At 38.3% G+C, this 576,716-nt stretch overlaps 3 protein-coding genes and 6 pseudogenes across 7 annotated transcripts; 4 read left to right on the plus strand and 5 right to left on the minus strand.

Moving 5' to 3' along the window:
- Positions 1 to 530: 530 nt before the first annotated feature.
- Positions 531 to 44,807, plus strand: Snapc3 (small nuclear RNA activating complex polypeptide 3). The gene is made up of 9 exons (XM_090330017.1): positions 531 to 841; positions 1,523 to 1,600; positions 12,815 to 12,899; positions 23,029 to 23,133; positions 25,143 to 25,292; positions 30,597 to 30,679; positions 33,902 to 34,066; positions 41,553 to 41,660; positions 44,577 to 44,807. The coding sequence occupies exons 1-9, from the start codon at positions 543 to 545 to the stop codon at positions 44,722 to 44,724; spliced, it is 1,221 nt and encodes a 406-aa protein (XP_090186143.1). The 5' UTR covers positions 531 to 542; the 3' UTR covers positions 44,725 to 44,807.
- Positions 29,042 to 29,347, plus strand: LOC150065424 (ribosomal biogenesis factor pseudogene; annotated as a pseudogene).
- A 135-nt stretch (positions 44,808 to 44,942) lies between the features above and the next one.
- Positions 44,943 to 96,072, minus strand: Psip1 (PC4 and SRSF1 interacting protein 1). 5 transcript variants are annotated; one of them, XM_090330018.1, is made up of 17 exons: positions 95,856 to 95,870; positions 95,273 to 95,473; positions 90,731 to 90,807; positions 82,549 to 82,687; positions 76,952 to 77,056; positions 74,682 to 74,744; positions 68,906 to 69,002; positions 67,277 to 67,352; positions 60,599 to 60,827; positions 59,371 to 59,489; positions 56,325 to 56,380; positions 55,802 to 55,872; positions 55,495 to 55,596; positions 55,177 to 55,390; positions 53,133 to 53,244; positions 51,693 to 51,784; positions 44,943 to 45,598 (listed from the first exon to the last, which is right to left on the minus strand). In XM_090330018.1, the coding sequence occupies exons 2-16, from the start codon at positions 95,342 to 95,344 to the stop codon at positions 51,724 to 51,726; spliced, it is 1,593 nt and encodes a 530-aa protein (XP_090186144.1). In that variant the 5' UTR covers positions 95,345 to 95,473; positions 95,856 to 95,870; the 3' UTR covers positions 44,943 to 45,598; positions 51,693 to 51,723. The 5 variants fall into 5 exon arrangements, with proteins under 5 accessions (XP_090186144.1, XP_090186146.1, XP_090186145.1 ...); XM_090330020.1 differs by lacking the exons at positions 44,943 to 45,598; positions 95,856 to 95,870 and adding an exon at positions 95,990 to 96,072 and having other exon boundaries at positions 51,022 to 51,784; XM_090330019.1 differs by lacking the exons at positions 44,943 to 45,598; positions 74,682 to 74,744 and having other exon boundaries at positions 51,022 to 51,784; positions 95,856 to 95,873.
- A 27,054-nt stretch (positions 96,073 to 123,126) lies between these two features.
- On the plus strand, positions 123,127 to 427,685 carry Ccdc171 (coiled-coil domain containing 171). The gene is made up of 26 exons (XM_090330023.1): positions 123,127 to 123,465; positions 132,810 to 132,965; positions 139,246 to 139,381; positions 145,745 to 145,919; positions 148,073 to 148,263; positions 151,399 to 151,530; positions 169,946 to 170,092; positions 183,865 to 183,957; positions 187,187 to 187,347; positions 194,332 to 194,470; positions 209,425 to 209,527; positions 224,780 to 224,886; positions 226,757 to 226,846; positions 227,911 to 228,111; positions 231,659 to 231,826; positions 234,668 to 234,856; positions 245,104 to 245,608; positions 246,340 to 246,456; positions 266,447 to 266,673; positions 268,191 to 268,373; positions 269,615 to 269,800; positions 308,532 to 308,677; positions 310,876 to 310,930; positions 342,510 to 342,641; positions 379,869 to 380,021; positions 426,070 to 427,685. Exons 2-26 carry the CDS (start codon positions 132,922 to 132,924, stop codon positions 426,292 to 426,294), a joined length of 4,005 nt encoding a protein of 1,334 aa, XP_090186149.1. The 5' UTR covers positions 123,127 to 123,465; positions 132,810 to 132,921; the 3' UTR covers positions 426,295 to 427,685.
- LOC150065427 (cytochrome c, somatic pseudogene) lies at positions 215,613 to 223,148 on the minus strand (annotated as a pseudogene).
- On the minus strand, positions 315,369 to 316,182 carry LOC150065428 (small ribosomal subunit protein uS5-like; annotated as a pseudogene).
- On the minus strand, positions 324,635 to 325,956 carry LOC150065429 (large ribosomal subunit protein mL45 pseudogene; annotated as a pseudogene).
- Positions 336,825 to 339,736, minus strand: LOC150065430 (heterogeneous nuclear ribonucleoprotein A1-like; annotated as a pseudogene).
- Positions 427,686 to 481,773: 54,088 nt separating the features above from the next.
- Positions 481,774 to 487,998, plus strand: LOC150065431 (elongation factor 1-beta-like; annotated as a pseudogene).
- Positions 487,999 to 576,716: the final 88,718 nt, after the last annotated feature.

Raw genomic sequence — 576,716 nt, forward strand, 5'->3', positions numbered from 1 at the left:
GTGGCCGCTCGGTACCCGCTCGCGTGCGTGTGTACAGCCATGCACACGGCCCGGACGAGTGCACACGGGGTTCGTCTGCGGACCCGAAGGCGGGTCCCGGCTCCCCGGGGTTTCGGCAGCTCGACGACCACGGCAGGGCAGCAGGCAGCCCGTGAATCCCGGAGTCAAGGAAAAGTTCCACACTCCCTGGGCCAGGGCAGAGGGAGGCAGGCAGCGGAATCGCAGGGCGTGGCAAAGCCATTCCCATCCGGCAATGCCGTCGCTGGAGGGTCACAGAGTCCCAGACCCGTGACTGCGGGCGGGAGCCACCTCGGCTTCCCCGCCCCAACACAGCCAGCCGAGAACAATGCGCCCAACCCTACCCCGGCAGCGGCTGAGCCTCGCCCAGGCGGCGCGCAGGGCCTGCCGGGAAATGTAGTTTCTCAGGCCTTGCCTGCGTCGCGCCACTGCTCGCTGCCTCGGTGTCACACGCTACTACAAATCCCGTCACGCCCTGCGAGACCCTGCTCAGGGGCCTTTTGCGGAAAAGGAGTGTGGCTGGCATGGCTGAAAATGCTGGGGCCGGTCTTGCGTGGAGCGGGGTGGGCGGTAAGCAGGATCAGATATCTAGTGCTGGTAGTTCCAACTTTCCGGAGTACGAGCTGCCGGAGCTGAACACTCGCGCTTTCCACGTGGGAGCCTTTGGGGAGCTGTGGCGCGGCCGGCTGCACGGGGCCGGGGACTTGTCGCTGAGGGAGCCGCCAGTCCCCGGAGTCGCAGACTCCGACTTGGAAGATGCCGCGGTGGCCCGGGATTTGGGCTGCAGCCTGGAGGCTGCGGCCGAGCTGAGGGCGGTGTGCGGGTGAGTACCCGGCCCTGGGCCCGGGGCGCAGCAGCTGGAGCCCGGCACGGCGCCCGCTCTGGTCCCTGCTTGCGGGGACTCGAGCTGGTGAGGGGCCCGGGGCGTACACTCGGGGTCTGTGGAACCCCATCCCCCGCGCCCCGTCCCTTGCGGAAACCTTGGAAGAGGCTCTGGCATCCGAATGTACAGTCGCTGCGAGTTTAAGGAATGAGACCGCTACAAGAAAGACTAGGGGAGTTGTTGTTGTTGTTTCTATTTTCGTTAATGTTTAAAGGTCATCAAAGTAGGGTTTATCAAGCCTTGACGTGACACAGTGGAAGCACCTTAGTAATGATGAGGCGGAATTCGTCTTAGCCTGAGAAGTATTTAAAATCGGGGTCTCCGCACGTTCTCTTGTCTATGCTGTTACTGACAGTTTTCCCCCGAATTGCCTTGTGTGGGGTGAAAACAATAAACGTAACAATCTCTTTCTCCATTTAACGATATTTGCCACCTTCAATCGCCCATGTATCTTTTCCGTCATGAAATACAGAAACCATTGCCTCAAATCCTGCCCTTCTCTTAAGCTGCCTGCTGGATTTCCTCTGACTTCTTAATTATGTCAGTGGCGTATTTAGGACAAGCTCTGGGATTGACTGGATGCACTTCTGACAAAGTTTTACTTTTGCTCTTTTGTTTTAGCCTTGATAAACTGAGATGCCTTGAAGAAGGTGAGGATCCTGAAGTCATTCCAGATGATACTGACCTGGTGACTCTGGGGTATGGATGACTTTGCTTTTGTTCAGTTCTTTATTTTTAGTGCTCAGGATTGAAACCAGGGTCCCTGGCTTTTTGTTGATCATGCCATCCACATTGCCAGACCCAGTACAATTTATTTAAACCTTATGTGCATGTGTACGCAGTCCTATGGCTTGAATTCAGGACTTGGGTGCTATCCTTGAACATTTTTGTCCAAGGTTTGGTTGTGTGTGTGTGTGTGTGTGTGTGTGTGTGTGTGATAAATTGAGATAAGAGTGTCATAGACTTTCCTAACTAGATTGGCTTTGAACTGGAATCCTCAGGTCTCAGCCTCCTGAGTAGCTAGGATTACAACAGGCATGAACCACCAGTTCCTAGTTTATTTACAGATTTTAAAAACATTGTATTTTGAAAAATTGGATTTATAGTATCCAGCTTTTGTATGTGCAAAGGTAAAGTTAATATAGATCTGAAATTCAAGTTAGATATACTAATATTATTTCTCAAAGTATCTGTGGTAAAGGACCAGCTTTTAATATTTATTTATTTTGGGGCCAGTATTAGGGCTTGAACTCAGGGCCTTGTGCTTTTTTTTTTTTTTTTTTTGCCAGTCCTGGGCTTAAGCTCAGGGCCTGAGCACTGTCCTTGGATTTTTCTCAAGGCTAGAACTCTACCACTTGAGCTTCAGCACCATTTCTGGCTTTTTCTAAGTATGTGGTACCAAGGAATTGAACCCGGGTCTTCGTGCATGCTAGGCAAGCACTCTACCACTAGGCCAAACTCCCAGCCCAGGCCTTGTGCTCTTGTTAGGCTTTCTTGTTCAAGGCTGACACTCTGCCACTTGAGCCATGCCTCCAGTTCTGGCTTTTTGGTGGTTAATTGGAAATAAGTCTTGAAGGTTTATCTTTCTGAGTAGCTAGGCTGGCTTAGAGGTATGAGCCAATAATGCCTAGCTATTTTTAATTTTTAATCTTTGGCAGATCCATACTGTTGTAAAATACTATAAAAATGAAATAGAAAAATGGAGTTTAAAAAGACAAACATGTTGACATTTTTTTTTTTTTTTGTCAGTCATGGGGCTTGAATTTGGAGCCTGGGCACTGTCCCTAAGCTGTTTTTGCTCAAGACTATCACTCTGCCACTTTGAGCCACAGTGCCACTTCTGGTTTTCTGGTAGTTAATTGGAGATAGGTCTCACGGACTTTGCTATCTGGGCTGGCTTTCAACCACGATCCTCAGATCTCAGTCTCATGAGTAGTTAGAATTATAGGCATGATTAGCTACATTTCGAAATTTTGATTACTATGAAATCCAAGTCCAAAATTACTGGTCACTCATAATGAAAATTTCTGAATGCACACTCATTTTCTTTTCTTTTTTTTGGTGGGTCATGGGGCTTGAACTTTGCCAGAGCACTGTCCCTGGGCCTGGGTGCTGTCTCTGAGCTCTTCAACTCCAGGATACCTCCCTTCCTTCTAACCAAGCCCCACTTCCTGTTTTCTAGAGGTTAATTGGAGATAAGAATCTCAGGTTCTTTTGTGCCCAGGCTGGCTTTGAACCTTGGCATGAGCTATCGTGCTGCGCCTGGCTGCTCACTCATTTTTTTACGTACATTGGATAACATAGTTCACAGATGAGCTCTAATCTGCATATATTCATGAGATTATAACTTTCATTTTATGGTTCCTTGATTTATTCTACCTTTTCTACTATTCCCCCTGAAATATTCATATTTTCATATTCCTTCTCTCTCTCTCTCTCTCTCTCTCCTCACACACACATACATATGTATATCTATATATCTATCTATATATTCATATATATGTACATATAATGAAAAATGTAACATAGTGGGCAACATAGCACAGAATGTAACATATGACATGGAATATTGTGATGTATTATGGAAAGGGAATCAAAATATTCTTTAGCTGGATTGTTTTGATGTAGCCTGTACTATCATATTTAAAGCATGATTAACAAAAAACCTTAATGATCCTATAAAGTTTTAGATTTTTTCCAAAAGCCTAAATCTGTCTTTGTTTCTATTCCCCAAACTTTTCTTCTTTTTCCAAAAGCCTAAATTTGTCTCTGTTTCTATTCCCCAAACTTTTCTTCTCCTTCCCAATTACTTAACATAAAAATAACAACAACATATGATCCTTTTAATTGTGACATAAAATCAATTTCTGGCACTTTTTGTTTTCTTGCCTAATGAAGAAGCTATTTGAGTTACTTTTGCCTATATGGGTAAAAAAGCTAATTGCTAAAGATTCTTTGATATATGTCATTTTCCTTAATATGTGATAGACTAAATAGCTTATCTTCTATCTTATCTTCTGTATCTTTTTATATACTTTAAATATAATTTGTGTGTGTTTGTGGGTGTGTGTTCATGTTTTGGTACTGCGCCTCAAAGTTTGGTACTGGGCTTTTCACTGTACCACTTGAACTACACTTCCACTTCCAGCTTTTTGCTGGTTAATTGGAGATAAATGTTTCATAGACTTTCCTGCACAGTCCTCAGATCTCAGCCTCCAGTAGCTAGGATTATAGGTGTGAACCACTGGCACCTAACTAAAGAAAAGGTTTTTTATTTCTGAAAACTGGAGAGATTTGTCTCTACTGTAATTGTACTAACAAAATTTGTTTCATAAAAGGTTCCACACTTATTTTTAATTTATAACAATTTCAGCCAGGTTATTCTCCTCACTCCTCTCATTTCTGTGGCCAACAAACCTTGTTTACTGGTGAAAAGGGGAAGCTTTAGAGCCCTGCAAGAAAAAGAACCACAAATAGAAGGATTTAGCTGGGCTTGATGGCTCATGTCTGTAATCTTACATGGGAGGCAGAGAGCAGGAAGATGTGGTGCTATGCCAGCAAGGGTAAAAAAGCTCATACAACCCTATTTCAACAGAAAACACCAAATGTTGTTGGGCATGCTTGTTAGACTTTCCCAGGAAAAAAGTAAAACCCTATGTCCAAAAGATAAGAACAAACAAACAGGGCTGGAAGCGTAGCCTAGTGGTAAAATGCTTGCCTTGCATGTACAAAGCCCTGGATTCGATTCTTAGGTACCACATACACAGAAAAAGCCACAAGTGTTGCTGGGGCTCTCAAGTGGTAGAGCAGTAGCCTTGAGCAAAAAGTGCCCAAGGACAGTGCCCAAGCCCTGAGTTCAAGTCTTAGGACTGGCAAAAACAAACAAACAAAAAAAACCCACCAGAGCAATAATGATTTGAAGCATGGTCAAGTAATAGAGAATGTACCACCCCGAGCTCCCCTTCTCCAGAAAATACTGAGGTTAAAGAAGAAAACCAAACAATTGCATACATTCAAAACAAACATTTTTGGGTATAAAAATACCTCAGATTAGACATTTTAAAACTAAATGAAAATGAAAAAGAGAAATGAAAAAAATTGATAGAATGCAGGAAAAATATGAAAGGAGGGGCTGAGAGTATGGCCTAGGGTAGAGTGCTTGCCTAGTAGGCATGAAGCCCTGGGTTCGATTCCTTAGTACTACATATACAGAAAAACCCAGAAGTGTTGCTATGGCTCAAGTGGTAGAGTGCAGGCCTTGAGAAAGTACAAGGATAGTGCCCAGGCCCTGAGTTCAAGTCCAGGACTGGCAAAAAAAAAAAAAAAAGGAGAAAAGGCAAAATTGTATCACAATAAAGAAATTGTGAGATGTTCAAGGGAGAATAGACTCAAATGGAAATTTAGTGAGGCAGTTAGCAAAAGCATATAAAACAATAAAGAAATTTAAGATGTCATTTTAAAAAAAGTAAAAATCAGTCAGAAAGTATTGGGACTAGAAGAAGGCAAACTTATCACAGTCCTTGAAGACGAAAGATGAAACAGTAGCAAAGATTAATATTTTTAAAATTTCTTCGTGTATTAAAAAAAAAGTATAATATGCCCAGTGCCAGTAGTAGTTCATGGTTGTTGTCCTAGTTACTAATCCTAGCTTCTTAGATGTTGAGGTCTGAGGATCATGGTTCAAAGCCAGCCTGGGCAGGAAAATCCATGAAACTCTTTATGTCCACTAAACTACCAAAAAGCTAGAAGTGAAGATGTGGCTTAAGTGGTAGAATGCTAGCCTGAATAAAACAGAAAGCTCAGGGACAATGCCAGGACTAGTACAAAAAAAAAAGCTTGCAGAAGTAGAAAGAACCTAAAGTTACACATTGAAAGTCTCTTCCATTTGACAATTAGAATTATTAAGAGATATAACTTAACTTAATAAGACTATCATATTTTAAAGATAATGATGAAATGATTTAAAGCTTCTACCAAAAAAGAACAATTAACCTTGCAGATTTACAAAAAGCATCAAATGTTGCAAACTGATTTACAAAGCAAGGCTATACTGTAACATTATTGTTTTGGAAAGTCTTTGAAAGCAGGAACTAAGCCTTTAATGTCTAACATAATGTCCTTCAAATATTGAAGCTATAGAAAATGTGTTTCAGAGACTGGGATGTAACTCAGTGGCAAAGCACTTACTAGCAAGTGAAACATCCTGGGTTCGAGTCCCAGTACCAAAAAAGAGAAAGAAAGAAAAATGTATTTCAGCTTATAACACTATAATAATTAAATTCCTGTCCATACCAGCTATTACTAGTGGATAAGCTTCATCCAATGGATTGATGACTTGGGATGATGTACAAAAGTTTTGTAATTATCATAAAGTATAATACTGTAACTAAAAATATATGGTCAAAAGGTGAGTTTTAAGTAATACAGAGGGGGGAAAAAATCCCTGGTGAACCAGATAATAAAAAGTTAAGTAAGAACATGGTTAACTAAAGGCATTTAAAATAAGTATAAAAAGCTGGGCACCAGTAGCTCATGCCGGGCACTGGTGGCTCATGCCTGAATTCCTAGCTACTCAAGGGACTGAAAACTGAGGATTGCCATTTAAGCCAGCTCGGGCAGAAAAGCCTGTGAGCCTCTTAACCTCCAATAACCAGCAAAAATCCAAAAGTGGAGCAGTAGCTCTGGTGGTAAAACATAATATCAGCACACATACACACACACACACACACACACACACACACACACACACACACACACACACACACACACACACACACACACACACACACACACACACACACACCTAGCATGCATGAAAACTGAGGATTGCCATTTAAGCCAGCTCGGGCAGAAAAGCCTGTGAGCCTCTTAACCTCCAATAACCAGCAAAAATCCAAAAGTGGAGCAGTAGCTCTGGTGGTAAAACATAATATCAGCACACATACACACACACACACACACACACACACACACACACACACACACACACACACACACACACACACACCTAGCATGCATGAACCCCTGGGTTTGATTCCCTGGAATCACATACATAGAAAAAGCTAGAAGTGGTACTGTGGCTCAAGTCGCAGAGTGCTAGCCTTGAGCAAAAAGTGTCCAAGGACAGTACCCAGGCCCCAGGACTGGCAAAAAAAAAAAAAGTTTTAGAAAAGAAGATTAAAATGCCAGAAAAATAGGGAAACATATATAGTTGTAATTAACATGCTCATACCCACACAAATAAATAAGAATGATGGATGTAGTTTCATGGCAGAATGCTTGTGTGGCAGGTCTTGGATTTGACCCTCAGCACCAAAAAAAGGTAAAACAAGACCACCAAAAATATAAGACAGAGAAAAAAGTGATCTAGCATACTCAAAATAATGAAGATTAAAAGTACATGAGTTGGGCTGGGAGTTGGCCTAGTGGTTAAAGTGCTTGCCTAGCATGCATGAAGACCCAGGTTCGATTCCTTGGTACCACACATAGAGAAAAAGCCGGAAGTGGTGCTGAGGCTCAAGTGGTAGAGTTCTAGCCTTGAGAAAGTCCAAGGACAGTGCTCAGGCCCTGAGCTCAAGCCCAGGACTGGCAAAAAAAAAAAAAAAAAAATACATGAGTTGCCTTTACCTTGAAGAGTAATATAGACTTAGACATGAACATTCTTTCAACCTGGCTCACCTGAAAAGCAGATGTTCTTTAGTGTTGCTGATGAGAGCATGAATTGATATAAAATATAGGGGAAATTTGGTAACAAAATAGCATAAAATTATATGCACTTAAACCTTTGATTCAGAAATCCCAATTGTAGCAATCTACTGAAAAAATATATCTACTGTTAAGAAAATTAGGGAGTGTGGCCTAAGAGTGCTTCCCTACCATGCACAAACACCTGGGTTCGATTCCTTGGTACCACATACATAGAAAAAAGCCGAAAATGGTGCTGAGGCTCAAGTGGTAGAGCTCTAGCCTTGAGAAAGTCCCAAGGACAGTGCTCAGGTCCTGAGCTCAAGCCTAGAACTGGCAAAAAAAAAAAAAGGCTGAAAGTGGTGCTGTGGCTCAAATGATTAGAGTACTAGCCTTGAGAAAGGTCAAGGACAGTGCTCAGGCCCTAAGTTCAAGCCCCAGGACTAGCAAAAAAAGGAAAGAAAGAAAGAAAGAAAGAAAGAAAGAAAGAAAGAAAGAAAGAAAGAAAGAAAGAAAGAAAGAAAGAAAGAGAGAGAGAAGAAGAGAGAGAGGAAGAGAGAAAGAGAGAAAGGGAGGGGGAAGGAAGGAAGAAAGGAAGAAAATACATATGTAGCTTGGTGTGGTGGCTCACGCCTGTAATCCTAGCTATTCAGGAGGCTGGGATCTGAGAATGGTGGTTCAAAGCCAACCTGGGCACTAAAGACTGTGAGACTCTTTATTTCCAATTTATCACTAGAAAACGGGAAGTGGCACTGTGGCTCAGGTGTAGGGTGGTAGCCTTGAGCTGAAGAGCTCAGAGATAGTCCCCAGGCCCAGAGTTCAAGCCCCATGACCCAAGGGGGGAAAAAAAAAAAAATATATACACACACACACACACACACACACACACACACACACGTATATATTGAATTACCTGAGCCACAGCTTCACATCCAGCTTTTTGGTGGTTAACTGGAGATAAGAGTCTCATAGATTTTCCTGCCCTGGCTGGCTTTGAAACATAAGCTTCAGATCATGAATATCTAGGATTACAGATGTGAGCTACCAGTGCCCAGCTGATCACAGTATTGTTACAATGGGGTGGGGGTGGGGGATAGGAGGGATATTTAGAACATTTTTTTTTTAATGCTTATAAATTCTTTATTGCCAGAAGAGAACCTCTGTTTCAGGTAGTTATAAGACAATTCATACGCTCTGGTCTTTTCTTCTCTTTCTGTCTTTTTTTTTCTATTACTGTCAGAATTCAAAACTACATTAACCTTGGACCACTGAGAAGAAATTGTATAATTAGAAAACTGTATTTTTCAAATTCTCTCTTACTGGGGCTTGATTAATCCTTACTGTCTCATGTAGGCAGTGCTTTAGAAGTTTGACAAATGAACAGGATATATTCTGTCCTTCACTACGTGTAAGAGATTTTCAACATTTTATAGGTTTGACTTCCATCACATTTAATGTAATATTAGTACAATACTTATTTTAGACAGTATTACAGTTAGCCAAATAGGTTTAGGGGAAAAAAATTACCTGAGTAGTGTTAAACATATTCTATGTGTTACACAAAAATAACTTAGCAGTCATGGCATCACTCTGCCCTCTGGCCTCAAGTGATCCTTCTTACAGGAAATAGAGGGGCTTCAGAGAAGTTGGGCACAGAACATTTTAAGTTTCTCTTGCAGTTAGAGAAATTCAAGCATGTTTAAAATTATTCATCTTCAGTGATACAAGATTCTTTTTGTGGATGTACCAGTGCTGTGGCTTGAACTCAGAGCCTTAGCTTTTTTGGGCCAAGGCTGGTACTCTACACTTGAGCCACAGCTCCACTTCCAGGTTCTGGGGTAGTTAGTTGAAGATAGAGTATCATGGACTTTCCTGCCTTGTACGGCTTTGAATCAGGATCCTCAGATCACAGCCTCCCAAGTAGCTAGGATTACAGGCGGAGTCACCGGTGTCCAGCAATAGTTCCGGATTCTGGGAATTTGGATCTTTGCTTCTTTGTGCTGACAAAAAGGCCACAGCCATGAAATATTCAGGCTACTCCAAGTACTCATCCGGTTTTTTTGCAGGAAACCTCACTCATGTTGAGTCCGGTGCTAGGCTGACTCTAGCCACCCGCTGGCACCTGGTCCTGGGCCTGCAGGCCGGTGCTGGTTCCCGCCGCTGTCGCCCGCTCCTCGTGGGCCCGGGAAGGAAGTTCAGAACTTTTTTTTTTTTATTCTTTGGAAGTTTTCTTTTTTTCTAATCCCTTATTGTTCTAGTCTTCTGTTGAAATTAATAATTCTTATAATTCTCATGCTTTTAGTTCTGACAACTCAGGCTGAGATCTGAGGATCATGGTTCAAAGCCAGCCTGAGCATTCCATGCACATGAGACTGCAATAAACTGCCAAAAAATTAAAAAAAAATTCCAGAAGTGGAGTTGTAGCTCAGGTAAGAGTGCTATCCTTGAGCATAAAAACTTAGGGACATTGCCCAATCCCTGAGTATAAACCTCAGGACCAGCACACACACACACACACACACACAAAAGAAAGAAAAGAAAAAGAAAGAAATAGGCTTTCTCTTTTCAAATCAGATTATTTAATATTTTCCTCTTGGTTGAACTCGGACTGGTACAGCAGGAGATAAATACACAGGCACCTGGGATTACTTTCATTGTTGGTTTTGTTTTTGAACAAAAGGCTAGTGAAAGGATAAACCAGAACTATAGAGATTGGTTTTCTTTGCAGGTAGGTGGGAAAGGGCTGGAAAGAAAGTGAGGTAATGGGAACAGATTAGCAGGGACAAAGGAAATGTACCAATTGACTCCTTAGAGTCATAGTAGTATTTCATGTAGCCTTCACATACCCAAAAATAATAGAATGAAGTCAACTGCTTTAGGTTCCCCAACCTAAAGTAGAATACAGACCCTAACTAATGAGGCCAACAGATGAATAACACAAACTAAGAGGTAGAAAAGAGCTGCATAATGTTGTAAAGCAGAAAACAAAAGAACTACTCTAATGTTTTTCATGGGGGCACAAGGTAAACAATTCTGTAACTGCTTTATATACTTAAGAATTGAGACATAGATTTCTGTATCCTGAGACATAGGTTTCTCATTTGTGGAGAAAAGTTATAAGCAAGATAAAATGAAAGGCAACAGTGAATTTTGTGATTTAGTTTATGATTATAAGTATCTGTGTAAATTGATGGTATTATATAATTAATATAAGCCAGAAATGATGTTTGTACATGTGTGTTTTTTGTATGTCTCAACTGAGAGACTTAGAATCATTAACTCTACTACCTACAACATCTAATACAGAGATACTAGTATCTTAATACCTATTTCCATTAAAGGAACAAGGTTCTTACAAGTAGTCAATTCTAGGATTAAGGCAAGACATACAGGATGAGTCTTCAACATCTTTGGTTTCCAAAAAGGGAAAGCTATGTGTATTACAAAGAGACAAAGAAACTAACAGGAGAGAGACTGAGAAAAAATAACCAATACTGCTGGGAATGTGGCCTAACATGCACGAAGCCCTGGGTTCGATTCCTCAGTGCCACATACACAGAAAAAGCCAGAAGTGGTGCTGTGGCTCAAGTGACAGAGCACTAGCCTTGAGCAAAAAGTGTCCAAGACAGCGCCCAGGCCCTGAGTTCAAACCCCAGGACTGGCAAAAAATAAAAAATAAAAATTTAAAAAAAAAACAAACCAATGCTATATGAGATCCTGCTTAGGAATCTACACCTCTGGGGGTAGGTACGAATAGAAGGAGGAAGATATCAATTCAAAATTATGTAACATTTGGAAAAAATTTATAATAATATATTAATATTTCTGTTCATAATGATCATCTATGATACTTAAAGTTGGACAAGAGATAGGAGGGATCTCTTGTTTTATTCCTTCTTTTCTTTTCTCCTGATTCTGGGGCTTGGAGGATAAACTCTGGGCCTGGGCACTGTCCCTGACCTTCTTTTGTTTGGTATGGGCATTGTATCACTTGAGCCACAGCACCACTTCTGACTTTTTTTTTTTTTGCCTGTCCCCCTTGAACTCAGGTCCTGGGCACTCCTTGGGCTTTCTCAAGCACCACTCCCAGCTTTTATCTGTATATGTGGTACTGAAGAATTGAACCTGGGTCTTCATGCATGCTAGAGAAGCACTCTACCAGTAGGCCAAACTCCTGGCCCCAACCACTTCTGACCTTTTTGAGTAGTTTATTGGGGATAAGAGTATTACGAGTTTCCTACCCTGGATAGCTTTGAACTGTGATCCTCAGATCTAAGCCTTCTGAATAGCTAGGATTGCAGGCATGAGCCACCAGCACCAGGCTTTTGTACCTTTCTTTAAGTCCAGCATTAGTCAAAGGAAAAGGATAAATATTGGGGCTGTAGAATGTAGCTGATAGAGCTCCTGCTTGACACATGTGAGTCTTTAGGTTTTTCCCAGCATGGGGGTGAGAGGAGGGAGTTTAATATTGAAGATCATTTTGAAATCACAGTAAAGATTGTTGAAGAGGGGGCTGGGAATGTAACCTAGTGGTAGAGTGCTCGCCTAGCCTGCATGAAGCCCTGGGTTCGATTCCTCAGTACCACATACAGAGAAAAAGCCAGAAGTGGTGCTTTGGCTCAAGTGGCAGAGCGTTAGCCTTGAGCAAAACGTTTCCATAGACAGGGCCCATACCCTGAGTTCAAGTCCCAGGACTGGCAAAAAAAAAAAAAAAAAAGATTTTTGAAGCGTGACAGTGACTCACGCCTGTAATCCTAACTATTCAGAAGGCTGAGATGTGAGAATTAGAGTTTGAAGACAACCTAGGCAAAAAAGTCCCTGTGAGACTTATCTCCAATCAACCACTCAAAAACTGGAAGTAGGGGCCAGGATTTAGTCTAGTGGTGGAGTACTTGCCTAGCATGAACAAAGACCCAAGTTTGATTCCTCAGTACCACATACATAGAAAAAGTTGGAAGTGGTGCAATGACTCAAGTGGTAGAGCTCTTGTCTTGAGAAAGCACAAGAACTGTTTTAAAAAAACAAAACAAAAAAAACCTATAAATGGAGCTGTGGCTCAAGGTGGAAGAGTACTAGTCTTGAGCCTAAAAGAGCTCAGAAATAGTACCTATTCCTTGAGTTCAAGCGCTATTACCAACAAAAAAGAAAGGAAGGAAGGATGAGAAAGAGAGAAGGAAGGAAAAAGGAAGAGTTGAATTTCAGTTTTGTATGTGTGTGTATCTATAACAGGGTTAGAAAGAGATTCTTGGAACATCGAGAAGAAACCATCACAATAGATCGAGTCTGCAGACAAGAAACATTTGCTTATGAGATGGTAAGGTATCATTTTTTCACCCTTTATTCCCCATGAAGCAGTAAACTTACAGTTAGTGACTGGAAACTAGTTAGGGAAAATTACCCAGAGCTCAAGTGACTATATTTGCGGCTCTTTCAGCTCTCTGCCTTTATCTCCTCTTAGCTTGGTTTTGTTCTTGATATTAAGCTACGTTTATGCCTTTTTACCATCTTAGCCCTAGTCTAGTTTTTTTGTTCTGTTTCCAAGACTACTTTAAACTTAGTGTGTCTGTGTGTCTGTGTGTCTGTGTGTCTGTATGTCTTGTCTGTCTATTGGGGGTTGAATGTCTTGTTTTCCCTTGGCTGGTGTTTTACCACTTGAAATATACCCCCAGTACCAGGTTTTTGTGTCTGCTTAGGCAGACCTTGGAGATCTCAATCAAGTCTTCTGAAATCTCAGATCTTGGCTAGGATTATAGGCATGGACAATTAGCATATATCTTAATCATCTCTTGTAAAAGCTCTAAGAAAAAGTTACAAGGGTGAGTATTAAAGACTTAATAGCTAATTAAGAAACAATGGTTCAGAATCAGCTATGTACCCAATAGGTGGGATACTAGGCCCTCAATAGTCTCTCCCACTTGTTTTTAAATTGTGGTAGAATTTGCATAACATAAAACATACCACTCTTATCAATATTTGTTAAGTATTCAGTAAAGTGATATAAACACAGTGCTATGTAGCCATTACCACTATTGAGATTAGAATTCTATATCTTTTCAATTTATGTGGATTTTCCTATTCTAGTAGAATAGAAGTGCAGTCATACAATATTTGTGCTTTTCTTTATAGTTTATTTTTCTTAGTATTAAAGGCTTTAAAGGTCAGTTTCTTCTGTAAATGTTTTAAAGGTTTATTTCTTTTTGCAGCTGAATATTCAAATACATGGATATAACTAACATTTTGCTTATTTACTCATCTTCTGTTTGTATTTGAGTTTTTTCTACTTTTTGATATTGTGACTGTTGCTGGTATGAATATTGATATATGAAGTTCTTTGTCTAAGTTCTTCTACTGTGTACCTAGGAATTGAATTACTAGGTCATATGATAATTCTGTCTTCCGTAAAAGATGCCCCATTTTACATTCTCTTTAGCAATGTATGAGGTTCCAATTTCTCTCTGTCCTTTTTAACACTTATTTTGTTTGTTAAAATAGCTATCCTAGCTGGGCACAGTGGCTCATGCCTGTAATCCTAGCTACTTAGGAGGCTGAGATCTGAGGATCGAGGTTCAAAGCCAGCCCAGGGAACTACAATGTCCAAGAGACTCTTTATCTCCAGTTAGTCACCAGAAAACTGGAAGTGAAGTGGTGTTGTGGCTCAAAGTGTAGGGTGCTAGCCTTGAGCTGAAGAGCTCAGGGACAACACCCAGTTCCATAACTGACCAAAAAAAAAGCTATCCTAGAAGATATAAAGTCTTTGCATATCCATAATGCTGTACTTTGGGTTTGTTTGTTTGTTTTGTTGTTGTTGGGGTTTTTTGTTTTGTTTTTTTGCCTGTCCTGGAGCTTGAACTCAGGGCTGAGGCACTGTCCTTGGACTTTCTAAAGGCTAGAACCACAGCGCCACTTCCAGCTTTTGCTTTTTTCTGTGTATGTGGTAGCAAGGAATGGAACATGGGTCTTCATGCATGCTAGGTAAGCACTCTACCTCTAGGCCAAACTCCCAGCCCCAAGTTTTAAAATCTTATGTACCTTATTTATAATTTGAAAATATTTTTCCATTCTATGGACTATCTTTTCACCTTTTGTTTTTGTGGTTTCTCTTGATTTTGTTCTCATAAGGTTATTTATGTATAAGGATAACTTTCTTTTCCTCTTGTCACCTTTCCTCCCATCATATTTCTTTGACAAGAATTTCCAATATGTATATCAAAAGTCTCACTGATAGTTGTGGATTATTTGTCAATCTTTTGTGGCTGATGTTAGCTTATTGATGTTCATAGATGGCATTTTTGTTGATGTTGATGAAGTTTCCTTCTAGTCTTAGTTTAGTTGTTTTTTGGGGGGGGGGTTTGTTTGTTGGTTTGTTTGTTTTTTGCCAGTTTTGGGGCTTATCCTCAAGGCCTGAACACTGTCCTTGGGCTTTCCTCAAGGCTAGTGTTCTACCACTTGATACTAGAGCACCACTTCTGGCTTTTTCTTTGTATGTGGGAATGAGGAATCGAACCTGGGTCTTCATGCATGCTAGGTAAGCACTCTGCCACTAGGCCAAATTCCTGGTCCCTAGTTATTTGTTTTTCCTGGAAGTGTCAGATATTGTAAAAGACCTTTATTTTGTCAGTGTGATAATGAGGTATTTCCCTCCATTATTTTGTTAAGGTGTTGGATTAATTGATTTGATATGCTAATGTCATTCTACTTGTGCATTCTGAGGATGAACTCCCACTGGATTTGCTTTATAATATTTTTAATACACTACTGAATTTGGGCTTGCTGAGTACTATTTTGAAGATTGTTGCATTCATATCCACAAGGAGTATTGGCCTGTAGTATTCTTTGTTCTGCTATTTTTGACTGGGCTGTCAGGATAATGCAGGCCTTATAAAATAAGGTAGGAAGTAGTCACTCCTTTTCAGATTTTATTTTTTTAATTTTATTTTATTGTTGGTGATGTACAGAAGGGTTACAGTTACATATATAAGGTAGTGAGTACATTTCTTGTCGAACATTGTTACTCCCTCCACATTTTTCTCCAACTTTCCCTCCCCCTTAAGTTGTAAAATTTCGATTTTTTTTGCAAAAGCTAGAGAGGCATTGCTATCCATCTGTAATAATTTGCTAGTAAAGTCAGCTGGTCAAGGGTATTTATGTATTTATATTTTTTGAGAGGTATTTTGCTACTCATTCAATGACCTTACTAATGGGTCTTTTAGATTTTGTTTCTTCCTAATTTCTACAAATTCATCTGTTCTGAAATTGACTGCATTTCTTGAGTTATAATAATTCATACTTTGCTCTCCTGATCCTTTTTGTTTGTGTAAAGGCAGTAGTAGTTTCTGCTTTTCTTTTTATTTTATTTTATTTTTTATTGTTGGGTTAATGTATAGAGGGGTTACAGTTACATTAGCCAGATAGTAGGTGCATTACTTCTCATACATTGATACTTCTCATATTTTTGTCCCCATTTTCCTCACCCCACCCCCTTCCAATCATCTTGTTTCCTCCCCTTCTAGTTTCTGCTTTTCTGATTTTAGTAACATAACTTTCTTTTTTCAAAATTTTTAAAAAACCAAGTGTTTGTTTTTGACTTGTCTATATTTTTCTATTTTCTGTTTCATTCATCTCTACCCTAAATTTCCTTCTTTTACTGCTAGCTTTTGGTTTGTTGTTTTTTTCTTTAGCTCTTTAAAATATGATTTATTGACACAAATGTTAACTGATCTCAGTTTTCTGGTTATAGTGTTAATATTTTTACCTGTAGATATTTACAAATTCAAATTTCCTTTTGTTGTACGTGTATGTTGTTTTGGTTCTCTCAAATTATTTTCTAGTTTCCCTTTTGAGCATTTCCTGTGACATATAGGGTGTTTTATGAGTATTTCTTTGATTTGTTTTGCTTTGTGGTGTTGTTGTTGTTGTTTGAGATGGTCTCACTACACAGCCCAAGCTGACACCAAGTTCAGAATCCTCCTGCCCCAGCCTCCTAACTGCTGGGATTACAGGCATACCATTCATTGTGTCTGCCTACCAGTGTATTTTCAGAAATTTCTATTTGCTTGTGAAATTTTCAGTTTTCCCTTTGTGACTGATTTCCAATGTTACTCAGTTGTGATCAGAAAAGCTACTTTTGTAATTTTAGTTTGTTTTGTTTTACTGTTTTCTAACATTGGTGGTCGGTGCTAAGGAATGGTTCAGGTGTACTTGAGAGAAGACTTTTGTTGTTTTGTTATGTTTTGTTGTCATCAGGTTTGTGTGTGTGTGTGTGTGTGTGTGTGTGTGAGAGAGAGTGTGTGTGTGCCAGTACTAGAGTACTTGAATTAAAGTCCTGCCCTTTAGCAAGCTCAAAGCTAGGGCTATACCAATTGAGCCACAGTTCCACTTCTAGCTTTTTGGTGGTTAACAAGATAAAAAGTCTCTCAGATTTTGTATGCCAAGGCTGGCTCTGAACTGAAATCCTCAGATCTCAGCCTCCTGAGTAGTTAGGACTTCAGGCATGAGCCACTAGCAACCGACTTGCTAATAGGATTTGAAATTATGGTGTCACTATTGATCAGCTAGCAATCTGCCACTCGAGCCATGCCTCTAGCTTGATGTTTTGCTAGTTATTCTGGAGATGGACTTCTCTCAGACTTTTCTCTCTGTGCTGGCTTTGAACCATGATCCCTGGATCTCAGCTTCTTAAGTAGCTATGTGCTGCTGGCACCCAGCTGAGAAGACTATTAGCAGTAGAGAGTTCTAATTGCTCTATAGTATTGCCCAACTCTTCTGCAGTATTACTAATCTTTCTGGTTCTTCACATTATTTGTTGTAAGTGGGTTAAGTTTCCAACCATTATTATAGAATTGTCATTCTTTTTTTGGTGGTACCGGGGTTTGAACTCAGGGTTTCACACTTGCTAGGAAAGTACTCTACCACTGACCCTTCCTTCACGTTTTTTAAAAGAATTCTGTCAGTTTTGCTTCGTATATTTTAGGGTTCTGTTGTTAGCTCCAAATGTTTGCTTTGTGTATCTTCTTTCTTTTTAATCGGTCGTGGGCCCTAAACTCTGGGCCTGGGTGTTGTCCCTGAGCTCTTCAGCTCCAGGCTAACACTCTACTACTTGAGCCACAGTGCCACTTCCAGATCTCTGGTGGTTAACTAGAGATAAGAGTCTCACGGACTTGCATGCCCTGGCTGGCGTTAAACCAGTGATCCTCAAATCTCAACCTCCTGAGTACCTAGGATTACAGGTGTGAGCAGCCACCAGCACCCAGCTGGTACATTTTATTAATATATATTTCTTTGTCTCTCGTGACCTCTTTGACTTAAAGTCTATTGTGTCAGACAATAATATAAACACCAAAGTTTCTTTGTTCGCTTTTTTTCTTTGTTGCCAGTCCTGGAGCTTGAACTCAGGGCCTGGGCACTGACCTTGGCCTTTCTCATAGCTAGTGCTCTACCACTTGAGCACCACTTCCAGCTTTTTCTGTGTATGTGGTACCAAGGAATTGAACCCAGGGCTTTGTGCATGCTAGGCAGGCACTCTACCACAGTCCGGCCACATTCACAGCCCTGGAATATTCTTTTACTAAAATGAGTCTGGTACACAGTATACAGGAATCAACTTTTGTAATTCAGTCTACCTATCTGCTTTTTTTTTTTTTTTTTTTTTTTTTTGCCAGTCCTGGGGCTTGAACTCAGGGCCTGGGCACTGTCCTTGGATACTTTTTGCTCAAGGCCAGCACTCTACCCACCTGAGCCACAGAGCCACTTCCAGCTTTTTCTGTGTATATAGTTCCAGGGAATCAAACCCAGTGTTTTGTGCATGCTAGGCCACACTCCTGGCTCCATCTGCATTTTTTTTTTTTTTGAGGAGTCTTTAATCTGTTCACATTCAAAACTAATTAGTGGGCCAGGCCCTTATCTGTAATCTCAGCTAGGGAGAGGGTACCGATCATGAGATATCATGGTTCAAGGCCAATCCAATCAGAAGGTTGTCAAGACATCATCTTAACACAGAAGCTGAATGTGGTTCCTGGTTGTAATCTCAGCTATGCAGGAAGCTGAGTCCTGTCTGAACGTTTGAGACTTTATCTGTAAAATTAAAGCAAAAAGGGCTAGAGGCATTCACATGGTAGAGCCTAAAGACCTTGAGTTTAAACCTTAGTACTGCCAAAATTAATTGATTGATTAATTAATTTATTGCTTATATGAAAATATTCACTTCTGCTCTCTATTCATTTGTATCTTTTAGGTGTTTGTTTTTCCTCTGTTCCTGAGTTATTTTCTTATTTTAGGTATTGTTTTTTGTTGTTGTTGTTTTGTTTTTCTTTTTCTTTGTGACAGCACTGGGCTTAAACTCAGGGCCTGGGCACCATCCCTTAGCTTTTTCTTGATGTGCCATTTTGATTCCTTCTTTCATTTGGTTTCTATATACTATGATATTTCTTAGTGGGTTATGAATTACAATTAAATGTTAAACATATTATAAATGTTATGTATTTGTTTTATGGTGCTGAAATCTGAGGATCAAGATTCGAAGTCAGCTTTGGCAGGAAAATCAGTGAGACTCTTATCTCTAATAAATTCACAAAAACGAAAGCCAAATGTGGAGCTGTGGTTCAAGTGGTAGACTACTAGCATTGAGCACAAAATCTCATGGATAGCACTCAGGTCATGAGTTCAAGTCTTAGGACCAGCAAAAATAAGGACAAACAAATAAAAAACTTAATTTAAGAAATCTAGATGCTTATTAGTTTTAATTAGAAACTTTGGCTACTATTTACTTGTACTGTTCAAATTTGAGTATTTTAATTCTGCTTTACTTGTATCTAGTATGAGAACGAAATATTCCATGTTATTAAATTACTAAGATTTAATTGAATTATGAATGTTCTTTATCATTTCTCAGGAGCAATACCTCATTTTTTATATAACTCACTTTTTTTCTTTATTTTTTTTAACAGTCATCTCATTTAACACTGAGTAGTCAATTTAAAGTATCAGCAACATGATTCATGATCTAATTAACTTCAGTTCTTGTCAGATCTCTCTAGGATAGGTATTCCTATGATAGTTACACTTCTTAATATTAATTGTAAAGGTTAAGATGTTAATTTAAAGACATGATGAAAATCCCAGAGCAAACACATGGCAGCACTACTATAATGGTGCTGTTGCGGGCGCTCTGAACACCTACTACTACTCAGCGCAGCCTTCAGCAGGACCATTATTCAGAGTTTATCGAGCAGCAACAAAGTCATTGGTGTCGGCCAGCAAGTGTTGGTTGTTTTTGTTTTTGCAGCCTGAGCACTGTCCTTGGATTTTTTTCCTCAAGGCTGGAACCCTACCCTACCATTTGAGCCACGTGGTACCGAGGAATCGAACCCCGGTCTTCATGCTTGCTAGGCAAGCACTCTACCACTAGGTCAAACTCCCGGTGCAAGAAAGTCGCTTTTACTGTGTTAATCAACTCACATCCTGTAGCTTTCAGCATTTCACCTGTTTGTTAGAGCTCATTTAATTTTTTCCAATACCCCTCCTGGTACAGCTGTCCATTTGAATGGTCCAACTCTTATCTGTCCTGAAGTGTGAATAGTCCTGGTCATTAATGCAGCTCAACCATGGGAACCATTTGCCCCTGGAGTTTTCATGTTCCTAATCTTTCTGATTGGATATGATATGGCTAATCTTTCTCTCTCAAGCTCCTTCTGATGCAGAAACCCTTATTCACCCACCCAACCTGATTCCACTCACTGAACCTCAAAACTTAATGCTTTAGGTCTGGGAGCATGGCCTAATGTTAGAGTGCTTGTCTACCATGGACAAAGACCTGGGTTCCATTGCTCAGTACCATATCCACAGAAAAAGCCTGAAATAGTACTGTGGCTCAAATGGTAGAGTGCTAGCCTTGAGAAAGTTCACGGACAGTGCCCAGGCCCTGAGTTCAAGCCCCTGGACTGGCAAAAAAAAAGCTTAATGCTTTACTCATTTGCTTTGCAGTTGTACGGGGTTGAACCCAAGGCCTTCCATGTGTACGACAGCCATTATACCACTGAGCTACACTGCCAGTCCTTCCTTTCTTTTAGTACAAGATGAAATAAGGAGAAATGGAAAAGAGGGAGAAATACTTCCTATCCCCATGCAAGAAATAGGGGTGGAAACTCCAGTCCAGGCTTATATATTTACATAGCTACCTTTACCATTGTTCATTTCTTTTTATGGCTTCAAGTTACTTCTGTTTCATCTTTTCAGCTCAACCATTATTGAGCCTGAACAACCCTCTAGAACTTTTTATAAATCAAGCCTACTTATAGTGAACCCCCTGAGTTTTTGTTTATCTAAAGAGTATTATTTCTCCTTCATTCCCAAAGGAGAGCTTTGCCAGCTCCAATTCTTGGTTAACAGTGCTTTCATTCATGCTTTTAGCTTGTCATCTCGTTTCTTGTTTCCATGTTTTCTGATGAAAATCAGCAGTTAAGCTAATTAAGAAACTCATTTCCCATAGTTATTTGTCTGGTTTTCTTTAGTTCATTGATCACATTTGGGACAGTTGATTTATCCTCATTTTTTTTTTTTTTTTTTTTTTTTTTTTGCCAGTCTTGGGCTTGAGCTCAGGGCCTGAGCACTGTCCTTGGACTTTCTCAAGGAGGCTAGAGCTCTACCACTTGAGCCTCAGCACCACTTCTGGCTTCTTTTTCTATGTATGTGGTACCATGGAATCGAACCTGGGTCTTCGTGCATGCTAGGCAAGCACTTTAACCACTAGGCCAAACTCCCGGCCCCCTCATTTTTTGTTTTTGTGTACTGGGCTTATTTTTATATGAGTCTAGCACTTGCTCATAGGAATAATGTCAACCTGTTTGACAACTAGTCTCATTGTCTCAGCTTCCTCAGGATTAGTTCCTGTCAAATTCTTCTCTTTCTATGAATGAGCCATTATCTACTTCATATGTATTGTGTTTCTGAGAGCTGGACATTCTTGAGTACATTTTTTTATTGTGGTGGGCAGGAGTTGCTTGTTATTTCTCCAGGCTATTTTTAGAGCATACATGTTATTTGCATGTGGTCACTGACATTTCTATTTCATTGCCTGTTGTGTTTTCATCAGTTTAATAAAAGATTCCCTTACATGAATAACTTCAAAAATCTAAACCTTTTAGATTTTCTGCCACATGCCACTGCTGCCAACAGGGTCAAAACTAAGGCAAGCATCTGGACAGACCCTTGGATGAACCACAACACACAGTCCCCACAAATTGCAAGACGAGGGCTCCACTCCCTGCCCTGGACCAGCTAACAGTTGCAGGAATTTGGGCTGCTGTTTTTGACTGTAGTGTGGCTAAGGAATTGGGAGATGTAGTTGGTTTTCATATTACTGCTTGCTTGTATACCTTTCTCTTTCCCTTCCTTATATCCCCTGCCCTCCTTTCAGTAGCATACATTAGTTGTACAAGGGGAGATTTCATTGTGACATTTCTATACATATATGTAATCGTATCATTCCAATCAACATCATTCCTTCTATTACTCTCTGTGCAGCTTTTTCCCTAACTGTTCTAACCTAGCAGTTCTTATTTTATAACAATTAAAGACATGTAAAAGAATATGACATATTAAAGATGTGCTAATGGTGTGTATTTGGATTCCAACACTCTGATCCAACTTGGGGTAAATTGCTGAACCTCTGTGCTTTATCAGTTAAACAGACTGTTAGATAATATGTTAAAAATATTAATAACTGGAATTACCAGTGTTAGACCAGTATTAGTTGGTATATTAATTAGTGTCAAGCTTTCTCAAGGCTAGCGCTCTACCACTTGAGCCGCAGCACCACTTCGGCTTTTTCTGTGTTTGTGGTACTGAGGAATCAAACCCAGGGCCTCCTCTGTTCGAGGCAAGCACTCTACCACAAGGCCGCACTCAGCCCCCAGATCTTTTTTTTTTTTTTTTTTTGCCAATCCTGGGGCTTGAACTCAGGGCCTGAGCACTGTCCTTGGACTTTCTCAAGGCTACACTCTACCACTTAAGCCACAGCACCACTTACAGCTTTTTTTTTTCTGTGTATGTGGTACCAAGGAATCAAACCCAGGTCTCTGTGCATGCTAGACAAGCACAAAGCATGCTAGGCAACCCCCCCCAAATATTCTTTTTTTTTTATTGTAATAGAGGGTTACATTATATTCACCAGATAGAAGGTACATTCTTTACAAGCATTGCTACCCCTTCTCATGTTTTTGTCCGCATTTTCCTCCCCTACCCCCCTCAAATATTCTTTATGTATACATTCCCTTCAACAGTTTTGTAAAATTAGTTGCATTATTTAGAGAGGTATTAATGATTTTCCTGAAGTATAATTAGGCATCAAACCCAGAGCTGACTTGGGCTATCACTAACAGTCCTTATTTCACTTCTCTCTTATCTGATTTAACAGTATCTAATTTCAGAGTTTTGTGTTCTTTCTTCAGGAGTCACATGCAATAGGCAAAAAGCCTGAAAATCCAGCAGATCTGATTGAAGAAGGAGAGCTTATCCTGTCTGTGAATATCTTGTATCCTATTATATTTCAGAAGGTCAGTAGTCATACCGTTTGGGTTTATGGATAATATGAATAACTGTCCTTACCCTTCCTTGTTGGGGATTGAATCCAGGGTTTCATGCCTATATCCAAATACCTTATTATTTTTGGTATAGGACTTAATCATTTGAAGAGTTTTTTGAACCTCAGGCTTCAAACTAAAAAGTGTATGCTGGTACCGAGGAATTGAACCCAGGTCTTCATGTATGTTAGGCAAGTACTCTACCACTAGGCCAAACTCCCGGCCAGGAGCTGAGCTTTTGAAGGTAAACATCACTCTTAGGTGGTAGTCACCGTACGACATCACCGGTAGTCGACTGCCCATAGTCAGTAACCACAAGGATGAAACCACACACAGGTGGTTGTAACCACTTGCAGGTGGTCAAGCTGGTTAAGCAAAACAAAACAAACAATTTGGCAGCTAAGCCTGCCAGGTTATTACAGAGTATATATAAATACACAGTGATTCGAATGCTGTGAATTCTTGAAGATTTTTGCAAAGCGCTTGGCTGGTAGAGGAATAAGCTTTGCTCACCAATTCAGAATACTTGGGAAATTATTGAATTAATGAAAGATAAAGATCCATAGAAGTAACAAAGAATTTCTTAGGAGCCTTGAAGTATTTCTTTCTCCCTCCCCCAAGTGCTGGCATCTAATCCAGCCTTGCACATGCATAACAATGTATATATTCTTTCCCAAAATAGATGTGTCCTAAACTCTGATGATGTCTTATTGGAGTAGTTCTATACATAGATTATACTTACAAAAAGTATTGATGAAGCATCTGGGATTGTTTAATATCTCAACAAAGCACAAATAACTATGAATCCTTTGGGGTTTTTTTTGTTGGTGGTGGTATTCGTGGAGCTTGAACTTTGGGCCTGGGCACTGTCCCTGAGCTCTTCAGCTCAAGGCTAGTGCTCTACCACTTGAGCCACAATGCCACTTCCAGTTTTCTGGTGGTTAATCGGAGATAAGAGTGTCATGGATTTTCTTGCCCTGGTTGGCTTTGAGCCTCGATTTTCAGATCTCAGCCTCCTGGGTAGCTAGGATTACAAGAATAAGCCACTGGTGCTCTTTAGTTTTATAACATTTAGTTTTATAACCTGAAGATAGACTATAGATTGCCAGCTTGCACTGGTGTAAATTCTAGGAAAATTTGCTAGGTGAAGTTATATTCTAAAGGCTCATGATCCTAACATTATTTAGTAATTTGTTGATTATAAACATCAGATTAAACAAGGAAAGTTCTGCTGCCAGATAACTATGGGATTTAATTTAATCTGTAGAGATAGTTGAGTGATGATACAGATTAATGCTGTCAAAAGGTGCTATGGAAGAAAGGAAAGGAAATGTCATAGACCACAACTTTTTTAGGGTTTTCTACAGGAACATCAAGGAAGAACAGGGTAAACTATTTACACCTGGTGAATATTCCACAGGGCTTTGGAGCAACATGTTTAATTTCTGTTATCTAGCCCTGGTTCACTTAGGTTGATTGGGTACATAGGGCAATATTAGCTTTGTGAGTGAAAGTTAAAGAATATGGTTTCAGGTTATGGATTTTTGGAATGCAAATGAGTTATAAATACCTTTTTTTCCCATTTCCCCTGTGCTAGGGATTATACCCGCGGCCTTATGCATGGTGGGCAGCAAAGCCTTGACCACTAAACTACACCCTCAGCTTTACAACATTCTCAATTTGGTCTTGTAAATAATACATGTGAAATAGAGAAATCAGAATCTAAAAAGAACAACAAAGTAAGTTAATAACTAAATAAATACAGCATAGCAATTTATGAAGATTGTTTTCTTTCATTTTGCAGTGCTGGGGATCAAATCCCAAGGCCTTATATGTGCTAGATAACCGTTCTACCACTGGGCTTACAACCCCAGCCCAAAGGAGACTGAAGGCCAGTAACTTTGTTTAGATCCGGTCTTGACAGGATTTATAATTTAGCTGCTTTGTCTATAAATATACCCTTACTTACTATTGATTTTTAGCATAAAGAACATAAGCCATTCCAGACGATGCTGGTATTGGGCAGTCAGAAGCTCACAGAACTGAGAGACTCAATTTGCTGTGTCAGTGACCTCCAGATTGGCGGAGAATTCAGCAGCACTCCTGACCAAGCTCCTGAACACATTAGCAAAGTAAGGTGATGCTTCACTCCCCATAAAGGAGTAATAATAAGCTATGGGAATAGTTTCTACTCTAGCAAGTTCATCAGTGTTCCAATTTCCCGTGATTCCATCAAATTTCAGCTTATCTCTTTCCTTCACTTCATTTATTTCTCAGCAGTTCTATGGACACATCTGGACAGTTGATCTCTTCCATTGCCATATAACCTGTCCTCACTGTAGCTCTTTGCCCTGTCTTCCCTTTTCTTTCCCTACTCTCTTCCTTTCCTCCTCTTTTCTTCCCTTCAACCCCCTGTGTGTCTGTGTATGCACGGTTGCACACGCATGCATGTATGTTCAAGGTATACCCTTTGTGTTCAAGGTATATCCTTAGCCTTGCTGTACCATTTAATTTTACTGTTCCTTTATTCTATCCTGTTTCAAAATCTGTCTCCAGCAAGTAGTAGTCTGCATTTGTCTCAGTAGTACTGCTTCCTCACCTTTTCTTGTGCCTAGAAGATCCTGTCAGTACAAAGAGAAGAACCAAACAAGGATATAGTATATAAAATGTAAAATCAGTATTTGCAAGCATCACTTTATGTGGCATTCTCCAGGCAACAGAAAAACCTTTGGCATTCCTTTGAAAGGAACAAAGTGGTAGGTGGACTGGCTTTCACAAGTGATTGCTTACCTAAACAAACCGAAGGACTGAATACTTCCAAATTTCAGCAAAGGGCAAGATTTAACTGGCTAGGTTACCTAGTACAATGTTGGCAGAGGACCCCAGATTTATTGGTCCATTTTAGGAGAGAGCAATTTCTATTAAAGATATTTAAAAAGATACTTTTAAGATGAAGATAGAACTTGGACAAGAAATAACACTATTGCCTTTCTTACCAGTTCCTTTATAATTCTACATAAATATTACCTGTACTTTTTCTTTTTAGTCTCACATATAATAGTGATTTCCAAGTTAACATTTCATACTACTTGTCCCCTTTGCTTTAGCTACAGTGAATTTGTGTATCTTCATGTGGTCCATACCTTTGTGCCTGAGTAGGAAAAGGTAGGAAACCTTTTCCTCTGTGCATCTTAGAAGTTCTTACTGACATTTTAAAACCCACCTTAAGATCGTAGTTTTTCTTTTCTTTTCTTTTCTTTTTGCCAGTCCTGAGCCTTGTACTCAGGGCCTAGGCACTGTCCTTGGACTTTCTCAAGGCCAGAGCTTTACCACTTGAATCACAGCACCATTTCTGGCTTTTTTCTGTGTATGTGATACCAAGGAATTGAAACTGGGTCTTAGTGCTTGCTAGGTGAGCACTCTACCACTAGGCTGTGCTCCCAGCCAAGATCACCGTTTTTCTTAACTGTTCTCTTTTTGTTTCTGGATCCTTTACATGTGTTCATTTATAATACAATGGTATTATAGAACAATTGCATTGTCTCGGTGCTATTTGATGCTTGTTGGTTGTGTTCTAGACTTTTTTTTTGTCAGTTGTGGGGCTTGAACCCAGGGCCCTGGGCACTGTTTTTGAGCTCTTTTGCTCAAGGCTAGCTCCCTACCACTTTGAGCCACAGAGCCACTTCCAGTTCTAGTGATTAATTGGGGAGAAGAGTCTCACAGACTTTCCTGCCCAAGCTGGCTTTGATCAGAACTCCTTAGATCTCAGCCTCGTGAATAGCTAGGATTTTAGGCATGAGCCTCAGCACCTATAATGTTAGACTTTTTGGTGACTGATGTGGAGACTAACATAATGGCTCATACTGCATGTGAATACACATTTTTGTGTGCTGGTCCTGGGGTTTGAACTTAATGCTTAGTGGAGATGAAAGCCTCTGAGACATTCCTGCTTAGGCTGGCTTCTAATTGTGATCCTCAGATTTCAATCTCTTGAGTAGCTAGGATTACAGGCATGTGCCACTGAGTCCCAGCTTAAATTTTTGGGGTTTTTTTTGGTCTGTCATGGGACTTGAACTCTAGGCCTGGGCTCTGTCCCTGAGCTCTTCAGCTAAAGGCTACCATCCTACCCCTTGAACCAAGCACCACTTCCAGTTTCCTGGTGATTAATTAGAGATGAGTCTCATGTACTTTAATGCCTGGGCTGGCTTTGAACTTTGCTCCTCAGATCTCAACCTCCTGGGTAGCTAGGATTACAGGTGTGAGCCACTGTGTCCCGATCCATCTATTGGGGTCTTTTTTGTTTTTTGTTTTTTTGTTTTTTTGCCAGTCCTGGGCTTGAGCTCAGGGCCTGAGCACTGTCCTTGGACTTTCTCAAGGCTAGAGCTCTACCTCCTGAGCCTCAGCACCACATCCAGCTTTTTTCTATGTATGTGGTACTGAGGAATCGAACCCAGGTCTTCGTGCATGCTAGGCAAGCACTCTACCATTAGGCCAAACTCCCGGCCCCATCTATTGTTGTTTAAGGTAAAAAAGCAAGTTTATTTTGAAGTGAAAGGAAAGTAGTGAGACTCTCCATTTGGAGAGGAACTACAAAGAAGAATCCCTTGAGTAAAATATTTAATTAATTTCATGTGTAACAGGACTTAGAGAGTTGATCCACAGTATTCATACCTATTTTTTTTTTTTTTTTACACCAGTCTAGGCTTGAACTCAGGGCCTGAGGACTGTCTTTGGGCTTTCTCAAGGCTAGTATTCTACTACTTGAGCCACAGTACCACTTCTGGCTTTTCTTTCTTTCATTCGTTCTTTTTTATTTTCTGGCTTTTTCTATGTATGTGGTACCAAGGAATCGAACCTGGTTCTTCATGCATGCTAAGAAGGCACTGTACTACTAGGCCAAACTCCCAGGCTTGAAATATATTTTTAATGATTCCTCGGATTTTTAATGTCTGATCAACCATTTCTACGTGAATGAGATTAGTCAGTTTTTTCTTTCTTTTTTTTTTTGTAACATGGATGGATGACCCTTTTATTTTTTAATTTATTATTATTATTATTATTTTGCCAGTTCTGGGGCTTGAACTCAGGACCTGGGCACTGTACTTATTAATCAGTGTTTCTCAAGGCTAGCACTCTTCAGCCACAGCACAACGTCTGGCTTTTTCTGTATATGTGACACTGAGGAATTAAACCCCAGTCTTCGTGCATGATAGGCACCTTCCAAGTGCTAATTATGTTTTAAAAGCTTTTGTTACCTAAGCCTGTTCAGATGAAGTTCTAAAGAAGCATTTTGTAATAAATAAAATATTTTGCTTTCAAAATAAGACAATAATTATTCTTTCAGAACCTTTGTTTAGGTCCTATCTTATTGTTTTGGGAGTTTAGAAGTATTTTAAATGATAAATTACACCCAGGCATGGCATTAAGTATGACTTTTATTATCTCTTTAATGACCTATAAGGTTTATGTAGTGAAAATTAAGTCACACCTCTGTTGAAAAGTCTAGTTGAGGGGCCGGGAGTTTGGCCTAGTGGTTAAAGTGCTTGCCTAGCATGCATGAAGACCCGGGTTCGATTCCTCGGTACCACATAAATAGAAAAAAGCCGGAAGTGGTGCTGAGGCTCAAGTGGTAGAGCTCTATCCTTGAGAAAGTCCAAGGACAGTGCTCAGGCCCTGAGCTCAAGCCCAGGACTGGCAAAAAAAAAAAAGAAGAAGAAGAAGAAGAAGAAGAAGAAGAAGAAGAAGAAGAAGAAGAAGAAGAAGAAGAAGAAGAAGAAGAAGCAGAAAAGTCTAGTTGAACTCCGTGTGAGCCAATGAAGTTGCCACATCTAGGGTACTGCACTTGGGTACTGCATGCGAGGACCGAAGGTCCGGAGCAATAATGGCCAAGAACAAATTAAGAGAGCAGAAAGAAGTCCAGGAATATGTTTCACATAGCCAGCCAGAAGAACTTCAAGGCTTAAAGCAAAGCAAAACCAGTTACTATGAACCTTACAAAGATAAACATTGTGAATGAAGAAAAAGTTTAAGAGTGAATAAAGCTTTTGTCAACATTCAGAAAGAACTTGCACACTTCTCAAAAGGCCTTTCTCTAGAACCTCTGAAAAAAGAGCTGATTCCTCAGCAGCATCCTGAGAATAAGCTAGTTAATGTTGATGAAGCTACACAACTAATGGTGCAGTTGTAATAATCCCCCCAAAAGATCAATAAAATGTTTTATGCAACTTAAAAAAAAAAAAGTCTAGTTGAGTGAAAGAATCTGAGTGTTGGGGCTGGTAGTGTGGCCTAATGATAGAGTGCTTTATTCCTTGTTACCACATCCATAGAAAAAGTATTTGCTTTATTTAGCCACATTTCATTCAAAATGGATTGATTTCATGTTTAAAATATAATTAGTTTGATTCCTCAGTACCACATACATAGAAAAAGTCAGAAGTCGTGCTGAGGCTCAAGTGGAAGAGTGTTAGCCTTGAAAAGGCCCAAGGACAGTGCCCAGGCCCTGACTGAGTTCAAGCCCCAGGACTGGCCAAAAAAAAGGAGACTTGAGTGTTCAAACCACTTGTGATTACTATTATGATACACAAGGCAAGACTGCTTCAATAAAAATAGAAATTCACCTACCCATGATTAATATTAAGGAAAATTTAGAGACTTATGAAAATACAAAAATAAGTTTAAAAAAGAACTCAGTGATCTTTGTTATTACTGGGAAATAACAAAGATGTAACTATTTAGGTTTTAGTTGTTTTTTTGTTTTTTTTTTTTTTTTTTTTTTTTGCCAGTCCTGGGCTTGAGCTCAGGGCCTGAGCACTGTCCTTGGACTTTCTCAAGGCTAGAGCTCTACCTCTTGAGCCTCGGCACCACTTCCGGCTTTTTTTTCTATGTATGTGGTACCGAGGAATCAAACCCGGGTCTTCATGCATGCTAGGCAAGCACTTTAACCACTAGGCCAAACTCCCGGCCCTTTGTTTGTTTTTAAATTGTAGTATCCAAAATAACTGTGCTGTTTTATTTGTGTATACTGAAGTTATTTAATTGCTAATTTAAGTTATTTAATTGCTAATTTGGTTACTTGGATATATACATTTAAAATTTATTTGCATATACTGAAGTTATTTAATTGCTAATTGGAGTTATTTAATTTCTAATTTGGTTACTTGCATATATACATTTAAATCATACTTAATGATTAAAACAATAATAGGATAAAAATGAAAAGAGCTACAGAAATTATCTTTTATACCTTTGTCTGAGACAGTGTAGTTGGTGAGTTCTATTAAATTTCAAATAAATTTATGACTTGACCATATTCTATGAAGATCAATAAAGTAATTGTAACAGAGTTATTTTAGATATATACATTTTGAAAGAATACTTGAACATTCTGATAATTTTTAGAAGTAGGCTTTCTTTCAAAATTATCTGTTTTCTTGTAGGACCTGTACAAATCAGCCTTCTTTTATTTTGAAGGGACATTTTACAATGATAAAAGATATCCGGAATGCAGAGATTTGAGCAGGTACACTTTCCAAAAACTTCCCTTTGTAGTTCTCAAATTAGTGATGGCTCCATAAATCCTATTATTGAACTTTTTTTTTTTTTGGCTAGTCCTGAGGATTTAACTCAGGGTCTGAGCACTGTCCTTGGTCTTGCTCAAGGCTAGAGCTCTACTGCTTGAGCTGCAGCACCATTTCCAGCTTTTTCAATATGTGTGGTGCCGAGGAATCGAACCTGGGTGTTTGTGGATACCAGGCAAGCACTTTACCATTAGGCCAAATTCCCAGCCTCTGTTATTGAACTTTGCTGAGAAGTTAACTTAAAAATTTTGTATTAAACTTGAAAATTGTATTGAATGATGGCATATAGAATATTGCATCTAAAAATATTAGATGCCACTGAGGCATCTTATTAATCTTAGGTACTATTTGGTAGTACCAAAATACTATTTGATAGTACTTTTCCTTTTTGTCCTATATATGCTGCTGCTTGCCCTGGGTGACTAGAAATCTATTTATTTGTATCCATGTAAAGAAACATAATATGTATACAGTATACAAATAATTATCAACCTTGTTTATGTCTTTTTTGTGTATGCTAGTCCTGGGGCTTCTACTCAGGATCTGGGTATTACCTCTGAGCTTTTGTGCTCAAAGTGCTCAGCCTCTTGAACCACAGTTCCACTTCTGGCTTTTTGGTGATTAATTAAGAGTCTCATGGACTTTCCTGTTTGGGCTGACTTTGATCCATGCTCAATCAGATCTGTCTTCTAAATAATTAGTATTATAGGTGTGAGCTACCAGTGCTTAGCTGTTAATATCTTTTTGTGCCAATACCCGGGCTTGAACTAGGAGCCTGTGATCTTTGTTTTTTGAGGGGTTTTGGTTTTGTTTTGTTTTTTTTGCCAGAGCCTTGGGCACTGTCCTTGGACACTTTTTGCTCAAGGCTACTGCTCTGCCACCTGAACCATAGCACCACTTCTGGCTTTTTCTATGTATGTGGTACTAAGGAATTGAACCCTTGTCTTCGTGCATGCTGGGCAAGCATTTTACCAGTAGGCCACATGCCCAGCCCTAGATTTTTTTTTTTTTTTTGCTAGTCCTGGGGCTTGAACTAAAAGGACCTGAGCATTGTCCGTGGACTTTGCTCAAGGCTAGCACTGTACCATTTGAGCCACAACACCACTTCTGGCTTTTCTATGTATGTGGTACTGAGGAATTGAAGCTGGGTCTTTGTGCATGCTAGGCAAGCACTCTACCACTAGGCCAAACTCCTGACCTAAATTTTATTTATTTTTTTCCAATTATAGCTTGAACTTAGGGCCAGCCTGAGCTCTGTCCTTGGGCTTTCTCAAGGATAGAGCTATACCATTTGACTCACTGAACCACTTCCATCTTTTTTTTTTCCCCTATGTATGTGCTACCAAGGAATAGAAACTGGGTCTTCGTGATTGCTAGGCAAGCACTCTACCACTAGGCCAAACTCCTGGCTTGCTTATTAGTTTTTTTCACTCAAGGCTGGTGTTCTACTATTCAGTTCACATTTTCCAGATTTTTGCTGGTTGACTGGAGATAAGTCTCCTGTATTTGTCTGGGTTTGATTCTAACCTCAATCCTCAGATTCCAGTCTCCTGAGTAGCCAGGATGACAGGCTTGAGCCATTGGCACCCAGACTAGTGTCATTTTAATGAGGCCATTTTTATTATTAATGCCTATCAGAGTATATAGTTTTTGATTGCTTATATACACCTAGCTCTCCTTTGACCACTTTTTTTTTTTTTAATCTGTGCTGAAGTTGAACTCAGGGCCTCATGGTATTATGCAGGTTCTCAGCATCCAGGTCTTTTTAGCTTTCTTAGATAAATTCTCTCACTTTTTCCTGAAGCATCTTTAGATGTGATCCTCTCATTAGTCAGGACTTCATAGGCCATTTGGTCTGGATAATTGATTGTTCTAGCTCATATTGCAGTTCCCTTGGTTTCTGCCCCTTGAGTAGTTGGGATTACAGACATAAGCCACTGCATCCAAACTCATTATACTGTTACCATTGTCTCAGCTCTTTAAATTTTTTTTTTATTTTGGTGGTAGTGAGACTTGAAGTCTGGGCCTGGGCACTGTCTCTGAGCTCTTCAGCTCAAGGCTAGTGATAGAGCACTTGAGCCACAACACCATTAGCTCTTTTTTTTTTTTAATTGTAATTAATAGAAGGGTTACATTATATTCACCAGATAGAAGGTGCATTACTTCACAAACACTGCTACCCTTTCTCTTGTTTTTGTCCCCATTTCCCTCCCCCCACCCCAAATGCTTCCGGTTTTTTTTGCCAGTCCTGGGCTTGAGCTCAGGGCCTGAGCACTGTCCTTGGGATTTCTCTCCACCACTTGAGCCTCAGCACCACTTCCAGCTTCTTTCTTTGTATGGGGTACCGGATCTTTATGCATGCTAGGCAAGTACTCTACCACTAGGCCAAACTCCCAGCCCTACCTTTTTTAATTTTTAATTAAAGTTTTAGTTTTTAAATAATTAAGGGCCCCAAGAACCTATATACCTTTTGTAGGTTATAATTATTAGTACTTAGTATATTAAACATTAAAACTAGGAAATATAAAAATATATTAATCTTAGTAAGCAACTTGTAAAAAATATACTCCAAAATAATTGAGAAGAGTACTGTTAGTCTCACAACCTCTAAAAAACTTATGGAGTTGGGTGAGGTGGCTCACACCTGTAATCCTAGCTACTCAGGAGGCTAAGATCTGAGGATCACGGTTCAAAGCCAGCAACCCAGCGTGGCACTAAAGACCCTGAGACTCTTAACTCCATTACTCACTAGAAAATGGGAAGTGGGGCTGAGGCTCCAGGGGCAGGGCGGTAACCTTGAACTGAAGAACTCAGCCCAGAGTTCAAGCCCCATGACTGACAAACAAAAAACAAACCACAATATATATATATATATATATATATATATATATATATATATATATATATGTGAATAAGAATTGAAAAGAGCAGACCATATAATTTGGAAGATAATTTTGACCTCATGAACCCCACTTTGACAATTATTCTGATGGATGAAAAAATTCAGTGTCTTTAATCCCAAAATGTGTCAACTACTATTGTCTGTCAAAATGGCAGCTCTCCAGTTTATTGGGTTAGCTAGATAATGTGAAATACTGTGAACCCAAACTCTTTTCTGTCATTTTTGGGGCAATGCTATATCCTTACCTTTTTTTCTATCTCAGAACTATCATTGAATGGTCAGAATCCCATGATCGAGGATATGGAAAGTTTCAGACTGCTAGGATGGAAGATTTTACCTTCAACGACCTGAAAATTAAACTGGGCTTTCCTTACTTATACTGTCACCAAGGAGACTGTGAACATGTTATTGTCATTACAGACATAAGGTACGTGGCAGCATTTGGAACATTTTGTTACTGTTGTCATCTATTTAATATTATAAAAGTACAGATAGTTTTTAAAAATAAAATAGATCACCACTGTCTCTTGGCTTCGTAGCAGCAAAAAAAGAAAAGAAAAGAAATCTCCTGTGGAAAAATCAAATCTTTGTATTTGTATCTTTTTTCCCTAGTCCTGGGGCTCAAATTCAGGGCTTAAGCACTGTCCTTTGATACTCGTTGCTCAAGGCTAGCACTCTGCCCTTGAGTCACAGCACCACTTCTTCTTTTTTCTGTGTCTGGGGTGCCACATACACAGGTACACTTCTGGCCCTCTATGTATCTTCTGTTGTTAATTTTTTAAAAATAGTTTGGCCTAGTGGTAGAGTGCTTGCCTAGCATGCACTAAGATCCAGATTCAATTCCTCAGTAGCACATACATAGAAAAAAAGCCAGATGTGGTGCCGTGGCTCAAGTGGCAGAACTTTAACCTTGAGAAAGCACAAGGACAGTGCCAAGGCCCTGAGTTCAAGACCCAGGTCTGACAAAAAATAAATACATAAATAAAAATAAAAATCTCTAAGAAATAATTTATGAGAGCTAGGAGTTTGGCCTAGTGATAGAGTGCTTGCCTAGCATGCACATAGATCTGGGTTCAATTCCTAGGTACCACATACATAGAAAAAAGCCAGAAGTGGTGCTATACCTCAAGTGGTAGAGCTCTATCCTTGAGAAACCCTGGGGGACAGTGCTCAAGCCCTGAGTTCAAGCCCAAAGACTGACCCCCAAAAAAAGAAAAAAGATAAATACTTTACCATTAGTAAATTACCATTAGGTTAAATGTCTAAATATTTTTAACATGTATCTACTTGTATATTAAACAGTTATTACTTAGGTTAGTAGCACTCATCTATTTTGTGTCCTGTTATGCCCTTTGCCATTTGCTTCTATATTGTAAGGATATTTCTAAGAGGTTGTGGTGGTGGGGTTTTTTCCTTTCTTGTCTGTGTGTGTGTGTGTGTGTGTGTGTGTGTGTGTGTGTGTGTGTGTGTGTGTGTGTGTGTGTGTGTGTGTGTAGCTGGGGAAAAGTGCTAGACAATGCTTTACTACTAAGCTTTTACCAAAATGTAAGAGATCAAAGGAAACTAGAAAAAAGAGAAGTTCAGTTTTACTATTTGACAAAGAGTTTTAAGTGTCTTGGTAGATTTTTAATTGGGAAGAAATTAAAATAGTTTAAAATGAGATTTAGGGATTAGTTTAATACTTAATATAACTGATACCTTTCTCATGAATAAGGCTATTTACTTCCTAAATTAGGAAATGTCAGTTAAGACAATCAGTATAAAGGAATAAGCCTACTACTATTGCTTAATTCTAAGAGACCATTTTAAATCTTTACTAGAGCAGTGATATACCCATGTTTTGCTTTGTTTTGTTTTGACTTTTTTTTATTGTCAGGGTTATGTACAGAGGGGTTACAGTGACATACTTAAGGTGATGAGTACATTTCCTATCTCATTTTTCTCCCACTTTCCCTCTCCTCCACCCAACCCCAGAGCTGTAAAGTTCATTTCTAGCATATTGTCTTGTGAGTGTTGCTATTGCATTGATTCGCCCTTTGTCCTTTGTCTCACCATTTTGTTGTTCCCTTTTTCTTCCTTAATTCAGATAAATGTATATACAAGACACACGATACCAAAATCAAATAGTGATGGCAGGCAATAAACCAAGGGGGGGGGGAATGGCTTCACACAACACATTAAACACAATGACTAAGAAAAACCTCTTGTTTCCATATCTTCACTTAGCATCATCTTTTCTAGGACTATACCTAGACATATACTAGGGAATGAGGAAAACTATGTTATCTATGCTTCTTTGGGTCTGGCTTGCTTCACTTAATAGGACTTTTTCCAAGTCTTCCTTTCCATTTCTTTATGAATGTGATGATGTCATTCTTTCTGATAGAAGCATAGAACTCCATTGTGTTAACAAATGAAGGACCTCTATGATGAAAACTTTAAAAACCCGAAAAGGGAAATTAAGGCAGACTGAAGAAAGTGGAAAAAACTCTTTATGTTCCTGGATTGGGAGGATTAATGTTGAGAAAATGGCAATACTGCCAGAGCTGTCTACAAATTCAATGCGATACCCATCAATATCCCAACATCATTCTTTAATTATGGAATTCATGTAGAATAAGAGACTCCAATAGTAAAACAACCCTTAGCAGAAATAACAGTGCTGGCAGAATGTCAAAATCAAACCTCAAACTCTATTAACAAAGCCATCATAATAAAAACAGCTGATACTGGCACAAGCCTAGGCCTGAGGACTAAAACTGAAGACCCAGAAATGAACCCATAGACCTGTGGCCACCTAATCTTCAATAAGGGAACCAAAAAAATAGGATGGAAGAAAGATAATCTCTTCAACAAATAGTGCTGGCAGAATGGGTTAAACAGCTGCAGGAAACTAAAGTTTATATCACTATGCACCAGAGTCAATTCCAAATGGATCATTGATCTCAAGGTAAAAACAGATACCCTGCAAATATTACAGGGATAAAAGAAACACTAGGGCTCCTTGGCACAGGTCAAAGCTTTTCTTTTTGTTTTTGTTTTTAAGAGCTCAGTTGGTGGTTCATGCATGTAAACTGAAGCTGCTATTGCAATACCACCTCATCCCAGTTAGAATAGCCATTATCAAGAAATCTAATAACAGCAGATGCTGGCAGGGATGCGGCCAAAAGGGAATACTACTACACTGCTGTTTGTGGGAGTGCAAACTTGTCCAACCACTCTGGAAGGCAGTATGGAGTTTCCTCAAAAGACCAAATATAGAACTCCTGTGATCCCAAATTCCCACTCCGGGGCATTTACCAAAATGACAACCGATAAGCCCATACTAAAGCTACCAGCACAATCATGTTTATTGCAGCATTATTTACCAAAGCTAAGATATGGAACCAACCCAGATGCCCCTTAATATGCCCATATTTATTAAACCAGTGCTAGGAATTGGTGATTTTGGAAAAGTCCCTTCTTTCCACTTCTTTAGGTTCTCAGGACTCATGTAAAATTTAGCAGTCTTAGGAAGCTTCCACAGAATGAACCATAGTAAAGATGTGTAATGCATTTCAAATAATAGATCTGATGGGAAAGTGAAATCCTCATTAGATAGCCATGTAAGCAGACCTAGAGTAAAATGTGCTGGGAGCCTGGATCCCTTTATCCAGGTGCACTGAGAACTGTTGAAAGGTTATTTTAAGTCATAAAAGAAGCATAACTTGGAGAAAAATAGGCCAAAAGAGCTGTTGTCTGTGCTTGTGTATGTGTGTATGCTCATGTATGTGTCGGTATTGGGGCTTGAACTTAAGATGTCTTACTTAGCTGCTTTTTTTTTTTTTTTTTGCCTGTCCTGGGCTTGAGCTCAGGGCCTGAGCACTGTTCTTGGACTTTCTCAAGGCTAGAGCTCTACCACTGGAGCTTCAGCACCACTTCCAGCTTTTTTCTGTGTATGTGGTACGGAGGAATCGAACCTACGGGTCTTCGTGCATGCTAGGCAAGCACTCTACCACTAGGCCAAAGTCCCGGCCCCATTACTTAGCTTTTTTGTTCAAGTCTTGGGGACTTCTACCAGAGCTGGCTTTCGACTTAGATCATCAGTTTTCAGCCTCCTGAGTAGCTACGATTGTACTGGCACCCAGCCTTCCATTGATGCTTTAACTTATGGTGTCTGCTGTTGAGTCAAAAAAAGTCTAATGAAGAGGTAGGCTTAAGTAGAAGTAGCATTGTCATATTTTAAACATTAACCAAAATCAAAACTATAGTAATTCTGAGTTGGTGATTTAGTTCAGTGGAAGAGCACTTGCCTGGCAAGTGCAACCCTGAGTTCAGTTTTTTGTTTTTTTTTTTTGTTTTTTTTTTATAATTTAATTTTATTTTATTTTTATTTATTGCCAGTTCTGGGCTTGAGCTCAGGGCCTGAGCACTGTCCTTGGACTTTCTCAAGGCTAGAGCTCTACCACTTGAGCCTCAGCACCATTTCCGGCTTTTTTCTGTGTATGTGGTACCTAGGTATCGAACCCGGGTCTTCGTGCATGCTAGGCAAGCACTCTACCACTAGGCCAAACTCCCGGCCCCTGAGTTCAGTCTTAAGCTCTAAAAAAATAAAAAAAATATAAAAATTTATAGTAGTTCTAGCTATATAAGAAAGTTGAGCAGCTAAATTTTAAAAATAAAGTTAAATATAAAAGCATTTATCTGTAAGGGGCTGGGAGTTTGGCCTAGTGGTAGAATGTTTGCCTAGTATGCATGAAGACCCAGGTTTGATTCCTTAGTACTACATACACAGAAAAAGCCAGAAGTGGTGCTGTGGCTCAAGTGGAAGAATGCTAGCCGTGAGCAAAAAGTGTCAAAGGACAGTGCCCAGGCCCTAAGTTCAAGCCCCAGGACTGGCCAAAAAAAAAGCATTTGTCTTTAAGGAACAGGAGGAGGAATAGTGAGGCAAGAGTCAGAGCTTAAACTTCATGTTATGAGGTTGTTTTTTTTTTTTACAGAATTTGTATCTTTGGTAATGTTATTAAAATTTATATGAGCTATTCTCTTTGCTTTTCTCAGGGAATATGCCTACCTCAGCAAACATAAGAGAACGGAGCTAGCATTGTAGCTCAGAAGTAGATTGCTTATTCAGTGTCCATGAAGCCCTAGGGTAGATCCTTAGTGTGGCCGAAAAATAAGCCTGTGTCTTGTAGTGTAGGCATAATGCTATAAACAGTATCATTCTAAGGGTAAAATAGACTTTGATGAGAAATATTTATGGGTGACTTAAACAAGTCATTTTCATTTTTTAGGTAGACTTAATTATGGCATTCTATATTAAAGCATAAAAAGTTTAATCATTTTTTGAGGGGAGAGTCATGGGGCTTGAACTCTGGGCCTGGGCCTTATCCTTGAGCTCTTCAGCTCAAGGTTACCACGCAACTGCAACTGCAACCGCAACCGCAACCACAACCGTTGAGCCACAGCCCCACTTCCTGTTCTCTAGAGATTAATTAGAGATAAGAGTCTCATGTCTTTGTAGTGCCAGGGCAGGCTTTGAACCTTGATCCTCAGATCTCAGACTCCTGAGTAGCTAAGACTACAGGCGTGAGCACCCATGCCTGGCTAGTTTAATCATTTTTATGGCTAAGTGTCATAGTAAGACCGGGGCTTGATCTGTGGACTAAACTGGCCACTTAAAACTCCTTTGTCCTTCTATTGCAGCATCCTGTGATTGCTACATTTTCCTCCAAAAGAAATTAAAACTGTTGGCTGGGAGTTTGGCCTAGTGGTAGAGTATTTGCCTAGTATGCACAAAGACCAGAGTTCAATTCTTCTGTACCACATACATAGAAAAAAGCCATGAGTGGTGCTATGGCCCAAGCTCCAGGACTGGCACAAAAACAAAAAAAGAAAGAGACCTTTATGCCAATATTGAGTCCCTTCATTTTTCAGGTGACTAATATAAATTGGCATATCATGGTTTATGAGATTTGTCTGAAGCAGTGCAGCTTGCTGGTGGCAAAGTCAAAACTGATTTCCACTTTGTACATAGTTTAATTTTCTTATTGTCATTGTGTGAAGCACAGAGGGATTGCTTTTTTTTTTGCCAGTGCTGGTCCTTGAACTCAGGACCTGAGCACTGTCCTTGGGCTTTCTCAAGGCTAAAGCTCTACCACAGCACCATTTCCAGCTTTTTTCTATGTACGTGGTGCTGAGGAATCGAACCCAGGTCTTAGTGCAAGTACCCTACCACTAGGTCAAACTCTGGCCCCCAGAGGGATTGCTTTTTATGAAGTTTCTTAATTTCAGCTGGTGCGGTGGCACGCCTGTAATCCTAGCTACTCTGGGAGGCTGAGATCTGAGGATCAAGGTTCAAAGCTAGCTTGGGCACAAAAGAACCTGAGACTCTTATCTCCAATTAACCTCTAGAAAACAGGAAGTGGGGCTTGGCTCAAGGGTAGGGCAGTAGCCTTGAGCTGAAGAGCTCAGGGACAACACCCAGGCCAAGTTCAAACCCCATGACCCACAAGGAAAAAAAAAAAAAAAAAATTTAAAAAGTTTCAGCTGGGTAGGTGGCTCATGCCTGTAATCCTGGTTGCTCAGGGGGCTGAGATCTGATGATTGGGGTTTCAAGCCAGCTTGGGCATAAAAGTCCCTGTGGATGCTTATCTCCAGTTAACTAGTCAAAAAACTGTAAGTGGAACTGTGGCTCAAAGTGGTAGAGCACAAGCCTTGGGCAAAAGAGCTTCGACAGTGCCCAGGCTCAGCCACACAACCAAAAGAAAAAGAAGAAAAAATTAAAATCCTAACATTTCAGAATTATTACACCTAAAACTAAAATCCTACCAAAAGCCAAATTTGGATTTTTTAATGACTTGGATTCCCTTTTTTTGGGGGGGGGGGGCGTGCGTGGGGCTTGAATTCTGGGCCTGGACACTGTCCCTAAACTCTTCAGCTCAAGGCTAGCGCCCTACCCCTTGAGCCAGTACCATTTCCAGTTTCCTGTCCTGGCTGTTAATTGGAGATAAGAGTCTCATGGACTTTAGTGCCCAGGCTGGCTTTGAGTAGCTAGGATTACAGGTATGAGCCACTGCTCCCTGCTTGACTTAGATTTTTAATAACAGTAACAGTAAAAAACAAAACAAAACAAACACCAACCAACCATTTAAGCTAGGGAAACATCACTGAGTAGTCTGGCTCAAACTATGCTCTATAAGTAAAAGTGCTGAGTGTTACAGGAAGGATTCTCTGATGGAATACACTCAAGAACTGCTGTATACAAGTAGCTCCCTTTTAGAGGGTAACATATTTTAGCATGAGGGATCTGCAAATTCACAGATGAAAGGATATCTGGTATAATCTAAAATATTCTTGGAAGCTGGGCTTATCCTAGCTACTCAAGAGGCTGAGGTCTGAGGATCGTGGTTCAAAGCCAGCCTGGGCACTGAAGTCTGTAATACTCTTATCTCCAATTAACCTCCAGAAAACCAGAAGTGGTGCTGTGGCTCAAGAGTTGGAAGGTAGCCTTGAGCTGAAGAGCCCAATGTTCAAGCCCCATAACTGACAAAAAAAATATTGAGAGAAAGTAGTTTGTATAACACAGCTCAGTCAAACTTGGCATTAACAAGTCAATTTATCTAAATCCTTTGTAACTAAAACTTGAAAATGAAATCTTATGTTCCTATTATTATTATTAGTGGGTCCTGGGGCTCAAACTCTGGGCCTGGGAGCTCTCCCTGAGCTGTTCAGCTCAAAGCTCCCACCCTATGCCTGGGCTTTGTAGTACCCAGCCGGCTTTGAACAGCGACCCTCCTATCTCAGCCTCCTGAGTAGCTAGGACTGGTGGCTCATGCCACCAGTCAGGCTGTGCTCCTGTTATTGAAGTATACATAATATTTTATATATGTTTATACTAAAATATTTTCCATCTATTATCTCACAAATGAAAGGCTTGTACATCATGATGACTGCTTGGATAGGAAACTTTATCCCCTTCTTACGAAAAAGCATTGGCTGTGGACCAGAAAATGTTTTGTGTGTAAAATGTACACAGCCAGGTGAGTGATACCTATTTTTTTGTCTATATTGACTTTGTGCTTTCCTAGCATGCATGAAGACCCAGGTTCAATTCCTACGTACCATATACATAGAAAAAAGGTGGAAGTGTTGCTGAGGCTCGAGTGGTAGAGCGCTAGCCTTGAGAAAGTTCAAGGACAGTGCTCAGGCCCTGAGCTCAAGCCCAAGACTGGCCAAAAAAAGAAAATGATAAAAAGAGCTTTGTTTAATAGGGAAAGCACTAGTCAGCACTAGGCAGAATTAGCATTTTGTTTGAGCTAAGAACTGAACACAGGGTCTCCCATGAGCTCATCCATCTGTGTCCTATCACCAAGCTCAGCTTTACCCCACTAGCAATTTTTGTTGTTTTTCTCCTCCAGTCATAAGGCTGGGACAAACTCAGTACCTGGGCACTGTCCCTAAGCTTTCTTGCATAAGGCTAGTACTCTACCACTTGAGCCGTAGGGCTACTGATTTTCTGGTGGTTAACTGGCAATAAGTCTCAGGGACTTTGTTGCCTGGGCTGGCTTTGAACCTCCATCCTCAGTCTCAGCCTCTTGTGTAGCTAGCATTGCAGGTGAGCCCTGGCTCCTTGCTCCCAGGAGCATGTTTTAGTGAGCAGATATATACACCTTCAAGCACCTCTTGCCTAGTTTCCAGGACCAGCTCTACCATGTAGCTTCTCCTTCATGAAAATATATAGCCTATCATATCCATTGAGGTCAAAATAGTTACAAAAGTTTTTGGCATGGTGTGGTGATACACAGTTCTAACCTAAGTACTTTGAAGCTGAGGCAGGAGAATTAAGCCTTCAAGGATAGCCTTAGGCCACATAAGACTCTTAACTCAGAATTTTTTTTAAAAAAGGATTATGTGTGTGTTTCTATGGTAGAATATTTGCCTAACATGCTCATAATTCAATTGGGTTCAAATTCAATTCTGCCCAAAATTCTGTATGTTTAGATTATTACTGTAAATGTGTGAAAAAAAATTTAAAGCTAGAGCAAAATAATTTAATGTCTTCATTTGGCCTTGGATTAAGGAGAAATAGAAAGCAGCAGTCACAATCCTAGCTAATTGGCAGGCAGTTATCTGGGGTATCAGTTTATGGCCAGCTAAGACGTAAAAGTTTGAGATTCTGCTTGGCAGTAGTGGCTCACACCTGTAATCCTAGCTATTCAGGAAGCTGAGATCTGAGGATCACGGTTCAAAGCCAGCCTGGTCACAGAGTCCTTGAGACTCTTATCTCCAATTAACCACTATAAAACTGGAAATAGCACTGTGGCTAAACTTGTAGAAGGCTAGCCTTAAGCTGAAGAGGTTAGGGACAGTGCCCAGATCTAGAGTTCAAGCCCCAAAACCGACCAAAAAAGAAGAAAAAGGTTTGAGATTCTATCCCTATCAGTGGCTGGGAGAAATAGCTTGTATTTGTTATCCCATCAGTAAGGGAAACAAGTAGGATGATTGCAGTTCAGGTTAGCTTCAGCATAAAGTGAGACCCTCTGTTGAAAACACAAAAAGAGCAGTTGATTGAAGTGGCAGAGCACTGCTTAGCATCCTTGAGATCTTGAGTTCAAATCTCAGTTCTCCCCCCCCCTCAAAAAAAGACAACAACAATGGGCTGGGAGTTTGGCCTAGTGGTAGATTGCTTGCCTAGCATGCACCAAGTCCTGGGTTTGAGTCCCAGTACCACATACATAGAAAAAAGCCTGAAGTGGTGCTGTGGCACAAGCAGTACAGCTCTAGTCTTGAGAAATCTCAAGGACAGTACTCAGGCCGAATTCAAGCTCTAGGACTGGCAAAAAAAACAACAACAACAAAAAAAATAAAACCATAAATCAGTTGAGATTAAAGTGAAAGGTTAGGCTGGGAATATGGCTTAGTGGTAGAGTGTTGCATAATTTGCTTGAAGCCCTGGGTTCACTTCCTCAGTATCACATTAAGACTCAGGTAATAGCTAGCCTTGAGCAAAAGAACCTCAGGACAGTGCCCAGATACCAAGTTCAAGCTGCATGACTGAAAAATCATGAAAGAACATTAAAAAACAAACAGAATACTAAACTGATTGTATATGCCCTATTTCAATTTCTTGGGCCTACACAATCTCAGTTGAATGTTGCCAATATTCCCATTTGTGAACAATTGCAGTATTTTATTATCATTTTTAAGATACATGGTTCCAAGTTAGCAAGCACTGTATTTTACCAGCTTTGAACAATTTAGTACTTGCATTGGTAGCATATATAATAAATTTGGAATAAGGTTATCACAGTCCCTGAACAAGAAACATGCAAATTTATGAATTGTTCCTTTTTTTCTTACTACAATGAGTATGTAGAATAATTAGATACATTTCAAATTAACTAGAATTTGAAAGCTCTCAGAGCTCAGATATGATAAATGGTTAAGGAGACATGAACACTTTATGTGGATCAGTTATCCACTGCAAATGAGTATTAAGATTATTATTCTACTGTCTAAATATTTACAAACATGCATCAATTAAAAATAAAAGAATACTAGGTAGGCATGGTGATATACACATTCTCAGCACTTGGGAAACTCCAGCAAAGTGATCTTGATTTCAGGGCTAACCTTGGCTACCTAGCAACACTTTGTCCCCCAAAGCAAAACAAGCATATGATGAAGAAAGGTATGTAAAGTTAAACATCTAGAAAACATGGTTTTCAAATTGCCTATCAAGAAAAAGAGACTGTGTCAGCAGGGCAAGTATGCCACAGCACAAGTGTGATCTTCTCCTTCCATCTTTAGTTTCCTGTACATATCCTTAAAAAAAAAAATCTTTGACAAAGTGTCTCTTTATTAATAATGAGAATGTTATATTTACATATTACATCATGCTGTAGCATAAACAAATTATAATAATGATGTACCTCTTTTTTAAAAAAAAACTACAGGTGGGTGACGAACAATGACAGTTTTGCGCCAGAGGACCCGTGTTTCTTTTGTGATGTTTGCTTCCGAATGCTCCACTATGATTCAGAAGGCAACAAACTGGGGGAATTCCTTGCTTATCCTTATGTTGATCCTGGAACTTTTAATTAATACAGGGAAAAAAAAACCCCACAAATGTTTGAAATATCACATTTACTATTTATTCCAAATATATTTTTATGTTGTGCTTTTTACTTCAGTTGTTTGTTATGGAGTTATAGAAGTACTTTATACTTTCAAATTATGTATATGGTCAGATACACAACTTCTCATTCTTTTCTCTCAATCCCATTCTTTATTTTTTCTGTATCTTCTTTTTCCCCCCTTGGTTGTTGTGGTTTTGGGGGTTTTTTGCTTTGTTTTTTTTTTCCCCCTGAGAACAGAATACATCAGGTAACAGAAGTATTTTGAAAGAAAAAAATTTTTTTTTGTGTGGGACATGGGGCTTGAACTCCGGGCCTGGGTACTGTCCTTGAGCTCTTCAGCTCAAGGGTACCGCCCTACCTCTAGAGCCACAGTCCCACTTCCCCTTTTCTAGTGATTAATTGGAAATAAGAATCTCATAGTCTTTAGTGCCTAGGCTGGCTTTGAACCACGATCCTTAGATCTCAGCCTCTTGAGTAGCTAGGATTACAGGCAAGAGCCACATTGCCTGGCTTGAAAATTCTTTGAACATTTTTTTTTTTAATTGGTGGTCCTGGGGCTTGAACTCCAGACCTGGGCGCTGTCCCCCAATTTCTTTTACTCAAGGCAAGAGCTCTATCACTTGAGCCACAGTGCCACTTCTGGCTTTTTTAGATAGTTTACTGGAGATAGAGTCTCACGGACTTTCCTGCCTGGACTGGCTTCGAACCACGATCCTCAGATCTCAGCCTCCTGAGTAGCTAGGATTACAGGCATGAGCCCCAGACACCCAGCTTCTTTGAAGAACTTGAGAGCTACACCTTCTACCATGAAGTTTCCAAGGTAAAGATCCTTCAAATATCTGTAGGGAAAATCAGGGAGAAGTTACAAATGAGCAAACTTCATAAATACAAAATTAAGAATGACTACAATCTAATAAGTTCTTGTTATAGGTTATTAAATAGAAATATACTTTTATTTTTTGGGGGTGGGCGGAGGCTGCTAGTCCTGAGGCTTGATTACAGGGTCTAGATGCTATCCCTGAGCTGGATTTCTGTTTTTTTTCCAATTCTGGAGCTTGAACTCAGGGCCTAGGCACTATCTTAGGCACTCTACCACTTGAGACACATGACACTTCTGGCCTTTTCTGTTTGTGGTTGCAAAGATTCAAACCCAGGGCTTCATACATGCTGGGCAGGCACTCTACCACTAGGCCATGCTCCCAGCCCTCCCTGAGCTCTTTTGCTGGAGGCTTATACTCTACCCCTTCGGCCACAGTTCCACTTCCAGCCTTTTTTTTTTAATGTTAACAATAGTCTCACATTTCTTGCCCAGCCTTCTGAGTAGCTAGGATTACAGACATGGGCCACTGGTACCTGGCTACAAATCATTCATAATGAGGCTATGTGCATGGACTATAAATGTAAAAAGATTTTTATGTACTTGGTTATGTGCATGAATGTAAAAAGATTGACATACTTATCATTTCACAGTAGTTTTAAAATGAGGCATTTCTTGGGAACAACTATGAACTGCAAGTGTTATAGTTTACTATTAAAGTGAAAACAGTAACTGATTTTATACTGTCATGAAAGCATGCGGGGTGGGGGAGGTTTTGTGAATTGCTACTTGTTGGTTCATTCATTCTTGAGCAATAATATTGCTAAGTAACTGTCTTGTAAGCAAAAAGAAAAATGTGGGCAGGGAGTTTGGTCTAGTGATAGAGTGCTTGCCTAGCATGCACAATGGCCTGGGTTCAATCCCTTGGTACCACATACATAGAGTAAGCTGAAGGGTGGTAGAGCTTTTAGCCTTGAGAAAGCACAAGGACAGTGCTCAGGCCCTGAGCTCAAGCCGTAGGACTGGCAAAAAAAAAAAAAGGAAAAAAAGAAAAGAAAAACGTTCTAACCCAGCTACTTCATTCTTTTGGGCCTCTTTACATTTATGATAGTTACTCCTTTTTTCTATTAAAAAGGGAACTTTTAAGGTTGGGCGTTTGGCCTAGTGGTAGAGTGCTTGCCTAGCATGCACGAAGATCTGGGTTTGATTCCTTTCATACCACATGACATAGAAAAGCTGGAAGTGGTGCTGTGGCTCAAATGTTAGTCTTGATGAAAGTCCAAGGACAATGCTTTCGCCCTGAGTTCAAGTACCAGGACTGGCAAAAAAAAAAATTTTTTTTTTAATGGGAACTTTTAAATAAACTCCCTGATCAAAATCTTGTGGAAACCGTTTTGGTTATAAAAATTTAGTACATGGGCCAGGAGTTTGTACTACGGGTAGAGTGCTTGCCTAGCATGCACGAAGACCCAGGTTCAATTCCTCGGTACTACATACATAGAAAAAAGCTGGGAGTGGTACTGAGGCTCAAGTGGAAAGCTCTAGCCTTGAGAAAGTCCAAGGACAGTGCTTAGGCCTTGAGCTCAGGCTAGGACTGCCCCCTCCCCCCCAAAAAAATAGTACAACATTAGATAGATTTTAAATGTTCAAGTTTCACTTTTTCTCTTCTAGGTTATATTTATATCCAGCTGAATGCCCTATTTTCTCTGAATGGCAAAAAAAAAAAAATTAAAACAAAATCACGAGTTGTGCGAGATGGCTCACGCCTGTAATCCTAGTTACTCAGGTGGCTGAGATCTGAGGATCAAGATTCAAACCCAGCCCGAGCACAAAAGGACCTAAGACTCCAGTTAACTTCTAGAAAACAGAAAGTGGCGCTTGGCTTGAGGGTAGGATGGTAGCCTTGAGCTGAAGAGCTTAGGGACAGTGCCCAGGCCCAGCGTTCAAGCCCCATGACCCACAAAAAAAACAAAACAACAACAACAAAAAAACCAAACAGGAACTTTTAAGCCAATATTGACAGTAAAGGTGTTTTCATTGACTCAGGTAACAACATCCAGCTAAGTTGGTTGACAAGGAGATGACAAGTTCCTGTTTCTGGTATGTATAGGGGTGTTCACATCCAGTTACTGAATTACTGAATTAACACAGAGGACTAGACACCTCTCCATGGCTGCCTTATATTGTGCCTAAATTTTTATATTCTTGTATCCAATAGTGCTAATACTGATCAAACTAAAAATTCTATTGAAAAATCATAGCCTAAGATGAATGCTCTACCCGAGTCTAGAGGTAAAAACTACTTTTGATTCATTATTAATATTGTATTTCTTATAGATCTTGAAATAATTAGAAGGGTTGATTTACTTTTGATTCATTTTCACTTCTTACAGATTAAATAATCCACTTAGTAAAGACAGAGATCAGATAAAACATTACTAGAATTATTTGTGATTTGAGAATTTGTTCTGATATTTCTTTGGGTTAACATTGTCACCAGTCTCAGAAACCTTTCTATTTCTTGACAAAACTGAAACAAATTACCCACAGTTTGCCCAGTATGTTACTACTAATCGTTTATGGCAGTTGGTATCTTCACCAACCTCAAGTCAAAACAATTTCCTAACTTTGTACATTCTGGAACTATAAAATCCCTAAAGACTATTGAAATACCAACTTCAGTAAACACTTAATGTCTTTTACATGTATTAATTTATTAGAAGTAAAAGCCAATATGAAAAGGTTATGAATTTATCAATGAATACCCTCCATAGTTAGAAGCTAGTTCTTTATGTAACTAATAGCTCACATACAAAAGACAGAGAAAAAAAAAGTAGTAATTCCCTTAAACATCACTTTCAACTTTCAGAATCTTTTAATTAGACTCTATTTTACTGAGGAAAAACCAATCACTTCTAACCTAATTGTTAGAGAATTACACAACACAAAGATAAGCACATTTCCTTCTAGTTGTAGATTCATTTCTTAAGGGCTTAGATAGGTGGGTTTGCTATTTCTGATATATAATGAAGTGCTAGCAGAGCTATAGAAGCCTTTGTTCAGGTACAAGATTTCATGGCAGATCATCTTGCCCTAATATCTTAAACAGGTAAGTTAGTATAAGTAGGAGCATTTTTAGTGTGTGCCAACTACATCACTGAGTTGGCAAAAACAGGGAACATAACAATTATGTGGCTTAAGATACTGGAGCAAGCTTCCAGTCGGGTTCTATGATTCCAGAGGTGCATGTATAATGCCCCCAAACTGCTGTGAAAATGTTCCACAATTCTTTCTGTTCAAAATGTTTTCTAAAATGTTTTTTTTTTTTTTTAATGCACAAAACAAGCTGGGCGTTGGTGACTCATGCCTGTAATCCTACTCAGGAGGCTAAAATCCGAAGATGTAATTGAAATCTCAATGAATTTCTCTCTCTCTTCCACCCCCTTCCCTCTTTTTGTTGGTGTTGGTCCTGGGGCTTAATCTCAGGGACTGAGTGCTGTCCTAGAGCTTTTGTGCTCAAGGCTAGAATTCTTCCACTTGAGAGCCACAGCTCTACTTATGCTTATGGCTTTTTTTTTTTTCCTTTTTTTTTGAATGGTGTGGGAGTTCTTAAGATAAGAGTCGCCAGGAGTTGAGCCTAGTGGTAGAGTGCTTGCCTAGCATGCACGAAGCCCTGGGTTTGATTCCTTAGTACCACACCCACAGAAAAAGCTGGAAGTAGTGCTGTGGCTCAAGTGGCAGACAGAGCTCTACCCTTGAGAAAACCCAAGGACAGTGTTCAGGCTCTGAGGTCAAGCCCCAGGACTGGCCAAAAAAAAAAACCCAACAAACGATGACGGTCTCAAGGACTTTCTTCTGTCCCAGCTAGCTTCAACCTGTGATCTTTTTATCTCAGCCTCCTGAGTAGCTAGGATTACAGGTACGTACCATGTATTCCTGGCTATCCCACTGACTCTTTAACCAAGTATAACAACAAAACTTGGGGGTGGGAGAGGCAGGGGCCAGTCATGGGGCTTGAACTCGGTCTGGGCACTCTACCCAAGCTTTTCTGCTCAAAGCTAGTGCACTACCACAATGGAGGTGAGAATCTCAGGGTCTTTCTTGCCCAGACTGGCTTTGAACCTCAATCCTCATATCTCAGCCTCTTGAGTAGCTAAGATTACAGGAGTGAACCACCTTTGCGCAGCCACACATAACTAAGTAGAACCAATGTTCTTAACGTTCTTAGTGATTATAAAAATGTAAAGCTGAGAATTTATAGTGACTGTGAATCAGACTACGAGCACAATTTCAAATTTTAAAAATTGCAACTATTTCTAGGTGCTAGGGGACTATGTCTGTAATCCTAACTACACAAGATCTGAAGGCCAAGGTTCAAAGCCAGCCTGGACAGCAGTCTATGAGACTCTGACCTCCAGAAAAGTCAGAAAGCTAGCCTTAGAAAAAAACTGCTTACACGCAATGACCAGTACATGAGTTCAAGCCCCATAATCTGCACGGGGGGGGGGGGGGGGGAATGCAAATGTGCTTAAGAAAAAATACATCCCTGGTTAGAGCAAGCACACATAAATGATCACAATGCTACTAATCCTCTCGGAACATTGTTTGCTTTTGGGTAAGCCGTCATTCACTTGGATTATAGAAGAAGGGACAATGTGAACAAAAATGAAAAATATCTCCTTTATAATCCTTAGCATACTGTATCTCTAAACAGCAGTTCATTAAGAACTTGTTTCCTCAGCAAACGAAAATGCAAGAATAATTTACTGCTTGATAGAAAAATTCTTTAATCAAAACAAGTTTACAGATCAACACTATGGCTTAACTAGAATAAAATTGTGTATGTATAATAGAGTTCGTGCAAAACACTAGTTTTGTTGTTACGATCTCTCAAAAGCAAACTCCAATTTTATCAATTCAAAGTTTGGGTGTCAATAAAAACAATTATCCTCAGTCAAAAGCATAATAAATGTCACAAACATTTCTCATATAGTTTCAAAATAAGAACTTAATACCCAAAGTATTTTAGATATGCCGTTTTTTAATCGTAAATTTTGCATTAACATTGGTTCACTGTGCTTGAGTTCATATTCCTAAATATGATGTACTACCCTTAGAGTAACTGTTTCTACCTTTTGTAAGCCTCACGTGTATAAAAATTAAATACCAATTCCCTTCTAATATAGCCATGTTTCCAATAAGTTACTTAACATAGCACTTTACCACTTAACCATCAGGGATTGACTTTCTTTCCAATTAAAAATGACTTTGTGACTTCCTTAATGAGTGTTATTTTTTTTAATTAGTAACTTAAAAAGGTATTTTCAAAAAGGAACTTTCTTCATTTTCAATCGTTGCTTCTATGGCTTGTCTGGTTGAACTCTAAAGCCAGTTTCACCCATATATATATATATATATGGAGATATATATATATACATATATATATATAGAGAGACACACACACACACACACACACACACACACACACACACACACAGTTTGTTCACTGTAGGAAATTTATGTGATGTCACTGAATTCCTAGCCACAGAACTAAAATACCTTCTGAAGTTGACTTCAGTAGTCATACAAAAGAGTATATAGACCATACATTGCTACAAAAGCAAGCAAATGTTGACTAAAATTAACTTCTGATAAAGGAGAGACTGAATACTTGTATAGAAGTAACATTTTATCCAACCATAAAAATGCTCAACTTCTACAAAACTCACACAGTGAAAAGACAGTCTGATAAATCCAAGTTTGTAAAAACTGCACAAAACCCATCATATCTGGGAAAAGAGGAACGATTTATACAAGTAGCAGTTTAAAAATGTTCTACTATCTATTACACATTAACATAAACACACTAATTGAAAATATGCTACAACCATGTCTGGAAAAGCAGTTTAACATTTTCTAAAGTGGATTTCCCCCCCACATTTACTGTATAATGGAATTGTTAATACTGCACAAATACAATCAGCAATGTTTAATTACTTTTAAACCAAGATAAGGGATCTTCTCCCTCAAAACTTAAGTATTAAACATCAAAACTATGCTTACAAAATTTAAAACTTTGAGCAGTCTAAATATTTCAAATGAAAACTATTACAAACTTCTCAAATGTCCTTTATACTCCAGGTCAACCTAGTTATCTAGTGTCGAATCCTTCATTGATAGTTCAGTCTCTCTTTCTTCTCCAGATGGCCTAAAGGAGGGGAAAAGGTGTGAATACTTACAAAAACAAAACTATTACATATGTGTATTCTATCTTTAAAATCAGAAAAGTACCCCTCATTCAAAATTTTGTTTTACTGTGTTTTATCTTCTGAAAATAATACACAGATCAAGAAAAATAACAGAAAAGAATCATGCTTTTTAATAGATCATCTATGCTACCAACATTAAACAATAAAAATGGAGAATAGCCAGGTGTGGGTGCCTTACACCTGTAATTCTAGGTATTGAAGAAGCTGAGATCTGAGGATCATGGTTCAAAGCCAGACTAGGCACTAAAGACTGGGCTCTTATCTCCAGCTAACCACCAGAAAACAGGAAATGGTGCTGTGGCTAAGCTGAAGAGCTCAGGATAGCGCCTAGGCCCAGAGTTCAAGCCCCAGACCAACAAAAAAAACAAAGATTTCCCTTGATTTCAGAATTATAGAAGATACTCTATTTCAAGTACTTGAACAAACTAAGGTTACATTTTCATAGCTAGTTATTTACATATTATAGTATAAAAGTCAATCTTTAATATATTTCCTCATAATTCAGTGAACTCTGAAAGTCAAGTTTCCATTTTAAAAAAAATTAAGAGTAAATTTTCTTTTTTTGGGGGGGGGGGTGGAGGGTTTGACCAATTTTGGGGCTTTAACTCGGCCTGGGCACTGTCCCTGAGCTTTTTGTTGTTGTTGTTCAAGGCTAGCACACTTACCTTCATTTCTGGGGTTTGGTTTTTTGTGTGCGTGATTGGATATGCTGGATCCTGACTAGCTAGGACTGTAAGTGTGAGCTACCAGCAGCATCCAGCTAAAGTAATTTTTAAATATTTTTTGTGGGCTGTGGGAGCTTGAAGTCAAGAGTCTGAGCACTGTCACTGAGCTTTTTCACTCAACACTAGTGCTCTACCACTTTTAGCCACAATGTCACTTCTGGTTTTCTGATGATTAGTTGGACTTTCCAGCCCAGGCTGGCTTTGAACCTCAATGCTCAGATCTGACTCATGAGTAGCTAGGACTATTGGCATGAGCCATTGGTGGCAGCTTAAAGCAACTGTTCTTAAATTGAATTGCTACCTAGCACTATTTCCTTGAATATAGTGGCAAATTAAATGGTTGGTATTCTTGCCTTTACTGAATTTATTGATTTATATTTTAAATATAACAGCTATGGGGGAGTATATTCTATGGTTAGACCACTAGTCTAACTGTTGTTAAGATCCTGGATTTGATCACCAGCTCTATAAATGTAGCCCTCTACAAATAACCTTGGAGCGGTATTATGACTAAATAGGTAAATGAGAAACTGACAAAAGATCCACTCAGGTATGTTCTCACTTTTTTTTACTGCTGGCCTCTTGGTTGTCCTTGTTTTCTTCATTGCTATCTCCATTGTGTTGCAGTTGATTACTGTCTTGAACATCAGATCCTCCATTTACAGTCTTTGAACCTTTAGAAGAAACCAATGGAAAAGACATTACTTTTCAAATGTACTCTAGAAAGTGTTATAGTAAAGCCATTTGAGTTTCTAATACTAAATATTTGGTAACACTTTTTAACATGTGAAACTGCTTAAGGCAGTCCTATTTTTTCCCAGTTAATTTTTATTACTATTATTATTATCATTATTATTATAGAGCTGTACAAAGGGGTTTCAATTCCATGTCAGGTAATGAATATCATGCTTCGGGGACAATGTCGCCCCTCCCATCCTTTTTTCTCCATGGTCTCCCTCCCACTCCTGTCCATCAGTTGCACAATTCATATTTTACATAATGCAAAGCATAGGAAAGCATTTGTGCACCCTGCCTCCCTTCAGTCTTGTGCCCCTCTTGATGCCATTTCAACACAGGAATACTGTTTTGCCACCAGGCACTGGTGGCTTGTGCCTGTAATCTTAGCCACTCAGAAGGCTAAGATCTGAGGATCTTGGTTGGAAGCCAACCCAGCAGCAAAGTTGGTAATATTCTCCAATTAATCACACAAAAAGCTGGATGCTGTGGCCTAGTGGCAGAGTGCTTGCCTACTAGCAAGCATGAAGCCCTGGTGTCAATTCCTTAGTGTACCACATACACAGAAAAAGCTAGAAATGGCACTATGGCTCAAGTGGTAGAGTGCTAGCCTTCAGAAAGCCCAAGGACACTGCCCAGGCCCTGAGTTCAAGCCACAGGACTGGTAAAGAATCTTATTAACATGGAATTAGTAGTGCTGATATGATACTATGGTTCCAGTTTTAGACTCCATTATAATTATGTACAGGTTAAATATACATATTCAAAATGCTTAGCCAGAAGTGTTTAGGATGGCTAAATATAGGATGGTGAAATAATAGGATTTGGAGAGATAATTTAAACTTTCATGTGTGTGTGTGTGTGTGTGTGTGTGTGTGTTCATCTATCTGTGTGTGCTGGGCTTGAACTCACTCAAAGCCTGGATGCTGTCCCTGAACTTTTGTCTTCAAGAAAGTGATGGCGAATCAGTTTTATATACTGAACCATCAGAAAGCAAAGATGTATTCAGTCATCTCACCACCCATGTGGGTAACCTACCTATATTTATCCATACAGAAGTATTAGCTTAAAAAAATTACAAAATCCATTGGTATTGTGAAAAACTAAGGTATTGCGGATGACAAAGCAGCACAGTAACATCACATCAGTGACAAATAACAGTAACAGCCCTGATGCTACATTTTGGTTACTCTCCTTTTTGTTGGTTAGAAGGTTCAGAAACAGTTTAGGGAGCAAATATGTGGTTCTCTAGGGATGATGAAGCATTCTGTTGGATGGGTTTTTAAAGATTTCCTCCAGAGAAGCTAACAGTGATTTTGTTGAGGTTTCTTGTACAACTAACAAGATTTCTTGTACCATAATGAATGTATGTTGTTCATCATTAAGCTACCACATTTTCACTGTCTACAGGCACTTTCTCTTCAGTATTACCATCTCCACTTTCACTATTACCTTCATTTAGAACTATTTGACTATTTCAAGGTCATGAATGCATGATAGAGCATCATTACATGAATATTAAGTTCCTTCAAAATCCACTTCTTTCAGCTTACTGGCACATGCGGAAGGTATATTCTTTTCTTTTTTTTTCCCCCTGTCCTGGGACTTGGAACTCTTGGCCTGGGCACTGTGCTTGGACACTTTTTGCTCAAGGCTAGCCCTCTGTCCATTGAGCCACAGCACCACTCTCAGCTTTTTCTGTGTATATGGTGCCAAGTAATCAAACCCAGGGCTTTGTACATACTAGGCAAGCATTCTACTACTAGGACACACTCTTAGCCCTGATATATTCTTTGGACATGTTATCAAAACCATTTTTAAAAGCACTCTTCACAGTGTAAAACCTAGCTTCAAAAGTTATTAACACATACCTGTTTGTTCCTTTTCAACCTTTTTGTTTGGCCCTTTCTTTCCTTGGTCTTTGGTTTTATTTGCTTCCTCGTGCTGTCTTTGTTCAGCAAGAGATTTATTCAGCACTTGTGTGATGACAGAATCTCCTTCACCAACCAAAAACATGTTCTTAAACTTGTTATACAACATTGTAGACTTTTCCATAATAACTTGGCTAACTTTGAATCGTCGTATCTGAGAAAATAATAAATATTCATGATTGTTTTTCCTAATCAGTTTATCTGTACTTTTGAAGGGATAAGAAAAAGTTCAGAAATTTATGAGCTGACATCACTTACTTTTTTCAGTGTTGTAATCATCTCTGTATGTTTCTGAGCTTGTTGCATTGTGACCTGAAGTGAAGCAAGTTCATCCAAGGCTTCAATGCATCTGTTCACATCCTTTAGGCAAAATAGAAATGTCATAACTGTTGATTACCCCAGTCTATATGTAATCTATTTTTGAAGTTTGATAAATTCTCAAGTCAGTACAGATGACCAGTCATTATCTCTTTTATATTAAAGTTGCATATTTGTAAAATCATGTAAGAAGGTAATAGAAAACTATAAAGCGGCACTGTAGTTCTAAGTAAGGTTAAGCACTTACAAGATTATCGATTTTGAGTGAATTTTTAATTTCAGCATGTATCCTTTGAAGTCGGGAATCCATTGATGTTTCTATAAATTTAAGTATGTGAAAATAAGTAAATAGTTTTTCCCAAACCAGTATTTGTTTAGTCTCAGCAAAACTTAATGCAAAGAAAAATTTCTAGTAATCTTTACTAAACATCTTCTCTTTTGAATACAATGGAACTTGATAAGTTAAAAGCTCAAAATTTCCTTGTAGCTCCAATAATGAACCCCTCAGTCCAAAATATATTTTGCTTTACCTTATATATAAGTTGAAGGAATTTGTATCGGCAATTACAAAATTCTAGCTTTAAGCAAACATTGAAATATAAAATCTTTAAATCAAGTTCCCCTGATTATAAAAGTTCAATTTATGTAAGCCATTAGGATTTGAAATATTGTGTATTTGTATAGAACACAAAATGAGACTTAAGTTCAAAACCCAATAAAAGTTGTGAATGTCTATATTCTTATGTATCTTAGAAAGTGAAATAACTAACCTCGTTTCTTCTCCACTTTCTTAACTTCTGGCTTCTTTCCTTCATCTTTATTCTGCCTATCAAATGTTAACACAAATATTTCAAAACAATGGAACCCTGTATTTGTTATTACCAATTTCCATAAAAATTACTAAATGCCTATTTATCCTTGTATCAATGTAAAAAAAAAAAATCTGTGAACTAGTATCCTAGACCTCAGCAAAATTACTAGTTTTCCGAATTATGTGTTAGCATAAAAATAAGTAAAATCTGAACATTTAAATTATTCTCTTAAGTTTTAATAGCACTAGGGTTTGAACTCGGCTTTGTGTTTACTAGGCAGGTGGTCTACCACTTAAGCCATGCCTCTGGCTCTTTTTCCTGTGTTGATTGTTTTGGAAATAAGGTCTCAATCCATACTCCCACCCCAGCCCTCAGCTGGCATGAACCACACTTTCTGTAGTGGGGATGACAGCTACATGTGACCACACCCAGCTTTTTTTACTTTTTTTTTTTTTGGCTAGGAGTGGCCTAGAACCTTGACCCTCCCAGTCTCGGCTTCTCAGGTATCTGGGATGACAGGTATGAAATACTACGTGTAGCTACTCAAATGAGCTTTCACATGTTGCCTATGCAGGCACACATTAAACTGAGATCCTCCCTATATCTGCCTCCTAATTTGCAAAGTTTACATGTGTGAGCCACTTGTGTCCAGAGAATAGTTTTTCAGTGACAATGCAAAATGATTTTGAAGTTATCAGAGTGGTATTTTCTTGCCAACATTATGTGTAATTAAAAGTTTAGTTTCAGGATCACTAGATAGCTCTGTTAAGAAAATACCTACAAACAAAATTATTTTAAAAAGGTCAAAACTGACCAACTCAGTTACTTTCTGTACACTTAAAGGACAGTAGTATGAGGGGTTTTGAACTTAGCTTCAATATTAGCTATATTACATTAAGATCATAGTGTAATTTTTTTAAATAACAGCAAGGACAGGTCAACCAATTAAATGACAATCACTACCATTTACATACCATTTCACAAATGAAAAGGTACTATTTTACTGTAAATCACAAAAATCACCATTTAAAATACCATAGCTTGGAGTTCAGGCCATATTATGAACCAATTAAAATAGACAAGAACAAAAAAAATACCTAAAAATCAGGTTTTTTTTTAAAAAAAAACTTTATTTTAAAATTTTGGTTACAGTTTCATATTGTATTAACACGTCTACTGGTTAACCTCTCAGGATTTAAAAAAAAAAAAAAACAAGATTCTAAAGAAGTAAACAACAAAGAAATGTCAAGGAAAGGGCACAACTGCCCCATTCTTAGGGATGAATAGCTATTCCAGTTTAATGCCTAGCTCCAAAACCAAATGAATTTTTATATTTTCTAAATGAAATATAATATACAACCACCAACTTTATCTACACTTACAACTTCCAAACACAAAGCTTCATCTTAAGCTTGGTTTAAAAAAAAAAAAAAAAGGAATGATGGCCAACCTTAATATGTAGTGTGTACCTTACAGGAAATTTTGTTAACAATCATAACACAGTAATAATGCCATTAATAGTGAAGTCCTCAATTTAGAATCTGGAACATTCTTCCATCAAGGGGGGGGAGGGGGAAATTCAGTCCAATGAGTCTGTCTCAAGATCTTCATCTCTGGTTTGCTCCACTTGTATTCTCTTTTCAGTTACTGGATTAATGCTTTGAGCCCAAAATGAGATATATTTTTTATTACTGTAGATTACATGTTGTTTGGCTGGGAATACAATACAATAAACTTTATTTTGCATAATGCATTTCACACAAGATGCATCTGAAATGCTTTACAGAGCAAAACTGTCCAAGTACAAAGTTTTGTAATAACAGGAGAAGGAAAGAAAACACAAATATTAGAATTCGAGAAAGTCACATTGGAGGACATTTAAAAGAAACTGAAATACATAAAAGAAAACTGAGATACTGAAGGAAGATTGGGCTAGATTTGCTAAGCAACAACTAATTTTGGGAGCACAATTAATTTAAAAGCAATAAACAATCCAACAACTTTTCAGTGGAAAGATAGAAACGGACAGGTAACAAAAAACTAATAACATATAAAGTAGTCCAAATCTAACATTATTGGGAGTAACATTTCTGAGCTTTAATTTTCAATTACTCCCTCAAATAGCTAAAAATTCTTATATATATCCTCCAACCAACTAGGGAGCAGTCAATGTACTTGGCTTTTGGCATAAGGATGCATTATATAAAGAAAAACAAAATGATTATTGGAGCTTCAGTAGTCTTCATTATCTCAGCGAGACCTAGCATTTATTTTTTAAATTACCTCCACTAAATAAGAACAAAAAAGTAAAGTTTGATCAGAGTGGAAGACACTTCACAGGGGAAGTATTTTAGAGAAAGAACTCAGAAATGACAGTATAAAGTAGGAAAACGTAATAAAAAGACATGAAGTCTAATCATTTTCATTGCTATCACTTTTCTATTAAATTATATAATAAAGGGGAAAGAAATTCTCCATAGTAAGTATATACTGTTCTCTAAGTATCAAAAGGGTGGAAAATTAAGAGCTTGATTTATATTGCACACATCAAACGCAAACCTTACAAAATACTTTCTGATTTAGTTTTACTGACTTTCTGGGCTTCCAGCTGTGCTTCTGTGTTTTGCTGGTCTTTAGGGGTAGGCTTGCTAGTGGTATGACCAAAAAAGAGTATTTCCTGTCTCCTTTCTCCACCACCATTATCATCTCCCCACTCTTGCTATATGCAATATATTATACAAACAGCAAAGGATAATCACATTTTCTGCAAAACACCAAGTTAAAAAACTATACTTCAAATTAAAAAAAAAAAGTTCACTGCCTCAGTGAATTTCATCCTCAGAAAACAATGAAGCCTGAACTATATCATATGTGTAAGCTTTTTCTAACATGGGAAAGTTTACTTTAAAAGGCTTCAAAAACCTCTGCAAAATGAAAGTCCACTATTTAATAAAATCATGCTAACCTTTAGAACACAAATTTTAGAAAATAAAAAAATACTTACTGCTCTGTTTCCATTTGTTCCTCTTGCTTGCGTTTTCGATCTGCTGCTTCTTTCTCATGTTGGCCTTTCAGCAGATTCCTCCTGTGAGCAGTCTGAAAATTTCTTCCACCCTTTCTCTTCTGTTTTATTTGAGAATTGGGATTTCGTTAAGTACTCAATCAGTGACTCACAGCGCTATTTAAAACTCTGAGAGGGGGGTGATTTTTAGGGAGGAATACTTTCATGACTATAGAAATAAGTCAACTTCTTGCTTGATCATATATGTGATGCCTTTAAAGTACAGCAGACTATCTGACCGCAGTGATTTTAATGAGTAAGCATACTACTCAGCTAAAATTTTTGATTTCTAAAATATTAAGAAATGAGACAAAAATGAGAAAGGGAATGATGCAGTAAGGGGCTGAATGGTCCAGGTGACTCAACTGAGCATTGTACACATAGACATAGACATATTTAATTGAAACCCCCTTGCACAACTATGTGTATGTATACACACATATACATACATATACACAAATATATGTGTATATGTGATTTGGACCTATACATTGTGAAGGTTATGCACAAAATTGGAGTTTTTTTATATTAAAAAGACCTATAGCTTTTGTTTTTGTTGGTCATGTAACTCAAAGCCTGGGTACTGTCCTTGAGCTTTTTCAAAGTTAGTGCTCAACCACTTTGAGCCATAACTCCACTTCTGGTTTTCTGGTGGTGAATTGAGTCTCATAGACTTTCTTGCCCAGGGTAGCTTTGAACCTCCATCCTTGGATCTCAGCCTCCTGAGGAGCTAGGATTACATGCATGAGCCACCAGCACCTAGATGACACTGCTTTAGTAACATTTCTGAATAGCATAACAGAAATTAAGGCTTGAGGTATAGCTAGCAAATGCAGGGTCATGAGTTCAAACCCTTTACAAAGTACAATAATCTACATAAATACATCTTTTAACCTGTTGTCTTGGTCATAAACAAGTTGACTTGGCTCTGATATCTTCAGTTAAGTAGGTTATTGGAGGAAAGATTTCCGAATCATTACTGTGGAGGGCTAAGTTACATTCAGAATCAAATATAAAGGAAAAGTTAAAAAGTATTAATATTTATTGGAAGTATATTCAGAAATTTTAAAAACCTAGTTAACTTTTACAAAATATTAAAGGGTAAAGATTAAAAACTGCATCAGAAACCAAAATTTAAAACAAAATTTTATATGGCATATAAATATTCTACCTTTTCACCTTCTTGATCATCTCCTTCTTCTTCAGAATCAGATGTTGAAGTAACGCCTGTTTTAGCTAAATTTTTCCTTTTTGATTCAACTTCTTTCTTTCCTTCCTTTTTGTCTGGTTCTTTTCTTGGTTTATCTTCTTCCTTCTGTCCTTCTTCATCCTTTTTAAGCTGCTTCTTAGGAGGTTTTTCCTCTTGCCCCTTTTTCTTACTTTTGTCTTCCTCAGTGACCCTATTTTTTAAATAAGTTCAACAAGGGAAAATGAGGTTTTTTTAGTGAGCTTTTATGTGCCATAACTTGTAATTCATCTACATTCTAATCTTCAAGTCTTTCAGATTAAAATGAATTATAGCAATACTGCTATATGTAAAAGCAAATCAAACACATTCATGGTAAAATGGTATCTTACCATATCACAAAAGAATTCTGTAACAAAATATCCTCCAGTGGCCCTACGTTAACAGAAACAGAATTCTCCATTTTCCAAGCTTCTTTTAATGTGATTCCTTTTTTCGGAAAAATATTAATTATTAGCTATATGCACCAGGAACTGTTTTTAACCCTGGGATACAGCAGTACAAAAAATGTTCTTTTGGGGCTGGAAACTAAAACCAGGGTCTTGTATATGCTAGGCATATATGCTTCCACTAAGACTCACCCCTAGCTCTACTTTACAGAGTTACATTATACTTATATGTACAAGTGAGTATTGCTTTACAAGCTGGGAGAAAATTTAAAAACTCTAAAAGTGAAATTTAACACAGCTATCTTGAAATTCAAAGAAATACTCAGGATGTTTTGTTTTGAGTTACTAGGACTTGAAGTCAGGGCCTCACATTTGTTAGAATCATACTCTACCATTTCAGGAACACCTTCAGCTCTCAAAGCAATAGTCTTAAGCATATAATGGTAAATACATAGCATGTTTGTTTAAGCATAGTATCTAACAGCTATGAGTGGACTAGCATCCAAGTATTCCATGAGCACTAAATTTCATAAACATCATTTTAACAAAATCAAATCACTGACTTACTTTAGTATCATAATTACTGCTATGCAACTCTTTGAACAGCAGATACAGCTCTAGGAGCATCAAATGAACTACATGCTAACATATCTATGGCATTTACATACATGTAGTTCCTTTATACACATTTCAACTTAATTCCTTTTCTTTAACTGACCACAGAATTTTAATTGAGATTTCCACAAATTAAACCATTAAACCAATAAATTTAAGAGCTGTTAGGGACCTCCTGTCATTCAGTCCAGTTGTGTACATACTTGAAAAATTAGAAAATGAAGTTGCAGAAATTGTATAATAAGCATAATATCTTTATTTACAAGCCTGTTGAATGCACTTGATGTGATATCTAGTGGGTGCGGGGACCAAACCCAAGATGCCTGGTGTATGCCTGACAAGCATTCAGCATTCTAGCATTGGACTAGGTGACCATATTTTTTAAAGCGTAAGTCTAAGCCAGAGGCCAGTGACTCCTATCTGTAATCCTATTTTGGAGGCTGAAACTTGAAGATTGCAGTTTGAATTAAGTCCAGGCAAGAAAGGACTTAAGAGACTCTGCTCGCCAATTAAATCCTCATGGCCTCCAAAAAAAAAGCCTGGAAGCTGAGCTGTAGCTCAATGGTAGAATGCTAGCCTTGAGCACAAAAGCTCAGGAAGAATGCCCAGACCCTGAGTTTAAGCCCAAAGGATTTCCCCACACCCCCACCCTACCCTAAAATAGAAATTTAGATATGGAAAAGATCTTTAAAATTATAATGCCTATACACTAGAATATATAGCATTTTAAAAGTGAACTTTAGGCCAGTGTGTAGGCCTATATCTGAAGCTGGAGAAGAGCTCATTGTTATAGGACATGTTTCAACAGGTATGAGTTGGCATTGGGTTTGATCCTCAGGCTACCAAAACAGAGATTAAGCTAGGTGTGATGGTAGGTGCTTGTAGTCCCAGCTAGTCCAGGTGAATTGAGGCAGGATCACGTGTACCCAGGAGTTAGGGATCAGCCCGGGCAACATAAAACCTATCATAAGATCATAAGAAAAGGGATTTTTTTCTTCAAGGTCTTACAAACAGTATTAAAACAAATATATCATCACCTGCTTTTCCAAATGATCCTTCTTGCCACACCTTCCCTTAATTAAAGACTAATGAAAATTTCTCTTTTCATTAGTTTAGGTGATATTAATTAATAAAAAAAACTAATTTGATTACATCAATTTAAAAGCAAATCCAGGGGCCGGGAGTTTGGCCTAGTGGTAGAGTGCTTGCCTAGCATGCACGAAGACCCGGGTTCGATTCCTCAGTACCACATACATAGAAAAAAGCTAGAAATGGTGCTGAGGCTCAAGTGGTAGAGCTGTGGCCTTGAGAAAGTCCAAGGACAGTGCTCAGACCCTGAGCTCAAGACCAGGACTGGCAGAAAATAAATAAAATAAATAAATAAATAAAAGCAAATCCAAACACAACCCCCAAGATTTCCATGCCACCAGAATTCAGTGACTCACATCAGCAACCTTGCTACCCAGGAGGCTGAGATCTGAGGATTATGGTTTGAAACAAGCCAGGCAGGAAAGCCATAACACTCCTTATCTCCAACTAAGCGTCAAAAAAAGCTGGAAGTGGAGCTGGCAAATGGCAGAGTGCTAGCTTTGAGCAAATATGCCCAAAGACAATGCCGAGGCCCTGCGTTTAAGCCCTAGGACATCTTTCAACACACCCAAAGATCTCAATAGCTTAAAACCAATATTCCTCACTTTCTGAATATAGATTTTTACTCTACTTAGATAGGGCCCAAATTTACAATCAATAGTAACTATGGTCAACACTGACATATATCCAACCTGCATATATCCAATCTACATTATAAGACATAGTGTTGTGAGCTATTGGATTTTAGGGTTATCTACAGTCTAAACAAAAATCTCACTTAATAGGGCCTGTAATCTTCGGCTACTTGAGGTTGTGACAGGATTCTGGTTTTAGGCCAGCCAGAATAAAAGTAAAAGAGAAATCATAAGGGCCAGGAGTTTGGCCTAGTGATAGTGCTTGCCTAGCATACACAAAGACCAGGATTCAATTACTCAATACCACATACATAGAAAAAAAGCTGGAAGTGGTGTTATGTATGGCTCAAGTGGTAAGAGTTATAGCCTTAAGAAAAGTCCAATGCATTTGAAATACGATGTAAAAATCAATGTTAATAAATTCTTACATAAAACAAAAGGGAGATACTTAAAAAAAAAAGAAAGAAAAGTCCAAGGACGGTGCTCAGGTCCTGAGTTCAAGCCCCACAACTGGCAGAGAGGGGTGGGAGGGAGAGCCCCTATCACAAAAATAAGGGCCTAACTGCTCAGAAAGCTAAGATCTGAAGACTGCAGTTCAAAGTCAAATCCAGGGCAGAAAAGTTTGAGAGACTCATCTCTAATTATCTACCAAAAAGCCAGAAGTGGTAGAGTACCAGCCTTGAGTAACAGTACAAAAAAAAAAAAATTTGTTAAAATTTAAAACAAAAGTAATCCTATAATTCTAGCTGAGACAAAAATGTAAGACTTTACTCTCAGAAAACAATTAAAGCAAAAGCCCTAAGGCTGGGGCTGGGAGTTTGGCCTAGTGGTAAGAGTGCTTGCCTAGCATGCACGAAGACCCGGGTTCAATTCTTTGGTATTCCACATACATAGCAAAAAGCCGGAAGTGGTGCTGAGGCTCAAGTAGTAGAGTGCTAGCCTTGAGAAAGTCCAAGGACAGTGCTCAAGCCCTGAGCCCAAGCCCAGGACTGGCAAAAAAAAAAAAAAAGAAAAAGAAAAAGAAAAAGCCAGAAGTGGTGGTGTGGCTCAAGTGGTAGAATGCTAGCCTTGAGAAAGCCTAAGGACAATGCTCAGGCCCTGAGCTCAAGCCACAGGACTGCCAAAAAAAAAAAGCCCTAAGGCTAAGGCTCAAATGGAAAAGTAGAAGACTAACAGGAGGGGGTCCTGAGTTCAAGCCCCAGTAACACAAAATACTCCATTTCACTCTCAAAACTGTAATAAAGTAGTAACAGGATAAAAAAAAAATTTTAAGCAGGTCATTCAGTGTGGACCAGGTAAATTAGAAATTCTAATTCATTTTATTTGGTCATTATGCAGGCTGGACAAATGTTCAAATAACAAGCTACTTCCTGGCTCCTTTACAAACATTATTTCATAAGTAAAACCAGAACTTGAAATATACTCAGTCAACTCATAAATTGGGTGAGGAGGGTTAAAATTAGAAAGAATATTGACAGCTTAAACACATTATCACCAGGGTATTAGAAAAACAAATCAGTTAAACAATAGTTTCAAGATCCAAGGTTTTCAAATTCAGTCTTGGGTGAGAGTTCAGATCAAGGACTGTCAGATTTAATTCAAAATGGCCTGGCTTATTCTTCATGGTTCTTAAGGGTTGATTTATCCAAAAAACAAAAACAAAAACAACAACAAAAAAATAACACTATTAAATTCAAAGAATCTATAAAATATAAAAAGATAAGCACAGGTAAAGAAAATCTTACAGGGGTCGGGAGTTTGGCCTACTGGCACAGTGCTTGCCTAGCATGCATGAAGACCCAGATTCAACTCCACATACATAGAAAAAAACTGAAAGTGGTGCTGAGGATCAAGTGGTAGAGCTCTAACCTTGAGAAAGTCTAAGGACAGTGCTCAGGCCCTGAGCTCAAGCCCAGGACTGGAAAAAAAATAAAAACAAACAAAAACAATTGTTACAATGCTTTTGTGGTGAGAACCCTTAAAATCTATTCACTTTGTAATTTTCAAGTACACAATATTGTCTTGTATTATTAAAAGACACTTTTTTTTTGGGGGGGGGGGGGTCATGGAACTTGAATTCGGCCTGGGCACTGTCCTTGAGTTCTTCAGCTCAAGGCTACCACCTTACCCTTGAGCCAGCCCTACTTCCCATTTTCTAGAGGTTAACTGGAGATAAGAGTCTCAGGTCCTTTTGTGCCTGGCCCGGCTTTGAACCTTGATCCTCAGATCTCAGCCTCCTGAGTAGCTAGGATTACAGGCGTGAGCTACTGCACCTGGCTATTAAAGGACACTTTTTAAGGAGAAGGTATCGTGCTTTTTTTTTTGGGGGGGGGGGGTTGTCAGCCATGGAGCTTGAACGCAGAGCCTGGGCCCTGTCCCTAAGCTCTTCAGCTCAAGGCTATTGCTCTATCACTTGAGTTACAGTGCCATTTCCAGTTTTCACTGAGTTTCATGGCTGGGCTGGCTTTGAACTTCAATCCTCAGATCTCAGCTAGGAATATAGGCATAGGCCCAGCATGTGCTAGAACACCCAGTTTTTCTGTGTGTTTTGGTTTTTTTTGTTTGTTTTTACAGTGTTTTATCAGATAGCTTGGCAGTCAAAAATTCTCCAAAGATACTTTAGTTGAAAAGTATCAATTCTGAGCCTGGCACGGTGACTCACGCCTGTAATCCTAGCTACGCAGGAGGCTGAGCTCTGACAGTCAAGGTTCAAAGCCTGCCTAGGCACTAAAATCCTTGAGACATTTATCTCGAATTAACCAACAGAAAACCGGAAGTGGTGCTGTGGCTCAAGAGGCAGGGTGGTAGTCTTGAGCTGAAGAGCTTAGGGCCAGTGCCCACGCCCAGAGTTCAAGTCGCACAACCGATTAAAACAAAATAAAAGTACCAATTCTGCAGTAGTTTTCTGTTAAATTAGCACAATAATAAATCTATTTTTTTTTCTTTGCTAGTCCTGGCGCTTGAACTCAGGGCCTAAGCACTGTCCTTGGACTTTCTCAAGGCTAGAGCTCTACCACTTGAGCCTCAGCACCACTTCCAGCTTTTTCTATGTATGTAGTACTGAGGAATTGAACCTGGGTCTTCCTGCATGCTAGGCAAGCACTCTACCACTAGGTCAAACTCCCAGCCCAACAATGAATCTATTCTTATTTAACCTCATTTGAGTCTTCCCTACAATTTTTATTTTTGTTTTGTTGGGGCAGGGGAGAACCTGAGCATTGTCCCTGAACTTTTTTTACTCAAAGATAGCACTCTAACACTTGAGCCACAGCATCACTTCTGGCCTTTTCTGTTTATGCGCTACTGAGGAATTTACCCAGAGCTTCATGCATGCTAGTCAAGTACTCTACCACTAAGCCACTTTCCCAGCTTCACCTACAAAATATTTAAACAAAAAGTTTTCCTTTGTATGGATATGCCAAAGAAAACAGAATCCATAAGTGGGAAAGACAGCAAAAGAAAAAGAAAACAATAACAAAAAACACCCTATATCATTCCAAGAGTTTAAAATATTATTTTATATAATACTAATCATTTTAGTACTGTTTTTACATAAATCACTTATTCCAGAGAATCTAAAAGGATTTCTGAACACTGCATTATGAAACTCAATGTACTATTTTACCAAAGTAAATTTATACCAAGTAAATCAATTAGTCCAATAAAGAGACATTGTTATTCCCTACCAATTTTCATTTTTTTCAAAAAATTTTGGTTCCCCTCCCCCATAAATTTTCAAACAATCAAAATAGTAACACAACAGCAATAGAACAAGTCTAGAAAATAAGAGAAAATTGGCAAATACAGAGTGTTCAATGTGTATTTACAGACAACATTTTCATTTATAAAATAATTACACATTAAAATAAACTCACATGTCACTCTCTGAAGGACAGGGCTGTTTTACCATTTTAGGTCTGCCTCTTGGTTTTGGAGTCTTGACTTCAGTAGCTAATATTCATGTGGGGAAAAAGACCATTACCAATTTCCCTTTAAAATGTAAATATTACATAGAATGATTACAAATGATACATGCTATATATATTTTTGGCAGCTTATTACAGATTCAATTACTTGTAAATTTTAGAAATAATCTCACCATGGATCAAACTGGAAACAGTAAAAAAAAAAAATTAAAGTTCTAGAGTTATTATCAAACTGTCCTTGTTATGTCTGGGTGGGGTTAAAGCATTTCTTTTTCTTTTTTCCAGTCCTAGAACTTCAACTCAGGGCCTAAGCACTGTCTTTAGGCTTTCTCAAGGCTAGTGCTCTACCATTTGAGCCGTAGCACCATTTCCAGCTTTTGCTGTGTGTATGGTACTAAGGAACCGAACCCAGGGCTCCATGCATGTTGGGCAAGCACTCTACCACTGGGCGATACCCCTGGCCCCAAAGCATTTCTTAGTTGCTATTTTAATAGTAACAAAACTCAACTTGAGGAATTTATCACTTATAGTTAACTTTCATGTATATATGATAGATATTTACACAAATACCTTTGCAAATCAATCAGAACACAGTTTTCTAACACAATTTAAAATAAGAATTAATTCCAAAATATTATGTAAACAAATCTCAATCCTTTTATTCCCTTGCTAGTATTACACAAACTAGTATGGATATGATATAAATAAGCCATATTATTTTTTTTGTTTTCCCTTGGTGGGTCATGGAGCTTGAACTCTGGGCCTGTCCCTGAGCTCTTCAGCTCAAAAGCCATATAATCTTAATAGAATTATTGTGGTTTATGTGGTCTGTCATTAACCTTTTTCAGTAATAATTCTTTAATGAAGTAGAAAACAAAGTTCTTTTTTGTTTTTTCCCTTTATATAAGAGCTCCTCAAGGTTATTTCCAACTTGACAAAGAAAATACTAAACATATTATGAATATACAATACAGACTACAGTAATTAAAATATTAACTAGTATGCATATTATGAATATGTGAACATAAAATACAATAATTACAAATCTTAACAGCTGTTAATACACATGATGTTTTTCATTCTTTCATTATGACTCCATTTAGAAAGCTTGCACTTCTTTAAGTAAAAGGTAAAATAAAATTATTATTCCTGGTAGTTTTAACTTTGCAACAGACTCACTTAAAATGATTTGGTAAAGAAAGATTTCAATGAGGCAAAACAGAGACAATTATTTCAAACTCAGATATACTGCTCAAAGCACAACTGTTACAGAATTGTTGTGCTGCCTAACTAAATTTGTCAAAAACAGATTATATATACCATAATGTTCTCTAAGATTATATGACCTACTAAAGTTATAGGTCATCCTAGTTTTAAGTACATTTTAACATAATTTCACAGCAAAGGAACTGCCTAATAACTTTGCAGACTCCATCTATATCCATGTCAGTAAGTAACCAAATGGCTATAATCAACTGCTTATTCACTTCATTTGAAAACATCTCAAGTGGCCAACACTGTAAAGGATTGGACTATTAATCACACACCACATGAACACTTAAACATCAATAATCCTACCTGCGGGCCGTCCTCTTTTAGGACTCACTTTGAGATTAACAGATGCTGTTGCTGTTGTCACTATTCCTGCCTCCTCAGGTTCTATTTGTTTTTCTGCCTAAATCACAAAGATGCAAATGAACTTACTTAACAAATAGTACAAACTCCAAATTTACTTCAAAGCTAAAAAATGCTATTTTGATAACAAATATAAGCATAACTTTCATATGTCCTTTATGCTTAAATTATTAGACTAGATCGCTTAAACTTGGCTTATAACCTTAATGAACATCTTCCTTTTTTGGTGGTATTGGAAGTTATATTTAGGGCCTTGTATACTTGAACCACTTGGGTCACTCCCAAAGACCTTTTTGTGTTGGTTGAAAGAGCGTTGCTACTTGTTTGTTAAGCATGACATTTGAAATATGATGTAAAAATCAATGTTAATAAATTCTTTAATTAAAAAATAACAAAAAAAGAGAGAAAGAAATAATGTCTTGCTTTATGTGCAGTGACCTTCCAATCCTCTTATTTATGTTGTAACAGTCTAAGTAGGATGACAGGCACATCTCCAAAAGCCATAGTGGAACTGTGGCTCAAGTGGTAAAAGGGCTTGGCTTGAGGTAAAAAAAAAAATCTAAGGAACATTGGCCTAATAACCTATATTGCTATGTACACACACGAAAATTCTCAACCTAAAAAATAGCAAAGTAAGTGTTATTATGCTGTAAAACTCATACAGTGGAATTTTAATTCTGCATATATATATTAATATATATTATTTTTAAGCTGAGACTGGTATTAATATTCTCACCAAGAAGTCTTATTTTCCCGGGGCCGGGAGTTTGGCCTAGTGGTTAAAGTGCTTGCCTAGCATACATGAAGACCTGGGTTCGATTCCTCGGTACCACATACATAGAAAAAAAGCCGGAAGTAGTGCTGAGGCTCAAGTGGTAGAGCTCTAGCCTTGAGAAAGTCCAAGGACAGTGCTCAGGCCCTGAGCTCAAGCCCAGGACTGGCAAAAAAAAAAAAAAAAAAAAAAAAATTTCCCATAGAGAGAAAACTTTGCACACCCCCCAAAAAAGCCTGAAGAGACAGTAGTCCCAAGTGAGAATCAGCATTCATTCAGAAAAGAAATCCAAACATGAAGGGGTAGATAATACTGATCATGTCAAGAGTTTCCTCTGAAGGAAAAACCAAAGAAAAGGATATAAGAACCCTAAAGGTCTATTTCCTATTTCCCAACTAGATTTCTCATTCACTAGATCAACAAAAATAAGAGCAAAAAAGAAACATGTAAGATCTAAACACTTTAGTAAAAAGAAAAAAAACATAAAACTATTTATCTGCTTTTGTTTTCACAGTTCCAATACGATATGTACCAAAATATTAAAGTTCATCTAAGGCAACCCTACCACAATTTACGAGACCACCTTTCCCTGTCACAATCCTGACTGTGAAGTTCTGAGTTAGGTACCAGCCACTTGACTTCTCCAAAGCCCTTCCTGATGTTACGAGGGCAAATTGGCTCTTCGGAGCAAAACTACTCACTTTATCTCCCCATTTATTAGCTCACTGTCTAATGTCCTGCCCCTTCTACTTATCTTTTTGTTTTCCTTTTTTTTTTTTTTTTTTTTTGCCAGTGCTGGGGCTTGAACTCAAGGAACTGGGAACTATCCATGAACTTCCTCAAGACTAGCACTCTACCACCTGAGCCACAGCACCACTTCCAGCTTTATCTGTGTATGTGGTGCCAAATAATGGAACTCGGGGCTTCCTGCATGCCCAGGCAAGCACTCTACCACTAGGCCACACTCCCAGCCCCCTTCCACCTATCTTAAAGCCACTGTACACATAAAACCTCCCGGAACTACTATTCATATATTCCCTTAAGTCTGTTGCACCCTCACTGTGCCACATCTGTCCCATAAATCCCCCAAGACGATTACTATGAATTTCTACCTTGTTATTTCAGGGATGCTCAACACTACGGGGAGAAAAACTGTAACAACATGCTCTTGTTTTATTATATATCAGAATTAGGATCTCGGGCTTTAAATAAGCTAGCATGAACTTCTACCATTCTTCTTGCCTCTAACCACATAGGAAGAGAGAAAGAGGCGGCTGGGGCCTCCTTAATTTTCACATTTTCCTAGAAAGTGCGTGTGTGTGTGTGTGTGTGTGTGTGTGTGTGTGTGTGTGTATTCTGGGGGTTAAAATTCAGGATTCTGTGCTTTCACTTAACTTTTTTCACTTGAGCCACACTTCCAGTACAGCATTTTGCTGGTTAGATTGGTGATAATATTCTCTGCCCTCCTGCCTTGAAACCGTAATCCTTAGATCTCAGCCTCCTAAATGGTTAAGATTACAGATATAAGCCACCAGCAAACACCTGGCTTTTCCTAGACTGTCTCCTCAAACCTCCACTATGTTAAAGAAACTACTCACAACTCTACTTTCTCAAGTCAGTGGCTCTTCCTTCTTCATCAATTCTTACTTGTGCCTCCTCTCTCATCTAGCATATACTCAACTATTTCTAACAATTCAATCTACATCTATAAATAACAATTCAATCCATATCTTCAATCCTTACAAAATTCCATAAAGGAAAATGTTATTCTTTTCACTTTAAATTACTTTCCCTATGCAAATCTCTAAATTGCTGAGTTACCATGTAGTGAGATAGCAATTTGCACACAGAACTTTCAAAATTGCTACCAGCACTCAAAATTTGCCACTGCTTTATCAAATAATATATAAGGTTAATAATAATCAGTTATCAATGATTATAAAACATAAATATTATTTAAATATTCTAAATCCTTTCTTGCTTTAATAACTTATGGTACCTTCATCAATAAATTCCGTTTCAAGAAACTAGTTTCTTCCTCTTTTTTTTTTTTTTTTTTTGGTGGGTCATGGGGTTTCAAGTCGGCCTGGGCACTGTCCCTGAGCTCTTCAGCCCAAGGCTACCACCCTACCCTGTTTTCTAGAGATTAATTGGAGATAAGAGTCTCGGGTCCTTTTGTGACCTGGCTGGCTTTGAAAAACCTTGATCCTCAGATCTCAGCCTCCTGAGTAGTTTAGGATTACAGACATGAGCCATCTCGTCCAGTTTTCCTTCATTCTTAAGGACTGGCATGAAAATAACAATCTCACTATATATATCCATTAGAGTACTAGGGCAACCAAAGTGCACTGTCAATGAGTGTATTTTGAAAATCATGTTTGTGTTTTTTTTCTGAACAATAGGACTCAATATTGAGCTTTAAATACTCAATAAACCATGTTGTCAATAACTATGTTGTCATAAGTCCCTCAATACTGAGCTTTAAATACTCAATAAACCATGTTGTCAATAACTATGTTGTCATAAGTCCAACTTCAAGTCACTAGGGTCTGCTAGACTAACAAGAAACAGCCTATTCTTCAAGTCTTTAAAGACAGCCACTGATTTCTCTGTAACTTTTAAGTACTAGAAGGCAACTTCTTCCAATATAAGGCTATTTCCTCTACACTGAAAAATCTGCTGTTTTTTTTTTTTTTTTTTGCCAGTCCTGGGCTTGAGCTCAGGGCCTGAGCACTGTCCTTGGACTTTCTCAAGGCTAGAGCTCTACCACTTGAGCCTCAGCACCACTTCCGGCTTTTTTCTATGTATGTGGTACTGAGGAATCGAACCCGGGTCTTCATGCATGCTAGGCAAGCACTTTAACCACTAGGCCAAACTCCCGGCCCAAAAAATCTGCTGTTTTATATGACCACTTTTTCTTCAGTATCTTAGCTAGATTTGGACTAATTTGTGTTTATTTTGCCTTGTACTTTAAATTATAGACAGCTCCTTTCCATAAACCTTATGAACAAACTTCTGCTAGCTTCACTCTGTTCTGCATCTATCTCACTTCTCTCAGCCTTTGAAGAATGGTATACCCATAGAGCCTGATCTAGTTTAAATTTGGGGCTGCTGAAAACACTGCAGGTAGATGGCTTTACCTTCTACTAGACCATTACAACTGTCTTATCAGTAACAAGGCTGTTTCACTTTCTTATCACTTCTGCATTATTTAATTCCCTTAAACATCTTTTAGCATTCACAATTTAGCTTACCAGCCCAAAAGGCCAAGTCTTCAAACTACCTTGGCTTCCAATGTACCTTCCTCACTAAGCCACTTCTAGCTTCTAATTTAAAGGGGCCAGTAACCCTTCTTCTACTTTGAATATCTATAGGAAGGTTATTCATTGGACAGACTTACTGTGTTTCTGGGCATTAGACCAGTCAAGGAAAGGAAGAGAGGGAATGGCCAGAAGGGGGAGCAATACTAACACAAGTCAACATTTATCCACTAAAGTCTGTCACACATGGACATGGTATGTGTTAACCAAAAACAATCATACAGAACATAAAAGATGACTGACAACAGACCACTACAATAGATGCTTTAATAGAATCTGAAATAATGCTATGAACATTAACAAAATGAGAGAGACACAAAATGAGCATTTGCCGTTGGAGAACAACAGGTACTGAAAAACTTACTTAATGCATATTTGTCATAAACTTTGCTTCAAAAGAAGATATTGTATTGCAAAATACAATAAAGCAAAGTGAAATAAATTACGTTGTCCCCTATCTCAACAAAAATGTAATTCAGTTGTAATAATGGCTCACACCTGTAATTCTAGCATCTTAGGAGTCTTAAGATCTGAGGCTTGTGGTTTGAAACCAGCCCAGGCAGGAAAGTCTGTTAAACTCTTATTTCCAAGAAACTACCAAAAAACCTAAAAGTCAAGTGATAGAGGGCTAGCCCTGAGCAAAATAACTCAGAGATAGTGCCCAGGCCCTGAATCAAATCTCAATGACTGGTATTCTCCCATCCAAAAAAAAAAAAAGGAGTTCAATGAAAATAGAGACCTATCATCCTTATTCACCGTGTATCTCAAGAAAATTGTTTTTGCTACTCAATCCTCACCATCATACTGCTTTATAATTTAATAAATGGAACGTTTAAAGTTTATAGTAATGGGACAGTTTCCTATGATTTCTCTCAAGTTCCAGTCCTTCACTTAATATAACATTAGGTTTTTTACACATTCTAAATTTACAATTTGTTAATATTGAAATGCAATATTGTACACAAAGTGTGTGAAACTGCCTCTACAGATCTAGATAAACAATTTAATTTCCGAAGATCCCTTCACAATTCTTCCTTGGTACAATTTATAGCAGGCAAGTATTGCATTTATCAAATCTCCCACATATATAAAAGAAAAGTTCTTGTATTTCATGTTCTTCTTTTTATTTTCTCATAAGATATAGAACTGTTTTCTTTGTACCTTTGATATATAAAAGTCTGTACTATGAATTGTCAGAAATAGGTGTAAACAAAATTTCATGTAAGAAGTCTCATTCATTAAGAGTCAACAGACCTCTAGACCTATACTGTATACTTGTATACTCATTATACACAATCTTATTAGACATAACAATGGCATAATAGGGATAACACATATAGTAGCATGTACTGGGAATTTAGGAATCAGGATTTATTATAAACAGTTTGCAAATGTTAAATCATCAACAGTATAAGTATATATTACTATACATTTTATAGAGAAAAGTGAAGCAGCCATGAAAATTAAGACTGGTTTATTTTATTTCCTTTTTTCAATCAATAGAGTACTACAAGTATAGTATATATAATAAGAGTACTATAGTATATACTAGGAAGAGTTGTGCAAAGTAAACAACATATCCTATTTTAAAAGTTTCATTAAGGATTCCTATCACTATAGAAATTACCTTTCTCTTTCTCCCTCTTCTAGCAGCTTTGGGAGTAGTTATGTCAACTGCTTTAGTCACATCCTTCAAAACAAAAAACAAAGTACATGACACTTAATAAATTATACCTAAATATACCAGTTGGAAAGAAATTGTCCTAAAAGTCACAAAAATGCCTGGTGCTAGTGGCTCACACCTGTAATCCTACTTACTCAAGAGGAGGTGGAGGGAAGTGGCACGGCCTAGTGGTAGAGTGCTTGCCTAACATGCACAAAGTCCTTGGTTCAAGTCCTCAGTACCACATACATAGAAAAGGCCAGAAGTGGTGCTGTGGCTCAAGCAGTAAAGCTATAGTCTTGACAAAGCCCAAGGACAGTGCCCAGGCCCTGAGTTCAAGCCCCAGGACTGGGGGGAAAAAAAGGAGTTTGAAATGAAGCCAGCTCACACAGACAAATCCTACAGACTCTTATCTCCAATGAACCAGAAAAAAAAAAAAAAAAAAAAAGGCACAAGCAGTGTAGGCATGGCTCAAGCGGTAGGGTACTAGACTTGAGTGGAAAAAGCTAAGCAAGAGCACAAAGCTATGAGCTCAAGTCCTAACACAAACACCAAAAAAAGCGCAAAAACATGTTTCATTAAGTACTGGGAAGTCTTTTCTGCTTCTCCAAACTTTCAAATAATAAACATTCAATGTCTTAACATTGTAAAATAATAGCCAGTATCTTCCTGGATACTGGAACAAATTGTGGAACGAATTTCCACAATTATCTGATGTAAAAAGTATACCAGAAATGTGTCTATTCTGATTTTAAGACCACAGTTTTGTTCAGTAGAACCCTTTCAAGTCAGGGTTATGAATTTTAAAAATGGGCTGAGATTTCAGAAATCATCTAACAATCAACTCCTGAAGCCTAGAAGAGTTACAATGAGTAACACTACTCAGAAAATCAGAGATGGAAATCAACCTAGGTTTTAAATTTTTCAGTCCAGTTCTTTTTGGTTCTCTTTTCAAAAGAGAATCATCACGGGCTGGGAGTTTGGCCTAGTGGTAGAGTGTTTGCCTAGCATGCACGAAGACCTGGGTTCAATTCCTCGGTGCCCCATACATAGAAAAAAGCCAGAAGTGGTGCTGAGGCTCAAGTGGCAGAGCCCTATCCTTGAGAAAGTCCAAGGACAGTGCTCAGACCCTGAGCTCAAGCCCAGGACTGGCAAAAAAAAAAAAAAAAAAAGAGAGACTCATGGGGGACGGGGAGTTTGGCCTAGTGGTAAAGTGCTTGCCTACCTTGTGTGAAGACCCGGGTTCAATTCCTTGGTACCACATACATAGAAAGCCAGAAGTGGTGGCTAAGGCTCAAGTGATACAGCTCTAGCCTTGAAAGTCTAAGGACAGTGCTCAGGCTTTGAGCCCAAGCCCAGGACAAAAAAAAAAAAAAAAGAGACTCATGGGGCCAGGAGCGTAGCCTAGTGATCGAGTGCTTGGCTAGCATGCATAAAGCCGTTGGTTCGATTCCTCAGTACCACATTTTCAGAAAAAGCTAGAAGTGGAACTGTGGCTAAAGTTGCAGAGCATTAGCCTTGAGCAAAAAGTGTCCAAGGGAGCCGGCACGGTGGGTCACGCCTGTAATCCTAGCTACTCAGGAGGTTTAGACCTGAGGCTAGCCCTTCAAAGCCAGCCTAGACACTAAAGACCTTCAGACTTTCATCTTCAATTAACCACTAGAAAACCGGAAGTGGTGCTGGAGGGCGGTAGCCTTGAGTTGAAGAACTCAGGGACAGAGCCCAGGCCCAGAGTTCAAGACCACGACCCCCCCCCCCAAAAAGTGTCCAAGGACAGTGCCCAGGCTCTGAGTTCAAGCCCCGCAACTGGCAAAAATAAATAAATAAATTGTAATCCTAATCCTAACTACTAAGGAGGCTGAGATCTGAGATTCTTGGGTTGAAACCAGCCAGGGAAGAAAAGTCCCTGAGAGTCCCTCTCCAATTAACCAGCAAAATCAAGCTGGAAGTGTAGCTCAAGTGGCAGAGCACAAGCTATAAATAGAAAAAGCCAAGCAAGAGCACAAAGCCCTAAGTGCAAACTAGTTGCACCTTATGGGCTACACAAGAAAAAAAACTCCAATCTAAAGATCACATTACATTTAACATTTACATAAGGAAATGTGCCTCTAATGTTATTCATTTTTTATATAATTTAGACAGTACTTATTACTTTGTTATGGTTAACTCAGTTTTCTATTTCTTCCTTGCAATAAAACTATGAAATCCTTCCTAGAGTGGAAAATAAAACATACCTCATTGCTGGCCTTTTCTTCTTGATCAGTATCTTCCTTGGAAACACTCGTTTCTTTTTCTTCAATTTCAACATCAGATGATGCATTTGATTGTTTGGCTGATCCCTATGCACAATAACTCTATTAGTTTCACAAAATGAAGCTCTACCCAACTTTTAAGAACTTTCTCATGAAAAAAATCAAAATCTGTCTACAGTGAACTTACCTAACTATCGTAAAGACCCTTGCACATCTGTGCTCAGTGCTGCACTATTCACAACAACCAAATTATGGAAACTGCCAAAATGTCCTACACTGAATGAGTGGACCAAGATAATGTGATACAAATCTACAATCTATCAAATGTCAGCAAAGAAAGCTTCTCCTCTCTGCTACTATACAATATTGATGAGCTTTTCCTCAGTCATGAAGAGATCTGGACTATTTATTACATGTTTGTGTACATCCACTGTTGAATATCCTAACAAACATGACCTCTTCCCTTTTGTATTCTATACATTAATGTGAAATTATAACTGTAGTTGAAATAGCTTATGGCATTTAATCTTATTCAAAGAGTAAGTATATAACTACAATAAAAAATAAAATTCTATATATTTAATTCTACATAATCTTCAGAAAACTGTTCTGGCACTCACTATTCATGATGTTGAATAAGGAGGAAATGTTCTGAAACTCCTACCAGTGGATTGCTCATGCACCCTGTGAAATTATAGATTTTATGATGAGAAAAGGTAGTTTACATGCATGCATGCACCACTGAATCATTCTGTTGCCCAGAAGCCCATGATACTGAAATAACAAAAATAACAAAATCAACACATTTCCAGAGGAGTCAGAGGAAGTGAAATTATTGTCTTCCTTCCACATTTATATTTTCAGACACTGTTTTCTACTATCTTTACATATCTTAAAGCTATCATTATAACTTCCTTTACAAGTATGTCGTGTGTGTGTGTGTGTGTGTGTGTGTTTGTGTGTGTCATGGGGGCCTAGGTGCTGTCCCCTATCTTTTCACTTAAGGCTACCACTCTGTCCCACAGCACCACTTCTGGTTTTCTAGTGGCTAAGTGGAGATAAGAGTCTCAGATATTCCCGTCCAGGCTGGCTTTGAACCATGATTCTCAGATCTCAGCCTCCTCAATAGCCAGGATTGTAGTCATGAAACCATGATGCCCAGCTAAAAGCAGATTTTTGTTTTTGTTTTTTCCCAGTCCTGGACTTTCTCAAGGCTAGAGCTCTACCACTTGAGCCTCAGCACCACTTCCAGCTTTTTTCTATGTATGTGGTACCGAGGAATTGAACCTGGGTCTTCATGCATGCTAGGCAAGCATTCTACCACTAGGCCAAACTCCTGGCCCCTGGAAGCAGTTTTAAATATTACAGATTGAGCATCCTTATCAGAAAATTCAAAATGCTTTAGAGTATAAAATTTTGAGCATGAATTCCAGTTAATGTAACAAAATAACATAACAATGTAAAAATATTCAGAAAACTGCTCACATAACTATAGAAATGTTTAAGTCATGATTTGCTTTGTATAAATTTTGATATCACTGTTATCATCATATACTGGCAATGTGTAAATGGGGATGTGATTGGTCCTGGAAGTCAGAGTGCATGAGATCAACACAATCAATCATAGCTTTTTGTGTGTACAGTCCTGGGGTTTGAACTTGGGGTCTTGGCTCTGTCCCTGAGATTTTTTTTTTTTTTTTTGCCAGGGCCTGAGCACTGACCTTGGGCTTTCTCAAGTTTAGAGCTCTATCACTTGAGCCAAAGCACAATTTCCAGCTTTTTTTTTCTATGTATGTGGTACCGAGGAATTGAACCCAGGTCTTGATGCATGCTAGGCCAAGCACTCTACCAGTAGGCCAAACCTCCTGACCCCAGCCCTAAGGGGTTTTTTTGCTCAAACTAGTACCCTACAACCTGGAGCCATACCTCCACTTCCACATTTTTTTAAATGGGTCATGGAATTTGAACTCTGGGCTTGGAGGCTGTCCATGAGCTCTTCAGCTCAAGGCTACTGCCCTACCCTTGAGTCAAGCCCCACTTCCTGTTTTCTAGAGGTTAATTGGAGATAAGAGTCTCAGGTTCTTTGTGTCTAGGCTGGCTTTGAACCTTGATCCTCAGATCTCAGCCTCCTGAGTAGCTAGGATTACACACATGAGCCATTTGGCACATGGCTCAATCCTACATTTTGTAGTTAAGTTAATAGGTTTCTTCACATAAGCTAGCAAAACTTTCACTGTGAAATACAAACCATAGGGCAGGAATGTGGCCTAGTGTTAAGAGTGCTGGCCTAGCATGCATGAAGCCCTGGGTTAGATTCCTCGGTACCACATATACACAAAAAGCTGGAAATGATACTGTGGCTCAAGTGGTAGAGCTTAGCCTTGAGAAAGTCCATGGACAGTGTTCAGGCACTGAGTTCAAGCCCCAGGACTGGTCAAGAAAAAAATTATAAAGTCTAAACAGTAAAATCTACCTCAAGATAAGATAAATAGACAGGAACAGAAACAGAGTAACAAAAACAGGCAATGTGCAAGCCAGGCTAATGGGAGCCAGTAATCCTAGCTACTCAGGATGCTGAGATATGAGGATCCCAGTTCAAAGCCAGCCCCGCACTAAAGTCCATGAGACTCTTATCTCCAATTAACCACCAGAAAACAGGAAGTGGCACTGTGGCTCAAAGGGTAGGGCAGTATCCTTGAGCTGAAGAGCTCAGGGACAGCACCCAGGCCCAGAATTCAAGCCCCAGGCCCAACAACAACACCAACAAAGGCAATTTGCATGATGAAAGAAGCCAAGAACATGCAATCATAGGCATGATCTCGGAGATGTGGTAAAATGTTTCAGGATACAATTTTATCTATTTGGACAGATGCTCTTCCCATTAGTCACACAGTTAAGACATTAATGATGGAAAATCACATGTCCATTAAAAAAATGTGGTAAATAACTTCCCACACACGTAACATGGAACATGGAATTTTTTTATTCATAGAGCTAAAATGTTTGTGGCAATTATAGATAAAAAATACAGAAGCAATTAAAATACACATTTTTACAATGAAAATTGATAACGTCGCATCTAAAAAGTTTCAGTTAAGAAAATCTCAGATTTTGGGGCCGGGAGTTTGGCCTAGTGGTTAAAGTGCTTGCCTAGCATGCATGAAGACCCGGGTTCGATTCCTCGGTACCACATACATAGATAAAAGCCGGAAGTGGTGCTGAAGCTCAAGTGGTAGAGCTCTAGCCTTGAAAAAGTCCAAGGACAGTGCTCAGGCCCTGAGCTCAAGCCCAGGACTGGCAAAAAAAAAAAAGAAAATCTCAGATTTTTCAAAATGTTAAAAAAAATAGTTAATACTTAAGGAATATCCTATTTGTTGCTACCTCCTTTTGTAGATTTACTCATGTTCTCCCCTATTTTTTGCTAACCAAGTCTTAGAAAATGGACTTTCGCTGATGAATAAGAAACTAAGTTTCATGAAGACCATCTCTCATAACTCTCTGGCCCTCTTAAAAAAGCTGGCATGGCTGGTCAGGAGCGTGGCCTAGTGGTAGAGTGCTTGCCTAGCATGCAAGAAGACCAGGTTTGATTCCACAGTACCATGTACACAGAAAAAGCTGGAAGTGGTGCGGTGGCTCAAATGGTAGAACACTAGCCTTGAGAAAGTCAATGGACAGTGCTCAGGCCCTGAATTCAAGCCCCAGGACTAGCAATAAAAAAAAATTAAAAAAAAAAAAAAACCTCAATAAGAGTTTTGGGACTGGCCAGGAGTTTGGCCTAGTGGTTAAAATGCTTGCCTAGCATGCACAAAGACCCAGGTTCGATTCCTCCGTACCACATATATAGGAAAAAAAAAGCCGGAAGTGGTGCTGAGGCTTAAGTGGTAGAGTTCTAGCCTTGACAAAGTCCAAGGACAGTGCTCAGGCTCTGAGCTCAAGCCCAGGACTGGGGGAAAAAAAAAAGAGTTTTGGGACTTCCATGCAAGAGTATTTATGTACTTTGAGTAGAAATGGCAAAATACAGAAAACATGTTTACAACACCATCAACAAGGAGACTGAAAAAAAAGATGAAGGGAAACACAGAACTTCCTATTGCATAGAAAATGTACACAAATTTTTAAAAAGTACAAAAACTGAGGGGACGGGGGGAAAAGGTATAAATATAAATTAACAAAGGCTCTAAACACACAAATGCAAATGAGGCATAAGGTTGCTCATGCTTCAACAACAAGAATAATCTGGGGGCCAGAAGCATGGTCTAGTGGTAGAGTGCTTGCCTTAGCATGCACAAAGCCCTAGTTTGATTCCTTGGTACCACATACAAAGAAAAAGCCAGAAATGGCGCAGTGGCTCAAGTGGCAGAGCACTAGCCTTGAGCAAAAAAAAAAAAACAAGAAGCGTCCAAGGACAGTTCCCAGGCCAAGTTAAAGTTAGATCTAGGACTGACTAACCACCACCCCCCAAAAAAAGAAACAAAAAATATCTGAATTGTGCAGTAAGTACTTTTGTCACAAACAACCCATGTGAGAGTTATAGTCCAATATAATACCATGGATATAAAAATTGAGAAAAAGAAAACTTGAATACACACTTTAAAAATCCTGAATTAAAAAAAACACAATATGTATGTACATGTGAAATAACACGGCAAAACTCTTTTGTATAATATACACTTAGAGATAAGACAAGTAAAGTACTTTACACACAGGCAGTGTTCTACCGCTTGAGCCACAGCACCATTTCCAGTCTTTTCTACCTATGTGGTATCAAGGAATCCAACTTGGGTCTTTGTGCATGCTAGCCAAGCGCCCTACTACTAGGCTTAACTCCCAGCCCTACAAGATAAAATCTTAAAAAAAAAACAAAACAAAAAAAACTACATGGACATAAAACTCTATGGCTCTACAGATATGTTTTATTACATAGATTACTATGTATCTATGACATACAAACCCTCAGCCTAATTTTAATTATGTTCTAAAATCCAAGTGCCAGTGATTATATATAGAGATTCCCTTCTTGAATACTTGTTTGCTAAATACATCATATGAAATATGATGTAGAAATCAATGTTAATAAATTCTTCAATTAAAAAAGTAAAAATCATTTTAAATCTATTAAACTCTATTATTCTTAAGAATAAATACTAGGACCAGAAATGTGGCCTACTGTGCTTACCTAGCATACATGAAGCACTGGGGCCGATTCCTCAGTACCACCTACACAGAAAAAGCTGGAAGTGGTGCTGTGGCTCAAGTGGTAGAGTACTGGCCTTGAGAAAGCCCAAGCCCTGAGTTCAAACCCCAGAACCAGCCCAAAAACAAAACAAAACAAAACAAAAAACCCCCACACAAAAAGTAAATAACCAAACATTTCTCGGTTTTCTGAGGTCTCTTTAGCAAGGCAATCATTTCAACAGTTTATCTGGACAGAAAAGGTCAAGGTTCAACTCATAAATAGTACAATTTAATTCAAAATCACTAAGACTCTTAAATGAGTTTTTATTTTCCTCTAGCTTTGATGGTATTTTTCCCTCCAAGACTGAATAAATAATAAACTAAGTGGGTATCCAATGACTCACCTGTGCACTTGAAAATTTTACTTTTGGATTGTTATCTATCTCCCACAAGCCTTCATTGAAACCTTTTCGCTTATTTGGTTTGCCGTACTTTTCCTTATTTTCTGAATAAGGAAATATATCCTTTGGTCCTAAAAAAGCACTAAAACAGAAGAGGATAATGTAAGTACAATACAACCTCAAACAACTACATAATACATTATTAAAGAGCTTTATTAAATGATGCACTCGTAAGTATACTAATTAAAGGGAAGACAACGATATAAAGCTTGATGACTTCATTTCAATAAACATACATGCACCAGGACATGAGCAGGCTCTGATTAAGTTATTAGTAGAACAAATGTTGGAAAAGTTTTTCTTTTTTTTATTTTCGGGGGAGGGAGGGAGATGTTTCTGTGCAGATACTGGGGTTTGAACACAAAGCCTCCCACCATTGCTTAGCTTTTTCACTCAAGTCTGGTGCCCTACTACAGCCATAGTTCTACTCCCAGCTTAGAACATAAAAGAGTCACAGGGGCCGGGAGTTTGGCCTAGTGGTAGAGTGCTTGCCTAGCATGCACGAAGACCTGGGTTCAATTCCTCGGTATCCCACATACATAGCAAAAAGCCAGAAGTGGTGCTGAGGCTCAAGTGGTAGAGCTCTAGCTTTAAGAAAGCCCAAGGACAGTGCTCAAGCCCTGAGCCCAAGCCCAGGACTGGTAAAAATAAAAGAGTCACAGACTTTTCTTCCTAGACTGGCTCAGAACTTTGATCCTTAGAACTCAAGCTGAATAGCTAGGATTAAAGATGGGGGACACCAGCCACGTGGCTTTTAAAAGATTTTTTCGGCTGTTTCTATGCAGAACAATAAATGTTTTCTGTTCAGGGGTGGGCATAAGGTAGATTATGTTGTATTTTATTCCAAATAAATTGTTTTTTCTTTTACAGTAAATCCTTTACACTTAATCTGGGGTCTCACAGAAAGAAGTCAAGTACTGAAACACAAAACTACATGTTAACTTGAACGTGCGTTTATTAATTTAGTTCTGAGTTCTTAGATCCTTAAGACCATCTCAGTTATAAACTTTTTTTGGGTACCTGGGTTTAAACTCAGGGCCTGGCAATATCCCCTTAACTTTTGTGTTCAAGAGTAGAGCTCTAGGGCCAGGAGTTTGGCCTAGTGGTTAAAGTGCTTGCCTAGCATGCATGAAGACCCAGGTTCGATTCCTCGGTACCACATACATAGAAAAAAGCCGAAGTGGTGCTGTGGCTCAAGTGGTAGAGCTCTAGCCTTGAGAAAGTCCAAGGACAGTGCTCAGGCCCTGAGTTCAAGCCCATGACTGGCAAAAAAAAAAAAGAGTAGAGCTCTAAAACCACCACGAGTCATCACTCTACTTCTGTTCATTTGCTGATTAACTGGAAATGAGATCCTCCACGAACTTTTCTGTCCTGGCTGGCTAAGAACCACATTTCTCAGATCTCAGCCTCCTGAGCGGCTATTAGAGGCAGGAGGCACCAGCACACCTGTCTCGTTGCTCTGTTGAACAGGCTTTTCAAAATTTCTCCCCTAGGCTGGACAAATCCAGGCTGGGGAGAAAAAACTCTACAAGACTGAATATCAGCAAATAAGCAGAAAAGAGATGGACTGAAAGCATGGTTCAAGTGGTAGAAAACCAGCCAAGCAAACAAACCAGGCTCAAGGCCTCAAAGCTCAAATTCAATCTCACTACTATGAAAGCAAAAAAATTTTAAAAAATTAAAAAAATTTTAAAGATTCTAATTTAAATATCATTATTATTTTGCTAAATGGATCCATCATTCTATTGTTTGCCCCCTTTTTCTGTGCCAATAGTAGGAACTTAAACACAAGTCAAATTGTCATAGTCTTGCTTGGCTTTTTCCCAGCATAGATGATGCTGTATCATTTGAGTCACACCTCCAGCATGCTTTTTTGCTGGTTAATTGGGATTCTCAAGGACTTTTCTTTGAGTTTCAAACCAAGAGCCTCAGAACTCAGCCTCGTAAGTAGCTAGGATTACACCAATGAGCCAGAGACACCAGGCTGCAATATTTTAACATCCTGAGACCAGACTGAGCTCATACCTGTAGTCTAGCTATTGAGGAGGCTGAATCTGAGGTTGGTTTGAAGCCAGCTAGGCAGAAAAGTCCAAGGGACTTTAATCTCCAATTAACCAGCAAAAAGCAGAAAGTGCAGGTTTGGCTCAAGTAATAGAACATACATATGGCCAGTGAAAAAGCTAAGCAATAGTGCAAGCCCTAGAGTTCAATACCCAGCATCAGCACACACACAAAAAAAAAACCCAAAAATAAAAACTAACAATAAATAAATTGCTCAATCTTTGCTTGATGTGATTTGTTTCACAATCAATTCCAAGTATAGTTGGGACAAAAGATATATTCTGGACTGATGAGTGAAAAACAAACTGATGAAAAAAAATTGTCCATGGTGATACAATCCCAAAAGATTGCTGAATAGTATACAAATTAGCTTAGAGATCACTAGTTCCAAAGGAACACCTTATGATGCCTGTGGCTAGGGTTTTCTCTTTGAAACGTTCCGTTTTAAAAATGGGTTTCAAAGGGCCAGGAGTTTGGCCTACTGGTAGAGCACTTGCCTGGCATGCACGAAGATCTGGGTTTGATTCGTTGGTACCACATACATAGAAAAAAAGCCGGAAATGGTGCTAAGGTCCAACTGGTAGAGCTCTACCTTGAGAAAGTCTAAGTACAGTGCTCAGGCCCTGAACTCAAGCCCAGGACTGGCAAAAAAAAAAAAAAGTCTACAAAAAGTTTAATATGCAAAATGGAAATAGAATATAATATAATTGTGTTATGATAGCAAATATGAAATATGTGAAACCAGGTACCCATGGATCACACCTGTAATCTAGCTATTCAGGAAGTGGTAGAGCATCAGCCTTGAACCAAAAACAAAAAACACTAGAGTGCCCAGCAGGCCCTGAGTTCAAGTGTTGGTATCAGCACAAGAAAGAGAAAGACAAGAGACAGAGAGAGATAGGGGGAGATGGAGAGGGAGAGAGGGAGGGAAAGGGGGAGGGGGAAGGAAGGAAGGAAGGAAGGAAGGAAGAAAGGAAGGAAGGAAGGCAGGCAGGCAGGCAGGCAGGCAGGCAGGTTGTGAAATTCAAAGAACAGACATCAAAACCTAACAAGTTTAGAAATTCTGAAATATTAAAAAAGATTGTTTTTTCTCTTTAGTGGTTACACTGCATTAAAAAAGCAATGAGGAAATTAAGCAGTAAATTCCAAATCTGACAGAAACTTATATGGATTGCAGTTCTTTCCTAAGTATTCAGAAAAGCAGTTTTGTCTCTGAATTGACCTTTTTACTTTCTAAACAGTATGGATACCCACAAGAATGGCCACACAAAGTCACTACAAGCTTAGAACCTTCTAGTCAAACCAGGGGGCCCATAATCAAAATAGGAAGGCCTACAGAGACAAGGACATGAAGATCAACTCACTTAGCTTTGCTAAGTACTATATTCTAAACAAAGTTTCATTTTTAGCTTATCAATTCTAACTTGCTGTTTAATTTACCCATTATAAAAATCACAAAATAGGGGCCAGGAGTTTGGCCTAGTAGTGGTAGAGTGCTTGCCTTGCATGCACGAAGACCCTGATTCAATTCCTTGGTACCACATACATAGAAAAAAGCCAAAAGTGGTGCTGAGGCTCAGGTGGTAGAGCTCTAGCCTTGAGAAAGTCCAAGGACAGTGCTCAGGCCAAAAAAATAAAAATAAACCCGAAGTGGAGCTTTGGCTAAAATGGTAGATTGCTACCTTTGAGCAAGAGAAGGAAAAGTTAGGGGATATTATTCTCTCAATTAGCAACAAAATTCACAATGAGCTGATCTAAACTTAAGACACTACAAATAACTTTAAAAAAATAGGCAATGAAAAAAAAAAATAGGCAATGTTACAAGCCTTTCAATGCTATACAATTCTTAATACCTGACATTTTGTTTAACACATACTTAGCACTGGACCAAATAATTATTTAGCACCTTACTTATGCCTTTAAATTCTGAGGTAGGTGATACTATTCCTATTTTTACAAATTCAGAAATAAAGGACACCAAGATAAGTAACTTGCTGGAGGTCACAAAGAGGCAAACGACAAACTGCTGTGATCTACTTGTGTTAAGTTCTGTGTTAAGTGTGAGGAAGCAAATTCATCAACACACAACTTTATTGCATAAAGTCAATCATCAAACAGCTATTTAACAGATATTATCAGAGTGTTTATGAAGTATTCCAAGCACTTAAATGATAACAAGATAGTGTCTCTGTTGTCCCAGTCTTCAAGAGCAAAGGGAAATTCTTTTCACACATCATTGTGATGGAGAACATAATGTAAAACTGAGAGATTTCACTCAGATCCAAGTGACTGTAAGCACCTAAAAGCATAAACTTTGTTTTTATGGCTCTTCTTCAACAATGGTCTCCTCGGATCCAATACCCACAGATATCAGACATTTACTACAAATCACACAAAATACGAACGAACATCATGTTTACAGGTTAGAGAATGAATATAGTTATGAAGAAATTCAGGGTTTTTTTGTTTTGTTTTCTGCCCATCCTGGGGCTTGAACTTAGGGCCTGAGCACTGTCCTTGGGCCTTCTCAAAGCTAGAGCTCGATCACTTGAGCCACAGCACCAATTCCAGCCTTTTATTTACTTTTTTTTTTTTTGGCTGGGTCATGGACTTTAACTCTGGGCCTGAGTGTTAATCCTAAAATCTTCAGCTCATAGCTACTGCCACACTCCTTGAGCCACAGCCCCACTTTCCATTTTCTACTGATTAACTGGAGCTAAGAGTCTCATGTTCTTCATAAATCTTTTAAACGTTTTCTGTTTTTGTGGTTGATGTGTTTTATGTACTATGTGCAGTTACTTATTAATCTTTTTTTTTTTTCTGGATCCCCTCCTCATGGCTTATCCTCTGGTTTTGCTCTGTCTGACTTTGGTACCTGGTGTACTGTATATACGTTTATTTGTTTATTTGAATTAGGGAAGGGGAAAAACAGGATGATGAGACAAAGGACAAAGGGTAAACCAAGATAACAGTTATTCACAAGATAGTATGATGGAAATGAACTTTACAACTTTGGAGGGGATGGAGGAGGGAGGAAAAATGGGAGAATAACCTGGGAAAGGGTAACAATGTCCAAAAAGTAATGCACTCAATGTCTTTCTAATTTAATTGTAACCTCTCTATGCAGCACCCTAACAATACAATAATTTTTTTTTTAAGTCTCACGTTCTTTAGTGCCCAGGCTGGCTTTTGAACCTCGATCCTCAGATCTCAGCCTCCTAAATACCTAGGATTATAGGTATGAGCCACTGCACCTGGCACTTTCTAGCCTTTTCTGTGTATGTGGTCCCATGGAATTGAACCCAGGACTTTGTGTATGCTGGGCAAGCAAATATGAATTTTAAAGCATTTATAAATGAGTTGTCCTACATTTGCTAATATGATCTTTTTGTCCCACCTGTCTAACTTGTACCTACCAGAAAATATGCAATCCCAAATTAAAAGATTCCTATAAATACTCTCCCAACTCTGGGGACATACTGACTTTCCAAAGTTAAATGGTAAACTTAAAAGAACACTGATCAGAACAGCTGGGTACCAGCCTATAATCCCAGTTACTAAGGAAGCTTGAGAGGATGTGATCTGAGGATCATAATTTGAAGCCAGCCTAGCAGGAAAGTCTGTGAGATTCTTATCACCAAAAATGATACTATGGCTGAAGTGTTAGAATGCTAGTCTTGACCAAAAAACTCATTAAGAGTGGACCCCAGCACTCAGTTCAGTGCTAGGACTGGCACCAAAAAAAAACAAAAAAAACACTGAGGACCAAAAACATTACAATTACGGGGCCGGGAGTTTGGCCTAGTGGTTAAAGTGCTTGCCTAGCATGCATGAAGACCCGGGTTCAATTCCTCGGTACCACATACATAGAAAAAAACCGGAAGTGGTACTGAGGCTCAAGTGGTAGAGCTCTAGCCTTGAGAAAATCCAAGGACAGTGCTCAGGCCCTGAGCTCAAGCCCAGGACTGGCCAAAAAAAAAAAAAGCATTACAATTATAATTGAACTAAAAGTGCCATTAGTTGTTTTTTGTTGTTGTTGTCGTTGTTGCTCGTGGGACTTGAACTCAGGGCTTGAGCACTGTCCTCGGGCTTTGTCAACACTAGAGCTCTACCATTTGAGCTACAGCACCACTTCCAGCTTTTTCTGTGTATGTGGTACCAAGCAATGGAATCCAGGGCTTCATGCATGCTAGGCAAGCATTTTTACCATTTGGCTACACTTCCAGCCCTGTTGTTTTGTTTTTCAAATACTAATAACTGCTCTACATAACCTGGTACCATCTGCAGACTCTTACTTCTAATATATAATGCAGTTTTCCTTTAGATTCCTTTCTCCATTAAATTCAATTGCTCAAGATTCTGCAAGTGGAAAACTGTACCATGGGAGTCAGAAATTCTCTATTTCCTTAAATTGCGTGGGTACCAATCCTGAGGTTCAAACTAAGTTCTAGATACTGTCTGTGAGCTTTTGTGCTCAAGGCTAGCACTCTACCACTTGAGCTGTAGTGCCATATAGCCTATAGTTTATGGTGTTAGTTGCCGTTACAAGTGTAATGGACTTTCCTGGCCAGGCTCAAGCCTGAGACTGACAAAACAAAAGAATGAAATGATCATGAGTATAAGAAACTACTAACATCTAATGAAAGTTACACTAAAATCAGCTTCATGGCACACACTTTGTATATATGATCACAATGAAACAGCTGTTGAAGACACTATGTGAGATCAAGCACAGTGGCACATGACTCTAACTGCCTACCTGGAAGAGTAGGTAGAACTGCAGTTCAGGGCTTCTGAGGCAAAAACACTAGTCCCTTTTAAATTAAGAGGGGTAACTGGCAGAGTACCCCCGACTAGCAAGTATGAGGCTGAGTTCAAATCTCAGTACCACATTTACACAAGTAACTGAAACTGGTTGCTAAGAAACACTAAGCCAGATATTGCCAATGTAACCACTCAAAGGAATACTAAGTATACTAATTATAATCAGAAGAGGAATATCAAGTTTTGTTTCTCCTCATCCCAAGTAAACAAGCCTACTAAGCTATAGAAGTTATTTGAAGTTCAAAACCAACAAAATTATATAGTACTTAGAAGGCTATTAAATGATAGGTATTTTGGAATGTAATTTTTGGGAACTAATGAGATAGCTCCCAGAATAATCTTATACACTTAAAATGAACAGTTCAACTTTCAGCCAATTTCTAAAAACATTAGAATTGTCTCCCCAAATCAGCCTGTCCATCATCAGAGTGCCTGTATTGCCCATATGAAACATACTCAAAGGAACTGTGCAGATTTCCTTTTTTCAAATTTCCTACAATACAGCTAACAACACGAGGCCTAAAGCAAGGTACAAGATAATCCTTATATAAATGACTTATTTGGGCTAGAGGCAAGACTCAAATGGTAGAGCACCTGCCTACCGAGTACAGGCAGAAATGGGGGGTGCCCGTAATTTTATGAAACAGAAATACTGTCTTGTAAAAACTTCCCTTACAGAACAAAAGGCTATTAGATCCAAACAGTACAAGAGAGAGGACTCAATATTTGCATACCCAATGCTATGGACATGGTATTGGAAATATAAACTACACAGACATAAAAACCTATGACTCTCTAAACATGTTTTATTTCATAAATATGTATCTATGATATACAAACCCTTAGCCTAATTTTGATTATGTTCTAAAAACTAAGTGCCAGATTATATATAGATTCCCTTCTTGAATATTTGTTTGTTAAACATGTCATTTGAAATAATGTAAAAAATCAATGTTAATAAATTCTTTAATAAAAAAAAAACTTCCCTTACAAATTTCTCCCATTCTTGTGAATGTTTCCTTCCCTGCCCTGATGAAATACCTGTTCCAATTAAAAGTAAATCTACATTGGCTTTACTATCTCAACACAAAGAGGCAACGTGAAAAGTTATTCTGAAGTTCAAACACTATTTTAAAGTTTGTATTTCTTTCTTATTTTCCTCCTTGAATTAATCTTTACTTTTCATGCTATGCACAATACCAAACATTCTGATTTGTATCTAAAAGCTAACAGGACTTACGTCTCATGAGTTCCAAAAAAGAAAATGGGTAGCTTGTTTGTAGGTGGTTTTACAGCTCCATCAGGAACTTCATCCACCTAAAAGAAGCATAAAAAAAAGATCATTTCAGTCATGTATACCACAACACATATGAATAAGCTGAAAACAATATCCAAGAGATCTGAAGTTATAAAATTGGACACAGGTTCCAAATCTTATCTCCAACTTTGAAATCTCAGAAGTTCCATAAAACAAATGTTTCTTTTTCACTCACTTTGTGGTAAAACCAAAGCTAATTCATTTCTTTTATCCACTGTTTCTGTTGTTTTTCTGCAGAAATAATTACCTGCCATGCTAGCACCAGCAACATATATGCAATACTTACTACCATTAACTTCCTAAAATCCTCAAATTCTTTTCTTTTTTTTTGCCAGTCCTGGGCTTGAGCTCAGGGCCTGAGCACTGTCCTTGGACTTTCTCAAGGCTAGAGCTCTTCCGCTTGAGCCTCAGCACTACTTCCGGCTTTTTTCTATGTATGTGGTACCGAGGAATCAAACCTGGGTCTTCATGCATGCTAGGCAAGCACTTTAACCACTAGGCCAAACTCCCGGCCCCTAATTCTTTTTTTTTTAATGTTGGTTATAGGACTTGAACTCTGGGCCTGGGCATTGTCCCTAAATTCTTCAGTTCAAGGCCACCACCCTACCCCTCGAACCACAGTGCCACTTTCAGTGGTTTTCTGATAGTTAATTGGAGATAAGAGCCTCAAGGACTTTTTAGCTCCGGGGCTGGCTTTGAACTGTGATCCTCAGATCTCAGCCTCCTGAGTAGCTAGGGTTACAGGCATGAGCCACCGCACTGGCCTGGATTCTTAAATATATCTTACTCAAGTATTTCACAAAAGGAATGTGAATCTAATTCACAATTCTAAATGGCATTTCTAGAAAGCATAAAGAGTAATGTAAAAGCAGACCTTAACAAGAGTTTAAAGCAACACTTCCTACTCTGAAACGTACTACGAAAGCATCTTTCACTTGTGTAGTTGAATCACATGGGGTTACATATTCCTTATTAGTCTTTAATCTTTCAAGCCACCAAGCACTAGTATGTAGCAAGAGTTCAACATTTCTATTTCAAATTTCAAAAACAGGGGTTAAGAGTTGTGGCTCAGGTGGTAGAACACCAAGCCTATAAGCAAAAGCATCACATGCCAGAGTCTGAGTCCTAATATCAGGGATGAAGGAGATGGACACAAAACATATTAATTAGAAAACAAGTTGACTTTGCAAATACAAGAGCTGTTCTTGGTACTTATCTGGGTAAGAAATGGAATAGAAGATCATGGGAGTAACTGAACTGATCACCTACAACAATACTGAGACTAAAGGTTTCAGACACTAACAGAATCACCCAACAGTTTTAAGGACTTCCATTTCTCTATTTGTTCCCTTCATCCTTATACTATCAGGCTGGTTTGGATGCTTCTTTCTGCTGGTAAACCACTTTAAAAGTTTGTTCAAATGCTTAATACTTATTAAGCTAAAAAATTTTTAAGTTATATTAAAAAATTATGACTGGTAGGAAGAGATGATATTGATGAAAAAAATTCATTACTTATGAAATAACCCCTCTGTACAACATCTTAATAATAACAAAATCATCTTTTAAAGAACTATTACCGGTAAAGACTAAGATTTAAAAGTTAACTGGCCTAGAGTCTGGCCTAGTGGTAGAGTGCTTGCCTAGCATGCATGAAGACCCAGGTTCAATTCCTCACTACCACATACATAGAAAAAAGCTGGAAGTGGTGCTAAGCCTCAAGTGGTAGAGCTCTAGCCTTGAGAAAGTCCAAGGACAGTGCTCAGGCCCTGAGCTCAAGCCCAGGACTGCCAAAAAAAAAAAAAAAAAGTTAATGGCTTTGAAAGAAAAATGGAGACAAAATATGTCAAATCCATGTGAGTGCTGATGGCTCACACCTATAATCCTCTCTGTTCAGGAGGCTGAGGTCTTAGGAGTACAGTTCAAAAGCCAGCTCAGGCAGAAAAAGATTATGAGACTCTTATCCACAATTAATTGGATCAAGAGTGCAGCCTAGCATGCACAAAGCCCTGGGTTCGATATCTTGGTACCACATACCCAAAAAAAAAGCTGGAAGTGCTGCTTTGGCTCAGAGGGGGATGGCTTTGAGAAAGCCCAAGGTCAGTGCTCAGGCCCTGAGTTCAAGCCCCAGGACTGTCAAAAAAAAAAAGAATATGTAATTTCTGGACACAGAATGTTAAAACCAAATTCAATTGATTCAAAAGATAAAAAAGAAAGTTTTTATTGATTAGAATGTAAACACATAGAAAAATTTAACAATGAATTCTCCCACTCCTGTATAAGCAATGGCTAATTTTCTTTTTTTTAATAGAAAAAGGAAGAGGCCCGGAGCTTAGCCTAGTGCTTACCTAGCATGCAAGAAGACCTGGGTTCAATTCCTTGGTACCACATACACAGGAAAAAGCCAGAAATGGTACTGTGGCTTAAGTGGCAGAGGGCTAGCCTTGAGCAAAAAGTGTCCAAGGACAATGTACAGGCCCTGAATTGAAGACCCAGGACTGGCAAAAATAAATAAATAAACTTTAGCTCCTTAAAAAAAAAAAAGGAAGGGCCGGGAGTTTGGCCTAGTGGTTAAAGTGCTTGCCTAGCATGCACGAAGACTCAGGTTCGATTCCCCGGTACCACATACATAGAAAAAAGCCGGAAGTGGTGCTGAGGCTCAAGTGGTAGAGCTCTAGCCTTGAGAAAGTCCAAGGACAGGGCTCAGGCCCTGAGCTCAAGCCCAGGACTGGCAAAAAAAAAAAAAAAAAGGAAGAGGATAAGCACTCCCCCATTTCCATTTCAATCCAAATAAACTCATCAACAGTAGAGTGTATTAAATCAAGGAAAATATTCTTCCTAAACCTCTCTAAGGCCACATAACTTTACTCATAGTTGTCTTATTTACCTAACAGACTGAAGGGTGTGGAAAGGATGAGATGGAAAAGAAAATTTCAAAAGTATTTCCATTTATCTTCTAACTACCCTGGCATGAAAACCTGAACACAGATGTTATCAGATAAACCCAAATTTTATTATAGCTCAAAATAAGGATAACCAAAAAAAAAAAAAAAAAACCATGCAAAATTATATTGGAGGGAACCACTAGCCTTTATTTAAATATGAAGAAGTGTTTTATAAGGGCATGATGGTATAGTCTAATTTAAGGCCACTATTCTCAAGAAACTTACAATATATTTGTAAGTCAAAGGATACACAAGGGTAAGAGTTAAAAAGATTTTCCTGGCTGGGAGTTTGGCCTCATGCCAACAAGCACTTAGACCAGGGTTTGATTCCTCAGTACCACATACATAGAAAAAAAAAAAAAAAAAAAGCCAGACGTGGTGCTGTGGCTCAAGTGGTAGAGCTCTCGCCTTGAGAAAGCCCTAGGAGAGTGTTCATGCCCTGAGTTCAAGCCCCAGGACTGGCAAAGAAAAAAAAAAGGCCAAAAGGTTATTATACTAACGATTATTCAAGTAAGACTATCAACTGAAAAGGCAGACTTGGTAGAGGACGGGAAAAAAGGAAACAAGTAAACTGAAATAAAGGAGCTGGAAAGCTAGGAATCAAGGCACACTGGAAAAGTCCATCAAGCCATATACTGCAGATTTGGGTACACTACTGTAGTACAGGTTTTCATGAAAACATAAACATGAAACAACAAAATCGATCTTCTAATACTTGGGAGACAAGCTCCTCCATGATTCTCTGCCCCACCTCCTCTTCCTACCTCCCAACACTAGATTTTCTTATTTTTTAGAAATGTCTTTGCAACGAAAATTCAGTATCAAGCAAATATCTTTAAAAAAATAAACTTTGAAATATCACTGAGTTATATTTTTAAGGATTTCGAGTGTGCCTCGTTAATAGATCAATATTCCTAGGTTCTGAGGACCTGAATCCCACCATAAATCGAAGGGAAAAAAACGGGACTTTTTTCTCAAGTAAATTCAGAAATCCTCATCAATTATAATCTTTGTCATCCTTTAAGTAAAATATGTTAAACACAATTTAATCACAACTGACACACAAGAATTGGTCCTTTGCAATAGATTACATCGGTATTTTGTATCTTACTCAAAATTAAAGAAATGTTGGTTATTTCACTAAAATTTTAAACATAGAAACTCGTACTCGGGACACCTCAATCACAATGGAACAATTAACGGGAATATCATCTGAATGTTTTCCACAGAGTACCTGTCAAAGACTAACAAGCTCCGGGGAAATGCACAGACTATGCAATAAAATCCACAATTTACTTACTTATTTTACCATTACATGGAAGATGAATGGGGGGTAAGGGGAGGGAAAGCCACATGGAGGAGGGGGGGAAGATCAGGTCCCCAATGATGCCAGCTAAAGGAAAACCTAGGGAGGAAAAAAAGGACCTAGGAAAGGAAAAAAGAGGGGGTGGGGGAGGAAGAGGAATGGTTGGATGAGGAAGCAGGCCTCTGAGGAAGGCGAGGGCTGCAAACCACTTACTCGAGCTGGCCAATGGGGATAACCTTTCATCTTGGCGAAGATGAGGTCTCCGGGTTTGAAATCGCGAGTCATGTTTCGGGGATGAAGTCGGGGGGTCCCGAGGCCCGGCGCTGGGCGGGCGGGTGGAGGGATGCGGGAGCGCGGCCGCAAACCCGGGTCCGGCGTGGGCGGAGCGGAAGATGCCTCGGGGTGTCCCGACGCCTGCGAGGGGCACCGGGGGAGGGCGGTTAAAATCCAGCAAAGCGGGAGGGAGGGGCCGCACGCGGAGGGGGAGGGGCAGGGCCGGCGGGGGGGGGGGGCGGCAGGGGGGAAGGCGCTCCTGCTCCTCCGCGGGAACGCGGCCTCCGCAGACCCGGAGGAGCCCCTCCAGGCGCGGAGCGGGACGGAGCCACCACCTGAGCCCGGGGATGCCGCCCGGCCGCCGCGCAGCGCCCGGCCTCCCGCCCCATCGTTCCCAGGGCTTTTTTCCTCGAGGCTGGAGATCCCGGGGGAGGGGGCGTAGCGACAAGAAAACGAGATGGATTAAGGGCCGGCAGACCCCCCCTCCCCCGCTCCCGTCCTCCCCAGCCTTCTCCCTCGCAACCTGCTCCGCGTTGCTCCCCCGCATCCGGGGCCTCCCCTCCGCCCCCCGGGTGGGCCGCGCGTCCACTTCCCCGCGGCCGCCGGCTCGGAGGCCGCCGAGGGGGGGGGCGGGGCGGGCCGCCGCCGCTCGCTCACCTGCTGTGGACGCTCGCGCGGAGGCTGCGGGGGCCGGCGGGCCGCTCGCTGGCCGCGTCCACGCAAGCCACCTGCGCCACCAGCTGCCGCAGAGGCGTCTCAACGGCTCCGACACGCAGCCACTGCCGCCACCGTCGTCGCTGCGCCGCTCCCGCGCGGCTCCCGCTCGGCGCCCGCTAGCAGTGGGGTTGTACCAACTGCACGCCGAGGAAGGGGGGCGCCCAGGGCAGCACCGCCAACGCCGGGGCGCTCTCGAGCGCCGCTCGGGGAGATCCTCGAGTCGCCAGCCTCGCCTTATGGACTGTAATTGCCTTTACTTGGGGAGAGAGACCGACACAAAGGAAAAGAAAGGAGCACGAAGACATCTGGGCTGGCGGGCGCTTCCCCCTGCGGTTTGCGGAGTGGTCGGGCCCGGCCCGCCCCTGCTGGCTGCTCTGCGTGTGTGTATTTGTATGTGTACTGTATGTAAAAGGCGGGGAGGGAAGGAAACGATTGTTGTGGACCCGGCTTGGGGGGCGTTTATCGGGGCCCTTGGTTGCGTGGTCGGGATAAACTGGCCGCCTAAGCTTGCGTGTTCTCCCATGGTTTCCCAAGGCGGGGAAGATTGCAGCTCTTGGGCGATTTACATCATCCCTACCCCCCACACACCCTGCAAAAAAAGAAGGGGGAGGTATACGAAAACCCATAGATAAAATTGGAGCACGAAGCAGTTGCAGGGTGTGCAGCTGGTAGGCCTCTCACACCTCCCTTGAATGGGCCCTGCAGGCTCCTTTTCTTGAGAATGTAATGTGAGAAAACCTCATTTCATTTCTTTTACATTTCAAAAAAGAACTGTTGTGGAAAACGTAATCCTAACGAATGCAAAATATGAGAGGTAGAAAACAATGACAGGAAAACTAAGACTGTTAGAAAGGATGTGGGTTTGGGCCCTCAACAAAATTGTAACTGCATTTAAATTTTCTTTCCCTGTAAGAGTGATAGGTCGTACCGCAGAGAAGTGTTACTTAACCTAAAATGTCTGGTCTCTTAGAATACCCCATTTTAAAAAAAATATTTTTGATCATTTAGCCAACATATGATTTTTAATGTTGGTAACCATACACCCAGCCGTCTGATATGAATTGATAGTTTATTTTTTTAATTATGTCACCATAATTTTACTACTTTTACTTGTTCATTAACATTCACCCAGATTCCCAATAAATATATGGAAAGAACGTTAATAAGAATTAATTGTATATTAATAAAAATTTTTCTACGAGTGTGGTACTGAGGAATTGAACCCAGGTCTTTGTGCATGTTAGGCAAGCACTCTACCACTAGGCCGAACTCCCAGTCTCTAACTTTTGTTTCATCCTTTATACTCTTCTGGAATGGCCTGCTGCATCCAGCAGTATTTCTATTGCTGATAGAACCACATGCAAGAATATTTAAAACATACTTTAAAAAACAAGAATATTAATGCACATAAGCATTAACACCTAGCTAAGGCTGCTTTTCAATAAAAGACTCAGGAAGCAACACTTTTGAATAGATAAAATTTGAGTTGCTTTTTTTTTTTTTTTTTTAAGGAATATAGAATATCTTTTAAAACAAAGAAGACGTCGTGGGGCCGGGAGTTTGGCCCAGTGGTTAAAGTGCTTGCCTAGCATGCACGAAGACCGGGGTTCGATTCCTTGGTACCACATACATAGAAAAAACCCAGAAGTGGTGCTGTGGCTCAAGTGGTAGAGCCCTAGCTTTGAGAAAATCCAGGGACAGTGCTCAGGCCCTGAGCCCAAGCCCAGGACTGGCAAAAAAAAAAAAAAAGAAGAAGGGCATGGGAGTTTTGCCTAGTGGTAGAGTGCTTGCCACGCATGCATGAAGACCCAGGTTCGATTCCTTGATACCACATACATAGAAAAAAGCCAGAAGTGGTGCTGAGGCTCAAGTGGTAGAGTTCCAGCCTTGAGAAAGTCCAAGGATAGTGCTCAGGTCCTGAGCTCGAGCCCAGGACTGGCAAAAAAATCTTTCCCAATGTAAAATGACCTGCAAGGGGTTTAAGAAACTGAATTGCATTATGCAGAAGTTTCCAAATAGAGCAAAACAGAGAAACGGGCAAGAAAGAGGGATTGTTGATTTGTCTTTAAGCTTCTCATTTTGCACCAGAGTTCGATGTGTTGTATACAAGGGAGAACCATAGGTTATATGGTAGAAAAGGGTACACATATTTCCTTAGAAAACTATTTTTTCTGTTTCACGTATTTGATAGCAGAGAGAAATTGGAAAAACTATAATACTGTGACCACTTTTCTGATTGGTGACTTTGAGGAGGGCAAGAAAGAGCACAAGTAATTAAGCAAAGAAGTAATTTTTAGGTATTTATGGCAAATTGTTCATTGGAAAATGAACAAAAAGATACATGGAAGTCCAACATTTTGACTAGTTGAAACCCAGGCCTTATCCAGCCATCTTTGTGTGTGCAAATCTCCTTTGTTCTCAACACTGGAAGGTCCTGTGGTCATAGCCCACAGCATCAGCTTTTCACCTGAGCATTTGTTACAAGCTCAGCCCCTCCCCAGGCTTACTAAATCGTAATCTTCAAGTTAACCAGTTTACACATGGCTCTTATGATATTCAAGCTTGAGAAACAGGCTGTAGAGAATATTACATCAGATTATAAGAACTTAAAATCACTTGGATTGGGCTCCATCAAGCCATGGGAAGACTGAAGCAGGAGGATAAAGTTTTGAAGGCCAGCCTGGTATACATAGACTGTGTCTCAAAAATAAACAAAAAAATTGCAGAGACAAGACAAGTTGATAAAGTATAATCAATATTAAAAGAACTTTTTGTTGCTAAATGACAGTACCAACAAGTGAAGAGGGGATGGATGTGATGGGGATGGGAATCCTCAGGAAATTTTTAAAAATAGAGTAAAAGCATTGATGTATTAATATTGAACAAAGCATGATACTTTGGCATTTGCTGTCAATAAATTTTGGCAATTTCAATTTGTAATATTCAGCACACAGCAGGTGATAACTTTTAAACAATAAATCAGGACAAAAACAGGTCAGAGTTTAAGCCTCTGAAGAACAAAAGCCCAGAATCTCTGGGGGCCCCAGCTCTGAATCTGGGTGGAGAGGGGAGAAAGGAGGGACTGGATTTGGGGGAAGGTTGGGTGCCTCACAGCCATTGTGCTCCTCCCCCAACAAGAGAAAGCAGATTTTCCAAACCAGCTAATGAGGGCTGGGAGACCTAACTTGGTGGGCTGGAGCCTAGCTGGTTTGGAGAGTCTCCTATAATCTGAATATTACTCTTCCATTATACAGATGCGAAAACAGGTCCATTAAAAATTAAGCAACTTGCCCAAGATCATAGGTGGAGTCTAGAGGCCCAGGTAACCTTCCAGCCCTTCCGTCCTCGGAGCCTCAGAGCCTTTTCTTTCAGTGATCCTACACAGCCTCTAGATAGGGCCAGGAGACAGCATGGCTGCAGGCACAAAGAGCTTACAATTAGTAAAGGAAAGCTGCAAATTTCCTAATAATTTCCCTCTGTACCTCTGCCTTCTTCAGATCATTCTGGTTAACTCTTTATGAAATGACTTAGCCCAAAACTCACATCTTGAAAGAACTCACATCTGAGTTCATCTTCCAGTGGCATATTTACAATCTTTTCCCGTAGTTGTAAACTACTTAGAAGGAGACATCATCTTGTGCATCACCTATACTTGGCAGATAATCAATTTTTCTAAAAAATATTTAGGTGAATGAGAAAGAGCAGGTGATAAACCCTGACGAAAAATAAGACATAGAACATTAGGGTGCTTGTCTACCAGAGAGGTTGAGGTAGGACCATGAATTGGAGGCAAGCACTCATCACTAGGCCAAACTTCTGAACTCCTGTCTCTACGTTTAAGCCCCAGGATGAGTACAAAAAACAACAAAACAGGGCCGGGAGTTTGGCCTAGTGGTTAAAATGCTTGCCTAGCATGCATGAAGACCCGGGTTCGATTCCTCGGTACCACATACATAGAAAAAAGCCGGAAGTGGTGCTGAGGCTCAAGTGGTAGAGCTCTAGCCTTGAGAAAGTCCAAGGACAGTGCTCAGGCCCTGAGCTCAAGCCCAGGACTGGCAAAAAAAAAAAAAACAACAACAACAACAACAAAACAAAAAGAAAAACACAAGCTGTGAGACAGTGACTAGATATACTACTAAACTGGTTCACCAGTAGGCTAACAAGTGGAGAGTTGTCCTCAGATTCACAGGATAAGAGAAGTCTTGCTGAGTCTGAATGCTCAGCCAACAATTGGAAAAGAAGCTAAGGCATGGACAGAGATCAATGTTTAACCTGGGAATGTCTTCAGTGAGTGCTGCCTGGACTACATGCCACTGTTCCAGTGGCACTTTTATAAATTACATAATCTGATTGTTTCTCATCTCAGACTGATGCTTGGATTCTTTCTTACATCTCCAAGTCCAGATTCAGTTAAAGTGTCTCTCATCCCACAAGTTCATATACCAGGTCTGCTTTACTGATTTTTGTGCTTTTCTCTTCATGTTGCTATTATTATTTCTTTTAGTGTTTTCCTCATTTTCCTGTATGTTCTCACTCACTCAAATTATATTTTACTGTTGGGCTGATGCATAGAGAGGTTATAGTTACATGCACTAGATAGTGGCCAAACTCCCAGCCCGGTACATTACTTCTTGAACATTGATACTCCTTCCCACTCCTTCCCCCCCCCCCCCACAAACCTCACTTTTCTTTCTTTTTCTTTTTCCTTGTACTGGGTGTTTGAATTCAGGGCCTTGTACTTGCTTGGCTAGCTTGGCTAATAATTTACCACTCGAGCTGCAAATCCAGCACAGTTTTTTGCTGATTATTTTTCATATTGAGTCTCATGGACTTTTTTGATCAGGCTGGCTTTGAACTTCAATCCTCTTGAGCTCGGGCCCCTAAGTAGCTAGGATTAGAGATGTGAGCCACAGGTGCCCAGCTTCAAAACATATGTTCTTTTTTTTTTTTTTTTTTTTTTTTTTTTGCCAGTCCTGAGCTTGAGCTCAGGGCCTGAGCACTGTCCTTGGATTTTCTCAAGGCTAGAGCTCTACCACTTGAGCCTCAGCACCACTTCCAGCTTTTTTCTATGTATGTGGTAGTGAGGAATCGAACCCGGGTCTTCATGCATGCTAGGCAAGCACTTTAACCCCTAGGCCAAACTCCCGGCCCAAAACATATGTCCTTAATTAAAGAGAAAGGAATATGGTAAATAGTACACAGCAAGTTGGTTAATTTATCTAATCATATGGTAGAATATTTAAGTTGTTATAAACTACAATGTAGGTTAACTGACTATATAATAGGCTTTGAAAATATATCAATGAATAACAAACTCAATTTGAAATAATCATTTAGACTTTTATCCTTAATTTTAACTAGTATATGCAGAAATATTTATTAGTTTTGAGAAACTTTCCAGGTGTGCCGGGGCCAACCGGCAGCAAACCAGGGTTCACAGATTGGGGTTCCTGAAATCGGGGGCAAGAACTAGGAAGAAATAGAAGAGAGGCAGACACACCGGGTCCGGGATGTCCGCAGTCCAGGTAAAGACTGCCGCGTTTATTTTTCACTCCCGCTTCTTCCCTGCTCCAGACCCAGGGCACCTCCAGGTGTTACATTCATATGGTAATTCTCAGGCATTTACATAGAATAGGGCCAGAAAACAATAAGACAATAAAGCCGTCGTCTAATGCAAGTCAAGGTACAGTTTGATTCCACTCTGGCTCCCAACACAGGTGCATTTTAAGAATCAAGCTAGTTTTAAACTCCCATGACCTGTACAGAATGTTTCTATTTTTCTCACCCCCCACCATGTTAATCCTTTTATACTAAAATCCTTGCTAACACTCAAAAAAAGAAAAAAATGAATTAAGCTTCACTGACAAGAGTAGCTCCACATTTTAACCCAATCCATTCAGAAAATACCTAGAGACTCCATTTCCCACTAACCAGCAAAATGCTGGACTAGAGGATGCTCCAAGTGGTAGAGCACCAGCTGTGAGCAGGCAAGCCAAGCAAGAGTCCCTGAGTTTAAGCCCTATTATCTATACAAGTTCTTTAAAAAAAAATTAAGGGAGAGAGAAAGGGAAGAGGTGACATTATCCAAAAAGAAATAGAAATGTACTCTTTACCTGATGCATGTAACTGTAACCACTCTGTATATCACCATATATATATATGTATATATGTATATATATATATGTATGTACATATATATATACATATATATATATATGTAACCAATTCCAGGGCTTGAACTCAGGGCCTAGGCACTGTCCTTGGACACTTATTGCTCAAGGCTAGCACTCTGCCCCTTGAGCCACAATACTACTTCTGGCTTTTTCTGTATATGTAGTACTGAGGAATCAAACCCAGGGCTTTGTGTATTCTAGACAAGTGATACGTTAGTAAATGACTAGTTCTAGAAGATGAGGAGTGAGAATGGCTGAGAAGAAGTATTTGTTTGTTTGGAAGGAGAAATACTTCGCTATTCTTTTTTTTTTTTTTTTTGCCAGTCCTGGGCTTGGGCTCAAGGTTTGAGCACTGTCCTTGGACTTTCTCAAGGCTAGCATTCTACCACTTGAGCCTCAGCACCACTTCAGCTTTTTGTTATGTATGTGGGGTACCGAGGAATCGAACCCGGGTCTTCGTGCATGCTAGGCAAGCACGCTACCACTAGGCCAAACTCCCGGCCCCCCGTTATTGTATTTTTTTATTGATAGTATATTTACTCTGTTCACAAGGGAGTCTTTCTCACTCTTTACAACTCAAAAGATGCATTCTCTCTTAAGCCGTAAGTGTTATTTAAAGAAAAGGAAAAAAAACAACAACAGTAAAACCATGCAAGTTCTTTAAGTAAAGATTCACATGACTGGAAAGTTTGAATTTCACAAACACATCTATAGAAGTAACATTTTGTTCTTTTTTTTAATAGCAAATAACTTTAGAGCTGGACCGGGTGACCCATATTTGTAATCACAAATCTCTGGAAGCTTAAGGCAGGAAGATCATAAGTTCAAGGCCAACCAGGGAGACTCTGTCTCAAAAAAATAATACAAAAGATTCTAGTTCTATTGGCCACTCATTGTGATGTTCAGCTCACTCCTGTCCTCTGGAAGTTCACAAGAAGCTGTGTGTGGCTTACCTATGTACTCAGTGTAGATTCATAGGCAGTTTCAAGAAAATCTGGAAGTGGAGATATACTTCAAGTGGTAGAGCACTAGTCTTGAGCAAAAAAAGAAAACTCACAGATAGCACTTAGGCCCTGAGTTGAAGCCCCAGGACTGACAAATACACAGAGAAAAAAAGTTTGGAATATTCTTCTTTGTGTGTGGAGAGGCTGGAAGGTGAGACTGTCTTAGCATCTCAAATGCTATGATTACAAGTGCGTGCTACCATTCCCAGCCTTGTTCCTTTGTTTTTGCATATAAACTTCAGAATGTGTTTGTCTGTATCTACAAACAAATCTTGTTGGAACTCTGATAAGAACGAAACATAGGGACCAGGAGTTTGTCCCAGTGGTAGTGTTTGCCTATCATGCATGAAGACCGGGGTTTGATTCGAAGGTACTACATGTATAGAAAAAGCTGGAACTGATGCTGTGGCTCAGGTGGTAGAACCCTAGCCTAAGGACAGTGCTCAGGCCCTGAGTTCAAGCACCAGGATTGGCAAAAAAAAAAAAAAAAAAAGAATGAAACATAATCAACCTGAGAAAAATTTTAATATTTACTGGGTTTAGTCTTATAGACCATAGACTATAAACTCAGTCTGCCCTTTCATTGCTTTTATTGATACTGTATAGTTTTCAGCTTATAAGTCCCATACATGCTTGTTAGACTTACAAGGAAATATTTCATTTTTTGGAATGTTTGTAGTTTTAATTTTAGTGTACGTGTGTTCTGTTAGTATACAAAAATATTGTAAGGGACTGGGAGTTTGGCCTAGTGATAAAGTACTTGCTTACATGCATGAAAACCTATGTTTAATTCCTCTGTATATGTATACCACATATACAGAAAAAAGCCAGAAGTGGTACTGTGGCTCAAGTGGAAGAACTCTAGTCTTGAGAAAACCCAAGGATAGTCTCAGGCCCTAAACTCAAGCCCAGGACTGGCAAAAAAAAAAAAAAATACTGTAAGAATTTCTATTGTCTTATAATACTATATTATTTATATTGTTTATTATATATTTCTTTTGTATCTTGAGGGCTTGCCAAACTTACAAGTTTTAGATGTTTTATCTTTTTCTTTTGTAGATTCATATGAATTTTTTGACATAAACAATCAGACATGTTGTCCATATATAAAGAAGATATTCTGAATGATTTGTTGTTGTTGTTGTTGTTGTTGTTATTTTTGCTAGTCCTGGGGCTTGAACTCAGGGCCTGAGCACTGTCCTTGGGCTTTCTCAAAGCTAGTGCTCTACCACTTGATTTGTTTTTGTTTTTTCTTGTTTTTCTTTCTTCCCTAGTCCTGTGGTTTGAACACAGGGTTTATTTGCTATCTCTGAACCTCATGTGCTGACTCTGCCACCTATGCATAGCTACACTTCTGTCTTTTTTTGGTTAATGGAAGATAAGAGTCTCACAGACTTTCCTGCTCAGGCTAATTTTGAGTAGCTAAGATTATAGGCATGAGCCACTAGCACCAGCCTTACTTTTATCTTGTATATTTAAAACTACTATTTTATTTATTTATTTATTTATTTATTTATTTGTTTGTTTGTTTGTTTATTTATTTATTGGTGGTGGGGCTTGGATTCTGGCCCTGGCAACTGTCCCTGAGCTCCTCAGCTCAAGGCTACCACCCTACCTCCGGAACCACAGCCCCACTTCCGGTTTTCTAGTGGTTAATTGGAGGTAAGAGTTCACGGTCTTTAGTGCCCAGGCTGACTTTGAACTGCGATCCTCAGATCTCAGCCTCCTCGAGTAGCTAGGATTACAGGTGTGAGCCACCACTCATAGCTAAAACTGCTATTTTAAATGAACATTTTTATTTGAGGATTTAACTGTGGAATTTTAACATTTCTTTCCCTTGTTTCTATCTTCTTAACTTTGTGAAACCTCATTGATGATTATTTGAGCATTTATTAGAATTCCATTTTAGTTTGTCTATAATTTTTTTTTTTTTTGCCAATTCTGGACTTGAGCTCAGGACCTGAGCACTGACCTTGGACTTTCTCAAGGCTGGAGCTCTACCACTTGAGCCACAACACCACTTCCAGCTTTTTTTTTTTTTTTTTTTTGCCAGTCCTGGGCTTGGGCTCAGGGCTTGAGCACTGTCCTTGGACTTTCTCAAGGCTAGCACTCTACCACTTGAGCCTCAGCACCACTTCCGGTTTTTCTGCTATGTATGTTGGTACCGAGGAATCGAACCCAGGTCTTCATGCATGCTAGGCAAGCACTACCCGACCTGTCTAGAATGTTTTATGTTTTCCAGTAATATGTTTTTGAACACTGGGCATTATGCTCACTTGGCATGCTTGCCCAGCTGGCATTCTACCACTTGAGCCACACCACCAGCCCAGCTTTTTGCTGGATATTTTAGAAACAGAGTCTTGCAGACTTTCTGCCTGGGCTTGCTTCAAAGCACAATCCTAGAAACCCTAGGAATCCTCCGTTTCTCAGCGTAAGTGAAGTATATATAACCTTACCACTCTTTAAATCTCTTAGCCATCCCCATTGTTGTTAGAGTTCCAAATTATATGGAAATTATAAACAAATTATAAGGAAAACAGGTCATTTTGACCCCAAAGGTATCAATTATTAGTCACTTTTAAATTGTAGAGGAATAAGAATTAACTGAAAATCCTGTCTTTCTGTAACCACATTGACTTTCATGTCTCAAATTTTCATCAACTCTAATTTGGAATCTACTGAAGGAAATTTGGAAATGTCTTCCTGCTCCGTCAAGTCAATGTAGAACAAACCACTGCACCAACTTAACAGTATAAGTGGATGTTGAACCCCTACATGGAAGAGAGTTAAAACACACTGCCTGGAGAGCTGGAAATAAAACCTTAAGCCAGTTCGTTATGTTGCTTTTATAGCCTGATTCTTTTGTTGTAATTGGTTTTGGTCTTAGGACTTAAATGCAGGGCCTGGGCATTTTCCCTGAGCTCTCTTGTGCAAGGCTCATGCATGCTCTACCACTGTGAGCCACAGTACCACTTGTGGTTTTCTGATGGCTAATTGGAAATGAGTCTTACAGATTTTCTGACTGAGCTGGCTTTGAACCAGGATCCTCCGAGTAAGCCTCTTGAGTAGCTAGGATTTACAGCTAGCCTGGTTCTTAAATCATGGTTTGTCTTCATTAAGTGTGAAAGTCCATGTTTTTCTTCCTTGCCACCTGTCTCTTGAGGAAAAAAGAGTTATTTCTTTTGACTTAGGCAGTAAAATACATACAACCAAGCAATCTTTTCCTTTAAATTGTGTGTCTATATGTTTGTATATATTTTTGCATTTCTATTGGTCTTCTATTTCTCTCTCTACATATACACACAAATTCTTATATGTTCTCTAGCATATGTAGCATGTTTATAAACTTCTACTTGCTAAGTTGTCTTTATAGTTTTTCCAGTTAGTTTTAACTAACCAGTGTATATTCAGTATCAAATACTTTCCCTAATTTTCATGGGAAGTCAACATAAAAAAGCATATAAAACAGGAAGGAGGGGCCAGGAGTTTGGCCTAGCATGCATGAAGACCCGGGTTCAATTTCTCGATACCACATACATAGAAAAAAGCCGGAAGTGGTGTTGAGGCTCAAGTGGTAGAGCTCTAGCCTTGAGAAAGTCCAAGGACAGTGCTCAGGCCCTGAGCTCAAGCCCAGGACTGGCCAAAAAAAAAACAAAACAGGAAGGAAAAGATACCCACATACAGCAACAACTAAACGACTCTTGGAATTGATAGAAGAGAATTCAATTCTTCCTCTTTATGTATCCTTTATTTGTACTTTCTAATGATGAAACTTTCTATAAGATATATAAGTCTTCATAATATTGCCCTAGTATGTAGTTGAAATTAACATAAACGGGCCGGGAGTTTGGCCTAGTGGTAGAGTTCTTGCCGAGCATGCATGAAGACCCTGGTTCAATTCCTAGGTACTACACATATAGAAAAAAAGCCAGAAGTGGTGTTGAGGCTCAAGTGGTAGAGCTCTAGTCTTGAGAAAGTCCAAGGACAGTGCTCAGGCCCTGAGCTCAAACCCAGGACTCGGGAAAAAAAAAAAAATTAACATAAACAGTAAAATTAGTTTTTTTTAAACTAAATAGGACATAGACAATATGTTTCAAACAGTATTACAAAAGCTATATAGATATGCTTGTTGCCAAGCAATGGTGGTTCATGCTTGTAATCCTAGCTACTCAGGGAACTGAGATCTGAGAATCATGGTTCAAAACCAGTTTGGGCAGCAAAGTCTAGGAGACCTTCATCTCCTTTTTTTTTTTTTTTTTTTTGCCAGCCCTGGGGCCTGAACTCAGGGCCTCAGCATTGTCCTTGGGCTTTCCTTAAGGCTAACACTCTACCAATTGAGCCATAGCACCACTTTCAGCTTTTCTATGTATGTGGTACTGAAGAATCATACTGGGGTCTTTGTGCATGCTAAGCAAGCGCTCTACCACTAGGTCAAACTCCTGGTCCCCTTTATCTCCATTAAACCACTAGACAATTGGAAGTGGTGCTGTGGCACAAAGTTGTAAAGCACTTGCCTTGAGTGAAAAAATGCAGAGACAGCACCCAGACCCTCAGTTTAAGCCCCATACACACAAAAAGAAGATATACTTGTAAAGGTGTTAGAATAGTAATTTTAAAACACATAAAGACAGAAGAAAACAGTAAAAATATAAATGAAAATATAAATGTAGAACTAAGAAAGCGAGACAATAAATTTCACTTTCCTGGGCTGGGAGTTTGGCCTAGTGGTTGAGTGCTTGCCTAGCATGCACGAAGACCCGGGTTCAATTCCTTGGTACTACATGCATAGAAAAAAGCCAGAAGTGGTGCTGTGGCTCAAGTGGTAGAGTTCTAGCCTTGAGAAAGTCCAAGGACAGTGCTCAGGCCCTGAGCTCAAGTCCCAGGACTGGCAAAAAAAAAAAAAAAAAATTGACTTTCCCATTATTCATCTGGAAATGTGTTGATTTTGTTAAAGTATTGCAGTATTATGGGTTTCTGGAAGTCAGAATGATTCAGTGGTGCATGCATGCATGCAGACTACCTTTTCTAATCATAAAAGCATAATTTCACAGAATGCACGAGCAATCCACTGGTAGGAGTTTCAGAGCATTTTCTCCTTATTCAACATCATGAATAATGAATGTGAGAACAGTTTTCTGAAGATTATGTAGAATTAAATACATAGAATTTTATTTTATTATTCTTTTTGTTGGTTGTAGGACTTGAACTCTGGACCTGGGCATTGTCCCCGAGCTCTTCAGCTCAAGGCTACCACCCTACTCCTTGAGCCACAGCACTGCTAGAATTTATTTTTTTATTAGAGAATTTATTAACGTTGATTTTTACATCATATTTTAAATGACAAGTTTAACAAACAAGTGTTCAAGGAGGGAATCTCTATTTATAATCACTGGGACTTAGTATTTAGAACTTAATCAAAATTAGGCTAAGGGTTTGTATGTCATAGAAACATTAATTTATGAAATAAAACATTATGTCTATAGAGTCATAGGTTTTTATGTCTATATAGTTTATATATATATATATTTATATATATTTCCATTACCATGTCCATAGCTTTGGGTATGCAATTATTGAATCCTCGCTCTTGTACTCTTTGGATTTAATAGCCACATATTAAGGATACTATGTGCCTTTTGTTCCTTAGGTCTTGACTTGTCTCACTCAACATGATTTGATCTAGATTCATCCACTTCCCTGCGAATGCCATTATTTTATCTTGTCTGTTGGCTATGTAGAATTCCATTGTGTATATATACCACATTTTCTGTATCCATTCATGTACAGTAGGGCATCTGGATTGTTTCCATCGCCTGGCTATTGTGAATAATGCAGAGATGAACATAGCTGAGCAGGTGTCCTTATAATATCCTGGGTCATGATGTTCAGGATAGATGCCCAGAAGTGGTATGGTGGGATCATAGGGAAGGTCTATTTTCAGTTCTTTAAGAAACCTCCACACTGCTTTCCAGAGTGGCTGAACTAGTCTACATTCCCACCAGCAGTGTAGTAGGGTTCCTCTCTCTCCACAACCCCACCAGCAACTGTCATTGTCTGAGTTCAAAATCTTGGCCATTCTTGTTAGGGTAAGGTGATATCTTAGGGTTGTTTTTATTTGCATTTCCTTTATGACCATAAATGATGACATTTTCTCATATGGTTTTCTGCCATTTTAATCTCTTCTGATAAGTCTCTCTTTATTTCCCTTGCCCAGTTAGTGAATGGTTTATTGGGTTTTGGGGGGATTAGTTTCTTGAGTTCCCTGTAGATACTGGATATTAAGCATTTGTCAGATGTATTGTTGGTGAATATCTTTTCCCAGTTGGTTGGCTGTCTCTCTACTTTTGTGACTATGTTTTTATCTGTACAGAAACCTTTTATTTTTAGGTAGTCCCATTTGTCAAGTCTCTCTCCAATCTGTTGTGACCCTGGGATTCTGTTCAGGAATCTTTTGCCTGTGCCTATAAGTTCCAGTGTCTCTCCTACTTTATCATGTAGCTGTTTCAGGGTTTCCGGTCTGACACGGGTCTTTGATCCACTTTGAATTAATGCTTGTGCATGGTGAAAGGCTAGGGTCAATTTTTAGTTTTCTGCATGTGGCTGCCCAGTTTTGCCAGCACCAATAATTGAATAGACTGTGTTTGTTCCACTGTATATCTTTGGCTCCTTTGTCAAATACAAGTTGCCTATAGGTATGTGGTTCTATTTCTGGGTCTTTTATTCTGTTCCACTGATCTTCTGGTCTGTTTTTGTGCCAATACGAAGCAATTTTTGTTATTATGGCTCTATAGTAGAGTTTGAAGTCTGGTATTGTAATACCACCAGCATTGCTCTTTTTGCTTAGAATTATTTTGGCTATTCTACGTCTTTTCTTATTCCATATGAATCTTTGGATTATATCTTCTATTTCTGTAAAGAATGTCTTTAGGATTTTGATGGGGATTGCATTGAATTTGTATATCAATTTTGGCAGTATAGCCATTTTCACTATGTTGGTTCTCCCTAGCCATGAGCATGGGATGTCTTTCCATTTCCTAATGTCCTTTTTAATTTCTTTTGTTAGGCTTTTATAGTTTTCATGAATAATTCCTTTATATCTTTGGTTAAGTATATTCCTAAGTATTTTATTCTCTTGGGGGCTATTTCGAATGGGATCATTTTCTTGATTTGGCCTTCTGTTTGTGTATTGTTGGTGTTCAAGAAGGCTACTGACTCTGAAGGTTGATTTTGTATCCTGCCACTTTGCTAAAGTAGTTTATTAATTCTAGAAGTTTGGGAGTGGAGTTTGTTGGGTCACTCAAGTAGAGGATCATGTCATCTGCGTATAGGGATAGTTTAATTTCTTCTTTCCCTATGTGGATCCCCTTGATATCCTTTTCTTGCCTTATTGCTCTGGCTAAGGGTTCTAGCACTGTATTGAACAGAAGTGGAGAGAGTGGGCATCCCTGTCTAGTTCCTGATTTTAAAGTGAATGGTTCCAGTCTTTCACCATTTAGTATAATACTGGCTGTAGGTTTTTCATATATGGCTTTCACTATTTTGAGGAATGTACCTCTTATTCCTATTTTTTCTAGGGCTTTCAACATGAATGGATGTTGTATTTTGTCAAATGCCTTCTCCGCGTCCAGAGAAATTATCATATGATACTTATCCTTAACTCGATATGATGTATTACATTGATTGATTTGCGAATGTTAAACCAGCCTTGCATCTGTGGGATGAAGCCCACTTGATCATAGTGTATGATTTTTTGAAATTTGTTTCTGGATTCTGTTGGCTAATATTTTATTGAGGAGTTTTGTGTCTGTGTTCACTAGAGAGATAGGTCTGTAGTTTTCTTTTTTTGTTGGGTCTTTCCCTGGTTTGGGGATGAGAGTAATATTAGCTTCATAAAATGAGTTTGGTATTGCTCCTTCTGTTTCTATTTCTTGGAAGAGCTGCTAGAATTTTTTGTTTTATTGTAGTTTTATATTTACCTTGTGAATAAGATTAAATGCCATAAACTATTTCGACTATAATTATAATTCCACATTAATGTATAGAATACAAAAGGGAAAAGGTCATGCTTGTTAGAATATTCAACAGTGGATGTATGCAAACATGTAGTAAATAGTCCAGATCTCTTCATACCTGAGGAAAAGCTCATTAATATTGTATAGTAGCAGAGCTGAAGAGCTGGCCCATGCTTTCTTTGCTGACATTTTAGGTAAGGGGAAAGACGTAGCATTCGTTCTGGGTTAGTCTAGCTGATTTGGATCCATCTTCAATTGCACAGTTCCCTCAAATTCAATTCAGCATCTTTTCCCCATTATTTCCTGCCTACTGATTAGCATAGACATGAAATGTGGAAAGAAATATGCTGAACATTTACCTTTTCTCCTGTTCTTATTTACTATCAGCATGACACTGTAAAGTTTTGAAAGAATCACCCTTCTATTTCTGAAGTTGGGGTAATTATATTAAACAAACAAACAAACAAAAAAACCCACTTCCAAGCTGGGCATGGTAGCTTACGTCTGTAATCCTAGCTACTCAGGAGGCTGAGATCTGAGGATCAAGGTTCAAAGTCAGCCCAGGCACAAAAGGACCTGAGACTGTGATTTTCAATTAATCTCTAGAAAACAGCTAGTGGTGCTTGGCTCACAGGTACGGCAGTAGCCTTGAGCTGAAGTGCTCAGGGACAGTGCCCAGGCAGAGATCAAGCCCCATGAGCCACAAAACAAAACAAAACAAGACAAAAAACAAAACAAACAAAAAAAACAAGCAAAAAACAAAAACAAAAAACACTCTGGCTCAAAGCAGTTAGAGAAGCTCAGAGACAGTGCTCAGGCTCAGGACTGGCAAAAAAAAAAAAAAGTCTCCTCTTTTGGTCTCACTGTGTGTGAGTACCTAGAATCTTGTATAACTTATCATATCCCAATGTCTTTTAGATCTAATTTGCACATATTAGACATGTGTTATTAGCTTGACTTACCTCACTTAACATGATTTGTTCTAGTTCCATCCATTTCCCTGCAAATGACATTATTTTCTTCTTTATAATGGCTGTGTAAAATTTCATTGTATATAGGTGCCACCTTTTTTGGATTTCCTTATTTATTGTGGGGTATGTGAGCTGTTTCCATATCTTGGCTCTTGTGACTAGAATAGTACAGCAATGAACAAGGGTATGCAGGTGTCTTTATCATATCCTGGCTTGTGATGGTCAGGATAGATGCCCAGGAGTGATAAAAGTCTTCTTTTTGAAACATAGTTTTACAACCACCTTGGCCTATGTAATTCTGTGTGTGTGTGTGTGTGTGTGTGTGTGTGTGTGTGTGTGTGTTTGTATTGGAATTAGAACTTGAACTCAGAACTTAGAGCTATTGTGCTCAAGGATAGTACTCTAACACTTAAGCTACAGCTCTACTTCAAGCTTTTTTGGTGGTTAGCTGGAGATAAGAGTCTTATGGACCTTTGTCCCCCAGGCTGACTTTGAACTGCAATCCTTAGATCTCAGTCTCTTGAGTAGCTAGGATTACAAATGCAAGCCATTGGGGCCGGGAGTTTGGCCTAGTGGTTAAAGTGCTTGCCTAGCATGCATGAAGACCCGGGTTCGATTCCTCGGTACCACATACATAGAAAAAAGCCAGAAGTGGTGCTGAGGCTCAAGTGGTAGAATGCTAGCCTTGAGAAAGTCCAAGGACAGTGCTCAGGCCCTGAGCTCAAGCCCAGGACTGGCAAAAAAAAAAAAAAAAAAAAAACAAACCCAAATGCAAGCCATTGGTGTTTGGTTTGCAAAAAAGTATTCTTTTTTTGGTTTTTAGGACTCCAAGGTCCCATTCACAGGGTATTTATTGAATATCAAACAGAGGAATATGAGCAGAAAACAAGTCAGCAATCTCTTTCAAGTTACCCATACAGATAAGTGAGAATTTCTTTAGAAGCCGGATTTCTTTGGATTTCTTTATCGGAGGAAGCAAAGGTAAAACAGTAAACAACCTTCTCCTGGCTTAAGGGCAGCAACGTGTCTTTGTTATGCAAATTGTCATTGTTCATTGGAGTCAATTCCAGCTTCCTGGGAGTCTGAGAATGGCATTCCTATTTTATGTTAGACCTCAAGGCTCAGCATTTACTGGTTCCCACAATTCACCCTTCTTTATTATTTGTGATAGCATGAGTTTTTGTTTCTATCTGAGCTAGCACAGGCTGGATACTAGAGGACAAACACCGAAACAAGCTAGGAGCCTGCAGAAAGATTCCTACTATGGAGACTATCAGGCCCAGAAGGGGCCAAAGCCAGGAAAGCCAGTCTGGAAGTCCCCAGTTAATTTGCCCAACTCTTTCTTGAGTTGTTATATATCACAGAAAATTTAAATATAAAGATATAGGGCTGGGAATTTGGCCCAGTGGTAGAGTGTTTGTCTTGCATGCACAAAGACCATGGTTCAATTCCTTGGTACTACATACATAGAAAAAAGCCAGAAGTGAAGCTGTGGCTCAAGTGGTAGAGCTCTAGCCTGGAGAAAACTCAAGGACAGTGCTTAGGCCCTAAGCTTAATCCCAGTATTGGAAAAAAATAAAAATAAAATAAACAAATATAAAGGTTTATCCAGGCCGAGCGTGGTTGCTCATGCCTGTCTGTAATCGTAGCTATTCAGGAGGCTGAGATCTGAGGATCCTGGTTCAGAGCCACCCCTGTCACTAGAAAGCCTAGTCCTGAGAGACTCTTATCTCCAATTAATCATTAGATAAACAGGAAGTGGGGCTCTGGCTCAGGATAGGCTGGTATCTTTGAGCTGAGGACAGAGACAAAGCCCAAGCCCAGGGGTTGGGTACTAGCCTTGAGCTGAAGAGCTCAGGGACAGTGTCCAGGCCCAGAGTTCAAGCCCCATGACCCACCAAAAAAAAAAAAAAAAAGGATAGAAAGCCCCAAAAGCAGAGGCTTGTACAGTACAAGAGGCACTAGCAGTGTGAATAATAGCCATCATCTTTATGAACAAAGACATTGTATAAATCTCCTGTCCTTTGTCCTTTAAATGCCTCTCAGCTTCTTTCTTTGTCTCCAGGTGGGAATGATGGCAGATCTAGTTCCTTATGTTTTCCCTGTGACTTTCTCTGGGTTTCATTTTCTAGGATGGCAGCCAACCATCTGCAGAACCTGGATGGCAAAAAACTTGAATATGTTTGGACAACTTTGTTGGCAAGGCATGTTAGGAGATGAATAGAATCCTTGAACGTCTCCTAGGCTTCTAGTCTTCAGGGCCCTGGCAGTCCTGTAGCATGTCTAGTCATATGTTCCTGGTTCATGAACTCTTGAGCATTCCACGGCTATCCTCCTAATTCTTCAGTTCTTTCTCCTTTCTTCGTTCCCCGCATTGGGCACAAAAAAGTATTCTTAAGGATAAGAACTTTTGCATGGCGCTGACCTCTCATGCTTGTAATCCTAGCTAAATGGAACGAAATGGAAGGCTAACATTGGAAGGATGGAGGTTTGAGCAGAGCAGAATAGTTACAGAGACTCCTCAGCAGAGCTGGATACAGTTGTATGTGACTTTTGTCTTAGCTACACCAGAAGCCTACAATAGGCAGATTACATCCAGGCAGGTGGCTAGACCCTAACTCAGAAATAACTACCAAATATTAGAGTAGGAGATGTGGTTCAGAATTAAGGAGTTCATGTCTATACAAGCTTGAGATCTAACGTTCAATCCCCAAGTATTAGAATTAGTCCAAAACCTTAAAGCACTCAAGAGGAAAGAAGATGGCTTAGAAAACAAACAACACAAAAACACTGGAACAGGCACAGGTGGCTCATGCCTCTAGAGGCTGAGATCTTAAGATCATGGTTCAAAGTCAGCCCAGGCAGGAAAGTCCATGAGATTCTTATCTCAAATTAATCACAGAAAAAGCTGGAAGTAGCACTGTGGTTCAAGTGTGGAATGCTAGCCTTGAGCACAAAGAAGTTTAGGGATAGCACCCAGGCCCTGAGTGCATAAATCCCATACCACCACCAACAACAACAAAAAAGCACTGGACAATCTGTGATTGTAGTCACAGAGATCTGGCTTCATGAGTCTTGAATGGAAGTTATCCATTTCATGTAGTTATGTTGATCTTCCATTGTAGGTGGAACTATAAGTCTCCTGGTCCTGTGGTTCATAGTGACTGATGTTTTCTAGTTATCTAAGGACAATTCAGTCTCTGGGAAAAATAAGTATAAGTACTAATGCCCTAGAGGTTTCCTGTGGCATCAAGTCTCAAGGGTTGCTTTCCTCTGAAGACTCGTTTTAAATATAAAACAATTCAGAATATTAGAATAGAAGACAGTCGAACCTTCTCTTAAAATGTAACATGTCCTTATACATGTAAGGTTATAATCAGTGGTTCTTCTGCTAGTCTAGAGTAGGAACAGGAAGGAGACTACAAAGCATTGTGATTTGTATCAAAAGTTATATTAAAATGTTCCCTGATTGCCAAGGGTATTGCAATTTAAACTAGAAACAAATCTACTGAAAGTATATATTTAAGTATATTTAAAAACATGTCATTTAGAAATCACTCAGGAAAGTTTTGTTTTGTTTTTAATGGACATGGTCTCACTATGTTGCCAGGCTGTACTAAACTCTTGGACTTCAGCAATCTTCTTCCTATTCCATTCACTTGACCAGCTGTGACTCTAGGCATGCATCTACACTTGGCCACATCTTAGTTTAAACAGGGGAAGTATAATATAAAGGACTACTAGTGGATAAATACCAAAAGGAGTGAATGAGTATGTTACCAGATACAGATAAAGCAGGTGAGTCAGGTGCCAGTGACTTAAACCTGTAATCCTCGCTACTCAGGAGCTAAGATCTGAGGATTGCAACAAGCCAGCCAGAGTAGGAAAGTCTGAGACTTTTGTCTCCAATTAACCATCAAAAAGCTAGAAATGGGGGCTGGGGGGGCCAGGAGTTTGGCCTAGTGGTTAAAGTGCTTGCCTAGCATGCATGAAGACCCGGGTTCGGTTCCTCGGTACCACATACATAGAAAAAAGCCAAAGTGGTGCTGTGGCTCAAGTGGTAGAGCTCTAGCCTTGAGAAAGTCCAAGGACAGTGCTCAGGCCCTGAGCTCAAGCCCAGGACTGGCAAAAAAAAAAAAAAAGAAAAAAAAAAAGAAAAAAAAGAAATGGGGGCTGGGAGTTTGGCCTAGTGGTAGAGTGCTTGCCTAACATGCATGAAGACCCGGGTTCAATTCCTCAGTACCACATACATAGAAAAAAGCTGGAAGTGGTGCTGAGGCTCAAGTGGTAGAGTTCTAGCCTTGAGAAAGTCCAACGACAGTGCTCAGGCCCTGAGCTCAAGCCCAGGACTGGAGGAAAAAAAAAAAAAGTAGAAATGGAATGGTGACTCAAGCAGTAGGGCACTAGCCTTGAACACAAAACCTCAGGAACAACTTCCAAGCCCTGAGTTCTAACCCTAGGGCTGGTATATATGCATGGGCACATACACACACATCACAAGAAGCAAGTGCAGAAAAAGTTATCTTACAGGGTAAGGAGGAATGAGTAATAAAGGAAGTATGGGTAAAGTGAAGAGTTCCTCTTACTCTAAACCAAGGTTGAAAATCAGACCTCTTGGGCCGGGAGTTTGGCCTAGTGGTTAAAGTGCTTGCCTAGCATGCATGAAGACCTGGGTTCGATTCCTTGGTACCACATACATAGAAAAAAGCCAGAAGTGGTGCTGAGGCTCAAGTGGTAGAGTTCAAGCCTTGAGAAAGTCCAAGGACAGTGCTTAGTCCCTGAGCTCAAGCCAAGGATTGGCAAAAAAAAAAAAAAAAGAAAAAAGAAAATCAGACCTCTTCAAGGAAAACATGTTAGCTACATACACAGTTACACAGCCTGCCAATAGTGAAAAAACTTCCTAGAATCTTCTGTACAACGGGTTCACCATGCTTGCAGTCAGGACTCAGAGTGGGTTAGTTTATAGAAATGGACGGTAGATGCACACGGCATGGACTTGTTCTACAGCAGCCTCAAAGAGAGGGCGATCAGCCTGATGGTACAGCTGGAACTTCTATTTTGGGCTGTTGTGTGAAAGAATAATAGAGGGCTGGAGCCCAAAAGATAAGTGACCTATTGCATTTGTGCCACTCCAGTGCCCTCTGCTGATGAACTCTAGCATTTCATCTACTGGCAAAACAAAACAAATGATTAGGCTACAGTGCTTGTTGGTTTCAGCTGGCTTTGAATCACGATCCTCAAATCTCAGCCTCCTGAGTAGCTGGGATTATAGGCATCAGCCACTAGCCCTGGGCTACAATTTAGCTTTGTATTGGTTAACAAAGGGTCTCATGACCTTTTTTTCTTCACTGTGGGCTCAAATTACCATCTTTTTAATCTGTCTCCTGAGTAGCTAGGATTACAAGAATTAGCCCTTTTTTTTTTTTGGCTTGGTAATGGGGCTTGAACTGTGGGCCTGGGTGCTGTCCCTAAGCTCTTCAGCTCAAAGCCACTGCCCTAACCCTTGAGCCACAGTGCCACTTCCGGTTTTCTAGTGGTTAATTGGAGATAAGACTCATAATCTTTAGTGTCAGGATTGCCTTTGAACTGTGATCGATCTTCAGATCTCAGCCTCCTGAGTAGCTAGGATTCCAGGTGTGAGACACTGCGCCCAGCATATCAGTCATTTTCCCAGCTGGAATTGGACATTCTTTTAGTGTTTATGTGAAACAGTTTTAGGTTTAGCAAAAACAATTTCCTTTGCTACAACGATTATTTGTTGATGGAAAATAAAGCTGTAAACTTACTAAGCAGTAAGAAGACTATCTGAGTATCAAAAATGCTTTACCAAAGCAAGCAAAAGTACAAGGTTTTGAGTTCAAACTCCTGTGGCAGCACTAAAAAATGAGAAATAGGGTCTGGGAGTTTGGCCTAGCGGTAAGAGTGCTTGCCTATCATGCATGAAGACTCAGGTTTGATTCCTTGTTACCACATATATAGGAAAAGCTGGAAGTGGTGCTGTGGCTCAAGTGGCAGAGTGATAGCCTTGAGAAAAGGCCAAGGACGTGGTCAGGCCCTGAGTTCAAGCCCCAGGACTAGCAAAAAAAAAAAAAAAAAAAAAAAGAAGAGAAACAAATGCTTTAAAACAATTGCATTGCTTTGCTCATCAATATGAGGCTCTTGTTTCATAAACTGTGCTCAAATCATTCTCTGACTTACAAAACCCTCCCTAAAATTATTCAGATCAAGCGCTAGAATCCTGAAAACAAGTATCTCTAATTTTCCATTGTTAGATAATAGTTTCATGCAAAGGTAGTATACTTTTCTCCTGTAAAACTATTAAACATAACTTTGGTTGATCAACAGTTTTATGGTGAACTTCTGAGGAACAAGATTTGACAGCATATTTTAATTATTTATACATATTACAAAGTATTTTTCCAGGAAGAGTGCATCAATTTAAAGAAGTGTCAACATTGTATGAGAGTGTTTACTTCCTTTTGTGCCAGCACTCTTTATTTTCCAATTGATAGATGAAAAGGAATATATCATAGTTCTAATTAATAATAGAATTTTTATACTTACCTGATGACTAATATATTTTAGTAAAGTCAAGAGATGCCATTTTTGTGAAAGTGGAAACCTGAAACAACTACTATATCACCACTGTTATGAAAATTAAGATTGTGCCATTCTAGCCAGGTGGCTCATGCCTGTAATCCTCACTACTTAGAAGGATCTGAGGATCACAGTTCAGAGCCAGTTTAGGCAGGAAAGTCCTAGAGACTCTTATCTCCAATTAACCACCAGAAAGCCAGAGGTAGTACTGTGGCTCAAAGTGGTAGAATGCTAGCACTGCAAGGGGCGAGGAAGAGGGGGAGAGAGATTTTGGGACAATTCTCAGAGCTTGAGTTTAAGTTCCACAACTGAAAAAAAAAGAAAAAAAAGAAAGAAAATTAAAAAAAGAAGAATTGTACCAAAAATCTTATGAGGAATAATTAAAACATTTTAGCAAAGTTTTTTTTTTTTTTTTTTTTTTGTGGGTCATGGGGCTTGAACTTGGCCTGGGCACTGTCCCTGAGCTCTTCAGCTCAAGGCTACTGCCCTACCATTGAGCCAACTCTACTTCCCATTTTCTAGAGGTTAATTGGAGATGAGAATCTCGGGTCTTTTTGTGCTCGGGCTGGCTTTGAACCTTGATCCTCAGTTTCAGCCTCCTGAGTAGGTAGAATTACAGGCATGAATCACCATGTCTGGCCAAGGTGGTTTTTGTTTGTTTGTTTGTTTTTTTAAAGTAATGAGCCTATTAAGAAATATATATGGGGGCTGGGAGTTTAGCCTAGTGATAGAATGCTTGCCTAGCACACAAGAAGACCCAAGTTCGATTCCTTGGTACCATATACATAGAAAAAGCCAGAAGTAGTGCTGTGGCTCAAGTGGCAGAGCATTAGCCTTGAGCAAAAAATGTCCAAGGACAGTGTTCAGACCCTGAGCTCAAGTCACAGTACTGGAAAAATAAAGATTAAAAAAAAAAAAAGGAAAAAATAAACAAAAAAAAGAGGACAGGGAGGATGGCCTAGTGGTAGCATACTTGCCTAGCATGTACGAGGCCTTGGATTTGATTCCCTGGAACCATATACACAGAAAAAGCTGGAAGTGGAGCTATGGCTCAAGTGGCACAGTGAAAGCCTTGAGTAAAAAGTGTCCAAGGAAGGAGCCCAGGCCCTGAGTTCAAGCCCCAAGACTGGCAAAAAAAAACCAAAAAAAAAAAAACAATAAAATAATTTCTGTTGTAGCATATGGAAGGAATAAAGAACCAGAGCCACCAAGAGCAACAATTATTGTAAGGCCTTTCTGTTGGAAAAATTGATATCCAAACAGCATAATAACCCAGCACCTGGCATCTGAACTTTCTGGGGGAGGTTATAGAAGGGTCAAAAGTACTTGGCTCATCTGGTGTTTAAGAAGCCCTGAGGCCCACACAAGTGCAATGAGCTTATAACACTCCCTGGTGTAATAAATATACACATGTGCCCCTAGGACTGATTTGATTTTTCAATTTTTTTTGATCCTCTTCTCTCATACATGCCAGTTTAAAAATACCCTAGATGTTAATTGCCAACTGAACAGAAGAAGGATGTGAGTGATTTGCGTTAGACTACAAACAAGGTTCTCATTATAAGAAGTCTGGAGAGGAAGCAATGAGAAAACAAATACAGGTGCTCAATACCAGGCATAGAAAAAAAAATAGGAGGCTTAGAGAAAAAGTAGGATTCTTGGATATGTGAATTATCAGCTTGAGGGAGAAGATTCTGTTTTTCTTGCCTTAGTATATAGGAGATTAGAAGCTTTATAGATTGTGGAAGAGTAGTTTGGGTGAATCCCATGGCAAGTGAAGAAAGACAATTAATTATGTTTTAGATATTCTAGATTCAATACTATCAGACTTCAAAGTGGCGCTGTTGAAATGGGAATTAAAAATGCAAAACCAGAGTTCGTAAGAGGTCAGATGTAGATATAAATAATTGAGTGGCAAGACAAGTTGATGTGAGACTAGATGAGATTACTCACCTGGGAAACTTATCTGGAACAATGTGAAGGTGGAGGCAAACAAAAAAGATCACACTGGAAGCTCCAGAGAAATGGTTAGAATTGCAGAACTAAGGAGTGTAGATTCTCTTCTCTGCTGGAGAATAAACAAAATCAAGGATTTGGCATTGAGCTTCTTACTGAGGCTGAAAGCTGTTTTAGTAATAAAGCAGCTTTATTACCAAAGTGGGATGGATCTAATTACGTCTGAAAAAGACAAGCAAAGAGAAGGGAGGGGAATGAAGTATTACTGAGGCCAACAGGGAGTGAGAACATCTCTTAGGTTTCTTAAGTAGTATGCTAACTAAAGAAGGTAACAGAGAATTATCTTGTATCTACCAGAATAATATGGAAAATCTCTGTATTTTGGAATGATCTAATTGAATTTTTTTGGGGGGGGCACAGTACTTGAACTCAGGGCCTGGGCCTTGTCCTTGGGCTTTGCTCTCAAGATTGCACTCTTCTGAGTAGCTAGGATTATATAGGCATGAACCACTAGGACTCATCTTTTTTTTTATTTGTTCAATTATTATACCCTTTAGAAAATCTAAAAAATCTTGTAAATGGGTTTGCATTATTTCTCCATCTGGTCTACCTTCTCCCTGCCCCTTCTTACATGCAGAGCTTCTGTATAGCCTCCTTATGCGCTGATTTTTTTTTTTTTTTTTTTTTTTTTTGCCAGTCCTGGGCTTGAGCTCAGGGCCTGAGCACTGTCCTTGGACTTTCTCAAGGCTAGAGCTCTACCACTTGAGCCTCAGCACCACTTCTGGCTTTTTTCTGTGTATGTGGTACCGAGGAATTGAACCTGGGTCTCCATGCATGCTAGGCAAGCACTTTAACCACTAGGCCAAACTCCCGGCCCATGAGCTGATATTTGTACCGTGTCTTTCTTCCAATTTCTTTCGTTTTGCGAGTTAAATGGCAAATTCTAGGTGTTCAGGCTTGATATAAACATTTCCCATCAGTGATCTATTAGTATTTCTATTAGGTCTTTCCATGTTGGATATACACTCTGTATTCCTTAGATAATAAATGATCAAATAAACAGATTTCAAGCCTTCACGTTATACTCATTGTTCATGAAAAAAATGGGCATTTAGCATTTCTTCTTGCCAGAGCTTGTAAAAAAAAAAGCTCTAATCTTACTAGTTTTATGTATTTTTCCATTGAATTTCTAAATGTTGGAGCTGGTTATTTTTCTTTCCTTAAGCTCTTTCTTTTGAAGCAATTATCCTCTTTCCAGCCCATGTCTTAGGAAGCAGAAACAATCTTCTTTTTAAATCTAAACGACTAAACTCAAACCAATGAAGGTTTCAGAGATACAAGAACCAAGGAGGTTTTCATCTCCATTTATATTTTCATTTAGACCGTTGGCTCTCCAGAGGGCGAGCTCGGGAAAGTCGACCCCTACACCTTGGTTTCAGGTTGAAGACAATCGACAGGGGACTACTTTCACATAAAAAGCTTTTTGTCTTAAACACCTTTTGGGAAAGGAGGTGGCGGTGAGCACACAATCCTTAATCAAAACCCTGCCAATTTGCATTGTTCTTTGGGGAATAAGGCTTTCCAAAGCCAAGGAACAAAAGACGATTTGGTTTTCCAATCTCCCCCAAGCAGCGGCAGATTGTGAAGCAGCTACCCAGAGAAATCAGAGTATCGAATACATTATCGAGGTGCGAGCGAGGGGGAGAAGGGGGAGGGAGGGAGGGAGCTCTAAGGCTTCCTCTTTTCAGCTATGCAATATGTATAACAGCAGGAGCTGCCGCAGATGCCGGGCGCTGACCAGCCACCCCCAAACTGGAATACAAAGAGGATGGGCGGAGGGGAACCACACCGAGAAGAACCCAGCCACCTGTGCCGCGGCCCAGCCCGAGAAACCCCGGGGGGGGGGGCGGGGACCCTCCCGGACCACGGGGCGGGGGGACCGCGGGGCGGGGGGTGGGGGTGGCGGTCGGCACGCGAGCTGGTTTCCAGACGCAGCAGCTGGGTTCTAACCCCTGCCATTTCTATTCATTAGGGCTGGCGAAAGGGGTGGGCCCCGGGGGAGTCTCCCCGACCAGGGAACCGCCCGCGGAGCCGCGGCGCCGGGAGGAGGAGGAGGAGGAGCGCCGAGAGCGGGAACGCGGGCGTCAGCGGGAGCGTGCGTTTGTTTTCTTCTCCTCCTCCCTCTCTTCTTCTCCTCCCCCGCCCCCCCCCCCGCCCCCCCCCCCCCGCCCCAGCAACAGCGCATGCGCTGGCCTTGGCGAAGGCGCGCGGCTTCGCGGGCGTGTTCTTCTTCCAATCAGAGCCCGGCGTTCTCCGAGTACGTATCCCGGAGCTGCCGGCAGAGGGCGGCGGGAGGCGGGAGGCCGGAGGCGGGCGGCGGGAGCAGGGGGCAGGCCGGACGGCCGAGGGTGAGACCGGGGCGGAGCCGAGAAGGCCCGAGAAAGTCCGGGAAGGTGTGTGAGGCTAGCTCCCTCTCTCCGCGGTCTCCGGAAGTGGCAGTTGTAACCTTCACCTGGGGGGAGGCTTTTTCCTCCCGCCCCCTCCTCGCTCGTCCCCCCCTCCCCGGGTCCTAGAGGCCCTGAGGGCCCAACAGTTTTCATTCCTACTTCTTGGGTCCCCGGCCCGCCGGGTCCCCCCGCCCGGAGACTGGCAGCGGCCTCTGGGGTGTTAGGAGTGCAGTCCGGACCACGAGAGCCCCCAGAGGTAACCGCGGGGTCGACGGGGACGGGCGGTGTGGAGACGAGCCGCGGGGAGCCGGGGTTCCCCCACGCCGCCCTGGGCCCCGTCTCCTCGCCCCACGGCAGGCCGATCGCCGCGGAGCACCCTAGGAAGCGGAGAGGCGGGCCTGTGCCTCCCCACAGCACAGCCACGCCGCCGTGGATTCATTCATTCGCTTTTCACTCTTACTAATTTGGCAGCCAGGCACTAGACACCTACAAAAGTCTGACTGCTGAACTGACTGTGCCTTCCCTCTCGGGCTTACAATCTAGCTGTGAGTTTTTCCAAAGCTAACATGTCTACAATAGCGTCTTACTTTGTGTGTTCCAGGGTGATTTTTCTTTTCTTTCTTTTTTCTCTAGGCACATATTTATTAGGACAAGAGAATGAGTATTCAAGTCTTCCTAATCCCTTACCCATCCATCAGTGTAATGATCCTGGAGGAAAGACCCTACCATTTTCTAGTTTTTAACAGTGCCCAGTAAAAAGAATGATTAGAACAGAAAGAGCATGCTTTCCTATAAAATGCAGAGGCAGCAAAGGCTGCACTGTAAAGGGACAGTGAGGGAGCAGTTTCATTCAGCAGTTTTCTGTATTAGTTCTGGCTTAGCCATTTTATTAACTGTGAAATCATCTAACTTACCTGGGCATTAGATTCCTTACTGGTCTGATAAGGAGAATGGACTTAGTTTCAGAAGTCCCTTTCCATTCTAAAATTATTTGTTTTTATTTTTTCCGTTAGTCTTGTTTTGTGGAAAGACTTACCTTTTTTTTTTTTTTTTGCCAGTCATGGGCTTGAGCTCAGGGCCTGAGCACTGTCCTTGGACTTTCTCAAGGCTAGAGCTCTACCACTTGAGCCACAGCACCATTTCTGGCTTTTTTTCTGTGTATATGGTACCAAGGAATCGAACCCGGGTCTTTGTGCATGCTAGGCAAGCACTCTGCCACTAGGCCAAACTCCCAGCCCTTACTTTTTCTTTTTTTTTTGTGATGGTAGGAGTTGAACCCATGCATCTGTTGTGGGCTACTCAGTACTTAAACATTCACTTTAAAAGTAAAATAGAATGTGAAACTGCTGATATACAGGAGTTGTGTTTGAGCTCAGGCCCTGAGCACTGTCCTTGGACTTTCTCAAGGCTAGAGTGCTACCACTTGAGCCTCAGCACCACTTCCAGCTTTTTTCTATGTATGTGGTACCTAGGAATTGAACCCTGGTCTTTGTGCATGCCAGGCAAACACTCTACCACTAGGCCAAACGCCCAGCTCCTCAGTGGGTTTTTTTTCAGTATATTCATTATGTGCTACAAAAAGCACCACTAACTCCTGAATATTTCCATTATCTGTGAAAAGAAATCTATTATCAGATGCAATAACTCTCTGGTAACTATGGGTCTTGTTAGTCTGAATTTGCCTATTCTGGACATTTCAATCAGGGTATGGTTTTATGTGCCTGTTTTCTGTGTTTTTTTTTTTTTTTTTTTTTTTTTGCCAGTCCTGGGCTTAAGCTCAGGGCCTGAGGACTGTCCTTGGATTTTGGATTTTTCTTTTTTTTGCCAGTCCTGGGCTTGAGCTCAGGGCCTGAGCACTGTCCTTGGACTTTCTCAAGGCTAGAGCTTCACCACTTGAGCCTCAGCACCACTTCTGGCTTTTTTTCTACTTACGTGGTACAAAGGAATCAAACCCCGGGTCTTCGAGCATGCTAGGCAAACACTCTACCACTAGGCCAAACTCCCGGCCCTGTCCTTGGATTTTTCTCAAGGCTAGAACTCTACCACTTGAGCCTCAGCACCATTTCTGGCTTTTTGTAAGTATGTGGTACCAAGGAATAGAGCCTGAGTCTTCGTGCATGCCAGGCAAGCACTCTACCACTAGACCAAACTCCCAGCCCCTGTTTTCTGTGTTCTAATTTAAACTTTATTAGTCAAATGATTTTTCCTTTTACTCCCCATTCTTTTCTTCATTTATGCTATTATTATTATGTATTATTATTATTTTTGCCAATCCTGGGGCTTGAACTCAGTGCCTGAACACTGTCCTTGGACACTTTTTGCTCAAGGCTAGTGCTCTTCCACTTGAGCCACAGTACCATTTCCAGCTTTTTCTGTGTATGTGGTACAGAGGAATTTTCCCCACTGATTCCTGCATCCTGCATGGTAGGCAAGCAGTCTTACCACTAGGCCACACTCCCGGCTTCTTTTTTTTCTTATATTAACTGTAAAGTAAAGCTTTTGACCACAGTACTTTTTTTTTCTTTTCTTTTTGCTTACTTTTGTGGGCTATTAACCTCTACTTTGAGAATGAGACAAAGTTGAGGAGCTCTTTTCTAACCTCATAAAATGTAATTTTTTCTCCTATGTGTATGTTATTGACTATAATGCTTGCCTTTGAAATTCTCTCTCGCTCTCTCTTTCTCTCTCCTCTCCCCCCCCCCACACTCTTTCTTTCCTCCTCTAGTATAATTTGGGCCATCTCCTTACTTTATTTTTGCTAACCTGCAACGTTTTGATTCCATCCCCAGTAGTTTTTTTTTTTTTTTTTGCCAGTCCTGGGCTTGAGCTCAGGGCCTGAGCACTGTCCTTGGACTTTCTCAAGGCTAGAGCTCTAGAGCTCTACCACTTGAGCCTCAGCACCACTTCCGGCTTTTTTTCTATATATGGTACTGGTACCAAGGAATCGAACCTGGGTCTTCATGCATGCTAGGCAAGCACTTTAACCACTAGGCCAAACTCCCGGCCCTTTTTTTTTTTTTTTTTTGCCAGTCCTGGGCTTAAGCTCAGGGCCTGAGCATTGTCCTTGGATTTTTCTCAAGGCCAGAGCTCTACCACTTGAGCTTCACCACTTCCGGCTTTTACTAAGTATGTGGTACCAAGGAATCGAACCCGGGTCTTCGTGCATGCTAGGCAAGCACTCTCCCACTAGGCCAAACTCCTAGCCCCCCAGTAGTTTTTCTTTAGTTTGACCCCTGTCTAGGGAGGGGACCTTGGTGGATCAGCTTTAGTAGAACATGAGATTTGGACCAGCCCATTTATGATTGTTTTCCCAGATGCCCTATCTTATTTCATGATCTGTTCTCACATTGGCCTGTAATAAATATCTCTTGGCTTTGTGGGGATTCTGTGCATATAATTTTCTCTGTTCTGTTTTTCTTCTCTGTAGACATGTCCTGTTTCCCCGAAGGTTTTGTGGTCAAATGCCACTTGGACTAACACTTAATTCCTAGGACACAGTGACATTCATGAGAATGGTGTCCTATCACCTTTGCAGTAGAAGCAAGTCATAGGTTGTTCATGGTTAAGGGAAGCATATGATATAAGACGGTATCCTGGGTGTAATTCCAGCTACTTGAGAAACTGGTAGGATAGGGGCTCAAATGCTAGTCTGAGCTAAAAGTTAGTGAAATCCCATCTCAATGAACAAGCCAGATATTGTACTATGTATTTGTAATCTCAAATATGTAGGAGGCATAGAGAAGGCAGCTGTCTAAGGTCAACCTGAGCAAGAAGGTGAAATCTTGTCTGAAAAATGACTTAGAGCAAAAGAGCTACAGGTGTGACTCAAGTAATAGAACCATACTGGTTGTGAAGCTGAGGATCATCTGATTACCACCTTATGTGTATGAATGATGTGGAAATTGAAGAAATTAATAAACTGGACACCAGTGATTCACATCTGTAATCTCAGCTTCTTAGGAGACTGAGATCAGAAGATTGATTTGAAGCTTTGTAGGGCAGAAAAATCTACAAGACTCCATTTCTAATTAATCAACAAAAGCTAAGCTGGAAGCATAATGCAAGTGGTAGAATCCCAGCTGTGAACAAGTAAGCCAACAAACAATGTGAGACTCTGAGTTCAAGCCCTGGTACCAGAAAAAAAGAAAGAGCACCTGCGGGTTGGTGGTTCAGACATGGCCAAATCTAAGAAACACACTCCATACAACCAGTCCTGGAAATGGCACAGAAATGGCATCAAGCAGCCCAGGTCACAAAAATATGAGTTTCTGAAAGGGGTGGAGCTCATGTTCCTGTGGAACATGTGTTTTGCTAGGAAGCACAGCAAGAAGGGATTTAAGAAGATATAGGCCAACAAGGCCATGAGTGCACGGGCTGAAGCCTTCAAGACCCTGGTGAAGCCTAAAGTAGTGAACAACAAATGCAAGTTCCAGGGACTTACCTACATTGCCCACCCCAAGCTGGGGAAGCGCATCCCTGCCTATATCACCAAGGGCCACAGGCTCACCCAGCCAAGACCAAGACTAAGGCTAAGGTGCAAGCCAAGGTCCAGGCTCCAGCAGCCACTCCAGCTCAGGCCCAGGCTGCAGCCCTTAAAGGTGCCTGGGCCCTGTGAAGGCCCCACAGTGAAGACCTCTGTGTGCCAGTGAGGGCAGGAGGACTGCTGTGGCTCCTTGGCAGCCATCTTTAGGGGGCCAGTGGCTGGTGTCATTTCTACCAGTAAACCTGAGGCAGGGGAAAAAAAAAGAAATTGGAAAAATTGGTCCCCAAGTTCTGAGCTTTGTGTGGAAACTACTGTCTGGAAGACAGTAGTTAGATGTGAAGATGTTAAATGCTGAAAATTTGTTATTTTTTTCCAACTTAATTTTTTTTTTTTTTTTTGGGCCGGTCCTGGGGACTGAACTCAGGGCCTGATCACTGTCCTTGGGCTTTCCTCAAGGCTAGTGTTCTACCACTTGAGCCACAGCACCATTTCTAGGTTTTCTATGTATGTGGTACCCAGGTCTTCCTGCATGCTAGGCAAGCACTCTACCTCTAGGCCAAACTCCTGGCCCCCAATTTAGTTTTTTGTAGTGATGGGGATCATGTATTCTACCACTTTCCTTTCCTATAAGGTACATGGAAGGCTGTTAGTACCTCTTGTGCCATATGTGTACTTACATGTGTGCAGTTAATTCCAAATAAAGAATACATTTCTTTCCGGTTTCCTACTTTTCTTCCATTCTGAAGGCAGTTTACTTGGGACTTACCTTTGGGGAAATAGTGGTATAATGAAATGATTTTGGGACTCAGTATCCAAAAGGGCTTGATTGGTAGTTTTTCCCAGACACCCCCACTTGATGGCTGACTGGTCTTGAACAGTTTTTAGCCTCTCAAAATCAGATAGGTTTCCTTAATTGAAGCAAAAATAATAAACCTGAGTGAGAGAAGGTAACTCAAAAAAGAAATGTACTCTACCTGACTTATATAACTAACCCCTGTGTACATTATCTTTATAATAAACTAAAAATTAAAAAGTAATATCCCTGAAAGGGATAATCCTTTCATTATAGTGTTGTCAGGAGCAAGGTTCTAGGCATAATTACCAAGTACAGTGCCTGGTACTTTATACTAAAAACTGGTGTTTGTGTGTCTACCACTGTTCTCAAGTTACTAAGATCCCGGAGAAATTGGATTTTTCATCCCTGATGTTTTGGCTTTAATTTCACCTTTTTTCCCTTTAGGCCAAACTATTTTATTAGTGACTTACTGTTTTGAACATTTTTGTGGTAGATATTAGTTCTTAGAACTGTGTTGTATCTTCTCCTTAGTCTCTTATCCACAGTGGTTCCTTCTGAGGCTTGCTTAGTGGAAGCAGAGACAGAGCAGACTTTGTACTTTTGTCCTTATTGTTGAGTCTTCAAGACTCTTTGTACATTAAATTGCCACTAATTGGCTGGGAATGTGGCTTAGTGGTAGAGTACTTGCTTAGCATGTATGAAGTCCTGGGTTTAATTCTTCAGTACACATAAACAGAAAAAGCTAGATGTGGTGCTGTGGCTCAAGTGATAGAGGGGTAACCTTGGGCAAAAGAAGCTCAGGGACATTGCCCAGGCCCTGAGTTCAAGCCCCAGGACTGGCAAAAAAAAGAGTCAACATTATTATTTCATTACATCTTTCCCTTAGACCAAATCACTGCAAGTATTGCATATTCCCTTTCTTAATCAGGAATCATTATGTTTCCCAGAGTTCTGTGTTCAGTAATAAAAACTGAAGAAGGAAGGGAAACTTGATATGACTCCTGGAGGGATAGGTTGGTAGTGTAGAATGATAGGTGGGGTGACTGATCAAGATTCAGGTATACGTAAATGGACATGTAAAACTTTAACCCCTTTGTAGAACCATTTGAAGATAAAAATTAAGAAAAGGGAAGCACAACAACAAAAACTAATAGAATATTGGATTTCTGGGAAGAGGTTCTTGTGGTGTATTAGTATTTGCATATATTTGGATGCAGTGAATATCTCTGTTTAGAATATTTACCCAAAGATTCCTTAATACTGTAGTAAAGTAAGTTGTCATTGTAAGTTGGAGTCTCCTATAGAAGAGGATTCCAGGAAGGATTCAGACTAGAACAAGTGACAAGTATACTTCTTTTTTCTTTTTTTGGAAGAAGGCCTTAGAAAATCACCTTATATAAAGATACTTAAGATTAATTTATGAAGAAAGACTAGATTTTGATAAAGAGATCTCTGTGATCAAGAGAGTTAATCATTATTCTTTTTTCTTTTCTTTTGGGGGGGGGCAGTCCTGGGGCTTGAACTCAGGGCCTGAGCACTGCCCTTGGAATTTTTCCTCAAAGCTACCACTTTGCCACTAGAGCCACTGTACCACTTCTGGCTTTTCTATGAATGTGGTACTGAGGAATTGAACCTGGGTCTTTGTGCATGCTAGGCAAGCAGTCTACCACTAGCCACTAGTCCAAACTCTCAGCCCCCATCTTTTTTTTTTTTTTTTGTCAGTCATGGGGCTTGAACTCTGGGCCTGGGCACTGTCCCTGAACTCTTCTGCTCAAGGCTACCACCTTACCCCTTGAGCCACAGTGCTGCTTTTGGTTTTCTAGTGTTTAATAGGAGATAAGAGTCTCACAAACTTTACTGCCTGGGCTGGCTTTGAACCGTGATCCTCAGATCTCAGCTTCCTGAGTAGCTAGGATTACAGGCACCATGCCCAGCTCCCATCATTATTCTTTTTTTTTTTTTTGCCAGTCCTGGGCTTGAGCTCAGGGCCTGAACACTGTCCTTGGACTTTCTCAAGGCTAGAGCTGTACCACTTCCGGCTTTTTTCTATGTATGTGGTACCGAGGAATCGAACCCGGGTCTTCATGCATGCTAGGCAAGCACTTTAACCACTAGGCCAAACTCCCGGCCCCATTATTCTTTTGTATGTTGTTATTGGACTTGAACTCAGGCCTCTTGCTCTCATTTGGCGTTCTTGTTCATAGATGGAACTCTACCACTGGGTCCTCTAGCCTGCTTTTTTGCTGGTTATTATTACTACTATTTTTGAGATGAAGTCTCAAAGACTTTTCTACCCAGGATGGTGTTAAATCTTAATGCTCCTGTTACCAGTCTTCTGAATAGCTAGAATAATAGAATAATAGATGTGAGTCACTAGTGCCAGCTGAGAGTTAATTTCTTATTTTTGTTTATAAGTTTACTTGTCTGGTGAGAGAGGTAACTGTAGTTTCCTTTTCTACTTGCTGAATACAAAAAAAGACTTTTTTTTTTTTTTGCCAGTCCTGGGCTGGGGCCTGAGCACTGTCCTTGGGCTTTTCTCAAGTACTCTGCCACTTGAGCCACAGCACCACTTCCAGCCTTTTTCTATGTTTGTGGTACCTAGGAATTGAACCAGGGTCTTTGTGCATGCTAGGCAGGCACTCTACCACTAGGCCAAACTCCCGGCCAGAAAAAAGACATTTTTAACTGTGCATTTTATTGGACTGTTAGTTTTTTTTTTTTATTGCTTTTTCCCATTTTTGTTTTTTTTTCCCCCTTAAATTTCTATTGAAGAACTTTGAATAAAACAATAAAAGAAACAAATTACCCTGGGACCTTTCGTTTGGATTCTTCGGTTGCAACATCATATTAAAAATATCTCATTGGGCAATGAGTGTGTGACTCATGCCTGTTATACTAGCTACTATGGAGGTTGAGATCTAATGATCTTGGTTCAAATCTAGCCAGGAAGTCTGTGAGACTCATCTCCATTTAACCACCAAAAAAGCTGTAAGTGGAGCTGTGGTTCAAGAGGTAGAGTGCTAACCTTAAACCCAAAAGCTTGGGCCCTGAGTTTAAACTTCAGGACCAGCACCAAACACCCAAAAAAACCCCATACATTTTGAGGTACTGTCTCTTTCTTTTTCTCTCTTTTTCTCTTTTCTACCAGTCTTGGGCTTGCGTTCAGGGCCTGAACACTGTTCTTGGGTTTTCTCAAGGCTAGAACCCTACCACTTGAGCCATATCACTACTTCTGGCTTTTTCTGTGTACGTAGTACTAAGGAATCGATCGCAGGTCTTTGTGCATGCTAGGCAAGCACTCTACTAGGCAAAACTCCTCGCCCATCTTTTTTTTTTTAAAACCCATCCTGAGGCTTGAACACAGGGCCTGGTCACTGTTGTTGGGCTTTCTCAAGACTGGCACTCTACCACTTGAGCTATAGCACCATTAGATTTTTCTGTGTATGTGTACTGAGGAATCAATCAAACCCAGGGCCTTGTGCATGGGAGGTGAGACCTCTACCATTGGCTATGCTCCTGGCTTTGCAGTTTCTTTAAGAAATAGAATTCTTTGTCCTGCAGGTGGGTACTATACATTCCTTTTCCAGGTTCAGGCATAATTTGTTATTCATTTTTAATAATTATTCTTTGTATGACTTCATATGAAATATTAAAGCAAATACCTGTCCATTCAAGAAGGATCATCATTTTTATTTTAATATTTTTGTCATTTTTGCTTCCAGTGTGTTTTGTCAGTTGTGGGGAGGAAGAGTCTTATGGACTTTCTTGCCCAGGCTGGCTTTGGACTGTGATCCACTGGTCTCACCAGTAACTAGTATTACAGGAGTAAGCCACCAGAGCCTAGCTGCTTTTTAAAAATAAAATGTACTTAAAAAATTTTTTTTTGCCAGCCCTGGGCCTGGAACTTAGGGCCTGAGCACCATCCTTGGTCTTTCTCAAGGCTAGAGCTCTACCACTTTAGCCACAGCACCACTTCTGGGTTCTTTTTCATATATTTTTTAATTGTAATTAATAGAAGGGTTATATTATATTCGCAGGTAGAAGGTGCATTACTTCACATACATTGATACCCTTTCTCATGTCTTGGTCCCCATTTCATTTCTGGTTTTTTCTATGTATGTGGTGCTGAGGAATCGAACTCAGGTCTTCATGCATGCTAGGCAAGCACTCTGTCACTAGGCCAAACTCCTGGCCTAAAATATACTTAAAAAAAATCACTTGTTATACAATAATTGAAAAAATAGCAAACAGGCTGTAGACAAAAAGAAAAATGATCAGTTCAAATATAAATCTGCTCTTGTATTGTTTATTATATTAACAGACTTTAGTCCACCTAACCTGTAACACAGACATCTTGAACAATTTCAGTCATCAATAAGGAACTATTTCATTAAGAAACAGTGGGGTATTTTTAAGGAGTCGGAACACTTACCATGAGTGTAAACACTTCAAATAGTGCCACTGGTGATACTCAAAGGTAAGCCTCCAGTCTCTTTTTTAGTTGAAAAATGCTATTGGTTGCAAGGAACAAGGAGAATTAAGTGACTCAGAACTAACAGTAAGAATTTTGATGGAATCATAAAGGAAGTAGAAATCTCTTGGAATGGAGGAATCAGGATGATGCATTATAAGCATAGCTCTGGGTCCAGAGATTCTGTAGGGACTATTATGCTTCTTTGTTAACTTGGATCACAAAATTTGTGTGTGTGAACTTTGTCTTGTGGCTAGAGCCTTGGTTGTTCTCTTCTATTACTCTAAATCTTTTACTTGTGTTTCTGCTTATTTTCACTTGTGTTTGCACACTATTTCATTTTGCCATAACCTCTATGGTTCTAATTTCTCTTCATTATCTTGGTAGTTCTAATTCATTGCTTTTGCTTAAGCATTCTTTTAGTTTTAGCTCTGGTGTTAATTGCTATTTTTTGTTTTTTTTTTTGCCTGTCCTGAGCTTGAACTCAGGGTATGAGCACTGTCCTTGGGTTTTCTCAAGGCTAGAGCTCTACCACTTGAGCCACAGCACCACTTCTGACTTTTTTCTGTGTATGTGATACCGAGGAATCAAACCCAGGTCTTCCTGCATGTTAGGCAAGCACTCTACCCCTAGACCAAACTCCCAGCCCTGTTAATTGCTCTTGTACTTGGTATCTCTCCATTTACATTTTGAGAAGATGCATCTAATTGCTATTGCTTTATCTTTTTTGTATCAGATTTATTTCTACCTTTGAGTAAAGTGATTGATTTTAGTTCATTCACCTATGCGTAGGTGGGATACCACTTGAGCCTCAGCACCCCTTCTGGCTTTTTTTCTGTATATGTGGTACCTAGGAATTGAACCCAGGCCTTTGTGCATGCTAGGCAAGCACTCTACCACTAGGCCCAACTCCCGGCCCCATGGATACTACTTCTTAAAGTTACTGCTAGTAATATTTTGGGAAAGATTTGTACAGATTTTATCCTATGAAAGTATTAATATATTAAAGTTACAATAGTTCACATTATTTAGTTTCATTCCTTTTTAGTTTGGAGAGGAAAAATGAGTTGAAATTTTTCCTATCTGTCTATCTGTTTATATTTTTTTTGTTGGTCCTGAGGCTTGAATTCTGGGCCTGGGCCTTGTCCCTGAGCTCTTTAGTGCAAGGCTACTGCCCTACCCCCTGAGCCACAGCCCGGGTCTTCATGCCTATTAGGCAAGCACTCTACCATGAGGCCAAACTCCCCGCCTTATTTTCTTTTTATTGTTATTATAAAGGTGATATACAGAAAAGGGGCTGCAGTCATATATGTCAGGTATAGAGTATATTTTTGGGACAGTGTCATCACCCCTTTCCTTGTGGCCTTGCACTTTTTCTCTCTGGTCCCATCCTCAAGTTGTATCATTCATTTCAACAATGTGTCTAGTGAGTACGACTGCTATATTTGTTCATCCTTTGTCCCTCCGTTTCTGTGCCTCCCTCTTAACCTTCTTAAGAAACAGATAAATGAGCAAACAAGACAGAAAGGAAAATAAAAACAACAACGAAAAAAACCTGTTTTAATTTCCTGGGGTTCATTTCAATAAATCTTATTTTATATGATCAGATGCACATTTGTGCCTTTATGTTTCTCTCCTAAGAATATCTTCCTTTGATCTCACTGTGTGTGAATGCCTAATATAAGTCCTGTATAATTCTTTTTTCAGTTCTAGGGCTTGAACTCAGGGCCTGAGCACTATCCTTGGGCTTTCTCAAAGCTAGCACTCTACCATTTGAGCCACAGCACCACTTCAAGCTTTTTCTGTATATGTATGAGACTGAGTAATTGAACCCAGGGCTTCATACATGCTAGGGAAGCACTCTACTACTAGGCCATGTTCTCAGCCCAAGTCCTATATAATTCATATTTCAGTGTATTTTAGATCTAGCTTCCTTTCCTTAGATTTAATGATTATCTTATTCATTGCTTGATTTGCTTAGTTTCCATCAACTTTTTCATGAATTTAACTAAGCTGTATGAATCATGCCTGTACCATATTCTGTTACTCATCTTTCAATATGCTCAGACATTTTCTGTTGCTTCATATCATTTATTTATTTATTTTTTAGCCAGTACTAGGGCTTGCACTCAGAGCCTGAGCACTGTCCTTGGGCTTTCTCAAGATTAGTGCTCTACCGCTTGAGCCACAGCATCACTTCCGGCTTTTTCTGTATATGTGGTACTGAGGAATTGAACCCAGGTCTTTAAGCTTTGAGCATGCTAGGCAAGCACTTGACCATTAGGCTAGACTCCCAGCCCCTATCATCATCCTTTTTTTTGGCCAGTCCTGGGCTTGAGCTCAGGGCCTGAGCACTGTCCTTGGGTTTTCTCAAGGCTAGAGCTCTACCATTTGAACCTCAGCACCACTTTCGGCTTTTTTTCTATGTATGTGGTACCGAGGAATCGAACCCGGGTCTTCATGCATGCTGGGCAAGCACTTTAACCACTAGGCCAAACTCCCGGCCCCTATCATCATCCTTTTAAGTAAATAATTCCTGTAGTCCAAATCTGTCCAGGAACAGATTTTCCTTTAAGTCCTTTGCTCTACAAGTATCATCTTAGTATTTCTTTTTATCCCTGCCTTGGAAATCCTTTCAATGTTTTCATATGTTGAATATTTCTAGGACTTTACATCACTCAGTTTAGGTCCTTATTTTGGTGGAGCATATCCTCCATTGGCCTCCTAAGAAAGATTATGAAAGGTATGTATTTTGAGGCCTTGCAGATCTGAAGTAGTTTTCCTTATTGTCTTGTCTTTTTTTTTTTTTTCCCTACCCCTGGGCCTGGGCACTGTCCTTGAGCTTTTCAACTCAAGGCTACCACCCTACCCTTGAGGCAAGTTCCACTTCCCATTTTCTAGGGGTTAATTGGAGACAAGAGTCTCAGGTTCTTTTGTGCCCGGGCTGGCTTTGTACCCTGATCTTCAGATCTCACCCTCCAGAGTAGCTACGATTACAGGTGTGAGCCACTGCGCTGGCTATCTTGCCTTTAAATCAACTTGTTGGGCAAAAGTTCTAACTGGGAAATTATTTCCCTTAGAATTTTGTCAGGCATTGCAGCATTATTTTCTAATTTCATGTGTTTCTTTTGAAAATTGATACAAAACATATTTCCTAATCCTTTTTATAGATTTGCATAATGTCTTATAATCTCATCTACTTGGGAGGAGAAGGTCAGGAGAATTGCCAGGTTTGGGGCCAATCTGAGCACAAAGTTAGACTCCTTTTTAGCCAGTAAGCTGGGCATGGTGGTACTATGTGATCCTATCTATGGTGTAGCATAAATGGGAGGAAGCCTGGCTAGCATGAGACTCTGAGTGAAACCCCAGTTCTCCTTGGAGATACTCTTATCTGTGTTGGGGTTTGAATTCAAGTCCTCGTACATGCTTGGCTGTCATTCTGATGCTTGAGCCTGGCTTTTTGTTGGTTATTCTGGAGATATTGTCTCAAGGACTTTCCTGTCCAAGCTGGCTTCAAACCTTTCTGATACATATTTTAGCCTCCTGAATAGTTAGGATTTGTATGTATTACCAGCACCTGGCTGGAGGGTCTTCCTCCATTCATTTTCTGATATCTTTTAACATTGAACATACACTGAACTAACATTCTTCAGAATGTTTACTGTTTTTCCCCTTTAATGATTTCCTTTCTTCCAGAAAGGCATTGCAGTGTATAGGTTAAAAGGACATGTCAAGGAGCCAAGTATGATCCCCATTTCTGTCTCATATTAGCCCAGTGAAGAAAGGCAAACCTCCTTATTTACAAATTGGGTCATAATGGTAGTCTTCTAATAGGAATTTATCTAGCAGCTATTAAAAAGATTAAGTTTCCAGGTGCCACTGGCTCATGTCTGTAATCCTAGCTACTCAGGAGGCTGAGATCTGAGGATCATGGTTCAAAGCAAGCCTGGGCTTGAAAGTCCATAAGACTTTTATCTCCAATTAACCACCAGAAAACTGGTAATAGCACTGTGGCTCAAGTGGCAGAGATCTAGCCTTGAGTTGAAGAGCTCAGGGATAGTGCCCAGGCCCAGAGTACCAAAAAAAAAAAACAAAAAAGGATTAAGTTTTGTTTTTCTTTTTGTTGGTCATTGAACTGAGGACCTGGGCACTGTCCCTGAGCTTTTTTGTTCAAGGCTAGTTTTTGCATGATTAATTAGCAATAAGGGTCTCACAGGAACTTCTCTACATGAGCTGGCTTTGAACCGTGACCCTCAGGTCTCAGCCTCCTGAGTAACTAGGATTATAAGTGTGAGCCACCAGTGCCTGGCCTATAATCACATTTTATAATTCTTTTTATGTAGATTTTGAACCTCTTAGTCCTCTTAACTTTTAAAGTTTTTATCATTTTCCTTGTTGATTTTTGGTCTTTCTTTTTAATTGTTTGTAGTACTAGGGATTGAACCCAAAGACTGATTAGTTTATTAGATTTTTAGAACCTCTAGTATAAATTGGGTTAGTTTCCTTATTGCTTGATTTATTTTATTTTATTTTTTGGTGCCAGTACTGAGACTTGAACTCAGAACCTGGGTACTGAGTTCCTTAGCTTTGTCAGTCAAGGCTGGTACTCTACCATTTGAGCGTCAGCTAACCTTCAGATAGTTAATTGGAGATAATAATTTTATGGACTTTCCTGCTTGAGCTGGCTTCAAACTCATATCTTCAGATCTTAGTCTCTTTTCTTTTCTTTCTTTCTTTTTTTTTTTTTTTTTTGCTAGTCCTGGGCTTGAGCTCAGGGCCTGAGCACCGTCCTTGGACTTTCTCAAGGCTAGAGTTCTACCACTTGAGCCTCAGCACCACTTCTGGCTTTTTTTCTATGTGTGTGGTGCCCAGGAATTGAACCAGGGTTTTCATGCATGCTAGGCAAGCACTCTACCACTAGGACAAACTCCTGGCCCCAGATCTTAGCCTCTTGAGTAGGTCGGATTACAGGCTAGTGCCACTGGTACCCAACTCCTTACTGCTTGTTTTTTTTAAATACATTTTTCATTGTAATTAATAGAAGGGTTACATTATATTCACTAGATAGAAATGCATTACTTCACAAACATTGATGCCCTTTCTCATTTTTTTGTCCCCATTTCCCGTCCTACCCCCTCTCCTCATCTTGTTATCCCACCTTCTCTATCCTATTTCAAATAACCAAATAAGCATATATACAATGTATCAAATAACAAGGTAAGATACTGTAACGATATGAGATAACCAAGGGACAGCAAAAGAGATGAGAAATAACATAGTACATTAAGAACAACAATCACACATTATATGGCTCTTGTTTCTATATCCTGGAGGTCCTTTCATCCTACATGGCCTTATGAATCTAGGTTTTACCCTATTGTAAACCTCTGCTAGGTGAGTCCAAGGTTTCTATTAATTATGACAAGTGAGGGAAACCATTGATTGAGTCTATGTTCCTTTGAGTCGGGCTTACTTAATATGTTTTTTCTAAGTCTTTCCATGTCCTTACAAATGGGGTGATGTTGTTCTTTCTGATGGCAGCGTAGAATTCCATTGTGTATAAATACCACATCTTGTTGATCCACTCATCACCTGAGGGGCATCTGGGTTGGTTCCATATCTTTGCTATGATAAATAGTGCTGCAGTGAACATTGTTGTGCTAGTGGATTTAATATGTCCTTGTTTCTGGACGATTGGGTAAATGCCAACTGCTTGCTTTTAAGTAAACTTGCTTGATAAGTTAGTTACTTGCCCCAAATTGCTTTTTAGCTTCTCATTTTTATTGTTATTGTTTCATAGCCTGTGCTCTCTTTTGAGTTCCATTTCTAAGTTTGCTGATACTTAAATTTTTTGGTGGGGGGAAGACAGGATAGAGTAGTTTAGACTGCCATTTTAGAGCAAGAGTCTATATTCTCCTATTTGTAGCCTTTTTTTTTGTAATATATATTACAATTATATACAGTAAAATATATTTTAATAGAAGAAAACAAAAATACCCTTAATATCTTTCAAAGCTACTCAACATATGGTGTGGTCAGACAATTTAAATGCCAATTGTGAACAATCTAGTAGATTTCTAGTGGACAATGTTTTGTTACTAGGAATATATTGCTTTCTGTTTTAATCTAACTTTCATATTGAATACTTTGACTAGATTGAAAATTCTTTAAGACAAGGACCCTACTATATTCCTTGTGTTTTTGAAAAGTGAGTGTCCACAAATATCAGAAATGTTATGAAATATATTTTATGAGAATTGTATTTTATTATGACCTTATTTTGTAGGTTGATGAATGCTTCATTCGAAGTAAAACAAATGCTTAAGAGTGAAACAGAGTCAGAGATTACTACTGATCTCAGAAAGAAACTCCATCGGGCTAAAAAAGAAAAATTAGAAATGACAACTAAGCACAATGCAGAGGTAGAATTTATTTTTTCTTTTAAATAATGTATGGGTTTTTATACTCATATGACAAATCCATGTGTAATATTTATTGCTCTGTCATTCATTTTTTTTTTTTTTTGACAGTCCTGGGCTTGGGGTCAGGGCCTGAGCACTATCTTTGGGTTTTCTCAAGACTAGCACTATACCACTTGAGCCACAGCACCACTTCTGGCTTTTTTTTTCTATGCATGTAGTACCACAGAATTGAGCCCGGGTCTTAAGTGCATGGTAGGCAAGCACTTTACCACTAGGCCAAACTCTCGGCCCTCTGTCATTCTTCTTAAAAGAACATTTTAGTAAAGAATATAGGTAGAGGGGCAGGAGCGTGGCCTAGTGGCAGAGTATTTGCCTAGCATACACAAAACCCTGGGTTTGATTCCTGGGTTTGATTCCACATACACAAAAAAGGCTGGAAGTGGTGCTGTGGCTCAAATGGTAGAGCACTTTCCTTGAAAAAGCTCAAGGACAGTGCTCAGGCCCTGAGATTAAGCCCCAGGACTAGCCGAAACAACAACAACAACAACAACAACAACAACAACAACAAGAATACAGGTATCCAGGTGGGATGGCTCACACCTATGTAATCTTAGCTATTCAGGAGAATGAGATCTGAGGATCATGGTTCAAAGCCAGCCTGTGGAATTGAAGTCCAGGAGACTTATTTCTAATTAACCACCAGAAAGCTGGAAGTAGTACTGTGGTTGATTTTTTGTTTTTTCTTTTCAAAGGAAACCAATAGGACCACAGTCCAACTTTTACTAAAGAAATTTGTAACGTTTAAAAGTTCTACTCCTTTTACATATTCACTATCTTTTGACTTTGGAAGGCAATTTGCTTAAAAAAATACACATCATAAGACTTCAGCATTTAGTATCCTACATTCTCAAACACACCACACTACTTCTTTCCTCTTACTGAGCACTGTCATAAGAGGATTTGTGGTTTATGTATCCTTTTTTCAGATGCTTGTTGATTTTTTTTCAGTGTCTGTTCAAAGTGTTTAATTAGCTTTTTTTTTTTTGAATATTTTCATCTCCTGGATAGCATATTCAACAGTTCTTTCTTAAATTCCAGAGTTTCTTGCATTACCTGAAGCACCTCGAAGATCTTTTCATATCCTTGTTCCAATTTCTTTTTTATTTTTATCATGAGGCTTGAACTCTGGGCTTGGGCGCTGTCCCTGAGCTCTTCAGCTCAAGACTACCTGGGTGCTGTCTCTGAGCTCTTAAGCTTAAGGCTTCCACTCTACCCTTGAGCCACAGCCCCACTTCCTATTTTCTAGAGATTAACTGGAAATAAGAATCTCTCAGCTTTGTATTGCCTTGTATTGCCCAGGCTGGCTTTGAACCTTGATCCTCAGATCTCAGCCTCCTCAGTAGCTAGGATTACAGGTGGAGCCACTGCGCCTGGTTCCTTGTCCCAACTTCTGAATTTCCTTCCTGAGTGCAAGTCTCTTTGGCTTCTGTTTATGCACCTCAGCTGATTTAGGCATTACTCTAATCTTGAGGTCACCTTTTCCTTTTGCCTTCCCTGAGTCCTTAAGATGGGCTTCTCCTGCTGATTTATTCGTTGAAAAGATCCTACTGTATTTCTTCTTAGATGGTGATAAAAGAACCATGAGTTCATTAGTTGAATTCATTGCTCTTTTATGTCTTGCAGAATTATTACCTACTTTTTTTTTTTATTTTTGTGGGTCATGGGGCTTGAACTTTGGGCCTGGGTGCTGTCCCTGAGCTCTTCAGCTCAAGGCTACCGCCCTACCTTTAAGCCAAGCCCTGCTTCCCATTTTCTAGAGGTTAATTGGAGGTAAGAGTCTCAGGATCTTTTGTGCCCCGGCTGGCTTTGAACCTTGATCCTCAGATCTCAGCCTCCTGAGTAGCTAGGATTATAGGCATGAGTCACCATGCCCAGCATTACCTGGTTTATCAGTCATCACTTTCTGGAGTTGGGATCTCAGAGAGCACCTCCAAAATGTTGGGGTAGCTGTGTACTAGGTTTTTTTTTTTTTTTTTTGTTATTTTTAGTTTTTTATGTGGTCATGGGGCTTGAACTCAGGGTCTGGACATTTTCACTCAGATATTTTTGTTCAAGATAGTACTTTGTAACTTTGAGCCACAGGTCCACTTCTGGTTTTCTGGTAGTTAACTGAAGATAAAGAATCTCATGGATTTTTCTATCTGGGCTGGCTTTGAACTGCAATTCTCAGATCTCAGCCTCTTAAATTGCTAGAATTACAGTCATGAGCCACTGGCACTCGGCTTGGCTAGTTATTTATCCAGTTTGTCAGGCATCATGAAAATACTGGTATTTAGACCTTATTAAATGCCAATGTTGAATTCAGTTTGAAGTTACCAATCTAAACAGATTGTTACAGCTGCTTTATTAAATCCACTCACTCTTACACATGTTCTTCAGGCCATTGCTAATACAAAATTAGTAAGAATGCAATTTTTTTTGTTGTATAATCCTTTCTTTCTCTCTTTCTTTCTTTCTTTCTTTCTTTCTTTTCTATAGAAACAGATTTGAATCAGGTTTTGATGGTAGCAGTGCAGGTGGATTTTGGAGATATGCTTGTAAATCAGCTGCTTCTGGTGTGGTGATGACTAAATCTTTTTTTTCTTTCCTTTTTTTTTTTTTTGGCTATTGCTGGGGCTTGGACTCAGGGCCTGGGCACTGTTCTTGTATACTTTTTGCTTAAGGCTAGTACTCTGCCACTTGAGCCACAGTGCCACTTCTGGCTTTTTCTATGTATATAGTACCAAGGAATCAAACTCAGGGCTCTGTGCATACTAGGCGAGCATTCTACCACTAGGCCACACTCGCAGCCCATGACTGATTATGTCTTTAAATAGTAGAAGGCTAATTACTTCAAGGAGGAGGGTTTGGTAAGCATATTCTGGAGAGGACTGGGGTTCACAGTTTTTAGATTTTTCTTTTTTCTTTCGCCAGTCCTGGGGCTAGAACTCAGGGTCTGAGCACTGATTCCTGACTTTTTAGCTATCTTGATCCGAGTTTCCAAATCCCTGAGATCTTTCTTTCTTTCTTTCTTTTTTTTTTTTTTTTATAAATTCTTGTACTTTAGACATTTTGTAAAGATAATGCCATAAAAGTTAGTTGCTTTTCTACTTCATTTTCCAACTATTTGTTTTCAAATGGCATTTGATCCTACATAGCTTTGCATTATAATTGAAATAAGTGTGATCCTACTGAGATATTGTTGATTACTAGTTTTCTCTTTCTTGCTGCAAGATATTTGCGATAGGCTCAACTAAATTAGCTACCCATTATCAAACACCCATCTTGAGATCATTTGTGATTCCAAGATATAACTATTATTATTGAATGTTCTATCACAAAAATGGAAGCCATACCAGCTAACTTCATCAGACATCAGTAGAGGGTATTGATAGATAGGTACTCGAAGATCCAAAGAAACATATAGTGTATATTAAAGCAACCTATACAGTCAAAACTGTTTGTAGAGATCAGAAACTATTTAGAATTATTTACAACCTGAAAACATAGGGAGAATGCTTGTGTAGAGAAAATTGGAAAAAGATTTGGATGTATATGAAGCAAACAGGTAAATAACTGACATAACTGAGGATCCAGTGTAATACTACTTTAGTATTATGAGAGGTGAAGGAATGGGTAGGGAGGAACAGAATGAATCTGAAATAAAACATTAGAGTTGCCTTGTGATTTTGGTGATTTAGTATTTTATTTTTTTCTTTTTCTTTCTTTTTTAAAATATTTAATGTGACTTTTTTTTTTTTGGTCAGTTGTGAGGCTTGAACTCTGGGCCTGAGTGTTGTCCTGAGCTCTTCAGCTCAAGGCTACCATCCTGTCCCTTGAGCCCTAGCACCCTTTTGGTTTTCTAGTGGTTACTTGGAGATAAGAGTTTCATAGACTTTAGTGCCTGGACAGACTTTGAACTGTGATCCTTAGATCTCAGCCTCCTAAGAAGCTAGCATATCAGGCATGACCCACCGGCACTCAGATGTTCTTTTTTCTTTTTCTTTTTCTTTTTCTTTTTTTTGCCAGTTCTGGGCTTGAGCTCAGGGCCTGAGCACTGTCCTTGGACTTTCTCAAGGCTAGAGCTTCACCACTTGAGCCTCAGCACCACTTCTGGCTTTTTTTTCTACTTATGTGGTACAAAGGAATCAAACCCGGGTCTTCGTGCATGCTAGGCAAACACTCTACCACTAGGCCAAACTCCTGGCCCCTATTCTTTTTTCTTTTACTGCTAATGGACATTTGTAAATTTCTGTATCAGCAGTTATTATTTTTTTCTTTCTCCTTCCCATTTCTTTTGTTCTTGTGGTGGGTATTAAATTTAGGACCTTGTATGTGCTGTACAATTGCTCTGTCATTGAGCCATACCTCCAAAAACCTCATTGGTTTTTTTTATATGTGAATAAAAAAATGTAGTTACTGGTGCATACATATTAATAGCTCCCAGTAGTAATTTCTGATGTGTTCTTCAGAAGCCCCTTTGTGTTTCCATTCCTTTATTTTTTAAAATTTTTATTTATTTATTTTTTATTTTTATTTTAAGTCCTGGGGCTTAAACTCAGATCCTGAGCACTGTCCTTGGGCTTTCTTCAAGGCTAGTGCTCTACCACTTGAGTCACAGTACCACTTTTGGCTTTTTCTATGTATGGGTACCAAGGAATTGAACCTGGGTCTTCGTGCATACTAGGCAAGCACTCTACCACTGGGCCAAACTCCCGGACCTTTTTTTTTTCTTTTTCTTTTAGTATTGCTCCTGGGGCTTGAAATTAGGGTTAGGCACTGTCCTTGAGACATTTTGCTCAAGGCTAGTATTTTACTACTTTAGCCACAACTCCACTACTAGCTTTTTTGGTAGTTAATTGGAGGTAAGAATCTTGCAGGCTTTCCTGCCCAGACAGGCTTAAAACCAGTTTCTTGAGTAGTTAAGATTATAGGTAGGAACCACTTCTATCCAGCTTTTTTTGTCTTTTCTGTATTTGATAGAGAGATCATAGTCTGATATAGTAGTTTAACTGGATCTTCTGAGGCACTCTTATAAAAGTGAAACTGTATACCTTTCTGTAGTATTTAATTTCTTGAATCAGTAGTTCTGTAACATTTGGTTTGTGTCTTTCACTGTATTTACCACATATATATTTAATATGAATCATTGATTAGATCAATCATAATTGTAGAATGAAAAAGGACCTCATAAATCATCTAGTTCTTGCTGACCTATTTTTGTCATAATAGTTAATGTAGGGTCACATATTGGTGGTTTGTTAAGATTTCTGCAGTTGCCACTGTTATTACTTTTTTTTTTTTTTTTGCCAGTCCTGGGGCTTGAACTCAGGGCCTGGGCACTGTCCTTGGACATTTTTTGCTCAAGGCTGTCGCTCTGCCACTTGAGCCACAGTACCACTTCTGGCTTTTTCCATGTATGTAGTACCAAGGAATTGAACCAGAGCTTCATGCATGCTAGGCAAGCACTCTACCACTAGGCCAAACTCCCAACCCTGCCACTGTCAATACTTTATGTTTTGTAATGATCAACAAAATAATATAGACAATGTTTATTAAATATATTTTGATGCAGTTTGTTTTTTGATTATGTTTACAGAGTAGAATTAGAGAAAATAAGTTTTAATTACTTATGTGTCATTAAAAATTAAAATTTTTTTCTTTGTATAACAAATTCATATGAGAGTTTAGATATTTTTGGGTAGGCTTGCTTATTTACTGGTATTCTACTATTTGAACCATACCTATTCTACTGCTTGACCATACCTCTAGCCATGCTTTTAGCTACTTATTTTGGAGATGGAAGTCTTGTAGACTTTTCTGGGATGGCTTTGATTGAGCCTTTGTCTTCTGGATAGAGTAGCTCTGGATAGCTAGGATTATAGGCATGAACTATAGGTTCCTGGCTTTAAGAGGTGTTCACCCTCCACCCCAAACAAGAAACTATTGAATGTCATATGATATAATAATATTTCTAGTGTTTCAGAAAATACAAATTTGTAAATTCTTTTTTTTTTTTTTTTTTTGCCAGTCCTGGGCTTGAGCTCAGAGCCTGAGCACTGTCCTTGGGCTTTCTCAAGGCTAGAGCTCTACCACTTGAGCCTCAGCACCACTTCCGGCTTTTTTCTATGTGGTATTGAGGAATCGAACCCCGGTCTTCATGCATGCTAGGCAAGCACTCTACCACTAGGTTAAAGTCTTATAAATTCTTTCAAATGTATGGAATCAAATTTTTCTCAGACATTTAACTGTTTAAGTACATGATCTCAATATCTTAGAGACATACTTTAATATTATTTCTGAAGCTTACAAATTTGTTTTTAGTTGTCAAGCTGTGAGAGCCAGATTGCCAAGCTACGGTCTGAGGTTGAAAAAGGAGAAGCATTACGACAAAGTCTGGAATATGATCTGGCTGTTGCTAGAAAGGAAGCTGGTCTCGGAAGACGAGCTGCTGAAGAACGATTGGCTGAAGCCCAGAGGATCCAAGAAAAACTTTGTGGTAAGAATATTTCTATTTATTTTAACATTTAGGGTTGTAACACTATTCTATAGCATTGTGCATATTTGTATAGAATTAAAGGAAGAGTTTGGTTCATTAACTGGCCTTTGATCAATGTACTTTTCTAAGTGTGGATAAAACCTGGCAATTATGTGAGTATTTATTTACTTTAGATTATTTTTTAAAAATTATGATGTTGAGGATGAAGGTGGAAGAAATGTTCTAGAAATCAGTGTGAAAGACAGGAAAATAAGAGAGAACAGATAGAAAACCTGAGGATCAATATGAATAATAGAAATAATGAAAATATCTAGTAAAAGAGAAAATAGACAAACCATCAGTAAGGTTACTGAATACTTCAGAACTAAAGGATATGAATTGGAAGGTTGAACTGGCTCATTGAATGATCACCCCTCTGGAAAAAGACCCACCTGAAGACTCAGTAGTCTTTCTTCTGCAATTTCAGAGATATACACAGAGAGAAGGTTTTAAGGTTCAAAGAAAAGGGGAAGAGAAATAGGTCAAGTACAAAAGATCAGGTAATCAAAATGACTTCAACATTAAATTGTAGACCACAAGATGGCATTTTTTTTTTGAGATAACACCTGTGGGAGGGAGAATGTTTCCGTGTGTGTGTGTGTGTGTGTGTGTGTTGCCAGTCCTGGGGCTTGAACTCAGGGCCTGAGCACTGTCCTTGGACACTTTTTGCTCAAGGGTAGCACCCAGCCACTTGAGCCACTGTATTACTTCCCACTTTTTTGTGTGTGTATGTAGTACCGAGGAATTGAACCCCGGGCTTCCTGCATACTAAGTGAGCATTCTACCATTAGGCTACTCTCCCGGTCCTCCATATATTGTTTTATATCTCTTATACTTTTGAATTTTGAATCTTATGTATGATCTATTCAGTACAGAAATAAGATTTTAAAATGATACTACTGGGAAGTGGCCCTGTGGCTCAAGTGGTAGAGTGATGGTCTTGAGCTAAAGACTCAGGGACAGCGCCCAAGCCCAGAGTTCAAGTCCCACAACCAACAACCTCCCGGCCCCCCCCCCCCCACAAAAAAAAGGATACTACTAACAATTGATTTTTTTTTTTTATCTGTTGTGGAGCTTGAAACTATGTCCCTGAACTCATTTGCTCAAGACTTGTGCTCTCTCACTTTGAGCCACAGTGCCACTTCTGGTTTTGTGGTGTTTAGTTGGAGATAAGAGTCTCACCATTTTGTCTGCCCTGGCTGGCTTTGAACCATAATCCTCAGATCTCAGCCGGAGTAACTAGGAATACAGGTGTGAGCCACTGGCTCAGTTGATTTTTTGTTGTTTATTTTGTTTAACAAACATCTTTGTACATATATTTCTTCATTTAATTTCACAGCAACATAACTTGGAGATGTTTTTACTCACTGAGGTAATCAAAGAATTAAACTTTTAACCAGGACGAGGGTCATCTCAGGAAGCCTGTCCTTATTTTCTAGATGCTGACTGAGAGCATGAGAGCATCAGTAGCAGTATGTTGAGAAGTGTTGGTTACTGTTGATCTAATAATAGGGTAAAAATGAGTAGCATCTCATTTTGTTTGAGTAAACAGCATGTCTTATGTACTGGAACAGTGTTTTCTAGCCTCAGTTTTGTGACCGACCGTCTCTTGTGTAAGGTGTGTTATAACTAGTTTGTTTCTAAAATTTAGTTACCAAAATGTATAATACCTTTTAGTCTTTCAAAAAAGTTGCTCCATGTTTCATAGTCTTAAGAAACATTATTTTTTCCTTGAAAAGGAGAAAAAGTGAGGTGCATCTAAATTTGAGCATGTCTTCTCTGGGGGTTGAGGGGAGGGAAATGGGGACCAAGACATGTGAAAGGGTATCAATGTATGGGAACTAATGCACCATCTATCTGGCAAATATTATGTAACCCTTCTATTAATTACAATAAAAATATATGAAAAAAGAATATGCTATACTGTTTTGTAGCAAAATCATCTTTTTCTGAGAAAAGAGTGAGTGAGATTGGTCTGGGGAAGTGAACTTTTCAAGAGCATACTGAAAGAATTGGTTTGTCTTAGTAAAATTTGCTATGAAGCTTAGGTTTTCAGATTCTTTGTTACATAACTCATGGTTATAAATATACCTATTCTGTTATATCTTTAATAGCTCAGAATTCAGAACTTCAAGGAAAAGCAAATGATATTGAGAAAGCATTTCATACTTCACAGCAGAAATGGAAAGAAGAATGTAGAAAATTTGAACATGATTTGGAGGAAAGAGACAGTATAATTCAAAATTGTAATCGAGAATATGATGCACTTATGAAGGAGAAAAGCAAACTAGAAAAAACTCTTCAGGTAAAATTTTTTATGAAGAAAATTTTCTATATATAATAGAGATATATTGTATATTGAAGATATCACTAGATAACTTCTTTCTTTTTCTTTCTCTGTTTTCCGTTTTAGTGGCATTTTTATGGTCTCTTATAATATGCTTCAGTAGTGTATTAATGTGTATGATGTTTATGAAAAGCAATTTGAGATCTTTGATCATAATTAAAAAGAAAACAGCGGACTGAGAGTGTTGTCTAGTGTCGAGTGCTTGCCTAGCATGCATGAAACCCTGGATTTGATTACCTGGAACCACATACATAGAAAAAAACCAGAAGTGGTGCTGTGGTTCAAGTGGCAGAGCACTAGCCCTGAGAAAGCCCAAGGACAGTGCTCAGGCCCTGAGTTCAAGTTCCAGGATTGGCAAAAACAAAAGATGATGAAACAGAACAACCCTAAACTACAGAGGCTTGGGGCTGCAATCTAGAACCTGACTCTAAGACCCAGCCCCTTATATGGTGAAAATAAGCTTGTTGGGTGTTAGTGGTCATACTTGTAATCCTAGCTACTCAGGAGGCTGAGATCTGAGAATCATGGTTCAAAGCCAGCCTGGACACTAAAGAACGAGAAACTCTTATCTCCAAGTAACCACCAGAAAACCAGAAGTGGCACTGTGGCTCAAGTGGTAGAGCATTAGCCTTGAGCCGAAGAGCTCAGGGACAGTACCCAGACCTGGAGTTCAAGCCCCAGGACTAACAAACAAAAAACAAAACAACAACAACAAAAAACAAGGCTTATATTGTAGCTTGGTAGTATGTATGGTGCTTGTGTACCATGTTCAACTGGGCATAGCAAAAAACAAAGGAAAACACTTATGTGTGCTGTGCATATTGTAAAAATGAAATACGGAATTTTATATAAGCTTCATTTTCTATATAGAACACATTTTACAAAGACTCATAAAGTATAATGTATTTAACTTTTATTAAAATTATTCTGAGCCTACACTTGTTCTTATTTTTGTAATGCCATTGTGGGGTTTGAACTCAGGGCCTGGGTGCTGTCCTTGAGCTTTTTATATAATGTTAGCATTCATTCTATTACTTGAGCCACAGCTGCACTGCTGAATTTTTTTTTTTTTTTTGGTGCCAGTCCTGGGCTTGGACTCAGAACCTGTCCTTGGGTTCTTTTTTTTTTTCTCAAGGTTAGAGCTCTAGCACTTGAGCCTCAGTACCATTTCTAGCTTTGATTTCCTATGTATGTGGTACCGGAGAATCGAACCTTGGTCTTTGTGCATGCTAGGCAAGCACTTTATCACTAGGCCAAACTCCTGGCCCCACTGCTGGATTTTTTAGTGATTAATTGGGGATAAAAGTCTTAAGTACTTTCGTGTCTAGGTTGGCTTCAAACTATGATCCTCAGACTTCAGCCTCCCGAGTAGCTAGGATTATATGCATGAGCCACTGGTACTTTGCTTGTTTTTGCTATTGTTTTTTCACTTCTTAAAGTATTTACAGGTATAGAGTTGAAGTTGTCAGCCCCTTAGAAGTTAGATTTTTGAATTGCCTACATGTATGTTTGTGAATTAATAGTAAATAAAAAAGATGTAAGAGTTCTTTTCTGTATATATCTATAGCATAAATAATTCTGTATTCTGAAAATGGTTTTAGTGAAATGTATCTCACTACAAAATTATTTTATAAGATTGTTTAGCAGATATAAAAGCCATTGTACCAGGGGTCCCAGATTTTGTTAGCATTATTTTTGTTTGAGTTCCGCTTTGTTAGTAATCCATTTGTTTTTCCCAGTCCGGGGGCTTGGACTCAGGGCCTGAGCACTGTCCTTGGGCTTTTCCTCAAAGCTGTCACTCTAACACTTGAGCCACAGTGCAACTTCTGGCATTTTCTGTGTATGTGGTATCAAGGTATCAAAACCCGGGCTTCATGCATGCTAGGCAAGCACTCTACCTCTAGGCCAAACTCTCAGCCTCTACCTTGAACTTGTAAAGAATATTTTTTGAGACATAATTTTTCTGTGGAGCCCAAGCTGGCTCCAAACTCTCAGTAATTCTATACTGACTCCTAAATGTGGCACACATAGGAAAAGCTGTATAAAAATACCTGTTATCTCTCGAACTAGAAATTAACTAGTCTAAACTTAAAATTTGTGTTTTCAAACTTTTAGTGTTTATGAATTTTCTTACATTAACTTATTGCACAAAATCCTCCTCCTCAGATCTCAGCCTACTGAGTAATGATGATTATAGGCATGTGACACTTGGGTCTCAGCTGCTTTACCTATTTTTATGATTTTTTGCCCTGGCCAGGGCATGGATCCTAGCCCTCCTACTTAATACTCCTGTATAGTTAGGATCACAAGAGTGAACCCTGGATGTTATTTGCTTTTTTATTTTTATTTTTATTTTTTATTTATTTATTTTTTTTTGCCAGTCCTAGGCTTGAGCTCAGGGCCTGAGCACTGTCCTTGGACTTTCTCAAGGCTAGAGCTCTACCTCTTGAGCCTCAGCACCACTTCTGGCTTTTTTTCTATATGTGGTACCGAGGAATCGAACCCGGTTCTTCATGTATGCTAGGCAAGCACTTTAACCACTAGGCCAAACTCCCGGCCCCTGCTTTTTTATTTTTATCTCTTGGCCTGAAGCTGTGCTCCCCCTGCCTCTAAATAGCTGGGAATTACAAGAGTAAATCATTGTACTTGGCTTTCCCATTTGGAATGCATTGTTTTCTGCCAAATTCATATAAATTATCAGAGATAATCTAAATTTGTTCAGGTTTAGAGATTTCTGTATTTACTGGAATCTAATTTCTGTCTCTCTTTATCATATAATGTTATCTAAGGTTGAGTTTTTCAGAGAATTCACATGTGTCTACAGCACAAGTATATATTATGTGCTTAAAATAAATAAGTAACCCTAACTTCTTTTTTTTTGGATTTATGTTCTGAATGGTCAAACTATCATTATTATCAAAACAATAGTTTATTAAGATTTTAATGTTACTAAAAATCTACAGAAGTTGAATTCTGAGTTTTTTTTTTTAATTTGTCTTTAGGTAAGGATAGCTTTATGCACGTTTACATTGGGATGAAGGATGGAAGATAGCCTTTCTTGTAAAAGTAAAGCAAGATTTTATTTGTATAAAGGAAGCATTGGAAACACATCAGCAAGAGAAGAATGATATGGAGTCTCATATCAGGGAGACAGCATTGGAGGAGTATAGATTACAAGCAGAACAATGGGAAGCAGAAAGAAGAGAATTACAATTTATAGTACAGGTATTTTAAAAAATCAGTTCCTTCAATGTCTTTTTAGTAATTATAATGTTAGAATGATACTAGAATAATTTGATAATACCCAAATGAAAAATAATTCCTTGTTTTGATCTCTAGAAGATCATTTTGCCTGAAAATAGGACAACTATTGAAAGTAGATAGTATGACTATTAAAACTGAATAACTTCCATTGCTTTTTGGTGTGTGTCTGTTTGTGTGTGATAGTTCTGGGGCTTGAACTCAGGGTCTAAGTTCTGTCTCTGAGCTTTTTTGTTCAAGTTTAGCACTCTACCATTTGAACCACAATTTCACAATGGGCTTTTTGAATAGTTTATTGGAAGAATTTCATGGACTTTCATGCCTAGACTGGCTTTGAATCATGCTCAGATCTCAGCCTACTGAGTAGGATTACAGAGATGAGCCTTCAGCACCTGGCTTCATTGCATGTTTTTTTTTGTTTGTTTGTTTTTTGTTGTTTTTGTTTTTTGCCAAGTCCTAGGCTTGGGCTCAGGGCCTGAGCACTGTCCTTGGGCTTTCTCAAGGCTAGAGCTCTACCACTTGAGCCTCAGCACTACTTCCGGCTTTTTTCTATGTATGTGGTACTCAGGAATCAAACCTGGGTCTTCGAGCATGCTAGGCAAGCACTCTATCACTAAGCCAAACTCCCAGCCCGCTTCATTACATTTTTAAAAAAGGATCCTCATGCAGTTGGCATTGTGTTTTTCTGTTTCAGAGGGAGACTAATAGTAGTGTTTAATAGGGTAAATAAATAGAATAGGAGAGTCTTGGGTAGTAGAAATCATATAGTATAGTGGCATTTCAATTCCTTTTTTAAAATTTGGTACTGATACCAAAGCGAAGGATCTGGGCTCAAGCTCAGAACCGGCAAAAAAAAAAAAAAAATATATATATATATATATATATATATCAACAAACCAATTAATTTAAAGTTAGGACTGGGGCATGGTACAAGTGGTAGAGCAAGTACAGAGTTCTGAGTTCAAATTTCAGTATTACCAAAAATATTTCAAATAAATTTTAGTCATGTTTTCTATTAGTTATTTTGTGAAAAGACATTACGTCTCTATGTAATTTTTTTTTTTTTAACCAGTCCTGGCCTTGACCTCAGAGCCTGAGCCCTGTCCTTGGACTTTCTCAAGGCTAGAGCTCTATCACTTGAGCCTCAGCACCACTTCTGGCTTTTTTCTATGCATGTGGTACCAAGGAATTGAACCCGGGTCTTCGTGCATGCTAGGCAAGCACTCTACCATTAGGCCAGTCCTGGCCCCGTCTCTATGTAATTTTTACACACAAAACAATGAAGTAGCTTTTATATAAATGTCAAAGATACCCATTTTTACAAGAATGAAAATATCTATCTAAATAATTTTTTGAGGGGAGGGTACTTACATGTGCCTTCAGGGGCTTGCTTGCTTGGCTAACTCTGCAGCAAATGAGCCACTCCCTCAGCCCTGCTTTTTGCTGAGTATGTTTTTTGACATAGAGCCAGAGATCTGAACTTATAAAGTAGGATGAGAGACCTATATTTAAAATATGTGACTGACAAGGGCCACCAGTGCTCTGGCCACCTGGCCACCTGGCCAGGAAAGTCCATAAGACTTTTTTTTTGGCCAGTCTTGGGGCTTTACCTCAGGGCAGCATTTTTTGCTCAAGGTAAATGCTCTATCACTTTGAGCCACAGCTCTACTTCCAGGTTTCTGGTGGCTATTTGGAGATAAGAGTCTCACAGACTTTCCTACCTGGACTGGCTCCCAACAGAGATTCTCAGATCTTAGCTTAGGATTCTAGGCCTCAGCCACCGTCTCTACAAAGTACAAAACAAGCTGGATGTGGAGCTGTGGCTCAAGTGGTAGAGCTCTGGCCTTGAGGAAAAAAAAGCTAAAAAATAGCATGTAGTCCCAGAGTTCAGGCCCCAGTACTGACCAAAAAAAAAATGTGATGTGGTTTTGGTTTGTTTTCCTGGTCAGTTCTATAAATCCCTAATGAAACATGTAGTTCTACCTACCTTAAGTTATGGAGTACCAGAAAGAATTTAAAATTACATGTCAATCTTTAATTATGGTATAGTGGGGAAGAGTCAGGGAATCTGCTCTGTGATTACTGCTACCACAATCTTTTTTTTTATTGTAATTAGTAAAAGGGTTACATGATATTTGCCAGATAGAAGGTGCATTAATTCACATACATTGATACCCTTTCACATGTCTTGGTACCCATTTCCCTCCCCTGCTACCACAATCTTATTTCATTGATTTTTATAAGATAAATTGTGTTATATTTGGTAACTGTTTTAGAACTTTGCTTTTCTGTTTCTTGTGTTTTTTTTCTATTAACAAAAGAAAACTATTTTTCTTTTTGTAAACCAAGGTTAAGAAATTATCACCTCATTTTATATTTTAAATTTTTTTATTAAAGAATTTATTAACATTGATTTTTACCTCATATTTCAAATGATGTGTTTAACAAAATGTATTCAAGAAGGGAATCTCTATATATAATTACTGGCACTTAGATTTTAGAACATAATTAAAATTAGGCTGAGGGTTTTATAAAGTTTGTTTCAATGTGTGAGAAGTAATGCACCCACTACCTGGCAAATGTAACTGGGACCCTTTTATTACTCTGATAATAAAAAAAAAAAACAAGTTTGTTTTAAAGCAGCTTCAGGGATAGAGGAAAAGTTTCTCCCTACTGGTTATTGGTGAGTTTAGTTTTATAACCTACAATTAAGTTTTGGTATCAGATAGAGCGCTCTTTGTGTAGCTCTGTAAGGGAATTCATATTTTTTTTTTGCATTTGAAGATATTTACTTCTGTTTTGTAGAAGACCTCAGTTACAGTGGAAAAATAAGAATAATTATTAGAAATACAGTACTAAATAATATATGCTTGACTCATTGAATATACATATACCACACTGTGTTATCATCTTTACCCTTATGATTATTACTATTGCTTCCATAGTCTAGATGAGGCCCAAAGTTTTCAAAATCTGCAAAATCCAAATCTGCGATTTTTTTTTCATTGCTAATGTGGTATCACAAGTGGATAATACTATGCCTAAACTCATGTGTTTGTCAGCTTTTCATCATTTAAAAAATAACTAAGAAAATCAATTTAAAAGGAGGAAAAATTTACCCTGGCTAATGGTTTCAGGGAATTCAGTTTATAGTTGCTTGGTTTCATTACTTTAGAGGCTGTTTAGAGACACAATATCATGGGAAGGAATACTGGCAGAGAAAAGCTACCCCCTTCTTACCCAGATGGAAGAGAGAGGTAAGGGAGTGGAGTAGAAGAAGGAAGGAGAGGGGATGGGCCAAAAAGAGAGTAGCAGGATGGAGGAGAGGAGGGAGGAGAAGAGGAAGGAAAGGACAGATGAGGAGAAGAGAGAGGAACAGGAGAAAAATCAGAAAAGATAGAAGGTGGAAGAAAGAGAAAAGGAGAGAAAGAGGAAAGAAAGGAGGGAGAAGGGAGAAGGAGAGAGGAGAAAAGAAGGGAGGGGAAAGAAGGGAGAGAAAAAAGTGTTGGGGTCCCAATATCTTTTTAAGGACATGTCCCAATGACCTAACTTTCACACATTGAGGCCTGTTATGGCTTAGACTCTTAAGTATTGCCCAGAGGCTCATCTGGTAAAGGTCTGATTCCCAGTAGATGGTGCTATTGGAAGCTAGTGAAATCTTACAGGAGGTAGAATCTAGTGGAAGAAAATTTGGTCATCAGCGGCATGTCTACAAAAGAAATATCGAGATTCTAGTGCCTTTCTTTACCTCCTGGCCACCAGGATATAAGCAGTTTGTTCTTTTTTTGCATATATTTTTATTGCAATTAATAGAAAGATTACATTATATTCACCAGATAGAAGGTGCATTATTTCACATACATTGATACCCTTTCTCATGTCTTGGTCCCCATTTCCCTCCCCCCACCCCCGGGAATTCATGTTTTTTTTTTTTTTTTTTTTGCCAGTCCTGGGCTTGAGCTCAGGGCCTGAGCACTGTCCTTGGACTTTCTCAAGGCTAGAGCTCTACCACTTGAGCCTCAGAACGACTTCCAGCTTTTTCTATATATGTGGTACCAAGGAATCGAACCCCGGTCTTCATGCATGCTAGGCAAGCACTTTAACCACTAGGCCAAACTCCCGGCCTTTTTTTTTTTTTTTTTTTTTTTTTTGCCAGTCGTGGGCTTGAGCTCAGGGCCTGAGCACTGTCCTTGGACTTTCTCAAGGCTAGAGGTCTACCACTTGAGCCTCAGCACCACTTCCGGCTTTTTTCTATGTATGTGGTACCGAGGAATCGAACCTGGGTTTTCATGCATGCTAGGCAAGCACTTTAACCACTAGGCCAAACTCCCGGCCCGGGAATTCATGTTTTTAAATAAATTTAAAAAATCCTTAATGAGGGGCCGGGAGTTTGGCCTGATGGTAGAGTGCTTGCCTAGCATACACGAAGACTCGGGTTCAATTCCTCAGTACCACATACATAGCAAAAAGCCAGAAGTGGTGCTGTGGCTCAAGTGGTAGCCTTGAGAAAATCCAGGGACAGTGCTCCGGCCCTGAGCATAAGCCCAGGACTGGCAAAAAAAAAAAAAAAATCCTTAATGAAACTCTGTAGTTAACAGACAAAGCTATTATACTATTTCTCTCATCTGGGCTTTAGAATTCATGCCCATTCTAAACAGAAAAAAAAAAAATAAAACAAACAAAAAACTCAGTTTAATTCCATAGCCCTTTTCGTTCAGAGGAATTAGAGAGCTCCACGAGGTATACTTCTCGAAAATACTATGCAAATTCTTGGTAGAGTTACCTCATTTCTTAAAACCTATGACCTCTTCTTATAGGCTGAGGCTAAATGAAAGGATCTCCAGGATATGGAAACAAGAGTTTTATCTTGTGTGATTGTTGTTCTTAATGTACTATGTTATTTCTCTTCTCTATTTTTTCCCTTTGGTTAATCTCATATTGTTACTGTATCTGACTTTGTTACCTGGTATATTGTACATACGTTTATTTGGAATAGGAAAGGGAAGGGGGGAAAACAAGATGATTGGGAGGGGGTTGGGGGAGGGAAATGGGGACAAAAACATGAGAAGGGGTATCAATGTATGAGAAATAATGTACCTACTATCTGGCGAATATAACTGTAACCCGTCTATACATTACAATAAAAAATAAATATTACAGGAAGCATCTTTAACATAAAAAATCTATGACTTCTCTTTTATCTTATTTTATTTTTTATTATGAAGGGAATGCATAGAGGGCTTATAGTTACCTTCACCAGATAGTAAGTGCATTACTTCTCATATATTGATACCCCTTCTTTTTTTTTTTTTTTTTTTTTTGCCAGTCCTGGGCTTGGACTCAGGGTCTGAGCACTGTCCTTGAACTTTCTCAGGCTAGAGCTCTACCACTTGAGCCTCAGCACCGTTTTTCTATGTATGTGGTACTGAGGAATCGAACCCAGGTCTTTGTGCATGCTAGGCAAGCACTCTACCACTAAGCCAAACTCCCGGCCCCCCTTCTTATGTTTTTGTCCCCATTTCCCTCCCCCCACCCCACCTGTGACATCTTTTGATAAGAAGAATTCTCTTTATCTGTAGTATTAATGAAATTTCAAAGCAAATTAAAGCCATGATAATTTTAGAATGAAGTACTTATGTTGACCTTGAAAATATTAAAAATTTGTATTTAAAAGTTAGCACTACATTTTAAAATTCATTTGTCTTTGAATTGTGATTGCAGTGTGACCTTTGAGACTACAAATGATTTGCCATGATTATGCTATAGGCAGTGTGGTGCAGGCAGTTGTAAAGCTTTATGTTTAAACTACCATTTTTTCCTTTTGTCATATTTTCAGTTCATGTCAGTGCATAATTCAGTCAGTAGAAGTGAAGCAAAGCATTTTGGCCAGTCTTGGGGCTTTAACTCAGGGAAGCCTGGGTGCAGTCCCTGGCCAAAGGGATGAATGTATATGTTTTTAGTATTAATTGTACTTCCAAAATTTAACAACTCATTTGGGAAATAAAGTTATATTTTCTTTATTCATTGGCTAACTATGGAATATGTATGTAGTTATTGATCTAGTGCTTTAGAGGGCATTTGTGATTTCTTGTAGAATCTACAGTGAAAATATTATTACTTTTGAACTCTGATAGGTATTTTAGATCATGTTCTCAACAATATTCTTTAAAATGGCATACATGTTTTGTAAAAAGAACTTGAAATGTAAATGCTTTGTTTGTGCTATAAGAGTGATGTATTTAAAGAATGGAAGTCTTCCTAGCAAAGGATCACAGTAGCTCAATAGCTATGTACATGTGACCATAAAAGATTAGGCTAAGAGAAATGAACTCTAAGATATGGCAATGTGAAGTTATTTCTTATTTCTTTATCCTATGGTTTATCCCCTGCTGTCATTGTATCTGATTTCTGTACCTGGCATATTTTATATACCTTTATTTGAATTAGGGAAGGGAAGGGGAACAACAAAATGGTAAGATAAAGGACAAAGGGTAAACCAATGCAACAACGATACTCACAAGACAATATATTTGAAATGAACTTTACAACTTGAAAGGGGGGGAGTTGGGGAGGAAGGGAAAGAGGGAGAAAAAAGTGAGAGGGGGTAACAATGTTTGACAAGAAATATACCCACTACCTTATATATGTAACTCCTCTGTACCTCATCCTGACAATAAAATTAAATTCAAAAACAGAAAACAGAAGTCTCAACAAAAAAAGAAAGAAAAGGAAAGAAATACCATAAACTAAAGAAAGAAAAGAATGAGAGGTGGGCAGAAAATAGTTTACAGACCAGGTATGTACCTCTGTAGACAGTATGATATGTTAAAGATCTGGGGATCTAGGGACAGCCAAGTAGAAGTTACATGGAAAAGAAGTGTTCAAGAAATGTGGTCACGGGCAGTAAAAAGCATGCATATGTAGTGTCATGGTGTCTTATTAGCAAATGGCATAGAAAATGTCTGGCATTGGTGTTGCTTTTTATTTTTTTTCCAAATTGGAAACATCTTCTAAAATTATTTGGAAAGTTGTTTTTTAACTAGAAATAAAATTATAATGTGTTTGTTATAAAACTTTTTTTAATTTAGGGAAATTTAAAACAAAGATTTTTTCCCCATTTTCTTCTAATGCCACTCTTTAAGGTTGCATAAGCATGTATTAATATATTTACAGAAAAGTATATGCTTCAATATTTTTTTGTGGGTTATAGGGCTTGAATTATGGGCCTGTGCACTGTCCCTGAGCTCTTCATCTCAATGCTACTCCCCTACCTCTGGAGCTACAGCCCCATTTCCTATTTTTTAGTGTTAATTGGAGATAAGAGTCTCCTGGTTTTTTTTTGCTTACTTTAACTGCTATTCTCAGATCTCAGCCTCCTGAGTAGTTAGGATTACAGGCATGAGCCACTGTGCCTAGCTGTTAGACTTTTTTTTTTTTTTTGTCAGTCTTAGGGCTTATACTCAGGGCCTGAGCACTCCTGTCTTTGGGCTTTCTCAAGGTTAGAGCTCTACCATTTGAGCCACAGCACCACTTTTGGCTTTTTCCATGTATGTGGTACCAACGAATGGAACCCGGGCCTTCATGCATGCTAGGCAAGCATTCTACCACTAGACCAAAGTCTCAACAATATTTTTGTATCTAGTGATTTTTTTTTTTTAAAGTCTGGACAGTAATCCCTGAGCTCTTCAGCTCAAGGCTAGCAGTCTTCCACGTGAACCACAGAGCCACTTCTGGTTTTCTGGTGGTTAACTGGAGATAAGAGTCTCACGGACTTTCCTTTCATGCTTGGGCTGGCTTTGAATTGTGATCCTCTGAATTTCCACAGGCATAAGCCACCTGCACCTGCTTCATGTCTTATTCTGTTAATTCATTTGTCATGTACATATTGGAGGCTGAGGCCTGAAAATTTAGGTTCTAAGCTAGCAAGGCAAGAGAACCTATGAGTCTCCTTCCTTCATTTAATCATCAAAAAGCTGAGCTCATAGTTCAAGTGACAGAATGCCTGTCTTGAGCAGAAAAAAAACCAATGGACAGTACCCAGGCACCTTAAGTTCAAGCCCCAAACTAAAACAACCCCAAACGTAGTACACCAAAAACAAACAAAACCCAGCAACAACAACAAAAAAATCAGTTTTTCTATTTACTTCTCTGTTTTTCTTTGAGTGGTTCTATAGGTGGTAGGTAGTTCTCTTGTGTAATGCTTAGGGGTATACTTGTCTTGTCAGCAAGCTTATAGTTTTATAATTACAATGGGAATGACATATATTGTACCAGTTGATACAGCAACCAACTTTTTTTTTTTCTTTTTGTATTGGAATTTGAATTAAAAATCTTGCTAGCCAGATATTCTGCCACTTGAACTATACTACCAGTCCCCTTTGGCTTTTTGTGTGAGGACCTGAGTTCAATACCAAAACAAACACTAGCTGGAGCCAGTGGCTCATGCCTGTAAATTCTAGTTACTTAGGAGACTGAGATCTCAAGACTGAAGCCAGCCCAGGCAACAGAATCCATAATACTCTTACCTTCAATCTTTTTCTTTTTCCAGCCCTGGGGCTTGAACTCAGGGCCTGAGCACTGTCCTTGGGCTATTTCCTCAAGGCTAGCGCTCTGCCACTTGAGCAACAGCACCACTTCCAGCATTTCTTTCTTTCTTTTTCTTTCTTTCTTTTTCCTTCCCTCCCTCTCTCCCTCCCTCCCTCCCTCCCTCTCCCTCTCCCTCTCCCTCCCTCCCTCCCTCCCTCCCTCCCTCCCTCCCTCCCTCCCTCCCTCTCTCTCTCTCTCTCTCTCTCTCTCTCTCTCTCTCTCTCTCTCTTCTTTCTTTCTTTCACCCAGTCCTGGGGCTTGAACTCAGGGCCTGGGCATTGTTCTTGGACACTTTCTGTTCAAGGCTAGTGCTTTGCCACTTGAGCCACAGCACCATTTCTGGCCTTTTCTGTATATGTGGTACCAAGGAATGGAACCCAGGGCTTCAGGCATGCTAGGCGAGCACTCTACCACTAGGCTACACTCCTGGCTCCCACTTCCAGCTTTTCTTTGTATGTGGTATGGAGGAACTGAACCCAGGTCTTCATGCATGCAAGGTAAACACTCTACCACTAGACCAAATTCCTGGCCCAACCTTCAATCTTAAGATTCTTTCTCTTGGGGTGGGGAGTTGGGCCTAGTGGTAGAGTGCCCAAAGACCCTGGTTCAGTTCCTTGGTACAAACATACATAGAAAAAAGAAGCTGGAAATGGTGCTGTGGTAGAGCCCTGGCCTTGAGAAAGCCCTAGGACAATGCTCAGGCCCTGAGTTCAAGCCCCAGGACTGGCAAAAAAATTTTTTAGACAATTGTTTCTCATTGTTTTGCATGCACTGGCCATGCAAATTGTGTGACCCTTCTACTTTTTTATTTGTGCCTTCCACTTAGCTGCCATGGCAGGTGAGCATCAGCACACCCAGATTATTGACTAAGGCTAGGATCTTGCTAACTTTTTGCTAGTCCTGGGGCTTGAACTCAAGACTTGGGTACTGTTCTTGGACTTTCTCAAGGCTAGCACTCTACTGCTTGAGCCACAGCACCACTTCTGCTGTTTTCTATCTATGTGGTACTGAGGAACTGAACCCAGGGCTTTATGCATGCTAAGCAAGCATTCTACCACTAGGCCATACTCCCAGCCCTTATATTGAGGAATTTTTTTGTTGTTGTTCCTGGGGCTTGAACTCTGGGCCTGGTGCTGTCCTTGAGTTCTTCAGCTCAATCAAGGCTACCACCCTACTCCTGGAGCCACAGCACTACTTCTGGTTTTCTAGTGGTTAATTGGGGATAAGAGTCTCATGGACTTTAGTGCCTGGGCTGACTTTGAACCACAATCCTTACATCTCAGCCTCCTGAGTAGCTAGGATTACAGGCATGAGCCACCATCCCAGCTTATATTGAAATTTTAATTAATTATTTTGATAGGTTTTATGAGTTAGAAAGGAATACTGTAACTCTGAAATTTTTCCAAGTATATTTTTATAATTAAAATGCTTTGCAATTAGGAACTATATTTTATATTTCAGAAATGTTGTTTATATAAGTTCATATAGAGATTCATCCTTTTTGCCCTCTGTTTTTGGAGTATGAAAAAACAAGTTTATTTCATATCAGTACAATGTGGTTTCATCTGATGTTAAATGTCAGCTCAAAAAACAGGTGTCATTTAAAATGTTTTAAATTCAACACCTCCCTCTAGTGGCACAAAGAAGAAACATAAATTGCAAATATAGTGTAATTTTTTCTTCTGTTTTCTTTTATGATACAGAGAATTTGAGCCTATGGCCTTGTGCATGGACATAAACACTACCACTTGAGCCATGACCGTATTGTTATAGTTTGTTTCTGACATAAAGTCTTGCTAATTTTGATCTGGCTGGTCTTCAATTCAGAATCTTTCTGTCTAGGCCTCTTGAGTATATAGGATTATAATAGGCATGAGCCCACATTCAGGTGCCTGTAATGTGGATTTTATTGTGGTGTGCATGTTCACATGCTAACTCTTTGTAATGCCAACTCTTTGTATTTCACACTAGTTATCTGGTAGTTTTTTGGTTTGATTAGAAAATAAATACTATGACAAAATGTTAAAATTAACTTCCTATGGGTCATAAGTAAAGAATCTTCTGTGTGTAATAACACACAGTGATTTTATAGTGATAAAATCATAAACATGACCACTTCAATATATAAAAATTTTAGAAGCTACTATGAAAAATACCCATTATAACCAACTAATACCATTAATATTATTAGTACCTCCCACCTACATCATGTTAGTTTTTGCTGGATTTGCTTCAGTGTTGTATCATTGGAGACTAGCTATTTTAATCAATTTTTATCATACTACTATCAACTTCCTCAACATGATTTGCATTTGATATTTAGTTTCTGTATGCTTACTTTTTTTTTGTCAGTAGTCTAGGGACTTGAACTGAGGGCCTGGATGCTGTTCCTGAGCTGCTTTGTGCTCAAGGCTAGTGCTCTACCACTTGAGTCCACAGTACTACTTCTGGTTTGTTTTTTTTTTTGCCAGTCCTGGGCTTGAGCTCAGGGCCTGAGCACTGTCCTTGGACTTTCTCAAGGCTAGAGCTCTACCACTTTGAGCCTCAGCACCACTTCTGGCTTTTTTTTCTATATGTGGTACGAGGAATCGAACCTGGGTCTTCATGCATGCTAGGCAAGCACTTTAACCACTAGGCCAAACTCCCGGCCCCTACTTCTGGTTTTTGAGTGGTTAATTGGAATCTCATGGGGACTTTTCTGCCTGGGCTGTTTGAACTGCAGTCCTCAGATTTCAAACTCTTTAAGTAGCTAGGATTACAGGCATGAGCCATCACCACCCAGCTGTGTATTTACTTTCGACAATAATCATATTATTTTAACAATTTGTTTCATTTATATACTGTATGATAATACAGATATTACCCAGTATGCATGTTTGTCCAATTTATAATTTTTGAGATTTATCACAGCTAATAAATAGATGTAGTTCAGTAATGTGTTTTTTTATTTTTATTTTTATTTATTTATTTATTTATTTATTTTTTTGCCAGTCCTGGGCTTGAGCTCAGGGCCTGAGCACTGTCCTTGGACTTTCTCAAGGCTCAGTAATGTGTTTTATAGTAAATATAAATGTTAACATATTATAACTAATTTAACCATTACTGACTAACTGGGATTTAAGTTCTTTCCAGGTTTAAATTTTAAAGTGTTTCCATGAATATCCAACATTTCTATTTATGTAGATATGTGTTTAGTATATATATATATATAATATTAAGAAACTAACTGATCTATAGATTTAGTGAAATCTTTATCAAAATGTCAATGACATTCTTCATAAAACTAAGCAAAAAAAAAAGTAATCCTAAAATTTTTATGGAACAAGAAAACGCACACACACACACACACACACACACAGAACTTTAAAGTACCTGAGTAAGGAGAATAAAACAAGGAGACATTACCCTACTTGACTTTAAAATATACTGCAGAGGGCCGGGAGTTTGACCTAGTGGTAGAGTGCTTGCCTAGCATGCACGAAGACTCAGGTTTGATTCCTCAGTACCACATACATAGAAAAAGCTAGTAGTGGGGGAAACTGATGGCTTAAAAGGATTGATTTTACCAGGTATGGTGGCTCATGCCTATAATCTGAGTTACTTAGGAGGTTGATATCTAAGTCTAAGGATTCTGGGTCAAAGCCAGCCCGGGCACTAAAAGACTAAAAGACCGTGAGACTCTTATCTCCAATTAATCACTAGAAAACCAGAAGTGGTGTTGTGGCTGAAGGGGTAGGGCAGTAACCTTTAGCTGAAGAGCTTGGGGAGAGATAGTGCCCAGGCCCAGAGTTCAAGCTCTACAACTGACAAAAAAAAAATGATTTTATTAAAAAAATTGTACTGTGTATGGACTTAATGTCTCATGCTCTTTTTTTTCCCCTATTCACTGTTAAGACTTTACTATTTGAGCCATACCTCCACTTCCAGCTTTTAGTTGATTAATTAAAGATAGAAGTTTCTCAGATTTGTCTGCCCTCGCTAGGTTCCAAATATGATCCTCAGATCAGCCTCCTGAGCATCTAGAATTATAGGTCTGGAATCCAAGAACTGTTTTGTTTTTAGTGTTGTTATGTTATTATTATTATTATTTTTAAAGCACATGAGAGTTTTATTGCAAGCTTGAGCCTGGGCTATCAACCGTCACCAATGCAGCAGATCTGAGTTGAGAGCCCCGACTTCCTATTGTACAGGGTTTTTATAGGGTTTTGGGAACTTTCCAAGCATTGTCACAAGTTTGAGCAAATCATAACACACAGCAGGGAAATCATAAAACAATACTCAAAATTGATATGTGCAGCTAGTGGCAGGAAGGTATCTGGATAAAAGTGATTGGCTAGCTCAAAGGTTAATGTTTTCTAAATTGATTAGTTAGAGCATGTGGTTTGTGCTAGGGGATACATGTCAAATTTCAGGGCAGCTGGTCAGGATATCGTATTGGTCAGTCTTAACCTGGAGCTGGGGGTGGTTTCCGTACAGGGAGTTGTTTGGAATTTACTGTTTTCCCAAAACAGCTAGCTCTGCTGGTTTAGAATTAGGTCAGAATGTTGGTGCCATGCCTCACGCCTGTAATCCTAGCTCCTCAGGAGGCTGAGATGTGAGGATCAAGGTTCAAAGCCAGCCTGGGCATAAAAGAACCTGAAACTTTTATCTCTAACATCTAGAAAAACGACACTGGAAAATTTTTTTGATCATTGCCATCTTAGTGTGAAATAATACCTCATTTTGGTGTTTTTCTGAGTATCTGTGGCTCATGTCTGTACTTCTAGCTTCTCAGGAGGCTGAGACTTGGTGAAGCAAGGTACAAAGCCAGGCTAGGTAGAAGGAAACTTGAGATACCATCTCTAATTAACCAGCTAACAGCTTTAGAAGTGACTCAAGTGGTAGATAGTATACCAGTTGAGTGAGCAGGCCCAGGCAGCTGAGTGAACAAACGAGATAAGTCAGTGCGAAGCCTTGAATTCCAACTTTTCTATCACTGAGAGGTGAGGGAAGAAAGGGAAATAAAAGAGTTGGGTAGAAGAGAAATAGGAATTAGTACGTTAAAATGTCACAATTATCATTATTCTTACCTACATGCAGTTTATTTCCCTAAAACTTGCTTCTTAACTTACTAGAAGCCTTCAGTTATTTCCAGATGGGAAAAATATGACTTTGATAGTTTTTGTCAGAGTTGCTTTCATGGAGAAAAATAATGTTTTGGTAATCCTTTCTCTACTATTCCAGAACTGTTTATATTTTCTGAAGAAATTTTGAAGTTTTTTTTCCAATCCTGGGGCTTGAACTCAGGGCCTGAGCACTGTGTTTGGACTTTTTCAAGGGTAAGGCTCTACCACTTGAGCCATAGCACAACTGCTGGCATTTTCTATGTATGTGGTACTAAGGAATCGAATCCGGGTCTTTGTGCATGTTGGGCTAGTATTCTACCATTAGGCCAAACTGTCAGCCCCACTCTATTTTTATTCTTTACATAAATTGGGGAAAAATTTTCAAATGTATCATTTTTTCTCATGTTTGTGGGCAAAGGACAAGTCTCCCCACAACCCAGTTCTGGGGATTGAATCCAAGGCCTCATGCTTCGTAGGCAAGCTACCACTTGAACTGTACTCCATTGTTAGGGGCCTTTTAGCTACAATCTTCATTGTAGGATTCTGTTACTGGATATCTGAAGCAGATGAGTATGTACATAGTCTTCCTGATTCCAGCTAACTTAAAAAATAGAAGTAGAAGAGTTGGAATGGTATTCTCACCATTAAATACATCAAGTCAGTGTCAAAATCCCAAACTTACATTGCTTTGCTAATGAGTATAAAGAAATATTCTAGAATAAATAAACTCTAGAGAACAGGAAAACCCTGATAACATCTTTGACACTAAAATGACTCAAGAAGAGTTAATTATAACTAAGTCACTCACAAGTATACAAATAAAAATAATATATAACATTAGGCAACTGAATGTAGAAGCTGCATGCCTTGCCTTCTACTTTTCCTCTTCCCTTCTCCTCTCCTTTACTCCCATTAGGAACTGAACATTGGATCTCACACATGCAAGGTAAGTGCACTATCAATAAGCTACAATACCTGGTCCTTTTCCCCTTATTTTTAGACAGCCTTGATAAGTTGTCCAGACTGGTCTCAAAGTTGTGATCTGACTGCCTTAGCCTCTGGAATAGTTGTGATTGCAGGTGTGTGCCACCATGCTCAGCTGAAAGTTATCTTTTTCATATTCTCATAGTATCACAGACATATTCTTAGTTTAGTATATGTTGTCTTTCCATTACCGATAAAAAATAAAATCAAGACTCATTTCCCCCTTCTCCCCTTCATTCAACTTCTTTGCACCTATTGTTTTCTCTTATTGGACCATTACTTACATGTTCTCATTCCTTTCTTTTCCTTTTTTTCTTCCTTCCTTCCTTCCTTCCTTCCTTCCTTCCTTCCTTCCTTCCTTCCTTCCTTCCTTCCTTCCTTTCTTTCTTTCTTTTTCCTCACTCTCTCTGTCTTTCTCTCTCTCCTTCTCTCTCTTCCTCCCTCCCTTCCTTCCCTCTCTCTTCTTTTCTCTTTCTTCTTTCTTTCTCTCCTCTCTTTCCCTCCCTCCCTCTCTCTTCCCCCCCCTCTCTCTTTCTTTTTCTTTCTTTCTCTTGTTGGTCTGTGGGTTATGGGGCTTGAACCCTGGGCCTGGGTGCTATCCCTGAGCTCTTCAGCTCAAGGCTACTGCCCTACTACTTGAGAGCCACTTTGTGTTTTCTGGTGGTTGATTGGAGATAAGAAGTCTCATGGACTATCCTTTCATGCCTGGGCTGGCTTTGAACCGCATTCTCAGATCTCAGCCTCAACCTCCTATGTAGCTAGGATTACAGGCATGAGCTCCCAGTACCTGGCTACTTACATTTTCTTTTTCTTTTTTTTTTTCTGCCAGTCCTGGGCTTGAGCTCAGGGCCTGAGCGGACTTTCTCAAGGCTAGAGCTCTACCACTTGAGCCTCAGCACCACTTCCAGCTTTTTGCTATGTATGTGGGGCACTGAGGAATCGAACCCCGGTCTTTGTGCATGCTAGGCAAGCACTTGAACCAGTAGGCCAAACTCCCGGCCCTACCTTTTCTTTCTTTCTTTTTTTGGCCAGTCCTGAGCTTGAACTCAGGGCCTGAGCATGGTACTTGGACTTTCTCAAAGCTAGAGCTCTACCACTTGAGCCTCAGTACCACTTCTTTTTTTTATATACATGTGGTATTGAGGAATCAAACCTGGGTCTTTGTGCATGCTAGGCAAGCACTCAGTAGAGTGGCCAAACTCCCAGCCCCACTTACATTTTCTTATAGATAAAAATTTAAAAATAATTACCTTATGTCATACCGAGAAGGGAGATTTCACTGTTAAATTTCCACACAGGTTTACAATATTCTAAGTTTTTCTTTCTTTTTCTTTTCTTTTTTTTTTTTGGTGCCAGTCCTGGGGCTGGAGCATGGTCCCTGGGCTTTTGGTTGTTGTTGGTTGTGTAGCTTGGACTCAGGGTCTGGGCACTGTTGCTGAGCTTTTCTGCTCAACATTAGTGTTCCACCACTTTGAGCCAAAGTTATACTTTTGGTTTTCTCGTGGTTATTGGAGATAAGATTCTCATGGACTAAACTAGGCTCTAGTGGCTCACACCTGTAATCCTAGCTACTCTGGAAGCTGAGATCTGAGGATTGCAGTTCAAAGCCAGCCTGGGCATAAAAGAAAAGTCTGTGAGAGTCTCAACTCCAATTAATCACCAGAAAACCAGAAGTAGTGCCATGGTGGCTCAAATAGTAGAGCTGAAGAGCTCAGGAACCACACCCAGGCCCCAGAGTTCAAGCCCCAAGACCAAAAAAAAAAAAAAAAAAAAAAAAAGATTCTCATGGACTGTGTTGCCCGGGGTGGCTTCAAATGGCAATCCTCAGGTTTTAGTCTCTAGAGTAGCTAGGATTACAGGTATGGTGCTTGGCCCTGTGGGCCTTTTTTTTTTTTTTCAACAAAAGGCTAGAACTCTACCACTTGAGTCACACAGCTCCATTTCTGGCTTTTTTTAGTGGTTACATGGAGATAAGAGTCTCTTGGACTTTTTTTTTTGCCTAGGCTGACTTTGATCCTCAGATGCCAGCTTCCTGAGCTGCAAGGATTATGGATACCAGACACTACTACCCAGTTCTCAGTAAATTTTATGAGACTTCTGAAATGATGTATTTTTTAAAATAATTTTGGGATTTCAATCCAGGGTCCCATACATGTCAGACAAATGCTCTATCACTGAGCTACATTTCTAGACCATCTGGAATATTTTTTTAGGCGTTGTTTAATAAATATTATATGAAGTAGGTAGTTACCAATAAGGATATAAGCATCTCTTGGGTATAGATTTTTCTTTTTAGTTCTTTAAAATTCATTGTTTGATTTACTTTGTTATTAACCTGGTAAGTTACTGTATATTTACAAAATTTAATTGAATAATTGAAAATAAGAGATTATACATTTATAAATTAACAGGGTATATAATTTAAAGTGACTTTGAATTAATACTAATGCTATTAGTTGTTTGAAACAGATAGTAGATAGTAGATGTAAAATAGTGGTGTTTTATATACTACTTTAAAAAAGTACTCCTGGCCGGGAGTTTGGCCTAGTGGTTAAAGTGCTTGCCTGGCATGCACGAAGACCCGGGTTCGATTCCTTGGTACCACATACATAGCAAAAAGCCGGAAGTGGTGCTGAGGCTCAAGTGGTAGAGCTCTAGCCTTGAGAAAATCCAAGGACAGGACTCAGACCCTGAGCTCAAGCCCAGGACTGGCAAAAAAAAAAAAAAAAGTACTCCTATGTGCAAAAGTGTTTGATAAGAGAATTATATTTGAGAATTATTTTCCCAGATTCTGATACCTTCTGATTGGCTAGGAAGTCTTTAAAGCATATATAAAATAAATATGTGTATGTCCATGAATAAAAGTGTACTGGTGTGAAAAAGGGTTCTTGTGTAGACTTGAAGTAAGAATGTTTATTCTAGATTTAGTTAATGCAGAAAATATCTGTGATTTAGTTAATGCAGAGTATCTAGATGTAAACAGAAGAAAACTTTCAGTTATTTTTCTTTCAATAATACAACAAAGATTTGAAGACTTATTGGATATTGAAACACAGGAAATGAAACACAGCCATCTAGTGGATACAGTTTTAATAGCTATAAGCATATAATTTAAGTACCATTATCTCACATAAATATCTCTCCTGGGTCATTATTAGTCATTCAAGCTAATCATTCCATGTTACACAGAAGGACTGTATACATTGCAGTACTAAATACTATAAAATTTTAGTGAGAGGAGAAAACATTTTATGTAACAATTGAATAATAGTTTTTGTAAATACCCATAGAGGTCAATTAAAGTAATGTAATATAATGTGTAATATACTGGTATGCCATATATTAAATTATAATTCCTGTAGTGTTTTTTTGCCCATTTAAAATTAGCCTATTGCAGTTGATCACAGGTTTAGTTAACATAGAGTAACTTTTTTTTTTTTTTTTTGCCAGTCCTGGGGCTTTAACTCAGGGCCTGAGTACTATGTCCTTGGGCTTTTTCCTCAAAGCTAACACTCTGCCACTTGAGCCATAGCACCACTTCTGGCTTTTTCTATGTATGTGGTACTGAGGAATCAAACCTGGGTTATTGTGCATGCTTGGCAAGTACTCTACCACTAGGTCAAACTCCCAGTCCCGTAGAGTAACTTTTAATCATTGATGGCTATTAATAAACTTTATTGATGCAAAAATGAATTATTTTCCAGGAACAAGATTGTGCTGTACAAACTATGCAGAAGAAAGTAGAACAGTTAGAAGCAGAACATACAGATTGCTCTGACCTTTTACAGCGACAAGCAAGTGAACTTGAGTTTAGCACTCAGCGAGAAGAACGTCTCAGAAAAGAATTTGAGGTAGTTTTATGGTTATTTTTTAAACATACGTATGCTTATCAAGTAGTGACTTAAGCCTAGAGAAAATTTTACACTAGAGAACAATATAAAAGTAATTTTGGGAAACATTTAAAACATTTGGCTTTTATTTTTGCCAGTCCTGGGGCTTGAACTCAGGGCCTGGGCACTGTTCCTGACCTTTCTCAAGGTTAGCATTCTATCACTTAAACTATAGTACCACCTCCAGCTTTTTCTGTGTATGTGATACCAAAGAATTGAACTCAGGGCTTCGTGCATGCTAGGCAAGCACTCTATCACTAGGCCACACTCGCAGCTACTTGGCTTTTTTGGGGGAGTGGGGTGGGGAAAGCTTTAGTAATTTTTTTTGCCAGTCTTGGGGCTTGAACTCAGGACCTGGGCACTGTCCTTGGACACTTTTTGCTCAAGGCTAGCACTCTGCCACTGTAGCCATAGCACCACTTCTGGCTTTTTCTGAGTATGTGGTACTGAGGAATAGAACCCAGGGCTTTGTGCATGCTAGGTGAGCACTCTACATTAGGCTAAGGTCCGGGCCCAGGAAAAGTTTAGAATTTTAACAAAGCATTTTAAATTTTGTGCCTGATTAAAAAATTTTTTGGGGGAGGAGTATATTTGAGTATGAATTCAGGACCTCATACTTGCTAGGCTAGATGCTCTATTGTTGAGCTATACCTCCAGCCAGTCTTCTTTTGAGCTGGTTATTTTTGGCATACAGCCTTGCTTCCTTTCCTGGCTATGATCTGCTTGCTTCAGGTTTCTCAGCATAGCTGGGATGATAGATGTCCACCACTGTGCCCAGCTCTCAGTTGTGAAGAGGTCTTTCAAACATTTTTGAAATGTTTTGGGCTGGCCTTCTATCCCAGCTGCTTGTGGTCTTCTTAATGTCAGCTTCCTAAGGCATCTGGGATTACAGGCATGAGCCACTGATGCCTGGCTAAAAATCTCTCTCTCTCTCTCTCTCTCTCTCTCTCTCTCTCTCTCTCTCTCTCTCTCTCTCTCTCTCTTTCTCTCTTTCTCTCTCTCTCCCTCTCTCTCCCTCTCTCTCCCTCTCTCTCTCTCTCCTTCCTTCCTTCCTTCCTTCCTTCCTTCCTTCCTTCCTTCCTTCCTTCCTTCCTTCCTTCCTTCCTTCCTTCCTTCCTCTCCCTCTCTCTCTCTCTCTCTCTCTCTCTCTCTCTCTCTCTCTCTCTCTCTCTCTCTCTCTCTCTCTCTCTCTCTCTCTCTCTCTCTCTATCTCTTTCTCTTTTCCTCTCTGGTCCTAAGGCTTGAACTCTGGGCTTGGGTGCTATCCTTGAGCTCTTTTTGCTTATGACTAACACTACCACTTGAGTCACAGCTACAGTTCTGGCTTTTTCTGTGATTAATTGGAGATAGGAGTTTCAAAGACTCCTGCCTGGGCTGGCTTTGAACCACGATCTTCAGATCTTAGCCTCTAGGATTACAGGTGTGAGCCACTAGTGCTGGACAAAAATTTCACTTTTAACAATTCTCATAGAATATTTAGGAAACTTGAGAGTAATTATAAGACTGAAGATGCAACACAGGTAAAGATTTGGTATACCCAGTGGTTAAACAATAATAATTTTAAATTCTATTTTTATAGTTTGAATCATTTGTATTTGCTGGGTTTGTAGAAAGATTTTAAATAAGACTTTAGACAAGAAAAGAACATTGGGCTATGTTGTTGCTGTATCTGACTTTGGTACCTGGTGAATGGTATATACATTTATTTGTTTATTTGAATTAGGGAAAGGAAGGGGAAAAACAAGATGATGAGACAAAGGACAAAGGGTAAACCAATGTAACAGTGATATTCATAAGACAATATGTTGGAAATGAACTTTACAGCTTGGGAGGGGGTAGAGGGAGGAAAAGCTAACAAATAAAAGTAAAAGTATGGGCTGGGAGTGTGGCCTAATGGTAGAGTGCTTACCTACCATGCACAAAGCCCTGAGTTTGATTCCTTATTCCACATACACAGAAAAAGCCCTGAAGTGGTGCTGTGGCTCAAGTGGTAGAGCATTAGCCTTGAGAAAGGTCAAGGACAGTACCTAGGCCCTGAGTTCAAGCCCTAGGATTGGAAAAAAAAAAAGAAATGGCAAAATGGCATTCTTATTAACAGAATTGGTAATCAGTATAGGTGGAGTAGGTTTAAAAGGAGTCAGGTTTTAGCTATGTCAAATATAAATCAGGCTCTTAGATATATACATGTGCACACATATACATATGCATGTAAACATACACACTCACACACATGCATACATATAGACATATACATATATGTATACATACATATATACAATATAACATATATACAATACTCATACATACATGAATATTGTGTTTAAGGAAACATTATAATATTTCCTTTGAAAAATTAAAAATAAAATATATATGTATTTTTGTTTTAGTTTCTTTATTTTTTTGTAAAGAGTGATCTTATTTTTGGCTTGGTTGCTAAAAGGTAGAAGAAGGAAATGGTGCCTGGTTATTATTGTTTTATTTATTTATTTTTGTGCTAGTACTAAAACTTGAACTAATGGCCTAGTTGCATTCTCTCATCTTTTTCAATCATAGCTGGTACTCTACCATTTGAGTCTCAGCTTCACTTTTGTTTTATTAGTGCTTAGTTGGAGATAAAAGTCTCACAAACTTTTCTGCCCAGGCTTGCTTTGAAACTTTATCCCTGGTCGCAGCCTCCTGGGTAGCTAGGATTACAGTGTGAGCCACTGGCACTTAGCTGATTTTATGCACATTCCTCTACTTTTGGTTTTCCTTTATCACTGTCTTTGCTTTGCATTTCTATGTCTAGTCTCATCTGATTGAAATTTATCTTCTAAATAATTTCTAGTTTGTGTGAGTTTGAGAGAGATAGTTATTTGACTTCTTTTTTTGGCCAGTTCTGGGCTTAGGATCAGGGGCTGAGCACTGTCTTTGGGCTTTCTCAAGGCTAGAGCTCTACCTCTTGAGCCACAATACTACTTCTGGCTTTTTTCTGTATATGTGGTACTGAGGAATCAAACCCTGGTCTTCAGGCATGCTAGGCAAGCACTCTACCACTAGACCAAACTCCTGGCCCCTTGACTTCTTATTATAGTAGATATATGTAGGTTTGACTTTTACTATTGACTGCTGAAAATTATTGAGATTTAATTTACATACCATCAATTTGACTATTTGGAATGTATAACTCATTGACCTTTAGTATACTCAGAACATGATATAACTTCATCCCTATCAAGTTTAGAAAGTTTTCACTATTCCATTAAAATATCTCTTATCATTAAGCATCATTGTCCTATTAATAGGAGGTCTTTTTTTTGTTAAGATTTTGTTAACACTGATTTTTTTGTGTTGTTGTTACTGGTCGTGGGACTTGAACTCTGGGCCTATGCATTGTTTCGGAGCTCTTCAGGTCAGGGCTACCACCATACCCCTTGAGCCACAGCATCACTTCCAGTTTTCTGGTGGTTAATTGGATATAAGAGTCTCCTAGACTTTTATAGTGGCTGGGCTGGCTTTGAACTTCAATCCTCAGATCTCAGCCTCCTGAGTAGTTAGGATTACAGGCGTGAGCCACTGTGCCCAGCTTAACACTGATTTTTTTACATCATATTTTAAATGTCATGCATAACAAGTATTCAAGAAGGGAATCTCTGTATGCAATCAATGGCACATAAATTTAAGAACATAATTAAAATTAAGCTGAGTCTTTTTATGTCATAGATACATATTGATCTATATATCAACATGTCTATAGAATATATCCCATCATAGACTTATATGTCTATATAGATATATTTATCTCTCTAAGTTCATGTCAATGAATATTGAGTCATCGCTCTTGTGTTGTTTGGATCTAATATCCATCCACATATCAAGGAGACCATGTGTCTTTTGTTCCTTTGGTCTTGGCTTATCTCATTCAACATGATTTGTTCTAGTTTCATCCACTTCACAGTGAATGCCATTATTTTATCTTGTCTAGTGGCTATGTAGAATTCCATTGTATATATGTCCACATTTTTTTTGTGTCCATTCATCTGCAGTAGGGCATCTGGGTTGTTTCCATCGCTTGGCTATTGTGAATAGTGCAGTGGTAAACATGGCTGTGCAGGTGTCCTTATCATATCCTGGGTTGTGATGATCAGGGTAGATGCCTAGGAGTGGTGTGGCTGGGTCATAGAGAAGGTCTATTTTTAGTTTTTTGAGGAACCTCCAAACTGCCTTCCAAAGTGGCTGAACTAGTTTACATTCCCACCAGCAGTGCACTAGGGTTCCTCTTTCTCGGCCCCCTCCCCCCAGCATTTGTTGTCTGAATTTACAATATTGGCCATTCTGATTGGGGTAAGGTGGTATCTTAGGATTGTTTTTATTTGCATTTCCTTTATGACCATGGACGATAAGCATTTTCTCATATGTTTCTTTGCCATTTTAACCTCTTCTTTTAATAGGTTCCCTTTAGTTCTCTTGCTCATTTAGTAATTGGTTTGCTGGGTTTGGGGGTGGGGGATTAGTTTCTTAAGTTCCCTGTAGATATTGGTTATTAAGCATTGTCTGATGCATTGTTGATATAAATCTTTTCCCAGTTGGTTGGCTGTCTTTCTGTTTTAGTAGCTATGTCTTTATCTGGTATTCCCATTTGTTGAGTCTTTCTCCAATTTATTTTGACCCTGGGACTCTGTTCAGAAAGTTTCTGCCTGTGCTTATGAGTTCCAGCGTTTCTAATAGGAGGTATTTTGAGACTGACTTTTTCACTTAGCATGATAATTGCATGGCTCTTTCATGCTGTAGCAGTTATGATGATGCCATTTTTGTTATGATTGAATAATAAATTATAAATATCTAATTATTTTAGGTAGTTTTACTTTTTTTTGTCCTGGGGCTTGAACTCAGTGCCTGAGCAGTCTTGGGTTTTCTCACGGCTGTAGCCCTACCACTTGAGCCACAGTACCACTTCGGCTTTATTCTATGTATGTGGTACTGAGGATTCAAACCCAGGTCTTTGTGTATGGTAGACAAGCACTCTAACATTAGGCCAAACTTCTGGCCTTAGTTTTATTTCTATTGCTTTTCTTGGTTATTTAGTAAATACTTTTCATAGTATAATATTTTTGTTTTGGAGCTCAATATTAATAAGATAGTTCAGGTAGTCTGTTTTTTTCTCTATGTCTTTCTGTCTCTCTCTCCCTCTGTCTGTCTGTCTCTCCCCCCTCTCTTTCTTCTTTCTCTGTTCTTGCTAGTCCTGGGGCTTGAACTCAAGGCCTGGGCACTGTCCCTGAGATTCTTTGTGCTCAAGGCTAGCTCTCTACCACTTGAACCATAGTGCCACTTCCAGCCATGTGGTACTGAGGAATCAAACCCAGGTCTTCATGCATGCGAGGCAAGCATGTACCACTAAGCCACTGTCCCAGCCCTTTATTTTCTTTTAAGGAAGTGGCAGATATAATTTTCTGGTTCATCTATGATTCTTTATACTTAGTTATCTTTAAATATTTTGCCCTATACTTATATAGATATGTTTTGTGTTAATCTGTTTGGGCATATAGTGAAAAAATGATGAAGTTAACTTTCTAAAACATACATTATGCTAGTTTTACATTCAGTTTTGGAGACATTAATTAACAGTAAATCCAGTGATTTAAGTAATTGTAAGTAGCATTTAAAAGAAATTACTCTCTGGGAAAGAGCAGGGGAAGAAGTGACTTATGTAACTGTAACCTCTCTGTAAATCTCCTTTTAATAACAATAAAATCACGTGAAAATAATAAAAAGTAATAAAAAAGAAAATTGTTAAAATTTTTAATAGGATACATTTTAAATACCAGAAATATTGAACTCAAACAACTATATAATGGACTTTTAACCTAATAAATGACTTAAATTTTATTTTATTTTATTTTTTAAAATTTTTTATTGTAATTAATAAAAGGATTACATGATATTTGCCAGATAGAAGGTGCATTAATTCACATACATTGATACCCTTTCACATGTCTTGGTACCCATTATCCTCCCCCCACACCCCCCATGACTTAAATTTTAAAGAAGCTTTTTTTTCTTTTTTTTGCCAGTCCTGAGCTTGAGCTCAGGGCCTGAGCACTGTCCTTGGACTTTCTCAAGGCTAGAGCTCTACCACTTGAGCCTCAGCACCACTTCCGGCTTTTTTCTATGTATGTGGTACTGAGGAATTGAACCTGGGTCTTCGTGCATGCTAGGCAATCACTCTACCACTAGGCCAAACTCCCAGCCCTAAAGAAGCTTTTTAAAAAACAATTTATTTCACAAAAGGTGATTATGTTCCTGGGCCAAATAAATCTTCATATATATGTATATTTAAGGACCTCCAGGATAGTGAAACAAAAGCCATATAATGAATGATTGTTGTCCTTAATGTACTATGTTGTCTCTCATCTCCTTTGCTGTCCCTTGGTTATCTCATATTGGTATAGTATCTCACTTTGTTATCTGATATATTGAATTTATTTGTATTTGGATATTTGAAATTTGATAGGGAAGGGGGGAAAACCAAGACGGGTGGAGGGTGTGGGGGGGGAGGGAAACGGGTACCAAGACATGTGAAAGGGTATCAATGTATGTGAATTAATGCACCTTCTATCTGGCAAATATCATGTAACCCTTTTACTAATTACAATAAAAAAATTTAATATCTGGGGGGCCGGGACTTTGGCCTAGTGGTAAAGTGCTTGCCTAGCATGCAGGAAGACCCAGGTTCGATTCCTCGGTCCCCACATACATAGCAAAAAGCCAGAAGTGGTGCTGAGGCTCAAGTGGTAGAGTTCTAGCCTTGAGAAAGTCCAAGGACAGTGCTCAAGCCCCAAGCCCAAGCCCAGGACTGGCAAAAAAAAAAAAAATTTAAAATCTGGGCCTGGGAATGCTTACCTAGTATGCACGCAGACCCAGGTTTGATTCCTCCATGCCATATACTTAGAAAAAGCTGGAAGTGGTGCTGCGGTTCAAGTGATAGAGTGCTAGTCTTGAGAAAGCCCAAGTACAGTGTTTAAACTCTGAGTTCAAGCCCCATGCCTGGCAAAAAAATTGAAATCTGGTAAGTTATATACCAATGTGTGGTATAGTAATAGTAGCATGGATCAATGGCTTCTTAGATTAAAAAAAAAGAAAAAAAAACCAAACTCCCAGTCCAATTTTATATATGTGGTGCTGGATACTACAGGATCAAGGGAAAAGTAAACTAGAAAAAGAAATATCTATGTTTTTTTTTTTATAAACCTCTCTACAAGTAGTGGAGTTTGTTATCAAGGGAAATAAACTTAACACAATAAGAAAAGAGAAAAGAGAAGATGCAAACCTAATTCTCAGAGAACTGAGGAGGCTCTTGAAGATTATAGTGGGAAAAGACAGTCTTTGCAAATCAGTTCTGAATTGCTTCTGTCAGTCATATGCTACATTACAGTAAATAAATAAGGACAGGAAGTATTTTTTCAGTTGCTTTTTTTTTTAGCACACAGTTAGTTGTACAAAAGAGTTTCATGTCATTTCCATATGTGTATACAGTGTATCCCTATCAAATTCTTCCCATCAGTGTCTCTTACTCTCTCCCCATTTTAGTGCAGTTTCAAAAGATTTCTATTTTTTTTTGCCAGTCCTGGGCTTAAGCTCAGGGCCTGAGGACTGTCCTTGGATTTTTCTCAAGGCTAGAACTCTACCACTTGAGCCTCAGAAGCACTTCTGGCTTTTTCCAAGTACGTGGTACCAAGGAATCGAACCCGGGTCTTCATGCATGCTAGGCAAGCACTCTACCACTAGGCCAAACTCCCGGCCCCCAGATTTCTATTTTTAAATTGTATTTTTTTTGTTGGGGTGATACATAGAGGGGTTATAGTTACATTCATCAGATAGTGGGTATATATTACTTCTTAAACATTGATACTCCTTCCCATGTTTTTCTCTCACTTCCCCCACAATCATCTCATTTTTTTCCCTTCCCTTCCCTATTTCAAATAAACAGATTAACGTATATACAATATAGTAGATCCAAAGTCAGATACAGTAACAACATGACATAAACCATAAGGGGAAAAAAAAGACAAAAGAAATAGCTTTACATAGTACTCTAAGAACAACAATCATAATCTATTCTTTTTTTTTTTGCCAGTCCTGGACTTGGGCTCAGGGCCTGAGCACTGTCCTTGGACTTTCTCAAGGCTAGCACTCTACCACGTGAGCCTCAGCACCACTTCCGGCTTTTTGCTATGTATGTGGTACCGAGGAATCGAACCCGGGACTTTGTGCATGCTAGGCAAGCACTCTACCACTAGGCCAAACTCCACAATCTATTCTTATATGTGCAAATAAATTATGTTGATCATATCTATAGCTGCTTGTGTGTGCGTGCGTGTGTGTGTGTGTGTGTGTGTGTGTGTGTGTGTGTGTATGTGTATGTGTGTTGATCCTGGTCTTGAATTCCAGATTTGGGCACTGTTCCTGAGGTTTTGTGCTCAAGGCTAGCACTCTAGAACTATAGTTCCACTTCTGGCTTTTTGTTGGTTAATTAGAGATAAGAGTTTCAGGCTTCCTGCCTGGGCTAGCTTTGAACCTCGATCCTTAGATCTCAGCCTCCTGAATAACTAGGATTACAGGCTCAAGTCAGTGGCCCCAGTTTATCGATAGCATTAATATATAGATGTATACTCTAACCAAGTGAAAAAGGAAAAGAGAAAATGCATTTTACTTACCATAATTGTTTGTAAAGACAACATTGTATAATTTGGCTTTTTGTGTATTGTAGGAAGCATTTTAAAATGCCCATTTTTGTTGATTACTGTTAAGTAGAATTACATGATCATACTTATAAATATTATACACTTAAATATATAATTTTATGTTCACAGTAGATTTTGATATTGGAAATTCATTTAATAATTTGTTGAATGTTTCTTTTATTATACCTAAAAGTACCAGGACTTTTTCCATTAAATTATCTTATAAGATGAGTAATCACTTTATTATTTATTCTTTGCTCAGTAAGGAAATTGATGTCTTCTTAATTCTTCTCATGACTGCATTACTTTCATAAATTCATTAGGGAACTGTTAAAGCTTTGGGTCATTGTCATCCTCAGTGGCTAAGTTTGTTTCCTATTCTCAAATCCGCACTGTTAACCATGGTCAACATGATTGGACAGGCCTCTATATATTTGTATGTTCAGTGAAATTCCTGGGAATTTAGAGTAAAGATTGCTTTAAGCCAGTCAGTTTAGGTAAGATAACCTAGAAAATTATGGAAAACAAGTAGGATTTGGCCATTAATTAAACATTTACAAAATGAATTTTAACTCGCAACAATAGAATATAAGGAATGCTTTGTAGAGATAAATCTGTTTTCATCCTTAACATAGGTCATCTCATTTACAGTGAGAATTCTTTTTTTTTTTTTCTTCATCTGTCCTGGGGCTTGACCTCAGGGCCTGTGTACTGTCCCTAAACTTTTTTTTGCTCAAGGATAGCACTCTACCACATGAACCACAGTGCCAATTCTGGCTTTTTCTGTTTATGAGGAATCAAACCCAGGGCTTCATGCATGCTAGGCAAGCATACTACCACTAAGCCACATTCCCAGCCCACAGTGAGAATTCTTTTAAAAGTATTAGCACTCTTTTTTTTTTCTTTTTTTGGCTTTTCAACTAAGGACCTAATATAGTAGATACACTTTGTATGTATCATTTTCCCCCCCCACCCCAGCCTTTTTTTTTCTTTTTGCCAGTCCTGGAGACTGAACTCAGAGTCTAAGCACTGTCCTTGGACTTTCTTAAGGCTAGAGCTCTACCAGTTGAGCTACACCATCACTTCTAGCTTTTATCTATGTACGTGGTACTAAGAAATCGAATCCAGGTCTTCGTGCAGGCTAGGCAAGTACTCTACTGCTAGGCCAAACTCCTGGCTCCTCATTCTCCCTTTTGATTGACCCATATGTTAAAGCAAATACCAAAGAGATTGAAATTAAAAGTATGATCCCATTTATTTGTTTTAATAATCTTGTATTTTTACATAGTAGCATTTACTCTATGAGACCTAACATACATAGAACTGTTTGGTCCTTCTGTAAGGGTAGAATTCAGTGAGTTGGGCTTTCCTGACTACACCCTTTACACAGCAGTTCCCACGAGTTACAAATTTTGGCACTGATAGTTGTTTTTCTCCTGTGGTGTTCTAGCTAAGTGAAAAGTAGGAGAGAACAACTCAAAAACAAACACCCTCAAATTAGAAAGCCATAGGGTATAAAATATTATGTACTATATTGTATAGGGTTTTTTTCATCTTTTTTTTCCCAGTCCTGGGGCTTGACCTCAAGGCCTAAACACTGTCCTTGGGCTTTCTCAAAACTAGAGCTCTACCACTTGATCCACAGCATCACATCTGGCTTTTTTCTATATATGTGGTACCGAGGAGTTGAACCTGGGTCTTGGTGTATACTAGGCAAGCACTCTACCACTAGGCCAAACTCCCAGCCCCCCTGTGTAGGCTTTTTAAGATAAGCTCTGCCATATTGTTGTAAAAGTAGAATGAAAAGGCAAATGAGACTACTTTAAAAACTGAAGGATATTAATATTTAGAATTTATATTAATGACAATAGAAATACACTTTCTATAGTAGAAGTGACACTTAGCAATTGAAGTACTTATTTTAAGGAAGAGCCCACTTTTAAAGGTCAGACTAATTGGATAATAATGCTTTTTAAGGATATCTGAGGGTAGATTATTACCATATTAGTTATTTGTGAAAGTGTGTAGTGATGGGCATTATCAGAGGATAAAAATCTTGAAATATAATTAATCATTTCATTAGCCCAAGTTGTTGACCATCCCAGGGGTAAACTTTGTGTAGCTGTTTAGGAAATGGTGCTTAATAGCACACTTAGGAATTGCTAGTCAGTATGTATTTGTGTAATGTCCTTGTCTGGTATAGTCTAAATTAGGCTAAATTTAGTCTAATTTATTTATTCTATTAAAGGCTAAATTTCAGATGTAAAAGTTTCTTTGCTTTAAGTCCATGTATATTCTGTTTAGCTGGCTATACTGTACAGAGGAGGAAAGATTTAGGAGTCATTGTTTTTGCACAGTTTTTTAGCACATTAATTGTGTACATAGACTTTCACATGTTTTGTCAAGCTTTTGGAATAGGCTTATGGAAGTGGAAGTAACAAATGTGGTATGGAAAATTTCTGAGTTCTGCGGCTGAAGTAGAATTGGAGGCTTACTTAGGCCCAGAGCCCAGGTCCAGGGCTGACAAAAAAAAATCAGTTTGTTGTTTCTAGTGTTAAAAGACATATAGTACAGCACTTGTCTTAGTAGTAAAGCTAAGATAACCAACCTGCATCTAGTTACATATATGAATATCTGGAATTTTGTATTTTATTTAGAATTCTGTTATACTTTTGGCCCTTTTTATTAAGATTTCCAACAAAACATCTTATAAATATTGTGCTAAGGTTTCTTTTTTTTTTGTGAATAGCATGTTGATATTATCCTAGCACCCTCTGCTGGATGTAAGAATTCACCAGAATGGAAGATTAAAAAATTATTAGGAGGGAATTAATTTAACTATGTGTATCAACACCAAATAAGCTCAGTCTTGGAGTTTGTTTAAAGATTTAAAGAATGTTATTGATCCTTACTATTTGTCGATTATTTCAACAATAACAAACACCTTGCAAATTTGAAAATATTCAATAAAGAAATTTGCTCTTTATTGAATATTTTATTCAAAACAGATAAATGTGAAAATAAAGATGTGATGATCTTTGGCTTGTTATTTCACCCTATTTGGTTTTGTTCTCAGCAAGAAAAATAGAACCTCTTGACTTTTTGGGTGGAAACCAGATAAATAATTGTTTAATTAATTAATGCTATATATATATATGTTTTTTTGTTTTGTTCGGTTGTGGGACTTGAACTCTGGCCTGGGTGCTGTCCCTGAGCTCGTCAACTCAAGGCTATCCTAATCCTTGAACCACAGTGCTGCTTCTGATTTTCTGGTGATTAATTGGAGATAAGAGTCACATGGACTTTGGAGCCCAGACTGACTGTGAGCCATGATCCTCAGATCTCAGCTTCCTAAGTAGCTAGGATTACAGGTGTCAGCCACTGCGCCCGGCTTGCATTATGATATATTTATAAGAAATGAATTACTTTTAGAATCAATGAATATTCAATAGTGTGTGTGTGTGTGTGTGTGTGTGTGTGTGTGTGTGTGTGTGGTATTTGATTTAATTTCTTCCTTCCTCTCTCTGTCTTTCTCTTTCTCTTTACTACTACTACTACTACTACTACTACTACTACCACTACTACTTGGGAGGAATAGCTAATGACAATCTCTTTGGTATTTGCTTTAACATATGGGTCAATCAAAAGGGAGAATGAGGGGCCAGGAGTTTGGCCTAGCAGTAGAGTGCTTGCCTAGCCTGCACGAAGACCCGGTTTTGATTTCTTAGTACCACATACATAGATAAAAGCTAGAAGTGATGGTGTAGCTCAACTGGTAGAGCTCAAGCCTTAAGAAAGTCCAAGGACAGTGCTTAGACTCTGAGTTCAGTCTCCAGGACTGGCAAAAAGAAAAAAAAAAGGCTGGGGGGGGGGGAGAATGATACATACAAAGTGTATCTACTATATTAGGTCCTTAGTTGAAAAGCCAAAAAAAGAAAAAAAAAGAGTGCTAATACTTTTAAAAGAATTCTCACTGTGGGCTGGGAATGTGGCTTAGTGGTAGTATGCTTGCCTAGCATGCATGAAGCCCTGGGTTTGATTCCTCATAAACAGAAAAAGCCAGAATTGGCACTGTGGTTCATGTGGTAGAGTGCTATCCTTGAGCAAAAAAAAGTTTAGGGACAGTACACAGGCCCTGAGGTCAAGCCCCAGGACAGATGAAGAAAAAAAAAAGAATTCTCACTGTAAATGAGATGACCTATGTTAAGGATGAAAATGGATTTATCTCTACAAAGCATTCCTTATATTCAGTATTCAGGAGGCTGAGACAAGAAGATTATGAATTTAAGGATACATAGTGAGACTTTGTCTAGACATAGTGAAACTGTCTGAAAATGCAACCAAACAGAGAATAACTCCTCAGCTTTAAGTTGAAAAGAATCAGGGTTGGGTACATGAGGGACAGAGTAAGAAAGATACTAACAAGAGACATAAAGAACTCTGACTGGGTGCTGGTGGCTCAAGCCTGTAATCCTAATCATAGCTAATCAGGAGGCTAAGATCTGAGAATGTAGGTTTGAAACCAGCTGGGGCAGACAAATTTTAAGAATCTTTATTTTTTTTTCATGCTAGTCTTGGGGCTTAAACTCAGGGCCTGAGCACTGTCTTTGGGCTTTCTCAAGACTAGTAGTCTACTACTTGAGCCATAGCACCACTTCCAGCCTTTTCTACATATGTGGTACCAAGGAATTGAACCCAGGTCTTGGTGCATGCTAGGCAAGCACTCTACAACTAAGCCATGCTCTTGGCCTGCCATGTTAACTTTTTGAGGCATGTTTTAGCTTAGAACATTGTAGCCAGCAAACAGAAGGTGTGACTGAATTGGTAGAATGTCAGCCTTGAGGGAAAAAAAGGAACAGTTCCAGGCCCTGAATTCAAGCTCTAGAATTTACACACACACACACACACACACACACAGAAGCTTAAATAATATAAACTTACAACTGTGGGATATCAGAATATAGTGATTATCTCTACTTTAAATACAAATGCTTATGTTCAATTTATTTTTAGGCAACAAATCTAAGGGTGAGGAAATTAGAAGAAAATATTGAAACAGAAAGAGCAGCACATTTGGAATCAAAATTTAATTCTGAAATAATCCAGGTAAAATGCAAAAAATATTTTGGGCATGAATTTAAGTTGTGACAGCTGGAAAAACAGCATTCTAAGAATAATATGTTAATGAGTAATGTACTGTTATGATACTATTTAATTTAGGATACGGTTAGTGTTGGATATATAAACAGTTGGAGGGTTAGTGCACTACAGCTTTCAGGGAAGGTCTCAGCTACTGTCCATTTTTGTAAAGTTTTGTTTCATCTGTGGCTTCTTTTGTGCTATAGTGGCAGAGTGGAATATGACCCATGAATTAGTCTGTTTTTTGTCACTATAAGGAAACACCTGAGGGAATTAACCAAAAAGAGGAAAGAATTTTGTTGGTTTATGGTTTGGGAGGCTCCATTCCATAATGGAATAGCTTCATTTGTTTGGGACTGCATTATAGTGGGAATGTATGATGGGACAAAATTTTCACTTTATGAGCTGAGATGCAGGGTAACAGAAAGGTAGGACAAAAAACGCACAGTACCCTTTGTAAGGACATTTCTTCCCCAACAACCTAAGTTCCACTCCTAAGACTTTATAGCACCTGTTAATAGTGCCTTCCCGGGATAGTCGACATCGAAACTATATTAGTTTACAAGCCATCTTATTTTCCGGCTCTTTGTAAACTTTCCTGATGAAAATGTCCTTTTATTTTTGTCCTTTCATTTTTTTGAGTTTAAACTAGCGATTTGTGCCTGCTGGGCTGGCATAGTATGAATGAACCAACCCTTTTTTTTTTTTTTTTTTTTTTTTTGCCAGGCCTGGGCTTGAGCTCAGGGCCTGAGCACTGTCCTTGGACTTTCTCAAGGCTAGAGCTCTACCACTGGAGCCTCAGCACCACTTCTGGCTTTGTTCTATGTATGTGGTACCGAGGAATCGAACCCGGGTCTTCATGCATGCTAGGCAAGCACTTTAACCACTAGGCCAAACTCCCGGCCCCTGAACCAACCCTTTTTATACTGGTTATTTTTAGGATAAGGTCTTACTTTCCATTTTGGATCTGCCTGCTATGAGCTTCCTGTAGTGCTAGGATACAGACTTGCACCACTACATCTAGTTTGCTTTCTACCAAGAAGGAGACTTGTGGAATTTTCTTTCTGGATTGGCCTGGCACTGCAGTCCTCTCAGTCTCAACCTCTTAGGTAGCTTGGATGACTGGTGCAAAACACTTCGTCCAGCTGTAGTTGAGAAGGTGTCTTGCTAACTTTTCTGACAGGCTTCCCACTGTGATTTTCTTCTTCTTATCCTCCCAAGTAGTTAGGATTAAAGGTATGAGCACTGGTGCCTGACTGATGAATTTCCTTTGAAAACATGTAAAACACCATACCTGTTGATTTGTTCAGTGCACATCCCATTCTTTGTTAAGAGCTGAAGATAAAAAGGTCAATGAGCTTCATTTAGAACTCACACTCCATTGTTTGTCTGCCTATCTATCTATCTATCTATCTATCTATCTATCTATCTATCTGTCTATCTATCTATTTATCTATCTACCTGTTATCTCTCATATCTATCTCATAGAAATGCACAGATAGAAATATATAATGCTAAAATATTGTGGGAGCACAATGAAGAGAGGGATTAAGTCTAGGAGGAGAATTAAAATGGTGGCAATTCAAGAGAAGTATCCTTTTCTCTGGGTTTTAGAAAATGAATGTTTGTGAGGACACAAACATTCTGACTAATGCCTGTGTACTAATGCTGACTTATAGCTTATTTTTGTAGATAACTTTTTTTCATATATTTTGTATTGTAATTAATAGAAGGGTTACATGATATTTGCCAGATAGATGGTGCATTAATTCCCATACATTGATACCCTTTCACATGTCTTGGTCCCCATTTCCCTCCCCCTACCCCTACCCCTCATCTTGTTTTCCCCGCTTCCCTATCTAATTTCAAATAGTTGTAGATAACTTTTTATTGGAAGATAGCCAAGCCTATTTCTTTTTCTTTCTTTTTTTTCAAACTCTGCTTCCCTGGGCTTTGACTCTTGATCCTCAGATCTCAGCCACCTGAGTAGCTAGGATTACAGGCTGAGACACCATGCCTGGCTCTTTTTTTTTTCTTTAGAGCCCATTTATTTATTCTTACACCTGCTTGCCAATACCAAGAGCCTATGGCTCACAAAACCTGAAATATCTAGTCTCTGATTCTTTTCAGAAAGATTTGTTGACCTTGCATGGTAAATTTACTTAAGTGTGTTTGTTATCTTGGGAGAACATTGTGCAATATGGCATGGCATACCATAGGAAAAAGTTTTGAATTAATGTTAGGAAGGAATGATGAGGACTTAGAAAAGTCCTTTTTCATGGAAAGAAATTTTAATTATTTTCAGTTTTAAATTATATTTTTACTACCTTGTACAAAGGGGTTCTAATTCAAAATATAATAATTCAAAATTTTATGAGTAAATGCTTCTGAATCAATATCCTCCTTTTCTTCATTCTCCCCATTCCCTCATAACTCTACTTATCCCCTCAATTTTCCTAGTTTCATAGAATATGCATTGAATATTGTAACTACATTCTCTCTCCCTTGCCTCCTCTCTTCATTTGTTTTCCTCCCTCTCCTTGGCTACCAGCTTCCATATATATACATATATATTATTATTATTTTTTTAGTGGGTCATGAGCCTTAAACTCAGCCTGGTGGCTGTCCTTGAGCTCTTCAGCTCAAGGGTACCACCCTACCTTGAGCCAAGTCCCACTTTCCATTTTCTAGAGGTTAATTGCAGATAGGAATCTCAAGTCCTTTTGTGCCTGGGCTGGCTTTGAACCTTGATCCTCAGATCTTAGCATCCTGAGTAGCTAGGATTACAGGTGTGAGTCACCTTGCCTGGCTCATTAGCTATTACTACTTCCTCTGTGAAGTCTTAATTTACCTCTTTTGCCCATTTATTAATTTTTTTCATATATTTTTATTGTAATTAATAGAAGTGTTACATTATATTCATCAGATTGAAGGTGCTTTACTTCACATACATTTGATACCCTTTCTCATGTCTTGGTCCCCATTTCCCTCCCCCCAACTTGTTTTCCCCCACCATTTATTAATTTGGTATTGAATTTTAGAAGGTTTAGTTTCTTGAGCTCCTTGTATATTCTGTGTAGGTGCTAAAGAATGAAATGTTTGTATAAATGACAAGTTGCTGTTGATAAACTACTCAATGTAAATGTGTAGCTACTGTTTCTTATCATTTTAAAATTATTTCTGTGTCATCTTGTAGTTACGGATTAGAGACCTTGAAGGAGCATTACAAGTAGAAAAGGCCAGCCAAGCAGAAGCTGTTGCTGATTTGGAAATGATTAAGAATGAATTCAAAGAAGTTGAAGGTGCATATGAGCGAGAAAAGCTTAATGCACAAGAGAGTTTTGCAAAGCTAACTTTGTACGTATATTCTGATAAACCTATAAATTAATGTGAGAGGTTTTATGACTATGAATGTACTGAGTTTTAGATATATTTTCCATCAAAATAAATGGCAGATTGGAAGTAAAGTCTGATTTCATCTTTCGTGAGTATACTTCCTGTTACAGGTGAATATTGGAATGTTCTTTGGATTTTGAAGTAATGTAAACAGTCTCAGTAAAGCAACTACATACTATATTGTAAATATATTAATACATTTGTATTCGATTTATTAATGTAATACAGTGTTTTTAGGCCATATGGGGAGATAATGTTTGAATTTTTCTTAAACTGCAGAAATAAAAGTAGAAGCAATGGCAAACATGAGTCCTCAGTAGTTAGGACTATAGGTGTGAGCCACTGCACCTGGTGAGGTAGCTACTTTTTTTAAAAATCCCTCTGTACAGGGGCCAGGAGTTTGGCCTAGTGGTTAAAGTGCTTGCCTAGCATGCACGAAGACCCGGGTTCGATTCCTTGGTACCACATACATAGAAAAAAGCTGGAAGTGGTGCTGAGGCTCAAGTGGTAGAGCTCTAGCCTTGAGAAAGTCCAAGGACAGTGCTCAGGCCCTGAGCTCAAGCCCAGGACTGGCAAAAAAAAAATTCCTCTGTACATCATCTTTACAGTAAAAAAATAAAGACAAAAGAGAAAAGCAAGTATTTTCATAAAGTTTTCTTAGAGCTGTGCACAGTGGCTCACACCTGTAATTCTAGCTACTCAGGAGACTGAGATCTGAGGATCTTAGCAATAAGAGTCTCAGCAATAACCACTATGAAACTGGCAGTGGGGCTATGGCTCAAGAGGTAGGTAGGGTGGTAACCTTGAGCTGAAGAGCTCAGGGACAGGGCCCAGGCCCAGAGTTCAGCCCTACAACCAACACACACACACACACACAAAGATAATGAAAAGAAGATTTTTTTTCCTAAGAACTAGTTCCCTATCAGCCTCTACAGCTTCTTAGTCAACTGTTTCTAAAAAGTATTCAGTAGAGCCAGTCCTCTAGTGAGTTGAAGAAATTTCAAGGCCACTGAAGTGGAGTGCAGCTCCTTAGAGCATCATGCATGTAAACAGTGGTCCCTGATAAGACACAGCAGCCCTGGTGAGTCAAACGCAGTGAAGGATGCTTTGATAGATGATTGACTGTACTTAAGAACTCCTAATTGTTTCAATCAACAAGTTGCTTATTCTTAAGGAAGGGGCCAGGAATTTGGCCTAGTGGTAGAGTGCTTGCCTAGCATGCACAAAGGCCTGGGTTCTATTCCTCCATACCACATCTGTGGCTCATCTGGTGGAGCTCTAGCCTTGAGAAAAAAGTTCAAGGACAGTGCTCACGCCTTGAGTTCAAGCACCTCAGCTGGCAAAAAAAAAAAAAAAAAAAAGAGAAGTTAAGGAAGAAAATAAGGTCTAGTTATTGTCAGAAAAGGAACATAATATTTTAACTATTATATGCTTTTGTACTTGACACCAAAAATTACATCCTTTCAATTCTTAAAAAGTTAAATACACAAAGACACTCAATTCAGATGTTTGGAACCCTCTATGGAATGTGTGTCACTGGAGTCATCTGCCCTTTCTCACCTTCCTCCAACCTCCTGTTTTACTAAGGAGAAGGCTATCCACTTCTTTGAAATGGTGAAATGTTTCTTAGAAATAGTTTCTAGGAGGTGGGTGTGGTGCCTCATACTGTAATCCTAGCTGCTCAGGAGACTGAGATCTGAGGATCAAGGTTCAAAGCTAGCCCAGGCACAAAAGGACCTGAGACTTTTATCTCCAATTAACCTCTAGAAAAAGGGAAGGGGAAGTGGGGGTTGGCCCAAAGGAAGGTGGTAGTCTTGTGCTGAAGAGCTCAGAGACTGGGCTCAGGCTGAGTTCAAGCCCCATGACCCACACAAAAAAAAAATCCCTATTTTATAGATGTGAAAATGGAGGCTTAATGAAGATAAGGACACAGTATCTCATAAATGACAGAGTTAGAATCTTTGGAACACCTACTGTTTTCAAACATCTTCATTTCAAAAGTTCTTTTTTTATCTCAAAAACTATGCAAAGCTTTAAGAAGTTTATGATTCTTTTCTAAAGATTTTTATTAGCATTGATTTTTACTTCATATTTCAAATGTCATGTTTAACAAACCAGTATTCAAGAAGGGAATCTCTACATACAATCACTGGCACATAGACTTTAGAACATAATTAAAATTAAGCTAAGGGTTTGTATGTCATAGCTACAAGTTCATATATGTAATAAAATATGTCTATAGTCTATATAGCCCATCATAGATTTTTATGTCTATGTAGTTATATTTATATCTCCAAGACCATGTCCATAGCCTTGGGTATCCAAATACTGGGTCATCATTGTTGTACTGTTTGGATCTAAGATCCACATATTAAGGATACCATGTGCCTTTTGTTCCTTTGGTCTTGACTTATCAGAAGTTTATGATTCTTTAACATATTTCCCAAAATCAACTCAGTAGACATTTAAAACAATTTTTCCACAGAGAATAAAATTAGTATCACTTTAAGTTTAGTTTTTTTGTTATTAATATATTTTTTCATATATTTTTATTGTAATTAATAGAAGGGTTACATTATATTCACCAGATAGAAGGTGCATTACTTCACAAACACTGACACCCTTTCTCGTGTCTTGGTCCCCATTTCCCTCTCCCCACCCCCGCCTCTCATCTTGTTTTACCCCCTTCCCTATCCTATTTCAAATAAACACATATACAATATATCAGATAACAAGGTAAGATACTGTAACATTATGAGATAACCAAGGGACCACAAAAGAGATGAGAAATAAGATGTGTATTAAGGGGGCTGGGAGTTTGGCCTAGTGGTAGAGTGCTTGCCTAGCATGCATGAAGACCTGGGTTCTATTCCTCGGTACCACATACATAGAAAAAAGCTGAGGCTCAAGTGGTAGAGCTCTAGATTTGAGAAAGTCCAAGGACAGTGCTTAGGCCCTGAGCTCAAGCCCAGATCTGGCAAAAAAAAAAAAAAGATGTGTATTAAGAACAACAGTCACTTTATATGGCTCTTGTCTCTGTATCCTAGAGGTCCTTTCATTTAGCCTCATCCTATATGGCCTCATGTATCTAGGTTTTGCTCTATTGTAAATCTCTGCTAGGAGAGCCCAAGGTTTCTACTGATTTTGACAAATGAGGGAAACCGTTGAGCCTATGTTCCTTTGAGTCTGGCTTACTTCACTTAATATGATTTTTTTTCCTGAGTCTTTCCATTTCCTTACAAATTGGACGATGTCGTTCTTTCTGACAGCAGCGTAGAATTCCATTGTATTGTTATTAATGTTTTGACACATGGAATTTTACTGAAATTTTATATTATTGTAAGCACCAATAAATAATTCTAAGTACTAGTTACTTATTCCAACAAGCAGTTCCAGCAATGTTTAATGTTTTAATATAATGTCCTTGTTATGGCTTAGATATGAAGCATCCCCCAAAAGGCTCATGTTTTAGAAGTTTGGTCCCTGGCTGGTGATGCTACTGTAACATGATTGGATCTTGAAGACTCTGACCTCATCAATAGATAATTTTTTTTGTAATATTGGGGTTTAAACTCAGGTTCTTGCCTCTGCTAGGTAGCTAGGCAAGTCTACCACTTGAGCCCTTATCTAAAAAAAATTCTGTGTGAGTATGCTATAAATTAAATAACAATAATAAACAAAATTAATAAAAGCCTATTAGTCATTTAATAGTTTCTTTGACATTTGTTTTCTCCCATCCTATATCATCCAATTTCATCATTTCTGTCTTTGTACCTAGAATGAGAATTACTTAATGTTCGTACCCTATGTAGTTTTAGAAGTAATGATATGTTTTGAGGGATGTTATTTCATTTTCTACATGTATTTCTTCTTTTCATTATCTTTTTTTTTGTGTGTGTGTGTGTGTGTTGGTTGTGGGGCTTGAACTCTGGGCCTCGGTGCTGTCCCTGAGTTCTTCAGCTCAAGGATACCACCCTACCCTTGGGCCTGAGTGTTGTCCTTGAGCTCTTCAAATGAAGGCTACCACCATACCCCTTGAGCCACAGCGTCACTTTCAGTTTTCTGGTAGTTAATTGGAGATAAGAATCTCATGGACTTTAGTGGATGGGCTGGCTTTGAACTTTGATCCTCAGATCTCAGCCTCCTGGGTGGCTAGGATTACAGGTGTGAGCTGCCGTTTCTAGCTACTTTTTATTATCTTATTCAAAATATCTTAATAATTTTTAGGGTCACAAACTCTCAAAGATAAAGTTTTCAAAAAAGTTCTAAGGTTTGGTTAACATTTCCCAAAAGAGACTTGACCAGATTTTAGATCTTAAATGTAAATCATACCTTTAATGTTTAACTTCAGAACTATGAAAAAAAATTTTTTTTGCCAGTCCAGGGGCTTGAACTCAGTGCCTGAGCACTGTCCTTGGGCTTTCACAATGCTAGAGTTCTACCACTTGAGCCACAGCACCATTTCCTGCTTTTTTTCTATGTATATAGTACTGAGGAATTGAACCCAGGTCTTCATGCATACTAGGCCAGCACTCTACCACTGCTGTCCTGGGGCTATGAAATTTTTTTTTTTTTTTTGCCAGTCCTGGGCTTGAGCTCAGGGCCTGGGCACTGTCCTTGGACTTTCTCAAGGCTAGAGCTCTACCACTTGAGCCTCAGCACCACTTCTGACTTCTTTCTATGTATGTGGTACCAAGGAATCGAACCCGGGTCTTTGTGCATGCTAGGCAAGCACTCTACCACTAGGCCAAACTCCCGGCCCCATGGGGCTATGAAATTTGAAGGTAGAATATTTATTTATCTATTAGGATGACTTGATGTAGCAATTGGTAATAATGACTTTATAGAATAAATGCTGCCAGAACTTTGCTAATAGTTTAAGTTTTTCATTTTTGTTGATTTGGGAAATAAACTTACTTTTTAGTGCAAAGTAAATAGGAGGGCTGTCTGAGCAGGCAAGTGAAAGGTGTCAGAAACTTACACCCGCTAGTCAAAGTTGATTAAGCCTTGTGGATCTGGCTTTGTCACTGAAAGGTGGTGACCTTACTATTGTGAAAAGTGATTCTGAGAGATATCACAGAGTATAGCAGAGCTGCTGACAGAGACCAGCAAGAAGATGGTCAGTGTAACGTTGTCCCTCATATCCTCTGGAAACTTGTCAGTATCCATCAAGTCTGAAATCATAGGCAAATATTTTTCTAATTTTACCATATAATACACGATGAAATAATAGTATTTATATAAGGATGCCATAGAATCTATTCTTTGTTCCAAGTATACTGAAATTTCATAGTAATGTGTCTGGCATGAATTATTATCTTTCAATTTTAGAGACACAGTTATTTTATTTCTGAAAAATCTTTTATGTTATTGCTTTGTTGATTTTTTTAAACCTTTTCCTTCTGAAACTTCCCTTATTTGTTTATTGGCACTCTTTAGACTGATTTTCTTTTACCTTTATTTTGATTAATTTTTACGACTTTGTTCATAACTATTCCTTGTAATCATGCTAATCTTAAAGTCAGCTAATTTACTTTGGAGCATCCTTACCTCCCCCTAAAATATACAGAAGGATTAATTTGCCCTAGAATTGTTTGTATTGACTCCCCGGGAGAAAGAGATGTTGACTATTCAGAGTAAAAAATTTTAAAATTTAGATCCTTATTTGATTATAGCTGGACTGTAGTGTTAATTTAGTTAGACCAAATCATCATGTATCCTTTATTACAGGCTAAAAATAAAAGAAAATGAGTCTACCACCATTACTAGGCAGGTCTCAGGTTAAAAATAGTGGCAGTGCCGGGCATGGTGGCTCATGCCTGTGATCCTAGCTATTCAGGAGGCTGAGATCTGAGGATCAAGAATAAAGCCAGCCTGGGCACAAAAGGACCAGAGACTCTAAATTAACCTCTAGAAAATGGGTTGTGGGGCTTGGCTCAAGGGTAGGGTGGTATCTTTGAGCTAAAGAGCTGCGGGACAGTGCCTAGGTTGAGTTCAAGCCTCATGACCCACAAAAAAAAAATAGTGGAAATGCCGTTTTTGATTTTGGTACCCCTTGTCTTTTGTTTATCTGGGGAAGGGGAAGAGGAATAAAAAGATGGTGAGACAAAGGACAAAGGGTGAACCAATGCAACAGTGATACTCACAAGACACTTTACAACTTGGGGTGAGGGGAATGGGGGGAGAAAAAGTGGGAGAAAACAATGTTCAAGAAATATACTCATTACCTCACTTATGTAACTGTAATCTCTCTGTACATTACCCTTACAATAAAACAAACAAACAAAAAAAACATAGTGACATTATTTGAAATAAGTTATACATTTGGTGGATTACCTCAGTAAATTTTAGGCTATGATACCGACAAATTGCCTATCATCACATGTCCATACAAGAATCTAAACACAGTTTAATACTAGCCTGAGCAACATTGAAATAGGAAGGTATTGCTTTTGAAAGAAATTCATGTGTCTCTAATACATTTTGATTACTCTTCCTTTTGGATTTCTATTCTACCACTTTAGAACTTGAGTAGACTTTTAACAATAAAATATTTGCTCCATTGATATTGTTGTACATTAATTTTAAAATGGTTTCTCAGTCTCAGTCATTAATTTAAAGACGATTTTCTTAGCCCTGAGGGAGCTTCTGAGCTAATCTGTGGTGGATGGGTTTTGTTTGTCAAAAATAATGATAACTACATCAGCATTATCTAAATCTGTTTTGCCTGTAACCTTGGACATAGTACAAATACATGCTATCCAAGTGGAAGTAGTATTTCTTTAGTCTGCCATTTAAGAATGTATGTCTTTTAATTGGAAAAAAAGGAAAGACAGGCTTTAAAATACATTTTGGCATATCAGCCAAAATGTTCTTGTTCTAAAGGTATATAACCGTTGATAAAAGCATATTTGGAAACCTGATATGACACTTTTAACTTTTCAGATTAGAAAGAGAGTATTTCTCCCAAAACAAGAAATTAAATGAAGAGATTGAGGAACAGAAGAAAGTAATTATAGACCTTTCAAAGAGACTTCAGTATAATGAAAAAAGTTGCAGTGAATTACAGGAAGAACTTGTAATGGTAAGAATAAAAAAGAAAACCCTATGGCAATTACTTTATTGGGTCAATTTGATGTGTAGTAGATTTAACTCCCCCCTTGCTACATACCCTTAGAAAACACTGTAGAAGTAATTTTAGTGACATTGGTATAAAATTTCAAAACTGAAAATGCAGATTATATCAAAGATGTACATAGTAAAATCTCTCTGATATGGAATAACTAGGAAAACTAACTGGTAAATGTTCTGCCTTACAGAGTATTTAAAACACATACTCTTCTTGGGGCCAGGAGTTTGGCCTAGTGGTTAAAGTGCTTGCCTAGCATGCATGAAGACCCGGGTTCAATTCTTTGGTACCACAACGTAGAAAGAAGCCGGAAGTGGTGCTGAGGCTCAAGTGGTAGAGCTCTAGCTTTGAGAAAATCCAAGGACAGTGCTCAGGCCCTGAGCTCAAGCCCAGGACTGGCAAAAAACAAACAAACAAAAAACATACTCTTAAAAGAGTACACAAAATAATATTATGTGGAAGGGTTTATAATCAATAGATCTGATGATTTTGGCAGTTTGTTTTTATATCTGATCACTTGGTCTGAATTTTCTAGTAATCTAGCTTTTACACCATCATATTTTAATTTCTAAAATATTGATGTTCTTGTCAACTACTCTTTATTTAAAAACCATCAATGTGTCCTGTGTTTTCAGAATGAACTCTAGCTTCTCATAACAACTAAGGTTCTTTTCTCTTTCTTTTGCATGTTAACTGCTTTTTTTCCCTCGACTTCTATCTCTCACAATTGAGTCATATCAGAGTGTTCTTGGCTTTTAAAACATATTTTTATATCTTATGTTTGTTTGAGTTATCCAATTTTAAATTATGTTGGCTTAAAATTTCCTTTTCGTTTTCTATTAATAAACTTCCATATGTCTTGTAATGCCCAGCTCTGATATTTTACAATCTATAAAGTTCAATTTTTCTTTACTGGATTCTAATCTACTTAATGTCATAATGCCCTTCCTCTACTGTGTTTCTTTAGCATTCAACTCAGCATTTTTTAGTGTAATACCAAAATCTGATGCATATGATATCTCTCAAGCAATTGTGAATGCACTAAGGTCAACTTTATTTTATTTTCTGGTTTTTATTAGCACAAATTAATTGCACAAGCGTGTTTCATTGTAACCTTCTACTTCTGCATTTTGTAGTGGTCCAATATTATATGTAGTCTCCATTCATCTCAAGATGTTTTATGTGCTGTGATGTTTATGTGCTTGATAGCATTCCTTTCTCTTGGATCAGTTGTAACTTGAATAGTTTGAATGTTGAGTTTCAGAAAACTGACAGCTCTTTGTGTAGTATGTTCTGGTGTATATTCATTATATTTTATCTTGAATTTCATGGACTGTCCTACCATTTTTTTTTGGTAGCTACTGGAGATTAAATCAAGGACTGCCTGCACGCTGAGCACATAGCTTTCACTTTACATCTTTTTTATTTTATTTTTTTAAATGATATTGAGGTTTGGTCTTAGGTCTTTGTGATTGATTGGCTTGTTTGCTCTACCAGTAATTTACTATTTGAGACATACTTCTAGTCCTGCTTTTTGCTGGTTGTTTTTGGAGATGGAATGTAATGGACTTTTTGTGAGGGGGCTAATTTCTAATCTGCATCATCTGGTTTGAGTCTCTTTATTAGTCAGATTGAAGGATGAACTAGTGCTATCCACTTGTCCTATGTCTTAACTACTTATTCAAAAAGATCGATCAGTGGTAGGGAAAGCAAAGTATGTGATAGTTGTTGAGATGTGTATTGGATTTTATCTACTTGCTTGGTAGACATTATACCTAGTCAGAAATTAAGCCAGAGTTGTATTTTAGGTCTTGTTTTCACATATGAGAGAAAATTTGTGTCATTTGTCTCTCTGAGCTTGGCTTTCCTCACTTGACATGATTTTTGCTAAGTCCATCCATTTCCATGAAAACAACATAATGCTATTTTTTCTAGGGGATGACCAAAATCCGTTGTGTATATGCAACACATATTTTTTTATCCACACATCTATTGTAGAGCCACCTGGATTGTTTATATAACTTGGATATTGTGAGTAGTGCAGCAATGAACATAAATATGGAAGTGTCTTTACTATAGTCTGACTTGTGATATTCTAGGAAGATGCCCAATAGTTCTATGTTAATTTTTTGAGGAATCTCCAAACTGCCATCCAGATTGGTTCTACAAGTTTATATTTCTACCAACAGTGCAATAGGATTTCTTTCCTCCCACATGCCCGCCACCATTTGCTATTTTCAGATTTTCAATGTGGGCTAATTTAACTGGGATGAGATGGAATTCCATGTCATTTTGATTTGCATTTCCCTTATGATCAATGTATTGAGCATTTCCTCAGGTGTTTGTTAGCCACTCTAGTCCGAGAAGTCTTTCTTTAACTACTTTGCCCATTTAGTGATTGGTTTATTAGTTTTTTGGTGGGTTGATTTCCTGAGTACCTTGTATATTTTGGACATTAGGCTCTTGATATATATAACTAGTAGAGAGAGAGCTTTTCCCAGTCTGTTGGCTATCTTTCTAGTTCAGTACTTTAAAAAAATTTTAATGGCGGGATCGTAGGGAAGGTCTATTTTCAGTTCTTTAAGAAACCTCCACACTGCTTTCCAGAGTGGCTGAACTAGTCTACATTCCCACCAGCAGTGTAGTAGAGTTCCTCTCTCTCCACAACCCCGCCAGCAACTGTCATTGTCTGAGTTCAAAATCTTGGCCATTCTTGTTGGGGTAAGGTGGTATCTTAGGGTTTTTATTTGCATTTCCTTTATGACCATAGATGTTTTTCTCATATGGTTTTCTGCCATTTTAATCTCTTCTTTTGATAAGTCTCTCTTTAGTTCCCTTGCCCATTTAGTGAATGGTTTATTGGGTTTGGGGGGGATTAGTTTCTTGAGTTCCCTGTAGATACTGGATATTAAGCATTTGTCAGATGTATTGTTGGTGAATATCTTTTCCCAGTTGGTTGGCTGTCTCTCTACTTTTGTGACTATGTTTTTATCTGTACAGAAACCTTTTATTTTTAGATAGTCCCATTTGTCAAATCTCTCTCCAATCTGTTGGGACCCTGGGATTCTGTTCAGGAATCTTTTGCCTGTGCCTATAAGTTCCAGTGTCTCTCCTACTTTATCATGTAGCTGTTTCACGGTTTCCGGTCTGACCTTGGGGTCTTTGATCCACTTTGAGTTAATGCTTGTGCATGGCGAAAGGCTAGGGTCAATTTTTAGTTTTCTGCATGTGGCTGCCCAGTTTTGCCAGCACCAATAATTGAATAGACTGTGTTTGTTCCACTGTATATCTTTGGCTCCTTTGCCAAATACAAGTTGCCTATAGGTATATGGTTCTATTTCTGGGTCTTCTATTCTGTTCCACTGATCTTCTGGTCTGTTTTTGTGCCAATACGAAGTAGTTTTTGTTATTATGGCTCTATAGTAGAGTTTGAAGTCTGGTATTGTAATACCACCAGCATTGCTCTTTTTGCCTAGAATTGTTTTGGCTATTCTAGGTCTTTTCTTGTTTCATATGAATCTTTGGATTATATCTTCTATTTCCGTAAAGAATGCCTTTGGGATTTTGATGGGGATTGCATTGAATTTGTATATCAATTTTGGCAGTATAGCCATTTTCACTATGTTGGTTCTCCCTAGCCATGATCATGGGATGTCTTTCCATTTCCTAGTGTCCTCTTTAATTTCTTTTGTTAGGCTTTTATAGTTTTCATTGAATAATTCCTTTACATCTTTGGTTAAGTATACTCCTAAGTATTTTATTCTCTTGGGGGCTATTTCGAATGGGATCATTTTCTTGATTTGGCCTTCTCTTTGTGTACTGTTGGTGTACAAGAAGGCTACTGACTTTTGAAGGTTAATTTTGTATCCTGCCACTTCGCTAAAGTAGTTTATTAATTCTAGAAGTTTGGGAGTGGAGTTTGTTGGGTCACTCAAGTAGAGGATCATGTCATCTGTGAAAAAAAATTAATGGTATCACATGATCCTATATAATCTAGTGTACTTTTTCTGCAGTGTAATAGTTTTTTTTGAGTGTACTAGTTTTAGTACTTTACGTAATATAGCTGTGGTTTTCACTTTCTGGTAAATTTTGTTAATAGCTTGTTTTCTAACTTGTTTCTTATCTTTAGAACTATTGTTCAAGTATTGGTTTTATGATCTCTGTTGAATTGGAAGAGAATATTTCTTTTATTCTTTTTTTAATTGTATTTTATTGTTGGGATAATGTATAGAGGGGTTATTTGTCAGGTAATGGGTGCATTATTTCTTGAACCTTGATATCCCTTCTCATGTTTTTGTCCCCCTTTCCCTCTTCCCTCCCCCTCCCAGTCATCTTGTTTTCCCCCTTTCCTTCCCTATTTCAAATAAACAAATAAGTATATATATGGTATACCAGTATATGCATTCAGATACGGTAACCTCATAGGATTAACCATAAGTAGAAAAAACAGAGAAAAGAATAACTTTATGTAGTACATTAAGAACAAAAATCACGAAGATAAGCCTCTTGTTTCATTAACCTAGAGTTCATTTAGTTTAGTCTCATCCTGTATGACCTTATGTACACAGCTTTTGAGATATTGTGATCCTCTGTTAGGAGAATCCTAAATGTCTACTAATTATTACCAATGAGGGAAACCGTGGAGCCTATGCTCCTTTGTGACTGGCTTACTTCACTTAATATGATTTTTTCCAAGTCTTTCTATTTCATTACAAATGGGGCGATGTCATTCTTTCTGATGGCAGGATAGAGTTCCATTGTGTATGAATACTATACCTTCTTGATCCATTCATCTACTGAGGGCATCTGGGTTGATTCCATATATTAGCTATGGTAAATAATACTGAAATGAACATCATTGTTCTAGTAGCTTTAGTATGGCCTTGTTTCTGGATGTTTGGGTAAATGCCAAGTAGTGGAATTGCTAGATCATAGGGGAACTCTATGTTTAGTCTTTTAAGGAACTACCATACTGCTTTCCATAGTGGTTGAATGAGTTTGTACTCCCACCAACAATGTAGTAATGATCCCTCCTGGCCACATCCCACCAGCATCTGTTATTTTTAGATTTCTTGATCATGGCCATTCTAACTGGAGTAAGGTAGAATCTCACAGTTGTTTTGATTTTGATTTGCATTTCTTGTATGGCCAAAGATGTGGAGCATTTCTTCATGTGTCTACTGGCCATTTGTAGCCTCCTTGTTAAGTTTTTGGCCCACCTTTTAATGGGATGGTTGTTTCTTTGAGGATTTGTTTTTGAGAGATTCAATTTTTTGAGCTGTAGGTATATTTTAGATATGAGACCCTTGTCTGTTGTATGGTTAGTAAAGATTTTCTCCTACTCTGTGGGCTTTCTATTTAACTTGCTAGCTATGTCCTTTGCCATACAGAAGCTCTTCAGTTTAATGAAGTCCCATTTGTCCAAACTTTCTTTAATTTGTTGTGTTTCTAGTTTTTTTTTTTTGTTGTTGTTTGAGACTGGGACTTGAACCTCATACCTGCTGCTTTTGCTTACTGGCCAGTGCTCTACTAACTAAGCCATACCTCTAGGCCTCAGAAGAGATATCAAAGCCACTTTTTAAATGAATTTTCCAGTGAAACCAGGTATTATTAGTAAGATACAGGCTTCACAAAGTATTAGGGTTTAAAAATAACACTTGCTTGTCTTGTTATAGATCTAAAAGGACATTTAGAATTTATCTAGCCTATAATATATAATGTGTTAATAAAGAGATTAGGAAATGATTTCTCCATTGTTTCAACAGATATAGATAACATACTTTTGGAAAAATCCAAATTGGTAAAGTCTTTTAAGGCATATATATATATCTCACATGCCTTAAATATATACATATATACACATATATGTATATACATATACATATACACACATATATGTATATACATACACATATACATATATACACATATATGTATATATACATATATATGTATATACATACACACATATATGCACACATATATGTATATATATACATATATATATCCCCAATTGTCTTTAATTGTACTGAAATTCTTCTTATTCAATGTCTGAATTTAAAAGTATATTCATTGTACATAATTATTTTATTTTATTTTATTATTTATTTATTTATTTTTGGCCAGTCCTGAGCTTGGGCTCAGGGCTTGAGCACTGTCCTTGGGCTTTCTCAAGGCTAGAGCTCTACCACTTGAGCCTCAGCACCACTTCCGGCTTTTTGCTATGTATGTGGGGTACTGAGGAATTGAACCCAGGTCTTCGTGCATGCTAGGCAAGCACTCTATCACTAGGCCAAACTCCCCGCCCCTGTACATAATTATTTTAATGTCATAGAATTAATAGAATTTTAACATGATACAAGGATTTAATAAATTAAATTTCATATTCACATGAACATGTGAACAAAGAACAAACATGAAACTTGACAGAATTTGACAGTTTTGATTGGCTGGGAACAATGGCACACATCTGTAATCTTAGCTCCTCAGGAAGCTGATATCTGATGATTGAAATCAATCCAGGGAAGAAATTCCATGAGATTCTTATCTCCAATTAACTACCTAAAAGCCAAAAGTGGAGGTGTGGCTCAAGTGGTAGAATTCTAGCACTGAGCAAAAAAGTTCAGAGACAGTATACAGGCCCTGAGTTCAAGCCCTAGTGCCAGCATTAAAAAAAAAGGTTTTGATTACAAATTGAAATTTTATTCTTAATATCTCTAAATTGAATTAGTTAGAAAATAATTTAAGCTTCTCAATGATTACACATATTAAAACACATTGAAGGCTTAATAGATTCAGTTGGGTCTTTTGGATGGAGCTGTGAATTAAAAAAATTTATTGTCAGGGCGATATGAAGAGTGTTATAGTTAACATTTGTAAGGTAGTGACTACATTACTTCTTGGAAACAACATGTTTATCTTTTTTGTTTGTTGTTCTTAATGTACTATGTGAAGTTATTTCTTTTCTTTTTTTTTTCCCCTTATGGTTAATATCATGTGGTTATTGTATCTGGTTTTGTTACCTGGTATATTGCATATAGGTTTATTTGTTTATTTGAAATAGGGAAGGGAAGGGGGAAAACAAGATGATTTGGAGGGTTAGAGGGAGAGAAAGGGGGACAAATACACGAGAACGGATATCAGTGTTCGAGAAGTAATGCACCTGACGAATGTAACTGTAACCCCCCTATACATTTTCCTGACAATAAAATACAATAAAAATTTAAAAATATCATTCACATATAAAAAAGAAGGTTGTTACCCCTTCCAATGTTTTTCTCCTACTTTTCCTTCCCCTGCCATCTCCCAGGTTGTAAAGTTCATTTTCAACACATTTTTTTGTGAATATTGCTTTTCCTGACAATAAAATACAATAAAAATTTAAAAAATAACATTCACATATAAAAAAGAAGGTTGTTACCCCTTCCAATGTTTTTCTCCTACTTTTCCTTCCCCTGCCACCTCCCAGGTTGTAAAGTTCATTTCCAACATATTTTTTTGTGAATATCGCTGTTACATTGTTTTACCTGTTGTTTCATCATCTTGTTTTTCCTCTTTCCTTCCCTAATTTGAATAAACAAATAAATGCATATACAATATACCAGGTACCAAAATCAGATATAGTAACAACAGGAGATAAACCATAAGTGAAAAACAACAAAGAAATAACTTCACATAGTGTATTAAAAACAATAACCACAAAGATAAACCTCTTGTTTCCATATGCTGCAGTTCATTTTGCTTTGCATCATCCTACATGGTCCTATGCACATATAGCTGTGAATTTTGATAACTGCTTTTCTTGAAGCAGGAGAATCTTCACTGTTCAGTTGGTTTTATTAGTACTTGCCTTGTGCTTTAGTCAATGAATTTTTCTTAAGTCCCTCATTTCTTAAGATTTGTTTTCTGCCACTCAGTAATATTTAGTTATAGCTTTAGGAGAGACCTTATATTGAAAAGGGAATTTTAGTTCTCTGGAGGATTTACTTAAAGAATGTTTTATTCTCTAAAGAACTTGTGATTGAAAATAGTCAAGTGTATATATTTTCCCCTGTACTTTGGGGGGTTACTTTTTATATAATAATAATGATTGCTAGGGTTAGATAATATTTTGAAAATAGATTTGATTGTTATACTTTGTAGTGAAGTTAATGTTTCTTGATAATAGTTTTGCTTCAAATTTCCTATTAGTTTTGCTTTAGGATGTGTTTCTGATTTGGTAGGAGGTCTTCAAAATGAATGGACTAATATTCTATTTTGAGGTTTTAATAAAAATTGATGACTTGCAAGTAGTATTTATGTTATGAACATTATTTTGCTGCTATATACATTACTTTTTCAATCTCTTTATGCCTCTTTCCTTCTTCATATCCTCTTTTACTCCACTCTGGTTGTACTAGGGATTGAACCCAGGGCCTCATAATTGCTGGGCAACCACTCTAATACATGAATCCATGAACCATGCCCTCATCTTCTGTATTTCTGGTTTTTTTTTGTCTTTTCTTTTTTAGTACTGGGGATCAAACCCAGGATGTGTTTTGCCACTGAGCTACATCCCAGCCCTCATCTTTTGTATTTCTTAATCACCCTTAAAATTTAATATTATTTAATTTAATTTAATTCTTCAATTAGGTTTATTTGTGTTTTTAATGATTATAGCTTGAGACTGGCTTACTAAATTTGTGGAACAGTCTTAAAGCTTTTTCATTAAGCTTTAAAATTTTCATTTTCGTATACATGTATAAAGTTTGGAAAGTCACACTGAGACTTTATTTTGACCTGAGGGTAAAGTTAAAATGGTAATGTGTGTGTGTGTGTGTGTGTGTGTGTGTGTGTGTGTGTGTGTATGTGTGTATGACAGAAGAGGGAAACAGAGAGAGAGGAAAAAGAAGGAAGAGGAGAAGGAGAAAAAGGAAGGGAAGGAAGGAAAGGAGGGGAGAGAAAGGAAGGAGGGAGAACAAAAAGGGGCATCTTATTATTGTGATATGTAGTATCTCGGAAAAGACTCAAGTGTTGAAGGTTTGGTCCCTGGCTGGTATCTCTAGTCATTGAGAGGTGATTCAGTCATGAAGATCCTGATCTAATCAACAGATTAATATGGTAATATATTCATAGTTTAGTGGCATTATAGGAAGGCAATGGAGACTTACAGAGCTATAGCCTTAGTTGGAGGGAAATAGATCAATAAAGAGATATCCTTGGGGACTCTGCCTTGTCTCTGGCCCTTACGTGTTCCTCTCTGATTCCTAGCTGCAGTCTCCCTGTTATAAGCACCCACTGTCATGATATTCTGCCTAGATCTATTACAATAGTGCTGGTCAACCATGGTCTGAAAACTCTGAAATCATGAGTTAATAAAGCGTCCCCATAAAGTATTTCTTTCAGGTATTCGTTGTGACATTACTGTGGCACACAGTTTTCTGATCTTTAAATATTTTGATGTTTTTAGTTCTCTGTCTACATGGCCTGTTGATTCACCAAGTAGTATTTTGCTGCAGGGTTGGGTGATTAGGAAGTCATACGCATGTCATCTGCATAGCTAATATAGCATTAGGGGACTTTTATTTATAATGTTATAAACCACATAAATAATGTTTAAGGCAAAAAATGAGTCATTTTATCTTAATATTTAACCTAAACTTACTTTCTTTTTTTTTGTCAGTAATGTGGCTTGAATTCTGGGCCTGGGTGCTTTTCCTGAGCTCTTCAGCTCAAGGATAGAGCTCTACCACACCGCCATTTCCAATTTTTTGATGATTAATTGGAGATAAGAGTCTCACAGACTTCAATGCCTGGGCTGGCTTTGAACCATGATCTTCAGATCTCAACCACCTGAGTAGCTAAGATTATATGTGTGAGCCACTGGCACTGGGCAACCTTTTTTTTTTCTGTACTGGTACTAGGACTTGAACTTGTCTTTTCTGTCTTGGTTGCCTTTTCCTCTCAAGACTAGTATTCTACCACTTGAGCCACAGCTCCACTTACAGCTTTAAAAATTTTTTTTTTTTTTTGCCAGTCCTGGGCTTAAGCTCAGGTCCTGAGCACTATCCTTGGACTTTCTCAAGGCACTACCACTTGAGCCTCAACACCAGTTCCGGCTTTTTTTCTATGTATGAGGTGCCGAGGAATTGAACCTGGGTCTTCGTGTATGCTAGGCAAGCACTAGGCCAAACTCCCGGCCCTGAACTTGGATTTTTAGCTTTTAAGCTCCAATGTAGCTAGGATTACTGCCATGAGTTACTTGCATGCAGTCTTTGTAGAACAATATTGATTTAATAGTTTTCTACTGATAACATATACTTTATTTAACTAAATCTTTAGGCTAGCTACTGTCTTTTTTCTAGGTATACACCAGTAAATGAAAATAAGAGTCTTCCCCTGTAGAAATTGAATTCTTTGAGATGCATTAATAAAACTACTCAAAAGTAGAACATTACTATAATAAATGCTGAAAAGAATATGAGGGGTCACAGTTACATTTGCTAGACAGAGGGTATATCACTTCTCACACATTGACACCCCCTCTCATGGTTTTGTCCCCACTTCCCTCCCCCTACTTCCTCCCAATCATCTTGTTTTCCCCACTTCCCTCCTCCACCCCCTCCCAATCATCTTGTTTTCCCTCTTTCCCTTTCCTATTTCAAATAAACAAATAAATGTATATACAATATACCAGGTAACAAAGTCAGATACTGTAATAATATGATATTAACCAAAGGGCAACAAAAGAGAAGAGAAATAACATTAGTACATTAAGAACAACAATCACTCAAGATCAAGCTCTTGTTTCCACATCCTGGAGATCCTTTCATTTAGTCTCATTCTATATGGCCTTATGTATGTAGGTTTTGAGTTACTGTAGTCCTCTGCTAGGAGAGTCCTAGGTTTGTGCTAATTATTACAAATGAGGGAAACCATTGAGCCTATGTTCCTTTGGGTCTGGCTTACTTCACTTAATATGATTTTTTCTAAGTCTTTCCATTTCCCTACAAATGGGGCGATGTCATTCTTTCTAATGGCAGCGTAGAATTCCATTGTGTATAAATATCACATCTTCTTGATCCACTCATCAACTGAGGGGCATCTGTGTTGATTCCATATCTTTGCTATGGTAAATAGTGCTGCAATAAACATTGTTGTGCTAGTGGCTTTAGTATGTCCTTGTTTCTGGATGATTAGGTAAATGCCAAGTAGTAGAATTGCTAGGTCACAGGGGAGTTCTATAGTTAGTCTTTTGAGGAACTGTAATACTGCTTTCCATAGTGGTTCAACTAGTTTATACTCCCACCAACAGTGTAGTAGTGATCTCTCCTGGCTACATCCCCACCAGCATCTGTTGTTATTAGATTTCTTGATCATGGCCATTCTAACTGGAGTGAGGTGGAATCTTAAAGTTGTTTTGATTTGCATTTCTTGTATGGCCAAAGATGTGGAGCATTTCTTCATGTGTCTATAGGACATTCATATTTCTTCTTCAGAGAAGTCTAAGATAGATTCTTATATCCAATTAAGCAGCAAAAAGGTAGAAGTAGAGGTGTGGTTCAAGTTGTAGAGTGCCATCTTTACATAAAATATCCAAGGGAGAGCATGAGGCCTTGAATTCAGGGCCCAGTGTTGGTACCAAAAAGAAATTATTAATTTCACATACCAGAGTAAGCCCCTGCCCCCTTTTCTTTCTTCTCTCCTTTTAAGTGCTACGATTGAACCCAGGGCCTTGAGTATGCTAGGTCAGTACTCTTTTTTTTTTTTTAAATTTTTTTTTGCCAGTCCTGGGGCTTGAACTCAGCCTAACCACTGTCCTTGGGGTTTCTCAAGGCTAGAGCTCTACCACTTGAGCCAGAGCACCACTTCCAGCTTTTTCTATGTATGTAGTACTGAGGAATCAAACCTGGGTCTTCGTGCATGCAAGGAAGCACTCTACCACTAGGCCAAACTTCCGGCCCCCTGACAGTTTTTTTAATCAATATGGTACTGCAGATGCAGATTTACTTTATCATTTAAATTAAACACATTAACTTATACCTTGATGTTTGGATACTATTTGCTAATTTGGAGGCATATTTTCACAAAATTAAGAGGTTACAAAGACTCAATAGATCACGGTGATTTAAAAGAGTAGGATTTATTTAGGACTTGAGCTTGAGCTTAGCTGTGTAATGCATGAATGGGAATGTAAAGGTTTTGAAATTTCTTTTGATTTTTAAAATTTATTATCTTCTGACCACACTTGGTCAAAGCCACATGTAAGAAATCTGTAAATAAAATGAGCTTACTGTATATAGTATCTGGCTATTATCACTTAGTAGTATTTGCCTTCAGGTAACTCTTACTTACATTTTATTTTCTCCAACAGAACAAGAGTAGTAATGTTAGAAATTCTGATATTGAAGAAAAGCCTTAAGGTGCATTCTTGTTTTTTTTGATAATCCTGGGGCTTTAATTTTGGGCCTGGTGTTGTCCCTGGGCTCCTTTTGCTCAAGGTTAAAGCTCTACCACTTTGAGCCACAACACCACTTCTGGCTTTTTCTGTGATTATTTGGAGATAAGAGTTTCTTGGACTTTCCTGCTTGGGCTGGCTTCCAATTGCAGTCCTTAGATCTCAGCCTCCTGAATAGCTAGGATTACAGATAGAAGCCACCAGTGCCTGGCAAGACTGCTGTACTTTAATAATTTAATTTTGTTCTGCAGTATTTATTCTTCCATTTCTTCTTCACAAATAAACGTTGTTTCATGAGTACTTCTGTCTAATTAGCTTTTCAGCAAGTGTATGTTTCTCTCATTGAAACAACAAAACTCTTCTTTGACTTCACTTACCAAGAACGGCTGTATGAAGTTTTATTTCTACTTAACTTTCACTCGATTAGAAAAAAAGGACACATGTTCAATTGAAGCCTTAAACGTTAACATATTATAAAAAAGAGGCTTATCCTTTCTTCCTACTTATTCCAGTCTGTGTGGACTGTACTACTGTGAAACAAATTTTATCAAAGTTACTATGACCTTTCTGGGGGCACCACACATAATTGACAACTCTTTCCTTGAAATGACATCATATCTTTCTGTTTTTTTCCTCCTCCTCTTTTGATCATCATGGTTTGCTAAGAAATGCTGGAGTTCTTAAGAATTTGTCCTAGGCTCTTTTACTTTTCTTCACACACTCTAAAGGCAAGTTTCAGATAATATCTATAGATGATTCCCAAATTTATATCTGGATTCTGGGCTTTGCATTAGTATGTTTAGTTACTTTTGCTATTTCTACTTTATTTGTTCTTTCATTTACTCACATATAGTCACTTAAGACCTGATATTTATAAGGATTGTAGTGGAGCTAGACGTGTGTTACATATCTGACCAAAACAGAATTCATAATTCGCATCCTCTGCTTAAGAAAATAAGCAAACAGGGGAGGGAAATGGGTACCAAGACATGTGAAAGGGTATCAATGTACGTGAATTAATCCACCTTCTATCTGGCAAATATCATGTAACCCTTTTACTAATTACAATAAAAAATGCAAAAAAAAAAAAAAAGAAAATAAGCAAACAGGGGCCGGAGTTTGGCCTAGTGGTAGAGTGCTTGCCTAGCATGCACGAAGACCCGGATTCGATTCCTCGGTACCACATACATAGCAAAAAGCCGGAAGTGGTGCTGAGACTCAAGTGGTAGAGTGCTAGCCTTGAGAAAGTCCAAGGACAGTGCTCAAGCCCTGAGCCCAAAGAAAAAAAACAACAGCAAAAAAACCCCAAAAAAACAAACATAGCTGGGCATGGTGGCTCACTCCTGTAATCCTAGCTACTCAGGAGGCTGAGATCTGAAGATGGCACTTCAAAGCCAGCCCAGGCACAAAGACTGTGTGAGACTCTTATCTCCAAATAATCACTAGAAAACCAGAAGTGGGGCTGTGACTCCAGGGGTCCGGTGGTAGCCCTGAGCTGAAGAGCTCAGGGACAGCGCCAAGGTCCAGAGTTCAAGATCCATGACCCACAAAAAAACCCAAAACAAAACAAAAAAAAGAAAGAAAATAAGGAAACACTATCAACTAGGACTTTTTCTGTATTTCTTATTTTTGTTCAACTGTTGAAATCTACCTTGTTCTTTTATTTTGCAATCCTGGGTTACTCTTGGCTTCTCCCTCCTTTTATCTCAGAACTTCAGCTATCTAATCCAGTGGCATCTAATTAATATCCCTAAATGAAATGTCTCTAAGGTCTGGCCATTATATTTTCTGTCTTCCCAATACACCTACTATTCTCATGCTACTCCTAGTATCATAAACCAAACTACCATCACTTGACTTGTGAATTAGTTTCTAATTGGTCCTAACTACATTCATGTTCGGCTGCCATCTGGCAACTTGCTATATGGGTGCAAACATGAAGTTTTTTCTTTTTAAAAATTTTTAATTTTATTGTGGGTTGATGTACAGAGGGGTTACAATTACATTCATCAGATAGTGGGTACATTATTTCTTGAACATTATTACCCCTAAACATGAATTTTTAAGTATTTCTTTAATTCACCTGTCTCAGTTTTCCTATCTGTAAAATTTCTTACTGTGAAGATAAGATTTGCTGAGTATAGAATAATGTGAAGTGCTAAATTCTTAGTAAATCATTGTTTTTTTAACTGTATTTTTTTTTGTCTTTCATTTTTGGTAGTGGGGATCGAACCTAGAACAAAGCAAGCGCTTTGCCACTGAGCTACATCCCAGTCCTCTTAGTAAATTATTGAGACTTTTTCACATTGTACATTAAGCAAAATAAGATATGATTAAGACAAAAAAGATTTTATTAGATTTGAATAGACTAATATCTTACTGATATTTACTTGTATTATATATATTTGCACTGATATTGTAGCCCTTTCAGTATGTGATCTTATTATGTGTGATTTTTTTTTTTAATTAAAAGGCTAAGAAGCACCAAGCCTTCCTAGTAGAGACATGTGAAAATAATGTGAAAGAACTGGAATCGATCTTGGGCAGTTTTACTGTGTCGGGCCAGTGGATATCAGGTTAGTTGAAGGTATAAAATGACAGATGCATCTGTCAATGTTCCAAAGTCACTACATTTTGGGAATTCTGCAGATGCTTCATATAGTCCCTCATCTCAACATGTTTTGATTTGATGACATGATAAGAGCAGTTCTCACAGCAGTAATTTGGCCTAGCTGGCTGGGAAAGGGTGACGGAGTGTGGACCTGCTGTTGTCCTCCCAGAACTTGATTTACAAGTATTGGGGTCTATATGATTGGACAGATAAGGGCTCACTTGCTGTGTTCTGAATCCAACTGAGAAAAAAAAGTCCTTACAGTATACCTGCAAGGGGAACAGATGTTTCTATCAAACTGAGCCAAATTCTGAGCCAACCTTCAGCAACTTAAAGGTCATACATTTAAAAGGTTATGTAGGACAGAGACTAACTGCATATTTTCTAATGTTGCTTTCTAAACTGAATCTTGCCTTCATTTTCTACTATCTCTCTCTATATATGACTATATAACTATATATGACTATATATAGTCATATGTACATGTATATACATTTATACTTATACACACACACACACACACACACACACACATACACACACACAGACATTTGCCAGATAAGAGTGCTTAGACAAAATATTTTGGTTTGTGTTTTAGTTTACTTAGTATAATCAAGAACTGTAACAAGCCTGTAACTGGAGCCTGCTCTAGTAGCTCAAGCCTGTAATCTTAGCTACTCAGGAGGCTGAGTTCTGACGATCATGGTTCAAAGCCAGCCCAGGCACTAAAGTCCGAGAGACTCTTACTAATTAACCACCAGAAAACCGGAAGTGGTGCTGTGGCTCAAGGGTAGAGTGTTAGCCTTGAGCTGAAGAGATCAGGGACAGCACTCAGACCCAGAGTTCAACCCCCATGACAGACAAGAAAAAAAACTGTAACAGTTTTCTATTAGGCAGAAATATTTTGGGAACTAACAAAAACATTAGTTACCAAATGAATTCTGTTCACAATTTCTGCTTAATTTTGTTTGATTACACCAGTATATATGCTATACAAATTTTGACTTAATACTTCTTTGTATTTTCATTTTTCTTTTGCCATCCTGTTGCTCTCATATTATTTAGTTGTTTTATGATACAATTATTTTCTTCAAAAGACATATACAATGAAATTGCTTACAGTTTTTTTTTTTTTTCTTTGTGGGTCATGAGGCTTGAAAAAGCTGGGCCTAGGCGCTGTCCCTGAGCTCTTCAGCTCAAGGGTACCCCTGAGCCACAGTCCCACTTCAGGTTTTCTAGTGATTAATTGGAGATAAGAGTCTCAAGTTCTTTAGTAGCTGGGATGGCTTTGAACTGCCATCCTCAGATCTCAGCCTCCTGAGTAGCTAGGATTACAGGCATGAGCCTCCATGCCAGGCTTGAAATTGCTTACATTTTAAAATTGAACCAAATAGTAATTTAGCAAATGAGATCTTTGAAAGGATCTGATCAAGGCCTATATTTTACCTTGTATATCTATAGATTTCTGTTGGTGAACAGTAGGAAATCTAGTTTGCTTTGCTACTTTTGTTTTTGTTTGTTACAGTTGGTCCTAGGCTTGAACTCTGGGCCTGAGTGTTGTCCCTGAGCTCTTCAGCTCAAGGCTAACTAACACTCTACCAATTGAGCTACAGTGCCACTTTGTTTTTTTGTTTTTTTTGTCTGCTCTTTTTCCTTCAAATGTTTATGGCAGTGATTTTACTAAATTAATGAGTAACTTCCTTTTTTTATTTAAACATTTTCCTTTTTTTATTTAAACATTTCCCCAAAGCATTAGAATTTCATGGTTTTACTACTTGTGGGAAAATGTAAGCATATAAAATTAATATTAAAAATCTAAGTATCCAGTTTTCAATTATATTTGGTAATGCTTTGGAGGTAGCCAGATATTGAGGTATATGCCTGTCATTAGAGCTACCAAGGCAGGAGGACAATGAATTTGAGGCTTGTTTAGGAAAAGTTATGGAGACTATTAAAAAAAAATTCAAAAAACAACCAACCCAAAAGGGCTGGAGGAGTGGCTCAAGAGATAGAGCTGGGAAAGTTCCCAGCATTCATGAGGTTCTAATTTCAGTCCCAGTGAATAAATAAAAGCCAAAAAACTTGTGTTTTTAAAAATCTTTTGCAGTGATACTCTTTTTTTTTATGAATTGAAATGCATCAATGTTTAGTAGGGTTTAGGACCTTTTTAAAATTTAAATGTTATATCTTTTTTTTTTTTTTTTGACAGTCCTGGGCTTGAGCTCAGGGCCTGAGCACTGTCCTTGGACTTTCTCAAGGCTAGAGCTCTACCACTTGAGCCTTTTCTATGTATGTGGTGCCGAGGAATCGAACCCAGGTCTTCATGCATGCTAGGCAAGCACTTTAACCACTAGGCCAAACTCCCGGCCCCTAAATGTTATATCTTATACTTCACTATTATGTTGAGTATTTCTTTAAAGTTGACTACAAAAAGCTAACACTAATGAGGTCAAGTCTCCTGGAATTTTGAAATGCAATTGTTGATAAAATGCTAGTCAAGTTATTACAAAGTCTGTAGAAGAAGAATTGTCTTCTACTTAAGTTTTTCCTTTAGTTTTTATCTTGTAGTAATCATGCCTTTCAACTTTCTAGTTTACCAAGGACTGGTTTCCTGAGTTAATGAATTTAAGATTGCTCTAGAGGTGTCTTTGTTTCTAATATATTGTACCTGGTGTTTATACATTTATCCTCATGGATTCATGGTCCTTATGTCTGTTTTCTTTGTGTCTGTTTACTTCTCTGCATCTAGGCTTCTTTGCCCTCTAACTTCTAGTTGAATTAGCACAATAGCAGTACCATCAGGAGATTCAAAATGTGTAAGAAGAAAGAAATCAGGATATATATGTGTTCTGACATCTGTGCTTCAGTGCATTCTGAAAGGAACTTCATTTTATTTTCAATATCTATTCTTATCAAATAAGCCCTCTTATTTTTTTTTTAAATCAATGTGACTCTTATTAGACTATGGTAACAATATACCCTTCATATGGCTCTCAGGTTTAGATATACATTTTTTCTACTCTTTTCTTTCATTGGTCCCTTGCCATGTATTATTGGTTCTATTAGTTTGTTCATATTTCTGTAAGTATTTTCATTAGATCCTCTTCCAGTGAATTGTTCTGAGTGTTCCACCTTTTGTTTTGTTTTGTTTTTTGGCTGGTCGTGGGACTTGAACTCTGGGCCTGGGTGCTATCCATGAACTCTTCAGCTCAAGGCTATTCCCTACCCCTTTAGCCACAGCATCACTTCCTCCACTGAATTGCATACCTGTTTGGGTTTTGGTTTCATTCCTTCTTTATTAATAGCCTTCTATTACAATGTTATCTGCTTTTGCTTTTATCTTCAGTTAATCACAGAAAAAGCCAGAAGTGATGTTGTGGCTCAAAGTAATAGAGCATTAACTTCGAGCAAAAGGAGTCTAGGGACAGTGCCAGGCTGAGAGTTCAAGCCCCAGGACTGGCAAAACAAAACAAAACAAAATGCAAAAAGCCCCTCCAAACAAAAAAAAAACCACAAAACACATCTATCCCCCATATATACACTTGAAACGTTCCCAAGATGCTCTCCCAGTGGATGTCTAAAAGCATAGACAGTACTGAACTGTGTACACACACACACACACACACACACACACACACTCACACACTGTGTTTTCTGAACTCACATATCTATGAATGAAATCTGACATATAAACAAGGCATAGCAAAAGATTAACAACAATAACATAAATAGAACTATAACAGTATTTGATAGCAATATATATATATATATATATATGGTATGTATATACTGGGACATGATAAATTAGATAAGTCTCTGGAATCCACACACTGAGGCCATAGAGTAGTTATATGCATAGGAGTAGATGACAAAGGCCCAATAACTATATGCATATGGTCATATAAAATAACATTTTATAAAATGAACTCCAAGAAAGGGAAACAGGAGACTTTTGTCTTCTAGTGTTGCCTTCAATTTCTTAAAAATTTTATAGTTATTTCTAGATTTTTTTCCTTTTCTTTTTCCTTTTTTTTTCAGTTGTGGTGCTTGAACTCAGGGCCTGGATGCTGTCCCCAAGCTCTTTTTCTCAAGGCCAGTGCTCTACCACTTTAAGTCACAGCCCCGCTTTTGGTTTTTAAGTAGTTATTTGGAGATATGAGTCTCACCAGATGGCTTCTAACTGCAGTCCTCAGATCTCATCCTCTGGAGTAGCTAGTATTACAGGTGTGAACACCAACATCTGGCTTTCTTTGTCTTTTTTTTTTTTTTTGCCAGTCCTGGGCTTGAGCTCAGGGCCTGAGCACTGTCCTTGGACTTTCTCAAGGCTAGAGCTCTACCACTTGAGCCTCAGCACCACTTCCGACTTTTTTCTATATATGTGGTACGGAGGAATCGAACCCGGGTCTTCATGCATGCTAGGTAAGCACTTTAACCACTAGGCCAAACTCCCGGCCCCTTTCTTTGTCTTTTTATATTTCCTTCTCCCCTCCTCCTCCTCCTCCTCCTCCTCCTCCTCCTCCTCCTCCTCCTCCTCCTCCTCTTCCTCCTCCTCCTCCTCCTCCTTCTCCTTCCTCCTCTTCTTCTTGACTTGTTATTCTTTATTAAATTTCCGGGGTGGGGGTGGGGGAAGGGAAATGGGGACCAAGACATGAGAAAGGGTATCCATGTATGTGAACTAGTGCACCTTCTATCTGGTGAATATAATGTACCCCTTCTATTACTTACAATAAAAAATATGAAGAAAAATTTCCAAGGTTTACTCTAAATGCCTAAGTCACATGCTGCATGAAATAATGTACAGATGATTTGCTGCTACACATAAGAAGCATATTTAGCATAAGTCTGGCCAAAGGAACTAACTCTACAATTTAAGTGATATACTAGTTTTAGTTGATCTGTAAGACCCACTGTCACTCAACCTAGGCAGGTTGACTGAAACACTGCTACAATGACATTTAGGGGTTACTGTAGCTCTTTAACAAGTTCTGACGTCAATCATTAAACCAAGTACAACGAAAAGATCATGTATTATTTATCTTTAATTACCTTAAGTCTTATGGCCACATCATTTATAATCCCTTTCTCTAAGAAGTTGACAAAAAGCACCACTATCATCACACATACACAGTAGCTCTATCTTTTTGTGTTTCTGAATAGCTGCATAAAGAAAATCCCAAATTATAACTTTGTCTTAGTAAAGAATTAAAAACAAACTTGGTATTGTATCTATCACGGGCACTTTAAAAAACATCTGAACTTAACAAACCAACTGTAAAATGGGACAAGTGTTAAATATTCTTTATTTGACATTTATACATAAGCGATACCAAAATACCTTTCAATAAGTAAAAGGCAGATTTCAGAGACAGGAAATTCTAATTAAATTGGCCCAGACAATTTGGTATAGTCAAAAATATAAATTGCCAGGGCCGGGAGTTTGGCCTAGTGGTAGAGTGCTTGCCTAGCATGCACGAAGACACGGGTTCGATTCCTTGGTACCACATACGTAGCAAAAAGCCAGAAGTAGTGCTGTGGCTCAAGTGGTAGAACTGTAGCCTTGAGAAAATCCAGGGACAGTGCTCAGGACCTGAGCCCAAGCCCAGGACTGGCGAAAAAAAGAAAAAAATATATATATACACATTGCCTCATCTTCAACCATTGCCTTTAGCAGGTTAATGATCACAAATTCAAACAGGTTAATTTTACTTGATGCTGAAACAGTAAAAGGATTCCCCCAATATTTAAAGATGTTCTCATAATTAGCTGTATAAATCTGAATATAAAACCAATCTTTGACACATGTGGAGATGATATTACTCCCTATCTTGCAGAAAAATTTAACATTAGTAAGTTCAATCATATCACAGAATGGGGGGTGGGAAATGACAGCATATTTTTTCAAAGATCATAAGCAGGTTTTACTTAAATGCAAAAATATTCTGTCTGCTATTCATGATCTGAAATCTGGTTATTAGAGATCAATTGAATTACTGTACACATTAAAAAGCCATGAGACATTTGTTTTGCAATAAATAGATAAGGCAGTGCTATTACTCATTTGGAGCTTTTTTGAGATAAGCTATCAGATCTGTCCTTTCACCCTTCTTAATGCCAGGGAAGATCACTTTTGTTCCAGGGATGTACTTTTTGAGATTCTCCAAGTATTCCATTAGTGTATCCTCTCCCCAGGTGATGCCTTTGTTCTTGTTGGCATCTGTGTAAGTGAATCCAGTTACTTGACCTGTCTTCTGACCACATAGACCATGGAGGTTAGGCCCAGTCGTGCTTGCCTCCCTTTTCAACGATGTAGCACTGGACACATTTCCTTCTCCTCCTCCTTGTCCTCCTCCTCATCTTCTTCTTCTTCCTTTTTTGTTATTGTGATGTCTGTTTTCTTTATTGGATTTTTTGGAATTGGATTACAACCAACTCGCATTGGGCATACTTCTGAACAAAAATCTTTAGATGCCCTGCTCTCTCATATTGCCTCTTCTTTCTTTCTTATTTATTTATTTGCCAGTCCTGGGCTTGGGCTCAGGGCCTGAGCACTGTCCCTTGATTTTCTCAAGGCTAGGGCTCTACCACTTGAGCCACAGCACCACTTCTGGTTTTTTGCTACGTATGTGGTACCAAGGAATCGAACCTGGGTCTTCGTGCATGCTAGGCAAGCACTCTGCCACTAGGCCAAACTCCCGGCCCTATTTTTTTTCTTTTCTTTTTGTTGGTCCTGTGGCTTGTACTCAAGGGATGAGCTCTGTTCCTGAGCCTCTCTGTGCTCAAGCCTAGTACTCTGCAAATTGAGCCACAGTGCCCTTTTGCATCTGTTAATTTTATTAATTCAGGTCTCTCTTTTGTTAATTTTGTTAAGGGATTGTCAATCTTAATTATATTTTTGAAGAACCAACTCTATTTCATCAATGATTTGTATTGATCTTTTAGTATGTATTTGATTAATTTCTGTCATGATCTTAATTTTTGTCTTATTGCATTTATGTTTTGAGTTGTTCTTGTTTTCTAAGAGGCTGACATGTACCATCAGGTCATTTATTTGAGAATTCCATATGTCTTTAATTTAGAAACTCATAGCTGCAAGGTTTTACTTTGCATTTTCTATGTCCCAAAAATTCCCATAATTTGAGTTTTCAATTTTATTTGATTTAGGAGTATTTTTATTTCCTTACTTATTTCTTCATTGATTTCCTAATCATTCAAGTGACAATTCACTCTCAGTGTGTTTCAATATTTCTAGCAGTTTCTCTTGTTGGTTTCTAGTATTCTTTTTTTTATAAAAGTCTATTAAGATTAAGATGTTATTTCAGTTTTCTTGTGTTTGTTAAGATTTTTTTTTTGCCAGTCACGGTCTTGAGCTCAGGGCCTGAGCACTGTCCTTGGACTTTCTCAAGGTTAGAGCTCTACCCCCTGAGCCTCAGCACCACTTCCGGCTTTTTTCTATGTATGTGGTACCGAGGAATCGAACCCAGGTCTTCATGCATGCTAGGCAAGCACTTTAACCACTAGGCCAAACTCCCGGCCTTCTGGCTTTTTTCTATGTATGTGGTACCAAGGAATTGAATCTAGGTCTTGGTGCCTCTTAGGTAAGCACTCTACCACTAGGCCAAACTCCCGGTCCCAAATAAGATGAAACTTACTTTTTTTTTTTTTTTCTCCCAGTCCTGAGACTTGAACTCAGGATCTGAATACTGTTCTTGGGCTTTCTCAAGGTTAGAAATCTACCACTTGAGCCACAGTGCCACTTCCGGCCTTTTCTATGTATGTGGTACTGAGGAATTGAACTCAGGTCTTTGTGTATGATAGGCAAGCGCTCTATCTCCCGGCTGTTAAGATTTTTTTGTACCTGTTCTCTGGCTTAAACTCAGGGCCTAGGTATTTTTTTTTCCTCATATATTTTTTATTGTAATTAATAGAAGGGTTACATTATATTCACCAGATAGAAGGTACATTACTTCACAAACATTGTTACCCTTTCTCATGCCTTGGTCCCCATTTCCCTTCCCCCACCCCCACCCCTCATCTTGTTTCCCCCCTTTCTTATTCTATTTCAAATAACCGAATAGGCATATATACAATATAGGAGGTAACAAGGTAAAATACTGTAACAATATGAGATAACCAAGGGACAGCAAAAGAGATGAGAGATAGTACATTAATGTCCCTGAAACTTTTTTAGCTCAAGGCTCGTGCTCTACCACTTGGGCCACAGCTCCACTTGTGGCTTTTTAGTTTTATTTTTTTGTGATTAACTAGAGATCAGAGACTGACAGACTTTCCTGCTGAGGCTGGCTTTGAGCTGTGATCCTCAGATTTCAGCCTCCTGAAGAGCTAGGATTACAGGTGTAAGCAACTTGTACATTTCTAATGTCCAAAAATATGATATATTTTGGAGAAAGATTTATGAGCTTCCGAGAAAAATATATACTTGGCAGGTGTTGGGTGGAATATTCTGTAGATCCAGACATCTAGGTCTATTGATGCAGACATTTTAAGTCCATTTGATTTCTTTCTTTTTTTTTTTGGCCAGTCCTAGGCTTGAGCTCAGGGCCTGAGCACTGTCCTTGAGCTTTCTCAAAGCTAGAGCTCTACCACTTGAGCCTCAGAACTACTTCTGGCTTTTTTCCCCCCTATGTATATAGTACCGAGGAATTGAACCTGGGTCTTATGCATGCTAGACAAGTACTCTACCACTAGGCCAAACTCCTAGCCTGTCCATTTGATTTCTAAATGTGAAGTTTTGTTAATTTTCACATAGATAATTTATATGTTGACAATAATGTGGTATTGAAGTTACCCACTATTATTATGTTGAGGTCTATGTGCAGTTTTATATGTGCAGTTTTGAGTGAGGGTCTTACTTCCATTCTTGGCACATATCTGGACTGTGATTTGCCTACTGTAGGCTTCCTTTCAGAACTGGGATGACAGGTATGTGCTACAACACCCAGCTTCTCTCCATTGAGATGGAATCTTTTGAAATTTTCTAATTGGACTGTCCTTGGACATTTATCCTTTCAATCCCAGCCTGCCTTGCAGCTGGTATGATAGATTGGCATTGTTGTGTCCAGCTATAGGTGAGAAGAGGTCTTTGTGTGTTACAGGTTTCAAACCATGGTCCTGTGGATCTTAGCCTCTCAGATAACTAGGATGTATAAGTATTAGACACTGGTATGCCAGGCTGCATCTTGATTTTCTTTTTCTTTTCTTTTCTTTTTTTTTTTTTTTTTTTTGCCAGTTCTGGGCTTGTGCTCCGGGCCTGAGTACTGTTCTTGGACTTTCTCAAGGCTAGAGCTCTGCCACTTGAGCCTCAGCACCTCTTCCGGCTTTTTTCTGTGTATGTGGTACCAAGGAATTGAACTTGAGTCTGCATGCATGCTAGGCAAGCACTCTATCACTAGGCCAAACTCCTGGCCCTTGATTTTCTTTTGAAACCAATTGACTTTCCATGTGTTTTTGGAGAATTGAGACCATCAATATTCAGAGTTATTACTGAAGTCAACTTAATAATTCCTGTGACTATTTCTGATATGCTTTCCATTTCTTTCTCCATCCTTATTTGTTCATTACTTGTCTAATGAGACTTAATTTACTTTTTCCCCTCCATTTCATAGCTGTGTTTGTCTACTTTTGTGTATGTTAATTAATTCTGCTGGCTTAGTGGTAATCAATTCTGTGGTTTTTCTTTAACAGAGAATATTTTTTATTTCTTCTTTGATTATAAAGGAAAGTTTTATTGGATATAGTTCACTAGACTCAACAGTTATTTTCTTTCAGAGATTGAAATATATCATTCTAAATTCTCCTTGCTTCCAATTTCTGCTGAGAAATCTCTTGTAGATGTCAGTATTATTTCTTTGTTGTATATGTCATGTTTAAAGCATAATATGCATTGGGAATAATTTTTCTGCTCCTATTCGTTTGTTGTCTTAGAAAGCTCATGTACCTCTATGACTTTTCTTAAGATTTTTTTGTTTTGCTGTTATTTTATTGCATATATTTTCTATGCTTTTAGCTTGAATTATTTCTCCTTACTCTATGACTATTCTTCATATGTTTGGTTTTTTAATGGTGTCCCTGAGATCTTATTTATTTTTGACCAGTCCTGGAGCTTGAACTCAGGGCCTGGGCACTGTATCTGAGCTTCTTTTGCTCAAAGCTAGCACTACCACTTGAGCCACAGCACCACTTTTGGCTTTTTCTGTATATGTGGTACTGACGAATCAAACCCAGGGCTTCATGTATGCTAGGCAAGCACACTACTCCTAGACCACATTCCCAGCTCTGTGTCAATACCTTTTAAAACCATATTTCACTTCCAAACAAAGATAATGGTAAACTTATGCTGTGATTAACATGAAATATGTATTCCTTGTGCGACTAAACACATAAAAACTCTTTCCAAAGAGCATCAATAGCCCTTTATCCATTTGTTGGTGACATTCTTTTTTTTCTTTTATCTGTGTTGTGCTCTCTTTGTATTTTTTTTGGGGGGGGTCAGTTGTGGGGCTTGAACTCTTGGCCTGGGTTCTGTCCCTGATCTCTTAAGCTCAAGGCTAGCACTCTACCACTTGTGCCACAGTGCCACTTTGGGTTTTCTGGTGATTAATTGGAGACGAGTCTCAGAGTTTTGTGCTTGGGCTGGCTTTGAACCGTGATCCTCAGATCTCAGTTTCCTGAGTAGCTAGGATTATAGGTATGAGCTACTGGTGCCTGGCTACTTTGTATTTTTTATAACTTAAAAACTGAGTTATAATGTTGTCATTAAAAAGTTTTTTGAGGGTCAAGAGTTTAGCCTAGTAATAAAGTGCTTGCTTAACATGCATAAAGACTTAGGTTTGATTCCTTGGTATCACATACATAGAAAAAAGCTGGAAGTGGTACTGTGGCTCAGATGGCAGATCTCTAGCCTTAAGAAAACCCAAGGACAGTGCTCAGGCCTTGAGTTCAAGACCCAGGATTGGCAAAAGAATTAAACCGTTACTTTGAATTTATGCTACTCCTGCCTTGGACTTCTCAGTGCTAGGATTATAGGTGTATCTTCACATCCAGCTGTTTATTATCAAAACATCTTAGTATTTAATAAGGACTAAGATAAAATTAAAAATATTTGGATAAGGGGCTGGGAGTATAGCCTAGTGGTAAGAGTGCTTGCCTAGCATGCGTGAAGACCGGGGTTCCATTCCTCGGTACCACATACATAGCAAAAAGCTGGAAGTGGTGGTGTGGCTCAAGTGGTAGAGTTCTAGCCTTGAGAAAGGCCAAGGACAGTGTTCAGGCCCTGAGTTCAGTTCCCACAACTGGCCAAAAAATATTTGGATATAAATATATATATGTATATAGATTACAGGAGAAAATTTATATCTCGTTATCCCTTTTTTTGTCTTAAGTGGGACTTGAACTCTGGGCCTGAGCACTAGTGCTCTAGCACTTGAGCCACAGCACCACTTAGAAAATTTTATATCTTATTTGTATTTGGTTATTTGAAATTGGATAGGGAAGGGGGGAAAACAAAATGAGGGGTGGGGGTGGGGGAGGGGAAATGGGGATCAAGACATGTGAAAGGGTATCAATGTATGTGAATTAATGCACTTCCTATCTGGAAAATATCATGTAACCCTTCTATTAATTACAATAAAAATATGAATAAAAAGAAAATTTTTTATCTATTTAGTCCTTTGCTCTTGACTACATGATCATACATTATATTTACAACTTCCTTATTTTATTACATATACTATATTTATTCACTCTGATCAAAGATTTCAGCTGGATATGGGTCCACCCCTGGTTAGGTACTTTAAACTTTTTTTTTTATTTTATTTTTTATTATCAAGGTAATGTATAGAGGGATTACAGTTATATTCACCAGATAGCAGGTGCCTTACTTCTTACACATTGATACCCTTTCTTATGTTTATGTTCCCATTTCCCTCTCCCACATCCTCCCAATCATCTTATTTTCCCCCTTCCCTTTCCTGTTTCAAATAAACAAATAAACATATATACAGTATACCAGATAACAAAGTCAGATACAGTAATAATGTGAGATTAACCAAAGGGCAACAAAAGAGAAGAGAAATAACAGTACATTAAGAACAACAATCACACAAGATAAAGCTCATATCTTAGAGATCCTTTCATTTAGTCTCATCTTATATGACCTTATGTATCTAGGTTTTGTGCTACTGTAAGCCTCTGCTTAGGAGAGTTCTAGGTGTATACTAATTATTGCAAATGAGGGAAACCATTGAGCCTATATTCCTTTGGGTCTGGCTTGCTTCACTTAATATGATTTTTCAAATTTTTCCATTTCCTTACAAATGGGGCAGTGCCATTCTTTCTAATGGCAGCATAGAATTCCATTGTGTATATAGTACTTTAAACTTTTATTCCAAAAGAATCTTTACCATTAAATGTACTCCTTATGTAGATTTGAAGTTGCTTATTAATGATCTTTTATTCTTATCAAAAACATAGAATATAGCATTAACAATCTTGACCATTTTTAGTCTACAGTTCAGTAGTATTGAGTATATTCATATTATTGTGAAGCATATCTCCAGAACTCTTTCATCTTATATATATGAAATTCTGTACTCGTTCAATAACTACATTGGGTTTTTCAGACACACAGAATCAACAGGAGATTATCTGTCTGTCTTCCATTGGCTCATGTGCTTATAGAAGCTTAAAAATCAAGGGCTACCTTTTGGCAAGCTGGAGATCCAGGAGATCTCAAACAAGTCAACAAGGTCCTTGGTACGGATTGACACATTTCTTTTTATTCAAAGTCATTTTATCATGTTAAGGAATAAGTATTTATTTTTTGCTATTTGTATCAATTAGTTGTCAAAAGGGGAGTTCATTTTAATATGTCCATTTATGTATATGGTGCATCTTGATCATTCACCCCCACTGGTTTCCTATTTGTTTTCATGTATGTACATAAAGTATTTTCACTTTATTATCTGTCCTTACTCCTCTTATTTATTTGACCTCTCCCACTGGGAGGGCAAATCTTTATTAATTGTATATTATTGCTTAAGAGGTTTCACCATTGTTATCTCACCCATACATTTACATATTGAAGGAAAATAAAACATAATTTATACTTCAACTAAACATCATTTAAACATTTTTGGATGAGAAAATTTTAGTTTATATAAAATATAAAAATATACAGAGGTCAGTTTTATTCTGAATTGCTGAGTTGCCTTTCATTATAAAAATTAGCACATTTTCTGAATGTTTTCATATGATTTATTCATCACTGGCTTTGTGTAATGGCAAAAGAAAAGAAATACATTTTCATTTTATCTTGTGCAAGAGAACAGTTTAAAAATATATTTGGGTAAGACCTTTAATAAAATTTTTAATGAGCTGTCTTCTCAATTTACAGTCATTACAAAGAACATTGTCTCTTTCACTATTATAATTCAGCTGTTTTGTTCCTGGTTGGAATAAGGATTGTTTCCAGATTACTTTTGGATTATAACTTAAATATTCTGACTGTTTAAAAAAGTCTTGTATCTTTACTTAACATACTGTTTAAATTTACCTTGGTAAATGTCGTAAATTTACTAACATAACTTACCTGATTAAGATACTAAATATTACCAATATTTTTCAGTCTTTCCATTTTTTTCTGTCTTTTTCCATTTCCTCCAAGTTTCATGTTTGAATGATGGATAAATTATCTTATGTAGTTATTTACAATTATCTTTTCATTGATCCTGGGGCTTGAATTTGGGACCAGGGAGTTCTGTCTGAGCTTCTTTGCTCAAGGCTAGTGCTTGACCACTTGAGTCACAGCTCTACTTCTTTTTTTTTATTTTGCCAGTCCTGTGGCTTGAGCTCAAGGCCTGAGCACTGTCCTTGGGCTTTCTCAAGGCTAGCACTCTACCACTTGAGCCATAGCACCCCTTCTGGCTTTTTCTATGTATGTGAGGTGCTGAGGAATTGAACCTGGGTCTTCATGCATGCTGGGCAAGCACTCTTACCACTAGGCCAAACTCCCAGCCCCCCTCACAGCTCTACTTCTGGCTTTTTAGTGGTTCAGTACAGATAAGAGTTGCATAGACTTTTCTGCCCATACTAACTTTGAACTGCCATACTCACTCAGTTCAGAGATCCCAGCCTCTTGAGTAGCTAGGATAATAGGCATGACCTGCTGGCAGCTGGTATTTTGTTTTCTAAATATTAGGTTGTAAATTGTACATGATTAGAGTATGCTGATGTTCATCTAGATGTTTAATGTCTTAAGGTTAGTAAATAGGAATTCAGTAGATTAGTTGAATGAATAGTAAAATATGCAGACTGCTTCTTTAAAAATATCTTTGTTAAAAGTATTTTTTGTATATTAAAATATTTAGATTATGAAATATGAGGAGAAACAATAGAAAGGAAATAAAGTATTTTAATGTATCTTAAAACTAACTTTGATACTTTTTAACACTTGATGAGCAGTAAGATAGCTATTTTTCATTTTGTATAAAAGCTCAGGTTTTGATTATTTTTTAATAATATTTGGAATTTTATTTGATTATATGGCCTTGACTAGCTGAACACATTGAATTTACAGCCCAACTAAGTTAAACTAAATTAAAATACTGAAGTAGTTTGTGTGCATAGTATGCAAATACTATTTTTACAACGAATATCAGCCTTCAGGGTTTTAGACAAAACATGACTTGAGTTATATTCATAATAGCAGATTTATTGTTTATTCTAAATTGTAACCTGAGAACTCTAAAAATTAAAAGATTTTTAAGAAAATAGAAATTTATATACTTGAAGATCAGAAATTATTATGTAATTATATTATAAAAGGCCTGACTGATCAGAAACACAGGATCAGAGTAAGTATATATAATACTGTGTTAGTATAGACTACTCATTTATGTGTTGGATAATAGGTATATATAAAAGCTGCTGTTTGTAGGTGATGTGGAATAAAAAGAGATGTGTCTTGATAAGGTAAGTAGCAAGAAATTTGAACTTTATATATCATGAACTTTAAGTTTGTTACTTGTTTAGGAAGTCTATTAATACTTGACTATGTAGCTGGTCCACTTCTGAGAATAAAATTCTGTTCAATGTTTCATGTCTTACCTCTATTTTACTGTAATATCTCTGTTATTGTTTCCTAATTTTTTGTGCTGTATGACTTTAAGGATATATGTTTTCATCCTGTATTTTTCTCTAGGTATTCACAAGGACAAAGATAAACCTCCCAGCTTCTCAGTTGTCCTTGAGACTTTGAGGCATACCTTGACAGATTACCAGAACAAACTGGAAGATGCATCTAATGAGGTAACACTTGCACTGTTTGGCTCCACACATTCAGCCTTTGGGCGGTACCAGTATGCATCCCTTGCTTGTTTCAAAGGTCAAAAAGATTGTGAATGTTGAACTGACAGCTTCACAGATACAAAAAATAATAAATTGTCTATCACTGTTCTTTCTTTATGGCCTAAAGTGTCACACTTATGTTTTTCTAACTCTTCAGGCATATTATTATTTTTAAAGTTAAGGTGACTCTGTCACTTCTTGATCTTCATACTTTATGTACAAACTGAAGGCTTCTTTTTGGTCAGTCCTGGGGCTTGAACTCAGGGCCTGAGCACTGTCCTTGGCATTTTCAATGCTAGGCTCTACCACTTGAGCCACAGCACCACTTCCAGCTTTTTTTCTATGTATATGGAATTGAATCTGGGTCTTCGTGCATGCTAGGCACTAGGCCAAACTCCTGGCCCCCTGAAGTCTTATTTTAATAAAAGAAGATAAATTAGTTTTCATTCTCTAAGGGGAGTAAAGTGTTACTAGGGTTTTTTTTTTTTTTTTCTTCTTCAGTCATAGGGCTTGAACTCTGAGCCTGGGCTCTGTCCCTGAGCTTTTCAATTCAAGGCTACTGCTCTACCTCTTGAGCCACAGTGCTACTACCATGTTGCTAGAATTTTAAAAAAATATCTGGTGTAGTCTAGAAGTTTTTAGTTTGCTGATTGAGAAAGCTCATGCTTCTGTTTATCATCTCATTTGTATTGTTTAATATGTAAGTTCATAATTTTCTTGGGTATTAAAATGTTTTAAAAATTAAAAAGTTTAATTACATCTTGTCAAATTGGTATATGAAATAATTACATTAAATACAATTAGTAGGCAAAACAATAGTATTTAGCCAAAGATAAGAAACAGTGCAGTGTTTATTGTTTATCTCTTTCCTTCATATAAGCTAAAGGCCACAAAAACATTATATTGGTTGAAGCTTGTTTTAGTTTGCTAAGCTTAACAAAGGAAAAGTGAGTCTTCTTAATACCTTTAAATATTCAAAAAACAAAGAAGAAAGTGACTATTGAAATAATTAAATTTCTATGAAGACAAATACTACTAAGCCTTTCCCAGTGAGACAAGATAACCTGTAGTGTTAGTTGAAACTCTTCTGAGGCCTAGGCCTCAAAGCTGCAGGGTAACTAGGAACATATTACCCACAGTGAATTGTTATTTGGGAGGATGAATGTCACATGATCTTCAGCACAGTTGAAAAGTCGACTCAGCAGGCTTTGGCTTAGTAATGTGCTTTGTTGTGAACTAGTGCCAGAGACAGCAGTGGGGAGACCAAGGGGGTGGCTGCAAAGAAAGCAAAAAGAGCCGTCTGACAGAAAGAAGAATGAACTGTCAAAGAAAATAAATCACAAGCAATGCAGGACCAACTGATGACCTGCCACAAGCTTTCCCAGCAGGACTGCATGTGACTGACCCCAAAGTTGTCATATGGAGTGAGAGTCCAGCGAATACCCTCATGATGTATAGAAAAACAGCCTTCTGCTCTGTTCTTTTTTCTTTCCTTTAGATGCCACTGCTTTTGGCATTTTGGTCCAAAAGGATTTTAAGAATAAAGTTATATTTGTTTACAGTTAAGAATGAAATCTTTTATCCAGACATCTACTAAAAATACAATAATAATACCAGTGACATTTTAAGATTGAATGCTTTCTTTTCTTTTTGATCATGTGAGCTTGTGACCGATTCTACATAGATTTAACCAAAAGAAGCATTGTTGTTGGTATTTTTAATGGCTACTGAAATATCTGTATATATGCAGTAAAAAGCATTACGCAATTAGTTGTTAATGAGTTGCCTATTCTTGAAAATATAAAAAAGTTACTTATCTTTCTTTGTGTAGCTTAACCATATAAATGCTGCTAAGGAAAAGACATCTAATGAACTTGATTCTACCAAACAGAAGAATGAGTCTTACACTAAAAATATAAAGGTATTGCAATTAAAAATAACTTTTCTGTATTAAGAGTAAATATAATTATTGAGAAACTATTTTAGAGATACTTGAAGATAAATTTTAATAGTTTTTTAATAAAAGTAAATTTGGATACACTTTTAATTTTGTGTAGCTAATTAAAGTAACAATTTTATTTTCATTAAAAATAATGTTTTGGGGGCTGGGATATAGCTTAGTGGCAAAGCACTTGCCTAGCAAGTGCAGTATCCCAGCACCGGCAAAGAAAAGACAAACAAGAAATACAGTTAAAAATGAATTTTGAAGATTGTGTTGATTATAGGAAAAATTTATTCTCTAAGTAAATTATAATGCTTTGAGATCTAATGTTCTTCTTTAGATATATATTAAACATATTTTACATGAACATATCTATTTGGAGTCAGTTTTTATTAGTCTAGAGAAGAGCAATTGTTTTTAGTATATTGTGTCTGCTAATGGGTTGAAACCACAGCTGACTAAGGTCCAGGAAAAATATTTCTGTATGATTTTGTATATTACATCTTTGCAAAACTTAAATTGTTCAGTAGTGTTACAATTTCATTTTATTGGTTCATACTGAGTTTATAATAAACACACTTGAATAGAATTTGTTAAGGTTAAGGAACAAATTGTTCAGCACAATTTTATGCCACATATTTGAGATTTCTATTAGTATTTGAAGTACCATAATAAGATAAATGTTCTTACATTAAATGTAAAGAGATCGACTTTAAAAATGTTACTAAAAGTTTTTAACTACCAAGTTAAATTTTCATAATCAGTTGAAAGGTAAACTCCCTTAATGAGCTCTTTTTGGAATAAGACATCTTACTAATACTTCATGTACAATTTTGAGCTTAACAGATTTTCTCATTTTTTAGAAAAACATTATATTTAGAAAATACATTCAGTAAAGTACCTTAATGTTTAGCATTATATACAAATGTTTGATTCTTTTGCATTTAAGCTTTGAAAGTTTCCAGGATATTTTTTGGCATTTTGAACAAGTAGGATTTTAAGAATAGTTATTAAAATTTTTCTGTATTTGGTGTCTCTGACAGGAACTTCAAGACAAACTGACTGATGTCCATAAAGAGCTAAGTCAATTGCGTACTAAATGTGCTGACCGAGAAGCTTTAATAACCACTTTAAAAGTGGAGCTACAAAATGTGCTGCACTGTTGGGAAAATGAAAAGTCGCGAGCAGCCCAATGTGAAGGGGAACTGCAGAAACTTTCCCAGGCATTCCACCAGGACGCTGAGGTATTGTCTGAGACAGAAAGATGGCTAGTAAAAAAAACTTTTCACGCACCTCAGTTTTATGCATCATTTTTACTTGTGTATGTTTTTATTATGAAAGTTCCATACTGAGTATTTTGAAATATTCATGGCAGCTGCAAAATCAGTTATTCTATTGTGCTGCTGTATTTCCAACAGATTTCAAGATTTTGTCTTTCCTTCCTTCCTTCCTTCCTTCCTTCCTTCCTTCCTTCCTTCCTTCCTTCCTTCTCCCCTCCCTCCCTCCCTCTTTCTCTCTTTCTTTCTTTCTTTCTCTCTTTCTTTCTTTCTTTCTTTCTTTCTTTCTTTCTTTCTTTCTTTCTTTCTTTCTTTCTTTTTCTTTCTTTCATTTTTGACAGTCGTGGGGCTTGAACTCTGGGCCTGGGCACTGTCCCAGAGCTCTTCAGCTCAAGGTTTGCACTGTACCACTTGAGCTACAGTGCTACTTCCAGTATTCTGGTGGTTATTTGGAGATAAGACTTTTGTGCCCGGGTTAGCTTTGACCGGGATCTTCAGATCTCAGCCTCCTGAGTAGCTAGGATTATATGAGTGTGAGCCATGAAACCAGCTAAGGTTTTGTCTTTTTGACAGTGACAGAATTATTATTATTATTTTTTTGTCCAATACTGGGTCTTGAACTCAGGGCCTGGGCACTGTTCTTGGGGTTTCTCAAAGCTAGAGCTTTACCACTTGAGTCACAGCAGCACCATTTCTGGCTTTTTTCTGTGTATATGTTACCGAGGAGTTGAACCTGGGTCTTCATGCATTCTAGGCAAGCACTCTACCACTAGGCTAAACTCTCGGCCCCACAATTATTTTTTAATTCTGCAATTCTGTTTGATATGATGGAAAGAAATTTAGAAAAATCAGATAGATTTGAGTTGGATCTTGGTGTTTCTGTTTATAAACTGTCTGGCGTTGGATAAACCACACAGCTTAGTCATTTTATAACTCAGATTTCTTATTTGTAAAATAGGAATAATATATACTTTAATAAAATATCTCTTTGTTTTCTAATTATTGAATAGCAATAAGAACTTAGAGCAGTGAAAGTTTCAGAAAATTATAACTATTTGACAGCTCTGGAGAATTGTTTATCTAGTTTTATTGACTAATAACTTTATAAAATATGACAAAAACAAAAAGACAGAATTTTCATATTTTGTAAGAGTCCATGTAAATGACATTATTGCTTTATATTTTCTTTTACATGCGGGACATAGAGCTCGTATAGCTGATGGAACTGGTTTATCTCAAGTTGTTCTGCATATTGAATTCATTACTGTAACAAATACGAACATGAATGCCAAGAGAATAAAAAGGAAACATTCTTTCCACTCTTCCTACAGTCTGGGATTTAAATTGTGTGCATATGAAAGGGTTGGAATTTTTCTACACATCAGATAATGATTAAAGTAAAGGAAATGAGAAGCCTGACTATACTGTAAAGTCAGCATGTCTACAGCATTGTGGTTGGGTTAACATGTGTGAATTTATTTTGGAATTTGGGATGCTTTTTTCATGCCAACTGGATAATTATAATGCTTAGTTATCACGGCCCAATCAAAAAGGACAAAATAGAAACACAATAAATTATCCTTGAGGATAAACTTCCTTGATGGTGAACATAATCACTTGGTAAAAATGAACCTGATCACCTGGAGAGGCAAGATTGTAATACCTAAATATTGCATTGTAGTAGTTATATTTAATAAGATTTTTATGTGTCTGAACCCAATTAAAAGTACAAAACCATCTTTACCTGCACAGTACATTTATAATGAAAATTTCATATTTCTCAAAGTTTTTGAGTTTCCCATCTGAGCACTGATTCTCATGCCTTTAATCCTTATTATTTGTGAAGTTGAGAATGGGAGGATCATGATTTGAAGCTAGTCCAAGAAGGAAATATCAAGCTACTCTATATTCATGGAAGCAAGCTGGATGTATTCCATGGGCTTGTGATCCCAGTGAGAAGAGGAAGCCTGAAAGTAGGCAGATCAGGCACATGCCTGTTCAGGAAATGAGATTCTTCTAAAAAAATGACAAGTGACAAACAATGAAGGACTGGAGGTGGAGCTATGTAGTATCAGTCTAGTCTACCAAGTATAAAGCCCTGAGTTCAAACCACAATATTCCAAAAATTTGTATGTGTGTATAAGTATGTTAATTTTTTGCCAGTCCTGGGGCTTGAACTCAGGGCCTAAGCGCTATCCTTGGCTTTCTCAAGGCTAGAGCTCTACCATTAAGCCACAGCACCATTTCTGGCTTTTTCTATGTATATGTATTACTGAGGAATCAAACCCAGGTCTTCGTGTGTGCTAAGTAAGCACTCTACCACTAGGCCAAACTCCTGACCCATGTTAAAATTTTTGTTTTTGGAAAAAAGTAAATTAGTATACATATACACACACATATATGTATAAATATCCAGGGAGACTAACCTTATAGTTTCTAATTACCAACTTTTGCCTGGGCTATATTTATTTGTTTAATGTAGAAGAATTTCTTTTTTTCTTCCTCATTTTTGTTCTTCGAAAAATTTTTTTCCTGATACATTAGGATATCTTGAAAGAATTTGTTTTATTTACATAAAATATTTTTGCAGTTTTACAGTTACTTTGTCTTTGAGTTCTATGCTTTGGGACTATAGATGAAATACCTTATAAAGGAAGTTACTTGATATTACTGTCGGTAAGTTTTATGAGTTCAAGATAAGACCAGTTTTATAATGAATAGGAAATCTTTTTAGGCCATTCAACAATATAATTTAAAAGGATTTAAAAACATTTTCAATTGTGTGTTTTTGAAAATATAAACCTGAGTATCTATTCAGTTTTGCTAAAAACAGGTTGCTTGGTAATATTTAAACCGTTAGAGATGCTCGATGTGCCAAATACTATATAAACTTGTAAAGGGGAAAACAAATGAGTTTTTCTTTCATATCTTTCATATCACTGTCTTCTTTGCCTAAGGGACTTGAGATAGATTTCCTGTGAATGGTAAGTAAAGTGGAAATTTCTGAAGTAGAAAGAAAACTAAGTAGTTGTAAACTACTGGATTAAGGTCCAGATATAATTTTTTCTTCATAAGAGTTAAGCCCTTTAGATATACTTTGTTATCCATTTAATCAAATTTAATATGAAATTATAGAATTACCATATTCACTTCCAGTTCAAAGGTCATAGAAACATGTAATCTGTCTATCTCTATATGTATGTTGTGTTATAGCTAGGTACGTGAAGGCCTAAGCAAGTACATGCTAATATCACATCCTCATCAGCAGCAATGCTGTGTTAGAGTCCTGGTCTTCTGGCTTCTAATCAGGGTTTGAATTTGAATACTAGGTACAGACAATTCCCAGGATTATTTTTAATGATTGCTTTTGAACGTTGGAAAAGAAGGTCATCTAAATGTCAGCATTTGAAACATGATTATTTTGATTTCTACTTAGGTTTTAATAATACATTCTTTATGATTTCTATTGTATTTCAAAACAGAAAGGGTTTAATTTATCTTTTTTTTCTTTCAGGAGAAACTAACCTGCCTTCATACCTTGTATCAGCACTTGGTAGCAGGCTGTGTGCTCATAAAACAACCAGAAGGCATACTGGATAAATTCTCTTGGTCTGAGCTTTGTGCAGTGTTGCAAGAGAATGTTGATGCTCTCATTGCAGACCTCAACAGGGCTAATGAGAAGGTAACTGTCCTCAGGCACCAGATACCTCTATTAAATTCAGTGACATTTGTCCACATCACAGTATCATTAAGAGAGGCTGACATTCATCTTATTTCAAAAAGAATTTGGGTGTTAATAATTCAGTACCATTAATTATAGCTTGTCTACAACTCAGTTTGATGCCATTGCTGTGGGCATGTAAATGTGACTGAAGTCTGTATGAAGTCTCTAAGCTCCACTTTCTGTGCAGGACATGCTAATACTACTAGCCAGTATTAGCCATAGGGACCTAATTAAAAGAAAATAAATTAATCTTACTGATGAAGCAATTCAAAGAACTTAGTCATTTACATTAATAAACCAACTCTTTATGTTAGTATAAAATAGAAACAAGATACAGTTATTCAAAGACACAATATTAAAAATCTTTGCTTAGGAAACAAGTGATATTTTAAAAAGCACTTAGAAAATCTCATAAATTATGGTTTTAACTTCTTTCCCCCCCCCAGATACCAAAACTGTATGAGAAAATGAAGCTAATTCATGCTAAAGTATGTGAGATATGTGTTTTGTAGAACAAAATATCAGCCTTTTATGGTCAATTTACCATTTATGAGCTTAGGAATTCAGTCTTTTTCTAAAAAAGAAAAAAATTGGTTATAGGAAACAAATGGATTAGCAAATTAGCATAGGTCATGATTAAAGATATTGTTTCTTGTCTTGATTTGTTGAGCTGGTCAGAATTATGTTTTTGTGGTCTAGTTTTCAGATCTTAAGTACACTGACTTCAGCTCTTAAAGGACAAGAAGAAAAAATTATCTTGTAAGTTTTTTTTTTTTGGTCATGGGACTTGAACTCTGGGCCTGGGCTCTTTCCTTGAGCTCTTCAGCTCAAGGCTACCACCCTACCCCTGGAGCCTTAGCACCACTTCTGGTTTTCTGGTGGTTAACTGGAGATAAGAGTTTCACAGACTTTCATGCCCGAGCTGGCTTTGAACCGTGATCCTCAGCTCTCAGCCTCCTGAGTAGCTAGGATTACAAGCCGGGGCCACGCACCTGGCTATTTTGTAAGTTCTTAAAAAACATGTATAAAAGTTCTGCTGGGGGCTGGAAGTTTGGCCTAGTGGTTAAAGTTCTTGCCTAGCATGCACAAAGACCCGGGTTCGATTCCTTGGTACCACATACATAGAAAAAAGCCGGAAGTGGTGCTGTAGCTCAAGTGGTAGAGCTCTAGCCTTGAGAAAGTCCAAGGACAGTGCTCAGGCCCTGAGCTCAAGCCCAGGACTGGCAAAAAAAAAAAAAAAGTTTCTGTTGGAGGGTAAGTAAATGGAGAGAGTAATTATGAGTGAAGTAATTTATATGCATGTATAAAAGTAAAGCAATGAAATTATTTTAAGAAGTGAGGGATGAATAGGAGTGATAGAATGAGATTGATAAAGGGACATTATGTGCCTGTATAGAAATCATAATGAAACCCCTTTGTGTAACCAAAATAATATTAAAAATGCTGTACTAATAAAACAACCAGTTTGGGAGCAAGATTTTATGTTGCTAAGCATTTTTCATTGGTTCATGGCAAACACAACCATAGGCACTAAGGAATAGGCCTGAGAAATGAAGGAATAAATTGTGAGAAGCATAGATGTTGTTTGTGATGGTCAAAGTGTACATAATAGCTTTAAAATTGCTGAGTTAAAATGAATACATTTTAACCTTCTGAAATGATGCTGTTCTTTATTTTAAAAATTATATTTATTATCTTTAAGTAGTTCTACAAATGAATTATTGTTCAACAAATTAGTTTATAAATACATTGAGTCTTGACTGATGTCATCCCTTTCATCATTTTTCCCAACCCATTTCAGCCCAACCCCTATACTCAATTTTTAAAATTTCATAGAATGTGCATTGAATCTTATGGCTGTGTTTTCTACCCTCTTCCCTTGTTCATTTACCTCCCCCTACACTTTCAAGTGCCAGTTTCCTGCTATTGAGTTTTTTTGCTTAAGGCTCTCTTGAGCTACACCTACCCAGTTTTTGGAGGTTAGCTGGAAATAAGAATCTGATGGACTTTCCCACTCCAGTTGACTTTTGAGCTCCATATCCTCAGATCTCAGCCTCCTGAATAGCTAGGATTATTGGTGTGGGCCACCTGTCATACAGCTTATGAAATGATGCTGTTTTTAATAGTTTCTCATAGTTTTAAAATGTCACACTTTTTGGAAAATACAGATTTGCTTTTCTTTTCTTTTCAATTTTTTTTTTTTTCCAGTTCTGGGGCCTGAACTCAGGGCCTGATCACTGTCCTTGTGTTTTCTCAGGGCTAGCACTCTGCTACTTGAGCCACAGCACCACTTCCAGCTTTTTCTATGTATATAGTGCCAAGGAATTGAATGTGGGTCTTTGAGCATGCTAGGCAAGCACGCTACCACTGAGTCAAACTCCTGGCCCACGGATTTGCTTTTTGATGTTTAAACAGTGGCTGGAATATTCTACTCAAAAATATGTAACTATGTAAAATATTTATACATTTGTAAATCTCATTTAAGTATGTCCCTTTCCATTAAGGTATCTGAATAGCTTGGGCTTTGATTCCAGAAGTTAAGAATTTCTTAATTATATTTGTAAAATTGGTTACAGAATGAACAACTTATAAAGAAACCAATAAAATTTGTTGTTTAAATATATAAAACATATGTGATATGATCACATACCTTACTAATTCCTATTTCCTAATTTATATTTTAACTTAAAATTTTATATGATTTATGTAGAGAATTTTGGGTGTTTTTTGGAGGGAGGTGATGCGAACAAGTGATTTATTAGAAGAATATCTTATTCTTCATTTCATTTCTCCTTATAGATAAGTCATCTAGAATATATCTGTAAAAACAAGTCTGACACAATGAGGGAGCTTCAACAAACTCAGGAAGATACCTTTAACAAAGTGGCAGAACAGATCAAAGCCCAAGAGAGCTGCTGGCATAAACAAAAGAAGGAACTGGAACTGCAGTATTCTGAACTTCTCCTGGAAGTTCAGAAGAGGGCACAGGTATGCTATTCTACAAAGAGCTTTATAAAAAGTAGGTTGCTCAGCATAACCCATTTTAACTTCAAATCAGTTTAAAATTCTTAGAATCTCATAAAACTTGTTTAAATACCCGCATTCACAAACCAAGCAAACACCTGTGGTGTGTGTGTGTGTGTGTGTGTGTGTGTGTGTGTGTGTGTGTGTGTGTGTGTGTATTAAGGATTTTTCTTTCACTTAAGTTTGGAAGATGTTCTGGCTAAAACAGCCTGAGGTACATTGGTCAATTAAATGCTAAAATTGTGTATCTTTTATTTATATTGGAAATAAAATGTTAAGCATGTTTGGTAAAATACTGTCAGTATTAGTCTAGGTATCTTTTTACCCAATTAATGCTCTTGATAGAGGCTCTCATCTGATGTTTGGCATTAAAACTTAGACCTGTGCTATATTTTGAGTATGAATTACCTCCACAGGCTTGGGTATCGGGGATGTGTGGTTGCAGTCTGATGACTTTGGGAAAATGATTGGATTTTATGTACTTTCCTGACCTAGTCAGTGGATTAAACCCTTGACAGAATCATGACAGTGTTATTGGAACATGGGGAAAGAAAAAGTGGGACTTATTTGGAGGAGTAAGTCACTAGAGGTAGGCTTTAGAAAGATATTTTGTACACTGCCTAGCTTCCCTTTATCTGTTTCCTGTCTACTATAAGTGTTTTGCTTTACTATGCTCCCATTTCACTCAGGCCAAGAATGATGGGACTAGGGACCATGGAATAAATGCTTTGAAACAAAACCAATGACAGCTCTTCTTCCTTTAGCATGTTTTCTGACACAATGAGGGAGCTTCAACAAATGAACATAGCTACTGACATTATATTACAGTTCTATTACAAAATAATTATGAGATATATCATCTTCTATATTAGATTTGATTAATAAAAGTCACAATAGTTAACATAACTATTTTTCTCATATAAATTATTTATATTGTGAACTATCATCCTTATCTATCAGGAGCAATATAACATTTTAGTTTTGCAAGATGAGGGGAGAGGGTGGGGTTAGGGAAATGGGGACCAAGACATGAGAAAGGGTATCAATGTATGTAAAGTAATGTACCTTCTACCTGGTGAATATAATGTAACCCTTCTCTTAATTACAATAAAAAAGTCATGAAAGAAGAAAAAAAACATTTTAGTTTTGATAAATCTCCAATTTTAATCTTGTCTAATATTGATTTCATTTTTTGGTGTAGTGTGTGAGAGCTCTCTGCCTAATTAAGTGGTCATTAAGATTTAGTTATTTTTCTTTTAATCATTTTTATAGGTTTTTTAAATATAGATTCATGATCACTTTTGGGTTAATTTTGTAAAGATGTGAACTATGAGTTGAAGTTTTTTTCATGTAGATATTTAATTATTCTAGTATTATTTGTTGAAAAGATTATCCTTTCTATATTGAATTGTCTTTGTACTTTTGTAAAAAATCAATTTTCTGTTTGTATATGTGTAAGTCCAGTTCTGAATGTATCTGTTCTTTTTCTGATACTCCACTGACTTAATTACTGTAGTCTTTTGTTAAGTATTTAAATTAGATAATGTAATCTTCCATGTTTTTAATTTTTATATATGCTTGAGCTAAGTTTATTGTAAATATAGAAGGCATAGCATATCAATTTTTGAAGACAGCCAATCATTATAAGTGAGAGTTCAATAATTATAAGTTCCTCCTCATTTCAGTGAGGAGGAACTCTTACTGAAAAATTTCCTGTAAATAATTTATCCACAACCAGATTCTTTATCCATGTTTCTGGCACCATTTTTTCTTATTCCTAAAAGTACATAATATATGTTGGCATATAGTCTGTACCCATATGCATAGTGTGATTTTCATCAAATATAATTTAATATACAGTATTGCCTCATTTTGGTTCTATATTTTGTTAATTATTTTATAATACACCTTATAGGGCTAATTTTATTTTAGAAAATTTTGTTATTACTAATTCTACAGACTTCCCCCAAGGCTACAATGCAAATAAAAACCATTTCACTTCATATTTCTTTTTTTGGGGGGTGGGGTCATGGGGCTTGAACTCAGGCCTGGGTGCTGTCCCTAAGCTCTTCAGCTCAAGGCTACCACCCTACCTTTGAACCACAGCCCCATTTCTTGTTTTCTAGTGATTAATTGGAGATAAGAATCTCTCAGCTTTGTATTGCCTGGGCTGGCTTTGTACCTTGGTCCTCCCTCTCTCCCTCTCTCCCTCTCTCCCTCTCTCTCCCTCTCTCCCTCTCTCCTTCCTTCCTTCCTTCCTTCCTTCCTTCCTTTCTCTTTCTCTTTCTCTTTTCTGTCTTTCTATTTCCTTTTTTCTCTCTATTTCTTTCTGTTTTTAATCTTTCCCTTTCTCTTTTGCTTTATGCTTTTCCCTTTTCTTTTTCTCAATTTATCTCTGACTTTATTTGTATCTCTTATCTCTCTTCCTTTCTTATTTTCTCTCTTCTCTCTTTCTGTCTTTGTTTTTTTTCTCTCTCTTTTTCTCTTTCCTCTTTATCTTTCATCAAATATAATTTAATATACAGTAATGACTCATTTTAGTTCTATATTTTGTTAATTATCTTGTAATGAATCTCAGAGGAAAAGCAAATTTTTTTTTTTTTTTTGCCAGTCCTGGGCTTGAGCTCAGGGTCTGAGCACTGTTTTTGGACTTTCTCAAGGCTAGAGCTCTACCACTTGAGCCTCAGCACCACTTCTGGCTTTTTTCTATGTATGTGGCACCAAGGAATTCATGCATGCAAGGCAAGCAATCTACCACTAGGCCAAACTCCCAGCCCAGGAAAAGCAAATTTTATTTTAGAAAATTTTGTTACTATTAGTTCTACAGTTTTGCCTTCCCTCAAGGCAACTCTAGGCCTGAATGATGTTCCTGAGTTCCTTCTGCCCAAGGCCAATGCTTTACCACTTTAAGCCACACTTTCACTTCTGGCTTTTTCAGTGAAGATGAACCTCATGGACTTTCCTGCCTTAGCTGGCTTTAGCCTTGAACTGTGATCCTCAGACCCCAGCCTCTTTAATGGCTAGGATTATAGACTTGAATCATCAGTGTTCGGCTTTGTATACCAAGTTTTAATTGACTTGAGTTGTGAGTAGCTACTTTTAATGAAACTTTGGAAGAGTCTTCTGTTCACAATTACTTTAGAAATAGACTTGGTTATTAATAATACTATGTTATTATTGGGCTTGAGCGTTTATATATGGTATGTATATATGTCATGTACATGTAGTATATAAATACACACATGTAGATATAGTATATATAGGTACATATGTGTACACATCTATAAATATATATGCCCATCAGATAGAATAATTAAGATCATATAATAATTATATGTTTAAAATTGAGGAATTACAAAGCTATTGTATTTTTTTTGGCTTGTCCTGAGGCTTAAACTCAGGGCCCAAGCACTGTCCTTGGTCTTTCTCAAGGCTAGAGCTTTACCACTTGAGCCACAGCACCACTTCCAGCTTTATCTATATATGTGGTACCTGGGAATTGAACCCAGGGCTTCATACATGCTAGGCAAGCACTCTACCACTAGGTCACCCTTCCAGCTCTACAAAGCTATTCTTGAAGTGTGACTGGATCAGTTTACTTACTCATTAGCAATGAATAATCTACAGTTTCTCCACCAAATGTCCCTTAATTTTAAGCAAAAAAATATATGTATTATAGGGAAAATGGGTGAATTTGTGTTTGTTACATTTTATTATTTTCTTTTTCTTTTTTCTTTTCTTTTCTCTCTCTCTCTCTCTCTCTTTTTTTTTTTTTGGTGGGTCATAGGGCTTGAACTCGGCCTGGGCGCTGTCCCTGAGCTCTTCAGCTCAAGGCTACCACCCCACCCTTAAACCAAGCCCCACTTCCCATTTTCTAGAAGTTAATTGGAGATAAAGAGTTACAGGTCCTTTTTTTTTTGTGCCCAGGCTGGCTTTTACCCTTGATCCTCAGATCTCAGACTCCTGAGTAGCTAGGATTACAGGTGTGAGCTACCACACCTGGCTTATTTTCATTGCATAAAAGATATTTTTAATGAAGATGTATATTAAGATATTTCAAATGGGGGTCAGGAGTATGGCCTACTGGTAGAATACCTACCTATCATGCATGAAACCCTGGGTTTGATTTCTCTGTACCAAGTACACAGAAAAAGCTGAAAGTGATTCTATGGCTCAAGTGGTAGAGCGCTAGCCTTGAAAAAGCGCAAGGACAGTGCTCAGGCCCTGATTTAAAGAACCTGGACAGGCAAAAATAAATAAATAAATAAATGTGTGTGTGTGTGTGTGTGTGTGTGTGTGTGTGTGTGTGTGTGTGTATTTCAAATGGAAGATCATTGCATCTCATTTGCCATTTTTTTCCAGCAAGAACAAACATCAGTGATTAAGAATTTCATTTCTGTCAGATGCCAGTGGCTCAAACCTGTAATCTTAGCTACTCAGGAGGCTGAGATCTGAAGATCACTATTCAAAGCCAGCTTGGGCAGAAAAGTCCCTATGGGACTCTTATCTGCAATTAGCTACTAAAAAAAAAAAAAGGAATTGGAGCTGTGTAAAGGAATTGGAGCTGTGTGTCTCAAAATGGTAGAGTGTTAGCCTTGAGCAAAAGAGCTCAGAGACAACACCCAAGCCCTGAGTTCAACCTCCATGAGTGACCATGGAGTTCTGAAAAATAAGGCTTCTCTAAAGTCTTATATTTCAGGAAGTACATGTTTCCATAAGAGAAGAAATTATCATTCTCATTTGGATGAACTTTGAAATTATCAGTAAGAAAAGGAAAATTAGTGCAGTTATTTAGTATTTTTGTTGTAGTAAGAAATTTATGTGAAAGACAGTTTCAGGGTAGAGTGCAAGTTTTATGTAAAAGTTTGAGGATTTGGGGTGTGTGTGTGTGTGTATATGTGTACCCTGGTTCTGGGGCTTGAACTTAGGGTCTAAGTGCTGACCTTGAGTTTTTTTTTCCTCTGCCTCAGCTCTACTTTTGTCATTTTAATTGTTGGATATATGTCTCATAGACTTTCTTTTTCTTTTCCCCTTTTTTTTTTTTCCAGTCCTGGGTCACTGTCCTTGGGCTTTCTCAAGGCTAGTGCTCTATCACTTGAGCCATAGCACCACTTCCTGCTTTTTCTGGGTATGTGGTACCAAGGAATTGAACCTGGGTCTTTGTGAATGCTAGGCAAGCATTCTATGCAGTAGGCCCAACTCCCACTAGGCCAAACTCCCACCTCATATGCTTTCATGTTTGGGCTCTCCTGGACCAGAGATCCTAGGATTGAAGCTATGTTATTTTTTGAGATTAAATATAGTAAGGAACAGATTATTTTAGTGCTAGGAATGCTTTTGTACTGTACAAAAGTGATGTTCCTTTATGGTTTGTTTTGGTGAATAGCAAGGGATTTTTTTTAAAAGGCAAATTTACTCTATAAGTAATTCTAGCCCCATAATCAAACTAGCTTTGTTCTTCAAAAATAATTCATAGTAAATAATGCATACCTCTGAAAGTCCCTGTAGAGAATCAGTCAATTTAAAACAAAATTTGAACATCTTGATAGATTTTAAAATATATGTGGAAGTTCTCCCTCTCTCTTTTATTATGGTGTGTTTTTTCTCATTAAATTATAAAGCATTTTTTTGTGTTAGATATTTATTTAGTGCTTGTCACGACTCAAACACTATGCTAAAGCAGTAGGGAGATTTTTTTTAAAGTTATTTAGTTTATTCAGGATTTGTTAAATACTATTAGGTGTAGAGTTCTATGCTAGATTCTGCAATTAGTATTTCTTTCTTTGTGAAAAAATCTACTGGTCTGTTGTATTTCTGAGAAAGTGTATCTATATGTACATGAACTCCATAAGTAAAAAGTGTACAAATTAAATGCCTGAGTGTTTTTTTTAATGTTCAGAGAAAGTCAAGATCAGTGTGAATGAGAGTGATAGTAGAAAGCCATTCAAATTCAAATTATGTGAGGAGAGATAAAAGGGCAGGGCACATGGACACTAAATACTAAATAGAAAACCTATTAAAATGTGAAAAGGCATAGAAAGCTTAATGTCTGGATGGTAAATGAATGAACAAATATCTCCTTTCCCCGTATCACTGAGGATAGTGAGAGAAGTGAAAAGCATGAGGGATGTTGTGATTTGCAGAAAAAACTCTTCATTCAGTAGAGACAAGAAGATTATAATAGCAGTAGGTGAACCCAACTGAAGAACTTTGGGCAAATTAGTCTTTTAAAACTCAAGTTTATTATCTATAAAATTAAACCAGCTTCTCAGGAGGTGAATCAACTGTGTATTATGTAGGAGCTTAATATTTCTCATGTGTTAAAATGAACTGAATCTTTTCCACTGTGGGCTTTGTAGGTCTTCTTCAACAATCTTTTTGATTTGGACTAATAGTTTTGAATATTATTTTGATATATTTAAACTATTAATGAATATAATCCTACCTGTGTTCTTTTTCTAAAAGAGTTATTTTTATTTTTGTTGAATAACGGAGACAGAAGAATCTACTCAAGATTCAGAGTACCATTAGAGGCTACTGTGTCTTTTGAGATATTCTCTAAAATTTCCCTTAATTGAATAGTTGAGATTGATTTTAGAAAGACTATGGAATTAGCCTTTGAGATTTCTACTTGCTCTTGATATCCTACCCACAGGTCTTGGAATTATGCTGTGACATTTGGTATAGTCTTTATTGAAGTTTGTGATTCTCATAGCCATTTACTCAGCATAAATATGCTCCTGTAACTCTAATGCCTTTTTGTAACATTCCTTAGTTTAGCACATACAATTTTATATCATCTGTTGCCTATGCCCTTATTAAATTTCCATTATTCCTTTTTTACTTCAGGCATTATAAATTATTTGTACTTTTATAGAAGATATTTTCTTGTTTAGCTCTTTTCTAAATAACGTTCATTTTACTTTATTTAGCTTCAACTACAGTGTCACTTTTTCTTTTAGTAAAGATTGTCTCGTTGTCATATCTGCTTTTAAGTAGTCCACCTAGGAAATTGCCTCTCAGATTTATTTGTTCGGTTAAAAAAGTTGCTCCTTCTGGGACACTGGTTATGTTAGTGGTATTTGTGCGGTGGTTTGGGACACAATTCTGTCAGAAAACTGCTGCCACAGTTTGGCCATCAGTGGACATGTGGTTTTGGGAAAGCATAATTTCTTCTTTCATATATTTTTATTGTAATTAATAGAAGGGTTACGTTATATTCACCAGATAGAAGGTGCATTACTTCACAAACATTGATACCCTTTCTCATGTTTTGGTTTCCATTTCCCTCCCCCCATCCCTGCCCCTCATCTTGTTTTCCTCCCTTCCCGATCCTAGGGAAAGCACAATTTCTATATTTTGCCATTTCTTTATTTCTTACAAGTATGGTTGCCACATAAAAAGAGGGAAAATCTTTAGAGTTGAAGTAAATGTAATTAAAGCATAGTATAGAAACATGGAAAACCATATGTAAAGTACAGTTTTGCTTTTTGCCAGAGGAAAAGCATCTAACAAATTGCTTCTTCAGAAAGTGGTATTTTGTATACTTAGCTTTTTCTTTTATCTTCAGGACTATGCCCCTGAGTACCTCCTTTCAACTCTGCATCTTTTGGAAAACTTCACATTGTAGTATTTATTTTCCTCTGCACTCTTTTTTTGCCAGTCCTGGGGCTTGAACCCAAGGCTAGTCCTTGGACTTTCTGAAGGCTAGTGCTCTACCACTAGAGCCACAGCACTGATTCCAGTTTTTTTCTATGTATGTGGTACCAAGGAATTGAACCTGAGTTTTTGTGCATGCTAGGCAAGCACTCTACCACTAGGCCAAACTCCTGGCCCTGTCTACACTTATTTTTATATGTTTCAAATCTTTTTGCTGTTGTCTGTCAGTATTGCACATGATATTCCTTTGCACCTACGTCTGTCTTTCAGAATGGTTAAGTTTGTACAGCTAACTATAAGGTGACCTTTGAGGACTGTTTGTTAATGTAAGTTTTAGAAATGACGTTGGTTTTTTCTAGTATTTGATGGGAGCTTTTTTTTTTTCCTTTGCTGTTGTGGGGCTTGAGCTCTGGGCCTGGGTGCTGTCTCTGAGTGCTTGGGCTCAAGGCTAGTGCTCTACCACTGGAGCAACAACACCACTTCTGATGGGTAGCTTTTGAATAAGACACAACATATTGCTTTCCCAAGAGCAACATTAAATTGTTGACATCATACAATCCAAATCTATATTACAAAGATTCTGTCATAAGATAGCACTTGGCTTTATTTTTAGAACAGATGCAGAGTGTATTTCTTTGTTTCAGAATGACCCTATATTAAAATTGAACTTCTGCTTTTCAAAAGCAGCTATATCGGGCCGGGAATTTGGCCTAGTGGTTAAAGTGCTTGCCTAGCATGCATGAAGACCCGGGTTCGATTCCTCGGTACCACATACATAGAAAAAAGCCGGAAGTGGTGCTGAGGCTCAAGTGGTACAGCTCTAGCCTTGAGAAAATCCAAGGACAGTGCTCAGGCACTGAGCTCAAGCCCAGGACTGGCCAAAAAAAAAAAAAAAAAGGCAGCTATGTCATTGGAGCGCACTTCATTAAAAAAAAACAAAAACAAAAACAACTGAAGCTGTTAAATCACCATTAGTGGCTAAGGTAGATTAGATTATAGAAGGGTACCTGTTGTCTAGCTCTCTCATCAGCAGAATAGCCTATTTAAAATTTTCTATTACATACTCAGTTCCCAATTGTCCTTTAATTGTCATATCCCTCCTAGAACCTGTCAATATCATTTTGTTAAGTGCCCTTGGCAGTCTGGTATACCTTTATTATAACATACCATAATGACTTGTTTACTTGTTTGTTTTCCAAGCAAATAAAACTTACTGAGTAATCAGTAATGTTTACTGAATTAATGAATAATAAAGGAAACTGGAATCTATTTTTCAAAAATGCATCCCCAGCCCTGGGCCTATAATCCTAGCCTCAGGAGGCTGGGATCTGAGGATCATGGTTCTAAGCCAGCCCAGGCAGGAAAGTGCCTTATCTCAAATTAACACCATAAAACTGGAAGTGTTGCTGTGGCTCAAAGTGGTAGAGCACTAGCCTTGAGCAAAAGAGCTCAGGGACAGCTCACAGGCCCTGACCTCAACCCCTGACAGGGAAAGAAAGTATTCCTTACCTTCGTAATATATTACTTAATTATACCTAAGATTTTATAGAGAGCCAGTTTATTCTGTGGTCATTAAAATATGTCTTTTACAGCCAAGCTTTTTTTTGTTTCAATTTCAGTTTTGAATTTTTAGAACTCTGATTAGGTAAAAAGGATTAGATAGTTGCTGACTTGTGTTTTCTCCTACCACTGGAGTTGTTTTGTATGCAGCCCCTATCTTGGGAAAGTAAGAAGGAAACTGAAATAAGAGGGCATGTTCTGTGTCAGTCCTTTTCAGCAGTAAATGAGAGCCATTACATACTATTTCTATGTACTAGCTCTTGTGTCACTGATTTAACCCTTTGTTTATTTGTCAAAAGATAATGTCTTTTTACATTCAGGAAAGCTTCTTTGGCAGGCAAAATAATTTCTGCTTAAAAGCAGAAAATGAAATTATTGAGGAATAGAAAGAAAAACTTGTGCACAGAAAGCATATTTTTATTTTATTTTATTTATTTATTTTTTATATGTACTTATTTTTTTATTGTAATTAGTAAAAGGGTTACATGATATTTGCCAGATAGAAGGTGCATTAATTCACATACATTGATACCCTTTCACATGTCTTGGTATCCATTACCCTCCTCCCCCACCCCCACCCTTTTTATTTTATTTATACAGCTCTCTGTTATTGTAATTAATGGAAGGGTTACAGTTATATTCGCCAGATAGACGGTGCATTACTTCATACATATTGATACCCCTTCTCATGTTTTTGTCCCCATTTCCCTCCCTCCTCCCCTTCCCTCATTTTGTTTTCCCCCTTTCCTTTCCTATTTCAAATAAACAAATAATCGTTTATACAATATACCAGATAGCAAGGTAAGGTACTGTAACAATATAAGAATAACCAAGGGACAACAAAAGAAATGAGAAATAACATAGTATATTAAGAACAACAATCGCATATTATATGGCTCTTGTTTCCATGTCCTGCAGGTCCTTTTATTTAGCCTCATCCTATATGTCCTCTTTACATCATGAGCAAATATGCTATTTGACTTCTTTTATAGAAATTTCAAGAAATTGCAGAAAAGAATATGGAAAAATTGAATCGTATTGAGAAGTCACATGAACAGTTGGTACTTGAAAATTCACACTTCAAAAATATGTTATCAAAGGCTCAAAGAGAACAAACATCTTTGCTGGCAGCCTGTGCATTGATGGCTGGTGCATTATATCCCCTCTACAGTAGATCATGTGCTTTATCTACACAGAGGGATTTTCTCCAAGAGCAGGTCAACACGTTTGAATTGTTCAAGCTGGAAATTAGAACGCTTGCCCAAGCATTGTCAGTGGTAGAGGAGAAGAAACAAGATGAAGCCAAGATAAAGAAAAAGCCATTCAAAGGCTTGATCCGTGTTTTCCGGAAAGGTGTTATTGCAATTTTGGCAGCAAACAGACTCAAAAGTTTGGGCCAGTCATGTGCTTCCCTTTTTACCTGGATGGAAGATTTCAAAGAAGGCATAGGCATGTTGGTGTGTTTAGGAGAGCCTAAAGACAAGCATAAATTTCCAAGTAAGATAATTGGTGCTTTTTAAAAACTAAGCTCTATGTAAGTGAAATACAGTGTTAATGCAGTTAGCTATTATACAGAACCTTTAAAGAATCATGTAATATGTCGTTACCTAACATAGTCCTGTTTGTTTTTAGATACATGTATATGTGTAAATTTTTTTAGCATATGAGTAAATATTTAAATAGATTAAATTATAAAGAAGCAATTATGTACAATTTCATTGTGCTCTAGCTTTATTGTACATGAACTCATCTTTTTTGTTGTAGTTTATAATATGATTTTTTAGACAACTCAAAACACTGTTACTTATCAGTACATTTATATATTTTATCAGAATAAAAGAGATAAGATTCAGCTGTTAAAGAGTTGTACCAACATGGCACAAATACACAACTTAAATGCTTGACTATTTTGAGGACATAGTAGACTCACTTGTTTATTTTTTGTGTGCTAGAAACCCAACCTAGGGCTCTAAGCACTCTAGGCAAGTGCTCTTGTATTTATTGAGCAGAGTCCTAGATTGTTAGTTTAAAAAAATAAAATCAGATTATTAAACAAAATAATATAAACAAGAATGAAAATTTCTCTCTGTCATTTTTGGTGTCAATAACAGTTATGTATACACTAGATTAATCAAATCTGATGCTTCCAAAAATAGTTGAACTCTGCTAAAATTGTATTTCAGCAAACTTTTGTAGAATTTCATAATGGATATTTTGTATTCTTGCAGAACATCAAAGAGAGCAATTACGTTGCTTACAAGCACTCAGTTGGCTTACCAGTTCTGACCTTCTTAATGCAATAATCAGTTCTATGGCTGAGTTGCAAGAAGTCATTAATAAAACAGGTATAGTTTCTTCTTTATGTCCTTGAAAAATATACTTAAAAGTAATGTCCAGGGCTGGGGGTTTGGCCTAGTGGTAGAGTGCTTGCCTAGCATGCACGAAGACCCAGGTTTGATTCCTCGGTACCACATACGTAGCAAAAAGCCAGATGTGGTGCTGTGGCTCAAGTGGTAGAGCCCTAGCCTTGAGAAAATCCAGGGACAGTGCTCAGGCCCTGAGCCCACACCCAGGACTGGCAAAAAAAAAAAAAAAAAAAGTAATGTCCAAAAAACTATGCGTCATACACATTCTAATAAATTTTCTAGAAAGACAGTGTATTTGTGCCTATCATTCTTTTGTTTAGTTACAGAGACTGTTAAATCTACATTTATGCTATAGTTAATGAATGCAAATTAAAATATCTATTTTTTTTAGGGATGGAAATTAAATAACACTTTCTAGCAAATAACTCTTTGTGCATGCTAGGCAAGCACTCTACCACTAGGCCAAACTCCCAGCCCTCTGTCTTGTGATATGTTTTTATTTTTTTCTAATTCCTTTTAGATAGGATTAGTTTGAATAGTCTGTTCTTTTCTTCCAAGTATGAAATCAGCTACAGTCAGTGATTTCCTAAGGCCTAAAATTTAAGTTGATTTTTCATGACTTAGATTGAATGTGTGTGTGTGTGTGCACGGGTGCATGCATGTACATGTGTGTACATGTGTGTGTACATGTGTATGTGTGTGTATGTATGTCAAAGTTTCAACAAAAATTAATTTCACAATAAAAGTTGATGTATAGTTACTGATTAAGCTGTGTCAGTGAACTATTCATGATTATTAACATACTAATAGTAAAATAGTGTAATGTTCTTAAGATTTGTGTGCTTAATAAAACGTTACAAGCATCAATGAAATAATGTGAGTTGTAATTTAATTTGTTAGACAATTCTCTATAAATAGGAAGCAGTCGTTGTGCTTTCAGGCATCCAGATTGTCTTTTAGGAGGGAATTTAGGACTCAATGGTTATTTTTAGGCATGGCCATTGGTTTTGGTAAATATATACATGTAATGTCTTGGCATTACCTTAACATACTGGGCTTGAAATCTGAAACATTATTTTAAGATTTTTTTGTTGTTGCTATTAGTCATGGAGCTTGAGTTCTGGGCTTGGGCACTGTCCCTAAGCTCTTAGCTCTACCACTTTGAGCCACAGAGGCACTTCGGTTTTTCTGGTGGTTAATTGGAGATAGAAGTCTCATTGACCTTCCTACCTGGGCTGGCTTTGAACTACAATGTTCAGATTTCAGCCTTCTGAGTAACTAGGATTGTAAGTGTGAGCCACTGATGCCCAGCAGTGGCATTATTTTGAAGAATATAATAATAGTGTTTGGATTTTCTTCAGTGAGCACATGATCTGTGTTGCCATATCCTTTATACATATGTGGATACTTTAATGTAGAATATTGTTTGTGGATGGCTTAATGTAGACTGAGTTCTTGGATACTCTGGTTTGTATTATTACTTTATTAAGCATATTTTATTTAACATTATGCTATCTATTTTTAGGAGGTAAAACAAAAATAATGAATTGGTTTGAACCTCTCAAATATGTACAATACTTATATAGTAAAAATGACAACTCATATACAAAGTAAGAAAAATTCAATTAAAATTGAGATGAAGAATGCAGGCTTAGCATATCAGAATTCTTAGTAGAGGCAACTCTGTGTGGATTATGATTGTAAGAAACAATTCATGAAAGAATTAGTGATTTAGCTGGATCTACACTGATGTGTTAAAAAGCACAGTGTTCAGATGAAGGCAGTTGGCTTAAGTACGGATATAGAGGTGGGAATAAGCCTTGAATACAATGGTGGTGACTTCAAGAGCCAGACTGGACATCTATGCCTAGCAAGCATGGCTTTTATATAATTATTGATAAAGGTATTTTGTATGTTCATAATAGAGGAAAAGCAGATTGTTTGCTTGTTCTTGCATGGTAGGGGTTAGTATAAGGAGGTACAAAGCTTTTCCTCTTAGCACAGTCTGTAAATGGCCTTTGGATACTTTTAAGATTAACTTTTTTTTCAAATTGTATTTTATTGTTGGGGTGATGTATGGAGGGGTTACAGTTACATTTGTAAGGTAGTAGGTACATTTCTTTTTTCTTTTTTGCTGGTCATGGAGTTTGAATTCTGGGCCTGAACACAGTCCCTGAGCTCTTCAGCTTAAGGCCATCACTATAGCACATGAGCCACAGTGCCACTTCTGGTTTTCTGGTGGTTAATTGGAGATGAGAGTCTCACAGACTTTAGTGCCTGGGCTGGCTTTGAATTGTGATCCTCAGATCTTAGTCTCCTGAGTAGGCAGGATTACAGGCTTGCATCACCGGCACCTGGCAAGGTACATTACTTCTAAAACATCGATACCCTCCCATGTTTTTCTCTCACTTTATTCCTCCTCCACCCCGTCCCAATCATTTGGTTTTTCCCCTTCCCTTCCCTACTTCAAATAAACAAATTGATGTATATACAATATACCAGGTACCGAAGTTAGATACAGTAACAGCATGAGATAAACCATAAGAGGAAAAAAAAAGGGAAAAGAAATAACCTCACCTAGCACATTAAGAACAACAATCACAAAGATAAACCTCTTGTTAAAATTTTGACCAGAGGTTTATTAAGATCACTATACATAGGTAAGACCTATCAAGTAGAAAATGACCAACGGTGGTACTGTTTTTTTTTTTTTTATTGTAGTGTATAGAAGGGTAACAGTTACGTTCGCCAGACAGAAGGTACATCACGTCTCACACATCAACAGTGGTATTATTAAGTGTTCATCTACTTATGGAAGGTCTGGCTGTGCTTCTACTAATGAAATAACATGTCCAGGAAAACTCATTTTTAGGGAAGAATTTACGTGTTTGTTGGCCAAGAAACACAATTACGGGAAGAATAAGTATTACTTAGTGGGGAAAAATACTTGATGTCATGAAAAATATTGCAAAGAATATGGTCTACATAGTAGATAAATATTTTTGGATCAGTACAGAAATGTTAAGTGTGGACTGCTTCACAGATATCTTGATTATTTAAAATTAAAGAAGAATTTCTTCAAATATGATGAGGGATTTTATATTATATTACAAAACCCAAATAATTTTCTTTTCTGCTACTGGGGCTGTAGGGCTTCTAATTTTCATTTTTTCTTTTAATATTCTTTTTAAAATTGTAATTAATAGAAATGTTACATTATATTCGCCAGATAGAAGGTACATTACTTCACAAACATTGATGCCCCTTCTCATGTTTTTGTCCCCATTTCCCTCTCCCCACTCCCTCCCCTCATCTTGTTTTCCCCCTTCCTTATCCTATTTAAAATAAACATAAATACAATATACCAGGTAACAAGGTAAGATACTGTAACAATATGAGATAACCAAAGGACAACAAAAGAGATGAGAAATAACATAGTATATTAAGAACAACAATCACACATTATATGGCTCTTGTTTCCATATCCTGGAGGTCCTTTCATTTAGTCTCATCTTATATAGCCCTATGTATCTAGGTTTTGCCCTCTGCTAGGAGAATCCAAGGTTTATACTAATTATGACAAATGAGGGAAACCATTGAGCCTATGTTTCTTTGAATCTGGCTTACTTCACTTAATATGATTTTTTTTCCATCTTTCCATTTCCTTACAAATGGGCTGATGTAATGCTTTTTGATGGCAGCATAGAATTCCATTGTGTATAAATACCACATCTAATTGATCCGATCATCTACTGAGAGGCATCTGGGTAGGTTCCATATCTTCAGTATGGTAAATAGTGCTGCAATGAACATCATTGTGCTAGTAGGTTTTAGTATGTCCTTGTTTCTGGATGATTGGGTAAATGCCAAGTAATGGAATTGCTGGGTCATAGGGGAGTTCTATGTTTAGTCTTTTGAGGAACTGCCATACTGCTTTCCATAGTGGTTGAATGAGTTTACATTCCCACAACAGTGTAGTAGTGATGTCTCCTGGCCGCATCCCTTCCAGCATCTGTCGTTGTTAGATTTCTTGATCATGGCCATTCTAACTGGAGTGAAGTGGAATCTCAGAGTTGTTTTGATTTGCATTTATTTTATGGCCAACAATATGGAGCATTTATTAATGTGTCTATAGGCCATTCTTATTTCTTCTTCAGAGAAGACTCTCTTTAAGTCTTTGGCCAATCTTCTAATGGGATGGTTGTTTCTTTGGAGATTAGTTTTGGAGTGATTCAATTTTTTGAGCTGTTGTTATATTTTAGATATGAGGCCGTTGCCTGTTGTATGGTTAGTGAAGATCTTCTCCCACTCTGTGTGCTTTCTATTTAGCTTGGTAGCTATGTCCTTTGCCATACAAAAGCTCTGTAGTTTAATGCAGTCCTACTTATCCAAACTTTGATTTGTTGTGTTTCTGGGTATTTATTAAGAAAGTTTTTTTTTTTTTTTTTTTTTGCCAGTCCTGGGCTTGACCTCAGGGCCTGAACACTGGCCTTGGAGCCTCAGCACCACTTCTGGCTTTTTTCTATGTATGTGGTACTGAGGAATCGAACCTGGGTCTTCATGCATGCTAGGCAAGCACTTTAACCACTAGGCCAAACTCCCGGCCCCTTATTAAGAAAGTTTTAACCTGTGCCAAGGAGACCTAGTGTATCTCCTATTTCTTCTTGTAAAGTTTTCAATGTATTTGCTTTTACCTCAAGTTCTTTGATCTATTTGGAGTTAATCTTAGTGCAGGGTGACATAGGAAGGATCCAACTGTAGTTTTCTGCAGGTGCTTAACCAGTTCTGCCAGCACCACTTTTGAAGACGCTGTCTTTCTTCCATTCTATGTTTTTTTTTTTACTACCTTATCAAAGGTTAGGTGGCTATAGGTCTGTGGGTTGATTTCTGGGTCTTCAGTTCTATTCCATTGGTCTTCAGGCCTGTTCTTGTGCCAGTACCAAGCTGTTTTGCTCACTATAGCTATGTAATAGAGTCTAAAGTTTGGTATTGAAATTCCTCCTGCACTGTTCTTCCTGCTAAGAATTGTTTTTGCTATATGGGGTCTTTTATTATTCCATATGAAATTTTGGATTGCCTCTTCTATTTTCTTAAAGAATGACACTGGGATATTGATGGATATTGCATTGAATTTGTAGACAGGGCTTCTAATTTTCATTTGGCTTTTTCACTCAAGGCTGTTTCTCTGCCAGTTAAGTCATACCTCTACTTTGGCATTTTGGTGGTTAATGGAAGATAAGAGTCTCACAGACTTTCCTACCTGGTCTGGCTTCAAACTGAGATCCTCAGATTTCAGTCTCTTGGGTATTAGGATTATAGGCATGAGCTGCCACTAGCACTTGACAATCACTTTTAAGGTAGTAGTGGAAAGTTCTACTTAAAGAGCGGGAACATATTTTCAGATCAATATAACTGAATTCATGTTAAATTTAGAACCAAAATCAATATTATTCTTGTTATTATTTTTATCATCATTATTATTTCTCAGTACTGGGGTTTGAACTTAAGGTCTTGCAACTGCTAGGCAGAGTTCTAACACTTAAGCAATCTCTTCAGCTTCTGGTAAACATTATTCCCTTAAATATCTTTGCAGTGCTGAGTTAATAATCATGTATTTCTTTAGTTTTTGTTTAATCATAGAAAGTTTTTATTTCTCCATTGATTATGAAGCATAGTTTCACTGGATACAGTAGTCTGGGCTGGTAATTGTTATCTTTAAGGGCTTGAATTATGCCTTTACATACTTTTCTTGCATCAGTGTTTATGTTGAGAAATCTGTGAATATTCTAATGGATTTGCCCTTGTTTCCTCTTTTTGCCTCTTCTATATTTTGTTTTTCTGTTTGTTTAGCATTAATGTATCTAAAATTGTTTCCTCTTTTATCTTGGCAGATTGGTGTCTGTAAGCCTCTATTACTCCAATAACCTTTTCTTTCCCTGTTGGGGGAGTTTTCTGCTATTATTTTATTGAACAGTGTATTAGTGTCTTTGTTTTGTATTTCTTCTGCTTTGTTTATACCCTTGACTTGTAGGTTTGAATTTTTTAAATAAATAGAACTGTTTTATTGTAGAATAAATTGACTATGACTAAAAGCAACATCGTTACTCCTTTTATTTGTTTCTCTAAAAACCACTGGCTATCTTAAAGATGGACAATCTATGCATCCTAGAGCCTCACAGGTATTAGAGAACTCTTGATGCTGAGAAACAATTTCAAGAAACTCCTCAAATCAGGTCTGAGTTAGGTTTGAATTTTTTTTTCCCAGTCCTGGGCTTGAGCTCAGGGCCTGAGCACTGTCCTTGGACTTGTCTCAGGCTAGAGCTCTACCACTTGAGTGTCAGCACCACTTCTGGCTTTTTTCTATGTGTGTGGTAATGAGGAATCAAACCCAGGTCTTCGTTGATGCTAGGCAAGCACTCTAACATTAGGCCAAACTCCTTGCCCCTGGTTTGAATTTTTTGATGGAGTTTGAGAGGTCTTGTAAAATCCATTCATGTTTTTTAGTTTCGGTTGAGTTTTTTTCTTTTTCTTTTTATATTTTTGCTAGACCGGGGCTTGAGCTCAGGGCCTGAGCACTGTCCTTGGACTTTCTCAAGGCTAGAGCTCTACCACTTGAGCATCAGCACCATTTCAGGCTTTTTCCTATGTATGTGGTACCGAAGAATCGAACCTGGGTCTTCATGCATGCTCGGCAAGCACTCTACCACTAGGCCAAACTCCTGGCCCTCTATTGAGTTTTTATTTTGGGAGATAGAGCTCTTAATTTCTAGTATTTCAATTGACTTTCTTCAAGATCTTTATATCTTTTATTGATTTCCTCCTGGTAAGCATTTCGATAACAGAAATACTATTAGCTTTGAACAAAGATTTGATTTTGTATCTCTGATAGTTAATAGTGAAATTTGCTAAGTTATTTAACTTATTAGATTTCAGATTTTATAAGTGAAGATAGTATCTTCTTGAAAGTTTTTAGAACGTAAGGAAATAACTCTTGTTGAATATCTTGTTCAATCTTGTATAGTGGTTTAAAAAATAAGTTATTCCTTTGCCATGAGTCTCACCATAAAAATAATGTGTAAAGTTAGTAAATATACTAACATATGTACTTTTTGTACATTTTAAAGTAGTATTAGTTATTACTTTTCTATCTTGAAATTGCTAAACTGTTCTACAAAAGGAGACAGCATTTCATGGGTAATCAGAACTTCTATCTGACTATGAATGTTACTTCAGATATTACCTGTGTGACTTTGGATAAACTATTTTACCTCAGTTTATTTATATGTAAAGTAAATAGTAGTATTACCTATGTCATAGAATTCTTTAGAAGACTGTATTAATTTATACTTAGGATAATCTTTGACCTTTGTTCATTTATTTGTACTTTCCTTTCTTCATTCCAAAGGTCTTAATAAAAATTTAATCCACTTTTAAATGCCAAGACTACATATTAATAGTGTCATTGTGACCTCAGTAAACTGTGGTGATTGTATGCTAATATTAAGTACTACCACTTACTACATGGGATATTAAATAATAGGTATGATTGTATTTGTTCTAATAGGAGGATATAGAAACAAGAGGTTTATCTTTGTGATTGCGGTTCTTAATGTACTATGTGAAGTTATTCCTATTCTCTTCTTTCTCCTTGTAGTTTATCTCATGTTACTGTATTTGACTTTGATACCTGGTGTATTGTATATACATCGATTTGTTTATTTGAAATAGGGAAGGGAAGGGGAAAAACAAGATGATTGGGGGGGGGAGGGAAGGGAAAGTGGGAGAAAAACATGGGAAAAAATATCAATATTCAAGAAGTAATTTACCCACTACCTTACAAGTGTAACTTTAACCCCTCTATATATCACCCTGACAATAAAATACAAAAAAAACAATTAAAAATTCAATAAGTAATTCTTTTTAAAATTAGCCAGGCACCAGTGGCTCATGCTAGTAATCCCTGATACTCAGGAGGCTGAGATCTGAGTATCACAGTTCAAAGTTAGGTTGGGCAGGAAAGTCCATGAGATGCTTGTCTCCAAAGTCAGAAGTGGAATTGGCTAAAGTGACAGAATTCAAGCTTTGAGTCAGAGAACCTCGGGGACAGTACACAGTTCCTGAGTTCAAGTCTCAGGACTGGCATAAAAAAATTAGATGCTTATTTATTTAGGGTAAATCTTGAATTATATTATCTGGGAGAGAAAATTTACTCCTAAATATGTTGTTTGTACAATACTAATTAGGAAATTGGTTTTTAAGTTTGGGCTCTATTCCTTGTATAACATTGGCAAGTTTTTTCTCCCCCCCCCCCTCTGCACTGGGTTTAAACTTAGGGCCTTCTGTTTGTTGTGTAGGCACTCATTACAAGAACCATGCCCTTAACTCCCTTTTTTGCTTCAGTTATTCTTCAGATAAGAGGTTGAGTTTTTGCTTGGGGTTGTCTGGAACAGCAGTACTCTCTCATTTATTTTGGATACAGAAAAATGCCACTATGCTAACTGGTTGAAATGTAGTTTCGCAATTGTCCTCTGGGCTGGCTTGGAGCTGAGGTCCTCCCTGATTATCTGAGATTATAAATATGAGCCATCAAGCCCAGCAACAATTTTTTTTTCCAGTCTTGTGCTTGAGCTCAGAGCCTGAGTGCTGTCCTTGGGCTCCCTTAAGGCTAGAGCTCTACCACTTGAGACACAGCACCATCCCAGCTTTTTTCTATGTATGTGGTACTGAGGAATTGAACCTGGGTCTTCATGCATGCTAGACAAGTACTCTACTACTAGGCCAGCACCCAGCAACAATTTTTTTAATCCCTTTTTATTCTTATACCCATTTATAAAATTTTGATAATAACAATTTCTAGCTAGGACTGGGAGTTTGGTCTGGTGGTAGAGGGCTTGCCTAGCATGCATGAAGACCCAGGTTTAATTCCTCGGTACCATGCATATAGAAAAAAGCCAGAAGTGGTGCTGTGGCTCAAGTGATAGAACTCTAGCCTTGAGAAAAGTCCAAGAACAGTTTTCAGGCTCTGAGTTCAAGCCCTACCACTGGCAAGAAAAATAAAATTTACTAGCTAATATGATTAGTAGAAAACTAATACAACTTGATTAACCAAGTATTTCAAATATGTAAATGCACTATGAATGTTCATTGTTTTATCTCTTCCTTGTGCAGTCATGACTGAATGGATCTAGCACATTGGTGATTTTTCATGAAGGTGAAATCTCAATAATGGTAGTTGGATTTTTCTGCTCAGAAAGTACTAAATATGTTTACCTCCAGTACTTTCTTAAACTTCGATGATGTATTTATAGGCAGTGGGCAGATTCCAGTTTCCTTGTTGCCTCTATAAATACTGGACAGGTGGCAACCTTCTTGCTTTCATTATAGTGTTTGCCCACTTGAGATAAATTACCTCTTCTAGGTATCCAAATGGTGTGCCTGCAAGAGATCATTTACCTCAAACAGGGGAGAGAGTTACTTTCACTGAGAGGCTAAGATATAAATCATTATGTGAATAGACAAAAAAAAAACCCCTTTATATAGCTGAACTTTTTGATATGATTAGCCCAAACTAAAATTTTAAAGAAAGAAAAATTTAAGGGTAGAAACAAATGTACTAATTTGCTTAGAAGTATCTTTGCATATATATACATATGTATATACACATACGTATATATATATATATGAATAGATAGATATAAGTAGAATTTTACTGCATTTTCACACTTGTTTCCTCTGTAATTAAATTTCAGTTAATTTAAAAGATAGATGATCCAAATATACCCTTGCTAATAGCTACTCAACGTTCTTTCCATTTTGTACTTCTAGTTTACTTTGTAGAGGTTGTAACCACTCAGGCAAAATTCAGAAGACTATTCTATGTTCAATTTAAGATTGATGTTTCATAGAGTAAGTTTAAAGCACTAAGATAGGATATTTACACTAATGAGCAGTTATTTGTGCAAATTTAAAAGATTTAAAACTTGAGTCAGGTGTGACAGTATATGTCTTGGGAATTGAAGCCAGAGAAATGTGTGTTCAGCTTGGGTTACATAATATGTTCCAGGCCAGGGTAAGTTATATTGCTAGACACTTTGTTTAAAAAAATTCCTTGTGGTGGCTACACCTGTAATCCTAGCTACTTAGGAGGCTGAGATCTGAGGATCAAGGTTCAAAGCCAGCCCAGGCACAAAAGGACCTGAGACTCTTATCTTCAATTAACCTCTAGAAAATAGGAAGTAGGGCTTGGCTCAAGGGTAGGTCAATAGCCTTGAGCTAAAGAGCTCAGGGACAACACCAAGGCCCGGGGATATGGTGGTAACCTTGAGTTGAAGAGCTCTGGGACAATGACCAGGCTGAGTTCAAGTTCCATGACCCACACCTCCCCCCCCAAAAAAAATTCTTTGTTACAAATGTGGGCTACCTATAACCAGAATCATAGGCCAAAAGCTCTACTCTAGGGGTTCCAACATGTCAGTTTTCACCAGACTTTTCAAAAGCAAATAAAAACAATGATGAAGAGCCAGGCAGTTAGTTTGGATCAAAATGGCCATTTTGGGAAGATGGAGATTAAGTATTTCAGCTCTTCTCTGGAGCACTGACCTTAAGCTTTCTGTTTAAATAGAGGAGTAATTGGGGTTGGAGTGAGAGGTATATATTATTATACAATCTGAGTCAGGCTATAGTCTTTTGGTCATCTCAGTTCTGTTCCTATAATGAGGTTCAGAAGGATTCCTCATCACTCAAGACAGCAATGAATTCCCCATGTGATGATCTGGGGTAGATTTCATCACAGTAATCTTTCTTTTTTTTTTTTTTTTGCCAGTCCTGGGCTTGAGCTCAGGGTCTGAGCACTGTCCTTGGACTTTCTCAAGGCTAGAGCTCTACCACTTGAGCCTCAGCACCACTTCTGGCTTTTTTCTATGTATGTGGTACCAAGGAATCGAACCCGGGTCTTCATGCATGCTAGGCAAGCACTTTAACCACTAGGCCAAACTCCCGGCCCCATCACAGTAATCTTTCTACAACCTCTGTTCCTGGACTCTGTGGTGACTACAGATTTAAAACAATGACAAGAGACTTTCAGGTGCATTTCAATCAAGAGGAACTAATGTGAATATTAGTTATAACCGGAAATTTGGGATCTGTCAGTATCTATGAAATTTTTGAGCTTCAAAATAGGGCATAACCAAGCCTATTGCAACTTTTTGACTATACTGTGGATAATGTACTCTAAAGTGTGCAGGGAGGAAAAAGAACATGAAACACAATTGTGAAAAGCTGATGGGAGTCATGCTAACGTAGGTTCCAGAGTGGAACCATTAGCTTTGTATATATATTATTATTTTTATTATTAGGGTGCTGTATAGAGGGGTTATAGTTACATTCTTAAGGTAGTGAGTATATTACTTCTCAAACATTGTTACCCCTTTTTTTCTCCCAGTTTTCCTCCCCCACCTCCTCCCAAGTTGTAAAGTTCATTTTCCAACCTATTATCTTATGGCTGTCACTGTTACATTGGTTCACCCTTTGTCCTCTGTCTCATCTTCTGGTATTTCCCCTTCCCTTCCCTAATTAAAATAAACAAATAAATGTATATACAAAACAGCAGGTACCAAAATCAGATACAGTAACAACAGGGGATAAACCATAAGGGGAAAAAACCAAAAGAGAAAAGCAATAACTTTTCATAGTACATTAAGCAACAACCACAAAGCTAAACCTCTTTTTTCCCTGTCCTGGAGTTCATTTCACTTGGAATCATCCTATATGGTCATACAAAGATAGCTATTGAGCTATTGTGATCATTTGCTAGGAAAATCCTAGATGTTTACTAATTGTTTCAAATGAGGAAAACCATAGATCCTATGTTTCTTTGGGTCTGGCTTACTTCACTTTATATGATTTTTTCCAAGTCTTTCCATTTCCTTACAAATGGGGCAATGCCATTCTTTCTTATGGCAGCATAGAATTCCATTGTGTAGGGCCGGGAGTTTGGCCTAGTGGTAGAGTGCTTGCCTAGCATGCACAAAGACCCGGGTTCAATTCCTTGGTACCACATACATAGAAAAAAAAAAGCCAGAAATGGTGCTGAGGCTCAAGTGGTAGAGCTCTAACCTTGAGAAAGTCCAAGGACAGTGCTCAGGCTCTGAGCTCAAGCCCATGACTGGCAAAAAAGAAAAAAAAAAAAGAATTCCATTGTGTATAAGTACCACATCTTGATCCATTCACTACCTAAGGGCATATGGGTTGATTCCATATCTTAGCTATGGTAAATAATGCAGCAGTGGACATAATTGTGCTGGTTGGTTTAGTATGGCTTTGTTTCTGGTCATTTGGGTAAATTTCCAGGAGTGGGATTTCTGGGTTATAGGGGAGCTCTATGTTTAGTCTTTTGTGGAACCTCCATATTGCTTTCCAGAGTAGTTGAACAAGTTTACACTCCCACCAACAATGTAGTAGTGTTCCCTTCTGGGCAGTTCCCTGCCAGCATCTGTTAATAGATTTCTAGAGATAATGACCTTCTAACTTGGGTGAAGTGGAATCTTAAAGTTGTTTTGATTTGCATTTCTTTTATGGCCAGAGATGTTGAGCATTTTTTTTCATTTTTCTATTGGCCATTCTTAGTTCCTCTTCAGATAAGTATCTCTTTGTAAATGTATTATTACTAACTTCTCTTTTATAGTTGAGGAAAAGGAAGTATAATAATTAAGTAGTGTGCCAGGGGCCACACATCCTAGATTTAAACACAAGAAAGTCTGCTTCTAAAGATGATTCTTTGACTCTACTATTGAATACTACTTCTATTGGGTACAAAAATTTCCTCCAAATATCAGATATCTTTGTGTGTGTGTGTGTGTGTGTGTGTGTGTGTGTGTGTGTGTGTGTGTGTGTGTGTGTTCTTTCTACCTTTTTTCTAGCCTGATACTTTTCACCTTGCAGGATCTGACTTGTATAAATAATACTGGTGAGTCCCATGCCCTCTGGCTTTCAAGAGATTGGAAGGAAAGAGTAGTGTGATGCCAGGACTACTTATTCTCTGGTGTCTGCTGGTTTTCATCCATGGAGATAGTTACTTTTAGGCTTATGTCCCATTTATTATGTTATTATCATCATTTTGGGTTTAGATTCTACCTAAGAATGAAGTCCTACAACATTTGAATTTTTTTAGGTTTGACATACCTTGCTTGATATAATGATCTCCAATTCCATCCATTTGCCTGCAAATTACTTTTTTTTTCTTTTGTCAATCATGGGACTTGAACTCAGGGTCTGGGTGCTGTCTTGGAGCTTTTTTGCTCAAGGCTAGCATTGTACCACTTTGAAAACAGGTCTACTTCTAGTTTTTGGATGATTAGAGTCTCATGAGCTTTCCTGCTTGATCTGACTTACAACCATGATCCTCACATAGCTCTGCTCTGTAGTAGCTAGGTTTTTCTTTATGGTTGACAAATGCTCCATTTTCCATATAAACACTTTTTTCCTGTTCATTGGTGGTTGTTCTTTTACCTTGGTGAATTGTCCTTTTTATTTTCTAGACAACTAGAGTCCTGTTTAGAAAACTACATGTATCTACATCTTCAAGTGTTATTATTTCCTCTGTATTTGTTTTTAGGTTTCAGATTTTTACATTAAGATACTTGATCCATTTTGAAGTGAATTTTGTAGAGGATGAGAAATCTAGTTTCAGTGTCCAGTATTCCCAGCGTGTATTTGCTTCCTTGTCAAAAATCAGATAACTCCTGAAATTGCTCCAGGAACTCTTTTGATAAGGATTCTGTGAGCCCAGGATGATATACAATTACCAATATACTACCTAACTATAAATCTAAACTATTAGAGTCTAATAAGAAAATTACATATCTAATTACTTCAGTCAGAAAAATGCAATATAGCATGCTCTCAGTGTTTATTGAAAATAAATATAAGCAATGATGACAAGAAATATTCTGCATCTTCTATGAATTTACATTTTAAAATAAGAACTATTATGTCATTCAGGATTTCCAGTATAATAATCTATGTAACCCATTCCTCAAAGTTTAGTAGCAGAAAAAAGTTTGATCCATATGTTTTACTCATATATGGAGAAAAATATTGTTTGTTTGTCTAAACTGTAAGATATAATTAAGAGCACTGAAAAGGGAGGGAGGAGGGGAGAGAGAACATGAGGAGAAAAAGGATGTTGCATTTAATGGAAGCTTGAATAATCACTAGTAAGCTAATAAAATAATACAGAGAAAAAGTGAGCAGCTAAGACAACAGCACTAGGACCAGGATAAAAAGAGAACAAAAATGTAAGAGAAAGTAAGACTAAATGTAATTGAGTAAGAATAATCAGAAAACAAGAGAAAGTCTGTGAGACTCTAATCTCCAGTTAACCACCAGGAAGTGGTGCTATGTCTTCAGTTGGTAGAGTGATAGCTTTGAGCTGAAGAGTTCAGAGAAAGCACTGCTCAGGCCCAGAATTCAAGCTCCATGACCTTAGGGGAAAAAAGAAAAGAAAAGAGAAAAAAGAAAACATAAACAGTGTAACTTAATATAAAGAAAACTATTCCTCAAGAGGAGGTAGCAATTGTAAATATACACATTGACTATCAATGCACCCAACTGTATAAAACAAACCCTACTTGATATAAAGGAACAGATAGATCTCAACACAAGAATAGTAAGTGACTTCAAAAACAGCATGGTACTGGCATAAATGCAGACACACTGACAAATGAATTAAAAGATCCAGAAATAAACCCACAAAGCTAGAGTTATCTGATTTTTGACAAGGAAGCAAAAAACACGTTGGGAATAAGGTATGGGTTTTTTTTTTTCTGTATACCTTATTATTATTATTATTTTTTGTCGGTCGTGGGGCTTGAACTCTGGGCTTGGGTGTTGTTCCTGAGCTCTTCAGCTCAAGGCTACCACCCTACCACCCTACCCCTTGAGCCACAGCAACACTTCTCTATCTCAGATGTAGTTTATACTCATTTTTACTTATACTACTCAAGAGGCCTATCATATGCGCAGCAAATAGTTTTCTTACGTACACATGGATGCTGGTGCAGCATCTTGAGATTGGTAAAAGGACATGTCTGAATATAGTGTTTCTTATAATAAAGTTACATGTTATTTTATATTGCTTTGCAGTATTTGCTAAAAACAAAATTCTGTTATTTTCCTTGAAAGACTATCTTTAGGAACCTAGAAACAATTTGAAAGTATTTCAGAAATTATAAAAGCACTTCTATCTTTACAATGTCAAATTTTCTTGAAAGACTTTGTTCTAGCCTTTCACCTTAAGCAGGTATTTGTTTTTGTCAGGTAGATGTGTCTCTTTTAGTCAGTAGTTGGATGGATCTTGCCTTTGATCTAACAAGCCTTTTGATTGGAGAATTGAACCCATTGATATTAAGTGTTAGAACCAAGAGGTATGCAGTAGCTCCTGTCATGTTAAGCTCCTCCACTCCTTTTAGAGTTGTATTTTTTCTGTTCTTACTATAACTATCTGCTCATCCAGTAAGGTCTATTTTCCCTGCTTATTCTATATGCATGTTGTTTTTCTGTATGTGGAATGTCAGACTCTTCGGTAGTGCTGGTTTAGTTAGAATGGCCATTATCTAGAAAACAAACAATAACAGATACTAGTGAGAATGTGGCTGAAAACGATGGGAATGTATACTTGTTCAGCCACTCTGGAAAGCAGTGTGGAGGTTCCTCAAACAGTTAAACATGGAAGCCGGGTGAGGTGGCTCATGCCTGTAATCCTACCTACTCAGGAGGCTGAGATTTGAGGATCACGGTTCAAAGCTAGCCCTGGCACAAAAATACCTGAGACTCTTATCTTCAATTAACCTCTAGAAAATGGGAAATGGGGCTTGACTCAAGGGTAGGTCAGTAGCCTTGAGCTGAAGAGCTCAGGGACAGTGCCCAGGCCAAGTTCAAGCCCCATGACCCACCAAAAAAAAAAAAAAGTTAAACATGGAAGTACCCTGTGATCTAGCAATTCCCTTCCTGAGCATTTGCCCCAATGATTGAAAACCAGAATACAGTTAAGCCTCTAGCACAACCATGCTTATTTCAGCATTATTCACTAGAGCTAAGGTATGGAATCAGTCCAGATGCCTTCAGTGAATCAGGAAAATATGTTATATTGAATTTTATTAATCCATTAGAAAGGATGATATTGTACCATTTGTAAGGAAATGAAGACATGGAAAACATTATGTTAAGTGAAGTAAGTTAGGCTCAGAGAGACAAAGGATCCATACTTTTCCTTATTTGTGGAAGCTAGATTTAGCTCACAAAATCATAGATATGGAAATGCATACAAATACGTCAGATGAAATATGATAGATTCAAGGGTAATCTCAACTAGGGTAATTCTTAGAAAGTTAATATCAAAGTTCAGCAAAATACACCAGGAAGTGAATTCTCAAAAAGGGCAGGGTAGGGCCAAGGAGAAGGAGGTAGATGAATGAAGAGGAAAGAGGGATACAATGCAGACAAGAATCCAGTGGATATCTTACAACATTAGGAAGAGTGAGGAAAGGGCTGGAGGGTGGGAATTGGTTAAGGATAAATAAAAGGGTTAACATTGATCAAGATGCATTATATTTATAAACTACTTTGCTAAATGACAACTCCTTTGTGCAACTACTTAGAGATAATAATAAAAACTTTTAAAAAGCAATAAAAACACTTCTTACTGAAGTAGAAGTTATTCAGTACTCTTACTATCATTCATTGAGAGGCAGCATACAGAAACAGAGTGCATGTCTCTACACACTTCTTACAGATTTGAAAGAATGTTTCCTGGGATTATATTATCATTTAAAAAGTGACTTTTAGAGAGGTCAGTGTCTCTACAAACACATTTCTGCACTATAGTTAAAAAAACCCTATTAATGGAAATCTAATTGTAGTTAAAATTTTTTTAACTTTTTTTTTCTCTATATTTTTTATTGTAAATAGTAAAAGGGTTACATGATATTTGCCAGATAGAAGGTGCATTAATTCACATACATTGAATTTTTTTAACTTTTAAATTTTGTTTTAATTCTTTTTTTGTCTTTATTTTTATTATCTTAAAGTAGTTATACAAAGAAGGCTTTTAAGAAGAATTTATGAATACAAAATATATCTTGATCAATGTCACCACTTTCAACATTGGGTTTTTAAGTAATTAATTAATTAATTAATTGCCAGTCCTGGGCTTAGGCTCACGGCCTGAACACTGTCCTTGTTGTTTTTCAAGGCTAGAGCTCTACCACTTGAGCCACAGCACCACTTCTGGCTTTTTTCTATGTACGTGGTACCGAGGAATTGAACCTGGGTCTTGGTGCATGGAAGGCAAGCACTCTACTGCTAGGCCAAACTCCCAGCCCCCTGGGTTTTTCTTTTAATGCCTCTTTATTTTTTTGTAAAATTTTTACTGATTTTATATTTCATAAATAGTTTTTCTAAAAACAAGCCTTTATGTTTATTTAAAAGAATATATACATATATAAATTAATATTAACTTCTTAGTATTGAGTCCCATTTTTGACTTCAGTATTGCTGTAGCAGCCATGAAAATAAATTGAAATGTAATTAATTAAAAAAGATAAAAATACCTGTAAATAAACATGTTAAAGATGAGATGAAAAGGCATAAAACTTGCAAGAAATAGATGTTTATATATACATATATATTCAAATGATATTTTCACTGTTACAATAATAAATTTTAGTATAAATTCATAGGAAAATGAAATATTTACATTGTAGTAAATTTGACTGTTTTATAATGTATGTTGGTTGCTATATAATTAGGCCACTAAATTCTTTTTAATTGTTTATTTAAGGAATCTAGTGTTTAAGACTGGTATTTTAATGAAAAATTCTATGTCTTTTGTGCAGGTGATTTTGTGCAGGTGTTTGTATAATGAATGGATATAGAATTAAACTTATTGTATATTCTTTGTGTGTATGTGAGCCAGTGCTAGAGCTTGAAATTAAGACCTGGGTACTTTCCTAGAGCCATTTTTTTCTTTCTTTCTTTCTTTCTTTCTTTCTTTCTTTCTTTCTTTCTTTCTTTCTTTCTTTCTTCCTTCCTTCCTTCCTTCCTTCCTTCCTTCCTTCCTTCCTTCCTTCCTTTCTTTTCTTTCTTTCTTCTTTCTCTTTTTTTGGCCAGTCCTGAGCTTGGGATCAGGGCGTGAGCACTGTCCTTGGGCTTTCTCAAGGCTAGTGCTCTACCACTTGAGCCACAACACCACTTCTGGCTTTTTTCTTTTCTTTTTTTTCATATTTTTTATTGTAATTAATAGAAGGGTTACATGATATTTGCCAGATAGAAGGTGCATTAATTCACATACATTGATACCCTTCCACCTGTCTTGGTCTCCATTTCCCTCCCCCCACCCCCACCCTTCCTCTTGTTTTCCCCCCTTCCCTATCCAATTTCAAATAACCAAATACAAATATATCTGATATATCAGATAACAAAGTGAGATATTGTAACAATATGAGATAACCAAGGGACAGCAAAAGATGAGAGATAACATAGTACCTTAAGGACAACAATCACTTCTGGCTTTTTCCTATGTATGTGGTATGGAGGAATCGAACTTGGGTCTTTACGCATGTTAGGCAAGCACTCTACCACTAGGCCACTCTACCACTCCCAGCCACTGATAGAACAAGTTTGCATATAAGTTATTATATATAACAATTTCAAATTTATGATGTCTCTAAAGCTATGTGGTTTTCATATTTTGATTACATTAATCGTAAAATTTCTTTCCTTTTGTACATTGATAAATAAAGGAAATTTGAAGAAAAAAGTAATTTAGGAATAAAATTCAAATTTTAGAATACAGAATCATTGTCAGGAAATTCGTTATAAAATAGAAAGCCAGTGGCAGTGGTTGATTACTTTCTTTCTCACTCAGTGTTGTTCTTTAGTGTTGTACCATACATAAACTTAGCAAAAGACAAGAAGGACAATTTTATTTTGTAAGACTGGCTGAAATTTCTTTTTTTAATCTATGATGTAAAGCTAAGGTAAAACAGGAGAAGCCCCTAAAATGTAATACTGTGTACTACTAAATTGAAATAGTCTCCAAGGAGGGGGATGAAAATGGGTACAAAAATATGAGAAGGAGTATCAGTGTGTGAGAAGTAATGCACCTACTATCTGACGAATGTAACTATAACCCCAACAATAAAATAAAAACAAATAAAAAGTGGAAGCTCTTAAAATGTAATGTGGTGTATTATTAAATTGAAATAGTTTCCATGCTTGTTGTTTTACATGGACAATATCATAATATAAATAATAACAGGTTAAAACCTGTGTAGCAGAGGGAAAACTAAATTACATGACTTTTATAAAATCATATATAAACCTATTAACCATTACCTGGAATACCAATTAGTAGGAAAAACCCTTGACACTTTTATTTAACTACATTAAACACAAATATTAATTACAGACCTGATGAATGTAGCAGTAAGCAGGCTGTGTTGTATATGCTGGGACCTCAAGTCCATTACATGACAGGGATGATTACCAAATCCTGTGGGGAAGTTAATAGTTGTAGTTGTTAAATTTTACTTGCTTTGGAATAAGACAAATTATGTTTTCTAGTCTGAGAATATAAATAGAAAGGCATTAATGTACCAAGTTATAGCAGCTGTAAATAAAATGGACATATATATATACGAAGTATTAGAACAAAGAGATATAAATGTTTAGTTTTATAATATTCCATATGAATTACCTAATAAATCCATGAAGAATTTCTTTAGAAATTCTATATTGTTTTACAGATGAATTATCTTTTTTCTTCTTTTAATAGTAAACATCTGGAAGAGAAATTTTTAATGAATATAGGTGAATAGAAATTGCATAATGGAAAAATATTTTCATATTGTAATAAGCAGTATTGTTAAGTCAGTATAGAAAATTCTTATTTTTGTGCTCTTTCTTTTTGAAGATCCAAATTCCAGAATATGTGGACATATACTTATAGGTGCAGCCAAGAATTCTTTTACAAAACTCATGGATAACATCAGTGTAGCAATGGAGAGTGTTCCTCTGCGCAGTAACAGGAGTATTACATATGTAGAAAAAGACTCCCTTGTTCAAAGGCTGGCCCGTGGACTTCATAAAATAAACACTTTGGCCCTAAAGTATGGTTTGCGTGGCCATGTGCCCATTATGGTATGTACAAATTTTCATTTAATATTGATTTTAGAATTTGTAGATTTAGTTTTGCATCAGATTTATTTAGAGTTTAAACTACTTGTATGTGAAGGTACAAGTCGATTTTCTTTGATTTATCCCTCCCTCCTTCCTTTCCTCCCTCCCTCTTTTCCTTCCTTTCTTCCTTGCTTCTTTCTCTCTTTTTCTTTCTCTCTTTCTTTCTCTCTCTCACTCCCCCCTTTCGCTTTACATGGACATAAGACAAATAATGACAGATTAAAACTGTGTAGCAGAGGGAAAACTAAATTTCATGATTTAAAAAATAATAAATAAACCTATTAACCATTATCTGAAATGACAATTTGTAGGAAAACACCTGACACTTTTATTTGTCAATATTAAACACAAATATTAATTATAGACCTGATGAATGTAGAAGAGAGTAACCGCAATTTGAACTCAAGTCCTTGTTAGGCAAGTGCCTTGTGCCTTATTTGAGCTATACCTCACATCTTGTGTGTGTGTGTGTGTGTGTGTGTGTGTGTGTGTGTGTGTGTGTGTGTGTGCGCGCGCGCGCGTGAGCACACCAGTCCTGGGGCTGGGGCTTGGGCTTGAGCAAGTCCCTGACCCTTTTTTGCTCAAGACTAGTATGCTACCACTTGAACCACAGCTCCACCTCTGGCTTTTTTGGTGATAAATTGGAGATGAAAGTCTCATGAATGTTTTTGCCCAGGATGGCTTTCAACCATGACCCTTAAATCTCAGCCTTCCAGATAGCTAGTATTACAGGTGTGAGCCATAGTGCCTGGATATTCCTATCTTTATTAATTTAGTTCTCTTTTGCATAGGGTCCTGTCCAGGGCCAGCATCAGATTACAGTTCTTGTAGTAACTGGAATTATAGGTGTATTGCTACCATGCCCAGTTAAAGAGAAAATATCTCATTTACATTATTGCCAGGGTTAGCCTCCAATCATAACCCCCCAATCCCTATCTCTTGTGTAGCTGAGATTATTAGCAAAAACCACGATGCTTGTTCCTCATTTTATTACAATAAAAGTCATCCCGAATAAATATTGGCATTACTTTTAAGTATACTATTTCCTTGAAGTGCATAGTGATAGAATTATAAAAGACCTAAAATTGAGATGATTGGGAGTGGGTGGTAGAAGGGAAAGGGGAACAAAAGCATGAGAAGGGGTATCAATGTACGAGTAGTAATACACCCACTACTTGATGAATGTGACTGTAACCCCTCTATACATTACCCTGACAAAAAAAAGAACAACAAAAAAGACCTAAAATTTTCAGTTCTGTTTTCTAGATATCATCTAACTAGAAGATATATTTTAAGTGTTGATATCATATTTCACATATTAGTCACATAAAAAACTTGCATTTGAATGTTTTAGTAATAGCTGGTGCTGTTTTTTTTGTGCAATCTAAGTTACATTTAATTTAGTTAAATGGTCATTGCTATTGATTTTTTAGTAAATCTGCAGTTACTGCTTGAAAATTGCTCTTGTTTAACAACAGAAAAGCACAGCATCATTACAAAAGCAAATATTTGGATTTACACAAAGACTGCATGCAGCAGAGGTGGAACGCCGCTCACTGCGCCTAGAGGTTACAGAATTCAAACGAAATGTGAATGAAATGAAAAAGGAACTTGATAAAGCTCAGGGTCTCCAATTGCAATTAAATGAATTTAAGCACTCTGTAAGTATTTAGAATTTAGAAAACTATGGCCGTAATGATATCTGTTTCCTTTTTTTGATTTTTAGTATTTGATTTAAAAAATAATTCAGAGTCTCTTCAAATAGGATGGGCTTCTTCTTCCCCAATTCCCCCCCCCCAGTCTCTGTTTTAAAATGTCTTAAATTAAGAAGCCTAATGGTTGGGTAGATATATTTCTTTTTTGTTCTCCCTATATTGAACTTTTGAGTAATACATTATTTAGTATGAAATCAAGTTTCTTTCCCAAAGATAGGTTCAATTTGTATAACTTTACTGAGTTTAATATATTATTAAAAATCCCAGCAAATTGTTAAAAAGGAAAAAATTGCCAAATAAATTGACCAAAACATGTAAATGGATGAAGCATAATAAAATACACATTATTTATGTACTATGCTTGAAAATGGGTTAGTATCATCTTTTCAAACCATTATTACACTGTTTTAAAATATATATACAAATATCTAGTCAATTTGAGATCTTGAGATGGTCTGCCAAAATAAATATAGATATGTATTAATCAAAATGCATTAAGCATTAGAATGTATCAACCTACTATTAGGTTTAGATAATAGTAGCTCTTCTAACAATTGGAAACCTTCATATATATTATTCCCTAGAATATTATGAAAAATTCTAGATATTGTACATAGTTTGACTTTCTGGCTTATAAGTTAGCTTATTATTATTGTAATTATTATTATCATCAACACTGTTGCCAATATTAGGGTTTGAACTAGGGCTTTGTTTTGTTCAGCTTACTTGCTCAGCTAGTGCTAGACCACTTGAACCCTACTTCTAAGCAGAGCAAGTTGGAGACCCCAATTTAAACCTAGGTACGGGGAGGTGGGGAGAAATTTATCATTACACAAACATGTCTGTTTACAAGACTCTAGAAACAGAGGAATGTTATGAAGTGGAGTAGGGCTTGAGTGCTAAGAGGAGGCTTAGAGTTAATATTTTGAAAATACTCTAGTTTTAATAGGAGAACATGGGGAGATATAACAGCTTGTAAGAGGGAGTAAAAAGATGAGTGTTTATATGATCTAACAAATGTTGGGAAAGGAAACAACTTGCTGTGTATCTTCTGATCATTTTCATTACACCTATATATTATATCTGTTTATATAGTTTGCCTTAGAAATATATTATTTTAGTACTAAAGATTAAGTGATGTAGCAATGAAGGTAGCTTACGATTGATTTTTTTCCTTTCCCTTAAAGAAATTGATCACCCATGAGAAGTTTGAAAGTGCATGTGAAGAACTCAATAATGCATTGCTTCGGGAACAGCAGGCACAAATGCTGTTGAATGAACAGGCACAGCAACTACAGGAGTTGAATTATAGGCTTGAGTTGCATTCCAGTGAAGAAGCTGACAAAAACCAAACTCTAGGAGAAGCTGTTAAGGTAGGAGAACATTGCTTATATAATAATGCTTATTTCTTCTCTTTTTGTAGATATGAGAAATAATACACATCTCTTGAATAAAGAATAGATCCCAAGTTGAAAAATTTTATTCTATAAGAGTTTCTGAGGATGGAACAAGACTTCAATCCTCAACCACAGCGTACATCAACATGTATTAAAGATGTAAAAGTCAGCTTTATAGGTTGGTTAGAAACAACGAGATGTTTTAGTAATAACTTACTTAAAAAAGTCATCGTCCTTTCTTCCAATCTAGTTCTTTTTTCTATTTTTGTTTTGTGGTCTTTGGACTTTGGAAACTTCACATATCTTTTGAATTTTGGAAGGGTTTGAATCTAGGTCTCCCCAGTTCTCATATAAATCTATGCTTTAAGATAAGGGAGGCCTGGTTAGAAAGAGTTAGTCTCTTGACTATGCATTTGTCAGTGGCATTTAAAAGGGAAAAGATAATACTTATTGTTGAGAAAAGTTTAGTAATACAATTATGGTGATAGTACTGTTTTGTAAATGTTGACTATAAAGTGTAATAGAATTCTTTTTTTTTTTTTTTTTGCCAGTCCTGGGCTTTGGCTCAGGGCTTGAGCACTGTCCTTGGGCTTTCTCAAGGCTACAGCTCTACCACTTGAACCTCAGCACCACTTCCGGCTTTTTGCTGTGTATGTGGGGTACCGAGGAATTGAGCCTGGGTCTTCATGAATGCTAGGCAGGCACTCTACCACTAGGCCAAACTCCCGGCCCCTGTAATAGAATTCTTATTTTTGATTTTAATACTTGATGTTTCACTAGTGAGGTTATACACACTGGATGGAACTAAGTCCAAGAAAATAAAAAAAGTGTTGTGTAGCCTTTATATGAAGTATCATATTTAATATAACTAGCTGATTGTTGATATTCAATGATTAAGCAATTAATATATTTACCTTAGCATCTCGATACTATTTATGTTAATAATAAAGTAGCAAAAATTTATTGAGAACTTACTATTTGCCAGACACTGTACTATATATCTCACCAACTATCTCATAATCTCCATAAATCTGTAGAGTTTTTAATCCCATTTTAGATGAAAAAAGAGAGGTATTAATATGTTACCATAGCTTGCACAGCTGTAGTGATAAATTTAGGAGGTTAGATTTTCTATCTTCTTTCCTAATACCATATTATATAGACTGACCACACTCCTGTGACCGCCCCTTGTACCTTTCTCAGTGTGGATTATCTTGTTCCATTCTTAAACTGTCCTGCATGGTAGGTAGTGTCAGTTATTATTTCCATTTGTGTGTATGTTTGTATCTGTGTTTGTGTCTGTGTATATGTGTTGGTTCCTGGGTGTGTGTGTGTTTATCTGCATCTGTGTCTATGTATAATGTTGGTCCTGGGCTTGAACTCTTGGCTTGAGTGTGGTCCCTTAGCTCCTTTGCTCAAGGCTAGCGATCTACCACTTGAGCTCCATTTCCAGCTTTTTGGGTACTTAGTTGTAGATAATAGTCTCAAAGACTTTCCTGCATGGGCTGGCTTTGAACTGTAATCCTAAAATCTCACCCTTCTAAGTAGCTAGGATCACAGGCAAAGCTACCAGTGCCTCGCTTCCATGGTTTTTGAGGAAATTAAGTTTTCCTGAGGCTGGGTGCCCATGGCTCACTCCTGTAATCCTTGCTACTCAGGAGCCTGAGATCTGAGGATCACTACAGGAAAGTCCCGTGAGACTCTTTTTTAAAAAAATTGTAATGTATAGAGGAGTTACATTTATATTTGCCAGGTACTAGGTGCATTACTTCTCACACATTGATGTCCCTTCTCATGTTTTTTGTCCTTATTTCCTTCCCCCAATACCCTCCCCAGTGAGACTCTTATCTCCAATTTGCAAACTAGAAAATTGGAGGTGGTGCTGTGGTTTAAGGGGTAGAGCGGTGGCCTTGTGCAGAATTGCTCAGGGATAGTGTCCAGGCCCAGAATTCAAGGTCCAGGATTGATCAAAAAAAAAAAAAGTTTGTCTGACTTGCCAGGTGTCTCCTGGCCCATAGTGGTCCCAGAATACTATTAACATTTACAGTAAAATAATTTTCAGATGTATTCATTCAATTAAACTTATTGAAATAGCTGATTTTAAGTGAAAGAGATTCATATCAGTTTAAAAAAATTTAAAAATTTAAACAAATATGTCATTTTCTTATAAAAATGCATACTGTTTCCTAACTTGTATCACATTGTAGGAGATTATGAGTATTAGTGCTTACCAACCAATAGGATTCTATATTGTCTTTTTCTTTCTTTCTTTTTTTTTTTGGCTAGTCCTGGGCTTGAGCTCAGGGCCTGAGCACTGTCCTTGGACTTTCTCAAGGATAGAGCTCTACCACTTGAGCCTCAGCACCACTTCCAGCTTTTTTCTATGTATGTGGTACCGAGGAATCCAACCCAGGTCTTCGCGCATGCTAGGCAAGCACTTTAACCACTAGGCCAAACTCCCGGCCCCTTTTTCTTTATTTTTTAAGAATACAAGTAATAAATATTCAGTTTGGAACAATAAGAGAAGATTTACAAAGAAAAATTTAAATAATCTTGTTATATTACCAGATATGTCTACCATTAAAATTTGATATATATTATTCTAGACTTTATATTTTCAAAGAGAAAGCAATAGAGAGGGTTAATCTGACCAATGTACAATATATACTTTTGTGAAATACCACAGTGGGACCTCTGTTCTTCAAGAAATGTGTATAAATAAAAATTAATGATCAAATTTAACCTCCAAAAAGAAATATAAGCTTATATATTAATAAAAATAGAATCATATCATTATGTAATAGTTATTTTAGAATGGCAAGAACTTATTTCTATGTGAATTAATGTTATCTTTAAAATGGATGATTGAATTTTTAATGTATATAATTTTCTTCCTTTTTTCTTTTTAATTGACAAAAGTTCTGTACATTTATGGTATACATTGTAATATTTTGATAAATTTATCTATGTGGAATTATTAAATCAGGCTAATAGATGTACCTATCACCTCATGTACTTACCATTACTTTGTGTTGATGATATATGTATAAGCTTTTAGGACTTTGGAAATATACAATACAATTACCAGAATTTAATCCTACTTGCTAAATGCAACTTTGTATTATTTAACAATATTTTCCCCTTCCCCTCAGAATTTGGCAACCTCTAAAATGTACATAATTTATTTCTCTATAATTTATTACATAGATAGAGATCAGTTCCAGATTTCTCCCCTTCTTATTTTCTTAGTTTAAGATGGACACTTCTACATATGGATCTTTGTACAGCTATGATTATTTTTGTAATGATGAACTTTTTGGTGAAGAATTTTTAGACTAAAATCCCCAGTTTTAAAGTAAATATTTTTTTTTAAATTTCTTTTTTGCCAGTCCTAGGCTTGAGCTCAGGGCTTGAGCACTGTCATTGGACTTTCTCAAGGCTAGAGTTCTACCACTTGAGCCTTAGCACCACTTCCGGCTTTTTTCTATGTAGGTGGTACGGAGGAATCGAGCACGGGCCTTCGTGCATGCTAGGCAAGCACTCTACCACTAGACCAAACTCCGGGCCCCTAAAGTAAATATTTTTAAATTGGTTTTCAGTAAGTTTTTAAAACAATTATGTTATTCCTTTAGGTATTTAAAAATTGTACTTTTATTTACTCTGTTATTTTAATTTTTTTGCCAATTTGTTGCACATACCTTTGTTACTTTAATTTTTATTGATTATTAGTCTAGTTGAACTTTCTTTTTAAAAAATATTAAGTAGTTGTACAAAGGGAAGTTGAATAATTTCAGAAGTATATTGGTCATTAAACAATTTTTTTGTGCTTGAAGTATTTAATATAATTAACTAATGCTTGAAAAAGCACCTGTTGTATTGGTGTCTTTTTTTCTAGAATAGTTTGTAGTTTATGTTTAGGTATTGTATCTTCAAGGAGATAAAGAGCTGTTTATATTAATTTCTTTAAAGTGCTAGAAGCTTTAATATTGTTGTCAGGAGTGGAGACTTGTTTAATTAGTCTCTTAATTAGAACTAGCAGGTGGTAATGTGAAAATGCTCTCAGGTGGGAGGCAGCATGGTTCAGTGGAAAAAGCACTGGCCTTGGAACAAGTATTCTCCAATTCAAATCCCAGTTCTATCACTTGAGCTAATTACTTAACCTTTCTGAGCCTTAGTTTCCTCTTCTGCAAAAACAAGGTAATGATATTTAAGCTACAGGATTTTTTAGGAGGATGAATTAAGACAGCATGTGAAAAGCATTTGTATGATTGATAAATATTCTTTCATGTTTTTGGTAAGATTTCTAAATATTTGCTTTTTAAAAACTGTTCTGCATGTAGCATTCTTTAGAAATACAATATATTGTTTTTTCTTTATAAAGTGAAATGAAATCAAGAATAGATTTGGAATATATGTAAGAGAATAGAAATTACCTATTAATTATTATCTGAAAACAATTACATGTTTTTGGATTTTACTTTCAGTCATTTAAAAAAAGTATAACCATTTTTATAATGCAAACTGGATTAGATGTTCAGAATGGCCTGTTTTAGAAGATATCTCAATTTCAGATACGATATTTCCTGTGGTAACAGCAATACATTAAGAAGTAAAGAAAAGATTCAAATACAAAAATATACGCAACAATACCTATAAACTAGTGCATAGAAATCAAAGTTAGCCACCTAAGTAGGGCTACATTGTTTACAGGTAAATACCAATACTATTTTGGGGTTAGAAGACAAAACCTGGGGCTCCACTAGTGGATGGGAACTTGAGCATAGAATCCTACACTAAAAAAATAGGCTTATTAATAATGTAAAAAGACAATCACAAGTCAGTAACATCCACTTGTTCTAAGCAGTAGCCAATGCACAATTTTCTTTGTAACATAGTTTGCCTAATTTAGTTCCTTCAGGTGCCCAGGCAGAGTAAGACCAACTGAGTAACTGATACATGTGAAGACAGATATGCTAATTTCACATAGAGTCACATTTCTAAACTCTATTGTCATTCTTGATAGGATTTTCTGTATAGACAACCTTGCTTAATCTATAGTTACAATTTGGGTTTTCTTTTCCAAACTTTATACATTTAATTCACTTCCCTTTGCCTTATTGCACTATGATACAGTGTGGAACAGAAGTTGAAAAATTAGGTATTCTCCCATTCTCAAGCTCTTTCCCTCTCCCCCTTCTTTCCCTTTTCTCCCCTCCCCCTCTCATATCTTCTCCCTTCCCCTCCCATCCTTTTCTCCTCTTTCTTATTATATAGACCAAGGTTATTTTGAACTCATTCTTCCTCGGTGTAACTCCTTAGAGTTGGGATTTTAAGTGTGTACTCTCACACCAGTTTAAATCCATAATAACTCTTAACTGGGAAGTTTTTAAAAAATTAATCTCTACTGTCATTGCCATTTTTTTCATTATCAAGGTTTTACTAACACAAAAGAACTCCTTTCATGTGGAGTAGTATCTTGGTTTTTTTTCTCCTACTCTAACAGAACACCACAGGCTGCAATTCACAAACCATAGAATTTTATTTCTTACAGTTCTGGAGGTCAGGAAGTCTAAATATCATGGTGCTGGTGAAGGCCTTCTTGCTGCATCCTCTTATGGCAGAGACAAAGGTCAAGGAAACACCTGCACATGATAGAAGGAGCAGAACTTATGAGGAGTCTACTTTCACAGTAACTAACCAACTCCCACAATGATGGAATTAATCCATTCACAAAATGCAGAGGCTTCACAAACAATAACACCTAAAGAGTTCCAGCTTTCAACCTGGTTGTTTTTGGGATTACGTTTCCAACATTATGAGAGATATATTCAAATCATAGCAAGTGAAAGCTAAATAAACAACCGATTTTGGAATATGCAGGCAACCTTAAAGAAAGCAAAATGTTACATATAGTACTAGTAATAAAGAAATATTCTAAACCAAATGAGAGTGGAAGTCTGAATAGCTTCTTGGAGTTATGCACGTCTGGCTGTAATCAAGGTTGTTAAAAAAGCTGGGAAACAGGCTTAGTCTCTTGGACTTCAGAACGTATTTTGTAAAAAGCTGAAAGTCAGGAAGAGGTATAATACTGTGAAATTTGCACTAGAACACCCTGTCTTCTATCAGGTACATGGGACTCTGGCATCTTGACAGTGGATAAGAAAAAAGCTACTGAAGCAACTAGAACCTGATTGTGCCATATATAACCCAGTAATGCTTAGCTGAGAAAATTGTCTTTCAAATAAATGGTCTACTTCTTGTAGGGATGTGACTATGTTTCAGAGAATACACACGACTTTCAGGGAAATTAAAACTCACAAATCATATTAAGAAATGAATTACATATCAAATAGAACATTTATACTTTAGATGATCAGAATACTGGAGATGTTTAAACTAGAAACTTTTAATTTTTGTATGTAATAATTTTCTTAGGGATATCTAATTCTGTCACCTATACCAAAATATAGGAAAAGAAAGCATCTGAAAGAGCCTATCAATCTTTCAAAAATATGTTGGCATTTGTAGCTGGTACCAGTGAGACTAGTCTCCTTCAGAAAATCCATTCTATTATCCCAAAGTGAGCTAGTTTTTCCTCATTACTTTATAAATCACAATTTAATGGTATGCTTTTTAAATTTGGTGTTTGCATAATCTGTTAAAAAACCCAAGTGGACCATACACTAGGTAACTTGCTGATGGCATGGAGTATAGGAAAATATTAGCTGCTAATAAATAACAATTCAGTAATTCATAAAGTATAGTAATTCATAAATTGCTAGTAAACAATGGGAACAGTTTAACTGAATAACATGATAAATTTCTTAAAATGACTTTTTTTTTTTGCCAGTCCTGGGTCTTGAACTTAGGCCTGAGCACTGTCCTTAGGCTTTTTTTTTTCCACTTGAGCCACGGCATCATTTCTGACTTTTTCTGTTTATGTGGTACTGAGGAATCAAACCTGGGTCTTCGTGCATGCTAGGCAAGCACTCTACCACTAGGCCAATCTCTCAGCTTGAAATGACATTATTCTTATAAAATTACATTAAAATTTTTTTGTTTCTCATAAGTTTGAGGTTAAGAATAACTAAATAGCAAGATTTTGAGACAAAAGACAATGAGCCAATGAACCAATGTAATAGCTATATTCACAAGACAGTATGTTGGAAATGAACTTTATAATTTGGGAGGAGGTAGGTTGAGGGTAAGTGGAGAATAACATGGAAAGGGGTAGCAATGTTGAACAATGTTCAAGAAGTAATGTACTCATTAACTTACAAATGTAATTGTAACTCCGCTATACATCACCCTGACAATAAAATAAAATTTAATAAAAGAAAAGAATACTAAACAGGTCCAGGGAGGTAATTCATGCCATTGTGTACCAAGTATATGCGAAATAGAGATTAGGAGTATTAAGGTTCAAGGCCAAGGCAGGCAAAAAGTTAGTGGACCTTTGTCTCAACCAGACAGGTGCATCAGGATGTATGTAGTCTAATCTTATCTACATGGAAGACATAGTAGGAGGATCATAATTGAAGCCAGCCTGGGACAAAAACCCAAGACCTTATTGGAACAATAACAACAAAAGAAAAGGACTGGAGGTGTCACTCAAGTGATAAGTATCTGCCTAGCAAGGGTGAGACCCTAAGTTCAAATACACAGTGCTCTAAAACAAGAACAAAACAAAACCATGACTGAATAAACTGGATGTGCATGCCTGTAATCTTACCACTTGGGAGATTAAGATAGGAGAATCAAAGTTGGAGGCCAACTTTGGGCTACATTATACTTTTCAGGTCAGTTTAAGCTATAGAGAGAGAGACCTTAAAGAGCAGTGAGGAAGTAGAGGAACAGAGGGAGAAAGAGAATGGATAGACAAGGCAAAAAGTATAGCTATGATTTTCCTTGTCTACTCTTTTTCCTGGGAAAAGCCAGATATCTATTACATTATAATTTTCAGTAGAATCTGTAACATACTAGATGTATTTATTTTATGGAAGATTTAAAATGTTTTACATTTATAGGATCATTTGATAAATAATTTTTTGTGAAGTTACAGACAGCTTCTGTCTTTTTCTTTCTTCCCTCCCTCTCTCCCTCCCTCCCTCCCTTCAGCTCATTTTCCTTCCTTCCTTCCTTCCTTCCTTCCTTCCTTCCTTCCTTCCTTCCTTCCTTCCTTCCTTCCTTCCTCCCTCCCTCCCTCCCTCCCACCTTCCCTCTTTCTCTTTTTCCTTTCCCTCCGCCTCCCTCTTCTCCCTTCTCTTCTCCTCCCTCCCTCGCCCTCCCTCTCCCTCCCTCCCCCCTCTCTCCCTCCCTCCCACTCCCTCTCCCCGTTTCTTTCTGCCAGTGTTGGGCTTGAACTCAGGGCCTGAGCACTGTCCTTGGGCTTTTTCAAGGCTAGAGCTCCACCACTTGAGTCACAGCACCAGTTCCAGCTTTTCTATGTATGTGGTACTGAGGAGTCAAACCGTGGTCTTCATGCATGCTAGGCAAGTACTCTACTACTAGGCCAAACTCCTGGCCTCTCCCTTCCCCCTCTCCCTCCCTCCCTCCCTTCCTCCCCAGCTCTCTCTTTCTATTTGTCTGTCTGTCTGTCTGTCTTTCTTCTTCTTTCTCTTGTTCCAGTACCAGAATAAAGGGTCTTATGACTCTTAAGCCTTCACTTGTCTGTTTTACTCCTGGCTGGCATTTTACCCTTGAGCTAATTCTCTGACTTTTTGTTAGTTAATTTGAGATAGGCATTGGTCTCACATGTCAACTTTCAAATCAGTCTCCTGAATGGCTGGGATTACAGGTGTGAGGCATCAATGGATGTCCTCTCTTGATTTATCTTTCTTAAAAACTAAATTCTGATCATCAAATTAAATTAATATGTGTATTTAAGCCTTTACTGTGTGCAAAGTATAGTAGTTGATTTTGTAGAGAATCTATATTGAATTCATTTAAAAGAATACCTACAGCCTAACATTGGGTGAGATTTGGATATGGCAATGGATGAAAACATAGAAACTTACAATAATTTTATTCTCTGAATTTTCAATGTTTTGTAATTCTACCCTTAAAATATCCTGGATATTGGTGGAGAGAGACTGGCTTGTGGGGGTGGATTAAAAAAAAAAACTTATTCATGGTAAGTCTTCCAGATAAGTATTACTAGTTCTAATGTAGCTTTTATTCACATAATTTCTGCCAACAATTTATTTTTATTATTCTTTCTTTTTTGTTCTCCATCTTAGCTTTCTTTCATCTACTTAATGGGTTCTTAAGACTTTCTTTCTAGTTCCTTGTGTCATTTCTCACTTTTTTGCTGCTGCTTTGGCTTTTTCTTACTCATGTCTGTTTTAAGAGAAAATGGATTCTGTGCTTTATTTTCAGTTGTGAAACTTAATTACACTTAGGCTGTAGCAAGGGAAGAAGTTAAAAATAAAGAATGTGCTTTTCAAATTTCAAATGAAAGGATTATGTCATTGTAGTAATTATAGAAAGTGTCAAATTTTATGATTATTTACCTACTTTCAATTTCATTATTTTAGCCTAACTGATGTATTATTTGTAAAGGTGTTTGGCAGCTCTGAGAGTACAAAATGAGAATGCTGTATGAATCTGCTTATTTTCCTAATATTGAATAAGTAGTCATTTTTTTCTAGCCAAGCTTTAGACACATCTCTGCTAATGTCTGTTATTAGATTTCTTCATAATGGCTATTCTAACTGGGATGAGGTGAAATCTCAATTTTTTTATTAAAGAATTTATTAACATTGATTTTTACATCATATTTCAAATGATGTATTTAACAAATAAGTATTCAAGAAGGGAATCTCTATATACAATCACTGGCATTTAGATTTTAGAACATAATTAAAATTAGACAGAGTTTGTATGTCATAGATACATATTAATATATGTAATAAAACATTATGTCTATAGAGTCATAGATTTTTATGTCTATGTAGTTGTGTTTATATTTCCAATACCATGTCCATAGCATTGGGTACATAAATATTGAGTCCTTGCTCTTGTACTGTTTGGATCTAATAGCCATATATTATGGATACCATGTGCCTTTCCTTTGGTCTTGACTTGTCTCACTCAATATGATTCGCTCTAGTTTCATCCACTTCCCTGCAAATGCCATTATTTTATCTTGTCTGTTGGCTATGTAGAATTCCATTGTGTGTGGAATATATATATATATATATCATTTTCTGTATCCATTTATCTGCAATAGGGCATCTGGATTGTTTCCATTGCCTGGCTATTGTGAATAGTGTAGAGGTGAACATAGCTGAGCAGGTGTCCTTATCATATCTTGGGTTATAATGTCCAGGAATGGTATGGCAGGATCGTAGGGAAGGTCTGCTTTCAGTTCTTTAAGAAACCTCCACACTGCTTTCTAGAGTAGCTGAACTTACTTACAATCCCACCAGCAGTGCAGTAGGGTTCCTTTTTCTCCACAACCCCACCAGCATCTGTCATTGTCTGAGTTCTAAATCTTGGCCATTCTTGTTGGGGTAAGGTGGTATCTTAGGGTTGTTTTTATTTACATTTCCTTTATGACCATGGATGATGAGCATTTTCTCATGTGCTTTTCTGCCATTTTAGCCTCTTCTTTTGGTAAGTCTGTCTTTAGTTCCCTTGCCCATTTAGTGAATGGTTTATTGAGTTTGGGGGGGATTAGTTTCTTGAGTTCCCTGTAGATACTGGATATTAAGCATTTGTCTGATGTATTATTGGTAAATATCATTTCCCAGGTGGTTGGCTGTCTTTCTACTTTAGTGGCTATGCTTTTATTTGTGCAGAAACTTTTTATTTTTAGGTCACCCCATTTATTGAGACTCTCTCCAATCTGTTGTGACCCTGGGATTCTGTTCAGGAATTTTTTTGCCTGTGCCTATGAGTTCCAGTGTCTCTCCAACTCCATCATGTCAGTTTCAAGGCTTCCGGTCTGACATTGAGGTCTTTGATCCATTTTGTGTATGGTGAAAGGCTAGGGTTAATTTTTAGTTTTCTGCATGTGGCTGCCCAGTTTTGCCAGCACCAATAATTGAATAGACTGTGTTTGTTCCACTGTGTATCTTTGGCTTCTTTGTCAAATACAAGTTGACTATAGGTATGTGGTTCTGTTTCTGGATCTTCTATTCTGTTCCATTGATCTTCTGGTCCATTTTTTTTGTGCCAGTACCATGATGATTTTGTTATTATGGCTTTATAGTAGAGTTTGAAGTCTGGTATTATAATACCATCTGTACTGCTCTTTTTTTTTTTTTTGTATTGCTCTTCTTGCCTAGAATTGTTTTGGCTATTCTAGGTCTTTTCTTGTTCCATATGAACCTTTGGATTATATCTTCTATTTCAGTAAAGAATGTCTTTGGGATTTTGATGGGGATTGCATTGAATTTGTATATCAATTTTGGCAGTATGGCTATTTTCACTATATTGGTTCTCTCTACCCATGAGCATGGGATGTCTTTCCATTTCCTGGTGTCCTCTTTAATTTCTTTTGTTAGGCTTTTATAATTATCATTACATGATTCCTTTATATCTTTGGTTAAGTTAATTCCTAAGTATTTTATTCTTTTCTGGGCTATTGCAAATGGAATAATTTTCTTAATTTGACCTTCTGTGTGCATATTGTTGGTGTACAAGAAGTCTACTGACTTTTGCAGGTTAAGTTTGTTCCTGCCACTTTGCTAAAGTGGTTTATTAATTCTAGGAGTTTGGGAGTGGAGGTTATTGGTCAGTCAGGTAGAGGACCATATCATCTGCGAATAGGGATAGTTTAATTTCTTCTTTCCCTATGTGAATACCTTTGATGTCCTTCTCTTGCCTTATTGCTATGGCTAAGGGTTCCAGCACTATATTGAAGAGAAGTAGAGAGTGGACATCCCTGCCTGGTTCCTGATTTTAAGGTAAATGGTTTCAGTCTTCTCCATTTAGTATAATACTGGCTGTAGGTTTGTCATATAGCTTTAATTATTTTTAGGAATGTACCTCTTATTCCTATTTTTTCTGGTGCTTTCAACATGAATGGACATTGTATTTTATCAAATGCCTCCCCCGCGCCCAGAGAAATTATCATATGATTCTTGATTGATTTGCAAATGTTAAACCAGCCTTGCATCTGTGGGATGAAGCCTACTTGATCGTAGTGTATAATTTTTAAAATTTGTTTCTGGATTCTATCGGCTAGTATTTTATTGAGGAGTTTTGTGTCTATGTTCATTAGAGAGATAGGTCTGTAGTTCTCTTTTTTTGTTCGGTCTTTCCCTGATTTGGGGATGAGTGGAATGTTAGCTTCATAAAATGAGTTTGGTATGGCTCCTTCTGCTTCTATTTCTCGGAAGGGTTTCAAGAGTATACGTATTACTTCATTTTTAAAAGTCTTGTAGAATTTCTGCAAGTATGAAAGCTCTATCAAATACTCCACAGGCATAGTTTGTTTTTTTTTTTGCTTTTCTGGGGATTGCAACAATTCAACTCATACAATAATGATTCTTAAAATATGTGCATGCTTGGTTTTCAGGTTGTGATTCAAGCTTTTGTTAGTATTGGTTAATTATAAATTGGTAGATAACAACATGGTTGGGAAAATATTTGTCTACTGTAAAGAACACAGATACATCTCTGAATGAATTCAATAATGTCTTCTTCTAAAAGAATCTTGGCTTAACAGTAGAGGTTCATACATATGTTAATAAAAATAATTTCAAAAAAAAAAAGTCTTGTAGAATTCCACAGTGAAACCGTCTGAACCTGGCCTCTTTTTGGTTGACATTTCCCTGATTGCTTCTGCTATTTCATTGTATGAAATTGGTTTGTTCAATTTGTTCACCTCATCATTGTTCATGTAGGTAGCCTGTATTTATTTAAGAAGTCATCCATTTCTACTAGATTTTCTTGTTTCTTTGAATATAGGCCCTGGTAGTACTTATTCATAATGGACTGAATTTCTTGAATATTGGTCGTGATTGCTTCTGTGTGGTCTCTAATCTTGTTTATTTGAGTCTCCTCTCTCCTTTTTTGGATTAATCTTGCCAGGGGTCTGTCATTTTTGTTGACTTTTTCAAAGAACCAACTTTTTGATTTATTAATTTTATGTATAGTGGATCTTATTTCAATCTCTGATATTTCCGATTTTATTTTTGTTATTTCTGTCTGTCTGGTTGTTTTAGAATGCTCCTCTAGGTGCTTCAATTTCTTCTTTCGTTTATTTACATGCCCTTCTTCTGTCTTTTTAATATGGGCTCCTAGTGCGATAAATTTGCCCCTTAGAACTGCTTTTGCTGTGTCCCATAAGTTCCTTTGTGATGATTGATTGTCATTACATTCAAGGAAGTTTTGAACTTCCCCTTTAATTTGTTCTGCATAACCCAGGAGTTATGCAGAAGTTTGTTGTTCAGCTTCCAAGTCTTTGAATTTTTTTTTTTTTTTTTTTTTTTTTTTACCTTTTACTGTGTTGTTCAGAACTAGTCTGACTCCACTGTGATCAGATAGAATGCATGGGATTATATCAGTCCTCTTGTATCTGCTTAAGTTTTCTGTATGAACTATTACATGATCTATTTTGGAGTATGTTTCATGTGCTGCTGAGAAAAATGCATAAAGTTTCGCCATTGCATGGAAGACTGTGTATATCTGTTAAGCCCAGCTGGGCTATGGTGTCATTTAAGTCGATGGTGTCTCTGCTTATCTTTTGTTGAGTTGATCAGTCATTTGGTGAGAGTGGCATATTGAAGTCTCCCACTATGACTGTGTTTGAGTCTGTCTTGTTCTGTGATTCTAAGAGAGTTTGCTTGACAAATTTGGGTGCTCCCGTGTTGGGGGAGTAAGTGTTTATAACTGTAATATTCTGGGTATGGATTGTACTCTTTACTAATATGTAGTGGCCATCTTTATCTTTATGTACTGATTTTACTGAGAAGTTAATTTTGTCAGAGATTAAGATTGCTACTCCTGCTTTTTTAGTTCTACTGCTGACTTGGTTGGAGATTGTCACTTTTACAGGTGTGTCCGCCCATTCCCAAAGTCTGTGTGCCACTGCACAGCTAGCTCTCAGCTAACCCAACCAGTGGCCCCACAGTGGGCTCACAGTTTGGGAGTTTCTGCCATGGAGTCTGTCGGCTATTTTGCCTGTCCTATTCCCAGGGATGGTGCCCAGCAGAGGGCCTGTGGTTTGGGAGATTTGAGAGCTCCCAACAGCTGGCTAGCTTGTGGCCCTGTTCCCTAGGTCGAGGCCCAGCACAGGACATGGGCTCTGAGGGTAGAGCCTCAGCCCTTGCTGGTTTGCCCTTCAGTTCCCTGTTGTGTTTCAGGAAAGGACTGGGCAGCTTTGGCTGAGAGTCTTTCTGTGACTCCATGGGGGTCCCCTGGTGCTGGCTTGCCAGAGGCTCCCAGCAGGAGGGGGACTCACTTAGTTTTGGTTCAGTCAGATGCTGGCTTGCAGACTCATGCACACTGCATCACTGATGGAAGGCAGGGTCTCCAGTTTCAGTGGCTTGGGAGAGGAGGCTGTTGGGCAGGTGGGAGCAGGAACACCTCCTTTTGTGGGTTTGCTGGGTCTTAGCGCCCATCCACCTGTCAATCTCCAGTCTATAGCCTGGGGAAGGGGGCTGTTGGGGGAAGGGACAGGATACTGATTTCCTTGCCCCTCCACCCCCCTTCACACTTGCCAGTCTTTCTTGGGTGGGGTGGGAGGGGTCTGGGTTAAGTTCTGCTTTCCTGATAGGTTTGGGGTAACCCCCTGGACTCATCAGGGCTTGGCTGTGAGCTTCTCTGCAGTGTTCCTAGGGTTGTTGACCTCCCCTGGTCTCAGCCTCTTTCTGTGCTGCCCGTGCCTTGTCTGTGTGTGATTCCTACATCTGGATTGCACCGCTTGCAGGAGTTCTGGGCTTCCTGGCCTGGGTGCCAGCAAGCGGGAGTTCCAGGCTTCCCATGCCCCGGCACCCTCCACTGCAGGCAGTGAGGAGTGAGGGAGGGTCCTCACTTTTTGGATTCTTTGAGAATGTTGTATATAAGCTTTATCTGGGTTTCTTTTCCAGTTTGTATACTTCTCCGTTGCTTCTTGAATTTGTAGTTGTGCATTTCTTAAGATAGTTGGCTTGTGGATTCCCTGATTCTCTCTTTTTGTGGGAGAGAGCTAGGTTGGGTCCCTGTTGTTTTGGCGCCATCTTGCTTTCTTGAAATCTCAATTTTTAAAATTTGCATTTCTTTTATGGCCAGAGATTTTAAACATTTCTTCATGTGTCTATTGTCTATTCTTATTTCCTCTTCAGAGAAGTTTCTCTTTAAGTCTTTAGCCCACTTGTTAATGGGGGTGATTATTTCTTTGAAGATTTAATTTTTCTTTTGCCAGTCCCTGGTCTTGTACTCAGGGCCTGGACACTGTCATTGGGCTTTTTCAGGCTAGAGCTCTATCCCTTGAGCCACAGCACCACTTCCGGCTTTTCTCTGTGTGTGGTACTGTGAATTAAACCCAGGTCTTAGTGCATGCTAGGCAAGCACTCTACCACTGGGCCACACTCCCACCAACTGTGGAGTAGTGATCCCTTCTGACCGCATCCCTGCCAGCATCTATTGTTATTAGAGTTCTTGATAATGGCCATTCTAAGTGGAGTGAGGTAGAATCTAAAAGATGTTTTGATTTGCATTTCTTGTATTGCCAGAGATGTAGAGCATTTCTTCATGTGTCTATATGTCATTCTTATTTCCTCTTCAGAGAAGTCTCTCTTTAAGTCTTGAGTCCATCTTTTAATGGGATGGTTGTTTCTTTGAAGATTTGTTTTGGAGAGATTCTTTTTTTAATTTTTAAAATTTTTTTTTAGCTGTAGGTATATTTTAGATATGAGGCCCTTGTCTGTTGTATGGCTAGTGAAGATATTCTCCCACTCTGTGGGCTTTCTATTTAACTTGCTAGTCATGTTCTTTGTCATAAGGAAGCTCTGCAGTTTGATGCAGTTTCATTTGTCCAAACTTTCTTTAATTTGTTGTGTTTCTGGGTCTTCATGTGCAGAGGACATGATTCTGTATTTAAAGAACCCTATAGACTCTACTCCCAAGTTGCTTGAGCTGATTCAAAACCTTGGCAAAGTAGCAGAGTATAAAATGAACCCTCAAAATCAACTGCTTTCCTGTATGCCAACAATGAGAAGAGCGAGGCAGAAATCAGGAAAGCAACTCCTTTTGCAGTAGCCTCAAGGAAAAAGTATTTAGGAATTAATTTAACTAAAAATGTAAAGGACCTTTATGATGAAAACTTTAAAAACCTGAAAGAGGAAATAAAAGTCGAACTGAGGATGTGTAAAAACCTCCCATGGAAGAATTAACATTGTGAAAATGGCAATCCTGCCAAGGGTTATCTACAAATTCAATGCAATACCCATCAATCTCTCAATAGCATTCTTTTTTTTTTTTTTTTTTTTTTTTTTTTTGCCAGGTCTGGGCTTGAGCTCAGGGCCTGAGCACTGTCCTTGGTAGAGCTCTACCACTTGAGCCTCAGCACTACTTACGGCTTTTTTCTATCTTTGTGATACTGAGGAATTGAACCCAGGTCTTCGTGCATGCTAGGCAAGCACTCTACCACTAGGCCAAACTCTCAGCCCCCAATGGCATTCTTTAGTGAAATAGAGGAAGCAATCTAAAAATTTATATGGAATAATAAAAGACCCCATATAGCAAAACCAATCCTTAGCTGAAAGAACAGCGCTGGAGTAATATCAATACCAAAGTTTAGATTTGATTACAGAGGTATAGGGACCAAAACAACTTGGTACTGGCTTAAGAACAGGCCTCAGGACCAGTGGAATAGAACTGAAGACCTAGAAATCAGCACACAGACCTGTAGCCACCTAATTTTTGATAAGGGAGCCAATAATATAGAATGGAAGAAAGACAGCCTCTTCAACAAATGGTGCTAGCAGAATGGTTAAGTACCTGTAGAAAACTAAAGTTGGATCCTTCTGTGTCATTTGACCAAATTTCTTCAATTAATAAATATTAAAGGGATTATTCTGAAAATGTACAAAGGTGGGAATAGATAGATGTGAAGAGTGATTTAATGATTTGGATTTGAATAAACAGAGACATAAAATTTACTATTTCAAGTTCTAAATCATTAAAAATTTAAGGTACCACAAGTCTATTTTGAAATGCATTTTCTCTGTTTTGTGAGAATATGCTTTTATAAGAATATGGTATAATAATTTCTGCCCAAGAGATTCATGTAATATATACTAAAACAAGAATTATATAAAATAGCTCAAAAACTAAGGCAATGAAATTGGGGAAATCTGTGGAGATTGTTAAGGATGATATTATGTTTTCTTTGTGTTCCTAGAGATCGATTTTAATTTACTATTACCAATGGTTCTCAGTGATACAGCTATTTATCAGTACCCAGGAAACCTTTGTTGAAATACTTTTTGGACATTTTTATATTTTCATAAGTTGTTAATGCACAGACTAAATATCTAATTTAATATTCTTACAATGAAATATCTAGATAGCTTACTGAGATTTACTTGAGATATCTTTTTTTCCCCATCCTGGGTGTCAAACCCTGGATCTTGTCCATGCTAGGTAAATGTTCTACCACTGAATGCTGCTACATCCCTACCCTGAGATTTACTTTAAACATATCACCATATGTAATAACAAGCAGACAGTTCACAAAACAGCCTCAATAGTGTTATTACTTATATTATTTTACTGAAAAAGAAAGAACAGGATATATATTTTCAGAGTTCCATGTTATTCTTTGATTTTTTTTTTTGCCAGTCCTGGGCTTGGGCTCAGGGCTAGAACTCTACCACTTGAGCCTCAGCACCATTTCCGGCTTTTTGCTATGTATGTGGTACCGAGGAATTGAACCTGGGTCTTCATGCATGCTAGGCAAGCACTCTACCACTAGGCCAAACTCCTGGCCTATTCTTTGATTTTTATTTAAAGAAAGTACAAATTGGGCACAGTGGTTCAAGCCCAGGCAGAGATTGAGGGATTGCTGCAGTTCAAAGCAAGCCTGGGTTAAACCAGTAGCTGGGCACAATCATAAGCATCTATCATAGTAGTGACAAAGGGAAGCATAAACAGTATCATAGTTGAGGCTGGTCCAGGCATAAGCAAGACTGTATCTAAAAAATAACCAACAAACAAATTATGGACAGAGTGGCTCACATGTGGAATAACCACTTAGTAAATGAGAGGCCTGTGTTCCAACTCCAGTACTACCAAAATAAGTTGATCAAGTTTAAAATAAAAAAGGAAAACACATTAAAAGAGACCTTTTCTAAACAAAAGTGACCAGCTTAATGATAGTAGACTCTATAAAAGAAAATTCAGGCATTAAAAAAATACCTTCTTACTTAATTCTTTTTCTCAAGGAAAACATACTCATATTCTTTGACTACATTGTTTAAAAATAAGGCAAAAATATTCTCCTCAAAATCTGTGCTCATTACTGGGAGTAAAACATGAAACCAGGGAATATGGCTGAAGAGAGGACAGGGTGAGTTTTGAAGTTGAGTGATTTTTTTATATTCAAAATGACTGGCTCCCTTTCACAATTTTTTTTTCTCCTTCCCTCTCCTCCCTCCCCTCCCAACATCAAAGCTATACTTAGCAAGTACTTTTATAAATGGTTAGCAACTTTAAAGTTCAATTGGAAACAAAACTAAAAGTTAGATCACAAAGGTGAGAGCTACTCTAGGAGTTTTTATTTTGGTATCTGAGAATTAAAAGACACTTGATTGTTTTCTTAATCTACTTTTATTAACTTACTAAATCTGGAACTGGAGGCTTAATAGTATTATTTCAACATTGTAATTATACTAATAAACATCTTCGGCCATGACCTTGGAAGTCATATTGTGGAAAGATTTTTTGGCTAGTACTTTGGAAAAAAAGTGGGATTGTTGCATAAGTAAATTTCATGTTAGACCTATGTACCTGAACACCTTTTATTCCAGTTACTTTTGAGCTCCAATTTGTCTTCTGGTTTTCTTTCAGAAATAGAGTTCTTGTTAAATCCAGATTCCTGAGAATTTTTTTTTCTATATTAGAGTTAACTGTAAAGTACTTTCCTTACCTTGATATGTGAAAAAGGATTAATAGGACTTTAAAACTGTATTTAAGATACTTTTGAAATCACATGTTTCCTAGTAGTGTGAATAAATGTATATGAATTTTCTTTTCTTTTTTTTTTTTTGGAGGGGGTCATGGGGCTTGAACTCTGGTCTGGGTACTGTCCTTGAGCTCTTCAGCTTAAGGCCACCACACTACCCTTGAACCATAGCCCACTTCCTCTTTTCTAGTCATTAGATGGAGATCAGAGTCTCTCAGATTTGTATTGCCTGCCCTGGCTTTGAACCTTGATCCTCAGATCTCATCCTCCTGAGTAGCTAGGATTATAGGCGTGAGCCACCTCGAGATTACAGGCGTAAGCCACTATGCCTGGCTCATGAATTTTCTTTCTTTCTCCCTTTTTTTTTTCCAGTTAAATGTCTTTATAGTTAGAGGGCATTGAGTATTTCTTCAATGGGAATTTCTTCAACAAATGGGAATTTGTTTGCTTTGCTTTTTGTAAAGAATACTACTTGCACTGAGTATTCCTTAGGACATCTTTACTTTTCATCTTAATCAACTTTTCCTATGAGCTTCTTTTCCATTTCACTAAAGGTAAAATATGAAAAAGAGCTTACTTTTTAAACTTTTGATTGTAAAGTACAGTAGACAGGCCAAATAAATAGACAACGGATTTTAAAATATTGAAATCTACTTGTCAAATATATACAAGTCAGAGCCTTTTCTTTATTTTAGCTTTATTCAGCTATAGTTAGCTTTTTTTTTTTTCTTCCAGTCCTAGGGCTTGGATGCAGGGCCTGAGCACTGTCCTTAGGCTTTCCTCTAGGCTAGCCCTCTACTACTTGAGCCATAGCACCACTTCCAGCTTTTGCTGTGTATGTAGTACTGAGGAATCAAACCCAGGGCTTCATGCATCCTAGGCAAGCACTCTACTAGTAGGCCACACTCCCAGCCCCTGTAGTTGGCTTTTGCTGTCTTGATGTGCCAACCACCTTTAAATGAAGTTGTATTTTCATATGAATTATACATTATACATAGTGATTTTATTATTTTTATCTTATACTTGTTTAGTAGTTTTTATTTATTTATTTTTTTTTATTGTAATTAGTAAAAGGGTTACATGATATTTGCCAGATAGAAGGTGCATTAATTCACATACATTGATACCCTTTCACATGTCTTGGTACCCGTTTCCCTCCCCCGCCCACACCGCCCCCCCCCCCCCCCCGTCTTGGTTTTCCCCCCTTCCCTATCAAATTTCAAATATCCAAATACAAATAAATTCAATATATCAGATAACAAAGTGAGATACTATACCAATATGAGATAACCAAGGGACAGCAAAGGAGATGAGAGACAACATAGTACATTAAGGACAACAATCATTCATTATATGGCTTTTGTTTCAGTATCCTGGAGGTCCTTTCAATTAGCTTCACATTATATGTCCCTATGTATCAAGATAGTAGTTTATTTTATGTTTAAACTTAAAAGCTTCAGTGTGGAAGTTTCAGTGACTTTGTAAATTTTGTTGTCACCTGTTCTTACATTTCATAAAAATAGGATTTATATTTATAGTACTCTGCTGAGTAATCTGTAGGTAATTCTCATTTAATATTGTATGCAATTTTGAGATAACTATTATTACCAGTAACTTAAAAATGAGAACAGGGCATAAACAATTTAACTTACCCCAGATTGCAGAGCTAGTGCTAGTACTGCAACAAGAAACTAAAACCAGTAATGTTTCTTTAGGGAACATAGGCTTAATGGTTTCCCTCATTTGTAATAATTAGTACAAATCTGGGACTCTCCTAGGAGAGGGTTACAATAGCTCAAACCCTAGATACATAAGGCCATATAGGATGAGGCCAAATTAATGGACCTCCAGGACATGGAAACAAGAGCTTAATTATGAGTGACTGTTGTTCTTAATGTACTGTGGTTTTTTTTCTCTTCTCTTGTCTTGCCCTTTGGTTAATCTCATATTGTTACAGTATCTGACTTTGTTACCTGGTATATTATATACAGGTATTGTTTATTTGTTTATTTGAAATAGGAGGGGAAAAAGATAAGGGGAAGGGTTGGGGGGAGGGAAGTGGGGACAAAAACATGAGAAGGGGTATCAATGTATGAGAAATAATGCACCTTTTATCTGGTGAGTATAACTGTAACCCCTCAATACATTAAAATAAAATTAAAAAAGAAGTGTTTCTTTAGGAGGCTAATAGTAATATTTTCCTGTATTAGAAGGAATATTTCCTTTGAATGACTCTACAAATGATCACACTTTATAGTCTAATTACAATTACCCTATTGTTAATTTTGAAAGTATTTTTACTTGTTTTGATGGGCTCAATTTTAAATGAAAAATTTCATTATAATTTAAAAGATTAGTTAGAATTATTCTTTTTTTTTCAATGATGGGTTTTGAACTTTGGGCCTGGCACTGTTGCTGTGCTCTTGCTCTACACCACTTGAGCCACAGCACTACTTCCAGTTTTCTGGTGGTTAATTGGAGGTAAGAGTCTCACCGAGTTTTGTGCCTGGGCTGGCTTTGGATTGTGATCCTTGGTATTCTGAGTAACTAGGATTAGAGGTGTGAGCCACCAGTGCTTGGCTCATGCTTTAACATGATTGCTTGAGCACTTGTTAATTTGAAATTCAGTGATAGTTTTTAGAAATATTTAATTGTAGCCATTATAGAAGTTAACTTTAGAAACTTATGAGTCGAACATAATGAACATAAATTTAAATGTCTGAAACATTTACATATGTTCCTAGTTCTAACAAAATTAAGTGGGAATGTTTAAATTCATTTTAGAGTTTATTTACTCCTCTGAGATGCTATGTATTCTAAAAAGTTATACCCCTCTGTCTATAGTAAATATTTAATTAATATGGTTTAAGTTTAGTAATATTGCATTGTTACTTAGGCTATTTTATTTTACTATTTTCAAGAATAGTTATCCAATGAATTTAATTTTAGTGCCTGAAGGTATATATCTCTGCAGATATATAATATAATATAATATAATATAATATAATATAATATAATATACTAGTCTTGGGGCTTGAACTCAAGGCCTGGGCATTGTCCTTGAGCTTTGTCAAGGCTAGCACTGAACCACTTGAACCACAGCACCACTTCTGGCATTATCTGTATATGTGATATGAAGGAATTAAACCCAGTGCTTCATTCATGCTAGGTGAGTACTCTTCCACTAGACCACACTCTTTTTTTTTTGCCAGTCCTGGGCTTGAGCTCAGGGCCTGAGCACTGTCCTTGGGTTTTCTCAAGGCTAGAGCTCTACCACTTGAGCCTCAGCACCACTTCCGGCTTTTTTCTATGTATGTGGTACTGAGGAATTGAACCCGGGTCTTCATGCATGCTAGGCAAGCACTTTAACCACTAGGCCAAACACCCGGCTCTAGACCACACTCTTGACTCTAATGCCTGGAGATTTTATGGAACATTGGCATGTATTATCTATTGTAGCTGCATAAAATATATATTTACATTTTTTTTCTTTTTGGTGTTATTGAGACAATCTTGCTTTGTAGCCCAGGTTGGCCTGGATCTTGTTAGGATACTTCTGTTTTAGTCTGTCAAGTGCTGAGACTTTAGGCATTTGCCTTCATGTTCAGTTGGTTAGAATAAATTTGATAAAACTTGAAACTGCAAAGGGATAAAAAGTATTTGTTAATATTTTTTAAATAACAAAATCCTGTTCATTTGTCATAATGTAGTTAGGATGCAAATATGTACCCTATAAGGATTATTGTTAAATACAAGCATGGAAAAACAAAATCATTGAAAGTGCTTCTGTGATAAACATAGAGTGTGTGTGTGTGTGTGTGTGTGTGTGTGTGTGTGTGTGTGTGTGTGTGGTCTGTCCTGTGACAGAATATGAAACCCTTTGGAATTTAGAAAAGTATTTTGTAAGGAATTAAATTAAAGTTTAAAAATTGACAGCCTTATATGGGAACAGGTATGACATTCTCTAAATCAAATAGATATGTATTATAATATAACAGCTTAAGAAATACTAAAAGGCCTTTTTTATTATTTGTTCAGTGGAAAGGAAACATAATTGAAACCTTTCCCCCCAAAAAGTTAGATAAATGGTAGGGATCAAACGTACCTACACAGTTTATGTGTATATGTGTACATTTATTTGATGAAAATCATGTAGCTTTTAGTAATTTAGTAGTGTACATTAAAAGGAATATAAGTATTATTATAATATCTTACATATGAATAAAATTTTTTATAAAATTGAGCTTATGAAAATTGTGTGTATTGCTTTTTTGGTTATACAAAGTTTATATGTATTATAATAATAATGAAAAATACTAATGAAAAGGATTGTTTCTTAGACTATTTGGACATATATCATATTTTTAATGTATTTATCTACATTAGTAATGTGTTATAACGTATATGCACTAAAATGTGATATACTTTTCAGTTTTGTAGTTTAGAATTATAACCTTTTTAAAATTTAGTAATTGTTAATGAACATAATTTGCTTTAAGTCAGAGAAAATTTAAGCCTTTAAGTCAGAAAATTTAAGACATTTCTTATGTGTGCTTTTTATTTTTGAGTGAATAATATTAAAATGTACATATAATAAATGTAAATTATTGAAATATTTAGAAAATATGATACTTATGAATCATAGCAGGGTGAGACAATTTATTTTAATTTGTAGTGTTTATAGAAAAACTTAATGTTTTTCTGTAAGACAGCAGTAGGTTTTTTTTATCATATCGATGCAATAACTTAAGTCTCAAATATTTTGCTATGATTTAAAAATATTTATTTAAAACCAATTTCTTTTGATTCATTATTTAAGTACAAGCTTTATTTTCTTAAGTGTATCCTTGATTTTCATAGGTATATAAATTCCAGAATATGTTGTAAAATGTGGAATTAAGAGTTAAGATACTTTGTGTTATGTTACAATAACAAGCAGATTTACAATAATCAGTGATTCTTATACATAATACATATTTATCACTTTAGGCTGATACAGACTATTCTCTGTCTGGGACACTGTTGGTTTTGTGGCAAAGATCTCTGTATGAGCATGTTACTGCTTTGTGTCTGTTAAAAACTGATATTTAATTCCAGCCATATGTTGTGGAAGAAAGCAGGTGAGTTGGGCACTACTGATTTTTTTTTTTTTGGTTGGTTGTGAGGCTTGAACTCTGGGCCTGAGTGCTGTTCCTGAGCTCTTTAGCTCAAGGCTAGCACTCTACCTGCTCTACCATCAAGCTACAGTGCCGCTTCCCACTCTTGATTTTGACAGGGGAGAGTACATAATCCTACAAGATGCAACTCACTAGATTACAGTGGTGAGGCTTGAAATTAGTGAGAACGAGAGTATACTTCCTTTTTTAAAAATTTTTTATTGTAATTAATAAAAGGGTTACATGATATTTGCCAGGTGCATTAATTCACATACATTGATACCCTTTCACATGTCTTGGTACCCACTACCCTCCCCCACACCCCCCTATACTTCCTTTTTATGTAGATAAAAAAGAAGTTTGATAGCAGCCTATTGAAATATCACTTTTTCTTTATAATATATAGAGAAATAAATATTTTTCTAGTTATCTATATTGAGCAAATTTTCTATGACTTTACATTGGGTATACTTTAAACATGTTCATTTGAAGTTGCCTTCCCCAGTTTGTTAGTAGGGTTCGAAAGAATTATCTCAGGATACCATATGTCTAGTTGCTTTTCTCTTGATCTAAAGCTTTTATTAGAATTTTTAAAAAAGATTATTCACTATAATTTTGTGTTTCAAAAGAGTATATTTCAATACTTTAAAATATGTGCTCATAAACTGCCTTCCACGGAACATATTTTTTCTAAGCTGCAAAAGCCATAACCTGACATTTCAAGGAGTCACCACTAGATGGTGATATCGCTTATTTAGAAGGATTAGAACAACTGTGTTTTCAAGTGAATGGATTGGTTAAAGAAGGATCAAAAATATAAAACATCCTGACATTAAGGTAAGGTCTTTATGACACAAATAGTATTATTTACTAAGTGTGTATGCATGCATATAAACACATATAGAAATTAGATTTGAAGCAACTCTATTATGTAATGTTTTACTATATTATTTCTTCCCCAGAATATGTACATATATTCATATATTTGTACATCTACATTTATGTATGTATGTATATAATATGATATATACACATTTTAAAGATTATCATGTGAAAAATGCACCTGATGAATGTAACTATAACCTCCCTGTATATCACCCTGGCAATAAAATACAGTAAAATATTTTTATGGTATTCTATAATGAAAAACAGTGTAAGCCAACCACTATAGTTCTCCTTAGAAAAGAAGCACTGAGGGCCGGGAGTTTGGCCTAGTGGTAGAATGCTTGCCTAGCATGCACGAAGACCCGGGGTTCTATTCCTCGGTACCCCACATACATAGCAAAAAGCCGGAAGTGGTGCTGAGGCTCAAGTGGTAGAGTGCTAGCCTTGATAAAGTCCAAGGACAGTGCTCAAGCCCTGAGCACAAGCCCAGGACTGGCAAAAATAAAATAAAATAAAACCTAGATACATAAGGCCATATAGAATGAGGCTAAATGAATGGACCTCCAGATATAGAAACAAGACTCTTATAATGTGTGATTGTTGTTGTTAATGTACTATGTTATTTCTCATCTCTTTTGTTGTCCCTTGGTCATCTCATATTGTTACAATATCTTACCTTGCTATATGATATATTGTATATATGTTTATTTGTTTATTTGAAATAGGATAGGGAAGGGGGAAAACAAGATGAGCCGAGGGGATGGGTGGAGGGAAATGGGGACAAAAACATGATAAGGGGTATCAATGTTTGTGAAGTAATGCACCTTCTATCTGGCGAATATAATGTAACCCTTCTATTAGTTACAATGAAAGTATATTAAAAAACAAAGAAAAGAAGCACTGATTTTGGTAGTCCATATTTTTATATTTCTAAAATAATATCTTTTCATTAAATATACGAGGAATATCTTCTCTAACCAGGGGGCTTATGGCTGTCATATTATTCAAATAATTTGTAGGATTTTACATGTAGTTACAAGAAAGGTGCCGGTGGTTCATGTCTGCAATCCTACCTACTCAGAAGGTGGAGATCTAAGGATAGCAGTTCAAATTAACTTAGGCAGCAAAGTCTGTGAGACTCTTATCTCCAATAAATTACTTGGAGAAAATTGGAAGTGGCTCCAGGACAGAACCCAGGCTAAGAGTTCAGGCCCCAGGACTGACAGAAAAAAGAAAAAGAAAAGGAGAAAAGGTATGGTTATGATGCTGCATCTATAGAACTTGAATACTGAATATATATTCAGTTAGAGCAATGTAAGAGTGAAGTTTTTATTGTGCGGGTACTGGGACTGAACTCAGAGCCTGAGCACTGTCCCTGAGCATTTGTGTTCAAAGCTAGTGATTTGCCACTTGAGCCACAGCTCTCCTTCTGGCTTTACTGCTCTTAATTGAACATATGATCTTATGCACTTTCTTGCCTTGGCTGGCATTGAACTGTGATCCTCAGGTCTCAGTTTCCTGAATAGCTAAGATGACAGATGTAAGCCACTGGAACAAATTTTCATATCATTCTCTTTAGCACATTAAGGAAAACTTACAAATCAGGTTTTTAAGAGATCCTTTGCAATTTAGTATACTGAATCTTTTTACTTAAAGGCAAAATCATGTTAAACATTGATCTGTTGTCTGTACTCTCATTTGATAGTTATAATTTGTGTATATGATCCTTAAGAAGATGGTGAATGATTTCAGCCTGGAATTCTTCAGTAGCTTCCCGTGACTCCCTGTAAGAGTAGTTGGCACATTTAGCCATATAATAAAGCCTTACACAAAAGTATAGAAGATATTAAAGTATCACAGAGGGAAAGGGTACAGGAAATGTGATGGAGGGGCTGAAATGTATTGAAATATGGTGTTAACGTATATGGAGATGTAACAATGAAGTCCCTTTTCCCTGTATCGCTGAGATAAGCCAATCAAAAACATGGAGGCTTATAAATCTTTTAAAAACTTTAAGCTTTAGTTGTTGTCCTTAATGTACTATGTTATCTCTTATCTCTTTTGCTGTCCCTTGGTTATCTCATATTGTTACAGTATTTTACCTTGTTATCTGATATATTGTACATATGTTTATCTGGTTATTTGAAATAGGATAGGGAAGGGGAGAGGGAAATAGGGACCAGAACATGAGAAAGGGTATCAATGTTTGTGAAGTAATGCACCTTCTATCTGGTGAATATAATGTAACCCTTCTATTAATTACAATAAAATTATATGAAAAAAATTAAGCTTTTGCAGTTATCGTACACAATGTATGTATGTGAAAATGAAACTAGGAAACTTTAGGAGATGGGTGGGGATGGGATAGATAGGGATGGAAAATGATGGAAGGGGCAAAACCTAAATAGAGAACGTATTAAACTGAAATTCTTTTGTCAACTGTTTGAAGATAATAAAATACACTTTAAAAATAGAGTAAATTTGGGCCGGGAGTTTGGCCGAGTGGGAGAGTGCTTGCCTAGCATGCACAAAGACCTGAGTTCGATTCCTTGGTACCACATACATAGAAAAAAAAAAGCTGGAAGTGGTACTGAGGCTCAAATGGTAGAGCGCTAGCCTTGAGAAAATCCAACAACAGTGCTCGGGCCCTGAGCTCAAGCCGAGGACTGGCAAAAAAAAAAAATGAGTAAATTCTATTAGAAAGAATGATGGGGATTGGAAGTCCAGAGTACTTCCATCCTATGTCCTTATGTAATTGCATAATATGCTGCTATATACAAATCATTTGCAGGTTGAGAGGTCTATTTTTCTGATGATATCTGGCCTCTATACCGTTCTGATCCATCTCCTGTCTTTCTCTGGGCTCTTAATCTTCTTTTGGTACCTTCCCTCTTATATTTCACTGCACATGTTGTTTTATTCACCTGCAGCATCTCCTTACATTTAGCTGTAAGACTAGCTGTTTTATTGTTTGTTTTTATTTTGTGGGTTGTGGTGCTTGACCTCTGAGCCTGGGTGTTGTCCCTGAGCTCTTTAGCTCTACCACTTTGAGCCACATGCTACCTCCAGTTTTCTGGTAGTTATTTGGATATAAGGGACTTTTGTTCCTGGGCTGACTTTGAACTGTAATCCTAGATCTCAGCCTCCTGAGTAGCTAGGATTATAGGTGTGAGCCACTGGCACTAGGTTTAGCTGTTTTCATTAAACTCTGTGTGTGTGTGTGTGTGTGTGTGTGTGTGTGTGTGTGTGTGTGTCCCCAAATAAGTCATTTTTAAGAAGATTATTCTGTATACATAATTATGTATTTATTTACACATTAGACGGTTTGGAACTCTGTAATCTTGGGCAGGTTAAACTCTGCTTTGCAAAATAAAAATGCTAGAAGGAACTCAAAGTTATGAATATAATCAGTACTAATATTTGACATAAAATAGGAACTAAAAGTATTAGGTATTGTTATTAATGTCTTGGACAGAGTGTACAATATATGTTTGTTAAATGAATCAATAAATGCAGTAGTATGACAGCTGATGTTGGAGATGGCTTTTCAGATGAACATATGAAACAGGTCTCACTAGACCCTACCTCCTAAAGGTTCTACCTCCTTTCATTAGTGTCACAGGCTAGTGACCTCAGCTTGAATACTTGGGCATACACTTTAGGGTACATTTATGCAAGTGCTATACAATTTTTGTTTGTGAATATTTCTTTTTTATTTATGTATTTTTATTTATTTATTTATTGCATTTAATTGTTGGGATAACATATAGAGGGGTTATAGTTGCATTCATCAGATAGTGGGTGCATAGTTCTTGAACATTGATACCTCTTCTCATTTTTTTTTTGTGCCAGTCCTGGGGCTTGAACGCAGGGCCTGGGCATTGTCCTTGAACTTTCTCAAGGCTAGCAGTCCACTACTTGAGCCACAGCACCATATCTGGCTTTTTCTGTGTATGTGGTAACGAGGGATATATATATATATATATATATATATATAGAATATATATGTAGAATATCTCTATATAGAATATTTATAGATATATTTATAGAGAGAGAATATATTCTCTCTATATATTCTATATAGAATATCTATATATATTCTTTCTCTCAATATATCTATATATATTCCATATATGTATTCTATATATAGATATATAGAATATATATATATTTCTTTGCTTATGGTACCAAGGAATCAAACCTGGGTCTTCGTGCATGCTATGCAAGCACTCTACCACTAGGCCAAACTCCCAGCCTCAAATATTTATTTTAAAATTTAGTATTAAACATAATGAATGATGACAGTGATTCTGTTTTTACATGAGATCTTAAATTGTGCAGTCTTCAATTTTTAATGATGAAAATATATAATCCAACAATATTAAAGCTCAAATCAGACTCATTTAATACTAATAGGTGGAAAAACATTTAAATCATTTAAAATGCTTTACTGATTTTGTGGGATTTTATAATTAAATACAATTTCTCATTTCTGTTGTGATTCCTTGTTGTCTGGAGACATGGAAACTAATATCATTGTAATGCAGAAAAAGAAAAGGGGATTACTTCAGGAGACTGGGGCTCACACTTTGACCTAAATTTATTTAGTTAGGCTTTGAGCAAGTTAATTCTCTGACTCCTAGTTTCCTCACTTTGTCATTACTTATAGGAATGATAGTGTTGTCTAACTCACTGGATTAAAGAGTTAATGTGGTTATAAAACGTTTGGATGATGATGATGATTGTGGTACTCAAGTAATTTTTTTCTTTCAGAGGTTTTGGCAAAAATGGTAATAACAGCATTGGTGCAAAAATTATTGAACACTTCCAACAGGAAGCATTTTAAGTGTGATGTAAATGTAGAAGTACTACCTTCACATAAAGGCATGGTGACTCATCGTGGATGTTATTTAGAAACTGTTTTCCTATAAGTTACCTGTAAAATCAAGACAGAATCAGTAATAATCTTCCACAAAAAATGTATCCAGTGTTTACTTTTTAATAAAAAGCCTAAGCTTTACAATAACCCAGTCATTTTTTTCAATTCTAAATTTTACCTTCATATTATCTTCATTATTCAACTCTTAATCAGCTAGTATTTGATACACTTTTATTAAAATTACTCAGCATAGGTCATATTCAAGTTTAAATAATAAGTTTAAATGAAAGTAATGGAATACAATGAAAGTAATATATTTTAATTATTATTAGATTTATCTATACTATTTTTAAGTTACATCACAAAAGGAATTACTAAAATTAAAAATTCCTTTAAAATAATTTTTTATTTGAATGTTAAGGACCAAATTCTGTGAAGATGTTTGTAAATGATTCATATTTTCCAATTTGTAAATAGTTGTTTTAGGTAATTCTGAAATAATTTTAAAACAGCACTTAAATTCTAAATGACTGTGTGACTCAGTGAACTCATTTACAATATTGCCAGGGGGTTGAACTTTGGGGACCTTTTGGTGGCTACCATTCTCAAAGGGTATTGGACCCTGATGTTAGCCTGTGGGTAATCATGACCAACAGAGGAGCCTCTGTATTCTATCACCTTGTATAACTTTGGTGTTTGTGGAGAGAAAGGAGAGGGCATTGGAGAGCTGATTTACCGAGAGCATCATCATGATGGCTGTCACTGGCTTGTAGATTTCTCAGTCATGAAGTTTAAGCATAGCCGAATGTACTTTGCTTTACATTTGGAGAAAACTACCACCACACATTACCATTTACTTGCTATTTGTCAAAGTAAATTTAACTACCTTTTGTCTGTTTTCACTATTCTGAAGATATTTTCCAATCAAAGGGGCCTCTCATGATTCTCATTATTATCCTCCCCCCTTTATTTTTTCCCAGTTCTCCAGTGTGAACTCAAGACCTGAGTGCTATTACCACTTGAGTCACAGCCCCATTTCTAGCTTTTTTTATGTATGTGGTACTGAGGAATTGAACCCAGGTCTTTGTGCATGCTAGGCAAGCACTCTACCACTGGGCCTTTTTTTTTTTTGACATTTGAAAAGTATTTTATCTCTTTTTGTCACAAGTTTACACTACTATTTTCTGGATTTTTGAACTCAGGCCCTGGGCACTATCCTCGAGCTATCTCAAGGCTATGCTCTACTACTTTAGCCACGCCATCACTTCAGGCAAGCACACTGCCACTAGACCCCACTCTCACCCCCACAACTTTACACTACGCTTATGTAATATCAGTAGTCTACCAAAAAGTTTTGTAGTTTATATGAAAGACTAGAAGAAACAGCATTTAATACATTTTCAACACTTTTCTGAGGTTCTTCTTCTCTCATATTTTACTTAATACTCTACAGGAAAGAATTAACTTTTTCTTTTACACTGACAGAATTTAGGACATTTTCAAAGCAATATATGATGTGGTACCAACAATCATATGGCATTTGCAACAAAATCGCACAGCATACTTTGAAAATTTGAGTGTAACTTTTCATTCTTTATTTGCTCCATTTCTGTTAATCATTTATCACATGGCGGCGGCGGCGGCGGCTTCTTCTTCTTCTTCTTCTTCTTCTTCTTCTTCTTCTTCTTCTTCTTCTTCTTCCTCCTCCTCCTCCTCCTCCTCCTCCTCCTCCTCCTCCTCCTCCTCCTCCTCCTCCTCCTCCTCCTCCTCCTCCTCCTTCTTCTCATCATTGCCAGTCACAGGGCTTGAAATCAGGGCCTGAGCACTGTTCCTGGGCTTTCTCAAGGCTAGTGCTCTACCACTTGAGCCACAGCACCATTTCAGGCTTTTTCTATGTATGTGGTACTGAGGAATCAAACCCCAGTCTAATTGCATGCTAGGCAAGCACTTTACCACTAGGCCAAACACCTGGTCCCCACATGGCCTATTTGTAAAAGTATTTTTGCACACTTGAATTTATTCTCTTTATTATTTTCAGGTATGACAAAAATGGTTATTTAAAAATGTTTTTGTGTATATATAACCAATAAGGCAGAAATATCAGAAACAAGGTATCATTTATAAGTGAGGGTTTAATTAAAGAAGATAGTAACAATACTGTATTTATGAGTATAATTATATTTGTTATGACATTTACTATAGATAGTATTATTTTACATATATATGTAATCTTTTATTAAGTATATATAGTCTTTTATATATAGTTTTTGATATCTGCTGTCTTATTACACATGTAAATTCTAAGTAGCACTGCCATTTATTTAGTCCTGAAAATGGGTAATTTATCTGATCTTCAGCTCTAATTTCTAAATATGTTATCTACTTTCTTCATAAGGCTATTACTAGAAAATGATGAAACATAGTGTCTTTATGGAAGATAACTAAATACTACATAACTATGTAATAAACGCATATGCTCTATGACTTTTACATAATTGAAATATATATTTTCAACTTTTATTTATTTAATCTAAGAATTTATAAAGCCTTTGAAAACCATTGTACATAATAAAAAGTATCTAAACATATTCTAAAAATTACATAGTCACTAATCAATTCCATTTTAGCTTTCCCAGCATCCATCAACTCATTTATTTACAAATTGCATCACTTTTCAGAATAATATGATGATAGCTGAGGTTGGAAGGAGGCTAATAAACGTTTTCTCTTTCCTGATAGATTTAAACCAATTAAGAATAAAAATGTTTGCTATTGCTATTGGACATAAAATATATATTCTGTGTTGGAAGAGATGGCTTTGCAAAATATTCCTGGGAGTCTCCTGCCTAGAATTAGATTCTATCCACATTCTCTAGTAGTTTATATATATATATAAATATTTATATATATGCAATATATATTTGTATATTAGTTCTACCACATCTTTGTTGCATATTCTAAATTATTTAATTGCCTATGTGGGAGATGTTTTAATTTATTATAGGATGTTTTACTTTTTAGTTTTATCCCTAACATGTTGTAAATTTGGTGGTCATATTGTTTAACTTTCTGTGGCAACCTGCAGTATGATCCACCTAGCAGTTGTTCATTTTCTTGTGGATAGATATGTTTTTGGTTATTCCATTAGTATAGGCTGAGGGCAGTATTATTTTAATGCTAGAGAAGAAAATAATGCTGCCCTCAACTTATTGCAATCTAGAAATTCTTATTTAGGAGATATAATCAAACAGCTGTAAATTTATTTATTCTTATCTAACAATTTTATTATTAAATACTATTAGTATTATTTTGTAGTTCTGGGATTGGCATTATTTTACTCATGCTATATAAGTCTCTACCACTGAGCTATCTTCTCACTCAGTACCAGGAAATTTATTTTTGAAAATGTTGCAGATTTTTTTCAGTGACCCAGGAAACATAGCTTGTTGTTATTTTTTTAATAACACTTGTGTTATTGTCTTGCCTTTCATTTTGTATGACTGACTTTTTATACCAAATTGAAGAAGCCATTAGCTTTCAGTCTGTAGGAATGTGGATTCATAGATAATTCCCCTTAGTTAAAAGAAAATCTATAAAAGTGCTATCTCCTGGGATTTGGTTTTTCTAGTGGTGTAATGGTCTAGAGCACTGCTAGATTCTACCCTCATGAGAAAGGACTGTGTTGGGTGATTCTATGACTTCTGCAAGTACTAATATAGATATGCACAACCAGTTAGCTTTAATTTTTGTGCTGTGTAACACTTGCTAAGCAAATATTCTAACTCAGGTTCATTTGATGAATTTTTTATTTTGAAAACTGCTCCTAAATAAACTTTTTGTGTATCTTGTGTAGCTTTTTTTTTTTTTTTGCCAGTCCTGGGCTTGAGCTCAGGGCCTGAGCACTGTCCTTGGACTTTCTCAAGGCTAGAGCTCTACCACTTGAGCCTCAACACCACCTCCAGCTTTTTTCTATGCATGTGGTACCGAGGAATCAAACTTGGGTCTTTATGCATGCTAGGTAAGCACTCTACCACTAGGCCAACCCCCCGACCCTATCTTGTGTAGTTTTAAGCTAGAGTTTTCTGAAATAATGAGATATAGTATACTCAGAAAGCCATGTTGTTGTTTTGAAAGATAATTTTTTAAGAGCTTCACTTCTATAAAGACCTCCAATGGTGATGGTTGCACACTGCTATGAATATACCAAACTGCCTGAATTATACAAAGAGTGAATTGAGGTATGTGAATTATATTTCAATAGGCTATTTTATAAAAAAAACTTTCCATTGTCTAACATTTCTCATATATAGAGTTTTGATTTATATTCACAATAAAAATTATTTGCCCTAATAAACATTTAAAGATTTAGAAATAGAAAGTTATATATGACTTTCAGTGATTTGTATTCTTAGTCAGTAGTAATACTGACATCATAGATAACAAGAAAAGATGCTTTAAAAATGTGTGGGGCATTTAATATTCACATCTACCATGTATTTTCTCTCTAAGATTTTTATGTACTTTTTGGTTTGCAGTTATTCTTTTCTTTGTCAGCTCTGTAAATAGTTTCTTGTGGCCATTTAAGAAAAATGATCACATGTAAACATAATCTTATAAGAATAGTTTAGTGAGAGCATCAGCATTTTTCTCTTGGACTGTGTAGTTGGAGGTAAGAGATGATAGACACTATCCAGAAACAAATACAGTAAAAATACAGTTTTTGACAGTATAGTTAGTTTGGGGTGTCATTTAAAAATTTTGCTTTAAAGCATTTTGTATTTAAAATGAAAACTAGTATTGTATTTTATTTTTACCATTTTAAAGAGTTTTATTATCATATTTAGCATGTTTCTAACAGCTAAAATTTTTCACAACACTGTTTAGAGATAAATTCAGTATCAGGCTTTGATTTTTTTTGTAAATATTAAGACTTGAGTACAAAATGAGGGCTGTATTGTGGATTAAGTGAAATATCTCAAGGCTGTGCTGTTCTGATAAGTGAACCTGAAGTGACCTTTCTCAGACACAATTACAGAGCTGTATGTTTTTCCTTTAATTTCATCAGGGGTTTAATTAGTATACAAATAAAACTTCCCTTATCTTCCTTTCTACCTAATTGGCTTGTCTTCGCTTATATATGAAGTATGTGAAAGTGGGCTGTAATTAGGGTGACCGTGTTAACCTTTTTTCCTCAAATGTGCTGTTGCCTAAAGGCCTCAAGGCCTAAAAACAGTGCTTTGGATTATTGCTTTGCAATCACTATGGGTGTCCCATAGGTTTTCTCATGAGCAGAAGGGCTTTGGGTGCTGCAGGTTCCCACTGCTTAACAGGATCTTCATTCTTCTCCCCACTAAATGTTTATTGATTATCTCACTGTTCCAGGCTCAGCCTCCAACAACTTAATATCAGGTGACAGTCAGGAGAGTTCTCCAAGTAATTAGAGTTGAGCATTGGGGGAACAATTAGGAGCAGAGTTATTAAACTTGATTTATCCTATTCTCTCCTGAACAGTTTCTTGGATATCAGAACATCACACTTTCACAATCTACCCTGGTTGAGAAATTAGTGGCTAACCTGCTGCTTATCATTGTTGCCTTGCTGCCTAGAGGCACACCCTCTTAGTTTCAGTCATTCGGCTGGAAATATTAGAGTCCACAAAGTTTATCATAGGTTTTAATTAGATGATTCTGAACAGGAGAAAAGAAATGCAGGAGCTAAAATTTTATATCTATGGTCCATATATTATATATAATACAATCCATAGGTAAGCATGGCATATGTGTGTGTGTGTGTGTGTGTGTGTGTATATATATATATATATATACAGATTAAAGATCTATTTTTCATATCAAAGCAGTGAATATTAAGGAAAATACATATTTGAATCACTTTTTCTGTCTTTTGCACACATCTATATGTATTTCTGTCCCATTGATGTATATTGATTCCTTGGTGATGTCCCTCAAGCCTATTATAGGTTAGGCTGTGTTATATTAAAAAAATGTATTATGTTTAGTTTTCACATTCAAGTATGATTTTATTGCTTAGTTTATTGCACTTTTTGTTCCTTTCCTGTGCTCCTGAAATTGTAAACAATCTTTGGGCTCTTTGTCATTATTCCTGTGAGAAGATGTGAAAAAAAAGGAAATAAGAGAATTTAGATATATGGTAGGAAATCTGCTGTTTGGAGTTATGTCTTCTTTTAAAAATGTGCCAGAACTTCTGACAGGGCAAGTATGGTCTTATAATGATGAAAGATCTTGAGTTCTCTTAGATTGAACCAGCGATCCTTAGTCTGGGCATGCCAGCAACAACATACCAATATACTTCTGAAGAGACTAAGATCGTCTCTTCCCAATATATGCCTCCAGTTATAAGAGTGACTAAGAGATTTCTGTTGGAAGGTGAACTCAGTCTTTATTCATAAATAGTAGTAGATTATTATCTTTATATCTGGAAAAGTAGCATTTTTATTCATGAAATGTGTTAGAAATACCAACTTTAAAAAGGTTCAAATATATTTTATATTTTAAATAAAAAACCTCCATAATACTCAAATGCCTATAGCTAGTTTAAACCCTGGAACAAAACTAACAGGTTTACAGTGTTTTGTTTTTGTCATTGTTTCGTTTTTTTTTGTGTTTTTTTTTTGAGATAGTGTCTCTTGAAGTAGCTGAGGCTGGCCTTGAATTTATAATCCTTCTACTTCAGCCTCTACAGTGCTAGAATTGTAGGTGTGTGTATCAGCATTCCTGACTTAGAGTACTTTGTTAAAATACTTGTTATTTGTTGTCTTTTAAAGTTGACTTGTTTCTGTGACTATTTCCATGGCAATTTTTTTAAAAATGTAAGATAAAATTACTTTTGAGTAGCTAGGATAATAGGCATGATCTTCTGGTGTTTGACCATGTTTCATTTTCTTATAGTGAAAATATCATTTTCCTGTGTTTTATATTTTTGAAATATATTGTACATTGCAATTATTTATAGTCATCTTTCTGTGCAATAGCACATTGGAACTTTCTACTTCTATGTAACTATAACTTAGTAACAATTGATCAGTCTAGGAATATTCTTGATTTGTTAACAATAAAGATATAAAAATATAATACATAATAATTATTCATGGTTCTTTATTGTGATTTGTTTATTTTTATGCTGGTACTAGTGCTTGAACTTGGGGCCCGGGTACTGTCCCTGTGGTCTTTTGCTCAAAACTAGTACTCTACTACATGAACTACAGCTCTACTTCTGGACTTTTATGATTAACTGGAGATAAGAGTCTTGTGGGCTTTTTCTTGCCTGGGTTGGCTTTGGGCTACAATCCTCATATTTCAGCCTGTTGAGTAGCTGGGATTAGGTGGAGCCATCTGCACCTGGCTCTTGTTATTTTTTTTTATGCCTATTTAACAGCAATTTGGCTGAAAATGAACTAATAAAATAAATAACATTTTAAAATACCCAATTTGATAAACACATTTCAAGTGAGTTGTTTATCTCCATGTAGGCAGCTTTGCTTTTTGTAGTTAGTGTAAATGCATTAAAATTATGTTGGAAGAATTTTAAATATGAAATTGCAGCACATTGTTTATTCTTTCCTGGATTTGTGAAGTATAGTTGTTAATGTTTGGTTAAGTTGTGAGCAAAGAGGACAAATACGTGTGTGCAGTTAGTTGTGAAACAAAACTAATTGAAAAACTACTTAGTAGGCTTATTTTAGAAAATTCATAGGAATAAGAACAATCAGATTTTCAGTTTGAAGAGATCACCTAATTGTTACATGAAGGCTAGAAAATATTACTTTAAATTGTTTTTAATTCTAAGACCTTTTCTTCTGAACTTTCAAGATAAACTTACACATTTGCATCTTGAATTTTTTTTATGACAAGTGAATATTGCAGATCAAGGCAGTAGTAATTAACAGATTCTATACTTTTTGTCTAGAAAAAACATTTATAGACCACAAAGGTTTTCAATGCACTTACTATTTTCAACTTCATAATCGGAAGCATGTTGCTTATGTCTATGTTGTTTATGTATGAAAGCTATTTACTGGTTAACAAGTGAATTTTATTTTGCAATCCTATTTGTCCATCGAAATGTGAATAACTAGCTATTACCATGCTTATGTCTATGTTGTTTATGTATGAAAGCTATTTACTGGTTAACAAGTGAATTTTATTTTGCAATCCTATTTGTCCATCGAAATGTGAATAACTAGCTATTACAGATAGAAGAGTAGTTTATTCTTTCATAGGTAACCTAGCTTACCTTTTACTCAGTCTTACACTTTGTCTGGGTCCTTCAGTTCTAGTTGGAGACTGAATTTCATGTGCTTTGTCCCTTCAAATCTTTGTTTTCATCATTAAAAGACAGTAATACTTGAAATTTAAGTAATAAATAATTTTAAAAGAATATAATTTGTCTTATAGTACTTAAGGAATAAGTTGTATTTTATAGCTAGACATTTTTTATGAACTCTTACAGCTTCTATCATTTCTAATTAGCACTTATGTAAAAATTTTGCAGAAAATTTGTTAAACCTTGATGTGTAATGACCCAAGTCTACTTCTCAGTCAGTCTGTATTCTTCTTTGTTTAATAGCCTATGGCATAAATTGAAGTTAATTATCAGGGCTGACAAGTAACTCTGTTTTCTGTCTGCTTGCAGAGTCTCTCCGAGGCAAAGATGGAGCTGAGAAGAAAAGATCAATCTCTGCGTCAGCTCAATAGACATCTTACCCAGCTGGAGCAGGACAAGCGTCGACTGGAGGAGAACATCCATGATGCAGAGAGTGCCCTCCGCATGGCAGCCAAGTGAGCATTTGGACCTTGGGGAGATCACTTAAAACAGACAAAAGATCAATTCTTACTTTCATGCTCCGGGTTTTAGCCCTGGATAATACAGTGTTAGAAAACAAAAGTACAGCGGTCTCTCTTTGAAATTCTCTGATATAACCTCAAAAAAAGAAAACTCTTAAGTGAACATACTAAATGTATATTTTATTGCAAAGCCTCAGAAAAGTCCATAAGCTTCTAAATAACCTCAAATATTGCATATTTTGAACGCTTTTTACAGTATTACATGTTTGAAACTTTAAAATAAAATGTAGAATTGTTTATTTAATAGTTTTACAGGTATCTTCTGTCAGATTTTTCTTATTCTCTTTTGCCTCAGTGTCCCCAAATTTTTCTTTTCATATTTGGTGATGTACTAATAGTGTAAGTACTATTTCCATAAAGAAATGTAAATATACAACCAACATGTATAAAATAATATTTAAAATATACCTCAAAAGCATAGTTCTTAGAAAAATTTAAGGTTTATAATGGTATGTTCTAATATATCAAATAAATAATGTACATATTTTAATAGAACAGCTATGTAAATGTGATGAAAGTGTTTCTCCTTTTCTAGGTAGTCAAGTTGACATACATGGTGAAGTTCACATTGAACAGTTCTCTTGTGCATTTCCATTCCCCACAACAGATTTCATGGACTACTTTAAGACAATGCTTTATTCAACATTATGACTTAAAGTCTGTTAAGAATGAATACAAGTCTGAGTTTAGTAAATTCAGTGTTGTCTGAATTTGGAATTTCAGTTTCTGTACTTGCAAAAATACAATACACAAATCAAAAACCTTTGGGAAAAGTATTTTTAAGCATAAAATATTAATTTGGATATTATCTATAAATTACAAAATATAGTCTGTAAATCACAGAACAGAGTATCTGCCACTTTAGATATCCATAAACTTTGCTTGTGGGTAATTCTATTGTATAAGTATAGTGATAAGATGAATTCTGATGTAAGACCTAAATATTGATACATTTAAATAACCACAAATATTTTTTTTTTTTGCCAGTCCTGGGCTTGAGTTCAGGGCCTGAGCACCGTCCTTGGACTTTCTCAAGGCTAGAGCTCTACCACTTGAGCCTCAGCACCACTTCCGGCTTTTTTCTATATGTGGTACCGAGGAATCGAACCCGGGTCTTCATGCATGCTAGGCAAGCACTTTAACCACTAGGCCAAACTCCCGGCCCCATAACCACAAATATTTTTAAAATAAAAATTATAAAGATATTACAATGGCATCTCTATATTGTGTTTATATAATTGTAATTTTTAAGATATGTTTCAATCAGCTCTTGTTACCAGTTTCAGTTTCCTTTTCCTCATATCAAGTGCAGATGCTTAGCTTAGATAATTTCAGTGAGTCTCACAGTCCACTGAGATTCTAGGATAAATGAAAACAGCATTATAAAACATCTAGATTCTTATTTTATTTCCATAACATTGTTAATTCAGGACCTTGATGTGTCCGTGATCTGTGACTAGAGGCATATCTTATAAACCAAGGAAAACCAATTTGAAATTTGGAGAGCTGACACATTACTTACAGATTTTAATTTATAATTTACAATTTAAATTGATATAACTTATAATGATCTAAACTGGATAATTAATAATTATAAATTATTGTAAATAATTTAAAAAACTTCAGCATCTCACTCATATTTTTTGTATAATCATGAAAACTGAATTCAGTACACAGGTCAATAGGAGAAACTACTAACTTTACATATTCTAAGTCAAGTCATATAGGGTTTTTTTGTGTGGTTATTATAGCATGAAAAGACAATAGAGAGTAAAATATTATTTTTATCAAACTGGCTATTAATAATCTTTCTGTATACTGAGACCTAAAAATACCTTTTCATTCTGAAAACTATGCATGTAACTTTTCTAGAACATCTTCAAGTGATTAATAAGTATACATTTTCTTTTTCACTCTCTTAATTTAAGGGACCTCTCTCTGTTTAGAACAGGCAGTAGAGGTGAATTTAAGAGTAAAAGATGGAAGTAAGTCAATGAAAATGTTTAGACTTTATTATATACTTAAAAGGAAAAATGACAATGAATGTCTTATTTTTTTAATAGTAAGGACAGATTAAAATGCATAATGAAGGCTTCAGTTTTATTAATACCCAATGTTTTCTTTTTTTCTAGAGACAAAGAATGTGTGGCTAATCACATGAGAACAATAGAAAATATGCTTCATAAGGTATGGTAATTTTTCTTGAAGATTGCTTACTTTCTTTTATGATTCTTCTCCCAGTTATTATTATTATTATTATTATTATTATTATTATTATTTTTTGCCTGTCCTGGGCTTGAGCCCAGGGCCTGAGCACTGCCCTTGGACTTTCTCAAGGCTAGAACTCTACCACTTGAGCCTCAGCACTACTTCCGGCTTTTTTCTATGTATGTGGTACTGAGGAATCGAACCCGGGTCTTCATGCATGCTAGACAAGCACTTTAACCACTAGGCCAAACTCCCGGCCCCCCAGTTATTATTTTTATTAACTACAAAGTACAGTATGCAGGCCCTGAGTTCAAGCTACAGGACAGTTGAACATACTATCTAACTTCTTTCTATTGTTAAAAAATTTTCTCTCTCTCTATATATATATTGAAATATAAGAGATATGCATTTCATATGTATATGCAATATTTCCTAAGAAATATTAACAATAATTTAGAATAATTTAAGGCACTAAAAGTTTTTAAAATTTTATTTTTATTGTCAAGATAATGTATAGAGGGGTCACAGTTACATTTGCCAGGTAGTAGGTAGATAACTTCTCACACATTGATACCCTTCTCTGTTTTTGTCCCCATATCCCTCCCCCTTACCCCTATCAATCATCTTGTTTTCCCTCTTCCCTTTCCAATTTCAAATAAACAAATAAACTTATATACAATATATTGGATAATAAAGTCAGATACGGTAACAAAATGAGATTAACCAAAGGGCAACAAAAGAGAAGAGAAGTAACATTAAGAATGACAACCACTCAAGATAAAGCTCTTGTTTCCATATCCTAGAGATCCTTTCATTTAATCTCATCCTAGGTTTTGAGCTAGTGTAATGCTCTGCAAGGAGAGTTCTAGATGTGTACTAAGTATTACAAATGAGGGAAACCATTGAGCTCATGTTGCTTTGGGTCTGGCTTACTTCACTTAATATGTTTTTTTCTAAGTCTTTCCATTTCCTTACAAATGGAGTGATGCCATTCTTTCTGATGGCAGCATAGAATTCCATTGTGTATAAATACCCCATCTTCTTGATCCAATCATCTACTGAGGGGCATATGGGTTGGTTCCATATCTTTGCTATGGTAAATAGTGCTGCAATGAACATCATTGTCCTAGTGGGTTTAATATGTCCTTGTTTCTGGACCATTGGGAAAGTGCCAAGTAGTGGAATTGTCATAGAGCAGCTCTATGTTTAGTCTTTTGAGGAATTTCTATTCTGCTTGCCATAGTGGTTGAATGAGTTTACACTCCCAACAACAGTGTAGTAGCGATCCCTCCATGTCACATCCCCACCAGCATCTGTTGTTATTAGATTTCTTGATCCTGGCCATTCTAACTGGAGTGAGGTGGAATCTCAGAGTTGTTTTGATTTGCATTTATTTTATGGCCAAGGATGTGGAGCATTTCTTCATGTGTCTATAATCCATTTTTGTTTCTTCTTCAGAGAAGACTCTCTTTAAGTCTTTGGCCCATCTTTTAATGGGATAGTTGTTACTTTGGAGATTAGTTTTGGAGTGATTCAATTTTTTGAGCTGTTGTTATATTTTAGATATGAGGCCATTGTCTGTTGTATGGTTGGTGAAGATCTTCTCCCACTCTGTGGGCTATTTAATTTGCTAGCTATTTCCTTTTCCATACAGAAGCTCTGAGGTTTAATGCAGTCCCATTTGTCCAAACTTTCTTTAATTTTTTGTGTTTATGGGTCTTTATTAAGAAAATTTCGATCTGTGCCTAGGCTATCTAGTGTATCTCCTATTCCTTCTTGTAAGTTTTCAGGGTATCTGCTTTTACCTCAAGGTCTTTGATCCATTTGGAATGAATCCTGGTGCAGGATGACATAGAAGGATCCAACTTTAGTTTTCTGCAAGGGCTTAACCAGTTTTGCCAACACCACTTGTTGAAGTGTTCTTTCTTTCTTTCTTTCTTTCTTTCTTTCTTTCTTTCTTTCTTTCTTTCTTTCTCTTTTTTAGGCTTCCTTATTAAAGATTAGGTGGCCATACATCTGTGGGTTGATTTCTAGGTCTTCAGTTCTGTTTCATTGGTTCTCAGGCCTGTTCTTGTGCCAGTATCATGCTGTTTTGGTTACTATAGCTAAGTAATAGAGTCTGAAGTTTGGTATTGCTATTACTCCAGTGCTGTTCTTTCTGCTAAGGATTGCTTTTGCTATTTGGGGTCTCTTATTATTCCATATGAAATTTTGGATTGCTTCTTCTATTTACTTAAAGAATGACATTGGGATATTGAGGGGTATTGCATTGAATTTGAGGATAGCCCTTGACAGGATTGCCATTTCCATGATGTTAATTCTTCCAATTGAAGTACATGGGAGGTTTTTTTTTTTCCATTTTCTCAGTTCTGCTTTAAAATCCTTTTTCAGGGTTTTAAATGTAAAAGGTCCTTTGTATTTTAGTTAAGTTAATTCCTAGGTACTTTATTTTCTTGGAGGCTATTGTAAAAGGAGTTGCTTTCCTGATTGCTTCTTCACTCCTCTTGTTGGCATACAGGAAGGCGGTTGATTTTTGAGGGTTAATTTTATACCCTACCTTACCAAAGTTTTGAATCAGCTCAAGGAACGTGGGACTGGAGTCTGTAGGGTTCTTTAAATACAGAATCATATCATTGGCAAAGAGGGAAAGTTTCACTTCCTCTTTCCCTATTCAGATCCCTTTTATGCATTTTCTTGCCTTATAGCTCTGGTCAGGAATTCTAATACTATATTAAAGAGGAGTGGAGGGAGTGGGCATCCTTGTCTCTTTCCTGATTTTAGAGGAAATGGCTTTAGCTTTTCATAAAGCAGTAAAGTTTTTCAAGTTGAAATTTACCTTTGTGCTTATAAGAATATGCTCTTAAAATGAAAATATATTTAATAGTCTATGTTTTTCACATTTGGTTACTTAAAAATATTAAATAGTACAAAGTGATTACAATTCCATAGTCAGTTTATGTTTACAAAGGTCTTGATCAATGTCACCCCTTCTGTTGTTTACTCCCATTCCCCTCCTCATGTTGTGGTATGTTAAACTACAACTACAACTTGTAATTTTGTAGTGATTTCTAGCCAAAGAATATTGTGATATTAATGACAATTTAAGTGTTTTTTTTTTTTTTTTTTTTTTTTGTGGATCATGGGGCTTGAACTTGGTCTATTGCTGTCCCTGAGCTCTTCAGCTCAAGGCTACCACCCTACGCTTGAGCCAAGTCCCATTTCCCATTTTCTAGAGGTTAATTGGAGATAAGACTCTGAGTCCCTTTTGTACCCAGGCTGGCTTTGAACCTTGATCTCCAGATCTCAGCTTCCTGAGTAGCTAGGATTATAGGCATGAGCCACCGAACCCATGAGACAACTTAAGATATTTACTGTATATTTTAACTTTATTTCAGATTGAAAGATGTTCTCATTATTTCCTTACTAAAAGGTACAGAAATGTTATTTCTGTATTTGTCATTTGCTTTCTAGTTTGTTGAACATGGAAATATCTAGTACTATTAAAATACGTGGAGTTCATTAATGAAATGTATTTAGAACAATTTTTTATTGGCCTGTCTTAGTTATTGTGGGAGATTTCATTGTTACATCTCCATACATGTTTACCCTGTATTTGAATCAAATCTAACCTTTTAAATCACATTTCTGACACCCTTTCCTTAAAAAAAAAATAGCACTCCCCCAAAGATTCTCTAGTCCTGTTTTCAGTTACAAACAATCTCCTTTTTGTTATCTTCTTCTTGTTTATATATATATTTTTCATATAATTTTTATTGTAATTAATAGAAGGGTTACATTATATTTACCAGGTAGAAGGTGCATTACTTCACAAACATTGATACCCTTTCTCATGTTTTGGTCCCCATTTCCCTCTCCCCACCCCCACCCCTCATCTTGTTTTCCCCCTTTCCCTATCTGTCGGGGTCCTTCGTCCCTGGTCCCCCTCTGCTAGTAGGGAGATGGGAAAAACACACCCCTACCAGGCCAAGCCGTGAGAGGAAGGGGCCCAATGTCCTCCTGCACCCAGCCTTCTTACCCGGAGCATGAACAGAGATGCCATGCAGCTTCATCAAGGCAGAAGATCTCTCTCTCTCTATTCCCTAAATCCCTCCTCCCTATATTGGGTGAGGGAGCCTATCAGTATACAAGATGGACAGGACAAAGTGGTCCACGTGTTTTATCCCTACTACAAGCCTCAACAGAAAGTTATTAGGCATGGGGTTACTTGGCCCCCCAACACCTATCCTATTTCGAATAACCAGATAAACATATATACAATATATCAGATAACAAGGTAAAATGTTGTAACAGTATGAGATAACCAAGGCACAGCAAAAGAGATGAGAAATAACATAGTACATTTCGTGTTTTTTTTTTTTAACAAGCTTGATTCACTTTATTATTTTTGTATAAAATCTTATGTTGTGGCCACAGCTGGAGCTTGGATCTTCTGCACGGAGACTCTGGTGTGGGTTTTCACAAGATGGTCAGTGAATTCCTGGTAAGGAGATCTGGTGAAGATGGTCTCTTTCCATAGGTCAAGGGTCAGGTAACTGTAGGGCCTGGAGATGGCATCGAAGGTGGCCTTGGTATAGCTGCCCAAGGTGACAGTACAGCCCCTAGCTGAGGTGTAGCAGTCATGGATACCAGCCATGTCAAGAGCTTCTTGGGGACTAGAGCTGAAATGACCCCAGTGCCTCTGGGGGCGGGGAGGAGACCACCTGCACCAAGCCGCAGCGCCTGTCACCTTGCATGGGACAGTGTGAGGCTTGCCAATCTTGTTCCCCCAGTGGCCTCTCTCCACGGGGACAGTGGAGAGCTTGGCCAGGATCGTGGCCCCTGGGATGGCAATGGCAATCTCCTTGGAACACTTCACACCAGCGGCCATTGCAGCCGCCAACGGCCACAAATGCCTTGGACTGCACGGGCATCATCTTCCACACCCGGTCCTTGAGGGACGCCCAGGAAGAAATCGGTGATCGCAGACTCCTTGAGGGAAGGGAGAAAAGATAGATCTCCTCCAAAGATTGGATCTTCATGTCCTGAACCAGGCGGCCCTGTTTGGTGATGGGGATCCATCCCTTGTCTTTGGTCTTGCCTCCAGGAGCCCCGTGGCCACGACGCCGGCCCCTACCATGACTGCAACCTCGGCCCGGCCCGGAGGCCCCTGCTGAAACCTCAGAAGCCCCCGGGCCTCCAGGCCCTCGCGCTGCACCAGCATGGTCTGCCATTTGGTGTCTTCCTGGAGAAGAAGCTGGAGAAGAAGCTTTTACTAACAAACCTCTTCCTTCTAATACCTGCCTACCCACAGGATCTACTTTTCTCTCCCATCCCTCTCCTGCTCTAATATATACTTGCAAAGTGTGATACGATTATTTTAACTTCTTTCTTTTTCTGTTGTTCTCTAGTCTTTTCTCCTGAGTAGTCTTTTAGCTTGATTCATATTCATGTTCTTTTATTCCCTTCCCCCATGCTGGAATTCATCCTGCTTTTTTTTTTTTTTTAATTTGGTCCTGGGGCTTGAACTCTGAACCTGGGAGCTTTCCCTGAGCTCTTCAGCTCAAGGCTACTGCCCTACCCCTAGAGCCACAGTGCCACTTCTGTTTTCTAGAGTTTAATTGGAGATGAGCATCTCATGGATTTTGTGCCCTGGCCGGATTTAAACATTGATCCTCAGATCTCAGCCTCTTGAGTAGCTAGGATTACAATCGTGAGTCTCTGTGCTTGGCTTTCTTTTTCTTTTAAATTTAAATTTATTGTAAAGGTGATGTACAGAGGGGTTACAGTCATATAAGTAAGGTGAATGAGTGCTTTCCTTGTTCATTTTCTCCCCCCCCCCCATGGCACCCCTGCCTCAAGTTGTAAAGTTTATTTCCATCATAGTGTCTAGTGAGTATCACTGTTGAATTGGCTCACCCTTGGTCCTACTACTTCTGGGATTCTCCTCCCCTTCCCCAAATCAGATAAACTTATATATAAGCCAAAGGGTATAGAAGTAAAAAACAGTGACAACCAAATAATAAATTAAAGGAAACAAAGAAAAAAAATAATTGCAAATAGTACAATAAAAAAATCTCTTGTTTCCATTTTTGTTCAATTCAGTAATCATTTTATGTAGTCATACACACATAACTATTGAGTCATTGTGATCCTCTCCTAAGAATATCCTCCTTTGTTAGTGTGTGATGTTAGAGTGCTGTTTTATTTAATCATATCCTAGTGTAACTATGTGTCTTTTACTATCCACTGGATTAGTTTATAGATTTTTTTTTTGCCAGTCTTGGGCTTGAGCTCAGGGCCTGAGCATTGTCCTTGGACTTTCTCAAGGTTAGAGCTCTACCACTTGAGCCTCAGCACCACTTCTGGCTTTTTTCTTTTTTTGCCAGTCCTGGGCTTGAGCTCAGGGCCTGAGCACTGTCCTTGGACTTTCTCAAGGCTAGAGCTCTACCACTTGAGCCTCAGCACCACTTCTGGCTTTTTTCTTTTTTTGCCAGTCCTGGGCTTGAGCTCAGGGCCTGAGCACTGTCCTTGGACTTTCTCAAGGCTAGAGCTCTACCACTTGAGCCTCAGCACCACTTCTGGCTTTTTTCTACGTATGTGGTACCGAGGAATCAAACCCGGGTCTTTGTGCATGCTAGGCAAGCACTCTACCACTAGGCAAAACTCCCAGCCCTGGATTAGTTTATAGATTTATAAACAGTGTAGTTATTGCAAATGAGGGAATCCACGAAGCCTTATGTTTTTTTGGTTTTGGCTTACTTCACTTAATATAGTTTTTTCCAAGCCTTTCAGTTTCCTTATGAATGGGGCAATGTCTTCTTTCTGACGGAAGCTAGAATTCCACTGTGTGTATATATCATATTTTCTTGATCCGTTCATCCACTGAGAAGGATTTGGGTTGTCATATTCTACATTTAGCCATCTAAGTAACTACTCATGAAGATATTTACATTTATATGCATGTCTATGACTATAGATACTTTTTAGGTCTAACTTCCACTTATAAGTGAAAACAGGATATTTTGCTTTTTGATTTGTCACACTCAGTAGCACCCATTTTTTTTTTCCTGCAAATGATCTGATTTCATTTCTCTTCTTTACTCATTCATCTGTTTTGGAACACCTTAGTTGATTCCATTGTTTGGCTATTGTAGTAAAAATGGTTATGCAGGTGTCTTAGTAAACATGGCTATGAAGGTGTCTTGCATATCTATTTACTGTCTTTTGGATACATGCCCAATAGTGGTATGGTGGAGCCAAGGCTTTTGAGAAATCGCCAAACTTATTTCCTACCCAACAGTTTCTGTAAGTTTTCAAAATATCCCCTAATGAACCCCTGAATTTTTATTGCTAGTTGTTTTGATGTCATCTGGTTTTTTCTCTTTCTTTTCCCCTTCCCTTCCCTCCCCTCCCCTCCCCTCCTTCTTTCCCTACTTTCTTCCTGAGACTAGGACTCAGTATCTGACACTTCTGCTCATTGGCTGGTGCTATGTTGAGCCATGCTTTTAGCCCCAGCCTTTTGAAATCTCTTAAGTGTATAAATTTTTATTTTCTCAGTCTTTCCTATCTTTGCCTTTCTTCCCTCTTCCTCTCCTCTCTCCTTCTGTCTTTCCTTCTCCTTTCCCCCCTTTTCCTCCTCCTCTTCCTCCTCCTCCTCCTCCTCCTCCTCCTCCTCCTCTTCCTCCTCCTCCTCCTCCTCTTCCTCCTCCTCCTCTTCCTCCTCCTCCTCTTCATCCCCCTCCTTCTTCTCTTCCTTGTTGTGGGGCTTGAACTCTGGGCCTGGGCACTGACCCTGAGCTATTCAGCTCAAGGCTACCACTCTACCACTTGAGTCACACCACCACTTTGGTTTTCTGGTAATTAATTGGAGATAAGAGTCTCATGGACTTTAGTGCCTGGGCTGTCTTTGAACCACAGTTCCTCATATCTCAGCCTCGTGTGTAGCTAGGATTATAGAAATGAGCCACCAAAACCTGGCTACCTTTTTTCTTTTTGCCCTGTCTCCTTCCTTCCTCTCTTCTCCTCTTCACCACCTCTCTCCTTCCCCTTTTCTTTTCTTTATTTCCACTCCTCTTCACTTTGCCCTATTCATCATCCCTCTCCTCCCCATTCACTTTTCCTCTGGATACTCTCTTCCTCTTCCCTTCCCCTCCCCTTTCCTTCTATTTCCCTTCTACTTTTCCTCCTTTCACCCCTTTTCTTTTCCTGCTTCTCACTTTTCACCTTTTTTTTTTTTTTTTGCAAGTCATGGGGTTTGAACTTGGCTTGGGTGCTGTCCCTGAGCAGTTCAGCTCAAGGCTACTGCCCTACTTTTGAGCCAAGCCCCACTTCCTGTTTTCTAGAGGTTAATTGGAGATAAGAATCTCAGGTCCTTTTGTGCCAGTTCTGGCTTTGAACCTTGGTTCTCAGATCTCAGCCTCCTGAGTAGCTAGGATTACAGGTGTGAGCCACTGCTAGGCCACCCACTTTTCACCTCTTATCTCCTTTCCCTCCTCCCTCCACTCCTTCCTTTCCTTCTCATCTTTTTTCTTTCTTTCCTTCCTTCCTTCCTCCTTCCCCTCTCTCTAGCTTTTTTCCTTTCTCTATTTACTTCTCTCCCCTCATTCCCCCATCTCCTCTATCCCTCCCTCTCTCCCTTCCTTCCTTCTTTCCTGGGCCTGGGTTCTTTCCTTGAGCTTTTTTGCTCAGGGTTAACACTCTACCACATTAAGCCACGGTACCACTTCCTGTTTCCTGGTAGTTCATTGGAGATGAGTGTCATGGACTTTTCTGCCTGGACTGGCTTGGAACTGTGATCTTCATACCTTAGTAGCTATGTTTATAGTATTTAGCCACTGGAGCCTGTTTTTTATTTTTTCTTTCTTTTTTAATGACAGTACTGGGGTATGACTGTAGAGATTTGTGCTTCCTTTCTCATCAAGACAAACACAAGTCCTTAAGATGAAACCCTGTTTTGTTTTACTTGCCTGGGACTTCCATACTGGAATATAGGTATATACCACTAAGCCTGCCTTCTAATTTTTAAATTTAAGTAATTTATATATTTTATCTTTTTGTTCTTTCATAGGCTGGCCTAAGAAAGTACATTCTTTTCTCTCCTATTTTTCCCTGTAGCCACATAGCTGAAAGTATATTAATACTACTATATCAGAAAAGTTTGTGTTTTCATTTGATTGTAGGAATTTTCTGATTTTCACCTTTATTTCTTTGATGAACTATTGACCATTCTGAAGGGTATTTTTTCAATCTCCAAGTGTTTTTATTTCTTGGAGTCTTTCTTGATGTTGATTTCTTTTATTCCACTGTGGTCTCCTAAAATCCAGGAAGTTATTTCAGTTTTATTTGTTAGGACTTGCTTTATGTCTTAAAATATGTTCTATTTCAGTCCAAGTTTCATGGCATGCTGAGAAGAATGTGACATATATTATGTGGTGCTAGTGGCAATGTTCTGTAGATTTTGGATCATTTAAGCTGACCTATAATTTTGAAGTGTCATTTTTTCCTGGATGATAATTTATGTATTGATTAGAGTGGGATATTTAAGTTTTCCCCTGTCATACTATTATTGTGTGGTGTTGGGATCTTTCTGAAGTACCCCGCCCCCGCTTGAACTCAAGGACTGAAACTCTTGTTTGTCTTTTTTGCTAATGGCTGGCATTCTTCCACTTGATTCATATCTTTAGTCCAGCTTTTTTTTTGCTGATTAATTAGAATAAAATAGTTTTGAGGATTATTCTGCCTGTATTAGCTTCACTCTCTGATGATCATGAGATCTGTTTCCTGAATTGTGAGGCCACCAATTTCCAGATCTATCTATGATTTTATGTTTAGTAAGATTAAAAAAAATTCTTCATTGAAATTGGGTGCAGTGATTTTCTGTGTTTATATTTTCACAACTTTTTAGTCTTCTGTATCATTTGTTCTCATTGTAGATATGCAGTGACCTCTTTTTCTCACTGAATTTTGTTTAATGTCTTTTTTTGTCAGATGTGAGTAACCTATTCCTCCTTGCTTTCCTGATCTATTTCCTTTGACTTTAAGCTTGAGTTTGTCTTTGCCAATGAAATGTGTTTCTTGTAGGCCACAAATATTTGGACTTTGTTTTAAGTCCAACCCATCAGTCTCTGCCTTTTGACTGGAGAATTGAGATCATTAACATTTATAGTTATTGTTGAATGGTATGTAGCAAATCCTGCCATTTTATTGCTTTTATTTTTCCCTACTCCACATTTTGCTTATCTATTTGTTTATTTTCAGTATTATGTTTGTCTTTTCTGTATAGGATTTCATCCAGTATCTTCAACAGTATTATAGAGGTCATGGATTTCTTTAGTTTTTGTTTGCTATAGGAAATTTTTATTTTTTCTTAAATTTTGAAGAACAGCTTTGCTGGGATAATAATCGAGTCTCATAGTTTTCTTTCTCCAGGGATTTAAATATTTCTTTCTATTCCCTCTTTGCTATCCATCCATTTATCTATTTAATTTTGGGGGGGGGGGAGTTTTTGTACAACATAGTTGCTTTGCCACTTGAACCACAGCTCCACTTCAAGAATTTTGCTGGTTAATTGAGCCTAAGAGTTTCACAGTCTTTTCTGCCTGGACTGTCTTCGTACTGTGATCCTTCAGTAACTAGAATTGCAGGTGTGAGCCACTGGCACCTGGCTTTATTCTTTGGTTTTAAAGTTTATGATGAATAATCTACTGTTAAGTCTTATGATTTGTATATCTATGTTGTTATGGTGGTATTTCTTGCAACTGTCAATGTTCTTTAATTGTTGTATATTCTTTTTTTCTTTTTTTAATTTTATTTTTTGTCGGGGTGATGTATAGAGGGGTTACAGTGACATTTGTCAGATAGTGGGTACGTTATTTCTTGAACATTGATACCTCTTCCCATGTTTTTCTTCCGCTTTCCCTTCTCCCACCCCTCCCAGTCATCTTGTTTTTCCCTTTCCTTCCTTATTTCAAATAAACAAATTAACATATATACAATATAACAGATACCAACGTCAGATACAGTAACAAACATGAGATTAGTCATAAATGGAAAAAAGGAGAAAAGAACTAACTTCACATAGTACATTAAAAACAATAATCACAAAGATAAACCTCTGTTTCCATATCTTGGAGTTCATTTCACTTAGCCTCATCCTATATGGCCATGTATACATAGCTTTTGAGCCATTGTGATTCTTTGCTTTTGTTCTATATTCTTAATGCTTTAACTACAGTATGACATGATTCTTTTGTGACCTTACCTATTTGGGATTCTAAATGCTTCCTCTATCTCCTCTTTGTAGATGCCATCTTATCTTTACCAAGATTTTGACAATTTTCTTCTTTTTTTTGGTTGTTTATGAGGCTTGAACTCTGGGCCTGGTCACTGTCCCTGAGCTCTTCAGCTCAAGGCTAGTGCTCTACCACTGGAGCAGCATAGCACTACTTCCAGTTTTATCATGGTTAATTGGTGATAAGAGTCTCATGGTCCTTTATGCCCAGGCTGGCATTGAACTGTGATCCTCAGATTTCAGCCTCTTGAGTAGTTAGGATTGCAGGTGGGAGTCACTGGTGCCTGGACTTGACAATTTTCTTCTATTAATTTATTGAATATATTTTTTGTGACTTTGGCTTGTACCTATTTTCTACTGTGATTCATAGGTTTGGTCTTTTAATGATATCCCAAAGGACTTGTACGTTCTTTTCTTCTTTTTTTACTTATCATTGAGTTGTCTAATTAAACCACTTTGTCTTAAAGCTCTGATGTCTTCAGCTTGATTCAATTGATTATTGAAATTTTCATATGAAGTTTTAAAATTTAGTTTTAAAATTATTGAGTTTTTCATCTCTAAGGTTTCAGTTTTTTCTTCAAGATTTCTGTATTCCTCTTTTGTGTACTTCATTTTCTTCCTATTTAATTCAACTATATGTTTGTATTCTCTTGAAATTCAGTCAGACATTTTTTTATCCTGTTGTAAAATTTTGACCATCCTGGGGCTTGAACTCAGGGCCTGGGCATTATCCTTGAGCTTCTTTTGCTCAAGACTGGCACTCTGCCACTTGAGCCACAGTTCCACTTCCAGCTTTTTCTGTTTATGTGGTACTGAGGAATTGAACCCAGGGCTTCATGCATACTAGGCAAGCTCTCTACCACTAAGCAACATTCTCGGTCCACTTTTTTGTTCCTTCTTTTAATCATTTTTTGGAATTCTTTGTGTAAGATTTCATTTAGTTTGTTATTATTAGAGTTTGTATTACGGAAATGAGTTTTCGAGGAGTCGTTTTGCTATGATTTTTCATATTTTCATATTTTCATATTGCTTCATTGAGATTTAGACATCATTGGCCAAGTCCTTGGTTAAAGGTTTTAATCATTTCCAGTCTTTGAGTTGTGATATTCTTATTATTTAGGAAGCACTCTGTTCTTCCGCACTATATAAAATTTATAAGTCAGTGGCCATATTTTCAGCCCCAGGCTCAGGATATCAGACCAGATTCTTAGCACCACTGTGAGAGAGAATGAAGGTGAGAGAACATGGGAGGGAAGAAGAAAGACTAGCTGGAATCTCTTGTACATTCAAATGTTTGTGTTGTATGTGTGTAGGTATGAACACTATGGGTCAAAGTTCAGTTGCCTAATTTAGGGCTGTTTTCACTTTGGAAGCTTTCCTTCTTCGTTAATTAGCAACTACTGCCAGCTAAGAAGCCTTTCAGTCTATGAACAAGCCAACCCTTGCTTATAATCCTTCCTCTTTATGCCCCAGGGGAACAAACAGTCTGAGTGTCCCCCAAATATGTCAGAGTAGGGAAATAGAGTGCTATGTTTTGTATTCGGTGGGGAGAATCGAAGAAATTAGGTATTTTGCTTTATGGTCTTGGCACTTTCAAATGTTCCTCAGCAATTTACCATCCTGTTTCTCACAGGAGGCAGAGGCTACCATGTGATTGTATGATCCACAAGCTGAAGCTGGTGGCAGAAGAAGCATTTTACCAACCATGTGATGGTAGCTGTGTTTCAGCTGTGATCCTTAAGCAATGGGGCTTTTCCCTTTAGGAATGGCATCATTCTCTGAGTTTTCTTCTGTTTAAATTTCTCAGAAGGTTATATAAGTCCTTCTTACTTTCCATTACTCTTGTCTTAATCATCTCCTACCTAGACACCCTGGCAGAGTTTTGTCAGGTTCTCTGATTCATGATTGTTCCTTGTTTTCAAGACCCAAGAGTAGTCAAGTCTCAAAATTTTAGGCCCCCTTTTAAGATATGCCTGGCTTTTTAGCACTCTGCAATATAGGTAGCAACATAATGTTTTTCTTCTCTGCTAGTCTGCCATGAAGGACCAAATTCTTGTTCTTTCAGAAGTATGAGATTATTTAGCCTCCAGATATGTTAGTCTGTTACCAGTGTTTCAGGAATTATGTTTATGGCTTCAACTTCTTCTCCTTCCTTAGGAGCTGGGATTGGAGCTGTATACTGTTTCCTACTTTTGTCTTTTTTTTTTTCCAACACACTAACAGTGTTTTATTTTAAACTGTGATCCCTGCCCCATGAACAAAAAAAGAATGTTGCCAATTTGTTCCCACAGTTCCTGCTGTGAAAAAGCTGGTATTTGATGTTTATTCTCTGAAACATATTGCCTTCATGTGATTCAGTTGTTTTTTTTTTTTTTTTTTTTTTTTTGCTTTGCTTTGTTTTGGTTTTGCCAGTCCTAGGCTTAGGCTCAGGGCCTGAGCACTATCCTTGGACTTTCTTAAGTCTAGAGCTCTTCCACTTGAGCCACAGCACCACTTCCAGCTTTTTCTATGTGTGTGGTATTGAGGAATCAAGCCCAGATCCTCGTGCATGCTAGGCAAGCACTCTACCACTAGGCCAAACTCCCAGCCCATGATTCAGTACTTTTAGAAAGAAGGGTTGTGGCTGTGCATTCCAGCGATCCACCTGGGCCTAGACTACAGTTGTGAGGATGAGTCTGAAGAAAAGACCCAAGCAGAACAAGAGGGAACAATGGAAGCCTGATGATTGTGGATGACTCCCAGCTTCCAGTGGCTGCATCACCCAGGCTGCCCCTCAGGAGTCACTTTGCTATTAGACTAGCTGAGACTTATGGGCCTCTCCTTGTGACTCTTCATAGTCTTCCCCTGGATTCAGCTTGGGACCAGGAATCATCACCGTCTTGAGGATAGGCTGCTTAGGGGGTGCCCATGAGGGCACAATCTTGCCATGTATTCTCCAGCTTCCATAAGGGTTCATCAGGTGTTTTTCAAACACAACATACTCCAAGACATCCTTGGGCACATCTTCCTGTCCATACATTAATCTGCCAAATTGGTCATAGATGGCCAGAGTCTGCCGAGTGTGCATGCGGACCGTCACCTGGCCCTACACGTTGCTGTGCTTCAACAGGCTTGAGCAGCGAACCTGAACCACCTGGGCTGGCTCTAAGGACTCCACAAAGCTCCAGCGGACTGTCTTATATTTGAGGTCCCAGACCATATCCGTAAAACAATGTTCAGTTACCAAAGTATGAAGCCGGTCATGGTCTGAGTTGGTTAGACAAAGGTGTGCTTCAATAAAGATATCCTTAGCTCTTTCAGGGAAGTCCTTTGTTTTAAAATTAGCATCATATTCTTTTATCTTCTGGATTGACAATCGTGATGTCACATTCTTCTTTAATCGTTCAGTTCTCTGTTTCAGTCCTTCCTTTGCAAGAGGAAATATCCGGGCATCACCTTCAGGAGGAACATAGGCATCAAAGATGCCCGCCGTACAGGCCACATGTATTGGACGATCCAAGGTTTCTGGAGGAATAACCAACCCTGCTTTCCGGACATGTTCTAGATATTCCTTCTCTGTTTTGAATTGGGGTTCATATGTAGGGGGTGTGAATCGTCTTTTTGCTCTAACTGGAACTATAGTTGCAGACTGAGTCACCAAGACTGGCTGCCGAGACCACCACACCAAAGCCTTGGATAAGCGAGCCAACCCCCGAGGAATGGGGGCAGCCATTTTGGTCCCCAAAGGCCCCCTACTTTTGTCTTATATTTTTACGTTCCTTTGTGCTTTCCAGGTACTTACCATGCCTTTCATGATTCCCAGTGGTTTCCTTTTTTTGCTTCAGACTATCATCTTTCCTTTGTTACCCTATTCTCGTCATCATGGAGTCAAACAGAAGAAACTTAAAATTCACCGTTATACTCTGTTTCTCACAGAGTTAAAATTCCAATCTTACTTATATAGGTAATTAAAGCAGTGAAGTTCTCACTACAGGGAAAATCATTTAAAGTCATTGAATTTTGTGAAATTCAAGTACTTGCTGAAAAACCATCACTCATTAATTTAACAAATAGTCACTGTTCTTCTCTTTGTAAGGTTTCTGTGTCTTACATATGAACAGAAATCTTGTCATTCTACTTTGTGTGCCTTGGAGTTAGGTATTTCCCCTGGTTCTTATTATACTGTGCTGGAGGTGAGCATTATGGAAATAATGTGTTTAATTTTCCTACCAGTTTCAGTGTATCTGATTCCATAAGCTCATGGTGCAAAACTCTCTAAATTATCTTCTGAAATTTCCATGCAGGGAACTGACCTATCTGTTCCTGTCGAATCTGTATATCATATATATTATGACATCTTGATGTCATTCTCATAAGTTTTTGTTCCAGTCCTTGGGCTTGAACTTGCAGCCTGGGTACAGTCCTTGAATATTTTTGCTTGATGCTAGTGCTCTGCCTCCAGAGCCACAGCATCACTTCCAGCATTTTTTGGTGATTAATTGGTGATAAGAGTCTCATGGACTGAGTTTGAACCTCCATCCTCAGATCTCAGTCTCCTGAGTAGCTAGGATTATAGGCATGAGTTGCAGGTAACTGATGTTCCTCATGTGTTGTTTTTTTTTTTTCAGTCCTGGAGCTTGAACTCTGGGTCTGGGCGCTGTTCCTGAGCTTCTTTTGCTCAAGGCTAGCACTCTACTACTTGAGCCACAGTTCCACCTCTGGCTTTGTCTATTTATGTGGTACTAAGGAATTGAACCCAGCACTTCAGGCATGATAGGCAAGCACTCTACCACTGAGCCACATTCCCAGCCCACTTGCCTCAGTTTTTAAAGAGACAAATACTTTTTCCAGATATCAAATTCTTGGTTAACAGATTAAATTTTTTTCACATGTTTTAGCTCTAAAATTTCTGTTTGATTTCTTTGTAAACTTACTATCTCCTTATTTACCTTTTCAATTTGGGAAGATACTATTTTTATGGTTCATTATAGTTTTTTGTTTCTTTGCACTTTTTAAGCATATCTAAAATATAAAAATATGATTCAAATTAGTTTGGTAAATTCAAAGTGTAACGTTTCTAATAGGTAATTTCTTTTTTTTCCATATATTTTTATTGTAATTAATAGAAGGATTATATTATATTTACCAGATAGAAGGTGCATTACTTCACAAACATTGATACCCTTTCTCATGTCTTGGTCCCCATTTCCACCACCCACTCCACCTCTCATCTTGTTTTCTCCCCTTCCCTATCCTATTCCAAATAACCAAATAAACATATATATAATATATCAGATAAAAAGGTAAAATAGTGTAACAATATGAGATAACCAAGGGACAGCAAAAGAGATGGGAGATAACATAGTACATTAAGGACAACAATCACTCATTATATGGCCTTTTGTATTAGGTTTTGCTCTATTGTAAATCTCTGCTAGGAGTTCCTACTGATTATGACAAATGAAGGAAACCATTGAGCCTATGTTCCTTAAGTCTGGCTTACTTCACTTAAGATGATTTTTTAAAATCTATCCATTTCCTTACAAATGGGGCAATGTCATTCTTTCTGACAGCAGCATAGAATTCCATTGTGTATAAATACCATATTTTGTTGATTCGCTCATCAACTGAGGGGCATCTGGGTTGATTCAATATCTTTGCTATGGTAAATAGTTCTGCAGTGAACATTGTTGTGCTTGTTTCTGGACAAGTGGGTAAATGCCAAGTAGTGGAATTGCTGGGTCATAGGGGAGCTCTGTGTTTAGTCTTTTGAGGAATTGCCATACTGCTTTCCATAGTGGTTGAACAAGTTTTCATTCCTACCAACAGTGTAGCAGTGATCCCTCCTGGCTACATCACCAATGGGTAGTTTCTATTTCTTTTTCTCTTTTCTTTTGTTGGTCCCAGACTGGGACATGAACTTGGTATCTGACCCTTTCACTCATTGGCCGTCACTATACCTTTGAACCACCCCATAACCCTTCTTTTATTCTTATGAAGAATGATTATATGGGCCATATTTCATTTCTATATAAACAACTTTCTTTAAAAAGTTCAATTTTTTTTTGTGGTCTTAGGTGTTATAATTAAGACCTTGTACTTGTTAGATAGGTATTACCACTTGAGCCTTCCATCTTGCCTTTCTTGCTTTAGATTATTTTTTTCGGTAAGGGCTTTTGTTTTTGCTGTGTCCAGCCTTGATCCTTGATCCTCTAACCTGAGTATTCCAAGAAATGGGATCATAGGTTTGTATTCTGAATACCATGGATTATTGGTTGACATGAGAGTCTCATCAACTTATTGCTTGGCCTGGATTTAAACCAAGATCTTTCCTATCTTCAACTCTGATATTCCAGGAATGACCCACTATACTTGTTAAAAAGTAGTATTTTGATCATTACAATGTACTCACTTTGGAAATGAGATTCTCCTGTATCTTCAGAGCTTTTCCTGCTATGATAGTTGTTGTTTGTTTATGTAGTGACACTTGTACATTTTGAAAATTTTATATCTTTAGTTACTTATGGCACTAAAGTTGCTGTTAGCATAGGAATTAATTATAGGAATTAATTGAAGTTTTTCCAGAGATTTTTTTCTTTCTTTCTTTTTCTTTTTTTGTTTGCCAGTCCTGGAGCTTGAACTCAGGGCCTGAGCACTGTCCTTGGGCTTTCTTCAAGGCTAGGACTCTGCCACTTGAGCCACAGCATCACATCTGGCTTTTTTCTATGTATGTGGTATTGAGGAATTGAACCTTAGTGCATGGTAGGCAAGCACTCTACTATTAGGCCAAACTCCTGGAACCTCCAGAGACTTTCTTGAATACTGAGATTTATTTATTTTTTCTGATTTATCCTTGTTCTGGTTATGGACAACTGCAACTTAGCTTCCAGTTTCTGAACAAATATGATACTGATAATATTTGCCAGGTTGTTTGCTGATTTTATGGTGGGACTTATTCTTAGAGTTTTTGTACTTCCACCATTATATATTTTATTTTCCTAGTAGCTTTACTAACATGTTTCCAATATTATGACAAGAAATAATTTAATCATCTAACACAGAGATTGTTTTTAATTAAGAGCTTCTAAGTATGCTTAATTCTTATTTCAGGAAAAAGGGAAATTATAATAATTAGAATAATTTAGTATAGGGTGGTATCTGGATGAGTAGGATAGTTTTTGGATTATTTAGCATTACGTATGACAAAAGTGCATAGTAGATATTAAAAAGTACTTAACAGGGAAGCAAACTAGGTTTGAAGGTAGGGTATGATGTGGTTAGATTTCCTTATTAAATGTGAGCTTTGGCGGACAGATTGTGCAGAAAGAATGTGAAGAATGATGACGATAGTTTTAAGAGATATTTGTGAAAACAGTTCTAAGAGGCAATAGCGTTGAGCACATGACTAGTGATAAGATATGAATGAGGATCTAGAGAGTATTGATCAGTACAGTGGTACCTGGGATGATTCAGCCACAGGATAGCATTTTCCTATGATGGGGTAATGCTGTTAGCTGATGCTGATGCTGGCAATATAAAAGTTGTTTGAGGGTTTTTTGTTGTTGTTTTTGGGAAAGTATGGAAAGGAAACAATGAGTTTTATTTTGGAAATACTGAGTTTAAGGTAGTGTGTAGTAATCAGCAGAACATGTGAGTCTGAACCTTAGAGCAAAGTCGGAGCTACAGATAAAGCTTTGAGATTGATTAATATAATACTATGGCCAAGAAATTGGAGATAAAACAATGGACAGGAAAACAAAACATGTTAGATAAATGGAAGCTAGGAAACACTCTTTCAGAGATTAATTATGCTGCTTATTTTTGAAGTCTTTGAGGGATGGCATTCTCTCTCCTAACTTTTATATCCTCAGCATCTGTCATGGTGTCTGGGACCTAGAAGACACTTACTAGGTATTTATTGAATGAGTTAAAGTTTACTATCTTTCAGTTTTCAAACATAACTAAAACAAATTACAGATTTCACTTAAAGTCTCATTGATATTGTCACCTATTTTGTTCATGTGATTACTAAAACTAGCTCTTGTGTATATGTAATGAGTATCCATGATAAAGCTATGTAGGTAGGAAAGATATGATAACAATGAATTTACATGTAACAACTAGTCTGACTTTTATGAAAGAAAGAGTATTACTTTTATTTATATTTTAGTTTTGTGTGCTGGTTTTGGGGTTTGAACTAAGGGACTTTGTTGTTGCTGAGCTTTTGTGCTCAAGATTAGTGTTCTACAGCTCTGCTTCTGGCTTTTTGATCGTTAGTGAGAGTCTCACAGACTTTCCTTCCCAGTGTGGCTTTGAACTGTAGTCCTCAGACCTCAGCCATGCATTACAGGCATGAGTCAGCATTGCCCAGTGGTTATGCCTGTTCAGAATACACTGTGTAATCCAATGTAGTGGAACACGATAGACAGATTAAGACTACTACATGGCTACCTCTTTAAATATGATCATATAATCTTACTTTAAACATGATTGATCAGAATATATAACAAAATATAATTTATGCTTGATGTTTAGCTTTCTGTGTATATATGAGTAAAAAGAACACAGAATCATTTTAAACTTATGAAACTGAAAACACTAGAAGGTTTCCTCAAGAAGTCAAATAAGTAGGTCATAAGTGACTGTAAATATTACTTATTATCTTTGAACTCTTCCATTCTTAATTCCTTGGCTCTGTTTCCGGATGGGAAGCTGTATAGGACATATAGGTGTGTGTGTGTGTGTGTGTATATATATATATATATATATATATATATATATATATATATATATATATATGTCCTGGCTTGATAATGACCGCTCTATCCATCTTAGGCTTCTTGTATGTGATCATTAATGTTGTTATATGATTCTGATCTAATCAAGCTAAAAAAGCTACTCAAGCGCCAGAGGAATTTAAAAGTTTTGACAACTGAAAATAAGACACTGTAGATTAAATGAGGGACAGTTGACACTGCTAAAAAAGAAGTGTATACATTGGGCTGGGAGTTTGACCTAGTGGTTAAAGTGCTTGCCTAGCATGCATGAAGACCCAGGTTCGATTCCTCGGTACCACATATGTAGAAAAAAGCCAGAAATGGTGTTGAGGCTCAAGTGGTAGAGCTCTAGCCTTGAGAAAGTCCAAGGACAGTGCTCAGGCCCTGAGCTCAAGCCCAGGACTGGCAAAAAAAAAAAAAAAAGAAGTGTATACATTACCTGACTTATATAACTGTAACCCCTCTGGACATCATCGTCATCTTTACAATAAAAATAAAAAAGTAAAAACTACAAAATAAAAAAAGATACTATAGATTATCATATACATTTGAGATTTTAGTTGAAAAGACTAGATAACTAATTTCACTATTTGTTATTAATTTTGAAATAATTTACCCTAGGAAAGAAAATATCTTAGTGTGGTGAACTGTAAATTCAAAACACATTTTTAAAAAATTGTAATAAATAAAAGGGTCACAGTTACATTCGCCAGACAGAGGGTTCATCACTTCTTGCACATTGATACCCCCTCTCATGTTTTTGTCCCTATTTCCCTAGCCCCAACCCCCTCCCAATCATCTTGTTTTCCCCCTTCCATTTCCTATTTCAAATAAACAAACATGTATATACAATATACCAGGTAACAAAGTCAGATATTGAAATGATATGAGATTAACCAAAGGGCAACAAAAGAGATGAGAAATAACATAGTACATTAAGAACAACTATCATTCAAGATAATGCTCTTGTTTCCACATCATGGGGATCCTTTCATTTAGTCTCATCCTATATGGCCTGATGTCAGCATTTTTAGTCCTCCTGCAGGTCAGGAGGGATAGAGAGAACATGCCCCAACCAGGATGAGCTGGGAAAGGAGAGGGCCTACTGATCCGCACCCTGCCCTTCCTCGTCGGAGGACAATCACACACATCAGTGAGACCCATCAAGGCAGGAACTCATGTATATTGAGGAAGTACATTCAGCTAATATAGGGTGCAGGATCCTATCAGCACAAAGGTGAGCAGGGCAGGGGGAGGTCTGTGTGTGTTTACTGTCACTATAGGTCTCAGCAGAGAGTGATAAAGTAATAACGCATTAGTACCCAATGATAATTAAGTCTGAGCAGAAAGTGATTCATAATACTGACCATATAGCTGAAATTTAGGTCTGGTGTTCATACATGACAACTTTGTGCGGTTATCTTACTCAGTGATGCAGATTCATGGGCCAGCCTGACCTTGCACTTGGCTCCCAACAGCCTTATGTATCTAGGTTTTGAGCTATTGTAATCCTTTGGTAGGAGAGTCCCAGGTTTGTACTAATTATGACAAATGAGGGAAACCATTGAGCCTGTGTTCCTTTGAGTCTGGTTTACTTCACTTAATATGACATTTTCTAAGTCTTTCCATTTCCTTACAAAAGGGGCAATGTCGTTCTTTCTGAAGGCAGCATAGAATTCCATTGTGTATAAATACCACATCTTGTTGATCCACTCATCAACTGAGGGACATCTAGGCTGGTTCCATATCTTTGCTATGGTAAATAGCGCTGCAATGAACATTGTTGTGCTAGTGGATTTAGTATGTCCTTGTTTCTGGACGATTGGGTAAATGCCAAGTAGTGGAATTGCTGGGTCATAGGGGAGCTCTATGTTTAGTCTTTTGAGGAACTGCCATACTGCTTTTCATAGTGGTTGAACGAGTTTGCACTCCCACCAACAGTGTAGTACTGATCCCTCCATGTCACATCCCCTCCAGCATCTGTTGTTATTAGATTTCTTGATCCTCGCCATTCTAACTGGAGTGAGGTGGAATCTTAGAGTTGTTTTGATTTGCATTTCTTTTATGTCCAAAGATGTCGAGCATTTCTTCATGTGTCCATAGTCCATTTTTATTTCTTCTTCAGAGAAGACTCTCTTTAAGTCTTTGGCCCATCTTTTAATGGGATGGTTGTTGCTTTGAGGGTTTGTTTCAGGGAGATTCATTTTTTTTTGTCTGTTGTTATATTTTAGATATGAGGCCTTTTTCTGTTGTATGGTTAATGAAGATCTTCTCCCACTCTGTGGGCATTCTATTTAATTTGCTAGCTATATCCTTTGCCATACAGAAGCTCTGCAGTTTAATATAGTCCCATTTGTCCAAACTTTCTTTAAGTTGTTGTGTTTATGGGTCTTTATTAAGAAAGTTTCGACCTGTGCTGAGGGGATCTAGTGTATTTCCTATTCCTTCTTGTAAAGTTTTCAGGGTATCTGCTTTTACCTCAAGATCTTTGATCCATCTGGAATTAATCCTGGTGCAGGGTGACATAGAAGGATCCAACTTTAGTTTTCTGCAAGGGCTTAACTAGTTTTGCCAACACCACTTGTTGAAGAACCTGCCTTTCTTTTTTTTTTTTTTGCCAGTCCTAAGCTTGAGCTCAGGGCCTAAGCAATGTCCCTGCACTTTCTCAAGGCTAGAGCTCTACCACTTAAGCCTCAGCACCACTTCCGGCTTTTTTTCTATGTATGTGGTACCAAGGAATCGAACCCGGGTCTTCATGCATGCTAGGCAAGCACTTTAACCACTAGGCCAAACTCCCGGCCCCAAGAACCTGTCTTTCTTTCATTCTCTTTTTTTGGCTCCCTTATTAAAGATAGGTCTGTGGGTTGATTTCTAGGTCTTCACTTCTGTTCCATTGGTCCTCAGGCCTGTTCTTGTGCCAGTGCCATGCTGTTTTGATTATTATAGCTATGTAATAGAGTCTAAAGGTTGGTATTGTTATTACTCCAATGCTGTTCTTTCTGATAAGGATTGCTTTTGCTAATTGGGGTCTCTTATTATTCCATATGAAATTTTCGATTGCTTCTTCTATTTCCTTAAAGAATGACATTGGGAGGATCCAGAAAACTAATAGCAACAGATGCTAGGGGGGATGTGACATGGAGGGATCAGTACTACACTGTTGGGGGAGTGCAAACTCGTTCAACCACTATGGAAAGCAGTATGGCAGTTCCTCAAAAGACTAAACATAGAGCTCCCCTATAACCCAGCAATTCCACTACTTGGCATTTACCTAATCATCCAGAAACAAGGACATACTAAATCCACTAGCACAACAATGTTCATTGAAGCACTATTTACAATAGCAAAGATATTGAACCAACCCAGATGTCCCTCAGTTGATGAATGGATCAACAAGATGTGGTATTTGTACACAATGGAATTCTATGCTGCTGTCAGAAACAATGACATCGCCCCATTTGTTAGGAAATGGAAAGACTTAGAAAAAATCATATTAAGTGAAGTAAGCCAGACTCAAAGGAACATAGGTTCAATGGTTTCCCTCACTTGTCATAATCAGTAGAAACCTTCTGCTCTCCTAGCAGATATTTGCAATAGAGCAAAACCTAGATACTTAAGGCCATACAGCATGATGCTAAATGAAAGGACCTCTAGGATATAGAAAAAAAGTCATATAATGAATGATTGTTGTCCTTAATGTACTATGTTATCTCTCATCTCTTTTACTGTCCTTTGGTTATCTTATATTGTTATAATATCTCACTTGTTATCTGATATATTGGATATATGCGTATTTGGTTATTTGAAATTGGATAGGGAAGGGGGGGAAATAAGATGAGGGATGGGGGTGTGGGGGAGGGAAATGGGGCCCAAGGCATGAGAAAGGGTATCAATGTATGTGAATTAATGCACCTTCTATAATGTAACCCTTTTATTAATTACAATAAAAAATACATGAAAAAAAACAATGACATTGGGATATTGATGGGTATTGCATTGAATTTGAGGATAGCCCTTGGCAGATTTGCCATTTCCATGATATTAATTCTTCCAATCCAAGTGTATGGGAGGTTTGTCCATTTTCCCAGTTCTGCTTTAAAATCCTTTTTCAGGTTTTTAGTTTTCATCATAAAGGTCCTTTACATTTTAGTTAAGTTAATTCCTAGGTACTTTATTTTCTTTGAGGCTATTGCAAAAGGAATTGCTTTCCTGATTGCTTCTTCACTCCTCTTGTTGTTGGCATATAGGAAGGCGGTTGATTTTTTGAAGGCTAGTTTTATACCCTGCTATTTTGCCAAAATTTTGAATCACCTCAAGGAACTTGGGACTGGAGTCTATAGGGTTCTTTAAATACAGAATCATGTCATGTGCAAAGAGGGAAAATTTCACTTCCTCTTTCCCTATTTGGATCTCCTTTATGCTTGCTACTTGCTTTATTGCTCTGGCTAGGACTTTTAATACTATGTTCAATAGGAGTAGAGAAAGTGGGCATCCTTCTCTTATTTGTGATTGTAGAGGAAATGTCTTTAGCTTTTTGTGTGTGTGTGTGTGTGTGCCAGTCTTGGGCTTGAGCTCAGGGCCTGAGCACTGTCCTTGGACTTTCTCAAGGCTAGAGCTCTACCACTTGAGCCTCAGCACCACTTCCAGCTTTTTTCTATGTTTGTGGTACCGAGGAGTTGAACCCAGGTCTTCGTGCAAGCTAGGCAAGCACTCTACCACTAGTCCAAACTCCTGGCCCCGTCTTTAACTTTTTGCCATTAAATGTAATGCTAGGTGTGGGTTTGTCATTCACAGCCTTTATTATACTGAGGAATGTTACATGGATTCCTAGTTTCTCCAGAGCTTTTAGCATAAAGGGGTGTTGTATGTTGTCAATGCTTTTTCTGCATCTACTGAGACAATCATGTTATTCTTGTCCTTGTTCCTTTTGATGGGATGAATTATACTAATTGACTTGAGTATATCGAACCAGCTTTGCATCCTTGTGATGAATCCTATTTGATCATAATGTATGATTTTTTTTTTGACAGTCCTGGGCTTAAGCTCAGGGCCTGAGCACTGTCCTTGGACTTTTCTCAAGGCTAGAGCTCTACCACTTGAGCCTCAGCACCACTTCTGGCTTTTTCTAAGTATGTGGCACCAAGGAATCAAACCTGGGTCTTCGTGCATGCTAGGCAAGCACTCTACCACTAGGCCAAACTCCCGGCCCAATGTATGATTTTTTTTTTTCAGAGAATTAAATCCGTTTATTGATTACACATGATAATGGATGATACACAAGCTTCATTGCCATCTATCATTTTGTCTGGTACCATTATTCAATTTAGATATTGCACAGGATGTGCCAACCATTGTTTTCATACCCAAATAAAATTCCATGACTTTGATCCTGTATAATGGTGAATTTCATCAAGGTCACGGTAACTGTCAGTTTAAGTATACCAATGTTTCTTTCTGAAAGAAATGGCTTCTGAACCCAAGCAGTTCCAAGTAAATTTCAAATGAAATTTGGCATCACCCTGAAGTAATTCTAACTCCACACTGTTGGGGCAAGTTTACCAAGATGGCTTCAGAGTAGACTAACTTTACACAGCACATTTAAAAAAAAGACACATTTATTCAGCATCATGATCAGACTATTACATTTAGCAATCAACAGCATGGGTGCAAAAAAAGAAAAAAGAAAAAAAAGTCTACATTAAAACCCTTTTGTTGGAATGCTTTACACTTTCCACAGAACAGAAACTAAAATAACCTGTTATACAATTAGTCACAAATACCATCCTCGAGTTTTTTTTTTGCCCCTACACATGAGTATTGTGGCCCTGCCACCACTGTGCTTGGCTGAGTTCACAAATCTGTTGTAACCTGTAGCTTCCCTGTCACTTCTCTGGCTCTCCTCTCCTGCTAAGCTTTGTTTCCTGGCAGTAATTTAAAACCTTCTGCCACTGCCACAGCTACTACTGCTGCTGGAACCACCATAGCCACCTTGGTTTCGTGGTTTGGTGAAGTATTGGCCTCCACCACCTTAGGGGCCAGAGCTTCTGCCTCCAAAGTTTCCTCCCTTCATGGGTCCAAAATTTGAAGACTGATTGTTGTAATTGCCAAAATCATTGTAGCTTCCACCACCTCCAAAATTGCTACCATCATTACCAAATCCGTTGTAACCATCCCCACTGCCACCATATCCACCACCACCTCGGCTGCCACCAAATCCACCTCGACTACTGAAGTTTCCTCCACGACCAAAATTGTCATTGCCACCAAAACCACCTCCACGACCGCCACCAAAGTTTCCAGAACCACTTCGGCCTCTTTGGCTGGATGAAGCACTAGCCATCTCTTGTTTTGATAAGGCTTTCCTTACTTCACAGTTGTGGCCATTCACAGTATGGTATTTCTGAATGACAATCTTGTCCACAGAGTCATGGTCGTCAAAGGTTACAAACGCAAAGCCTCTCTTCTTTCCACTGCCTCGGTCAGTCATGATTTCAATCACTTCAGTTTTCCCATATTGTTCAAAATAATCTCGTTAAGTGGGCACCTGGTCTCTGAGAATCTTCTCTGGAGATGGCTCTTTTTGGCTCCACGACTCTTCCATCCACTTTGTGTGGTCTTGCATTCATAGCTGCATCTACTTCCTCCACAGTGGAGTAAGTTACAAACCCAAAGCCCCTGGAACGCTTGGTGTTTGGATCTCTCAATACCACACAGTCCGTGAGGGTTCCCCATTGCTCAAAGTGGCTCCTCAGGCTCTCATCGGTCGTTTCAAAGCTCAGCCCTCCGATGAAGAGCTTCCGCAGCTGTTCGGGCTCCTTAGGAGACTCGGACTTAGATATGACGGCAAGAGGAGGGTGGGAAGAGACACTTGAGGGATGCTTCCTCGGTCGCAGCCACGAAGAGAAAGCTGTATGATTTTTTTGATGAGTTAATGAAGATGGTTGGCCACTATTTTGTTGAGAAGTTTTGCATCAATATTCATCAAAGAAATGGGTCTATAGTTCTCTTTCTTTGATGAGTCTCTGTCTGGTTTTGGGATGAGGGTTATGGTGGCTTCATAGAATGAGTTTGGCAGAGAGCCTATGTTTTCTTTTTCATTGAAGAGCTTGAGGATTATTGGTGTAAGATCTGTTTTGAAGGCCATATAGAATTCAGCTGTGAATCCATTAGGCCCTGCAGCCCAAAGTTTTTGCAATTTGTTTGGGAAGTAAATTTAATGGGATTATAGCCTACAAATTTATCACATCATCCAGTAACTTTATCAGATGGCTTTTGATTAATTCACTCTATCTTCTAGCTTGGTCATTTTTTTTTTTTGGTCAGTCTTGGGCTTAAGCTCAGGGCCTGAGCATTGTCCTTGGACTTTCTCAAGGCTAGAAATCTACCACTTGAGCCTCAGCACCACTTCTGGCTTTTTCTAAGTGTATGGTACCAAGGAATCGAACCTGGGTCTTCGTGCATGTTTTGCCAGTCCTGGGGCTTGAACTCAGGGCCTGAACACTGTTCATATGTTTTTAATCACTGACATTGAGAAGTAAGAGTGAAAGGGGTCTTTATTATAAGACAAATAGTGTTGTAAACAGAATTAATGACTTTTGAAATACCATTTAGTCTGTGGACATGGGATTGTGTTTTAATTTTATTAAAGTCATACTAAAATATAAGTTTTGACAGGTGCAGTAACTTTCTTTTGTAGAAAAGTTGCTATTGTAATATTATTTCAGGATATGTAAAGATAAGGAATTTGCTATTCTTTCTCATTCTTTTCTTTTGCTTTTTTTGTTAGTCCTGGGGCTTAAACTTAGGACCCTAAGGAGCTGTCCCTGAACCTCCTTGTTCTCAAGGCTAGCATTATTTATTTATTTATTTATTTATTCATTCATTTATTTGCCAGCCCTGGGCTTGAGCTCATGGAATGAGCACTATCCTTGGACTTTCTCAAGACTAGAGCTCTACCACTTGAGCCTCAGCACCACTTCAGGCTTTTTTGTATGTGTGTGGTACAGAGGAATTGAATCTGGGTCTTCATGCATGGTAGGCAAACACTCTACCACTTGGCCACAGCTCCATTTCCATCTTTTTCTGTGTAGTTTTTTTGGAAATAAGAGTCTCACAGACTTTTTTGCCCAGGCTGGCTTTAAATTGTGATCCTCGGTCCCAGCCTCCTGAATAGCTAGGATTACAGGCATGAGCCACCAGTTCTTGGCTAATTTCTTATTCTTGAAAAGAATAATTTTATTTCTAATGGTCACTGTTTCCTGATAAAATTCCACATAATTTTTTCTTTTGTTTTCCTTTTCTGTCCTATACCTTTCCTTCCTCTTTTTGTGCTGGTATAAGGAGTTGAACTCAGGACCTGGGCACTGTCCCTGATACTTTTTGCTCAAGGCTACTTAATGGGAGATAAGAATGTCAAGACTTTCCCTCCTGGACTAGCTTCAAACCACAATCCTTCAGATCTCAGCCTCCGGAGTATCATTTCTTTTTAAAAAGTGTTTTACCATTTTTTCCCCCCTGAACTATTTTTTGTATTATTTTCCTCATAACCAAATCTTTGGCAGTAAGATGAGAGTTTCATTTTACTGTTCTCAGTTGAGTCTCTTCTTGTTTATTACTTTTGTTCATGTTCTGAAATTTAGAATTACCTTCTTCATTGTTCCTGGACATTCTCTCCTTTTCTGCTTTCTTCTTCTTTTTTTTTAATCCTCCTTTCTGTTCGTTTTCTTTTTGTTTTGGCATCAGTTCGTTCTTTGTATTTTCTCAACCTTTTGTTCTTTTTATTTCTGAAAATATAACAAGTCCTAGATCTCTTTTCCAGGGCTTCTCTGAAAGCTTTCCTTACGAATATTTGAAGAATATTTTAGACGACCTTTTGGTTTAATTTAAAAGTAAGAAAAAGACTCTAAATTTTAGTAGAGACATTTTCTTGTATCAGTCCTATTATTTATTCTGGGTCACTGTCTTTAGATGCCAAAGTTCGACACATAATTTATAATTAAATGAAATTAAACTATTAACACCTGCATTTTAAGACAGATATGGTGGCATATGTGTCTATAAGAACAGGTACTTGGGATATTAGGCAGGAGAATAGCTGGAGCCTAGGGAAACCCAGGGGACAAGAAGACAGTTGCTAACAAATAAAGCCAAAAGCCTCACACTGAAATACATGCATATCTCTCAGATGTAATTACAATGTTAATTATCAGATATGAGAGAACCCAACTGCATTTGACACTTGTTTCTAGTTAATATAAGGATTTGATTGTCAAATTAAGTAATATCATAATAAAATGATTAAAATGATAAGAAACCACAAACTTAAGTGACAAATAAGTTGATATTGCTTTCACACTTTAGAGAATACAGAGTAAGGCTTATTATTCACTGTATTTCAAGCTTCATGGATAAATATGGTTCCTGACATTTGTGGGGTTAAAGGATCTCCAGTGCTTGAACCATGCAATGGGCTATTTCTACATTGCTTGTGGTTTTCCCTCCTCTTTGCCCGTATTAGCAATCTGCTTTTGTACTTTGACATCCAAGATTTCCCTGGTGAATTTTGTCACAGAAAAAAGAGAATCATCAATATCGCAGTTAAACTTGACTTTCAAAGCTAATAGTATCTCATTTGGGGCCTCAAATTTAATAAATTTTCTTTGATTCTGGGTGAGTTTTTAAACATCAAACAATGAATTGGCCAGGGTGCAGTAAAATATTTAGATCTATTGACTATGGTTCAGAAGGGTAGAAGGCGAAACACTAGTGGTTTGATGTTGATAAATTCTCAGTACCTAATCCACATTAATGTTTTCTTTTATCTGAGTGCACATTGGTGACAAAAAAGCAAGAGGGAAAGTATCCATACATACAAAATATAAGCTCAAAGCATATATACTTGTAAAATATTATTTATTTTGTTATGCTAAGTTTAGTAGAATTATAATTTGACTAAAGACTCTAGAAAATTCTTGCTACAAATAAACATATTTTCTGAATTGCAACTCCAACAGTGTATGTAATATGCTATTATTATATATATGGTTCCCTTAAACCAGCAAAACCTCACACATATGAAGATATTTTAATTATTACATTTTTTACACCAGTATATTTGCTATGTTGATCTCAGTATTTTTTGTATACTTTGAAAAATGCCTTACTATTCATTTATTGACAGTTTTGACATCAGTTTTCAAAGCCCTTTAAAGTATGTGTTTTGTGAGGTATTTATGCTTCTTATATAATTTTTTCATGTAGTAAAATTTAATTTAAATAGTTCTACCAGATATGCAAGTAGAACAGAAAAAGAGAGCTTTTTTCTTTTTTCAATATGATTGTAGTATTAGTGAAGTTATTCAGATAAACTATAGATATAAATATATTTGATTTGGAAATTAATGTTACTTATATCTATTCTTGATTTTTGCCACCTCATAAAACTCTTGCTGTTCTGTGGTTATAGCTAGATGTGTAATATCTGTTGGGTAATATTTGGCAATAAAGAGCCAAATTTTTAAAAAAGATGTTCAAACATTAGCAAAGTTACAAATATGCCTAAATATGAACATTCCTATCACTAAACTGTATGATTAAAAGTAAGCAGTTACTTATATTAAATAAAAATTTGTCACATCCTTAAGGCTTTTACTAAGCTTGGAAATATAAGCCTGAACTGTTTCGGAATTTCCTTTCATCTTAAGTAATAGAGTATTTTCTCATTTATCCAGAAGGTGGCAGTGTGTTATCAATTCCCTTTGAATTCCATACTGGTTGGAGAATTGGTGTTTCTCTTTTATCTGTGATGTGCTAGTATTGTTATCATTCTGAATACTTAAAATACAGTACAAATGCTGCTGAATTTTTAAAATATCTATTATGTTACTTAGAAGTTTTGTGATCAAGTTATCACAAAATACATATATATATTTTATTGTTAAGAACCAAGTTAAATAGAATCCTGCAAGTTTTGAAGACTAAAAAGGGTAAATAAACCTTTTACTTGTATATTTGAGGTGTCCTTTTGTACTATTGGTTTTTTATTCCAGGGTAGTTATTAGTGAAGCTTTCTTTTCAATGACTGGTGTGTATAACTACCTTTTTACATACACTTGCTCACGTCAGTTAAGTATGTCACTAAGGAAGTAGTAATTACTGGATTGCTGTGTATGTCTGATTTTGTGAATGTTTTCTCTTTTTTTTCTTTCTTTTTCTTTTCAGGGTGTAACTGTGGAAAAATAATTCAAAACCACTTGATCAGAAGAGCTCTAGTGACTCTTCTTCCTCTTCTTCATTTCAAGCAGGAGGATGCTTTTTCTTCTTAACATTCTCCCCCAGCACTCTGAATTAGAGATTTATTTGCAACGAAAAATCAATTAGTCCTAAATTTATTCATGGATTTCAGGTCCAGCGATCAATGCAAGTCCACTCAGTGGGCTCAAGGGGACCCAGTTCATCCCAGTTAATGTGTCTGAAGGGGAATTACCATTGATGCTGTTTTTTTCCCCTTTAGGTCAGAGATCAGATCTCACTGTCACGGACTGCAGCAAGTAGGAATGACTTCACCCTGCAGCTACCCAAACTGCACCTGGAGACCTTTCCGATGGACGGGCTCAAGGGCGGGCCAGAGGTTGTAGCATGCCAGGTTAGAGTCTAAATAACATTGTTTGCTACTGAGACTTACAGAAAAATAAATTGCACTAACTGGGAAGAATGAGAGCCTCAAAATATCGTGAATAATTTAAAAGACATGCAAATACTTTTCTACATTTTTTTCTATCACATAGCAGTATAGTTCATATAATTTTTTTAAACTAAGCACTAGGGTGTTAAAATAGTCCAGAAAAAAACATTTTCACAATGGAAAATATGTTTTTTGGCAAAGTACAGTATTAAAAGAACTACTTTCCTATAAGCAGAGGACAGTAAGACAGTAGGCTATTATCTTTTTAAGCTAGTCTTTATTTGTTGTTCTTAGTTTAAAATAAATCATTTTAGATAAAATTATCAAGAGAGATGCTAAAATTTTTCATTATTAGTTCCAAGATGTATTTAATACTTCTTATGTAGTAATGTAATTTCAGCAAAACTAGAACTTAATTTCATTTTGTATTAAAGAGTATTTACCCTTTAAATTTTAATTTTATTGCTATTGTAATGTCCCAAGCTGGGTCATTTCATTTATAAAACTCAAAAAAATTGCATCATAAAACCTCTAGTAACTTTAAACTAAATAAACTTACTTTTTTAGAAACATTCATTTTTAAATGTAAGTATCCTATTTTATCTCATGATTGTAGTTTGTTTTTTTTTTTTTTGGCCAGTCCTGGGCTTCAGCTCAGGCCTGAGCACTGTCCTTGGACTTTCTCAAAGTCAGAGCTCTACCACTTGAGCCACAGCACCACTTCTGGCTTTTTTTTCTATGTATGTGGGGCTGAGGAATCGAACCTGGGTTTTTGTGCATGCTAGGCAAACACTCTACTGCTAGGCCAAACTCCCGGCCCCTCATGATTGTATTTTTATATATTTTTTTAAGGTTACATTCTTTAATTAGACAAAAAAATCAGAATTTGATTTATTCGCCTTTAAATTTGCAGTGCCTTCCTTGGGAAAAAAATTACCAATGTCATGTAAATCATATTTCAAAAGACATAGTCCTCATTTAATAGCACTTTAGATTTTCTAATGTGTTTTAAGGAGAAATATTTCTTAAAATTCATTTTCAATTTTAAAAGTCTTTTTATTCCTCAGCTTGACTACTGAATTTAATTTTGCACAAAATTAATATTAGTCCATGTGGATTTATGTTAATTTTTACATGTTCCATATCCTAATGTCTTATTAGTATCCAAATTAATGTTCTGCAAAGAAAAAATACTCATTCTTTTATTAGGTTGTCCATCAATATATCTAATATATCTAATTATGCATCTAAGCATAAAATATTTTTATTTTCTTTTAAGGGCTAGAATTCTATTCTAGCCTATCCATTATTTAGGACAAGATTAAAATGTATGTTTCATATTTGATTATCAGTATTTATGAATTGATTGTAACCATGAATACAATATGATTTGATATTTTTCTAGTGGTTATGAAATAATCCTTTACTGGGCCATCTTGATTCAGTTGTACATGGATTAGTGTTTGTCATAATTCACAAATAAATACCCTAAACTAGATTTTAATGGTTTGGAGAAATAAACTGATTCTAGGCATGTCATTTGTTTTTCAGTCCCAATATTAACTCTCTCTAGTTCTGATATCTTTAAGTAGCCAGAAAGAATTTTAAGAGCTCTGTAATTTAAACTACCATCTTTTCCAGATTCTAATAAAAAGGTATATACATTACCTCATACCTAAATGCTTAAGTTTTCTGATGACATTGTAGTTTAGTAATGTATATTGAGTTATAAAATTAAAGACAATGATAATGATCATAATGCTATTGCTTCTGTTAACACTATATATGAAACACTGTATATCTTTGACCACATTTTCTTAGTTAATTCTCATAATGGACTCAGTTTAATAGCAAAAGTAGGTATCCTAGAGCCTGGATTTAGGTCTTAGGTAGTTGACTGTAAACTGAACTATAATAGTAAATCTGACACAAAAGAATTTAGACACTTGCATTAAATGGGAAGAGTAAAACCTTGGAAATCTAGTTTTCCTTCCATTTATAATTATACATATACATGTGAAGTAGAATAGTTTGTTTAGTACGATGGACAAATTGAAAATCTCTTCCCGTTTTAAATCTCAGTAGCTTAAAAAATCTTTTTTCAAAAATCTTTTTTGTATTATATAATAAATACATTTATGTTAATCTGACTTCTTATTTAGGAATTAAGTATTCAAAAAGTAATTGGGGCGGGGAGTGTTGCCCAATGGGAGAGTGCTTGCTTTAGCATGCACGAAGACCGGATTCGATACCTCAGTACCACATACATATAAAAGCCAGAAGTATGGCTCATGTGGTAGAGCCCTATGCCTTGAGGAAAGCTCAAGACAGGGCTCAGGCCCTGAGTTCAAAGCCCAGGATTAGAAAAAAAATTAATTGGCGTTCATCATACACATTTATGTGATACCTGATATTTTGATACATGTATGCAATGTTTAATGTTCAAATCAGGGTAATTACTGTGCCTTTTGTATTGAGGATATTCAAAAGCCTAGGACTCAAGTAGTAGATGTCTAATACCATCAAAAAAGAAAAATAACAGTCTTTGTTCTAGTTATTTCAAAATATACAATAAATTTTGTGCTATAGTCACTGTTCTGTGTTTTCACTCTGTTTTTGTACATGATCACAAATCACTCTTTATGCTCCCCACCACTTTTTCAGGCATTGCGATTAGGATTCTACTCTCTACCATCTCATTTAACTTTCATAAATGAATGAGAACGTGGTGTCTATCTTTCTTTATCTGACTTACTTCATTTAATACTAGTTTTCATTGCACTAGTGGTGTTCTTTTTAATCACTGAATAATATTCCTTTGTATTTGTGTGTACACATGTGATATAAACATGATATATCTGTGTATCTATATCACTTTTTCATTATCATTTATTTATCCATAATTTATTGATGGAACCTTAGTTTCATTCCTTATCTTGACATTTCTGAATAGTATCAGAAAAAAAATGTAAGAACTCAGATTTTTGTTTTTAGACATACTGAGTTAGAAATGAACATTTAGCTTTGTATTCTACCTCTACAGGGTGGAACCGGTTGTTCAGCATCATTTAGAGGAGTAGGAAGTGATATTTTCTGTCTCTTTCAATTGGATGAACTTTATTATAGGTATAATCATGGATGAAAGGTAGAGTAGTGGGCACTACTGAAGAGTAAAGAAGGTACATGACACACATATTCTTTCTGAATGTAGAATACATGGCTGATGCTGTTCTATATAGCAGAAAATTCAGTTCAGTTCAACTCATCTCTGAGATATACGTTTTGCCTCAGTTTTCTCAGTTACCAGAAAATGCATTGCTACCCACTTTTAAACACTAAATGAGGCAATGCATATTGAGAACACAGTACCTAAAATAGAAGAAGCAGTATATGTTGATTATATTACTATATTCATGATGAGTCCCCTTATAAGCACAAACTAAGCAATAGTAGTCATTTTCATTACTTCTTTTTTTTTTGGTCTGTCGTGGGGCTTGAACTCTGGGTCTGGGCACTGTCCCTGAGCTCTTCAGCTCAAGGTTAGTGCTCTACCATGTTGAGTCACAGAGTCACTCCAGTTTTCTGGTGGAAAACTGAATTGGAGATAGACTCACAGACTTTCATGCCTGGGCTAGCTTTGAACCATGATCCTCAGATCTCAGCCTACCTAGGATTACAGATGTGAACCACCTGCACCTGGCTCATTTTCATTACTTTTAAGGTGTTGCATGTATGTTCTATTTTGTGGAATGGTTATTGAAAATCTTTTTCTCTGTATTTTTCCATTTGGTTCCTTCACTCTTCCCTTTTTCTTCAAAAGCTTTAATTTTATCAAACATAGTCTACTTTAGATTACCATAATCTATTTCTTACCATATTTTTCTAGTGAGGTCATGTCTCTATGAAACCATCTGTTTAAACATCTAAGGCAAGTTTAGAGCTGTTTTTTTATTTACTAAATAATACCATGTCAGGTTCTCACTATGAGACTGAGAAGAATGAAAGCACGCAGATTAGACCAGTTATATTTTATTGAAAAAGCCAGTAAAATGTGAATGTGGAAGACTGCATTAAGAATGTTCATTTTATACTTTACAAAGTTAATGCCAGTGTGTCATTATCTTATACTCACAAATGTGTTTTGTCAGTAATTATGATCTATAATGTTGATAATATCTGGTAAATGTTGGCAAGCAACCAATAAATGTTTATGTATCCATCCCCACTCAGTGATAAAAACACAAATAATCCTTACATAAGCACTAGTGATAGCTAACTTGTTGAATGCTCACTCTGTGCCAGTTACTATGCTTTAAGCATCTTATAGTACAATCTCATTGAGTTCTTTCAATAACCTGCTTTTCTACCATTTTGCAAAAGGTGAAGTAAGATGCTAATGATCACATTTCCAATGAGTGGGACAACTAATCCATCTGTGTGTGTGTGTGTTGGTCGTGGGTGCTGTCCCTAAGCTCTTCAGCTCAAGGCTACTGTCCTACCCTTGGAGCCACAGTGCCACTTCTGATTTTCTAGTGGTTAATAGGAGGTAAGAGTCAGTTTAGTTCCCAGGCTGGCTTTGAACCATGATCCTTAGATCTTAGCTTCTTGAGTAGCTAGGATTACAGGAGTGAGCCACCAACCCTGGTTCAGTCTGTGTTTTTAATCATGCTGTTCTGCATGATTTCCTTGATTAGGTTGTTTGCTTTTGAAGATGGCTAAGGGAAAAGGAAAAAGTGAGAGTCTTTCTATAGAATAGTTTCATTTGTGAAGAAATAATGGGGAGAAGAGCAATCTAAAAGGGTTAATTGGGAAAGTTACACAATTTGTCTACTTTGGCCTCATCTTTTCTAAGACAATAAAACACCCTAACTCACAGCATTAGTATGATAATTAAAGGGCAGATCCTTTGGAAGTACTTGGATACTGACAGACAGACACATTGCAATCACTCGTTACTTGTTAGTTCCCACTAACATGAACGTTTCCTGAGGTTAGGAATTTGGCATTGTTTTTGGCTACATTCTCAGAGCTCAGAACCATTCTGAGCAGAGGAAGTCCTCAATGTGCTTGGATGATTACGTGATTTCACACATTCAGCAAGATGATATAAGAAGCTGCTTTTATTTAAGTTGCACACACTCTTAAGAAACTTGGTATTAATTTTTTATTTTATGTCCACATAACTTTGAAAAGAAAAAGTATTCTTAATTTTTTACATTTACAATAATAAATGTAAATGTTGCACTCCTAAATACCGGAGCCTTTTCATTATTCTTCAGAAACTCTCTACATTTTGGGTTTATTTAAAAATTAAGGAGTTGTTAGGAAATTTCATTTAAAAGATGGTACAACATGGACATTTTCTTCTATGTATTCTCCCATCTGCATTCATGAATATAAGAAAGCTAATTATATTTTTCTATGGATGTGGACTGAGGAATCAAACCCGGGTCTTCATGAATGCTAGGCAAGCACTCTACCACTAGCCACACTCCCAGAAGATCTATTCTTTTTTTTTTTTTTTTTTGCCAGTTCTGGGGCTTGAACTCAGGGCCTGAGCACTGTCCTTGGCTTTCTCAAGGCTAGAGCTCTACTACTTGAGCCACAGCACCACTTCTGACTTTTTCTATGTATGTGGTACTGAGAAATCACACTAGTTATATTTTAAACATGAAATCAATCCATTTTGAATGAAATGTTGCTAAATAAAGCAATATTATTTTTAATAAAAGACTGATTAAAATTTGTTTATTATACTGTTTCATTAGCTTTAAAAATATGATTGTTGTAACAGTAGTATAATATACTCAGTTATATAATGACATTTGCTTTAAATAATAAAACTTCATAGGAAATTTACTAACATAGATGTTGCTGAGGGCCGGGAGTTTGGCCTAGTGGTAGAGTGCTTGCCTAGCATGCATGAAGACCCGGGTTTGATTCCTCGGTACCACATACATAGAAAAAAGCCAGAAGTGGTGCTGAGGCTCAAATGGTAGAGCTCTAGCCTTGAGAAACTCCAACGACAGTGCTTAGGCCCTGAGATTAAACCCAGGACTGGCAAAAAAAGTTAGATGTTGCTGAGTGCCAGTGATTCACTCCTGTAATCCCGGCTACTCAGGAGGCTGATCTAAGGATCACAATTTCAAGCCAGCCCAGGAAGAAAAGCCTGTTAGACTCTTATCTCCAATAAACCACTCAGAAAAAGCTAAAAGTGTTGCTGTAGCTCATCCTTGAGCACAAAGAGGCTCAGAGACAATGCCCAGACCCTGAGTTCAAGTCCTATGACTGGCAAAAAAACAAACAGAAAAGATGTTTCAAAGATTATAAAAGTTGTATGTTATCTTGACAATAATCAAACTCTTCAGAAGAATGTAGAGAAACATTAAGATCATCTGCTGTTCACAAACAGCTAATACTAACATTATATATATATATACATATATATATATATATTTTTTTTTTCCAGTCCTGGGCTTGGGCTCAGGGCCTGAGCACTGTCCCTGGATTTTCTCAAGTCTAGGGCTCTACCACTTGAGTCACAGCACTGCTTCTGGCTTTTTGCTATGTATGTGGTACAGAGGAATCGAACCCGGGTCTTCGTGCATGCTAGGCAAGCACTAGGCCAAACTCCCAGCCCTTGAATTAGTTTTTAGCCCTAAGCACAAACTTACATTTCCCTTTAATTTATATTTAATATAGCCCTATATATCTAAACAGCATGTAGATATATAGACATATTTTTTTAATCTCATATGGCTGTCTTTTTTTTTTTTGGTCAGTCATCAGATGGTAGATGTTACCATACTTTCCTTATATATTTTCTTTTTCTAAAAAGACTTACTGGAATAAAATGTTTTGAATTCATTTTTAAAAAAACTATAGTCTAAAACTGTTAAACTTTAGTAATATATAGTAAAGATTAGTTACACATAGTTGTATATATAGTATGTGTAGCTGTATACTATACATATTACATATATGTAGAATTTAGCATATGAGATTTTTATATCTTGCATCATAGGTTGTAGTTCATATGAATGGTGTGGTTTCTCAACCCTGTTGGTACTTTGTCTTTTGAGAAGAACAAGATCATATATGAGGGTAAGGAATTGCGTGTTGTAAAGCTTCTCCTACATTTTTGGCAAATCTTAAAATGTCCTAATTGTTATTTTTTTTCCAGTTGTGGGGCTTGAACTCAGGACCTGAATATTGTCATAGGCTTTCTCAAGGCTATAGCCATAGCACCACTTGAGCCATAGGACCACTTATGGCTTTTTTCTCCGTAGGTGGCATGAAGGAATTGAACCCAGGTCTTCATGAGTGCTAGGCAAGCACTCTACCACTGAGCCCAAAACTTTCCAATTCTTAATGCAGTTTATATGGTTTATTACATCCTCTGTGAGAATGATGTAGTTTAAGTAATCTAAGCTGACACTAAGTAAAGTATGATAGGAGTTCTGTTTAGAGGAAACATGGTATGATTCATAAAGTTCTTTTCAAAAATTTTAATAATTTTTCTTTATTATATAAGTACTAAATAGGAAAAAATAATAGTAACAACAAATAATTAGAAAAAAATTCCCACACACTGATATATAGGTAATATTATGTATTATTTTATTATGTAATATTTTTATTAGTATCAGTTCATTGTACAAAAGCATTTCATTTTGACATGCCCATATATGCATAAAATATACCTTGATCAGATTCAACTCCTTATATCCTTCCTCCCCACATCCCAAACCATCTTCAACAAATTTCATCATTTCTTTTTCATGTATATAGTTTTTACTCTCTCCATTTGCCTTCTCTGTTCATCCTGGATATGACCCTTTTTGTAGATTCCTTTCATTTGTTGTAATATATGCTAATTGTTCAAAAGACCTTCACTATGGTTTTATATATATATATATATACATATATATATAGACAGCATCATTAATTTTCTTTTTCTAGAAAGAAGTAGGATTGGTTATAGAATAAATGAAATAATTCATCCTGTAGGCACAAACTATACAAGGAACAGGGATTTTCATTTTTCTATGAAAATGTTGCTATTTTCTTATGGAAGAGTACAGCATCCTTTTTTTTTTTTTTTTTGCCAGTCCTGAGCTTGAGCTCAGGGCCTGAGCACTATCCTTGGACTTTCTCAAGGCTAGAGCTCTACCACTTGAGCCTCAGCACCATTTCCGGCTTTTTTCTATGTATGTGGTACCGAGGAATTGAACCCGGATCTTCGTGCATGCTAGGCAAGCACTTTAACCACTAGGCCAAACTCCCGGCCCTACAGCATCCTTTCTTACAAAGGATAAATACAGATTGTCATCCCATTAGTACCAAAAGTGCTGGTGGAGTTCTATCCTATAATAACCTTTTATTCACTTTGTTTTGTTATTTGTAAAATGGAGACAGTAACATTGATTCTGTTGCATCTCAGAATTATTGTTTATTTTATAAATGATCAAATAAAAGATTACTTTTTAAATTGTAGGTTGAGATTGTTGCCCTTCTAAAATTCAAGCAGGTAAGTCAGATTATAAGGAAGTTGGCAACCATGAACCAATGTAGTTTTCAGCATGTGGCTGAATATGCTAGAAATATGATGATTAGTTTAGGAACTACTTTCTTAACAGTATAGTATTTGGGAAAGATAAAATAAATGAATTTTCTCAGGAAAGATACATCAAGGCAGCGTTAGAGAAAACATATGTGGAGAGTTAGCATGCCTGGATTGAAGTTCTGGCTCTGTAATATAACTGCTGTGGTAAGTCACTCAGCAGCAGTACCCACCATTTCCTCCTCTGTAAATGGTGACAGTGAAACCTGTTTTGCTTTAGCTCACTGGATTGTGGAGCGGTCACAAAAAGACAGTGTATTTGCAGAGGTGTTTTTTACATTAGAAAATGCTATATTAACATAAGTTATGTTGGGCTGAACTGCAGAAGACTGGGGTAAGGAATAGTGACCTAAATACATTGAAGAATCTTTTTAGTGATTTGGTTCTTGGCAGTTTTGACTGATGACTTGTTCAACACGTACCTTCAAAAGAATAACATATTCAACAGCTCCAGTGTTTCTTTCCAGTTCAGTGTAGTCATTGCCAAAATTTAGGCCATGAATGCTTTCTACACATACACTTGTGTGTGTGTGTGTGTGTGTGTGTGTGTGTGTGTGTGTGTGTGTGTGTGTATCTTTTTTTTTTTTTTTTTTGCCAGTCCTGGGCTTGGGCTCAGGGCATGAGCACTGTCTTTGGGTTTTCTCAAGGTTCTACTACTTGAGCCACAGAGCCACTTTTGGCTTCTTTTCCTTTTTTCTTTTTTCTTTTTTTTTTTTTTGCCAGTCTTGGGCTTGAGCTCAGGGCCTGAGCACTGTCCTTGGGCTTTCTCAAGGCTAGAGCTCTACCACTTGAGCCTCAGCACCACTTGCAGCTTTTTTCTATGTATGTGGTACCGTGGAATCGAACCCGGGTCTTCATGCATGGTAGGCAAGCACTTTAACCACTAGGCCAAACTCTCGGCCGGCCCACTTTTGGCTTTTTTTCTATGTATGTGATACTGAGTAATCGAACCAGGGTCTTTGTGCATGCTAGAAAAGCACTCTACCACTAGGCCAAACTCCCAGCCCAATCTATATACATATATTTTTAAATTACTCTATAAAGAATTCAATCCTTATTACTGGCTTTTTTTCTGTTATATTTTGTTTTTGTGCCAATCTAGGGGATTGGCCTCTGGGTCTAGGCACTGTCACTGAGCTTCTTTCAGTAGGAGATAGTCTCAAGACATTTTTCTGTCCAGCCTGGCTTTGAATCATGATTCTCATATCTCACCTTCCTGAGTAGTTAGGACTATAAACGTGAGTTACTGGCTGCTGACTTCATTAGTTTAAAAAAATTGCTTTTAATCCATTTTGTTGTAGTTTTTAATTTTTGACTTCATATTCTGTGAAATACTGACTGTATTTACCTATACATGAACAGTTCGAGATGTATTTAGTAAAGAGAAGAAATGACAGAACTTACAAATGTATAGGTTTTTTTTGTTACATCATTTAATTATAGATGGCCTCTCAGAGTAAAAACTGCTGAATGATATTAATATATTTTTTGTCATCAGTGTTGAAAGGCTAAAACTAAATCCCAAACCTGACCTTTTTACATTTTTGAAGCTAGTTTTTAAGTACAAGCATAACCTTATCAGATAATACCTTTTAATGCTTATTATTGAGAGATTGAAGTCTGTGAGCACTTGAATTTTCAAGTCCTACAATTAGAATTGCTATTCATTTTAGCTACTTGGACAAAAAACAGAGTTTGATGGACTGCCTAGGTGAAGACCTGGAAAAGGAAGGGTTATCTACAAATTGAGTGAGTTTATTATGGCTTAGTGATTTGCTGATTGATTTCATTTGCTGTCAGTTAAGGCTCTCTTAATGTCAGCTTTCTTTGCATAATGCCTTGAAATAAAGACTGATGAAGTTCTTCAGATTGATGCCGCTTATATAAACTGACCCTGATTTGCCCTATTCTGCATGACAATTTAAGTGACAGCATTGAGAGGAAAATACAGCAATGAATATGCAACTTAAAGATTAAAGGAGATGCATGTAGCAAATCGTTCAGTCTAAAAGTGGGTACAGAAGTAACTTCTTTTAATAATTTCACTACATACAAAAAGTAAATTCTTACACTAATTCTACAGATGTCTTAAGTTTTATTGGGCATTATTGCTCTTAAATAGACATTTTAGTATGTTACTGTGGGTGTGGGTGTATGTATGAACTGAACTAAAAGTGATTGTAAATCTTCAGATTGATAAATTTTTCCCTAATTAAGATTGGAGTTGTTAAAAAATCACAGTTTAGAAGATACTTAATTTGAATGTATACATGCAAAAGAATAAAACCGGACTTTTACCTTATGCCATAAATAAAAATCAACAAAAGATGGGTTAAAGATATTACTTAAACCTTAAACTTTAAAGAAATAGGACTATATTAAATTTAAAAAATTCCAAGGAACGAAATTAATCAACAAAATGAAAAAGTAAACCTATAGAATGGGAGAAAATACTTGCAAACCCTATATGAATTAAAGTGCTAATATCCAAAACATTTAAGAAATTTATGTAACTCAGTATCCAAACAACCTGATGTTCGAATTTAAAAATGAACAAAGAGTGAACAGTATGAACATTTTTGGAGAACACATATGAGTAACCGACAGGTATGTAAAAAAATTGTTCAACACTACTAATAATCAGGGAAAGGAAAATTGAATGAATATCAGATATCTTACAATAGCTACAACAAAAGATGTATAATGTATGATATATATATGTGGTGTGTGTGAGAGAGGGAGAGAGAACTCAGGGTTTTGAGCTTGTTTTGCTTAAGGCTAGTACTGTAGGATTTGAGCTACAGCTCCACTTCCAGCTTTTTGGTGGTTAATTGGAGATAAGAATATTATGGATTTTCCGTTCCTCAAAAGACTAAACATAGAACTCCCCTATGACCCAGCAATTCCATTACTTGGCATTTACCCAATCGTCCAGAAACAAGGACATACTAAATCCATTGGCATAATGATGTGCATTGCAGCACTATATACCATAGCAAAGATATGGAACCAACCCAGATGCCCCTCAGTTGATGAGTGGATCAACAAGATGTGGTATTTGTACACAATGGAATTCTATGCTGCTGTCAGAAAGAATGATATTGCCCCATTTGTAAGGAAATGGAAAGACTTAGAAAAAATCATCTTAAGTGAAGTAAGCCAGACTCAAAGGAACATAGGCTCAATGGTTTCCCTCATTTGTCATAATCAGTAGAAACCTTGGGCTTTCCTAACAAAGATTTATAATGGAACAAAATCTTGATACATAAGGCCATATAGAATGGTGCCAAATGAAAGGACTTCCAGGATATAGAAACAAAGGCCATAAAGTGAGTGATTGTTGTCCTTAATGTACTATGTTTTCTCTCATCGGTTATCTAATATATTGTTTATATGCATATTTGGTTATTTGAAGTTGGGTAGGGAAGGGAGGAAAACAAGATGAGGGGTGGGGGTGGGGGAGGGAAATGGGGCCCCAGACATGAGAAAGGGTATCAATGTATGTGAAGTAATGCACCTTCTATCTGGTGAATATAATGTAACTATTCTATTACAATAAAATATATGAAAAAAAGAATATTATGGATTTTCCTTCCCAGGCTGGCTTTGAACCATAGTTCTCAGGTCTGTCTACCAAGTAGCTAGGATTATAGGTATGAGTCATCAGCACCCAGCTATGTTAAGGTTTTAATATTCCATCTCTACAAAGTTCATATGGGGGAAATTTATTCTCCCATGTAACAGTATTGAAAGATGGAACCTTTAACAGGTGTTGGGTTATTCAAGCTCTTCTTTCTTGAATAGATTAATGCTATTTTGTGAACATGGATTTATTTTAATGGGAATTTCCTATGATGTGCTTTCGCCATGCTGTGCGATAGCAGGAAGACCCTTTATCAACCTTAGACTCCCTATCCTTTAGAACTGTAAAAAAAAGTCTGCTCTTTATAACTTACCCAGTCTGTGGAATTCTATTAGAGTAGCACAAAAGAGTAAAGTAAGTGTTGATATAAAGAGGAAACTCTTGTATACTGTTGTTGGAAACATGAATTGGTTTAATTATTATGAAATGCACTATATAAGTTTTTAAAAAGATAAAACTATATGCTCAAAGAAAATGAAATCACTATCTTGAGGAGATATCTTTGCAGCATAATTTAAAATTGTCCAGATAATAAGGTCAACCAAATGTCCATAGTGGATGAATGAATAAAGAAAAATGTCCACCAATGGATATGTGTTAAAAGAATGGACAAAGGTTATTCAGTCTTGAAAAAAAGATAGGATGGGTGATGGCAATTACTTGTAATCCCAACTTGAGTGGCTAAGGCAAGAGGATTATGAGTTCAAGGCCAGCCTAGAATACACAATGAGACCTTCTCAAACAAAAAAAAAGTGAACAAACCAGGAATGCATTATACTAACACTAATAAATGAGGTCAACACACAAAACTGAATACTAAATGTATGGCCTTTCTTATATGTGGAATCTGAAAAATAAAAACAGAGTAGATTAGTGATTACAAGGGATTTGGGATATGAGAGATCTGACAGATGTTGGTACTTTCTAATATGAGTGATTTCTGGAGGTTATACTATAAAGCATTATGTATGACATAATGGTTAAACAGTTGATATCAATTTTTTTACCACATTTACCAAAAGGTACACAGCATTGGCTTGACTATATTGATTTCACTGTGTGTGCATATGTATCTTAAATTGTCATATGCATCTTAAAATTATACAATTTATCTAAAATATTTTATTTAATATTGCATCAGTGAAATATAGGGTGGGTTTTCTTTTGTGGGGTTTGAACTCAGGGCTTTGGGCTTGCTAGGCACCACTTTTTGTTTTGAATATTTTTGAGGTAAGGTCTCACTTTTTGTCTGGGCGGGTTTGGACTGTGATCTTCCTATATACTTTCTATCATAGCAGGGATGACAGACACATGCTAGCATGCTAAGCTCTTGGTTGAGATGGGATCTCATGAATATTTTATTCAGGCTAGCTTCAAGCCATGATTCTCTTGGTCTCATGAGTAGCTAGAATTATAGGGATGAACTGCTAGGGACTGGTTAGGGTGAATAATTTTGAAGCTTTTAGAAAGTGCTTTCAGTTTGGGGGCTTTGCAGTAACTGTGTGTGTCCATGTTATTGCCAAGTGTTTAATTACTGGCTTTAGTGATTTTTTTATTAGCATTGAATGATACATAAAACTGAATGATAAAAGTACTCAGGAATAAATTTGAGGAACTATAAAATGTTTTTTTTTTACTTGTTGCATTTGTGTTGTACTATCCTATACTTTGTACAGCCTGGATGTTAAAATCCATGATTAAAGACAGTCAGAAATCAGTTGGGTGCTGGTGGCTCATGCCTACTCAGGAGACAGAGATCTAAGGAAAGTGGTTTGAAGTCAGCATGCAGCCCAGATAGGAAACTCCACTCTAATTAAGCACCAAAAAAGTTGAAAGTGGAGACGTGGCTCAAGTGATAGTGTGTTAGCCTTGAAACAAAGCTCAGGGACAGTTTCCAAGCCCTGAGCTCAGTATATTGTAGTGATTTGTTAATGTAGATGGCACCAGTTTATTGCCTAATTAAGATCTGCGGTACTGTGAGCACACTGTAATCTCAGCAGGATTTCATGGCCATCTTATTTATTCCTTTATAATGCACAGAAAGTAAACTATTTGCATTACCTGAATGTCAAAAAACATCTTAAAACCAATTTTTCCTCAAAACAAAATGGCTATATATTAAGTTGTAATACAACTCTTTGTGTGCCAGTAGTACCTGAAAAAAGCTATTTTGAAGCTAAAATACTAATTTACTTCAGATTGATAGAGTTGAGCATATTTCAGTGAATTTTGTTGTAGACAGAAATGGTAGGGATTGTTGAAGTCAATGACAACTTGAATGAATCATGAAGATGTCCAAATCAGTTTGCCAGATTATAGCCAACTCAGAATGAAATCATAGTGACAATAGGTTTAGCTCTCAATAAAAAGATAAAAAGAGTATTTACTTTGTTTTCTTTACCAATTTGCTTGTCTTCACAGATAATTGAACATTATTCATATTAAATTTAAGTAAACTACAGGTGTATCAAATTCTTACAATTTCAGTTTCTTTTAACACCTCTGTCCAAATTAAGGTAAAGCTCCTTTTGTTACGTCATTAAAGTAGAGCTAACAGTTTGATGTGAAGATAGGAAAGGTTAAGGGGTCAACATTGCATGAATATATGGATATATTTATTCATGTCAGAACTTAGATTAAGTGCATTTTATGCAAAGTATATTGTGAAATAACAGACTTGAAATTTTTCTTTGTTATAGAAAACTTGCTCTCAAAGGGAAATGGGGACCATATCATAAAAAAGGGTATCAATGTTTCTGAATTTATGCCCCTTCTTTCTGGTGAATATAATGTAACCCTTCTATTAATCACAATAAACAAAAAGAAAACTAGCTCTCAGTCTTAGGTAAGATATTTATATATCTATAACCTTTCTCTGTCCTAGCACAAAATTTATCTACTGAGCCACCTAAATATGAAAATTAGGACCTGCCATTGGTATGACATCCATATAAGCAGAACAATTGGACCTTTGTGGGTTGATTATGAACTAGACCCTTCTAAGTCCAAGATATCACTTTGTTTACTCTATGTAAGGTATAATCAGAACAACCGCTGGGTAAAAGTGTCCATTATTAAGCCCCATATATATGTAAAAGGGATTAAATTGATACTCTGCATACAGCCTACATTATTTCTGAAACCCAAAGTTTCATTAGTTCTAAAATAGAAAATTGTACTAATATTTTTTGTTTTTAATTTTTGTCAAGCTGAACAAGTACGTATGGAACTCTAGTTTCCTCCTCCCCCTTTTCAGAGGATGAAAAAGCACACAGGGAGGAGGAATTTTAGCAAAAAACCAATCTCAATGTTAATATTTCTTCAATAAGAGGTACAGAGTAGGCACTAACTCTAGAAATCTTCAAGTACCAAGGTGAATGCTGCCTGCTTTTGGGAAGCAAAAAGACCAGAAAAGTACCTGAATTGTGTTTCATGTTGTCTTCCACCAATATTTAAAAAATAATAGACAGTTGGCTTTTTTGAGTATATAATTTACTCTAATTAGTGTTTTTTTCCATCTGCTTTCAATATGAAATTCTAAGATGTTGTATTTTCTTGTTTCAAAGATGCAAATGAGACCTTGCCATGCCTCTCTTAAAAGACAGCTAAGTGATTTCCAATTACCCTTAAACTCCAAGGTTTTCATTTAGTCTGCCTTGTACTTTAATTCCTAATCTTTTCCATCTAATTCAGAGTTAGTGTGGATCCTTTCGCTGGAATGTGCACACGGTGGGCATATTTCCTAGTTTAGAGACTTCCCTCTGGCTTGTCCCTTTACTTACTGTCAGTCTTCAGGAGACGAACTTTTTTCACTCAAGCAGGTCTTTAACTGTCCCTAAGAGAAGCCTTCTTTCATCAGTGAGTAAAAGAGCTCTCACCCTACACATTGTGTATGTACAATCATGCCTTCCTTTCCTTTGCAACACTAATCTACATTATTTATGTATTACCTGTCTCTCTTGAGGATTAAGACCCAGATGATCAGGCTTTTTTATTCTTTTTTTCATGTATTTTTTATTGTAATTAATAGAAGGATTACATGATATTTGCCAGATAGAAGGTGCATTAATTCACATACATTGATACCCTTTAACAATGTCTTGGTCTCCATTTCCCTCCCCCCCATTCCCACCCCTCATCTTGTTTTCCCCCTTTCCCTATCCAATTTCAAATAACCAAATACAAATATATCCGATATATCAGGTAACAAAGTGAGATACTGTAACAATATGAGATAACTAAGGGACAGCAAAAGAGATGAGAGATAACATAGTACCTTAAGGACAACAATCATTCATTATATGGCTTATGTTTCTATGTCCTAGAGATCCTTTCATTTAGCATCATACTATATGGCCTTATGTATCAAGGTTTTACTCTGTTGCAAATCTCTGCTAGGAGAGCCCAAGGTGTCTACTGATTGTGACAAATGAGGGAAACCATTGAGCCTAAGTTCCTTTGAGTCTGGCTTACTTCACTTAATATGATTTTTACTAAGTCTTTCCATTTCCTAACAAATGCGGCGATATCATTCTTTCTGACAGCAGCATAGAATTCCATTGTGCACAAATACCACATCTTATTGATCCATTCATCAACTGAGGGACATCTAGGTTGGTTCCATGTCTTTGCTATGGTAAATAGTGCGGCAATGAACATTGTTGTGCTAGTGGCTTTAGTATGTCCTTGTTTCTGGATGATTAGGTAAATACCAAGTAGTGGAATTGCTGGGTCATAGGGAAGCTCTATGTTTAGTCTTTTGAGGAACTGCCATACTGCTTTCCATAGTGGTTGAACGAGTTTGTACTCCCACGAACAGTGTAGTAGTGATCCCTCCTGGCCACATCCCCTCCAACATCTGTTGTTATTAGTTTTCTTCATCCTGGCCATTCTAACTGGAGTGAGGTGGAATCTTAGAGTTGTTTTGATTTGCATTTCTTTTTTTATTGTAATTAGTAAAAGGGTTACATGATATTTGCCAGATAGAAGGTGCATTAATTCACATACATTGATACCCTTTCACATGTCTTAGTACCCATTACCCTCCCCCCCACACCCCCCACCCGTCTTGGTTTTCCTCCCTTCCCTATCAAATTTCAAATAACCAAATACAAATAAATTCAATATATCAGATAACAAAGTGAGATACTATAACAATATGAGATAACCAAGGGACAGCAAAGGAGATGAGAGACAACGTAGTACATTAAAGGACAACAATCATTCGTTATATGGCTTTTGTTTCAATATCCTGGAAGTCCTTTCAATTAGCTTCATACTATATGGCCTTATGTATCAAGATTTTGCTCTATTGCAGATCTCTGCTAGTAGAGCCCAAGGTTTCTACTGATTATGACGAATGAGGGAAACCATTGAGCCTAAGTTCTTTGAGTCTGGCTTACTTCACTTAATATGATTTTTTCTAAGTCTTTCCATTTCCTAACAAATGGGGCAATGTCATTGTTTCTGACAGCAGCATAGAATTTCACTGTGTACAAATACCACAACTTGTTGATCCACTCATCAACTGAGGGACATCTAGGTTGGTTCCATATCTTTGCTATGGTAAATAGTGCTGCAATGAACATTGTTGTGCTAGTGGATTTAGTATGCCCTTGTTTCTGGATGGTTGGGTAAATGCCAAGTAGTGGAATTGCTGGGTCATAGGGGAGTTCTATGTTAGCCTTTTGAGGCACTGCCACACTGCTTTCCATAGTGGTTGAACGAGTTTGCACTCCCACCAACAGTGTAGTAGTGATCCCTCCTGGCCACATCCCCTCCAGCATCTGTTATTATTCGTTTTCCTGATCCTGGCCATTCTAACTGGAGTGAGGTGGAATCTTAGAGTTGTTTTGATTTGCATTTCTTTTATGACCAGAGATGTTGAGCATTTCTTCATGTGTCTATAGGCCATTCTTATTCCTTCTTCAGAGAAGACTCTAAGTCTTTGGCCCATCTTTTAATGGGATGGTTGTTACTTTGGAGATTAGTTTTGGAGTGATTCAATTTTTTGAGCTGTTGATATATTTTAGATATGAGGGCTTTTTCTGTTGTATGGTTGGTGAATATCTTTTCCCACTCTGTAGGCTTCCTAATTAATTTACTAGCTATGTCCTTTGCCATACAAAAGCTCTGCAGTTTAATGCAGTCCCACTTATCCAGCCTTTCTCTGATTTGTTGTGATTCTTGGTCCTTAAGAAAGTTTTTACCTGTGCCAAGGAGGCCTAATGTATCTCCTATTCCTGCTTGTAAAGTTTTCAGAGTGTGGGCTTTTACCTCCAGGTCTTTGATCCATTTGGAGTTAATTCTAGTGCAGGGTGACAAAGAAGGATCCAACTTTAGTTTTCTGCAGGTGCTTAACCCGTTCTGCCAGCACCACTTGTTGAAGAGGCTATTTTTCTTCCATTTTATTTTTTTGGCTCCCTTGTCAAAGATTAGGTGGCCATAGGTCTGTGGTTTAATATCTGGGTCCTCAGTTCTATTCCATTGGTCTTCAGGCCTGTTCTTGTGCCAGTACCAAGCTGTTTTGAGAATTACAGCTCTGTAATAGAGTCTAAAGTTTGGAATTGAAATTCCTCCAGCTCTGTTCTTTCTGCTAAGAAGTGTTTTTGCTATAGGGGGTCTTTTATTATTCCATATGAAATTTTGAATTGCTTCTTCTATTTCTTTAAAGAATGACATTGGGATATTGATGGGTATTGTGTTGAATTTGTAGATAGCCCTTGGCAATATTGTCATTTTCACAATGTTGATTCTTCCAATCCAGGAGCATGGGAGGTTTTTCCATTTCCTTACTTCTGCTTTAATTTCCTTTTTTAGGGTTTTAAAGTTTTCATCAAAAAGGTCCTTTACATTCTTAGTTAAGCTAATTCCTAGGTACTTTATTTTCTTTGAGGCTATTGTGAAAGGAGTTGCTTTCCTGATTATTGCTTCGTTCCTCTCACTGTTGGCGTAAAGGAAGGCAGTTGATTTTTGAGGGTTGATTTTATAGCCTGCTACTCTTCCAAAGTTTTGAATCAGCTCAAGGAGCTTGGGAGTAGAGTCTATAGGATTTTTTAAATACAGAATCATGTCATCTGCAAAGAGGGATAGTTTTACTTCCTCTTTCCCCATTTGGATCCCCTTTACGTTTGCTTTTTGCCTTATTGCTGTGGCTAGGAATTCTAATACTATGTTAAAGAGGAGTGGAGAGAGTGGCATCCTTGTCTCATTCCTGATTTTAGAGGGAATGGCTTTAGCTATTTGCCATTAAGTATAATACTAGCTGTGGGGTTGTCATACCTAGCCTTTATTATATTGAGGAATGTTCTATGAATTCCTAATTTCTCTAGAGCTTTTAACATGAAGGGGTGTTGGATCTTCTCAAATGCGTTTTCTGCATCTACTGAGACAATCATGTGATTTTTTGTCCTTGCTCCTGTTGATGTGTTGAATTATATTAATTGATTTGCGTTTGTTAAACCTGCTTTGCCTCCCTGTGATGAATCCTGTTTGATCATAGTGTATGATTTTTTTTGATGAGTTGTTGTAGACGGTTGGCCAGTATTTTGTTGAGTAGTTTTTCATCGATGTTCATCAAATAAATAGGTCTATAGTTCTCTTTCTTTGATGAATCTCTGTCTGGTTTGTGGATGAGGGTTACAGTGGCTTCATAGAATGAGTTTGGTAGAGAACCTTCATTTTCAATTTCGTTGAAGAGCTCTGCTTTGAAGACCTTATAGAATTAAGCTGTGAATCCATCTGGCCCTGGGCTTTTTTTAGGTGAAAGTTCTCTTATTGCCATTTCCATTGCAGAGCTTGAAATAGGCCTGTTTCGTTGTATTAGGTCTTCTTGGTTCAGTGTGGGTATGTTAATATTGACTAGGAATTCATCCATTTCTTCTAGATTCTCAAATTTGTTGGCGTAAAGGTTTGAGAAGCATTCCCTCATGATGCTCTGGATACTGGTGATATTACCATTTTCGTTTGTGATTTTGTTTATTTCGGTATGCTCCCTTCTTTTTTTGGTAAGATTTGCTAAGGGTCTGTCAATTTTGTTAATATTTTCAGAGAACCAACTCCTTGTTTTGTTGATTCTTTCTATAGTTTTTTTTTGGTTCCAATTCATTTAATTCTGCTTTAATTTTAATAATTTGCTTCCTTCTTGTGGGATTAGGGTTGGTTTGTTGCTCTTTTTTCCAGGAGCTTAAGGTGACACATTAAATTGTTGGTTTGCAATTTTTCCAATTTTTTATTGTAGGCACTCAGAGCTATAACTTTTCCTCTGAGTACTGCCTTTGCCGTGTCCCAAAGGAGCTGGTATTTTTTGTGCTCCTTTTTGTTAAATTTCATAAACTGTTGGATTTCTGTTCTGATCTCTTCGATGACCCATTGGTGATTCAACAATGTGTTGTTCAATCTCCATCAGTTACAGGTTTTTCGTTGGTGTAGATTGGTGTTCAGTTCCAATTTGATGCCCTTATAGTCTGAGAGAGTGCAGGAAATAATTTCAGTGTTTCTGAATATGTCCAGGTTTGTTTTATGGCCTAAAATGTGGTCTATTTTGGAAAAATGTTCCATGTGCTGCTGAAAAAAACGTATATTGTGTTGTTGCTGGGTGGAATAATCTGAAGATGTCTGTTAGATCTAGTTGGTCTATACAGTTGTTCAATTTTGAGGTTTCTCTGTTGAGTTTTTGCCTTGTTGATCTGTCCATAGGTGAGAGTGGTGTGTTGAAGTCACCAACAATCACTGTGTTTTGATCTATGTATGGTTTCAGTGAAAGTAAAGTTTTCTTGATGAAGTTTCGAGCTCTGGGATTGGGTGTGTAGATATTTAGGATGGTTATGTCCTCCTGGAGGAAAGATCCCTTTAGTAGTATGTAGTAACCTTCTTTCTTTTCTCACTAATTTTAGTTTGAAGTCTATTTTATCTGATATGACGATGGCAACTCCAGTCTGTTTATGGGGGCTGTTAGCTTGATAGAGTTTATTCCAACCTCTCACTTTCAAAAAATGTTTGTTTTTTTTTGTTAAGATGTGTCTGTTGAAGACAGCAGAATGATGGATCTTGCTTTTTGATCCAACTAGATAATCTATGTCGTTTAATTGGTGAGTTAAGTCCATTGATATTAAGAGTCAGGATTGAGAAATATTTATTAGTTCCTGCCATTTTTACAAGCTTTCATTAGAGCCCATGTCTTGGTAGTTTTTGTGGTACTTAGATGTTGAGTTTCAGGTGCCATGTCTTTCTCTGTATTACATTTGTGTTGGTTTTCTATGTGTAGAACATCTTTGAGAATTTTCTCCAGCGTTGGTTTTGTTGCTACATAATGTTGAAGCTTTTCCCTGGAATGGAATGTTTTTATTGTTCCTTCAGTTATGAATGAGAGCTTAGATGGGTACAATATTCTTGGTTGGTAGTTATTTGACTTCAGGGCATGACATATATGCTTCCAGTCACTTCTTGCTTGCATGGTCTCTGCTGAGAAATCTGGGGTTATTCTGATTGGTTTGCCTTTATAGGTGATTGTTCTCTTCTCCCTGGATGCTTTTAGATCCTATCTTTGGTCTCTATTGATCCAGTTCGGATTATAATGTGGTGGTGTGATGTCCTTTTCTGGTCAGGTCTGTTTGGGGTTCCAAAGGCTTCTTGTATCTGGATGGGCCTGCCCTTCTGGATATTTTGGAAGTTCTTTGAGATGATTCCCTGAAGTATATTTCCAATACTATTTGACCTCTTTCTCCAGACCCTCCTCAATACCAATTAGCCTTAAATTAGGCTTCCTAATTGTATCTTGGACCTTCTGTAGCATTTTATCATATTTCCTAGATTTGGATGGACTCATTTTCTGTTCTTTCTCTGTAACAACTAAATTATCTTCAACCCCAGAAATTCTCTCTTCTGCATTGTCTAACCTGCTATCAAAGCTGTCTACTTTATTCATCTCCCTTGCTTCTAATTGCTCATTTTTGATGCCTTGCATCTCTTGCTTTAGATCATGTATGGATTTCTTTAGCTCCTTGATTTCCACTTGAGTGGTTAGCTCAGCAGCTTTATTCTCTTTTGACATCTGTTGGAGTTTGGTCAGCTTTTTGTTTGTGGATTCTATGAATTCGTTCATTTTTCTTTGAAAAACCTTTATTATGGCCTCCTTTATGGCTTCCCCTTTTTCACATATCACCTTGTTTATGGTTTCCTCTTGTTTAGCTGTGGCTTCCTCCCTTATCTCTTTCTTTATGCTGTCACACTTTTCATTAATGATGTTTATCAGTTGCATTTGGATAGCACTTGGAAGGCTCTCCTCTAGATTTGCCACTGACTGCTCCATTGCCTGTTTATGTTGGGTGGGAGATGCTATTCTTTGATTTGACATTTTTCTTGAGTTTCTTGTTCTGCCCATTTGAAAATGGGAGCAAGATTAATACTAAACAAGATAATAATTTTTCAGATATAACCAACCTAGACCTTTTTAGTTGGCTGACAATAGATGTTCACACTTTTAGGTTGGTATTATCACTCTCTCTTTCTTTCTGTGTACTTACATACAAATCTAATACAATCACAGATGGCCAATTATGACCAAAACAATAGGCCCCTAAATCCAATCTCTATTGTATTTAAGTCCCTCTGGACCTAGAGTATAATTGAACACCTAGATACACAGCATTGCTCAACAACCATCAAATGTAGATCCATGCATTATAAGAATTGAAGGATGAACAGAGGACCAAAGATAGAAAAATAATATGAAAGACGACAAGGTAGGTAGGAAAAAATAATACAGGAGTGTAAGAGTATTATAGTAATGAAGAAAAGGTATTGTTTAAGGATTACTGACTTAAGGTGATATACAGGTAGAGTATTTGAGTAGAAAGTTTAGATGAACTTAGATAAAACTTATGAAAATAAGAGTAATAAGAAGAATATATAGAGAAAAGAGGGAGGTAGATATAGGAGATTTCAATGATACAAATTTTAAAAAGAAAAAAGAAACAAAACAACAATAAAATAAAAGAAAACAGAACACACACACCCAAAACAAACAAACAAACAAACCAAAAAAAAAAAAAAAAAGAAAAGATGGGGGGAGATTCCTCACTGTTCTGAGTTCTTACTCAAGAGATACTAGGGTTGAGAACCAGGAGTTTAAAAAGCAGGTGATTGTATCATTATGGATATCGTTTTTATTCAGACTGTACCCAGAACTGTCACTGTGTTTCTAGGAACGACCACAGTGACAGCAGGATTGCGGGAAAAGAGAGGAGAAAAAAGGAAAAAAAAAAGGGAATGAATCATAACATTAGACAAAAAGGGGTAGCTTAAATGGCAAAGAGAAAAATAAGAACATCTAAAAATGCAAATGAAATGGGGTAGAAGGGGAAAAAAAAGGTATTCTTCAGTTTTTTGGGGGGGACAGGATAGGAAACTTGTATGTCCACTAAATTCAGGATCTAAACACTTCACAAAGTCTTTTTCTCTTGTGATTTGACTTTGTGGTTTTTCAGATCAGATTGCTTGTTTGGTAAAAGAAAGCTGAAAGATCAGAGTGTGGCTTTATTTACCATGTCTGTGGCCTGGCACAGGGGATGGACTTCAGCAGTGCTGGGGCCGGATTTCCGGCTAAGGGATCTCTGGGAAATCCTTTGCCAGTTAGAAAGATGGCGCTGTCAGCAACACCTCCCAGGCTCCAATTGCTTTGGCCGGGTCTTTGCCAGCAGTCAAGATGGCGCTGCTCTCAGCTGGATGGGGAGGGGCTCCCTCCCAATGCCATTCCATGAGCAGAAGTGGAAACTTCTGGGAGGTACTCACAAATTGCTGGATTCTCCGGTTCCGTGAAGCTGGCAGCTCCGTGCACGGCCGGGTGTCGGCTCTGGGCTCCCGCAGGCTCTGTATGGCTCTGTCTGCAGCCGGCTGTGGAGAGGCACTGTGGAGAGGCGCTGTCTGTGCTCTGATTCAGAAGAGCCTTTGTCTCCCGGCCTGCTCCGCAGCTGGCGGGGCTCCATGATCTCTTCTCTCGCCAGTATTCTTCCTTTTTTTCCTCTCTGCCCGAGTTCTCTGTAGTCCTAAAGCTTACTTAGATCAATTTCTCGTAGAGGACTGTCTCCTGCACTTCCAGTACATGAATCTTGGCAGGAGCTCAGTACGTCTCACACTGAAGCGCCTCCATCTTCTGCCGATCTTGTGAGTGTCCATTCTTTACCACTGTATTTTCAGCACTTAGTACACTAGATACTCAGTAACACAGTATTTATTGAATAAGCTAATGAATTAACTGAAAGTTTAACTTGTGGCTTGAGGGGGAAAGGTAGTTGGGAGGGGGAGAATGATGGCAAGAGGGACTCTGATGAAGGTGCAATATATACATAAACAGACATGTTAAATTATAACCCCCTGGCACAACCATTTGTGGGTTAAAAAATCATGTTAAGAAAATGGTGGTTTGGAATTCAGTGGATCTCTGCTTTTAGTTATGCTGCTTATTAGCACTATGCCTTTAGGAAAATTATTTGTGGACTCTGAGCCTCGATTACTTTATATCTAAAATGTTACTAAATATTCAGTACTTTTTTCTGGCTGGGTTTTTTTAATTGTCAGGATAATGTATGGAGAGGGGTTACAGTTACATTTGTCAAGTAGTAGGCGCATTACTTCTCACACGTTGATACCTCTTCTCATGTTTTTGTCCCCATTTCTCTCTGCACCCCTCCCAATCATCTTGTTTCCCCACAAATATTTAGTATTTTGAAATGATTGTATAAAGATAGAGATTGTTATGCTTATGGTCACAGAACACACTGTGATTAGATTTGCACATGCTTTATGTAGTATAACTAGGGAATATCCTTCTTTGAGGTGAAAAGTTTAAAATATTCTGCACAAATGCATCTATTTCTTGATAAGAGAAAATAACTGATCTCCAAGGAATGTACTCTTAGGCATCACAGACTCATTTGTGTATTTCTACATATTAGTGCCATGTGTCATGATTTTGAGCAGAGGTAAATTGCTTCAACTGCAGCTCACACCATTACAATTGAATGAGGATTTAACTCTTACAGTAGTGTGTTTGTCTAAATGTCAATAGAATCCAGGGCAGATTCAATAATCTTCACTGTAAAACTTTTAATGGTATTAAAGCATAGTAAGTAATACTCAAGAAATGTAGTAATGTAGTTTGCTGTACTGAGAAGGGTTAAAGTTAAGTTTCTTCAATTTCTGATAGCCCGCAATTCTGTATTTACAAATGAAACTATGATCATAACAGGAACTATTTTATAATACATTAATAAATAAAATGATAATTCTATAATTTATAACAAACATTCTATAGATGTCTTAAATTTTTAGTTCTCAAAACATAGAGATTTACTATGGTTGTTGCTACCGCTGTTATCAGACTGTCACTATCTTCTGAGAACTCATTGCCCTTTGAAGTTTTCTAAGATTATTGATGCTGTTTTTTAAAAATTGGTTTTCGTGTCAATATGTAATGGCTTCCAACAGGAATGTTTTCACAGTCTCCAGTTGTCACATCACTTTTCTATATTCTTATAGGAAACCAACATGCCACCTTTTTTCTTGATGTCATTTCCCCTTTAGTCATGCCTTATGTAAAATAATAAATATGGACATTAAAGAGAACACTATCAGATATATTACTTTTGTTTGGATTTGCAGACCATTTAGTATAATAAAACATTAATAATTACCTAGGATATACACTTAAAGTCAAAATTGGTCTTGATTCAATTCTGGTTGAAAATAACATATTTGAAAAAAAGACTTGAGCTCATGTTTTGGCACATTTAAGTTGTTGAGTGGATGCCAATAAAAAGTTTAGCATCTAAACAAGATAAAAAGAAAACACCATTTAAAAAAAGGCTGCTGAAAAAGTATTCTGCAACTCTGCTGAATATGGTTTCCCTTGAGGGTCTTCTCATACCTGAAAAGCTACTATATTTATATCCTTCAAAGATGGTGCCAGTAAAAATAAAATTGAGTGATGGGATAAGTTAAGTCTAGAACCATTTCAGATGCCAAAAGGGGAAAACAGACATGGGTTTTTCTTTTTTCTTATATTAAATAATATGAACAAAAATATAGATTAGCTTCATGCAACTAGCATTGTCAGTTCACTATTTCTCTTCAGTTGGGCTTAACTAAGGAGGTTGTTCATTTGCAGCAGATTATTTTGTCCTCTGGAAACCTAAAGCACACTGCCCTTATTCTTGTCACTTTCACCACTGAAGCCTTTCAGTATCTTCTGTGGCTGCACATTGTTCAGAACACACCTAGTAACACCCTGTTCCATACTCAATTAGACAGTTTTGAGTGGAAAGAAGTAGCCTAGACCACTCAAGGAATGTGTACGTCAACCCTGGTACATATAAGACTGAAAAATAGATTGTCTAGGAATGAAAACACTTCCTGTAAAGGAAGAGACAAGAATAAAATTAGGTATACAAAAATCCTAGTTTTCATATGAAAGCAAGGTCAGTTTCAGGCAGTTTTCTGGGTAGGAGAAGGTAAAATAGGTAAATATAAATAGAATACAAATTCACTTCTATCTATAGATAAATATGCATGAATTTCATAAGAATATCCATTTATGAGTTAGATTTCTGAGCTCTTTGGGGGCATAATTTAAGACATCACTATTATGGAATTTTGCTTGCAGTGTCTTTCACTGATAATGGTTGGTCCTTATATTCAGGCAACTATAATATTAACATACTCAGGTGCATAATATATGAATATTTTACATGTGTAAGTCATTCAAGCATACTGTTTTCCAAGTTTTAATTTTCTTAAAAATATTCAGTTATATATGTTATAATAGTTTCCTACCGTTTCTTTTCTCTCCTTTCTTTCTTTTTTTTTTTTTGCCAGTCCTGGGGCTTGAATACAGGGCCTGGGCTCTAACCCTCAGCATCTCTGCACTCAAGGCTAGTGCTCTACCATTTGAGCCATAGCACCACTTCCACCTCTTTCTGTTTATGTGGTACTAAAGAATCTAAGTGCTTCGTGTATGCTAGACAAGTACTCTATCATTAACCCACTTTCCCAGCCCCTTCCTATCATTTCTAAGCTTAACTTTTCCCATTAAAATTTTAATTATATACACATATATATTCTAGAATCAAAAGGTATTTTGAGGGGAGGGAGAGTGGAAGAAAGTGAGGGAAGGGTTAGCAATGTTTGACCAGAAATGTACTCATTAAGTGTGTAACTATAACCCCACTGTACATCTCCTTACAATAAAATAAAATTAAATAAAAAGATACTTTGAGGAAAGAGAAAAAATTATACAATTTCATGTTTGGATAGAATAGTTATTCATTAAATAGATGTTTACTGAGTACCTTCTGCAGAGTGAAAGTTCCTAAAAATATATCATCTGAAGTTCTTCCCACTACCTGACGAATATAACTGTAACACCACTATATATTACCCTGACAATAAAATACAATTAAAAAAAACACTCTATTTTTATTCTTTTTTGTGTCAGTTCTGGGGCTTGAATTCAGTCCCTGAGCTTTTTTGTTCAAGGCTAATGCTCTGTCACTTAAGCCACACCTCCACTCTGCCTCTTTGGTTATTTGGAGGTCAGTGTCATGGACTTTTCTGCCTGGGCTGGCTTTGAACCTCAGTCCTCAGATCTCAGCCTACTGGATAGCTAGGATTATAAGTGTGAAAGTGTGAGTCATGGATATGTGGTAGACTACTCCTTTTTTTTTTTTGCCTCTCCAGGGCCTTGAACTGGGCACTGTCCCCGAGCATTTTGTTCAAGGCTAGTGCTCTGTTACTTGAGCTACAGCCCCACTTCTGGCCTTTTCTGAGTAGTATATTGGAGGTAAGAGTCTCACAGACTTCCTGCCCTGGCTGACTTTGAACCATGATCCTGAGATCCCAGCCTCCTGAGTAGGTTGCTACGATTACAGCATTGAGTCGCCAGTGCCAAGCTTGATAGTATGCTCTTATTTTTGAGCCAGCATCCCATTAGTTATATATATATATATATATATATATATATATATGACATGTATTTCATGTATTTATGTTGTATACTCCTTAGTAAGTTTTGCATGTGTATATATATTCTCTATGAAAAAGTACTGAAATAATAAAAATAGAAACTATAATTTTTGAATATTTTAAAGACTTGGAGAAGAAATTCAGCAATTTAGAGTAGAAAATTAGAAAGAGATAAAGAGAGAGAGCCCAGTAGATAAAAATATAAACTACCAGAAATCTCAACTGCTGGAGATCTCAAAAAATGCAAAGTTAAATAAATCAGCTTTAAAAACTCAGTGGAGGCTATCACCGATAGAATAGATGAAGCAGCAGAAGAAATATCAGAAGACAAGGGTAAGGAATTATTGTGTTTACACAGATAAGTAAGCAATCATGACTACAACTCTTGAATGAAGAAGGGGTAATGTTGTTCCACAAGAATGTACTCACGGGCCTAGTGGTACAGTGCTTGCCTAGCATGCATGAAGACCTAGGTTCAATTCCTCGGTACCACATACATAGAAAAAAGCCAGAAGTGGTGCTGAGGCTCAAGTGGTAGAGCTCTAGGCTTGAGAAAATCCAAGGACAGTGCTCAAGTGCTGAGCTCAAGCCAGGGACTGGCAAAAAACCAGAATGTACTCACTATCTTATTTAACTGTAACCTCTCTGTACATCACCTTGACGATAAAATTAAATGAATTAATTTAAAAAAGAACATTGGGATAAGAAACCAATCTAAGAATCCTAGGTATAGAAAATGAAACTAAGATATAAACTAAGTCATAGAAAACACATTGAATGCAATTATGACAAAGTGCCAAATGTGCCAAATATAGGGAAAAATATGCACATCAATATAAAGGTGTCATATACTACTGTCAAATACACAGGACCAGAAATACACACATACACACACACACACACACACACATTCACAAGCATGTGCGCACATACAAAACACCCCTCTTGACATAACATTGTAGTCAAAATGGCAAGAACACGAAATAAAAGAATATTGAATGCTACGAAGAGAAGTATAAAAGTTCCTTACAAAGGTAAACACATAAAAATTACATCAAACTCTTGTCAGAAACCCTAAAAACCAGGAAGAAAACATGGAACAGCTCAAGAAATATATCCTTCTCCGCAGCCCATGGTACTTTCTCCAAAATCAATGACATTTTAGATCACAAAACAAGTCTTAACCAATACGAAAAAAGAAAAATAGAGAAATAATATCTTATGCCTCATATCATGCAGGACTAAAAGTAGAAATGAACAGGAAGAGAATCTATAGAGGAAATACAACACATAGAGAGCAAACAATGTGCTTTGGACTGTCATTATGTCATGGGAGCAATCAGGGGAGATGAAAACCTTCCTAGAATCAAATGAAAATGAAAACAACACTTGAGATAAGGCAAAGGCAATTTTAAGAGAGAAGTGCATAGCTATACACACCTATTATATTAAACATATCAAGGAGTTCAAATAAATGACACTTCTAAAATCCAACAGACTATTAGGAAACATTTTGAATATGGAACTAACAATCAACTTTAGAAGAAATTAATAAAATTGAACCATGAGGATATAAACTGAACCAAGAAGATAAAATATTGAACCAAAATTGGACTAAGGGAATATGAAAAATCTTAAAGCATTTGTAACTTTTTATGAGCCTGCACCAATTAAAATAATCCCCAATTTTTGTTTAATTGAAAGTTAGGATTGAATTATCATTACTATGTTTAGTAAAGGAAACCAGGGGTACCTTTCTTCCAGTTGTATCTTACCCATTGAACCATGTATCATGAGGTGGTGGACATGGGGACTCAAAAATAGGCCTCCAGAATGTTCCATCATAGACTTAGAGTTTTAAAAATTACTAAAGCATTTACAACCATATTTTTGGTCATTAAAAATTATTAGTAGTACTTTTTTTGATACTGGGTCTAGTTTTGTAGTCCAAGTCTATTGTAGTCTGAACTCTTGATTCTTTCACCTTCGCCTCCCAAAAAGTGCTTAGGTTACAGGCATTCACCACCATGTCTGGCTTAAAATGATAAATTTTCGTTTAGAACAAAAGCTTTCTTCACACATCTCACTTCATCTGACAGGTGTGGCAGTCGTCATCGTCTCTTGTTTTTGTTTATTTATGATATCTTAGGCCTTCTATTATTTATTACATTCTTAAGACTTCCTCTCTGTTGATATTCCTAGGAGCTTTTATGCACACATTACACATATGATATAAAAAAAGCAATGATGTAAATGGCAGCATTCTTTGTTGTTGTTGTTATTGTTGGTGGTGGGGCTTGAACTCTGGGCCTAGGCACTGTCCCTGAGTTCTTCAGCTCAAGGCTAATGCACTACCCCTTTGAGCCACAGTGTCACTTCCAGTTTTCTGGTGGTTCATTGGAGATAAGCGTCTCAAGGACTTTCATGCCTGAGCTGGCTTTGAACCAAGATCCTCAGATCTCAGCCTCCTGAGTAGCAAGGACTGGTTATAGGCATGAGCCACACACTCCATTTTGTACACACTTTCCTACACAATTGTTTTTTTCTGGAATGGAACAGCGTGTGAAACAAGTACTGTTTATGGACATGGCCAGAAAAACAAGAGGCCAATTCTAATTATTCTAATTTGATACAATTATTGTTATAGTTAACATTTACCTGAATATTTACTGTGCTTTAGGTATATCAATGTCTTTTCATGTATCAGTACTTATTTAGCTCCCTCAAATTCTTTATAAAGTAGGAATTAACCCTATTTTATTGGTATTTTTTATTATGTATATTCAGTATATTTAGCATATCTGTTTTACCCAATAACCTTAAGTTTAAGTGAGATTCTCAGGGATTTTTGCTTTCCACTTAACAATACAAGTAAAACATTTAATATTTGTAAACTATATCTTAGGAAAGTTATTTTCTCTGTCTTCTCATAATATAAAATTCACACAGCAAATTATATAAGCACTGTTCTAGTCTGGAAGTGACACTCACCTTTTACCTGTTTATATCTCAGAACTTTTAGTATATCTACAGCACATATACTTCTCTTTAAATGTGTACAATAAGATTTTATATTTGGATTCTCTCACCCTGTTACTGTCAACTATAATCAGTACAAAATGTCATTAAAACAAAGACCCTACTGTGGTACAGATGTCACTTTGCTGTATGGTTAAAATCCAAGGATCTAAAGATGATACAGGATGCTGTATAGTTTCTGTCATTGTTTTCTCATGTAAAATGCTTTTGATATTTCACAACAAGAAGCAGGACATACTGTGAAGATTTAATGCAGGAAGCATTGGATGCTTGCTTTGTCTGTGTCCTACCCTCTCAGTTGATTTAGACTTTTACTTCTTTTTCAAATGTTGAAATTTTTTTAAAAAAATTTTTATTGTAATACATAGAGGGGTTACAATTACATTCGCCAGATAGTAGGCACATTACTTCTCATACATTGATACCCCTTCTCATGTTTTTTCTCCATTTTTCTCCCCCTCCCAATCATCTTATTTTCCCCCTTCCTTTTCCTATTTCAAATAATCAAATGTATATATAATATGCCAGGTAATATAGTCAGATATAGTAATAACATGAGATAAAGCAAAGGACAACAAAAGAGAAGAGAAATAACAGTACATTAAGAACAATAATCACACAAGATAAAGTTCTTGTTTCAATACCCTAGAGATCCTTTCATTTTCAGACTGTTACATCTATTTCTCTACAGATTTTGTAACTTTTTTTGTTGAAGGGGTGGATTTTTCATAGCTGTTCTTTAGTACACAGCTCAAATCACTTTTTAAAACTGGAAGTTAAAATTCTTTATTCCTCAGGAGATCTGTAGTTCCTTCTAATGCCATTACCATTTGGTGACTTTCTTCCTTACTTTTCAGTTCTCAGGAGGATTTCATAGAATACAGTAGTGCATATTGCCAGGAAAACTGCTTTCTGAATCAGTCACTATACTTTGCTACTCTCAAGAAATATCATATCTGGCCAGTCACATACAATTGCTTTCATCTCTAAATGAAATGCTGCTCAAAAGATTGTAAATGTTTAAGATCCCGTTTCTGAGCAAGAATTGGATTATGTTCCCTTTAGTGTTATAATGAATCGTTACATAGTATTTATTAACTGCCCTGAATATTATGACTAATAAAACTAAAAGAGGCTGATAAGTGACTTCAGTGGTAGACAGAGGGCTTCAGTTCAAAACCTAGTACCACAACAAAAGGTGGTTGTTTTTTTTTTCTTAAAGTAGAACAAATAAGAAACCAAAATAACTTGCTTTATCACCTCATACTATACCACTTGAGCTACTCCTTGTTTTGCAGATGCAGTTTTATGTCTAGGCTGACCTTGAACCACAAACTTCCGGATGTTAATCTTCTGAATAACTAGGATACAGGCTGATTCACTGGTGCTGAAGTTTGAACTCAGTATGCTAGGCAAGCACACTACCACTCCAAACTCTTAAATATTTTCTTAAAAAAATAGAAATTTGAAAAAGTAATTATTTGTCCATTTTTAGTATAATGTACATGGGAATTCAGTAAATATTTCTCTGAACTTATGAAATAGTACAGCTTTTGAAATATTGAATTGTTATTATTATTATTATTTTTTGCCAGTTCTGGTATTGAGCTCAGGGCCTGAGCACTGTCCTTGGACTTTCTCAAGGCTAGAGCTCTACCACTTGAGTCTCAGCACCCCTTCTGGTTTTATTCTATGTGTGTGGTTACCAAGGAATCAAACCTGGGTCTTTTTGTGCTAGGCAAGCACTCTGCCACTAGGCCAAACTACTGGCCTGAAATATTGAATTACTTTTAATCTTAAAATAAAAAAACTGATTCTGTTGTTACTTGCTATGAAGTGATTATCCAGGAGTGTATGCAGTACTAATATAGAATACTTCTTTTTAATTCAATGAACATTTGTGCAAGTTTTCAGGCAATTTGTATATCAAACACACAGGTGTATACACATATCATTGACTATAGATTGTCTCATTAAGATTTTTACTAGAAAAGATAAAAATAGAACCATAGTAACACCACAGTGAAATTCAGTTATCATTTGGGAGGGTTTTTTCATATATTTTTATTGTAATTAATAGAAGGGTTACATTATATTCACCAGACAGAAAGTGCATTACTTCACATACATGAATACCCTTTCTCATGTCTTGGGCCCCATTTCCATCCCCCAACCCCCACCCCTCATCTTGTTTTCCCCCCTTCCCTATCCAATTTCAAATAACCAAATACGCATTTATCCAATATATCAGATAACAAAGTAAAATACTGTAACAATATGAGATAACCAAGGGACAGCAAAAGAGATGAGAGATAACATAGTACATTAAGGACAACAATCTTATTATATGGCTTTTGTTTTTATATCCTAGAGGTCCTTTCATTTAGTGTCACACTGTATGGCCTTATGTATCTAGATTTTGTTCTATTGTAAATCTCTGCTAGTAGAGCCCAAGGTTTCTACTGATTATGACAAATGAGGGAAACCATTGAGCCTATGTTCCTTTGGGTCTAGCTTACTTCACTTAATATGAATTTTTCTGTCTTTCCATTTCCTAACAAATGGGGCGATGTTATTCTTTCTGACAGCAGCATAGAACTCCATTGTGTATAAATACCAAATCTTGTTGATCCACTCATCAACTGAGGGACATCTAGGTTGGTTCCATATCTTTGCTATGGTAAATAGTGCTGCAGTGAACATCATTGTACTAGTGGATTTAGTATGCCCTTGTTTCTGGACGGTTAGGTAAATGCCAAGTAGTGGAATTGCTGGGTCATAGGGGAGCTCTCTGTTTAGTCTTTTGAGGAACTGCCATACTGCTTTCCATAGTGGTTGAAGGAGTTTGCACTCCCACCAACAGTGTAGTAGTGATCCCTCCTGGCCACATCCCCTCCAGCATCTGTTGTTATTAGATTTTTTGATCCTGGCCATTCTAACTGGAGTGAGGTGGAATCTTAGAGTTGTTTTGATTTGCATTTCTTTTATGACCAGAGATGTCGAGCATTTCTTCATGTGTCTATAGGCCATTCTTATTTCTTCTTCAGAGAAGACTCTTTTTAAGCCTTTGGCCCATCTTTTAATAGGATGGTTGTTTCTTTGGAGATTAGTTTTGGAGTGATTCAATTTTTTGAGCTGTTGATATATTTTAGATATGAGGCCTTTGGTTGGTATAGATTTTCTGGGAGGGTTTTCTTATATTAGAGACAATATATAGTTGAAGGAATAAAGGTTTTGCTTTAGATAAATTTGAGTTTGAATTCATGCCACTGTGTGTTACTAATTGTGACCCTAGATATGCTCTCATGTTTTACTCTGTAAAGATTAGGTGACAAGTACTATCGACTTTTTATAGTTATAGTAAAAGCCACTGTGTGTGAATAATTGTGACCCTAGATATGCTCTCATGTTTTACTCTGAAAAGACTAGGTGAAAAGTACTATCGACTTTATATAGTTATAGTAAAAGCAACTAGATTAAAGCATGTAATATGCTTACTTGATTCCTGGTGTTTTTTTCCCCTTTTTTGTAATCTGAGCCTTAGAATAGTTTTGAAAGTAGATGAAAAAATGACTTTCCCTATTATATAGAAGAATGTGGAGCTCAGATTATTTGGCATTTCTTCCCAATGTAGGGCTTATACTTATGATAGAGCGAAGTCCACAACAAACAAACAAACAAACAAACGGAACTTGTGATTCTTGATCCAGTATCTCAATGGAAAATAGAAATCAATTTCTAAAAGTGGAGAGAGACCTCATATAGCATGAAATTGAACTGATTTGATAGTTTCTGATTTTTTTCTTGGTTACCATGCTGGTGATCAAAGCTAGGGCTCAAACATCCTAAACAAGTCTCTACTATTAAGTTAGGTTACATCTTCATCTCTAATAATTTTTTAATTGTGTTGTATTAATTTATTGTTGGGGTAATATATAGAAGGGTTACAGTTACATTCGTCATGTAGTAGGTATGTTACTTTTCATTGATAACCTTCTTATGTTTTTGTCCTCCCTGTCACTTTGTTTTCCCCTTTCTCTTAGGCTGTAATAATTTTGAAATGGTTTGAATAATTCCTGGTAAGGTAGATTAGCATATTTGGAAAGTTATATCATTTAGTCTTGGACAATGGAGTTCATACTGTATACTTCATTGTTTTGGTTGTATAGCTGTGTTTACGCTTTTCTTTCAGCTTAAACAAGGTGTAATCAATTCACCAGATGACTGTTAAGATTATACTTTCCAAAATATCTTTGTCCTTTTCTGGAAGGTATTTCATAGCAACCAGAGACCTTTTAATTTTCATCTTTTGTAATATTTATTCATTCATTCATTCATTCACTCATTCTTTCATTCAAAAAATGATTTAGTTATTCATTTGAACAAGTAGTTCATATGGGCTACTATCAGTCCTGAAGAAACAGAAATGTGGAGACATACTACCTGTCCTATGGAGCTCCTTAGTCTGCTAAAGAAGATAAACATATAAACTTATACATTTCTGTTAAAGCAATAAATGCAATAGTAAAAATAAGCATGAGGTACCTACCCACAGGAAATCAGAATAGAAGTTAATTGAACTTTTTTGGCTGTGTAGGGGTCTTGAAAGAGATGGTGCCTGAGCTGGATTGTTATTATTATTATTATTTTTTAATTGGTCATGGGCTTAAAGACAGTGAGATAAGAGTCTCATGGTCTTTAGTGCCCAGGCTGGCTTTGAACTGAGATCCTCAGATCTCAGCCTCCTGAGTAGCTAGGATTTACAGGTGTGAGCCACCGTGCCTGGCTGGATTTTTTTTTTAAGAGCAAAGTATTAGGTAAAAAGTTTTGAGTTTTCTATTACCTACAAGTAATTAATCTACTTCTGTCTCAGACATTGTATATGGTATGGTATTTCCTACTCTGTTCACCAAATCAATTTTCATATGCATTCAAAATTGCTTAATTATCTAGTTTCTCAATGCTTTCCATATTGAATTCAAGCCTTCCATATTAAATGTAATTTGCAAATATTCAGACTCTACTATTGTAAAAAGTTGTGGTGACAGTGAGAACATTATTTGTGTAAATAACACATTTTTAATAGAATCTTTGAAATATTTTAATTTATTTTTATATACTTAAGGTATTTTGAAAGACCTTTAAAATTATATAATAATTGGCCGTGGGCTTAAAATGCACTGCGGGTTGCTCTTGAAGAATTCTATAAAACATAGTTAAAATATAATATAGAGGTTAACCATTCTTCCAAATACTGTACTACTAAGTTATTAATAAGTTATTATCATTTACTTCTTTTATTTCTTTTATTACATTTCCTGCAACAATATGAGTAAATTTCCAAGTAATGAACACATTTATGCTTTTCTTTCAATTCAGTAATTACATCATTTGCTCTTTCAAAGGCATGGGATTATGTTAGCTCTTTGAGAACATTTGTCTTTTAGAGGATTAAATGTTTTTGAAAATACAACTAGTTTGAAGTTATCTCATTTGTATATTTTTATGTGTTTCTATTAAGATATAAATTTAGGTCAAATTATAACTTTGAATATAACCTTATTACAGAAAATAAGTGTGTCTTTTTAAAAACATATATTCTAAATTTTTAAGAACAAAAGATCAAAGTACATCTTATTTGAATAAATGCTCTGGAAAGAAGTCTTTATTATTTTTTCCCAAACTTTCTTAGAGGCACTTACTGTTCCTAATATAAATGTGAGGTTTAGAATGATTTTCAAGAAAGATGGAATTTTTTATTCTAAAATTTTAATGATTCTGCTTTCAAATTATGGAAATTCTCCTTTGGTGACAGCTTTATTTGAATTTATTTGAATTGTATGTGACATTATTTTTATTTCTTAAGGCTATGATTAAAAGTTTCATGGATGTCTACCAGCTTGCAAGCACTAGAATCGCCACCTTAGAGATGGAAATGACATCTCATCGAACTCACATTGCAACCTTGAAATCAGAGCTTCACACAGCTTGTTTACGGGAAAATGAAAGTTTACAATCAGTAAGTCCTTATATAACAACATTTTTCTCTTCTCTAACTCTTGAACCACATTTACATTTACAGTTTTGCTTATAAAAGATTATTTACTAATAAGTATCATTTGGGGGGGTTAATGATCAATCAAGCAACATAATATTCATATGGAGAAAATTTTGAAGGAAGAAAAGTAATAATGTTTCCATTGTGTCATGTATAAAGATATGCATATTGTTAACAATGCTAAAACACTAAGTCAAGATTCCTTTGTGTTTGGCAGTGCAGCTGACAGTTGGATTTGGCAATATGCATAGTTAAAGCTTGCAACTGTCTGAAGATTCAGTGTGTCCCATTAAGACAGAATATTATTAATTATGCGTATAACCAAAATGGTAATTAGAACATGTGATTATTCTCTGTAGAAAACTAGACTTATCCATAATACATGCCTAGCTCAAGATGCATGTTGTGATTCATCTATATGATTAAAATTCAGTTTCAGCACTCATTTTATGTCTTAAAAATTTTAGTCTGTGATGAAATTTGGGCCCACTTAAGACTAAAAAATATTTTCTACATTTGAAATATGTGTTTGGGGAGTTTTAAAAAATGAATATATTGTGACATAAAGGGGCGTAATAAACATTTAAACTTCTTTCTCAAACAGTAGATATGTCAAAGAGATTCAGAGGGTTACCATAATTACAATACGTTTTTTTCTTTTGGTTTGATTATAATGGCTCCTGGTGATTTATTAGAAAAAAAATACATAGCTATGCCCTGGTAGCTTACACTTGTTATCCTAGCTACTCAGAAGGCTGTGATCTGAAGATTGCTGTTGGAAGCTAATCCTGGGTTAGGAATGTCAGAGAGTCTCTTTTCTTCAGTTAACCACCCCAAACCTGGAAGAATAGCTGTGGCTCAATGTGGTGGTGGGCTAGCCTTGAGCGAAAAATTTTAAACCACTAGCCCCACCAACCCATATCTTTAATGAATCAAAGGACAAGTTAGTTTTAATGAATGGATACTTGCTTAGCTAATTAATACTGTATACCAAAAAACTCAGATAAGTTTAGATTCTAATTTCAGTCCTGTCCGTTGGTAACCATGAGGCTTGAATCATTTGTAAAATAGGTAGTAAATGGGTAAAACAGGTAGATAATATTGTTGCAGGACCTAGATGTTGGGAGGTCTAGTGAGAAGTGCTTTTTTTTTTTTGCCAGTCCAGGGGTTTGAACTCAGGGCCTGAGAACTGTCCTTGGGCGTTCTCAAGGCTAAAATTCTACCACTTGAGCCACATCACCACTTTTGTTATTTTTGTTTTTTCTATGTATGTGGTACAGAGGAATAAGAACCCTGGTCCTTGTGCATACTAGGCAAGCACTCTGCCACTAGACCAAACTCTGGGCCCCTGAGAAGTGCTTTTGATTTCACCTTACACTTAGTGAGTAGCCCCCAAAAGTCATTTATTTTTTTACTCACCATTATTTTCATAGCAAGTAATTGGATTTTATCACCACAGAAAAGCTTACTAGCTTCTAAAATTTTCAGCTGCAGAGTTCATAGATTTTTTTTTGCTTCTTATTATAGCCTTGAGATGTCAAATGGGATGCTTAATATGGAATTGAAGGAAGATGTTAAACTAGAGATAAGAATTTTAAGCTAGTGGCAGACAGATAAGACAGTTTTTAGGGGCGGAAGAGAAAAATGCCCAAGAAGGAAGCTTCCTACTGTAAAATTTTTTCTTTCAATTCCACATTGACCATCTCTTTTGATATCTCAAGATTGTTATTGTTTTTACCATTTAATGTATGGAAGCTATTGGTTAATCTTAGCACAGGTTCAACCCCAGGGCTATTAAACTATCTCAAGGATTTAGCTAATAAGTGTGAGACAGAGGGAGAGTTGTTGCAAAAGTTCAGAATTCTGGTATAGCATATTAATTTAATGCACTTAATTATTGTCTGACCTCTTATTGATCATCGTTCTCTAAAGTCTAGCTTTGGCCCCATTTAGACTATTTTTCATAATTATAAACTATTTTCATGTTTCACACATTAGCCTTGATTTCTATTTTATCATATGTGTTCTTTCAGCATTTCCTTTTACATTTAAAGGTGATTTCAAAAAGATAAAATTTAGTTTGCTTTATTTTTAGGTCTCTTACTTTAATTCAGTGACTAAATCATTTACATTTAATATAATTACTGATAGGATAGGTTTGGATTTTTGTCAAAAATTTTGTTTCATACATTTCTCCTATCTTGTTCTCCGTGTTCTGTTTCTTCTTTTAGATTATTTGAATTTATTTTAATTTATGTATTGGCTTTGTGTGTGTTGCTTCATAATTATTTTAGTGGCTTTATTAGAGATGTCTATAAAATATACATTTGATAATCTACTTGGAGTTATTGTTTTATACCTTCCAAAAAAGTATAAAGACCTTATAAGAATAAAAGTTCATTGGTTTCCTCACATTATATTGTAGGAACCAAATATATTACTTTTACATACAAAATCCCATCAGATGAGTATTGGTTTTCTTTTCTTTTTTTTTTTTTTTACCAGTCCTGGGCTTGAGCTCAGGGCCTGAGCACTGTCCTTGGACTTTCTCAAGGCTAGAGCTCTACCACTTGAGCCTCAGCACCACTTCCGGCTTTTTTCTATGTATGTGGTACCGAGGAATCGAACCCGGGTCTTCATGCATGCTAGGCAAGCACTTTAACCACGAGGCCAAACTCCCGGCCCCGAGTATTGGTTTTCTTATATATATTTTAAACTCATGAATAGTGTTCATTTATAATTACTTAAATTTTACCATGTGTGTGTTTTCTTTAATCTTGAAGATCTCGCTCACTTTTATAGATTCTAGTGCATCCTTGCATCATCTATTCTTTGCTTTCACTTCATAATTTAGTTTGATTATGCTTTTACATCATTTTGTTTTTGATGTCTCTAGTCTCTTTTATTTTAGTCTAAACTCTAAACTAGTTCTCTCTTCTAACAACTACTTCATGTATCACTGCCTCTTACGACTTTCATATAAGGCTTTAGAATAAGGTGTTCCAATGTATTGATCTAATGTTATTTATTAGCTATATAATATAAATAAATGTCAAATAAAGCAGGATTTTTTTTGTTCTCATCTTTGGGCCTAAACTCATGGTCTGGGCACAATCTTGGATCTTTATCTGCTCAAGGTTAGAGTTTGCCTACTAGAGTCACAGATCCACTTCTGGCTTTTTTGGTGGTTAATCGAAGATAAGCATCTCATGGAATTTCCTGCTCAGGTTGACTTTGAACTGCAGTCCTCAGATTTCAGCATCCTGAGTAGCTAGGATTACAGTCGTGAGCCACAGGCTCATGATTTTTGATATTTGTAATTTGTAGATGAAAATGCCTACTTTATAGGATTGATGAAAATATGAAAGAAAGGTACTGTATCTGGCATATTAGCAGATGCTCAATAAGTTTAGTTTCTTCCCTACATGTAAGAAGATTTTTTTTTTCTTACAATTCAACATGTCCTACAGGCGAACTATATACAGTTTTAAGCAATATATACTGACTACAAGGAAATCATTATATAGAGGCAAAGGAAATAAAATAGCCATTGTAAGTGCTTTTAGCATATGTCAGTACTAATGCTATTTTTTTCATTTATTTAATGAATTAACAACTCAAGGACAATGAGTGCATACTTTTTGGTTGTCATTGTTTTTTTGTAGTACTTGGGTTGGAAGTAAGGGCTGCTCAACTGCCAAGCAAATCCTCTTCCACTTGAACCACACCCCTAGATTTTTTTTGCTTTAATTTAGTTTTTCATGTAGAGTCTCCTACTTTTTTGTCCAGGCTGTCCTTGAACTATAATTTTCCTACTCCTGCTTCTGCATAGTTTGAATTACAGCTGGCCACCACAATGCCGGGCTTTTTTCCTTTTCTTTTCTTTTTTTTGGGGTCAAGTAGGTCTTGAAACTTGATCATTTCATCTCTAGCTCCTGTATCCCTGGGATATCCTTTTTACTATTTCATAAATATCTTACCCATACATCACTGGATTAGAATGAAAATGAAGTAATTCAGTAGTTGCCCAGTAAATATTCATTGCTAATCAAAATCTTTATATATGATGCTTGTTTAATTCCTTTTTTAAATTTAATTTTATTGTAAGGATGATGTTCTTTGTGACAGAGCACTTGCCTAGCCTGCATGAAGTCCTAGGTTTGATTCCTCAGTACCACAAAAACAGAAAAAGCCAGAAATGGTGATGTGGCTCAAGTTGTAGAGTGCTAACCTTCAGCAAAAAGAAGCTCCAAGCCAGTGCCCAGGCCCTGAGTTCAAGCCCCAGGACTGGCAAAATCCCTTTTCCCCAAACATATATTTATACTTTAATTTTTATAAATTGATTGATCAATTGTAGAATTGAATATCTTCAAAACTACATCCCTCTTCAGGGAATATTTTAATTTTTTGTTCAGTACCACACACTAATAAATGCTGGAGTTTAAGATTTCTCAATAGCTGTGTACTTGCCAGCACTTCTATGTTGGTCTCTGATCCACGAACTTAGACCTGTTCCAGAATTTTATCTTGAGTTGTAGTAACCAGATTAGGCTTTGAGTAAAGAGCCTTTGAGTCCTCTGCAGCCCCATAGAGAACAGAGCAACAATCAGAACTAATTACTGGTGGGTGTTTGGAAGCCAGCTTACCCACAGCTGTGGAAAAATATATTTCAATTTGTAAAATATACAGGACCAAACCCAAATTCTTCTCTTGCTGCCTATACACTACTGAATTGCTTTATTTCGTCTATGTACTGAAACAGTATGTTTTTAATCCTGTAGGACTTTATTTATGAGAATATAATAAACAAAGGCAAACAAACGTTCCAGTATCTTTGCAGAAAGATAAATTTCATCACTGTACAGATTATGCCTAATTTGATGATTAAGTAGTGCTATGCTATTAACAAATGGTGCTAAGTTTAAATACTTTATTTACGATAGAAATTTATAAAATAACATGTTTTCAAATAACATATTGTCACATTTGTTTTTATGACATTTTGTTGATAGAAATACTATTTGTTAGTATTACATGAATAGCAAACAGACATAGACTTTAACTCCTTCTATGTAAGCTGAGGGTATGGTTAAAGCAAGCACTCTGCTGAGTTCAGCCTCCAGTATCACAAAAAGACTGTATTCTTTTTAGATATCTCATACCAATAAAAATTAATCAAACGGGTCATAAACTAAAATATGAGTCATAATGATAAAAGTCTTAATAGGCCTTCATCTCCTTAAGCCTGGATTGTTAGTGGTTTTGTTAATCTGAAAACAAAGGAATAATAGACAAGGGAGAAAGGAATTATAATTCTTTAAAAGTAATTAACTTTTGGATACAAAAATATAAAAACAATGAAAAGACAGACAATAGAAAAAGAGAAAATAGTCATATATATAGTTAAAATATTCAGAATGTGAAGACTTATATATCAGTAAGGAAAATATCTAATTTTAAAAATGGGTAGAAGATTTAAATAAACACATATCTAAAGAAGATATACAAGGGTCATCCCACAAAATTAGGAATGAAGGAAGGAGTTGGAAGGGGAGAGACAGTTGAGAATGCTGAAAGGGGTAACACTGATCAAGATACAACCTATTCATAAACTGCTTTGTAAAATGACAAGTCCTAAAGATAAATGACCACTTTGTTAAAAAAGAGAAGAAATGCAAGTGTTGAACAAACAAATGCAAAGATACTTACCATGATTATTTCTGGAAATGCAAGTGAAAACTAAAGTGAAATCATCCTTAATCCTTATTAGGGTATAATTAAAAAATAATACAAGAAAATAAAAGTTTTGCAATAATGTAGTGATGCAAATTTAAAATGGTCTGGAATCATGGTGTAAACTGATTTGATAGTTCCTCTGAAGTTAAATTTGAAGTTATCACAGGACCTTAAGAGAATTGAAAGTAAGTAACCAAACAAATGTCTGTCAAATGAAGGGATCAGCAGATATAGTATATCCAGACAATGGAGTCTAAAAGAGTATTGAAATGCGGGCACATATTGCAGTATGGATATACCTTGAAAATATTGTACTAGGTAGAGGAAGCCAGATATGAGCACACCTGTATGACTATGTATATATGAAATGTCCAAAATTAGTGGATCCATGGAAACAGAAAAAAATGACAGTTGACAGAGTTTGAGATTCAGTGGCAATGGAGAGGGACTGCTAAAAGAAATGCACTCTTTACCTGAATTATGTAACTGTAATCCCTCTGTACATCTTTATAATAACAATTAAAAAATAAAAACAATAAAGGGTATGATGTTACTTTTTAGTGATGAAAGAGTTCTAGAAATAGATGGTGGTGATAAGTTTGCACATTATAAATGCACTCAATGCTACTGAACTGTTGTTTTAAAGTTACTGAAGTGTTAAATTTTATATTATATGTGTTATCATATTAAAATGTGCACCATATTAATATGTGTATCATATTAAAAATTACTTCATTGACTTCTTGGGTGGCGTGGCTTTCATAAGATAGAAACATATAACATTAAAAGTAACCTAATAGAAGAAATGGGAAACAGGTTCTAAAACAGGCTTCCATTTAAAAAAAATTTATGTCTGAGACCAGCACTCAAAGTGGTACCTAATGTTTTTGATCATTGGCTAGTGTATTACCTAGTGAACCATGCTTCCAACCATAAAAAAGTAGACTTTTTATGGATATACTTCACATTTTATTTCTTTTGGTCTTGATTTCCCTGGCTGTGAAATGGACAATTTTGACTACATGAACTCTAAATTCCTTCTCAGCTTTAAAATCCTTTGAATCAAGCTTTGAATTCAGATTGAATATTGAATTGTATGTTTTATTTTATTCCTTTTTCAGTTTATAACATGGAAAGGAGTGTGTTTCTAAATGTGGTTTTATTCAACACCAATAAACCATCTACAACTATCTGCCATTTACATATATCTTATAATATCTCTTGTAACTGGCCAGTCAAAAAGTCCCCAAAGTAATCTGAAAATATATTAGTGTATTTGTAACCAGTATTTCCTTCTTTGTGCCTTTTTTTTACGTTTAATATGTTAGGAATGTGAACTTTTAACTCATCAAACTATTGTAACATATTTGAAAATTATAGTAATTTGATTAAAATGTTGCCTATAAGGCAAAGAGTTTAGTTAATAGAATCCATGTGTAATTAAAATGCAGAACTAAATGTAATCAGACTCCTGTGACCAGTGCCTTCATATTGATAGTTTTACAATGGCCTCTGGGGTTGAAAGTTTAAATGTTACAGAACATAATAGTACTGAGAACACAAGCTGACAACCTAGCTATTTAAAGTGACTTGCGGGTGATATGACTACTACATCCTGGAGTCTCCTTATTTTATCTTTTGTTAGCAGGTGGTAGAAGCAGGGTTGGTGAGCTGATGAAGGACCCCTCTCCACAGCATTGGTGCATAGACATACCAAGATGATCTTCTTTTTAATAACAGAGTTGCTTCCATTTGAGTGAATCCACTCAAATCATATGAAAGTTACAGACACAACACTATGTACTAAACCACAAAAAAAGTTAAAAATTTTTCCTGAACTTAAAAAAAATACCTTATTTTTTCTGGACAGTTTTAAGAGTCGACATCCTGTGTTAGAGTTCTCTAATCATCACCAGCACAATTTACAATCAGAACACACAGAGCGCCAGTTCAAACCAGCTCATCTGTTGATCTTGGCAGAGGCCCTTCACCTCACTGCATGCAGCTGCCACTTGGGAGTTGGGGGGACTCAGTAGAAAGCTGGGGAGGGTGGGATGCAAGTCTGGTCTAAGCATGAGAGCATAGGCCTGTTTCATTTCAAGTTGTATGCTGCTTAGGGGGAAAAACAGTCTTTTTAAAAATTCACTGCCCCCCTGCTTTTTAACCCAAAATTAAATGAGGACCTCTCATGCGCCACTGTGCTCCAGGCATAAGAAATTGTAATGTCTGGCTTCCAGAAACTGTCCCGTCAAAATGTGCTTCTGATTAGGTGGCTTAATTACAGCTGTGAAAACAATGTTGATTTAGGCCTCAAGATTCCAGAGCATGTCAGCCGTTATTAGCTAGCCTTGGAATGAATCCACCATTTTAAAACTCTGTAGCACTAAAGTCACCCTGTTTGACAACTTGTTATTTAGATGGAAAACTTGCCAGAAGCAGTACATTTTATGCAACACATTGTCCAATGCATACTTTCCCTTGTATCACCATCCCCGGTCATTAAGAAGATACCTCTGTACTTTTCCCAGAACCAGGAAGTTCTAGTCATAAAAGTAGTAAGTTTTGCATAGTCCTTTTAAAGGGTTGACTGACATAAGAATTAATTTTAATTCCTTTAATTCAGTTTTATTTTAAATCCAGCATGTTGGTTTAACCACCCATTTTTATTACATCTAAATTTTTCTGACAGTTTCATTTGCTGTTAGGAAATAAAATTGCAATTTTTTTTAACATGGGAAATAATGACTAGTTGAAAAATGTTATATTTGAAACTTCCCTGGCCTTAAGCGGGTTCAGACACAACCTCAGTTTACTTTTGGAAGGAAACAAAACTCATTAAATAAATTTTAATATTTAATATAGCATAAGTGTGTTTTTATAGTAAGAAAGCTTATTAGACTTGTGTATTTATACCTGCAAGGGATGCAAAAGTTGTAATAATTATTTTTTAATACTTTTGACTTCTAGTACAATTGTCACCAATATTGTAACTTATAATCACATATTTTAAGTAGCTTCAATTCCATTGTATTTTAAATGTCTGAAATCCCCATTGTATGGTATGAATGATTTTGTGTTTGTTAATAAACTTAAAAGTACATATTGCAAAGAATGCAATGCACAGAAAGCATAGTGGTGAATTAAACACCAAATATAAAAGACTATAATTCTCACAAGAAACTTTTGCTTGAAAATTCAGAGTTGGTGCCAAACCGAATACCCCAAGGAGAACTAAGTGATTTCTTTTCAATGAAATCTCCCACACATTAAATTCAGTGATGTGGGTGGTCAAGGCACATCTTTGGTTTGGCTCCATGAATAATTAACTGACTAACTCTGAACTATGTATGGACAAGCAAGATTTTGTCTAAGTTGATTTAATAGTTTTAATATATAAGTAAATAATTTTGAGGAATTGATAAAGTCTGTGTCTGTTTTGTGTGTCTATTTTAATTGGAAAACTAACAAATTATCTAGGTATATTTCTTCCCCAAAACACAAGTTGATGACTTGAAAGTCAATGCTGGGCAGCTGATTCCAAAATAGACTTTAAACTAGTAGCCCTATAAACAACATTAGTAGCTTTTTTTTCCTTTTTAAGACGACAACTTGAACTCAGGGCCTCACATTTGCTCAGCCGGTTTGCCCAGCTATTCCTCTAGCATTTGAACTGTGTAGTCTGGCTTTTTGCTGGTTATTTTTTGGAAGTGGAATCTTGTGGACTTTACTGCGTGGGGTAGCTTCAAACCACCATAATTCAGATCTTAATCTCCCAAGTAAGTTTACAGGCATGAGTCTCCATAACTCAGTCACTAAATATTCTATTCTATAGAGAAACTTCACATCTTCATTTATTCCACATATAATATCATTTTTATGTCAAGCTTATAAGAGAAATACTATTTATTTGTCCATTTTCAAATGAGGCAAATAAGTCCTGGAGAAGATATATAATTTGCCCCAAATCACGGGCCCTTCATTGGAACTCTAATTTGTTTGTGCGAAGTCCATCCTTTAAACATAGAACTAGATAGTACTTTAGAGAGAGAGAATTCCAAGCTAGAAGTTCTAGACAATAGCGACTCAAACTCTTTTTTTTAATTAGACATTTAGAAGTAAAACACACAAATTCTATTTAAAAAGACAATTCATTTTAAACATAAGATGTAAAGATATATATATTTTTTTTTCCCCATCAAGGCTACCACCCTACCCCTTGGGCCATAGAACCAGTTCTGGCTATACTAAGGAATTGAACCCTGGTCTTTGTACATTCTAGGCAAGCACTCTTACCACTAGGCCAAACTCTTGGCCCCTAAGATTTTCTAATATACTGTTATCTATTATAGCATTTATAGGATGGTCGATCTATTCTTTCTTTTTTTTCCCAGTCTTGGGCTTGGGCTCAGGGCCTGAGCATTGTCCTTGTTTTTTTTTTTTCCTCAAGGCTAGAACTCTACCACTTGAGCCACAGCGCCACTTCTGCCTTTTTTTCTATGTATGTGGTACCAAGGAATCAAACCTGGGTCTTTCATGCATGCTAGGCAAGCACACTACCACTAGTCCAAACTCCCAGCCTATTCATTTGGTTTTTTTAAATTAAATCAGTTTTTACTTAATTTTTCCTGGAGAAAAAGCTTTGTACCTCACTGCTTTTCTTTTTCTTAAAAAAAAAAATAACATGGTTAGCCATATTAAATTCTTTTTGTTTTTAAATGTTCCAAACTTTCTTTTGCGTGAAATATTGTTTTCATTCTTTTTCCTCGTTGATTTTTCCAAATTTGAAATCCCAAGTGTCTTCCAAAACACCTCGCTATATATACCATATTATAATTAATTTTTAATTGGCTAATATCATTACAAGAGAAAGATTATGGGAACGAGAGATTGCCCCTGTGTCTAGAAGTTAGCATGTTATCTAATAAAGGTACTTAAGGAATAATTGACTGGCTGTCTAGCTGCAAATTCCTGTTTATAGTTCATCAGCTATTTGTCAGTTTATCCATATACATATAAACCAACCATTGCCAGGCGTGGTGACTCACGCCTGCCATCCTAGCTACTCAGGAAGCTGAGATCTGAGGATAGCCATTGAAATCCAGCACCGGCATTAAAGGTCCGTGAGACTCTTATCGCCAGTTAATCACCAGAAAACCGGAAGTGGTGCTGTGGCTCGAGGGGTAGGGCAGTATCCTTGAGCTTAAAGAGCCAAGAGACAGGGCATAGGCCCAGAGTTCAAGCCCCACTATCCAAAAGAAAACAAAAAAAACAAAGGTTATGGTTGTATTTAGTCTTTTGTCATTGTGGGTTCAGAATTTCTTTATAATCATGTCATCTGTTATGTCACACTGCTATTGAAAATGTCATATTCTTATGCTCTACCTTTCCTTCTTAAGAGAAAGAAATGGAAAAGGATATTGTTGATGTGACGTATTTGAATTGTTCACCTGAGATCAGAAATTGAGTCTTTGTTTATATCTTATTCCCTATCATCCTATTAAAGTACAGTAAATAAATAATAAAGGTGATGGTGAGAAATAAACTAGTAGACCACCTGTTGCTCTTAAAAGTAACACAAAGAAAAGAAATATTATTTTTGAAGTCAAGAAAGTTCTTGGTGATGTTTCCTGTTTAGTAGAAACCGTAATTTCTATAACAAATTGTTTTTATGTGTTGCCAGTCAGTATCCTTAAAAAATTATTGATTATTTGTTTATGAGAAGAAATTATAGAAAGATATATAGAATGTTGAAATTTTAGACTACTTCTAAACTATAATCAATAGCTTCTACCATATTAATATCAATAGAATGGCAAGAGAAAGAAGGAGAGAAAATTTATAGAATCTGGTTGTAGGAATGTCAACCCATCTGAGAATACCCACGAACTTTGAACTTCCAGTACTAAATCCAATCAAAATTTTGTGATTTAAACAGTTGTCTTGACAGCTATATATGATATTACTTTTCTTTTTTCTTTTTTAAAATTTATTTTATTTTAATGTATAGAGGAGTTAGTTATATTCACCAGATAGAAGGTGCATTATTTCTCATACATTGATACCCCTTCTCATGTTTTTGTCCCCATTTCCTCCCCCCACTCCCTAAAATTTTTCCCCTCCTATTTCCAATAAACAAATAAACATATATATATATATATATATATATCAAAGTCAGATACTGTAACAATATGAGATTAACCAAAGGGCAGCACAAGAGAAGAGGAAAAAAATAGTACATTAAGAACAACAGTCACTCATAATTAACTTTTTGCTTCCATGGCCTTGAGATCCATTAATTTGGCCTCATCCTATATGGCCTTATGTATATAGGTTTTGAGCTATTATAATCCTCTGCTAGAAGATTCCCAGGTTTGTATTAATTATGACAAATGAGGGAAACCATGGAGCCTATGTTCCTTTGGGTCTGGCTTACTTCACTTAATATGATTTTTTCTGTTTTTTTATTTACAAATGGGGTAATGTCATTCTTTCTGATGGCAGCATAGAATTCCATTGTGTATAAATATCATATCGTGTTGATCCACTCATCAACTGAGGTGGTTGGTTTCATATCTTTGATATGGTAAATAGTGCTGCAATGAACATCATTGTGCTAGTGGCTTTAGTACGTCCTTGTTTCTGGATGATTGGGTCAATGCCAAATAGTGAAATTGCTGAGTCATAGGGGAGCTCTGTTTAGACTTTTGAGTAACTGCCATACTGCTTTCCATAGTGGTCGTTACTTTTCTGTTGAAAGAGTTTCTATTTTATATCAACTTCATGGCAATATCATGATTCCGTACTACACATATATTTCTCAGCATTGTTAACAGCTGTGTCCCCATTGTCACTGATGCACTTAATTCAGTAAATTTAGTTGGCATGATGGCAAGTTTTCATTGATTTTAGGTTGAGAACAGAAAAAATTTAGAAGGAATGTAGAAAGAACTCTTAAATTGGTACCCATACATAAGTGCCATACAAAACTCTTTGTATGGGTTAACCACTTCTGTTATACGTATGGAACATCATGCAAAAAATAAAAAATTATGTTTGCTTTTATTTCTATAAAGGTTTTAAGATACCAGCCTATTAATATGAGATGACTTAGCAATTAATTATATAATGGCAATGATAGTATTTATTAAATGAGCAACTCTTGACTAAAAAGCATCATCTTATTTATTTAGTGCAGGATCATACAGAAGAATTAACATATATTTTTTCAAAATTATTTCTGGTAGGATTTATTTTTTATGTACTTAGAGGTAAAAGAAAAATCTATCTCTGCGTTACCAGACTATTTTACTCACATTATACCCATGTAGAGAGAGCTTTCACTCTGGCTCAAAAACTGTCCTAGTTTTAGAGAATGGTTGGAAACATCTCTTCTTTGATGATTCATATCAGTTTAGTATTACCTAATCACTAGAGTCTATTTATCATGTAACATGCACCAAACAGGCATATATAGGACTAGGTGAAGATCAAGGTCTTCAGGTCTAAGTGCAGTCTCCAAGTCGGGTGTTTTATTATATTCCTACACATACACTATGCCTGATTCATTACTAAGCTGATTATGGAATCAGTACATGAATTGTGCTCCATTTTGAAGAAGTCTAAAATCTTTCAGAACTCAAGAAAGATAGTTGTATTGGCCCATGAATAGAATTTTAAAAAGACATATGAAGAAGTGCTAATTTGGCAGAATTTATAGTCTAGATGAGTAAGCCTAGACTCAAAATAATAAATTGATAAATGCTGACAAGGTTTAAAAAGATAGATTTATTTTGCTTCAGTAATTAGAATATATTTTTTAGAAGTATTTGAGTGTGATTTTGAAGGAATGAAAGGGCTAAATAAGGAATCCTAGGCAGAGAGTTCTGTGTGAAAAGAAAGAAGATCATTTGCTTATAAGAAACTAAGATCAAATTATGAGATTTTTTTCAGTAATGTTTACATGTATTTAATTCTACAATTCTTTACAGTTTTGTAAGTATCTCATTCAGAGCCTACAATACTACTGTGGAGATATGTGATTCTTAGGTCCTCCTTTTTCTTATTTGATGGTAAACCAAGAATTCAAACACAAGTGGTTCAGTTCAAGAGCTCCTTCACAGTGGCTTGGTGTGTGGACTTCAGAGTGTGATGATGATGATGATTATATATTTTTTTAACAAGTCCTGGGCCTGAGCTGAGGGCCTGAGCACTGTCCTTGGACTTTCTCAAGGCAAGAACTCTGCCACTTGAGCCTCAGCACCACTTCTGGCTTTTTTCTATGTATGTGGTACCGAGGAATTGAACCTGGGTTTTCGTGCATGCTAGACAAGCACTCTCCCACCAGGCCAAACTCCTGGTCCCAGAATGTAATTATTTAAATCCTGATTTTGTCCCTAGCTATGTGATACTGTTCAATCAAGAATACTTCAGTGTCCACACCTGTAAAAATTAGGATAATCATAGCTCCTCTTTCTAAGCTGGTATGAAAATGAAATGATTGCTATACAATCCTTATTATTATTAATGATATTCCCATTCTGCTTTAATCAATTGAGGATAGAATTATATATTTTTTTTACTTATTCTCAAAGTAGGAACTACCAAGTCCTCTCTTTTGTTTTTAATTTTTTTATGGTGCTCTGTGTTGTTTCTTTTCTTTTCTTGAGCTTAGGGCCTGAACACTGAGCACTGTCCTTGGACTTTCTCAAGGCTAGCATTCTACCACTTGAGCCTCAGCACCACTTCTGGCTTTTTTCTATTGTGGTACCGAGGAATCGAACCCAGGTCTTGGTGCGTGCTAAGCAAGCACCCTACCACTAGGCCAAACTCCTGGCCCTGTTGTTTCTTTCTTTCTTTTTTAATTATAGTATATAGTGGAGTTACAGTTATATTTGACAGATAGTAGGTGCATTACTTCTCACACATTGATACTCCTTTTCATTTCCCTCTTCTTACCCCCTCCCAATCATTGTGTTTTCCCCCCTTTCCTTTCCTATTGCATATAAACAAAAAAACATGTATAATATCAAGGCCTCTCTTTATGCAGAACATTGTAGTTGTATTAGAATTATTGTAGTTTTTAATAAAATGCTTTCTGATCGGTATTTTTGTATCTTCATCTAAATACATATTACTTACATTTGAAGATCTTATTGATGGCAAGAAGAAGTAGAATTTTCATATATTAATACATTTTTTCCAGAATACAGATGCTTTGTTTTTTAGATTATACAGTTCACATTTTATTTTGCCTCAGTTTTATTACATCAATAAAATCTATTGTAATAAAATTATATTCATTTAAAACTGAAAAACATGACCCTAACAAATCAGACTACTTTGGGATTTGGGATTTGGGAGAGACAACAAATTGCTTTAATATGAATTTGGAACAACCACTTATGTGTTATTACTATTGTTATAAACCATTTATGCATATATTTATTAGCAAATACAGTTATACAAATATTATACCAATTCTCAGATCTTAACATTCATAAATACTAAAAATTGGTTGGGTGCTTATGGAAGTTTTGGATTAAAGCTTATGTTTATCATGGCACCATTTAGTATACTTTTAAACATTTGTTTCTAAACATATTTACATTAATATGTAAGTAAGTGGAAATGAAGGGGGAAAAGGTTAGTTCACATTAAAATGTTACCAAACATCAAAAAATATTTGCCTTCTGAAGAGCAATGGAATAGAACTGAGGACCCAGATATTAAACCACAGACCTATGACCACCTAATCTTTGACAAGGGAGCCAAAAAAATAGAATGGAAGAAAGACAGCTGCTTCAACAAGTGGTGCTGGCAGAACTGGTTTAGCACCTGCAGAAAACTAAAGTTGGATCCTTCTTTGTCACCCTGCACTAGAATTAACTCCAAATGGATCAAAGACCTGGAGGTAAAAGCCAACACACTGAAAACTTTACAAGAAGGAATACGAGATACACTAGGCCTCCTTGGTACAGGTCCAAACTTTCTTAATAAGGACCAAGAATAACAACAAATCAGAGAAAGGCTGGATAAGTGGGACTGCATTAAACTGCAGAGATTTTGTATGGCAAAGGACATAGGTAGTGAATTAATTAGGAAGCCTAAAGAATGGGAGAAGATCTTCACTAACCATACAACGGACAAAGGCCACATATCTAAAATATATCAACAGCTCAAAAAATTGAATCACTCCAAAACTAATCTCCAAAGAAACAACCATCCCATTAAAAGATGGGCCAAAGGCTTAAAGAGAATCTTTAAGAAGAATCTGAAGAAGAAATAAAAATGGATTATGGACACATGAAGAAATGCTCAACATCTCTGGTCATAAAAGAAATGCAAATCAAAACAACTCTTAAGATTCCACCTCACTCCAGTTAGAATGGCCAGGATCAAGAAATCTAATAACAGCAGATGCTGGAGCGGATGTGGCCAGGAGGGATCACTACTACACTGTTGGTGGGAGTGCATACTCGTTCAAACACTATGGAAAGCAGTATGGCAGTTCCTCAAAAGACTAAACAGAGAGCTCCCCTATGACCCAGAAATTCCACTACTAGGCATTTATCCAATAGTCCAGAAACAAGGGCATACTAAATCTACTAGCACAATGATGTTCATTGCAGCTATTTACCATAGCAAAAACATGGAACCAACCCAGATGTCCCTCAGTTGATGAGTGGATCAACAAGATTTGGTATTTATACACAATGGAGTTCTATGCTGCTGTCAGAAAGAAAGACATCGCCCCATTTGTTAGGAAATGGAAAGACAGAAAAATTCATATTAAGTGAAGTAAGCTAGACCCAAAGGAACATAGGCTCAATGGTTTCCCTCGTTTGTCATAATCAGTAGAAACCTTAGGCTCTCCTAGCAAGATTTGCAATAGAGCAAAACCTAGATACATAAGACCATATAGTATGACGCTAAATGAAAGGACCTCTAGGATATAGAAACAAAAGCCATATAATGAGATTGTTGTCCTTAATGTACTATGTTATCTCTCATCTCTTTTGCTGTCCCTTGGTTATCTCATATTGTTGCAGTATCTCACTTTGTTATCTAATATATTGGATGTATTTGTATTTGGTTATTTGAAATTGGATAGGGAAGGGAAGAAAACAAGATGAGGGGTGAGGGTGGGGGGGAGGGAAATGGGGACCAAGGCATGAGAAAGGGTATCAATGTATGTGAAGTAATGCACCTTTTATCTGGCAAATATAATGTAACCCTTCTATTAATTACAATAAAAATATATGGAAATATGTTTGCCTTATTTGGTTGATAACATTTAAGGGCAAAATACATACCTTTACCAGAAATGATGATTAGTGATCCCTGCAAGTTAATTTGCCTTGTGAAGTCTTCATAAGCTTTGGAGAACTGATATTTAAGGAATCATTTTAAATAAGCTATAATAGAACTTCATAGATGTTGTGACCCCTGAATTACAAGACTAATAATTGCAACAAAATAGAATGCTCCAGAAAATTTGTGTTTACTCGGAAACTCAGACTATAACCTTAGTTAGAAATATATTCCTTGTAGATGAAATTAGTTCAATTAAAATGAGATGAGGTTATACTGGATTAGAGTAAGCATTAAATCCAATGACTCTTACAAAAAAATAGGTGATATTTGGTAAATCTTCTATGGAGAATGTACATTGAAAGTCCCTTCCCAGTTTTTGAATGGGAATAATTTTGTGGAATATTAGGAGTTCTCTTTGTAGTGTGGATCTTAATCCCTGTCAGATGTATGTTTTCCTTGTCTGGGATTGTCTTTTACTCTTTTGACAGAGTCTTTTTTGTTGTTGTTTCTTTTTTGTTTTGGCAGGATTAGGGAATAAACTTGGCTTCAAACATGGTAGACTAGACTATTACTCTATCACTTAAGCTATGCCTCTAGCCCTTTTTGTTATCATTGTGCTTGGAGATAGGGTCTCAGTGTTTAAACCTTGGCTGGACTCAAACTCACAGTCTTGACTTGTTTCCTCAGTAGCTGGGATTACAGGCATATACCACCATGCCTGGTTTCGAAAGTGTCTTTTGATGCATAAAATTTTAAAACTTTTCACAAAGTCCTTTTTTTCACATGTAACAAACAAATCTTTGTCAAGTCTACTGCCTTTTTTTGTTTTTTTTTTTCCAGTCCTGGGGCTTAAACTTAGGGCCTGGGCACTGACCTTGGACACATTTTGGTCAAGGCTAGCACTCTGCCACTTGAGCCACAGCACCACTTCTGGCTTTTTCTGTGTATGTGGTACCGAGGAATTGAACCCAGGGTTTTATGCGTCCTAGGTGAGCACTCTTCCACTAGACCACACTCCTTGCCTGGCCTTAAAGCTTTAGACCTTGTATTTTTTCTAATAGCTTTTTAGTGTTTGGCATTTCATATGGGTCCTTTGATCATTTTTGCTTAATTTGTATGTATAGTGTTAGGTAAGTATCTAGCTTGATTGTTTTGTTTGAGAACAATTTGTTATTTCCCCCAGCACCATTTGTCGGAGACTATTCTTTTTTCCATGGAATTGGCTTGACATGCTTTACTGAAATCATTGTTAATTTAAATTACGTAGAAAAGAAAAATGTAGCACTTCAAACCAGATTTACTCCCTTACTTTCAAAAGGACAGTTTTGTCACAAATAGACTGTCACTCCAGTTGAGAAGGAGAGGCTTGTGGAAGATGCAAAGGGATGGCCATTCACTTCTTTGTAGTTCTGTGATAAGAAGAGAAGCAGCAGAGCACAGATCTCCATATTTCTGCTTACTGTGGCTTCTGCGAGCTATGTTCAGACTGCTCTAGGAATATGCATCTAGGTGTCTCATGAGGACTGGAGTGGTAAGTGGAGAGTTTCTACTGTGCTAAGTGCTGACACTGGCTGAAATTATCTGCAACTTATTTTATGAAGCCCTGGAAATTGAAAACCTTTTATAGATTCCAGTGTTCCAAAATAAACAGATTCTGCCAGTGCAGTTGTTGTCTAAGTGGTTCTTGGTGCTTTTTACTCTGCCATCTTTCCAGAATTCTTGTGAGTTCTCATTCTTAAGAATTATATTATATTATACTATATTAATAATGTTAGATGAGATTCTTTCTCTCAGGGATCTGATAGTTGCTGAGAGGCAGACATATATGGGTACTTAAAACAAATTAAATGATGTAAAAGAAGATATGTGAGAAATGAGAATCATCTATGTGAGGATAGTGATGGTGGAGAAGTATTTGATTCTAGGTAGGTTTAGATGGAAAATTAGGCTGTATGTAATGGACAAAACAGATGAAGGCTAATTTCTTAAGTCATGACTAATTCACTTAATATTTTTTCCTGTCTGGCGTTTCTGGCAAAATTCAGCACAGCAAATTTTCATTTATGCAGAGAATGCTGTTATTCAATTAGAAGGTACAACACAAAAGCACTGACATTTAAAAGATCTGATTCTAAAATCTTAGCATCTTCTCAGACTCACAGAATAGCAAGTTACAGTTGTTTTCTGTTTCACCTGGCTTCTAATGGAAATATTCTTCTGAGGTTAGTTTGATGTTGAGGAGGGCAGAAATATTCATCCTTTATTTTTTAGCTTTAATTATGGATAGAATGCTTGGAACTGTCTTAGTCACTACTAGGATCTCCATTTGTATGTAAATAATATAGAGCCCTAAAGGAACTTTTGTTATCTCTTCATCAAATAGCTTTACAGAAGTATGTTTCTGAAGGTTATGCAGCTTATATTATTTTCTCTTATAAACTTTGCTTTTTTAGAGAACATAATTGAAATCTGATCATATGCTTAGGCCTAAACATTGGGAGATATATAAATTTCTTAGCACATTTTTTCTTTCAAAATAAGTATAAACTATTTTTAACCAGATATATTTTCAAGTATACTATAGTTCATCTGAATAGGTGAGTAAATGACAGAACTGTATGGAAAAATGTTCAGTCTGTTATGAAAGATAGTTTTATAAGCAAAGGCCAAATTCCATTCTTAAATTTTGCCTAGAACTTTCTGTTCTTATTTGTCAAATGTTCTTCTATGCTAGCTAGCCTTTAAGCAATATTCTGATCAGTGCTATAGAAGAAAAACTAACTATAGGTTGATTGGTAGCCAGTATGAAATTTTAGCAATGTAAACATGAAATCTTTCTCTCAGTAGGGTCAGAAAGAGACTGACTTGAAATTTCACTTTAGTCATCCAGAGTTGTGTATTTGAGCAATTTAATATATCACTGTAATATTTCTGAGACTCCTGTCCAATTCAATACATGAAATGACTAAGTTGTCGTCATACTTGTTTCTGAGCACATCGGCAAGAAGGAAAGTAGTTAAACACCTTGTTGTGTGAGAGCAGTTCGAGGGCAGGCAGACACCATGCACCTTGACCACCTATTATGAAGCTTTTTGCTGCCATGTCAAGTGAAAGCAAGTTAATTGGGTGAAGCTGTGGAGCATGCTAGGGGCCTGGTAAAGGGTTGCTGTCTGACAGCTGAATGTCAGTGAAAGCCAGTCAAGTGTAGCTGAGAGACAGAGACCTGTCACAAAGTTCCTGCTGACTGGAACACAGTTAGGAAGCTGAAATACAGTTCCGTCTCACTTTCTCCCTCATTGAATCCAAGCACCTTAAAAGATTTTACACTGTATATATCAACTCTTGTTCTCTAAGCTGTTTCCCCATAACTGTCCTGCATTCAAATGATTGAACAAAAGATGCTAATGTTTAGCAAAGTGAATGTAAATTCCTTCTCTTCCCCCTTTTTGCCCAAGCAGATAGACATTCAGCTCAAAGAAAACTTTGAAGGTTTACATCAAACAATTAGATTGCCTCCAAATTTAGCTTATGAAAAAAAAAATCACCTTCTCAAGGGAGTATGAAAATTGATGATTAAAGGCAATTAATTTGTCTATACTATAGAAAAATCTTATTTTAGGGAGCTAGGATTCCTGTCTGGATGTCCCATGAATGGACACTTGCCAGGATAACTTTCCTCTTGTCTTCTGCCACAGCCTTCTTTCTTTCTTTTTCAGAGTAGCCTAAGGTAAAAATGTCAATGATAGCCACAAGAAGGTCACAAAAGATAAAAATAGAACAATTGCTTTTGAAACTTTTGACCCTTGAAAAGAGTAATTGGAAAAAGTTGGGATTAAAATGAAACTAAGCTATGAAATAAAATTCCTGGAAAGAGGGGCAATTAACATAAAATATGCCTCCTGGATTGGCTTTCTCCATATTATGGATTATAAATCCATTCATTCAATAGGTAGACATGCAGAGATCTGCTCCATGCCTGGCACTATATAGACTACTGGTAACACAGAAACCATCCAGATTCCCTGTGCCGTCAAGAACTGCGCACCAAGGCAGCGCTAATTGTGGGTTAGTGCTTACAATGAGGGTAGAAATGTGCCTGTTGAACATGTGGAATGTGGCTGCAGAACTAAATTTTGATTTTATATTTAATGAAAATTTACTTGCCAGAAATTACTAGCTATGTATCTACCACATTAAATGCAGTGGGTCCAAGCAAACAGGAGGATGATACTATGGTATTATAGAGTGTGTGGGGCTGTTGTAATATAAGTGGGGCAGCTGATCCTAATGTGAGGTGGTAGATGGCAGGCAATGTTTTGGGGGGAAAGGTGAATTCTGAGGTGAATCTTGAAAAACAGTAGGACTTAAAGCAGTGAAAGAAATGCTTTGCAAGCACAAAGAGCAGCATGAGGCTGCAAGGTGGAGACACAGGGCATGCCTCAGGATTAGCACTTCAGTTTGTACTGGACACAAAGGTGCTTTGTTAAAGTTGCCTTATTACAACAATTTATGCTACCAAGACAAGTCATTCCAGAGGCTGCAGAATAGAGGGTATACCAGGCTAAAACAAAATGCTTAGGGGCCGGGAGTTTGACCTAGTGGTAGAGTGCTTGCCTAGCTTGCACAAGGACCTGGGTTTGATTCCTCAGTACCACATACATAGAAAAAAGCCAGAAGTGGTGCTGTAGCTCAAGTGGTAGAGCTCTAGCCTTGAGAAAGCCCGAGAACAAGCCCTGAGCCCAAGCCCAAGCCTGGCAAAAACAATGCTCAGATCACCTAGTATAGTGAATGAATTAGAATATGGAGTGAAAAGCAACCAGAGAAGTGGAAGAGAGCAACAGAGGAAGGGCTACAGGATCTTGCTTGTGCATTTTTCATGTGGCCCCTATTCTCTACTATATCTTTTGGAAGTTTTAAGGATGAAGGTTGAGATTTGGAAAAGAGAGCTTTGGGGGATAGAAGGTATCTGGGGCTTTTATATACACAAACTTTTCTGCAGAAATGCCTAGGACAAACTTGCCTTGTCAATAGCTTGTGTTTTTTACTTAGCCTGTTGAATAACTTTGAGTTTGCTGCCAGTTTAAAGCTGGCATATGGCTACTTTTGATTCTTTATAAAGTAACATGTCTTATAGACTCCTGACTTACTATTTTATTTTTTGTCTGCTGGGGTTTGAACTCAGGGCAACATGCCTTCATGGCTTTGGTTAATAGGCTGGTACCTGTTAAGTACCACTTGAGCCATCCCTTTTGTGCAGCTTTTTGCTGTTTTTGTTTATCTGTTTGTTTTAGACACAGGCTCACAGACTTTTCTGATCAAGATTGGCTTTGAACTTCAGTTCTCTAGATCTCAGCTGAGTAGTTAGGATTACAGGTGTGAACCACTAGTGCTTAGCTTGCTATTATTTTTAATGTATTTAATCTCCCTTTTTAAAAATTTTACTATCAGGGTTATGTAAGATTTACAGTTAAATATTTACGGTAGTGAGTACATTACTTCTTGAGCATTGTTAACCCTCAGCTTGCTATTCTTTTTTGGGTGTGTGGGGGTCATAGGGCTTAAACTTGACCTGGGTGCTCTCAATGAGGTCTTAGTTCAAGGCAACTGCTGTACCCCTGGGCCTGGGTGTTGTTCCTGAGCTCTTCAGCTCAAGGCTACCGCCCTACCCTGGAGCCAATCCTCACTTCCCATTTTCTAGAGGTTAATTGGAGATAAGAGTCTCAGGTCCTTTTGTCCCCCAGCTGAATTTGAACCTTGATCCTCAGCTCTCAGCCTCCTGAGTAGCTAGGATTACATGAATGAGCCACTGCGCCCAGCTTCAGCTTGCTGTTCTTAAAATACGTTTTCTGCCTGCGTCTGTCAGCTACTTTGCTAATTCATTGTGTTTAATACTTATTAGTTTTATCTATCTCACTTTTTCCTTGTCTTCAGTAGCAGTTTCAAATAATCTGAAATAAAGAAGAAATGTAGTAGAAAATAGAAATTAAAGTGCATTTGCAGTAGAGGGAGTTGAATAGCCCATAAAAGAACATTAGTAAAAAGATTTGAAATTTATTAAAAATTATTTATTAAAAATAAATACCTACTCTGAACCCAAATTATATATCTTGTAAGCCTTTTAAAAATGGCATGTAGTTTCCATTTTGTTTAATATATTTTTAAAATTTTTATTTACACATATTTATATGTATTATATTTTACTATAAAGATAATGTACAAAGTTACAGTTTTGTAAGTCAGGTAATGAGTATGTTTCTTTTTGGATAATATCATCCAGTCTGTACTCTGAAGGCAGGCTCTAACAGTGCTCAAGGACTAGTGGAGGTTGTGTAGGCAAGTAAAAGGAGCTGGGAAGTAGAGAGGACTGCCTTCTGTCCTTTGTGCATCCAGATTTAGGGTCCAGTATCTAGACTGTTAGGAGGGCCTACAAATAGAAATGGAAGTAAATCTTTTGTGACATTATTTACCAGACACTGGATTTCCATCAGAGTTGCACATTTCCAGAAAGCAGAGAGGGAGTTGAAGATATGGTCACCTCTGTGTGGAGACATCACCCCTGTAGCTCAATGTACTGGCAGTAGGACCTGGTGGAGGGATTACAGACAAACAGCAAGCCCAGTGGGGATGCCATAGGAGCACAAAGAGCTCTAATGCAAATAGATCAGGGAAGAACAGAGAGATTTGACTCACTGCTGGCACCTTGTTTGCATTCATAGAACAGTAATGCTCGGAAACCAGTACTATTGTTCATCAAATCTTGTATTATGGAAAGAGTAGTTGTGTGGTTACATGGTTGATTCAGCAAATTATATTTAAAGAGAACTTATTCAGGATACACATTAGTTAAGAGCTAGTAACTAATTCCCAGAGCAGGGAATTCTTGTGTGTGTGTATGTGTGTGTGTTTAAAGAAAAAAATATAGTTATTATAAAGGTGATTTACAGAGGGGTTACAGTTACATAATTCAGGTAGTGAGTACATTTCTCTTTGAACAATGTCACTTCTTCCCTCACTCCCAGTTTTGCCCTCCTGTCCCATCCACAAGTATATAGTTCTTTTTAACATAGTGTCTAGTGAGTACCACTGCTGCATTTTTTCACCCTATATCCCACCCGTCCTGTACCCTTCATTCCCTCCCCCAAACAAATAAGCTTACAAACAAGACAAAGGGTACTGTGTCCTTAATTCACTATTTTTATCCCTAGACCTAAAACAGTATCTTATATACAATAAATGCTAGATAGTTTCTCCATAGTGAAGGACATGATTAGCAGAATAAAGAGAAAATTAAACATGAAGAAGTCATGCATCAAAGTGGGGGCTCCTATCCAAAATATATAATCATGGTCCAGGGAAAAAGCAAGGTCTTATTAGCAAAATGAGAACAAGAAAAGATTGAAGCATGGCTCAAGTGATAGAGTTCTCACATAGCAAGTAGGAGTTTAAATCCTAGTGCTACCTGAAAATAAATAGGTAAAAACAAGTATGTATATTTTAAAATTGGTGAAAATGGATTTTATCACATACAAAAACGGTCACATTGTTCTCAGAGTTTCCTCTGTAGGATGTTCTCTGTAGAGAAAGGTTTTGTTTGAAACTCCTGGAAAATGGCCTGATTGTGTCAGATATAACATTACTGCATATCATGAAAGGGAAATGTCATTGATATCTATGTGATTTCTTTTAGAAGACACTACAGTGCTTGTGATTTGAAGAAATTCCATAGATAAGACCCCCCAGATCACATGGCTCAGCTTATATCGGAAGTGTCCTTTTCTTACTGACAATAAGCAAGGAACCCATTCTTCAAACTAGGCCTCTGGAAAGACCATGCAGGAAGCCTGGCCATTGGGTCCACAGCCCTGCAGAATTTAGAACTTGCACTGCTGATAGCCAGCAGGGAAATAAGCACAACACCCCTGAAGAACTGTTAAGGATTTCAGGTGTGATAAAAAGAAGTAATAAGGGAAAGTGGTTTAAAACAGCATTGGGAGGGAGGGCAAGAAAAAGAACAGGTGTCAGATTGTAAAATGTAAGTTTCTTGCTAAGTTTGTTAAGATTATGATTTACTGATATTAACCTTTTTAGTAAGGTTTAGGAAATCATCTCTTTCAAACTTTACATGTTAGATGATTCTTCCTTCTCCTCTTTAACTTAAAGCACAATGAACAATTCCACTCAGAGACAAACATACTATTAAAAAACCAAGTTGATTTCTTTTTGATTATTATTAAATTTCTGACAGAGTTATGGTTTAGAGGAAAACTTTCAGTAATGAGGAGGTGGTCAGAAAACTTTTGCCTAATAGTTCCCTGAGAGAATGTAATTTGTGTACATTTTAACCACAGCAGTTTTGATTTGGCAGCTGCAGTGCTATTTGGAGTAAAATGAAGGCACATTAGTTTTGAGCAGCCACTTTGGGTAAGGAGTTATATTTGTGCAGAAAAGAGGTACAACTTACTTAGTATAATTCTTTACATATGTGTCCATTCAGTGTGAGATTGTGAATATTAGTTAGAAAATGTGGAAATGAGAGCATTCTCTGTTAAATCAAAATCTTTTTAAAACTTGCGGCACACCTGGGTTAAAGACATATCCTTGGAGAATTTTAAACAATTACATTTTAATTTTGGCTACACGTTTCAGCCTATAATATACATATACATATTTCAGTATGTAGGAAGTAATATTTAGTTTCAGTACAATTAATTGTTTTAAGATACGAACTTTTGGCTATAAAATCAGGAAATGCTTATTGTAAATAATATGGGAAAAAGCCAAGGGAATGGGGAAAAATTACAATTATTCTACTACCTCTAAACATCTTCCATATGTAATTCTCTGTGCTGAGTTCACATATTCAGAATGAAGCACAGTCAGTGGACCAAGTCCTGTGATACCTGCTTCTATATGGTCTGTAAACTTAAAACACTTTTTTTAGATTTTAAAATTGTTGGGGAAAAGAGACTATTTCACTGTACACAAAAAGTATTTGAAATAACAATTCTAGTATCCATACGTAGACTTCTATTGGAACATGACTCAATAATTCATTGCCATATTATTTATGGCTACTTCCATACTAAAACAGCAGAGCTCATTTATTGTAACAAAATAGCCTACAATGCATAAAGTTTTATCTGGTCCTTTATAGAAAATGTTACACGACTCTTGGTTAGGGCTAAGCATGGTTCATGTTATGCAGAAATTTGTTGCCATAAATTTTATAGTTTTGTAATATTCTATCAAGTGGTTGCAAGTTACTTACACTTCTGTGGTTGCATATTGGATTACAATCCCCCCTCACTTTATTGTGGTTCATTTACTGTTTCTTTACTGTATCATGTTTTTTTATTTTTTTAAACATGTAAATAGTGATCCCTCACCTATCCCGGGAGTTAGGGTCCAGATATGCCTGCCATAGACGAAAATCTGCAAAATAGCAGGAAGTGAACCATGATGTAGCCAGGGACAGCCATCTAAAGCTGCTATGTCATGGATTTTCACCTATAGCAGGGGATCTCTTGAATGTAATTCCAGCAATAGGCAAGGGAATCACTGTATTCCAATTTTTATCAGCTGCTAATGAAGAACCTTATTATAAGTGATATTGTTAGTTAAATAGCAGTCATGATTTAAGCTAGTTGCTCAATTATAGTTCAAATGGTCCTGTCATTTTATACAATTTATATGCTTGTTCAACAGTGCTGTCACTGACATACAGTACTTTAATTTTAGAAGTCCCATTTTTGTTGGCAGTAAATATCTCATTTGCTTTCCATTTTTAGTTTCTAGTGAGAACTATTTCTCCTATTTAGCTGTTAGTTGTATGTATACTCAATTTTGTGAACTGTCAGTTAATAACTCTTGTTCATGATTCAAATTATTTTTAAAGATAAAGTACTATCAGTAGGAAAATGTATACTTTTAAAGTTTTTTTATATCCATAACCCAAATTCTAAAATCAGTCCTTTTTCTCAAAGATAATTTTTTTACATGTTTTTGGTGCTGAAATTCATCCCAGGGCCTTGCAGTCCTTCCTAGGCAAGGGCTTTACCACTGAGCTACATCCTAACTCATAAGGAAAAGTTTTATGGTTCTTTTCTCCAGGAAATAGGGGTGTGTATACATGACTGTGAATTTTTGCCTATCTTTAAAATACAACATGCATGTAGGTATATAGATTTTTTTTAGTGAAGATAGCCATAGCCTACTGGATAATACAAAGGGTAAATAGGCTTAAAATTTTGTCTTTGAGAAAGTCTTCACCAGGTTTTACCCCTACTGACGTATAGTCAGTTTACCTCTTACTGGCAGTGGGCACCATCAGATATCTCATTTTCCCATCTGATAGGTGGAAAGTGCCAGATGGTTAACATGTCATGTGTCTTTAGTTAGGAATGAAGTTGAGCACCTTTACCTATGTTTGGTGGTCATTGCACTACCCCACCAAACAGGTAATGTGCACTGAGACAGAAGCTGCAAGGGTTCCCTCAGATGTGCATTTTTTTCTTATTGGTAATAGTGACTCTGAATATTAACTAGGATACTCAAGGGGAAAAGGGAGCTATATATTCCTCAGCCTTTCTGAAACTAAGTTGTCCATATGATCTAAGTTCTAACCTGTGCGATGCAAGTGTTTAATTTTAGGACATGTCTTTAAATGAAGCATTGCTCTTTTCTTTCCTCTGACCTTCTGTAAATACAACACATTATCTGGAACTTCAGCAGCTTTTTGGGGGAATGGATGGGTGGTTGATAATGGGGTTTGAACTCAGAACCTTGTGCTTTCTAGGCAAGTGCTTTACCACTTAAGCCATATTTCTAGCCACTTGTGTTTTGGGTCTTTTAAAATTTTTCTTCAGGTAGTCTTGTACTCCATCCTGGACCATGATCCTTCTACCTATATCTCCTATATAGGTGGAATTACAGGCAAGAACCACCATCCCAAGTTTGTTGAATGGAAGGTCTCACTAATTTTTTGCCAAGGCTGGCCTCAAAGTGTATTCCTCTTGATCTCTACTTCTTGAGTGGCTGAGGTTATAGATATGAGTTATACTACCTGACTTGAGCAGCCAATTTTAACTCTGAGGTAGTAGCCACATCTTAAGCTCCAGAACTCATGATAAAAGTGGCCTGGATTCCTGTTGGCTTTCTTTTTTAAATTGTATTTTATTGTCAGTGTAATATATAGAGGGATTACAGTTACATTTGTCAGGTAGTGGTTGCATTACTTCTTGAACATTGAAACCCTTTTCTCATGTTTTTGTCCCCCTCTGTCTCCCCCTCCCAATCATCTTGTTTTTCCTCTTCCTTTTCCTATTTCAAATAAACAAATGAATAGACAATATACCAGGCAGCAAAGTCAGATGGAGTAATCACATGAGATTAACCACAAGGGGAAAAGAGAAGAGAAATAACTTCACATAGTATATTAACAACAACAATCACAAAGACAAATATCTTTCTTTACCTTTATCAGAGAATATAAAGTTCTGTCCTATTTAAATCAATGGTATTTTGGGTTTCCTATAAGTTATAACAAATATACTACCCTTAGTGCTATTTTTTATTTTATTGTTGGGACAATGTATAGAGGGGTTACACTTACATTCATCAGGTAGTAGGTGCATTACTTCTCACATATTGATTCCCCTTCTCATGGTTTTGTCCCAGTTTCTCTCCCCCTACCCCCTCTCAATCATCCTGTTTTCCTCCCTTTCCCTATTCCAAATAAACGTATATACAACATACCAGGTAGGAAACTCAGAAACAGGCTTTGTGGTATTTTCTAATTAGGTTCCTCTTTTAACTGATCTGCATCAATTAAAAATAAATTAATAGTGTAACCCTATTGTAATGATGTGTTTTACCTATTTATTTTTCTTACTTCACAGAGAACACAAGATCACATAGATTAAATAACTTGTCAAAGACTATATACTAAATGGCAGGAAAAAGTTCAATGTCTGAAGTCTCTCCAGCTTCAAGCCTTCTCCTCTCTGCTAAACCTGTAGTATGTAAAATAACCAAGTAGTAATCTAAGAAAAACCATGGAATGATAATATGAATGGCTTATGTTTTCAGTCATTCACCAATTAAGACTCTTTTCTAGTATGTAGAAGTTCTGTGAAGTACTAAGAATACAAAGTTTGGATTCATAACATTGGATATTCATAGCTTTATAGAAAAATATTATAAAAATCTTACACAGAATATAAAATTTGGATTGGATTTTGCTGGTAACTATTGTTGGGAAAAGGTAGGAAGAGATTCTGGAAAGGCCTTAGCAAAGAGATAAATCTTGAGTTTGCAAAGTGGAGAGTTTATTCCACAAAGGCAGACAGAGGAAGCAGGTATAAGCCATGGAACATCATATTTAGGGACAAACTAGATTGCACATTGTCTGTGAGGAAATGGTAGCTGAGATGGGATAGGGGGTCTAGGAGCTATGAAGAGCATGTCCATAAGGAGCATCAAAAATCCATAACCAGGGCTGGAAGTCTGGCCTAGTGGTAGAGTGCTTGCCTAGCATGCATGAAGACCCGGGTTCAATCCCTTGGTACCACATACTTAGAAAAAGCCGGAAGTAGTGCTGAGGCTCAAGTGGTAGAGCTCTAGCCTTGAGAAAAATCCAAGGACAGTGCTCAGGCCCTGAGCTCAAGCCCAGGACTGGCAAAAAAAAATCCATAACCGACTGCATTAAACTGCAGAGCTTTTGTATGGCAAAGGACATAGCTAGTAAATTAATTAGGAAGCCTACAGAGTGGGAGAAGATCTTCACCAACCAAACAACGAACAAAGGCCTCATATCTAAAATATATCAACAACTCAAAAAATTGAATCACTCCAAAACTAACCTCCAAAGTAACAACCATCCCATTAAAAAATGGGCCAAAGACTTAAAGAGAGTCTTCTCTGTAGAAGAAACAAAAATGGCCTATAGACACATGAAGAAATGCTCAACATCTCTGGTCATAAAAGAAATGCAAATCAAAACAACTCTAAGATTCCACCTCACTCCAGTTAGAATGGCCAGGATCAGGAAAACGAATAATAACAGATGCTGGAGGGGATGTGGCCAGGAGGGATCACTACTACACTGTTGGTGGGAGTGCAAACTCGTTCAACCACTATGGAAAGCAGTGTGGCAGTGCCTCAAAAGGCTAACATAGAACTCCCCTATGACCCAGCAATTCCACTACTTGGCATTTACCCAACCATCCAGAAACAAGGGCATACTAAATCCACTAGCACCACAATGTTCATTGCAGCACTATTTACCATAGCAAAGATATGGAACCAACCTAGATGTCTCTCAATTGAAGAGTGGATCAACAAGTTGTGGTATTTGTACACAATGGAATTCTATGCTGCTGTCAGAAAGAATGGCATTGCCCCATTTGTTAGGAAATGGAAAGACTTAGAAAAAATCATATTAAGTGAAGTAAGCCAGACTCAAAGGAACTTAGGCTCAATGGTTTCCCTCATTCGTCATAATCAGTAGAAACCTTGGGCTCTACTAGCAGAGATCTGCAATAGAGCAAAATCTTGATACATAAGGCCATATAATGTGAAGCTAATTGAAAGGACCTCCAGGATATTGAAACAAAAGCCATATAATGAATGATTGTTGTCCTTAATGTACTATGTTGTCTCTCATCTCCTTTGCTGTCCCTTGGTTATCTCATATTGTTATAGTATCTCAATTTGTTATCTGATATATTGAATTTATTTGTATTTGGATATTTGAAATTTGATAGGGAAGGGGGGAAAACCAAGACGGGTAGGGGGTGGGGGGAGGGAAATGGGTACCAAGACATGTGAAAGGGTATCAATGTATGTGAATTAATGCACCTTCTATCTGGCAAATATCATGTAACCCTTTTACTAATTACAATAAAAAAATAAATAAAAAAATCCATAACCATTAATTAATCCAATCAATTTTCCATATCAGCCAAGAGGTTGGGGCTCAACTTGAATCAGAGAACTTGAACTGGAGAGCCAGGGTCTGCTTGAGGGAAGAATTGAGATATGAATCAAGTTGGTATCTTCTATTTCTTGATTTACTTCTACCTTTGTGATTGCTAGGAATACAGGAATTCTTAAGATACTCCAAATGTAGGAAGTGGGGCAGTGGTTCAAGTGGTAGGGCTTTAGCCTTGAGCTGAAGAGCTCGGGGGCAGTGCCCAGGCCCAGAGTTCAAGCCCCATGACCAAAAAAAAAAAAAAAAAAAAAGAAAAGAAAAGATACTCCAAATGTATAAGGTATTTCCCCTCATGCCTTGATCTCAATATGCTGAAGCACCAAGCTGGCCTAACTGACAGGGAGAAAAATGCATCAAATATCTGGACAGGTTTGACATTTATAACTAGAAATTAGAATTGGTAACTACAAATATTCAATGGTATGATAACAGATATGTAAATGCTCATGTATGTGACTGTACCTATCAGGTCTATACATTTGTGTTTATGTGGCACATGTACATCTATATATCTGGTATGTGACTGAGTATTCTGTAAGAGCGTATGTGTGTGTGTGTGTGAGTGATATAGGTGATTATTGCTAACTCCATTTGTCTGTGCAAACTTAAGTCCCTGTAATATCAGCATAGCCAAACTGGAAATAGGTATGGTTTGGTTATCATGAAGTATAGAATCAAAAGCAAAAAAAATATGAGGCTAAGTATTTAGAATGTAGTGATAAAAGCAAATTATGAATTAAAATAGAAATGGCAAGAAAGCCTCAGTGTAACACCCTCTGTGGATGCTTTAACAGTTTATGTTGACCTATTCCATTCTACTCTAATCAATAAAACTCAAGATTTAAAATAACAACATGGTAAATTGAAATAATGAAAAAGGGTATACTTTGGAATTTAATTTATTAAAACAGTAGATTAATTTGTTATCTATTCTTTTTTTCAGAGCCATGTACAATATTTGTTCCATTCCTTTAAGAACAGTCCATCTTTGTCATCTCAAAATCTTCAGTACACATTCTGATCATGGTGGTATAGACCATGTAGTTTTAGCTACATGGGAGGTGGAGGTAGTAGGATCACAATCTGAGGCTAGCCCAGGCAAAAATGAGACTCTACCTGAAAAAAAAAACAAACTAAAAACAAAACAAGTATAATATTTGAGAAAAACATGGTTTTCAAAGTTAAGGTCAGCCATAGGTGATAGACATTAATATTAGCACATATGCTATCATATACAGAATTATAATAGATATATAGAACTTCATGGATAGAGAGTACCGTCTTCCCCAGTTTGTAGATAGGACTAATTTGCTTGGGTGAACTAATTTGCCTGCTTGGTTACATCATAATAGACTTGGGAATGGAAACTCTGGTCTGCTAATCTCCACTCTAGTATTCTCAGCAGACTATATGCTTAGCATAAGCTCCACAGAGTTAGCCTTACTAACTCATGCTTCCCCTTACTTTTTATAACACTAAATTCTAGAAGAACTAACTTGATCACAAATGCAACACTGGAGATAGATGTTGTGGTGTCAGTGTTTGAGAATCTTTGGGTGATTAAAACAGCTTTGATTTGTAGATAATTTATTGAATGGTTATTATTACACTAAGGTTTTTCATTTTTTTTGCCATTTCTGGGGCTTGAACTCAGAGCCTGACCACTGACCTTGGACTTTCTCAAGGCTAGGGCTCTACCACTTGAGCCACAACACCACTTCTGGCTTTTTTTTCTATGTATGTGGTAATGAGGAATCGAACCCAGGTCTTCATGCATGCTAGGCAAGCATTCTACCACTAGGCCAAAGTCCCAGCCCCTGATGTTTTATTTTTATTTTCTGGCTTGGAAGACATTCGTACAAAATTAAGATATTAGAATCTTGAAAATGACTATTGGATGTGTCCAATAACTTCATTTCACAACATATTTTTTAAATGGAGAAATTTAGTAGATACATTATATATTGTGAATATGTATTTAGCTGATAAAATGTAACATTTCAAATAGAATCATTTATAGTTTACTGAGTAAAAAAAAGTGCTTCCATAAAGATTCACATGACACCTAGCTTTTATTTCAGGTACCTAACTTATTTTTGAAAAAATTGCCTAAATTTAGATTTACATAAGATTACTACTAGAACACCATGGCAGTTTAAAAAGCAGTTTAAACAATCACAAACTTTACAGATTTAAAGTGTAAGATCAGATAGTGAATATTAGCTTCAGATGGTCTCTGAAACAAAGGTATTTAACTGTCTTTTTTTTTTTTTTTGGCCAGTTCTCAAGGCTAGCACTCTACCACTTGAGCCTCAGCACCACTTCCGGCCTTTTGCTATGTATGTGGGGTACCAAGGAATCGAACCCGGGTCTTGGTGCATGCTAGGCAAGCACTCTACCACTAGGCCAAACTCCTGGCCCCTTAGCTGTCTTTTACTGTCGTACATTAGAAAAACATTATGGTATATTTCTGAATATGATTTGTAATAAGAAAAATAGTTAATATGTAACTATTATTTTATTTTTTATATATATTTTTATTGTAATTAAGAGAAGGGTTTCATTATATTCACCAGATATTCACAAATGTTGATACCCTCTCTCATGTCATGGTCCCCATTTCCGTCCCCCTCTCACCCCTCTCATCTTGATTTCCCCCTTCCCTCTCCTATTTCAAATAACCAATTAAACATATATAAAATATATCAGATAACAAGGTGAAATATTGTAACAATATGAGATAACCAAGAGATAGCAAAAGAGATGAGAGATAACATAGTACATTAAGGACAACAATCACTCATTATATGGCTTTTGTTTCTATATACTGGAGGTCCTTACATTAAGCATCATACTATATGGCCTTATGTATCTAGATTTTGTTCTATTGTGAATCTCTGCTAGGAAAGCCTAAGGTTTCTACTGATTATGACAACTGAGGGAAACCATTGAGCCTATATATGTTCCTTTGAGTCTGGCTTACTTCACTTAATATGATTTTTTTCTAAGTCTTTCCATTTCCTTTCAAATGGGGTGATATCGTTCTTTCTGACAGCAGCATGGAACTCCATTGTGTATAGATACCACATCTTGTTAATCCACTCATCAGCTGAGGGACATCTGGGTTGGTTCCATATCTTTGCTATGGTAAATAGTGCTGCAATGAACATCGTTGTGCTAGTGGCTTTAGTATGTTCTTGTTTCTGGATGATTGGGTAAATGCCAAGTAGTGGAATTGCTGGGTCATAGGTGAGCTCTATGTTTAGTCTTTTGAGGAACTACCATACTGCTTTCCATAGTGGTTGAACAAGTTTGTACTCCCACCAGCAGTGTAGTAGTGATCCCTCCTGGCCACATCCCCTCCAGCATCTGTTGTTATTAGATTTCCTGATCCTGGCCATTCTAACTGGAGTGAGGTGGAATCTTAGAGTTGTTTTGATTTGCTTTTCTTTTATGGCCAGAGATGTTGAGCATTTCTTCATAGTCCATAGTCCATTTTTATTTCTTCTTCAGAGAAGACTCTCTAAGTCTTTGGCCCATCTTTTAATGGGATGGTTATTTCTTTGGAGATTAGTTTTGAAGTGATTCAATTTTTTGAGCTGTTGATATATTTTAGATATGAGGCCTTTGTATGTTGTATGGTTAGTGAAAATCTTCTACCACTCTGTAGGCTTTCTAGTTAATTTGCTACTTGTGTCCCTTGCCATACAGAAGCTCTACAGTATAATGCAGTCCCATTTATCCAGCCTTTCTCTGATTTGTTATGTTTCTTGGTCCTTATTGAAAAAGTTTCGACCTGTGCAAAGGAGACCTAGTGTATCTTCTATTCCTTCTTGTAAAGTTTTCAGTGTATCAGCTTTTACTTCAAGGTCTTTGATCCATTTGGAGTTAGTCCTAGTGCAGGGTGACAAAGAAGGATCCAACTTTAGTTTTCTGCAGGTAGGTGCTTAACCAGTTCTGCCAGCACCATTTGGTGAAGAGGCTGTCTTTCTTCCATTCTATTTTTTTTTTTGCTCCCTTATTAAAGATTAGATGGCCATAGGTCTGTGGTTTAAATCTGTGTCCTCAGTTCTATTCCATTGGTCTTCAGGCCTGTTCTTGTGCCAGTACCAAGCTGTTTTGGTCACTATGGTTCTGTAATAGAGTCTAATGTTTGGTATTGAAATTCCTTCTGCACTGTTCTTTCTGCTAAGAAGTGTTTTTGCTATCGGGGTCTTTTATTATTCCATATGAAATTTTGGATTGCTTCTTCTATTTCTTTCTTTCTTTTTTTGCTAGTCCTGGGCTTGAGGTCAGGGCCTGAGCCCTCTCCTTGGACTTTCTCAAGGCTAAAGCTCTACTACTTGAACCTCAGCACCACTTTCAGCCTTTTTTTTCTATGCATGTGGCACCGAGGAATCACACCTAGATCTTCGTGCATGCTAGGCAAGCACTCTACCACTAGGCCAAACTCCCGCCCTGCCTCTTCTATTTCTTTAAAGAATGACATTATGATATTGATGGGTATTGCGTTGAATTTGTATATAGCCCTTGGCAAGATTGCCATTTTCACGATGTTAATTCTTCCAATCCAGGAGCATGGGAGGTTTTTCCATTTCCTCAGTTCTGCTTCAATTTCCTTTTTCAGGGTTTTAAAGTTTTCATCAAAAAGGTCCTTTACATTCTTAGTTAAGTTAATTCCTAGGTACTCTATTTTCTTTGAGGCTATTGCAAAAGGAGTTGCTTTCCTGATTGTTGCCTCGTTCCTCTCACTGTTTGCTTATAGGAAGCCAGTTGATTTTTGAAGGTTAATTTTATACCCTGTTACCTTGCCAAAGTTTTGAATCAATTCAAGGAACTTGGGAGTGGAGTCTATAGGGTTCTTTAAATACAGAATCATGTCATCTGCAAAGAGGGAAAGTTTCACTTCTTCTTTCACTATTTAGATCCCCTTTATGCTTGCTTCTTGCCTTATTGCACTGGCTAGGAATTCTAATACTATGTCAAAGAGGATTGAAGAGAGTGGGCATCCTTGTCTCGTTCCTGATTTTAGGGGGAATGGCTTTAGATTTTCGCCATTAAGTATAATGCTAGCTGTGGGTTTCTCATACACAGCCTTTATTATACTGAGAATTGTTTCATGGATTCCTAGTTTCTCCAGAGCTTTTAGCATAAAGGGGTGTTGGATCTTGTCAAATGCCTTTTCCACATCTATTGAGACAATCATGTGATTTTTGTCCTTGCTCCTGTTGATGTGTGGAATTATATTAATTGATTTGCATATGTTGAACCAGCTTTGCCTCCTTGTGATGAATCGTTTTTGATCATAGTGTATGATTTTTTTGATGAGTTGTTGTAGACAGTTGGCCAGTATTTTGTTGAGAAGTTTTGCATCAACATTCATCAAATAAATGGGTCTATGGTTCTCTTTCTTTGATAAATCTCTGTCTGGTTTGGGGATGAGGGTTATACTGGCTTCATAGAATGAGTTTGGCAAAGAGCTTTCATTTTCAATTTCATTGAAGAGCTTGAGGAATATTGGCGTGAGCTCCGCTTTGAAGACCTTAAAGAATTCAGCTGTGAATCCATTTGTCCCTGGGCTTCTTTTTAGGTGGAAGGTCTCTTTTTGCCATTTCTACTTCAGTGCTTGAAATAGGTCTGTTTAGTTGAATTAGGTCTTCTTGTTTCAGTGTGGGTATGTTAATATTGGCTAGAAATTCATCCATTTCTTCTAGATTCTCAAATTTTTGGCATAAAGGTTTCAAAAGTATTCCCTCATGATGCTCTGGATCTTGGTAATTTCTTTCATGATATTACCATTCTCATCTGTGATTTTGTTTATTTCTGTATGCTCCCTTCTTTTTTTGGTAAGATTTGCTAAGGGTCTGTCAATTTTGTTAATATTTTCAGAGAACCAACTGCTTGTTTTGTTAATTCTTTCTATCCTTTTTTTTGGACTCTAATTCATTTAATTCTGCTTTTATTTTAATAATTTGCATCCTTCTACTGTGATTAAGGTTGGTTTGTTGCTCTTTTTTCCAGGAGCTTAAGATGACACATTAAATTGTTGATTTGCAATTTTTCCAATTTGTTATTATAGACACTCAGAGGTATAAATTTTCCTCTGAGTACTGCCTTTGCTGTGTCCCAAAGCAGCTGGTATTTTGTGTGCTTCTTTTTGTTAAATTTATAAACTGTTGGATTTCTGTTCTGATCGCCTTGATGACCCATTGGTGATTCAACCATGTGTTGTTCAATCTCCATGAGTTACAGGGTTTTCGTTGGTGTAGATTGGTGTTCAGTTCCAGTTTGATGCCCTTGTGGTCTGAGAGAATGCAGGGAATAATTTTAGTGTTTCTGAATCTGCACCTGTTTGTTTTATGCCCTAAAATGTGGTCTCTTTTAGAAAATGTTCCATGTGCTGCTGAAAAATATGTATATTGTGTTGTTGCTGGGTGAAATAATCTGCCGATGTCTGTTAGATCTAGTTAGTCTATACAGTTGTTCAATTTTGAGGTTTCTCTGTTGAGTTTTTGCCTGGTGAGAGTGGTGTGTTAAAGTCACCAACAATCACTGTGTTTTGTTCTATGTATTGTTTCAGTGAAAGTAAAGTTTGCTTGATGAAGTTCGGCGGGCTGGGATTAGGTGTGTAGATATTTAGGATGGTTATGTCCTCCTGGAGGAGAGATCTCTTTATTATTATGTAATAACTTTCTTTGTCTTTTCTCACTAATTTTAGTTTGAAGTCTATTTTATCTGATAGGAGGATGGTAACTCCAGCCTGTTTATGGGGGTCGTTAACTTGATAAACTTTATTCCAACCTCTCACTTTCAAAAAATGTTTGGTTTTTGGGCAAGATGTGTCTCTTGAAGACAGCAGAACAATGGATCTTTCTTTTTGATCCAACTAGACAGTCTATGCCATTTCATTGGAGAGTTAAGTCCATTGATATTGAGAGTTAGGATTGAGAAATATTTATTAGTTCCTGCCGTTTTTAAATGCTTTCATTAGGGCCTTCTAATTGCTCATTTTTGATACCTTGCATATCTTGTTTTAGATCATGTATGGGTTTCTTTAACTCCTTGATTTCCATTTGAGTGGTTAGCTCAGCAGCTTTATTCTCATTGGACATTTGTTGGAGTTTGGTCAGCTTTTTGTTTGTGGATTCTATGAATTCATCCATTTTTCTTTGAAAAACCTTTATTATGGCCTCCTTTATGGCTTCCCCTTTTTCACATATCACCTTGTTTATGGTTTCCTCTTGTTTAGCTGTGGCTTCCTCCCTTATCTCTTTCTGTATGTTTTCAAACTTTTCATTAATCATGTTTACCAATTGCATGTGTATAGCACTGAGGACTCTCCTCTAGCTTTGCCGTTGACTGCTCCATTGCCTGTTTATATTGAGTGGGAGATACTATTCCTTGATTTGACATTTTTCTTGAGTTTCTTGTTCTGCTCATTTGAAAATGGGAGCAAGATTAATACTAAACAAGATTACAATTTTTAAGATATAATCAACCTAGACCTCTTTAGCTGGCCAGACAATAGATGTTCGCACTTTTAGATTGGTATTATTACTCTCTCTTTCTTTTTGTGCATTTACAGACAAATCTAATACCACTACTGATCACTGTTTTGTGACCAAAACAATAAACCCCTCCATCCAATCTCTATTGTATGTAAGTCCCTCTGGTTCGAGAGTATAATTGAACACCTAGATATACCATATTGCTCAACAACCATCAACTGTAAATCCATGAATTATATGGGTTGAAGAATGAACTGAGGACCAGAAATAGAAAAATAGTATGAAAGACAACAGGGGAGGTAAGAAAAGAGTAATGTAGGAGTGTAAGATTAATATAGTAATGAAGAAAAGGATAACTGAGCTAAGGTGATAGATAGGTAAAATCCAAAGTTTAGAAAAAATAAGATAAAACTTATAAAAATAAGAAGAGTAATAAGAAGGCTATATAAAGAAAAGAGGGAGGTATATCTAGGAGAGTTCAATGATAAAAAATTTTAAAAAGAAAAAATAAAACAAAGCCAAAAAAACCCAACAACAAAAAAAAAAAGAAAAAGAAAAACAAAGAAAAAAGTTGGGGGGAGATCCCACACTATTGTGATACTAGGGTTAAGAACCTACAGATTAAAAAGCAGGTGACTGTATCAATATAAATATTATTTGTATCCAGTCTGTACCCAGTGCTGTCACTATGTTTCTAGGAATGACAACAATGACAGAAGGAATGTGGGAAAAGAAGAAAAAAAAAGGAAAGAATCATAACATTTTAAAAAAAGGTATAGTTATGCACCTTCTATCTGGTGAATATAATGTAACCCTTCTATTAATCACAATAAAAAATTATTTTAAAAAAGGTGTAGGTAAAACGGCAAAAAAAAATAAGAACACATAAAAATGCAAAAGAAAAAGGGTAGAAAAAAAGAGGAAAAAAAAGGGGTATTCTTCAGGTTTTTTTTTGCTGGGGTGGCAGGATGGGAAACTTGTGTATCCATGAAATTTGCGATCCAAACACTTTAGGAAGTCTTTTTCTCTTGTGATTTGGCTTTGCAGTTTTTCTGATCAGTTTGCTTGATTGGGCAGAAAAAAAAGAAACTGGAAGAGTCATGAACGGCGCAGGGGGAGGGACTTCAGCTAGCGCGGGGGGGGGGGGGGGGGGGGGGGCAGACTTCTGGCTAAGCTGCCTCTGGGAAATCCTTTGCCCTTTTGAATGATGGCGCTGCCAGCACCACTTCTCAGGCTCCAGTTGGTTTGGCCGGGTCTTTGCCAGCAGTCAAGATGGCACTGCTCTCAGCTGGTGGGAGAGGGGCTTCCTTCCTAATGCTGTTCCACTAGCAGAAGTGGAAACTTCTCCTTGGAGGTACTCACAAATTGCTGGATTTTCTGGTTCCGTGAAGCTGGCAGGTGCACGCCACGGCTAGGTGATGACTCTGGGCTCGCACAGGCTCTGTTTGGCTGTGTCTGGAGCCGGCGGGTCTGAGCTGCCGAGAAGCGCTGGTATCTTGGTGAGAGCTCAGAAAGACTCACACTGAACTGCTGCCATCCTCCACCGATCTTCCATCCTTCAAGATTTTTAGGTTCTCTCCTGTGTCTAGAAAATAAGGTTAGAAGCAACTATGTAAAAACTGAGTCTGATTTGAAATACTGGAGAAATGCTTAATATTCCATTTCAAGATTGTTCAGTTTAAAATTGTTATATGAGATGAAAGGGTGCTTTCTTTCACACAGTAGAAAATAGGCATATTAAAAACTAGAATGAAATAAAAGGAAACAAGGAGCCCTTTTGTAGAATGTCAAGACTTAGAGAACTGAAGCAGTTAGAAGAGACCTTCCTTGAAGGACTGCTTCCCTAAGTTTATACCATGTTAAGCTGATGGATTCAGAAGAACAAAAAAGAAAACTTCAAAGGGAAAAATAAAGAAGTAACTTCATACAGTACATTAGAAACAACAACAAAGAAAAACCTCTTGTTTCCATATCTTAGAATTCATTTTGATTAACATCATCTTATGGTCATATGTACATAGCTATTGAGATACTATGAGCCTCTGGTAAGACTATCCTAGACATACATTAATTATTACCAATGAGGGAGACCATATAGTCTGTATTTCTTTGGGTGTGGCTTGCTGCACTTAAAACATTTTTTTCTACATCTTTTAATTTCCTCATGAATGAGGTGTTGTCATTTTTTTCCTGATGGAAGCATTGAATTGCATTGGATTTTCTTAATCCATCCATTTACTGAGGGGCATCTGGGTTGGTTCCATATTGTAGCTATGGTAAATAATGCTGCAATGAACATCTTTGTGTTAGTAGCTTTAGTATGGCCTTGTTTGTAGGGTATTCCTGGGTCACGGGGGAGCTCTATGTTTAGTCTTTTGAGGAACCTAAATACTGCTTTCCAGAGTGGTTGAACAAGTTTACACTCCCAGCAACAGTGTAGTAGGGTTCCCTGTTATCTCTGTATTTGATTTTGGTACCCTTTGTCTTCTATATACATTGGTCTGATTTGGGAAAGGGAAGAGAAACAACAAAATGGTGAGACAAAGGACACAGGGTAAACCAGTGCAATAATGACACAAGAAGATATATAGAAATGAACTTTACAACTTTCAGGGGGAGGGAATTGGGGAAAAGGAAAAGAGGGAGAAAAATGAGGGAGGGGTAACAGTGTTCCACAAGAAATGTACATATTACCTTACATATATAACTGTAACCTGTACATCATCTTGACAATAGAATTAAATTTTTAAAAAGGAAACTTTGGAGAAGTTCTACTGTCTCTAATACTGCTCAAACAGGTGAGTTGATCAGTTTGGTACATGTACCTTTCTCTAGTCTAAAACATCAGAAAGAAAATACTCTCTAACCTCATGACCAGAAGCATATACCATACTCAGATTTTAATAGGCTACTGTGTTCTTCAGTGTTTTTTTATACATTCAGGAAAATGTATGTTGTCATGTATTCATGAATACATCTGTGTATTTGTAACAACAAAGCATACTTTTTAATAATCAAAAATACTCTCTAGGTCTAGTTCTGTATATTCTCCTCTCATACAGTTTCTTAGACTGGAATATGAAGTACAAAGATGTAAAAAAATACAACAGAACTGAAAATACAATTCCCATACAATCTAGTAACCCTTATTTTAGGTATTTGCCCCACAAATTTGAAATCAGCATATTAAGTGAAGAGCACGCTCATTGCAGCACTATAGCATGATAGCCCACAGCAGCCAAGTTATGGAGTCCAACTAGGTGTCCATCAAGCAGTGAATGGACAAAGTAAAGATGGACTATATACACAGTGGAATGCTATTCAGCTTTCAAAGGGAAGAGACTATATCCTTTGTTTCACTGTTGATGGACAATGCTGTGTGAAATCAACCTTTCACAAAAGAACAAATACAACATATTCTTACCTACATATGGATCCTAAAACATTGATCTTATAGAAACACAGCAGAAGGATGATCACCTGAGGCTTGGATTGAGGAATCTGGAGAGATGATAAAAGGGTACAAAGCCCTGTTAGATTAGGAGGAATGTTTGATTTTTAAATTTTTTCACATTTATGGCACAGTGTGGTGAATATAGCTAATAACTGAGTACTGTACATTTTACTCTTTCTGGTAGAATATCAAATACATGAGGTGAAGGATAGATTTAGTTTAATGTTCCTATTACATGTATTAAAAATTACATTGTAACTTTTTAAACCCTTAAACACATACAAGTATAGTTTGCCAGTAAGCAAAAAGGCCCCAGCACCTACCTGATGATATTCTTTTGTTTTGGTGAAGAATACTATTGCTGCAAGCCCCAAATTCTGTGCCTTTCCAGCATTCCCCCACTGTAGTAGAATGTAAAATTTGGCCCTGGAGCTCACCTGGCTCTGGTGTTGCTGCTGACTCTAGCACACAGCTGGGAAAAAAAAAAAATGAGACAGTATGTCTCTAGGCCCAGTATAAGTGCAGCAGGCTCTCCACCAGCCTTGACTTAATTGGGATATCTCTCTTCAAATTGATATGCTTGGGCCCAGGATTTAGGTCCTTTTTTTTTTTTTCAGTCCCAGGGCTTGATTTCAGGGTCTGAGCACTGCCCTTGAGCTTTTATTTTATTGTATTTTTTATTGTCAGGATAATGCCTAGAGGGGTCACAGTTACATTCGCCATGTAGTAGGTACATTACTTCTCACACATTGATACCCTTTTCATGTTTTTGTTTCTATATCCCTCTCCCCAGCCCCTTCCAATCACCATGTTTCCCCTCCTTCCCTTTCCTATTTCAAATAACCAAATAAACATATATACAATATACTGAGTAACAAAGTCAGATACAGTAACAATATGAGATTAACCAAAGGGCAAAAAAAAAGAGAAGAGAAATAACATAGTACATTAAGAATAACAATCACACAAGATAAAGCTCTTGTTTCTATATCCTAGAGTTCCTTTCATTTAGTCTCATCCTGTATGACCTTATGTACCTATGTTTTGAGCTATTGTAATCCTGTGCTAGGAGAGTCCTAGATGTGTACTAAGTATTACAAATGAAGGAAACCATGGAGCCTATGTTCCTTTGGCTTACTTCACTTAATATGATTTTTTCTAAGTCTTTCCATTTCCTTACAAATGGGGTAATGTCATTCTTTCTGATGGAAGCATAGAATTCCATTGTGTATAAGTCCCACATCTTCTTGATCCACTCATCTACTGAGGGGCATCTAGCTTGGTTCCATATCTTTGCTATGGTAAATAGTGCTTCAATGAACTTGTTGTGCTAGTGGCTTTAGTATGTCCTTGTTTCTGGATGATTGGGTAAATGCCAAGTAGTGGAATTGCTGTGTCATAGGGGAGCTCTATGTTTAGTCTTTTGAGGAATTGCCATGCTGCTTTCCATAGTGGTTGAACTAGTTTACAATCCCACCAACAGTGTAGTAGTGATCTTTCCTGGCCACATCCTCACCAGCATCTGTTGTTATTAGATTTCTTGATAATGGCCATTCTGACTGGAATAATGATGAATCTCAAAGTTGTTCTGATTTTCATTTCTTTTATTGCCCTTGGGCTTTTACAAGGCTAGAGCTCTACCACTTGAACCACTTCCAGCTTTTTCTATGTATGTAGTACTGAGGAATTGAACCCGGGTCTTGTGCATGGTAGGCAAAACTCCCAGCCCCAGCATTTAGGTTCTTTAAAAGTTGTCAGAGCTGCTAATAAGTGTCAATACATAAATTTGCCATATTTTTCCTTTATTGGGAATAATGTAAATCTTTTTCATCATCCAAGTGGCCATTTTAGGGTTTTTTGTTATTAAGTTCTAGCATGAAAAAATGATTTCTGTCAGCTATCAGCTTTGCAGTGGAGCATCAAGAAATCAAAAGAACAGAGATCAAAGAAAATTGCTGAACTAGGTGTTAGGTTGTAGACATGGATTTTTCTCTTGTACTTTTAAAAAAATCTACAAAAATGGTAACACAAGTACAATTGCTTCCAAACACAAGCAATTGCTTCCTTCTTGTTTTCACATGTAGGAGCAGTTTTGTATAACATAACATAATAAGGAAGACCCCTTAAGCCCTATGTTATTTTGTTAACAAAACTATAAGAAGATCTACCAAGGAAAGTGTTCTGAAAAATTTCGTAATAAGGTATGGGATTTTAGTGGAGATACTTGAAATAATGATTGTTAGTTCAGTTAACACTTATTTGCTGGAATCTGGAAACTGCTGACATAAGATTGATCACTATTTTTGTATTTTAAATGTCATAAATTAATACCTGCTATTAGACTTTATGCACATTAAGTATTTACTAGCTATCAAGGTGGCTTACAGCTTAAGTGTATGGCTTTATCCAGTCATTAGTTTTGTTGTTATGTATATCATGATTATATAGCAGATCTTGTGTTTGATTCTGCATACCAGTAATGTTGGAAAATATGAACAGTTGTTTCCTTGTTCTGGTTGTTATTTTGATGCATGGTTTATACATACTTACAAAGGGAAAGTCTATTAAAATTGAATGGTGGCATGATTGTCAAGCATAAAGGCAAAATATTTTTATTAGAATTTTATACATCAGTGTTATTTTCTAGAAATCACAATGATTTCCTTACCTTTATTTGTGCTATATTTGTCAATTAAGTAAGCCAGCCTGACAAATTAAACTAAATACCCATAGTGTAATTTCTAACAGTCTAATCTAACAGATAATACAATGCATATTATGAGCATATTGAAATAATGCTGGTAACATTCACTTATGTAAATTGGTAATGAATTGAAGCAGAGGTAAACATGCCTTGTTGTACTGAATTTTGATACAATAGCTGTATAAAAATGTGTGTGTGCGTGTTTGTGCGCGTGTGTGTGCGTGCATGTGTGCGTGTGTGTGTGTGTGTGTGCATGTGTGCCTGCTTGAACTAGGAACCTGGGCTTGCACTGAGAGTCTGGCAACATCTCTTGGCCCTTTTTTTTTTTTTTTTTTAACTTAATGCTAGTGCTCTGTGATTTGAACCACAGCTTTACTTCAGGTTTTTGGACGATTAATTGGAGATAGAAGTCTTATGTCTTTTCTTCCTGAGCTAGCTTTGAACTGTGATCCTCAGAACTCAGCCTCCTGAATAGCTAGGATTATAGGCATCAGCCACCAACTTTCAGGCCTACAAAAAGGTTTGGGGTTTTGTTTTTTTTGGGTTTTTTTGTTTTTTGTTTTTTTGCAAGTCCTGGGTCTTGAACTAAGGGTCTGAGCACTGTCCTTGGACTTTTCTCAAGGCTAGTGCTCTACCACCTGAGCCACAGCATTAACATTTCTAACTTTCCTATGTGTGTGGTACCCCAGTCTTCATGCATGCTAGGCAAGTACTCTACCACTAGGCCAAACTCCCGGCCCTACAGAAAGTTTTATACAAAATTTTAGTGTTTTTCCTGTTGATCTTTTGGGACATAGGATAGATTCCCAGTCATTTTTCAGTCATCTGAAAAATACTATTTTTTTTGTATTTTTATTTTAGTATTTAAATGGAAATCTCCATCTCACTTTATGTTATATGATATGCATTTACTTCCTTGTTTATGGTTTTAGGCTCTGTTAAGAATTTTGTACTTAGAACAACAATCACACAGGATAAATACTATGTTATTTCTCTTCTCTTTTGTTGCCCTTTGGTTAATCTCATATTGTTAGCATATCTGACTTTGTTACCTATCATATTATGTGTACATTTATTTGTTTATTTGAAATAGGAAAGGGAAGGAGGGAAACAAGATGATTGGGAGGGGGTGGGGAGCCAGAAATGGGGATACAAACATGAGAAGTGTTATCAATGTATGAGAAGTAATGCACCTACTATCTGATGAATATAACTGTTACCCTCTATACATTACAATAAAATGTGTCTCAGAAAAAAGAATTTTGTACTTAGTATTTATTATATTTCTCTTTTGTGTGTCACAGCCAGGATCAAGAGACCATTCAAATCTCTCCATTCCTTCAAGAGCTACTCTTCCTGCTGACAGAATTGCTGTTGGGGATTTTTTGCCATTGCAAGCTGAACTTGATACAACTTATACTTTCTTTAAGGAGACATTTATAAATACTGCACCCCATTCTCTAACATCATCTCACTCCTCTCCATTAATATCTGTTAATGTCAAAAGACCAAGTCAGAGTGGATTATGACTTATGAAATAAAACAATGGAGGAAGAGCTAAGAATACAATTAAAATTGTTTTTAAGGGGGATTTTCTTATTACTTGAATTTTGTTTCAGCACTAGGGGTGGGTTTTAAAAATCGTGCAGTAACTTGATGTGTGCAGGAATCTGTGTCTCCCTGAAAAATGAAATAACCTAGTTCCTCTCTCTTAACTTTTATTTATTATCACAGTTGCTCATTTTTATGTAACATATTTTTAAATGTTAAAGAATGACACTTTTTGGGTAATTTCCCTCGGACTTAAAAAATCAATAAGCCATTTTAGTCTCTATCTATCAAAGTTGTTTCATACTTGTCTATTTTAAAGCAGGACTGCAATACTTTAATAGGATTGAGAGAGCTATTTGAAATGTATGCCAATGATTCCTGTCATTTCATGGCAGCCCTGCCATGGTTCACTGAGCCCCTCTTCTCTCTTGTCAGCTCAACTGAAGACAAGCATTTAGTTGCAAACTTTAAGCAGGTTGTGCAAAACAGAAATGATGTGACTGCTTTTCCTCCTGCACAATAATGTCACTCCTGGTCAATGTGAGAAGGTCAGGTTGCTCCTTGTAAAGCTACATGATACCACTTGCCCATTTGAACAAGTTAACTGCTGAATCTGGTCCCTGCAGGGATTGAAAACTCATCCTTTTATCAAGTCTGCGTTTGATCAGAAAGTACAGCAATTGTGCTGGGAGGATTTCCTTGGTATGTTTAGCCACTTTATAAGGACACTTCCCACACCAGTATAACAGGTAATATATTGAGTAGAAGCTGAAAACTTCAAGGTAATGGTTGTTTTGACCTTCAAAATAGGCTCCTTTTTTGTTTTTGTTGTTGGTAGGACCCGAGAGTGACGCCCATCTTTGATGCTGACAGAATTTAAAACAAGGCCATTGCCCTGCATTTTCTGCCTTGTAGCACACAAAAGTAAAATTGTATGTCAGGCCGAGATGTCGGGGAGCTGACAAGATGCCCCAGTGACATTTCAGCTAGAAAGAGCAAGTGTCTTGCAACCAAGTGGTCAAATATCAAATAATAGGTCAAGCAGGAAGGAGCTGAGTTCTAACCACAAAGAGGTTTCTGGTAACTTACTTGACAAGCTTTTGGGCGCTTTGTGGCTTGACAAAGTGATGTTCTGTTGGGTATCACTAGACAGACTGTTCTTTATCGCCTTCAGAAGATCAGACATTGACATTGATTAAACTCTTTAACCCTTAAAGGTTAAATCCTTGCAGTTTGTTTACATCATGGTAAGTGAAGAACAAAAGAATATTTGTAATATGTATCTGTTTTTGTATTAATCATTTAACTTCCCACTGACATTAACTTCTAAAGGAAACTGTAGTTTTTGACAATGAATTTTGATGCAAAAATCTGTATTTTATATTATTTTTTCATTATGGAATTTTTCATTATGAATGCATTAGAAAATAACAGTATGCATTGTAAAAATCTATGTTGTGTTTGCTGTGACATTTGATTCAAATATATCCAACTTCTGAGAGTTTTTATTGGCCTTGATAAATAAAATCTGCATACTATTTATGTTATTAGCCAGAGCACCCAAGTGATATATGCTGTCAGAGGTGATACAGCACTATTATTGTCATACTGTGTAACACAATACTATTTCTTTTATAATACTGAGCTAGTTTAATTAGCTTTGTATAACACTTGAAAAAGCTTTTTATATGGAATAAAATTTTATTTCCCTTAATTCTTTCTTTGGAATTCTTTTTTATATGCCCTGTGTAATACAATCTGGATGAGATTCAACCTGTGAATTTATAGTAACACAGAATGTGCTATTGATTGTTTTTATATAGATCATAGAATAATTTATACACAATCCCAAATATTGTCTTCTGTCATTCTGTGCAACGATGAGGATATTCTCCATATGGAAATTGACAAACAGTTCTTTAGGTGATGTGACTTCATTAAACTTCCAATTTTTATACTACAGAAAAATGTTACTGTATGTAACTTACATGTCTGTGTCTGTGTGCATACATCTCTGTTGAATTTATTTTCAAACTCTACTGATTTAAGGAGAGTAAATGCCTTTGTAAAATGTGCCTTGGGCAGGCTTAGGTCTGCTTGCCTTAATTTTACAATCTGTTGATAGGATAATTTCCAAAATAAATGTGTGTCTCCATGTATATGTGTATTTGATCTTGCAGACAAATTTTACACAGTAAATTCTGACTATAAATTCAAAAAGATTATTAAATCAAATCGAAGCATGTCACATTTATAAGCAACTAGACGCTAAAGGCCATAGAAACTGAAGGATGAGCCTCCTGAGCAATCATTAGCATCCACTACCAAATATAGTAATATTTATACCATATGCTTTGTTTTCCCAGAAGTCAAACTCAGCAGGAGGAGAAGATTTAATGACATGTCCTATGGAGATCTAAGAAACTCTCGACTGCCTCTGAGCACCTTAGTGACCAATTGCTGCATATTTGAGATCTGTGCTGCAATGGCAAGGACAGTTTGTGCTATCAACTTCTTTACTTCTTAAGAATGATGTATGGACTAGACATTTCTCAGGAGAATGATTTCAAATGTTTTTGTAGGGTAAGGGACATTTTACTTTACACCTCAGTATGTGGATTTTTCTTACTAACCTGTGATCTAGAAAAATACCTGTATCATCCACCAATATCAAAGGGATTCCTAACTTTACTGTTCTGATACCCACTGCACTTAGTTTTTGAAAACTTCCCATCACTTTTAATATAATGCTTTGGAATGACGCAACACGAACGCAAAAAGGTTTAGGAAGTTCTAAGAAGTACTAGTTCAGTGATAGTTTAATGGTATAGCTAAATAACCTTTTAAATAAAAGAATGACACTTCATTTTTTTACCAAATGTCTCATTCTTATTCAACATAGCAACTATATTTTATATTTATGCTATTACTGAATGCTTAATGTATACTATTAATATATATATCCTATATGCATGTTATTACTGAATACTTAATGAGATAATTACTGTTTTTGAGCACGAATATTTTAATAGTACAAAATGTGATTTTCTTTAAGGGCTTGTCTACAATTCAAAGCTCACTTTTATGATGAGTTGTCACATCCATGACCCATGACATAAAATTCCGAAAGGACATCACCAGAAGCTATGTAAACATTTCACCTAAGGGCAAAGAGAAAGTTCAGGATGTTTTCACAAAGAAACCCAAGGAAGACAATCCATATGGATACTTACTATTTTTGTAGTACTTTATTTACCAGGTATATCTGAATTTGAGTTATGTACCACATAAACAATGGTAAATGTATCCTGTTTTACTCTGCATGCTTTATAGATAAGGTTCTAATGTTGGAAAAGAATATTTATTGAACAACTATTGCAGACAGTATAGTAGAACTCTAAGACTCTCACAATAACTCCCTGGGAATACCTATATGGCAACTTAATACATGAATATCTGAGTAGGTAAAACTTTAAGTGATTTACTAAGATCACAAGTTTCATAAAATTTGTAAGCCAAAATCTGTAACTCCAAAGCCTAGATTTATTTTATTTTTTCCAGCTGATTTTCCAGAAATAGTACCTTTTAATTTTTTTCACTTAAATGTTATCGTTAAGTAGCTGAGTAGCTGCACAAAAGGACTTGTCAGTTAACAATTCAGCTTATAAATTCAGTGCATCTTGATCATTGTCACTCCTTTCAATAGTCTCACATACACTTCCTTTTTTCACTTTTTATAATTTTTAAATAGTTGCACATAGGGATTTTGATTTAACGTGTTAAACTGAGTAAGCCCATCTTGATTGTTGTCATCCCTTCCTTTATTCTGCTCCTACATTTATTCCAACCACACTATCCCCTCAAGTTACCTAGTTCCATCTTTACCTACGTAGGTTGAATATCATGATTGTATTTACCCAACATTCTTCTCTCTAGTCATCTGCTCTCCTCCCCTTACGCATACTTTCTTCTCTTACAAGACATAACAGCTTCATGGTTTTCAGTTTGTTAAACTGTCTAAATTGTCTGGAGAAGTTGCTCCATGGCAATTCACTTATGAATATCATACTTTAGTCAATTTCCTTGTGTATGTACCTATGTGCCTATGGCCCTGTATGTGTTTTTATATATGTTTATATTTTAATTCTAACTTAATAAACACTTAAAAAAATTCCTTAAAGATCAGGGTGCTGGTGGCTCACACCTATAATCCTAACTATTTAGGAGACTGAGATCTGAGGATGGAAAGTCTGTGAGACTCTCATCTCCAATAAAGTACTCAGAAAAAAACTTAAAGTGGTACTGTGGCTGAAAAGGTAGAGCACTAGCCTTGAGTGAAAAAGCTCAAGGAGAACACCTAGGCCCTGAATTCAAGCTCTACAACCAAAAATTCCTTAAAGAATCGTCCCAGACATATTGAAGCCACTAGCACAACATTGTTCATTGCAGCACTATTTACCATAGTGAAGATACAGAATTAACCCAAATGCTCCCCAGTAGATGATTGGATCAAGAAGATGTGGTACTTATACACAATGAAATTCTATGCTGCCATCAGAAAGAATGACATTGCCCCATTTGTTAGGAAGTAGAAAGACTTGGAAAAAATCCTATTAAGTGAAGTAAGCCAGACCTAAAGGAACATAGGCTCCATGGTTTTCCTCATTTGTAATAATTAGTACACATCTAGAAGTCTCTTAGCAGAGGATTACAATAGCTCAAAACATAGTCATATAGGATAAGACTAAATGAAAGGAACTCTAGGATATGGAAACAAGAGCTTTATCTTGTGTGATTGTTGTTCTTAATGTATTATGTTATTTTTCTTCTCTTTTGTTGCCCTTTGGTTAATCTCATATTGTTACTGTATCTGACTTTGTTACTCAGTATATTGTATATTTGAAATAGGAAAGGGAAGGGGGAAACAAGATGATTGGGAGAGATTGGGGGAGGGAGCTGGGGACAAAAACATGAGAAGGGTATCAATGTGTGAGAAGTAATGTACCTACTATCTGGCAAATGGAACTGTAACCCCTCTATACATTACAATGAAAAAAGAGAAAAAAGAATTATCCTAGGGGCTGGGAGTTTGGCCTAGTGATAGAGTGCTTGCCTAGCATGCATGAAGACCCGGGTTTGATTCCTCGATACCACATGCATGGCTCAAGTGGCAGAGGTATAGCCTTGAGAAAGCCCAAGGAGACTTCTCAGGCCCTGAGTTCAAGCCCCAGGATTGGCACACACACACAAAAAAGAATCATCCTTTTTTTCATGCTGACAATGTATATTTATCTAGTACCTAAAAAAAATGTGAGATGTATATCAATCTTTGGAAGGAACTGACACCCTCAGTAAGTCGCCCAATATCTCTAGTTTGGCCCCAGGACCATATAGATACTGTCAAAAATAGACCTGCTTGGAAAATACTGATTACTAGCCAGCCTGAAACACATTAATCTCTTCCAATGAAAAATAAGGTCATATACTGAGTACATCTGATCAAAAAAGCATTTACTATATGACTCCCAAGAAAAAGATTTTACAATATATTTTTCCTTGTCTAGTGTGGCATACTGAATAACAGCCCCCAACAGTAACCATATTCTGATTTTTGAAACCTGTGAATGTTACCTTTTATTTTAAGATGAATAAATTATCCTGGATTGTCTGAGTGGGATTGAAATGCTATAAAAATGTCTTTTTAAGAGGGGAAGTAGAGATTCATTTGACTACAGAGAAGAGGATGTAATGGCTGCAGAGACTACATGGATACGCTTTGAAGATGGAGAGTGGGGCCTGGCCTAAGGAATTGATACAGCTACTTTTCCTGTAAAAGACAAGGAAAAGGAATGTCTTCACTAGGCTCCAGAATCATAAGAGAATAATTTGTGTTGCTAAGCCACAGTTTGTTATAGAAGCAAAATTTACAACCAGTGCATTTTTAGTGTTTTTAAAAAGTAAATAGATTAATGATTTAATAATGGCAAATAAAGACAGTTCCTTTTAATTATCTTCATCAGTCCTCTCCGTAACTTGAATTTTTAAATTTGTTGGTTTTCATTTTATATGCCTGACTTCTGAATATATTTGCATTGGGTCATCACATATTGCCATCGGTTTTGATCATTCTTCAGCTGACCTTGTGATTTCAATATGCATAGTAATTTTTATAGTGTGTGTGTGTGTGTGTGTGTGTGTCCTGAGTCTTGAATTCAGGACTTGGGCTCTGTCCTGGAGTTTTTGTGCTCAAGGCTAGTGCTCTACCACTTGAGCCACAGCTCCGTTTCTTGATTTTTGGTAGTTAATTGGAGATTAATTTGGTAGTTAATTAGGATTTCTTGTCGGGCCTGACTTTGAACCATCGTTCTTAGATTGCAGTCTCTTGACTGAACCACTGGCACGTAGGATAACTTTTATGATTATAAAGAGGTATCATGTTTTTCATATGTCTTAAAGATATACTATAACTAGAATTTTTTCTTCTATTTTGTTGACAGTTTTATAACTTTCAAAATAAATTGAATCTTGAAGGATTTGCATTAATCATTGTTTAAAATAGTTATTTGTAGTTTATAAATCATATGTTAGGTGTGCTATAGCATTTTTCCTTTCCTATTTTCTCATCATTCTGATGTGCTTCTAGTCATTTATCTATGAATTTTACCACTGAAATTAAAGAATTTTAATTATTTCCTTCAAGATGACATATTCTAAAATTTCATTGTACAGTGTTGGAGTCCATTTTCTTATTCTGGTGAAAGAATGTCAACATCCCCCATCCCCCACCTCATTTGTTTTAATGAGAGGCATTTTAACTGCGTGACTTGGTTCACTATCATCAAACCTAAAATGTTAAGGATTGAAGGCCACAGTGTTAAATATTTAAAGTATTACAAAAAATAGGAGAGGAAGGAGAATGAGGAAAGGGAGATGGGAAGAGAGGAAGAGGGAAAGAGATGTTTCTGGTTTTTAGGAACATTCTAGTCCTTCAGGTTAAATGAGACATAAATGAGTAAACTGAATTTACATATTGGTAAGAGAATTTTCATTTCTCTTGAATATTAGCAATTTTACTGTGGAGCTTTTCTGAGTATGGAATTCATGGATTGGCATACCCAACCATATGAAATGTCCTATGAGTTCACATATTTTTTTCTGAATCATGCCCATATGGTATTGGTTATTTTTTAAAAACTGATCTGACTCTAAAGGTCTCCCTAGTAATATATCTTATATGCAGATTACATTTCCATTGACATCTCAATGAGGAAATTTGTCATTCACTCTTTGTAGTACTGATATGTAATTGATACTGTATACTGTAAGCTGTAAAATCTTGGATACTGTTTGGGAAGGAGATAAATCCAATCATAGTTTTGTTCTTCCTTCTAAATCATCTTGTGTATTTATGTGTATTTATGTGTTAGATCCTTAGGCATATGTTTTATAAGCACTGACCTTAATGTTAGCTATACAGTAGAAGCCCCATGTAAGGCTTTGAAAACTACTGGGTTTATATCATCTGAAAAAAGACTTCCTGAGATTTAATTGAGTCATGCTTCATTGTCTTTATTGCATGTTAATGCCAGTGAAATGCTGATTGTTGACAGAAGCCTTCTACTGAAGCAGCCACAGAAATGTTGTGCTGCTAAAGTAGGTAAAATAAAGCCTTACTTAGATGAGAAGATGATTCATCTGACAGGTTAAGAGCTATCAAATATTCATAAATATTCACTAATGACAAGAATGTAAGGTGAGCTATCTGTCTTCAGTAGATCCTTTTCATGTTTTGAATATAAGGGGAAAATTCTAAATACGATCCCAAAATTAATGGAATCATATTGGATGCACTCTAAAAGAATACAAAAGAAAGAAATTACGACGTAAAATAGGACATCTGATTCTTGCCTTTTTGTCTGCAAACAATAAGAAAATAATGTTTTTTTTTCTTCTGATCTTCCTTCTGGTCTAAATGTAAGAAGCTTCCGTAGTAAAACTATTTGTAGAAAACTCCACAACGTGGACACTCCTTTGCAAATCATTTAAGGACATGAAGTTTACTGAGAATGGCTCATTCTAGGGACCTTGGAGTGGAGCTCTGAAACTTATTTGCTGTAAATGCTTCTGTTGCTGCAGAAGCACCGCCTCTGAATACATTTCAGTTTTTTTTTTCTCTCAGCTAAGGAAAAATATTTTAAAAAATGTATCGTGAAAACAGAAGAGTTCACACTTACAGTTAGAATGCTTTCCGCTAATGAACAGTGAAATGGTTCTTACAAAAATATGCATGAGTCTAGAGGGCACAGCGCAGACCACAGCCTCATGTAAGGCTGGACAGAACAGCCCTGGCACATGCTCATTGTGATCAAATTCCAAGTCACTGTGTGCTCTGTGCTTTCTAAGAGCTTCTCCTGAGGAAGCCCAGCACTGCATTTCTGTAGATTGAATTATAATATGTATAGAAACTTTGGGTCACTTGATCTTTAAACAGCTTTTACAACTGACAGCCATTCATTCACTAGGTCTGCTTACTTTGCAACAATGAAATTCAAACACTTAGATTAGAATAAATATATCTTTAAAAATTACAGTTTTACTGAAATACAATCCAAATAACATGCAATTTGCCTCTATAAGGTTCAGGTATGCTCTGGTGGCTGACACCTATAATCCTAGCTACTCAGAGGCTAAGATCTGAGGATTGTTGTTTGAATGCAGCCTGGGCAGGAAAATTTGTACATCATCTGCAATTAATTTCTAACAAACAAAAAATAATCCTGGAAGTGGAGCTGTGGCTCAGTGGTAGAGCATTAGCCTGCTCAGGAAAAGAGGCCAGGACTATTACAAAAATACAAATTAAAGTATATGATTCACAGTTTTTGGAGTATTAATAAAGGCATACAACCATCAACATTATCTGGTTCCAGAACATTATAATAATTCCAAGTTTTTATTTATCCCATTTTAATTATCCCCAACTCTGTACCTATTGGAAATCATTCTACATTACCCTATCGCCTGGGATCTATGGATTTGCCTATTTTATATGTTTCTTACAGAGGCACATATATTATTGTCTTTTGTATCTGGCTTCTTTCATTGGGCATATTCTTGTGAAGTTGGTCCATATTATGGCATCATGGATAAAGACTTCATTCTTTTAAGTAGAATAATACTCCATTGTACAAATATACCACATTTTATTTATCAATTAATCATGTTGATAGACATGTAGTTTGTTTCATTTGGAGAGGGAGTTATGGATAATACAGATATTAAGAGTTACTTATATAGCCATATTTTCATTTATTTTAGGTATATATATTATGAAATTTGCCAGATCTAGTAACTTGGAGTTTAAATTTTTGAGGGATTTTTTTCAGCTGTTTTCTAACATGATTATATCATTTTTAGCAATGTCTGAGGTTTCTAATTTCTTCATATCATGGACACCACTTGTTCTTTATCTGTGAGAAGGGTGAGAAGAGGTATCTCATGACTTTAGCTTTTTATTATACTAATGAGTAATGATGTTGAATGTCACTGCATGTGATCGGCAGGCAGTCTACCTTCTATGGGGAATGTCTATTCAAGTGGCTGAAGGTGTGCCTCAGTGGAATGCTTGCTTCTTAAGTGCCAAGTTCCAAGTTCAAGCTCCAGTACTCGCAAAAGAAATTGTCTACTGAACTCCTTTGTCTATACTTGGAAAATTTGTCTCTTTATTTTGGAGTTGTAAAGAACTTGTTTTATACTCTAGATACATGACCCTTTATTTAATCGTACTCTTTGAAACATCAAGCCTTCTACAATTTGATGAAATCCAACTGGCAAATACTTTCCTTTGTCATATATATTTTTGGTCATAGCTAAGAAAATATTTCTTTACTCAAGGTCACAAATATTTACTCTCTGGTTTCCTGTATGAATTTTTATAGCTCTTACATTTAGATCAGATCAATAAATCTGTGTGAGGTAGAGTTTCAACCTCATTCCTTTTTATGTATTATTCAGTTATCTTAACACTATTTGTTAAAAGACCATTGTTTCTTCATTAAGTTGTCAGGGAACACTTTTCCAAAACTTACTTGACTGTAAGCATAAGAACTTATTTTGTACTCTAAATTCTATTTTGTTGATCTGTAAGTCTATTCTTAGACTTGAAGTAAGTTATGCAATTGTGTAGTGTGAGTCTTTCATTATTTTCTTCTCAAGATTGTATTGTTTATTGTGGATTCCTTGTATTTCCATTTGAATTTTTAAATTAGCTCATCAATTTCTACAAGAAAAACCAGTGAGATTTTTGACATAGATTAATTCGATTTGGTACATTGATTTGGAGATAATCGTCATCATAACAATATTTTGTTTTTCAAACAATGAAGGTGAGATGCCTAACATTTGTTTATATCTTCTTTAATTTCTCTCAATGATTTGTTTTTGCTTTTCCATGTATAAGTCATGCACTTCATATACTTGTTTTTGTTTTTTGTATTTTATTGTCAAAGTGATATGTAGAGGGGTTACAGTTACATTAGTCAGATAGTGGGTACTTGTTGAACATTGATATCCCTTCCCATGTTTTTCTCCCACTACCCCCTCCTAATCATTTTCTTTTGTTAAATTTATATAGAAGCAGGTTTTGTCTTATTTCTTTTCTTTTCTTTTTTTGTCTTTTCTTTTTTTGGCACTGGGGATCAAACCCAGGATGTTGCACTTCCTAGGCAAGTGCTTTGCCACTGAACTACATCACAGTCCTATATTGTCTTATTTCTTGCAACCTTGAACATTCTTGGTGTGTGTATGCTGTACCAGGTCTTAAACTTAGGGCTCTGTACTCTTGCTTGTCTAGCTAATGCTTTATCATTTGAGAAACACCTCCACTCTGGCATTTGCTGGTTCATTGGATGTGGAATCTAAGGTATCATGTGTCTCTAGTCTCTTCTACTTTATTTTTTCTTATTGGCCATGAGTTCATGGGTTTGGTTTGTCTCATTCTGTCACCTTATACTACCTTACTACAGAAAAAGCCACCAGGTTTACCAACTGTGGAATGAAATCTGCAAAACTGCTAGTCAAAATAAACCTCACATTAGTTGATTATCTTAGGTATTTGTTACAGGAATACAGGACTGACTAGCAGACACTGTCTCTCTGCCATGTAAAGATAAAACAAGAAAGCATCTGTCTGCAAGCCAGGAAGAGAGCCATCCTCAAAAACCAAATCCAGTAAAAACCTTCATGTTAGCCTTTCCTGAACAATGAAAAATCATATTTGTTGTTTAAACTTATCTATGTTGTTTTGTTATTACAGCCTAAGACAGTATTTTAACTTGCAGAGAACCTGTCTAATTAGCACAGGAAGTCCTGACTTACATAGGAAAGGGGAGACAAATGGGTGGAAAAATTTGTCTGGAGTAAACCAGTAAAAGACTTTTTAAGTTGTAACAATCTAAACAATGTTAGGGGTTCTTTGTGGGTAGAAATGTCTAGCTCCTTTTAAAGTAGGCCAAGAAAGTCAAGAGATTCTTCATACTTCAGAAACAATGTCTTATCTTTTCTTCTCCCTAACCCCCTCCTTTCTCGAGCCCCTTTTCTGACTCTGTCTGTCTCTTTTCCATACAGTCTCAGCATGACTTCCTAAAGGTACAGATTAAATGGTTGGGGTTATTTGAAAAAGTGTCTGAAGTTCTCCTCCCAGCCAGAAGGAATTGTACAATAAAGTAGAATAATTTGAAAGGGAGGAGTCTGTCTTTTTTATGAACAATAGAAAGATTTCAATTCTTTTAATAACTGAAAAGGCTTATACTTCTGTTAGAGTCTCTAAGAACTTCGGATAAAGCTCATATTGTAGTTCTAGTTTATTTCATGAACTGGTAGAATGCAAGCTTCCTTGGAGCATATTCTGGCTCCCACAGACATTCTTCCTCTCCTGTGGGGCATATGGAAGGCAGAGGAGTGAGTGATGCAATTTAATATGTTACATTTATAATTTAATATAAAGGAACAGATCATGGTACATGCATAGCCTTCATGCACTTCAGAGGATTTATCAGTGTACAGTGATTGAGCTTATTTAAAGTTTATGGCCCCGAATAGGGCTCTGAGAATTCAGAACCAAATTCTTTCACCAGCTGTGTGACCTTAGGCAAGTTATTTAACCTCATGAACCTCAGATTCCTATGGGAAAGGGAGATAGTGATACCTTCTTTGCAGAGCTCTCATGAAATTCTGTGGGAGACTACTTAGTACACAGTAGTCCTTGTCTCAGGAGTAATTTGATTAGGAGGCAATAATTCCACCGAAAAAAATATTGGATGGAAAGGAGGATAATTAATGGAGCCTCAGGCTAAGGAGTGCAGCCCCTCTTGGGATTGGGAAAGCGGTCTATTTCTTTTTTTTCTTTCTTCTTTCTTTCTTCCTTTCCTTCTTTGAATCTTGTTTTTTTTTTTTTAATTGTTGTTGTAGAGTTGAGGTACAGAAGGGTTACGATTACATGAGTCAGATAATAAGTAATGAGTACAATTCCTTTTGAACCATGTTTCCCCTTCCGTCTCTCTTCTGGGCTTTCCCTCTAGTCCCAACCCACCAAATATCCAGTTCATTTCCCCATGTTTTCTAGTGAGTATCTTGGTGGTATTTGTTCATCCACGTTTCCTCCTAAACAAGCAAACACACAAGACAAAAAGGCAAAGAAAACAAAACCAGCAACAACAGCCACTAAAGAATGTTTCTCTTGAAACAGAGATTCTTTCTCTATTTCTGGGGCTCATTGTTCAACATTTCTGCTGTTCTTTTTGTGTATGCTTCCTTTCCTCTTCTATACTGACTGCCTCTCTCAAATTCAGTTCCTATGACCCAGGTGTGGCAGCTTGCTCTGTCTCACATGATTTTACAGTTGAAAAGCATGAGAGAGCTGGAGAAAAATGGGGGATAACAATGACATTGATCAAGATGATTATACCCCTAATTTGATGTGTGAAATTGAAATCCTTTTATACAATTACTTAAAAAAAAAAAAACACTAAAAGGCGGCCGGGAGTTTGGCCTAGTGGTAGAGTGCTTGCCTAGCATGCACCAGGTACCACATACTTGGTACCACATACTTAGAAAAAGCCAGAAGTGGTACTGAGGCTCAAGTGGTAGAGCTCTAGCCTTGAGAAAAATCCAAAGACAGTGATCAGGCCCTGAGCTTAAGCCCAGAACTGGCAAAAAAACCAAAACCAAAACAAAACGAAAAAACAACCACTAAAAGGAGCTAGGGACAGTGGCTCATGTCTATGATACTGGCTACTCAGGAGGCAAGCTCTGAGGATTGAAGTTTTGAGACCAAACTAGGATAAAAGTTTATGAGACTTCATTGTAACCAATGAAAGCTGGGCTTCGTAGTATATACTTGTCATCCCAGATATGTAGGAAACACAAACGGGAGGATAGCCATCTAGCCTGGCCTGGGAAGCAAGGGCAGGGAGTAGTAGGGAGGGGGTTAGGGGGAAGGTAGGGTATGGGAGAAACAAGATCCTATTTGAAAAATAGAAAAACCAAAAAAGAAAGGTTAGAGGTGTGGTTTAAGTGTCAGAGTACCCTACTAGCAAGCATGAGGCCCAGCTCTGTAAAACAAACAAAAGGGCTTAGCTTAAGTCTCCTGAGTAATTCTGGTTCACTTTCCTATCTGTGTCAGAGAGAAAAGACCTAGTTGGTTGTACACTGCTCAACAGATACAAAGGCAAGAGATGGAGGGACCTCTGAGTGGATCCTACAAATGGGTGGTGATCTTCAGAAGAGCTACTTGGTATCAACATTAATGTTGATACGGTTGTAAATGATATTTTCTACATATGCATTTCACCTAATTATTTCCTTTCTTATCTGTGACTTGTACAGCACTTAATTGTAGGATATATATGATTTTCTGCACTGAGAACAGTCTATTAATAATTACATCATGTTTATTATTCATCTCAAGGGAGGGAGGCAAGTGTAAAATACATGTATGTACCCATTTGTGCATCCACACGCACACATGTGTTAACCTTTAGAGACCAAGCTATTATGTCAGGGTTATCTTTAACAACAAGGAAGGGAAGAAATTTGAAGTAAGGAAATTAGAATCTGCTCAGAAACCAATTTCCTATCCAGATCCACTGACACAGTATCTTTTAATATGCTGCCAAGTATAGGCCAGGGCTCAGTTTCAGAGTAGATGGATTGGAGTGGGGTTTCATATCAAACAACAGGAGAAGAATAAAGGTGAAACTAGTGAAGCTATGGGCTCTTGGCCAATTCAAAATACCAAAAAATATTTGAAGCCCTAAGTCCCAACATGGTTAACAGAAGACTTGAAGATCTCTGATATCATCCCACAGTGGATGAATACAACTTCATATCTATCTAGAGAGGACTTAAATGATGATAACTTCGTGCAAGTAATAGTGCCACTGGGTGGGTATATAGATAAGTATAGGCATTTCTATCTATCTATCTATCTATCTATCTATCTATCTATCTATCTACCTATCTACCTACTGCCTAATGATGCTTAAGTATGTTCATTACCTTTGATTTAGCTTGGAGGAATATTTCTTTAGGAACTATTTTGAGATACAGATAAGATTCTCTCTGGTTTCCATCAAGAAGTTATTTGTGATTTACACACCCAATCCCGGAGCTCCAAACTTCATCAAGCAAACTTTACTTACACTGAAACCATACATAGATCGAAATACAGTGATTGTCAGTGACTTTAACACACCACTCTCACCTATGGACAGATCAACAAGACAAAAACTCAACAGAGAAACCTTAGAATTGAACAACTATATAGACCAGCTAGATCTAACAGACATCTGCAGAATATTCCACCCAGGAACAACACAATATACGTTTTTCTCAGCAGCACATGGAACATTTTCCAAAATAGATCACATCTTAGGCCATAAAACAAACCTGGTCAGATTCAGAAACACTGAAATTATTCCATGCACACTCTCAGACCACAAAGGCATCAAATTGGAACTGAATACACATCTCCACCAACGAAAACCCTGTAACTCATGGAGATTGAACAACACATTGTTGAGTCACCAATGCGTCATCAAAGAAATCAGAACAGAAATCCAACAGTTTATGAAATTTAACAAAAAGGAGCACACAAAATACCAACTCCTTTGGGACACAGCAAAGGCATTACTCAGAGGAAAATTTGTAGCGCTGAGTGCCTACAACAACAAGTTGGAAAAATTGCAAACCAACAACTTAATGTCTCACCTCAAGCTCCTGGAAAAAGAGCAACAAACCAACCCTAATCCCAGTAGAAGAAAGCAAATTATTAAAATCAAACCAGAAATAAATGATTTGGAATCCAAAAAAACTATAGAAAGAATCAACAAAACAAGGAGTTGGTTCTTTGAAAGAATTAACAAAATTGACAAACCCTTAGCAAGTCTTACCAAAAAAAGAATAGAGCATATCGAAATACACAAAATCGCAGATGAAAATGGTAATATCACGACAGAAATTACCAAGATCCAGAATATCATGAGGGAATACTTCTCAAACCTTTACACCAACAAATTTGAGAATCTAGATGAAATGGATGAATTCCTAACCAATATTAACATACCCACACTGAACCAAGAAGAACTAAACCAACTAAATAGGCCTATTTCAAGCTCTGAAATAGAAATGGCAATTAGAGAACTTCCACCTAAGAAAAGCCCAGGGCCAGATGGATTCACAGCTGAATTCTATAAGGTCTTCAAAGCAGAGCTCACACCAATACTCCTCAAGCTCTTCAACGAAATTGAAAATGAAGGTTCCTTACCAAACTCATTCTATGAAGCCAGTATAACCCTCATCCCCAAACCAGACAGAGATTCATCAAAGAAAGAGAACTATAGACCTATTTCTTTGATGAACATCGGCGCAAAACTTCTCAACAAAATACTGGCCAACCATCTACAACAACTCATCAAAAAAATTATACACTATGATCAAACAGGATTCATCACAGGGAGGCAAAGCTGGTTCAACATAACGCAAATCAATTAATATAATTCAACACATCAAGAGGAGCAAGGACAAAAATCACATGATTGTCTCAATAGACGCGGAAAAGGCATTTGACAAGATCCAACACCCCTTTATGTTAAAAGCTCTGGAGAAACTAGGAATCCATGAAACATTCCTCAATGTAATAAAGGCTGTGTATGAGAAACCCACTGCTAGTATTACACTTAATGGTGAAAATCTAAAGCCATTCCCTCTAAAATCAGGAACGAGACAAGGATGCCCACTCTCTCCACTCCTCTTTAACATAGTACTAGAATTCCTAGCCAGTGCAATAAGGCAAGAAGCAGGCATAAAGGGGATCCAAGTAGGGAAAGAGGAAATAAAACTATCCCTCTTTGCAGATGACATGATTCTGTATTTAAAGAATCCTATAGACTCTACTCCCAAGCTCCTTGAGCTGATTCAAAACTTTGGAAGAGTAGCAGGCTAAAAATTAACCCTCAAAAATCAACTGCCTTCCTTTACGCCAACAGTGAGAGGAACGAGGCAATAATCAGGAAAGCAACTCCTTTCACAATAGCCTCAAAGAAAATAAAGTACCTAGGAATTAGCTTAACTAAGAATGTAAAGGACCTTTTTGATGAAAACTTTAAAACCCTAAAAAAGGAAATTAAAGCAGAACTAAGGAAATGGAAAAACCTCCCATGCTCCTGGATTGGAAGAATCAACATCGTGAAAATGACAATATTGCCAAGGGCTATCTACAAATTCAATGCAATACCCATCAATATCCCAATGTCATTCTTTAAAGAAATAGAAGAAGCAATTCAAAATTTCATATGGAATAATAAAAGACCCCCTATAGCAAAAACACTTCTTAGCAGAAAGAACAGAGCTGGATGAATTTCAATTCCAAACTTTAGACTCTATTACAGAGCTATAATTCTCAAAACAGCTTGGTACTGGCACAAGAACAGGCCTGAAGACCAATGTAATAGAACTGAGGACCCAGATATTAAACCACAGACCTATGGCCACCTAATCTTTGACAAGGGAGCCAAAAAAATAGAATGGAAGAAAGACAGCCTCTTCAACAAGTGGTGCTGGCAGAACTGGTTAAGCCCATGCAGAAAACTAAAGTTGGATCCTTCTTTGTCACCTTGCACTAGAATTAACTCCAAATGGATCAAAGACCTGGAGGTAAAAGCTGACACACTGAAAACTTTACAGGAAGGATTAGGAGATACACTAGGCCTCCTTGGCACAGGTCGAAACTTTCTTAATAAGGACCAAGAATCACAACAAATCAGAGAAAGGCTGGATAAGTGGGACTGCATTAAACTGCAGAGCTTTTGTATGGCAAAGGACATAGCTAGTAAATTAATTAGGAAGCCTACAGAGTGGGAGAAAATCTTCACCAACCAAACAACGGACAAAGGCCTCATATCTAAAATATATCAACAACTCAAAAAATTGAATCACTCCAAAACTAACCTCCAAAGTAACAACCATCCCATTAAAAAATGGGCCAAAGAGAGTCTTCTCTGAAGAAGAAACAAAAATGGCCAATAGACACATGAAGAAATGCTCAACATCTCTGGTCATAAAAGAAATGTAAATCAAAACAACTCTAAGATTCCACCTGACTCCAGTTAGAATGGCCAGGATCAGGAAAACGAATAATAACAGATGCTGGAGGGGATGTGGCCAGGAGGGATCACTACTACACTGTTGGTGGGAGTGCAAACTCCTTCAACCACTATGGAAAGCAGTGTGGCAATGCCTTAAAAGGCTAAACATACAACTCCCCTATGACCCAGCAATTCCACTACTTGGCATTTATCCAATCATCCAGAGACAAGGGCATACTAAATCCACTAGCACCACAATGTTCATTGCAGCACTATTCACCATAGCAAAGATATGGAACCAACCTACATGTCCCTCAATTGAAGAGTGGATCAACAAGTTGTGGTATTTGTACACAATGAAATTCTATGCTGCTGTCAGAAAGAATGACATTGCCCCATTTGTTAGGAAATGGAAAGACTTAGAAAAAATCATATTTAGTGAAGTAAGCCAGACTCAAAGGAACTTAGGATCAATGGTTTCCCTAATTTGTCATAATCAGTAGAAACCTTGGGCTCTACTAGCAGAGATCTGCAATAGAGCAAAATCCTGATACATAAGGCCATATAGTATGAAGCTAATTGAAAGGACCTCCAGGATATTGAAACAAAAGCCATATAAGGAGCGATTGTTGTCCTTAATGTAATATGTTGTCTCTCATCTCCTTTGCTGTCACTTGGTCATCTCATATTGTTACAGTATCTCACTTTGTTATCTGATATATTGAATTTAGTTGTACTTGGTTATTTGAAATGTGATAGAGAAGGGGGGAAAACCAAGACGGGTGGGGGGACGGGGGGTAGGGTAATGGGTACCAAGACATGAGTAAGGGTATCAATGTATGTGAATTAATGCACCTTCTATCTGGCAAATATCATGTAACCCTTTTACTAATTACAATAAAAAATTTAAAAAAACCAGAAGTTATTTGTGATAACAAGGGTTTATAAATTTTTATATTGATTGCTATGGTCTGAATCCTTTTGCCATTCAACAAAGCATTTTATGAAAACAGTGTATCTTGATCAATTGTCACCTCTTTCATCATTCTTACCCACTCCTTGCAACCCACCCCTTCCCTTACTTTTCTTAGTTTTTAGTATATGTACTGAATTATTTTCTCCATTTAACAAAACAGTTTACATGTACAATGCATCTTGACGTGTGTCAATTTGAAAGACCTGACTGCTTGGCCTCCAGATTTTAATATGCTGAAAGATAGCAAAACCTTTAGGAAGTTGGGTCTATGTAAATAAGTTATGTTATTGGAGGCATTCTCTTGAAAGGCAAATTGAGACCCTCTCTGCTTCCTAGTAGCCATGAGGAAAACAGATCTCTTCTGCCTTTTCTCCTACCATGGTATACTATACTACCATAGCCTCTGGCCCTATGTAAACTATAAATGCTCATACTTTGAAAATTTTGAAAAGTCATAGTTTCATATAATATGTATGGTAAAAGACAACATGCTCATAGGTTGCGATTTGACGTAAAAGATACGATTCTAAAGGTCTATTAATTTTCCATTCACATTTTCACAGCTCTAAGCTAAGCTACACAGCAAACCAAAAAACATGGTCACTTTGTTTAACAAAATGGCTCATATCTATTAAGTCTAGCTATTAATGAGGCTGAGATCTAGAAGATCATGACTCAAAAGTATCCCAAACAGAAAACCATCCCAGACAATAAACCAGTAAAAAGCTAAGCTGAGGCATAGCTAAAATGATAGCAAAAGAGTCAAACTTATGAGAGGTCCTGGGTTCAAGCCCTTTTGCAAGAAAAAAAATTACCCATACACAACATTGCTGTGTTCCATTTCAAATTACTATGGACTTTTGAACATATAATTTTGAATTTCAAGATGAAGACTATTTAGAAGCACTTCTGTAAACAAACTTCCATCTTTGGCTCATATGTAGGAGAAAGCACATAATAATTATTACTGATTTTTCATCATATTTGTAGATATTTCCAAATTTTCTCTAGTGAACATGTATTTGTTTTTGCTCAAGATGAAATAAGCTGTATGAAGATACCAGAAAAACACTGACATATGGATAAAAAAGAGCAATGTAAGAAGGGAGACTCTTTAATCATGTTCCAAATGGAAATTACCTAGCCTGAAATAATGCAGTGAACTAACTGCAGATCCTTTTTTCTTTCTAAGTCATAATAGATGCATTCTCAGGTATAGTACTACCAGTTACTCAAGTTACTCATACCTATTCATCTCTAAAACAGTGATACCAGGGACCCCAACACTATTAAAAGCTCATTTGAGCGTTGAGTTCCTCACTTGTCCTAGTATGCAGGCTTTGTGCCTAATACATTATATAGAATATCGCATAATTTTTAAAAATGTATTGTTCTTTCATTTTTCCAGTGAAGATATTGTAAAGACAGTGCAAAAGATTAGGTAACTCTCTAGGCATTGAAAGAGTGGAAGATTCTCCAGAATATCCAACTTTTGATATACTAGAAAATACTGATGGTTTATGAACAACTTATATTGTGATAATGTAGAATAACTGACTATTGGAAAATGAACTTTCAGTACTTCTATAAAAGAGATACTGGAGAAAGAATATAAGTTCTTTGCAGACTTACCTGAATCATTGCAAGAACTTGATAGAATTTATCAAGAAATACTAAGACAGCTGGAGTTTTGTAGCTGTTGAAGTCAAACTGGTTAATCAATGAAGAATTTCAAGACATTCTTTCTTCCCATTATTGGCTACTTGTAAACCCTGTACATGGTTGAAAGACAAAACAGAACCAGATAATGAACAAGAAGGGATAACTTGCTAAAAGAATGGAAGTAGAATTTTAAGAAACTGCTGATATTTAGAAAATGAAAGGGGGCTGATAATAGCAATTAATGATTGTAAAATCTGTGCCCCTTTGCTTTGAGTCTTAAAACTAGTCTAAAACAGAGAAGATTAAAATACATATTGATCTGCTGATGGGCAAAAGGTAAAGTTTAAAAGCACAGAATTGACCAATATGTATTACGCTGATTAAACCCTTCTCTGGGATGTGAATAAACACAAGCTGATAACCAGTATCTGTGAGTTTCTGGATTGATTCTTCATTGAGTACACTTCAAAGATGCAGGACCACGAATGTCTGCAATCACCTTCAGAAAGACTGTCTTGCTGCAGAGGGATACCATAAGACACTTAAAAGTTTTACTTGCAACTGATCCCCTTACTTACTTTGCTAATGCAGCGAGTATAGTAGCAACAGGCTTTGAAGTGCAAAGCCTACCTTCTGTTATCCACTCATTAAAAACTATCATGCTCTTGTAAAATCCCAAGAACTCTAATGGGAAGGATTTTACATTAAGAAGGCAACAAAACCCCAGCTTGCTCCGGATATTTGTGTATTATTTGTTTTCACGGTGACCACTGGAGATGTGGACCGTCTTAATGAACTGAACACAGTTTTTTTATGAAAGTGATTTGGACCTTGAAGTTTCCTACTGACTTACATTCAGGGGAATATTTATATTCTGTTGTTTATCTCATTTGCTTTCACATGTGGCCCATTAAATGGGTTCTGTAAAGATCCTAAGGGATTGAGAAACATAGAAATGATTTAGACTATTTTAAATTAGTGGGAAAATGTGTCATTTTATAAATGGCATTAAAATTATTGGAACCTTTTCGGAATAAATACAACCAGAATGCTTATGTTGAAATAAAATACTTACAAATTATGAATTTGCTAGAAGTATATGCAGGGGATTTTTTGTTTAAAGTACTGAAATAGAGAGGAACTTTGAGAAAGACCCCAAATCTAAAATCCATGACAGAAAATAAGGATAATTTGCCAACATAATTTGTTGGCAACATAATAAAGTTTTACAGAGGAAACCTACTGCCATTAGTATCAAAAGATATACACCAGCTGCTGCACCCCAGTGCTCACACCTGTGAGCCTTACTTTGAGAATCTTGATTCAAAGTCAGTCTAGGCAGGAAAACTCTTACCTTCAATTTACAAAAAAAATGGCAAAACAATAGCCTTGAGCAGGAATAGAACTCAGGCCCTAAGTTCTAGCCATAGAATCTACACTCATAAACATAAAAAAGATAAACATATAACAATTTTTATAGCATATGTATTGAAGATAGGCTAATTTCTTTAACATTAAGAAAGTATTTTTTTTAACTGAAGTGAAAGAAAAACAAGGGAGGGGTAACAATGTTTGACAAGAAATGTACTTACTACCTTGCATATGTAAACTAACCCCTCTGTACCTCACCTTGACAATAAAATTAAATTTAAAGAAAAGTGACTCAGTATGTCGCTCTGACTGGCCTTTGAGCTTCTGGCTCATGTAATTCTCCTGTCAGTATCCCAAGTAGTTGGGACTATCATGGGCTGAAATCACTCTCCGGAATGAGAACATGGGTAATGCTGTCAGGTAAATTCCTAAGATTAGCAAAGGTAATAGCTAAGGACGAGCTTTAAATGTGGAGCAGAGTAAAGTAACTAACAGTGCTCAAATGAGATGTAAGAACAGGAATTGTAGTTTGTTCCATAACTTCCCTCTTCAAAATGGAGTCCTGGAAAAATGACTTTGTGAACCTATACAGACACAAGCAACCAGGCAGATGGCCACTCTCCTCCATTTAAGGGTGCAGTTAACTGACAGTCCCCAGCTGTAGAAATTTGGGATGCACAACGCTGTGGTGATTGTCCCCCCGGCACCATGTTCTGCTGAAGCATTATTTATGAAGAAGATGAGCAATCCAATTTTAAAAAATAGACAAAATATGGAGCATCAATTCCTAGAAAAATAAATACAAGGAGATTCACTGCACGATTGTTTATAAGTAGTCAAATCCCAGACATAACTGTTCTTTAATATAACATCAATAAAATTGTCATTTAAAATGAGATAAAGCCAGGCATGGATGGCTCACATCTGCAATCCCTAGGGGGCTACAATCTGAAAATTGAGGTTCAAAGACAGCCAGGCAGACAAATCCTCAAGACTTTTGCTTTATTTAGCCAGAAAAATAATGCAGAAGTGGAGGTTTGGCTCAAGTGGTAAAATGTTTACTCTTTTATCCCATTTGTCTATAGAAATATGTCAGTCTGGCAGTAAATAAGTATTTTTTAATACACAATAAGCATTAGTAGTGGTTAGCTCTAGGAATTGAGAGTGAAGTCTATCAGTATGACTTTAGTTTTGTATTGCTTGAATTCTACAGTGTACTATTTTATAATTATTTAAAACAGTTAAGGAAATATGAGGGCAAAGTTTAGTAAAGGTTGAAGCAAAGCAATGGAAATAGGACACAAAATAGATACATCATGCACTGAGAAAGAAGAGTCAGCAGGACTTTTATCCTATATAGCCATAGGGCAAGGGACTTGTCACTTGTGTCCTGGATCACATATTCTTTTTACCATCTGTGTCCTAAGTTGAGTCATTTGGGAAGCAGACACTGAGGCAGAGTTAGGAATCAAAAGGTTCATTAAAGAATAATGCCTCTGAAAGGGCGACTAGTGAGGGAAAGCCTTCAGATTATGGTGCGAGATGACACCTGTGAAAGCAAAGATGGAACAGGGCCACAGGTGAGAATGGAGAATCAACCATGGCCAGACTCTGGTACCACACTATGCTGGACGGTTGGTAATTGCTCAGAGGAACATGGCCTCAGACCCTGCACTTTTGTGTATCCCAAAGATCTGTAGTGGGAGTGGGGAGGGGCGGGGGTGGGAAGTGAGGGAGTGGAGGGATGGGGACTGACACTTAATGGCACCCTCTCTTGCAGTTCAACTCAGGGTCTTTCATAAATGGAGGTGAGTGGCCACTTGCCTGGTTGTCTGTTCACCATATAGGTTCACCAAATGTCTTTCCCAGGGCTCCATAGCCTTTCTTTCTGAGAGGAAATTTTAAAGGGGGGAATTAAGGAACAAACTACAGTCTCTGTTCCTAAATTTGATCTCAGCAATGTAAGTCACTTCTCCACATTTAAAGCTTGCCCTTAGCTATCACCCCTGCTGGTCTTAGGGACTCTCCTGATGGCATTACATGACAGCATTATTCCTGAATGAGTTCAGTCCCTGATTACTATGGAATCTCTTAGGTTCTTGTTATCCACTATCAAAACTGCACAACGAAGTGCCAGGTAGAACCAATATATACTGGAGTTTGACATATATTCCTCAGTTACATACTAGCCCATTGTGTAGCAACATCTCTTGCATTTTTTTCTTTTTTCCCATATACTTTTATTGTAATTAATAGAAGGGTTACATTATATTCACCAGATACAAGGTGCATTACTTCACAAACATTGATACCCTTTCTCATGTCTTGGTCCCCGTTTCCCTCCCCCCACCATCGCCGCTCATCTTGTTTTCTCCCCTTCCCTATCCAATTTCAAATAACCAAATACACATATATACAATATATCAGATAACAAGGTGAAATACTGTAATGAGATAACCAAGGGACAGCAAAAGAGATGAGAGATAACATAATACATTAAGGATAACAATCACTCATTATATGGCTTTTGTTTCTATATCCTGGAGATCCTTTCATTTAGTGCCATACTATATGGCCTTATGTATCTAGGTTTTGTTCTACTGTAAGTCTCTGCTAGGAGAACCCAAGGTTTCTACTGATTATGACAAATGAGGGAAACTATTGAGCTTATGTTCCTTTGAGTCTGGCTTACTTCACTTAATATGATTTTTTTCTAAGTCTTTCCATTTCCTAACAAATGGGGCAATGCTGTTCTTTCTGACAGGAGCATAGAATTCCATTGTGTATAAATACCACATCTTGTTGATCCACTCATCAACTGAGGGACATCTGGGTTGGTTCCATATCTTTGCTGTGGTAAATAGTGCTGCAATGAACATCGCTGTGCTAGTGGCTTTAGTATGTCCTTGTTTCTGGACGAGTGGGTAAATGCCAAGTAATGGAGTTGCTGGGTCATAAGGGAGCTCTATATTTAGTTTTCTGAGGAACTCTTGCATAGTTTTCTAATCAGCATCAATTTTCCATGCCAGGGCGATGAGTTCTCTTTTTTGTCTACTTGTGTCTGAACACACGGACTTCAGAGTGATCAGGTGGTAGCTATAGATTATAGTTCAATGGGGTCCATTGGCAAGGTTGTGCTCTCTTTGGAGCCTAATGCTTCCAACACAGTAGTCACATTTCCATTAGAATGGAAAGGGCTAGGAGGAGCTAGTAGCTTGGGAGGTTAAACTGCTCATTTAATGAGAGGCTCAGGGTTGCATGTTCATAAAGCTTATGAAGGACTGAATGACTAGAAATCATGGGAAGGGGGTATATGTGTGTGTGTGTGTGTGTGTGTGTGTGTGTGTGTGATCTGAGAGCTCGTGAAGAGCCTTGTATACAACCAGAACACTTGGTATAAAATTGATTTTAAGGGAATTGGGATATACAGAGTTTTCAGCAGAACTGACAGCTCCAGCGAGAGATGATCATAACTTTAGTTGAGGCACCTGAGCATGTTTTCACATGATCTAGGAGAGAGAGCTTGGTTGGAGTAGCAAGGCCAGACATACAGAAGGTGAAAGATCTAGAGTACAAATGAGGCCTAAGCCTCTACTTGAGAAGGACCTGAGCCTTAGCCAATGGAACATAGAAAGTAGCAGTAGCAAATGGGGATGTGATGAGTACTTTCCTAAGTGGTAAGTCTGGACTGCAAGAACCACAGATAGACTTTATCTTCTTCTTACACTGAAGTTCCACTGCCCTCCCCCTGTTTGCCCTCAAAGTTATAGACATTTCAATCAGAGAGCTGCCAGCTAGCCTCTCTTGCAAAATGGAAGCCTCTGCTTTGGGAAGCTACTTTGACGACAGGAGAAAGGTAAAGGTTCTGAGCTGCTTGAAGATAGGAAGGTAAGAGAATGGAGGAGACGGTCATGAAGCTTCTGTTTCATCCATTAGGTGAGTCCTACCATGAGGACTAGAAAGTTTCTACTCCTCACCCGCAGTCCGATAGTGTTCCTTCCTGGGTGTTGAAACAAAACTCCCTCCTCCTTTGAAAACTTGAAGGGAGGAAATTAATTAGTGCTTCCTGCTGCTGGATGAAATTCCTTCTATTATAACCAAAAAGGAAGAAAAGAAGGTTCAGATTCCAGGAGTCTGTATGTATCAACTTGACCATCTCATTCTCAAAGCTCTATGTATGGAAACTAAAATGACTTTTTTTGTTTTCTTTCTTTCCATCTTTCCCTCCTCCCTCCCTTCATCTCTCTCTCCCTCCCTTCCTCCCTCTCTCCTTCCTTCTCTTCCTTCTGTTCTTTCCTTCTTCCTTTTTTTTTGGGGGGGGGGTTGGTGGTGGGTGGGGCTTGAACTCTGGGCCTGGGCCTGGTCCCTGAGCTCTTCAGCTCACGGCTACCACTCTATCCCTGGAGCCACAGTGCCACACTGCTTTTCTGGTGGTTAACTGGAGATAAGAATCTCATGGACTTTTGTACCCAGGCTGGCTTTGAGCCCTAACCTCAGCCTATAATCTGAGTAGCTAGGATTATATGCATGAGCCACCAGTGCCCATCTTGACTTATTATTTTAATATGAGTTATAAACTTATTCTCCATCACTCACAATTCTCTGACTCCAAGACTGATGTCTATACCCCCCAGGCCTCATATAGTGCTTTTAGAACAGGATAAGCCACCCGTAGCTCAATCTTTCCAGCCTGGCTTAACATCCTTGTGCTTACCTGGGCCCTCTTCAAAATGGCAGCCCCTACTACAGCCTCTGCATTGTTGTCACTGAAGAGGAGAGCTTCCAGGCTGTTGCACCCCAAGTCATAGCTATAAGCAAACTGCAGGAGGCCCCTCCCACCTTCCATCTGGGCACTCCAAGCTGCCAATTCAAGTCTCCTGCTCCTACATTATCCCCTTCTTCATTTGACTTCCCACCCTAAGCTAAGACCTTGTTGCTACAACTGGAAACAGAGCCACCTCTGGGTTTTCCTCAGGAGGTTACTGATACATAAGGTCTCTTCTCTTCTTCTAGCTCTTCTCCATCCTTTCATCCTGAGATTTTATGTAATTTAGAGGTAAAATAAGATCTGAAATTATTCTTCCAAATTAAAAGGTATGGCAAAACCACAGTGCCCTGGGTCTTTACAACATTAAAAAAGTGTTTCTTAACTGAGAATATTTGATTTGGAGGCAGGAAAATTCCTCATGGTGTGAGTCCTGTTAACTGCGCTGCCTCAGCATCCTTCTCTCAATCCTCCTCACCCTGTAAGAGAATGCACACACACGTCCATAGGTTTTCTGGCTAAGATCTATGAATTCCAAATGTGAATTAATCTACCGGCCAAAAATGCCTTTTGATGTTTATTATTCTCTATTTCAAAAACAAAGAATTATCTTTTTGCTTGCCATGCTTTGCTGTAAATTGCCTTCAATACATTGTTTCCTGAATTGCCTAAAATCAGATTTCTGTAATAAGGAGATGTGGGGGGAAACTACTGCTTTCCAAAGGTGGAAAATATTTATTTTATTTTATTTTTTATTATTGAAGTAAGGTATAGAGAGATTACAGTTACATTCTCCAGATAGAAGGTGCATTACTTCTCACACATTGATATCCCTTCTCATGTTTTTGTTCCCATTTCTCTTCCCCCATCTCCTCCCAATCATCTTGTTTTCCCCCTTCCCTTTCCTATTTCAAACAAACAAATATACAATATACCAGGTAACAAAGTAAGATACAATGACAATATGAGATTAACCAAAGGGCAACAAAGGAGAAAAGAAATAACACAGTATATTAAGAACAATAATCACACAAGATAAAATTCTTGTTTCCATATCCTGGAGATCCTATGTGACCTTACGTATCTACGTTTTGAGCTATTGTAATCCTCTTCTAGGAGAGTCCTAGATGTGTGCTAATTATTACAAATGAGGGAAACCATTGAGCCTATGTTCCTTTGGGTCTGGCTTACTTCATTTAATTTGATTTTTTCCAAGTCTTTCCATTTCCTTAAAAATGGGGAAATGTCATTCTTTCTGATGGCAGCATAGAATTCCATTGTGTATAAGTCCCACATCTTGATCCAATCATGTACTGAGGGGCATCTGGGTTGGTTCTTTATCTTCAGTATGACAAATAGTGCTGCAATGAACATCATTGAGCTAGTGGCTTTAGTATGTCCTAGTTTCTGGACGTTTGGGTAAATACCAAGTAGTGGAATTTCTGGGTCAAGAGGAGCTCTATGTTTAGTCTTTTGAGGAACTACCATACTGCCTTTCATGGTGGTTGAACAAAGGTGGAAAATATTTTCAAAAACCACCTTTGTCAGATATTGGTGTCCCAGGCCTGTATCCTCGCTACTGAGGAGGCTGAGATCTGAGAGTTGTTAATTCAAAGCCAGCTTGGGGAGAAAAGTATATGAGCCTCCAATCTCCAGTTAAGTGCTTCCAAAGCTGGGCATGGAGCTATGGCTCAAGTGGCAGAATGTTAGCTTTGAGCATGAAAACGTTCAAGGGCAGTGCCCGGATCCTGAGTTCAAGCCTTGGGACTGGCACACACAAAATACCATCTTTAATACTTTCTAATAGGTTGAAGAGTGGCCATCAGCAGACTGAGAAACGGAGCAATAACAGGTAGCTGAGGCATGGCACAAGAGCTGCCGTGCTCACTGGCATGTGTAGGGAGGAACATTTCTCAGGTGGACCCCATCTGTTCAGCTCTGAGGTTTTTCTCAGGGGTTGCTCAAGTGACTGCCTAGCAATGGCTGAATTCATTGGGAAGGGAAGAAGAAGAGACAGGAAATGGAACAGGATGTAGATACAACAACAAATGGTATTATTTGGTCGGGACAATAATAGAACCCTTTCTCCTTTTATGCTTATGATCTCCTTGTCAGCTGGTTCCTCTTACCAGTAGCTCAAGCCATTCCAGACTTGAAACATCATTTCATATTCACATAGTCACTCCCAGTTTTTATTCTGCCATTTAACCTAGGAAATTTCTCAAATCATTCATTTATATCTGTGATTTCTATTTCCTCACCTCTATGCAACTATCTTCCAAGTAGATTCTATCTTGTTCATATCCTGTGTAGCCTCATATAAATCTCAAGTGCCTTCTAGACCACTAAGACCATGTTCAAGTATTACCTTAGTTTCTCAAGAAGAGTTGCAAATAAATCTGTCTTATTCACAGATTTATTACACAAATTTGACCAGTTGCAGACAGAAATTAACAAGTAAAAAAATAAAAATTCCCAGGTGTGAATTATACAGCTTTTTGTTCCATATATGTTTCTTGGGTTTAGGTCACTTTGTGATCTGCTGAGTGTTTCCCTGCTCTAAATTTTGCAGAAATGTGCCCTCCCCAAAGAAAGTCACATCCAAAAGGAAAGGTCAGCATTACTTTGCTTGATTTAAACAATAAAGTGAAAGTTTGGGATTTTTTGAAAGAGAGCATGTCTTGAATGGAAGTGGGGTGGCATTATGGGAAGAATGGTTAAACATCTTTAGAATAATATGGCAGTCTGTGCATCCTGAACAATCATAGTGTCATCTCCTTGCCACTATCTGCCCCACGTACCAAGGATCCATGGCATGCAGTACATTTTCTCCTTGACATCTGTGTCATCTTTCCTATCTTAATAATGGTTGCTTCTTTTTCTTCATTCTTGGCTAATCATTATCTCCTTCACTGTTCCATTTAAGACAGAGTTTAGATACTTTTAACAGAAAAACAAAAAATAACAGTAGCTTAAATAAAATGAAATAACAATTCTATTAAAAACCAAGGGAATCTAGAAGAAATCCTTCCAGGTATATAGTATTAGCCTATTTTAGCATCCTTGTAGCATCCAGTCCAAGGTGGCAGCCAGGAGGCATCTGAAGAAAATGGGAAAGTAGATCATGTACCTAATCAAGTTACTCCCGGAGGCTGAGATTTAGAAGATCTTGGTTCAAAGCCAGCAAGGAAGAAAATGGGTGAATAAAACAGATTTCTTCTATTCATATAGAAAGTCTTATATATGTATCCTTAAGGACACTTTTTTTTTGTGAGTCAAGGGGCTTGAACTCAGCCTGGGTGCTGTCCCTGAGCTCTTCAGCTCAAGGCTACCATCCTACCCTGTAGACAAGCACAACTTCCCATTTTCTAGAGGTTAATTGGAGTTAAGAGTCTCAGGTCCTTTTGTACCAGGCAGGCTTTGAACCTTGATCCTCAGATCTCAGCCTCCTGAGTAGCTAGGATTACAGGCGTGAGGCACCACCCCTGGCTCCTTAAGGACAGTTTAGATAATATTCACATAACTCCTTGGTTTAAATTCCATTGATGTTCCAGTTGTATCATGTGCTAGAAAGTAGCATGTTTTTTTGTTTTTTTTTTTTAAGAATTGGGGTTCTGTTATTAAAGAAGGGCAAGGTAGATACTGAGGAGCTAATGGGCATGGCAGACAGATAATGGGTATTCCATGGGATCTAATCTCAATGCCAGTTGTTTTCCAGACTATGTTCATTTTAGACAAAATTACCCATGTCCATGTTCTCAGTGCCACAATCCAGCATAAATCCAGCATAAAATGACTTTCTTGGTGTCTAAGGATCTTGCACTTGGATCAAGGTGAGCTCATCATGTGGATGGAGCTATAGTTCAGAAGATAACTAACGTGTGAATCAGCAGATTACCTAAATCGAGGAAGTTAAAGAAGCATGGAAAGGAAAAAGGTTAAGTGGCCCATTACCTCATGTTGCACTTTTCACGTTGGGTTCTCGGAGCACACTGAGGAGACTGGACTGGACCTTCCTGCTTTATCTCCACTAACTAAAAGGAGGGACAGTAGCTGCCTTCACAGGCCTTTGCTATCTGCTTGTCCATTCTCTAGGTATTTCTTTTTTCTTTTCTTTTCTTTCTTTTTTCCCCCTTTTTTGTCAGTCATGGGGCTTGCACTCTGGACCTGGGCATTTTTCCTGAACTTTTCAGCTCAAGAATACCACCCTACCCCATTGAGCCACAGCACCACTTCCCATTTTCTGGTGATTAATTGGAGATAAGAGTCTCATAGACTTTAGTGCCCTGGCTGGCTTTGAACCATGATCCTAAGATCTTAGTCTCCTGAGTAGCTAGGATTACAGGTGTGAGCTACCACACCTGGTTTCTCTAGGTATTTCTTAGTGATACATCCCCACAGATATTCCTGCAAAACCTGGTAGCTTGAAGAATCTTACAAACATTCTGGACATTAAAAATATTCAGCTCAAGAAGTTTTTGTTTTATTGAATATTATGAGATTAGAATATAAGGTTTCAGTAATGAGAGCCATTCACAGAAAATCAACAGGAAGAGAATAAAGTTTATTCTTCAGAGGACTTGAGCTATTTACTATAGGGAGGCAAAAACCTCAGCTCCACCAAGGAGCAACACACAAACACACACACACACACACACACACACACACACACACACACATTCTCAGACTGGAGAACATTTACACTTTCACTCTACTTAATTCAACAATATCTTGTTTAAATTTCTACTCTGTGCTGGATACTCTGTTAAGACACTTGGGATGTAAATATATAAATTACTTAGACTAAGAAGTAGTTCTGCTTTCTTTTTCTGAATTTCAGTAATGAAGAAATGAGGAGGATCAATTCTTGTTTTGGAATAAAGAGAACATTATTTATTTTTAACAGAGATGCCAGCATTCAATTTGCCTCTAATGTATTTATTTTTTTACATCTCAGAGAGATTATTAGTACTAACTGTCTACTTTCATGATTTATTTTTTCTCAAATTTATTTTTATAGCAGCACAAATAAAATATGTTTTTTTAAAAATTAGTTCCATTTCCTTCTCAAATGATATTGGACTAAATAACTCAGAAGTGTATCTGAGTTTAAAAAAGAACTAATGCATGTCACTTATATTCACATCATTCATGTTAAAGGCATTTGGGTGTTCTCAATTTTCTACCAGTTTGACTGTTGATATATGCAGTTGTCTTCCTGTTTTGGTAGAACAATATTAGAACTAAGTGATTCTCATTTACTTATCAGAAAGAATCATAAGGGAAATTATTAAAAAGCATAAAGATAACACATTCAACCTAAGAACATATTTTCTTAAAGCACAACTTGCAAATATAACATAAGTCTTTTCTTATTTGGAGGAAAAAAATCCTTTTTTAAGGCCATTCTAACTGCAGAATCAACAATAGAACTAATGAAAAGCAATCATGGTACACTTCATTCAGTTTGTGGGTTTCCAGAGATCATACCCAATATTTGATGTCTTCTTTGATGTCCAGAACAGGGACAGGAGGGTGAGTATCTGCTATTTCAAAAGGGCTGTGAGTTTCCTTTCTAGCTAGAAGTAGACACTGACTTTCTACCTTAGGGCAGACAACTCTTTTGATTTAAGAAGAACATTTTTTTGTGAACTTTCTAGTTCTACCAAGTTATAGCCAGATCATTTTCTGGGATGGAGTGTTTAAAATAAAGAAAACCTAAATAGTTCTCCATAATAGTATGAAAAGCATCTTTGCAAGATGCAGCATTATATCTTTGCAAGATTATAGTGAGGGTGACTCAGAGGAAGAAAAGATTTTCTTTTCCCAGAGGCACAAGGAGAGTTGGAGGCTTGGATTGGTCAAGAGCACACTAATGCTTTCAGTACTGGAAGGTCTTCCATATTAGTGTACTGGAATTAGGATGATGACCTGATTCTAAAGGGGGAGTTTTCCAGTTGATGATTAGGAGTATGTGTGGAATATAGGCTAATGGTTTCCTAGGGTAGCGTAGAGGAAAGGTATTTGTTTTCAGGTGAGAAATTCTGAAATCATGGTGATAGTTGCGCATATCCAAATATATTAAACATTGTTGAATTATATGCTTTATTATTTTCATTTTCTTTTTGGCAGTACTGAGGTTTGAACTCAGGGCCTGGAGCAGGCCCATTTAAGCCATGCCTCCAACCTGCTTTTCCATAGTAATTTGGTGATGGAGTCTAGTGAACTTTTCTGCCTTGGCTAGCCTTGAATTTCAGTCTTCCAGATATCAGCTTTCTAAGTAGCTAGGATTATAGGAGTGAATCATAGGTCTCTGGCTGAATTAAATACTTTAGGTACATTACATGATACATAATTAATATCTCAACAAAAGTAACATAGGTAACACAATATTGATGTAATGAGTATGATACAGACAATATATTACCTCTCAGAAGCAATTGGACATTAGCTCATTCTTCCAAGGCCAGATCCTCAAAATATTAAGTTCATACAGGTAAAGGAGATCTTCCACCTCCTGAAACTCTTAGCTCCAAACAATTTTCTAGGACAGAATATTGTTCTCTGGACTAGAAATAGCATTTTCCATCTCATTGACCTTTTTTAAATTTACTACAAACTCAGAGATTCCAAATGAAGACACATGGGGTGGGTGGTGGGTCTTGGCTGTGGTTGTGTGCAGAGCAACAGGGTGTTCCGTGAATGGGGATCATATCACAGGCTCTGCAGCTGTGCGTGGACACCTGGAGTCACACATTAGAGCCTTGACAGCTCACCAAAGAGTTAGAAATGTAAAGACTGGTACCACACAAAACCAATAAAAGACCACATACGGAAAGTGTATAAATGGCAAGATTTCTCCCACAGGTTATCAGTTCATGGTTTGTGGTCTAGAAGAGAGGGGCAGTAGATGGAAGTTTGCTGTTTTTCCTTTTCCTGGATGCATTTTTTAAAACTTTCTCAAGGGCATGTAGTCTTAAAAAAAATCATCTTTCTTTCACTTCTTTGTCACCTTTGAGGCTGGTTGTGCCTTGGGCCAAGAAGTTAGTTAAAATTTCCGTTTCAACCAGGAGAGCCTCCTGTCTGCAGCTCTGCTTTGGGCCTTCGTAACTGGCTGGTGTGACCCTGGCTTTGAGTGTACTGTGTCCTAGGGCGAAATAAACAGACACTGCAGCCGGCCAATGCTGGTGCAACCACTGTGTCTTCAGATAGCCAGGCTACATCAACTCCAGGCTCCCACTGGCCTCCCTCTGCTCCCAGCGGCAGCTCTCATTAGTGTTGAATTGATTTCTAGGGCTGCATCACCCGGTCAATGCCTTACCTCCAGTGAGATGTAAAAGGCTGCAGTCCCAGTGGGATGCTATGCTTACTGTAAACCCAATTCAGACTCCCCACCAAGTGTTTGGGCACACCTCTTCAGCACCTGGATGTACAGTCACCATTTCAGCAAGGTGAATTGTGGGAGTAGGAGGTGGATTAAGGATACCAAAGAAATGAATACCTTCTAGTACAGAGAAATAATAGAATACCCAATCCTATTGGGTACACAGCTCCTATTGGCAATGATAACTATTTATAAATTCACCTGTTTCCTAGAAATCAGACAGATTCGTTTCTCTGCCAGTAATAGGATGGTAAAGATGCAGCTTGAATATTCAGTCTTTATATGCTCAACTTCACCCAAGTATTTTAAAGCTGCCTTTGAGATTCATGAAATGTATTCTTTCACTCTCTAGCCAAGAGCTTATCTGGTAGATAAAGTAACCAGCTTGAAATCTAGGTAAGGACGGAGACAGAACTGGTCATGAGAAGGTGGGTGGTTTACTTCCTCCTTTCTTCTTCTTTCTTCACAGGGAGGTCAAAGTTAAGTCAGAAGTAACCTAATTGGAGAGGAAGGGATATGATCGTTTTAATGGCAAAGTACAATCCATCCAACTTTTGCAGTTCTTTGAATGGAGGTGGTGAAATACAACCCTCTCATCCTCTTTCCTCTACCACACCTCACCGCCCTCTCCTCTCTCATATCAGAGCACTCATTTTGTAAATGTATGTATATATGGAGAGAGAGAAAAAAGGGAAGGAGCAAGCACCCTGTATGGATTTGTTTCATTAAGTTAACCGGGATGGTGGTGTGCTACCTAGTTGAGAGAATGAGGCTCTATGTTTAATGGATTCAAACCATTGATCTGGTAAATGTTTTCAGTAAGACATGCCTACTCCCTCTAGTCTTTGAGAAACTGAAAAAAATATAAGATGGTTCAATTTCTTTTATTTCCATATATTTTTTATTGTAATTAATAGAAGGGTTACATTATATTCACCAGATAGAAGGTGCATTACTTCACAAACATTGATACCCTTTTCCATGTCATGGTCCCCATTTCTCTCCCCTCCGCCCCCTGCTCATCTTGATTTCCCCCCTTCCCTATCCAATCTCAAATAACCAATTAAGCATATATAAAATATATCAGATAACAAGGTGAAATATTGTAACAATATGAGATAACCAAGGGACGGCAAAAGAGACGAGAGATAAAGATTGTTCAATTTCTTTCCTTTTGATTTTACATTCTCCTCTTAACTATCTTACTCTTACCGTTATTCACTAGATGTCTGGGTTGTAAAATGGTGACTCCCTCAATATCTGAGTATTATTGTATATCACTATCGATTAATAATCTGGCTTTTTGATTTGTACTTTGATCTCTTACAAGTATGGCTACTCTAAATAAGGCAAACATTTGTAGATCAGCTGATTTATCACTTTCAGACTATACAAAACTTAGAACCAGAAATTGAGTTCTGGTATTCCCCCCTTCTTATTTGATTCTGTTCTCCTTCCCCACCAAATGCCATAATTCTAAAAGGCACAGGTAGATAGCTTCCTATAAATGCAATCACTAAAACTGTGTGAATAAGCAGATTTTAGCAAGAAGACGACATAGGTAAAGCTAGCATTTGGTGTGATGTGGATAGTTTCTTGCATGCAGTTGAAGATGCATGGGAGAACGTCTTTGTCCTAATGAGGATGTGAAGTGTGGTAACTTATCAGGAAACAGGGAGATAAGGGGATATGTATGGGCATATGGGTGAGACACAGGACTTAAAATCTGTCTAGCTCTTTAGCTGTTCTTCCCTTGGATGTCTTCTGAGGATAATTCAAAACAAATGAGTTAGTCTTAATGCTGACTTCTCTTTTAAAGTTTAATCAAAAAGTTTAGGGAATCACAACAAAGCAATTAGAGAACTAGGATTCCCTTTGCCCAGTCTAATGAGGAAAAAGAATAGGAAAGAGGAAGAAATTTCTCATGGGAGTGGCTTTTAATCTACTTGTACTTACTATTCTAGGATTTTGGACCCAAAAAGAAAACTGAGTTCTCAGTGTCCTTGGTCTTGAGTGGCACGTGCAGGTACAGGGCTGTGCTGAGATAGAAAATGCCTGTCTAGTATCTATGTTTAGAGGAGAAGGTGAGGAAAAAGTTCCCGTGAGAGGTCAATAGTGTAAACCATGTGGGGTAAATATTTGCCTGGTAACTGAAAGGGAATGGTGCCTTCCCAGTACATGGATCACTCCAGAGAATGGCTTATAGGCAGAATTTGGACTTGAAATGAGGATGTTATTGTTCTATAATATAAAATATATATTTGATCTTTGTCTCCAGTTCCTGACATAGCCCTGTGCTTTCCTGACCCTTAACACTTGAAAGGAGCATCTTTTTAAAAAATTTCTAAGTCGTTGCTTTCAACCATATGTGAGCTTATTTGATAAGACGGCTCTTGGCAGGGCCCAAGAAGAGGGGACTGGTTGCCAGAGGAATCAACCTCTGCTTCCAGGGTTGGAATTTGCAGCCTGACCCTCCATCTCTGGGGGACGGAAAGGGACTAGAGAATGAGTTAATCCCTGGTGGTCCTGCTTGTGCAGGGCAACTGCCATCATAATTGAAGTGGTGAGCTTGCTGGTATTTCTAGGTAGGTAGATACATGGGGCATTAGGAGGGGCGCCTTCCCCAAACCCTATGCATGTCTTATCTTGATCTGTTCTGCATTTCATCCTTCATAATCAATTGTTAAGAGTAGGCATACTGTTTTCCTGAGTTCTAGGAACTGTTTTTTTTAGCAAATTACTAAATCTGAAGGAAGGGTCACAGGGACTTTGTTTATAATCGGTTACTCAGACATACCTGGAGGCAACCTGACTTCCAGCTTGCATCTGGGAGTAGGGAGTCTGACATGACTGTGCCTTGAACATGTGGGATCCAGAACTAATTCCAGGAAGACAATGTTAAGACTGAATTGCTTTGTAAGATGCCTGCTGGTATTTGGAAAATTGGTGAGAAGGAAACAGCTCCATGTTGGTGTGGGTAGTTTTGGGAAGTAGGAACAGGCGGCATACGTGATGAGTAGGACTGTTCGAGGCTGAGAAACAATGGTGGGAGTGCTGGATTTAGAGGTGCTACGGCATGGGGTTCTAAAGCAGGAACCTCAAGCCTATTCCCAAGAGGAAGCCCTCCCAGAGTGAGCCAGTGTGCAATGAACGTAACAGGCTGAGAAGACACACTTTAAGCAAGACATGCAGAAACAACTGCAGGAAGATGGTCCTGGAAGCAAGAATGAAGAATGCAATCTAAGGAATAGTAGCGGTATGAAATATGCTGTGTTTTACATTTTTGCACTGTAATTCTCTTAGAGATGAAGTTTTAATGTCCATAAGAACTTATTATTCACAATTTTTGAAGAATGACAGGTAAAACGATCTTTTCTGTTGTTAGGAGTGACAACAGAGCCCAATTATGCAGAGTTTCTTTTAATAATGGAGCAGAATGTGCATACTTTACAAAGGCAAAGCCAGCAGCCACCATCACCTGTCACCCTTTCTGCGTTACAGAAGTGGAAATTTATCCAGTCCTGTATCTTTCCATATGGTCATTCAACATTTACTGAGCTCCTATTATGTACTAGTACTGGTAAGTGCTGAGTAAAATGCTGAATGTGATATAGGCCTTAGTCTCCCAAAGCTTACAATTAATTAAAAAGACAGGTAAGCAGGAAATTACCATACAGCATGAGAAATTCAAGTGGAACTTAAGAGTCGTTCTTTTCAGACTCACACCCCTGCCCTTCATCAGTGGAAAGGATTTCTTGGCCTCTCGTTCCTCCCACCAAAGTACTCTTATATACATCACTAACAATGAGACATGGTGTGATCCAGAACTTGACCCCAGTACGCCAATGTCCCTGGCTTCTCCTGAGCCTGAGGAAGTGAGAGGGAGGGAACTTTCCCTTCCTTCTCTGATAGCATAAGACCCAGCAGTGAGCTGATCTATCAAGAGGAAGTGCTGTCTTGAAGTTTATGGTGAATATAGGAGGAATTAAAATCTGGATGAGGCTTTCCTCTCTTCGACCTAGGAAAGACCACTGAGAATGAGACCTTCCCACAGAAGTGTCTTTTGTATGGCTCCTGCTGTTCATCTTGCTCTTATGGCATCTCTGTAGCCAACCTTGTTGTTTTAGCTCTGGAAGAATTTAGGGTCGTGTTAGTGTGGAAATTTTACAAAGATAAGTCTTTCTATGGCTTTTCTAGCTCTTGCACTGGAAACTTCATGGATTCACTAATGTGATAAAATGCATGAGTGTTCCCTCTCATGTGATTCATTTGGTTAGTTAGACTTGACCTCTATGAATTCATCATTTGCCTCTCTCTCTCTCTCTCTCTCTCTCTCTCTCTCTCTCTCTCTCTCTCTCTCTCTCTCTCTCTCTCTCTCTCTCTCTCTCTCTCTCTCTCTCTCTCTCTCTTTCTATTTGGGTAATTGATCTTGTTTACTAATTTGTTGGGGACTGACTGTGGGGTCAGTGACCTTGGACCCGCACAATTGAGTACACAAGGAAGTAAGCTCTTATCATGATTTTGGGCTGTGTCAATAGCTTCTCATTTAACCTGTTTGGGACTTGATAGCTTCTCATTCAACCTATTTCAGACTTGATACTGTTTGTACGAATGTAGCCCCTGGCAGTTCCCTAGTTTTAAAGATGTGTATTTAAGATTGAGAACTGGAAATAAACTGGGCTACGGTCTTGGGCGACAGGCTTCTTAAGCTGTGGCTCCTGATTTGGGCTGTAGCCCTCCTGAACCCCATCTGTTTGTCTCTCTTCTAATTTTTCCTAGTCCTTGCCCCCTATTTCAGGAACCCCAATCTGCGAACCCTGGTTTGCTGCCGGTTGGCCCCGGCACTAATTGATTTGCATTTTGGTATATTCTCTTAAATATATTTCCAAATTTTTCTATTGACATTTTGTCATGATGATGCTGATAGTGTTTGTTTTTATTTTGAAGAATTTCTTTTTTCTTTCTTTCTTGCTTTCTTTCTATTTGTGGCTCAAAGGGCTTGAACTCAGCCTGAGCATTGTCCCTGAGCTCTTCATCTCAAGGCTACCACCCTACCCTGTAGACAAGCACCACTTCCTATTTTCTAAGGTTAATTGGAGATAAGAGTCTCAGGTCCTTTTGTGCCCAAGCTAGCTTTGAACCTTGATTCTCAGATCTCAGCCTTCTGAGTAGCTAAGATTACAGGTGTGAGCCACCACGCCCGACTTAAAGAATTTTTTATGAATTCCTAGTTATTCTTTTATAATAGCTATTCTTCTTTAATAGGCTATTATTTTATAATAGATCTATTCCTAGATATAATTTTGCCTCAAATTTTGACAAAATACAAATGAGAATAATTTCAGGTCATTGAATTATCTGTAGTTCCTCTGGGGTCACTTATTGGTGTTTGTTTACTGTGGTCTTTTCTCAATCATGTCTGAGGTGAAAACTTCTCACCATGGGAAAGGTTACACCCCTAATGGTTTGGTCTGTGAATGAATTGGCTAACTATTTCTGTAGTCTCTTCACAAAGCTAGTGTTAAATCCTGATTACTGCTTACTTGGCTTCCTCTCCTCTATCACATTAAGAAGCAGCATGTGTTGCTGGCGTCCACTGTCTTTCCCTAATAAGAAAAACAGGTTGCCACTTGGGTCTATGGAGACATTTTGGATGCATTGTATTTAAATGTTTTCATTGAAAATTTATAGCTATCACCTTCTACTCTAATGTAATGAATAATTAGAAGCAATTACAAGGAAATTTAGCAAATTACTAAGCCATGTAGGAGTAAAAATTAGTGTTTATGGTGTTCTTCCTTTGCTGTCTGGCAATCCAGATGATATATGATGTGCATGCAGACATCATGCACAAATACCTTTCTATGCACCTAGCAGCTTTCCAGTAAGATCGTAAAAATCAATGCATAGCACTCGAGTCTTATGACGTTAAAGGGTCTGCTGTATAAATATTGGATGATGTTTGGAGGGGAGGGATGAGTTTGAGCTATGGAAACTTAACCACAGAAGATTTCATGCTAGTTAGTATGTTAATGATAACTTTTTTTCTCTTTTAAAACAGCATTTTTTCTATTTTAAAATATAGATCTTTTAATTAAAGAAAGTAGGAGAGAATGGCAGATAAAAGAAATAAACAAAAATGCAATCTAGACTCTTCATGCGGAAAATGCTTTTATTTGTTTTGATAGGTTGACTGTATTTATTCTCTAGGCATGCTTATGTGACTTATTTGCCATAGTTCATCACACTGCTAAAAATTACCATTTTGATTTTAGACAAATAGCATCATGTAAATGTATTTCAGTGTTACTGTGACCAAATCATATAGACAACTCATAATTGCTTTATATTCTCTGTGATTCTAATTTTAGCTTGTTTCTATGCTTCACTTCAAATAATACTCTAGTGAACTTTATGGCACACATCACATTTTTCTATATTTTAAAATTATGCTTCGAAGGAGAAGAATTTTGAGGTGAAAGGAAATAAACATTTCAAGGTCCTCTATCCACACAGTACAAATGCTCCCCAAAGAACATACTTGTTTGTTAACCTGCAGCATTGAGAATACCTGTTTCATTGCAGTAGCGCTGGGATTACTTGGTATTATTAAAGCTTTTGCTAGATTATGAGACAAATCTTATTTCTTTAGTTCTCAGTGAGTTTGAACTTGAGATCAGTCAGGTTCAGGATCAGTCAGGTGAATGGAATTCAGATGCTATACCTTATTTCACTGCCTGCTTTGCAGAAGGTCTTGGCTGAGCTTTGTGATTCCATCTTGACAGCTTCACTGGAGAACTGGGTTACAGAAAAAAGCTGGTCTGATTTGTGACACCATCACAGGTAGGACGAACCAGAAATCCTACCACAGTGTTTGCTGGTGGAAAAGGCAGAAGAAGGACAAAATATGGCCTTATCTCATTTTGACATTCCAGTTTAAATAACACTGAGAACCCTGCTGCTATGGAGTCTCAGACTTCCACGAAGACAGAATGGATGTTAGGTGCAAATTCTCCCATGTCCAACTCAACATCATTGGCATATTTGCATTGTTAACCTGTTGTATTGCCTCTTAAATGAATGGTCCATTTTTAATCCTTCCTTGGATAACTTATAAAAAAGAAGGTCCTAGCTAAGAATGATATGATTTCACAGTAATTTTCTGAGAACACTTAAATAGAATCCTGGAGACTATTTCTAAGAAATATGTCACCATTTCAAAGAAGTGGATAGCCTTTTCCTTAGTAAAACTGAAGGTTGGAAGAAAGTGAGAAAGGGCAGATGACTCCAGTGACACACATTCCATAGAGGGTTCCAAACATCTGAATTGAGTGTCTTTGTGTATTTAACTTTTTAAGCACTGAAAGGATGTAACTTTTGCTGTCAAGTACAGAAGCATATAATAGTTACAACATTATGCTCCTTTTTTGACAATAACTAGATCTTATTTTCTTCCTTAACTTCTTAAGCAACTGGTCCATTGAAACCAGGAGTTCTTAAGTCAGTCATCTATCAAAGCACCTTCATTGCGTTTGACTCACCAGGGCTGCTGTGTCTTATCAGGGACCACTGTTTACATGCATGATGCTCTAAGGAGCTGCACTCCACTGCAATGGCCTTGAAATTTCCTCAACTCACTAGAGGACTGGCTCTACTGAATACTTTTTATAAACAATTGACTATCTAAGGCTCTATATCTAATTGACTCTAAAAGGCTGATAGGGAACTAGTTCTTAGAAAACTTTTTTGATTGATTGTGGAGCTTGAACTCTGGGCTTGGGAACTGTCCCTGAGCTCTTCAGCTCAAGGCTACCGCCCTACCCCTTGAGCCATAGCGCCTGTCCCAGTTTTCTAGTGATCCTCAGATCTCAGCCTCTTGAGTAGCTAGAATTACAGGTGTGAGCCACTGTGCCTGGCTCTTAGAAAACTTCTTTATATCAACTTTATCAAAATGCTTATTTTCCTCTTTGGTCTTCAATTTTGTTTTTACTGTAAAGATGATGTACAAAGGGGTAACAGTTGCATAACTCAGGTAATGAATATATTTCTTTTTGACTAGTGTCACCCCTCCCCTCATTTTCTCCAGTTTTCTTCCTCCTGTCCCCCTCCCCCACAGGTCGCATAGTTGATTTTCAACAGTGTCTAATGAGTATCTGTTGAATTAGTTCACCCTTTGTCTTACCATTTCTATGCTTCCCCTTCTCCTCCCCAAATCAGAGAAATATACATACAAGACAAAAGGTACAGAAAAAAACAGCAGCAAAAGGTGAAAAACGAAAAAGAAAAAGAACCCTAAAAGTAAAACTAAAATCTCTTGTTTCTGTTTTGCCGAGTTAGAAAACTTTGAATGTTCTTTTCAAGATCACCTAGGTTCACCAACCTTTCTTTTCAAAAATTCCATTTCTATCTATGCCTTGTTTGAAATTACTATACAAGATCAAATGGAGTTTGCCTATGGATACTAAGGTTTTTACTTTGAGAGCTGTTTGGAAGACTGACTGAAAAGTAGCGAGTTCATTTAAGAAAATGAACTAGAACATTGATGATTACCTTTCAATGTCCCTCTTCAAATCCTTTGATTTAGGAGTTAACTTATTACTATTACTTTTTTGTCATGGGGGTTGAACTCAGGGCCTGTCTGCTGTCCCTGGGCTTTTATGTTCAAGGCTATTATTCTATCACTTTGAGCCACAGCTTCACTTCTGATTTTTAGGTGATTGATTACAGACCTTCCTGTCAGGGCTGGCTTTGAACACAGTCCTCAGATCTCAGCCTTTTGACTAGCCATGATTATAGGCATGAGCCACCATTACCATGACTTTACTGAGGTTTGAATTCAGGGACTACACTTGTTTAGGTGACATTCCACCACTTGAACCATTCCTCTGGCTCAGCTTTTGAGTTGGAGTCTACTGAGGTTTTCTTCTCAGATTAGCTTTGAACTTTTATCCTCAGGATCTCCAGAGTAAGCTTAGCAGCACTTCGCTAGTTCATGACTTCTATAGATTTTTAAATGTAAAATTGAAGTATATTGCCTTTTATCCAGAGAAAGGATTCTGAGTTGCTTTTTCCCATCCACTCCTAAGAATGGGGGCTACTTGTCCTTCTGATGCAGCAAGAATCTACATTGCCCTTATTTCATGATAGCTGGAGACAATTCCAGAGAAATTATCTCATTAAGAGTCTGCTGAGAGAGCATCGGATGACCCCATGTGAGTGGACGAATGCAAAGCCGTTTCTGAGAGAGCCCAATTTCTTCTGGGAAGGGACTTCAAATTTTGAAGGAAGAAGGACAGAAAGTTGCCAGTCTGATAACTTTCAACAACCACTGCTTCTGACTTCCCCATAGGCAAGCTTGAGAAATGAGATACAAGCAAACTCTCAAGTTTAGAGACAGGTGGTGAGGTGAAAGAGACAGAGAAGAGGCAGAAAAATAGAGAGGGAGTTAGGAAAATGTGTTTTTTTTTTCTTTAAATTTTTCAGTATGGAGGTTTTACAAATGCTAGGCAAGGGGTCTGCCTTCAGCTATGCCTCCTTATTTTAGCACTAAGCATAGTTTGGGAACAGCTATCTTCTATAGTTACTACAGATTCCAGATTTTCCTGAATAGTCAGATATTTCAATATTTGCTTTCATAATCACCATAAATGTTCTGCAAGTACAACTATTTCAACAAGTAATAACTGAATAAATGAAGTCATTAATGAATTTATTTGATGGTTCTGAGCATGAGTTCAAGGACATCAAAGGGAAATCTTGATGACATTGATTAGTCTCTTCTGGGCAACACAGAAACTAGCCTTTGGCACTGAAAATTCTCTTCTTAATTTTCCGAGAGAAAAGGAAAATTATAACTAAACAAATGAAGTTCTTCTTACAAATACACTAGCAACTTCACCAGCTAATGAATAACAAAGATAAATGGGCGCATTACCCTGTGGTGGGTTCTTTCTCACATTTTATTTTCAATTAATTTTTCCTTTTAGTAAGAAACATTTTATTTTATTCTACTGTCGGAGTAATGTATAGAGGGTTACAATTACATTCGTCAGGTAATAGGTGCATTACTTCTCACACATTGATGCCCCTTCTCATGTTTTTGTTCCCGTTTCCTACCCCCCTTCCCTTCCCTATTTCAAATAAACCAATAAACATATATATAATATACCAGGTAACAACGTCAGATACAGTAAACAAATGAGATTAACCATAAGGGGAAGAAAAGAGAAAAGAAACCAATCATGAAGATAAACCTGTAAGAGACAATTTTTTTTTTGCCGGTCCTGGGCTTGAGCTCAGGGCATGAGCAATATCCTTGAACTTTCTCAAGGCCTGAGCTCTACCTCTTGAGCCTCAGCACCACTTCCGGCTTTTTTCTATGTATGTGGTACTGAGGAATCGAACCGGTGTCTTTGTGCATGCTAGGCAAGCACTCTGCCACTAGGCCGAACTCCCGGGCCCGAGACAATTTTTAAAAATATATATAAGTTAACTTATATTTTCATGAGATGTTTCACATAAATAATTGTAGATAATCAGAGAAAGTCCTCAAGGGAAGAAGACAAGTTAGTAAAGACAGAGGTTTGGTAGCTGGCTGGCCTAGGAACTCAAAGTAACTAGTGCTACTTGCTAGATTTGCAATAAAATATTTAATCTCTCTCATGATGGTCCCTCACTTGAAAAATAGAAGAAATAGTGCCGGGAGTTTGGCCTAGTGGTTAAAGTGCTTGCCTAGCATGTGCGAAGACCCGGGTTCGATTCCTTGGTACCACATACATACAAAAAAGCTGGAAGTGGTGCTGAGGCTCAAGTGGTAGAGCTCTAGCCTGGAGAAAGTCCAAGAACAGTGATCAGGCCCTGAGCTCAAGCCCAGGACTGGCCAAAAAAAAAAAAATAGAAGAAATAAATATCTTATAAGTTTATTGTGGTGGAGATGAAATGAGCTGAAGTTTGTGAAGTGTTTGATCCAGGATTGGTATTTAGTCAATTGAAGTGATTCAAAGCAGGTACTGAATCATGACACCTGCCATAAAATAAGTGTTAATAATGAGGCAGTGTGGTAACATTGTCGTTGTTGTCGTCGGCGTTGTCATCATCATCATCATTATTGAGATAATGTGAGCATAGATTTTGAGAACCACGATTTCCCCCTTTCCCTCTTCTTTCCACTACATGACTAGCTATATTTGGGATGGCATGGGATCTTTTTAGCCTGAATCACTAAAGAGGGAAAAGTACAGCCCCCTGCTGGTGAATGATAAACACACATAAAATGAGTGAGAATTGGGATTTTGTTTCCCTTACCCATTGAGATGTGGGGCTTGTGTGTTAAAGCAGCCTGAGCAGCCCTCCTGACTCATGAAGGACAGACCCAGAGGCTTCTGCTACTAGCATATCTAGGACTGGAGAGATAGCTGATTAGAACCATGCTCAGGGCATGTAGTCACAGGGGCCAAGTACAGAGTGGGGGTGACAGGTATTCCAGCAGTGAACAGTAGTAAGTGTGGAAGCCTAACCAACATGAAAAAGGCAAATATTCACTTAGGATAGTACAGAATTTGCTGGCTCCATTCCAGGAAAGCCTTGGGAGAAGGTAAGAAGACCTGGTGACCTCCCATATATTTTTATGGCTCCTTGCTTCTTTTCCTGTCAAGAGGATCAAAATGCCCTACTAATCTCTATGGAGAGAGGACCATGGGTGACGGAGGGCTCTGAGGGCATTCCACCCATCCCATGGGATGCAAGGCCTTCATCCAGAATGGCCTGGGGTCGCTCTCAGGAGCTCTTCACCCCTTACTGACCTTCAGTGTCAGCAGAAGACCTCACAGGGATGCTGCAGTCCTGCGTCTGAGCTCCTGGACAGGTAGGCTTTCAGGAGATGTTTTTGCACCCCCACAAGAAGTCACTGCTCTACATTTTTTCTAACTGGGTATTCCCAGTGCTGTACCTGAAAAGGGACCTTTCACAAATAGCAAGGCATGACCTTTGTGAAAAAGCTTAATATACTCCCATCTCATTTTTCAGGTCACTGTGTTTTCTGTAAAGAAGACAAATGTAAGGTGTTCTCCAACAGAGGATGATGGCTCTCCTAGTTATCCTAGCTGTGCCAGTGGCTACTTTGGCGTCATAGGCATCTGCAGAGGGAAACTTTGGGCTGGAATATGGGACATTTCACATACATCCAAGTGTTTGGCAAATAAAAACAACTATACACTGAATTGCTCTTACCACCGTCAAGACTGGACAGGGCTTTATCATCCAAACAGCTTTTATCTGGATTCAGTGTTTGATAAGCTTGGTTCCACAGAACCCTAGTTTTAGAAACCTTAAATAGCGATCTTGGTCACTAAGAGGTCCCTAGATAAAAGCACTGTTGGGGGTTTACTCTATATAGTATTCTATATCCCCCCGCTTTCGCATCGGAACTTAGTAGTAGCACATTAAATACACTGGCTGGTTCTCAAATAAAACGAGTCTCTGACTCAAATCAATTTAGTTACTTTGGCTTTTCACTCCACTTTTCTTAAAAAAAACTTATTTGAATTTGACTACGAGCTGTGTTTAGTGTGGCAAAATGAAGAACCCGGAAAACAATGAGTCTTGACACAGTAGGAATGGCTAGCATACTTTATTCCTCTGAGTTGGAGAAGTACCACTTTGGCCCCATCCATAAAAGTTTATTAGGTTAGGACCATACTTGTTCACGCAAGATTCTTGTCTGAATATCTTCAAGAAGTTCACAGGTTTCAACTTGGGGACCTCCAAAATAAGCAAAGATGTACATGGATTTATGAGGCTCATTGGACAATAGTTGTTGCTCATTAAACTTGCAATTTGTTTTATGTGTTTTCTTCTCAAATTATTTTTAGTAAGAATTGGCTAAAGATCAGTTGGGAATACACCTCGTCTCTGTTACATCTATAATTTTTTGTTCTAATGTGTCCATGATAGAACAGTGGTCCCTTCAAAGGTCCACCAAAAGGTGTCCACATCTTTCTCTCAGGAGCAATCTGTCACATGACACAAGGGACTTTGAGAATGCTGTGGAACTGAGGAATTAGTAGCCAAAAAGGAAGATTAGATTGGATTCAGGTGAGTCCTGATACGAGGAAGACAAGAGACAAACATAGCCAAAGGACAAGTGAGGAAAGTAGAAGTTGAATGAAGTGATTGGCTTTGAAAATGGAGAAGGGCCCTTGAGACAGGCATGCAGGCATGCTTGCTTACACAAAGAAATAGATCACCTCTTAGATCCTCCAGGAGCAATTCAATCCTGACTGTAACTTGATAATAACCTTGCAAGACTCATTTGGGGTTTCTGACATTCATATCTCTTTGACAATTAATTTGTGTTATTTTAAGCAAGTATATTGGTGATGGTTATAGCAGCAACAGAAGGTAAGATATGCCTTAATTCTATCTTATCTTAAACCTTCCCAGATCCATATAATCAGAGTTAGAGCATCTATCCAAAAAGAAATTGTTATGGTCTGGAAGTAGCCAAAATTTCTTCCTGTTCTATCTTCAGCCATTAGGTTTCTTATCAGAGAAGTTACCCCATATGGGGTAAGAGTTGCTAGCTATTGTCATGGCTGTTTCAAGGCATAGAAGGATATTTTAAAGGCATGGTCAGACTACCAGAAGCAAGACTAGATGGGCAGAATTAGGTGTATAAATCCTGAACAAGTATGTGTTCTACTCTCCTTGGTGGATTTGACATTGTATTTTGGGCCCCAGCTTGGTCCTGCAGAAGGAAAATACAGATTCTTATTAAGATTTTCCAGTGACAGGTATCTACATTGGAGTATGGAAAGCACTGGGATGGAAGAGACTACACACATATCTGTGGCCTAGAAAGGCCTCAGATCCAGTGGTGGGCAAAAAGATTGTGTGAGAGATAGAACCCACTGTGCTACAGGGAGATGCACACCATTGGATGTGCTCGTCTGCATGGTATTTACATACCAAGTACTTCCTAATATTATACTTCCTCCTTCTTTAAGCTCATTGAAAATACTCAGTTACAATGGCAACTCTACCAGATGTCTGGGACCAAAGCCTGGGACTTTCAGTTTTAAATCCAAGTTCGTCTTTTTTCACATTTCTAGTGGGATAGTAAAGTAAGTTATGTAGTCATTTTGAAAAACCATTGGACAGTTCCTTAGTAAGTTAAACACAGAGATAATGTATGATGACTCATTAACTCTACTAAGAATATATTCAAGCTGGGTGCAGTGGCTCATGCCTGTAATAGTAGCTACTCAGGAGGCTGAGATTTGAAGATCATGGTTCAAAGCCCATCCAGGCACAAAGGTCTATGAGATTCTTATCTCCATTTAACCACCAGAAAACCAGAAGTGGCATTGTGGCTCAAGTGGTAGAGTACAAGCCTTGAGCTGAAGAGCTCAGGGGCAATGCCCAGGCCCAGAGTTTAAGTCCCACTACCAACAATAACAACAATAAAAGAACATACTCAAAACTGGAAGTATTTTCCCATAAAAATATGAAAGGAAATGTTTATAGCACAGCTAATTAGCAGTGGCTAAAAAGTGGAAGGAGCACAAAAGTTTTAAAATATGACAAATAAAATACATTGTAGTAGTGTGCAGCCACAAAAAGGGATGACATGCTGGTAGCATGTTATAATAGTTATACTAAGTGAATGAAGATAGTAACAAAAGTCACTTGATTTGTATGAAATGTGTGGGATTAGAAACATTTATAGGGACAGAAAGAAGATGATGGTTGCTGGGACCTTCCTAAGGCTGCAGCAGGAGGGAATACCTGATACTGGTATGAAATTGTCTTTAGGGATGATGGAACTAATTGATGGCGCTGTTACGCAAGACTGTCAATATGTTAATGAGTGCTGAGTTCTATGTGTTAACATGATCGATTTTACTTCATAGAAATTTTACCATAATTAAAAAGTTAAAAAACCAGGATGGTGCCAAGTTTGGCTGGTTAGCATTCACCCTACCTCTCAGGCAAGAAGGTTCACCTGTGTAGAGAAGAGTGATGATCTTTAGAAACACCAGGCCAAGCTCCATGTTTTCTGAGAAAAGACCTGAGACAGAGTGTGGTAGCCCATCTCTTCTCGCCTGTGGCTTTTCCATTTCTAGGGTCCTCTGCTTTGTGGGTCAGGAGAAACTTAACTGACCCACTGGAGCCAGGGACTTAACAGATACTTATGGCATTCGACAGATGGAGAGACTCAGTTTCCTAAACACCATGTTTTCTTAATCACAACCAGTGCAGATTCTCTGATAGGTGTTCAAATTCCCTATTCCTGGGGTCTTCATGTTTAGAGTGGGAAATTCTGGGAATCTGCTATACGCATTGTATGAATTTTCAAGCAACTTCGGTAATGACTCCTTTGCTGCCCTGGACTTCTGTTTGAAATGGGCCTAGGCCTCAGCCTAACTTTCTGTTTAACCTAACCTTGGACCTTGTTCCACTTAAATATGCACTTTGTGGGTTTTGTTCATCAAGGGATAAAAGGGAAACACATCAGTTGTGACTATTCCCGGCTCTCACAAGTGATTGGGGAGGATGGGCACCCTCACAAGAAAGGATGACCATTTGAGCCTAGCGCTATGAGGGAATCATGGAAACAAGACTGAGCTGTGTGGAAAGAAGACTAGAACTGTGGTTTCATTGGGTAAAAAGCAGTAATACCCTATGTGTTCATGAGAACGTTTATCATCTATATTTAATTGCTCTGTAGCACAAAATGATTATGTATGTTAGTAAATATGTTGTATTAATTTATTGTCACTTTAGATTTCCCCAATTAATCCCAGAGTCTAACACTGCCTTCATAATTCATTGCTCATGTAGCATGGTCATCCGTTTCCAACATAAAAATTAGTGGGCCTGTTCCTTGGGCTTTGGAGCTGGTGGTTCTGCGCCTTTCCTGTTGTGCCTGGAGAGGCAGGGCAGAGGTAGTTTGGTGGTTTCACAGTCCAAGGTTGAGTAAACAGATGTCCCGGAGTTGATTTTCCCCAGAATAATTGCATACAATGAGCACAAATGTTTAATTAATCAGGAATCTTGTGCTTATTATCTTTTCACTGGGCTTCCACTGATAATGACCCAGAGGAAAATTCTTTTCCTTTGTGTGAATGATATTTTATTTAAAGATTTTCATTTCATCATCTGATTCTCCCTATTCCCTGTATTCCTAGTAAGGGAGAGGAAAATACTGACCGTGCCAATACCTGGGACCTGTGGCTCACCAAAGGAAGGTGAGTCCACATTCACTCTGTGGAGGGCGGGGCCGGGCCAGTCTCAATCTAGTCAGGATCAAAACTGTGCTGAAGTCAGAGTGATTGAATATTTTATATTCACTTGATGCAAACTTTCCCTCCCCAAATCAAAGTTGGAAGGAAAGAAAGAGAGGTAGGAAAGCTTTGGCATACAAAAAGATGGAAAGGCCGTTGTCTATGAAATCAGGTTTGCATTTCAGGACTGAACAGGGTAGTCCAGGCTGATTCACTAATGAAGGTACTACTCCCCAAACCTGGTGTGGGCCACAAAAACATTAATCAGGACACTGTTGTGTTAAAGGGCTGAGTTTTCCAGTGGGTAATCATCAGGGAAACCAGTCAAGGGCAAACAAGGACGACGGCCCTGATTAATTAAACATCTGCACTGGGGCTAAAAGCAAGACTCACCTGGTTGGTTATACAAGAGCTATTGATATTAATGCCACACCTGAAATTGGGAAACAACGTTCACTAAAATCCATCTCTGTATGGAAATTCAGTGTTCAGGGCATATCAAGTTATGTCTTATGAATTATTTCAGCTGCTTCCAGTGTCACTAGGTGTCAGAGATTCTGGGCAGACAATGGTGTGCATAACTTATCTCTTCAAAGCTTTGAGCTAGCCTTGCAGCACGGGTCAAATGTGGCAGCAGAGAAAGGTGATTCTAGAAATCTAGGAAGGCATTCTTTGGAGGAGGCCCAGGCATGAGCAAAGGTAGGATTCCTGAGGTTATAAGAACCTCCCACCCCTGCCCACTGTTGGAGATAAAAATCCACAGTCCTCGTGCATGTTAGGAAAGGATTGCTCTATATTCTACAGCTCTCTTTCTCTCCATTCCTCTCTCTGTCTGTCTCTCTTTCTCTCTCTCTGTTTACAAATTTTGAGACAAGGCCAGGTGCTGGTGACTGTAATCGTAGCTACTAAGGAGACTGAGTTTTGAGGACTGTTGTTCAAAGCCAGCCCAGGCAGGAAAAGTCCATGAGACTCTAATCTCCAATAGTTACCCCAAAAGCCAGAAGTAGAGCTATGGCTCAAGAGGTAGACTGCTAGCCTTGAACAAAAGAAGCATCTAGGCCCTGAGTTGAATCCATAAGAATGGCAAAAAAAAAAAAAAAGAGAGACAAGGTCTTACTAAGTTGTCCAACTGGCTATGAACTTGTGATCCTCTTAGCTTCCCTTGAACCTGGAATTATGAAAAACCGGTTTGGAGTGACAGGCAGGTGGCTCCCACAACAGTGTTCCCAGAGACTGATATAGGGATGTAGAGATGGATGACAGGGTAGGAGAGAGAGCAATCAGAGGAGGGGCCTTAGACGGTTTCTGACAGTGGGGAACTGATGAGAGCAGATTCAGTTCAAAAGTATAGAGAGCATAAATGATGCCCAACGGAAAGCAATCCCACCATTAGAGTTATCAGAAAAAATTCATGATATTGTATTTATTAATACAAAAGTTGTTTGACATCCAAAAGTAGTGTTGTCTTATATTTTCATTCAGCAGACATTGTGTTACTGTCCCTCTGACAGATTTCTCCGCCCCTCTCAGATCTCACTGGCCAAAGCCTCAGTTGCTGTACTTGGAAGTTGCTGGATTTGAACCAGGGTATGTTTTGCATGGCGGCTTCCATCCAGACACATCATGGTGGAATGCTAGGCAGGGGATGCTGTTGATTTTGTTGATTTTGATGCTGTGATTTTTGGCTCCAAGGACTTCCAGAAGTTCTTGCTGAACTTGCCACTGCAGAGCTGAAATGTAGCTCAGTAGCAAAGCACTTACCTAGCAAGTGTAACATCGTGGGTTCGATCCCCAGTACCATACAAGAAAAAAAAAAGAACATTGCACTAGAGTCTAAGGCTGTTTCCCAATCCTCCTTTCTTCCCTCTTCCTTTTAATGGGGTTCAACCCACAGCTACTATCTGACAGCTTTCCCAGCCTCTCCTGGCTCCAGCCATTTTTGTCTTCCATTTGCCCTAGGAATACCTTGCATAGGGTAAATCTCTGTTAGTAGCTGTTTCTTGGAAAACCTGGACTAATTAACGTACTTGGTGTCCACAGGAGCTACCAGGAACGGAGTCAAGCTATAGAATAGTAACCAGAGAGAGTTACAAAGCAACAGGTAGCAAAAGGAGAGAAGACGATTTACAGGGGGCAATGTTTTCTAGTTTCTGTTAGTTTTACTTAATCCTTACTGAATAATGCATAACATATTTTTATTTTTAAGTTTATTTTTATTGTAAAGATGATGAACAGAGGGGTTACAGTAACGTAGGTCAGTAATGAGTATATTTCTTTTTGAACAGGATCATCTCTTCTTTCATCCTCTCCCAACCCCATAACACATTTCAAATGTCCATTTTCCATGTCCAGAAAAGTTCTGGTTTACATCATAGACATTCTCCAGGTACCTGTGATTCATTCTAGTGCTCACTTCTCATTGAAAAGCTTTGTTTTAAAGGGTCTGTAGCAGGGATGGTTGAGTAGACTTTTGTGCTACTAAGTTGGGAGTGATTTGGGGGGGGGCTGTGCTGAGAAGCGCTGTGTGGCTATGCTGGAATTGAGGAGCACAAGGACACAGGATGGCTTAGTATGTATGGTGCAATGTGTTAGGGAATGAGGGGCAATAGTGTGAATGCTGTGTGTTTCTTAGCTGTTCTCTCACTTATGAAGTCTTAAAAGAAAACAAAGGTTAATGTTATGATCTGGGAAAGAGCAGGTGGGCCAGAGATAGAATTGGCATAAACAGGGTCAGAAAGGAAAAGATAAGGAAGTAATGAGATTTTTAGAGTTAGAACTAAAAAGACTAGAGTCAAAATTAGTGCACAAGACAAAGGAGAGGAAAGACTCAGGTAAAATCCTGATGTTTCAGCTAAAAGGAGAGAGAAGATGTTCAGTTAGTCAAACAAACCATAAACTCCTTGCCAACTGGAAGTACACCTTAATCAGCTCATGTTGCTATAACAAAATACCATAGGCTAAATAATGTATATACAGCAAGACTTTCTCTCACGGTTTCAGAGCCTGGGAAGTCCAAGATCGCCAGTGTTGAAGGCCAGGCATCATTGGTGAGGGCCTGCTTTTATACAGAGAGATGCCATTTCTATGTCCTCATGTGGATGCAGATGAAAAGATCTCTCTGGAGCCTCTTTTTTTTGTTTTTTAATAAAATGTATCTTTCTGGCATAACTTCCCTTCACCAGGGCACAGCCCTCCAGACATAAACACTTTCCAAAGGCTCCATCTGTGATCCCATTGGTGGTAATGGGTTTCAGGCAGGGGGCAGGGAGGGGGCGAGGAGGGAACAAACATCCAGACCATAGCAGATTGGTAATTTGAGTTACTTCCCGTATACCTAACAGCAGCCGCAGTCAGCAGCAGCAAGACTTCCTATGGCCATTATTTTTATACAACTATTTTTGTGTGAATGGAATATTTAGATGAATAGATCAATGCCTAGATTTATATTTAGTGATAAACATGTTTGTCCATTATCTGTACAAAAAATGGATACAGCAGTTTCATTTCTTCTGCAACACTGCAAAATTTTCAATATATAGTCTACTGTAAATGTGACTGTAGATGGGTATTGTTCAATTTATCTTTACTGGAAAATGTGTTGATTTAAGCGGGTGTAGATTCAGAATGGGAGCAGCACTCGTGGTTTGCATGGTGTGTGAAGAACAACAGAACATCTGTCTGGCCTGCCTCATAAGAGGAGGCTCCACGCTTGGCCGGGCATGCACCCGCAGACAGGGTAGAGGGTGACAGAGGCTATGAGCTGGTCACCACAGGATTCAGAGGACCTGACTCACTTCCCTTCCTGAGCTGTGGGCCATGGGTTGTGGTGTGCCTTACCACACTGGTGAAGAGCTGGCCTCTCCTCCCCTCTTCTCTCCATGTGATCTCTGCCCAAGGTGCCACTCCTGGCTTTCCATCTGGGGCACATATTTTTCAAGAGGGTGGAGAGAAAATCAACATGAAGATTAATGAGCTTCAAAGCAGGGAGAGAATGAAAATACTAAAACTCTGCCTCAGATGCAACTTTCTAGGTCTCAAAAGTGCACTGGAGACAAAGAACCAAATGTACTTGTGAAGGCAGAGCCTTGGGTTTAAGAGCTCCTGTAGAGAGCTCACCTCGAAGCAACATGTCCATTAAATTAAAATTAAAATTTGCCCACACTTTTATCTTTTTGTGTGTGTGTGGGTCATGGGGTTTGAACTTGGCCTGGGCACCATCCCTGAGCTATTCAGCTCATGGTTACTGCTCTACCGTTGAGCCAAGCCTCATTTCTTGTTTTCTAGGGTTAATTGGAGATAAGAGTTTCAGATTCTTTTGTTCCCAGGCTGGCTTTGAACCTTGATCCTCAGATCTCAGGCTCCTGAGTAGCTAGGATTACAGGCGTGAGCAACCACACCCGGCTTACATTTTTATCTTTCTTAACAATGGTGGGTGGCTTTAAAGTAAAGTTTGTGTTTAAGAGCACTTATTGGAAAAGCAAGTTCTCCAGGCTTCATTTTCAAAATTAATTTCCCAACTGGTATGTAACCATATATATGGACATTCTATTGGATAACAAGCTACCCCTGAATACTGTAAAAGAAAATTATTAATTTAATTTTAAGTAACATGGGAAATCTCAAGTGAAAAGTAAATTCAATATTTCACACCAGGAGAAAATGTGTCTTTAAAAAATATTCAACTTAAAAATATTCATCTTAGAATGATTGTTGTCCTTAATGTACTATGTTGTCTCTCATCTCCTTTGCTGTCCCTTGGTTATCTCATATTGTTATAGTATCTCACTTTGTTATCTGATATATTGAATTTATTTGTATTTGGATATTTGAAATTTAATAGGGAAGGGGGGAAAACCAAGACGGTGGGGAGTGTGTGGGAGGGGAGGGAAATGGGTAGCAAGACATGTGAAAGGGTATCAATGTATGTGAATTAATGCACCTTCTATCTGCAAATATCATGTAACCCTTTTACTAATTACAATAAAAAATATTCATCTTAAATCTAATCATAGGCATTGGGTTATCTATAGATTGACCAACAGGCCTAGTCTTAATTCTGCATGTCAGGAACAACTTGTCCTAATTATGCCCCCAGTGTTTAGCATGATAACTGAATGACAGCACTGTGATTTCACTCTGAAAAAACCCATTGCCAGAGATCTGCTTTCTTGAGTAGATCTACTCAGGGCTTCAAGTTAATCAGAGGGATGAATTCTTTATAGGCCTTCATGGCCAACCCAGAGAATGTATTTTCTAGCTGTAAGGAAGATAACCTGAATTCTACTATGTAACCACTTGGTGAGGGATTTGTAGGAGTGCAGACTCTTGAGCAGGTTTGGAAGCCCTATTGGGTGCAACAGGTTGAGTTGGAAGTAGTATGCACTATGGCCACATTCTGTGGCTGGGATTTGATGAAGATGTGGTGGCTCGTGGCACTCAGCTGTATAGACAGCCCGCTGAGAAGAGCAGGGACTGCGTTTCCCCTCATAGTTTACCATTGCTTACTCTCCAGCAGGAGAAACAAGGCCAGTGCCACTCAGACAACAAAATGGCGCCAAATGGGCCCCCAGAGAAGCATTTTCAAAGGCCTATTTGTCTAGGAATGCATCAGTGCCGGGGAAGGGAATGTGAGAAATGGCATGCATGGATGGGCTTTCAATTCACCCAAGTCCAAACCTCATTTTCTCTCTGGGAGAGAGAAAGGTGGCAGGAGAGGACGCCAAGCAGGCAAGATGCTGCCAACATTCAAGTGGGAAGGGCCCTCCTCTGGAATGAGCATGTTGGCAGGGGATTGAGGCAGAGGAATGGATTTTGGAAATGTTGTGGTGAATGTGACACCAAGATTTATTTTAAAATGAAAGATTTATGAAAACAGCCTGGTACCAGAAGAATGAAAAGAGATTTGAGAGTTGAAATCAATGATGGTTTGCAAGCAAGCTTGGATCTTGTGGGCCACAAGAGAGCCATGTAGAGGACCAGCAGGAAGAAGAGGGCTGTGTGCCCTTGGTGTAAGGCCAACAAGAAAGTTCCAGAGGGAATGCAGTAGAGGAACACAAATTGAAAGTCTGGGGGCCTGGCTTCCACATTAGTTCCTAGACCTGGGAATTGTTTTCCTCCTTTGTTCAAGGAAGGAGTGAGTGAGACACATTGTTACAGGCAGAGGAAGTCCATACAGGCTCCAAGAAGCAAACAGAGTTTAATGTCTAGGCAGCGAATGGCTTCTGGAACCCAAGAAGGGGATGTGAGTCAGTTTAGCTGTAGAGATTTGGGAAAACAGGGACAGATGCTCAGGCTTGTTAGAGCCAGGATTCCAGGTTTAACGGCCTTCAAAATTTTCTAATCCTAGTCCTGGCCCCAACCCATATTCTCTGAAGGACAATTCCAGCTGGTCTCCTGTGGGTCACGTTCCCAGCTGCTGACCAGAGGAGGGCACCCAAACCCTGAGCAATGCAAGAGAGGTTCCTCAGAAGAACATTTGAGGTCCTGTTGCCAGAGAAAGAGGGAACTGGAGCTGCTCTGGCAGGAATGTCAGAGTCCACTGTACAGAATTAGGACAATAATTTTCATCAGGCCTTTTCTCAGGTATCATGGAACCATGGGAAGGAAGAGTTTAGGTGTCTGATACTGCTGCTTTATATGGGGTACCACATTTATTTCACACAACCCCAAGGAGAAGCTGAGGACATTATCTGCATTCTCAAACATTCTGGGCTATTATCCAGTTATATCCTCCCAGCCCCAGTCAGTATGCATCCTGTTCATCTGTGGTGCCTGCTCAGGGAGCTCAAGGGAAGATTGGAATGCAATGATATTTCCCAGCCTGAATTTGAATGTTTGATACTTGCACAATAGAATTTCCCCCCACCTAACTAAGCATTTTAGTATAAATTGGAAGTAGGAGTATCCCTTCAATATCATAAATATTTTCAGTAATGCTGCAAGAGGGCACATGGGCCACCCACCCAGAAGCAAGGTTGCAGCAAGAATCACCTAGGGAGAGAAAGGTGCTCTATGCTAACAGGTACTTGTTTCAGTCACCTACTTTGGACCCCTGTAGAGTGTCTCATTCTTCCGTGGGGGCATCAGTTATTCTGTTACTGCGTTTGCAGTGGTGTTCAGTCCCTGAGCCCCTCTTATGATGAGACTCCAAGATGTAGCAGTTCGAAGAGGGAGGCTACCAAATTTGACACACATTTGACACACACATTTGACACATTCCACACATTCTTGTGCTTGAATAACACCACCTGGAGCTGGGAAATGATGTTTTGCATGGGATGGTAAGCACCCCCGCCTTTAACTTCGTGGTGGGAAGGGCGGTCTTACACATTTTTTTCCACAGTAATTTGATTTCATCTGAGAACAACTGCAGGAGCTATTGTGGGGAATGCAGCCCCAGGGTTCACTGTTGAGGTCACTTTGGGTATTAGATGTTCCAGGACTGGGAGATCTGTGAGTCCTCCTGCATGCATTAGGGAGGCCTCCTGGTATGACAGGCCCAACAGAATGTGGGCTGGGGTAGAATACTCAACACTTTGCTGACCCAAGGGGGTCAAACAACCCCAAACATTGCCTAAAAAGCTTCCTTGAATCTCAAGTTGGTGCTATAATTCATCTTTATCTTGTTGAGCATTTTATTCTTCAGAATTTTTGCATATGGAGTCTTTCCTTGTGTGTTCAAGTTCAGTAGAGTGTGGAGATTAGTGTAACCTCCTAGTTCTTCACACCAACTTCAATAAATATACACCGTGGTAAGCATAATATACTTTATAAGCAAGCCTAATAATAAGTCTACTGGCCTCTATTATGCAACTACAAAATGACTTAAGACCTCTCATAAAGAAAAATTTGGAGACTGCATGAGAAGGCATTATAATCTGAATGGAATATACTCTCTTAGAATAAAGAAATGGAAGGTAAGGTAGCATTTGAACTACTCCCTTGGTTCCCAAATTTTGACCTCAGTTTTTAGCTAATCTAATCTCTAAACATTTGGAGAAAGATCCTTTAACTTAGATCTTAAACACAAACCAACAAAAAAACATTAAGAATCTACACGGTGACTTGAACTTCGTATGTTTTAATACACAATTCATATGGGCATTAATATGTGCCCATGGGATGTGCTCTATTTAATGTAATAACCAAGTTCCTAGATGACCCCTGGTCAATCCTGGACCTCCAGAGTATTTGTGGAGCTGAGTGCCAGTGGCTCATTCCTGTAATCAATCCTAACTACTCAGGAGGCTGAGATCTGAGGATTGCAGTTCAGAGCCAGCCCAGACACGAAAGTCCATGAGACTCTTATCTCCAGTTAACCACCAGAAAACCAGAAGTGGTGCTGTGTCTCAGTGGTAGAGTGCTAGCCTTGAGCAGAAGAGCTTAGGGAAAGCGCCCAGGCCCAGAGTTCAAGCCCCACAACAGCCAAAAAAAAAGAGTATTCGTGAGGTTTTGAACCCTTATGATAACTACTGAAAGTGGGTACTTTTGCTCCAGCATTCCTTGATGCCGGTCTGCTTCAGGTTTCTTATTTCTCTGGAAAAGTTTTCTTTCTTTTGGCAAGGCTATGCAGCTTTCCGTCTCACTTTGAACACTTTCTGCCTGCTGCCTGTGTGCTGCATTCCTCCTATTGTAGGCTGGAGGAAGTATGCGATATTTTTTCAACAAATATTTATTCAATATCTACTTTGTCAGTCACTGGGCTTAGGTGTTACGTGGAGGAATAACTTCCAAATTTTATCAAAGTTGAAAATAAATTCTAGCACTCTACATAAACATGCTTACCTGATCTTTCCTGTGAGATACAATCAACATGCTTCCTAGTTATAGAGCTGACGTTTACCTTTAGTGATTCTTATGCCCACAGTGGGGAATACACAGTGACTGAGAACGAAGAAGTGAAGGAAAGAAGTTTCTGGTTGCAGAGGTTCTGTGTCCTCTAGTGATTTTTTTTCCCCATCCTTCAGTCCATCTTGCTATTTTTCTCTACAAAACAAAAGGACTTTATTAAATACAGTGAGACTTGGTCTAGGGATAGCTGCACTGGACATAGATGTTTGATCCAAGGTGACCCAATTTAGTTTAGAAACCCAGAAAGGATGTTAGTTGTCTTGAGCACTTTGATTGGAAAGGCAATTGGTTGTAAATGCTGAAACCTACATGTTGTAGCCTCTATGATGGGCTATAGGCAGACCAATAAAGCCATCAACACAGAGAAAGATAGACAGATAGATAGGAGGGTGGGAGAGGGAGGAGAAATTTGTTTTTCTTACTATTTTGTGCACAAAAATATATCTCTGAACTCAGCTGGAGCCTACTACCTTACTTACATCTTGGGTTTGAGTTTATGCTATATGTATGCCTCAGAAATAGCTAAGATGAAATGAAATGTGATTCTAGGCCACATCTGTATACATACCTAGAATCCCAGCTATTACAGAGACAGAGGTAGGAGAACTGTGGTTCAAGGCGAGCCCAGGCAAAAGTGTGAGATCCTATATGAAAAGCAAAACAAAAAGTGATCAGGGCCCTACTACTACTAGTAGAATGCTGGCCTTGCTGGCCTAGGGTGGCCTTTAGTTTAATTCTCCATACTGAAGGGCAAAAGGAGGGAAACGTGATTCTAGGCTATGATGTCATGAAAACACAAACTAAACACAAAACTTACTAGGATGTTATACCTTCAAAACAGATCAACAAGATCCCCTTAAATCCCTGTGAGGATGAGCTCACCTTCAAAATCACTCAGTACATTAGCAGACATTCCCCCGTGAGAATCAACAGACAGGAGACACTAGGATCACTTCTGGAGAATGTCACATGAGGGGCTGCAATGGAGACTGGAAGAGTTTAAGATGATCACCTGCACAAGATAGCGAAACTTGTAATGGTTATCATAAACAAATAGGGTACCATGTAAAATGAGAATACACAATAGAAAAAGAGATAAAACTGGAAATAGTGCCACTACCTCAGCTTCAATGGATTAGACATGGCTAAAAGAAAGAAGTATTCATCAGGAATGGATCTAATTCTAGAATATATTACAGAAACATAAACCTAGGAGAGAGTGACTAAAGATACAGAAGATCGAATGAGAGTTTCAGAAGAGAATAAAGAAGAACTATTCAAAGAGAAAAAAGCAGTTTTTTTAGAACTATAAAAGGATAAATATGTGATTCCGAAAACACAGCAAGCCATGAGCTGAATAAATAAGTTGAATCTAAACCTGAGTTTCACTGTAATAGAACTGGAAAGCCATAAAGTTAAAAACTAAAATCACACAGAAAATTTACTCTGTAAAAAATATGATTAGACAGGCATCAGACGTCTCAAAAGCAGAAAAAAAGAAAAAATAGAAGAAGTTATCCAAAGTTCAATAAGATGATGTACCCAAAAATCTAAGAGGTAATAACAATCAACATGCATTTCCGGCTAAACTTAAGTATTGCTCAGCAATGGAGTTAAAACTCAGTGATTCAACCCTTTCCTCCCCTCCCTTCTTCGGCCTTCCCCTCCCCTCCATTCCCACTTATCTTTTTCTTTATCTGTTTTTTTTTTCATTTTCTCTCATTTCCTTTCTTTCCTTCTTTTTTTTCTTTACATCACAAAAAGTTTCTTCTCATGAAGGAACTACTGACAGATTTATTTCAAGTAGAAGTAAAATCAATCAAAAAGTTACAAGAAGTAAAATGTAAACAAATATTATCTACAGAAAATAACAATATTGACAAAATCTAAGGGTATAAAATGGTGGAAAATTTTTGTACAGCTGCTTAAAGGTAAATTTTTAAAAGTGCAAATGGATAGCCATCAGATGTCAGAAGCTCTGTGGTTGAAGTTTTGATGATTAGTAGGTAAGTAGAAATCACTTACTCTGCATGTGCGTTAAAAGTGTAAGTTTGCCCTTTTAACCCTGCCTTAACAGGGGGCCAGGGTTTCTTTCACTCTTTCTCTTCCTGGACACAACTGCAGCCATGGATTTCGGAGACGTCAAGAGCCCCCAGGCCTCCAGGTGCTCAGTGACTACCTGGCTACATGGAGGGGTGTGTGCTCTCGCAAGCAGATGAGGTAGGACTCGAAGCGGTCTCTGGCCTGCTGCCTGCCAACTTGTGTCTGCCCTATGTTGGTAAAATCATACCAAATCCTATGAAAAGGAAAAGGGCAGCCTGCCAGGAGTGAAGAAATCTTTGGGCAAGTATGGCCCTGCCATTGTGGAAGACACCAGTGGAAGTGGAGCTGTGGAGCGTAAAGACCATGATGACATAGACCTGTGGGTCTTAGGAGGAGGAGGAAAGTGAAGAAGCAAAGAAGCTACAGGAAGAATGTCTAGCACTGTATGAGTCAAAGGAAGCGTAAAAAAACATGCGCTTGTTGCCAAGTCTTCCATTTTACTAGATGTGAAACCCTGGATGAGACAGATGTGGCAAAATTAGAGGAGTGCATCTGAAGCATTCAAGCAGACGGCTTGGTCTGGAGGTCATCTAAACTGGTTCCAGTGGGATGTGGAATCAAGCTTCAAATGCAATGTGTAGTGGAAGACGATAGAGTAGGAGCAGACATGCTGGAGGACTGTGTGCAGTCCATGGATGTGACGGTTTAAACAGAATCTCAAATCTCCCCCAGATAATTGCATTGAAACAAAAGTTTGAAAGATTAAAGAAAATGTAAGTTTATTTGAAAACAGCTTGAGAGAGAAGTTAATGAGATTCTATTAAACAAATAGGCTGGAAGGATAGCACATGTCTATAATTCCATCTACATAGTGACATTAGTAGGAGGTTTGTGGTTCAAAACCAGTTGGAGTATAAGTGCAAGACCTTAGCTAAAAAAAATAAATCAAGCAAAAAGGGCTGGAGGTATGGCTCGAAGGAAAGAGCATCTGCCTGGAAACCTGATGCTCTAAAGTTTTAATCCTAATGTCATAAAAAATAAAGATAGCAGGGTGCTGGTGGCTTATATTTGTACCTCTAACTACTCAGAAGCCTGAGATCTGAGGATAGTGTCTTGAAGCCAAATTAGGCAAGAACGTTTGTTGAGACTCTTATTTCCAATGAGTTCCTAAAAAGCTACAAGTGGAACTGTGGCTTAAGTGGTAGAGTGTTAGCCTTGTGAACAAAATCTCAGAAACAGTGCCCAGTCCTTGAACCCTCAGATCTGGCACACAAAACAAAAAACATAAGAATAGGACCGGGAGTTTAGCCTAGTGGTAGAGTGCATGCCTAGCTTTCATGAAGACCCGGGTTCAATTCCTTAGTACCACATACATAGAAAAAAAGCCAGAAATGGTGCTGTGGCTCAAATGGTAGAGCTCTAGCCTTGAGAAAGCCCAAGGACAGTGCCCAGGCCCTGAGCTCAAGGCCTAGGACTGACAATAAACCTAAGAATAATGTCTAAAAAAGTTTGTGTATATACAAATGTACAAATGATATATTAATTACCAAATCAGTGGAACAGGTAAAGAAAACTGAGTCACTTAAAATGTAAGGGGAGAGAAAAGAATAAAAGCAGTAGAATGAAGGAAAACCTATCATATTTCTAAAAAGGCTAACTACAGTTACATTTATACCAAATGTAGAGCACACTTCATAATTCTGAATAGATTATTACTATTCTTAAAGAACAAGATAATACATATATAATATAGCCTCAAATGAAAAGACAAAATTTAAATTCCCAGGAATAGTTGTGAAATGACCATCATAACAGGATATATCATAATACCTTTGTCTCATGGGCGAAACAGATTTGAAACCTTAGTGAGGAAAATAATTTGAATTAGTCATTTCTGGTAAAATAATGACAATTGTCCAAATATCAATTCTAGTTTGAATGGTGAGGGTTGGGGGGGTGGTCCTTCATCTGAAATTCATTTGTGAAGGCAAACTTGCATGGGTCACTCTTCATGGGAAGGAGGGAACTGGATTCTCTGACCTTCACTCTCACCTGTGTAGGACTCAGGGCGAGGAGGGTGATTGGGTTGTGGAAAGACTGCTGACTCTTATGTAGCTCAGCTGTGATTTCTTCCCCCCTCCTCTGCTTTTAAAATTAATGCAAGCTAGTATGGCCTCAAACTCCTTGCACACAGCTGAGACAGCATAAAGTCACATGTATTAGTTAGGACACAGGCCTACTGTCACAAAGACACTGAAGATACAGTGGCTCAGAAGAGCTTGCTCTCTTCAAATAGCAAACATGGGTCACAGGTCCCCAGGAACAAGCAGGTAGGTGGCGCTGTTCCACAAAGCCAACCAATTTTTTTGATTTTGTTGCTCAGTTATCTAACCCCCTCCATCCTCAAGGTTGTTCTCCACACAATCTCCACATTTGTATTCCAGATTAGGGAAGGGCTACTTTTAAATGATGTGACCCAGTATTTGCACACATTGCTTTTACTAATGACCTTCTTGGAAATTAGTCACTTGACTACTCAGAACAGCTTGAGAATCTGGAAACTATCCCCTCCTTGAGGGCAGCCGTCTTCCTTGCTCCTGTGATGGGATGGGATGGGATGGAATGTGTGTGTTATATGAATGAGTGTGTGTTCATTCTATTGCCAGAATAAAGGTGATCAGACTATGTGACAGAAGAAAATAAGCAATATCTGTCATACTATAAATTTTCCCTCCTTTCTCCCTCCCTCCCTTCCACCTTTCCTGGTCTCTCTCTCTCTTTCTGTCTTTCTCTTCCAGTAAAAGTGTATTTCCAACACGCACAGCCTACTTATTACATGGCAGGGACACCAAAACCTCTCAGTTTGCCATCTAGAAAATGGTATCTCACAGAGTTAGTATTAATAGTAGGAAAGATCATGAAAGTAAAAATGAGGGCTGGCTGAGTTCTCTGCACCCGCTCTGGAGCCCCTTCTCTGCCTGGCACAGAGGCATGCTCCACACTGCAGAATCACAGGTACTGTGCTGGGGGTGGCCCACAGATGGCCTGATTCAACCTCTGCCTGCTGTTACTGGAGCCCCTCTTTCTTCTCCTGGTGCCCCCCTTCTAAACTCTCCAGTGGAAGGATTCTGCAGGTTGATGGACTGTCACCTGGAAGGTAGAGGCAGTCCCCAAATCCCTGTGTTCTCCTGGATAGGATTAATGAGGCGCTCAGAGTTGTCTCTGAGTGGGAGCTTATCTTAGTGCCTGCTCTGGCCAGTGCTGAGAGAGGGAGAGCCAGGCGGCTGCAAAACTTTGGTCAGGCTGCCCTGTGTGTGACCTGTCAGGGCTGCTTTGTGGTTGTTTGTGCCCAGTTCTGCAGGTCACACAGTGCGCTCCTTTCAGGAATCTGATTGTTTGCAGTTGTAAAGTGCAGGAGCTTGGATCTGTCCGAGCAGAGGGTTAAATCATAGAGTGTTTTACAAGAGCAGCTATAGGGAATGCCTTGTTTTCTCCTTATATGGCTATTTTTCTCAGTCTAGAATCCCAGAGTGTATTTTACGTGGTTGAAATACACAAATGGAGTCACAGTCTTAGCCAAATATGCTATGTGGCTTTAAAATTAACAAGCCTCTCTCTGAGTCTGTCCCCCAAACACACATTCACACGCACGGTTACTGTTGTGATTGTGGAAAGATACTCCTTCCTTTTTAGCCAAAAATATGTGATGGGGATAGATTTGAACAATTCCATTGCCTTATGCATGAGATCTACTTTTTGTGTGTGAAAACAGTCATTTGCAAGTATGTGAGTAAAATCAAAGCATCAGGTTCTTCCATGAGTGAGTATTATATGTGTAGCATTAAAATATGACAGGGAATGATGTCTCCTGATCACTCAAGATGACACCAGGAGCAGCACATTTTGAGTAAGAGCCGGGCTTGCCATAGCCCCTAAGAGGAAGGAGAACTCTTCTGAGTTCTGATTCGGGACAGATTTCACAGCAATAGCTACATTTGTTCAGCTGGGTTAATGGGAACCAAGAAGAAATTCTGTGTATGTGGGAAAGGCTGAGGAAGCAAGCAAAGGGAAGAAAATGAGTGAAGAAGATTTTAGAAGATAGCAAATAATCCAGAGGTTTAGAACAAATGGTGGAAGGAAAGGAGCTTGAAAATTTAAACTGAGGCTAGGAGTCAATGGACACATTAGGCTAAGGAACTGGATGGACTCTTATCGACTTAAGGTAGAAAACTTGGGTTTGTATTAAACATGACGTTTGGCTGTTAAAACCACATGTCCTTACGGAAGCATCCCTATTAGTGATTCACAAATGACTTCAGGTTTTGCAGGGAAAACTTGATGGACCACTTTTTTTTCTTTGGGGACAGAAGAGGAAATTCTCAGGGGAAATCCATTTCAGATCCAGGAAAGTTCCACTTTGAGCATCTTGGATGAAAAAGTGCATTTCAGGGTCATTTTGGAGATGACTCTGGCATGGAAACCATGTCCTACCTTCTGGATCTCATTTGCTCTTCAAGAAATCCCATTTTCCTTTAGTGATAGAGCTGGATTTATTGTGCTTACTTTAATTGTGAAGAAGTTGTAAACACTTTTTAATGATTGTCCCAGACCCTCTCAGCTAACTTGTAATGGAGCCAGACTCTTTGGAGACTGGAGGGACCCAGGTATTATTTTTGGGAAAGTAAGCTGGCAATGGGCAGTGAATTAGAGGCACAGATCAATACCATACTGGACCAGAGAGTCTGTCATACCCAGGCAAGGGTGAGTTGGTCATAAGATGGCTGGCAATGAGGCAAGAAAGAGAAACACTTCATGCAGATGATTCTGGCTCAGAGAAGAAGCTCCCATAACCTGAAAACAACCCCATAGGGTAGCTGACCGAGAGGGCTTCTTAGGATCAGCCTAATCAACAAACCTGAAGGGTGGAAAGTCCTTGGCTATGCAGGAGCCTTGAGCTGAACCTCAGCTTCTTTCTGCACAAAGTAAAGTGAACTATGGTTCCAGAAGATGAGGTGTTAAGGGGATTAAGTGAGAAGACCAGGAGAAACATTTAGCTCAGCTCTTGAGACATATTTGAGTTCAATACAGAGTTTTTGAATAAGTGTTATTGGCGGCTGGCAGGCAGGTGAACCAGCAATGGCAATACCTGCAGTTTCTCTAGGTGAAGATGATGATGAGTTCTGTATCTCAGAACAAAAGAGAGGCTTCAAGGGAATATGTCTTGGAAAAGAATGTTCTTCCTGTTACAATTTTGAATAATTTATTGAAGGAAACCAGGGAGAACATATGAACACACACAAACCGAGTTAACTGAATAGCTTCTTGCTAAGGGTGTGTGTGCTACAGGCGAGCAAAGTAGACCATAAGAAGGGCACTGGCAGTGTCTTTGTGTGATCACCTGATGCTGCTGTTTCTTCCTTTGAAAACCTCCTACAATATGCAAGAGGGCACTAGGCTTGCCTGCTTGTTAAGCCAGGGAAGTGTCAAGAGTTCAGGTCATCTGTGACACAAGAGCAGTTTTGGAACAGATGAGCCATGAGGTTGGGAGAAAACTCAAGATATTTGTGGGTGCTATATTTACCAAGAAAATACATATTAATTGCAAATGTTTAAAATGAAATCCATTGTGAATCACAACTCATTTTTGCATCTGAAGAGCAAAATCATTACTATGTATTTCCATTTTATTTTGAATGCCATCTATGCATCCTTATGTTTTTATATCTTGGATAATTCTGTTGTTCATTTATTGGGACCATATGATGTATACTGGGGTGCTACATTACCAGCATTTTTTAGGAGGTTGCAGTGTATATTGGTTTTACAAAACCACAGAATCACGATGATGCATGAATCCTGAGGTGTATAGTATCAGGCTAGTTATGAAAATGATAGAAGATTTAATAAGTTTCCTTTTTATTGTCCTATTTGCCTTAGTTCTTTTTTTTTTCCTTGTCAGTCTTGGGGCTTGAACTCAGAGCCTGGGCACTGTCCTTGAGCTTTCTCAAGACTAGCACTCTACCACTTAAGCCACAGCACCAGTTCCAGCTTTTTCTATGTATGTGGTGCCAAGGAATTGAATCCAGGGCTTTGTGCATGCTAGGCAAGCACTCTACCACTAGGCCACACTTCCAGTCTCAGTTCTTCTAAAATCACATTCTTGCTGATTTTCTTCCTCCACAGTTTACAAACTGTACTTCTAATAAACAGAATCTGATGTCAGAAATCTCCATTATAAAATTTGTATTGCATGTGTGGGGATGATAACTGTGATTTGAACTTAGGATTTCATTCCTATTCATCCACACTCTTTTACTTGACCCATGACCCTAAGCCCCTTTATGAGCTGGCTCTTTTCCAGATAGGACATCAATTTATTCTTGAGCCAGCCTATACTTCCACTCTTCCATATGTGTTTCTGAGTCCCTAGGATAACAGGCTCAAATCAAGGGGCTGGTGACGGGTGAGCACCACCCACACACCTGATGATGAAGTGAAGTCTTTCAAAATTTTTGCCCTGGCTGATCGCACACTGTGAGTCCTTAATCTCTGATTCCCCAAATAGCTACCAGTAAGGCTTGAGCCACCACATCTGACTGCATTATTATTATTTTTTTTTCTTTTGGTCATAGGGTTTGAACTCAGGGCCTGGGTGCTGTTCCTGAGCTCTTGATTGTTCCCCTGGCACTCTTTCACTTTGATTTTTTTTTTGCCAGTTCTGGGCTTAAGCTCAGGGCCTGAGCACTGTCCTTGGATTTTTCTCAAGGCTAGAACTCTACCACTTGAGCCTCAGCACCACTTCTGGTTTTTTCTAAGTATGTGGTACCAAGGAATCAAACCTGGGTCTTTGTGCATGCTAGGCAAGCACTCCACCACTAGGCCAAACTCCCAGCCCCACTCTTTCACTTTGAGACACAGCTCCACTTCTGGTTTTCTGGTGGTTAATTGGAAATAAGAGTCACACAGACTTTCCTTCCCAGATTGGCTTCAAACAGCCTCAGATCTCAGCCTCTTGAGTAGCTAGGATTATAGGTGCCAGCCACTGGTGCCCAGCTCGCATTATTGTTTTAAACATATCACACTGGCTTATCACCAAAAGGGTTACATTGATTTGTGTTACTTCAAAGATTAAAATGGAAAAAAAAAGACTAAAATGGAATCCTTTGGCAGAGTGACTGGTTGCTTGCAGGGCTGGAGAAGATCTGTAGTTATCAGGTATGGCTCTGTTCGTGACTTCTCATTTCTTAGACCTTTCTCTGTAGTAGTACTTAAGCTACATCTTTTATAGAGAATTTCATTTCAATTTCAAGAAATCAAAACAGGATTTTAACACAGGGTCATTAGGAACAGTCAAGATCTCGCTTGAAGTTCAAAGAACAATGAAGATATGTCCATGTTCGTCGTGCTCTCCTTTTTCCAGGTTGTGAGGTGCTCTGACTAACACAGACAAACCTAGCCAAGAAGAGAGAGGTTGCTACTCACTAGGGAAAACTGTGCCATTTATTCTGAGGATGTGCAGAAACAGCATTTGATTGGGAGGAGACCTTAGGTCATTTATCTCTCACTTTTAAAATGATGAGATCGATGTGCTTCCCCAGTGAGCTGTCCCCCTTCTATTCAGCAACAATACACTACTTCTTTCCACAGAGAAATTCGCTTCCAATAGGGGGGAGGGAGCCTGGGGGTGGTGGCAGAGGGGATCAAGCAACTTTCATTGAAGGATTCATTTTTGATTTAAATATTTTGTTCTAATCTCCGACTTCCTTTTTAACTTGGCAGAATGACCGAAAGAAAAACAATGTCCCTTCCTAGCCCAGTTTACAGCCTGCCAGAGTGGAGGATCTGGTTACATCTTCCAAACTGTATACATTGGGTTGTTCAATATATATGGTTTTTCCTCCCTTTTTAATCTATTGCTCATTTACATAGGGTTTTCTTTTAATGACATGTCAAAGTGGACTATGGTGAAAGACCCCAGGAGGAAGAAAGAAAAAATTGAAAAATATGGTTCAAATATAGCCAGCTATTTAACTTTTTTTTCCCCTCTGAGCATGTTGTGGAAAGAATTCTGTGAGTGATACATCCTGTAACTGTAGGCAGATGTAATCCCCTAGCCGTGACACCAGCAAAGATTTCCCTCTACACACTGGAGCCATTTGCAGCCATTTTGTTCCCTCCCACTAAGAGGAAGTACACAGGGACGAGGCCTATGCACTTCCTGCCATCCTGGGGCATATGCACGCTCTGCAATGCTGAGTTTCTAACTCCTGTGTTTCTGTGTTGTCTTGGGGTGGGGGTGGGGGGAGAAAGAAATCCACCCTGGGATTGGAATCTGGGGTAGAATCTTCTCAGAAAGCTCTTTCTGGCTCTTGTATGATGAGGTTGACTGTCCAGCTCCTGTTACTCTTTTCTGTATTTGCTAGTGTGTATCCTGTGTCAAGGAGTGATGGACATGTAAAACGAATACTTAACCTTGTAGTGAGGAGTGCTTCTGGTAGTATGATGGGAGATACCCAGATCAGAAATAGCTCCAATCCTGTCTTCCTTTTGGGTCCTAAGAAGCTCATTAAAGACAATGATTTGAATGCATGTGGCTCGTTGGAGGTGGGGAATATGGAGAGGATCTCAGTAGATGGGTGAAAAATGAAACAAGGAAAGGAAAAAGGCCACTGTGAGCAACTGTATCTCCATACTGATGCTTTTTAGATTCTCAACCTCAGCACTATTGAAGGAAAACAGCATTTCTCCAGCGTGGTTGGAGGACTGGAATGACTCTCAGTCCTCAAATCAACCCAGCAACAGAGCTCTTCTTAACCTATTTCCACACTGCTTGGGTCACTGTCAGTAGACATAACGGTTGGAAAGGCAAAGAGGCGATTTGAACAGAGTTTCTGCAGCGAACAAAATGAGTGGATTTTAGGTTTTCTCAGTGAGTTAGTAGTAAGGGCTGGGACAGAATGTTTCAGGAAGAGGAAAACTTTCAGGAGACTAGCACATGGTTAAATGCAGAAACCACCTGAGAAGTGAAATGGGCCCCATTTCTGGGAATCTGAGTGCTTTAAAGGAGAGTGATATGTTAGAGCAGTCAGCAACAGCCCTTCTGCCTTCTCCAACACCCAAATTAGCATGGTGCGGAGAGCTGTGATTACCTTAGGTGTCAGGAGCCTCCTGTAGGGCAGTCTTTCTTTTCCCCCCTCCACTTGGCAGTGTTCTGGCCAAGATTCTCAAAATAAGCAAGTCCAATGGACTTCTGTGTGCCTCCACTTTGACCTTGATATCTGACCTAAGGAGCTACTTACTGACTTCCGGAGATAGTTTTTTTTTTTTTTTTTTTTATTCCCTAGTCATTATACTCTCTTCCATCTTCTCATTGCTTTGACCTTTCTTTCCCAGTCTCCTCTGCTGGTTGTTCTGCCATAGCTCACCCTTAAGCACACATCTCAAAGGCTGTATCCTTGACTGACTTAATCACTCAGTCATCTTGGGTACAAACTAGTGTAGTTAGTGCTTGGACTTATAACTGGCAGCTGAAAGATTCTGTCTACAGGCATCACACGGTCTAGGGATATATCTTTCTCAGATGGAAAGTCCCATACAGTAAACTGTAAGAAGCACGCTAAAGGGGCTGGTCCATAATAAGACACCAGTAAGTCTTCTCTATCATGGGTTCCTGACTTCTGAGATTGTCATGAGGCAAGGGAAGTTGGCACTTACAGAAGAGCCCTGACTACTACATAACCTTTCACACTGCATCCTTGCTTCCTGTCTCTCATAGACTAGTTAGCTCTGGGTTGGGTACAGATTGGGGACCCAGAAAGACCTCATTAGTAGGCACATTGGTCAGGAGACCAGAAAGGACAAACAGAGCACTGAAGAAGGATAGAGTTTCAGGTCATGCTCCCTCAGGGGTCTGCCGGTTCACCAACTGACACATCAACTTTTGACATTGCTTCTGACCTTGAACTGCCTCCTGTCCAAGAATTCACCACTATTCCCATAAGCCCCCTAAGGAGCATAATTGAGGAATCTACATGCTTCCTGAGGGCAGAACTGAGCGTGTGTGGGGCCTTTATTGTATGGCATTCTACTTGGCAGTGGGGGTGGGCAGGAAAGGTGGAGACTGCCAGATCCCTCTCAGAGGGAAGAGCTGGCTGGGCTATAGGAAGCAGCATGGAAAGTCGCTTTGAGCAACCTCTGAGCTGGACACCTGGGTGAGAGGAGGGCAAAGGCCACGTTTTGGGCAAATAAGTTAGCTACCTTAATTCTGTTGCCTTGGTAACTGCCTGATACTTATCCTTCAAAGGTTAAGTCCAGATCTGGAAGAAAGTCCCCGGGGTGTAGGGTTGAGTTTCTCTGTGTACTAGCTGTGTGAGCTTAGGAAAAAGTGACTTCACTTTTCTAGGTCTCAGTTGCCTCATCTGTGTAGCAGGGATGAAACCTTAGAGGGTTGTATGGATTTAGGTGAGCTGTTGGACCAGTGCTGAGGGTACACAGGGTCAACAGAGGTTTCAAGGAGACATTTAGACCACCCGTGTAGACAGGCAGACAGAAGTGCTGGTTTCTGGTCAGTGTTTCTGGCCGTCTACATCATTTAGTGCCTTGGGCCTCAATTTCCTTATCAGTAAATAGCCTTTGGCTAATGCCATTCTCAACAAGCAGACCCTAGATCTGAGGCTATAGTCTGTATCCTTTCTCTCTGTCATCTTCCCTTACCTTCCATCTTCACATGCCCAGGTGAATTTGCTCATCCTTCATTTGTGAAAAACTGCCTCTCTGGGGTCTACTTGTCAGCTCCCTCCTAGATCTCTAGGGTTCTATAGTGGTAAAAGCTCCTGTAGCGGATTGGGTTTTAGCCCTATTTCTCCTAAACACAGCCCACATTGTAGTTAGTCTTTTTGTCACTCAGCCTCAGTGTGCCTTGGTGGATGAAACCCTACCATCTGGAAATCAGGTCACTAGGCTCTTCATGTTGGGGTTCAGACTTGACTACAAGACTTTAACTTTCTAACGAAAGCTGATTAAGCCGTGCCGTGGTTTGGATGTATCCCTCCAATGCTCAGCTATTAAAACTTTATGGCTAATGTACCCAGGATTGGGAGGGGAACCTGTGATTAAGCTAGAAGGGGCTGGTACTTTGTGAATGGGAACAAGGCCCTTATAAACAGCCTGCTTGTCCTTCTGCCTTCTGTCTTGTGGAGCCTCAGTCACAACGTCAGGAAGCAGACAGCAGCCTTGCCTAGACGACTGAGCCTGCTGGTGCCTAGATCTTGGGCTTCTCAATCTCTGGAACTATGAGACAATAACACTCTTTTCCTCATGAAGATTCGGGCTGTGATATTTTGTTATAGCAATAGCAGTGCGAATTGGCTGAGATAAGCCCCTGTGTTTGGGGGCTGTGGGGAGCTCCAAGGGCTTCTTCATCCCTCCTAATTGCTTGTCTCAGTTCAAAGACACCAAAGGGCATTGAATGTGACAAGAAGGAGGAGCAGAGGCTCTGAGCTTCTGTCCTGGGGTTGTTGCTATAGCATGTAGCCACTGTCTGGCCTTTTATTGTCTGCTCCTGTCAGGAGCTATTTTTCCTTGGCTGTCACCACATGAATGACAGTGCTTTCAGGCCAGACACACAGCTGGATTTCACCTGTGCTGTTGCCTTTTATCCTCGCAAATTCTTATGAGGAACTTCTCTTCAGGTAGAAATGAGGAGACTGAGACCTGTCAGATTAACAAATGACTGACCTGAATTCTCTACCTTAGTTTTTCAATTTTTACAGTGAAATTTGCTTCCCAGACCTATTCTCTAGTGCACACTATTTTAAGAGTCAACCCTGTCCCAGCAACCATATCAACCATGACGTTTCAGTATGTGTGTATGAGGTGTTCAGTGCCCCAGCCCCTACCCACTGTTAACTTTGTCCTCCTGTTGCCACTTCTCTTACTTCCACTCTGTTCCTGCCACAAATCCTCATCCTTTCTTCTTCCCACCCACTGTCCTCTGGAGACTTACAGAAGTCGTTAAAACTCCAGAGTGAGTGAGCATGTCCCGTTAAAAGCCTTCTTTTCAAACAGAACCTGAGCCTTTCCAGACTCCTTTCTCCATTCCCCACTCCTCGCTCATCCCACACTGAGCTCCCTGCTGACAGAGATGCTTCCTGTGTTCCCAGCCAGGAATATACTAGGCACCTAGTGCTTTTGGAGAATTAACTTTTACACAGTCTTAGCATCTTGTGTTTTCTGTCTGCAGGAATCATTGTTTTCAGAGTTGTAGTTGGACAAATCCTACCTGATAGGTACCAGTTCCTAAGATGATAGAACGTTTGAGCTGGAGGCCTCTGAGAGGCAGGCAAGCAAGCTGCAATAGACAGAGGAAGAAGGTGAAGCCAGAGAGCTTTGAAGGAGCTACCCAAAGCCACCTGCCAACTTGATCCTGGACCAGAGCAGAGCTCTGTGGGACTCTAGGAAACACTCTAACGTTTTCTGACACCTCTCCAGAGTATTTACCTGATCTCCTGTCGTGATGCCAAACAGTCTTGCAGGAAACTCAGAATGGGCTGGGAGTGGGGAGTAAGAGTGCACGGCTGGGGAGGTGGACATGGGGAAGGTTGGATTTATGGGAATCACTGAGTGATGTGTTAGGAAGTAAAGGACAAGAATACCCCAGGGTCTTCACCCATGCATACGGAACATGGCAGTGCACTTATAGAGATAAGGACACTATAAGAGAGGGTTTGGGTTACTGGTGTTTGCTTCATGGGGAGGCTGCGGTAATGGTGCATTTTATTTCTGAGATACCTGGAGGACATGTTCAGGCAGATATATACATCTAGAGTTCAAAGAGAGCCCAGAAAGCAGAGTTTGAGGCTCTAATGGGCTGTAAAAGCTACAAGTCTGGTGGAGGCAGGCCCCCTGGGGAGGGGGGAATGCATAGGGTGAGGGTGGTGGCAGAAACTGGGCCCTTGGCATCCAGGAAAGAGGAGGAGGAGCCAGCGAAGATGATGGAGGAGCACTCGGTGCCTCAGAACCAGCTGTCAGAGGCTGTCTGGAAGCTTTCTGGAGAGAAGGTGCCAAGCTCCATGTGGGGTCCTCTTAAGCAAATTGCCCCATCAGCCCACACCAACCCTGGAGGCTCATGGTATGCTGCAGAATGAAGACTCTGCAAGAGCATAATCCTCCCACTTTAGCTTTTGGCAAATGAAACGTGTAATTTCATGATGATTATCCTCATTTTGCAGCATGTTGCCCTTACTTAGCATCTGCTGAGCACAGCCCTAAAGTGGCGGGAGATGGGTGTTATGATGTGTGATGACACATGTGTGGCCTCCCCCATGCTCAGGAGCAGGGAAGGGAGAGAGCTGCCACTGGCTGAAGTGGGCTCTTCCAAAATATTAGGTACAAGCTCCTGGTTTTGTGTATGTTGCTGGTGAAATACAATCGATTGGAAATTACTACAGAATCTAGCAAGTTCTCTGCCCTCTTTTTTTTTTTTCCTTTGGTCATGGGACTTGCACTCTGAGCCTGGGAGTTGTCCTTGAGATCTTTAGATCAAGGCTACGGCCCTACCCCTTGAACTACAGCACCACTTTTGGCTTTCTGGTGGTTAATTGGAGATAAGTATCTCATGGACTTTAGTGCCCAAACTGGCTTTGAATCTGGATCCTCAAATCTCAGCCTCCTGAGTAGCTAGTGTTACAGTCATGAGCCACCGCTCCAGGCTAATCTCCTCTCTCTCTCTCTTTCTTTCTTTCTTTCTTCCTTCCTTTCTTTCTTTTTTGCTAGTCCTGGGGCATAAACTTAGGGCCTGGGCATTGTTCTTGGACAATTTTTGCTGAAGTCCAGCACTTTGCCACTTGAGCTACAGTGCCACTTCTGGTATGTGGTACCAAGGAATTGAACCCAGGGCTTCATGCATGCTAGCTACACTTTCTACCACTAAACCACACTCCTGGCCCCCTCTTTTTTTTATTTTTAAAGCTATAATATGAAACTAACTTTGACAACTTACCTTATTTTATTTTTGCCAGTCATGGGGCTTGAACTCATGGGCACTGTCCCTGAGCTCTTCTTCTCAATCTCTTTGAGCCACAGCACCACTTGTGGGTTTCTGGTAGTTAATTGCAGGTAAGAGTCTCATGGACTTTCCTGCTGGGCTGGCTTTGAACTGGGATCCTCAGATCTCAGCTTCCTAAGTAGCTAAGATTTCAGATGTAAGTCACTGGTGCCTAGCTTGTTTTTTTTAAGTTCAAACATATATCCTTTTTATGCCCAAAAGGTAGGTAATAAAATATCCTAATGATGTTTATTCTCCTTGGCACAAGTCAAAACTTTCTCAACAAGGACCGACCAACACAACAAATCAGAGAAAGGCTGGATATGTGGGACTGCATTAAACTGCAGAGCTTCTGTATGGCAAAAGACATAGCTAGTACATTAATTAGGAAGCCTAATTAATGGGAAAAGATCTCACTAACCATACAATGGACAAAGGCCTAATATCAAAAATGTATCAACAGCTCAAAAAATTGAATCACTCCAAAACTAATCTCCAAAGAAACAACCATCCCATTAAAATATGGGCCAAAGGCTTAAAGAGAGTCTTCTCTGAAGAAGAAACAAAAATGGCCTATAGACACATGAAGAAATGCTCAACATCTCTGGTCATAAAAGAAATGCAAATCAAAACAACTCAAAGACCACCTCACTCCGGTTAGAATGGCCAAAATCAAGAAAACTAATAACAACAGATGCTGGAGGGGATGTGGCCAGGAGGGATCACTACTACACTGTTGGTGGGAGTGCAAACTCCTTCAACCACTATGGAAAGCAGTATGACAGTTCCTCAAAATACTAAACAGACAGCTCCCCTATGACCCAGCAATCCCACTATTTGGCATTTACCCAATCGTCCAGAAACAAGGGCATACTAAATCCATTAACACAATGATGTTCATTGCAGCACTATTTACCATAGCAAAGATATGGAACCAACCCAGATGCTCCTCAGTTGATGAGTGGATCAACAAGATGTGGTATTTATACACAATGGAATTCTACGCTGCTGTCAGAAAGAACGACTTCGCCCCATTTGTAAGGAAATGGAAAGACTTCGGAAAAATCATATTAAGTGAAGTAAGCCAGACTCAAAGGAACATAGGCCCAATAGTCTCCCTCATTTGTCATAATCAGCAGAAACCTTGGGCTCTCCTAGCAGAGATTTACAATAGAACAAAATCTAGATACATAAGGCCATATAGTACAACACTAAATGTAAGGACCTCCAGGATAAGGAAACAAAAGCCATACAATGAGGGACAGTTATCCTTAAGGTACTATGTTATCTCTCATCTCTTTTGCCATCCCTTGGTTATCTCATATTGTTACAATTTTTCATCTTGTTATCTGATATATTTTATATGTGTTTAATTGGTTATGTGAAATTGGGTAGGAAAGGGGGGAAATCAAGAAAAGTGGGGGGTGGGTGGGAGGGAAATGGGGACCATGTCCTGAGAAAGGATATCAATGTTTGTGAAGTTACGCACCTTCTCTCTGGTGAATATAATGTAACTTCTATTTATCACAATAAAAAAATTGAAAAAAAATATCCTAATGACGTTTCTGAAGAGTAGATAATACAGTGGGAGAATACCTATACTTTAAAGTTAAGAAGGCAGACTATACCATTGAGTATTTAATAGTCCATAACTAATATCTAAACAAAATAAAATATGTTCAGAAAAAATGACAAGAACAGTAACACTGTGAAGATTTTGCCAAAAAAAACCCTAGGAATTACCTTAACTAAGAATGTAAAGGACCTTTTTGATGAAAACTTTAAAACCCTGAAAAAGGAAATTAAAGCAGAACTGAGGAAATGGAAAGACCTCCCGTGCTCCTGGATTGGAAGAATCAATATCGTGAAAATGACAATCTTGCCAAGGGCTATCTACAAATTCAACGCAATACCCATCAATATCCCAATGTCATTCTTTAAAGAAATAGAAAAGGCAATCCAAAATTTCATATGGAATAATAAAAGACCCTGTATAGCAAAAACACTTCTTAGCAGAAAGAACAGTGCAGGAGGAATTTCAATACCAAACTTTAGACTCTATTATAGAGCTATAATTCTCAAAACAGCTTGGTACTGGCACAAGAACAGGCCTGAAGACCAATGAAATAGAACTGAAGACCCAGATATTAAACCACAGACCTATGGCCACCTAATCTTTGACAAGGGAGCCAAAAAATAGAATGGAAGAAAGACAGCCTCTTCAACAAGTGGTGCTGACAGAACGGGTTAAGTACCTGCAGAAAACTAAAGTTGGATCTTTCTTTGTCACCCTGTACTAGAATTAACTCCAAATGGATCACAAATGGATCAAAGACCTCGAGGTAAAAGCCGACACACTGAAAACTTTACAAGAAGGAATAGGAGATACACTAGACCTCCTTGGCATAGGTCGAAACTTTCTCAACAAGGACTGACCAACACAACAAATCAGAGAAAGGCTGGATAAGTGGGACTGCATTAAACTGCAGAGCTTCTGTATGGCAAAGGGCATAGCTAGTACATTAATTAGGAAGCCTAATTAATGGGAAAAGATCTCACTAACCATACAATGGACAAAGGCCTAATATCAAAAATGTATCAACAGCTCAAAAAATTGAATCACTCCAAAACTAATCTCCAAAGAAACAACCATCCCATTAAAAGATGGGCCAAAGGCTTAAAGAGAGTCTTCTCTGAAGAAGAAACAAAAATGGCCTATAGACACATGAAGAAATGCTCAACATCTCTGGTCATAAAAGAAATGCAAATCAAAACAACTCTAAGACTCCACCTCACTCCAGTTAGAATGGCCAAAATCAAGAAAACTAATAACAACAGATGCTGGAGGGGATGTGGCCAGGAGGGATCACTACTACACTGTTGGTGGGAGTGCAAACTCCTTCAACCACTATGGAAAGCAGTATGGCAGTTCCTCAAAATACTAAACAGACAGCTCCCCTATGACCCAGCAATTCCACTACTTGGCATTTACCCAACCATCCAGAAACAAGGGCATACTAAATCCATTAACACAATGATGTTCATTGCAGCACTATTTACCATAGCAAAGATATAGAACCAACCTAGATGTCCCTCAGTTGATGAGTGGATCAACACGATGTGGTATTTATACACAACGGAATTCTATGCTGCTGTCAGAAAGAATGACATCGCCCCATTTGTTAGGAAATGGAAAGACTTAGAAAAGATCATATTAAGTGAAGTAAGCCAGACTCAAAGGAACTTAGGCTCAATGGTTTCCCTCATTTGTCATAATCAGTAGAAACCTTGGGCTCTCCTAGCAGAGATTTGCAATAGAGCAAAACCTTGATACAAAAGGCCATATAGTATGACGCTAAGTGAAAGGATCTCTAGGATATAGAAACATAAGCCATATAATGAATGATTGTTGTTCTTAAGGTACTATGTTATCTCTCATCTCTTTTGCTGTCCCTTGGTTAAATCATATTGTTACAGTATCTCACTTTGTTACCTGATATATTGGATATATTTGTATCTGGTTGTTTGAAATTGGATAGGGAACGGGGGAAAATAAGATGAGGGGTGGGGGTGGGGGGAGGAAAATGGGGACCAAGACATGTGAAAGGGTATCAATGTATGGGAATTAATGCACCATCTATCTGGCAAATATCATGTAACCCTTCTATTAATTACAATAAAAATATATGAAAAAAACCCTAACACAGTATTTTCATTGGGTGATGGGAAAATAAATATTTTGCTAAGATGATGTAATTTTCAAATATTTATAAAGGCTATATATTATTTCAGAGTACTGTATATGTAATTTTGGAACTGACTTCTACAATAATGATAACAGTCTGTATTTAAACTGTTTCATCCATGGCTACTAGCCATTTGTGGCTATCAAGAACTTGAAATGTAATTAGTGTAACCAAGGAACTGGATATTTAGTTGGACTAAATCATTGTAACTTAAACTTAAAATTTGAGTAACTATGCCAAGATAGTGATTACTATATTTAGGTAGTGTGGTTTTAAGGTGCAAATATAACACAAGTTAAGTAACAATAATAGAAGTAATACAAATAAATAATATAAATAATACAAATAAAAGCATAAATAAGATAATAAGATAAGGCAACGTAAGTAAAATCTGTAAAATACTGAAAATGTGCTTGCTACATGAAGCTTTGAAATTGTACTGTCATGTGGAAGTGAATTTGGACTTTATAACAGAGACTCTAGACACAACTTAAGAAAGTACTGGAACTGGGGATGCAGCTCAGTAGTACAGGACTTACTTACTCGTGTAAGGCCCTAAGTTCCATCCTGAGCAATACACACAGGCACACACACACACACACACACACACACACACACATATCAGTATTAATACTTTAAAAATATCATTATTGGGCTGCCTCTGTTGACACACAGCTGTAATCCCAGCTACACAATGTGGGAGGCAAAGAAGTGACTTTCCCTGCCAAATCCAGCCCCAGAGAAAAAGCCAAAGACCTTACATGAAAAAACACACTAAAAAGCCAAAAGAAGATAGAACATGGCTCAAATGTTAGAATTCTTTCCCAATAAGCACCAGTCCCAAGTTCAGTCCTCAGTACTATTACGACAACAATAACAACAACTAGAGTTTTTGTTTCAATGGTTTGTTTACTAGTACAATAAAACGTAGCTGGACATAAGTTTATTTCGAGTTCAATTTTAGACTTGCTTAGATGTTACTATTTGTTGTTTTATAGTGACTTCTGCTATTATGAATGATACAATTTTTACATACAAGTCCTGGATTTAATGTAAGGTAGTTGAATGTATTGTACCCATTTTATAGTGAGGAAAATGAGGTCCGTGGTTGAGTTTCCACAGTGACGAAATAAGAAGCAAACGTAAAGCCTTTTAGCTCTTGAAACCTAGAGGATTTTATTCTCCTTTGCAATATGAGAGAATAATTTCTGATGGGCTCTTACAGGAAGAGGACTTTTGCAAATAACTAAAAAGAAACAAGATTTACTGCCTTTGGTTAAGTCCTGAATATGAGGTCTCTCCCTACTACTAGGACTGGCTTTTATCCTTTGGCTTCTGGAACTATCTTAAAGATTAGTCTTGTTAAGGCAATGATTGCCCCTGATCTGGTGGAATCTGTGTCCTCATGTTTCCTGTGCAAATGACAAGTTAGCCCCTCCCTTTTGTCTTTTTAGCTCACTACTCTGGGGCCCCAACCCCACAGCTTCACCCCCCTTTACCCTCCACACACACAGGCCCTTTGCTAGCTGGGAAGTTAGCAAATTCGACATCTGGTAATTCAGAAAGATTTATAAAGGTGCCAAGCTCTCTTGGGATTATGTGCCCTGCCCATGGAGGCACAGTGAATCCTGTGCTAGCAGAAGGCCACAGAGCACCTCGTGGTATGGAACAGGGCTGCGTGGCCTCCCAGCATGCTCTTCCACTGGGTGGCCCTGAGTGCTTGCTAAGAACAGTGGGCAGCAGTGCATTTCACATGAGTGAGTCCCCAGAATGTCTTCAAACCTACAGGCTCAATCGTTTTTGGTTCAAGTTCTAGGAAAAGACTAGAACCAGTTGCAAAAGTAAAAAAAAAAAAAAAAATCAGTCCACCCGTCTCAGTACTGCCAAGAAATATTCACACAAGTAGGACTATCCAAAAAAGTGAGGAGTAGCTCTTTTCTAAGACAGATCTCTGGAACTCCCTCCCTCCCTTGCTCAGAACCACTTCCTCTCCTCAAATCTCACTTTAAAACCTTCCTGTTTGCTTTAGCCTACAACTGACTCAGGCCCCATTCATCTTTCTTTCCTCTCTCTCCATGACCACATCCTTCCACTCTCCCCTCACCATCCACCATGACTACACTTGCCTGCCTCTTACCTCCCTCCATTTTTCAGCCCCTGACCTGTTCCTCTGCAGTGACAACGTGGTGTGGTAGAATTCCTGGCTAGTAAGCTGGAGTCACTGGTGTTTATTCTACGTGTTTAAAACAATAGGGTCTTTTTCCTGGCGGGAGCCTGTTCCTCTCCCCATTCTCAAAGGAGGTAATGATTTTCAGTGGTACCTTTTCACCTAAAAAGTGGCTTTACAAGTTGTATTTCACAGGGTACACATTCAGAAACTTGAGACATAGAACACAAAAAAGACCTTGTGTTAGATCTGCAAAGATTCCAATTCCCAGCTGTGGTTCCCTTGGGATACTTCAGGTAAAGCCTGCAGGAGAGGTGGGAATAAAGCACAGGCCAGACTGGAGCTGCTGTTTCACCTCTAGAATAGAGTTATAATTGTCTCCACTGAGCTGCTTATTTCCCTGAAGTAACTAGGAAAGTAAATTCCCCAGCAAGGTTCTAAGGTGGGGTTGACCCTGGGAAAAAAATCCCAGTGTGAGTCCAAGTGCTTGCATTCTTCATGTTGAGGGTATACCCTTAGTACTTTGAAAGAAAACTCTGTGCTTTCCAACAGTAAACAAGATATTGATTTTTCCACCATGCCTCATTCCCAAGATGGGAACATCGACTCCAAATATGGAGGCAAGGCCATTTGCTTCTGTCTCCGCAGTGTTCTCACAGCTGGCTCCAAAAGAAATGCTTCTTTCTAGAGCCGAGCACCCTAGATTTGATCTGATGAAACAGATCCTATATTTTAAAAATCTCAATCATGATAATGATAGCTGCCATTTTTCTAGCACACTGTTGTTTCTAAAGCACACTCACACTTGTGAGGTGAAGTATGCACGCAGAATAAATATCTACTTTTACTCCTAAAGGATGAAGATCAATGTGACCTTGCCATCACAGAGTGGAAGGAGTAGTGCTAGAATCCACGGCACATTCTCTAGGAATCATGCTCAGATACAGGTGTCTCCAGACACACAAGACACACATTAGCCTCCGACACCAAGACAGGACTTTCACCGGGTGGATGTGGCCAACAGTATTTGCACTGCTGCCTTTCTAATGGAAGGTAAGATTTTGTTTGAATCAGTGTTTACCTAGCTCACCCAAACAGGTAGAAGTGTGACCAGATTCAGAGTTCTGCACATGCTGAAACAATTGGAATTAGGTCAGAAGTTAATTATGTTGTGGGAGAATACAAGTAAGAAAATTGTGTGTTTTATTTAAAATAACAACCTAGAAACAGAAATAATAAAAAAGTGTTCCACTTTCTAAGATTGATATGTATATATATATATATAACTTACATATATACAGTATATTATACATGTATTATACATATATGGTGAATGTTTCTGCATTTAATTGCAATGTTAGTTTTCCTCCATCTTGGCGTCTTCTTTACTATTCCAGTGTTTCTCTGAGCTTTAATAGCTGGTGTCAATGCAGGCCCAGCTCATAAGATCTTGGACAGAGGTAACTAATGATTTGGGAAAGAGAGTAGAGAGAGAGTTGTTAGCACAGGAGGCTGTGTGTGTGTGTGTGTGTGTGTGTGTGTGTGTGTGTGTGTGTGTGTGTCTGAAAGCTGTGTCTGAGTGGAGGTGAGGAAAAGCGGAAGTGATGGCTGGGAGGGCCTCTGTGTGGTGCCTCCATGCAACACCTGGGCAGGGTGAGTTTGGAACTGACTGACGTGTTTATTTGGTGTGAGGTCAGCTACAGCTCTGAGAGCAATAACACGATCCTCATAAAATAGACCCCCCAGGCTGGTCCCCACCTTCTTGCTGCCTAAGAAGTAAAACATTGCTGTTAACTGAAAATGGCCGATTCACTCACTCTGTGGATCAGTCAGCCTCTTCCTTACCCTGCTGGGAGGGTCCCCAAAACTGCTTTTTAACCATCTTCTTGCTTTTTGCTTTCAACTGAAAAAGAAAAGGGGTTTGAATTTTGTGCCCCTTAACCACTCCAACAGATGGTTTTGTGAAGAGGGAAGTTGAAACTATTTGGTAGAAGTTTGGGGGAAAATCTCTAGACATGAAGACTGATGAAAAAAATGCCCGCACTTCAGAGTGGACCACAAAGGAATATGAATTAATAACACAACTCTCTTTTCAAAAGCCAACACAAGATGAGGATGTGTTTTTTTTATTGCCAGAGCATCTGTTCTTGCCACTGGGCTTGTGCTTGTCATTCTTCCATGTGTCACAGTCAGACTAGACCTAGAAAATTCCCTGGGAACCCCCCTCCATCTCAGTGCCTGCAGTGCTCTCATTTGAGTGTGATTCTGTTAAATCTTGAAAGATTTTTTGATCTTTTTTTTGTTATCATAAAATGGATCTTCCTGGGGTGAAGAGCCAGCAGGGTGCCCTGGCAGAGGAGTGGAGAGAACTGGGAGATGGTACCTAATTTCAGTTCTGTTGAGTGGCTTTAGCAGGCTTTGTCATTTCCCTTGCCTCATTGTCTCTTCCTGTGAAATGGAATGCTCTAGAGAGGTTGGTAGTGAGTGGATCTGCCATTGTGCTGGTTCACACTCAAGAAATGATTCCTCCCTGTATGCTTGCCTCAGTTTCTCATCTGTGGGAGATAGGATTGAGCCAGAGCATTTTGAGGGCCTGCAGAAGTACCCTCCAGATCCACTGGCAGTACTTTAAGAAACTTACAGCTAGAACTCCAGAGAGTTTGATCTATTAGATCTTACCTCATCAGGACAGCACTGTGATTCTGATTTTATATTATAATTTTCTTTTCCCTCTAATTTTTAATATGTATTTTATATTATGCCTTTTACATTTTCTGGTTGTCACAAATTCTTCGTGGAATAAAAAAAGGATAGTTAACTAGATGAAAGAATGTATTATTTGAAAGCCAGGAAATGATACCACCAAAAGTGTAGTAATAATCATAACTTTCAACTGGGCATGGCAGCTCAAGTTTATAATCCTTGCTACGTGGGAGGTAGAGATCAGGAGATCGCTGTTCAAGACCAGCCCAGGTATAAAACTTTACAAGACTACATTCCAGCCAATGGCTAAGCACCGGGTGTCCCACTACGGGAGAGCAGTACAGTCCCCTAAGATAGTGCCTGAGCCTGTCAGCTCCAGTGACAAAACACAGAGTATCTTAAGCAGGAAGATCTCATCCTAGGGCAGCCCAGTCATAAAGGGAGACTACCTCAAAATACCCAACATAAACAGAGGCTGGATATGTGGCTCAAGTGGCAGAACACCTGTCTGGCAAACATTTTAATCCCAAGCACCGTCCAAAAAAAAAATGACAAGAGTAATAGCTGTATTTACTGAATCCTTATATAAAGAACTATGCTAAGCATTTTGTATACATTGAGTGATTTAATTTTCAGTTATCCTGTAAAGCCATAATTATGTCCATTTTATTTTATAGATGAATAAAACAAATTCCAGAGCACTGCATTTTACAGGGAAAGCCAGGAGGCAAGAGAAGCAATAACACAAATACCAAGGAGTTTGTTCAGGGTCACACACCTAGTAAGTGACAAAGTTTAGTCCCATATACAGGTCTGGATAATTTAGAGCAGTAGTATGTTGACAGAAAAACTTTTACCAAATACAATAACAAAAATCCCTGGTTTGTAACACTAATTTCCATGATGTAAACACTCTTAACTTGGCTAATTTCACATCACCAGCAGTTTAAAATCAGCTCAAGTGAAAAAAATAATCCTGAATATTTAATGAGTTGCTCTCGCCAGCCAGTAAGAGCCAACTCAGCATATCCCAGAGTAAGCCTGTACTGAGTACCACTGGGCTCAGTACTAATCCTGTGTCCATCAGCTGGGAGAGGGTCAGAAAGAAGTAAAGAAGAGGAGATGGTTGTGGAAAGAAAGGAGACATTAGGTCACCCACGTATTCATTCATTTAGGCATGTATGCATCCTACAAAGGCTTAGTGGGTACCCCTGAAGTACCAGGACTTGTGATATGTGCGCAGGAGACAGACACAAGTAAGATGAGCAGGTGCCCAAATCTAAAGAGACTGCATTTTGGTACGAGACACATATAGACAAAGAATTCAGCACATGGTGCAACAGAAGCATGTATCATGGTATTTGTTGGGAACCATGGTGAGGGAAGAATTCATTTTGCCTTGAAGGATGGAGCTCCAGGTAACACATTTTTTTCCTTCCAATTTGTGGAAGAGCTCCTTCCTTCTTTCTTTCCTCCCTATCCTCCTTCCCTCTCTCCCTCCTGCCCTCCCTCCCTTCCTCCCTTCTTTCTTTCTTTCCTTCCTTCCTTCCTTTCTTTTTTCTTTCTTTCTTTCTTTCTTTCTTTCTTTCTTTCTTTCTTTCTTTCTTTCTTTCTTTCTTTCTTTCTTCCTTTCTTTCTGCTGGTCCTGCGACTTGAACTCAGGGCCTGGGCACTGTCCCTGAGCTTTTGTGCTCAAGGCTAGCACTCTATCACTTAAACCACACTTCTGGATTTTTTTGTATTGATCTGGAGTCTCACATACTTCCCTGCCTGGGCTGACTTTGAATCATCATCCTCATATCTCACAGCCTTCTGAGTAGCTAGGTTACAGGTGCGAACAACCAGTGCCTGACTTGTTGAGGGTTTCTTTCCCGGGAGGGACATGCTCAGTTTAGTTCTGCATTTTAGATCTATGTGCAGAGAAATCAACGTCACGACCATGCGATGATACAGAAAGTAGGAGTCTGCGTCTCCTGTGTTCCTGAACTTGGGTAGCACTCAATAAACATGAGCTGACTGAATGAATCATTGGTAGATAATGATTTGTGAACTACAAAGCAGCATGTTTGAGGTAAGAAAACCAGTGAAATTAGGAAAATAAGACATTCGTGGAGATCTCTAAGCATAGAAGGAATGATTTTGAGAAGTAGAGTGAACAGAAGACAGAATATGAGCAGGGACTCTGGGCCCACATTGGGGTAAAGTACATACAAATAAGTGTCCTGGCCCCACCAAGACGGGTTGTGGATGTGGCAAATCTGGAATGAAAGCAAGAGGTCTTCTCAGAAGCCTCACACAGTTTTTGGTGACCTTAGAGAAGAAATAAATGATATAGTTCATTGCTTTTAAAAAAGAAGTTCAGTGTGGAGGAAACAGAAGAGGTGATTGGTACAATGATGAGGATCTAAAAGACTTGTTTGCTTTTCTCTTCCTTTGTCTGAGAGGAGACTGCTATTAGGGAAGGACTTTTTCTAAGAAGTAGATCTGCAGGTGCAGGTGCATTTTTGGTGCGTGCGTGTGTGCATGCGTGCCTGCATGTGTGTGCATGTGTGTCTGTATCTATGTAGGTGTGTGTGTCTGTGTGTACTAACACGGGCCAATACTAGGGCTTGAATGCAGGGCCTTATGCTATTACTTGGCACTCTGCCAGTTGAGCTGCACCTATATTTCTGGCTTTTTGCTGGTTAACTGGAAAGAAGTATTTCATGGACTTTTCTGCCTGGGCTGGCTTTGAACTGTGGTCCTCAGATCTTAGCCCTCTGAGTAACAAGGATGATCGCTGTGTGCCATAAGAACCCAGCGAAAGCACACTTTTGACTATTTTATTTCTCACAACAATGCCTTACATCTGTGGATAGCTCCTACTTCTGAAAGACTTTTTCCATAATTAATTTTGCTAGATTCTATTACAATCCCTCAAGAATGTAAAAGAAGATGCAAGTGCCTCTACTTCACTAAAGGAGAAAGCTTGACTCTAAGAGAAGTCACTTACCTGAAGTTGATCAGCTAAATTCTATCACAGAAGGACCCAAGTTAGTTAACTCTAACTCTAGAGGTCCTGATCTTCCCTTCCCTTATGATAATGCCTGCCTCCCACCATGAACAAGCCTTGGCTGTAACACAACAGTAGCTCAAAACAGTCTTTACTTGCTCAAACTTCAGCAGTGAAAAATTGAACCTGCCTGCCCCAGTTTTCTAGCCACCTTATGACTCAAAGAGCAATTGCTTTACCTTGGGCAAAATTAGGCCACCTCTAGCCTAAATCGAGCCCATTTTCAGTGTGAGATTCTGTGTGAAGGGAGTTTTGTCCCTGAAAGGATAACAAAAGCATGCTTTTGTGCGTATTTCACTTGATGGAAAGGAATCCCAGTGCAGCCATTTTTTCCCCCTGAATTCTTCTAAGTCCACAATGTGTCCAAGTTTCCAAGATTATCTCAGAAGAGCCATTCATCTATGAAGATGGACGAATTGTCTTCCAGCTCGGTAGACAGGGTGTGTACCAGAGGGGAGGTGAGCCAGTGAGAATGGGGATGTGGGGAGATAGCCAGAGAGTAAGACACACAGAGAGAAAATGTGTACAGACAAATGCTGATGTGCAGGAGAAAGAAACCAAAGAGCCAGCCCTGACTCTGGGGTCCCATCTGCCAGTGACATTTCAGCTGACTGTCTTTAGAGCCTGTCAAGGTCTGCCTGGTGAGCTGTCATTTCTCATCGCTTGGCCCTCACAGGATCTTTGTGTCACAGCTGTCATGAAGAGAAGGAGGCAACTGGCAAAAAAAAAAAATTTCCTGGGGCGCTACCTGATACACCATTATTTAGCTCTTATCATCTTAGCAGAGTATCTAGGCTGCTGTCAAAGAGAATGGAGACCATGACACTAAGAAAATTGGCTGTAATTTATTTATCCATTGTTTCTGCATACCACAAAAGCGGCCTTCTACTTTATGGCTGGGTCTAAGGTATTTGAGAGCCCCTGAAGTTCATGGTTTTCCGGTATTCTAAGTTCTACTTATGGCCTTTCCTGTATATGACACACAACACCACGCTTGTGGCTTGCAGTCCGTTTTCTTCTTTGCTTTCTTTAGTCACAAATCATCCTGAGGCATCCCTTAAGTGCATTTGTATTGTTAAGTGCACCGGCTTGATTTGGTGTTAATTCAATTTGAGTGCCCTTAATATCTTGTGGGGGTGATGCAATGCAGGCCGCCTGTACCTTGTAAAATCGGGTCCCAGGTCTGCCTGGGAGCAAAGCACCTTTCCCATAGCCATTTACCAAAGTTGCTGATAAAATTTTCATAAGGGAACCTTTTTAGTCTGACCCTATTGTGTTATTCTACCATTAAGTCTTAGAGAACCGAGCTGGCTTCTAGTGACAGCTTATCACTTTCTCCATTATTGCTGCTGGCTGGGTATAGTGAGAGCTCTCTCCCAGCCACTTCTGGTCCATTCTAGGAAAAGCCTGTGGGCCAGCACCCAGGGGTTGTTGTGAGGTTGTGTCTCCCTGCGTGCCAGAGCTCTAACTTCTTTTCCTGATGAGCTGGCCTACCTTCACCTCAGAAAGCATGAAGGATGCTGAAGAAGAGATGTGGCTGAACGGGAGCACAAAGGCAGGGAGAAGTGAAAGGCGGGCTGACAGGGAGGCAGCGTAGCAAAGCACTTTAGTTAGAATGACAGCACATGTAGCAGTGATCATGACAACACAGCTCTCAGCTTGGATGAGAAGGTTGAGCCAGGTGTCTTGTCTTTGAAATGCTGGCTTTGTAAACCTGCAACATGATTTACTCAAAAGGAACTCCAGCCTCTAGGCATAGGTGGGTTTGTGTCTGAGCTTAGGTTAATAGTTGAGTCTTGGTGTTTCAGGTTTTAATGTCTGTGAAATGGAAATATCAACATTGATTTCACGGGCTCTCCATGTTGATTAAATGAGGTAACGTGTTCAAGAGTCAAGTTTAATGGGCACGTCAACAGCATTCTCATAACCATGGAATAACCCAGTAAGTCCTTGGAGGCCTCGGTGAGAAACCTGCTTTGGGGAGTGAAAAAAATTATCTGAATACCTCAAGATGAGAAAGAAGAGAAGTCTAGAAACTTGGTCCTCTAACCCTTGACCTGATCCATGTCCCTTTCCATTCTTCTTACTATCTCAAAATAGGATGGATCTCCAAAGCTTCAGTGGACTTAGTGTGCCTGAGGCTACTTTCTTGAAAATTAGATACCTTAGCTGCAAGCCAGCCTCTTCCAAGACACTCTGCCTTGTTCCAGGAGCTGTGTATTAGGAATGTCCAAAGCTCATGTGCTGCTTTGGCAAGAAAAACATGGCAGTCTGAGCAACAGAAATGGGAGATGAATAAACAAACAGTTCTTTGTTTATTCATCTCTTCGAAAGTAGTACACCTTCATGGTACACATTGGAAAAATCTAGATAATATACAATTTGGTGTAACCCTCCCTTCTGTAAGCAGGAGATAAGAACAGGAGACTGTTCTTATTACCTTTTTACACATTCATGCCTACTTGTTCAACTTGTTTGCTCTCTGTAGTGTGTTATCACAGATAAAAGCACACACTCGAATGAGTTTGGGTTCAAGTTCTAGCTAGCTTTACCACGTGAGGAAGTTATTTCACTTTTTGATCGCCGTTTCTTCATCTGCAAACATGGGCTTTATGACAGCACCTTCTTCAGCGAGGAAGTAAAGTAAATGAGTTAATCCATATCAGACACAATGCCCACTACACGGTAAACACTCTATGAGTTCCCTTTAAGATTATCACTGTAGGGCCGGGAATGTGGCCTAGCAGTAGAGTGCTTGCCTAGCATGCTTGAAGACCTAGGTTCAATTCCTCGGTACCACTAGAAAAAAGCCAAAAGTTGTGCTGTGGCTCAAGTAGTAGAGTGTTAACCTTGAGGAATGCCCAAGGACAGTGCTCAGGCCCTGAGTTCAAGCCTTAGGACTGGCAAAAAAAAAAAAAAGACCTCTGTATGCAGTGGAAACTAGGGTGGTATATTCTGCTGAAAGTGCAGTAGTATGGGAAAAGTTTCTTTCTGTGCTCATACTACCACCTGCTACATTATACTGAATTCTGTTTGCTACTGTAGTTGAGTTCTTTTTATTTGTGGAACTAGAGTTTGAACTCAATGCCCTGTGCTTGCTTGATAAGCACTCATCCAATTGAACCAAGTTATTTTTCAGATAGGGTTTCTCTCCCTCCCTCCTCCTCCTACTTATGCTTTTTAAGTAGCCAGGATTTCAGGCAAAAACTTCTATACCTGGATTTGTTTTTGTTTTTGAGATAGAGTCTCACCAGTAATTTTGCCTGGGCCAGCCTTGGGTGATGGTTTTCCTGCCTCCACTTCCCAAACAGCTGATATTACAGGCATGAGTCATCTATACCCAGCCCATGTATTCTTTAACAGGGTGTGGAAGCCAGGATATTCATGCTCACCTCCTTTCATGTCAGGGCTGGAAAGTATTAACTGTGTCTGCATAGGCAAAAGGATCTGCCAGAATGAAATACATGAACTTACAAAGATCTGGGTGGCAGATGCTAGACCCATTTTACAGAAAGGAGAATTAAGGCTGAGAAAATATTGAAGCTGAAGTCTGTGGTAGATAAAGTATACTTCCTGGCTGCTGAGTAAAGAATGGGCCAATCCATGTAAGTGACAAGATCACTCCTTCACTTTGGGTATATTTTTGTTTTTACCAAGATATAGCAAAGAAATAAGAATAGATCCAGGAGGAAAGACTAGCTTTCAGAAACTAAGAACTTATAGAAAAGCTCTGTGAGTCCACATATTTGTACATTTGTGTGTGCATGTGTATATTACCATTTGAAGTTTTAAAAATATTGTGTGTGTGTGAGCGCGCATGTGTGTGTGTGTGTGTGTGTGTGTGTGTGTGTGTAGAGCATAATCACAGTGGTGCTGGTGTGAGCCTCATGGGAAGAGCCGGAGAACTGAATGAAAACGGCTCTGGTCAGGGAAGTGTACTACATTAGAATTTATAATCCATTATTTTATCTGCTCCTTGATCTCCAAGGGTATTTAGGGAGCTGAGGACAAAACACATTTTGCCTTGAATTTTTATTTTTTATTTTTTTTGGTGGGACAGGAAACCTTTGTAAGGGTATTCCTAGCCTTTCCTTCTACCCAGCCCAAGGCAGTGTGCTTACCACCGCCCCCCCACTGCAGTCATTTGGAAAAGGCTGACAGTGCCCAGGAATGCTGACATGCTCCAAACATCACACACAGAAGAACCCATATGATTCCGAAGACGAGCTGCTGTCTGCCCATCCTGGGCTGATGTTAACATTGGATGTGATTGCCCTGACTTCCCTCCCGCAGCAGGCCCATGCCATTCATATTCATTCTGTCCATCTTCCAGACACGCTTCTCCTTGTCCATCTGTCTGTCTGACTCTAACCTCATTCTCCAAGGTAAAGGGTATCTGCTATCATGAGAAGGGGAGCATGCCAAGACGTTCCAGATGAGTTGCTGCCTGCAATGTTTCTTTAAACTCCATTGAGCTGCAGGCAGCCAGCAGAGTAAAGGCCAAAGTCTGGTTTGATGTCTTGGCACATAGGGCAGATGATTCATATAACATGAGCCCCTTGAAGTCCTTGGTTAAATCCCAGCTTAGCACCCCTGGCTGAACTGGGACTCTGAAGTCTATCCAAGGAGCATGACTGGTTCTGCCATGGCAAACAGTTGGTGGGTCAGAGGCAAAAGACAGGGGTGGAGTAATCCTTTCACTGGAAAAGTTGCCCCCTGGGAAAGAAGGAATCATATGATGATGTGTGAGAGAAGTCCGGACATGGAGGACCAAGCTCTCATATTGCTAGATCACTCTCAACAGTCAGAGGGACTGTTTATTGCCTCAAGGACCTGGAGGCCCCAGGAAAAAGGGGCTCTTTAAAGAGGCTCAGTTCTGGAAGGGTATAGTGGTGAGGGGCTGAGAAGCAAAGCTTCAGATGCAGGGGCTTGACTGGCCTCAGCCTTACTCTCCCATGCAGGAAGAAGACACAGAACAGAGAGAAGAACTTGCCCATTTTTGCTCTAGCCAAGTCCAACAGAGCCTCTGTTACCCCTATCTCAGTCTTTGTATAAAAGCTCACGAAGTTGGTCCCCTGGTTTCTCGTGATGGTCCTCTGTCTTACTAAACCCACTCCACTCCTTGGGGGAACTCATCCCCTCTTCTTTTTTTTTGCCAGTTCTGGGGCCTGAACTCGGGCCTGAACGCTGTCCTTAAGTTTTTATTTTTCCTCAAGACTAGAGCTCTACCATTGAGTCACAGCACCACTTCCAGCTTTTTTCTGTGTATGTGGTACCGAGGAATCGAACCCAGGTCTTCGTGCATGCTAAGCAAGCACTCTACCACTAGGCCAAACTCTCAGCCCTCATCCCCTCTTCTTATGGAGGCCTCATAACTGTCTTGCATCCAGGGGGCTTCTTCTCCCAGGGCTTCATTAGCTAGGTCTGGAGAGAGGAGTCTTAGCACCTGTGATCCAGTCAGGCCAAAGTGATGGATTAAGGGCAGACTGCTGGACCAGTTGGTACATTCAGAGCCACACCTGCAACTTCTTTTGGAATTTTCAGTTGGAACTTTTGGAATGGAGTTTTCTTTGATCTTGGCGGGGGGGGGGGGGAGGGCGGCATGGATGATGAGATGAGAGGATAAAGCCTCTGGAAGTTTCAGGACCGTAGTGAAGGTAAAGAGGTGCAGGGAGATGGGTTGAGGTGATTGCTGATGGTATTCTCTGAACATTGGAATCTAATCATGCCTGAGGTCAACAGTCAACTATAACAGGACTCTTCAAAAACAGCAGCCAAGAAATTTCTCTCCTGTTCTCTTCATCCAGTTTGATTTTTTTCTGTTACTTGTAACTCTGGCCATGCGATGGATGTTAGAGGAATATATCTTTTGTCTTGATGAACTCAAGTACCAGCTTGCCCTCTCCACTTTTGATCTTTATGTTTCTCTCAAAATTGACATCTTCCATTGCTGACATTTCTTCTCTGCTCTCATTCTCTCCGACCTACTGCTTTATCTGTGGTAGCAGCTACAACCCTTATGAGAAGATTTCGCTCTACATCTGTGTTTCTATCTTAGATCTCCTTATATATAACGAGTGTGTCCGGCCATCTAGAACACAACTCCACTTCAACCTTATGCAAGTTCATCTGTACAACTTGTTAAACCAATGCATTACTGCTGATCCTGAAGAAAGGAAACGCCTGCTTTTCCCAACTTCTTCCTCTTCAACCCCGGCATCTGCTCCCCAGATTTCAAAGTCAGAATTCTCTTTGATTGCTTCTTGGCCATGTCCCATTTCCTGTTGTCATGGTGGCACATGCCTGTAATCCAAGCTATCTAGGAAATGAATACAGGAGCACCTTGATCTGAAATCACCTTGGCAAAAGCATGAGACACTATCTGGAAAATAAATTAAAGGGCAAGGAGTATGGCTCGAGTGGTATTGTGATTGCCTAACAAGCACAAGATCTTGAATTCAAACTCCAGTTCCACCCCCATTTTTTATGTATGTTCTTTTTCTGTCACTCCCATCCTTTGAGCTAAGATCTCATCACAATTATTTAAAAAACCTTTTCTTGTCTCTCTGACACATACTTTAAAATGTGCTGTCCCATGCAGCATTCTTTAGCCATATAATTTCTCCAAATGCCTCCCCCACCTTACAGCTCCAGATTCCTGACTTGCTCCTTTCTGCACCTCACATAATGGTGCTCATGAACCCCTTAAAGTCTGAGGCTCAGTCTTCTGGCATGCATATTGACTTCAGGATTACTAAAGAGTAATTTTACTGGATTTTCTAGCAATCTTACCTGAAAGTAATTTCACACAACTGTGTTTAAATTAAAACACACTATTCTTGTATAAAGTAGGATGCAAAGCTCATGTAAATTTTTAGGATTATTTCAGACAAAAATAGCATGTTCTGAATTTCTTCTCTCTCTATTGAGTGGAAAGTTTAGAGGAGGCTATTGAGTCTAGTCCAACCTTTTCATTTTCCTGTCTATATCAAACAACCGTGTATTTCCTAACTTTTCCATGTCTCCTATTATTTCCTGTAGGCAGTGGTCTTTTGTGGCTGCTATTAGGACTCAAGGCTGTCATTCCTTTCCTATTTTGTGTTGTGGGCCCTTTGTTACAATAATTCTTCGTTCTCTTTTTCCTGACTTACCTTGAGTAGGCTTTGGAATTCCTATCAGTAAGAATCCTCCACAAATCAAAACGTTTGAAGTTTTGTCCAGCTCCATAGCATAGCATTTCCAGTGATCTGGTCCCTGGCTGATGTTTCAACTTCAGCACTTTTTATGATGTCCCTTGGCCTTTTTTGTCAAGCATTTAAACATCCTTACAGACTGGAGCAGAAGACTAGTCCTGTGATCGAAACTGAAGAAACCTGAGAGCGGTAGGTAAGCTGGGCCAAAATGGCCTTCTCTCCAGATAGTATTGACATAAATTCCAAGAACATTGATTATTTTCTGAAATCCTTTTCACGTGTGCTTTGGTCTTGTATCCTGCATATAGAATTTTCTTTTACCTCTCTTCCAATGTTGACTATGTTGAAATAATATTCCCAGCGATTGTTGAGTACTGGGCCTTACCGAAGAGCGACTTGGCAGTGGACAGAGTTCTCAATGTCAACAGTTAGACTTTTTGTATTGGAGATTCTAGTTTCTTCAGGTTTGCAACTGGGTTGAGATAAATGAAATAGCAGAGAGACTGAGATGAGGGATTTCAAAATTTCCCTCAACCTTCTTGCTTTCAGTGCAGCATTTCTACTTTCTGCTTGTATCTCTTAAGTCCGGAGAATTCCTAAGTACAAGCTAAGTACAATGTAAATTTTTCTTTTGCTTTCTTTTAAACAAAGCAAAAATAGCTTTGTTAATTATTGGTAGGCTGAATTAGGGAATGACTCTGTGTGTGTGTGTGTGTGTGTGTGTGTGTGTTACATTCTTCGTCAAATACGTCAACGCTTTTTTTTCCAGCCATATATTCTACTTTCACTTTCTGCCATAGCCAATGTTTTCAATTACTGAGTCTTTGTGGGCTTTTGGTGTTTAAGTATTGCTTCTTGTTTTCATGTTCACTTTCTTCCTCTGGTTATACTTCCTATTATTGTTTTTGCTAAGTGCTCTCTTTGTCCTGACGGATTTGTACCTTTTAACAATCACTTTGCTGGCATTTTAATGAAATTTCATTTGGGACTGAAGAGACATGGAGATAACAGCCCATGTTAATTCTGATGCAGCACTGCACCAGAAGTTTCAATGATTTCCTTTTTATTTTCTCCATTCCGTCATTATAAATATCTATTTAGATTTAGTCACTCTATGTCCCATCTAACAAGCACTAAAGGTATATTAGTGACCACCCCAGATACTACCTCTTCCTTACAATGCTTACAATCTCATGCAACATAAAAATTAACGCTTAAGAAAATTACAGGTGAGAGGTGTGCTACGAAAGGTCAAATACATTCAAAGCTCTGTGGAAGAAGTAATATTTATCTCTGGTTTGGCACTGTAGTATGTATTCAGGTAAGGACATGGAGAAAGAAACTCCAGACAGAAGAACAGTAATTGTCAGGATTTGGTGGTAAGAGAGAAATAGCAAATATGAACAATAAAAATAAATCCACAAAGGTTACAGAAGACATGCAAGAGAGCGAGGTGTAAAAACAGGGCTGGGGAAAAGAAAGAAAAGAACATATCACTTGGGGTCACATTGACCCCACATGAAAGTTCTATTTCTGGACTTTATTCTGAGGGCCACAAGAAGCCACCAGATGGTGTAAATCAAAACTGACTAATGTGTATGTGCTTTCTGGGATACGGAGGAGAGTATTGACTAGTTTTCTCTTTCTCCCAGATTTATCACTATCACCTTCTACATCCTGAATTTGGTGCTTATTTACTGTTTTTGACACTTTTGAGGTAGTTGTCTTCTATTCCATTCTATCAGATGGTGAAATAGATACTTTGGATTCTGATCCACATTTCCTTTAAATATCTTTTTCATATTTGCATCTTTCTGCTTGTCTTTAGTTTCTCTCGTAGACAGCATAACATATAACCTCACTTGAAATGAATACCTCTTTGTCGCCTGTTCCTCTCCTCATCTTGTTGCTGTTGTCTCAAACTATTGCTCTAGATTATTATGAAACATACATTTACTTATTGATTTATATAACTTCTCTATTTTTCTTTTTGTTACTATTTTTAATTGTGCATAGAAGTTGCCATTTGACAAAGCAATTTATGTGCACATTGCATATTGATCAATGTCAACCCTTTTAACATTCTTTCCCATCCCTCCCTTATCCATTACCATGCTCTTCTTAATTTTGTATAATGTACATTGGAGTTTTGAATCTGTTATCCTCCTCTTCTCTTCATTCATCTACTCTTTTCCCTGAGACTCCATATCATCTCTTTTGAGTACCGACTTCCTGGTGTTATATTTTGCCGAACTTTGATTGTTACCCTTTAAAGGAATTACTCTATTTAAGATCTCATTGAACCTACCATATTTCAGTTAATACATTTGTATACACTTTCATACTACCCAACACATTTACTTATAGGTTTATAAACTGAAGCTAGCTTCCACATATAAGGGAAAATGTGTATCCTTTGTCTTTCTGGGCCTGACTTACTTCACTTGACATAATTTTTTCCTGATCTTTCACTTTCTTTACTAATGGTATAATATCATTTTTTCTTTATCATTCTTTAGATAATAAGTAACTCTACTAGATTATTCAAATTCAGTTACTTCCCCTGGATTACATCTTTTTTTGTGTGTCAGTTGTGGGGCTTGAACTCTGGATTACATCTTATCTGGGCATTTTAAATAGATCTCTGTCTGGTGAGCTGGCTAACGTCTTGCATGCTTAAGAATGCTTGAGCCTCATATATAGCATTCTGTATTATAGTTATATTTTCATCTATGTTTTTGTGCTCATTGCCTTTTCCTGGTGATGACTTTAGCATCCTATCTCCTTGTGTTCAACCACTGCTTTCAGTAAGATGGAGTCAGTAAGGCCATCTACCTTTTCCCTCTGAAGTTCTTAAATTCTATTTTAATTTCTCAAAGATATCTCTCTTAAAGATATTTATTATGATTACTTAAAAAATCTGCATGACACCATAAGTCTGTTTCTTGTTGTACACATTGGGCCTTCTGTTATTCCTTTCTACTGAGTAAACAAGTCAGGTACTTGGGTTTGGGGCTCATGAACTCAGATTCCATTAGAGACAATAACTACTATGTTTTCTTATCTGCATTACTGATGGCTCAAGCCCTACTCTGAGGAGAAAGGCAAGCTGAGGTCCTCAACATAGAGTTACAGGTCCTATCAACTATAATCTATCACATTATTATTATTATTATTATTATTATTATCATCATTTCTGTTGTTATCTCTTTATCAGTCCATAGCTTCATGAAGGATCCTCCTTCAAATGCTCTGACAACAGGAACTTGAGAAAGAAATAATCTCTATAAGTTACTTTTTAAAAATCTGGGTAGAAATCCATTTGTGGCTTATGAAATCAATTCACTGGGACAGCCAGCATTTAAAAGGCGGGTGGTTGGCTTGGCACTGATGACTTACAATTGTAATCCACTTACTGAAAAGGTGGAAAGCCAAACAACCCAGGCAGTAAAGTCCAGGAGATTCTTCTTCAAATTAACTAGCAGCAAAATGTTGGGTTTCAGGCAAGGTTCAAATGGTAGAGCAAGCATGAAGCTCTGTTGAATAAGAATGAGGCCAATCCTTGAATATGAGAGAGAAAGCACACAAAAATAGAGTAGAATAACTTTTTTAAAAAGCAGAGGGCATTCTATTAGTAAGCATGTTGTTTTATGGAACATTCATTTGTGCAGAGCCATGTAAATTATATATATCTTATCATGAGCAAAAGTCAAAATCAGTTCGAGACTACAGCTTTTGATGGTGACCCACGAATCCCGAGGGGGTGATAGAGAAGGAGGCATGAAGGGGATAGAGAAATGAATGCCAAAGACCAGCTGGCCAGGCTGCCATTTTTTATTGGCTCTTTGTTTTGCAGGGTGTTGGCAACATTCTAGTTTAACCTACCACATATCTACCATCTGGCTGCTGCTGCTGCTAGCATTTTTTTCCCACAATGAGGCAGGTAGTTATCCTCCGAGGTAATGTGGGGAAGAAATGAAAACTTCCCTAGCCTGTTCTCATCACAGCACCACTGCACGGTGGTTGGTTCGGCCATGTGTTTGGTCTACCAAGTGGTTCTCCACAGTTTTCTTATGAATTCCTGAGATCCAGTCCTCCTTCCTATTCTGCGGTTCTTCCTTGAGAGTAACATTGGAGGGAGCCAGCATCCCAGGCTTGTTTTCATGTTGTCAGAAGCAAAAACAAAACCAAAAAACAACACCTTACCAGAAACCTACCCTAGGACTGCCTGCCCTATCACTGTTGATACGCAGCATCCTACGGCCTTGGCCTTGGTAGTCTTTCCCCTTCTCTCCTCCATCTCTTTTCACTGGTCCCTCCCACGTAGTGTACCTTCTTGCTGGGGTTGGCCCCCTTCTTCTGTGTACTTCCTAATTTGACTCCTGCCTCTGCCTGTGATTATTGGAAACCTCAAATCCCAGCCGGCTGGGAAATTTATAGCTAAACAATTACATTGTTGAAACTCTGACAAGTCCACCCTAGTTAATGGCTCTGAAAAGATGGGAGAGGCGTGAACAACTAAATGGCTTCATATTGTGGGCCTGTGAAGACAGACTTGGAGGACTTGCTACTTTGATGGGAACTCTTTGGTTTTCCTTTCCTCAAAATGCTAGTCTCACTCAATATGAATTCATTACCTGGAGAATGGCTGGGATGTTTGGAAAATCATCTTCTAAATAGTTTCTCCGCCCCCCTTCCTATTATGATTTTTGGAACTCAGCCAACAACAATGCAACAGGCAGGCAACCAACTGAGAAAAAAAGCAAACAGTGCTGGGTTACATTAGTAAATTATTGTATATTAGATGCAGGTGGGAGTCCTCAACTTCCCAGCCTGGCAGAAAGCTTTTAATAAAACAGCATGAGGAGGGAGGAGCTGCTTTGAAAAAGTGGTGTTGTGGAATTTGGGGTAGATAGAAGGCTGGACAACTCAATGGCCCAGATTGTAACAGCCTCAGCTGCTAGAAGACCAGGTCCAAACCATCCATGGGCAATTATGGGGAGATCTTCTGGGGTAGATCAAATGGCTTGTCCTGATTCTTCATTTCTGTGAAGTACTCTCACATTCCTGTCCTGACCCTGCTCATGGTAAGTGCATACCACCCTACTTCAAGAGTTAGACTTGGTCAGCTGATTTGCTTTAGCCAATGGGAGGTTAGTGAATGTGATGTGAGCATATGCTTGAATATACTGGGCTTACCCCTTTTTGCTTCTACCTTTAATCAGAGGAAAAACATATGCTTCAAGGAGTATTGGTTTAGGGAAGGTGGAGACTGTGAGAAGATATTTAAGCCCAGGCCACAGGGTGGAGCCAAACCCAGCCATGCTCACTCTACAAGAGCATCCACATCCTTCTCCATTTATGTGTGTATGTTTTGGGGGAGGGGTGCCTGTTTGTTAGTTTCCACTGAGCTTGTTTCTGTGTGCAATTAGTTACGCAACCAAATCCAAATGGTGCATTGACACATCCACCTGTTGAGGCTGCCTTTGGATTAGGGAAGGAGGTGTACTTTCTTTTTCCTGTGTTGACACTTGGGTTTAAGAAATGGAGAGAATGTCAGTGCTCAGTAAATTTCCAACACATTGCTTTCCATGGAAAGATGTTGACAAAGGATGCACATTGGCAGTTTAGGAGATGAATGAGACCTCGTAGGTAGCACACAGTGACCATAGTTAATAATGTATTGTCGACTTGTTATTTAATGAGAGTGAATCTTAAATATTCTTACCAAACCTAAGTATAAGCATAAAGATAATTCTGTAAGGTGATGGATATGTGAGTTGGTTTGATTGTGTAATCATTTCTCAATGCAAACATACATCTAAAAATTACTTGGTACACTGGATATATACAGCTTTTGTCTGAGCAAAAGAGGATGCAAACCATCCTCTTTCAGATTGGAGTCTAGAGTTGAGCAAGACTGTTTCTAGCACTTGTTGAGGGGACCAAGGAGCCCTGGGGGATAAGCTCCAATGAGGAGCGAGGAGCAGCAGTTCAAAATGTTATTTACAGTGGGAGGTTGAAATAAAGGTTGAGGGAAATTTGCACCTCATTTTACTAAGGAAACTAAAACATAAAAGAAGCCCTCAGAACGTTTAGGGCCAGGACTTATTTAGGAGTGATCAGAAAGTCCACTCTGCCTGGGCTCATGGGACTTCTAAATGCACACTGGAAGTTTCAGTGACTTGATTTGATGGATAAAAGATCTCAATATTCAGCATTTATCATAGTGCTAAACAAATAAATGCTTGATAAATCTACTTATAATTGATAGACTATCAGGAAACTTAAGCCTAATCTGTTACCAGTTAATTAGACGGTCCCACAATAAAAGCTTAACCTTTTCATTTTCTCCTGCGGAAATGAGCATGAAATAATTTGATATCTCTAGGCTCCCTAATTGAATATGGGAGGATGGGGCAGGAATATCTGCTATGGCCCGAGAGAGTGACAACGCTGCTCTTTTGGGTGCTTTGTACTTTTGAAGCAGAAAGAGTACTGAAGAAATGCAGATGATTCAAGGCAAAGCTGAGCATGGACTGGGTCACACAGCTAGGTGTTCCCTTCCACAGTCTCAACAGGAAAATGGACCAAGGAGATATCAGCTATATTATTCTGTGGTTTGGGTTTTTTTTTGTGTGTGTTAATGTTTGAGGCTACATCATTGAGTTAAGAAATCAAACTTGTTGCATTCTAAATGAGATATCAGAGTTTGAATATGACCAATAATTATTTTGTGAGAATCAGGTATTTAGGTATTTGTGTTTTAGTACTGGCATCTCTGATCACAAGGCCTTCACTGGCCTCTTCTTTTTTTTTTTTTTTCTTAGTCCTGGGGCTTGAACTCAGGGTGTGGGCACTGTCCTTGGACACTTTTTGCTCAAAGCTAGTGCTCTGCCATTTGAGCCACAGTACCACTTCCACCTTTTTGGGTACTGAGAATTGAACCTAGGGCTTTGTGCATGCTAAGTGAGCACTCTGTCACTAGGCTACGCTCCCAGCCTGTTTGTTGCCTCATCTTAGTGATTCTCAGTACCATGATGTTTTGTTTTGAATTGTGTTCCCCAAAATTCCTATGTGAAAGTCTTAACCTCAGTACCTCAGAATGTGACCTTATTTGGAGATAGGGAGGTTGACAAGTTAAAAGTAGTTGGCTAGAATAAGGCTGTGTGGAGACCAGCAACATTCACATGGAGAAAATGCTAGGTAATGATGAAGGCAGAAATCAGAGTGGTGCTTCTAATAAGCCAAAGGACACCAAGAGTTCCCAGAAAATTAGCCCAAATCTAGAAGGAGACATGGCACACAGTCTGTGTCACAGCTTGCAGACACTTAGGTTTTAGACTTCTCCTCTCCAAACTGATACCATCATTCTGTGACTCAAGCCACCCTATTTGTGCCACGTGGTTACAGCAGCCTTAGCAACCCGGTACCCATGGAGTCGCTGTTTATGAAAATCTGGTTCCTTGTCTCTGTAACAATGACTTCAATAGTTATTACAATTTCCTGGTATGGTTGTAAACACTTTCCTTATATTAGATCATGCGTTTCTGTGAGGGACGAGCCCAGAGGACAGATGAGGAAACGTGGGCCTTACAGGGATTTGGTAACCTGTACAAAGATAGAGTCACTCTGGGGCAGAGCCAGACATGAACCTGGGAAGACTAGTTCCACTTGGATACTTTTAGTGGTGTCTGTTTACGCTTACAGGAAGTTAAAACTAAAGCCTTCTTTGTTCCCCAGGAAAACACAATGTCATTATTTCTACATTTAGGATATAATTTAGGATATAATTTCCTATATTACATTCTACATTTAGGATATAATTACTCTCAGGCACCCCCTTCACTGAATATGCCTTACTTTGTCAACATGACGGTTAGCTACCACCTTTACCCAAAGCCAAGGCACATGTGCTCTGATTCAACTGAAAAATGGTGGTGTTATCACATTCCATGATCTAACATCACATCAATCTTTTTTTAGAAGTTACATTATACTAATGATCACATATCAAACTTGTGGTCAAGTAACAGACCCCCTCCCCTCCATAAAAACAGCCTCAGAGCTATCAAGTAAGTATCCACTTGTCTACACAGTAGATTTTTTTTCCAGCCCAAATAATAGTAGACCTTAAATTTGTCCCTAATCATTTTATTGTCTACCCCCTTAACATTGTAGACTGTCAAAATTATTTGGATCTTGATTCAATAATTGCTAGCCATTTATCATGGTATAATGCGTTTCTTCATTGGGATCTGTTATGGAGAACTAGTCCCTTGAGAAGTTATATCATTCCTACCTAATTCAAGATGACTTAAGCCAAGAATTGGTCTTAATGATATGAAAATTTAGAGCAATTTTGTGTATGTGCATGCTTATGTGTATGTCAGAATGTATACCATCTTTTAGCTTTTGAGAACTTGGTTTCCCACAGTTTGCTTTGAGCTCTTTTTTTGTTTGTTTCCTACCTTCTTTTTCCCATTTTTAGGAAAAGAAGCTGTTTAAGTGAAAGGGTAATGTTTTGCTCCAGGCTTCATCTACACAGCACGAGCACCAGTGCATTTCTTCTCTGATTTTCCTATGTAGGAGGAACAATTCCAGTCTTGTCTTTCAAGAATTCCTAGAAAGCTGGGCACCAGTGGCTCATGCCTGTAATCTTAGCTACTCAGGAGGCTGAGATCTGAGGATTGAGGTTCAAAGCCATCCCAGGCACTAAAGTCCGTGAGACTCTCATCTCCAATTAATCACTTAAAAACCGGAAGTGGAGCTATGGCTCAAAGTAAAAGAGCTCAAGGATAGTGTTCAGGCCCTAAGTTCATCCTCTACAACCACCACCACCACCACCAACACCACCAACAAAAAGAGTTCCTGGGAGTCTCCTTTATGATAAACCTCTTTGAGCCTCTGAGAGAAAAGAGGACTAAATCACTGTTCTTAGTGACTGACCACAATCTCTAGCATTATTTTCACATTTCTTGTTCTGATCCTCTATCTAAAGAAATACCAAGTCCCAAAGTAAAGAAAGTAATGTGTGTGTGTGTGTGTGTGTGTGTGTGTGTGTGCGAGAGAGAGAGAGAGAGAGAGAGAGAGAGAGAGAGAGAGAGAGAGAGAGAGAGAGAGAGAGAGAGAGAGAGAGTGTCCTGGGGCTTGAACTCAGGGCCTGTGCGGTGCCCCTGAGCTTTTTTGCTCAAGGATAGCAATCTGCCACTTTAGCTACATACAGCTACAGTTTCAGCTTTTTGGAGCAGTTAATTGGAGATAAAAGTCCCACAGACTTTCCTGCCTGGGATGACTTCAAACTGCAATCCTCAGAGCTCAGCCTCCTGAACAGCTAGGATCATAGGTGTGAGCCACCAGTGCTCAGCCACTAATCTTTTCCATGAGGAGTGACTTGTCTTCTGGGCAGTATTTGGGGTTTTTTTTGTGGCCCTCTTATTATGTGTCCTCATTTTGTGGCTTGCTGTCCTCAGAATAGCTTTTGTTTTTGTTTGTGCTAATGTGGGGATGTCTTTGTTTTTATGGATTTTATAACTCTTATTAACAGGCCCAGATAAGAGATATTTGAATTATTTGCAGCATTTTCTTTTAAGGAACTAGAATCCATTTACTTGAAGTCAGGTAGAACATAGACTTGTGCATGTAAATAGCCCTCTTTCACCAACAAGGGGCCCTCATTCTACATTAGTTCCAGATACATTGTCAGAGCTCATGTCCACAACAAAAAGTAGTTTCATACAGTCACTGGCATCAGAGACTGAGTTTGATTGGTTTACACCACCTCCCTTGACTGAATTGGTACCTCTGCAGTCAGGAGTCAGGTAATTCATGCTGATGGACCCTGGCAATTATCGGGATAATAGTAGGAGTGGTACAGGAAAGATTTAGATGAAATAAGTCTGAAGAGAAGGATTTTGATCTCAAAACTGGGACATTTCTGTCTCTTTTCCTGTAGGCAGTTGATAGCCACTAAATAATCACGAAGGAAGCTAATGGGACTAGAAGGAGTAAGCCAAAGAATTTCAAAGCAGGAAAGACCACATCATGATATTGCAGACCTTCCTAATTTGGGAAGTAAGACATTTCTCTAACATTTGCAACTTTAAGGGACAAATGTTAACAGGTCCTTAAGAAAATAGGAATCAGCAGATATGGTAGGGTCTTTGAGGTGGGTTAGCATGGGAAAACTCAGGTTTTAAATGTTGAAATGTTGGTTATGTTTGTGCATGGTTTACATCTTTTTTTAAAGCTATGTTATTCACAATCACCTCAAGTGATTCTTCTCCATATATCTAATATTTTATCTGAATATTTCATGTATTTTAACTACAGAACAGGAATGGTCACATGTGACCACATGAGACAGGCTGGTCATTTGTGATGTGGTACATAACTATACAAAACTTGGATCTCTTTTTCACCCCCTCTAAAATTACTGTCGAGTTTATAACATTGTCTGAATTACATTGGAAAAGTGATCCATTTAGTACATTTTAGACATGTTGACTACAAACATAGAAATGAAAAACCTTAGATGGCCATTCTTGCTTCACAGAAATGTACATATTCTTACAGTGTGTCACACCTCTTGTGACTTGGAATGCAGAGGGAATAAGGGACTTTATGCTACTAATGCTGATTTCCAGAAGTTTAAAGCTTTAATCAAATAGCTCATCAGGAAGCGATTCACACATGACTAGAACTCCTTTGAAGCAGAACACATTCATGCATGTCTTCCTGGTAGAGGTGATGGGTTTTTTACATTTTAGATTAAGTCTCTTTTCTTCTGTGACAACCTCATTTAGTACCTGGGGACTGAAAGTCTCAGATTTTCAGAATCCTAATTCTTTTTCTCTGAAATAAATCTTCATTAGTGTTTCTGATATAAGTGAAGGAAAACTTACTTTTGGAGGACAAAACAGTGCCATTAAATGTTTATTTTATTGTATTTAAAGGTGATATACAGAGAGGTTACGGTTATATAAGTCAGCTAATGAGTATACTTCCAACAGTGTTGCCCTCCCTTGTTTCCTCCCACTCCCCCTTAAGTGGTAAAGTTCATTTCCAACGGTAGTGTTTTGTATCACCGTTGCATTCACACTTTATCCTTTGTCTCACCATTTTGTTATTTCCTTCCCCTTCCCCAAATAAATCAGATAAATGTAGTCGTTTTTTGAATAAACTTTCTGAGTTTCATTTCTAGTAACCAAAGTATAACTAGTAGGTTTCCTTTCAGCAGAGTTTAGAAATCTGTAGAGTGCTTGTGCACGTGTAAGCATGTGGATCTATGTACACACATACACAAGCTTTTTATAAACCAGTAACAAACAACTTAAGGGATGTGGTCATACAGAATGGACTGAGCATCCTTTTCTTCAGTGAGAGAGAATAAATCATTCTTCTCAGGTGGAATCTTTTATTTATGCTTTGGGATTCCATTTTATCGAGAAAGCTTTGGTTTTCCTTTTAGGCTTTGTCTAAGCTATGCTTTGGCAAGAATTTCAAATCAAGCTGACATTTATTAGTAAGGACATGGCCTATTCTTGCTTATGTTCACAGGCCAGCTATTTCCATCCTGATCTTGCTCTGGCCTTTCCTATGTATGATTGTATGGGTGTGTGTGTGTGTGTGTGTGTGTGTGTGTGTGTGTGTGTGTGTGTGTGTGTGTCTGTATGATGCTAGTGATGTGGATCAGATGTGCTGCTTGTAAGTCAATGGGATGAATCAAGATCCATGGCTATGTCTTAAGAATTAGTTATCAAGGATTTTTATTTTGTCATTAAGAGAAGATAACTTTACAATTTAGGATTACCATAATCTGGAATACAAGATTTTGGTAATAGTATAAGCCCAGAATGCTCCTATTTTCTAAGACATTTTTATGCTCCTATAATTTCTATAATCCTGGGACCCACAAAATGCATCCCACCAACCCTATTTTGTAGGTGAAGAAAAGCAAATTAAGGAAGAAGTGATTTTTCTCAAGATCATTAACTTATAAAGTGATCAATCCACTGAGCTTTGGTGGTTTATGCCTATAATCCTAGCTACTCAAAAGACTAAGATCTGGGAATAGCCATTCAACGCCAACCCTGGCAGGAAAGTCCATGAGACTCTTCTCTCTAATTAACCACCAGAAAACCAGAAGTGGAGCTGTGGCTCAAAGTGGTAGAGCACTTGCCTTCAGCAGAAAAGCTCAGCGATAGCACACAAACTCCAAAACTGACAAAAATAAAATAGAAAGTGTTCAGTCCTGGGGCTCAAGCTCAGAGCTTGGAAGTGCCACTCTCTGACCTTGAAGAACCAAAACTGAGGCAATACTCTTAAGATTATGTTCAGACTATGATCTTTGTTGCTCTCAGCACTGACTTTTAAAGATAGTCCATATGCTGTCATGCCTCTCATCTCTCTTATTATCATTAATTATTATTATTATTTGCAAGACCTGGCACTTGAACGTAGGGGCTGAGCACTGTTCTTGGGCTTTCTCAAGGTTAGAGCTCTACCACTTCTGCCTTTTTCTATGTATGTGGTACTGAGGAATTGAACTGGGCCTTTGTGCATACTAGGCAAGCACTCTGCCACTAGGCCAGATTCTTTGGCCCCTGCTCATATTATTTCTGTGTGATTAAATCCTTCTTTGGAAGAAGTTCCCCATTCTTCTTTTTTTTTTTTTTTTTTTTTTTTGTGGGTCATGGGACTTGCACTCAGCCTGGGCATTGTCCCTGAGCTCTTCAGTTCACCCTACCCTTTAGCCAAGCCCCTCTTCCCCTTTTCTAGAGGTTAATTGGAGATAAGAGTCTCAGGTTCTTTTGTGCCTGGGCTGGCTTTGAACCTTGATCCTCAGATCTCAGCCTCCTGAGTAGCTAGGACTACAGGCGTGAGCCACCCGTGCCCGGCCTAGTTCCCTCTCATTCTAAACAGAGTTAACTTCACATTTTTCTTAGAGAAGCAAAAATTCTACCATTGGAGGTAGAGCCTATTTTAAGTTCAGACATTGAGAGGATGATTTGGTGTTGCTAACACCCCTATGGATGAATTACAAAAATTTAAGGCTCTTTCTACAAATCAGAGATAGTATTTTGTCCTGGTGACCGTATCTCCTGGAATTTCCTCTTGTGATTCAAAAACCTCATTTACTCTTGTGATTTCCACTTTTGTGCTAGCAGTGCCCTGCTCCTTTTTTTGTGATCTTTCCATGTTTTTTTTTTTTTTTTTTTTTTTTTGTCCATCATGAGGCTTGAACTCTGGGCCTGGGTACTGTCCCTGAGCTCTTCAGCTCAAGGCTACCACCCTACCCCTTGAGCTACAGCGCCCCTTCCAGTTTTTTAGTGGTTAATTGGAGATAAGAGTCTCATGGACTTTTGTGCCGGGCTGGCTTTGAACCATGATCCTCAGATCTCGGCCTCCTAAGTAGCTAGGATTACAGGCATAAACCACCATGCCTAGCCTCTTACTGTGTTTTCTTGTTTTCAAGGATTGTATTTGGGAGCAAACAGTCAATTTTGCTGAGAAAAAGCAAGACTATCTAGACAAACATTATTTTTCTACTTGAGATACTATGCTCTCGTAGAATATTCCGTTGAGTGAATATTGGATGTAGGTCGTTCCTTTTAAACCTAAATCAATATATTGTAGAAGTTGTGCTATTAACTTGGAGACCTGTAAAGCAGAAGACTGAAATAAAGGTTGTATCTTTAAATTGAGGAAAGAATATCACATGATCCTCAGCATCACTTTTGTTTTCTTTAACTCTGCCTATTTCACCTTCATGTCTGACTGCTAACTTTTCTCAGCAACTGAACCTTTCTGCTTCTGCCTCTGCCTTTGCCTTTCTCCTTGGCTAACTACTTTCCTTGTACCTTTATCCAGGAATCTCTTCGAGGGATCTATAACTTTCAACTCTTTATGTTTTCTCTCTTTTCTTGGTGTCCTTGAGCCTTCATGCCGCTGTTTCTGAGTCTCCCCTCTGTCCACTCTCTATCTGTGGTTTTGGCTAAGGTCAGAAACTGCATCAATTTCTTAAGACAGTGTGTCACAGAAGTTTACATGTTCTGGCAGCTGGCCCAGAATTGCACAGTTAGAACGTGTAACATTTGAACTCACACTATCAACTTTCTCACATGTGGCCTCCTTTCCCTCCCCACTGCCTGTACCACTTACAGAGAGCAGCACATCTCTGAGACTGGGGGCTGGCCTGAGATGGATTCTGTCTATTCACCGAGCCACAGAAGATGGCTGATGTTGGATGTTACCCAAGCTAATTCTTTCATTTAATAGATAGAAAACCCTAGTCAGGCAAGGCTGGTGAAGTAATGCAGTGTAACAATGTAGCATACATGGATTTTTTCCAATGGTCAAGAGTTCAAATCCAAACTGGCAACTAGCTAAGTGGTCTTGGTCAAGTCGTTTAACCTCTTTGTGGTTAAATCAGTAATGGTCTTAACTCAGAGAATTGCCCTTAAAATACTTTCGGAAGGTCTGGGAGTTAAGTGACAACCTCTGCTGATCTCTGCTTCCCATACACTGAAGTCCCAAACTGAAGTGTCATGGTGAATTTTAAGAGTCTAATTAGGAAGCCAACACCAATGGTCAGCAGCCTCAGGACAGGTGGCGCACTGGGATGTCTGGAAACTCCTGCATCTGCCCACTGCCCACAGGTGCTATAGAACACAGCACAGTACATCAGTGCTGTAGAACACAAAACTGTGCAGCCTGTGCCAGGGCCTAGTGAAGCTGACTAACCCACGCTACACCGAGAGGGGTTCTGGGAAATGTGTCTCGGGACTTCTCCACTGACATAGGAGGAGAATGTAACAGGATACCAAGCCGATGTCACTTACTAGCTGACAGTCAAAGACATGGCCTGTATGCATTTTAAGAACTTTGGTTTCATGTAAGAAACACTGCAGAAGATATAAGAACACATGAAACGTAATATGATGACAGCAAATCTGGTGATCATGTGCATAAATGCAAATGTGAACTGGAATTTGCTAGCCTTTATCCTTTCCAAAAATTACTCTTTGGGCAAACAAGAAATGAAGAAGGGAAAGATGGACAAGAAGAAAGAAGGAAACCAATGTTGGCCTCATTTTTGTCTACTTGTTTGCTTTCTAGCCCCAAAGCAAACAACTTTTCACCCGGGAAGGTAATGTTCTTAAGTGGGTATTAGTCAGCCCAGATACTCATTAACTTTCCACACTAAGTCTGGTATCAGTTTAAGAGTAAGAGCCATATTCGGACATAAAGAGCGAGTCTCCTAAATCAATGGTTCCTCAAATGTCTGAAGCAACGAAGCACAGCTAGAGGATTAATAGAGTGGAAAAAATACTTTTCTTTTTAAAAGAGAAGAATGATCAGGGCAATAGGAAAAATAATTTCAATGAACTAGAGAATTGTATCCTAGTCCTTCTGGCCATTTTTCTTTTACCCTCATTTAGTCATTTTTTTTAATCTCTCTCCCCACCCACTATTCTGTCTTCAGCCTCATTATGCCATTTGTCTCTCTTTTCCTGGATTTTCCAAGGAGGCTTGAACCAGTGATTATCACTATTCCATCCTGGGAATACTGGTTGTATGCATATGAATCATGTGTAGATAACACGATTAGCCAACTGTTTAGACCAGTTCGTTTTTGGAATGTATCTTTCTCTTAGAAGCCCTCCTCTGCCCACATGAGTCTTCTTCATATTGGGCCTTAAATTCAGATAATATATAGGAAGAAATAAAAGCCTTGCTCCCTAGTACCCATCCTTCTACCCAATATCACCAATTCTAGCCAATGGGAAACACATGAGATAATTACAACTTTTGGCCTTGAAAAGTTAGCGCGATGAGGCCCAAGAGGCAGAGCATGCCAGATGTTGTGGAGATCATGACCCCTTAGTACCTTTGGCCACACATGCTAAAGTCATGAAGCTGGGAAATCTGACTCAGGAGTTGTCATCAGTGTGGAAGCTCTTGAAGCACCAACTACTCCAGGAGGACTGGTAACCCAGCCAGTCCCTTAGCACAGGCCTGGGGTCAGTTGAAGGGAATGGGAGAGTTGGGACTTTCCCCTTCTCTGTGCTAGGAAATACTGAAAGGCTCAGAGTTAGGAAGAACTGTGGTCTGGGGATCCTTCTAGCTGCACCAGAAGGCTGTTGAAGCTGTTGATTCCTTTTGAGCACTTGGCATCCTTCCTAGGAGGAGGGTAGTACCTTGGATCCTCATCACAGATTTAAGTGAGAGGAAGCAAGAAGGCACAGACTTCCACACTTTGTCTGTTTTTCTGTGGCATCTTTATTACAGTGTAAGGTAGTTATCCTGTGCTCTAAGAACAAACATAAGACATAAGAGGGAACAAAGTTTTAAATACAGACTCCAGGCTCAGATTGTTCTTCACTGAGCCCAGTTAGAATCAGTTTCTACTCTGTCTTCTGCTCTTGTTCCAAGTCTAATAAGTACATTTACACCAGGCTTTTTTTTTTACTGCTTTAAAAAAATAGATTCAGAAGGCCTGATCTATATGTTCATTATATATAGTCTTGATAAGAGTCAGCAAAACGCAAACAAGGTCCCATTCCAAGACTTGCCTCTAGAGAGGCAGTTTCTCAAACATAAAGTCCTACAATCAACATCAGCACAATAGACTAGTCCTCAAATGATCTGGTCACAATGCCCTGAGCAGTTTGTTAAACATGCAGACTCTGGGCTAGCCCTGAAGTCCTGTAGTCTTATGTGGGAGCCCCACTGCATCTTCAGCTAGTTTCCAGGTGAGTCCAACAGTTGCTGAGACTCCCTGGGCTGCCTGAGCCAGCTGCCTGGGAACTCCTCTCTGCAGTGCAAGCCTGCGTCACTTCTGCTGTGGTCCCTCTACCCAGCAGGTGCAGACATTTCCTAACAGAAGTTCTTTCCTCTATGTCAGAGCGTTTTATAACCAGCTTTCTGCACAACAGTAAAAAACAAAGGAGCACAACTTAAGTGTAGCCAAACAACATTTACCAGAGCAGTAAAACAGTTTCCTCTGCTAGCTCTGCTCTGGGGAAGATCGGAGCACTGTTTTCTCTAAATTTCACCTGGGCCTAAGAGTTACCCTGCAAGAGACCTGAATCACCAAGTGAGATCTCTCCCTGGAGCATTTTAGCCCTGAGTCCTGGGGGGGGGGGGGGGTAGGGGTAGGTGGGGACTGGCTGAGGCCTGAGGCCAGCTGAGTAGCAGAATCTTGTGCCCTGCTGGACCTCTGCTGCCTGGTGGCCTTTTGAGTTGTTCAGTATGGGTGGTCCAAACCCTGGCAGTGTTCAAGGCTGCTGGAGTTCACAGTCCCCTCTGGGGGACGTGACGAATAGCCTCACTGACAAAAACGTGTTCTGCTTTCCATCTCTGAGCCATAAAGGGTTTCGTTTTCAAAGCAGGAAAACAAACCACGGGAACCAGACACAACACACACAAGCCACAAATGATACAGCCATTTTCTTGTCTCAAACAGGGGACCTGCAAAGGTAAAAAAGAAAAAGGGCTTTGTTCAAATTCTTTGATGAAAAGCAAATACTCAGAACTCAACCAGAGGAGTAATGAGACCCCCTCCCACCTCCTCTTTCAGGTCCTTTCCCTGACCTGGGAGAGCCTGAGTCCTCTCTGGTGGGCCTTCTACCTGCCCAGTGCTCATCTTTTCCAGAACTTCATTGTGTTCCCAACTCACTAGCTTTCAAGTTGGTTGCTGGGGGAGGGAATGGGGGCATCGGAAAGTCAGGCTTCAGCTCCCTGTGTCTGCCAGCCCTGTCCTCTCAGGTTTATTTATATAGCTCTACTAAAATCTCTTTTGAAGAAAAGGTTTGGCAGCTAAAGAACATTCAAAACACCCTAGTCTAGTCTGATCTCGTGTGTATTCTAATGGGTGGTTGCAGTACAGAAAGGAGGAGAAAAGAAGAGCATTTAGCAAGCAATGCATTGATTTCAGTGCCTCTCCTCTCTCTGATGTTACCTACCGTTTTCTTCGTTGGCCCTCTGTTCCTTCCTTTAGAAGTATGCATAAATTGTTATCAGGAGTCAGAGAACAACAGTGAAGAATTTTGTCTCTCTGTATTGTGGATTATAATACAAGCCTGTTAGGAACCAAGGCAGAAGTCAGCTCCTGGCGTCAAGTCTTTCCCAGATGGCAGATAGGTCTCTAGACTGCCCCTGACCTGTGTCTCACCAGCTCACAGACGGAACATCTAGCTTCTCTCTCTTTGTACATCCACATAGGCAATAGAGCAGATAACCTGGGTGGCTACCTGATCATAAGAACTTGCCTATTTTTCCATAAATGAGCTCTACCCACCTGAGTGGGACTATTTTAAGTGATACCATGCCCCTAGCCACAGCCAGTGTAGCCTGGCTGGGTTAACTGATAATGGATTCTTTCTCTTGATAATGGATAAGAGCTTGGACTCGGGCTAAAATAGAAGACAAGGCAAGAGGCAGAGCACTAAGTCTTGTGGATAGGGAGGACAGAAAGGCAGAAGGGGATAAATGAGTACAGAGAGCTCAGTGAACTGAAAGAAGCACACAGAAGGTGCATGCATGGGATGTTGCATCAGGTTGAAGTAGCTGGAATATTCTTTTAGGCATTTGACAGCCATCATAAGTGCCTTGCATAGGAAGGCTATATGACCAAATTTTGAATTCATAATGTGAACTCTAGTGGCCCAGCCAAACATCAATAAGCGGTGAAAAGGCACTTTGGAGGATCTATCTAAAAATGAATCATTTGTTCCCATTAGAGACACATTTATGGAATGGTAGCATTTAATGTGCTAGAGAAGAATGGATTAGGACTCCAGGTCTGATGGTCTTTGTGAAGAAAGCAGTGGAAGAGTTTCACAAGCAGACCTAATCTTATGGATCTGATGTGGCTGAATTTATGTGGCATGAGGCAGGAGAAGAGATCATGGATTATATAATGCACAACGGGATGGAGCAGACCACAGCACTGCAAAGGGATCTCCTTGGAAGAGGAACTCTTAGTGCTAGAGCGTGAATGTGGAAATGAGTTTGCTCCTTAAACAATGTTCAGAGGCCATTTTGAGAGACTTGGCAAGCTTGCTCTATTTTTTTAAATTACTTTTAAGGCAAACAAGTATCTGACATGATGACACGACATATCATACAGTACAAGCAAGGAAGTCATCAAAGAAACACATGATTAGAAAGAAGTGTGACCCAAATACCGATGTGAAACTCTCCTCAGCAGTGAGGCAGCTTCGTGATTTAGAGCAGGATGCAGCCACCTTGAGTGAGTGTGGGCTCCTTTGAAGAACTTAGGCAAGCCTTTCTATTAGGTCCATAGAAAAATGTGAGCTTAGCTTTTTTGGGGGAAAAATGCTCATAAAAAAGATGATGATTGTTATTATTTTTATTACCATTATTGCCAATTTGCTCCCCTGTTCCCTTTCTCTTAGAGCTGCCTTAAAGGCCTAAAGTTTGTCTCCAAAGATTCTTGAATATTCTCTTTCCTTCTTTTGTGGGTAACCTCCCTCCCCCCATTTATGTATGGGAAACTCTGTGAGCTACTAGGATGGCTTTCCATTATCATCTACTTTCCCATAGAAATGACCAAAAGATGTAGTGTAGAGGAATTAAAGAGCACAGGTCTTTATGTCAGACCAACTTGGTGTTGAATTCTTTATTGGTATTATCGAGATATAACCCTACACAAAGTGCAGATTTTTTCTGAACTGGCCACAGCTTCTTGAGAACTTTACAGGGTGATTTGAATGTTAGGAAGAGTGTATTTAAATATGTAGTGCTTAGTAGGCACTTGATAAATACAACAATGAAATTAGAGCTGACTGTGGACTGTGAAGGTCTCCCCACTCCACTGCTCTCATAGTAAATAATGGTCCCGGCATATCCCCTAACAGGTGAAATTCTCTAGAAAGAAAACTTTAGCAAATATCAGTGTGGAATTTATTCATGTTTTATTTAATTACTTGGGGGCATTTAATGAAAGAATGAATTATTAAATGAGAACATTGATTGTTCCCTGTGTATGGCAAGAAGATCTCCTGTGTATGCCTAAAATAGCTCCATAAAATGTAGAGCAGGCCATAGTAAATTAAAGAAAGGAAGGAAAATGGAACGAAAATGGAAAATGCAATTTAACCTGTAAGTCTGACTACAATGACAACCACATCCCAATGATCCTACACCTAAGCCTTGCAGCTGTCTAGACCAGAGGTAAATGTGGGTGCGGAAGAGGATGGAAGGCTGCTGCAAAAATCTGAAGGTGTGTGAGTGTTTGGTTTATGGATCAGAAGGAGTCACGCTCTCCACTCTGTTTTACTCCACTGTGCACCCCAGAAGCCTTGCTCGTTTGTACCTCAGGGTTTTTTTTTTTTCCAGCAGAAACCCAAGAAGGCTATGAAAGGAAGGGAGAAGTAAAGGCTTTTGGTATTTGTCCCTTGGGCTTCTCAATTGACATAACTGCCCTCTCCAGCGGGGTCTTTCTCCACAGCACACTCCTTCCGGGTTCTAGAAAACAATTCCCTCACTTTATCCCTTTGGCCAAAAGTGGTAACAGCTGCTTTAGTTAAAGACTCAAGGCACATCACCATCCTTATGTGACTCACTTAGCAAATAGTCATTTAATTAAATGCTCCCCCAGTCCCTCTAATTTGAGGATGACATTTGTTTTCTGCTGGGACCTTGGTTCGGACAGTTGGCCCTGGTACAAACTGAGACTCCCTAGTATTGAAGTTTGAGAAAATTAGAGGGAAAAAGACAAAAGATGAATACCAAAACATCAGAGAGAAGAGAAGCGCTCTTCCCACTTCATTATGAAGAATGAAGTCATTAATGGGGAACTGAGGAGAAGTGAGGAGAGGAGGCAAAATACAAGTGGGGGTACAAGCAAAAGAGTGATTCAGCAAATCACAAGGGAGAAAAGAAACCCCAACCTCAACCTGTCCATCATACTGTAACTGGGCACCTGAGAACTTTGTAAGCACCAAGATAAAGGCAGCATGCTGGTCTGTACAGATGGGTGAGTGTTTAGGGTCAATGTGACTCGGATCCCACTGAGGTCAGAAACTCCTGAGCATTTGGCTGTATTAGGATGCAGTCTTCAATTTGATGATGGAAGTCTAAATGAATGAGTAACTAGGAGATCCTGCTACAGCTGATATCACATTGTCCAAAAGACACAGCAGTATTTGCAGAGGGTCTCCTCCCTGTCAGAACAGGTAGATTTTCCTCCTCATTGCGTCCCCAAAGCAGAATTGATTCTTCCATTTATTAGGTGAGGAAGCTGTTCATTGAAATCTGGTGCCTTACCAGTAGAGACTACAGCTGATCTAACCCCATCATCTTTTACATGGATTTCATCATCATCATCATCATCATCATCATCATCACTGATTTCATGGCCTAGTTGGAAGGATATGTACAAGTAGCAATGGAGGAAAAATGTGTCCATTCTGAACAATGCTTTCAAGAGGAAAGCAGGAAGGCTGGCTTAGGTCAGGTGCTGGAAACTCATACCTGTAATCCTAGCTGAGATGGGAGGAATATAGTTCAAAACCAGTCTAGTCAAAAAAAAGGAAGAAGTAGTAAAAAAAAAAAACCCACATGAGTAAAAAGCCAGGAATGCTGGTGTGGCTTATGTGGTTGAGTACCAGCCTTGAGTAAAAAAAGTCAACAAGAGAATAAGGCCCTGAGTTTAAGGTACAAAAAAAGGGGGGAGGGTAGAAAAAGAGAAAGGAAAAGAAAGAAAGAAAGAAAGAAAGAGGAAAGAAAAAGAAAGAAAGAAAGTGACAATAAAATGGAAAGCTGGCTTGGCTCTATCCCTTTGAGTGTTAGGGTAAGCCACCTAATTTCCCAGAGCCTCAGATTTTGGCCCATGTACAATGGAGTTAATAGTGTGTCAGTTTCCTGGTATACTGTATTAATGGAGTAGAGGAATTGAGTCTAGTACCTTAGAACATGGAACTACAAGATAGTAAGAGCACTTTTAGGTTTTACCAACGTGAGTCAGATGTTTGCCCCCATGAGTTGCTGCCAACGGAATATGTTCCTGCACCAACATTTTAAAGATCCCTTTGCAGTTACAAAAGCAGCTTCCGAACTCATTTTCCTCTGGAATGCCCCCCCTCTTAGAAGAAATAGATCCATATGTGTTAGCCAGAAAAGGTGTGTCAATAGGGAAGCAATAATGGTAGTATGTGCTATTCACATACATAGCAGTGTTATGGTTCTTGTAATTGATGCTGCAGAGAATTCCCAGGTGCAAGGGAATCTTCATTTTGTGGCTCTGACATAGATTTGTCAACAAGGATATTATGATAAACACTTATTTTGGAAGGACTTTATTTTAATTTATCTTAGAGAAAAACAAACTAGTAAATAACAAATTTAGTTAAGATTTGTTTAGTGAAAGCCAGGTTCCCATGTGCTAATCCAGGTTCTCATGTGCTAATCCTGGTTACTCTGGAAACTAAAATCTGAGAATCAAGGTTCTAAGATAGCTAGGACAGACAAATCTAAGAGACTCATCATCAACTAGCCAGCCAAAAGCTAGAACTTGAGATGTGACTTACATGGTAGAATACCAGTCATAAGCAGAAAAAGCTGAACAAAAGCTCTAGGCCCTGAGTTCAATTCCCAATACTGTCCTGGATTTGTAAGCTTCCTATCTTTAAAGTTTATTTAAAACATCAGTTTGTAGGACTGTGGATGTAGTTTAGTGGAAGAGCTCATGCCTGAGGCCCTGGATTCAATCTCCTAGACAACAAGAGAAAAACAAATCTATTTTTTCTATGTTCTTATACATTTAATGAAAGAAAGCACAAGCTGGTGTTTGGCCAGCCATAGACAGGGTTATTCCCTGCTCTGCTAAGTGCAGTCTCTAACTTTCATTTTCAGAACAAAGAGGAAAAGGGCAGAGGAGCCTTGAGGCAAGGAGCATGGATTGGAAGAGCCATTGCATGGACTTTCAGGTCTTTGTGGGCAGGTGCATTGCAAATGTAAAGGGAAAAACATGGTGAGTGAAGAACATGAATCATGAAGTGAGCATGAGTGAACCTGAGGACCCATCAGGGTCTGATGACTACATTGGACTGATACGTAAGTTTGGTGGTAATGTTGCTCTGTCACAAGTCTATGACAACTAAGGAGTGGAGGGAAATGTTTTGAGAGGTGAATGTGAAGAATCATAGGCGAAGCTGGGAGCTGATGGCTCAGGCCTATAATCCTAGCTACTCAAAAGTTTGTGAGCTGAGGATTGCAGTTCCAAGTCAGCCCAGAAAGGCCATGAGACTTATCTCCAATTAACAACCTAAAACCGGAAGTGGAGCTGTGGCTCAAAGTGGTAAAGCACTAGCCTCACCCAGGCCCCCAGTTGAAGCTCCACCACCAAAAAAGGTCTCATCAGTACAGAAGAGATCACACACCAAACTATGTCAAAAGAATGCCTAGAAAAGCATGCTAGTAGATCCTCTTCCAGAAGCAGTTAGCAATCTCAGAACAGACATGATATAAATTAATGTGTGTCAGCAAAAGGGAAGATGGAAATAGTGGTTTGTTTAACACACACACACACACACACACACACACACACACACACACACACACACACCAGCTGACCCTCTCAGCAGCCATTATTTGGCTGTGGAAAAAGTCTAGCCTTCAACAAACTAGACTGGGAACATTTCAGCTCTTTGGAGATAGCTTTCAGGTTAAAACAAAAATCTGACTAATCCCTGCTTTGCAAAACATCAGCAAATGTATGTAATACCAGCAAAACCTGGGCTTTCAATAAATCAGAAAACAATGGAGACATTGTCTGGGCTCGCCAAATAGTCTTTGCTCCCACAGCGCACCACTCTGTAATCTGTGTGCAGCCGAAACTCAGCCCAATCTTATCGAACTAAATTGATTTATGAGAGGAAAAACCTAAAAAGGGAAGCAGTAAAATAATGATATTAATTCTAATAATGCATTGACTAGTGCTCATATAAATCACTCTCTCCATTCAGATTGATTTCATAAGAGAGAAAAATTCCACGCAGAAGCCCATCTCCAGCTGCGCAGACAGCTACCAGGGCCTGCTCTTGCAGACAGAGCTTAGGAGAAGAGGTGGGGGCTCCGCTGGAAGTTCACAGGCCTCTTTGCTTGAGAAAGGTCTGTGGGATCAGCCCCAGAGGTGCCGATGGGATCGGCCACACACGCAAAGGCTGCCGCATCTGAACATTTTTGGCAATTCATGAAAGTGCCTTTCCTAGAGGCCACTTGAGTGTCCAAATAAAAGGGGATTTTTGTTAGTGAAAGCTGGAAAGAATAACCCATCCCAGGATCAGGCTAATAGGGCCTGGCCTGTTCAAATGCAGCAATTGGGCTGGCCAGAGTTGGAAGTGTTGCTGGCAAGGATCTATATTTAGCTACAACAGGAGCCAAGCAAGGCTCATGAAGCAAACTCCTCTAGCCTTGCCTGAGGAGCTGGTTGATCCACCTCAAGGCAGGAGCTTCTGCTGGGGCTGTAGACGCTTCCATGGGGAACAGACGGGAGAGGGCATGGGGTTTTGTATGTGCTTTCCCAGTCTCCTCCATTCAGACTCCCCACCTCACCAAGCAGGCTAAGGAGTCAGCCCTGTAGCTGGTGAGTCTGCTCTCTGTGTCTGCAGGGTGTTGACAGGCTTGGAGCAGGGAGCTGGGGAGGGAAACAGAGACAGCCATGCTGTAGAAATAAGGCCCCAGGAGCCTTCTCTTATCACCACAGGGCCTCTAACTGCAGAAAGTTCTGTTGCCACTCGTTTTTCAAAGGAAATGCCATTTTTCCCCACAGGCCTATGTTGAAGACCCATAAAGAGGCTCATGGGCTCTGAATCTAGGGCTACTAGAGAAAGTATAGGATGTCTGTCTAATTTGAATTTCAGTTAAACAATTGTTAATAGTTTAGTACAAGTGTATTGTACATACTATACATGCTAAAGGCTTTTTATATGAAATTTTAATTTTCCTAGGCATCCTCTATTTTTAATTCTTATATTAGGGCAGAATTCTTAGATATTTTCCATGGCATGAGGCCTGGTATAATCTTCTTCCATGAAAGGGGGATGAAATCTGTGACGACGATGCATAGTACCTCCTATGACTGTGTTACAGTACCTAGCAAATGTAATTGAGATTACTGCTTTGCCGGCTTTGAGTTAATGTGGGGACCTAACCTAACCATATCAGTGCTGTAGTTCTGAGGCCAGAGGCTGAAATCCAAGGAAGTCAAGACTCAGCAGTTGACAGTTGTTCTGGAAAGTTGGAGTAGCAGACATGCTATGGAGAAGGCCCCAGGGTAGGGAAAATGGTCAGCCTCTGAAAGCTGAGTCTCAAGCCAACAACTAGCAAGAAAACAGGGGACTTCATCCTTCTATCATAGTGGGCTGGGGTCTTCCAACAACATGAAAGAGCCTAGAAGAAAACCCTGAGCCAAAGCAAACAGATACAGTAGTTGGCTTGGCTAACACCTTGATTTCAGCTTCGGAAGACCCCAAGGCAGAGAACCTATTAGATCTCACTAGACTACAGGTCCCTAGAAAGTGGGCTTCAGAAGAAGTGTGTTGTTCTAAAAGGCTGTTTTTGCACGCGTGTTATGCAATGACACTAACAGATTTGCTAAGTCTGGCAGCCCTGTCTGTACCCTATGGTTTCCAAGACACACAGGGTACCTGGTGAGGTAGCGAAGAGAAGAGAGAACGGAGACTGGGTTACACTAGATATACTTTTACTGACAACTTTTCAACAGGAAGGCAAATCACAACACGACTTTGTCAACCATGCCCTGGCCTTCTACAGGTTCTCCTAGTCTCTGTTTTTCTTTTTCTCTTCCTTCCTACACATCTTCCTTTCTCAGATGACCTTACCACTTGTCTGAGACAGATGCAGATGTTACTCAGTAAGCACATGCTATTAGTTAGAGCCCGTTACCGATTCAAAGGTATAAAAGCAGGCATTCTATGCAGGACAAACGTGTGTATGCATGTTTGAGGTGGGGAGGATGGATATAAACGGAGAAGGTAAGACTTTGCCAGCCTGGACCCTCCCTGGGCATGGATTCAGCTTTTGTTCAGATTTTATAAATAAGCTCTCAGAGTCTTAAAAATTACTTGGATGGCTATATTAAATGAGAGTCAGAAGACCTGTTTGTGTTTTTCCATTCTCCAAATGTTCTTTTGCGTATGAGTTCCCCTAAATTCACCTTTCCAATGGCTTCTTCTGTTCTTCTGGTCTCCCACTGCCCTTGATGTGGCCAGAAGAACCTCTTAGGTGTCAGCCAGCCAGCATGGGGAGGTTCTCTTTCATCCCCTGAGTGTCTGGAGATGCGAGTTTAATGAGAGGCATCGACCTTTGAATTATACAAATGGACCTCTTTAGCAATCACTTCCCTCCTCAGTCCATACCCACCCTCAGCTTTTAATCTTCTCAATTATATTTCCTTCTCATTGATTACTACTTTGCGAACTTTTAGATTGAGCAAGCAGTAAAACCCCAGCCATACAGGTAATGCAATTACTTTCCAAGCCTGGCGCCTGCCTCTCACCTCCTGAGAGCCCACGGCCTCCCTCTCTCACCCTTTTGGGCCTTGGCCTTCGATTGATTTTGCAAGGTGGCCCTTTTCCATCCAGAGATCTGTGCACTCGGGGGTAGGTAGATGGGGTTTCAATTGGGAGTTGTAAGTAGTATTACTGGGATGAGGGAAGTGGCACTTTGGCAGGGGCGGGAGGGGCATTAGCAGACACTGGCAGCTCACAGCCAGGCCTTGGAGTGAGCAGGTGATGGGCCTGGGAGCAGGGAGTCCTGGGTTCCTCTACTCTGATTTTTTTGAGTGACCTTCACCCAACCACTTAACTTGCGGTGCCTCCTCTTTGGTGCCATCTGTAAGGAAGACAAAGACACTAGTTAGTGAGAATGCTTTGAGGAACAGTGCAGTTAAAAAGCAAGTGATGGGTACAGTTTCTCATAAAGAGCTTCTTGTTTTTCATCTGCAAGGCCCCATTTCAAGGCAAAGACGAGAAATTGAGAAATTTCCCTGATAGCTGAGGCCAGGCGGAGGACATGGCTGGGGACCAGTGAGAAATCCCTTCTGTGGCTGGGGGCTCCTGTGTGGCTGCGGGGATGTGAGCTCTGCAAAGGGCATGCTGGGAATTGGCCGGCAGAACAAACAGCCCTGAGGTCTCTGCACCAAGGACCATATCAGGATTAGCCAAGCAGCCTGACAAGCGGCTAGGGGGTGGTGAGGGGTGTGTGTGGTGGGGGGGCTGCTTCCCAGTGATTTACGGGCATTGACGTGGGGACCCAGGAGGAGGGGGGAGAGTAAGAGAAGTTTGGGGACATTTTCAAAACTGGAGGTTGTTCAGAGGAAATTGCTCAATAAAAACCAGGTTTCTTTAACTGAATAGATCAATTTACAGCTCATAAGGTGGAAAAAAGTCTGAGACTTCAAGATTCCGGCCGGGTGGGTCTCCTACAGTTTCCTCCCTTGGCAAAGCAGCTGTGGCTTTGGCTCCCCCAGCCCGAGTACCCCTTCTGTAACTTTCAGGGCCAGCATTTTTCTCTCATCTTGTTTCTCTCTTTCTCTGCTACTTACATTTTTCCTGGTTAAGATCCTTTCCCCTACGCCCTCCTAAAAGCCTCCCACTTTAGCTTCTGTCTCCCTGCAACCTTCTTAGAGGAGCTTCTATTGTTTTGTTGTTGTTGTTTATTTGTTTCCCTGATGAGGAATTCTCTCTTCTTATGATTCCTGCTTTCAGCTTGCCTCTCCTTTCCCCACTGCTAATCTCAGCTTCCCTCTCTCTCCTAGGCCCTCAAAGCGTCTTCCTCTAGCTGCCTATGGTTTGTCACATGAATACCTTCCAACCCCAGCCCTTCTTCCTCTCTGTCTCTTATCTTCCCAGCACATTTTTCTGGGCAGCCCTTTTGGCCTTGTTTTATGTATTCCTGATATAAATCATCAAGAGCATCTAATAACACCATCACTGATTGGCACGGCTTCTTTACATTGAGAGGTAGCAACTGAGTTCTTGGGAAAGAGGATCATGAAAAAATGGATAAAAATTCCATTATCCATTCCCTCTTCCACCTATCCATCCAAGCGATGAATTCATGCATTCGTTGATTTCTTCATTCACTAAACATTCATTGAGCATGTAGTATAACGCTAGGCATTCTGGCTAGGCACTTGAGAGAAAATGACTGTCAGGTACAGACATCATCTTGACCATTGAGCTCTCAGTAGGAGAGGCAGGCCTATATAAACACACATATACAGTGCTAAGAGAGTTGCAGAGAGGTTCATGGTACCAAGAGACTACCTTTTTTTTTTTGCCAGTCCTGGGCTTGAGCTCAGGGCCTGAGCCCTGTCCTTGGACTTTCTCAAGGCTAGCACTCTACCACTTGAGCCTCAGCACCACTTCCGGCTTTTTTTTGTATGTATGTGGTACCAAGGAATTGAACCCGGGTCTTCGTGCATGCTAGGCAAGCACTTTAACCACTAGGCCAAACTCCCGGCCCCAAGAGACTATCTTGTTGATCTACTTAGGAGTGAAGAATTTAGTTCCACTTAGGTGTGGCTATCAGAGGGCTTTGAGGAAAGAGTCTGTAGCTAACAGAGATAACTTTCGGTAGATTGTTCATCATCATCACCAGCAGATCCTCTTGTTGTTGGATTCCAGCCTTTCTCTAGAAGTCAAAGTTATTAGGCTATACATGCCAAGTACAGCATACCCCTATGAGATCATAATAGGATTATAATTAGGGTAGGATATAATGGATCTAGGATTATAATAGTTACCACAAGAGGATCTGATCATAACAGAATCAGATCCAGTGGTATTAATGGGCATTAGGCCTTCCCTGGGAAGGGAAGGTGTATTTAAAACCTGAAGAGGGTAGATGGGGAGTCAGCCCATCCCTAGGAGAGGCGTGGGTACCTGGGTCCTTTCACACTGTATCACAAGGGCTCCCAGGGCTCAGGTGACCTAGTATACACTCGCTTCACAGTCTGCTGCTCTTGTTGTCCCATGGTTGACCCTACACACTGCTCCTTTCTTCACTGCGGCCCCAATTTTCCATCAACTCTCTAGGTCAGGCGGCTCTAGACGACGATCACCTCCTTTTTCCCTCTCACTGGCACGGGTCACAAAACCAAGAGAGCCATTGGGCTCATGGTCTGACGGCCTCGTAATTGTTATTGGAACTCACCTTGGAAGGATTTACAGTAATAAACTCACCAAACAGCAAACCCATCATGGGCTTCTCCACACACAGAACCTTTTCTGAGTGAAGATATTAGTAAACCATTCTATAAAGGAAAAGCAGTGCAGATGGGTGACTTTGAATTTGGGAAAAACAGCACTGTTTGGGTTTTTCTATTGGCCTCTAACTTTAAATGCTACATTGGCTGGTTGCTAACCTACAGGGTTTTTGGCCAGGACTCTTATTTATTTTGGCACCAAATATATGTATCACAAGCAGTTTGTGTATTTCTGGGCATGTGTGTATGAGCCTGTATATATTATAAACTCCAGAACTTTTTGAACACAAGCTTTTGTACTCTTTTTACAGATTCTTCTGGACAAGAAAATTGGCACCTGGTAGGCAGGGCCTCGTGTGCATTAGGAATTGCTTTCAGGCCACCCCTTTTGCTTGGTCCAGCATGGCACCAAGTCCTGGCTTCCCAAGACCTCTGTATTACTGAGTTATGGATGAGGGAGGTGGCCCTTACCCAGGGAAAGCAGGCCTGGGGACAAGGGTTGCTTTCTGTGTCCCCTCAGTCTGTCGGCAAATTCTCAAGAATGCTTCGGACAGGGAGTTTTCTCCTCATGGGGGCCATGTTTTTGTGGCTTGGCATTAAACAAACAATTGCTTTTTTGTTCCCTCCTCAAATTATTTGCCTAAACAAAAGGCAGCTGTCATGGGGCAGAAAAATACACTTTTCTAGTATTTGCCCCTTTGGGAGCCCCTTTGCACTGCGTGCATTCTGACCCTGTGCATTTCCTTAGCTCAGGCTTGGATTTCCAGCCTGTGGAAAGGCAGGCTTTGCTACTCTGGAATGCAATATTCACCTTCTGCCTCTCTCAGACTTCGAAACCTCTGCCAATATAGGAGCAAATATAGGCAAAGTTCAAGTATAGCACCTGTCCTTACTCTAATCTCAAAGTGCTTTATAAGCCTATTAACCATGAATCCAGAATTATTTATTCCCTTGGGACTCTAAAGAGTCCACCCCTCTTTTCGTTTCATAATGCAGGGGGATCAAACCTATGGTCTTGGGCATACTAGACCAACACTCTACTAGTGAGTTACATTCCTAACTGGGCCTGGAACTAGATTAACACTGAATCCAAAAGGAAACTTTCACTTCATTAGAAAGTTACCAGTCAGATCTTCTGCTGAACAAAGAATTGGGATTGAATTGGGAGCCATCTTTGCGTAAAGATGTGGCTTATCAATTTGTATCTCATTAGAATATGGTAAAATATGCTAAACAACAAAATTAAATGACAGAGAATTTTAATCTTCCTTGGAAGCTTGTTAGGATTAGGCCCTGCCCTTATCTGCCCAGCACACTCCTGCATCTCAGGGCCTGGTGTCACCTCTGGGGTGAAGACTTCCTTGGCCCTCGACCTAGGGCTGCCCTTCCCCACCCCAACAGGAACAGGCAGCCTCATCTGCACTCCCACAGTCCTGTGATTGTCTCACAGAGCAGTCTTGTTCTGTGATGATTTCTTTCTGAAATCATCTCAGACTTACAGTAGACTTGCAAAACATATACAACAATTCTTATATACCATTGCTTCTCAACATGTTTCTGGTTATTGTTCCCCAAAGAATCTTGGGAGACCAGCTTCTTCTTCTTTTTTTTTTCAATTGCTTATAACATGAAAGTTTTAGCACCAGAAATATACTGTCTATCTGCTATACACTCTAGATAGAGCTAAGTGTTATGCCCATAAAGTGAGTAAGATTATATTTACCCGTCAAAACAATTTTCATCCCTGGACTGTGATATTACGTCCTAAGAGAATGCATGGTATAACTACATAATGTCTCTATAACTTTTGATATAAACAATTACTTAGCAAAATTTTTAAAACATTTCCATCTTCTACGTAGTTGTAAGTTCTTCAGGGTCAGAAATCTATGTCATAGTCATCTTTGGAGAAGTACCAGGATAGGGTATGTAGTAGAAGCTGTTATAAAATAATGCCTCTTATTATTATGTCACATACCCCATGAATTTAGGATAATAAACATTTTTTATTTTAAGATACATAACATAGCATAGAATATTAGGCATGACATACAGAACACTTTGTTAAGTGAATGAAAGTCCCACGGTAAGTAGCATAGGAGTTACAGAGTATTCTTAGATTCAGAAAATGGAAGAAATTGGGCGGAACATTTATAGACTTTGGGAGGTTCTTTAAAAACAATAAATAACAAAACAAGTGGCTACTCATCTGATGATAATTTCATAGAAGAATGACCTTCCAAATTAGTGCAGTTTTCTATACATTTGTAGAAGTTAGCCAGTGTGGAGAGAAATATAACCCATTAGCTGGGCACGGTGGCTCATCCCTGTAATTCTAGCTACTCAGGAGCCTGAGATCTGAGGATCAAGGTTAAAAGCCAGCCCAGGTACAAAAGGACCTTAACCTCTAGAAAATGTCAAGTGGGGCATGGCTCAAGGGTAGGGTGGTAGCCTTGAGCTGAAGAGCTCAGGGACAGCGCCCTGACCCAGTTCAAGCCTCATGACCCACAAAAAAGAAAAAGAAAAAGCAAAGGAAATATAACTCATTAATTCAAATACTCTCTTGTCTTAGATTCACATACAAATGTTAATTGACAACTTGCCATTTGATAAGTAAACACTGAAACCTTGTGAATTTTATTCACTTTCTGTGTGCTAGAAAAGAAGACACAATCTGTAATGTGTCTTCTTCGAGACTATTCATTTCTATGTAGATTTTGGAAGCAATCCCTTCCTTCCTAGGTATCTGAAATTTCGTGGAAGAGTACCAGAACTGGGTGAGAAAGTTTAGGGTAGGGCTGAAAAGAAAGATGTGAGATTTGATGAAGACAGAGGCAGAGGCCATCAAAGGTTAATTTCATCTGACTCATAGTACTTACAAGTTACATTTCCAAGCTTTGTACCTCACTTTTTTTCTTCTATACATACCAGGAGGAGCTTGTCAAGGACAAACTCCAAGACAGAAGACAAGTGACTAGACATATAACAAATGGGCTAGAACAAGTGATAGCATTAGGCCAAACACTGAGTCCAGAGCTGGGAAAGCCTGCAGGGCAACAACCTTTTATCCTATAAGGTGAAATAAAAACTATAAAAAGAAAATGATGAGGTTAAATCACAGAGCATGATACTGAAAAAGCTGACTAAGTCCTATTTTGAGAAGTAGGATCTCTTTTTGCTTAATACCCTGATAGGGAAATCTGAAGATTAAGGAATGAGAATATATTTTGTTTCCACTTCTACTTCTTCAAAAGAATTCTTTGCATAAATTTAAATATTTTCCATTCCATTATTTGAAAGGATCAAAGAGTCCAATTAAGAATAATATTATTCCCATGAGACTAAAAAACCAGAACAGGTGTCTCCCTCCATTTTTCATTTCTATATATTTCAGATGGGAAGAATAGAATCTGGCTCAAGATGTCATTGTGAGCTCACCTTGAAGCTCTGGCAGAGGTACATCAAGGACAGTCTTCACTAAGCCAGGAAGGCATCCTGGATGTGAGACTCGGTTTTATCTGTCTCTACGATTGTACTCCTATTACCATTGTGTCATACCATTGTGTCTCTTTTCTTCCCTAGAAACAGGATTTTCACCCTGCTAATAACAGTAATCGCCCCCTTTCCCCAAACCTCTCTCCACTGAAATATTTGTGTCCATGTCTAACACCATAACAGCTTCACTTATCTACTAGGGCAAATTTATCATACAAAACCAAATATTCCAATGGATAAGTTAGGCAATGTGTTAGTCTACTCACTTAACAGAATGCCACAACTAAAAATGTGTACATGGCTTTGAAACTCATCCTTTCTTGTGGTAATCTCTTCGCCATCTTAAATGTCTTACTGAATCATGTTTATAAGGTGCAACAAAAAGGACAAGATAAAAAGCACTTGGCTTATAAAATCTCATAATTTTCCATTTTAATCTGGGGAAATATGATCAGAAAATGAAGCTCTCTGAGTAGTGTACTTCCAGAATAACTGAAGTAAGTTAGAACAGTGGAATGAGGGGCACACAGTGCTAGATGACAGGCTGTACATGCAAAACACTGGAAACATCATTGTCCTTGGTGAGAGAATTTCTTCCTTAATTCTACAACCTCTAAACATCAGACTTCCAGATAGAAGTGCATATTTTAAAAGCAGACCAGAAGACAAAAGTACTGCAGTACCTTTCCTATAACTATACTTTTTTCAGTATCCATATTCTCTGATATGGAAGAAACCATCTAGCTTTGTACACTGGTTCCCAGTAAACTGAAGGACTCACTTTAATTTGCCATGTGGTATCTCCTAGATAGTGCTAGAACTGCGTCTTCCCAAGTCCCTTCCATGCTAGACACTGAGAAATACCAGGAGCACAGGATATTGAGCTATGAGTGTAGTTTTATACCTTGTTTCTTTTGTTCTAAACATGTTCCCAGGCAAATATAATGTTGTGTAATAGTATTTTGGTTAGTATGGTATCCAAGAAGTGCTTATTGGAAGGAAAAAACCTACCCTTAAAGTGTATATTTTGTGAGGACAAATAACTATCTTCTGTATGATGGAGGGAGTCCGGGATAATGAATCTGATTCAAGAGTAAGAATTACCTGCCAGGAAACTAGCATTCTTTGAGTGTATTTGGATCTCTTGGAGGATGGTTGCTATGGATACATTATTTGATTATTGAGAACCCCTTTGAAAGTGAAAACCCTTTTAGTAAACGATCATATGGGACAATTCTGTACTTAGGACCATTCTGACTGAGGAGAGGAGATCATGCTCAGCTGTCTTCTGCTGACTTCCTTGTTAGCATGAATCTAATTACATTCCTTCTAAGTCCTTCTAAGTCCTCAATCACCAAGCCAAACCCAAAGCTCATGAGACAGTGGGCTCTATGCCTGTGATCATCTAAGGACTTCTTGGAAAAGTATAGCACAGCAGGTCCTGTTCAAAGTTGTTCTCCCTGGAAGGCATTCCCTTCTCCTCTACCCTTAACGCCACTCTGGACAGAAGCTATGACCTCACAGTCATTGAGAAACATATTGCTCAGAGTGTTACATGTCTTTGGTTGCTTGTTTGTTGCTTTTTGGTCAATAATAGAAAATTATTGGAGTACACAGGTGTGGTTGACGAGACAGTTATGATATGTCCAAAGTAGACATATTGGGAGTGAGAACTTGTCAATCAGTAGCCAGGAACTGCTTGATCTCACTTCATATAACACTGCATGTGATGGACAGATTCTGCTGTATGTGATTTGTTGTTTAAAGTCAGATCCTCTTCATTGATGGGTCTTCAGTCCTTCTGATGGTCCACGACTTGATGTTCTGAGGTCGTCAGTGCTCTTCAGCTAATGTAGAGATCTTCATGATTAAACAATGCTTCCTCCATTCTACCGACCATAACCAAGAAGAAAACTGACAAAAAAGGAAAGAGCTATTTTATATATGGATCCATAAAAATGTGGGAACCAAAGTCAGGAAAATCATCAGTACTAGATTCATTCCTAACTAAAGGGACACAGATGGTCAAGTTTCCACAGAAGCCTCAGCTTTTCGCCTGGTGGGAATTTCTGCATGGTAGTGCAAGTTAGGGCTCCACTGATCTAGGAGGACAACGACAGGAAATGAGGGACACCAAGATGGGAATTATGTAGTACAGAATACTGAGAAGAGAGACCTATCGAAAAAGAATAGCAGAGATGTGGATGAGGTGTCCTTGAGATATTGGCTGAATGTTAATACTCACAGGATTAAGGCAAAGTACTATGAGGTCAAGCAAAGGACACAGGAGCTGTGCAAATATCAGATAAGGAAGAAGGGAAGGAGACTCAGATGCCTATTTTTTGTTGTTGTTTTTGAGACGTCATGTTTCAAATAAATACTGCCAGCTCCCAAAGACTCCCGTGTGTTAGAACATTTGTACGGCTACTCCAGTACTACTCTCTGTTATAGTAATCACAGCCACTGTCTCTGGAGTTCAAATACATGGCTTTGGATAACTTGAAGGTCTACCATCTCCTTGGGAAGTCAGGAGATCCATTTCTGTACAGTGTGTCTAATGTCTCAGCAGCCTTTTGAGAACAGATACTACAGCTCCATTTGCCAACCAGCATTTTTTGTGATTAATTGGAGATAAAGAGTCTCATGGACTGTCTTGCCTGGGCTGGCTTTCCACTGTGATCCTCAGATCTAGGATTCTAGTAGGTAGGCTTACAGGTGTGAGCCATCAGCGCCCGACTGAATGCAATTTTTGTTGTTGTTGTTAGTCCTGGGGCTTGAACTTGGGGTCTGAGCATTGTCCCTGAGCCTCTCTGTGCTCAAGGCTAGTGCTCTACCACTTGAGCCACAGTTCCACTTCCAGCTTTTTCTGTTTATGTGGTACTGAGGAATCGAACCTAGGGCTTTATGCATGCTACACAAGCATTCTACCACTAAGCTACATTCCCACCTGTGAATAAAATTTTTACTAGACAATTTTCAATTATTTCAAGATATTTAGCCTCTCCAATAGAACCCAGAATCTCTGAGTACACATAGATAAGTAAATTTAAGACCATCTTAAATAATATCTTGCTTTCCTTGATTTGACTTAGAATCTACTCTCAAACATGTTTACTCAATGTAGAACATTTTATTCTCCAGTAAAAATTAGCAAACTGTTACTATGATTTCTTGATATATATGCCTTCTTCAAGACTCTTGTAAAGCTTAGCCAACTGGGCCAGGTAGAGATTTTTAGTTATGTTCATGGTTCTAGAAGACATGAGGAATATGTATAGGAAATGGAGAGAACACCCCCCCCCCCATATGACATCTCCTCATCAGAAAGAAAGAAGCCTATGGAGTTTGGGCAAGGCATGACAGATTTTCCTCTTTTTTTCCCTCTAAATGTAGACATTTGAATTTTCTTTTCATTTGTCAGCTGTGGGGTTTGAACTCTGGACCTGGATGTTATCCTTGAGCTTTTGTGCTCAAAGCTAGCCCTCTACTACTTGAGTCACCGTTCACTTCTGAATTTTTGGTGGGGAGAGGGATTAATGATTAATCAAAGAGAATAGTCTTATGAACTTTTCTACTTGGGCTATCTTCAAACCTGGATCCTCAGCCTCTTGAGTGGTTAAGATTATGGGGTGAGCCATTGTGCCAGGCTAATATTTGAGCTTTGGGTACCACCCTTTCTAGACCAGTACTCTGACTTTCAGATAGGAGATGAGTTGAGGCTCAGAATGAATTTGTCATTTAGATCAGATTCTGTTTCTGATATTCAGCTACTTCAACTGAAAGAGATTAGGTTTGGTCAAGAGATAAGCCTTTTTATTTTTATCTGACTATACTATGAGCCAGATGGTAAGCATATCTCCTCTCTGTTTTAGTTTTCCATGACACTGGCATCTGGACATGACATTTTCCTACAAGAGCAAGGAAAGCAGGTATTCATGACTCTGCTTACCAGGGACACCGTGCAGACCCTGGAGTCTCCTGAGAGAGCATCTGTGGGAGAGGTGAGATCACTGCAGACCAGAATTATGAAGGAGCCTGATGATCGAGCCCCAACTTTCCAGTACCTGCCATGTAGAAAGGCCCGCAACAAAGCCTTGGATAAAATGTAGTGAATCACTCTGTAACAGATGCCATAGTAGGCCAACCTTAAAATCTATGTAAAATCTAATTTTTGCATTTTATGAAACCACCTGACAACCCGAATCCACAGATGGGGATGGCAGCAGTTGAGAAGAGCTGAGGGACAACCATCCATTATTGAACCTCTGGTTTCTAGTCTGCCATAGTGCTTGCAAGCCCTCCCAGTTGCTTCTCACCTCTGCTCTTCTCCACCTGACCATCTGAGTTGACCTAGAGATCCAGACTATCTGCTGTAGTCCTTCGCTCAACCCTTGTGAGGACTGGGAATCCAAGAGAAAATAGAAATGATCCACAGAAGAACAGTGTGTGTGTGTGTGTGTGTGTGTGTGTGTGTGTGTGTGTGTGTGTGTATGTGCAGGTCCTAGGGCTTGAACTCAAGGCCTGAGCTCTTTTGTTCAAGGCTAGCACTCTACCACTTGAGCCACAGCCTCACTTCTGGAGATAAGGGTCTTATGGACATTCCTTCCCAGGCTAGCTTTGAACCACAGCAATCCTCAGATCTCATCCTCTGAGTGTCTAGGAATACAGGTGAGGAAGCCACCAGCACCCAGCTCTCCTTAAACCATTTTATGTCCTGTTCGTCCGTAGTTCTTCATTTCTGACTCCATTGTGACTTATCCTAGCCTTTGATCTCATCTCTGATTTAGTTCCTTTGGCTTGATCTACCTAAGCAATAAAAGAGGGCTAGACATGAGAAAAAAAAATCTCAGAAATAGTGCCCAGGCCTCCAAGTTCAAGCTCCATAACGGGAAAAAAAAAGCATTGATGTTTGGCCACTCTCAACATCAAAAACTTTGCATACAATTTCCAGCTTAGTTTTAATTCAAGTATACTTATCAATGTTTGAGAATAGAAATATTCCATTGAATAGTTTGCTTGATTTTGACCTTTCAAATGCAAAAAAAAATGAAGTTACCAAAGTCTACCTTCATGATGACAGAAGATGAATTTTTATGATGACTGATTATTTCAAATTCATTGATAATTCTTCCTTTAAAATGTGGAACATGGTTCTTTTCCTCTTGAGGAATTATAACCTACCTTCTGAAAAATGGGATGTGGTAGAACAATGGCATAGGTTCTGCTCATAGAAGGCACTGTGGCTCCTTCCTCGTTCTTTACTTGGACCACTAACTGGAGGAAGACAGGTACTGTGTTTTGAGGACACTTCAGTAGTCTCTGCAGAAGGACTGAAGCCCCCTGTCAGCTCCATGCTAGCAAGTCATCTTGGAAATGGGATTTTCCAGTGCCATTAAAGCCTTCAATAATGCTAGCCCTAATCAAAATGTTAAATGCAATCTCATGAGAGACCCTGAGCAAAGCATTTTTAAATTCCTGACCCACACAAGTTCCGTAAGATGATACATGTTTATTGCTTTTTAAGTCACTGGGCTAATCTGTTATGCAGCAACAGGTACATTTGCAGTGACCAGCCAACAATGCTACCCATCTTGCTGCCCAAACTAGTGCTATGTCAACCATAAGAATTATGAGCCGGGGAACAATGTATGGCAAATTGGTGGGGATGATATTCTGGGAAATGTGATAGTCCCTCTATGTGATCTGGCTATTGATACCAGCAGGTTGTAAGAAACTTTAGAACTTGCAAAGCAAATATCTCAAAATAGTTCTTTGCAATTTCTTCCCAACATTTCTATGGGTGCAAGCAGGGAAGATATTGTTTCCTCCAATTGAAAGATGAGAAAGCTCAGGCCAAGTTGTAAATTTCTACTGGCTAATATGCGATAAGACTCAGGATTAGAATTGAGACCTTTCTGATTCCATGTCTGGGTTATCACCATGTTTCTGTAGAGTGATGACATTTCTCTTATGAGGGTCAGTCACATTCAATTCATCATAGTTAATGGTGAGAAGTAATCTTTACAATGGGTTCAGTGCATGGTAAAGAATGATGCAAATGGTAGCTGTTACTGTTTCGATGTTTTGCCTATGCCAAGGGTTGGTAAGACAGAGGAGAGCAACACTCTTCCTAGGAGCTAAGGCTAGATAAGATAGAACAGGTCTTGCTCAAGGAATATAGTTCAAGAACTGCTCTGGTGTGAGAGGGGAAAAAAAGAAGAAGAAAGAGAAGGGGGGAAGAGCATGGAGAAGAAAGAAGATTCCTAATGCAAGAATAGGCCAGGCAAACACAAGCCAGAAGTAGACTGCCCACGGCTGTTTATGGGTCAAAGTTCTGGCCCTTCTCAAATTTATGAGTGCAGGCCACCACCTCAGTCAACCATGCCCAGAGCTGGCACTCACAGAGCAGGCAGCTTGAGGGAGAAGAAAACAATACTTATTAGGAACAGCCCACTGTTCAGTTTAGGAAATTCAGTAGTTTCCCCTTTTCTGAAAGGGACTATTGAATGCCATTCTGCAGAGTTTTAAAACTGCAGTTAGTACCAGTCTCCAAAGATATTATGTTTTTTGTCCTACCCATAGCCCATGATAAAGTTTAACTTATAAATTAGGCATGGTACGTGATTAACAGCAATAGCTAATTATAAAAATAAAACAATTGTAACAAGATATCACAATAAAAATTATTTCAGATTTATGAATTGGTTCATTTCTGAATTTCCCATTGAATATTTCCAGATCTCTGTTGACTGCTGTCATGTCATTAAAACCTTGACTCAGGGGATTAGCTGAAGCAATGACTGCTTCCTTGGGCCTCATGTGGACTAAGCTTTGAGAATTAGCTAAATACCTAAGGAGAAAACACCCCTGGAATAGGATCCTCCCTCATGGGGGTTACTCGGGAATGGAGTCTATCAAAATTGTTTCCAGGAGCTCAGGGGAATGGAATCTTCAGGGTGAAGGAAGCCTTGGGCTAGGGTAAATGAGCCATTGGCTCACAGACAGATGAGGACCTTGGCATGGAGAATGGTTCTTATGAAACTGAGTGCCCTCACTTCTGCCCATGTGTGCAGAAGCCCTCAGTTCCACCTTTTCCTGAGAGAGGAATGAGCCCCTGCCCCTTACCACACTGAGTCCTGTACAGCACATAGGATGGCCTGGTTTTGTTTGATTTCTCATCTCATTTTTTTTCAAATTCCTGTCATTCTTAGTATGTAACATCCATTAAACCTAAAACTATTTCCCAAGATAAAGAAAACCATGTCTGGGGACACTGGCCAATAAGAAGTCCACCACCTTCTCTTGCTGGGCACTGGAATTTGTGAGGCAACACATGTATGATATCAAATATCCCATCAAGTCTCCTAACCTAGCACATCCACTGATCAGCCCAGAGAAGAAACAAACTGAGAAATATCCCGGAAGGTTATGGGGTGCCCACGAAAACACATCATCAAATTCCTCTCTGTAGCCATAAAGTCAGTAGATGGTATTTCTCCTGTGTGTGTGTGTGTGTGTGTGTGTGTGTGTGTGTGTGTGTGTGTGTAAGAGAGAGACAGAGAGAGACACACAAGAGAGACAGAGGAAGGAGGAGGAAGACAAAGAGGAGGAAGAGGTGGCAGGGTGGCAGCAGGATTTTTGCTCTGGTGTTGGGACTTCACATTGTCCTAATGGCACAGATGGTAATTGTTAGCCTCTGTGGCTTGAGGCCCCCTCACAGGGCTCCTGGCAGTTGAGGCCTGGGCACCACCTTGTGTCAGCCTTGGTCATCCGGAGCACCTAGCGGCCTGTGCTCCTCACCATGCATCCCACTCTGCGTCCCCACTACTTGGTGGCCAGAGCTGCAGCCGCCTGTGATTCTTTGTCTCAGCAGCCAGTGGAGGCAAAGATTGTGGAAAGGGAAATATGGCCTCTAGCGAATTGCAGTATTTTGTGTTCTCTAATCCCATTCAGGTGGTGACTGTAGCAAAAAGGAAAGCCCAGCCAACATGCAGGATGGATAAAAAAAAATATCCTGATTATTACCCTGATGAATTGATTGGAGCCCCAGGGATGTATTATTAATGGGCCTCCAGGTCTAATCTGGACTTGGAGATGGGGCTTCTGCACAGAGAGAGGGCCGGCCACTGGAAGGTCCCTCCCTAGAGAGCCCTGGGTGGAGGGGGCAGCCTCCTTCCCATCTGGCTCCACCGCAGCTGGCCTTAGGCCAGCACGTCCTCCAGGACTGCCCACTGTGCACCTGCAATGCCGCTCCTCTGCTCCCAGGTTGTGCTGCAGGTGATTTATTCTACCCTGGAGCCTCTCCAAGGCTGGACTTGGGGGAATGTGTGTGTGAAAGGGTGTGGGGAGGGACGTACTCCATCTCCTCCACTCCCCAGTGAGGCACGTGGAAAACACTGCCTTGCATGAAACACACGCCTGCTCTTTGGCTCTTTTGAAGAGCTCAGAGCACCTAGCAGACGTGTTCACGCTCAACCACTCTCTGAGTTTGAGTCAATCCCCCCCGCACCTCATACCCGGTTTTTATTAATACATGAGGAAATGACAGCCCACAGCAATTGGTGCCTGTGAATGAGCCAGCTGCCAGAAGCAGGCAGGGAAGAACTGATCTGGTGAGTCTCATGGAGACAGAGGTGTCTCAGCTGACCCATGCTTTCTTAATCCAGACTCAGGATTCAGAAGCCTTTGTATAGATTTGCCTTGCCCAAGAAGCTAGTCAGCGAATAGGGTTTTGTCAGCCTGTGTGTATTAGTGAGGGGGGTCTTTCAGCCATCCACCAAAGCAGTAGCAGGACAGAGAATTGCTTCTTTGTGATTGAATGTAAAAAGCCTGAACAGAGATCTCTGAGACATGATGGCCAGGTTCGCTGCTGAGAATATGCAACAAAAAGATACCTCGGAGTTTCTAAGTCTAGAGGTTGTCTATATGCTGGATTCTCCATTGGGATCAGTGAGTAGTTCCTAATCCACTTTTGCCTTTATACAAACGCTTGCTAACTTCTCTCACAGTCTATTCTTCCTTTCACTCTTCTGTATCAAGAACAATTGTAAAGACTGGGTGTGGTAGTTCTTGCTATAATTCCAGTTACAGGGGAGAGGGTGAGGATTAGGAAGACTAAGGTTTGAGGTCAATCTGGGTAAAAGGGGTAGTGAGACCACCTATCTCAACCAACAAGCCAGGCATGGAGCCTCCAGCTACACAGGAGGCCTAAATAGGAGGCTCATGTTTCAAGGCTGGCATGGGAAAAAGTAACTGAAAAGTAACTAAAGTGAAAAAAGGTGTGGTTCAGTGCTACAGTGCAAGTACCAAGTCCTGAGTTCCAACCAAATAGAGCAAAACCAAACAAAACTATCATCTTTGATAAATAAAAACCCCAAGAAAATCTGGGACTGGGGGTGTATCTAAGTGATAGAATGCCAGAACAAGTCCATTCTTGCCACTCCTATACTGAAAATGTGCAATGGCTTTTCAGAGCCTTCAGAAGAAATACATTTAAACTCTTCATACAGAATGAAGGCCCCCATTTAATTTGCCAGATATAACAAAAGGTTTTCCCCCTACCCGTTGTTATAATTCATTCATTCGTTCAGACCTCAAACTAGAACTTACAGTGTGGTTAATATTTCCCAGCCAGATCTCCAGGCTCTGGAAACACACCTCTCTTCTCTCCCAGATGCCACTTTCCAGACCTCTGACCAAGCATATGTAGAAATGGTCTTACTTTATGTTCCTCCACCTCACTTATGGCATTGGGGCCTTGTCTTACCTCTGAGCTTGGCCTAGCTCATGGCCCGTGACTCTGGTGATCATGACTGCACTGACTTCAGCCACTGAGACATGAGGAAAAGTCTGCTAAAGCCTTCTAGGAGAGAAGCCTCATTTTCTGAGGGGTGCCACATATGGAAGTGACACCTGGGCCTGTTGCATCCATCTAGCTGTCTGAGCAGAGCTATCTTTAGCAGGGCAGAGAGCAGGAAAGAACCTCAGTCTGAAACACTACCAACCTCCATGTCTCCACTAGAATGCACAGAAATAACTCATCTCTCACCCGTCAACCATTCTGATTTGAGATCTCCTCTTCTTTTTCTTCTCTTCTTCAGAAATCTTCCTGATTCAGCCCCAGTTGACATCTTTCCTTGGACTGACGGTGGAGGGCCCAGTACCCAAGTCCAATCGGCAGCATCAGACATTGTCTTATTCACCCTGAGAAACTGTAGGCACTTCAAAAAGAGGTGAGCTTTCTTGCCGCATTTTTTTCCTATCATTCACCTATTCTAGAATGTACTAAAGCCTGTTACATAGGAGGAACTGCACACGTGCTTGTAGAATTGAGATCTTCAAACACACACACACACACACACACACACACACACACACACACCCTGAATTTTTTTTTCATGCCATATTACCTTCATTCAGTGGTTCTAACATTGGAAGCCTTGCACTCCCTCCCTAATGAGAAGTTAAGGCCCTAGGGAAGAGCATCTGGCCCAGCTTTCTGCATTTATAGGGCTCCTGAGAAACACCTGGTAGCTTCCTAACAAACTGGGCTGCTGAAACCTTGGATAACACTGAATGTGTTCCTGAGCTCATAATCACGATCCTTTGCCCAACCTTAGTCCAACCCCATGCCTATGCTGACTGCTCTTTGCCTGCTTGGCTCTGGTATCTCTGGACTTTGAGGGTAGAAAGCCTCACCTTCTTCTTTATGCTATGCTGTTCATGTTGTTGAGCCAGTATCTACCAAGAATTTGTGATTAGTGGATGAGAATGTTAAGCTATTGTCTCCTCACAAGTCACACTCCCACAGGCTATTTTGGCAACGTTAAAGCTCTCAAAGCCTGGCATTGTGGTGCTAGAACTAACCTTTTTAAAGATCTTGGAGGGGGGCAGGAAGTAATACCCTACCCTGATATTCTCATCTAGCCATTAGGCCTCTTTGTGTTATCTATGGCTAGATACAGAGTCCATTTTTTCTTCCCAGTCTTGCAGACATGACTATTTTTGAAGTTCTATTAGAAGTGTCCCTCTGGGTTTGTGAAGAGTTATGTACTCACATTTTCTGTCTGCTGAGGACCCTTGGCACCCTGTGTTCTGTTCTGAGCAAGGCCTTCTGACAGGAGTCTCTGTTGTTGTGCCTGTACCCAGCCACATGTCTGACATTGAAGGACACAACTCAGCACTTTAAATTATTTACACCATCTCCCAGCCCAACTAGCAGCCAGGGAGAGGTAAATGTGGGGAACATGCATGCCCTTCCTTCATGGTCTCTTTTGGCAGAGCCTCTCCTGCTTTAGTGATGGATTATGACCCTGGTTATAACACAGTACTTCCCACAGACAACCTTTTAAAATCTGAAAACCAAGAGAAAGTAGGGATTGATTGAGAGTCAACAAATCTGTCCCTGTTTTTTTTTTATCCTTACTTTATTTATCTGAGCAGTCTAGCTTCTCTTGAAATCTGTTGAATAGTTTTTTTTTTCCTGTGAAGAACCAGTACACATACTTTGTCTTGTTTTTCCTCTACCTGTGTGTGGAGGTAAGGTGTGTGTGTGTGGGGGGGGTGTTGAGCCATGATTATGTTTCTGTCTGTTGGGATCACCTATAATATATAGAAGGAAATGCTATAGAGCAAAGCTTTTAATAGAATCTACTCTGTCAGTGGTCTAATTTAATGCAAAAATCCCAATTTAAGACAACTTTGGACAGGAACAGCAGTATAGCACTATGCCTGCGGGGTAAGATAGAGTTGGTTCTTCTGGTAACCCACTGGACTAAACAATTCACAAGAGGAATTCTTTTTACTTTTCCCAAATAAATTTTTATTATGAAAATATTTTGTGTTCCTAAAGTTGACATAAAGTAGAAATATATTCAATAAAGTGAGTAAAATGCCTACTTCTCTATCTGTAATTCCAAAGATAGGCACCACTGAAAACTTGGTGGTAGACTTCAAGAAGTTTTACACATTTAGATGCATTATTTTTATAACTTGACTTCTGGGAATGAAATTCCTTTATATAACTACTTAATAATAATTATAACAAATAAATTTTCCACCTATAAAACTTGTATTTTCTCAGTGAAGTTACATGATACCTGTTCTAACTCACATCATCTTTATACATGGTTATATCTTTCATGGTATGTGTATCACATAATACTTCCTTCCAGATGGAATTTTAGTTCACTAAATGGTTTTCCCCCATTAGAAACAGGATTGTGGTGAACATCCTTCCTGGGTTGTTTATGTTTTTGCATTGAATCAGATTCTCCTTGGGAAATCAGAGAAGACTTCAGGGGAAAGGTAGTACAATATGGGAAAGGAAATGGCATGAGCAAGGGTGGAGAGTACAGGGTAAGCTTTGAAGTTCAGTAAATGGATGTTTTTGGTCATTGTATAAGGTGTGTGGTTTCATTTGAGTGACTCAAACTGAAAGAGTTGGGCTGAAGGGGGCAGTTTGCATGGGAACCTAAGTTCAAATAGATCTGGGAGTGGAGAGTTTGGGAGGATGGGAACTACCAGAGAGGACAGGGCACCAGGCTTTCTAGGAAATGGTAGGAAAGCTCAGATACGTTGTAGAAAAATAACTCAAGGGCTGGAGGAGGTTTAGAATGAGCAGGCACTCATCTATATGAGCAGGGACCACCACTCATCCCAGGGTTCTCACAACCACCAAGTACAACCTGGCTTTGTGATTCCCTAAACTACAGTTAACCCAATGAGGCTTTCTGAGTTACCAGCTTATGGTGTGAATAGGCTAGTTCACAATGGCCTTTCACAGAGACTTGAAGTCACTGAAGAGGGTAGGCTGTGATTTCATAGAAACTTAGAATTGTCCTCAGTGTATCAGAAAGATACACTTCAGGGCACTTTCATATCTGTTGTTACTGAATTAGATTTCCCTTTTATCTAAGTCAACTCCCACCCTCCACATACCTCACCCCCTTTCCCTTCCCCCCAAGACCAAATTGCAGAGACTTGTTTTTGCTTTCAGAATGGAAAGAAAGGTTGGGAAGACACACTCCAAATGTTTGGTTAGTTTCAAAAGTATGTGATATTCAAAACACTTTCAAGTACTAGGTTTCTTTGAAATAAGAAACTACTGTTCACTTTGGCTGGAGCCTCAACATCCGCCACCCACTTCAAGAGCACCCCATCCCGCCATCTGGGAGAGAGTAACAGAGCAGTCAGGACAGTTCAGGTCTGGGCCCAGCTTTGCCTGTTTGGGTGATTTCGGTGGGCTTTGCTTCCTTTACCAGTAAAATGGGAGTGGATTATGATGTTATCTTAGTTATTGAGTGTTTCAAAGTCCTGTGCAGGTAGGCATAACACTGCTCTTTAGATCCCAGCTGGGACATAAAAAGGTCAGTGACTTGGCTAAAAGTGTTTCTTCATAGACAGGACCAGAAGAGCAGGTGTGGGCTAGGTGCTCTTGAGAAAGTACCACTGGTGGGCCGGGTGTATGGCCTAGTGGTAGAGTGCTCACCTAGCATGCATGAAGCCCTCGTTTTCCCTGGTACCACATACACAGAAAAAGCCAGAAGTGGTGCTGTGGCTTAAGTGGCAGAGCACTAGCCTTGAGCAAAAAGTGTCCAAGGGTAGTGCTTAGGTTCTGAGTTCGAGCTCTAGGACAGGCCAAAAAAAAAAAAAAAACACCTGAAAAACAAACAAACAAAAAAATAAAAAACAGAAAAAGAAGGTACCACTGGGTTCTCACTGTTCCTATGTGAACTGAAGTGGAAGAATGATGGAAAAATCAGGTATTTGACTTCCTTAATGTGACAAACACCTTCCAGCCCATGGCAGCTCCAGCTTTCTGGTAGACAAGATGGCCAATCACTTCTTACTTTTCTCTACTCTACTTTTTGGGGTATTCTGAACTACTCTGCATTCTCCTGGGCCCCACACCTTCTCACTTCTTGCTTTTTGTATAAACAGAATTTGCTTTTTGATTTGAAAAACTCTTTCCTTTATATCTTTTTCCCTTCTTAACTCTCTCTTCCTTCAGGTTTTCATTTCATAGTTGCTTCTTTCTGTTAGCTTCTTCCTGATTGTTTCTCCCAGGTGGGATACAGCAATGTCTCTGGATTCCATAATGCTTTTATTTCCCCAGTCATTGTGACAGTAGCATTTACTATCCATGTGGTCAATATTTCTTCACTCATGTCAAAGAAAAGAAATAGACTTGATGACAGATCCCAAACTGCTGTGACACAAACAAGATAAAAGTTTAATTCTTTTCATGTTTGGAGATAGGCTGCCGAGCTAGTATAGTATCTCCAGACCTACTAGGGACCTAGGTTCTTTAATTTTTTAATTGTTTTTTATTTTTGTTATTTTGTATTTTTATTTTATTTTTATTATTATGGTGATGTACAGAAGGGATTACAGTTACATCAGGTAATGAGTACATTTCATTTTGGACAATGTCACCATTCCCTCGCTCACCCCAAGTATTTTCCTCCAGTCCCCACCCACAAGTTGTATAGTTTATGTTCAACACAGTGTTTAGTGAATACAACTGCTGTATTTCTTTACCATTGCCCCTCCATTTCTGTGGGCACCTAGATTCCTTTTTTTTTTCTCCTGTAGGTCGTAAGGACTTGAACTCTGGTCCTGGGTGCTGTCCCTGAGCTTTTCAGCTCAAGGCTAATGCTTTACCACTTTCAGGTTTTCTGGTGGCTAATTGGAGATAAGAGTCTCACAGACTTTAGTGCCTGGGTTGGCTTTGAACCTTAACCCTCAGATCTCAGCCTCTTGGGTAGCTAGGATTACAGGCATGAGCCACGGTGCCAGGCTGCACCTAGGTTCTTAAAGCTTTTCTTCCCTCAGCATATCTAAGGTTACTTAGTTGCAAAATAATTGTTGGTGTACAAACCATGACATCCATGAGAGGGCTGGCAGGAAAGGAAATGTCTCTCCCAGATGTGTCAGCCCTCTCTAGGAACATTTCCTATAAGCTATACCAAAATATACACATTTGACTATCCTTAGTATCCTGTAGAAGGCTATATTTCCCTCAGGAAAGAAGGAGAGTGTAGCTATTGAGCTATTCAGGTTGTGGTAGGTATCTCATGTCAGCCTGTGAGCAGATAAATATAGAAAGGTGTGTTTAAAAGTTTGTTTAGAGCCTGACTTTCCTATAGCATGATGGATAAGTAAAACAACTAGCCAGTTTCCTGCAGAGAGTTTAGGTAACATTGTCTGCCAGAGGCCTTGTGTCTTCCCTACAAGACTCTAAACATCCTGAGGGTAGGTCAGCTTTGCTGACCTCTCCAGTATTTAGAGAAGTATTTGGGAATGGGAGGTATCATATCTGAGATGTTTATGTTTCTGTCCTCTCTATCTCTGTTCAGGATAACCTTTACTTGCTTTTCTCTTTCCCTCCTAGATAGCATTTCTCTGGTCCTACTTTCTCTCTCACCCTTTGAATGTGACAGTTGACCAGCTCCAGCCTTGGTCCCTGAGCTTTTTCTCTTCCTCATGCTTTCCCTTGAGCTGGCCTACTGCATCAGTGTGACTTCAGCAGGACAAGTCTTCCATCCCACAGGTCCTAATTTGCCCAGTGCTTGTGGATGCCTCCATAATGAACTACCTCCCTGCAGCCACACCAACAGAACACTTTTCTCCACTGGACACAATCACAGATTCCATCTTGAACTAAGGCAGCATTCCACTCTCCTCTGACCCTGTTTGAGAAACCATCCCACAAGGATACCCCCAGCTGAGAGCTCTATCCCCAGGCCTGTTCAGGACTGACTGGCCTTCTAAGCTTCATCCATAATCAATAGCTTCAGAAAAGGCAGTTTTATTCACTGAAGTCACAGATCAATGAGGCTGGATTTGCATATAAGCTGAGTATATAAATCCTGTGGTGAGGTAATCCTTTGTCTTTCTTGCCATCTCCTAACTCCCAGCTTCTCCTCTGCCCTAGTTCATTCTCTTGCTTTTTCCTTGTATTCCTTTCCTTGCCGACTTCTCCCCCTACGAGCCTTTGTAGCTCCAGCTGGGGAATCTACCAGCCCCTATATGCACACATGTACAAGATGATCATTATCTCTCCATTTACCTATTTCCAAAAAAGAGCTTGGTGTTCTTGAGTAACTTGTGTACATACAGCTGTTTTCCTTTTGGCCTCTCACATGTGACATGCTCTCCTATCCTTTCACAAGTTGAGGTTTCTCTTTCCTGTTCTTTCCCCTGCCTTCCTCTGCTTTTGCTCTCCTTCTTTAGGGAGAAGGTGTCAAGGAGAGGGTAAGCCAGTGTCCATACTTTTTCATCACCACAGGTGAGACTTTCTACATTCCAGAAGCCAAGGAGTCACCGGGGCGGCTAGGAACTGTGTTTACCCAAGGTCACATCACCAGCTGCAAATGTTCTCCAGGATATATCTCCTAGGGACTTCAGGAAGATGGAAACCATGTGTGCTACCTAGCAAACTGCAGGCTTTGTGAGCCAACTTGGACACAGAGGCTCCCTTCCACCAAAATGATGCAGGAGAGCATAAAGAACCCATCTTCTGGTAATCATTGCAGGAGATAATGCCCGCTGGCTGGCTCTATCTTTAGTTTCTATCTTGAACAAAAATTTGTAAGGCTTACATTATTTCAAAACAGGTCTCTGTTTTGACTTTAATTTTGGCTGCTCTATGTTATGTCCAACTGCTCTAGAATTCTGTCATTTCTTTCCTCTAGGATACTGAAAAAAAATGTAACACAGCTATCCTTGAAGGGTCATCTTTTCAAATAACAAAACTGTCACGGGGAACTACCCAAACAACCTCCTGCATGTGTCTGCTGGCCAGTGGAGATGACAGGCCTGAGGCTGTGTCATTGTAGCTTCACATCTGGTGGCTGCTGACATTCCTGTATCGTAATATGATAGCGTGCTGCCTTACTGAATCATATTTGAAGCTTCAGTCCCCTCTCGCAAAGTGTGGTTACAGCCATCATGAGTGAATTGAGGTTCCAGGATATCATCTAACTTGCTCACAAGTCCATAGCTAGGAAGCAAAGTTCCCTGCTGCCCTATGGTACCCCAGTGTCAGTAGTGGCTAGCTTCACTGAAGGTGTCTGACTGGGGACACCTCTGAGCTAGCTGACAGGGGAGGAACTGGCGCTTGACAAAGTCTACTCTCTCCTTAGACAGAAAGGGTGTTCTTGGTCACAGAGGTGTAAATAACCGAGCCTTCACTGTTCCAACTCCATAAGAGAGCTATAGGTCTACTCTACATCTTCAAGCTTTCCCTTGTTCTAGGCCCATTTCCTCCTCTCTCAGGCCTCTCAGCTCCAGTCTTCCTCCTCTGCCCTCCAACCTACCAAACCCCATTAATATCCCATGTCTTGTTCAAAAATACTGTGCAGTTATTCTCCTGTCCCACCCTGTGCTGAAAAAGAACCTGGTTAATTAACATTGATTACAATCCACCGACTGCAAGTAAAAATCGATTGCTTGGGTCCCTAATTTGAATGCTCTCTGCTCTCCTTATCTCTTGTGAGAAAGAAAGAGACAGAGTGGGTGAGGAGAAGAGGTGAAAGGATGGAGGATATTTTTTAAGCTGTGCAATTTCCAGGGTCCCATGTGAGGGACATTAGTGATATGCTGGTCCTTAGATCTTGCCCACTCTCCTCCAGCCTGGCCATTTTTCAGAGTGACGTCTAATTGCTGCAAATAGTCATTGTGCACATTTGGGCCTTGTTCACAGCTCCCTTCTTTATTGAGAGAGAAGCGGTAGTATTGATTCTGAATGGCCAGGGAGAATGCCAGAGAATATTAGTAAGGAGCAGATAGAACACAGTACATAAACTTTTATGACACAGTGTCAAGCTGGATTGTGAAGACATAAATGAAAAGGACAACATGGTCTGTAATTACCACAAGCCCCCATCTTCCTTCTGCTGCCCGTAGTCTGAGCCCACCAAAGCCAACTGCAGAGGGGGGTGAATTGTCAGCTTACAGGAATGGTGGCTTGTAGCTGTTGCTCCTCCTTGTTGAGAAAGAGCACCTAGGTAGTAAAAAGGGCTTGTTGTCTGTCAGTGTGATCCCAAGGAAAATACATGGATTCTGATGCCATCTTGGCCACTTACTGCTAGCCATGTGGCATGGGGAATGGTCACGTAGGTAATCAGATCTATATGTGATTCGCTTGGTCTAAAGCAGAGATAATAATAATTACTTTGATGGAAAGATGTTAGGAAAAAATGGGGTAGTACATGCAAGCTCTTATTCCTGGAAATCAGTTGATTCTTAATAGATATTAGATTTTACAGTTGGTGTGTGCATGTGTGTGTGTGTGTGTGTGCGCGCGCGTGCGCTGGTTAATTGGTAAAAGTTTCATGGATTAGTCTCTCTGTGCTTGTTTCGAACCTTGATCCTCAGAGCTTGGCTTTCTGGGTAGCTAGGATTATAGGTGAATCACCAACACCTGTACTAGCTCATTATTTATTTTTTGATCTCATGAATATTTCTGAAATACTTGCTATATGGCAGCATTGTGCTAGATGCTAGGAGTACAACACCTGACTCTTAGAGCTCTGGGAGAAAAAGCACATTAATCACCAAAATAAATGTAAAATTCTCCTGTAGGAGGCACTGGGAAAAAAGGACATGGTTCTGAGACACTGAGTGATTCACTCAGGGATTTCTGTTGTTCCTTTTATTTTAATGGGCACTTTTGCTTATTTGTTATGTCTTTCCATTATGTATCATGGTTGGCATATGCGATATGCCCCACATGCTCATATATTGATGACTCGATTGTCAAACGATCAGCTTTGGGGAAGGGACTTGATTATGAGTGCTCTGCCTTCAATGATGGGTTGATCCCTTGCTGGAATTCCAGTGTGATGACACTATTGGGAGATAGCAAACAGTAGGCAGTAGAGTCTAATTGAAGGAAGAAGAGACTGTGCTACTTTTCTCCACTTCCTGTCCACCATGAGGTGAGCAGCCTCTGCCACAAGCTCCTGTCACCATGATATCCAGCCATGGACTGAAATGTCTGAGACTGTGAACCAAAATAAAGCCTTCCTCCTTTAAACTGACTTGTGAGTGTCCAGATTCCAGTAGTTGGGCAGCAGTGAGATTCTCTCTATAGAGACTTTGGTAAAAACTCTGCCTGTTGGGTCTAGGATCTTTCACTGGAGATCACAGCCAGCTTCCAATTAAGAGATACTGGCATGTGAGAGAATACACTCTTGTGGCTCTTGTTGCATAGACAGGGACAAGTGACAGGCCCTACCTGGGTGCTATGGAGTACACAGTGGCAGCCAAGTGAGTGGGTCCACTACAGAGAATTCAGTAATACTTAGGGAGATTCTGCAGGGTGCCAAACCCAGGATCCAAGCTGACCAGACCAGAGAGTCCTCTAGGAACACTCCATCTAGTGGAGAAAATACATATTATGTTAACTGTTCTGGACATGAGTAGGATGGAATATAAAGAACGAAGGGATCCATTCCACATAGACCACAGATACTGTGCCCAGCACCATCTACAGGGATAGGAGGAGAAGATTCGATTCTGTTGAAATAGAGGTTCTGCTTTGTATTGAAGGCGGATGTCCCTTTCCATCATGTCGACTCAGGGCTGGTAAGCAGTTGCCCAGCTGGTCACTGGACTTCCCAGTATTCCTTGCTTCTAGGTTGTAATGTGAACCATTGACCAAGGAGAAGATAGTCACCTCTGGGCCATCTGCATACTTTCTCCATTTCAGTCACCCAGAGAGCCTTCCCCAGGGCTAGCTGAGCTACCTGTCACCTAGGAAACAAATGACCCTGTGGAACAACTTACCACCCTCAGTCTCCAGCTGACATGGAGCTCCTTTGGATACTGTGACTAAGAAAAAACTTCCAGGGCGTTTGGAGAATTATTTGTTTAGTCTCTATTTCAGAAAAAGGTGGCTTATCAGAGGTGTCTAAAAGGAAGGGAAAAGAGGAGAGAAGAGGGGAAAATGAAGTCCAGTAGAATGTGTTCAAGCGCTTACCTTGTGAGGTGTCTGGAAAAGTTTAATAGCTTTTATTGTCAAGCTCACAAAAACACTCTGTGTTCTAGCAGTTTTACTCCTATGAAATTTTCTAAGAAAATGCGTGCCCCCACCAAAAAAAGATTTATATTAGAGTATTTATGTGCAAATAACCCAAGTATCTTCCTGAATGAGTGAAAAAAATTGTGATCTAATCTGTATTACAGAATTCTATTATCAGTGAAAAGTATGAGATATAATAAATACCTATGAATGTATATGTAAATATTAAAAATTGTATGTGGTATGGAAGAATCAGACACAAAAATGTTTATACTGTATGATTACTTCATATAAACATCAAGTCAGACAAACTATTCCATGGTGATAGAAATCAAGACAGTAGTTCCTTACTGCAGAGGGCTGGGATAGAGACTGACTAGAAGGACACATGAGAACTCTGAAATCCAGAATATTATATTAAAGGGGAGTTTCATAGTTATATGTAGGTACCAAAACCCATCAAAATGTATATTGGAGATCTAGGCATTTATATATTTTTCATAGCTCCAACCCCAGGTTTTTTAAAAAAATATTCTCTTAAAGTAGTTGTACAAAGGAGTTGCCATTCATCAAAGCAGTTTATGAATACAGTGCATCTTTATCACTGTTATCACTTTCAACATTCTCACCCAGAAATCTTTTTCTAATTGCATTTTATTGTCAAGTTACGGTTACGGTTACATTCGTCAGGTAGTGGGTATATTACTTCTCACACATTGATACCCCTTCTCATGTTTTTGTCCCCATTTTCCTCCTCCCATCCCCTCCCAATCATCTGTTTTCCCCTTTCCCTTCCTCATCCAGAAATCTAAGCATTTCTCTGTATATAAATTTTCATTTATTGGAAATTAAACAGAAAGGAACCTTTACAGAAAAAAGAAATGAATGCTCTTTACCAGAACATGAGGTTTCACATAGAGAAGTAGATGTGGAATCCAGTGGTATATGACTGGTATAGAATTTGGAACATCTAATGTTAAAGCCATTTAGGTCTTATTACTTAAACAAGAGGGAGCCATTATGGCCTGGAACAAGGAAAGAAACAAGTTCAAGGGCAATTGTGAATGTTGGGAGGGGGGAGATGACAAATCTCAGTAGTCCAGAAGCCTTGGAAGCAATGTATAGACTGGATTTTCCCTATCCCTGTATGCAAGGCCAGCCCACCTACTTCTGGGGATCTGTGGCTGTGCTTGCCAAAGGTCAGATCATGGAATAGTTTCTTTCACGGAGCATATTTTAATCCCTTTGACTGTATAGTAAGATGGAGCCTTGTGTTATTATTGGAAATGATGTCTATTATTAGTTACTATTACTCCTCTTGGACTGTGCAGTACCAAGGCTTGGGAGGAGCGGGGCAGGACCCAGAGAAAGAAATGGCCTGTGAAGTTTGCATTTTCCAGAGCTCAGCAGACAGGCACTCAGCCTTGCAGCTACTCATTTTATGTTCAGCCTTTCACACTTTGGGCTGTGTTCCTCCATGTGCGTCAGAAGCTCCAAGAACCTGGGAGTAGCTGTAGACAGTGATGACCAGGCTCGAGGTGTGCCAGGAGGGGGGCAGGGGAACACAGAGTTCTGGAGAGTCCAGGTGGCAGAGCCACATGGCACAGGTTCAGAGGGTGAACAGTCACTCAGGTCCTGACTGAATAGTTGTTGTGTTTCTGGAATATTCTGGGAAAGACAGTGGCTGCCATATCTGAACCACCTTGATCTCATATGTAGCTTAATCTTACTGATTTCTTGAGGCCCCAGGAAAGATGTGAGAACTACCCCCAAGCAGCTTGGAACAACAACCTTCTTCACGAAGCTGAACATTTCATTGATATTTCAGCAGCATTTCTTTGCCCTCTGTGGGGAGTAGACCCAGGGGCCACGCCTCCTCTCATGCTTCATTTGCATCATTCAGAAGCATTTGCATGGCGGGTGTTTTCCAAGACAGTCCTGAATTTATGTATTTCTTTTTTTCCTTTTCAGCAAGGATGATTCATTAAATGTCAAAACGAAATGTGGCCTTGTTGGAATACTTTCGTCAGATTTTTCTTTTAAGGAGATCCAGAAGGCAGAACAGCAAATCCTTTGTCAGTCTCTGAACCAGTCTCCTAAGCAATAGCAATCATGCGGTTGCAGGCACATAGCAGGTGCTCCATTCACTGGTGCTTCAAAGGTGCTTCACCAAGCTAGAGAAGACCCAGGAGTCAAGGCTGCTTGTCCTTGTCCCCTGGCTGTGAACCCCTAGGAGGTCCTATCTGAGTTGGGTCTATGGGTGCAGTGATTTGGGGGTGATGCATTGCTATTGAACTGTGGCAATGTCTGCTGTCCCCCCCCAAAGGTGGCAGGTCCCTCTGTGGCCACAAAGAGCTTCATTTAGTCTCCAGCTGTCCTGAATAAGAAACCTCATCAGATTACAAGTTCTTCAGAGCACCCTGTCCTTCCTTGAACAGCGGCAGCCTGGACCCTATGAGTCAGTCTTGGGAGCTGCGAATGGTTAGCCTTCCAGATTTCCCTGGATGAAGAGGGTACCAGCTTCTCTGGCAGACAGACCTCCTTCCCTCTCTGGACAAATCTTTAGCCCTTGGGACCTTTGTTATACACTGGTGTTTGTCACAAGGAGTCAGCAAAACAGAGGGAAAAGCACTGGAGGCAGATAGGTCTAGGTTTTGATACTATGCCTGCTTGTGACAGACAGTGACACCAAATCCATTAATCTGCAAACCTCAGTTTCTTCATCAATAGGTGAAGATGATAATGGTGGCCTCTAGAATTAATTAGAGACTAATGCTAGGCACTGAAGCCAACACACTTAAGTCTCATTATCCTGCCATGACTAAAATGAATTTCTTCTTCATGAGAAGTCCAGTGTGAGTGTTTGTGATCAGCAGATCTCCAGAAGGGCTCATCCCTGAGGAGCGACTCAGAGACCATAGATCCTTGCCTGATATAATTGGGGCTGATTCCTGCCTAGGAAGGAGGAAGGAAGAAGACAGACAGAGACAGAGACAGAAACAGAGAATAAAGGAGTACACAAAAATCCTTGGAAGATAGTCCAGAACAGTAGCTCTAAGTCCCTCTGCTCACAAATGTGCAGAAATTAAATGGCCAGTGAAAACAAAGACAAACTTCTTCCTATCATTTGGTAGCTTGAAATTGGCCATGGTGGGAATGTTTATACCACCGAAATTGGCAAACACTATATAAATCAAGTTGCTTTTGCTGAGAGAGAATGCTGTTTAACATTTCCATGAACATCACTAGTCCTCTCCAGTTCTGATAGTACTCTCTCCTCAAATCCTGTGCATGAAGTAGTGTTGGAACAATTGTCATTCCTTCCGTAGAAGTCAGAGTGCAGTGGCCTCTGCTGGGATTAAATTGTAGCTCTCAGACAGGTGCTCACGCCTATAATCCTAGCTATTCAGGAGGCTGAGATCTGAGGATTGTGGTCCAAAGCCAGCCGAGGCACTAAAGTTGTAAGACTCTTATCTCTAATTAACCACCAGAAAAACGGTAAGTGGTGCTGTGGCTCAAGTAGTAGAGCACCAGCTTTGAGCTGAAGAGCTCAGGGACAACGCCTAGGCCCAAAGTTCAAGCCCCATGAGTTACTAAATAAAACTAAATAAATATATAAATAAATCATACAGTTCTGCTAGCCTTAGAGGGTGGTCATATTTTATGAGGTCCCACTTTATCCCAGAGCTTTGTTTATGGAAAGAGATGATACCTCACATTCTTAGCACCAGAAGA

Source organism: Megascapheus bottae, chromosome 3 (genome assembly GCF_031878675.1).
Source record: "Megascapheus bottae isolate mThoBot1 chromosome 3, mThoBot2.hap1, whole genome shotgun sequence".
In the NCBI taxonomy this organism is placed as follows: Eukaryota; Metazoa; Chordata; class Mammalia; order Rodentia; family Geomyidae; genus Megascapheus; species Megascapheus bottae.

What these genes read in the sequence shown, in the direction of transcription:
- Ccdc171 (XM_090330023.1), top strand. Translation starts at nt 132,922, where the DNA reads ATGAGTGTAAACACTTCAAATAGTGCCACTGGTGATACTCAAAG. An exon ending in TCAACAGGGCTAATGAGAAG is followed by an intron (nt 231,827 to 234,667) that starts GTAACTGTCCTC and finishes TTCTCCTTATAG; the next exon opens with ATAAGTCATCTAGAATATAT. An exon ending in TAGAAAATATGCTTCATAAG is followed by an intron (nt 310,931 to 342,509) that starts GTATGGTAATTT and finishes TTTCCCCTTTAG; the next exon opens with GTCAGAGATCAGATCTCACT.
- Psip1 (XM_090330018.1), bottom strand. Translation starts at nt 95,344, where the DNA reads ATGACTCGCGATTTCAAACCCGGAGACCTCATCTTCGCCAAGATGAAA. An exon ending in TTTTTTGGAACTCATGAGAC is followed by an intron (nt 82,688 to 90,730) that starts GTAAGTCCTGTT and finishes CTTCTGTTTTAG; the next exon opens with TGCTTTTTTAGGACCAAAGG. An exon ending in TAAAATTTTCAAGTGCACAG is followed by an intron (nt 77,057 to 82,548) that starts GTGAGTCATTGG and finishes TATTGTGCATAG; the next exon opens with GGATCAGCCAAACAATCAAA.
- Snapc3 (XM_090330017.1), top strand. Translation starts at nt 543, where the DNA reads ATGGCTGAAAATGCTGGGGCCGGTCTTGCGTGGAGCGGGGTGGGCGGT. An exon ending in CTCCTGAACACATTAGCAAA is followed by an intron (nt 25,293 to 30,596) that starts GTAAGGTGATGC and finishes GTTTTCTTGTAG; the next exon opens with GACCTGTACAAATCAGCCTT. An exon ending in GAATGCAGAGATTTGAGCAG is followed by an intron (nt 30,680 to 33,901) that starts GTACACTTTCCA and finishes TTTCTATCTCAG; the next exon opens with AACTATCATTGAATGGTCAG.